This window comes from Ambystoma mexicanum, chromosome 3p, assembly GCF_040938575.1.
Source record: "Ambystoma mexicanum isolate Mex_15411 chromosome 3p, UKY_AmexF1_1, whole genome shotgun sequence".
NCBI classification, from domain to species: domain Eukaryota; kingdom Metazoa; phylum Chordata; class Amphibia; order Caudata; family Ambystomatidae; genus Ambystoma; species Ambystoma mexicanum.
In genome coordinates, this window is record NC_090925.1 from 1,011,927,871 (window position 1) to 1,012,504,586 (window position 576,716).

General features: G+C 46.8%; 1 protein-coding gene across 2 annotated transcripts; it reads left to right on the forward strand.

The window, feature by feature from the left end:
- The first annotated feature begins 86,710 nt into the window (after positions 1-86,710).
- MYBL2 (MYB proto-oncogene like 2) lies at positions 86,711-469,201 on the forward strand. Of its 2 annotated transcripts, XM_069652342.1 has the most exons (14): positions 86,711-86,911; positions 134,572-134,665; positions 153,136-153,207; positions 162,099-162,191; positions 187,243-187,463; positions 223,561-223,717; positions 253,789-254,166; positions 270,560-271,000; positions 272,248-272,387; positions 295,446-295,545; positions 348,368-348,481; positions 420,930-421,046; positions 428,517-428,660; positions 468,191-469,201. In XM_069652342.1, exons 1-14 carry the CDS (start codon positions 86,892-86,894, stop codon positions 468,317-468,319), a joined length of 2,220 nt encoding a protein of 739 aa, XP_069508443.1. In that variant the 5' UTR covers positions 86,711-86,891; the 3' UTR covers positions 468,320-469,201. The 2 variants fall into 2 exon arrangements, with proteins under 2 accessions (XP_069508443.1, XP_069508444.1); XM_069652343.1 differs by lacking the exon at positions 153,136-153,207 and having other exon boundaries at positions 86,741-86,911.
- Positions 469,202-576,716: the final 107,515 nt, after the last annotated feature.

Sequence of the window (576,716 nt, forward strand, 5' to 3'; positions counted from 1 at the left end):
TATTGGATTCAGTTCCTGGTAACGGACTAATGAGAGGATCATCTGGATGGGGGGTCCTCGGGGAGTGGAAGTGGGACACCGACGGGGACACACGGTATCCCCCTTCTTTCAACACCTTTTCCTCATCCTACCACGTCGGACATTCAAAACCATTGCCCCTCACCCCGCCATTTCCGAAACGAACACTTTCGCACAACACACCAGAGAACGGACTAACAACAGAACCGCTTACCTGACATGTCGACATGTCCCAATACAAGGGTCAAGCAAAGTCAAGCAATTGACCAGAATCACACACACCGGACAGCCCTTTCCCTTCCCCACAGGGATAAAAGGTGGAGCAAGATAGCACGGTATGAGCAAGGCAGACCGCACAATGAGACAGCTATCCAGACCCGGCAGTTCAAGAGGAGGAGAAAGGCAGCAAACATTGAGAGGCTGACAAAGAGAGACACAACCATGCCCACTTCGATAAAACCCTGCGAACCCTCTGCTGAAAGAATGGTAAGGCCGAGGACAATAGCACAAGTATGATGCAGCAGATGTCAACGGTACATGGAGTATATCAAAGCTCATAAGCCAGAGCGAGGGAGACTCCTGCTTGCGTGGTAGCGGTGAGTCGAGGGGAGAGCCAATAAGAACCAGGATGTGGTTGTCAGGTTTCGGCCCTGGAAACTATGGCATCACTGGAAGCGCTGAAGCACACTAGAACCAACAGTAGAGGTCTAGCCTTCCACCAATATGGCATACCGCTAGTATATCATTGGGCTACGCCCCCTTGACGGTGCGTTGTATCCGTCTGGAATCCTTCAACGCTGCTCTCTGTATCTTAGTTCCCGCTTAGTGTATTGTTCCTTTCCCTCCTTGGCCAGTTTATTCCCAGCAAGGAGCATTCTCGCAGTCACTGTACTTGGGTGCCCTCGCCTTCTTACTATCACTCGGGTGTCAGGTTGGTGTATTTGCCTATTCTATAGCTCCACGGACTGTTACTGCGGTTTCCACTGTTCTTCGCTCTTTCTGTCTTTCTCTATTGTCTCCTGGTTTTGCATTCACTCTGTTCTATTCCCCATCTTCGCTAACTTGCCGGTGTCTTTCTTCAGCGGGTATTTTACTTCATACACTGTCGGTAATCCTCCATCTTCTTTCTTCCTTATTACGCTGCCACTATCCTACCCTTCTCCTATTGCTCATCCAGGTTAGTTACTCCTTATCTTACCTACAGAGTTGGGGCTGAATTCCGAGCAGAGGTGCAGACTCATCTCAGATCAACAGCTACACTGTTCTCCTTGCCTCGCTGGGCTCATGCAAGATTTCCATGGTCCAGCTATATTCTTTTGAACTCTGTACTACAGGAACATCGTACTTACTTGAAGCAGTCTTTTTCAACTGACTCCCTTACTCCGTTCCGGCTCATATCTTGTACTTTGTTTGGACACTCATCCAGTCAGAGGCATTGTACCAAACATTATTCTGAGAAGATATTTTATCCGGTCATTCTCAGTGGAACTCCCTCAAGGCCTTCCATCAGTAGGCAACACGCCACCATCTCATCTAAAGGATCCTCCCATCCCAGGGTTTTTTGTTGCTAAAAGGGGCTTTTTCCCTGGTTGTGGAGGTTTGGCTCCTCAGAGTCCTCTGATGTCAGGTTCCCATATCCTGCATAGGTGGCCACTGAGGGAGCCAGACCTTATTTACATGAGAAGAAGGACAAGAGGGCGAAGGAAAAGAAAGACCCTGAAGGCAGGAAGCCACGCCAGAGGAGGACCTCCGAATTCCCAAACAGGGCATTTGAAGGTACAGGTGAGGAGCAGGTTTGGGAGGGTAAGCAGCTTTCTGACAGTCATCGTTCTGACTGTATACAATGCCCAACAACTCTGATGGCGTCCTTAGAACAGTACCAAGAGTTGGCAGCTGCAATGCAGAACCTTACCGCCGAAGTGCAGGCCTTACGGTCTGAGAATGTGGCCCTCCGTCAACAGGTGGTAGCATGGGATGAGAACCGAGGAGATCTACCCCCTACGGCCCTGTCATCTGGGAAGTATGATGGCAAACCGGGATCCTTAAAGGACTTTTTGGATGCATGTCAGATACATTTTGTCTTCACACCTCGTACTTATAAGACTGCCAGATCCCAGGTTGGTTTTGTAGTAGCCAATCTGACAAGTAACGCGTTGGCTTGGGCCACACCATTGGTAACAAATAACGATCCAGCCCTCAATGATTATGATCGTTTCCTTGGGTTACTCCGAGAGCGTTTTGATCATCTGAAAGTACTTTACACCTCTTCTGAAGCTATGCTTGATGCACGTCAAGGAACTGCAGATGTTCAAACATATGTGTCACGTTTCCAAGGACTGTCAGCTAGGGCAGCCTGGCTGGATTCCGCTCAACAGACAATATTCAGGCGGGGTTTACATGAGGACATCAAGGACGAGTTAGCTAGAATTGCTCGTCCAGCTACCTTTCAAGATCTGGTAACCCTGGCACTACAGATTGAGTATAGGCTAGGTGAACGACAGGAAAGGAGAAGAACACAGACTTAACCTCAAACAAACCCTTACCTGCCTCCTGCAAAAGAAACACCTACTACAGAAGAGCCGGTGCAGATAGGCACCACACGAGGTCCATTGACTCCGGAGGAACGCAAGAGGCGCAGGGATGCTGGTCTCTGCATGTATTGTGGCCCTTCTACACATTTGTTAAGGAATTGTCCCGAAGTCCCTCCTAGGTGGAAGGGAAACGCCAGCCCCCGGTCTTTTGCAAGGGATATATCGGGGGAGAAGCCAGCAGTCCTTGCAACGAGACCAAACCAATAGAGGAGACCGAGGACAATCATCTGATGGTACTTCAAGTTCGGATATGGAGACCAGGAACCGCTCCTTTGGAGGTGATGGCCATGTTAGACAGTGGAGCAGTGGGTAATTTTGTAGATGTGGATTGGGTACGAGAGAACCAGGTTCCCTTAAGATCCAAGCAGAGACCCATTCCAGTCGAAGGGGTAGGTGGGGCTCCCTTGTCTTCTGGCCCCATAATCAAGGAAACTATACCCATGAGGATGAAGCTAGGTGAACACCAGGAAGAAGTGGTGTTTGACATGATCAGAGCAGCGCATTTCCCAGTAGTCCTGGGAATTCCATGGTTGAGAAAGCATAACCCCTACATTAATTGGACACTGAATCGATTGAGTTTTGATTCACCTTACTGCAGAGAGAACTGCATGACAGTCAGGTGCACTAAAGTGGACATGGAACAGGCTGAAACATCCCAGTCTAGGACTGTTTCTGCCATACCCATAAAATATCAGGAATTTCCTGAAGTGTTTAAGGATACATTACCCAGGCAATTCCCGCCTCATCGAAATGAAGATTGTGCCATCAAATTGATTCCCGATGCTGTAGGGCCATTCAGACGTATGTATCCCTTATCCTTACCAGAGAGAAGAGCCATCAAGGAGTATCTCAAAGCAAACTTACAGAATGGCCTAATTCAGGAGTCTAGATCCTCTTGTGGAGCCTCTCTCTTCTTTATTCCAAAGAAGTATACTTCAGAATTGAGGCCATGTATAGATTACAGAAGCCCAAATCGTGCTACGGTCCGGGATAGATATCCTATGCCATTAATACAAGACATCTTGGAAGCTGTCCAGGGAGCAGTCTATTTCACTAAGCTTGATCTCAGAGGGGCCTACCATTTATTGAGAATAAGAGAGGGTGACGAATGGAAAACCGCGTTCCGCACCCCCCGGACCTATTTGAATACAGATTGATGCCTTCCGGTTTAGTGAATGCTCCAGCTGTTTTCCAGAGGTTCATAGATAAGCTCTTGCAGACTTACTCTTTAGATCAGTGGTGGTATATCTGGACGATATTTTAATATTCTCCCAGACCCTTCAGGATCACCGCAGACAAGTAAGAGAAGTCCTACATCGACTACAGTCTAATCATCTCTTGGTGACGCCCGAAAAGTGTGAATTTAAAGTTACAAGGGTGTCATATTTGGGGTATATTCTTTCTCAGGAGGGAATCTGTATGGACCCCAGAAAGGTCAAGGCTATACTAGAATGGAAAGAACCATCCGGTGTGAAGGAGGTGCAGAGGTTTTTGGGATTGGCGAACTTTTATAGACGCTTTATTCCTCACTTCTCTGAGATTGTCATGCCAATCACAGCCCTACTTAAGAAGGGAGCAAAGTTTATTTTCGATTCTGAACCTAAAAGATCTTTCCATCATTTGAAGGAACTGTTTACGTCTGCAACGGTCCTTGTTCAGCCTGACCAGGACAAACAATTCATAGTAGAGACTGATGCATCTTAAGGTGCTTTAGGAGCAGTGCTGCTCCAAAAGAGGGAAGATGGATTAGAGCATCCGGTAGCTTATTACTCAAAGACCCTCTTATCCAGTGAACGTAATTACTCGGTCCTTGAGAAGGAACTATTAGCCATGAAACAGGCATGCCAGGAGTGGCGTCATATATTGCAAGGAGCCACCCATACATTCCTGATAAGAACCGACCATAGAAATCTTCGAGTACTGCAGCAAATGGAATGCACCAATTCCAGACATGCTCGTTGGGCATATTCTTTTTCTCAGTTTGATGTTTTGATCTCCTATATTCCAGGAACGGAGAATCAGGTAGCTGACGCCTTATCATGCAGCCTGGAGAATGATAAAGAAGTGTATCAGGGGCAGAACCTTATTCTTCCTCAGCTAAAGACTGTCTCCATCATAACCCCTTTTTTGCAAGAACTTCTACAACTATACAATCAACCAACTTGTCAACCAGATGACCGGTTACTATGTAGAGCCAAGCATGGACTTTATTACCATGGAGAAGCCCTGTATCTTCCATCCAAATGGCTTCAAACGCAGGTTATTTCGTGGTGCCATGATCTGCCTCTGGCAGGACACCCAGGAGTCAGGAAGACTCAGGAGTTGGTGGGCCGTCGCTTCTGGTGGCCTTCAGTGCAGAGGGATATTGACAGATACATACACACGTGTCCCACTTGTGCCATCTGTAAGAATGCGACAGGCAGACCTATTGGGTATTTGCAACAACCCCAGCTTCCTACGCGCCCATGGGAACACATCTCAACTGATTTTATAGCGGACCTCCCGAAATCTAAGGATATGACCACAATTATGGTAACCATAGACTCTTTCAGCAAGCTTGTCACAATCACACTTTAAAGGAAAGGAAGAGAGCTCGACACTCTCCCCCGAACCACGGAAGCCGAATGAACTCGACCCTCCCACGGTGGTTGGCACAGACGCCTGATATATAAAACAGGTCGCCACGTGGCAGCAAATGGGGGGAAGAGGGGTTAGGGAGAGGTTGTGGATAGGATGGGGAATTTAGGAACACCGGAAAAAGGGTAAGGAACTCCTACTTTGGATGGGACCGGGGAAGCACCAGGAAAGAACCCTACTCTGTCCAGCATGTAACACTGTCCACGTAAATAACCTGACTTCCTATCTAGTACACCTTAATAGGTGTACTAACCCCTTTTGGTTCACAATAAAACACAAAAGCAAGCAACATGATGAAAACAAACATTAGGAAAACTTCCCATCATGATAAACAAGACACATGGCCCTTCGGGCAGCAAAGCAACATATAACATAAATGATATCCCTCCTACACGAGTTTACTGCACCAGTGAAGATTTGATGAACTTGATAAACGTAATGTCCATGTATCATATTGAGTCTTTTGTCAGTAAAGAGTTTGTTACTCATAGAGACCCATTAAAGATGCAGATTCACTATTGCTTGATACACACTAGGTTTGCCCAGCACAACCGTAAATGAGTGAACACCCTGGATGTTCCTATGCAGCAGTACATGAGCACATACACTGTGTTTTCTCAGCACAACATTCCAAAAAGCATTTGCCGCTACTTATCTTATGTCTGGGAGCCCCTCAGGACTTCCCAGACGAAATGCGACCCGCTGTAAATCACTCCCAACAATGTAAGCAATCACCGTGCATTTCCCCGTACTTATCTTTGGTCTGGGGAGCCCCACGGGACTTCCCAGACAATGACCGTAAAGCCGTGATCCTTATCAGCACTCTCCTGCTCCTTCCGAAATGCGGCCGTCTGTAGTTCATGCAGTCCTGCTCTTCATCGTTCCTCTCCGCACGCGGCCGGTATGCCTCCACGCTGAATCAGAATAAGCCACACCTGCACGCTGCCGTTACCAGTTAATATGCTGCCCTTAATCCCAGACAGCTGGCCAAGCGCGCGCATGTCAAACTACACGCAGACCCAAAGAATGCTGGGAATTGTAGTTTCTAGCCCTTCCCAGCTTAAGAGGCATATCTAAACACTCCTCGTCTTTGCCAGCCCTGAGTCCTGACATTACCTCCCCTTCCAGGGCTCCTCCCAGGACCTGGTTTACCCGGATGTCGTACATGAAATTGTTTAACCAACCTGGGAGCATGGACATCTTGTGCTGGTTCCCAAGAACAATCCTCAGGTCCGTAACCTTCCCATTGCACCAAATACCATAATTGTTGATACCTTCTTTTGGAATCCACAATGCACTTTACTTCATATTCTGTTTGTCCTTCTCTCACTATGGCTGGAGGTTTTTTCGTCGTCGTTCCAGGAGCTGCAGGTTTAAGCAAAGATACATGGAACATCGGGTGTATAGGTAGAGTCTTTGGCAAACACAATTGCATAGCTGTAGATGACACACATGTAACGATTTCATAAGGTCCAATAAATCTAGGCATACATTTATGAGATCCTACTATAGATAGATTCTTGGTTGATAACCAAACTCTGTCTCCTATCTTATAGCGAGGACTCTCCTGTCTGTGTTTGTCAGCGTGTCTTTTATAGGTTTCTTTAGCCTGTTCCAAATGCGTGCGCGCTTTCTGTCTGATCTTAAGAAGCAACTGTTTACGTCCTTGTAAAACTGGTACATTCTCTACTTCAGGTAAATGTTCTGGTATCATGTTCTGCTCATGTCCAAATAAACATTCATTGGGGGACATACCCAAGGAAGAGTGCAGCGTGTTGTTATACGTAAACTCTGCCAACCATAATGCTTGCACCCAAGACTCTCGGCCATCCCCCAAATAGGCCTGCAAGTATTGTTTGAGTGTTTGATTTACTCGTTCTGTCTGCCCATCGGTTTGAGGGTGGCAACTGGTAGATAAGGCACAGTTGATTCCCAACATGTGACAGAAAGCTCGCCAAACCTTTGATGTAAACTGTGGACCTTTGTCCGAGACAATACTCTTGGGCAACCCATGTAATCTAACTACATGTTGAAGGAACAACTCTGCTAACTTGTCTGCTCCAGGTATTCCTTCACAAGGAATGAAATGAGCTTGCTTGGACAGAAAATCCACCACTACCCAAATGGTGTCAAACTGCTTATCAGGTGGAAGGTCTGTAATAAAATCCATAGATATGTGTGTCCATACTTTCTCAGGTGTGGGTAATGGTTGTAAAAACCCTCTCTTTTTTACATGATCTGCTTTATTCCTCATGCAATTCTCACATTGTAATAAATATTTGCCCACATCCTGCCTCAAAGTAGGCCACCAAAAGTATTTTTCCAACATGGTTTGTATTTTCCTTTGCCCAGCGTGTCCCGTTAATGGAGAATTATGACACCAATATAGGGCTTTTCCCTGTATTTCCTTAGTAGGTAAAAACAATCAATCTTGATGGTACGGTAAACCCTGCCTCACCTTCCTTGCCGGATGACTGGCCTGCCACTTATGGATTTGTCAGGGGGGGAACAGCCTTCTTGACTTCATCAATTACATTTTTTGTAATAGCTCCAATGACTTTTTCTGGAGGAATAATTGCTCTTACTTCACTCACCACACTCTCCAAATTTTGCTGCCTAGACAATGCGTCTGCCTTACCATTATTCTTTCCTGGTCTGAATGTCACCACAAAATTAAATTCATTAAAGTATTGAGACCAGCGTAATTGCCTGGGACTAAGTTTATGAGCAGGCTTAAAGTATTGCAAGTTCTTGTGATCCGTTACCACCACCACCTGATGCTTAGCCCCCAATAGGTAATGCCTCCATTCTAAAAAGGCTGATCGAATAGCCAGCAATTCCTTGTCCGTGATAGAATAATTCTGTTCACACCCTGATAGTTTTCTAGAATAGAAGGCCACTGGGTGCGATACCTCCTCCTTATCCTTCTGTGACAAAATCGCCCCTATCGGCAGATTACTAGCATCTGTCTCCACTTGAAAAGCTTCATTGGTGTCTGGGTGTTTCAACACTGGTGCAGTAGTAAAAGCGATCTTTAATTCCTAAAAAGCCTTTTCTGCTTCAGGACCCCAAATGAATGGTGTTGCTTTCTTGAGAAGTCGAGTAATCGGCGTTACTAATGCTGAGAAATGACTAATAAAACGCTGATAGAAATTTGCAAATCCTAAAAATGATTGGATGTCCTTGATGCATTGTGGTGATGGCCAATCTGTCACAGCCTGTACCTTCTTGGTATCCATCACTACACCCTCTGGAGTTAGTATGAACCACAGAAATTCCACTTGCCTAGTGTGAAAAGCACATTTCTCCAGTTTTACACAAAGCTGATACTCCTGCAGCCTCTGAACACTGCCCTCACATGTTGAACATGCTGTTCCTCTGAAACTGAATAAATCAAAATATCATCAATGTACACTATAACAAATACATCAATAAAGTCCCTCAACACTTCTTGCATAAAGAATTGAAATGCCGCAGGAGCATTGCATAATCCAAACGGCATAACCAAGTATTCGAACAATGCAAATTTTGTCCGAAATGCCGTCTTCCGCTCATCCCCCTCTTTTACTCTTATCAAGTGGTATGCTCCTCTTAAATCCAATTTAGTGTAAATTTTTGCCGCCCGCACCTGATCCAATAACACTGAAATTAGAGGCAATGGAAACATATTCTTAATGGTTACCTTGTTCAAGGCGCGATAGTCAATACAAGTGCGTAATGTCCCCTCTTATTTTGGAACAAAAAACAAAGGAGAAGAGACCGGGGACGTGGAATGTCTAATGAACCCCTTCTCTAACATTTCATCCAAATACTCTCTTAAGTGTTTATTTTCTGTCTCTGTAAGGGCATACATTCTACTGCAGGGTAGCTTCGCCCCCTCCTCCAATTCAATGACACAATCATAAGGTTGATGGGGAGGTAATTGTTCTGCCCCTCTTTTGTCAAATACCATGGTGAACTCTCGATATTGCAGGGGAAGTTCTGCTTCCACGGCTCCCACCATTTGCGCTCTGCTATCCTGTTTAACTAACCATGCTGTGAGTCCCACTTCTGGTAACGTGTTCTTTACACCTCTGTTCATCAAACTCTACTGTCTGTTTTTCCCAATCAATCTTTGGATTGTGTTGCACTAACCAAGGTATTCCCAAAATCAAATCAAACTGTGGTGCAGCTATCAAATCAAAGGTAATGTCTTCATTGTGACCTGATGTAAATGTCATCCGCACCTTTTGTGTTTGTTGTCTTATAGGCCCTGACACTAAAGGAGACCCATCCACCGACTGCACTCCTTCCACTCTTTGTTTGTCTTGTAAAGGAAGGCCCAATTGTTTGGCCAATGTAATGTCCACACAATTACCTGTGGCCCCTGAGTCTATCATAGCCAGTAATGTCTGCTTGGATAATGGCCAACATAACGTCACTAATATATACAAATGAGATGTCTTACTTCCAACTGTATTTGCCACCAATTTGGGGAACTTTAATTCCTTCGGGCCTGTCACCTGAGTTCCCCTAAGGTCGGTCCACTTCTTTTCCCGCCTCTTTTTTGCTTCGTTTCCCTCCTATACTCCTCTGGGGAGTATTAGGACAAGTGCGTATAAAATGGCCTGCCTGTCCACAGTACAAACACAATTTGTTAAGCTTCCTCTGTTCTTTTTCTGCCTCTGATAATGGTCCTCTCACACTACCAATCTGCATTGGTTCTACCTCACTACTCCTTCCTCCCTTCATCCTATCTAATCTCACAAATGGGACAGTTTCTGGTTTCTTTTTATCTCCTTTTCTCTCATTCATCCGGTGATCCAGCCTAAGGGCCAGATCTATCATGGCCGTACAAGTGCTTGGTTGCGGTTCTACCTGCGCAATTGCATCTTTTAGTTCTTCCCGTAAACCTAGATAAAACAATACGGTCTGTTTAGCCACTGGCCATTCTGTTTCAATCACTAGTCTATTAAACTGTGTCACATATGTTACCAGATCTCGTGACCCCTGTCTTAAACCTAACAACTCCTTGTCTTGTGCCAGTGAGACTTCCCGTCTATCAAACAGTCTGCCAAACTCTGATAAGAAATTATCCCAATTATATAACAACGGATCATCTTTCTGTACCAGAGGCATAGCCCAAGCTGCAGCATCGCCTGTTAAATATGATATTACAAAGGCAGTTCTGGCTTGGATAGTTTCAAATGCCGCAGGCTTGCACAAAAAATGAAGTCTACATTGGGTAAGAAAGGTCATATATTTTCTAGGATCCCCTGAAAAATGCCCTGGTGCTGCCAGAGGTACGTTACTAGGAGGTTGCACAATGACAGTGGGATTTCTACTGGTGGAAACGCTCCCAGTATTGGCTGTACTAGGCCCCTCTAAAGGGGTGCCTTGGGCCACCAATCCTTGTACTTGTGATTTCAAAGTGGTAGTTTCCTGCCGAGCATGCGCTAATTCCATTTGGATATCTTGTAGTGCTTTTAGCGCGTCGGCTAAAGGTGGAGGTGTCGTGTCCATTTGGCTTGGGTGGTTGTGAGTATCCCAATCTGGGGGTGGCTTATTATGTCACAATCACACTTTAAAGGAAAGGAAGAGAGCTCGACACTCTCCCCCGAACCACGGAAGCCGAATGAACTCGACCCTCCCACCGTGGTTGGCACAGACACCTGATATATAAAACAGGTCGCCACATGGCAGCCAATGGGGGGAAGAGGGGTTAGGGAGAGGTTGTGGATAGGATGGGGAATTTAGGAACACCGGAAAAAGGGTAAGGAACTCCTACTTTGGATGGGACAGGGGAAGCACCAGGAAAGAACCCTACTCTGTCCAGCATGTAACACTGTCCACGTAAATAACCTGACTTCCTATCTAGTACACCTTAATACGTGTACTAACCCCTTTTGGTTCACAATAAAACACATAAGCAAGCAACATGATGAAAACAAACATTAGGAAAACTTCCCATCATGATAAACAAGACACATGGCCCTTCGGGCAGCAAAGCAACATATAACATAAATGATTTCCCTCCTACACTAGTTTACTGCACCAGTGAAGATTTGATGAACTTGGTAAACGTAATGTCCATGTATCATATTGAGCCTTTTGTCAGTAAAGAGTTCGTTACTCATAGAGACCCATTAAAGATGCAGATTCACTATTGCTTGATACACACTAGGTTTGCCCAGCACAACCGTAAATGAGTGAACACCCTGGATGTTCCTATGCAGCAGTACATGAGCGCATACACTGTGTTTTCTCAGCACAACATTCCAAAAAACATTCGCCGCTACTTATCTTATGTCTGGGAGCCCCTCAGGACTTCGCAGACGAAATGCGACCTGCTGTAAATCACTCCCAACAATGTAAGCAATCACCGTGCATTTCCCCGTACTTATGTTTGGTCTGGGGAGCCCCACAGGCTCCTTCCGAAATGCGGCCGTCTGTGGTTCATGCAGTCCTGCTCTTCATCGTTGCTCTCCGCACGCGGCCGGTATGCCTCCACGCTGAATCAGAATAAGCCACACCTGCACGCTGCCGTTACCAGTTAATATGCTGCCCTTAATCCCAGACAGCTGGCCAAGCACGCGCATTTCGAACTACACGCAGACCCAAAGAATCCTGGGAATTGTAGTTTCTAGTCTTTCCCAGCTTAAGAGGCATATCTAAACACTCCTCGTCTTTGGCAGCCCTAAGTCCTGACAAAGCTGGCCCACTTTTCTGCACTCCCCCATCTTCCCTCGGCCCCAGAAGCAGCAGCTGTGTTTCTAAGAGATATAGTACGCCTTCATGGACTACCGAAGACTATTGTGTCAGACCGAGGTTCGCAGTTCACTTCAAAATTCTGGTCTTCCTTATGTCAACAACTTGGTATCCACAGGGCTCTCTCCTCAGGATATCACCCACAGAGCAATGGGCAAGCTGAGAGACTCAATGCTGTGCTAGAGCAGTATCTTAGATGTTTCTGCAGTTCTGAACAAGAAAACGGGGCTACTTTCATTTCGCAAGCAGAATTTGCATATAACAACTCTGTTCACTCATCCATTCGCATGAGCCCTTTTGGGTGTACTTATGGCTATGATCCACAACACCTTCCCTGGGACGGAATTTCCCCCACTAGTTGTCCTACCATTGATCATTTCCTCACAGAGATCCAGAAGGTGCACAAAAATGCCATCCAATCTTTAGAAGCTACTAGGCAAGAACACAAGAAGTGGGCAGATCTAGGCCAAAGACCTAATCCAGACTGGAATCCGGGAAGACTGGTCTGGTTATCGACTAAGAGGCCGATTCATGGAATAATTAGCGCGGCGCAAGTGGGCAAAAACGTGCGATTCGCAGTGAAATAGCGAAAATCGCAGTGAACGTGCGAAAATCGCACGAAAAGCAGCGCACGTCGATTCATGGAAGGCCGTGCGCGAGAAAACCAGCGGATGTGCGAAAAAAAAGTGCGCGGCGCACGTTGGCGCACGTTGGCGCACAGGCCATCTAACAGCGTGCGCCAGGTCACAGCGAAAATCGCACAGGCCACAGCGAAATTCGCACATAGCGCGGCGCACGCAATAAAAGTAGGCGGAACACGGGCGTAACACTCGGAATGGGGAACAACTTGCCAAAACGTGGGCGTCACGGGGGAAGTACAGGGCACAAGTGCGCGGAACGCCCACACGCTCGCCTACAACACGTATTCATGGAATAGAATAGGGGAAAAAAGCGCACGCTCAAACCAGCGCACAGGCACAAACACGACCGCCACAAGAAAGGAGGCGGTAGCGTCTCTGCGGCTGTAAGAAATGTGCGCCAAAAGGTGCGCCAACAAATAGCACCTATATACTGCCATGATGAATGTCCCATACTGTGGCCCTCCAGGAAAAATGACGTGCAAAGGGGTACCCACAAACACGGACACCCGCTGACAAAAAATACGTGTGCATGTATACCGGGATGCGCGGGAAGTGTCACACGCGATTTGCAGGGTACGTGCATCACAGGGGTTCGCGTGAAGTTATTCACACGATCGGGCCTGGGGGAGCGGGCTACGTGTATTACAGGGGTTCGCGTGAAGTTCCTCACGCGATCGGGCCTGGGGGAGCGGGCTACGTGTATTACAGGTGTTCGCGTGAAGTTCCTCACGCGATCGGGCCTGGGGAAGCGGGCTACGTGTATTTCAGGGGTTCGCGTGAAGTTCCACACGCGATCGGGCCTGGGGGAGCGGGCTACGTGTATTACAGGGGTTCGCGTGAAGTTCCACACGCGATCGGGCCTGGGGGAGCGGGCTACGTGTATTTCAGGGGTTCGCGTGAAGTTCCACACGCGAATAGGCTGGGCGCGTGTATTTCAGGGGTGCGCGGGAAGTTCCACACGCGAATAGGCTGGGCGCGTGTATTTCAGGGGTTCGCGGGAAGTTCCACACGCGAATAGCCTGGGCGCGTGAATTTGAGGGGTGCGCGGGAAGTACCACACGCGAATAGCCTGTGCGCGTGAATTTGAGGGGTGCGCGGGGAGTTCCACACGCGAATAGCCTGGGCGCGTGTATTTCAGGGGTGCGCGGGGAGTTCCACACGCGAATAGCCTGGGCCCGTGTATTTCAGGGGTGCGCGGGAAGTCCCACACGCGAATAGCCTGGGCGCGTGTATTTCAGGGGTGCGCGGGAAGTCCCACACGCGAATAGCCTGGGCGCGTGTATTTCAGGGGTGCGCGGGAAGTTTTACACGCGAATAGCCTTGGCGCGTGAATTTGAGGGGTGCGCGGGAATTTCCACACGCGATCGGGCCTGGGGGAGCGGGCTACGTGTATTACAGGGGTTCGCGTGAAGTTCCTCACGCGATCGGGCCTGGGGGAGCGGGCTACGTGTATTACAGGGGTTCGCGTGAAGTTCCTCACGCGATCGGGCCTGGGGGAGCGGGCTACGTGTATTACAGGGGTTCGCGTGAAGTTCCTCACGCGATCGGGCCTGGGGGAGCGGGCTACGTGTATTTCAGGGGTTCGCGTGAAGTTCCACACGCGATCGGGCCTGGGGGAGCGGGCTACGTGTATTACAGGGGTTCGCGTGAAGTTCCACACGCGATCGGGCCTGGGGGAGCGGGCTACGTGTATTTCAGGGGTTCGCGTGAAGTTCCACACGCGAATAGGCTGGGCGCGTGTATTTCAGGGGTGCGCGGGAAGTTCCACACGCGAATAGGCTGGGCGCGTGTATTTCAGGGGTTCGCGGGAAGTTCCACACGCGAATAGCCTGGGCCCGTGTATTTCAGGGGTGCGCGGGAAGTCCCACACGCGAATAGCCTGGGCGCGTGTATTTCAGGGGTGCGCGGGAAGTCCCACACGCGAATAGCCTGGGCGCGTGTATTTCAGGGGTGCGCGGGAAGTTTTACACGCGAATAGCCTGGGCGCGTGTATTTCAGGGGTGCGCGGGAAGTTTCACACGCGAATAGGCTGGGCGCGTGTATTTCAGGGGTGCGCGGGAAGTTTTACACGCGAATAGCCTGGGCGCGTGTATTTCAGGGGTGCGCGGGAAGTTTTACACGCGATTTCTGCACGGTACGTGTATTTCAGGGGTGCCGGGGAGTCCCACATGTGATTTGACAGTGTGGGTCCTCCCAGGTGTACCCTGTACACCCTCCACGGCCCCTGCAGGCAGCCCACACCACAGGGGACTACCCTGCATCCCTGGTCATGTCCCGCAGGCAGCCCACCCAACATGGGCATGCCCCCCAGCAAAGGCACATGTCTCCTTGAACTAATGAACACCAACACATGTCCCCTTGCACCCCCACCCCCCAGCACTGTGGGGCACATGCCAGCAGTCCCCCACCCATGTCCAACTCATGTCTCCCACCACCCCCACCCCCCAGCACTGTGGGGCACCTGCCAGCAGGCCCCCACCCATGTCCAACTCATGTCACCCACCACCCCCAAACCCCAGCCACCAGGGTCACCCTCCACCAGGGCCCCACTCATGTCTCCCACCACCCCCACCCCCCAGCACTGTGGGGCACCTGCCAGCAGGCCCCCACCCATGTCCAACTCATGTCACCCACCACCCCCAAACCCCAGCCACCAGGGTCACCCTACACCAGGGCCCCACTCATGTCTCCCACCACCCCCACCCCCCAGCACTGTGGGGCACCTGCCAGCAGGCCCCCACCCATGTCCAACTCATGTCACCCACCACCCCCAAACCCCAGCCACCAGGGTCACCCTCCACCAGGGCCCCACTCATGTCTCCCACCACCCCCACCCCCCAGCACTGTGGGGCACCTGCCAGCAGGCCCCCACCCATGTCCAACTCATGTCACCCACCACCCCCAAACCCCAGCCACCAGGGTCACCCTACACCAGGGCCCCACTCATGTCTCCCACCACCCCCACCCCCCAGCACTGTGGGGCACCTGCCAGCAGGCCCCCACCCATGTCCAACTCATGTCTCCCACCACCCCCACCCCCCAGCACTGTGGGGCACCTGCCAGCAGGCCCCCACCCATGTCCAACTCATGTCTCCCACCACCCCCACCCCCCAGCACTGTGGGGCACCTGCCAGCAGGCCCCCACCCATGTCCAACTCATGTCTCCCACCACCCCCACCCCCCAGCACTGTGGGGCACCTGCCAGCAGGCCCCCACCCATGTCCAACTCATGTCTCCCACCACCCCCAAACCCCAGCCACCAGGGTCACCCTCCACCAGGGCCCCACTCATGTCTCCCACCACCCCCACCCCCCAGCACTGTGGGGCACCTGCCAGCAGGCCCCCACCCATGTCCAACTCATGTCTCCCACCACCCCCACCCCCCAGCACTGTGGGGCACCTGCCAGCAGGCCCCCACCCATGTCCAACTCATGTCTCCCACCACCCCCACCCCCCAGCACTGTGGGGCACCTGCCAGCAGGCCCCCACCCATGTCCAACTCATGTCTCCCACCACCCCCACCCCCCAGCACTGTGGGGCACCTGCCAGCAGGCCCCCACCCATGTCCAATCCATGCCCCCCTGCACCTGGGTCCCAACATTCCCCAATCATGTCCGTAATGCCCATCCTCCCCTGCCAAAAGGCCCAACCAACTATCACACCCACCCACATATCAAAGGCAATTACATGTTACACCCCCAATGTAAATAATGCAATTTAACACATGTCTGTCACACACAATGGCTGCAAGTGAATGTCAAAACACCCAACATGACATGCCTGAAAGCAATGAGATGATACCACACATTGAAGATTAAAAAAATAATATGTATTGAACAGCAAATAAGAAAAAACACAAAGCAAATCAAACAAAACAAGATGAATGTCCATGAAAAAATTTTAAAAAAATAAAATAAGCCAATCAAGAAGATAATCCTGGGTCCATGAGCCCTACCAAATTAAACCTAACTGACTACTAACTAAAAAGGGAACTATATACAAAAAAGTGGTGCATTGTCCAATCGCAACCCAAAAAAAATTCAAAAAAACAAAGGAAACCTAACCCTAACTATACAACTATATACAAAGGCAGCGGGCTATTCGGACGGCTCACTGGTTGTTGTCATGGGCCAGGGCATCCTCGAACTCCTGCTCAATGGCTTGGAGGCGGGCATGTTCCCTGGCCCCGAGGTCCCGCAGGGATAACGCAGTGTCAAGCTCAAACTCCCTGCGAAGACCCTCGAGGCACTCAGCCCGCCTCAGCGCCCTCCGCATGGAGTCCTCCGCCCTGACCATCGTGAGCCGTTCCTCCTCTGCCCGCTGCCGCTCCGCACCTATCCGCTGGCACAACCTCTCCCACACGGAAGCCACTCCCATTCCAGGGTTCTCCTGCCCTCCGGCCGATGCCTGCACCCCTGATGTTGATGGCCCCGAGCCATGATGCCTCCCACGTTGAGCCTGCTGCTGCCTCCGACGCAACTGCCTGTGCCAGCACGACGGCATCCAGGCTGATGGAAACCACCGACGCCGTCGTGCACGTGCCCTGCCCGATGATGCCGTCACATCCTCCATCTGCTGGGGTCCAGTTGCTCTGGTGTCCACCCCTGCTGGATCTCTGACTCCCGACTGTGGCAGGGATGGGATCCCCACCGAGCTGGCTGCATTGGTCGGGGCAGGTCCACAGGGGGCCCTGGTGGCATCTGGGCTGGAAGACGGCAAGGAGAACGACTGGTGGATAGCCTGCACAGAGGAGGAGAGGGCCGCCACATTGGCCAACACATGCAGGAAACCCCCGAACATGGCCGATCCCAATTGGGCCACGTCGGCACGGTGCACTTCGTGATGACGTGCGTGCTCCTCCCGGGAAGCACGCACGGCATCACGAATCGCAGCCGTGCGCAACGCGACCCCAATCAGGACCTTCTCCGCACGGCCAGGGGTTCCCACGTCCGCAGGTGGAGGGGAGTCAGGTGACATGGACATCCCCTCTACCTGCGGACAGGCCTGGGACGGGGCATCCCTGCTGGTGCATGGTGGTGCACTCACAGGGTCAGGGACAGCGACATGCACAGGCCCCTCCACGGTGACCTGTGCTGCCTCCTGCCCCTGGCCCTGGACTGCACCACTTGCACCAGCAGGGATGCCCCCACCAGGCCCCATGTGTGCCCCAGTGGCGGCCTCCTCCTCCTCTGTGCAAACCACCAACCTGGATGGCTCCTCACCGTCTCCCACCGTAGCAGGCCCCTGTGGGGGCTCACCCACCCCTTCCGCTGCAGCCGTGGGGGCATCCCCGCCGCCTTGCTCCACAGCGCCGTCTCCGCCCTCTTCTTCACTAGCCGCTGCGTAGAGGGAGACAAAGAACACAAGCATCAGGGCACTGTACAATGGTCCCCTAGACAGGAAGTAATAGCAGATGAGCACCACTGTCAAAGTACACGTCCATCATGTCCCTCCACAACACATGGGCCAGTCCAGGCAAAACACACACAGTAACAGGCATGGTGCATGCCATGGACATTTCCATGCATGTCCAATGGACTCTTGAAACATTCAATGATATGTAACTCACATGCATCATGGCTCATGGCCATCACATGCACACACATCACCTCAGTCACATCCATCTGGCCCCAAACACACCAAACACAGCGGATACAAGGGTAATTTTGCTGCTTTACTGAATCTCTGCATTGTCACACACATGTGTCATGCATCCATGGCATGCACAAGTCACAGACACGCAGGTCAGGCACACAGACATGGCTACCATATATGTACCTGGCATCAGCACCCATCCCTCACCCCCACCCATGTTCAGGTACAGAGACTGGCATGCTCTCATGTTCATAATCTGATTAGGGCTCCCCATGCGGCATTTCAACACATGCAACAACCATGTGCATCACACATCACTGGTCGCACATGCATTACCATGATGTCCCTGCACACATACATGCATACATGGGCTATGGCACACATACAGGCAAGTATCATAGAACCAGCACACCGCAACATGCCCTGTCACACACAGTAATGCATGGACACTTACCGCTCAACTCCAGACGGGCCTCCCTCTCAAGGATCTGGGCGTGGAGCGCTGGGCGTACGCGTTCCAGGACCCTCATCTGGATGGTACTCATGCGGCCCCGGCCCCCCTCCACGAGGCGCCGGGCCTTCACAAGGGTCCTGGACCTCAAGTCCTCCCAGCGCTTCTTGATCTTCAGGACGTCGCGGGTTGCCACCCCCTCCGCGTTGATGGCAACCACACAGTCGGCCCAGATCCTCTGCCGTCCTTCCTTGCTGGCGCGGGACGATCCAAAGAGGGCATCATACTGCCCCAGGACATGCTCCACCAGGACACCAACTTCGGTGACAGTGAAGCTGGTGCCCCTCTGCCCCTCTGGCCTGGGGTTGCCACTGGTGCCAGATGTGGAAGTGCCCGACATGGCAACCCCAGAGGCAGGTGTGGGTGGGCAACTGGGTCCTGGGGCTGGGCTGTGGAGCGATGTAATACCAGTCGGGAGTCTTCAGTTCCAGCAGGGGTGGACACAGCAACTGGACCCCTGCAGATGGCTGATGTGCAGGCACCAAATGGCAGGGCACGGTGGCAGCAGGCAGGCAGGCAGCAGCAGATGGCACGTGGGAGGCTGCTCGGGGCACTGGGGGGCAGTAACTCGGCCTTCTGGGCAGGAGCGTGGGCTTCCGTGTGTTTTCGCGTGGCCAGCTTGATACGGAGTGATTTGGCACGTGAAAATCCTGCACGTCAGCGTGAAATCCGAGGAAAGGCCCTTAGCGCGTAAGCGCGTCAGCACGCATACGCGATTCTATTGGACCAGAGTCCCTCAGCGCGTAAGCGCGTCTGTGACGTGACCCGCACGGGTGTTCCCCACTCAGGACGTGATGACGGGGCACACGTGGAGATACTGCACGTCAGAGTGTCATCGCGTGTAATTGGACAAAAGTGCGCGTACACGCGATTGGCCTATGTACGTGTATTTAATGGGTGCGCGGCCACTTACACACGCAAGTACGTCAGCGAACCGGTATCCCGTGGTGCGTGTGAATTTCCACACGCTATTGGACTGGCAACAGGATTCCAGGGCTGCGCGGGTCACACGCTGTATCCCGTGGTGCGTGTGAATTTCCACACGCTATTGGACTGGCAACAGGATTCCAGGGCTGCGCGGGTCACACGCTGTATCCCGTGGTGCGTGTGAATTTCCACACGCTATTGGACTGGCAACAGGATTCCAGGGCTGCGCGGGTCACACGCTCGCCTAGAACACGCGCTAAGCATAAATCGCGGACTTTAACAATAACAAGCTCAGACGCCAGGATGAACATACCGTTCCTAGCAGCAGTGGCAGTGGGCTACCAAAGGAGGAGGAGGATAGTCAGGGCCAGAATATTCACACCCAGAACCAGCCTTTTCGGGATGCCTGATGACCAGGTGTATGGGAGGTACAGGTTTCCACCACACATCATACTGGACCTGGTGACTGAGTGGGAGGATGACCTCACATCACCCACCCTGTGCTCCCAAGCACTCAGCCCCCTGGAGAAGGTCCTCAATGTACTGCACTTCTTAGCCACTGGATCATTTCAGCGGACAAGTGCCATAGTGGGTGGGGTGTCACAGGCCACCCAGTCACGCTGCCTACACCAGGTCTTGAACATCATGACTGCACGCCCATCAGTCCGCAGGCACATATACCTGCCCAGAACACCTGCAGAAAGGCATGCTGCCGCCCTGGATTTTTACGCAGTGGCACGATTCCCCAAAGTGCTAGGTGCCATCGACTGCACCCATGTGGCTCTACGTCCCCCCAGGGCATCTGAGCACATCTATAGGAACCGCAAGCACTGGCATTCCATCAACGTGCAGGTAGCATGTAATGCCAAGGGAATCATCACCTCAGTATATGCCAACTATCCCGGCTCCACCCACGACAGCTTCATTTACCGAATGTCCACCCTAAGCCGGGACCTAGAAGCTGGGCGGCATGGCGATACATGGCTGCTTGGTGAGTATGTATGCCACTGCACATGCATGCATGTTGGATACTGAGCAAGGTCACAACCTCACCAATGATACCAATCCCCACCTCCACAGGGGACAGTGCCTACCCTCTCAGCCCCCACATGATGACGCCAATTCGGAACCCCACCACGCCACCCCAGGTAAGATTTAACACAGCCCACATCACAACCAGGGGCATAGTGGAGCGCACATTCGGAGTGCTGAAGTCACGCTTTCGCTCCCTTGACCGTTCTGGCGGGCAGCTGTTATACGCTCCCCCAGTAGTGTGCAGGATCATAGTGGCAGCATGTGTCCTGCACAACGTTGCAACACGCCGGGGCCTGGCCGTGGACATGGTGGTGGCCCCACATCCCCAACCACATGCACAGCCGCTGCGCATGGGAGGGGAAAGGGCACGGGGGGAGGCAGCCCGTACACAGCTAGTGGCTAATTACTTCACATAGAAATCACACCCCTGTGGAGTGCACACTGCCCTGGCACATTCCATCTGACAATCAATGATGACTCAACCTGACACTGATCCGGAATGTGTGGAGAATGAACCGGGAATTCCATGTCAGCCTGAGATTGTTCACCTGGAAGTGTCACAATGTGTGCATCCCTACCCACACAGACACCACCAATGCAGTTTTGTGAAGTTACACATTGAAGCAGCTAAAATGAATACCCACTTGCAAAATGCAACAAGAGGACAGTGCCATGTCAGACAACCCAACCCCAGCACTGCCACACGACACACCGTGCCATGACATGCTAATTGCAGGTAAACAAAGTAATCCACACAACATGACATCACTCTCACTATGTACAGTGGCACTATTAGAAACCTGCAACACCTGAAATGCTCACAGCAATGCCGGACCAACAACATACTTGAGCACGTAGTACCATTAACATGACATCAAAAATGTAACATATTAGTAGTCTCACCACCTGGAAATGCCTGCACTCCCACCACTACCAACTGTGCAGTGTTGGCGCCATGTAGAGTTGTAGGTGCACTGCTGCCAACATGGTCCCCATCGCCAGACTAGAGGTCCTTGTGTGGACTTGAGGAAGGGACCTGCAAATTGGGAGGTAGACACAGAAGAAGAGTTACACATCAATGCAACATGCAGTGTACAACACAACAGCAATATGCACTAGGAATGTATACACAGTATTGACTACAGACTGGCCACACAGTTAATGGGAGTCCAACGTCACTGTGTAATTCACTGTCACTTGGGCACACCCTTTGCAAGCCCATGGAAACGGGAAGCAGGAGGGGTGTGTGTGACTCAAACCCAAGCATCTGAACCAAATACATTACAAGCCTGCATGTGCCCAGCCACAATGCAGCGTATGCCCACAGGAACCACGGGAGCCAACAGATCGGAGCCAACAGATCGGAGCCAACAGATCGGAGCCAACAGATCGGAGCCAACAGATCGGAGCCAACAGATCGGAGCCAACAGATCGGAGCCAACAGATCGGAGCCAACAGATCGGAGCCAACAGATCGGAGCCAACAGATCGGAGCCAACAGATCCTCCCAAAAAAATTGGGAATAAAAGAAATCAAAATAAAAATGAAAATAAGAAAAAATCAAAAATGGCCATTGATGGGCCCGGGGGGGTTGGGGAGGCCACCCAGGAGGTCCGAGGACAGGATGCACACCAGAACCCACCTGCGTGGATCCTGGGAAAATAAAACACCTCCATGGGCTCATGGCCCACACGGCTACCCTATTGTGGGAGTGTCACTGCTGTCGCTATTATCACCCTGTGCAGCTGCATCCGGAGGTGGTTGCACTATGGGAGGCAGCCCACGCAAGGCCCTAGTCTGCTCCTCCATGGCTGCAAGCATGCGGGTGTGGTAGGTCTGGTTCTGGAGGATGAGTGTGCGGAGGTCCCCATGCAACAACTCACGGGATGCCCGGACCTCCGCCCTCGTTGCCTGCATCTCAGCTGAGAGCGTACGGGTGAGACGCTCCAGCTGCTGTTCTGTCCTTTGGTGTGTGGAAGCCTCAAGCTCAACAAGAGTCGTCCTGAGGTGTAGGAGCTCCTGCCTCAGGGCTTCCCTGTGGCCCTGGGACTCAATGGAGATGGCCTCCTGCAGAGTCGCCAGTGCCGCCCGCCTGTCCCTGTTGGACCCCAACATGTCCTCCCTGTGTGACTGGCAGATGGAGTCAGTTGCCTGCTCTAGTCGCTCCATCAGCCTTTCTGGGGGGACAATGGAAGTGGCCACCCTATCCATGGCCTGAGCCATCATCTCGGATGATGCAGCCTGTTGGGTAGCCATACCGTAAATGGATTGCTCCCATGCGGTATTGCCAGGTGGCGTACGGCCACCACGTCGGCGGGCACCACACCTGTCTGGGGCAAGGCGAACTGCGCCTTGCTGTGCCGGCACTGCCTGAGGCTGCAGGACTGCATTCCCCCTCTGATCTGCTGGCCCAGGAACAGGATCAGATGTCGCGGAGTGTGACCCTGCATCCGTAACCACCAAAGGCGTAGCTGCCAACACTGACATCCCCATGGAGGGTACTGACCCTGGTGCAGGTGGGTGAGACAGAACAGAATCCCTCCCTGGAACACTCACCAGCGACGGCACGTAGGTCTCATCCGAATCAACACCTGAGTACAGCTCGGGGGAGGTGCAGCCAGAGACACCCCTTGAGAGCACGACCTGCAGCACTTGTGGGTTCTCCCCCACCACCACACCACGTCCCTCACTGGTGGTTGGTCGGCCCTGGGACACCTCCTGGGTCTGCACCATCTCCACAACCCCAGCAGTATCAGGTGCGTCTTCCCCTGCAAAGACATGAAAACAAAGTAATGGAAACAGGCATTAGCACCATGGCACACATTGAGGGCTGAGAAGCAAGAGAACCAGTACTTGATTGACATGTCCCACATGACTAAAACCCTCCCATGCATGCACCCTCACTGCGTATGAAGTGCAGGCAAACGGCACACACTGATGACACCAAGATGGAAGATGAACAAATTTTCTGCATGCTGCCTGGCAGTGGCATCACACATTGGCCTGTGATTGGCAGGTGAAACACACATGCCATCACACAGATGGCATGTACCATTGCTATTGAGTGAAGATGGAGAGGAGGGCAGCACCTATTCATTCAGTCCAGTTCCCGCATGTAATAGCTTTTCTGATTCTGACAGGTCAGATTTTTCACCTGGAGCTGCCAGTCTGTAATGGTCAAATTGCACAGGGACATGTGTGTACAAATGATATCCAGGTAACAAAGTCACTCCCCTTTACCATACCCATGTCAGACATGTGACTAGTGGACAGCGACATGCCTAGTGAAAGTGGTGGAATGCAAACAAACTGACTGAATGAACAGTGAAAAATAAGCAAATCTGTTGTGTCAAGGTGACACTTCAAGGGCAACTGGCGTGCAGTTGTGCTAGATGTCTACTGTTGGCAGAAGGGATACTGCTATGGCCAAATGCAGCTGCGCAGGAAGTATTGCATGAAGCACATGGCTGACCCATACGACTGAGGCGCACACACTCTCTCCTGGCACCCAAACAGAAGCCCTCACACACACACCATGCACATGTATGACACACACATGCATGTGCACTCACCGGACAATGCCTCGTAATCAGCCAGATCTCCCACGCCTTGGATCTGTTCCTCCGTGACGTAGGTCCCAGCGACTGACTCATGTGGAGTGAGTTCCATGTCTACTACTGGAGACCCACCTCCAGTCACTAGAGTTGCGGCATGACTTGAGGCCAGCTTACTCTTTGCCCTGCGCTTTAGGTCATTCCAGCGCTTATAGCAATCATTGGCTGTGCGCCTCACGATTCCAAGGGCACTTACGATGTCCGCAACGGTCTGCCAGTGTGCCTGGCGTTGTGCAGGTGTGGTCTTGGATCCTGCAACAATGACCATCTCGTTGTCATGTCCGGACACATACTCGACAAGTGCATTCAGTTCGTCATCCGTGAAGCTGGGCTTCCTGGACGGGCCGGACTGTGTAGCCGTGTCTGGGGCATCAGCCTGTGCCGGACGAGCACTCTTCCTCTTCCGCTTGGAAGGTGGTGGTGATCCTGAGTGTCCTGCGCCGCTCTGGACACTAGGGGCAGGAGCCCTGGTGGACTCTGTATCAGGAGTGTGGGATTGCACACTCAGCATGGGAGTTGGTGCAGGCATTGGCTCGAGTGTGATGGTGTCAGGGGGAATGTCAGCAGCATGGACTAGGACCGACACTGTCCTGGCTGGGTGTGTGAGGGCTGGGGTGGATGGAGCCGCAGCTGCCCCTGCAGCCACTCCGCCCTGCCTCCTTGGTGCAGTAGATGACCTTGCAGCCCCAGATCCACGTGGCATGATGGCATCAACGTGCACCAGCGCACGTGTCGTAGCCCTGCTGACCTGGAAGTCAGCCATGGAGTCAGCCAGGTCTGGTGCCACAATGGGCTGGTCCAACAAGGGCTGAGCATGGATGGTGTCAGCCACTTCAGCCTCAACGGGAGGGGGGGAGGGGGGGGAGGGGGGGGGATGATGGGTGCCCTTGACTGGTCCTCCACACATGGGGGGTCAGGCTCACCCTGCAAGTTACGACCACGTCCCCTACCGGATCCACCACGGCCACCACTTGTGGCTCTTCCACCTTTGCCACCCTTACGGAATCCTCGCCTCCCAGCCATGGCACTGATGTTAATGTGCGTATGGGAGTGGCTGTAGACAATTGTCCTGGGCAATTGGGGGTCAAAGGGGTTGGGTACCAGATGGTAATTGTACCCTAGTGCTCTAGCACGGCTGATTGTAACCCCTGGGGAAAGATGACGGGTCACGCAACGCACAGGAGGCCCAAAAAAGGGAGATGACGTGCACGCAACCCCTCCTAGACCACGTGTGCAGAAAGAAAAACCTGCACTACGCTGTGGCACCCAGTAACACAAGAATGAACGTATGCGTGTCACACGCAGCCTAGAATGACCTCTGAAGGGGTAGGCAACACACGGGGCAAGCACAGAAGTTGGATACGTGCGTGACTCACCGTCTGCCAGGTAAAAGAGCGTGAAGAATGAGCGCGTTTGGCTGGCTAAACCCCCGCCAAATGAAGATGTGTGCGCTGTCTGAGAAGACAGGACAACAGTAGAAGGGGACACTGTTTGAGGGAACAGGCCCAGGTAAACCAGTAAAAGAGAAAAAAGAGAAAAAGCTGTCAGAGGTAACAGGGAATACGAACTGGAAACGCCGTGAAGTAAATCGCGTGTGAAACGACAAGAAGTACAGATTTCACCCACTCGCTCTCCACGAAAAGCACGTACAAGGAAATGGTGTTCTACATGTACCTTATATACAGGCCCACACGTACAGCGTCACTTACGCGGCGTGTACGTTCACCAATCACACGCTTTGTCAGTCCTGCGTGTAGATCCATTTTCACCAATCACACGCTTTGTCACTTCTACGTGTACATCCATTTTCACCAATCACACGCTTTGACACTGGGACGTGTCACGCAACAATTTCCTGCACGTGCAGGTGACTATAGGCGCGCATATGCTGTTGACGGGTTTACGCGCTAAGGCCCTTTGCTGACGTGTGGGATTTCACTACCTATCAGGCTGTCCACGCGTTCACACACGAGAGACTACGCTCCTGGCCAGGAGGCGAAATTACTGCCCCCCAGAGCCCTGAGCACGCTCCCACCTGCCATCTGCTGCTGCCTGACTGCCTGCTGGCCACGTGCCCCACAGTGCTGGTGGGTGGGGGTGTTGGGAGACATGGGTGGGGGCCTGGTGGAGGGTGCCCCTGCACTGGTGGGGGTGGTGGGAGACATGGGTGGGGGCTTGGTGGAGAGTGCCCCTGGTGGCGGGGGGTGGTGGGAGACATGGGTGGGGGCCTGGTGGAGGCTGCCCCTGGTGGCGGGAGGGTGGGGGTGGTGGGAGACATGATTGGGGGCCTGGTGGAGGCTGCCCCTGCACTGCTGGGGGGGTGGGGGTGCAGGGGGACATGAGCAGGTGTGCATGGTAGTCCCCTGTTTTGTAGACTGCCTGCAGGGGCCGTGGAGGGTGTACAGGGAACACCTGTGAGGACCCACCCAGCCTAATCGCGTGTGATGATTCCCACGCACCCCTGTAATACACGTACCCTGGCTAATCGCGTGTATACCTTCCCGCGTACCCCTGTAATACACTTACCCTGGCTAATCGCGTGTTAAACTTCCCGCGTACCCCTGTAATACACTTACCCTGGCTAATCGCGTGTTGAACTTCCCGCGTACCCCTGTAATACACGTACCCTGGCCAATCGCGTGTTGAACTTCCCGCGTACCCCTGTAATACACGTACCCTGGCTAATCGCGTGTTGAACTTCCCGCGTACCCCTGTAATACACTTACCCTGGCCAATCGCGTGTTAAACTTCCCGCGTACCCCTGTAATACACGTACCCTGGCCAATCGCGTGTTGAACTTCCCGCGTACCCCTGTAATACACGTACCCTGGCTAATCGCGTGTTGAACTTCCCGCGTACCCCTGTAATACACTTACCCTGGTCAATCGCGTGTTAAACTTCCAGCGTACCCCTGTAATACACGTACCCTGGCTAATCGCGTGTTGAACTTCCCGCGTACCCCTGTAATACACTTACCCTGGCTAATCGCGTGTTAAACTTCCCGCGTACCCCTGTAATACACGTACCCTGGCTAATCGCGTGTTGAACTTCCCGCGTACCCCTGTAATACACTTACCCTGGCCAATCGCGTGTTAAACTTCCCGCGTACCCCTGTAATACACGTACCCTGGCCAATCGCGTGTTGAACTTCCCGCGTACCCCTGTAATACACGTACCCTGGCTAATCGCGTGTTGAACTTCCCGCGTACCCCTGTAATACACTTACCCTGGTCAATCGCGTGTTAAACTTCCAGCGTACCCCTGTAATACACGTACCCTGGCTAATCGCGTGTTGAACTTCCCGCGTACCCCTGTAATACACTTACCCTGGCTAATCGCGTGTTAAACTTCCCGCGTACCCCTGTAATACACGTACCCTGGCCAATCGCGTGTTGAACTTCCCGCGTACCCCTGTAATACACGTACCCTGGCTAATCGCGTGTTGAACTTCCCGCGTACCCCTGTAATACACGTACCCTGGCCAATCGCGTGTTGAACTTCCCGCGTACCCCTGTAATACACGTACCCTGGCTAATCGCGTGTTGAACTTCCCGCGTACCCCTGTAATACACTTACCCTGGCCAATCGCGTGTTAAACTTCCCGCGTACCCCTGTAATACACGTACCCTGGCCAATCGCGTGTTGAACTTCCCGCGTACCCCTGTAATACACGTACCCTGGCTAATCGCGTGTTGAACTTCCCGCGTACCCCTGTAATACACTTACCCTGGTCAATCGCGTGTTAAACTTCCAGCGTACCCCTGTAATACACGTACCCTGGCTAATCGCGTGTTGAACTTCCCGCGTACCCCTGTGATACACTTACCCTGGATAATCGCGTGTTAAACTTCCCGCGTACCCCTGTAATACACTTACCCTGGCTAATCGCGTGTTAAACTTCCCGCGTACCCCTGTAATACACGTACCCTGGCTAATCGCGTGTATGACTTCACGTGTACCCCTGATATGCACGTTTCCCGCTTTGCGTTCCTTGTTTGGCAGCCCTGTAACTGGTCCAGGGTTAGCGCAGCCCTTTGCGATGATTTAGCGATTTTGATGGCTTTTCCTTGCGCAAGGGCGTTCTTGGGGGCGTTACTGGCGCTGCTGCAGGGTCGCTGCGATACTCTGCGCCACGGCTGGTTTGGGAGCATGAAATCCATGAATACGCTGTGCGCGGAAATCGGTTTTAGCGCACGTGCCTGGCGCAGTCAATCGCACGCGGACACTCTGCGCCAGCCGCTTGCGACACTTTTCAGCGAAATTCTATGAATTACCCTGCATATTCCTTCCCAAGTGGATCCATGCAGGCAAGTTTGACCCCCGTTATATTGGACCTTTTCCGATACAGGCACTGATCTACCCGGTGGCTTTCCGTCTACGACTTCCTAAGAGTCTTCATCGAGTGCACCCAGCTTTTCATACCTCATTATTAAAGGAACATACGGAAGATCCTTACTTAAGAAGAGTAAAAAGAGCGAAGCCGGCGGTACCCATAATCCCAGCGGAGTATGAGGTCTCCCATTTAGTTGACTCTCAATACCGGAGAGGAGGAGTTCAATATCTGGTACAGTGGAAGGGGTATTCTGCAGAGGAGAGGATGTGGGAACCCAGGAGCCATATCCGAGCACCCAGACTCCTCCGCAGCTTTCATCTTCTACACCCGGGCAAGTCTGGGGGCCCCACGATGAGAAGGGGGCATACTGTCAGGTTTCGGCCCTGGAAACTATGGCATTACTGGAAGCACTGAAGCACACTAGAACCAACAGTAGCGGTCTAGCCTTCCACCAATATGGCGTACCGCTAGAATATCATTGGGCCACGCCCCCTTGACGGTGCGTTGTATCCGTCTGGAATCCTTCAACGCTGATGTGCGTACACAGTTGTTTTCTCTCCGTATCTTAGTTCCCGCTTAGTGTATTGTTCCTTTCCCTCCTTGGCCGGTTTATTCCCAGCAAGGAGTGTTCTCGCAGTCACTGTACTTGGGTGCCCTCGTCTTCTTACTATCACTCAGATGTCAGGTTGGTGTATTTGCCTATTCTATAGCTCCACTGACTGTTACTGCGGTTTCCACTGTTCTTCGCTCTTTCTGTCTGTCTCTATTGTCTCTGTGTCTTGCATTCACTCTGTTCTATTCCCCGTCTTTGCTAACTTGCGGGTGTTTTTCTTCCGCTGGTATTTTCCTTCATCCACTGTCAGTAATCCTCCATCTTCTTTCTTCCTTATTACCCTGCCACTATCCTACCCTTCTCCTATTGCTCATCCAAGTTAGTTACTCCTTATCTTACCTACAGAGTTGGGGCTGAATTCCGAGAGCAGAGGTGCTGACTCATCTCAGATCAACAGCTACACTGTTCTCCTTGCCTCGCTGGGCTCATGCAAGATTTCCATGGTCCAGCTATATTCTTTTGAACTCTGTACTACAGGAGCATCGTATTTACTTGAAGCAGCCCTTTTCTCCTGACTCCCTTACTCCGTTCCGGCTCATATCTCGGACTTTGTTTGGACACTCATCTAGTCAGAGGCATTGCGCCAAACATTATTCTGAGAAGATATTTTATCCGGTCATTCTCAGTGGAACTCCCTCAAGGCCTTCCATCAGTAGGCAACACGCCACCATCTCATCTAAAGGATCCTCCCATCCCAGGGTTTTATGTTGCTAAAAGGGGCTTTTTCCCTGGTTGTGGAGGTTTGGCTCCTCTGAGTCCTCTGAGGTCAGGTTCCCATATCCTGCCAAGGTGGCCTCTGAGGGAGCCAGACCTTATTTACACGAGAAGAAGGACAAGAGGGCAAAGGAAAAGAAGGACCCTGAAGGCAGGAAGCCACGCCAGAGGAGGACCTCCGAATTCCCAAACAGAGCATCTGAAGGTACAGGTGAAAAGCAGGTTTGGGAGGGTAAGCAGCTTTCTGACAGTCATCATTCTGACAGTGGTGAATGAAAGTCGTAAAGTGGCAAAGTGAGAAAAGCGTTGTGGGAATCACGACAGGAGCCAGTATTGATGCTAGACTAAACTTTATTCAAGGAACTGCAAATGTTCAAGAATAGAGAAACCACAGACATGTTTGTACAGTTACTTCACTGTGGGGTTTTAAACTCTAAGGTAACTACTCCTTGGGAGGTTTCTCCTACTCACTCGAGCCTGGATAGGCCCACCAGTCGCTTCCACTCTCCCCTCCTTCTCCCTGAAATGAGCAACAAAAATGTCCTCAGTTCAGTCCCTTTTATTCTCTGTAATAGGCTTGTAAGCGGGCCAATCGGGGACCAGTCCTCCCCCCCCTTTGATTGGCTGATACCCTGGGAGTCCTGCCCCTAGAAAAAGAGCTGCCATCCCCCTTCCTGTTCCCCTTGTCCCGTTGCTCGTAATAAGACCTCACACCAAGCCCCCAGTCTCCATGTGGCTACTGCGGTCCACGTGTGCAACATGGCGTTCAAGCCCCATGCTGGCACTGCCCCCTGCTGGCTCCACCCCCTGCATATGGTGAACCGGACCGACCTGAGAGTGGCCGGCGTTGTGACAGTGCAGGCGGCTCAGGTGGCGGCGTCCGGAAAAGTGCCTTTGGCACGCCAACGCTTCGCCCGCAGCACCCCATTCTCCCCCAGCCCCTGCACTAACGGTGTCCCCGGTGCTCCAATCCACACCCCCTTCCCCACAAGCGTAAAGAACTGTAACATTGTAAAAGGGAGACCAGCTGCACAAGGGGGGGGGCGGTACCACGTGGGTGTTGCTCCAAGAAACCCTAGTCAATCCCTGTCTGAATGAAACTACAGATACCAGAAGGTTCTAGGAAAGCCGCCAAGATAGATCAAAGTGGTCATACAGGCGGTCAAGCAAAGTCCCTGTAGAGTCGAAAGCCTTTGACCTAAGAACTGTGAGAAAGCAAGAGAAGTGAATCCTGCAAACGTTTGTGAATGTGAGGTTGGCAAGAGTGAGCCCGGAAGAGGGATGCTCACAAAGACGGCGGAAAGTTTGAAGTCCCAAGAAACAGTGTGTTGACAGAAGTGAACCCGGCCGAGGGATGTCCACTGGAAATGTTTAAAAAGACATTGAGATTTGTGAAGGGCCAGCTCCCGGAAGAGGGGGACAGTTATATATATTACACAATTCACTCTTAGTCTGGAGCTAATTGCAACCAGACTTTCCCCACAAGAGCGCAGTCTGCAGGAATATAGTACACCTGACAGACCAGGGGCTTGAGTGAAAAGGCAGGAGCAGCAGCAACAGAGCTAGAGGAAAGAAGAACAACAACAACAACAGCTCAGTACAGTAGTCAAGGATACCAACCTTGACAACCACCACCCTCTGCTTCCCACTCGTGCATGCTCTGTGAAGGAAAAGACCCGAAACCTACTTGGCACCACAGAATTCAGCAAGGTGAGAAGAAGTAGCAAAATCCACAGAGTAAGTTCAGAGTCCCAATTAGTCAATGTTGAAGCACCTAACCCGGACGGCACGAGGGCGCGAACTACAAAGGTTGCCAAGGCAGTCCTTCAATATTCTGCATAGCGTCCCAGAGGTAAGTGAAGGATGGGTGACCAGAGATGAAATCAGGAGAGCGTCTACAGTGGTCACCAGCATGTCCAGGAAAAAGGTCCTTGAAGTTCAGCAAAGCGTCCCAAAGGTAAAGCAAGAATAAAAATGAGTAAAAAGAAATAAATGGGATTTCACAAGGGATAAAAAGAGAAAGCAAAATTAGGAAGTGAGTGGAAGTGAAAGAACTGAAGAAAGAGGAACAGAGGTAAGTGGAAAGTACAGCTCTTAGCCGAGACGGAAGTGGGGAACTGCTTGACAAGATTTAGCAGTTAAAACAGCAAGGAACTGGAATTCAAGTATCAACATAGCCAAACGCGAAGCAACAGGACAATCCAGGTAAGCAATGCCGCGTCGGGAAACCAGGGAATCAATCCGAAGGAGTCGGGCACCAAAAACCAAAGGGTAATCCAAGAGAATAGTCTGTGATAACAGGCCAGGGAAATCGGAAACAGGAATCCGGACGCAAGTAACAGAATTCAAACACTACGAAACTGGCACCAGTTACACAGTTAAGGAGCACCCGAGCTGCATTTGAGTTAACTATTAATAGTCTACTAGCGTGCGGACGCGGAAACACGTTACATACTCATCACGTGATCATAGTGCCTAAGTCCATTACTGGCACGCAATGCAAACTTGCGGCATTGGCCAAGACGCCAGGGCACTTTCCAGGTTACATAAGGGGTGCCCAAACGCTGTCGCCGATGCATATGGGGTCGGGGCATGACAGTACCCCCCCCCCCCCGCAAAGGGTACCGCCACCCAGGACCTCGTAGGCGCTCACACCAGAAGGTGCGTAAAAGCCGCGAAGCGTGCAGATTGGAGGCCGGCTCCCAGGTTCTGTCCTCAGGGCCGTATCCCTTCCAATCGATCAAATAGGAACGTATCCCATGACGTACTCGGGTGTCCAGGATAGCGTGCACCTCATATTCGTCCTCCCCCTGCACCGTGAGTGGAGCTGGGGTAATTGGGAGCCGGGTACCAGGCACAAAAGGACGGAGCAGTGAAACATGAAAGACCGGGTGAACATGCCAATGAGGAGGGATACACAAGCGAACAGCAGAAGGATTGAGGCATTGCAAGACTTCATAAGGACCCACATAGCAGGGCAAAACCTTCTTTTTACCCCAAATGGCGAGGTGTTTAGTTGACAACCACACTCGATCCCCCTGAGTGTACACAGGGGCCGGCGAGCAATGTTTGTCCGCCTGTTCCTTTGTTCGTCGCTGAGCAGCTTGAAGAAGGCAAATAACAGAGGTACGAATGGCAATTAGAGAATCTCTCACATTCTTAGCAGCAGGAACTTGGTCTAAAGAAGGGAGAACAGATGGAAGGATTCTTGGGTGTAGGCCATAGAGAGCATGAAACGGGGAACAACCCACCGACGAATGTCGAGAATTGTTATCTGCGAACTCAGCAGCCCCCAAAACAGATAACCAATTTGACTGATGTTGTAGGCATAAACAGCGGCGGTACTGTTCCATAGTGGCATTAGTACAATCGTTTGTCCATCAATTTGCGGGTGATAAGCAGAGGAAAGACGAGCATCGATGCCTAGTGCGTTGGTCAGAGCACGCCAAAAGCGTGATGTAAACTGTGACCCCCGATCGGAGATCATCACTGTGGGAAGCCCAAAAAACTGAACTATGTTGTCAAAGAACAGGGGGGCCAACAGGGAAGTGGTCGGAACACCCGGACATGGTATAAATCGGGCCATTTTGGTAAATTTGTCGACTACCACCAGAATGGCCGACATACCCTGGACCACTGGAAGGTCCACTACAAAATCAAGAGTAACCATGTACCACGGGTGCGGAGTTAAGGGCATATTCATCAAGAGTCCTACAGGTTTCCCTGGTTGGCGCTTGTACTGGGTACAGATGGCACACATGTAGACGTACAGATCAGTCTCCTTCATTCCGGGCCACCAACACCACCGGTGTGCCACCAACTCAGCATCAGGCGACCATTCGAGAGCCATCCTTCTGGTTCTATTGTCCAAAGAAACAACAGGCCATGAACATAAGGAAGACCTGAAACAAGTGTAGCACCCAATCCCTCAAGAGAGGAAACATGATCCTTGGCCCACTGTCGCACCAGGCCCAAAAGGGACGAAGATGCTGAACATACACAAACCACCGAACCAGAGGGTAAAATCTGCGTTACTGGTTTCTTAGTATCGCAATCAATACCAATCCGGGACAGGGCATCTGCTTTTCCGTGTAGAGGGCCAGGACGATAGGTTACAGTGAAGTCAAATATTGTGAAGAAGAGGTGCCAACGTATTTGATGGGCATTAGTGCATTTTGCATGGGACAGGGCTTGTAAATTTCTATGATCAGTATAGACTGTTACTGGGTGTCTTGCCCCCAAAAGGTGATGCCTCCATTCTTTAAAAGCAGCCCGTATGGCCAAAAATTCTCTGTCCATTATCGTATAATTGCATTCAGCAGATGACAACTTTTGAGAGTAGAATGAAACGGGATGCATCTGCCGGGTAGAGGGACAATTTGTGAAAGGATAGCCCCTACTGCAATGGCGGAGGCATCGGCCTCCACGATAAAGGGGAGGGACGGGTTGGGGTGCTGCAAAACAGGAGCTGTAGTAAAAGCCTCCTTCAAGGCCTGGAAAGCCAATTGTGCATCAGAATCCCCAAAAAATTGAATATTAGGGCTGGTAAGGCGCGTAAGGGGGGCCACAATCTCGGAAAACGAGACCATAACCCTGCGATAAAAGTTTGCAAAGCCCAGGAAGGATTGCATAGTTTTCACAGAAGTTGGAACTGGCCAATCAAGCACCGCCTGGACTTTGGAAGCACACATATGCACCCCTTTTGCAGATATTTGGAACCCCAAGAATTTGACTGATGATGCATGAAAAACACTTTTCTCCAGCTTTGCATATAAGGAGTGTTCCCGGAGACGTTGCTAGACACAGCAGACATGCTGGATGTGTTGGTGCAAAGTGTTGGAAAAAATTAAAATATCATCAAGATATATCACAACATAACAATCCAACATGTCTCTGAATATGCAATTGACGAAATGTTGGAAAGTGGCTTGGGCGTTACAAAGCACAGTATTCATATAGACCAAACTTGGTCTTAAAGGCGGTCTTCCACTCGTCCCCACTTCTCATCCTCACCAGATTGTACGCCCCTCTTAAATCTAGCTTGGTGAAAATGGTGGATGAGGTCAACTTGTCAAGCAGTTCGGATATCAGAATCAGTGGACACTGGTTTTTAACAGTAATTTTATTTAGGGCCCTGTAGTCCACGCAAGGGGGTAGGTCCCCCTCTTTCTTGGGTACAAAGAAAATTGGGGACGCTGCAGGGGATCGAGTTGGCCGGATATGCCCCAAACGTTGAGCTTTGTCTACATACTCTGTCAGATGGTCCTCTTCTTTTTGTGTTAAGGAGTAAACCCGACCATGTGGAATGACTGCTTCAGGGACCAAATCAATGGGGCTGTTATAACTTCGATGTGGAGGAAGACTTTCAGAACGTTTCTTGTCAAAAACATCAATATACTCCTTGTACACCAAAGGTAATTCTGAGGTGGAGTTTTGAAGTATGGCACTAAAAGAAGAAATGTTAGCAACCATTGCCAAGCAAGGTGACAGCTCTGAGACATCCGGAGAACCAAGACAATGCCGACTGCAAAACACGGATGAGAAGCGCACAGTTTGTTGGATCCAATCAATAACAGGATTAATGGTCTGTAGCCAAGACAGGCCAAAAATAATTCCGAACTAAGGAGCCGAAATGAGATCAAGCGTAATGTACTCGGAATGACCTTCTGGAGTTGACATCCGAAGAGGTCCAGTCTGTTCTGTTACTTGACCTGAAATCAGACGGGAACCATCTACGGCAGATACCTGAGGAAGTATCCTCAGGTATCTCTTTGGTGGAAGTAGGCAACCCATGATGGCTAGCCAATTGTACATCCATATAATTTCCGCTAGCACCAGAATCGATCATGACAGGGCTGGAAAAGGACACAGAACCAGGGGCAGAAAAACACATAGAAAGGAACATATGAGAGGCAAAATAGTTTTCACCTGAGCCCTCTATCAGATGACTCGTCCTGCAGGCTCGGGTCAAGGACAAGTTTTGGCGTTTCCAGCCATCTTAGCCGGTCTTTTGGGGCAGACGCAAATGTAATGACCTGCCTGGCCACAATAGAAACAGAGGTTGTTGATCATGCGTCTTTCCCGTTCTGCCTTGGATAACGGTCCCCTGGTAGCCGCTATTTGCATGGTTCCACTTCCTCTGATGAACTAGAAGTACCTGCGTCTGACTTGGCTGAGATGCAGAGATCCAGAACCCGGGGTTCTCCTCGTCTCTGCCGGTGCCTGGCATCAACCTGTAAGACTAGGTCCACCAATTCCAAAAAGACGGAGGGTACTGTTGGTACCTGTAACGCTCACCTGATTCTCGCAGAGGCGCCGGTCTTGACTGGGCGACTACCGTATCTTCAAAGGTGATGTGTAGCACCCGGTTGGCTCTTTGGGCTGGACCTCTGTGCACTGTATGCCTGACGTGTAGAGTAAGATGTCTGCAGATAGAAAATATGGGGTTAATGAACTGGGGTTATTGGGGTGTCCCTATCTCTTTCCTCTTCTCCTCTCCTGTAGACCCCCAAAGGTTAACGCTCTCACCTTAGGTAAGTGAATGCCGAGCTCTCCATCTGCCTCGGGGCAGGGTGCTGTAGCCAGTTTCTGCACTGGATAGGTAGCGCAGGCCTCTTGACTTCAGAGGACTGCTGTCCGTCGTTTACTGCACGAACGGTAAGTTTCGAGTCATTCAAATGTCTTTTTAAAGTCTTTAGTAATGATGTCTCTTGTTTTGCAGGGTTCCGGCGATGGCGGATGACGGGCTGAAGTGAGTTGAAGATGGAGCCCGTGTGATGAATAGAAGCGCCTGGAAGCACGTGAGTAAGCGCTTGTTGCCTGCTTCATGATGCGCTCTAACTGTCTTTTTATTTTGCAGGTACGAGTCCGGAGCAGCTGCAGGGTGCCGGAATACCCACTGGATTAGATGTGGAAAGGAGTAATGGCACGTGAGTATTAAAGTTCCCCAATGTCTTTAAACGCACCTTGTTTTGTCTTTCAGATGCGGATGCAGCGCCGAAGGCCTCCGGAGCGTGCGAAGAGTTGGTAGGCTTTTGTCTTTCAGATGCCGGAATGCAGTATGAAGACCTCCGGAGCGCACGAAGAGTAGGTAAGCCTTTGCCTTTCAGATGCCGGAATGCAGTGTGAAGACCTCCGGAGCGCACGAAGAGTAGGTAAGCCTTTGCCTTTCAGATGCCGGAATGCTAACCTGTTCTTTCTTGTCTTTATAGGTGTTGCTGAAGACTGGATTCAGGATGGTAAGCCTTTTTCCTTAGGCCCAGGACTGGATGCAGAAGACACGATGAGCGTCCTGCTGCAGAGGGTGCAGAATAACGCAAAGCAAGATTCATCCACCGGGTGTGGTTTAAATAGCCTCCTGTAGTGCTTAGGTGTCTCCTTCCACAGCCACGCCTAAGTAAGAAAAGAGTTCCTGGTAAGAAAAGAGTTCCTGCCTTCCAGAAGAGTTCCAGTGTTCTAATTCTAGGGAGTGGCTCCAGCCCCACCCAACAGGAAAAGTAGTTCCAAACAGAAGAGGATCAGAGGCTCAACTGGCAGGCAAGTAAGCAGCATGGTCTGCTGCAGGTAAGTCCACCCAAGCATTATGAGCCCGGCGCTTCCAGCGCTGGGACTGGGCATATTTATGAGCCTGGTGCCACTGGCGCCAGGACTGGGTCCAAAAGGTCCCAATTGGGACTGGTTGGCACTCGGAACCTGGGTTATGGATCTGCTTCCAAGGGAGTTGGGAAAACCCTGACCTTTTGGAAGCAGAGATCATGACAGTACCCCCCTCAAGGCCCCTCCCAAACCGGGCTTCTCCGGGGGTTTTGGCTTGTCAGGAAATGTTCGGTGAAATCTTTTGATTAGGCGAGGAGCGTGGACATATTCAGCAGGTTCCCAGGATCTCTCTTGGGGGCCGTAGCCTTTCCAGTCAATTAGGTAGAATAGTTTAGATTTGGAGATCTTGGAGTCCAGAATGCTTTTGACTTCAAACTCGAGTTCTCCATCCACTAGGATAGGTTTTGGAGATTTGGTTAGTCGGGTTTGAGGTTGCACGGGTTTTAATAGGGAGACGTGGAAGACCGGATGTATCTTCATGTGCGGGGGCAAGTCCAACTTGACTGCTACTGGGTTTACTATGGTAGTGATGGAATAGGGACCAAGGTATCTTGGGTTGAATGTGCGTGGCCCTTTTAGAGATAGATATTTGGTGGATAACCAGACTTCATCCCCTACTTGATAGTGAGGGGCTTCCTTCCGATGTTGATCTGCTCCTTTCTTGTATTGTTCTTTAGCCCTTTGAAGGTGAGAAACAGCTTCCTTAAAGGCTTGGGTGATTGTAGAATGCAGGTAGTCTACTGCTGGTGTTTCAAGATCTTGGAGGGGATCCAACTCCGAGGTTCGAGGGTGACTGCCGTACAAAAGAAAAAACGGGGTTTTCCCAGTTCCCGAATGGACAGAGTTATTGTAGGCATACTCGGCTATCCAAAGGATATCTTTCCAAGTTTTTTCAGTTTGTTGCAGCATGCAGCGTAAATACTGTTCCAGAGTTTGATTGGTCCTCTCGGTTTGTCCGTCGGTCTGAGGGTGGTGACTGGTCGATAGTCTCACATCAATTTGAGCCGACCGACAGCAACTTCGCCAAAAATGAGAAATAAATTGACTACCTCAATCCGAAATTAGAACCGAAGGAAAACCGTGCAGTCGGACGATGTTTTCGAGAAATTCTCGGGCCAGAGTTGCTGCTGTTGGCAAGCCTTTGAGTGGAATGAAATGCGCCATCTTGGAGAATAAGTCCACGATTACTAGAATCGTATTGTATCCGGAGCATGGAGGTAGATCGGTGATGAAGTCCATAGAAAGCGTATGCCAAGGGCGAGGTGGGATGTCAATAGGGCGTAAGAGGCCTGCTGGTCTTTCCTTTTGACTCTTGTTTTGGGCGCATACTCCACAGGACATTATAAAGTCTCTGATATCTTTTTTCCAAGACGGCCACCAGAAGTAGCGCTTGATCTTTTCTGAGGTCTTGGCTATACCGGGATGACCTTCCATTAAAGAGTCGTGATGACAAGAGATTACTTTTTTCTGTAAATCTGTGCTGGGTAGGTATAATCGTTCTTGGAAATACAATAAGTTGTCCTTTGCTGCAAAGTCCTTTCCCTGCAGATGCCAATTCTGTATATCTGCTGGAGTTACAAGTTGCCTGGCTTTATCCTTAACTTCCTCTATGGATTCTGTGGCGATTACACCCAGAATTCTTTGTTCGGGAATGATTGGTACAGGTTTAGGGTTGATCAAGTGTTCTTCCACTCCCATCCGAGAAAGGGCATCGGCTTTACCGTTCTTTGTACCAGGTCGATAGGTAATTATGAAGTCAAACTCGGCAAAGAATAATGCCCAACGGAGTTGTCTAGAGGATTGGGCTTTTGCGGTTTTCAAATATTGCAGGTTTCGGTGATCCGTAATCACAGTAACGGTGTGTCGGGCCCCCAGCAGATAATGCCGCCAAGCCTTAAAGGCAGACTTGATAGCCAGAAGTTCCTTGTCAGTAATCGTGTAATTGACTTCAGGAGGCGAGAATTTGCGGGACCAAAATGCCACGGGATGCAACTGATTGGTTACCGGGTCCTTTTGTGATAGAACTGCCCCCATGGCAAGGCTTGAAGCATCAGTTTCCACGATGTAGGGGAGTTCGGGGCGAGGGTGTTTTAAGATTGGTGCAGAGATAAATTTAGTCTTCAAATCCTGGAAAGCTTGTTCCGCCTCGGTAGACCATTCAAAACGTTTGTTTTTCTTTAACAAGGCAGTGATGGGCTGGACTATTCGAGAGAACTCGGGGATAAACCTGCGGTAAAAGTTAGCGAAGCCTAACATGCTTTGCACACCTTTTACGGAGGATGGTGATGGCCATTTGAGAACTGCATCGACTTTCTTTGAATCCATACGCACTCCGCCAGGTGATAATATGAATCCCAAGAATTCAACTTCAGTCACGTTGAAAACACATTTTTCCAACTTAGCGAAAAGTTTGTGTTGACGCAATCTTTCGAGGACCATTTTCACGTGTTTCCGATGTTCGGATTCCGATGAAGAATAAACGAGGATGTCGTCAATGTAAACAACAACACTTACATCTATGAGCTCTCTGAGGACATCGATCATAAAATATTGAAAGGCGGCCGGGGCATTGCAAAGTCCGAAGGGCATGACCTGATATTCAAATAGCCCATACTTGGTGCGGAAGGCCGTCTTCCATTCATCGCCCTCTTTTACTCGTACCAAGTGGTAAGCTCCTCTAAGATCCAGCTTTGTATATATGCATGCTTTTCTGACTTGGTCCAGGAGTTCAGGGATCAAAGGTAACGGATATCTATTATTAACGGTGATCTGGTTCAGGGAGCGATAATCGATACAAGTTCTAAGGTCTCCTTCCTTTTTTGGAACGAAGAACAAAGCTGAAGAAGCAGGGGACTTGGAAGGACGAATAAACCCATTTGCCAGGTATTGATCCAGGTATTGTCGAAGGTGAAGGTTCTCAGGCTCGGTGAGGGCATAAATTCTACTACAAGGAGGAGTAGATCCAGGTATCAGGTCTATCTGGCAGTCATAAGACCTATGAGGAGGTAGAGAGTTAGCCTGATCCTTCCGGAAAACATCTTGGTATTCTAGGTATTCGGGAGGTAACTGGGGAGTCTCTGAAGAAATTGCGGCCAGTGCAACACCAGGTGGAGGGTGACAAGTAGAGACACATTCTGGAAACTGGACCGTTCTTGCTCGCCAATCGATCAGAGGATTGTGTTTCTCTAACCAAGGTATTCCTAGAATAAACTGAAACTGAGGGGCCTTGATCACATCGAACACGATCTTCTCATGGTGTCCATCTTGACTTACTAGCGTCACTTCTTGAGTGGTATGCGTTACTGGCCCGGAGGCTATCTCCGTACCATCCACCGTAGTAATGACGTCCTTTACAGCCTTGGGACAAAGAGTTAGATTCATCCTTAAAACCATTTCATGATCCACATAATTGCCGATGGCACCGCTGTCGACGTAAGCTTCAATTGCATGTAATCGATCCGGATTATCAGGGCTAATGAGGACCATAGGTATCACGAAATGCGAGGTCACGGAACTGGTTTTTACGCTCGGCAAGAGGACCTCTATTCTTGTCGGGCGAGGTCGTTTCCCTGCTCAGAGTTTGTAACTTTGGTAACTGCAGCTCCTACTGCCTTCTTGGCAGGTTTCACCGGACAGTCTCGAAGAAAGTGCCGTGAGTTTCCGCAATATAGGCATATTTGCAACTGTTTCCTCCTTTCCCGCTCCCGTTGTGTTAGAGGACCTTTCAGACCCCCTATTTGCATGGGTTCCCCGGAGTCTACTCCTTTGGAAGGAGTTGGCGGTTTGGAAAATACTCGAGCATCAAACTTGGAACGATCGGCCTTCCTGTTCTGCAGCCTGTGATCTATTTGAACGACCAAGTCTATGTAATCCGAACAGTCTTGTGGGGGATTCACTACTTGGGCTAAAACGTCTTTGAGCTCTCCACGTAGACCTCTATAAAACAGCGTAATCCTTTTGTCCTCAGGCCATTGAGTTTCCACTATTAGTCTATTGAAAGATGCAATATAAGCCAAAAGGTCTTGATTACCCTGTCGCAACGAAAGAAGCTCATTGTCCAAGGCCTGCCCCTGTGAATGTCTTGCGAACAGTTTTTCCATACTAAGCTTAAAGGCTTGAAAATCATGGAGAACCGGATCATCTTGATGAACTAGACGGATCGACCAGTCTGCCGCATTGCCACTAAGGTACGAAAGTACAAAAGCTACTTTAGCTTGATCAGTTGGAAAGGCTGCTGGCCGGCATAAGAAGTGCAACCGGCACTGATTGATAAATACTGCAAACCTCTTTGGGTCACCAGAAAATCGCTCGGGCGGAGCCAGAGGTACATTCCCAGGTAGGTTGATCTGCACTGGATTCATAGAGGATGTTGAAGGAAGATTTGCCCCTGATGCGGGTAACGGGGTCTGTCCGGCTTGTGACTGTAGCACTTGTCTAGCAAGATTGTCTGTTCTCTCCTTGGAAATAATTAGTTCCCTTCTTAGAGCATTCGTTTCCTGACGAGTTGCATGCACTTCTGCCCTTAGTTCCCCAAGTAACCGGGCTAGGGGGTCAGTATCCGAGGTTTCCATAGCGCCTGGGCGAGAGTTTTGCGGTAGGCTTTGCGTTCTGTAACGCTCACCTGATTCTCGCAGAGGCGCCGGTCTTGACTGGGCGACTACCGTATCTTCAAAGGTGATGTGTAGCACCCGGTTGGCTCTTTGGGCTGGACCTCTGTGCACTGTATGCCTGACGTGTAGAGTAAGATGTCTGCAGATAGAAAATATGGGGTTAATGAACTGGGGTTATTGGGGTGTCCCTATCTCTTTCCTCTTCTCCTCTCCTGTAGACCCCCAAAGGTTAACGCTCTCACCTTAGGTAAGTGAATGCCGAGCTCTCCATCTGCCTCGGGGCAGGGTGCTGTAGCCAGTTTCTGCACTGGATAGGTAGCGCAGGCCTCTTGACTTCAGAGGACTGCTGTCCGTCGTTTACTGCACGAACGGTAAGTTTCGAGTCATTCAAATGTCTTTTTAAAGTCTTTAGTAATGATGTCTCTTGTTTTGCAGGGTTCCGGCGATGGCGGATGACGGGCTGAAGTGAGTTGAAGATGGAGCCCGTGTGATGAATAGAAGCGCCTGGAAGCACGTGAGTAAGCGCTTGTTGCCTGCTTCACGATGCGCTCTAACTGTCTTTTTATTTTGCAGGTACGAGTCCGGAGCGGCTGCAGGGTGCCGGAATACCCACTGGATTAGATGTGGAAAGGAGTAATGGCACGTGAGTATTAAAGTTCCCCAATGTCTTTAAACGCACCTTGTTTTGTCTTTGAGATGCGGATGCAGCGCCGAAGGCCTCCGGAGCGTGCGAAGAGTTGGTAGGCTTTTGTCTTTCAGATGCCGGAATGCAGTATGAAGACCTCCGGAGCGCACGAAGAGTAGGTAAGCCTTTGCCTTTCAGATGCCGGAATGCAGTGTGAAGACCTCCGGAGCGCACGAAGAGTAGGTAAGCCTTTGCCTTTCAGATGCCGGAATGCTAACCTGTTCTTTCTTGTCTTTATAGGTGTTGCTGAAGACTGGATTCAGGATGGTAAGCCTTTTTCCTTAGGCCCAGGACTGGATGCAGAAGACACGATGAGCGTCCTGCTGCAGAGGGTGCAGAATAACGCAAAGCAAGATTCATCCACCGGGTGTGGTTTAAATAGCCTCCTGTAGTGCTTAGGTGTCTCCTTCCACAGCCACGCCTAAGTAAGAAAAGAGTTCCTGGTAAGAAAAGAGTTCCTGCCTTCCAGAAGAGTTCCAGTGTTCTAATTCTAGGGAGTGGCTCCAGCCCCACCCAACAGGAAAAGTAGTTCCAAACAGAAGAGGATCAGAGGCTCAACTGGCAGGCAAGTAAGCAGCATGGTCTGCTGCAGGTAAGTCCACCCAAGCATTATGTGCCCGGCGCTTCCAGCGCTGGGACTGGGCATATTTATGAGCCTGGTGCCACTGGCGCCAGGACTGGGTCCAAAAGGTCCAAATTGGGACTGGTTGGCACTCGGAACCTGGGTTATGGATCTGCTTCCAAGGGAGTTGGGAAAACCCTGACCTTTTGGAAGCAGAGATCATGACAGTACCACTGACAAAGCATCCTTAAGTTCGTCTGAGAGACCTTTGTAGAAGACGGAAGCCTTCTTCTGTTCTGGCCACGTGGCCTCGACCGCTAACTGGTTAAAGTGGGCGAGATAGGTTAAGAGGTCTGTTCTCCCCTGAGTGATGGCAAGAAACTCAAGATCAGAGGCCTGCGCCTTATGTCTCATGTCAAACTCAGCGTTCATGGCTTGGATCAGGGCCTCAAAATCGTACAAAACCGGGTCATCTGCCTCCAACAGAGGGTTGGCCCAGGCAGCTGCCATCCCGCACAAATAGGACAGAACAAAAGCATCCTTAGTTGTGACATCTGGAAATGCAAATGGTCGACAAAGGAAATGCAGGCGGCATTGGTTCACAAAAGTTCGATAGGCCTTTGGGTCACCCGTAAAGCGTTCTGGCGGAACCAAAGGAAATGGCCCAGGCAACGAACGGGAGTCAGAGCAGGAGGTGGAGCTTGGGGTACTGGAGGGTTTGCAACTGCTGCAGCCTAACCGAACTCCTCATCAGAAGGTAGCGGTTGTATAAAGCTCTGTAACACGTCCATACGCTGATGTAAAGTCGTATGGGCGGAAGCCATATCAGTGTGCAAGGCTGATAAAGCTTGCATGAGTGCCTGCACTAGATCCGGTCCCAGAACCATGTCCCACAGGCGTGTAATAAGGCTCCTTAATCTGTCAAAACCTAGACAGTTATATATGTTACACAATTCACTCTTAGTCTGGAGCTATTGCAACCAGACTTTCCCTACAAGAGCGCAGTCTGCCGGAATATAGTACACCTGACAGACCAGGGGCTTGAGTGAAAAGGCAGGAGCAGCAGCAACAGAGCTAGAGGAAAGAACAACAACAACAGTTCAGTACAGTAGTCAAGGATACCAACCTTGGCAACCACCACCCTCTGCTTCCCACTCTTACCTGCTCCGTGTGTCGAACGGGAAATCATATCGTGCCTCCTATACTCTGTGAATATATGTATATTGACCTACGCCAAGTCGCTTTGCAAAGAAATCCTCGTTACAAGGTCCTGACCTTAGATTTGCGTAAACCGCCATTTTAGGTCCATCCTCTGTGTACAAGCTAATATGTAACTTACCTGCAGGCCACATGTTGGGGTCATGAACTGAGACCTTGTCCTTCATTGACCTGTGTATAGAGGATTACCTATGCCAATGAAGCTAATCCGCGAGCACATGTTAAACATAATGTAGTCAAATACTGAAATGTGAACACTTGTTTAACTGCATTGTATAAAGATGTATGAGAAGGCTCAACGAGAAATCCGAAGACACACTGTTGCCATTGTAACTTGTTGGTGAATGTATTAATGGTAAACCCTAAATGTATAGATGTATGAACTCGGCATGAACCCTAGATGCATGAGGTATTTACTTGTAGGTGGGCTGGACATCATGTTTTGGATTGTATAAAAGGTGCGACTATTCTAATGTACAGCCCCACTCACTGAGCACACCGAACAGGGCTGGAGTTTGCTGTGTTGTACTGTGGGCCGATAGCTATCTGTTGTTTTGTCCTTTGAAACTTTTCAGTATAGAATAAAGATCTTTGTATCGTTCTTTGTAACCCGTGTTTGGTGTATTTACTTTTGGGGTACTCAGCCTCGATATCTTCTTTTTGATTTCACACGTGAAGGAAAAGACAGGAAACCTACTTGGCACCACAGAATTCAGCAAGGTGAGAAGAAGTAGCTAAATCCACAGAGTAATTTCAGAGTCCCAATTAGTCATTGTTGAAGCACCTAACCCGGACGGCACGAGGGCGTGAACTACAAAGGTTTCCAAGGCAGTCCTTCAATATTCTGCATAGCATCCCAGAGGTAAGTGAAGGAAGGGTGACCAGAGATGAAATCAGGAGAGCGTCCAGCGTGGTCACCAGGATGCCCAGGAAAAAGGTCCTTGAATTTCAGCAAAGCGTCCCAAAGGTAAAGCAAGAATAAAAATTAGTAAAAAGAAATAAATGGGATTTCACAAGGGATAAAAAGAGAAAGCAAAATTAGGAAGTGAGTGGAAGTGAAAGAACTGAAGAAAGAGGAACAGAGGTAAGTGGAAAGTACAGCTCTTAGCTGAGACGGAAGTGGGGAACTGCTTGACAAGATTTAGCAGTTTAAACACCAAGGAAATGGAATTCAAGTATCAACATAGCCAAACGCAAAGCAACAGGACAATCCAGGTAAGCAATGCCGTGTTGGGAAACCGGGGAATCAATCCGAAGGAGTTGGGCGCCAAAACCCAAAGGGTAATCCAAGAGAATAGTCCGTGATAACAGGCCAGGGAAATCGGAAACAGGAATCAGGACGTAAGTAACAGAATTCAAACACTACGAAACTGGCACCAGTTGCACAGTTAAGGAGCACCCGAGCCACATTTGAGTTAACTATTAATAGTCTACTAGCATGCGGACGCGGAAACACGTTACATACTCATCACGTGATCATAGTGCCTGAGTCCATTACTGGCACGCAATGCTGGAAGTTGTAGTCCAAACAGAACCACCAAACTTGCGGGAATTGGCCAAGACGCCAGGTGACATAAGGGGTGCCCAAACGCTGTTGCCGCCGCATATGGGGTTGGGGCATGACAGAGGGGAACCCAGGGGTGAAGAATCCTCACCCCAAGTAAAACCAGGAAACAAACTTTCATTTTGTTGAAGGAACTTTTGTTTTGTTATTTCAATATGTCAGGCCCTCGAAGGCAAGAGACTTTCAGGAGAAACAAGACTTGGCCATCGACAGCCCTGATAGCTGCAAGTCGACTTGTGCTGGGAAAGCTTGATTGTGTGCTGTGCACCAAGATCCCACCTTACCCTGTGCTCAAAATATGGGGAAGGAAGACGCAGGCTATCACATCCTAACATATTATTTGTGAACACTTCTTTCTTTTCTTGAAAACTATCCCACACCCATTTTGTGGTAGTTGTAAGGTTTGGCAATAGGTTTCTTAGTATAGGCCTTTTTTATTTGACACAATGCCACTAGGACTGCCTTATTTTCATTTGATGGTCAACGCTTGCTCCCATCTTAGATTTAGGTTTAGGTTAGGCGTTTTTCCAACCTGCACACAGTTTAATAAACACCCTTGAACTGTGATCACTTGTGTCTGTCTTTACTGTTGCCACCATGAGTTCCTTATATGGTCTCAGAAGTGGAATATGATTCAACTGATAAAAATTGAAAACCCATGCTAATAATTGTGGTACCACCTAAAGGGGAACATAGAATAGTTGATCTCCTAGACTCTGACCACGTATCCACGTTGAAAGAGGTATTATCCTGTCAACTACTTATTCCATCCAGTCAACAAGACCTATTCTTCAAGACTAAAAGACTAAAGTCCTACTAGATACCCTTCCCCTATCACATTATAACATACAACCATGGGAGCCAATAATCCTAAAAGTTTGGCCGGTCTTTTCTTTCATTAGACCTAGTGCACTGAATCCTCCTCCCTCTGAGCCCTTTTTTTCAAAGTGTTCAGTCTGTATCGGTGGTGGGACCATCAGGGTTACAAATCAATCTATCCCAATCCACTCCTTTGACAGACTCAGAATCGGAGGACCCGAAGATTTTGAAACCTTATCCGAAGGAGTCGAGAGTTGTTTCTTTTCTGATTCAGACACTACAGAGGGAACCCATACACCCCTGGAAGAAATGGCTGACCTAACCAATCTCATAGCCCAATTAGCACCCCATCAGATACAGGCCGAAAACAGACTTCAAGAGAATTTTACTAAACTCATTGAATTGCAAGCAAGGCCTTCCCTACCCCACGCGTACTTCAACCATATCTAGAAGATGAAGATTTGGGATCTTTTTTTCTAAACTTAGAATGCCTGGCTGAACAACTAGGTGTTACGCTCACCTGGTCTCTGTGGGGACTTTGGGGCACGGTTGCAGCCCTCCCTGGAACTGGCTCCCCTTGGTCAGGCTTCTTCCCCTGCTTGTGTGTTGTGGACTGTGCTGGTTGTTGGCACTGCCCCTGCAAGAATATGAGAGGCTGTGAGAATGCTGAGATATGACTGTGGTTCCCCTTGAACCCTTCTTCCCAGAATGTGGTGAGCCTGCGCTGACCCATATAGTTTCACCTGTTTAATTATAATGGCGAGCTCTCCGTCCTCCTTCTCACTGCAGGGGCGCTTTAGATAGACCGAGTTTCTTCACTGGTCCATGTGCGTGGCAGCCCAGACCGGCTGTGGCTGAACCACTCCAAAGGTAAGTATCCTTTCAATAATGATTATTGTCTGTATCCTTTTGTAATGTCTTTCCTTGATTATTGTCTGTATATTTTTGTAATGTCTTTCCTTTTCCTCAATAGGTGATATGAGGCCCAGCAGTAGTTCCGACGCAAGAAGTGAGCCCCAATGGAAGAAAAGAGAGTTCACGATGTCCCAATAGGTGGTAAGTTTGGTTTAAGGTCAAGCGCGAGGATTGGTCTAAGCGTGACCATAGCGTAATGTCTTTAGCGATTTTCTAACCTTGTTTGTCTTTTTCTCTTGCAGGGATTGTCTGGCGATGTTGGAATGGAATGCTGTTATCTGAAGATCTGCGGGCGGGTGAAGGATGCCTGGATCCGCGATGATGCTGGCCGAAAGTGGACTCCCGAGTAAGCGTTGTGGCTGGGAGCCGAATCAGGTAAGGATATGCCCTGACTGCGGTTGCTGCTGAAATCAAGTAAAGATGCGCTTTGACTGTGGTTGCTGCTGGAATCAGGTAAGGATGCGCTCCGTCTGTGGTTGCTGCTGGAATCAGGTAAGAATACGCTCCGACTGCGGTTGCTGCTGGAATTAGGTATGCGCTTCAGGCGGCGGTGAGCGTTATGCTGCTATAAGAAGATTAACGCAAAGCGTTTGCATGCGGGCTGGCAGGCTTAAATAGCCTGGTCCCGTCCACGCCCATTTGATCTGACTCATGGCCCCACCCTGCCACTCCTAGATGATGCTGCACATGCAGCCCAATTCACTCCTATGGCCACGCCCGACCTGGTGGCACGTGGAGGCCCTGCAGGGGAAAAACAGCATTTGCACCAAAATAAAAGTGTGCACAGCCTGTCGCCAAAGGTGCCAGGACTGGGTCCAACTGGACCTTTTATGTAGTGGAGCTTGTGGTTCTGGCTCAGTGGCCATGACACTAGGATGGGAGGAGAACCATAAAATATGCTATTTGGGACTTTATTAAAAGTGGAACTCCAAACTTCCTATCAGCTACTCAACCATGCACAAGGAGCCTCCTTCCTTTCCATCAAGGAAGGCTTATTGAAAAGGTAGAAATTACAAGCCACTAGGTTGAACCCGGGAGAAACTCCTTTAGAAATGGGGGAACGAGTTAAAAACAAAGTGGTCCTATGGATTAGTAATAAAACGGTATCCGGACATTGCATCGACAACCAAAGCATCTAATGCCATACCATCCCAAAAGAAATCTGTGGAATATGCGAGAGTCCATGAACATCTATCATCCCTGTTCTCTGCCCAGTCTTAACCACGGAAGACCTGGCCAAAGAACAGACATATCCACCTTGCACACGGGAAGGATTTGTGAGAAACCTGAAGGTGTCTCCCTGAATAAACCCCAGGGATCTGTCATCCAGGTGGCCAGGACACGGCCATCGCTATTGGATCCAGTTCGGGTGGTGGACTAGTAAGGGAGGATCCCCTGGATGGGGGGGTCCTCGGGGAGTCGAAGCGGGACACCGTGAGATGCGGTATCCCCCTTCTTTCTACACCTTTTCCCCATCCTACCACGTAGGACATTCAAAACCACTGCCCTCCCCCCATCCCCTTTTCTGACACAAACAATTTCACATGACACACCAGAGAATGGACTAACACCATAACTGTTTACCTGACATGTCCCAATGCAAGGGTCAGGCAAAGTCAGGCAATTGATCAGAATCACACGCACCTGACGGCCCTTTCCCTTCACCGCAGGGATAAAAGGTGAAGCAAGAGAGCACAGTACGAGCAAGGCAGACAACACAACGAGACAGCTATCCAGATCCGGCAGTTCAAGAGGAGGAGAAAGGTGACAAATATTGAGAGGCTGACAAGGAGAGACACAACCTTGCCCTCTTCAACAAAACCCTGCAAACCCTCTGCTGAAAGAATCGTTAGGCTGAGGACAATAGCCCAAGTGTGCTGCAGCAGATGTCAATGATACACAGAGTGTATAGACGCTGATAAGCTGGAGCGAGTGAGACTCCTGCTTCCGTGGTACCGGCCTTGACTCCAGTTAAGAGGAACGCCAAGCGGTTTATCACAGCCATTTGGTCGAGGGGAGAGCTGATAAGAACCGAGCTGTGGTGAATGAAAGTTGCAAAGTGGCAACGTGAGAAAAGTGTAAAGAAATGTAACATTGTAAAAGGGAGACCAGATGCATAAGGGGTCCGGCACCAGGTGGGTGCTGTTTCGAGAAACCCTGGTCAATACCCGGCTGAATGAAACTACAGATACCAGAAGGCTGTAGGAAAGCAACCAAGATAGGTCAAAGTGGTCATACAGGAGGTCAAGCAAAATCCCTGTACAGTTGAAAGCTTTGACCTAAGAACTGTGAGAAAGCAAAGAAAGTGAAGCATGCAAACATTTGTGAATGTGATGTTTGCAAAAGTGAACACGGAACTGGGATGCTGACAAAGAGGGCGCAAAGTCTAAAATCCCAAGAAACAGTGTGTGAAGAAGTGAACTTGGTTAAGGGATGTCCAGTGGAACTGTTTAAAAAGACATTGAGATTCATGAATGGTCAGCGCCCGGAAGTGGGGGACCCAGGGCTGAACTCATCACCTGAGAAAAGCCATAGTGAACCCGGTGGAAGGAGGCTGAAAACAAAGAGGGGTCTGCACCCAGAAGAGCGGGACCCACGGGTGATTCCATCATCCGAGAAATATGTGGAACAGAACATTGTTTTTGTTTGTTATTTTACTTGGTAAACCTATCAGGCCCTCGGGATCAGGAAAATCAACCACTGAAGGCCTTGATATTGATAGGAACTATTTTGGGGTCAGCGCCCGGAAGAGGGGAACCCAGTGGTGAAGAATCCTCACTCTAAGTAAAACCAGGAAACAAACTTTAATTTTGATGAAGGAACTTTCGTTTTGTTATTTCAATACGTCAGGCCCTCGAAGGCAGGAGACTTTCAGGAGAAACGAGACTTGGCCATCGACGGCCCTAACAGCTGCAAGTGGAACTGTCGACTAATGCTGGGAAAGCTCAAATGTGTGCTCTGCTCTCTGCTCTAAGATCCCACCTTACCCCTTGCTCAAAACATGGGGAAGGAATACGCAGGCTACCACAGCCTGACATATTATTTGTGAGCACTTCTTTCTTTTTTTTAAAAACGATCCCACACCCTTTTTGTAGTAGTTTTCATTTGATGGGCAACGCCTACTCCCATCTTAGATTTAGGTTTAAATTAAGCATTTTTCCAAACTGCATACAGTTTAATAAACACCCTTAACTGTGATCACTTGTGTCTGTCTTTACTGTTGCCACCATGAGTTCCTTACAGAACATTATGCTGGATACTGTTGCCGGCAGTAATCACGCAAGGAATCAGAATGCCAAGTTTGACTCACTGGCTTCTTGATCCTCTTTCCATGTGTTGCACAACTTCTACTACAGTTAGCTCACTTGGGACCCACACCCTCCCTCACTGAAGGTGTCTCCAGCCAAGCCACTCTTTTAAGGAGCCCCTCTCGCTCCTGAGACCCACGGTTTGACAACAGCTCCTTGCCTCAAGCCTCTCCACTTCAGAGTTTGGGGGAACAGGACCCTCTCAGAACAAGCAGTTTAAATCTGCTGCATCCACGTTCCGGCATCCCTCTGGTTCTCGCACTTCTGCTTGGTTTGCCAGTACTGTGCCTTCTTTCTGCCTCTGCTGCTACTTCACGCATTGCATTCACAGTTCCAGCTCCTTCCGATTGCCTGCACCTGAGGGGGTCTTTTATGCCTCCCAGGTTCCTTCAGGTGTGGGCTGTTAGGCTTAATTGCCTGACTAATACTACACTATAACTCTTCAGTCCTCTTCCTCATCCCAGTACCTATGAGATTATGGGACTTGTAGTCCTTATGAACACAACACTTTCTTTTAAATACCTTCTGAGTTTTGAGTTTAAGGATAGTTTTATTTCCCTTAAAGTTATTTAAGGATGGATCATTAGAATTTGTTGTTACAGAGCACGTCACTCTATTTAAGACAATATTTCTAGTTTCCATTTTTATTACACCTTTGTAAGTAAGGAGGATTTTTACCCTGAAATACCTTACATGATCTTTCTGATATTAAGGTCTGTTCAGGTTTAAAGGTATTTGCTTTCAGAGCCACAGATCCTCTATGTGGTTCAGGTACATCAAAATGGCAATAGGCCATTAACAGTTCTGGCAACCTTAAAAGCTTTTCCCTTTCAAATGACAAATACTGCGTCTCATCCCGCGCGATCTCCTCATCACCCCGGGCCTGGTCTCCTCCTAGAGGATCCTCCTGCAGTACACCAACCCCAAGGTCAGGATCAGGAAGCATCTGCCTTTCCCTGGCCACATGGGAGGAGACTTTAGGCAGGGGTTCAGTGAGGGATCCGTAGGATTCTTCATAATAGGTACAATCAGACTGTTTGGTTGACAATAACATATTTTAGTTGGTTCTTCATGTTTTCTTTCATTGACTGGTTTTTCAGACCAGTTAGGGTTATGTTGTTTAGGAAGTTCCTCATTAGAACAGGAGTCCTTGTCCCCAGAGGGGGAGTCTCTCCCGGTGAGGTGGATCTTGCCGCTAGCCCTAGGGCAGGTATCGCGTAGTGGGCTCACCTCCATAGCATCACAGGGAAAGGCTCCCCCCCTGTGGAGAAGTGACAGAATCCTGTGATTTCGTCACACACCCCAAAGTCATTCCCCTTAATACTTAGCATCTTACTTACTGTAATGGAAGAGATCTTCCAGTTGTTGATACATATTCTCAATTTAGAATCTGTTCAGAGGAAACAAATATATTAATATGAAGTTTGTAATTTATCATAAAAATGCTTTAAGCAGTTTAATACAATGCATTTAGAAGACTTTTGTGGTTTAAAATATTTGATAAACCAAATCAAAAGGAGGACTATTTTTAGGGTAATGCAACTGTGTGTTGCCCAATTTCGTTTTCACACTAATAATAACAACACAGTCCTATCGATTGTAGAGGGTTTGACAAAGAAAAGCCAATATGCCTAATTGCGCTTTCCGAATAGTCTCTTAATGCACTTGTGTTGTGCTAAAAGACACATGCTCCACCGCTTTGGCTTTGGCATGTGTTGGCTGCCCCCCAGATGAAGATAAACATTAATTTTATTGGATTTTCTCTGGGTAGGCAGGTGCAAATACAAGTTAGTTAAAATTGTGAAGAGTTTTCTTCAACGACAGTCTCTCTTGAGGTAGGTCACCTCGGATTGAGAAGGGGTCCCTGAATGCTTTTAACAGGGTAGCCTCAAATTGAACGAACTAGAACTGTGCGGTACGTGTTATGCACTAGGTTAGAGTCGTTCTCTTAGCCGACCGGTTTCTGTGGTGCAAATAAGTGGGCCACATTCATCAGGGCTTGTGCAGGGCATCTGCATGTGTGCCTGCTGTTAGTCTCATGGGGCAACCCTCTCGCGCACGGCTCGTGAAACGGACTGAACTCTGCTCAGAGGTATCGGGCCGTCTCACCGTTCTTGATTAAGCCACCAGATCACACGGAGCGGGGAGAGGACGTTAAGATACGCAGACAGTGCTGCCCCATGAGACTAACAGCAGGCACACATGCAGGTGCCCTGCACAAGCCCTGATGAATGTGGCCCACTTATTTGCACCACAGAAACCGGTCGGCTAAGAGAACGACTCTAACCTAGTGCATAACACGTACCGCACAGTTCTAGTTCGTTCAATTTGAGGCTACCCTGTTAAAAGCATTCAGGGACCCCTTCTCAATCCGAGGTGACCTACCTCAAGAGAGACTGTCGTTGAAGAAAACTCTTCACAATTTTAACTAACTTGTATTTGCACCTGCCTACCCAGAGAAAATCCAATAAAATTAATGTTTATCTTCATCTGGGGGGCAGCCAACACATGCCAAAGCCAAAGCGGTGGAGCATGTGTCTTTTAGCACAACACAAGTGCATTAAGAGACTATTCGGAAAGCGCAATTAGGCATATTGGCTTTTCTTTGTCAAACCCTCTACAATCGATAGGACTGTGAATTAAAATATTTGATAACATGCAGGTATATTCATGCTCTTCTGTGCCAAACTCAGCAGTGTGCAAAAAAAAGTCTTACCATTACGAATGGGAGGGATGGTTCATGCACAACTCAAACCCGTAGCTTTTTCAGAGGTTCAACCAGGTTGAACATTTGTGTTTAATAGGGGCCAAAGATATGATGTTCTTCTAATGGCTTCAGCTTCATGTCTATAGTAGAACCTCTGGACAGTCAATGGTTGCCATTTGAAGAGGCAGGAACGTTGTTCATTAGGGAAAGGAGATTGTAGCTAGTGTAAGGGATCAAGAGTAAGTCTTGGGCACAGTGGCATGTTTGGTTTCGATTATAGAGTTCTATTAAGCACCAAATAGTAGGAGGGGGAGGGAGAACCCCTATCTTTCCCTAATCCGTAAACGGGTGTCCCCTGCCTCAACAAAACTAAGGAACGTCTGTGTCAGGATGTAAAATCGAAGAGCGCCCTCCGTCCTTTGTCCAAAACCCTAAAGTGTCCCTTAAATGCTAAACTCAAAAAAAATTGAACTGGGGGCCTCTATGAGCTATATAGTTGTAGCTTTACCTCAGAGTTCTCAACAAAAAAAGGTTCTACAGTGCAGAAGCAATAGAGTTTAAGTTCTGCCAGGAAAGGGGTCTTCCCTTCCCCTATATTTCTTCTGGTGGTTTGAAAGTCACTTTTGTCACAGTCCAAGGGGGAGGGAGACTTGTCCTGTCAGTCTTCCTTAAACACACAGTTATTTTGTTTATTTTCACACTCATGTTTCTACCTCTGGTATATTCTCCTGCCAGGGTATTTGTGATTTTCTCTCTGGTACTTAAAAAGGGTATCTATCCTCCCTTTTGAATCCGTACTTTCAAGTGTACTTGTCTTCTCACTCCTGCTTTACTCCCTTGCGAGTTTGTCACTTTACTTCTCACTCCTGGTTTACTTACTTGCCAGGATATCACTTCACATTTCACTCCTGGTTTACTCTCCAGCCAGGATATCACTTCACTTCCCACTCCTGGTTTACTTTCTTGCCAGGATATCACTTCACGTCTCACTTCTGGTTCACTCTCTTGCCACGATATCACTTCACTTTTCACTGGTGGTTTACTCTCCTGCCAGGATACCACTTCACTTCTCACTCCTGGTCTACTCTCCTGCTAGGATATCACTTCACTTCTTACTCCTAGTTTACTCTCCTGCCTCAAAATCACTTTGTTTCAAAGGGTTCACATTTGCTTTTATTCCTATTCATGGTTTATTTTCCTACCAGGATATCACACTGTTGAGTATCTTTAACTTGCTCTCTTGGCTTTGAGTCCTAGGCTCAATGTTTGCTTGGTTCACCAACATAGCAGGGCTTTTCGGTTCTCCAATTACCCCCTTTTTCAGCCACAAAATAATGTCTTTCCAATACTGGGCCAGCAACCTTTTATCAATATTCGTACTTGTATTGCTCTGTTCTCCTTCTTTTTTCATGCACTGGGTTTCTGACTCGTTCTACACACTATGCGTGTTGGTGTCAGGCTTTATTCCCAAGCATTGGGTCACTGACCCTCCGTATACAATGTCTGTATATCACGCTATCAAGCACATGCGGCACCCGCTCTCAAGTGCTCCGGTAACTCACACTTTCTCTCTTGGGACTTAACGGGAAGCTTGGGTGTTTCATTGCGTCCTTCCGTCTGCGCTTACTTCCTCGCACTGACTGGCGGTGTGTCTCGTTAGCCGTTCGACTCCTGCTTTCCTTTCTGTTGCTCTGAACAGCTCTGGCCGCTGGTGGCAACAAAGCGGTATGCCTCTCTTGGCGCCATCTCCCAGCACGCTGCTCGCACCTGTCTCTGCACTTCCTTGAACTGAAGGTTAGCCGTTAGCGGTTCAACCGGTGTCAGCATAAGCTGCGTTCGCTTGCAGCCTCTCTCACTCAGTTCATGTAAGGATCTGAAAAAACCTCCCCCCCTTCCTCCTCACCTGGGTCTTCCACAGAGCTTTCTTCAGGATCCTTCTTCTTCCTTCTAGGGGTCTTTTGCTGGGTGTTCCCCTTCTTGTCTTTCTTTTGGTGTAAATAGGGTCTCTCTTCTCGGGATGCCACACTGTCGGTGGGGAGATCCCCAACAGTGTGGTCTCCCCTGGAGTAAGCCCCAAAAACAGGGAAACGCATCCTGGCTGAAAAACCCTCTAGGTCCTATGGTGTAGAACGGGACTATAGAAAGTCTTAAGGAAGGCAGTAACTGTGCTGTAGCCCTTGGTCTGATAGTACAGAAATGATGGCTCTGGTTGAAAACAGCAAGATGCTGAAAATCCCAGGAAGTCTAGAGAGTGAACGTCGGCGCACGGAAGAATCCAAGGTGCAACACACCGGGGCTCCATTGCTGTGTGAGTATATGCCTGGTGGCGGCCATCTTGGAAATCAACTAAACCTTTACTGACAGAATGGTGAAAACGTGATGGAACAACCTAATGGCACCACCATCGGTCCCAGATCCTGCAAGAAGGCATGACAGTATAACCCCTCGTCCTCGGCAGACCTCCCGGCTTTCCCGGGTTGCATCTGTGGAACTTCTGAATCAGAAGAGGGGCATGTATATTTCTTATTGGTTCGCAGGTACGTGCCGCCTCTGAGTACCCTTTCCAATGCACCAAGTATTGGAGCACTCCTCTCCGGTACCTGGAATCTACGAGATGGGAGACTTTGTATTCTTCCTCTTTTGGTGGAATGGAAAATTCTGGATTTGGAGTCTTGCGCTGGTAAGGATCAGGTTTGTATTCCTTCAATAAGGAAGTGTGGAACACTGGCTGTATCCTCTTCACACTTGCTGGAAGACAGAGACATAATGCCACTGGATTGATTTGGTCTTGAATGTTAAAGGGGCCAATATATATGGGAGAGAACTTCCCTCTTCTAATCCATCTGGGTAGGAATCTGGTGGACAACCACACTCGGGTCTTCGTATCCCAGGATGGGTTTGGCTGTCTATCCACATCAGCCTTCCTCTTGTAACCCCACCTGCTTTCCACCAGTGTCTCAATCGGCTGCTTGTGGGTCTCCTTGATGTCCTCTCCCAATTGCTCAAAAGAAGGTATCTTAGTGGAAGTGGACAGATGCAAAGGAAGGTGCCGTGGATGGTATCCATAAGAACACTTGAACAGGCTCATTCCGATGGCCTTATGAAGCGTGTTGTCGTAAGTGAATTCGGCCATGTGAAGGTAATTGCTCCATTGGTTTTGTTAATGGCAGCAAAACCATTGCAAGTACTGTTCTAAAGTTGAGTTTAACCTTTCGATCTGACAGTTGCTGGGTGATATCCTGAAGAAATAGCCCGCTGGATGCCCATCTGTTGACATATAGATGACAAAATGGATGATGTAAATTGGGATCTGCGGTCTGACACAATGGTGCCTGAGAGTCCATGCAAACGGACAATTAGAAACCGCAGCCGTTTGCGGAGCGGATGGTATCTACAGTCACCATTACAGCTGTGAATCCTTCAGATTTAGGGAGGTCCACAATAAAGTCTGTAGAGATGTGTATCCACGGTTCAGACGGAAGTGCTTCTTGCTGTAACAACCTAACTGGCGTACAGGTCATGTGTTTACCTAATGCACATGTTGGGCAGTTGGAAACATAGGCCAGCACATCATTTTGCATCATTGGCCACCAAAGGTATCGGGATATGAGTTTGGTGGTGGCTTTCTGACCCTTGTGGCCCGCCGAAGGGAGATCGTGACACCAGGCTTGGGCTTGGTCTTGGAGTTTCTTTGTCGGCAGGAACAAGGCTTGTCCTTTTAAGTAGAGTCCATCTTTTCGTAGGAGAGGGGTCTTCAGAACTGGGGTTAGTATTCCTGGAGCAGAGTCGTTCCGCAAGTCTTGAAGAAAGGTATTGGCAACAGCAATAAATTCCTTGCCTGCAAGCAGCATTTCACCTCTGTGTTGAGTGTCATGCTTTTCTCCCATACTGCGTGAGAGTGCATCGGCCAGAGTGTTTTCTTTGCCAGGTATGTAGGTAAGAGTAAAATCAAACTGAGAAAAGTAGTATGCGCAGCGGGCATGTCGAGCATTCCCGAACTCCATTTGTTGTAGGATTCGAAGATTGCGATGATCAGTTCTTACTGAGAAACAATGTAACGCTCCTCATAAAGGGTGTCGCCATTCTCCACAGGCCTGACGTATGGCCAACAGCTCCTTCTCGATCACTGAATAGTTGTGTTCACTCGTAGTCAATGTCCGTGAATGGTAGGCGATAGGGTGTTCTAGCCCATCTTCCCCTTCCTGGAGAAGGACTGCCCCAATGGGTCCATCTGAGGCATCAGTCTCTAACACGAATGGGAGACTTTGATCAGGTTGTCTGAGGATGGGTGCTGTGGTGAAGGCATGCTTAAGACGGATAAAGGCTTCTTCAGTCTCAGGACCCCATAGAAATGGAACCCCCCTTCTTTAACAGAGATGTGATGGCCAAAGCTTTATCCGAAAAGTCGGCTATGAACCGACGATAAAAGTTCACCAGCCCTAAAAAATGATGGATGTCTTTCACCGTTTTAGGGGTAGGCCAACCCACGATCACCTGGATCTTGGCAGGGTTCATCCGTATCCCATCTGCAGAGAGACTGTAGCTCAGGTAGGAAATAGTGGATACTTCAAACATGTATTTCTCTGGTTTAGCATAGAGATGGTTGTGATGGAGACGAGATAGAACCTCACGAACATGCCTGCAATGTTCAGCGGTCGAGGATGAATACACCAGGATATCATCCAGATAGACTACCACGCTTACAAATAACAGATCTGCAAACAGCTTGTCCATGAACCTCTGGAAAACGGCTGGGGCATTAACTAATCCGAAAGGCATAACAGTATACTCAAAGTTGTCTAGGGGAGTTCTGAAAGCCGTCTTACATTCGTCACCAGATCTTATTTGCAACAAATGGTAAGCCCCCCTAACGTCCAACTTTGTGAAGACAGAGGCCCCTGAACTGCTTCCAGGATGTCGTTGATTAAAGGCATAGGGTATCGGTCCTTGAAGGTGTGTTGGTTTAGGCCACGATAGTCTATGCAGGGTCTGAGCTCAGTTGACAACTTCTTAGGTATAAAAGAAAGTGATGCCCCAGCTGGCGATCTGGATTCTCGGATAAGTCCATGTTTCAGATTTGTATCTAGATAATCCTTTAAGGCTTGACGTTCCGGTATGGACAGTGGGTACATCCTACCGAAGATAATGGAGGCAATCCTCAGCTCTGTGAGGAGGAAGGATGTGATGGACTTTATCTTCAAACACTTCCTGGAAATCTTGGTAGTGAATGGGCACAGAACCGACAAGGACGGGAGAACCGTCTTCAAGGATGCCCTTGAGGGGTACAAGCCTTGGACACTTTAAGCAGTGGTCTTGACAACAGGATGAATTAAAGGTTACTGTGTTGTCAGCCCAGTCTATGGAAGGGTTGTGGCGACGCAGCTACGGCATTCCCAGAATGATAGGGACATGGGCTGCCTTAATGAGGTCAAACACGACTTCCTCCTGGTGTTGGAAAATGGTCACCTGGATTGGGTGCATCTTCTTATCAATAGGTCAAGAAGATAAAGGAGACCCATCCATCCCTTCCTCCGGAATCGGTCTAGTCTTTGGGCAAATGGGAAGTTGGTTTTCTTCTGCCCACTCGATGTCTATGAAGTTACCGGCCGCACCACAATCCAGCAAAGCCAGGGCTTCCCATTCTCAGACGGCAGTGGACAGTCTCACCTTCAAGACCATGAGACGACTCTCCTCAGGGTTCCGAGTTGCTTGGGAGAGACTACAGGGACTGTTTAGGTTCGGGGAGCGGCGTTTCCCGGACGCTGTGGCGGGACCTCTGGACAGTTTCTAAGTAGATGTTTCTGGGAGCCACAATACATGCACAAACCAAGCTCCCTCCTTATTTTTCGTTCTTCGGGGGTCAAAGGAATCTGTGCCATTCCGATCTGCTTCGGCTCTTCACCTGAGGTGATTGGAGGCCTTTCACTGGTCTGGGAGGGATTAACGAGTGGTTGCGGGGATACACAGCTTCACCTCCTTTCAAGTCTTCTTTCCCCTAGATGGAATTCCATCTGCAGAGCTAGGGTTACTAAATCCTGGAAGGTCTGAGGTCGGGCTGTTCTAGCCAGCTCGTCCTTGATGTCTTTGTGGAGTCCTCGGCTGAAAAGTGTCTTTTGTGCTGAATCTGGCCACCCTGCGTTGACTGCTAGACGCTGAAAGGCAGAGACGCATGTTTGGACATCCTGTGAGCCCTGTCGAAGGTCTAAGATGGCTTCATGCATCAATAACTGGACTTCGGGTCTCTCGAAACAGGCTTTGAATCGTTGAGTGAACAAGGCATAGTCATTTACGACCGGATCAGACTGGGTTGTCAAGGGGGTCGCCCAGGCAAGGGCATTGCCTACCAAATTTGATACCAAAAACCCTACTTGTGCTCTGATAGACTCATAGGCCTGAGGTCGGAAGGTGTATTACATAAGGCAGGCATCCAGGAACTCCTTAAATGTCTTTGGATTGCCGTCGTACTTCCCAAAAGGTAGCGGTAAAGGAGGCAGGTCACCCCGCATCCCATCATCCCGGACCGCTACTTGCTGTCTTAGTGTTACATTCTCTGAGCAGAGAGTCTGCACCTCTATAGTCAACCTTGAAGGGCAGTGACCAGTTCATGGTATTGTTCCAATGAGGCCATAGTGTTCTTTGGGCGTTTCACGCTGTAAGGATCCGAAAAAACCTCCCTCCCTTCCTCCTCACCTGGGTCTTCCACAGAGCTTTCTTCAGGATCCTTCTTCTTCCTTATAGAGGTCTTTTGCTGGATGTTCCCCATCTTGTCTTTCTTTTGGTGTAAATAGGGTCTCTCTCCTCGGGATGCCACACTGTCGGTAGGGAGATCCCCAACAGTGTGGCCTCCCCTGGAGTAAGCCCCAAAAACAGGGAAAAGCCTCCTTGCTGAAAAACCCTGTAGGTCCTATGGTGTAGAACAGGACTATAGAAAGTCTTAAGGGAAGGCATTAATGGTGCTGTAGTCCTTGGTCTTATAGTACAGAAATGATGGCTTTGGTTGAAAACAGCAAGATGCTGGAAATCCCAGGAAGTCTTCCACAAGGCACTCAGAATATTGAGGGCAGGCAGCTAACCGCAAAGGTGATGTGATCGGCAGTGGAAACGAACTCTTGAAAAAGAAGAGTCCGCCTTGCGCCAAACACAAGCAGCTCCAAAGGAAGAAAGGAAGAAACACAGATAGAGGAGCTCCGAAGCGAGCCAGAAATAAGACAAAGCTGAAGGAAAGTCAGAACGGAATTCCTGAGAGTCGGCAGTCAGATGTGCAGAAGCACAAGCAAAGGAGGAAGGAAAGTGAAGGGAAACTAGACACGAAGAAAGAACGGAAACAGGGATACGAGAGGTCAGAAACGAGCAAGCTAGATAAGCAAAGGTTCGCTAAGTAAGAAGCGAAATAAAGAACTCCACAGAGGAGCTCCCAACAAGGAAGGGCTGAGGAAACGCTATCGCAAGCGCTAGACAGTGAGCGTCGGCGCACGGAAGAATTCAAGGTGAAACACACTGAGGCTCTGTTGCTGTGTGAGTATATGCCTAGTGGCGTCCATCTTGGAAATCAACCAGACCGTTACTGACAGAACAGTGAAAACGTGATGGAACAACCTAATGGCGCCACCATCAGTCCCAGATCCTCCAAGAAGGCATGACAGTTTGTTCCGGTGTGTGCGTTTTAACTTTTCAGCCTTCATTAATGTTCTCCCGAGACTAGAGCGCAGCGTTTGCTTCCCGCTTCTAGTCATCCACATTGCTCCATCCCTCTTCCTCGTCTCAGTATTAAAAAGGGGTGGGATGGAAATAGGGTTGTTGGTCAGGCCCATTTGGGAATTCTTCATCTACGTTACAATAAACAATACAGACATGTTGCAAAGGTACATGAGTGTCATTAAGAATTGCATTTGAAAGGTCATTTTGTTCTAGCCTTTCTCTACCTCTCTGCAGTTTGTCCTATCCTATGTGGTCCTACTATATATAGCCACCCCCGGGGTCAGAGTCAGGTAGCTTCTGCCTTTCCATTGTCACGTAAGAGAAGCTTCCCTCCAGAGAGTCACTGGCGCTATCGCTAGATTTGCCACACTAGGATGATAAAGGTTAGAGTAGAATTACATTGATAATAAGGCAGAGGTAGAGTTAGGGAAATGGGCTGAAGAATTATTTTTTATTGACACGTTTTTATTGTTTCCCATCATGTGCATGATTATCTTCAACATTAACAACAATAACAGAACATCTCTCAGTGCAACAGCCCAAACAACCCCTATTCCTCCTGTGAGGAACTCATGGTGACCAGTAAGACAGACACAAGTGAACACAGTTTAAGGGTGTTTATTGAACAATGAAAATGGTATGCGGGTTGGGAAAACACCTACATCTCAACCTAAATCTATGATGGGGATGGGTGTCGACCATCAAATGAAAAATAAGGCAGTCCTAGTTGTATTGTGTCAAAAAGAACTATACTAATAAAAACTATTGCCAATTCCTTATGCTAAATACAAAAGGGTGTGAGGTCAAGTTTCAAGAAAAAGAAAAGAGTGTTCTGAAATGATAAGTCAGGAGGCGGTAGCCTGGGTCTCCCTTCCCCACATTTTGAGCATGGGGTAGGGTGGAGTTGGTGGAGCACAGTACAGTCTCTGGCTTCTCTAGCACAAGATGATAGTTCAATATAACAGTTCTTAGGATCGCCGATAGCCAAGTCTCATTTCCTTGGAAAGTCTCTTGCCTTCAGGGCTGATGTGTTCAGATAATCAAAAATAAAAGGTTTCTTTAACAAATGACAGTTCCTTATCAAAGTTCCATATGGGTAATGTTTTCACCCCTCGGTCCCCCTCTTCTGGGCTGACCCTTTTCTGTATCGTACTTCACAATTCTGGTAGGGTGACGGCTTCACCCCTGGGTCCCCCTCTTCTGGGTTGACCACTCTTAATTGTAATCCACAGTACAAATAGGGTTTTGGCTTCACCCCTGGATCCCCCTCTTCTGGGCTGACCCTTCTCTGCCTTTTTATCTTCTCTGGTGATGGCTTCACCCCTGGATCTCCCTCGGTCGGACTCGGATCCCTCTTGACTTTAACGGGAGTCAATTCCCTTGTTTTTCTCTATGTTCACTTTCGCCATGGGATTCACTTCCCTTTCTTTCACAATGCTTGTAGATTAAAGTCTTTCGATTGTACAGGGATTTTGCTTGACCCTCTGTATGACCACTTTGACCTATTTCGTGGGCCTTCCTATGGCCTTCTGGTACTTGTAGTTCGTCTCATATGTGCCTCGACCAGAGTCTCCCGAATTGACACCCATGCAGTGCCATTTTTCATTTTGCAGCTGGTCTCCCCTTCACACTATTAACAGTTCATTCAACGTTCAATAGCTTTGGTTCTAAACTTGCCACTTTGCGATTCTCACTCATCACAGCCTGGTTCTTATCATTTCTCCCCTTGACTCACTGTTTGTGATGAACCGCTTGGCTGTTGGTTTCTTTGGAGTCAAGGCTGGTACCATGGGCGTCGGAGTTTCCCTCACTCCTGCCTATCGTCATAGGCCTGCCCCGTGTACCGGTGACATCTGCTGCAGGACACTTGTGCTATTGTTCGCGGTCTTTGATTCCCCTCCACGAAGGTTCCGTGGGTCTGGTACAAAAAGGGCGAGGTCACTTCTCCCCTCGCCACCCTCTCTCTTCGCACCGTCTTTCTCCTTCTCTTGAACTGCTGCATGGTAGCTGTCTCAACGTCCTGTGTGCCGTGTTCGCCTCTCGCGTACTGTGCTCTCTGGCTCCACCTTTTATCCCTGTGGGGAAGGGAAAGGGTCGTAAGGTGTGTGTGATTTTGATCAATTGCCTGACTTTGCCTGACCCTGGTATTGGGACATGTCAGGTAAACGGCTCTAGTGTTAGTTCGTTGTGTTGTGCGAAAGTGTTCGCAGCGGAAAAGGGGGTGGCAGTGGTTTGGAATGTCCTATGTGAGCGGATGGGGGAAAGGTGTCAAAGGAAGGGGAATACTGTGTCTCACCATCTGTGTCCCACTGCCCAAGGACCCCCCATCCAGGAAATCCTCACTCAATGGTCCACCCCCAGGAAATGGATCCAATAGCGATGGCTGTGTCCTGGTCACATGGATGACTGATCCCTGGGGTTTAGCTAGGGAGACAGCTTCAGGTTTCTCCCACTCCTCCCACTGGGCCCCCTTCCCCTGTACCATGCTGTCACACAACCATATACTTCATTGCCTGCCCACCCTTCCACCTCCTCTTTCCCCCAAATAACTCCCCTGGAGTTTCCGCTCAACTCACTTCCATCCACCTGGCCCAAACTTTCCCAAACTTTAGCGGCATCCTCTGTCTCTATACACCCTTTTCTCCAGTTCCGCACAATGATCCATCCCCTCCACCGACTTGTGTATGCTAGGTGGGGTTCAGTTGCCCCAATCTATTGCCAGAGTTTTCTCACCCATCATCACAGCCATCGTAATCAAAAAATGTTCCCCACTGGTGAACCTCGTATTCCCCCAAACGTGCAAGACTCAGAGTGCCACCTTAGGGCATGCCGGTATTGGTTTGCTAACCACCCTGGATAGGTGGTCCCTTATCTGCTCCCAAAATAATTGTACTGTGGGACACTCGCATAACATGTGGAAGAGGAGCCCACCCCACGCCACAATTCAAACATTGGGATTCAGTTGCCCTGCCCATTTGGTGGAGGCGGACCCTACAATAGTACACACTATGCACAAATGTGTACTGTATGCAATGTCATTGCTTGGTTTGCTTGCTTCCTTCTGCAATATCACTGCTTCCGCCCAGTCCTACTCCTCCAGGTTGCCCAGGTCTCCCTCACACCTCCTCCTTAGTATCAGCAGGGGCTTAGGCGTAAAAGTAATCATCATTTGGTATAGTCGCGATATTGCCTTCCCCTTGATATAAGTCATTTATAACACGCCTGTACACAGGTGTTTCTAGGCGTGACAAGGAAGGGGAGACAAAGGGAGGACAAAACAAATGATCTTATTAGGCCTTGTGCCATTCCAATAATGTAAGTGCAAGGGGAAGGGAGAGGAGAAGTGTCAAGGGGAGGGAGGGGGGAGAGTGCAATAGGCAAAGCTCAAGTAAGTGCCGCCGGGGTGGCCGGCTCTAAATAAGTGCAAGGAGGCACAGGGCTGTAGGTTTGCAGATACAGTCCCTAAGTGCGCGGTAGGCCCGGAGGTAGTGCATGGGGTTGCTGGTCATGAAGGAGCCTGGTGCCCATAAGGTTTAGAGGGTGGCCAGGTAACCAGTTAGAGCAGCAGACAAGTACATCAGCAGAGGGGAGAAAGAGAGAGAGAGAGGGGGAGGGAGAGAGAGAGAGAGAGAGAGAGAGAGAGAAAGCAGAAACAAAAACGAAGGTCTTGAGTTGCTTCCAGAACCTTAGGTGGTCCTGCTCAAGTTTGAGAGAGGCAGAGAGGCTGTTCCAGAGGGAGGCACCAGCCAAGGAGAGAGATCTACCCCCACTCTCTGCCTGGAGAAGCGTCTGATCCTCAGAGAGTTGGAGGTGGATGAGTGGAGGGCTCGAGAAGGAAAGTGCTAGGAAGAGAGAGTTGGATGCAATGTGGTCCCTGGCCTCAGAAAGCCTTGTGGACAATGCAGAGGGTCTTGAATTTAATCCGTGCAGCCATCCGGAGCCAGTGGAGAGACTTTAGGGCTGGAGAGATATGATTCCTGGGTTTGAGGCCAAGGACAAGTCTCGCAGCCCTTTTCTGGATTAGTTGCAGAGGGTAAAGCGTAGAGGCAGGTAGATTTAGAAAGATGCTGTTGCAGTAGTCCAGCGTAGAGAGAACCAGGGCCCTGGAGACAGTGAGACAGTGAGCTTCTGGGGGAAAGTGAGAAAGGGAAGAAGAATACCTCTGAGGAGGTGCAGCTGATAGTGGGACTTCTTAGAGAGGTCCGTGATGTGAGGAGTGAAGGAGCGGGTGGAGTCGAAGATGACACCAAGGTTTTTCGCCTCACACGAAGGCGCGGGTAGAGAGCCCAAGGAGGGCGGCCAGAGTGAAAGAGGGAAAGCGGGATTTCAGTCTGACTGGCATTAAGGCAGAGATTGTTGGAGGAACACCTTTCCTGAAACACGGATAGACACTCAGGAATGAGAGGAGAGGAGGCTGAGGGGAGCCTGAAGGAGAGCTGAGTGTGATCCACATAACAATGAAAGTTAGGAGAGAAGGTAGGGAGGAGGTGGGCAAGAGGTGCTGTTAGGCGGAAACCTGTGCAGTTCCCTCTGGGACCACTGCAAAAGATTTAGGACTACAGGTGTTTGGCGGTGAACCCACTTGGTAGCAGTCTGTACCACACAGATTCACTTGGTAGCTGTGGCTGAGCAGTCAGACTTCCCTCAAGAAGAGTTGAGCAGTATGTGGAGTATACAAAATAGGGCAATTCTTCACAGCAAGACAAGCAAACACGCAACGAGACTTAGTGTAAAGATATTAAGGTATTTATTTATAACTAAACATCTATCAAAAACACTATGGCACTTTCACGGCAAACAAATCAAACACAATTACTCTACGAAGAAGAAACGATCAATCCCCCTAGCAATATTTCGACAAGTCTAGGCTCTACCGGCACCACTTATTTACAGACAGAGGTGTATACCTCAACCTAGATGGCACTCTAATATTAGTTAGGACGGGAGAGAAAAAGATAGGCAGGTTACGAAATCAACACAGTTCAATACTTCACGGGTAAAATGCAAGGCAAGAAGGCAGGAATCACAATAGAGCGTAAAGTTCAGAGGCCAGGCCCACTCGGAGAGAGGCAAGGCGATATGTCCCAAAAAGTCTCAAGTGGAGAGGCCTTCAAGTCCTTGTAGCAAATTGTTATCGGCAGATTGAACCAGTTCAGAACAATAAATGAGAAAAGCTTGGAGGCGACCCAACGGAAAGGAGAGGATTAAGGCACCTCACTCGAACCGATCGAAAGGGAAGCCAGGCGGACACGGTACCTTGTTTTGGAGGGCAGCTCCGGCGGGGGCAGTTGTTCCTGGTGGTGGATGCACGTCGGGTCTTTGCCAAGAGTAGAGATGCTCTCGTCGTCGAAGAAAAGTGAAGTCCAGTGCACCACCAGGGAAGAGACCAGCCGCGGAGTGTTCCGTCACAAGGCACCACCTTTTGGTCGCGGTACAGGGGTAGTGGCTATCCGGTTGCCGAGGTGCTCTGCACGGGCAATTCGACCACTGCGTCCTGAGGCGAATAAAAAGCAAAGGGGACTGGTTGTTCCCACCAGTCAGGGGAAGAGACTCTCCGGCAGGGAGATATCCTCTGTCGTCGGGAAGTGGTGAGTCGGTTCCGCAGGGCTCCACCGGAGGTGTCGTCGTGCAGGTCGGCTCAGCGTTACCCTCGTCGGATTCTTAGGTCCTGTGGCGACTTCTGAAGATCCAGTCCCAAAAGCCCTGCTTTTATGCAGAAAACCCCCATTCATTCAGCCTAGCTGTCAATCAACACTCGCTAAGTGGTGAGCGGCTCACCACTTGGGCCAATCACTCCAGAGTGCGACCGGAGTTGGCAAGGCAACTCGGTCCAGGGTGCCTAAACCCCCTCTCACACCCCTGTGGTAACCCAGACAGAATGGCACCACTTCGGAGCGTCTCTGTACAGAGGCCCGCCAAAAGTGGAACAAAGGGCTCAACCTTTGGTTTAGGAGTCACAGAGACGAACACAGACGCCATTTTACAAACCGAGTTCTGGCAGAAAATACCATCCGATAAACTTATTTAAGATAAGTAGACCGGTGGTACGTTAGAGATTAACGAGGAAAAGTATTAATCTCCAACAATGGGACGAATCCCATAGGGTTATGTTCGGGGTTGGACATAACAAGTAGTTTCCACTGCCACCAGCCAAAACTCGACGAGGGGGGACGGGACAGTGCCCCCTCGAGTAACAGATCCAGGAGTAATCGAATTACCCCTACTAGTACGTCCACAATAAGATGGTTTGTACTAGTTCTGTTAGTAAATTTAGGTCTAGTAAAGCCAATGGTGACTTTACATGCCCGGGGAGACAGTAGTCAGTCCCCGGGTATGGAGTCTATGGTGGAGGTCCGCTAGGACACCCCAGTGTTACGGCACGTAGAGTGCGGTGTAACACACATAGAAAAACATATGAGACCCTATGGAGTAAAAGACCCCATAGCCCATAGAACACATTGACATTCAAAGGAATTACACACATACATGTCCAAGAGTGGGAGAAAAAGAGTCTCACTCTTGGCAGGATGGAAAAAACAAACTCCAGAAATCCAGCAAAGCTGCTGGGGGACTCACTAGGTTAGGAAATTCAGCCTAAACAGAGAATTCTCCCTAACAGGTGCCATATAAAGGTTGAAGAGCCACAAGTGGAGAGAGAGGTGGTAGAGAGAAAGGACCCCAGTTGGACCGGGGAGGGCCAATCAGAGAAGAAGGAGGTCAACCAGGCTAGGACCTGATCCGTGATGGCCAGGTTGTCACAGAGAAGATTGATCAGGATGGCATGGTTGACTATGTCGAAAGTTGAGGAAAGATCAAGGAGAATGAGGACAGAAGGAAGGCCAGAGTTGCGATTGGATCCCAGGTCTTCACGGGTGTTCAAGAGAGCAGTTTCCATGCTTCTGGCTGCTCTAAAGCCAGACTGATTGTTATGGAGTCAACCAACAGATTCAGTATGGAGAGTAAGCTGGGAGATGGCCAGCTTTTCCAGGAGTTTGCCCAGGAAAGGAGTGATAGAGATCAGGTAGTAGTTTGCCGGAGAGGAAGGATCAGCAGAAGACTTCTTAAGAAGGGGGTGCACAAGGCTGGAGCGAGGGTGTCGATGTGATCCTTGATGGCTCTGAAGGAGCAGGGGAGCACCTGCTTGGACAACACTTCAATAGGTCGGACTTGTCTAGAAAAATCATCAGGAGTGAACACAGGGAAGGAGAAGAAAGCAGGAGGAGGAGAGGGAGAGGTGGCCGCAGAGGGGCAGAGAGAGCTAAAGGGAGAGGAAGCGGAGAGAGAGGACAGGATGTCCTGAGTTTTAGTGGTGAAGTGAGAAGCCAGTGCCATGCAAAGGGTCTGGGCGGCAACGGGATAGGTGGAGACTGCAGCAGGATTGGCCAACTTCTTGCAGATTTTGAAGGGTTCAGCCATGTTGTTAGAGGCCACAGAGACACAGGTTTGGATGCAAGCTCTCTTGTTGGACAGGACACAGAGTCTGTATTGCCTTTGGAGCAGGCGGCAGACCAGTTTGTCAGAGGATGCACCTGATGCCCTCGACTTTCTCTCAGCCACCCTGCACTTGCGTTTAAGTGCAGTGTATGTTCCCCTTAATCTCCCCTTTTAACAGGTTAGCCTCTATCGGGTCCCTTTCAGTAACATACCAGGTATCCCGCTTCTCCTGAGCCATAGCATTTTGCAGCCTTGCATAGGTGTACCTATCCCGGTTCTGTAGGCAAAACCCCTCCTGCAATCCCTGAAATGATGCAAGCCTATCCTGTTCCAGAATATCTTTCATCTGCTGGATCCTTTGTCCTGCCATCTCCTCCACTTACCCAGTTTTTAACCTCTGGCAATGCTACATTTCCCCAAATGGAAGCCTCCCTTGTCACAACACCACCTCATCCCATGGCTCTGAGAACCGCTGTGTTCGAAGACAATGCACAGACCCTTGGTTGTGTCATCCCACCTGATGGCGCCCCTCGATACAACACCTGCAAGGGTGGCATGGACCCCATACTCTTCATTTCCCATTCGACAATTCACATTCGGGATCCCCAACCTGCCATCGCAGACCGACCAACTTAATGTTTTCAGTGCAATTTGTAGGAATTTGGTTCCCCATATAATCTCCATCTGCAGCTTCTCTATAGTTTGGAACACCCCGGCCGACACCCTCACTGGGGCATTCTGGAGAACATTAAGGAGATGTAGCAACACTAACATTTTAAGTAAGTTCACTGTAGCAACCATTGAGATCGGAAGCATTGCCTAATGTTTTACGACCCCCCCCTAAGCCTATCCAGAACCGGATCTAAGTTGTTACGAAGGAACTCTGAGTTCTGTACCCCTACTCTAATACACAGATATTTAATGGAGTCTCACGCAATCATGTACGGATATCCCTCAGGTATTGCGTCCTTTACCCCCGTACCGGCATGAGTTCTGATTTATCCCAATTGATCCTAAGGCCACTCACCTCTCCAAACTCCCGAAACATGTCAACTACTCTCGGCCCAGTACGTCTCGGTCCCCCCAGGTCCGCGTATGGCGGATATACAGTCTTCCCCGCCCTCTCTCCACACAAATGCTTTCAGCAGGGCGTGCGATTGCACCCTTATCGCAAACGGTTCCATTGCCAGTAGAAACAGAAACGTTGAGAGAGTGCAAACCGGCCAGGTGCCCTCTGTAGAGGAAAGTCACCCGAGGCACATCCATTCACCCTAACCCTGGCTACCGGTTTGGTGTACAATAATTTAACTCAGTTCATAAACCTAGGCCAAGAGCCAAACCCCTCCAGCACCACCCAGAGATAGTCCCACCCCACTGAGTGAAATGCTTTCTCTGAATTTATTGCCATTACTCCATGAGGTCCCTCAAGGGAGGAGGCCGCAGTCAGCGCATTATGTAACTGTCTCATATTCATCCTGGTGGCCCTTCCGGAACAACCCTTCATTTGTCCCGGTGGATTAAGGCTGCGGTAACTAGTAATAGTTTGTTGGCTAGGACCTGAGCAAGTATTTTTTCGCCTCTGCATTAATCAAGGAGATTGGACTGTACGTGCTGCATTGCTCTGGCGGCTTCCCTTTTTTGTGTAGGACTACGATTGTTGCCTGTCCTAAATCCTCTAGCAGAGTACCCCTTCCTGACACTGCATGAACATAGCTCTCAACTCCTCGGCCGGCCCTACCCCACCAGTTTCCAAAATTCTGCAGGGAATTTGTTAGGACCTGACGATTTCCCAGATTGGAGTTGGTTAATTGCTACTTGGATTTCCTCCCCTGTTGGGCCCAGCTCCAGTCTCTCCCTCTGTTACTGACACACCTGTGGTAGGCCTGTCCCGCTTACATATTGCGCGATCGTAGCCGTGTCCCTGATTGCTGGGGCTCAATACAGTTCCTTATAGTATACTGCAAATGCCTCTGCTATGTCCTTACTCTTGGATGAAACTGCCCCATCTAGCCGTCGGATTTCCCTCACCCACCATGTGCCTTTGTTGCTTCTCTCGAGCCACGCAGCAGTCTGCCACTTGGATCCCCTCCTTCGAGGCCCGTCACCTGTTTATCCCAGTGGGCCATCCTAGCCTCATCCTGTGCTACCGTTATATACGGATAATGTGCCCTTTTTAGGGTCCTTCTGGTTGCCTCTGTGTTGTGCCGCACATGCTGTGCCTCCACTGCTACTACTTTCTGCTCCAATTGATCCAACCGCTCCCGCTGAGCCCTGAGGCGACGTATTACCGCCTGCATCGCCCTACCCCGTAACACTGCTTTGTAAGCTTCCCAGAGCGTGGTGCGGATCTCCAGCGTCCACGAGTTATTCTGAAAATAGGCCACAGACTCCTCCATGAGGGCCTCAGCTATTTGCACATCGTTCAGGTAATATGCATTCAGCCTACAACCCCCTCTCTGCTGATTCTCCGCTCCCCGTAGAGCTACAAATAGCAGGGCATGATCGGAGATACCGCTTGGAAGGAATTTGGCCATGGTCACCCTTCCCGCCATAGTACTTGGGAGAAATATATAATCAATCCTTGAGAAGGATGTGTGCGCGTTTGAAAAGAAGGAGAAACCCTTCCCCCCCAGAATGCATGTCTCTCCATACGTCCCTCAGCCCCATAGCCTCTATAAAGGAGTTTAGCCTCGTCACCCAACCCCTGTATGGTGTCTTATCATTGGCTGTGACGTGTCATTGAATTCCCCCCCACCACAGTGATATCCCCATGATCGGCCCCAAGGTTTGTACCCTATTTAGCGTTTCTGCTTGTAACATCGGGGGGCATAACCATTGATAATGCATATTGTTTCTCCCCATAGGATTCCTGTTAAGATAATCGTCCTCCCACCCTGATCTCTCTCCAGATGTTGCAGCTCCAATGGCTGTGATTTCTTTATCAAAATTGCCACACCCCTGGATCTCTTGGTGATCCCAGCATGTTTCACCACCGAATATCTAGCCCTTCCCAGGAAGTTGCACGCCTTTCCCAACGTATGGGTCTCCAATAATAGTACTATGTCCGCCTAGTGGGCCACCAAGAATATCGCCACCAGGCTTCGCTTGATCATGTCCAGGAACCCATTGACATTCCACGACATACAGATGACGGACCTATTCAGTAGATTATCTGCAGCCGCCATCCCGGTCTTGCATACCCCATTCCTGGCCCCCACAAAGCCCCTGCTTCCTTTCCCCCTTGGTTGTGCCCCCCGTCCTCCTTGGTTGCACTGAAACAAATAGAAACCAAACTAACAGCCTCCCCAACATCCCGCTCCCCCTCCTCATTCTTCCCCCAAACCTGAAGCATCTGTCGCCCTTCAACTAACTTCTAAACAATTATCGTCCCCGCCCGCAGACGGGCGATTCGGAGGGGCTGTGCTTGTTTCAACTCTCCGGCCCCGCTCCGACTATGTCACTTATGTCCAAGACCATCCTCAGATGGCAGTTATAGTCTCAATTATGCCAAATTCTCACTGTTCCGCCGTTACCAGTCTTGACTCCCCCCTGTCGCTTTCATAATAAGCCAGGCAGTTTTCCGTCTATTTCTCATAGCTGCTTCCGCCGGCCCAATCCTTCACTATCCGCCCAGTCCCGGGCCTCCTGCGGGATGTGGAAAAACCTTTCCTCTATGGGACCCCCCACCCTTAGGTTTGCCGGAAAGGGCATTTAGTATTTAACTTACGCCTCTCGTAGCTGTTTCTTGACTTCTTCAAACAAGTGGCTAGCCCTCTGCACTGCCCTCATGAAATCTGGATATATTGTTACTCCAGATCCGTTCACCATGGTGGGTCCTTTCTTCCTTGACATCTGTATTATTACGTTGTGATCACAGTAGTTTAATAACTTGGCTATTGCAGGTCTGGGGTGGGCACCAGTGATCCCCCCTCTGCTTGCAATATGGTGGGCTATCTCTACCGAGAAGAATGGCCACATCCCCGTTGGCCCAATCCCTTCTGCCAGCCAACCTTCAAGGTACAGTTCCATGGAGGGGCCTTCTACTTTCTCTTGGAGGTCCAGTATCCTTATGTTGTTGCAACGTGCCCTCCCCTCTGCATCCTGTACCCACTCTTCCAAGTATTTTGTCCTGCTTTTCAATTCTTGGAAGTCCTTCTTCATCAGCTGTATCGTGTCCTACACCCCCATATATACTGTTCTCCGTCCCTCTCACTCTCAGCAATATCTTTAGTAGATCATGTCTAAGGAAGCTCACCTCTGCTCCCACTGCATCCACCTTGCCCTCGAGCGAGGATTTGGATTCCTGGATGGCTAAGAGGAGTTTGTCAAATGTGGGTGACTCCTCTGGCATGCCCAAGCCTATATCCTTCACACCTACTTCACTGCTTGGGGGACCCTTAGGAGGCACCGTGAATGAATCCATCCTCGCTTGGACAGGCATTTTCTTTCCCCTCTCTTTTGCCATCCTCGTTCCTACCTTGTGTACCATTGTGCAACGCCCACTCTGGTGGGTGCTTCCATGTTCCACACCTTTCGTGCAGCTCTATATGTGGGTGAGCACCAGGGACACCTCCTGCTCCTTTCCTTGCCCTCGCTCTATCCTCCCCCCTAGTGGCGGGGCTAGGGCTGTGCAGATGTACAAGGCTTTTTGAGGTCATCTTGTCACCCAGTGGACCCGCCCCAGGTTCTTTGTTTCTGGCCTAAAGTCTGCCCTCCTTACTTTGATTCCTCTGCTCTGGCTGGCTGAGTGGCTTTTCTGCCCCTAGCGGAGCTTGTATCTTCTTTCCTGGTGCCAGCCGTTTTCACATGTCCCTGGTGTTCTGGACAATGCTCTCTGTCCAGCTATTGTGCTCTCCCCTTCCACACGGGTCCCGCCCACGTTGCTGGTGTTATCTGCTGGTAGTACCTGCCGCCGGCCTTGCGCCCCATGCCTTCCTACAGTGGGAGTAAGGATAGCTCAGGGGCAAAGTGTTTGTCTTGGAAGCAAGACAACGCAGTGCAACACGGGTTTGAATCCTGATCCCGCGGTTAGAAACCACTCCTGGTAATAAGCGTGTTATAAATGAACAATAATAAATTAAGAATAAATGGCTCCTGGGCCCCTGAGGGGGTATGGAGGTGGCTTGCCGGGATCCGCTTGGTGGGAGCTGTGTGTTGTCCCCTCCCCTACCGCACACCGGCTTGGTAATAGGGCCACGCGGGGAGCTCTCACCTCATCCCCGCTTTCACATGGGTCCCGAATTGTAGCTGCTGGATTGCTGCTCGCTCCACACTGCCTATCATGTGGGGCAGATGCCTTCCTCAGGTCCTGGGTGCACCGCGCTGCTCAGCCTCTGCAGACCACCTCACAGACGGCTTTCAACACCGCTCTCTGCCATGTTTGTGATGCCAGTGACTTTTCCTTTTTGGAGCAAGTTTCTCCCTGCAGCCGCCTTGCTTCTCTTGTTCGTGCAGCTCAGGTTACTCCCCCAGTGCTCAAACACTGGATCCTGCCTGGATGTTCTCTGATGATGCAGTTTGGAAGCTTCTGCAGCCTCGCTGACATGTTGTTGGCGCGGAGCTAGACAGAAAGAGTGGTCCCCTGGAGGGTTTTATTTGGTTGGGAATTGGGGGCACATGATTTCTGGGTGCGTGGAGTGGTGAATTGTGGGTGGAGGGGTAGTGCAACTGACATGCATTTTGTAGGCTTATGAGAAGGCCAAAGTACTGAGAACACCATGTGGATTTATTAAGCGTAGGAGAAGGCCAGAGCACTGAGAACCTTCCTGGCACTTTGTAGGCAGATGAGAAGCCCAGAGCAGTGACAATTCCATGTGCATTTTGTAGGCGGGCAAGTCCAAAGCACTTGGAACCCCATGTGCACTTACTAAGTGTAGGAGAAGGTCAACGTACTGAGATCCTCAGTTGCATTCTATAGGCCCAGAAGAAGGCCCAATCAGTGAAAACCCTACCTGCATTTTGTAGGTGAGGAGAAGACAAATGCACTGAGAACCGCACATGCATTTTGTAGGTGGAGAAGGCAAAAGCATTTAGAAACGTATGCACACTTTGTAGGCAGAGATGGCTGAACACTGAGAATCCCACATGTATTTATTTAAGGGAAGTCTGAATTTAATTACATGTATGAATCTATTGCAGGACTCAAACACAGTGGGAGATGGGCTATTGTTTGAGTGAAACATATATCTGTTGGGCGTCCTTCACCTGCTACAGAAGCAGTTGTCTGTGTTGAAAATGCCCAGATAGAATGTGGGTCTCAGCGCTGGCCACAAAGGTCAATCAGTAGCCACAGATTTCTTCCACTTCAAAAAACAGGGTTATCGGCCTCAAAGGAATCTGGTACATCTGGAAGAAATGTAATTGTGCATATAGCACCTTTGCATGGTCATCAAGTGCTAGAGGATGGAGTTCGGGAGGTAGACAAAGTTGAGCTGACACTAACTGAGGAGCAAGGGGAGGAAGATATGACATCAGCTCAGCAACAAAGAAAGCAATCCACGGATGAAAAAGAAGAGGGGATTCCTGGAAATTACCCACCTCTGATTTCCTTGGCAACAGAGGACAAAGAAGAACATGACAAAGAGTATGCCCTATTGTGATTCAAGATCAAGACTCGGACACCTCTACTTTTATGATACCACAGATAGCAAGGGAGATTAAAAGGCAGAAGAAGAAGGTGCATACATTGACAACCCCATGCAATTGTCAAGTGCGCACACTATACACAGGAAGCAAGCCTGAGACAGTTTGTGAGCTCCAGCTACAGACTATTTAAAAAAAGGTCTGATAAAGTCACCTGGGAAAAGATTGCCAGGGGATGACATTTCACCAAATTGCTCTCCCAAGAAAACCAAGCACTTTCCACAAATATTCTAGGACTGGAGTTAGAATAGTAAATAATACACATCCTAGAATATGTGGGGGGAGGCTTTTAGGGGATGCAGGGAAAGAAAATCGCCTATATGGTGTCTTTTTCCATGGGGACATTTTCACATAGAACCGCTAACGGTAGTCGTTTTGCAGTCAGCCACAAAAACAGCACCAGCTCCTCAGTCAACAGCCCCCACTGCAAAGTACATCAAGCAGACTCCAAAAAGGATGAGAGGTCAGGGTCTGTCTCAGCCCTCCCATAAACAAGTGTCTTGCGAGGGAATCCGAGTACCAATTCTTTCCTGTGGACCAACATGACATGGCCACATATACATGCCTGGCAAATGAAAGTGGAAAGGGCAGAATCTCGCCCCTCGACTGCAGCTAATACGTTCATTTGCACAACTATCTCACAACACTACACCAGAAAATCTTGCTGATTCACAGATTTTAACAAGCCCTGTAGAAAGAAACAATAGACCCATCTCTTAGAAGATCACACAACTAAGTCCTCTGGTGATGTATATTTGAGTGCAAGCCAGCTACAGTCACGCTGATTGAACCATACAGTGAAAGTTGATGGAGACTTTGAGTCCGGGAGCAGTGTGCATTGTAAAAGTAAATCTTTAGTTTTTACTTTACCCTCAATTTGTTTGGCCATACCAACCAGTGGAGATACTCTGGTCTCTGCCTGTCACGATTTGCTGCCATGGCTCTTATTCCCACTTCTTGGAGGGATGATATGAGCACTGTTTCCTATTGGACTTACCCTCTAAACCCTACAACACAGTACTGTGATGATTTGGGAGCTCCAACCCCCTATTTTCCATTTCACTTCCGTTCTGATCCATTTCATTTTTTGTCAGCCAGTATGCTTTTCTATTCAAAAGCCTATGCCTCACAGTATTCCTTGCCTACTGCTTCATCTCTACCCTAGCAGGACAAGCTTAGTGGAGGATAAGGCATGCTGGTGACCGCAGGTGCTTGCAAGTATTATATGAATAAAATGAGTCGCACCATAGAAAGTGAGACTGAAACTTGCACACACTTTACTGCAAAAAAAGGACAAAGAAATTAAAATAGAAATTACAGTTTTAATGACTGATATAATATAATTCATTTAAAAACATCAAAGGAATATATTTCATGAATAAAGTAACAATTATCCATACAGTTCATTATATACATAAGGATATAACAACAATAGTATCAGTTGACATTCTAAGCAGAATGATGTGTTTTGCAATTTCTCAAACTAATAAAATAAATAGAGACTGATGAATTAATTGCTTATTTCAGAAAGGAAGAAAAACACTTGAGTTGGGTGGTCATTTCTAAGTGTGTCCTTTACTGTCAATACGACAAATTTCGGGCTTTGCTGCCCTTCATCAGGTATATCGATTCAAGAATTCTGTTAAATAAATAAATATGAATAAACTCATCACTACGTGTTTTTTAGGTAGCTATTGCTATGCCACTTCTGACCTTAAAATGATATAGGGTCAGTGACATGAGTGTCCTAGAGATGTCTCTTGTCTCTGAAATAGCTAAAGCGTGAAGATCTGTGTCTTTCAGTCTTCTCTGTAACCAGGTTTGTAAAATCTGGAGGTAATTTAAATGAACTGGATATAAGTGTAAGTGATGGTGGGCCAGATATGGGACCAGTCGCCACAGTGTAGCGCTGGGTCCCACATCATGACCCCTTTTAAATATTGAGTTTAATGCACTGACGTACAAAAGATAAATGAATGCTCACCTTGATGCAACGTGCAACAGAGTCATTGAGATAATGGGCCTCATTACACGGTAGGCGGTAGCCATGGCGCTATTAGCGCCATGGCTACCCCCTACCGCCGTCGGAGTCCGGGTAGGCGGTATGGGGACTTACCAGGTCATTCTGACCCTGGAGGACCCGGGAAATCCCCATGCCAATTACCATTCCCCATTCCCATTTGAGCCCCCATAGGGCTCAATGGGAATGGGGAAGGAGTAAATAAAGGTACCGCTGTTAGCGGTACCGTCGTTTGCACTGAAGTCCCTCAGCGGGTCCTGTCCTTAACGTGTGGTCTGACCACACGTTAAGGACGGGACCCGCTGAGGGACCTCGTAGTAGGGCGGTAGAGGATAACCGGCACCGGTGCCCTTACCGGTGCCAGTAATCCCCTACCGCCTACCGTGTAATGAGGCCCAATGTCAACTTCGTGCATGGCACTGAAACTTCACTGCCGGTCCTGCATGGTAATGAAATTATGTCACGCGGTTACTGAACTGCACGTTTTGACATTTTCTGGACGTTAAATTGCCTTAAACCAGTTGGTGTGCATAGAATTACATTCTTACTGTGTTCGCGGGCTCGCCAGAGCTGTGCGTCTATTAATCCCAGGTGCTTTAGGAACGTTATGTTTCTGTAATAAGCCATTGCTTTACAATCCTAGAAAAGTGGGATCCTAGTTTAGTATATTGATATGCTGTGAATTGATTCCATAATGGAAAAATTACGACGTAGGTAAGTTTACATACCGTATTCTAAATCGTGGCAGGGAAGCCGCGACTCTGTAGTTGCTCGCCTTTCCTGGTCAGAGTGTTGTCACGGGTTTCGTGGTAACCGGCATATATGTGCACAGACTTATTAAGAATCAACTGGTCCTTCGTGCATTCTCACGAAGAGCGCCATGTTTGAGGAGTGTAAGACACTTTGATTGCTTACTTTATGGATGAAATCCATATATGCGCGTTATCAGAAACACTGTTAATAATGCTGGGGGCAGTGGTTTTTTAAATAAAGATTATTTTAGTCAGAGGTTCTTCATAAGCATGTGAAAATTTGATTAACTTTAAAAAAGAATGCACTCCATTCGGTAATATACAGCGTTTTTACAAGTGTATATAAATTATATAATTCACAAACGCATGTGTTGAACTCCAGTTGAAAGTTTACAAGAAGCAACATAAATCCCACTCCATGTTCATTCCATTGGGAGACTTGGAGTTTAAGCGATCAATCCAGTAGCTTTCTCGATGTAGTAAAAGCCTATTCAGGTTACAGCCTCTTCTTGGTATACATACTTGCTCAAGTATGATGAACTTAATTTGGGCTATGGTGTGTCTTTGTTTGATAAAATGTTGTGCTACTGGTGATTTGTCAGATGCCATTCTGATATTCGATTTGTGTTCTGACCACCGGGGTTTGGCCTTCTTGGTGGTCAGACCAACATAGTACAACCGACAGGGACATCTGATGCCATATATTATATTTTTAGAATCACATGTTGAGGTATGATAGAAACTGATTTTGTAGCCTTTGTGAGGGTGAGTAATGGTGTTCCCTTTAATCAAGTTAAGGCAGTTATTACAACTGTGGCAGGGAATAGTGCCTTTGTAGTTTTGAATTGTGTCCCTTTTGTATGCAAAGTCCGCTTTTATAAGATGATCTTACTGTTTTTTTTCGTGAATTTAATCCTGGGAGCCATTGTATTCATGAATTCAAAAGATTATTTCAAGTCTTCGTGGGAACCATCCCATACCCCAAATAGTTAATCAATGAACCTTACCAAAGATGTCAAATGTCTAGTCCATTTCTCATTGGTGAAGATGTTGTTTTCCACTAGATTTGCCATGTAGGTATTAGCGTAACTGGGAGCCATGCCGGCTCCCTTAGAAGTACCTGATATTTGGACAAAATATCTGTCCTCAAACATAAAGAAATTATTATTTTGAGTAATTTCAAAATTAAAAATTCATCTGCCTTACATTTTTCATTTGAGGTTAACAGTAACCATTTGGTGGCTTCCAAATCCCCCTGGTGGGTGATGATGGTCTATAAGCTTGCCACGTCCATGTTAAACAAGATGTTATTTTCTTCATCAAATGATACGTCTTGTAATTTATTGAGAAAATCATTGGTATCTTTTATGTATGTTTTGAAACCATGAGTCAACTGTTGTATTGCTCGGTCTATATATTGGGCCAAAGGTTCTAATAGACTGTTATTAGCAGCTATTATCAGTCTTCCTGGGGGGTTATTTAAATATTTATGGACTTTTGGTAGAGTGTAAATTATCGGTATGGCAGGATGTAAATTGGTTAGAACGTTTTTCATGCGATGATTTATTTCATATGTTTCTGCTTCATCTAGTACTGTTTGAATGATCTTACGTACTCCCTCAGTAGGATCAACACTTCCAAATAGGTGTTCTGGTCTGATAATTGGTTTTCAATCTCCATTTAATAATGGCTGGTGTTCATAAGAACCAGTGCACCCCCTTGTCGGCGGGTTTGATAATAAGATTAAAATTCTTCCAGAGTCTGTCTAGTACCTGTTGTTCTCATAACTAAAGTTTGATTTAGTCCTTTTCTTTTTTTATTATATAATTTTTATTGAAATCTCGATTAGCATGTGTCACATCTTAAATCACACCAATAGGGCAATGAAAAACGTAATGACATCGAAACTTCATTTTTAAGAATTTGTAACTGTATAACTGTTTTGCTTAATATGCTTAGCAACATATGAATACAGGTTATGGGTTAATAAGAGGAAAAGAAAGAAGGGGAAAAAGGAGGGGGACAAGAGTGCACAGTGCCAAACATCATGGTTTCAAAAGGAGTTTCAGAAGCCTCGGCTGAAAAAACATCTGTTCTTTGTCTGCCACATATTCCAATAACGGACCCCATATATGTGAGACCTTAGGCAGTTTCTCCTCTGCTGTGGCTATAAGCTTTTCCATCCCTAGCAATTCCCAAACTTTCACCCACCAATAAGCTATGTGCGGTCCCTCCACGTCTTTCCAAAAGCGCGCCCATGTGATTCAGGCTGCACAAAGCAGTTGGGAGATCAATTCAGCTTTGGGGCCTGTCATCGGGAACATCTCCCAGTAGCAGGATTCGTGGGTCCATGGGTTGTGCGGCGTCAGTGATTTCTTTAATCTTAGATCGTATCTCCAGCCAGAATGATTGTATGACTGGGCATTGCCAGCACAGATGAGCTAGGTTGCCTCGCTCTCCACACCCATGACAACATGTGTCCGGGTTGGCGGGATTTATTGCATGTAGCCGATGGGGGGGTTAGGTACCATAGAAAGCAAAGTTTGAGGGCCCCTTCTTTTACGGTGGTGCAGCGGGAGCTCTTCTGGGCTCTGAACCATATCCTCTGCCAGGATTCCCCAGGAATCTCCATCCTCAACTCCCTCTCCCACGCCACCATGTAGGAGAGTTTGCTTCTAACAAAACATTTTCTAGGAGTCTGTAGCAAGTGGCCATTCTGTGAGTCTGTTGCCCTTCAAGGACTTTAAGTTCTATTGCTATTGGGGTTCTAGAGGCTGCCTGTCGTACGGCTGCATTGGTCAACCAGTGGCACAGCTGTATGTATCTGAATCTTTCGGATTCCGGGAGTTTGAATTTTTTTTTGCATTTTATAAAAGTTAGGGGATCCCGGTCCTCATATAAGTCTTGCAGACATAAGGGTTCGCCCAATGACCAGAGCCGAAACGTCCCGGCCAAGGGTAAAGGCCGGGTTTTGGGTGATAGGCGAAAGTGGGCCCAGGCCTGATATGAATCCCCTCTGCGCGCAGGCTTTGTCCCAGCTTTGCAGCATTGTGAAGGTGGTGGGTAGCATGGTATCTTATGGCCTGCACGATTCCCTTTGGAGGAATGGAAGGTGGCTCAAGGGGAAGGAGGTTACAGCCTGCTCGATATCTCGCCATTTGAGAGGTTCAGTTGTCGCGGCCCAACCCAGCATTACGGGCACTTGGGCCGCTCAGTGGTATCGCGGGATTGAGGGAAGTTCCAGACCAGCCAACATTTTCCCTCTTGTGAGAAGCTTACGAGAGAGTCGGGGTGTTTTACCCTGCCATACAAATTGGCCTATTGCCTTCTGAAGCATGAGGAGATCTCGTTCCGGGATCATTATTGGGAGAGCATGGAAAGTATATAAAAGCTTAGGGAGGAGCATCATTGTGACTGCACTGATGCACCCCAGCCATGAAATCTCTTGTAAGTCCCACTTTTGGAGCTAGCCTTTGGCTTCCTTCAGAAGGTCGGGGGTATTGGCCTTCAGAAGCCCTGTGTATGTCGGTCAGCTGTACTCCCAAACAGGGAATGTCTGTGGTCGACCAGCAAAAGGGGAATATTCTCTGGAGGATTGCCAGAGTAGAGGCCGATTCTGATAAGCCCATACCCACTGATTTTGTGAGATTCATGCGAACACTGAGACTGCTGTGAATTGGGCCAATAAATCTACGAGGATGGGAAGGGAGCTGAGTGTATTGCTTAAAAAACAAAGCAAGTCGTCTGCATATAAAGCAACTTTATGACACTGGCCCCTGTATTCGAATCCTTGAATGTTTGGGTGAAGGCGAATCTGCTGAGCTAGGGGCACCATTGCCAAAGCAAATACCAATGGGGATCAGGGGCAGCCTTGTCTAGTTCCCTTGCCCAGGGTAATAGGGGTGGACCATTGTGAGTTGACCCGAACCTGGGTCGATGGGATTTGGAAATTTGAAAGAATCAGCCTGGAGAATCTCGGGCCAAAGCCGAATTTGCTTAGGACTAGTTTCAGGTATTCCCCAGACATGCTGTCGAAGGCTCTGTTAGCGTCTAGGGATAGGAGCAAAAGCTTGCCGGGGATTCTGGGGGCTACGGCTATTAGGTCGATAGCGTGGCCGATGTTGTCATGTGCTAAGCGGTTTTAGATGAAACCCGTTTGATCCTTGTCTATTAATATTGGGAGAACCTCTCCAAGGCGTTGTGCTATAATTTTAATATAAAGTTTAACATCTGTATTAGGACGTGCATTCTGTAGGGTCTTTCCCCGGTTTCAGTATCAGGGTGGTAGCTGATTCTGCCATAGACCGCGTTACTGAGCCCACTTCCCAAGAGGAATTGAAGAGTTTTGTAAGGTGAGGTATTAGGTCGGCACTGAAGGTTTTATGAAATGTATTCGTAAAGCCGTCTGGGCCTTGGGCTTTCCCAAGAGGAAGGAATTTAATGGCGAATTAGACTTCTTGAGCAGATATGGGGTCTTCCAGGGGATCGCGGACGGTTTGCGCAATCTGTGGTAGGCGTGCGTCGAGTATAAATTCCTGGGTGGCTTGTGGGTCGGCATTATGAGGGGCGGCGTGTTCCCTGAACAAGTTCTCTACTATTCAGAGTTTACCCTCTTCCGAGGATATACACCTGCCATTGGCGTCACACAGGCTTTCTATATGATTTAGTTTAGATTGTGTTTTCAATTTTGCCACTAATAGTTTATTAGCCTTACTCCCTCTTGTGTAGAAGTATTGGTTTGTGAGAATAATAGAGTGTGCTGCTCGCCCCATGTGGTGTACTTCTAAAGCTTTTTGCGCTATACGCAAGTCTCGGAGGGAGCACTGAGATCCTTTTCCCTTCTGTATCGCCTCATGTCTCCTGACTTCTCCCTCCAATTGGGCTTGTAGCTGTTTCCTGAGCCTACCCCTTGTTGCAGCTTGGTCTATGATATGGCCCCGAATGACTGACTTCCCCGCATCCCACACCGTGTCGTACCCCACTTCGCCTGTCATTTTCGCTAAAAATGATGGCGTCAGAGATGTGGGATCGGATTAAGGGATGCTCTAGCAGGAATTAATTCAGCCCCCAGAGTGGCATGAACGGGGGAGTCGCTTGCGGAGGGGATATCGTGAGCATTACTGGGGTGCGGTCTGATATATCTCTATAGCGGTTGTCTGAGGTATGAGCGAGTCTGAGATGAGAAACACATCTAGTCTAGAGAACCCCTTGTGCACGGCTGAGAAGAAGGTGTAGTCCTGTTCATCCTGATGAAAAAACCGCCACGTCTCTCTAAGTGAATGGTCGCGTAATAGCGTAGTGAGCGCTATAAGGTTTTTCTTGTCATTGGCAGTTGGGGGCAAAGATTTATCAATTGGGGGTTAACCACTGTGTTAAAGTCCCCACCCAGAAATCAAATCCCCCTCTGCATGTTCCTCTAATGTCTTAGATAGCGAGGCGGAGAACAGTTCCTGATGGGAATTCGGAGCGTACAGCGAGATCAAGGTCATCTTACGCCCGTAGAGCAATGCTACCAACAAGATGAACCTTGCCTCCCCATCCCGCAATATTTTAAACATTTTTAAGGGGGTACCCCTGCACACTAGAATGGTGACCTTGTGTTTCTTCAGGCCCTTGGAAGCGCAACATTTTGTGGGGTAGAGTTTGTTATTGAGACGGAATTTGTCTGAGGGCAGGAGGTTGGTCTCTTGAAAGTACAAGAGTGAGGAGTCAAGAGTGGCCATTCTGTGGAACAATGCTTTACGTTTCCGGGGGGAGTTTAGGCCTTGGGTATTTAGGGTAAGGCACTTAACGTCCTGGGTCGCCATTCTGAGATCGCTCAGGCATGGAGTTACGCTAGAAATAGTTGTCCCTACAAAAGAAGGGTTGTCACTTGGTTTCTCTGCTCTCATGCTCCCAGGTTCAGGTGCTGTGAAGCTATACCAGTGGGGAGGCTTGTATTGATGTGGTCGGTGAAGTCGTCATAAGGACTTTCTGTATAGTCCAGACGCTGATCAGCAGTAGACGTGTGTCAGGGTAGATATGAGTCAATGGAATAGCCATTGTGCTTTTATACATGTGAAGCTTCCTAAAACCAAAATATGAGAATTATAGGAGAGCTTCCCAGGGCTCTCGCTATCTTAACCAACAGTGACATTACGTCTACAGTAGAACAGTAGTGGGCGTAATCTGTCTAGGGCACCCGATCGTTGTCGTTTCTCATTCCCTCTGCCTCTATAATGAAGCGTTTGCAGTTCAGGTATCTGATACGAGGATATCTTCCGAGCTAGTAGACTGTTCATTGTGGCCTTTCATTCATAGGTCTCTGGATCGTGTTCGTCTCAGAAAGTTAGCATTCTCCTTCGTAATATTTGTATTTTGTTTATAAGTAGTGCGCACCCTGCCCAGGGGCATCTGGGCGCATGTTTAGAAGGGCAGTTACAGGTTACAGTAATAGATACATTTTACATTTTATACATATTTACAGCATGAATAAGAACATTGCAAAGAAGAGCAGGGCGGACCTGCATATACAGTATATACAAAGTGCAGCCAGTTTGCTGGTAACAACTGCATGGATTACAGTGAGGATTTAGTACTAAAGTTTAAGGTAAGCATGATCTCTAGGGCCTTCCAGAGCTTTCAGGGGGGATATGTAATTTCGGATTCTTGACATGGGGTCTGCCACAGGTGGTGCCAACCCTTGGGTTTCCTCCTTTTGTCTTTTGGCGTGGGGTCCAGGTTTGAATTACCCGGGTTTCCCGCCTCTGAAGTGGCATTGTTGCTGGATTCAAGCATTAGGTCCTTTGCTTCTTCCTCTGAATTGATGGTGTAATGTTGGTTATGGAGTTCGAAAATAAGCTTACAAGGGAAACCCCATCGACATTGGATCTTTTTAGCCTATAGCCATGCTATGACCTTCTGCAGGAGCCTGCGGCTTGCGAGGGTGTACGGGGAGAGGTCTTGGAATAGCGTCAGAGTTGCCCCCCTGAAAATGCACTGGTTCTGCTTTCCTGGCCGCTGTCATTATTTCTAACTTTTGGTGGAAAAAGTGCACCCGAGAAAGCACATCCGGAAGAAGGTTATGCCTTTGTTGGGCAAAAAAGTAGACACAATGGGTTCTATCTAGGACCATTTCCTCTGAGTCCGAAAGGCCCATGAGGGACCTAAAAAGTGCACCTAGTCTGGTAGTTCCTGATCCGAGATGTGACGCAGGACTCCCCATAGGCCGATATTATTCCGCCTTGACCTATTTTCAAAATCCCCCATATGTCTTCTAGATGCTCTTCGATAATCCCCACTCTCTTAGTGAGCTCTGCGCACTCATGCATTTGTTCGCATGTCATGTTTTCCAAATCGTTCACTCTGGTTTCTAGGCCCACCAGATGTGTGTTCAAGTCGGCAATCGAGCGTGCCAGGGAGTCCTTGAAGGTTTTGATCTCCAGCTTAATTTCTTGAGTAATGTCCTGCTTAAGGCTCCTCAGCCTGTCTTCGAGATCACTTTTGGAGAGGGCAGGGTTTGGAGCCATTGGCGCCGCTAGGGGGGGGGAAACGTCAAACCTTACTGCCTGCATTCGCAGATTTGTGATTGCTTGGGGTGTTAAAAATGCTGTGGTTTAGTTTGCTTTCCTCTTCCCTGCTGCTTTGTGCATTGCCCGGTGTCTGTGCGTGGGTTTCCCCACGGACTGGTGGCGTTTCGTTGTGGTTGTGCTGTTCGGATTTTAGGGAGTTCTCTGAGTGATGGTCATGGCGGCAGAGGCCCCGCACCGTAAAGAGAGGCGGTGAGGGGGAGTGCTGTGTAATTATGAGGGGGCAAGCTTCCCCTCCAGATGAAATGGCTTCTTTCCGTCACAAGTTGCTGAGGGTGGCAGAGGCCTGCTGGGGTTACATCTTACCAGAGAGGTATTGTGATGAACCAGGCTCTGTAAGTTCCAGACGAGTGGCAAGGCGATGGTGTTGTTCCCCACTACTGAGAACAAACGACTTCCCTCCTTGAATTCGCGCGACATAAAAAAGCCGTGCTCAGTATCACTCTATGTCCGCCTCCAGTTTTTTAATTAGTGGCAAAATCATGCCAGGAAACATAACATTTCTCAAGCTCACAATGAAACATGCCACGCTCAGGCTTCAGATGCTGCCCTAAGATCCCGCTCCCGCGAGGATCACGTGGTGCTGTAGGGAGCGGGCTCAAGAGTTAGAGTGGCGCAGGACGTAAACGTGCAACTCACGTGACGAGGAGAAAGGCGGATTGTTGCTAGGGTCCCTTTCTCAGATGGGAAGGAACTAGACAGTATCATAAAAAAAAGTGCAGAACAGAGCGCGGGAGACTGTACAGTAAATCGGGGGGTGATCCCCCGTTCGCCCCCGGATTCCCATCATCGCAGCTTCTGTGTAGGGGATCTGGAGGATGGCCCGGCGGAGTCGTAGGTGAGCGCTGCAGCTTTGAAGTTTTCTCACATGGCATTTTTTTGTGTAGCAGAGTAATTGGGTTTGTGCTGTCAGTGATGGTCAGGTGCTGATAGTTTACCTAGAATTGACCTTAACCTCTCAGGACTTGAGGTTGGGGATGCTAAATTATGTCTCCGATTGTTTAACGCCGTTATTTGCGTAGGACTCACCGTGTCATTTGTAATACGTTGCCTAACCACAAAGTCCTTTGTTCGCCTTTCCATTTAGGTATGTATATGCCGCCCCCTTTGGCTCCATCTACGAGTAATGTGTGGTCCCCAGAGTTTACTTGTGTCAATGTAAATCCCGCGCAGGCCATGGCGTCCTTTCTTTAGAAACAGCATTAGAGTATCCCGCCTATTCCACCCCACACGTCAATGGCTGCTACCTAGAGATTTCTGAAAGTAGAGCCGCGCATTACATCTCAGTTTTTGCCATTGCTCAACTGAAAACTCTTAACAGCAGTGTCTACAAAGTTCGGCTATATCTGTACGGTATCTTGTACTGACTGATGCTATATACATATTCCCTCGCTTCCCCCTATAATTGCACCCGCTTTTTTGTTTCAAGCCAGTAGGCTGTCATTGATCGATTGTTGCCGATATATTAAAACATGCAATACGTTTTGACGTGTCGCACAATGTCTCTCAATTGTACAGTTTGTAGTTGGTTCGTTGTAGTCCTCATTGGTGTGTTGATAAACAGTTTTACTGTGTATAACAGCACAGTTGTAAACTTATTATTTGTAGTAATGTTCCAGCATTTGGTATTTTAATCTGAAATACGATGCTCTGAAATCTGTGTCTTTCTTTAGTGCACGTCCTCCTTCTGGTATGTTCTCGCATGCCTGCCAAAGCCTTCTTTGCTGTTTATGGTTCTGGTATTTCAGGGAACTTTTGTCTGTGCATGGATGGAATGGTGAGTGGTTGGACACTGGTTTATGTGAGCAGATAGCCTTTTGTCGGGGTTTTTGAGGTGTCTCTGACGAGATTGAAGAGTAAACCTACCTTTCTCATGTGATATTCCATATAGTTATCCCTCTTACAAGCCCTAAATGCTATCTTGGTAGACACCATTTTCTTAGACAAATGCAGTGAACTGATCAGAGTACTTGGAATGGATTTACTAATCTGTGGTTGGAGATTTATTGTAAGGGTGTAATTGCAATCCCCTCTACAAAATGACATTGCTCGGGGTCCAACAAACAAGGTGGTTATGGAACTGAAGAGGCACGTTCTAAATGACGAACATTCACCAAAGTATTTTGAGAATATGGCAATTGGAATTAAAGGAGCCGTCACAGGGTCATCAGAACGATCTGGATACATCTTTAAGGAGGTGATAGTTCAAGTCACTGGTTTGATACTGGGTGTCTGGGGTAAAAAAACAAATAAAAACAATCCCCACACCCAAAACAATCCCCACACCCCCATGCTGTCTTCCACTTTTCTTTGCACTCCTCCTTACAGTTGCATTGACACTTATGCAGGGGGGGGGTGGTGGCGATGGTCCTGCTAGCCATGTCAGGTTTACGTATATTTCCACAGTCCAAATCTAAAAATAAAAAAAAGACCTTTTTAAAATTCGCCGGAGCAGCAGGACAAGTTGGTACACAAAATAACTTGTTAAACGCACCATTGTTTAAATGGGCACACATTTTGATGATTATAATTGCTAGTTTAGGGAGGATATCATCAGCGTAACAGGAGTGCCCTCATAGCAATTTATGACAAGCATTGCCAAAGCAGTGATTTGGATGATTGCACAGTTTTTTTTTACATTTTCTAACAGTGGCTACAGGCATACTCGGTCCTGTGGCTGGTCTGTATGTAAGGAAATTGTTAGGCGATACCTTGGTCTGTGTGAGTTAGTGATGGCTGATGGGTGGTGGGAGAGTGGCATTTGTAGAGGTTGACAGGCAGGCCGTAGATTATTGTGGTTTGTTGAATGGGGTTCAGGTGTATAGGTTAGTAGCAAAAGTGCCGTACTTCGCAAGGGTTCTGTAGACGGACATAACTCATCAATTGTTGACAATCTTGGAGCAGATGTGGAGGGGAGGTGAGAATTGGGATGTTGCAGCATAATGGGACATTCTGTGCGATCGACCCAACTGTTACCTCACCCTGGTGAAGTTCAGTATGTTGCAGTGCAGATATTTCGGAAATGGTGCTGGCTATGGCCTTGAACAATGTTTTTTGAGCCTTCAAGTTTCGTTCCTGGCGTTGAGCCGGTTTAAATGAGCTCTGTCTGGTCCTTCTATGGCTAAAATGATGATTTGCATGTTGCGGTGCAAATATCTCGGAAACGGTGCGTCCTAGGTCCTTGTAATGGGATTTTGAGGTCCCTGAAGTTCTGTTCCTCGTGACAAGAGGCTTGAATCAGCTCTGTCCGATCCTTCTACGACCACCTTGATGTTTAGCCGCTTCCAGGCAACAGTCTCATGTGTGCAGGGGCTGAAATCTGTGCAACAGGGTGGGGTGTCCACATGTAATGCAGCCACTGACCTCCAGAAGGTCCTAACAAGTAACTGTGCAGATTGGTGGAACGGTTAAGGAATTGTATGAGGAACAAAAACGCACCGGTTTTTGGTTTTATATCGATGGTTGGATGGCAGCGTGCTGACTAGGAAAGTCTAAGTGTGTGTTTGGGGTGACTGAACTGTTCTGATGTTAAACAGCCTCTGCCTTGGCCTTACCCGCCTCCAATAGGGTTTGCCAACAAATGGTAGTGTGCATCAAAGTTGTTTAATCATTTAACCTGCGAAGCAGATGGGCAACATCATTTTGTAGAGGATGAGGCTGAGTCGGACGTGCGTTCTGGCCAAGGCACTGGCATTGCCTCACCTAGCAGGAACAAGCATGTTCACATGAACAGGTATTTTTTGAATGAAGAGGGGAGATGTTTCTTAGCACACCAGTGTGGCACCACTGTGGGTACTGACCCGATTGTATGTCACAACTCGCAGTGAAATATACCAATTCTGTTTACAAAATGGATGTACTTGGTGTTGCCCATCATGTGTTCTTGAAGGAGTTTTGCTACTCGTCCCATGCATGAACATACACAAATACATGTATGTGCTTGATGCTGCATCAGTCCTGCTGACACATCTTGTTTGGGCTGGCACGCCTCGGGACTTGGCATTTATCTGTGGCTCTCCACATGGGAGGGAAGGGGCGGCCAAAGCATTTAGGGAGGGAGTGTTGATTGAAGGGTCTGGTTGCTCTGGCCAGAGCATTTTGTGAGAGGTGGGGTGGTCTGAGAGAATGCTGCTGTTTTGTCCTCTTTCATCCATGGGGAGGGCGACAGATGGATTGGGCCTTCATGATCACTTCCCTTGGTCACAGTTGATTGGTGGTGCAGTTGATGATGCCATGATAGGCTATGGAAAATCACTTTCCCTGGACATGAAAGCAATGATTGGAAACGGACTCCTGATTAGCAAAATTGATTGACAAAATGACTGTTTAATGCTTGCTTGTTGCCTGAAATGGCAGAAAGCCAAAAAAAATAACCCTGGTTCATACAGATTGTTGCGAATTGCCATGCCAACCAGATATTTTTTCCCCAAAACTCTTTTCTTACTAGCAATGCTTTTGCTACATATGGCGGTGGGCATCAACAAGAGCATCAGAGAAAACCCTTGTTATAGACAGTCAGTTGTGACGTAACTTGGCAGTTCTGTTGTTGTTTTTGATCAGCTTGGTTTGAAATTGGACAGGGAAACTTCGATTGGAGGAGGCTCGTATCCAGAGTATGTGTAACCTACATAAGAAATCATTGCTTTAAGAATACTTAACTGATATTTCGGTGAATTAGTCCCTCAACCCTATTGGGCTTAATTTACTAGATGAGAAAAACATAAGGATTTTGATTAAACCTCTTTGATTCATGGGAAGCGATGGGTGCCAGACTATCTAAAGTTGGGAACGTTTTCTCATCTTATTCCAGGAGTTGAGACAAATACATCCCTAATGTATGGGCTGATGGTTTGTTGGCTGGTTCTTGTCATTTGAAGACTATCTTGACATGGAATGCACTTTGATTAGCTCCTTTGGGTAGTGGAGCGGTCCTTGATTCTGGCTATTTTTTTTTAATTGATTTATTTTTTTACATCTATATAGTAAGCTTAAAATGAGCATGTCTTTATTCATTTGGATCATCGTTTGACTTTTTTTTTTTTATCACTCTGTGCTTCTTTGACTTTTGAATGTATGTACTTTTTTCATCTTGTGCAGTTTTATCAATGCATAGAATATTTTAGAGCCACTTTTTTTATTAATAAGACATTGTAGCAAATCAAGGTTTGAAATCTGGCAGAAACGTCGGCCCAAATGGGGCCAGGTCTGGCTTTTGTGTCTAGAATCCAATCTGCTGGTGCTACATCCTTACTCCAGTGGCAAAGGTGATTTTTGGGTTTAGGTGATGGCTCCACGTTTAGTCAAGAAGAACAGTGGTCCATATCTTGACTGTCGGTTTACCGGAAGTTATCATTTGATATTTTTGATCAGCGCATTAGCAAATATGTACACTAGGTCAGGTAGCACACTATTTCTTACTCTCCAAGAGTGAATTCTCACTAATGAAGGGCTGTTGGCGAGTGACCATTTTCAAGGTCAGAGTTGGCATTTCTCAAGCCTTCAACACAATATGTACACAGAGCAGGTGTTTGTAACCTTTTGCCTCTCCAGATGTTTTGAACTACAATTTCCGATGGCCCTAGCCAGCATAGTCCACTGTAAAGTATGCTGGGAGTCAAAAAGTCCAAACCATCTGGAATGCCATAGGTTGCTGACTCCTGACAGAGGCTATGGTGAAAGTTGGTAAGATGCTTCATATTATTCTAAGTCATGAGGTGAAATTTCAGTGCAAAAGGCTTTCCACTTGCTCTTATTTGATCCTAGTCTTATGTGACCAAACAGAGCTAGGGCTATGCAGGTGTGGTTGTCCCGTCCCTAAGATTGCAATGTGTAGCATCTCCTTTTTGGGCTAAGAAAACTAGAACGTTATTTGGGAATGATTTAGACCCCTTGGGTGGCCAATAGGCTCTGGTCAAGTAACAAAAAAAAATATTTTGCTACTATCCATCTGTTATCCTATACTGGCCGCTAAGTCTACCTGACATTGATTTGTGTTGGTTCCTTAAAGTAGCAGTGGAATCTATGCCCTTTAACTCGGACGCTCGAACGTGTTGTGCAGAAACGTATTTCACTAATTTTATTGATTTCAACGACTGTGATTACAAGTGTGATGAAAATGATCTTTTATTAGTGGAAGGTTACATTTTCATTGTTTTATTTGTATTTATTGTAATATTTAATTGCATACTCCTAAACTGTGCAAGGTTGAACAGCAACACTAACTGACTTATTTGGGGATCTTTCAGCAGTAATCGTGAGCAAACGAGCTGCAAAAGCTATGCTAAAAAGCAGCATGTGGACAACTATGCAGGTTCTTGGAAACAATAGATGCCAAGATGCATACAAATATTGAAGGCTCCAATTTTGAGACCAATTAGACAGACCTGAAGACATTCAGATGAGTTGCCTTTCTGTATACTATTTGAGTCGGTCCATTTAATTAGTTTGTCCATGACAGCTAACAGTCCAACCTGCTGACAAATCATCTGAACATATTGATTATTGCATAATTTTCCTTAAGAGTGCAAAATTCGTACTGGCCTCTCGCCATTGGCTAGTGGTAATTGACTCTTGCCGAGTAAGACGTTTTCTCCTGGGGAATGTGTAGAATTAAGTTGGCGAGTGACTTTTTATTGCTGGCTAGTAGCTTGCCATTTATCCTTTGTTATCCCTGGCATAAACCTTTTAATTTTCTGCCGATCTACCAAAATTGCAGTCCTGAATAGTGATCAAAAGTTTCAGCTGGACTTCACAAATGAGCAGAGCAGACCAATCAAACAGGAGAAACCCCTTGATTTTTCAATGATCTGAAATAGCATTTCAAACACTTAATTGACCTTTTTAAGAGGATGCAACGCTTTAGTAGTTAATTTTTTGAAAATCCCTCTACATTTTCTGGTTATATTTAGTACGTTTTAGTACAATACTTGTATGAATCTGTATCGTAAGATTTATATTTTGCCATGACCAATATCTGTCAAGTTTGACTTACTAACCAAATCCATAGCAGCATTAACAATTTTAATGTATGTATAAAGTGCCAACTATCTTTGTTTTTGTTTTCCCCATTTAAAGTTTATTCAAACGTATTCCATAGTGCACCAAAAACAATAACTCTGCGCATCCCCATGCAAAAGAAAGATTGCCATGTCCGTACACTTACATTGAGCATGTTAACGGTCTTGAAAAGTTCTATGGACAAGAAACTGGTAAAACATTTTATCGAAATGAAACGTAAATAAGTCGTATCCAAAATCAGCCCTAGTAACAAGAAAAACAGATTTGAAATCCAGTGTGTAGTGCATTTCCCGGTACAGTTCCTGGCACTCGATAATTGACAATTGATAGGCCCCTCTCCCAATATACAGGTCTCTCAAGTCTAGCTGGGGTTCTGTCCCCAATTGCACTGTGTTTTTAGATTGCATTGATAGGCCTCTCTCCCACTATACAGGTCTCTCGAATTTAGCAGGCGTTCTGTCTCCAAATGCACTGTGATTTTTAGACTGCATTGATTGGCCTCCAAACGGCATTGTACGATATTTAGATTGCATTGATAGACCCCTCTCCCACTATATAAGTCTCTCAAATTTAACAGGGGTTCTGTCTCCAAATGCACTGTGATTTTTTTTTTTTCTAGACTGCATTGATAGGCCTCAACTGTATTGTATGATATTTAGATTGCATTGCTAGACCTCTCTCCCACCATACAGGTCTCTCAAATCTAGCTCTGGTTCTGTCTCCAATTTCCCTATGTGAGATTAGACCCCATTGTACGATATTTAGATTGCATTGCTAGGCTTCTATACCCACTAATATAGGCCGCGCAAATTTAAAAGATGTTCTGTGTCCAGACTGCACTGTGTGATATCTAGATTGCATTGAATAAACCTCTCAACCACTATACAGATCTCTCAGATCTAGCACGGGCTCTCTCCATTAGCACTGCCTGAAATTAGATTGTATTGATAAGCGCATCCCCCACTACAAAGATCTCAAATTTTGCTGAACAACTCACCCCAAAGTGAGACAAAACCACTACTGAACTACTGTGAAGTGACACTCCAATTAGGGGCTCACGCCTCATAAGGCGTTAATCCTAGCGGCACCCCCAACCCACTCTTCAATTAGGAGATGCCCTTCTCAAACCCACATACCTAGCTCACCAGTGAACCGCGTCCAGCGAGATGGTCACTAAAGAGAGCCACAGACTAATCCTATATAACCCTTAACCGGTTTATAGTTATATTTTAGAAACCCATTTTTTTATCGTATGGCATTTTCTCGACACCAAATTTGCCGTATTATTATTATTATTTTTCAAATGGTTTTTAAAAATGAAATTTTAAAAATGGGGGGGCCCCCCCCAAAACCCTGTTTTTTTCATTTACACTTTTGTTTTTACTAACGAACCCCCAAAAAAACAATTCAAAATAATTTTTTTGGGCAAAATGTTTTCGACATAATGGTCATTCGAAAATATTATCGGATACCCCCTTAACCACCTCCCCTACACTCTCAAGACAGCAACTGAACGAGTCGGCAACGTCAACCGGTATGCCAACTACAGACCAAGCCCAAACTAGTAGCGGACAGCCCTCCACACCCAATACTACACCACAAGACAACCAGACTAAAATAGAACCAACTGGACATTGCCAAAAAAAGACTAAACCACTCCCAACCTTACAATGCTGCGCAAACGACCCATTCCGAGGGAAAGAACAAGAGAAGAAAGAACACACACTCTGGAGTAGCAACAAAGAAAGAAAATGGCAGAACGCACCCCCACAGACAGGAACACAAATCGAGCTAACACTGAGAGAAGAGACACATCCCTCTACTTAACTCCATACCTCGTTGACAAATGGGCACCACAGCAGACCAACCCGACGCTAGAAGCAGCAACATCAAATTACCTAACACAAGCACGTAGAAGAGGGATGAACAACACAAAATGCAACAAACACACAAACAATGCGATAACACCCTACATCACCAAAACAAGAGGAACTTCCAATCAACAAACACAACCCCGGAAGACGAGCCCGAACAAAAACCCAAGACAGAACCTAGAGGAACTCTTTGAAGACGCAGACACCCCAAAACCTACTGCCCAACAAGAGCTTGAACAGGAAGGAAACCTCAACACCGATCGAAAGACGACCTCTACTAGAAAGTCCAAACCAAACACCTCCAAACTCCACTGCAATTTAATAAATGCAAGATCCATGTCAAAACACTCGCCGTAGATCTTCGACCTACTCGATGACAACGGCATTGACATCCTGTTCATCACAGAAACATGGCTGGACGACAGCTACAAAATCACACCCCAAAGCTGCCTTCCAACCGACTTCAAATAAACAGGAAAAACAAAAAAAGGAGGAGACATCGCAATAGCATTCAAAGAACACCTGAAATTAAAAACAGATGAACCACTCCACTCCGAAACCATGGTAATACACCAACAACGAGCCCAAAAAACCAACATTACATTCATCCTGGTGTACAGACCACCGACATAAGATGCAACCTTCGTCGACAACTTCATAGAAGTAATCAACCACGAAAACCTAATCATTCTAGGGGACTTCAACATCTGGTTTGTAGACCGTCACGCCAACTCCCATAACTCACTGACTGAAAAACTAGCTACCATGAAACTACGACAGTTAGTCAAAGGTGCAACACACTCGGCAGGACACACCCTCGACGCAATTTTTCGCCAATGAAAAACTCATCACCGCGGCATCGCCGATACAAATACTGTGGAGCGACACCTCATCATCCCATTCATGATCACCATGCCTACCCAAGTATGCATCCAACCTCCTAAACTCACAGCCACCACAAAAAGAAACTGGAAGCGCGTCAAAGAAAGTAACCTATTCGAACTGGAATTAACTAAACCGTCAACTAGAGTTAGCTGACCTAGACGGGAAAGCGGAACTACTACACAAATGGATTGCAGACACAATCGATAGAATCACCCCTGAAAAACCATTCACACCATCAAAAAAAGGCAATGGCAAAATGGTTCACCCCACTATTAGACACCATGAAAAAGGAAAACAAAAAGATGGAACTGGAATCGAGGAAAGAATACAACCCAGACAAAAAACACTGTTCCAAAAACAAATCCGCACATACAAGAAGGAAATTCAAAAGGCGAAGAGAAGTCATTATGATGACAATCACCAATGCCACCAACACACAAAAAGAAATGTTTAACATTGTTAAAGAGATGCGAAACCCACCAGGCTGCACACCCCATCCCCCTCAGAGAAACTTTGCAACGACCTGGCAGACAACTTTAAGAAAAAAATCAATGACATCTGACAAACCCTAAGAGCAACCAACCAACCACGACATAGAACCTAACACAGAACCAAAGCACAAACTCAAAAACTTTCTGGAAATTTCAGCAGAGGCATTCGCAATGCTGGTAAAACGCAGCAAGAAAGCTGGATCACCCATGGATCCCTGTCCCCCGGACATCTACAAATCAATCCTCGCACAAGGAACGCCAGCAGAATACTACAGAAACCTTCTAAATTTATCACTAGCAACAGGGACCGTACCAAGGATCTTCAAATCGGCATGTATCAAGCCACTTCTAAAAAACATAAGTGGCGACGTATAAGACCTCCAACAACAGGCCGATCTCAAACATTCCCTACCCAGCAAAACTCCTGGAAACCTACGTATATAAACTTACCCAAGAATACGTAGAAAAACACCACCTGCTAGACCAAGCTCCAGTCGGTTTCAGACCAGCAAGAGGAATGGAAACGGCACTACTGTCCATCTGGGACGACCTAAAAACCAACGCAGACTCAAATGCAACCTCGGCCCTTATTCTGCTCGACCTCTCCGCATCCTTTGACACAGTTAGCCATGACACCCTGACCAAAAATAAGACACAGCACTTCTCTGGGCTAAATCATTCCTAGCAGACAGAACAGAAACCGTTTGGATTAAATCCTTCAAATCCACTGCACGAGTTAACGACTGTGGAGTGCCACAAGGATCTTCACTATTGCCACTACATTTCAACATCTCTCAGACTCCGGCCATCAAAATCTTCAAAAAATACAACATTACTTGCTACAACTACGCAGATGATGCTCAAATCATCTACCAAATCAAAGACTGCGAAGCGGATCGGCTCTAATCGACTGTCTGAAAGAAATCTTCAACTGGATGAATGCCAACAACCTGAAAATCAACCCAGGAAAGACAGACAGACATGATCATATCCAAAGACCAAGAGAACAAAACCGCCATCCCATGGCCAACGGAAATGAGAACCAAACAACACCATCTAAGGTAGTAAAAAATCTGGGAGTCCTGATGGACAATACCCTAACCTTAGAACCACAAATAAATGCAACAGTGAAGAAATGCTTTTCCTCCTCCACACGGAAAGCAGAATCCTACCTTTCCTATCCTTCACGCACAAAACCCTCACTATCGTCGCCCTCATCATGTCAATCGACTATGCAAACAGCCTCTACCTCGGAATACCTCCTGAAGGAACTGCAACAGATCCAAAATGCAGCAGCCCTATTAGTCCTCAAACTATCCAGAAGAGACCACATCACTCCTGCCCTAAAAACACTACACTGGCTCCCAGTAAAACATTGCCCTGTGCGTTATGCACATGGTTTTGAAGGTGATGCAATCAGTGGACAGGGAGCAGAATTCCTACAAAAGAAAATAATCTACAAACTAAAGAGGCCCCTCTGATCCAGCAACGAAATCCGCCTGGAACTAAAACCATACCTTAAGAAAAAACTTGGAGGCACCTCCTTCTACCACTTAGCCGCAAAAACCTGGAACAACATCCCAAAAGAGATTAGAAACACCGAAGATCACCACAAAATCAGGAAATTACTAAAAACCTGGCTCTTCAAACCACAGATTCAAACTGAACACCGAAACGGAGAAAAAGGATGACGGAACTGGAAAGGACACTGACAGCCCAGAACAGACTTGGAAGCACTCGCAATGCCGGACCGGTGACACGGAGTCAACTATCCCAGCCAATCCCATCTCCACCGCACCTTAGTTGCTACCAGGTACCAAGTATCAATTGAATTGCAGAGACACTAGCAATCACCACACTAGCTCATACCTGCCTACATTTGAAAATCAAAATTCCTGAGATGTATGCCCCGCCCACAGCCACACAAGACTCGGCCCATTTGCACACGGCTCCGCCCACACACCTGCCCACCTGTCAAAAAGGTAAACTTGGTTGTTGTAGCCTTCAGTTTGCTTACTATAGCATTGAAATTAATTCATTCAATGCAATAGTAAGGAAAATGAAGAAGGTGCTGCCGCCGAAATAATAGTGCTTTAAATCCATGTCATTGGATTGAAAGAACTATAATGTTAATGGACATTTGTACCGTGCACTATCACCACCGAAGTGGTCCCCTGGCGCTCTGGCGGCTCTGAAAAAAGGGGAGGAAAGGGGGTGGGTTAGTGGGAATAAGCTGGAAAAGTGCAAGAGTGCTGCTGGCAGCCTCAGCCCGGTGGTTCCGTTGGCTGGGCTTGGGGTGTTTTCCGGTCCGTAGTCGTTGTGTGCTGTTGTGCAAGTCTGTGTGGTTTGTTTTGTTGTTGCATTGTTGTGAAGTTTGTGCAGATTGCTGCGTTTAAGGCTTGTGGTTGTGTTTGGTTAGAGTGCAGAGGGATGGAATTGTTGGTTGGTTGGTTAGTTGGCATTGCTGTCCCTGGAATTATGGGATTCCATCTAGGTGCGGTACATGCTGACATTCACATTTCTATCTAGATGTGACGCAAGCTAAAGTTCAGAATTCTATATAAGTGTGGCACATGCTAACAATCATTTCTATCTAGATGCGACGTACGTTAGGTTTCATTTCCCTACATGTGTGGCACTAGTATATCCATCACAAGGCAACATTTACAATCCATTTAGAGTGATCACAAGTCTTCCTAAGTATGTGTCTAGATGCGACGCAAGCTAGGTTAAGAATTCCATCTAAGTGCGGCACATGCTAACATTCACATTTCCGTCCAGATGCAACGCAGGCTAATCTTGACCGTTCTCTATAGGTGTAGCACTAGTTAACATTGGGTAGTATGTTAGTGCGTGATGCAGAGCAATATTTACAGTCCAGCCAAGGATGGATTTGGGCTAGTGGTCACTAACCTCTCTAGGTATGCATGTTGCAAAACTATGGCAGTCTACGTTATGGAGAGGTAGGTAGAGTGGTGAGGGCTTTCTGGTGTGGAGTAATTGCTCTACACCCCACCCATGCCACACTTACGGTTTTGTTGGTGTATGTTAATTGCTGGCTTCCCCTGCGGACACCTGCCGACACATCTTGGAGGAGCCACCCTTTGCCTCAAGGACCTTAGCCGAGAGGGCTGCCGGGCAGTGGGCTGCCCAAGACAGGCTGGGGATGAAAGTGTAGTTAGCCAATAGGGGCCGGTGGGAGGGCACGGGAGGCGGGAATGAGGAGAAGCAGGTAGGAAGCATCGGGCCGTGGGGCCGCCTGGGGTGAATCGTGCACAATGCTATGGAAATCAGGGCTGGGGCATCAGGGCAAAGTGCTTACCTGCAGGCCATGATGGTAAAATCTCTGCATTCTTCGGAATCTGGGCCCTCCTCCCTAGGAGGCTCGAAGTTACATGCTCTCATGTAGGGATGTAACGGTATACCGTTAAAGATACCGTGCTTAATTGCACAATAATAACCGTCACGTTGTTTATACCGGTATACCGTTGATAAAGTTAAGTGTGCTTTTCTGATTGGGAAAGGCTGCAGTAAGCAAGTGCTGCGCAGTCTTGGTCTTGCACTGTTGGATGTGCCGTCTGCCAAGGGGGCCTTGTTTGGCAGACAAGAGCATAGGGAAAGTGAGGCCACATTAGTAAATGCAGCTTTGCTGCTGTGACCGCTCTTTCTCTGTGATCAGTAGAGTCGGGTCAAAGATCAGCTGACTTTGCGCAAATTGTGTTGAAAGCTGCCCAGTGCCTGAACCTTTGTGTTCTCCATGAAAAAGCTGGTAATGATGAGCTGACTGACTGGCTCTACAAGTATACCGGAGACTCCAGTTCATAGACTCCGCCAGACCTGGATTTCATGGGCAAATTAGAACAAAGTTATTTTGTTTCAGGCATTATTTATTTGAAAGGCAGCATACAGATTTTAAACTTTTTCACATGCTGCTCTGCGCTACAGGTCAGATCTTTTATGGTGATTGTCCCGATTTTCAATTTGCAATTAGCAAGACCAAAGGGACATCACGAGGGTGAGCTGAGTGCCTGAACTGAAAGTGAGCATTTTATTTTTCCTTTTGTTCATATGTAAACAAATATAATAAAACGTTCCGTGACTAGCAAAACAATGGAGCACTCAGCCAGGAGGAGCAGAAATGTATCGATTCAGCCTGGCCCGGCATCATGTCCCGTTAGTTCAGTAAGTTAAGGTCCTACTGCACTGAGCAAACGCACACTGGTAAAGCTCTTGCTCTGGCTGTGCAAATTGTAGAAAAAAGGATGGCCAGTGAAGTCATGCATATCGAATTATTCTCCCCAAGGTAAAGATTCAAGGAACTTATTTCACATGGTCATGGATCGTATAGCCATCCAGTTCTGTTTTAGCTTAGAATTCTGGAATTTGTAGTTTTCCCACCAATTTGAAAGATGGGGAACTACACATCCCAGAATTCAAAGGGGGGAATGAACTGGATGCCCTTTTGATGCATGTCCACAAACAACTTTAGCTCTGTAAACCAGGCATGGACTGGCCTCTAGGGCAATAGGCCCATGGCCAAACCAAAAAACGAAATGCTTGTGTGGGACAGTTTTTTTGGGTCAAAGTGGGGCACTTTTTTGGCCAAAGTGGGCCAGTTTGATGAATGACTTCACCATGCGGCTAATAGTTTTGACCACTGTTGCTGAATAAATATTCTTTAAATGTACAATTTGCATCACATTTAATGAAAAAGCTCCTCCTTGGGTACTATTCAAACAGTGTTCCAAAAGGAGTGAATTCCCATTTGTAACTGTGGGCCACTTTTATGTTGGTGCCCGAGACAATTTTATGCCCCAGTCTGACCCTGCTGTAGACTGTGTGAACACTGGGCCTATCAGTGCTTTCTGCTAGTAAATCAGCCCCTTCTGTCCTCTGTGTAGATTTGCACATTGGCACAAGAGTTGTTGCTTCGCTTGATGCGTCACCTGCCTCCTGCATATGGCACTGGATTCAAGCAGGCAGGACAGATTCTACATTTAATTTGAAGTATCCAGAGCAATGGAGGTGAGATATTTCTTAGGTCTATTCTCAATTTGTGACACCAGCCATGAAAGCATTCCTCCCTCTGAACTTGCATCACAAGGGTCCTAATGCACTCAGACCTGGGGAAAACGGTAATGATGGGGCTGTGGTGAGGTGGTGGTCTAGGCCATATTTGTGCCGTTATGTATTTTAACTTTGTCATTTTCAAAGGTTTCTTTTTTTGCCACTATCTTTAAGAATGTAAATGAACATGTATTACAAGAATCAAGAAAGAAATCAACAGCACCCACTGAACGCTGTCCCTTTAGCATTACATGGTCATTGGTGACTCCGACATCAGACCTTCTTAATACACCTAGCAGATGGTAAACAAGCTATAGTGATTAGAACACTATGCAACCTTTTGGTATGTCTGTGTTGGCTATGACATTTTGACAAAAGAAACACAAGGGGCCTCATTACAACCCTGGCGCTGACGGAATGAAGGGGGCCGGTACGGGACAGGCCCCCTTCATTCCGTCAGGGCTGATTACGAGGTTTGCTTTGCGGGACCTGGATCAGACGTCTGGTAAAACCAGATGTCTTTTGCGGGTCCCGCGAGGGGAAGAGGGAGGTAACAACGGGACACTTGTAATGTGCCCGTTGTTACCTCCCTCCCCATTGAGCCCTATGGAGGCTCAAATGGGAATGGTTCCTGCAAGGAGGACTTACCGGGTCCACCATGTCGGAATTACCCGGTAAGTCCCCATTGCAGGAACCCGGTAATGGAGCCCGGTTTGGAGGCAGCCATGGTGCTAATAGCACCATGGGTGCCTCCAAACTCGTAATGAGGCCCAATGACATGGGCTTTCAGACCGCACATGAGTGACTTTTATCCCGTTAATGGGATAAAGTTGTCAAAACAAACATTTTGTAGCAGCGAGGGGTCATGATGCCCATGCCATGCGGTTACAAAAAAATGCAAGTCGAGGCCAATTTTCAAAGCGATGACCTGTGACTGAGCAGCAAGCTCATTGCTCAAAATGTGCATTATAACACTACCACTAGTCACTCTTTCATCCAAGGCGATCAACGAGTGAGCGCCATGAAAGACCAATTCGGCAGCCGCCTTAGATTCCTGGAGGATTTGCTAAATATGTGCAGAGACAAGTTTCAAAATGCTACCTTGCTACAACTGGAAAATCCTGCCTGCGTATTCGTAAGTTAACTAATAAGCATTGATTTAATGGTAAGTTAAAGAACTTTTAATGCAAAAAGGCAATGTATAAAATAAAGTTATTTTTTTTGGTACAAGTAGTTTCAGTTGGAGCAGTTTTGAATGCCATTCTGTAAACCACATGTGCCTGACACAAAATAAATGTTAGCAATAGGAAGAATAAATACAGTGCCAGGAAGGAAAAGGATTAACTTTGAGTTGGCGGCTTTGGGGTTTATATATTTATAATGGGTAATGTTTTCTAAACATATGACAATGGGGGATTTCTCTGGTTCTATCATTGAATTTACATATAAGTCACACCGTGAAATTTACTAATCTCTGCGGGTATTCCCTGCTGCCATACCAAAGGGTAACATGTCTGTGATTACTGAACACCTTTTGGCCCGCAAGTAAACTAAAGGCTGTAATGTGTGAGTGTGTGTGTGTACAAGCGCATACTCCCATCAACCTCCATTGATGTATGGCATGCAGATTATCAAGATGGCAACATGTTCATCTTCACCAGTGGGGGAGCTAAAAGCCTAAATGACCACTTAAGAAAAACTAAGTTTGCTTAGCCAATTGCAGCAGGGCTCCCCCCTCCCACACCCCTCCTCCTCTCCACACGTGTGTTTGTGTTGTTTGGTGGAAGCAAGGGCTGGCATTTCAGTGGAAAGTATGTTGAAAAGGCCAATTCTGGCCCTAGGTGCCTGGTTTTGTTTGTGATGATAAATCTGACAATTGTTGACCTTTTCAAGAAAATATTTAAGATTAGTTAACTCCACCTGCTATACCGCGATAACCATGATATACCGTCATTTGGCAAGAAGGTTATTGTACCACCATAAAACTAATACCGTGACACCCCTACTCTCATGTTGCAGAATTTCATCCAGCATGATTTTGGTGTATTTTATGGGTGATGCACCTAGAGGGAGTTGCCTAGGCTCTGCTGGTTCTTCCGTTGGGGTTCTTAGTGTCCCTTTAGCACAGGATAGTGCACTTTCCTCCTGCAGCTGTAAGATGGATTAAGACTTCTGTGGTTGGGACCGCGGTAGAACTTGTTGGCAGGTTGGTGTGTACTGTTCTAGGGCATTTGCTTGATGTCTTCTCTCTACCTGGCGATTTTTAGCTTTTTTATCAAATGGGTTGACCAGTGGTACCCCGATCTCAAAGGATGTACCGTTGACGAGACTTACTTGGAAGAGGATCTATGCCCCTCTCTGGAAGTACGGGACCCTGACGAGTGGAGTTTCTTTGTGGATGATTAGTCCTTATGTTTGCATTTAGTCTGAGAGGTTGTTCTCGACAACAAATGGGAGGTCCACTTCGTCAACAGGTATGAGCCCTTGCTTGTATGAGACACGATGATCGTCCCGTCTTGGTGGTCGTCGACAGGTTTTTAGACAACTGTTTACTCCGACTGTAAACCTTCGTGGCCTACCGGTTTCTATTGAACAAAGTTGTTTGGCCGCCTTGTCGTGGCTCACTGTTAGGCAAGATTGTAAGCAGTACCTGTAGGTCGTTCTTCCGACCTGGATCTATGGTTTGATGCCGATTGTTTTTCAGACAGAGTGGAAGCTCTCCGACTCCTTCACGAGCCTGCCTCCGATGCCTGGTATGCCCCCTCATTTAGCCAGTAAATGAGTCGATGTTTTCAGTCCTTGAGGGTTTTCTGAGAGAAACAACATATTTTGCATTCTTTTTAGGAATGATTAGGGTATAGGCAGTATGTACAACCTTTTATAAACATTTTTTAGGCTGCACGTACCGCAGGCTCTGAATAAGGATGTTTTGGATCCGGTCTCCATGTTTGTTGCAGACGCCAAAGGGTCGGCAGTTGTGCCCTGTTGAAAAAATATCTTTTCTGAGGATAAAAAAGATTTCTCTGAAGAGAAGAACTCAAGGAATCCAACTCGCTAAGAAGACGGTTGAAATTTGCTGGGGCAGAGCTACACACTAGACGTCCTATTGGTAGAAAGATCCAATGCTGGAGAAATCAACCCATTCTGAGAGGAACAATGTAAGAGCCAGGTGGCCTGTCAATAGTGGCAATGGTGAGGGAGGGAGGGAGGAGGAGGAGGAGCCCATTTAAGGAAGATCAGAACAAACCCACCGCCAACATGTTTAGGGAGAGGATCTTGTAGCCATCAGGGTGCCCTCGGTGTGCTTACTATAGCATTGAATGAATGATTTTCAGTGCTATTGTAATCAAAATGAAGGCGCCGCCGCAGAAATAATAGTGCTTTCAATCTGTTATTGCATTGAAAGCAGCATTATTTCGGCAGCGTCGCCTTCATTTTGCTTAAAATAGCACTGAAAATCATTCATTCAATGCTATAGTAAGCAAAATGAAGGTGGCGCCACAGCAGAAATGAGTGTTTTCAATCCAATTATATGGATTGAAAGCACTATTATTATAGTGGTGCAGGCAGTGGGCATGAACATTTCGTGCTGTTTCCGGGTCCCGTCATATTCTCCACCTGATTGGCTGCCGGCACCCAATCAGGTGAAGAATATGACGGGACCCGGAAAGAATCTCAAAATTCCTGAGATTCAAGGAACTTTTCCAGAGACCCAGAGAAATACTTGAAATTCCGGAGTCTCTGGAAAAATTCCAGAGGTTAGGCAGGTACACTAGTTGAGTGATGGTCATTGGCAGGTGCACTGGCCACAAGAGCAGGAAAGGAGGGCAGGTGGGGTTGTGATGGGGGCTGGTTGAGGTGGGGGCCAGATGTGAAGGGGACCTTAGTGCAAGATGAGCCCAGATCAGGACAGAGGAGCATCGGGCGAGACTTTGCAAGCCCAGCGCCTCAATTCAGGATAGAGATGCCAACTAACCAGTTCTAACAATTTCCACCTCTGCACACACCTCTCAAACTCCAAACGCAACCACAAACCGCACAAACTTCACTACATTGCAACAACAAAACAAAAACACACATAGACTTCCCCAACAGTACACGACAACTACGGGCTGTGGCCGTCAACAGCACATCACTGCTCTCTTGCACTTTTCCTGCTTCCTCCCACTAACTCACCCTCCCTTCCTTCCTCTTTCAGAGTCGCCAATGCGCCAGGGGACCACTCCGGTGGTGATGGTGCGCAGTACAAATGTCCTTTAACATTAGCTCGACTTACATATAATATTAAAGAGAAGGATGACCTCTTGTGCGGCTTATGGTGAATGTTAGGGCTATCGTGATCAGCAGGCCCCAGTCGGCCAAGAATTTCACCCCTCAATGCCCCCATGGCCGCACATACCAAATTTACGCCCACCAAACTCGTGCCCACCACGCCTTCATGTTGGGCACTATCTGGGACTAGACGTGCCGCAACCAGAAAATACATTGCCAGTCTAGAGCTTCTTGCCATCAACTTATAATGGCCCTGCAAATCAAGTCCCCAAGAGCAAGATTAAGGGGTCAATTTCTAGATCAAATCCACATATTTCCCTGATTTGGGCAGTCTCTTCCCGCCAAAATCCCTGTATTTTGAGGCCCACTCCACCCATGTGAAAGGAGCCCGGCGATATCCCACACCTCCAGCACTGGTGGGAGAGCGCAGGGTTCATTCTATGCAATCGTTTTGGGGTGAGGTACCAGCGACACAGCAGCTTAAAGCTGTTTTCGCGAAGCTGCACACCCTGGAATGTCTTGCTTGCCCTGGTCCAGATATTGTACCAAGCCAGGTCTATAGGCCTTCCTAAGTCTTCTTTCCACCTATCCATGTATCGGTGGGGGGTTTAAACCTAGTCTTATTCAATGCCGTATAAAGCGACACAAGCCTGGCTGTCGGGGAGGCGGGGTTCCCTATAGGGTTGTTTCCCATCTCCCCTGCGATGCTACGCTCGTCCGGGCCACCCAGTGTCAAAGCTGCAAATACTCAAATCTATCCCCTTATTCAACCATATAGGCCTGTCTGCACTGTTCAAATGTGAGGGGGTTCGTTATCCCTATATAACTGTCCCAGTCGATATAGTCCTATCTCCTTCCACCGTGTAAATCGCCTCACACCCTTCCCTATAGGGAACTCTGTGGTATTCCAGAGATCCATCATAGGCGAGGGGAAGGTGGTGGTGGCGTATTTGTGTGCTGCTTTATCCCAGTATTCCACTGGCCTTGGTTGCCGGAAGTCCCCACTCACCACCTTTCCGTGTCCCCGGGAAGCTCAGGAACCAACAAAGTAAGGGGGAGCGGGTTCTCAAGGAATCTTGCTCGATGGCTGTCCAATGTTTGGGAGCGTGTGTATTTGCCTGGATGGGTGCGAATTGGGCTGCATAGAGGCAACTTTCAGTGTCGGTGACCGCCAACCCCCCTGCACCCTCGGCTGCCATTAATGTGTGCCTAGCCACCCTCAGTAATTTCTTGGTCCAAATAAATCTAAATATGTGAAACTGCAAGTCTTTCAGCACTGCCCTGGTGATCCAGATCCGGAGAGCCTGGAATACATATAGTAGACGCGGCATATTCTCCCCAGCCAGGAAGTTGAACCCCCCCCTCCTTCCCCCTTAAATGCCTCCCTGCCCTATTTTATGTTTTGTGTAGTTAATCTTAAAGCCCGAGACCATATGAAATATTTCAAGCAACTAAACGATATGGGGCAATGTAGCCCTAGAATCTTTCATATAAAATAGTAGTCTGCGTATAGCGCCAGTTTGTGTTGGCAGCCCGCTATGTCAAGCCCTCGGATATCCCCTGATGATCGCACCAGACAGGCCGGGGGCGACCAGGAGTGGAGACAATGACCACCCTTTACGAGTTCAACCGAGTAGACTCGCTGGGTCTGAAAGGACTCTATACACTTTGATCCTGGTGGACTGGAGTACAAAATAGGTGATCTATTTGGGGAATCTAGGGCCAAATGAAAACGCAGGACAAATCTGTGCAGGTGACGTTTATACTTCAGCACCCAGTTCGAGATGTCTATTGTGCACCGTATATTATTGAACACTTTGCGTCCTGAAACAAACCCTGTCTGATCCGCTGTCACCAGCCCAGGCAATATTGCAGCTAACCGCGTGGCTGGGATCTTGGGAGTACATTCAGGAATCATAATTAGGAACTCTGCCAAAAGGAGGGGAATAAGGTGGGGTCTTTATCAGGCTAAGCAATTGGCGTCTGTGTGGATTCTCCCATTGTTGGCGTGATACACCCAATCTCAACAAAATAAACGGCTCCACCATTCGAGGAGAGAGTTCCCTGGAGAATTATTTTTTTTATAAAAAAAGGGCTGTGAACCTATCTGGCCCTGGAGCCTTGTTGCCTGGAAGAGAGCAAATGACTTGTGTTAACTCTTCTGCTGTTATAGGCGCACCCTGTGATTTTCTGTGGACTGTCGCTATACGGGAAAGGTGGGCTTCCTGGATAAATGCTTCTGGTTGCAGGCCATCAAGAGTCTGCTGCAAATAGTTTTGTATAATACTGCATTAATATGCGTATTTTCTCAGATGAATCTCCGCTTTCAAACCCCCTATTGTGGATCTGTTGCTACGGGCTTGGAGTTTGTAAGCTAAAATATGTGACACCTTATTAGATGTGCTATAATAGAAATGTTTTGTAAAAAGCAGTGTTTGGGAAGTATCAGCCCATAATGCCTTAATTCCACTCTAGCCACCTGGAGTTGCCTAGAAGTCCTTCTGACCCTGTCCCACTTATACTGGGTTTCCCACTCCCGAACCTTCTCTTCAACTCAAACTTGTTGGGCTGTGAGAATCTTTTTCTGTGCCGATCAGCCACCACCCCCGACCCCCTCAACTTAGGCTTAATGGTTTCCCAGACTCCTGATACTTGGACCTCTTCCATGAGTTTCTCTTGAAAATACTGGGTGGTCCTGTCTGAAATGCTATTGCATACAGTCGGACCAGCCAGCAGTGAGTTTTTCAATTTCCATCCTGTGGCCTTACTATCCCCAGACCATACCGATCTAACTGTAGAGTAACGGGAGAGTTATCTCTATGGTGTCCGAGGTGACCTCCAAGAGTAAGTACTGAGAAACCAGAAAACAGTAAATCGCGGAACATGCAAGAAATGTGTAGTATCGGTGGTGTGGGTAGAGGAGTCTCCAAACGTCAACCAAATGCATGTCGGCTATGGCCTGATTAAGGGAAATTGCTTTGGAGGCATCCGACTGGGCCTCTGAACCAGACCGATCGTTCCTCCCATTTAAAACCATGTTAAAATCCCCACTTGCCACCAGTTCCCCTCGTTGGAAGTGTGCTATATGCGGGAATAGTTGGGAATGCTGATTGGAACCATATACAGACACCAGAGTTGGATCCCCGCCGGCTATTCGCAAATTCAGTCCAGCGGATCTGTTTTGACTGTCTTTCACAACTCACTTGTTCAGTGTAGGGACCTAGATATCAGGATTGCGATTCCCCCACCACCACCTTTTTTGACAGAGAAGAGGCAAAGTACTGTTGAGGGAACCAGCGCGACCACAGTCACGGCCAATCCCGCCGTAGGAGGTGGGTCTCTAGGAGCAGGGCGTTATCTGCCTTAAGGTCTACCAATTTGCAAAGTATGCTCTTCTTTTCCTTGGAGAGTCCCTGAACAATCGGAGATACAATATCTGCCATCACAGTACTTTGCCCAGGCTCCAACCACCCCCCCAACCCTCCCGCACAGCTCACCAATGACCCAGCCGCCCCTCAATCAATACAACCCAATCCAGACTCTCGCTTGCGCAAGGCCATCCTCTGGATGGGTAGAGGAGTGCACAAGCAGGATCACTCTGCCAGCTAAAGAGCAGTTATAGACCTACCTCGGTAGCGTAGGGAGGCAAGTATTCTGTTCTGACCGCACTTGTTTCCCAATATTCTGCTCTTTTCTCTGCCCCCACCACCCACTAGGATAGGCTCTGCCGAGATGTGGACTGCACACCCCAGATCAGACTTGCAATGCCACCTGTCCAATCTTGCTAGTAAGGGTATCGGGTGTACCAAAATCGCGTCTTCCTCAAAGCCCCAGGGCAGGTCTATATAGCGGGGGTCACATCACTTGGCTCTCCCTGTGCTCTAATGGGAGGTGCCGGTAGGGCGGTCTTGGGGACACCAGCTCTTAATATAGTAGCGGGAGGCATCTCAATCGATTCATGGCTCCCTATTGTTCAAGGTCCTCAGGAGCTGCCTCCTGGCTAGTGGTTGTAGCGCAGAGTCCACCTTCTGCCAGAGCGGGCCCCAGCCAACACAGGAAACCACTGACTGGCGGTGTCCCGCCCAATCTTGCTCCTGTGCGGCAGCTCTGCCCTGACCATGTGTCCCACTGCCTCCAGGGAACTACCCTCGCCAGCCAAGAGGGATCCTACAGGCAGCAGCTCACTCCACACTGCTGCCGGCTCGTGAAGACGATGGCTCCCCTAGCACTCCTTATCAGTCTGCAGCACATTGGCACTAGTGCCCTAGCAGAAGTCGAGCGGCTCTCCACTCTCTGCCACTGTGTCTCAGGTGACTGCCATGTTTTCTATCTCGGTGGGACATGCCAGGTCAACATGTCCCCCCTGGACTGTGCTGCGCTTCCTGATGGACCGGCCCGGGAGATTTAACGTTCCGGTGGGCCACAAGTTCAGAACACCCACGCCAATGTTTGAGCTTTGGGTAACTGACATAGAAGGCTGCAAATGCTGCTGTTGCTGCACAGGGCTGCATAGCTACTGGAGTTAGACCACCATTAGCTCCCAGCCAGGCCATGCCCTGTGCCAACTGTTTTAGTCTATTAGAAACTAAAAGAAAGTGCTTCACCAGAAAATGGTTTATTGCCACACACCCTCAAGGCCTTTCACTCTACCTTTGTGGAATTGCAAGAGCAACTGACACCATTGAGCCTTGGATTTTGCGTTCTAGAATCCAGGGCATAACCGGAATTGGCGTGGTACATAAATGGCTAGCTAGATAGAGATGGTCACTTGCGACCTCAATTATCCACATATGAGCACACCATTTCTTATTCGCAAGAGTAAATTATCACTAGCTAATGGCTAGTGCCAAGTGCACATTTTGAGGCCTGAATGAGTTGTTTACTAATTGTGATAGTAATGCAAATGCCTTACCAGATATGGTGGTGAGTGTTCTGAATGCAAATTTCACATTTTACCACCGGTTAGTTTGCAAATATGAATTCTGGCACTACTAAGCCTGGTGGCCTAAATGCAATTGTGCAGAAAAGCGAAATGTTGCCCAGGGAGTTTTGACATCTTGGTACCTTGAAAATGAAATGTAATATTTTGATTTTTCTCCTACCTTTTTTGAATCTGGCTTGAATCTATATAATTCCTAAGATTACATGAGAGGCCTGCCTTGATACTCTTATCAATTTTGGATTAGGTTTACTTTGTTAGTGAATCTGACATGCTCCAACAATAGACTGCTATGACTTTCCATTTTTCATAAGCAAACTATTCTCTAGTTTGGTGTGGTTTTTTAAAATTTATTGATTTCTTTGTGAATGGTGGAAGTGTTGTCTATTATTGTTTTTCAAAACATTTTCAATATTGAAATAGTTTTACTTATGATGTTTTTTTTTTTTTTTTTTTTTACAACTCGGTACTGTAACATCTGGGAAGAGTTTCCAAAAGACCCAGAGGGCATACCCGGGGTGAAGGATGAATTACCAAAGAGTGGGCCCATACCCCTCGGAATTCTCTAACCTTTTAGGGCCTCGTCCCAAAATGTCAAGGTCGTCTTCGTTGAGGAGAGAAGCAGCAGCCATTGTTTGCGTAGCATGTGTGGGATGAAAGGTAAAAAGCGAAGGCAGAGAGAGCATTGTGATTGCTCAACCTCCATCCATTTCGGCGATGGAGCTTCAGAAAACCATGTCATTAAATGTGTAAGTTGAGCCGCCTCCGCATATTTCTGTAAATTGGGTACCCCCAGACTCCCCAAGTGGGCCCCTCCCATTATAACTTTCCTAGGGATTCTCGCTTTTTTTACCACGCCAGATGAAGCAAAAGACATTCAGTTGTAGCTGAACTAGTACTGTTTTAGGGATGATCACTGGGAGAGAGGCACAACAGTACAATAAGCGGGGAAGTTCATTTTTCCCGCATAGAGATCCGCTGGCGAAGCCGTAAGTCGGACCCCAAGTAATCAATCGCGTTAGTGTCCCAATGGATTGGGCACTCGGGTTGGAGGGAAGAAATGTTCTGTGGAGCGAAGTCCACCCCCAGGGCCACCGACTTCCCATAGTTTATCTCAAAGACACCTCTCCAAAGGCCTGGAGCTCGTGAAGGCCTGCTTTAGGAGAAGGTTGGACGTCAGAAATGGTGAGAAGCGCATCATCGGCATAGAGAGCCACCTTGTGTGATGCCTCCTGTGTCCCCCTCCCCCTGAATCAAGCCATTACGTCGCATATGTTGGGCCAATGGTTCCATGGTAAGGGCGAATAGGAGGAGTTGGTGGGGGCAGCCATGCCGCGTGCCACATGTTAATGGAATTGGGGGCGTATGCATCTATTTAATTTGTACTAGAGTGCTTGGGGAGGAATAATTAGCCATAATCATGCTTCTAAATCGGGGGCCAAAGTGTGGTTACTCAGCGCAGTGGATTCGATGAGTTTCAATGCCCGTCTAACATTGCCCGAGTCTTTCTGCCCTCAATGAACCCTGTTTGATCGCCATCGATCTGAGTAGGAAGGAGGGGGGCTAAGCGGTTTGCCAGCACCTTTTGAGTTAATGTTTAGGAGCGAGATGGGCCTGTAGGAGGCGCATTCTTTAGGGTTTTTACCTGGTTTTAGGATCCAGATCGTAGCTGACGCTTGCATGGGTGGAGTCACATTACCCACTGCTCCAAACGAGTTAGAGGGCTGTTAAGGGGGAACCAATTGGGGCGTCAAAGATCTTATAGAACTCGGAGAAGAACCCATCTGGGCCAGGGGCTCTGGGTTTGTGTCTTAACTGCCTCCACCTCCTCTTGACGGATGGGTGCCTCCATATCCTTCTTTGTAAGATGCAGTAAATCTGCGGTCGTAATATAGTCCTTCTGTGCTGAGGTTGACCGACCTGGGTTCCCCATAGATTCTGAGAAGTGCTCTTGAGCCAAGCAGAGTTTGTCCTGTTCCCCATATTAAATGACTCCCTGCCGGTTCTTATGGCCTACGATGAAGTTCTGTTTTTTTCACCTTTGCCAGTTTCCTGGCGTGGAGTCGGTTGTCCCCGTTTCACCGCTGTTAGGGAGTGTTCCGTCTTCTCAGCGTAAAGTGCCTCCAATTTGTTCCAGGCAATGCGAAGGAGAGAATGAGCGTTAGGTGACCAGCCCTGTTTTGTGTTTGCTTGCAAGATATTTTCTGTACCAGGCGTTCCCTTGCCTGTTTCTTTCGTCTGTGGTAGGCTGCTGAATGTGTACCCCTAATGACTGCCATCATGGCATCGCAAGTGATCGCTGGGGAAGTGAGTTCTGTGGGATTCTCTTGGAAGTAGTTTGATCGCTGTGGCTACCTCATTCCGTAAGGCCAAGTCATCCAAAAATGGGTCATATAAGCGCCACTGTGGTCCGGGCCTACGGCCGGGGTTCCAGGTCCTGATCTGCAGGCTTACCGGGGCATGGTCCGTGAGGATCTTTTGGGGCGATCACCACCTTATTTCTAAAGGATAGTAGTTGGGGAGAGCCAATATCAATTCAATTCTAGATGAAGAGCGGTGAACCTGAGAAATGTGAAGTCCCTGTTGTCCGGGTGCAGGACACTCCAGGTATCAACCACCCCTAGAGATCTAAAGAGATGCAGGATAAACTCCAACATTCTTATGGGATGGAGTAGCGGGTCTGTCTTTGTCTGGGTCAGGGACCCCATTGAAACCCCCCCACCCCCCAAATACACCCCTCCGGCACTATTAGGCCTTCTAGAAAAGGAAGGAGAGGAGCCATCCTGCCTTCGAAAGGGCTCTTGGCCCTCATTTGGTGCATAGATGGTCACCAGGGAGTACAACTGGCCATAGAGCAGTCCCTTTATTCCAATGAATCGGCTTTCCTGGATCTTTGATCGTGTCCAACTCCCTAAAGAATAGCAGAGCCCCCCCCTTTTTTTAAAACATTTTTTTTAGTGCCTCTTGAGGTTAAATATTGCTGTGGAAAGTCTCTGCGGCGAAGGCGGGAGAAGATGGGTCTCCTGTAGGAATGCTACGGGTCCCTCCAAGTCCTTCAAGCGCTTTAAGATGGATTTCCTTTTCATTGGAGAGTTCAGGCCTCTGACGTTTAGTGAAACAAAGTTTATGAGTTGGTGGGGGCTTTCTGGGTTCTTGTCCCCGGCCCCCTAGCCCCCCTCCTCACCCCAACCCCACTCCTCTCCCTCCCCCCTGTGGCAGGATGGATGCCAGGGATCAGGTTAGCAGCGGCCGCCATCTCAAGACTGCAGAGGGCTGTGGTTGAGCACCAACTGAAGTTTTTTAACTTTATATCTCAAAACCTACAAGTCCTAACCATGGACTCCAGACTGTCCAACTGCCAAGGATTGTCGGTGTCACCCCAAGGGATCCCTAATGTCAACCACCTTGGCGATAGGCTAGGACCGAGTTAAGGCCATCTTGCCATCTAGTGTTCTGTTCCTTTAAAATTATTTTAACTGACATATTTTCTGGCACCTTTGAGCCACGCTCCGGTACCACTCGATGCCTGACCTTCAGGAGTGTGAGGGTAGTTTGTTGGGATTTCAGTCCCCCTGGACCTTAGACCACACCAGTCGCTTTGCCTTCGGCGGTGGATCTTCCAAGTCTGTGCAAGCATTCCACGGTGAACCTGTCATGATGCCTACCTCCAAGGAGCCAGGTCCGACCCAGCAACCCCAGAGGCAGGCATCATTCCCCCCAGGGAAGTGCCATTGGGCCCAAGCTGGGGCCCTTTGGACACAGTCCTGGCGCCTTAGGCGCCAGGCTCATGTTGGACCCCTGTCCTGGCACCTTAGGCGCCAGGCTCATGAAGCTAGACATGTTTTCAAGTGTTTTAATGTGCACTTACCTGATGCAGACCATGCTGCTACATCCAGGCCCTCTTGAGGCCTGAATGGAACTACTTTACCTGTGGAACTACTTTCCACCTGGGTGTGGTTGGGGAAGGATACATACCTGGAACTTCTTCCAAAACTATTTAAACCCCACCCGATCAGCAACTCACGCTTCGCGTTGTTCTGCTCCTCGCAGCTGGACGCTCACCGTGTCAGCTCCTGCATCTGGACTTCAGCCACGCCTGTCAGCATCCTGGGTCGCCTGCAAAGGGAGATGAGAGAGAATTGGAGAGAAAGAAGACCTTACCTGCTAAAGCTGCATCACGGGGACATCACACCGACGATCCTGAAAGGGAAGACCTCATTTTAAAAGCATTTCGCTTCGATCGCTGCAGCGCTGCATTTCACTCACCTTTCCTGGGCGCCTCCATCTTCAGCAGCGATCATCCGGATCCGCACCCACTTCCCAGAGCCTAGAGAGAAAAGACAAGAAAACAAGGTGAGAGAAGGAAGGGAAATAGGAAAAGCTCAGTTTCCTTCTAAGACTTACCTGTTGGGTCATTCCCATTTCATTTCTGGTCCTGCCGCTTTCTGGCATTCCGGACCCCGGCCCCAATGGGGAAAAAAGACAAAGACATTGAATGAGTGAATGCAAAGACATTACCTGAACGCTCATCCAGAACTTACACTTCGGGTCGGCGCCATATCTCCGGCATTCCGAACCCCGGCCCCTAAGGGGAAAAAGACATAAGCATTAGCGCTTGCTGCAATAAGACAATGAACATTATTATTAAGCTTGAACTTTTGAACTTGCAACAGAACTCTTACAGCGCCTCACCTGAATAGTCAAGCTTATTTTGAACTCCCATCAAACCTCAATCCAGTGAAGTAACTGGGTTTCAACGCGCCCATGCATCAGAAGCAGGATGGAGAACTCATCCTTCCAGACCCTAAGGTGAGACTTCACGGGGAATCGTGGAAGGGTATCGAGGAGGGTTGGAAGGGAGTTGCAGCTCGGCAACTGCTCTCCATGTCACCCTCCCAGTGAGCCGAGGGACCCGTAGCGGGACGAAAGCAGGATCAGGGGGCGGGTTGTCAACCCACCACTCCTTACCTGGAGTCCTGCGGATGACTTCCACCGTCATGTGGAGCTGTTAGATGGGCGGCGGAGTGCAGGTCCCTCTTCAAAGATGCCCTCCAGTCTCATGGTGCCCAGTTCCTGCTGCAGGTAGCATTAGTCTCCCCTCCCCACCCTGTTGCACAGCTGGCCACTACCAAGAACGCTGCCCAAGAGGGCAGTGCCTGCCAAAAGAGGGTGGAGGTGGAGGGGGGGGGGGGTCACAATCTTCAGAGTCAAAATGCCAGTATAGGGGCTACACGGAGAGTACAATGTTGAGCTGTGAAGAGGAGCCTGCTGTGTTATAGGCGGGACGCTAGCTCCTGAGATCCTCCACCATGAGGGAGCCGCATGCTGCAATTTGCTCTCCAGAGCGTGGAGCTGTCGGATGGAGGCCGTCGGGCAAAGCTGGATTCACGGGCTGCCGCGGGCCTCTCGAGGCGCAGGGAGGCAGTATGCCTGTTTGCCGCCTTGTTTCCAGTTCGCAGGGACAGTTCCCCAGCCGCACGCTGGTTCACATACCGGAATCACTTCTGAGTGCTTATACAGCGAACTGCTGGTTAGGGCAGGTTGGGGCCCTTCCGCCGACAGATGCGCTCTTTGGTGTCTGGTTCATGTGGACGGGGGGCTGCCCAGATAAAGCGGATTACGGCGGGCCGGCTGCTGTGGACTCTGGCTCTCCGTTCCCACCCTCCGCCATCTTGGAGGGCTGTTGCGTCCCGCTGAAGTCCTTCGCCACTGCTCCCCGGGTGGGTACTGGGCTGCCGATGCTAAAAGTTAGCATATTCTGTTCCCCATGCCTTCTGACATGGGGAAAGGCACTGAGGTGCTGCAGTGCTTTCAGGGATACGCTAAATCCACATTTTTAGATGGGCCATCAGCAGAGCAGCCACATCGGTGCCGGCGCTGGCCATGCTTCGGGTGAGTGCATTTTTACACCTGGCTAGTATCTTGCACCTTGAAATTGTTACTCCTGAAATGTATTCTGAATTAGTTTACTGATTGTAATGGTAAAGCAAATAGCTACCCATATGTGGTGGGCCACGTGTTCAGATGGTGATGAGAAGTTAGGTTCCTGTGTCTCCTCTTTAAGAAACCTGCTTTCATAGAGCAATATATTGCAATGGGCATGCCGATTTGTGAGTTGGACAAAAACTGAGTTGAATACCGATTTGTCAACAATATATTCTTAATCATATCATTATTAATACATTTTATAACCTCCCCATCCATCTTATTGAATTTCATATTGCACATTGCTGCACCTCGCACCCTATATTTCTTTATGGAGTTGTAATCCAGATACACGTTTTCGCCAAGCTTTTTGTGCATCACTTTTCAAATGATCAATAAAGCGATAGTCGTTGAGGTTGTTTAATCATACAGGAGTTTAGCCCATGTAGCTTCATTCTTCAATTCCTATTTCTTTTTATTACAAACTTTCTCAACCACATTTCGGAAGCCCTAATGTATCAACCAATGTTTCTGGTTCACCTGGCATACTGCACAGCCAGCATTTCCTATCCTGACTAGGAATCCCTTTTATTGGGCCTATCTTTGTATGATACCTAATAGATTAAGAATGGAATCTCATATTGATATGGCAGTATTTCGAACCTGGAAATCTTATCCAATAGGCTGTTGCTCCTACTTTTTTAGGTATGTAGTTGCCTCACTTTGCAGTTTATATAGTGACAACTGTTGGATATCCTTTTCACTATTGTACAATTTTCCTTTTTCTTTTTTTAAACATATATTTATTGTTTTACAATGTAACATAGTACGATATAACAAAATAAAATCCCCAAGGATCTCCTCCCTCACCCCCCCCTCCGGAAGACATGTTCCAGCTTTCCTCGGGAGCGTCTATGAGGTAAATATGTACTTGATTCTGATGTTGTGCGGGCACCATTGTACCATATAGTCCGAATATAGGTATTCCAAAACTCTTCCCCCCCCCCCCCATTCCTTCATGAATGACCCGTTCGAGCCCTGAAGGCGGTGTGTGATCTTTTCCATTTCAAATGCGACCAGACCTTTTGCATCATGTGTATATCAGTGGTGGGTCATGCTTTTTCCAGTTTTGGGCGATAGTGGCCCATGCCGCTATGACCAGGCCCATGAAACTTCTCCATTGTGCCTTGCTATATTTTTTGGACTGATACCCTAACATTCCGCATAGCCATACCTCCTCCCCCAGTTGGTCCGCCTCTGGGAACATCTTTTTCATTTCAGTTATCAGTTCTGACCAGAATCCTTTGACCCTAGGACAGTCCCACCAGATATGCCTCCACGTGCCGACTTCTGGGCAGCCTCTCCAGTGGGCAGCCTCTCCAGCAGCGGTCGGACGTTCCCGGGTACATATTGTGAAGCCTCTCCGGTGTATAGTGCCATTGAGTGACTATTTTTGTCCACTTTTCCCTGGTCTGCACCGCTCGTGTTAGTTTGGGAATGCCCGCCCACAGCTTCTGCCACTGCTGAATTGGGATTTCCTCCCCTAGTGTTCTTTCCCATCTTTTCATATAAGTCAATTTTATTTCTTCGTCCTGTATATTGATGAAGCTATAGAGTGTGGAGATCAGTTTCTTGGTTCCCGAGTTGGATAGGATATATTTTTCGAATGGAGTTAACTCCCTTGTGGCCGCTTTAGTAATCTCTGGCGTTGCCAGCCAGTGTCTGAGCTGTTCGTACTTATATCTGTCCGCCTTAGTCAAGTTCCACATGGTTTTACAATCTGCAAAAGGTCTTACTTCCTTGTCTTGGAACATTTCTCCTATTTTCCTACACCCAGCCTCTTCCCATTTCTCAAAGGCCCCGGGCTCTTGTCCTGGCGGGAATTGCAGGTTCCTGCAAATGGGCGTGAATGGTGCCGTCGCCGTGGTCATGGTGCCCTTCCGTGTCTGTTCGTCCCATGCGTTCAATGTAGTTCTCATGATTTCGCTAATGCAGAGATTCGGGTGTCTATGTTTTAGTTTCCAAAGAATATCTTCCAGCGGGGTACTGGCGACCGCCCTGTCCTGAGTTACCCAGATCGTTTGTTGATCATCCCCCAGCCATTCTTTCAGCACCCATAATTGCGCTGATTGATAGTATTTCCAATTTCCTTTTTTTTTTAAAAATAAAACCTCTGTACCAGGTTTTCTATCGGTGCAAGTTTGAGTCCATTTCAGCAAAAATTGGATCACAGCACACTGTCTTCAGTACTTCAGTTTTTGTTTGTTTTTTAAGGCTCCTTTCAGACCATCAAATTGAGAGCACAATGGTGGAACTAGTATTTTTTATCATAGTTGTAGTTTACCTCTCTCTACATAGGTTTTCCAAGCTGTGCGGCCTAGTTAGACTCGTGTTGCTACCATGGAAGTTGCCAAAGGCAAACTGAGTAACTTTTTCCGAAATTTCCCCTCCAACTTTTCCAGCTTGCTTAGTTCATTCCAAATGGCTCTAACCCATATATGGCTTTTGGCAGCACTTTGCTGACATAGAATCTAATAATGAGCAATAACGTGAACGTACAATATTTCAAATAGATCTTTATCACTTGGGCACATAACGGAGAGATAATTGACCCAATTCTTATATGAATTCCCTTTTTTTGTATTTATGATATTGTATACCATTTATAACGTGCCTATACACAAGTGTTTCAAGGAAAATATCTTAAAACCCAGGTAAATTAATCTCAAGCTGTCTTAATTTGTATGCCTCTAGATGGCATCCTCGTGTTGAGGATGCTTGCCTCCTAATCGAATAAGTTGGCATCACTGTTTTATTCGCATATACCTTTTTAAATTATTCTTCCCAACATAGTGATTAGTTGCTGGTATTGCTTTTTGCAGGCCTAGCCTAGTTATATGCAGCAGGATAATATATCTGCATATAAAAATAGTTGTAGACTTGGAGATCCCATTCTCGATGGAAAACCCCAGAAATTGGCAGACCATTCTGTCATATAGAATTGTGTTGGTGCCAAGTCAAAGACGCAACATTGCCGCATCCCAGAGGAAGTATTTATAGCTTTCTCCATATTCCACTTGCTGTCTAATCTTATCTGAATCTATTCATATGAATGTAATTCTATTAGCATTTTTAGCAGACCGATATTTATTCCATATCTTAACCCGTCAACCATGTCAAATGCACTTGCTAGATCAATGCTGGCTACATACAATGGTGGTCTAGAAATAAATTAGTATTTCAGCTTTGCTCCTTGATATTTAAATTAGAAGTACAGTTTTTCTGGTGCATGGGCAATAACCCCTTTCTGTAGCCAGAACAGTATCTGCAAAACAATTTGAGAATCCCAGTGAGAAAGAAAGAGTTCCCAACATTCTAAACGGTCACGTGCAGTGTACACAGGAAACCTCTACATTAATTCCTTGCAGCTATCTCGGCTACTAATGTCCGGCACACATTCACCATGCTATGTTAACACAAAAGAAACACCACTCTGTGTCACCAACACTTAACATGCACACCTTTTTATTTGCGAGATACACCGACACTATTAGGCAAGGGAAGGGGTAGCACAAATGGATACATACACAGGGCAATTTGGCCTTTCTAAAAGTTTGTCGGGTGTATTACATTTACAGAGAACAGTATGCTAAAGGAACGTTCCGGTTACAATGTCCTACTAAAAACCTATGTAACGAAGAAACCAAAAATATTGCGAAAGGGACGTTATGGTGAAGATGGGGTACTACAAACGCATCACTTTTACTGCAACCACTATGCTTAAGCCCAGTTTCCGTTACAGTGCCCTGCTAAAAGCCTATGAAATTCACTAACAAAAAACATTGTTAAAGGGACGTTATGGTTAAGTTCCACTACTAAAAAACCTATTCAATTCATTGGACGTTATGGTTACAGGTCAAACCGAAAACCCCCCAGAAATTCACCAGGTATGGTAAGGTACGCAACCATAACTTGCGCTACAACTGTGCACTGCAAGGACTAACACCATGACCTCAAAGATGACATCAATGTCATTGATGACCTCACATATCTGATCCACTTGTTTTTGTTCACTGACATCTAGGGCAGGTGGTTTTCTTCACTAACAGTTGAGAATATTAAAATTTAAAAAGGTGCTATATATCTAGACGTTAACCTTGTCACATGTTTCTTAAAGTACTTTCCTTAGGGTTTGGTCTTGGCACATGGTTCACATACATGGGGCAATAGGCAGGCCTCAAACACAAAATTCATTTGTATAAATAAAGATAAACTTTCATTGCTATTGACATTTTCTGATGATGCTGTTTCTTTCTTCCTTACTGTACTTTCCCTGTATGTGCCTCTTTGTATGCATTGTGGGTTTTCATATGTAATGTTTGTACTAGCAGTAAGTCTTGTAGTGTTCGCTAGTTGTTACATGTTTTATCTTTTAGGTCATGGGTGTTTGCACTTGTAGTGCACAGTGGTAGCACGAGTTATGGTTGCGTACCTTACCATAACTGGCAAATTTCTGGGGATTTTCAATTTTACCTGTAACCATAACGTCCCTGTAGGAACTTTTTCAATGAATTTCATAGGTTCTTTAGTAGTGCAATTTAACCATAACGTCCCTTTTTAACAATGTCTTTTGTTAGTATATAAAGTGCTTAATGCCTTATGGAAATTTGGAGATCTTAATAATAATAATAAAGTGCATTGTGCCTGGTGTAAAATATCTAGCAGCATTACTTAAGAACATCTGTTATTAGAAACTTAAAACTGGATGTGGATGCAAATATGCTTAACGGCAACTGAGAAATCTCCATAACAAGGTGCTTGATACTCGGTGCAAAACAACTAGCAGCCTTGACCATAAGGTCTGGGGATTACAGATGGTACTCTGCAGCAATTTCAGAATAACAAAGTGCTTGGTGCAAATGTTCTGAGCCTTGGCTCTAACATACTTGTAAGTTAGCCGTTATGATGGTTTCTAAAGTTGGTTAAAAAGCATAATACTTATTGGCTTCAAAACTACCATTTCTGAATCGCCATGGTATTATGTTCACTCTGATTTCGGCAATCGTCCTTGGCAAATAAGCTACTGAAGTTGAACACGGTCCTGAAGCTGTGTCACAATGCATAAATTCAAAATGCCTCACAATAAAGGTGAAGGATGTGGTAGGAATTGCCTGGGGTTCTGATTAATACTTATCAGTTGATTGCAACTGATAAACCGAAACAGCAATGGGTTATGGGTACCACGATATTGATTCTCAGAATGTTCTACTGGGACTGGGTGGAGATTAGTAAAATTCATAGGGAAATACTTTGAATTAAAAACTTGGTTGTTCAATTGAACAAAGGTATGAAGTAAATGGTGCTTGTGACATGTTTTTTTTATACTACTTGCCTACATGACCTCCACATGTGAATTTCCTCTGGTAGGTAGATAACATTAAAATTAGAAATCCATTGAAAGACTGAAAGCATTATTGAAACTTGTGCAAATATGTTCAAATCAGTTAGTTGTTAAACTGGATATTTGTCCCATTAGAATCAATTGCTATCTGAGAGGGTAGAATTAAAACACAAATGATATATGGGCCACGCAAAGCAAAACCTGGAATTGTATCTAAAACATCTATATGAAAAACATATTTTTTTCTGCATTGTGATAAATTGATGTTTTAAAATCAACCTGTTAATCACTATTGGGTCTATTAAATTGCATATATCATACAAAGATTCAAGTAACATAGATGAAACACAAAGGCGGTACAGTTTGAAGTTGGGCCTTACAGTTTAATCACCCACAAAGGTATGTAATTCTTCATCTTTATGTCCTGTGGGCTTTTTGGTGTTCTAATCAATGATGTATCGGCATTCGGCTTGTCTAAGCTTTCTGTTTGCTCCCTTGGTATGGTCGGATATTTTGACAATGGTGAAAGACTTAAAGGATGTTCTGTCGCCTTTCTGTGCCTCTGTGAAATGTTTAAGGGTATGCCATATCCCCATTTTTAATTGCTCTTAAGTGTTGCAATATTCTGGATTTTACCTCAAGCTTTGTGCTGCCAATGAACCATAATTTACACTTGTATGAAATGACATACGGCAAATTTCATGCATGTAATTAATTGCTTGATTTTGACTTCCCTTCCTGTACGTGGATGGACATAATTCTTAACATTGGCCCCAAATTGACAGGCCTTGTAGACGGCAAGCAGTTTGTCTGACAACCATCCTGTGGGTTCAGAGGGGGTGACTGATTGAAATAAGCTTGGTGACTGTTTCGATTGCATCAATGCAGTTTTTCTAAAGGTTGCGCTTTCAGTCGCTTGAATGTGAGGTCTAACATCCATGGTCTCTGGTTAAGAAATGCCAATGTTTTCCCAACATTTCCCTTCTTTGGCTCCATCATTGAAGGTTTTGATAAACCTGATGCCATTGGTTGATGCTCGAGGCTTTGACATTTTCATTTTCCCTGTAAGGAGAACTTAATTTCTGGTCTGTCTGGCACACTTATTTTGTGCTTTTCTTTTGGTTTTAGGGTATCCTCTGGCTTAATCTTGCAGCTGTTTTGGCATTTTATTTCACAAATTGCTAGAAATTCTCCATAGGGTATGCTGTTTTCTCAGGCTGGTTGGATGCACGCTTCTGGCATGCAACACTGAATTGGTGGTTGTTTCTTTACAGTATATTTCAGTGGTAATTATACCACCCACCATCTGATTTTAATATTGAGATACACCACCGCCTCTCGGTATGATATTCTGTGAAACTCTGTTATTGTCATTTATATTGAGGAGTTTGACAAATACCATCCAGTCCGCTTCCGTTGCATCCCATAGGATGCAGAGGACATCTGTGTATCTTCGCCATAGTTTCACCTTATTAGTGTATACAGCCATTTCATCTGAAGCAAATATGTCTTCTTCCCATGCCCCCATAAATAGACTGGCATAGGTGGGGCTACTGAGGTATCCATTGCTGGGCCACATATTTGATTGATCATCAAACATGAAGGCATTATGCGTAGGGCAAAACCATAACAGATCTAGGATCATTTGGGAATGATCTCTATAGCTTAAGGATCTTGTGGACAAATCTAGTTTGACTGCCTGAATGCCACGTTGGTGTGTGATATATGTGTACAGGGAATCTACATCTAAGGTGATAAGTAGATAGCCTTGATTCCAAAGGACCTTGTCAATTTGTTTTATAACCTCTGTGGTGTGTCTTGTGTAGGAGGATAGTTTCTACAAAGGGAAAAAGAAACGTGTCAATACACTTCGAAGTGTTCTCCAATAGGGAATCAATCAAAGCCACTATTGGTCTACCTGGAGGCCTTTTCTTCAATGTATGTATTTTGGGGATAAAGTGGATGATGGGTGTTATTGTTTTCTTGGCCCTGTTCGAACAAACCCTTAATCTTAATATCATACTCCATCTTTTATTTTGGATGTGGGTTAGAGGTTCGTTTTTCATAATTAGTAGCATCTATGAGTCGTTGTGTGGGTTCTGACTTGTAATAGAGTGCTCGATCAAAATTGATTTGTCTGTTTAGATTTTGCATGGATTTCCGTTGTGCATGTGTCAGATTCTGCTGTATCTTGTCTGTAGCCCAGTTTTTTTCAAATCATCTTATCAGGTCTTCATGGAAGTCCATATTTGTGCTGTTCGGGATGATGGGACTGAACTTTATTTCCGTTTTGGTTTGCTGTTCACACTCCTGGCAGGGTCTATGGTGTCGGACAGTCTTACTCCGTTCATCTATGTTTAATTCCATCGGCCCGCTCTGTGTTTCTTCATTGGATAATGAATCGAGGGCACATTATGTCAGTATTTAATCGTCAAGCTAGGTTTGTCTTTGATCTTTTCTTTTTTTATATGGCAGTTCTGAATTTTCGTGAAATAGGTGATTTTCACGGACATCATACGTGCTCCTTGATCAGTTACAAGAGTGAGGTGCATCAACTTTTTAAACTGACGTCATGTTGGGTTCGCGGACTGCACACTGTAGTCTGCAAACATCGCTGTGAAACATATTAAACACAACATTGCACTTGTCAAACTAATAAAAAGAAAATGTCTGGGAAGGTGAGGGATGAGGTTGGGCTATGGCCATAAAGAAAACCAAAATCGTGGGGTCTGTTCGTCTACGAAGTCCGGGAACATCTCAGATGTTCGGGGGCATTCCTGTGATGTTCACGAACATCTCAGATGTTAGGGACATCCATGCATATTTCTGCATTATAGGGTCAGTGAAAAGCAGTTTTTGAATGGCTTACTACTTTGGCGCCACTCCATGAAACTGCTTGAAATTTTGCAATATCGTTTTAAACCTGTCCCTGGATGGTTATGGTTTGGTGCTGTCTCTAAGAGGGGGCAAAATTAGAGTGGGTGGTGTCTCAAAATATTTGAAATTCTTATAAATTTGGTGCCATTTGATGAATAGGCACACAAGTTTGCAGAGATTTTGGACCCAAAATTAAGTTTGTGCGATATTTATTTGGGATTTTGCCAAGAGCGGGCAAAATTAGAGGGGGGGTGGGGTCTCGTCCTTTTTAGATGGCTTATAATTTTGGTGCTGTTTGAATATGCACAGAAGTTTACAGATTATAGACTCAACCTTGAATGTGTGCAAAGTGGATTTGGTCAAATGGGGGCTGACACATTTTTGTACATATATTTGGACACTTTTCAATGGCATGGTATCAAACAGTAAGACAGTCACAAGTTTCCACAGTTCAATGGTGTTTCTTGAACTTCAAATGCGTTTTGAAAAATGCCTTTCTAATCCTAAATCTAAAAATGGGAGCTAGGTGCGACTATCAAATAATAACGCAGTCCTAGTGGTGTATCGTCAAAATAAGAGGGCCTACACTAATAAACCTATTTCCGATCCTTACTTCTAAATACAAATAGTGTGGGAACCAAATGTTATGCAAAAGAAGTGTTCAAGAAATTCTATGTCAGGATATTCAAGCCGTTGGCTTCCCTTCCCCACGTTTTCAGCACGTTACAAGGTGGCACACTCTAGCTTAGCACAATCTCTGGCTTCTCTAGCACGGGGTGCAGTTCAAAACTTTAACATCATGGCCTTCTGTGCCAAAGTCTTTGTCATTCAAGGTTTTTTTCAGAGGGCCTGAAACACTATGACAAAGTTCCCTTTTCCTTGGGGTTTTACACGTACACATTCTCGAGGGATTTTCTTTTCACCCCAGGTCCCCCTCTGCATACCCAGTTTCGGTTTCTTAGGATTTCCCACGTACAAATTCTTGGTGATTTTATTATTATTTTTTTCTGTTCACCCTGGGTCCCCCTAAGTCGGGCTCAAACCCACTTCAACACACCGCTTTCAATTGATCTCCCTCTGCCGGGCTAGGACCAAATTGATCAACTTTGCCACCATTTTCTTTACTGTATTAACATCAAAGACTTTCGATTGTGCTCAGGGTTTTGTTGAACAGTCGCAGGACCACTTTAATTCACACTTCTCCACAACTTTCACTTTTCAACTGGATACCTTACAGAGACCTTCAATTGAGCACCCATGCGGTGCTGTTCCACTCTGTCAAAGGTATTGTAGCTTCGCTTCAGGCAGTTGAACTCTATGTATGTCTTTTATGTCTCGTATTTCAAACAATGTTCGTTCCAGCGCTCTCCATACAATGTTGCTGCTTGCAACCTTGGCTTCAACACAGACCAGTCTTTTGTCTGTCTACCCAACTCACTGGCTGTGTTGATTTCACTGATGCTGCTTTGTCCTTGAAGCCAAGGACAGTACCAAAGTGGCTGGTAGTTCTCCCTGCCTTGATCCTTGACACAGAAGGGCACTGGGTATCTCCGACACACAATGCAGGATTCTTTAGCCTGTTTTCCTTGTCTTACGCTTTCCAATCACCAGGGCTCATGAAAGTTAACGGTTCCTTGTCGAAAAAGTAGAGGGAACTTCCCTCCTTAAAATTCCCTTCGATTTCGCCGTCTTTATACTCTTGTTAAGCTGCCATCTTGGACTTGTGCTGTGTGCTTTGCCTCACGCAGTGTGTTCTCGCCCTCCACCTTTTATCCGTGTGGGGAAGTGTAATGGAAGTCTGGTGTCAGTGATGGTCAGACCGTGCCTAGGCGTCGTATTGGGACACGTCGGGTATACAAGTGTTAGTCTGTTTTCTCATATAGCGGGTTGTCCGTGAGAAAGTGTTTGGGGGGTTGGAAGTCCTGCATATCCTACTTGGTAGGATGGGGGGGTAAAGGTGTTATAAGGAAGGGCATACCGCGTTTCACCATCCGGTGCCCCACTCCCCGAAGACCACTCACCCAGGTGATCCTCCTGCCTGTTTCATCCCCAGGAACTGGCTCCAAAAGCGATGGCTGTGTCCTGGACACCGGGATGACAGATCCCCGGGGACTAGTGGGTGAGACACCTTCTGGTTTCTCAAAATAGACACGACAGTTTTCCATTGAGGATATGGGTCAACTGCCTCCTGTATGTCCTGTAAGGCAGCAGAAGGAATCCTCAGTACCACTTAGGAACGAGTGGCAGAAGATGAAGGCGCCGTAGTTGAGGTACCTCTATGCACTGTGAAAGGAACTGCCTTTGTAAGGGTAGTTGGGTGGAAAACCCTGGTGTGGCGGTCCGTGGTGGTGCCAGGAGCACTGCTCCTTTTATTGCTGCAACTGCGCAGCTCACATGGTTAGCCTGAGCCTTCAGCACTCCACGCAACACCTCCATACTCAAGACTCTCTCCTCTCTCCTGCAGCTCAGCTGCTACAGTGCCTCTGTTCCCTTGTCCAGGTCCTCCAGGTGGTGGTGATGGTGATGGTGGTGGTGGCACCACAGGCGGAGGGATGGCCATGACTGATGCCATTTCGCATATGTAGCTCCAAATTTCAGCTCCCCAGAAATGGCCTTCTCTCTTGGTCTGCCAGATTGTGAATGACTAAAAGAAATGGGTGGGTCACCTTGAAGGACCAAGTGGTGGTCTTTCCTCATGTCCCTGGACTTCGGAGTCCAAAATAGGCCGTTAAAAGTTATAAAAAGTTCAGAGAACAACAAAGAATTCTAGTAGCAGTTTTGTGGAAGAATTTCTTGAGCTGGAAGTGTGGGGGAAATGTTTGTGGAGCACAGACATAGACCACGGATAAGTCATCGTGCTGCACAGGCGCGTGGCCATGTGATGGCGTTTGCAGCTGTCTGCGGCGTTGCGAACGTTGGCCCACCCGGGTTGCATCACGTGGGTGCTCTGCGATGAATGCGGCTGAACAGTGACGTTCGCAATCGGTTGCGGACATGCCCGTTGTGTTTGAGCGACGGCGCATGGGGTGACGACACTTGTGCGCTATCGCAACTGCGCTTTCGCATTCAGAAACAAGTACGTCAATGACCCTGCGGATGTGGTGGTCACTTCGTGAACGTCAGGCACCCATGTGATGCCACCTGTCAAACGTGGTTGCGGACATGAACATACATGTATATAGTTCAAATTGGCATAAACAAAATTTAGACTTGTATATCTTTGATGGGGAGGCAGCATCCGTGTCGGAAACATAAATGGGAGAATTTGGGGGGTTGTATATGTTCACGACTGGGTGAATTAGGGATAGAAGTCTCCTAAAAACGTTGATAACAAATATTTTTTGATTGGGGAAAGGGGTACAGGTAGGGCAATGAAAACCAATATTTTTTTTTTACAGGTTTTATTGGTTTCCATACACATCACAATGGTGCCATGTATAATCATATAAATATTAATGAACATTTTCAATATTGTTTTATATCCCGCAACTAAATGGGAATTCCACAGGAATTCCCTACACAAGGAGTCTAGCTTTGAAGAAGGTTTTAGGTATATTGTATGGGATGCTTACAAAGTAATGTAGGAGTCTCGGAAGGTCAACCATTTTTAACAGTGCAGCTCTAACCATCATTGAAAGGGATAGTTTGGACCAGAACTTGAGTTTCGTATACCGTCTAGGGCTCTTTGTGTGTTACTGTTATGTTCTTGAAACAGGGTCATAACTACTCCTAGGTATCAGAACAAAGGCGTGTTCCATTGTAGAGCAAGTATTGGGAGTTTGTCATGCCTCGTTTTGGCTAGACTGGCTATTGGAAACGGGGATGACTTCTCTACACTAATTGTAATGCCTGAAATTTGGGCGAAATGCGCCATGGCCTCCGTTGTCTTCTGGGTTTTGCACATATACAAGTGTATCGTCGGGATATATATATATATATATATATTTCATTCTGTTCTTAAATATGGGGCCACCGGCTCCATAGATAAAATATACAGTAGTGGAGATAATGTGCTGCCTGGTCTAGTCTTTCTCCAGTACTCGCGGCTTTGAGAAGCGGTTGCCCGTCTTAACTCTTCCACAGGGTTGGTGCATATTAGTCTCATCCACCCTAAATAAGTGTGACCGAAGCCAAACCTGCGTAATGTAGCATATCACCAGTCCCATTTGATGGAATCAAACTCTTTATGGCATGAAATGCGCTATTGCGCAGGTGGTATCCCAGGAAGCGGGGCTGTACATGACATGATGCAAGCACATTAGGTTCCAGGACATAGTCCTACCTGGCACGTATCCTGTTTGGTCGTGATGCACCAGTGTATGAATTGCAATCTATTGGCTAGCGTCGCTGTCTAGGTTTTGCTGCCCTGGTTAAACATGAACCGGGGTCTGTACGAGCTGCATAACTGTGGTGGCTTGTTGGGTTTAAGAAGGGTATATAATTATTGATTCCCTTAGGCTGAGTGGGAGACGGCTGGATTTGTGCGCTTCAGTCAGGGTTCAGGAGTTGTGGTGCTAGTTCTTCAGCAAATTCCTTTATAAATTCACTGGGTAGGCCATCAGAGCCAGAGGCTTTCCCAGCATATAGTGTTCATTCATTCTTCAGCCCTGATGGCAATCAGTGATTCAGATGCCCCTGTTTCATTGAGCCTAGGGAGATTTATTTCGCTTAACACTCCTATATTAACATGTTTGGTCATGGGCTGTTCCTGATATAAAGTATTGTTACATTCTTGAAAAACTGTTACCTTCATGGGTATTGCATGTGGTGTGTGTGTGTGTGTGTGTGTGTGTTGAATAGATGGGTACACGTTGTTCTTCCCTTTTTTATATAGCCAAGCTAGTATTCAGCCTGGTTTGTCCCCTTCCGTGTGTTGCCTCTCTATGTATTGGAGTAACTATGCTTGCCCTGCCTTTCCCAGCAATTTAAGCATTGTTGATGCTGGGCCGTTTCATTAGTTTTTGTAGAGCCTCTTCCACAAAGGTAATTTCTCTACAAATCGTGGCTTGAATGCTTCCTGACTTGGCGATTGCAGTGCCCCTGACTTACTTTTAAGGCTTCTCAAAGTGTACCTGCGCTGGAGACACTGCCAGTGTTTTGTAGAAAATATTCCACAATGCTGTTGTCAATGTGATCTCAGAAAGGGGTGCTTGTAGGGTTTGCTCCTAAGTTTCAATGTTGGGATTGGGGACCTCTGGGTACATATTGCCATTTCAATAACAAAGGGCATTGGTCTGATTTGTTCCCTTGTCCTTCATTCCTGCTCCAGTTCCATGGCCATCTTTCCTCCGTCTATGCCGCAGCGTCTGGGATTTGTGTCCTGTTTATTGTGCAAACGGCGCTACGCGAGGGCGGATCCCCACTCTATTTGCCTGGAGTGTTTAGGTGCGGAACACCGTTGGAACTCGTGCTTCTACTGCGACTCCCTCTCTGACCGGGCACTCGGCGTCGACTTGTCTGGTGGGAGGAGGTGTTTCAACGCGTTCCTCTGCCCCATTTAGAGCAGTTCATTGAAGGAAAAAAGGAAATGGCCGTTAAGTTTGTTCCTTTTTAGGGCACCCTGGCCATGGGACTCCTTCCTGGGGTCTTCTGGGTCTGAGAGGGGCTCAAGTAGCCAGATTACCAGGGATCTACCTAAGGTGACCCGAAAGGGATCTAACCGCTCCAGAGTTTCCTCTGAGGATCCCTGCAAAGGGGCTGCCAAAACCAGATTTTCAGAGGTTCCCATTTTGGGGGCTAAGCTTGGCCCAGTACTTCTGGAGCTGTTTTCACTGGGGTCAGCCCCGAGGTTTCCACATCTGGAACAAAGTGTACTGAGTGTCGGCTCGAGGTCCTTCTCAAGGTGACTAAACGTACCAGGGTTATCCCAGAGGATCCCCTTCTTGGGGGCTATATCGAAGACCTGCAAGATTGAAGGGGGTCCCCCTTTGAGGGTTCTGGCTTTGGGGAGTGACTAAGCCTTCCCACACTCAGACCTGTGGTGGAACCAATCCTGCTGAGGGGGCAAATAAGCTGGTCAAGCACCATAAATCTTCTAGTACTGGCTCCAGCGAGGTTCCCTCACTTGGGGCTAATTCATCAGCAGTCCCTAAGGTTTCTCAAACACTTTAGATCTTCTAGCACCGACATTTTCTCCCCTGTTGCTCCCAGCCACTGAAGGTGCTTGGCCAGTCCAGAGTACTGGCCCACACGCTGCAATGTCCTGTTATGCTATGTTATCGAGGCTTTCATTGCACACCATCTGCCATTTTCACACTTTCTAGGACCTCCAGGTTCTGCAAGAAGTGGGTGTTTCACACTCAAAGGAGAGAGCAGTTAACTGATTGTAACATTGAAGCTGCACTAGAATGGCCTTATTACAAAGAGATGTGCCAGTAGCATGCACAAAGAAGAGATTTTAGGTCACTATGGGTAGAGATATGTCCTGTCAACGTGTGCAAATATCAGGCTTGCTAAACAGAACTTGTTCTATCAATACGTGAAAACAATGTCTGCTATTAGCATATGCATAGAGGTGTGCTGTTAGCATGCACACGGTCTAAAGGTGCAATTTACACATGCAAGTGACACAAATTTGCTCTTCAAATGCTAACCGCACATCTATGAAAATGCTGAAAGGAGATGTGCCTTTATCATGTGCACAGAGTATGTGTCGTACTTGTTAGCATTTGTCAAGAGGAGATGCGTAGCTAGCATGTTCAGGGAGGATATACCATTACCAAGTGGAGTGATGTGCTGTTACTATGCGCTCAGACGAGATGTGCCGTTTGCATGTGGAGTGAAGGGCTCTGCACAAGCCAGACAACTCTACAACACTTTTGGTCTACGGGTCTGATTTTACTTATGCATTGGGTGTATGTGTTGGATAAGTGTCTCTCTCTTGCAGAGGAGAACTCATTTTTACTCTTGAATTTGCATTTACTCTCTAATTTGAAAAATCATGCGTAAAATACTCCCACCTCAATCTTATCTGGAGCACTGCTTGCCCAGTATTGTTACTCATGCTCAGGCGTGTCAATACTCTCATCCGCCTCTGGGGGACTGGTCCGAGGCATGTGCGCAGCGGTTGGACACAGAAACAACCAAAGAAATACTTTTTAGGGCGGGTTGGTAGCAGCTGTGGGATGGGTCTCCTTTGCCGGGGACAATGTGTTCTTAAAGTGGTCCTGCTGCATAATGCAAACTAGATAGTAACTGTGGTTCTGAGAGGCGGCCCGCTCTATCAGTGGCCCACTTGTCCCAGGGTCCTCAGCCTGTGCCTGGTCACTTGTTCAGTACAGCTGAAGCGTAGTGATTGATATCCCAGTCTTTAGTTTGTATCTGTCTTAACTTTTGAGGTGTCCCTTTGTTTGAGCAGAGTGGCATTGCCGTCCGTGAGAGTGCTAATCTTTTCTTATCCATCCACATAGGTGCACATTTCCATTTGGACAGCAGAGGGCAACCTAACACTGATGGATTGCATCTGCTGCGAATGGAAACCTATCTAAGCTGTGTGTGTGTGTGTGTGTGTGTGTGTGTGTGTGTGTGTGTGTGTGTGTGTGTGCGCGCGCGCATCTTTCTATGTCCTCCAAACTAGCTTCAAAATGCGTTTCCTCATGATTTTGATTAGTTCTAGATTGTGAAGTAGATAAGATGTATATTATTACACAAGTAACAGAACTGTATTTTCCATAAAATACAAAATAATTTACCATTTGTAGGTTCTTGTACATTTTATACCTTCTTTGGGGAATTAGAATTCTAACCATTCCAGAGTGCTTGCCATTTATATTGTAATATACGATGTTTACATCTAGTTGTATTTATGTACAATTTGTACTTAATACCATTTACGTACTGCATGTTTATAAATAAAATAAAAACGCTGGTAATCCCTTTGTGCCTTATTCCGAGGTCCCTTTTGCGGGTCCTTCCTTAACGCCTGGTTTTAGCAGGCGTTAAGGACGGGACCCGCAAAGGGACTTCAGAGCTAATATTGGTACCGTCATTTATGGTACTGTTATTAGCACCCTCCCAATTCCCATTGAGCCCTATGGGGGCACAAATAGGAATGGGGAATGGTTTTTTCAATGGGGACTTACCGGTCCCGCAAAGGTCGGAATAGACCGGTAAGTCCCCATTGAATTAGGGTGGACACGGTACCGGTAATGGTGTTAGTCATGACGCTAATTGCGCCATGACTAGCACCAACCTCGGAATGAGGCCCACTGTCTTGCTCCCTGCAACAAATGTTTGGATTCAGTGCATGTCGGGCGTTGAAGTGTTTAGGGTATGCAGTTTTCTTTGGTAGAATCCATAATGTGTAATTTTTGAAAACTGTATTTAATTTTCAAAAGTTATAATGGATGTGAAACAGTGCTTGCATAGTTGTTGTACATATTATTATACTAAAACAAAAAATATTGCGTCCCCTTGTGGTTTTTATGTAATAAAGATGCTACCTGCCTGAGCACTAGGGATACTGTTCACGGACGCAATCTATTATGCCCCGGGGGAGAATGTTGATGATGATAAATGTTTGTGAAGAAAAATTCTGAGGATTTGTGTGGATTATGTTGCACTTAAACGTAGGCAATTCAGTGAAAAACCTTTAAAGGGATGTTATGGTTGCAGGGTAAAATCAAAATGTTCCAGTTATGGTAACTAGCACCACCGCCAGGTTCTCCTAAAACTAACACCCATGACTCCAGGTGGTTGTTTTTGTCAGTAACGGCGAGAATTTTAAGCAAAGGACTTATGACCCAACTGCATTGAAAACCTGATGCACCTACTCTAAAGCTGCTGTATATTGAAGGGGTACAGAAGGAGACTGCCACACAGGTGGCATGTTTGGGATTGTAGACTTTAGCCTAATGAAAAGCAAGAGGCAACTTAACTCTTGAGTTTCCCTGCCTCAACCAAAATACGAATGGGTTTGTCAGAATGTCAGTAACTAGTTCACCCTTGTCACATGCGAGCTCTATCCCTTACACTTCAAACTAAGTCTTAACAACTTAAATTTCATTTTCTAGGAGAATGACTCCCTTCTGTTATTAGATTCCAATAAGTCCCAAATCAACCAAGGATTTTCTTCTTCCTGCCAGAACCCTGGCTTCTTAACCGTTGTACCTGGTTGGTGAGTACAAGGAGAATTGCCCCTGCCCCTGCTCCTGATAGGTTTGTGTTTCAAGAATTATATTTTGTGATACATGGAGTAGTTCATGAATGGTCTGCCGATCATCCTTCATATGTTGCTAGCAACATTTTAGAACCCCCCCCCCCCCCCCCCCGTAGGGACTTTCCATCCGAATTCATGTGTGATGCCCTGGTTGTTACTCTTGGCAGTGCCGCTACGTATGGTTGCAAAATTTACCGCAACAGCGGATCAGGTTTTTAAATTATTTTTTTTTTTTACCTTCCAACCATAATGTCCCTCCCTCAACTAGTGGTATTTGGCTCTATTTGGCGAGTAAGAAATGGTGTGCTGTGTATATGTATAGAATTTGAGGTGGCAAGTGATATTGTATGGCTACGTAGCTTGCAAGTTGTGTTTTTTTTTTTTTTTTTTTTTTTTTTTGCCCCAGAGTATAGTAGGCAGGTCTCGTCTAGCTTGAACTCTACAAGTAAGACCTTAATTGTTTAGGATGTGTGGCATATAGATCTACTCTTACCCCACTTCTATACATGTTGCAGAGCTCTTGCAGCATGCGTTTTTACATTAATGTTCAGGATTATTTTTAAATAGTTTCTTTCTTTTTGTAAATATTTCAGTGATGACCCAGATGATGTCCATTTTCAAGACACAGATTCTGATGTACCAGACCACCGAGAGAACCGTTCAAAGGTGAAGTGGACACCCGAAGAGGTGAGCAGCTTTATTGATGCAATAGGTTTTATTTTTAACAAAAGTGGACTATAATAAAACAAATGCTGACCTTGTAGTGAGCTCTGCTCACTGCCAATTAACAAAGATTCTATTGTGCTTATTAGTATTGTTCATGGCTACCTTGGGTTGTGTTTAAACTATACACAAATGGGACCCCCAATCCATAATGGCTGCCATTTGGCATGCAAATTCGGCAGTCCTTCCTTTCTTTAACTGGGCATGGACGCTTACTGAGACCACAGCAGCCAGGAAGGTTATTTCAACCACTTTGGAGACCCGATTGGGGAAAGAGGTGCTGCGGGAGCTACAAAAGGGGGCGAAAGCAGACCTGGGAATGTTTGGGCCTACTCTTCCTTGTCTCAATTCAAAATTAGGGAGACGTGGGCCTAGAGACTGGATACCCTGGTGCCTTAAATTGTTTAACTTTCCTTTTTTTTGTTTTTTGTTTTTTTTTGTTTTTACACGGGTCTGCTTAACAAGGTATTGCTAACTGGGTGGGTCACAAGTTCCCTTAGCCCTGCTTCCCATGATTAGCCCGAAGCGCAAAGTACATTAGCCCTGTTGATTCCCGGGTGCTGGTTTGCTTCAAACGTTCCCATCTTTTCTTGACTTCACACTTCCTTCGGCCAATGAAGCTCCACTTAGAGCTAGCTTAGCTTGCGCCTTCACCATGCTTCTGTCTGTGCTATGGAGATTAGCCTGATGCTGAAGTAGCATCGGCTGGAGGGAAGAGTGCTACAATTTCTCCCCATACTGTGTCCTTTCAGCCTCTTCCCATTAAGGGGTCAGTGGGAGGGGGGGGGGGGCTTCCTTTTCCTCACTCTGGAGGGCTCCTCTGTCTTGATTCCCACTCTGGGGCTTCTCGGTTCTCTTCCCCAATGCGTGGCTGTTCAGTGCGGGGCTGGTTTATTTCGCTCTCCCTACTTTGAGGTCTTTCTTCCTCTTCTTTGGTTTGCCGGACACGTCTCCTGCCACTGGAGCCACCACATACCTGCTTCTTATGAGCAGTGCTCCTCGGGAGGGGTTTGAAGTCTGCCTGTGTCTTCTCTCACCGCAGATCACACATTGACTGGTCTCTGCATTGCTCTATCCTGCTAGCTCAGTGTGGGGGACACAGCAGCTGCTTCCCCTCAAGTCTTTGTCGCAGTGCTCTGAGGTACTTAATTCTTGTCTGCGCAATCAGTTACGACTCCTCCGGTTTCCGTCCTGCTGCACCTTGTACTGTTGTAGCTCAGACTGCCAGCTCGGACAGTCTGGTATTTTTGCTTCCTTCTTGGCCACACTTATTCCAGGTGCTTTGCTGTCATTGAACTCCCCGGGCTTCGCAGAGCGGCTCTTCTGATTTGGTTTTTTCAAGGACGCTCCTGCAGGGGCCTGGTCGGTACGTCTCTCTTCTGTCTTCCAGGAGAACTGGGGATGGTTTGGGCCAGAAGCTGAGACCCCTATTACAAAAGGGGATGCAGGGTTATCCTACACCTTGGCTCCCACATATCCCATGAAGGTGTTGCTCTGTGGAGGAGCGATTGTGATTTTGTGTCTTGTACCCCTCTGAGGTTTTCCCGTCCCCTAAGAGGCGTCCCCCTCCAGAGAGATCCCGTTTATACACTTGCTAGTGCCACTTGTGTATAGGCGTGTTATAAAAGCCATATATCAAAGGGGTGTCCCCCCCCCCCCCCACACCCTGTGGGGAGGTGACTAACACCTTGGAATCTTCACAGGACATGCTACATGGTTAGACCTGTTGTCCGGATTACTGCAGTGTGAATTCACCATTCTGCTCTCCTCCCAGTAGTTGGTAGTTGATCCTCGTACTCTGTAAGCAAAATTTCTTTTTAAAATATTTTGGAGGAAAGGTATCCATTACACCTTGTTTCACTGTTAAGGAACCAAACCTAGCTAGAATCAACACTGAGTGAAGTTATACCCGTTTTAAAAAAAAAAAAAAAAAATGAAAAAAATACCTGACTACAAGGACCTTATTAAGTAGCATAAAATCCAAGCCATAATAATTCAAGGTGGGTACATTTCAAAGTTGCAAGATGCTAGCTAGGCATGAAAAGTCACTTGTCTCCCTCCCCATTGTTCTCAACATGCACACAGCAAACCATTTCATACTCTAATCGATCACTTGCCAGTGGGGAGTACACACTTTGAGGCCTATAAAATATATATTAGCGTTATGTCGAATCATGTAAACCTGTATGTTGCATGGAACTTAAACAGGGTATTTTGCTCTTTTTCATATAACCGGCCTAAAACATTTTACTCTGCTAGTGAGCATAGTTCTCCTGCCCACAGTACACCATTCGTCAATCTGCAAGAGCGAGCTGCCAGAGCGAGTTCATTTTATCCTGGCTAGTAGCTTGGAAATCTTGCCCTACTTGAGAGCTTGTAGAAGCAACATCCAAGTCTCAAACCAGACCTGCAATAGCCTACTGAACTACCCTAACGTGAGCTAGGCTTCCTGTCATTCACCTCCTCATCCCATCTTTTTGCCCTGTCCAGCACACAGAATTACTCTGCAAGACCCTTTTTGCCATTCTCGCCGTGGTCCACTGTAGAATGACTAACCACTTCTGCTACATGAACTTCTAACTCAAGTCTGGCATAATTAAGTGAATATAATATCAAGCATTTCCCCATATATGCTTTTGTGACGGATGGCCTCAATAACGCACAAGCCTCAGACTGACAGTTCAAGGGTTTTTAATAAACTTTAAGGGGTGGTCTCTCGCTCGCTTCTTAACAAACTCTGCCCTTATTTCTTAACCATTACCTTCACCTCTTTCTACGTCACTCTGTCCACACTTCTACTCCCATTGCTACCTTTCCCTCCACACTTTCTCATTCACCTTTTGGAAATGCTAATCCTCTCCACTTGTACACTCTGGCTACCTATACAACCTCCATCACATATTCTAGTGTCCTAAACAAGTTGCTTTTTCCTTGTGTTTATCACCTGATGGCTGTAAAACGGATTTTTTCTCGTTCTCAAATCTCTTACTGTGTCATGCCTTACACTGTTGAGGCCTCAGACCTTAAGCCCAGCCCTCTTATCTGCCAAATTCTTTGGACCTTCAGGACGTCTACTTGCATGTGCCGATTCATCTCAAGTACAGGAAGTATCCTAGGGTGGTGGTCGGATCATCACACTACCAATTCAGGGTCCTGCTGTTAATCTTTTTTCGGCACTCAGGATCTTCACCAAGCTCAGTAGATGTGGCTCGCCTCTGTTGGATAATCGTACATGCCTTTGTCCTAGATGGATGACTTGCTCATCCGAGCCCACTCTCTAGACCAGGCACCATCACGGCTGTACTATAAGTGCAGTTTGGGTTCCCCCTCAAGAAGTCTCTTGTTTTTCCATCCCTGTCTCAGATTTATCTATGTGGTTCTAGACACTCACTTGGGCAGGGTGTTTCATCCCGAGGATGGAGTGTCAAGCATCTTTCAGATGGTTCATGTCTTCAGATCTCAGAAGCTAGTTCTGGCCCCACATGACGAGATGCATTCTGGTGGTACCAGAGGCCCAACTTCGCATAAGATTGCCTCTCCTTTGTCAGTGGTCCATTGCAGGGCAACATGTGGACCTTTTTGCGAGTTTCGACTGCGTGTTGCAGGAGCTTATTTGGTGGTCTTAGAGACAACCTTCTTACGGGTGCTGCTCTGGAAACCTTGGCCCAGGTGATGGTGATCATGGATGCATCCTTGAAGGGCTGGCACGCTCGCCTGTTGTGCCGAGTGGGAGTTGTGTCAAGAAGTTATGGAGAAGATCTTCTCCTTGTGGGGTATGCCTTGGGTAGACCACAATTGCTTCCAGTGTAAACAGGTGGTGCAATGTGTCCTGCAACATGGAATCTCCTCAAAAAGCAGCTCTGGTGTTCTGTACATGTTTCCCCAATTCCACTCCTGCTACGAGTCAACCCACTCGGACAGTGTCAGTGCAGGATGATGCTCATTGCCCTGATGTAGCCGAGGCAGATTTGGTACCCAGACTTTCTCAACCTGTCCACATTGCCGCCAGTCCAGCTACGAGCGGTCCTGGATCTTCTCACCAGAGAAGGAGGTGCAATCCTGCATCACGACCCAGGATCGCTCAACCTGAGGGCTTGGCTTCTGCAGTCCTAGAGCTTGGAGGATAGGAGTTGCCGGTGGACTGCAGGGAGGTCCTCGCCAGGGCATTGTAAACTCTGAAGTGCTTCAGTCACAAGTGGAAGCGTTTAGCTAGGTGGTGCCGGTCGCCTAAGATTACCCCTCTGACTGTCACAGCTCCACAGATTCTTCCATACTTGCTATCCTTGGCCAAGGCTGGACTGGAGCATGCTTCGATCAAAGTACATCTCGCAGCAATCTCCTGCTACATCAGGTCTCCAGGAATGTCTTCACTTTGGTCTCATCGACTCGCCAAGGAGTTCCTCAAAGGACTTTTTTTTCCGATCCTTTCCTGCAGGTGAAAGCGCCTGCCCCGGCGTCGGATCTCAATGTGGTTCTGGCAAGGCTCATGGGGGGGGGGGGCGGCCTTCAAGCCTATGCATCAGGCACCTCAAGTTCCTCTCATGGAAAAGTGCTTTCCTTGTGGCCATCACTTCCGCCTGGACGGTGGGTGCGATACAGGCCCTGTCCTTTCCTCAAATCTAGTGTGGTGGTGCTGACTCACCCCTCCTTTCATGCCAAAGGTTCAGTTGGAATTCCACCTCATCGAACCTTTGTTACCTGTTTTTTTTCCTGAAAACTTTGTCTCTGGCTGGCCTTATGCTCTCTGGACATTGCTCGTTCCCTGAAGTTCTACGTGGCACGCACAGAGTTGTTGTTCGTGAACCATGGGAAGGCCTTGTCCAAGGCTTCCATCTCAAGCTGGCTCTACGGCTGCATCATGCACTGTTATCGGTTGGCTAACCGACCGCTGCCCGGCCGTCCGAGAGCCCACTCCACCAGAGCGATCGCTGCGACTACAGCGTTTTTGGCTGGTGTGCCCCTGCCGGACATCTGCAGGGCTGCTACGTGAAGGTCCACGCCCACCTTCACAAAGTTCTACTGCGTCAACAGGGATTCCAGGGAGGAGCCCAGAGTCGGCCAAGCAGTGCAATGCAACCTGTTCGCTCGCTTGAGTCTGTTCCAGAAGTAAGAGTGAATTGCTTCTGTTGAGACTTGCCACCTTCCGTGGTTGTGTAATGTTGTACAGCTTTGTGTTCGTTTTTCATGAGCATGTGATTTCATGCTAGACCCCATGCTGGAGAAGGAACAAGTTACTTATCTTTTTCTCCAGCATGGGTCCGCAATTGATTCACAAGCGAACCCTCCCTCCTTCCACTCTGTGGCTCTTCTTGGTCATACTGCCACTTTACATGCTTATCAGATCTGAAGATGGTTGCCAGAGGAGGGGTTTAGGGAGAGGACCGTCATTGGCTGGGGGCTGTATGACCGAGTGGGCGGTGATTGATTTATGGGAGACTTAGTTTTGTAAGTAAGTGTTAATCTTTTACTGAGGATTCCCAGCCTGACTGAATATTCATGGGCATGTGAATCCATGTCGATCCCATGCTGTAGAACAATAGTTACAGGTAAGTACAGCCCTACAGATAAGGTGTGTATCGGCCACTTTTACGCACCAAAAATTGGCAAATACTCCCAAAAAATAGAGAGTAAAAATACTCACAACAAAAAACAGGAAAAAGACCTGTAGAATCTTGAACCCCTGCTTTCACCCACACAGCTTCATGGATATGTTAGAACAGTAATGCACATAGGAAGAAACTACTATTTTAACTGCCTGATTGGAAGAAAGAAACGTGTATCTTTTAATGTGCATGAATAACTAGGTGCAAATAAATAAATATTACAAAAACATTTCAATTTTTCAGTTAACATATTTTACTCACTTATAAAATACTCTCATTGGGAATTGGACTTACATTTTTACTCTCTAAAAAATAATTTTACCCATAACTTAAAAAAATAGGAGTAAAAATACTCTCCCTTCCAAATCTTATCTGGAGCACTGGGTAAGTAACTTGTTCCTTATCGTCATTAAGAAAAGTTCCAGTATCTGGAATTTTTTTGGATACATAAATTTTGGGATGAAACCAGTGGTGAGCCACTACAAATGTGGCTCATGTTCAGTGTGATTTGGGGTTGACGAATACATGCTCTCTGAAGAGTATTTTACAAATTGCAATACCACAAATGTTGTGTATCCTATCGCTGGCCATGTGGTTTTAATGTACATTGGCAAAACCAACTACATGTGAAACATGCATAAGAGAACATTAAAATTGTATTAAGAATGGAATTGAAACAGCACCTTTGGTTGAGCACTTGGTGAGAGCAGGACATAAGTTTACAGATATTAGATGGGTTGCTCTAATGAAGATCATGGGTATCAATCATGTGATCAGTCAAAGCTGACGTAGTAGGAACAAGTTATTATTATTTTTTTTTTTTACAAAAAGCCATCTTGTGGGTCTTAATGTGGAATGGCACAATACCTTTTAATAACCCTATATTGAAGTTTACCATACATAAATGTAAGCCCCTCGGTCGGGTTTGAGCGGTGGATTTTGTGGTGTGGTCCTCTGAAATGTATTGCTCTTTTAAGAAGTGTCATGACACTATGCTAATAAAAGGAGCCCCTGCACGCATGTGCCTGAGAATGGCTGCTGACTCCAACAATGGAACTCCTGTCTCATTTCGGGCCTGCAGGCCCACACTGTGATCACGGTCCTGCTGATCTGGGAACCTCAGATCAGTGCGGTGCCCTGGGTCTGCCCAGGCCACTGTACAAGCAGGATGTACCTGGCACCCCAGGCTTGTGTCTGCATGGCTTAGCAGGGTCATCCCTGCAACACCATTGGCTGATTCCCGCAACCAAGCAAGGTGCTGGTCTCCTAGCACTGATGGGGCCGGCTTGAGTGAGCGTTGCCAGCCCTATGACAGATTTGTCGTCCTGCATGGTGATGACGGTGGGGTTGGAGTCCTGTAAATGTAAAATATGGTTTAGCACTATTCCCGGTTAATCTTGTATGCTTGTTATACACCATACCATCCAGTATGGCTTTGAAAATTCGTATTTTATTTCTTTCTAAATGTTTTTTTTTTTTTATACTATGTCTTTAACCTGTGCCTATGTGGCGCTGGCCTAAACGGGACATGCTGAAAAGTTACAGTTGTTATGCGCTTTATGTATAGTCAGCTCGTCCATTACTTTGGTATTTATATTCATAAGCTACTTGTTGTGTCTTGTGTTCCCTGCTTTGGTCCTGCATGAATGCTTGCCTGATAGAATGCCTAATGGAATATTAAGCCTATGGAATGTTATGGTGCGAGTGCCCCTGTAGGCTCCATGAAGGTCAGTTGGAGTGAAGCAACTTGTGAGAGAGGAGGCCGGTGGATCTCTTGTGTACCTTACTACTTGCCCTTAGACTTACCTAATGTATTTACCTTGTCACTGGAATTTAGTCAAGAGTTTACTTCCCTTACCCGAGTATCGGACCATTAATTTCACCCCACAACACTGGCGACGAGCTGGCTTGAGGGAAGGGCCAGGAATCCACAGCTGTCCAGAGTAAGAAGAGCCTAGAAGAAAGGAAGGGAAGCCCTGAGACCAAGGAGGGGACATCCACTGGCTACTCGCCCCCCTCGCCCGCCAAAGTTGAGCTGACCCCTTTCCCATAGCCCAACAGGAGTAGCAGTGGGCCTCCTTGCAGTTTTTGTCCACTGGAGCAGCACATCCCAGTGGGGCCGCCTTACATTTATTTGGCCACTTCAAGCATCTTGGCCAATTAAATAGTAGTGCGCATCAGTGAGGCCACCTTTTTTATTTTGGCCACTGGAAATGGAGTTATAAAGATTTGTAGAAGGTCCCAGCAGGGCCACCGTGAAGAATTGGTCACTGGTTCACAGCATGCCACATAACTGGTTTTGGCCAATGGAGCAGATTTTCCAGCGGGCCACCTCGCAGTATCTGGCCACTGGAGTTAACATGTGGTAGCAGCATTTCCCAGTGGGGCCACTTTGAAATAATTCTTGGCCACTGAAGCAACACACCTGATCATTGGCAGAGATGCAGCCTGGGAGAGATTAAGTAGAGGATCGGGCATCAGACGGGCCACCTTCCAGCAACATTGCCTCATCAAGTATGCAGTTCAAGAGGTGGGCAGAGTCAATGGTGAGCGATCAATCATCCAATCAAAAGGTACCGTTACAAGCATTTTGTTCTGTGCCCTGTATGCCGTTTGACGTCAGAGGAGTCATCTGCTCATTGGAGGGAGACTTTCAGATGTTGTGGTGAGAGCACATATATCATGGTTTTGGAAGAACCTGATCCTGGTTTATTTATTTAGTTGTCATTTTTTCAAGAGCTTTCAGTATATAACAAAGAATACTGACTTTGGTGTGGGTGTGTGTCTGGTATGTGATGTGAGGCCTGTGATATGACTTGGATGCTGCCTGCTTATGTTTGACTCAGTTTATCTCTGGTTAGGTTGTGGTTAAAGAGTTTCTTGGAGCAGTTGACGTGGTCTCTGTTTAGGACAGTTGAAATGCTTTGTGATCATTGGATGTGACAGCAATGCATTAGTGACGTCACCGTAAGTTACCTGGGGGAACTTCGACGGACGTGGACCCCTTGCTCACTGTGCTCCGAGACCCACAGCTCCACCTCACTGATGCCCAACAAGGCTGAAACACGTGTCTGGCGTTGCTGTTGGTACTCTTGTTCAAAGGTGGTTTGCCTGGCATTTCGTTGCTGGACTTCCTTGGTGCTGGACTGCCCTTGTGGGCGGGACAAAGACTGATCTGCAAATGGATAGTCTTCCTTTGTGAAAAACAGTGAGCAAAAAGCGATGGCTCCGGACTCAAAAGTGGGGAAAAAAAACGCAGAACAGGTTATCATGCCATGTTCTTTCTAGAGCGGGGCGTCTGCTACCTTTTTTGCATCAGTGAAAAGTGATGTCTTGCACAAACAATTTTTCTTCCACAGAACCAAAGAGTACTTTATGGACTTCTTCACAAAAGTTTACAGTTTCAAGATTTGCATTGCAGTTTATCACCTTGTGTGTACTTGAGGGTGATGTGCATTGGGAGAATGGTGGAAGTTTTGCTTGGTAACAATTTTTGGGGTTTGGAACCCGGCACTAGTTTTTATAGGGGTGCTCTGCCACCAGTGCCACAGATTTTGGGGTTTGGAACCCAGAAATAGTTTTATTGGTGTTTTGCCATCCTTGCCACAGTTTGGGTTGGAAAATACTGGGGTGTTGTAGACCACACATGAGGGGTTTTTCTGCCTGTGCCTTGAGGCGTTGGACGCTGGTACCTTAGGGGGTGGTCCTCTCTGCCTGCCATGCACGGAGTGAGTGCCTGTGCTCTGTGCATTTTGAGTTTTTATTTGTTCAGGTGGTATACTAGAAGATGATGTTTCAGTACACCTTAGCTGCTAGCAGGATCAATGAGGGTGTTTTGGGATCGTGTGGCAATGCTGGTGTGTTGAGGGTTAAGGCTGGTTCCTTGGTCTGAGTGTCTGTGGTGGGCCTGCTACAGATTGAGTGCATTGGATAGTGGATTGCCCGCTTTGCAGGTCGTTGAATGGATTATGTTGGTGGAAGTATGAGGCATGTCTCCTTGTTCTTCAGAATGAAGTTAGTGGGATTTGGATTGGAGTTTTGGAGTTTGGAGTGGAGGTGGCCAGAGTGGTGTTGGTTTCATACTTTGGTTGCATTACCCTGTATATTTTCCCTCGCAATGCGTTCCTTACCTTTTTGTGTTGGTTTCTGTTGAGGAGGGGGAGATGTGTTGTGTATTGTGTTTCCTACTTTGGTCCTGCATGAATGCATGCCTGAAAGAATGCCCGATGGAATCTTCTGGTATGAGTACCCCTGTAAGCTCCATGATGGTCAGTTAAAGAAGCCTGTGAGAGAGGAGGCCGGTGGAGGTTTCCTGTGTACCCTTCTACTTACCTGATGTATATACCTTGTCACTGGAACTTAGTAAAGACGTTCACTTCCCTTACCTGAGTATCGAACCATTCATGTCACCTTGCAACACTTTGTGACATTTCTTTTAAAGGTTGCGATTATCCTGTTTTATCATCTAGTGACCTGTTTAAAGCAGTCAGTGTTCTTAGATCATGACCCTAGCAGCTTCCAATATGGCGCTTTGGAGAACGTGTTCGATAGGGTTTAAGTCACGTCAATTGATGCTGTATAAATGAGAACTTGATCATGGCATATTTCTGCATTGAAAGGCCACTACGCTCCGCATGGGTTTCACAGTTGACATTCGTTACTAAACGTGGAGGTGAGCCGGTTTCGTTATTGCTTGTAAGGAGGGCTGACACGATAACCATTCGTGATGTGGCAAATGCTTTTGTATTTTGATTTTCAGGAATTATGTGCTCAGTACCTGGGTTAAACTTTTATTGTTCATCTGTTCCAGTATACGCAAGTGTATATCCACATTTGCTTGAGACTACTTTTTTTTGAACTGGTACGTCTGCATTAACTCATTTGTGCATGCTTCCACTTTGAGTCCGGGCCGCTCTGGTTTCATGAGTGTTTTGGGGCCACCCACCTTCCCAAAAATAGCCAACAGATGTTATCCTTTCTGGGATAAGGGAGGGTGACGAATATCCTGATCTTGGGATTGCCTGTCATTTAAGGGGAGTGAAGGCAACCCCGTGAGATCCTGCATGTCCCGACCGCTAGGATTGCTGAATTTACCGGGCTCATCTCCCTAGTCCCAAAGGGGGTGGCTCAACCTTGGAAAGTGGGGTGGATTTCTTGTATTCATCACAGCTGTCTGTGAACTATAGTTTCTGTAGACAATATTTTGCACCCGTGATTTACCATTCCTTTAAAATGTTTGTACAACGCTTACCATGCTATAAATTGAACCTTACTTCACAGCAATTGGTTTGATTTGATGCTGTTGATACTGGTTGGAAGGCATGTTTTTCAAAGATACTGAAACAAAAATAAAAGGAAACAAAAGCAAACCTTTTATTTCTGTAGCTGATATCCAGTACTTATTTATTGTTTTGTTATGCAAAATACTACTGACTTAGGGTATGTCAGACTAAAATGGAGACCTTGACATTAGCCTACCTGCTTTTAACAGTGTAGCCATCTAGCCGAATAAAAAGAATCTGGTGTTTGCTACCTTTCAGGGATTAACCTAATTATCTGATTGCTCCTTTTTAAAAAAAAATGGTTTAACAAGCCATGTTGGCTTGCTGTAAACGACTTTTATTACAGTCGCTACTTTTCCCATAAAAAGGTAGGCCTTGTCAGACCTTTCTCAGTGTATAGACCTTCTAGGATAAGCATTGTGTTTTTATAGAGTATTCACAAAAAAAAACCTGTCATTTACGATCAGTCACAGGGAATTGAGTGTCTTGCTATTTACTGGTGTTTTCAGTGCAGCTCACTTGCACAATCTTCAAAATAGCATTGGCAAAATTTCCAAACTGGACATAAAACATTATTTTAGAACACACTACATAGCTTGCTGTAAGCCAGTCTTGCTACGTCTTAGTCTCCCCATAAGATGCAGGTCTCGCCAGATTTTTCCCAAGTGTGTAGACCTTTTAGGATAAGAATCAGTTATTATTCCTTCTACACATCATTTGCCTTTTTTAAATAAACCACAACTCTCGTTTAGGCACTTCAGAGTGGAATCCGCACCTTGCTGTTTACCGGGTGCATTGAACAATAAAGCCCACTCGCACCATCTCAAAACAGCATCTACCTGTATGGACCTAAAAATATAGTAACTTTTTTTTTGTTATACATCACCATGGCTTGTTGTAAACCACTTTGTCTTCAGCTAAATCAGCCTTTTTTGGAAAGGCTGATTAAATCTTTCACTAGTTATTTCTCTTTCTAGTATGAGAAAAAACATATACTGTTTTCAAATTCTTTGTCATACAACTGTTACTCATTTAGGGTAATTTAGAATGGAAAAAACAATTGTGCAATTATCATTTTCTTTTTTACAATGATGCTCACTGGCACTAACTTTAAACATAGGACCTAACCCCTTTTTTTTTTCTAAGCTTATTTTTGTTGATTATTTTTTCCAACATTGTTTTAAGAACGGGGCACTTATAAACATTTCCCCTCCCATGCCTGATCCAGGTTTAACGCCCTGAGGAACGTTCAGTCCTCTAAATTATGTCCAGGATTCTCAGATTATGGCGTCACCATTGTTGCATATAGTCACTTCGAGGGTAATCTATGACCATTCCCCAGTCTTGACGGAATTAGTCCCTTATTCCCTGTAACCCGTATGTCACCCATTCCATAGCAATTATCCCCCAAGTTTTAGGCAACCATTCAATATTCGTTGGGGGCGCTTTCTGCTTCAGTTTCATTCTTCATTCAGCCAGGCCGCTATCACCAGGTTCATGAAAGCGCGACTCTGTGCTTTCGTAGGCAATTGGAATTACGAGTCTGACCGGCCACATGTCCATCCTACTCCCTGAGGAATTGGCTGTCTGCAAATCATTTGCTGAATCTGACTGCCCGCTTCCCCCAGAACTGTTTGAGCACGGGGCAGTCCCACCACACGTGTATCCAATCGCCTTTCCCGGATTAGCCCCTCCAGCATTCCTGCGCTATTCTCTGAAACATTGCATACAGTCTTTGGGGAGTAGTGCCATTGCACCATGACCTTGTAACAGGCCTCTTTAAGTTGTATTGATCTAGTGAGCTCGGGTATATTGTCCCAGAGGTTTTCCCATTGAGCACTCTGCACCTCTTGTACCAGAGACTTCTCCCATTGTTGCATGTAAGACCAGGTGCGATCCACCCTCTTCCCCTAGTAGGATACAGTACAATTGAGATACCAATTGCTTCTCGCCTGTGTGTGTTGTGATGAATTTCTCAAATCATGTGAGATCGCAAATCATGTGAGATCGCAATGTGCTTCCTTTTTAACTTTGGTTGTTTCAGCCAGTGCCTCAGCTGGTTGTATTCCATCCTGTTTCATTCCATTATGGTAAGTTGCTTCTTACATTCCTCAAAAGCCATGACATCCCCTTCTAACTTCATATCTCCAACTTTCTTGCATCCCATCGACCGCCATCTCTTGAAGGATCCCAGGGGAAAATTGTAGGTTCCCGAACATTGGGGTGAATGCGGAGGGGTGGGGTGGAGACCCATATGTTGCATGTCACAGCCAAAACTCGACTCCCACATTCCGGGGCCTGTCTGCTTTTCTCACCATAGGAGTCCTTGTGGGGGGTGGGGGAAGGGTAGTGTTGGCGCACACTACCCGGTCCATCCTTATCCATGACTTTGTCACATCGTTCGTGAGCCATTCACGCGTAGCTAGGAGGCTTAATAATATTTTGGGAAATTAAGGAGGCCCAGGCATCCCTTCCGTCTAGCGGGGGTCATCGGAACCGCTATAGCCAGTCTCTGCCGCTTATTCTGCCAGATGTATTGCAATATGACCTTGAGTGCCTTTTAAAAAATGAAAGCGTAACCTCTTATAGGAGGTCTGAAAGTGTTATAGTAGTCATGGGAGCGTGATCATTTTAATTGTGGCCAACCTCCCTAGCCATGATATACACATTGGGAGTCCGCTTTTGGAGATCTAATTTTATTTTAGGGAGTAGTGCTGGATAATTTGCCCTGTCTATAGTGGTTGCTAGGTTTACCCCCAGATAGGTTACTGTATTCTTGGGCGTTCTAGCAGGTGATATCTGTGAGAGATCCTCCATTTGAGAATCTGGGGTCCCCAGTCTAACAGTTCAGATCTGGATTGGTGACTTTCATTCCGGACACCTCCATAGCAGAGAGTTCATGTATCACCGTGGAAGTTGAGGTGCTCAGTTCTGTCAGGGTAGTCAGTATATTGTCATCAAAGGCCGCCAATTTGTGCTCCTCATCACCAAACCTGATGGCTTGTATAACCGGATTGTACCGGCTGCATATTTAAAGTGGTTCTATGTAAATCTCATATAAAAGCGGCGATAATGGGCATCCCTGTCTTGTTCCCAGAGTGATGTGCCCAGTATTTGATAATTGGGAGTTAACAGAGAGGCGCACAGATGGGTCTCTATAATAGGCCCTCACCATGTTCAAGAACCTCTGGCCCATCCCCATGCGTTCCATTGTCTAGTAGAAAAAGCCATTCGACCTGGTCGAAGGCTTTCTTGGCATTGAGAGCTATTGGTACCGCTTGGATCTGGCAGATACCCACCTTCTCTATTAAGTGTGCCACTTTGATGGTATTGTCCCAGGTTTGTCGCCAGTTTATAAAGCTTGACTGGTCAACTCCAAAGTGTGCGCGGTGGGGTTGGGGGGTATCAGTCTGGCAGCCAGGACACCAGTGTAAATCTTAGTGTCCAGGTTTTGGAGCGCAATAGGCTGATTGGATCCGCACATCGTAAACTCCTGGTTGGGTTTGCCAAATAGAACCACCTTCGCCTCCATCATCAATCGGGTCACCACCCCCTTTCACCCAAAGGAATTAAAGAGGCACGCAAGCCTAGTGCTTAATTTACTGCAAAACAATTGATAGAAGCACGCCGGGAACCCATCTGGTCCCGCAGTTTTATTACGTGGCAAGTGTTTTTTTTTATTTATATATATTTTTTTATTACTGCCTCCACCGCCTTGCTGGTGATGTCTTCAAGGTGGTCCCTGTCGGAGGGTGCAATTGTGTTCAGTGTGAGATGGCTAAAGAAGTCTGTCACTGACGAATGATCTGGGTTGTCCGATGCATATGAAGTCGCATAAAATTCCACAAAGGAACTCCTTATCTTGCCAGATTCCGTGGCTAGAGATCATCTGTCTTTTTTTTTTTTTATTCCCGCTATAGTGCATTTAGCTTAAGCCTTTCGTACTTGCCTAGCCAGGAGCCTGCTGGCCTTATTTGCACTAATATAGTAGAGTTGACTAGTGTGTAATAAGGATTTTTCCACTCTGCGCGTACATATCGGCTGTAACTGGCTCCTGGCTTCCTTTACCCTCTTATGTGGCCTTACACTTTTTTCTTGGCCAGTTCTTGCATTGCCTTACTCAGCTGGGCTTCTAGCTCTCTACGGTCAATCTGTTTCCGTTTTTGGGCCTGGAACGTTATGATCTCTCCTCTAATTACCACTTTGAATGCTTCCCATATCCCTTCCTGTGAAGCTTCTTGATTTTCATTATATGCAAAGTATTTCTCTATTTTTGTCCCCCAGTAGATCTGCTATTTCTACGTTTGACGTTCACGCCCCAGGGAACGTCCAGGCCCACAGACTCTTCTGTGGTCCCCATCTCTTGACAGACGGTCATTGGAGCATGATAGGAAATTGCAATCCCTCCCACAGAATGGTTGACGACACCCACATAAAGTCAATTCTGAAAAGGGTTTGTTATACATGGGGAAACTCGTGTAGCCGCTCTACCGCTCTCCCCCCCCCCCCCATAATTCCCTGAGGTCTAGATTCCTGAATGTCTCCTCAAGGAGTTTCGATGGGGGGTCGTCCCCCTTGGCTCTCTCCCCCCATGCCTATCTAAGTCTGGGTCCCATGCCAGGTTGAAATCTCCTGAGAGAATGATCTCCCCAAACGCAAACCCCTCCAGTTTCAGCAGGGTGTCGCACTGTCTTTCCCCCCTTGAACACCAACAACAAAGCCGTAGTTGGATGGGTATTGGGTGGAGAGCTAACACCTCCATTTGACATTGAGAAGGTGGTATGTCAGGGTTGTTTGCTGGCCCCCTTCTGTTCAGCCTGTATATCAATATTAAAGGAGGGCTGTGATCTGCCCAAACTGGGACCTGATCGATCCCTGTGCTATTTTTTGCAGATGACGCAGTTATTTTGGCCACTACACCTATGTGACTTAAACATAACCTAGGCTTTTTCATTGGGAAATGTAAGGAGATGTCCCTTATGCTCAATGTAGGGAAAACTAAATCAATGGTGCTTAGGCATTGGACTGCAAAGCGGGTTAAAATTAAAGTGGAAGTGGCAGGCCATACTCTGAAGCGAGTCCCCTTTTTTACGATTATTTGGGGATAAGATTCTCTGATAATCTTGTGTGCTAGTACTTTTGGCTTTGGAAAAATACTGTGGAGGTATTGAGAGATTTCTTTTGTACACAAGCTAAGTGCTCTATTTTATATAGAGCACGAGCTATTTCTACTGCATTGTATGGAGATGAATTATGGGACCATACAAAAGTCTAATCCCTTAATGTCTCTGAAAATAGCTTTATTAGAGAACTGTTAATGCAACCCCGGGTGGCACCTTTGGCCAGCCTATGATGGGAGTGTGAACTGCATCCAATTGCGTTAATTCTGGGAATTAGACCCTTGTTGTTTTGGGTGCGTTTCTGGGTGAATCCTCATTTGTCCAAGTATTTATCGGCCTTGAAACATTTGAGTGTAAAGGGCTCTGGTTTGCTCCCATGGATTAGGCATGTGTGGTTAGTGTATGAGGTTAAACTTGCCGAACTTGTGGAGCTGTCTGGAAGCTATGGGTCTATGGCACTGGTTAAAACAAAGTTTGGAGTTTGGGCTATGCCACATGCATTTGGATTGTATGAAACTCAGCCCGGGCTGGCCGTATCCGAGTATGAAACTAGAAATGGGCTTTGAGCCATACTTGGATATGATTAAATCGGATATGTGCGCCCTCTTTATATTCAGTTGTGCACCGATACTCTGAAAGTTGGTTTGTATAATGCTAATTGGAAGGCACTTAATGATCCGGCGGGTCCAGGGTGTGGTTCTGTTGAGGAAACTGTAATTCACCTGCTAATTCTTTGTGTTGGCTTCTGTGATTTGAGGAATGGGTATCTCTAGCCATTGTTTAGAGTGAAGGACATAAGGAATGGCCAAACGGTGATACCTCTTTGTAGGGGTACCCGTGACCTAAATGGTGTATGCTTTGTGTCCAAATATCTCCACTTGGCATGGCTCAGAAGATCGAAGTGGTTATGACATAAGTATGTTGGACCAATTGAATGTTTAATGGTGCCGATTATTGTTGTTTGACAATGGTTGTAACTTATACTTGGGTAGGGATGGGGTGCTTTTTACTCGGGGGGACTTTTAAACTAGCATGAAATTATTGAAGGTGCTATGATAATGGTCATTATTTTATAAGTATCCATTGGTGTTTTAACCTGCGTATTTGATGATATGCATTTGATCTCTAGATACAAAGCTGTGATTTTTCTTTTTGGATTTTGTTGTGTTATTGTTAACAAATTATTTTATGAGAAATGTCAAATGGCGAATGCAACTTTGTTGAATTGTATAGGAGGCATTCCAGCTGGTGACAGTTTAAATGGGCTCGTTTTTACTTGAAAGGTTTTTGTTCCATCTAATCTTGAAGTGATCATAAGATCACAAAGCTTGTAAATATGACGTTGGCCTAATTCGGGTATATAATTGTTGTCTAGAATTGTTATCTTGGCTAACCGTACAAGCAAACAACTTAACATTGGCCCCATTCAGTCTCACTTGAAAAACGCACTGCTTTCTGAAGCTTGAATCCTTGTATTGCTCCTAGTTGTTCCTCTCGATCTGCCATGCATTCGGCCGACTTTAGAGTTATGTGCAGGGAACTCAGGCCAGGCACTGCAACACTGTTTGCAGTCCAGCCTGAGTCACGGGCCTCATTTGCTCAGCCCTCTTGCTGCATGAGCCCAGTCATTCCCACTCATTGAGGGAGCTTGCTTTTGCATTTTGCAGTGCCTTTGGCTGCAGGTGTCAGCCCAGGAAAATGAAAACTGACCGGCTCCGTCAGCCTGGTTGGGAGCAGGGGGAGAAGAGTAGAGTCGCCCCTTTGCCCACTGTGACAGCCCTCCCTTGGCTAGCTCTGCCAATCCCAGTTAAGGATTAGATTACCATCCCTATATCCAAGATGTATTTTCTATTGATCACGACGACTGTTTATTCATGGATTTATTGTTTCATATCCATGCCGACCACAAGCTTGGATTACTTTGTTTTTCTTTGGCCAAAGCTTTAACCTAAAACATGCTATTCTATGTATCGGTCATTTAATTATGCTTTCTTTCATGCTAGGATAGTTTTACTTTGCTTTTGGCTTTCTTTGCAGCTCCCGGTTAAAGGAACGATTTCAGCACCACTCTAATAAGCCTGCTTTTGCAAAAAAAAGCGTTTACTTGCTGCAGTTGTTCAGGAACATCTGATTAAGATAATTCACTTTTAATTGCTGAACGAATTAAACCTCTTTCAAAATATTTGCGTTTTATGAAATTTGTTGTATCTAGTTACTGTGCTCACCATAACTTGTTTTGTGGCCTTGCCTCATCCAGGGCCCTAAAATCCACTAAATAGTCAGTGTTGCGTACCTATGAGTTGGCATTGCATTCTCCATGGCTTCACCATACCCTATGGGTTTTCATTCTGAACCTACATACCTCATCCCTCTGCAGAATGTTGTAGATATTGTACTAACATCCTCAACGTGTCTACTATGTTCTGCAGGATGACCGGTTGAAATTATTGGTGAACCAATTTGAGCAAAACGAATGGAAGCTGATTGCCAGCACTTTTCCCGTAAGTATGCAACACCGCATTGCTTGTGGAATTGTATACTTGGTATGTGTAACTTCCCCTGCCCCATTGTGTAACAAACTTTCAAGGCGATTTTTGATCTATGGGAAAATTGATGGTGTGGGTGGTGGTGCCGTTTCATGAAGTAACGGAACACGGCACCACAAAGGACCCTTCAGATGCAATTTATGTTGCTCTCCTTGAAGTGCCCTTTATTTTGAAATCAGATGTGACAACCGTATATTATCTACTTTGGGCCAGTAAAAGATCAAATCATCTTCAGAATCTGTTTATAGTAGAGTATTTGAGCAAATCGGTATCAGCCACAAATTATGCATTTAGGAATTTAATTGACTTCTTAGCCATTGTCAAAATTTGTGTTCCAGTCCGCTTAAGCAAAGTTTAGCTGTACAATAAAGATTTGGCTCATTACTGGGGGAAAATGTAAAAGTAAGCGTCTTAAAAGTTGATGATATCTGCAAACGGGCATACTTTGGTATGACAGTTGTCTGACCAATCCTATTTTTGCCCTCTCTGGTCTAGCTATGGCTGCTAAAAAAAATGCAGTTTGTCACTGCAGGAAACAATTGATCATTTAAAAAATGTGTGGATGCTTGGACAGTGAAGCAGTGTGTTTTTAAAAAAAAATCTGACCATGGCCTTCCAAACAATAAAGTATTGCCAGACTGATACCCCGGGAGGGGGCAGGGTGGGGTAGGGATAACTCTGTATGCAACGCAAACGATTGACCCTTAAACCTAAAGCAACACAGTATGTTAATACTGCTGTCCAGTCCCCCGGTTTACCCTGTGAAGGCCATATGGGCATACCCATTCTACAGAAATCCAAAATTTAAATGGGATCCCAGTGTACATGAGGCAGTAGAACTTCTCCCATCCTGACACCTTCTCGACCCACCTCTCTGCCCAAGTTCTCATAATTTCTGTATCTGTCATGTGGCTTGCTACTTGGAGCAAGGGGGGGGGTCTTGCAATGCATAGTGTTATGGTGGCTTTGGGTATTTTGTTAATCTTTGGTTTCCCCGTTGGACCACTGGCTTACTTGTGCACCTAGTCCCATTTTGATCGATTAGTGATAATCTGTAAGCAATGCTTCACTTGCTAATTATCTTTCCGAAGCTAACCTGTGCTTTTTTTGCTTGCAGTGCCTCAGTGCACCTGGCCTGCTTTTTGTCTCTGACTGGATTTCCGATTGATGAACTGGCCTCTCCAGTGGCTTGGCTTCATAGGTGATCAGAGGAGACATGGTAAACAGGCCCCATAAGTCTCGATGCAGAAGCTCAGCTTCCTGGGTGGTACTTAGTCTGCTTGCACATGCAGTTCTGCCCAGTATGTCTAAGGGCAGGGAGTATCTGTGGTCTAAGAGTTCTACCATAAGTGGCTTATGTCGGAGCCGTAACAGACAATTGATATTAATAGTCCCTTTCCAAAGTGAATGGAGCTTAGGTTTGTCTTTAATCCTGCCTACGTTTCGAACAAGGGTGGTTTCTTTCTTTTGGTGGCTGGCTTGGATATTTTGTCTGTTGGTTCATTATGCTTTGGCACCAAGTACTTAGTTGGCATTGACACTAGCTCCACACCGTTACTTTCCAGCAAGCTCCTTGATGCCCCTGTCGGTTCGGGACTCAATGTAGCTTTCACTACTTGACTGATTTAGCTTTCTCTAAATATTTTTGTTTCCAGGCAATTCAAGACCCATTTTTCCATCTGAACAGTCTACTCCTGGATCTAGCCAGAAAAGAAATCATGCTCTCATATGTGTGGTAGTTTTGGGCTCCATGCCAACCCGAGACAATGGCTTGCCACATATGGTTGCGGGTACAGCCCCAGCATACCATGTCACAGCTTCAGATCCTAGTATCTTTTTCAAATGTATCATAGGAAGGCCTCTGGGAGAATTTTAACTACTTGGTTCAGCATGTACACCTTCAGGCCTCTGTTCTTGTTCAAATTCTAGCTCAGGTTAATAACTGACAAGCCCACAGCAGTGTGCTGTGCTGGCAAGCAAACGGAAATTCAATTCAGTCTGCTGACCATGGAAAATGTTAGTTCAATGGGTTTTGCTGTGAGTAGTAGGCCTTCCTGATCCTCGGCTAATGCGTATGCTGAGCAATTTAGGATTGAGTGGGGCAGAGCATACCCCCCCCCACCCTGACAAGGAAGTAACTAATAACCAGACGAAGTGTATTTATTTAAAAATGTAGTTGGGCAGTTGCCCACAGACTCTTCAGAGAAAGCCTTCCACCTGTATTTTTGAGGATGAGTATGGTGGTGACTCTAGTGTATCTTTCCCTCTTCATATGCAGCATGGATCATGGCACAGCTCTGAAAATTGACAGTGTTGAGCAAGTCCTTTTCTGGCCACGTAGCTTCTTGTTGAATAGCTTGTTGTTAATCTACTAGATCTCGTGATGAAGCCTTTTTCTTGTGTCTCAACAGTTATACAACCTTACCCTGAATCGGTTGGCTAGTGATGTGCTTTGTCATCTTAGTTTGTCTCTTTCAAGTTGGAACATTCTACTCTACAGGCAGCTACTTGGATTCAATAAATTATTTACTTGCGGAGAAACACTTAAAAAAATAAATAAATAAATAAAATCGGCAGTTGTCTTTTGTTGACTTTCAACCCTTCTGTAGTTTCATCATGCAGGCCAAATTTCAACATGGCTAAATCGGAGGTCCGTCATTCAACTGCATCCCACTAACCTGGACCCAAACATTCAGCCCCAAATTCTGTGCACATTCCCTTTTCTAGTACAAAAAGCGTAATCTCTGCATCATTTATTCAGAACTAACATTTGATGCTCAAATCCGTTCTTAGTTGCAAGCGTTTTTTCTTTCTGATAAGACAACATCACATCAGCAACCCCTTCATTGATAACCACAGAATAACAATGACAAATGCATTAGACTCCACCTGTCTCTACTAATGTAACAATCTACCGCTCTGATCAATACACAAATTCATACTCTAGCTAGGTCAAAACATGGAGACCCACCTCAGTTTTGGATTAGCGCATAATGATATTGTGCCATCAATCAAAATTGTCTACTTGCTCCCCATCCTCCAGAGAACCGAATTCCAAAAACATACACCAAGCAGTTCACTGTGATCAGGCCACAAAAAACTGCCAATTCATCCCAGACACACTCTAGTAAAGGCGACTGATCCTTCTTCGTTCAAGCTAGCCATCTAATACGTCCTCGAAGCCCACATCTACGACTAGGTTGTACCTGTACAACTTGTGGACAGGTCCTCGGGTTGTACAGTTTAACTGTGGTCTACCTGCCACCACTTCTAATCTCCCACTATTGGTGAACTCCATCGCGCCGAGATACCCTTGAATTACTATTTCACTGCACAGATAACCGATTAGCAGGATTTTAAAAGAAAGATGCATATCGTGGCACTTAATTGTAGAAGGCTTTATAGAATTTGCTTTTGTCTTGAATGGTATGAAAGTGTATTTTTGACTGCATCCGTTACCACCAGCACGGTTGGTTAATTTGATCTGTTGCAATTTACCATCCAACATTTGGTAAAATGTTAGTTTCTATAGCGTTTTATTACAACATTGTTGTGAGCGATCATCTAAAGATAAGTGATTCTTTCTGGGTCTGGGATATACTACTTTTTACATTTTAACCACTAGCTCTTCATTAAAGAGGAGTTCACTTTTTGATCGACATTACTCTGATCAACTTGCGTCTCATGGATTTCAGCAGCAATGGCTACAGTTGCAAATAAGATCCAGTATTCCTTTTTTGTAATGAGGGTAAAGTATGCTAATTATTCAAGCCTAAGAGGGAAGTCTGCGTCCCACTAGCCTGCCATTTTTCTCCAAGTTTATCACGGCCCATTGACGCAGACTGGTTCATGAAAATTACATGGAGCAATATGGAATCCATGATCTTGCACCCCCTGTAAACAATTGCCTTTGTTCTGTTAGCTATAGGTTGTCCTTATAAAGTTAATTAGGTTTCCTAGATGGGACTCTTTGTGTGTGATTGAGACTTGGCTCACACTCCCTCAGAACCAACTTTAACTAATGTGCTCCATGGTCGTTTTATACTGAACTACGGTTGTGCTCAGACATTGCCACTCCTTTCTACCCAAGTTGGTGAATGTATTCCATTTGACATGGATTCCATATTCCTCCCCCGCCCCACCGCATTTCTAGCACAGGAACATTGCAGAGCAGCTGGAAATCTTCACAGCAATGCATAAACTCTAAAGCATAAAAACAAGTGGACACGAATCATTTTCACCTCCACCCTGAAGGGTAGCTATAACTATTTTCCCAGTATGTGGATGTATTGAAGATTCATGGTGCATCAGAAAATTGGTATTACTTGTAACAATAAATAAGCTGTGAATTCTAAACATCCAATTTGATGATGCCAACACATAATGCATTGTGAGGCTGCATACAGCACTCGCACGGCTTTGAGTAATGACAGGTGTGCTTTTTTTTTTTTTTTTTTAAATGGTTCTAATTTGTATGCATCCATTTGTGTATGGCCGTTTTTTGCAAGCATAGCAAACGAACCTCTAGTTGACAACCGGCTGAAAAACTGTAGCGTTTCCTTCAAGGACTTATTTTCTCTTTATGCAATTTGTTCCTTGGACATGTCCTGTTTGTCTTTTATATGCAGTGGGCGTGATCGCCGTAGTGGTCTTAAAGTGCTGAGACTTGGCCCTGTAGAAGCTAACGGTGACCCTTTTCAAGTTAGCAGCCAGACCATGTTTCATGGGGTGAAAAGGAAATGGGGCCAAGGAGAAAGGGGAGGCGGCAATGTCGAGGAGATAAACAATGCACAGCCTGATCTCCCCTTGTAAGGGAATTGAAAACATGAGTGAGGGATGGTTGGCATGAATGTATAGTTTTTCAATGTTCACCAGAAGATAATGGAATCAAAAGCATGAACGAGGGGTTCCCTTATTGACCAGCAGAGCGTTCGTGGAGGACATTACTATTGTGGTTGTATTGCATTTAAGTTGTGTCATGGATGTGTGATGCATTGCACTGTGATGTAGGGTTCATGGCAGTTGTGTCCGTGGGGGGGTGATGGGGGCTACCAATCAATCCTATTTGATGCCCTCCTGCTTACCAGGAGCTTCTGGTAATGCCTAGCCCATTGACCTGGGTGTCTGAGCCAGGAATTGGCTGTGTGAATAATGGGTGCAAGTATGCTAAACAGGGTGTCCAAAAGGGAAATCCATAATTAATTGTTAGATTTCAGAAGAATTCTCATGAATCTGATTAAGGACAGAGAGCTATTTGATTTCAACCTTGTAAAAAGTACAGGAATCTTTGGCACGGGAAGTTCACGTATGCTTGTGTAGGAAATAAATGGTTTCTCTCCGGCGTAGGCATACAAGGAGTGCTTTGTATAGATCGGTTATAAATTATTTTTTATTAACTACACGGATTGCTCAGACATAAAAGTAACAGCAGGAAACCGGGTGTTGGAGTTACATAATACAGAGTAAGGTGGGATGCTCAATATCACTGTGCGGTCTGAGAATGATTTTAGATAACCTGTGCATAACAAATCTTTGTCTGGTGGCAGTTCATCTGGGAAGCCTTTTTCAACCGTACCTTCACGGAAAAGCATTAATTGAAAACCTAGCAGGGGGGCGCCAGAGTTCATTATCCATTTTAAAGATGGGTTTGCAATACAACATTCCTGAGGGGTGTTTATGTGAATTGGGTGAACACATAACCAGCATTTCATTAGTAGCAATCTGGCTCACTTACCAGTAGTAATCCTAAACTAGAAGAGATTGAGCACCATACATAGCTCACTATAGGTGGTGGGTGAATAATTCGAGGGAATCTAAGGATTACTATCCCTTGTAAGGAGACTCGTGGTTGTGCAGTAAGAGTTTAGCATGGTTTTAGGTCCTTTCAGGAAGTCTTACTCTGGTAGTCCTTATTCCCTACAGTTTTTTTTCTTTTGCCAAAATGTATTCTCAGCGCCAGCAATTTTATTTTTAGTGTTTAATCGCTGGCTGACCTCTTCCTAGCCAGCACTGCAAGGTTTATTTACAAGATATGTGCTCATTTTATTTTCATTCACTTTGCATTATAGGTACAACGATACAGGGCAGGTTAACCTGTCTCCCATCATTCGCAGAGCATTTGAAATTAAGTGATTAGTGGTAGAAAATAGCAGTGAGTGGCTTTTGGGGATTGCTGTAATTAATAGGATGTCCCTTAATTGCAACTGTCGCGTGATTAATATATTGGAAAGGCGCATAACCAGCTCTGATGTGTAAAACAATGACTACACGCAGGTGACCTAATTGTGCATTTTCCTTCCTGGGTATCTTTGAGTCCCCAAAAAACAGCTTTGAAACCCAGAACAGATTGGTTTAAGATCCCATTAATTTTCACACTGCTGATGGTAATGGCCCATATGGGGAAAATAAAGCATCAAGCGTACATTTCTTTTTCTCAATTATAATTTACAACAACGTACATGTTGTAAGGTTAGTTTATCTGATTTGTGTAAGGTTCACGTCCACGACTGCACTACCACTGTTTATCGCCTTTATTTATTTTACTTATTATTTATTCTGTTCTCTCCCCTGTTCTGCACTTTCCAATTTCTCCCCCCCCCCCCTTCCATGCGCTTCCTCCTTCTCTCTTCCACATGCACTTGCGCCTTAATGTCATTGGGCCTAGTAAGATTGTTGTTTTTATTCTCCCCTGTTCCCCTTCCTTTGCCTGGTCGCGCCCCGAAACACGAGTGTACGAGCGCTATATAAATAAAATCTTTTCATTTCACTCTGTAAAAAAGCAACAAAAAAATAGCAGATTATTTTCGCACTGGGAAGCTAAACACTAATCCATCTCTGTACCCAATAGACGTGGAAAGATTGTTGAAAAAGCACCTAAATTGCATGTTGGGGTCAAATCCTGGCTTCATCTCTTGACCAACGTGTGTGACCCTGGGCAAATAATTTGCCTTGGCTACCAAAATTGAGTCCCTAGAAGTGATCAAGTTCAGAGCACACAATCCAAACTACTGACTTGTGATTTACTAGAATTTAGCATAGCATTGACAAACCAACTGTTCTGCCTTGTGGATAGTGAGAATGTTTTCTTTAAATATTCACAATAGAAAGAAATTGGATGTTTCCAAATGTCAGCAACCCTGAGGGTCTTGGTGACAGGTGCTCTTGCTGAATGTTGAGAGGCGTTTAAATTAAAACAGTAAAACATTTAAAGTCTTGAATGCCTGAAGGGAGACTACTCTATGTTCACGCTTAATTGAAAGCAAAAATGCAAAACGCGCTTTTACGACAGCAACCTTAAGGCGAGTGCATTTTGGCAATTGACATGCATTAAAATAATTGGTGATTTCGTATTTGAAATGGCGTTTTCGCTGTGTCCACTTATTATTTTTAGTTTGTGATTTGCAAGTTAATACACTAGCTTGTGTTTATATTGTTGGTGTGGGGTTGAAATATAGGCTTGGCACTATGCCGCTTGCTCTATTCCGAGGTAGAAAGCTGAGCACTTTGAATCTTTAGTTGATCAACAAATGGGATAATCTGACATTTCCCATTATTCTCCCATCCCCCACTTAAACCTCCAGACGCTGCAAAACGTCCGATTTAACACTTTCTGCAGTTTTCTTTTCCAACATTGTAAAGCTTCCAGAATTATTTCGAAACACAGAATAAAATGGAATACCATTGCAAAAACAAAACGGCATTCTTCGTATGACTACACCAACACCTCCCGCCCGACCCCCATTCTTCCCCACCCCTAAATAATTAAATAATCAAACATGCTGGGTTACAACAGACCCACCCCAGGTTTAGTTTGACCTGCCCAGTTTAGCAGCACCAAGTATGAGGCTAGCGCGGTGCAGCTTTTCTCCATCTCACAAGGCTATGGCACAGATGTTTGGGGCGCAGCATTAGCAAGATCCTGCACCATCTCGCCACCGATGGCGACTGGACTAATGGATGTTCTGCTACATTATAGTACAGATACTAGGCATTACTTTACTTAATAGCATCGTTTTGGGAAATGCACTTTATCAAGATTAAACCTGTAAAATGCCTGCACGTAAACCAAGAACAAATACAATTAGTGTTATCTTACACGTTTCAACGTTTATTCTAAACATGCTTTTTGAATTCGAGTTTGCATTTTAGAACTTTCTTACCAGTCGTTGTGAAATAAACTTTGTTCCTCCAAAACGCTGATTATAGCTCGGCATTCAGTGAATGTGTGAATCTACTTCACTCCTTTGTAGACTTGACAGATTTAACGAGCCCTTGGTTACCATTTACTTCAGGTCCTTCCGTTTAGAGACTTTCTCTGTATAGTCATGTTAGGACGACGCCAGTAGGTCCTATATGGTGGGAGTACCTGGGCATTGATATACCAGCCCTGTATATTCGCCAAACTGATCATACTTTGACATTGCTAGTTTTAACTTTGGTGCTTGAAATGCATAAACTTGTCCTGATAATGGCAAAATAACTGTGACTAAATCTAGATCACCTCTGCATCTTTTCCACTTTTACCACTAGGCAAACTGTAAAGGAAAAACTTCTGATACAAATTCAGTAGCGAAAAGTGCTATTCTATTTGAATAAACATTGTTACAACATTAAGTAAGCTATTCAGTACCTTCAATTTTCGATATCTGTATTAAGAAATATTGTGCGACTGCAAATCTACCAATGTTTAACTGGTCACACAATTTAGGGCAAAATACTTTGTTCAACTTTATGCATTGAAGTTAAAATGGCTTTTTTTTTTTTGTATGTTCTATGCACGTTGTGTCCGAGGCAAAATGCTGAATAAAGCGGTTTGTAAAAGTGAAAATGCCCTCCGTCTTTTCTAGAACCGAAGTGATCAACAATGTCAGCATCGTTGGACACGTGTTCTCAATCCAGACCTGGTAAAAGGACCATGGACCAAAGAAGAAGATCAAAAGGTGAAGTTAGTGTTCAGTATTTGATACAATATTTCTAAAGCAGTATCTACCCTATGGTTGAGGCGTTTCTTTTTCAGCAATGTATGAAAGGTGAGAACAGGTTGTTGTGTTGCTGGCATTCTTTCAATGCACCATTGCCAATTGCTTGGTATCCAGGGGCTTGTCTGGTGCAGGAGAGGAAAATCATAAAGACCAGATGTATCCTGATCTGGATCATATGGGAAAATGATATCTTGAGATGGGCATTCACTGGAAAAGTGGTAACCCAGGGATGAGGGGGTTGAGGGGAGGAAGCGAGATATGAGCTTGCAGCAGTTGCACCAGGTAGATGATGCTTGAGATGGATTATTGTGGAGGGTTCTGTAGCAGGTGCATTTTATGTGGGATTCTGGGAGTAATTATGCATGCTTGAGTTCCTGGTTTGTGTAGTAGATGTTCAGGTAGGTAGGTTTACTTTCGGCTTGGGCGGGTTCTCTAGAGCTCAGACTGTCTAGTTGAAGTCAGCAGATTCATTTGGCTGGAAGCTCACTTGGTGGGATTATTAGATGCTCTCTAGTCATCTGTTTTGAGTGACTCAAAGTAGGCTTTTGATGTGTAGCTCAATGGGTGATTGCCAGGATGGTGCCTGATTTAGTTGTTGAAAATGTCTTTAAGGTTTTCCTGAAACTAAAGTGATCTGAATTGTGTAGATATTGTTTGACTGGGACAATTGCCCTAATCTTAGAGCTCAATGTTCTCCTTAGATGGTATTGGTTGATATTTCCTGGGATTAGTTTGGCTCCAATAGCTGAAACTTTATTGGCGATGGGGAGTGCTTCTAATGGATTGTGTCCACCCACAGATTCCTCATCTTTGATATAGATATCCTGCTTGCAGTCTTCAGAAATTCAACAGCAGAGGGCGCTGAGCAGTTTTGATTCAGTGTCCCTTGGCAGCTTCCATTACCATGCTCGGACGTGACCGCAATATACCACGCACTACGCCTGTTGCCTCAGTTCCGTTTTCCACATGCACAACAAGCTTCAGAGTGTTTCGACTCGCATGAGCGATCTTGTTCTTATTTGAATTCTTCCGAGTATGTCTACTCCTATGACAGATTTTAAGGTGTGCGGACTGTGATTCGAAAATGTCGGACACAGATCCGTACAGAATATGCCTCTGGTGTTCTGGTAAGGAGCACACACTTATTGAGTGAAGCTCCTGTCAGCCGATGACTAGCAAGGCCTTGACGGAGAGGAAGACCACTTGCCTTAGGTTGGTCGGTCTCAAAATCTCTGTGCTTTACGCCTTTGAAAAATGAAATCTGCTGAAGCTAGAAGTTCAAGGGAGATCACCTGAAAGGGCTAAAGGCTCTAAACACTCAGTTGAGGTCTAGTAGCAATTTGCGTCCATCGTCTTCACGAAGGAAATCAAAGAAGACGCACCATTGTTATTCGCCTTCTGACTTCTCTCCCAACAGACATGTACATTTTTAAGATCAGTTTGCCGGCAGCTGAATGCTGAACTACTCAAATAGTTGCAACCTTCAGCAGGAACTTTGTTTTTCAGGTTTATTTTGCTGAAATAAGCTATAGAAAGTAAAGGGGACTAAAACGGCAAACGGAGAGTAAAAAAATGACTTTGACCAAACACATTTGTCATAGGAATAAGAGTTTGCGCTTCTCCAAATAATTTTAAATGAAGCATATTTGTGATTGGATCTTGCCTAATCTTTGGGGGAGGGGATGCCAAATTTTTTTCTTTTCCAAGGAAATGGATAGGATATGGATGCAGCCTTAAACGCACTCCAGATCTCACCTTCACCGCATTGGCCTCCGGCTTACGAGGCTCTAGGTAGCCAATGCATCTTATGGGCATCCATTGATTTTCACAAACCAGTTTAGCTGTAGCTCCTTTTACACAAATGCAAGCATGTCGTCTAGATACACTGTGCCAAAGAGCAGTTTGTTCTTCAATAAAAAATGACCAGCTTTGGTCTTCATAGCATGTTTCCTCCCAACCTCTTCTTCCAGGGCATCGCCTGCTAACATTTTTTTGGCTGGTCAAACACTGGCTTTCTTTTGGGTACCCACCCTGAGAAATGTAAGGTCGCGCTCTGTGTATTAGAGCAGGAACCAAAAATGTGAAGGTTTTGAATGAATCCGAACCACTGCCACTGCTCTGGGCAGCCTTCCACACCACCCCTTGTTGGGCTTCATCACTGAGGTGCAGCTTGGTTCTCTGGCGCAGCGAGCATGGGACCAACATCTGGGAATGCCCTCTCACATGGGGAGACAAACAAGTACCAAATAGTACCCTTTTGAACTAAACAAAGGTGCTAATGTATAGTCAAATAAAAATAGTCCTCGTTCCAAACCTATCCATTTAACTGTCTCTACCACTTAACAAAATGTAAGGGAAAATAGATTGAGCGCCCTTTGGTCTTGATTTCTCCGTTTGTCCCAGGAATCCCTTCTGGACTGGATCCAATGATTAAGTAGAACTGCTATTTACTTCTAAAGAAAACAGTTCTAGTCATTCTATAAAGTCTCAAGTTCCTGGGGGAAAAATTAAATGTCAAAATGTATTTAGGTGGAAGGATATTTCCCCAATCCCTTTTCACCAACTTGGTCGATCTCTCCCCATTTTGACCAACTGTTGGGTGCCTCTGCTCCCATGATAGCTGCTTTTCACTCTGCTTATTGTGCTCCTGTGGCTTCTCTGGGCTCCTCTGACAGAATAACTCACTCAGTTCTTCATGTTCCCTGTGACCCCTCTCCTTCTGGCTCTTAGGTTTTCATGGGTCCCTGTGAACCATTGGGAGATTTGTACTGTTCGGGTTATTATGTAACTAAAACAAATTAAAAAAAATAAAAAATAAAAAAAAACTTCGGGTTTCTTGAGCTCCCGTAATCATACTCCTTGTCTCGTGCTCTCTTCTCTCAGGTCTGTGACCCTTAAATGGGGCTAGGGTAGTTTTTAACTCTCCCTAGCTCTCTCTGGTTTTCTCCTACCTTCGACTAGGGCAACCTGTGTACTTGCTGTGTTGCAGTGCTTGCTCTAGTTGGGTTCTTCTCCTATGCAATAGCATCCTGAAAGGCTTGCCACTCGTCTGCGGTGGATGCTAGCTGTCTTCATGTTCCTCAGGTCTTTCTCGGCTCCCGGTCTGAGCTGGTGACCCAGTCCCCCCTGCCTCCCTGGAATCGACTTCTGTTTGCAGGCTCCAGGCCGACGACGTCCTGTATGTGGTCACGCCTCCAGGTCTTGTTTGCTTTGCGTGGCCTCTGCCTCAGATCACGCACGCTTCCTTGTCTGGAAGACTGCGTTTCCCTTGGTTATCTGTGTCATTCCATGCTGCAGTCTGCGCCGCTCCGTGTTGATGTTTTCACGTTTGAATCTCGCTTTGGTGTTGGGTTTCTCCTCCATTAAAGGGTTGTTGGCCCTTTAATCTTTCTCCAGTATTCAATTCAAAAGGGGCACATTGTTCACCACAGGATGCCAAGCATGTGGGAAGTTCAGCATTACCTTGAGTCAAACACAGAGGTATTGTCGTTATTTATTATTCCCATGTAGGCAGATAATACCTTTATGTATAGGGATTTCCCCATGGGAAATGGGAGTCCTTTTCATCTCAAGGGGACATTCCAAGTGAGGTCCCGCTTTCCCAAACCCCTAAGGATTTTGCTAATCGGGCTCACCTCCCTAGCCTCAAAGGAGGCTCTAGCCTCGAGGGAAGAAGGGTGAAGTCCCCAGATTTGTGTCAGTACATTTAGCATGACATTGATTGTGTATTTTATGGCACACTGATACTAACCTCACTTAGGTGTAGGGACCGTGTTAAATAATGGGGTTTTATACAATATTTGTAGGTGTTGGCACAGCTGCTTTCAGTGGTTGCTCATACACATTCAAGTTTGTATTTCTAATGTGATGAATTTTGTATACATGTCTCTGATATGGAAAACCTTTTTTGTAATTATGATTTTTTTTTTCTGACCATGTGTGCTGATAAAAGGACAAATATCAGGTTGTTTTCCCTGTAGCTTGTAATTATCAACTAAGGGTGGGGTTGTCTATCTCCACTGTATAGCATTAGTACAGTTAGCAGCCATCACGGTTACAGAAAGCATTGAGGATTTCGTACAGTGCCTCCATAAAAAATGTACCCTCCGTTTGGAGGTCTTGTCGCATGCAAACTTAATATTCTAAATTGATGCCCATTTAGCCCAATGGATAAATCTGATTTCCATCACCTTTCTGGATGTTTTTCTTTATGCTTGCCTGGCTTTGACCGCAAATCTGTAAAGATGTGACCATGAGACTCTTTGGCCCAAAGAGGGTACACAATGCACCCTGCTATTGTCTGTTGGGACAACCTCACAGTGCTGGGTGTAATGTGGCAGTTTTACCTGATGTGGAGTTTGTGATTAATGCGCACTACAATGGGGGTGGCTCTACTACCCTACCCTACCCACTAAAATCCAGTGCAGCATACCTACACCAGCTTTCGTTTGCCACCTGTGTCTGTGTGCAAAAGGGTAATTGGGTGGTGGTAGTCTCTTTGGTTGTGTTTGTCAGGTAGCAGTAGAGCGCCAGCCCTGCAACGACAAATACTTGCCACAGAGGTGAGCCTAATTTGGTGTCATCCCATTTGAGCCATGTCATGGATAATGCAGGATCTGACTAGATATATTTGTAATGCCTGGCGCTTTGACTAGCATACACATTCCAGCCCAAAGCCCATGAACGGACTGCCAAGTTTGAAAGTCTGCCCCAGATTGATTGATGAAAATTGTTGTACGGATTCCCATCTGTCAATGAGGATATAATTGCCTTTCTCTGTAACTTGTGAGTCTGCGCCATCCAATGGCCATCACCCGGGAACCGTCCCTGAAGATGGGAGGATTTCAGAGCCTGTTGAATGGTGGGGAGGCTCTGCTGATGTCCAAGCCTGTGTTTGGGCCTCTTGGGAGAAGGCTATGCTGGCAAGCTGCGCCTTCCACCTCTTGAAATTGAGACAGACCCTGTAGTGGTGCATTGTGTTGAACTGCTTCCCACCTTCCTTGTTTTACGAATCCACAGTGTTTCCTGGGCAAGAAAAGGACACTTGGAAATACACAGAGAAACTGGAGCAAGGGTAACTAGACAGACTATTGGTTATGCAACTATGGTGACCAAATAAAAGGCTGAAACCAAGAAAGGTATGTTGCCGCTTCACGCATACCTTGCCATCACTGATTAGCACCCTATCTCAAGGTCCCAGCCCTCACAGCACAATTCTCCAAAGATCCTGAGGCACTGGCTCTCACCTCAACACCATTCTATCTGAAGACATTAATGCCATTGCCCCCTAACGGTCTGCAAAGCCAAACGCACTAAACATGCAAACACATGGTTCACTCCTGAACTCTTCTGAACTACGAACCAAAAAGCACCCAGCCTATCAAAATGACAAACCAGCCAAGTTGCCTTGGACAAAATCGAGTTTAACAAACTGTCTAATGAATATAAAAAAAGCTATTGTCCTTGACAAAGCTAACTCATTCATCACCAGAGAAGATAATGCCAAGTCCAACTGTAAAGACATTTCTGATGCTTGTTAATCTGCTTACATTCACATGCTGTGCATATAGTCTGACATCTAGTGGTAACCGCGGAGTATTGCATCTGGCCTTTCGTGGATCGAAAGGGAACGTAGACATGGGCGTGCCTGTAACACTATCCCTAACGTGACATGTAGTGTACCCAAAATCCCTCGCGCGTCGAGGTCCCTCAGATAGATTTTTTTTTCCGGCCAACTAGCTGGTCGCCTTATGCGGAGCTCCTACTTATTGCTAAAGTGTTATTTCCAGACCTGGTCATTTGATTATTCGTCCAAACCCTCCCCCTCCCCCCCCTCTCGACTACTTGCTTTCCGCCGACGAAGACTGTGAAGAATAATCTTCGACGGCTGGTGCTCCGGAGAGTGGGGCCTGGGGGTCTCTATTCTTTTCAAGAATGTCTTTCCTTCTCCCCTCTTTGCCCTTTTGGTCTTGCCTTTGCTTTCACATACTTGAGCTATGGACAGGAGACAGTTTAAATGTTGCCCTCCAGTAAGGGAAAATACCCCTGGAAAGGCTAGCACCGGCAGTGCAACAAGTGTCTTCCCCTCGATCACGACGAGGTGTCCTGTAAATACTGCCAACTCCTGCATCCTAAGATGATCAAGGATTGTAGAGTGAAGCACTGGGTGGCCTACGCCATGTCGCAGGGCGAGGGTAGTTTTGCCGCAGAGAGTGATGAGGAACTAAGACAGCCATGGATCTGATCCTGCTGCTATTGACCTCACATTGGAGCGCTCACGCTCCAACGTCCGTCCCTGGCCCCACCAGGGGACGCACACGATTACCATAAGACTAAACACAACTCTTGGTAAGGCCTCAGCAGATGTGTTGAAGCGGACAAAAGTGCCAGCGGGTGCGTCTAGTTCCTTGACGGTACCTGCCTATTTGCGTGATCGGCAGCCCTTCCCACAACCGCATAAGCAACTTGTGTCCGGGTAGTTTACTAGTACTGGCGACGGCACCAAAACCCACAAGGCCGTCTAGACTCCTCCTAAGAGTGCACCCACGCTTAAAGCTCTGATTGCGTCAATCCTTGGCACAACCGTCCAATCAGCCTAAACCACTCCTGGTAATGCCGAACATCAGCAAGTGTCTCGCTAAAATCGTTTCGGCGGCCAATGAACAGAGACCAGTCTAAAGACATGTCAAAAGATAATGACACGTCTGGATGTCCAGAAGGGTGGGAGGATTACTACGAAAGCCCCCCCCCCCACGACCTTATCCAAGACCCTCCTTGATAAATCTCAGCGTTCTAGGCTAGGGTATCCCCAGGAGGAGTCTTTTCAACCTCTAGACTCATCTGGCTCTTGTCCATGGACCCGAGAAAGATTTGAAGGGTGTATGGACAGGTTGGCTAGATTTGTGGCCTTCTCTAAGAAGTTCACACCTAAGAGACCTAAGGAGGACAACCTTTATCCGGTAGTGGCCAAATTTCAAAGGACATCCTGCCCTTTTCATGAGGTTTTTGACCTTACAGATCAAGAAGAGCCCCTTGGATGATCAATTTATGGATATAACTGATCAGACCCCGGATTAGGGGGATGACCCACCCTGGCTGTCGCCCACCCATACCTTGGACCCTGATACCATATGTATAGCCCCTCCCTCCTCCCCTCCTCTGCGTCAGGCTTCACCTGTCGATGGCGTTTAATGCCATTCTGAAGAAGGCAGCGGAACACTTCAAAATAGCCACACAAGAGGCAGTGCTCGATTTAGACTTCGTGGAAGATCTATTAAAGAAGAAGCCTCCTGCAAGCCAGGCTATCCCTTTGCTAAAGTCCATCAAAAGGCTCCTTCCTTGTTAATGCCCTCTCAGACTAGGGCTGTGAATCCCAACCCCCCTGGCCACCCATCCTCTATATATTAGGGGTCATGCCATCCCAGATTCTCTTGTCGTTAGGACTACAAGTAAAAGGGCAGTCGTCCCCTTGTCCACGGGTGAGGCTCCGCCGGGCAAAGAGTGTAAAAAGCTGAATGCGCTTGGGAAAAGTTACTACTGCAGCAGCTTCTACCTGCATAGCCAACAACACCACGCTGTTAGCCAGCTATTTGGACGTCCAATGGAACTTGCTGCAGGAAGGCCTAGAAGAGGTCCCTGAACCAGTGCGTTCTCGTCTGCTTTCAATTTTTTCCGATGGTAAGCCGGTAAATCACAACATCCTCAAGTACTCCTCTTTGGATGCTGCTGAGATGGCAGGGAGAAACTTGGTACCCTTTTAAAACGCCACGCCTGGTTAAAGAACTCTGGTTTCAAACCAGAAACACAGGCGTCGTTGATCCACAAACCTGTGGAAGACTGCAACTTATTTGGCAAGGCCGTTGATGAGGCACTGGAAACGACGCAAAGAACATAAGACCTTAAAGACGTTGAATCAGATCACTCAAACACCCTTTCAGCAGAGATGGGGGGGGGGGGGGGGTAGGGTAGGGGGGGACGACGACGACGACGACGAGGAGGAGGGGGGGGGGGGGGAGTTCTCGCTGCTCCTTTCTTGGGCAGTCCATCTCCCGTTCCCACAACCAGTATGGCTCGGGCAACAATTGGTCCTCAGGGGTCTGTGGTGTTGAAAGCACTGAAGGCCTTTCAGACACAGTTTCAGGGAAAGACAGTACTGATCTCGGACAACACCACGGCCATGTAAGACCTGAACAAGCGAAGGTGCACTCGCTCTCCAGGGCTGTCCAAACTGTCACAGAACATTTGGAAATGGGCTCTCAAACACAAGGTCTTTCTATTGTCTCAACACGTTCCAGGGGAACCCAATCTTCTGGCAGACGTGCTCAGCAGAGGCTTCCCATTGCCCTTGAGCACAAATGGCAACTAAACAAAGACAGTCTCCAACGTTTTCGCAGAATGGGGCTTCCCAGAGATCGACTTGTTCGCAACTCTGAAGAACTCGCAATGCCCAGATTACGCCTCCAGGTACCCTCAGAACTGGTCCAAGGGGAACGGTCTCTGGATAACATGGTCAGGGAAATTTGTTTACGCTTTTCCTGCCGACTCCCCTACTCAACAAGATGCACCAGCAACCAGTCACCATGATATTGGTTGCCCCTACGTGGGCACACCAACGCTGGTTCTCCCATTTGATGGAGATGTCTCTCCCTCCTCCAATGAAACTGCCTTACCCATGCAACATGTTATCTCAGGACAAGGGGAATCTTCATCCATGCCCGCAGACTATACACTTCGCGGCCTGGCTCCTGAAGTCATAGAGTTTAGACATCTCCAACTTCCTCAGAAATGCATGGATATACTTATGCAAGCAAGAAAGCCTAACACCAGACATTGCTACTCCAATAAGTGGAAACGTTTCGTCATCTGGTGCAGTTCCAAGAGCATCAATCCTATCGAATACTCTCCCTCTCATTGTGTTATACCTGACTCACTTACTAGACTTGGGTCATGTTTTTAATGCCCTGAAGGCTCACTTGGCTGCACTCTCAGCTTAGACCACGTCTCAAAAGAAGGTTTCGTGGTGGAAGATCCCAGTTATCAAAGCATTCATGGAAGGGGCTAAGAGGATGGGGCCTAAAATGTGGTATTAACCAGACTTAAGGAGTCTCCTTTTGAGCCTATGCATAAGGCAAGTCTCCAAGCCCTTACTTACAATACAGCCTTCCTAGTGGCAGTCAATTCAATAAGGAGAGTCAGTGAACTACTGGCCCTTTCAATTTTGGACCCTTTTGTTATGATTCAGAGAGATAAGGTGGTTATGCACACTCGCCCTCAGTTTGCGCCCACGTTTATTTCTAAGTTATATAATAACTTACAGAAACTCAGCCCTGACTACACCAACATCATCATCGATGGGAACACCATCCCTGTCCTTAAAGACCTTTTTAGCCACTAACAGCTGCCTCACACTGGCCAGGGCTCTCATACAATCTAAGCTTGACTATTGCAATAGCCTTTACCTAGGTGCCAATCAAGGTATAATAAATAAACTTCAGGTTCTCCAAGACAATGCGCTGCAAGCAGCACTAAACATTCCTAGGAGAGAGCACATCTTCCCCCATCAGAATTTCTTGCAAATGGCTCTGCATTCAACAAAAAAATGACCTAAAAATTCTTTGCCTTGCCTACAAAGCCTTAAACCACCTAGCCTCCCCATCTCACCAACAAATTCACTTTGAAGCCAAACACTAGAATCACTAGATCCTCCAACACTCTTTGCCTTACTGTGCCCAGATTCCCCTCTAAAAGAGCAGGCGGCTCAAGCGTCACGGTCCTCGCCTCTCAACTTTGGAATACCCTGCCATTGAATATCAAATCGACCGCATCCTTCCAACTGTTCAGGAAACTAGTCATTGGTTGGTTATTGGATAAAACCAATCCCAAGTCGGACTAAGACCATGATTACTGTATATACTGTACATGCCAATCAAATGTTTAATTGTTTAATTGTATGCTCTAACTACCCTTGACTGTATATATTGTATATTAGTCTACAAAATGTATAACTGTAAATTATATATATTGTACTTTTGTAACCTTTCCTTAAGTGCCCTTTTACTCCTGGGTCTGGAGCGCCATATAAATAAATAAAACAAGTTCCAATGGGCTCAGGGCAGTCATGTACTACCTGGAAAGAACTAAACCCCTAAGGAAGACGAACCAGTTTTTCTTTTCAGTGGCAGTTGGTAGAGAAGGAGATCCTGTCTCTAAGTCAGCCTTCTCTAAGTGGATTGTCAATTGCATTACACTCTGCTTCTCTCTTGGCAAGAGAGATCTGCCCTTCAAGCCTAGAGCACACTCTACTTGTGGCACTGGGGCTTCCTTAGTATTCATTGCGAATGTTCCTCTCGAAGTCCATTTGCAAAGCAGCACCCTGGAATTCTGTACACACCGTGACAAAACACTATTGCCTGGATACTCACCCTAGGTCTGATTCTACGGTGGGACAAGCAGTACTAAAACATCTTTTTGAGGGGATTGGCTCCTCCGACGTATTCCATATCTATGAGAGTAATCATCACAGCTGTGCTGCTTTGGAAAATCTTTGGCACCTGCGTCGATGACGTAGATACGCCGCGCTCGAGGACCTCCTCCGACGGCCAACGTCACTGGATGTTAGAAGTAGGACGCACGACGCACGACGCCCGTAGCCTCAGTTCTGTTTTTTTCCCGCGAACGTGTTCGCTTCGGGAATCTCGGCACGCCTCGACTCTTTGGAGTTTGTTTCTCGGTTCTTCGAACCTGTTTGGTATTGTGAAGTCATTCTTCGTGAGGATGTCTACCTCGTCTTTCACACCGCGTCCGGGTTTTAAGAAGTGCAGGGACTGTGGGTCCAAGATGTCGGTTACGGACTCCCACAATGCCTGCCTCTGGTGCCTCGGGGAGGCCCATGACAAGGATGACTGTCGACTGCCAGCCGCTCACGTCGAAAGCCTTTGGGGAGCGCAAGAAGAAGTTATCGGTAGGTAAGGTGTCCAAACCCCAGACGTCGAGGTCTGCAGGGCTTTTGATGGATGACTCGAGGGGTGACTCTCCGTGTCGTCGGAAGTCCAGTGGGTCTGGGTCCCGGAGTCGGTCTCGCAACTCCTGCCTCTTCGAGGCACTCCGGAAGAGCCGTCATTGGTCGCGTTCCTAGTCCTCTTCCGAGGACTCCGCCCGTCGGTGGGTTGCTTACCCCACCAAGCATGCGACGCTAGAGGAGGGGGCTTCCTTTGGGAAGAAAATGTTGGCGTTTCTCGAATCGCAGGGGACTGGTCCGTCCGCGCCTCCGAGTAGGGCCGGTCGTGATCAGTCGAGAGACACCGCTCGCACGCCTTCGGGCTCAGGTGGTCGTCACGATTCGCGGGAGAGGTCCCTCTCGGACAAGGGGAATCGTTCTGGTCATGCCCAGTCCAGGTCCCGGTCCCCGACGCGCTCGAGACCATGTGAACCTGTGGTGTCTTCACGGAAGACGTCGACACCGGTGGCGCTGACGGACTCTTTCGAGGACCCGCCGTCAAAGAAGTCGTCGACGCCATCGGCGTCCCGGCCGTCGAGGGACACGCTCGGGGCCACGGCCTCGAGGACTGTCAGCGCTGTCGACGCCGTGTTAGGCGTCAGCACCGATTCACTCGACGCCTTTCGGAGTACCCCGTGGCTCGGTAGAACCCCCTAGAAAGGCTCTGGCCAAGGTCAAGCATGGCTTTGGTTCACGTTCTGTGCCTTCTTACAGCCATCTTGAGTTTATTTCAGAGGTGGATGAGGGCTCTGATGATGGCATGGTTCCTGATACGGTGCCAGACGAGATTCTCTCGGGCCATAGCCAATTTGAGGACCTGAGGCAGTCCCTGCACGATGCTAGTGGGCTGGACACCTCTCGAGGTGGAGTTTTGCAGGCCTGGCACTCATGCCGACCCTCGTACCGGTGCCTTATGTCAAGGGTCACTGAGTACTTGGGATGGTCTGCTCCCCCAGGGAAGTTTCTTCAGGTGACCTTACGGATATCCTCGACCTTGGTCCACCAACTGACCTGGTACTGCAGTTTAATATGGCTCTACAGAGGAGGGTGGTGGCGGCGGCTTGGACTGCTCCGGAGAGTCTCCCGGCAGTGGGAGAGTCTTTGCCGCAAAAATACCGCCCAGCCAGTAGCGACCCCTGCTACTTGTCCGAGGACCCTACTCTGGAGAGTTTGGTGGTGCAGGCGGCTTCGGCCCCGGCAAAGCAGGCGGCGTATCCTACCATCCCGCCTGATGGGGACGACGAGTGTTTCGACGGCTGGGCGAAGAAAGTGTTTTCTGCAGGGGGTATGGCGCTTCAGGCGGCCAACGCCATATGTGCCTTTCCGAGAAATAAAGTTGGTACCCTTTAGTGCGCTCCTTGGGAAGAATTACTCAATCACTTGGTTATGTTAATTCCAATTTGTTTATTCAGTATAGGTTCTGGATACTCCATACACTTAAAGTTTCAATAAACAAACTTTGTCTCCCAAATTGTCTCCCAACACGTGTTTCCCCATGACTTTAGCCACGGTTCCTCAGGGGAGATTCCTTGTCATGTTTCTCATAATTCTGATTCAGTATTGATTGGTATTCAATTTTCTCTCTCATCGGCTCTCTATTTGTCTTCCTTTTGTTCTTTTTCCCTTTTTTTCAACAAATTGGAATTAACATAACCAAGTGATTGAGTAATTCTTCCCAAGGAGCGCACTAAAGGGTACCAACTTTATTTCTCGGAATTGTACATATATTGCTGCAGCCACAATACAGGCACCCCTGGTGCAGACCCTTGGCCATCTGAGAAAGGAACCAGAGAGGCACAAAGGCTTCGCTCTAGATAGGAACTCAAGCCGACATTGGCTGCAACATCTGTTTTTTTCAAAAGCCATATGTGCCTTGTCATGTTTCACGCACTCTCTGTGGAAGTGTTTCCTTGGAGGCTGAACATATTTCCGAAGGGGACGAACGGGATGGTTTCCTTGCCATGGTTGAGGATGGCAAGGATGCCATGTGTTAGGCCGTTCAGTCGGGTTTGGACATGGCAGATTGTGTCAGCCGGTCCATGGCGGCGAGCACCGTGATACGCAGGTTTGCATGGTTGCGGAAGTCGGGGTTTGCTCCTGATGTGCATGCCCTTTGACGGGAACATCTTTTTGGCAGCAAGGCTGACGAGAGCCTTGAGAGGTTGCAGACCTCAAAAGCTGCAGCAAAGTCGTTGGGTGCTGCAGTTCGACAACCTCCGCCTTTTCGTCCTAGGGGACAGCAATGGAGGGGAGGTTCCTTTCGTTATTACTCATCCTTTGGTAAAGCGAGAGGAGCTGCCAGTCAAAGGGGCCACCGTAGGAGTGCCAGAGGTGGAAAACAAGGTACTTGAGGTGCCAAGGCCGCTTGGTCTGTTGCCTCCTTGCCCTCGGGCAACGCCGCAGCCGCTTCAGTTCAGTCCTGAGGCCAGGTCCCATGGTTCGACGGTTGGGGAAAGGCTGGCGCAGCATCTTGCAGAGTGGCGCACCATTACTTCAGATGTGTGGGTTCTGGAGATCATAACCCACGGCTACTGTCTTCCTTTCCGGCAGAGGCCTCCAAGACAATCCACCGGGGAATCTCTCTTTGAAGAGTCTGGATCCGCTCCTTGCGCAGGAAATTCAATCCCTGCTGGAGAAAGGCGCCATACAACTGGTGCCTGTAGCGGAGAGGAACAAGGGATGGTATTCTCCTTATTTTTTGATTTCCAAGAAAGACTGTGGATTGAGACCCATCATGGACTTGCGCGGTTTGAACAAACTCCTCAGGAAGGACAAGTTCAAGTTAGTTACTCTCTCTCGTCCTCCAGGCACTTAAACTTCAGGACTGGTTGGTGTCTCTCGACCTCAATGACGCCTATTTTCATGTGCTGATACATCCAAAGCACAAGAAGTACCTGAGGTTCGCGGTTGGCGACTCGCACTTTCAGTTTTGGGTCCTGCCGTTCGGATTGACCTCCGCCCTGAGGGTCTTCACCAAGATCATGGTAGTGGTGGCAGCGCACCTCAGGAAAGGGGCGATTCACGTCTACCCCTAGCTGGACGATTGGTTGATAAGGGCGCGCTCTCCCGAGCAAGTCCTGGATCATCTGTCAGTCACCTGCCACTCCCTCCACAAGCTGGGCTTCTCCCTCAACTTAAAGAAGTCCCATTTGATACGAACTCGGAGGCTCCAGTACATCGGAGCAGTACTAGATACGTCCCTGGGGCAGTGTTTTCCTCCCCAGGTGAGGGTTGATCACATTCAGCAGATGGTGCACAAGTTTCAACTTTCCCAGAGTCTCCCAGCGTTCGAGTTCTTGAGATTGCTCGGCCTCATGGCATCCTGCATTCTTCTGGTGCCAGAGGCCAGGTTGCGGATGAGATCTTTGCAATGGGCACTCAAGCTTGAGTGGTCTCAGTCCACCGGCAGGATGTTGGACCCTGTTCAGGTGCCGTCCTCGGTCGTCCAGGACCTTCTGCGGTGGGCCGACGAAGGCAATCTGATGGTTGGGGGCTCCATTTTGGCTGCCCTGGCCAGAGGTGACGATCGTGACGGACGCATCCCTCACGGGATGGGGAGCTCATGCCAACGAGTTGACAGTCAGCGGTCGTTGGTCTCCGTAGTCCAGACTCCATATCAATCTGTTGGAGCTGAGGGCTGTCGGGCTAGCCCTGAAGGCTTTTCTGCCGACTGTGCGAGGAAAGAATGTCCTGATCCTGACGGACAACACGGTGGCCATGCACTACCTCAACAAAAAAGGGGGCGGGGGAACAGGGTCACTTCCTCTGTGCAGGGAGGCGATGCAGCTCTGGTTCTGGGCAGTCCAGCAGGAAGTTTCTATCTCGGCAGTTCATCTGGCCAAAGACGAAAACGAGATGGCGGATGCTCTGAGCAGGCAGAGCGCGATCTCTCATGAGTGGGAGTTGGCTCAGGAGATTCTCCTGCAGATAATCGCCCTTTGGGTGGAGCCCTCAAGTGGATCTCTTCGCCTCCAGTGTCAACCGGAAGTGCGAGAGGTTCTGCTCGCGGGGATTTCCTCCAAACGGAGCCTTAGGAGACGCGTTTGTGGTGGAGTGGTCATTCCCACTGCTGTACGCGTTTCCTCCAGTCCCCGTCATCCCGCAAGTACTGCAGAGATTGCGGAGGTTCATTTCCCGGATGATCCTCATTGCTCTGGTGTGGGCCTGGAGGATGTGGTACCCGGACCTTCTCGACTTGTCCATCTGCCCTCCACATCGTCTTCCCTACCGAGACGATCTGCTCTCACGGGAGGGGGGGATCAGGTTCTCCATCCAGAGGTCAGATCCCTCAACCGTCAAGCTTGGTTTCTGAAAGGTTCAGGTAGAAGGATTGGCACCTCCCTGAAGACGTGATGGAGGTGTTGCTCTCGGCCAGACGGCCCGCAATTAAGTCCCTGTACCGTTGCCTTTGGCGTAAGTTCTGCGACTGGTGCAGGGTTAAGATTGTGGATCCTTTTGCATGTGACATTCCCCTGGTTCTGCCTTTTTTGCTTTCTTTGGCCCACAGGGGCCTTCAAGTGGGTACCATTAAAGGTTACTTGGCGGCGCTGTCCATATTTAAGCGCTCGTCTGAAGAGTGTTCCTATTTTTAAATTCCTTTTAATTTCTCAATTTCTGAAAGGGCTCACTAATGTGTTCCCTCCGTCACCTTTCCAAGTGCCCGGTTGGGATTTGAACCTTGTTCTCAAGTTTCTGATGGGTGCTCCGTTTGAGCCTTTGCATTCCTGCTCTTTGAGACTGTTAACTCTTAAAACTTTATTTTTGGTTGCGGCCACTTCCGCTCGCAGAGTGAGTGAGTTACAGGCACTTTCAGTTAAGCCACCCTTCACTGTGTTTCATAAGAACAGGGTTGTCCTTAGAGTTCGTCCTTCATTTCTTCCGAAGGTGGTGTCGGAATTTCATTTAGGCCAGAAGGTTGTTCTTCCGGCGTTTTATCCTCCTCCGCATCCTTGTAAGGAAGAGGAGAGGCTCCATAGGCTTGATCCTAGGAGAGCGTTAAGCTTTTATATTTCACGCATGTCCCGGGTCAGAGTGGACGATCAACTCTTCATTGGTTATGCTTGAAAGCATTTGCGACAAGCTGTGACGAAACAGACTGTCTCACTGGATTATTTTGGCTATCTGAGTGTTACCGCTTGGCGGGATAAGGACCCACCGGTAGGCTTACGAGCCCATTCTACCAGGGTTATGGCTGCCTCTACTGCCCTGCAGAGGGGTGTTCCTATTCGTAACATCTGTGATGCAGCCACCTGGGCTTCGGTGCATACTTTTGTACGTCACTACTCCCTCAATTCCATCCGGGGGCAGGATCTGGCCTTTGGTAAGTGGGCGGTCCGTTACTCCACAATTTGATTGGGCATGCTAAATTTCTGTTTTCTAAATTCTTTTCCCACCTCCTTGCATTGGTACTGCTTTGGGAGTGTGTCATAGATATGGAATACGTTGGAGGCCCCAATCCCCTCGAAGAACGTTACTCTTACCTGGTAACGTTCTTTTGATGGGATGGTCCGACGACTTATTCTATATCGCTCCTTCCCCGCTACAGAATTTCTTATGCGATTGCAGCTTACGTTTCCGCAAGGCTTTGGGTGTCAGACTGGCAGAAGACTGGTGGCACACGTTCTGGGAATAAAACTACAACTGAGGCTACGGGCGTCGTGCATCCTACTTACAACATCCAGTGACGTCGGCTGTCGGAGGAGGTCCTCGAGGGTGGTGTATCGACGTCATCGATGCAGACGCCGAAGATTTTCCGAAGCAGCACAGCTGTGGTGATTACTGTCATAGATATGGAATACGTTGTCGGACCATCCCATCGAAAGGTAAGAGGAACTTGTTCTTCACTACTGTTCTTTCCCACATCCCACCTCCAACTCTGGGTACTGCTCGCTAGTCTATGCACAGCATGTGATTCTAAGCAGATTAACAAGCGTCCGAAGGCATGCATTACTTGCTTTAATAGCATTTCTGATGGTTCTATCTACTTAGATGGACATGCACCCACCCTTCCTCCCCGCTCGCATGGCAGGAACATGGACATCTTGCTACTTCTCTCTTTTCTGTACTCACTCGCGATTGTATTTTTTCTGCCGACTCTCTCACGGCAGAAAAAATACAATGAAAGGGACCTCGATGGGTACACTACACGTCGCGTTAGGGATAGTGTTACAGGCACGGCCATGTCGACGCCCACTTTCGATCCTCGAGCAACAAGATGCAATACTCTGCGGTTACCACTAGATGTCAGATTATATGCACAGCATGTGAACCTAAGCAGATACAAAAATCAGAAATGCTATTACGGTAAGTAATGCATGTCATTCTCCATCTTCAGAGAGTTAGAAACTCTCCTCCCCCTTCTGCATCACCCCCTAAGCCATCTTATAGCATTTTAAGCATGAGGCATAGTGCGCTGAGATGCAAGCAGCTATGCTCCACAAGCTTGACACTCTGCAGAACAAAATCAGAGCAAATCAGCTTAACCCACTCCCCTTAATACCACCCAATCACCTACCCACAACCAGCAGACTACTGACCCTACTTTTTTTTCGTACAGGGAGGTCAGTGAAACAGAAGTCACTGCTATCATGAAGAATATCAAACGATCCATGTGCAAAGGGGACATTTGCCTACCCTTCCTTATCACTCCATTCATCACAGCGTTCATCAACGCCTCCTTTGCCTCAGGATCTGTTCCCCCTAGTCTAAAAGGCCTGGATCCGTCCCATTCTATAAAAAAAAACTTGCTTGACCCATCCAACCCCAAAAATGACACCCATAACCACTGTACCCTTCCTGCTCAAGATTCTGGACAAAGCAGCTTACCTGCAAGTCCAGGAATTCTTGGAATCCAGGAACATTCTCGGCACCCGGCAATCCGGCTTCCGTCCTAGTCACGGCACCAAAACAGCCCTACTTGACTTTTGAAAAATCAGTTTACTGTGTCAACATCTCTCATCAGCCTTCTTCTCTCAGAAAGCAATCACATGGATTGCCTCATTCCTTGAAAGAAGAGCCATGCGTGTCTTCTCGGACCTAGCAGCTGTAAATCCAGACAACATCCTCTTTGGAGTACCGCAAGAATCCTGCCAATCGCCCAAGTTCTATAACATTTTTACTATCTGCCTGTGCTTGACTCGCTCGGCATCATGTACTCCAATTATGCCGACGATACTCAGGTCCTCATTCCTCTCAGGCAACGACGAGACTGACTCCAACACCCTCAATTCCATCTACGCCACCATCCAGACTTGCATGGCTAAAAACTGGCTATGCCTGAATGGGGACAAGACAGAACTACTACTGCTTGCTAAGATTAGGTGGAATGTGATCTGACTAGGAGCTAGTGCTAGTTTAACTGTGTAGTTCCGCTGAAGTGATTTTATGTGCAGGGGCAATGCAGAGATTGATGGAGCTTTTATCTATAAAGGCAATGCCACCCCCTTTTGGTTTGGCTGGTATTGCGATCACTTCTAATGATGGTGTACCCTGTTGGGATAGCTAGTGAAAGGAGTGGTCCTGAGGCAGCGTGAAGCCAAGTTTCTGTAATGGCTATTAAGTCAAGGTCATGTGTTATGATAAGATCGGACATGTCAAGTGCGTGTGCCGTAAGGGATCTGGCATTAATCAATGCCCCCTTGATAAGCGTTTTAGGAGCGGTAGGTGTGCTTATATCGATATTGGTATTCGTGGTTAGTTGTGTGGTAAGGGGGCGTGGGCTGTTGCAGCTGATGGTGATTGGTTGGTGTGCCAGGTAGTGTTTGTGCGGTTATGAGAGGCATGATGGAGTCTGGAACCAAGTCTGATGTTCCTAAAGGGTACAGAGATGGTTGGTTAGGTGTAGGTTTGGTAGCAAAGTGTTCCAGCCAGAGGGCTGGAGAGTTGAGGTATGGGTTGGTGCAGTGTGTGAGGGTGGCCATGGCTGAGATGGGTTGGGGCTGCAAGTTGTTGAGCAGAGTAGCGCTAAGGCTTTGGACATATAGGGTAGGAGACGTGCTGAGCCTTGGTTGAGGAGCGCAGGGGAGCAGTGGATGTGTGAAGGTCCTAGTATGATAGGTCAGTAGGTAAGGTATTAAGGTAAAATATGAAAGGCCTAGTCAAAGCTCTTAACTTGAGGAAAAGGCACAATGCAAGATGGTTGGCAGCAAAGGGTGTGGGTTGCCAGTGCATAGTGACTGTATCAACAAGTGTGTCTGTAGGCTAAGGTGGGTTGAGGACTAGTGTGCAGAGGTTTAGGATGGGCACTACTGTTGATAGTTAACATAGCACGTTAGGAGCAAGTAATAGGCGATTAGTCTAGGAATTCAACAAAAACAGTGCAGTGTAGGCATGCAGACAATGCATAGTAGAATACAGTTATGGTGACAAGTAATACCAGATGTAGGTGGCACTTGTGATGTTTTGTCAGCACCAAGGGATGAGAGCAGCTAACGTGAGGCTTAGGGGAGCAGAGAGGGCTTGCTTTTATACTGTAGTAGGTTACGCAGTATCGCAAGTTAGGTCACTGCTAATGGGGGGTGGGGGGGTAATTCAAGGCACCAAGGCCGATGTAATGATAATCCCAAGTAGCCTTATGATTAGCAGTGGATATTAATGCGACAATCACGCAATTGTGTGAACAAAGCATATGTGATCACTCATAAATACAATGAGTAAAGTGAACAGTACAAGCAGGTGTCTTCATACCAAAACGAGCACGAATTAAGTTGAGGTAATAAAGATAAATAGATGTGGTATGCATTAACTATCACTGGTAAGGTTGGAGTTAGCGTTAATGTTTAAGCAGCATGAGTCTTGCTTTAGGGAGACAGGCGATTTAGGGGCCAGTCAAGTTTGATACATACGGCCTGCAGCACGGCACACTGAAGGCGGGTTGGTATTAGTCAGTTTGCCGGCTCAGGTGGTACAAATGATCATACGCGCTATGCAGGTTAGGATGGTGCAAATTGGGAGACAGACCAAGCAAGCAGAAAAGGCACATATGAGTGAGAGCTTAGCAGGTAGGATACAGGTTAAGTAACAATGAAGGCAAGACAAGCGGATCAGAGATGCAGCAAGCATGGGTAGTCGGATCATGTACAGTTTAGCAAGCAATACTGGCAGAGCAGTTGGCTCAAGTATTGAGGCATAACGCGGGTACAATGGGTGAACGGGACAGGATGATGGATCCAGGGATCAAACCAGTCTATGTTGGTTAGAAGTCCTGTTGGTGGTTATGCAATGTAGGATCAGGTGAACAGTGTGGTGACGGAGAGGGGCCAATCGTGGGCTAAGCGACGAAGTGATGTCCCGGGGACTGATGGTGGGCACTGGGAACCCGAGGGTCAGACAACCAAAGGAGTGGCCATACGAGACACGAAGGCTAGGCAAATAGTTGGGGGTGAGCAGGTGGTTGAGTGTGGGTAGGGCAGATTGTACGTTTGTACTAACTTTGTAGGATCAAAATTGGCCCCGAATTTCTGGCCGAGGTCCAACTGGCTCTGGACAGGCTTGGACAGGAGATGGTCTTGCAGTTGAGGGCCTTTCATGACGTGGTCCGGCTCTTAACTCCGGACGATGATTGGTGCAGATAACAGCTGCTGCAGCCAATTGGGACGAGGTACAGCAAGAGGCTGCTCTGCCTGGAAGCTAGTAAATGAATGTGGCGGCCATCTTGGAAGGATTCCACCTCGTGGATCTCAATGGTGGCCGTATTCCGCACAGGCGACACAGGTGTAGGGCATCAAGAAAATGGTGAATACATCAATTAGGTGATTAAGGCAATATTGTGGCTAAATATTGCCACGGATTACCGCGGCAGCAGAGAATCTGTTCTGGTTTACCCTTACCTCGATGACTGGCTCATAACAGGGAATTCCTACGGAACATGCCTGTTGAACACTCCAAAGACTATAGACCTCTTATTCAGCCTGGGATTCTCCATCAACAAGAAGAAATCTAGCTTATACCCCAGTCAGGTCAAACGGTTCCTAGGGGCTCTAATTCGAACAGAATACAGCCTGGTCTTCCCCTCCAATCAGAGGGTCTAAAACATGCTGTTTCAGATCCCTCAATATGTAACCGGTCGAGTGGCGAGGTTACACAAAGCCATGCGACTGTTTGCGTCCTATGCAAGAGTGGCTCAACAGCCAGTGCTGTCATGCCAGCGGACAATGGGAAGATCTGGTGGTTGTCTCGCCAGCCCTCATTCTCTCTCTGCACTGGTGGTCGAGGGATAACCTCTGTAAGTGAAAGGCCTTCACCACACCTGCAGTAGAAGCCACTGTCACGACACACATCTCTCACGGGGTGGGGGCGCTCACCTGCTTCAGCAGACGGTGCACGCAGTGTGGGCCCCAGAAGTAGCATCCAACCGTTGTAGCTGTTAGTCATATTCAAAGCACTGAAAACCTCTTAGACAGTTACAGGGGAAGACAGTCCTGGTTCTCACAGACAACACCACAGCCATGTACTACTTGAACAAGCAAGAGGCCACACGCTCTCCAGGGCTAGCCAAGCTGTCCCAGAACATATGGAAATGGGCTCTCAAACACAGGATGTTCCTGTTGTCTCAATGCGTTCCAGGGGAACTCCATCTGCTAGCGGACGTGCTCAGCAGAGACTTCCCACTGCCCGTACAGTATGAATGGCAACTACACAGACAGTCTCCGTCTTCGCAAAATGGGGTTTCCCAGAGATCGACTTGTTTGCAACTATGGAGAACGCTCAGTGCCAGGATTACGCATCCAGGTACCCCCAGAACTGATCCAAGGGGGAACGGTCTCTGGTTAACGTGCTCAGTGAAATTTATTTACGCTTAAGGCAAGTCTCAAAGATCTTAACTACGAGACAGCCTTCCTAGTGGCCATCACTTCTATAAGGAGAGTTAGTGAACTACAGGCCCTTTCAATTCTAGACTCTTTCCTTACAGTTCAGAGATGAGGTGGTTCTGCGCACTCACCCTCGATTTGCGCCTAAATTCATTTCCAAGTTCCATGTGAACCAATCAATAGAACTGCCTACTTTCTTCCAGAATCCCTCCAACGTGGCCGAAAGAAGCCTACACACATTTAGAAGTGCGCAGGGCAGTCATCTTTTACCTGGAAAGAACTAGACCACTGAGAAAACCGAACCAATTTTTCCTTTCAGTGGCAGCTGGTAGAGCAGGGGGATCCTGTCTCTAAATCAGCCATCTCAAGGTGGATTGTCAAATGCATCACACCCTGTCTGTTTCTCTTGCTAAGAGAGAACTGCACTTCAAGCCTAGAGCACATTCTACTTAAGGCACTGGGGCTTCCATAGCTTTCATTGCAAATGTTCCCCTAGAGTCCATTTGCAGTACGGCAATCTGGCGTTCTGTACACACCTTTACAAAATACTAATGCCTAGACACTCTGTCTGATTCTCAGGTGGGACAAGTAATAAGACATCTTTTTACTACTGTTCCTTCACAACCCATCTCCAACTCGGGTACTGCTCGCTAGTCTATGTACAACATGTGATTCTAAGAAGATTAACAAGCATCAGAATACATGCATTACTCACCGTAATAACAATTCTGATGATTGTATCTGCTTAGATTCATATGCGCCCACCCTTCCTCCCTGCTCGGGTGTAAGGAACATATACGTCTTGCTACTTTCTCTATTTTTATGTACTCGCGCCACGATAGTCATTGGGCTCCCTCATGGCAGAAAAAAATCAAATTGGAGGGATCTCGACGCGTGAGTAATTTTGGATACACTAGACGTCACGTTAGTGATAGTGTTACAGGCACGCCCATGTCGACATCCCCTTTCGAATCTCGAAAGACAAGATGCAGTACTCCGCGGTTACCACTGGATGTCAGACTATATGCACAGAATGTAAATCTAAGCAGATACAATCATCAGAAATGTTATTACGGTGAGTAATGCATTCTCTGTCACTTACAAGTTTATTAAATTAAAATTTTGTAATAAAAACACCATTGACAGACAACGGAGGTAGGACACCACGAGATCAGTCCTGCATTGACGTGTTTCGCGCTCTACAAAGCGCTTGTTCACCAATAGGGGAGAAGGGCAAAACGTGGTATAAATAATATTATAAGTCCCATCATCGTGTCTACCACTCGGCAAGTATGTGTATGCATGAGTCAACCCGGTGTCAGACATCTTTTAACGTGGTAACATAGTACTACATACTGAAACAAGGGTTCATGAAAAATGCATTGACCTTGAAACATGACACTCTGATAAAATATATATGAATTTTGAAATGTGCACAGACTATGATACGAATGCAACATAGCAAAAAATGGGTACCAAAGAAAAAGCACACTGAAGAAAACATCTGGAAAAGTCCAGAATGAATTGGTGAAATACCAATAAAGTGCAATGTGCAAATGCTACGCTTCTCAATATCCAACCTGGGTACAGATATATGCATATTCAAAAAAGGCCATACTTAGACAGATTTAAAAGTGTCAAATGCATAGGTCTTTATAATTCATGAACTTCCTTTTGAAATACAATAGTATGGTACACAGCAGTTAGACAAACAATATGTAAAAAGGTTGTGCCCAACCAAGCTACATAACTGCAGAAGCAGGCCAATGAAAAGTAAAGTGCAAATGCAAGAGAGCAGCATAGTTGCACCTTCAGTCGGAACCCCGGATCGAAGTCAATTAAGGTGCAAATGCAAAACAGCAGCTGTTTGCTCGAAATTAATAAACAGCCAAAAAATTGACCCATGAATATATAATATTTTTTTCTTACTGTTTTATTGTGTTTTCTCCTCTTCTCCCTTTTCCCTCTCTTCCCACCCTCCTTTACTTTTTCTATGCACTTACTCTATCAGAATTGTCCCTGGACCTAGTATGATAGCAAATGTGTTTCTCCTTACCCTCCTCCATTTACTTGTCTTCTGAAATGTTGTCGGGCCTAGTACGATAGTCTCTTGTTGTGTTACTCTCCCTTTCTCCTCCCTCTCCGTCACCTCTTGTTAATCTCTGGCTCTACCAGAAATGTTTTCCGGCCTAGTACGGTAGTCGCCTGTCTGTTTCCCATTTCCTTCCTATCTGTGTTTTAGCTCTTGCACTATCTGAAATGTCGTTGTGCCGAATACGATAGTCAATTTCACATTCTTGTTGTTCATGGCCTGTAAGAATGTAATTGTATTTTCCCTTGTTCCCTCCCTTGCTATGAAGCGCTTTGAAACACATTGTTTATAGGTACTATATAAATGATCATATTGTCTGGAGGCTGTCTGCTCACACACGTCTCATGAAAAGTTGCCAGAACTTTTCTACCTTTCTAATCTGTGAAATTGGACATTACCAACCATTGCCAAGCGCTGGAGCTTACCAATGTTTCAATCAAAGCAGTAGAGGACACCTGGGTATGTCGCTCTGGACATTAAAAGAAATTCTCAATACTCCGACCTCACAGATTCCACCCCAGCCAGAAAGGTCAAGCTCTGTACTTACAATGTGCCAGTAAAGTTGGATTTTACCTTCCTGCTTGCTGCATAAGGCATCTGTTATGCTTTTTCCTTTTTATTTTTCTTCCCTTTGCCACTTCTTATTCTTAAACTTGTGTGGACAGCCTTTTATTCAATATAATGCATTGTTACTGTTTTTGTATTGCTGCCATTCTGGAGATGTTTGCCTTGGCTGCTCAATCAATTCTACAATGACTGAACTGCAGGACACCTGGAGAAACCCAAACTGGATCAGTGTGTTGATTTTGGGTCACTAACACCAACTCTTTGAAAATCCATCCTCACCCTAGGAATAGCTATACTGTTAATCCTAATTATAGCTTGAGGCTTTCATTAAAATGTGCATCTCAATCCTAGTTTTACACTGAATTATGTAGAAAAGAAGCATTTAATCACATTGTTATCCTGGGTTGTACATGTTTTTATGCAATGTAGTTGCTGTTTGTAGTCCTGTTATGTTTTGGCTAGGTTTATCGTTACTCCCTTTTATTGGATAAACATTTTATTTTTAAATACAAAACTCTTGCAATAGATTTACTTTTTTTGTTAAAGGTTATAGAGCTGGTCAAGAAATATGGTACCAAGCATTGGACCTTGATTGCGAAACACCTGAAAGGTCGGATGGGCAAGCAGTGTCGAGAGCGCTGGCACAACCATTTGAACCCAGAGGTGAAGAAGTCCTCATGGACTGAGGAAGAGGACCAGATCATTTATGATGCACACAAATGCCTTGGTAATCGTTGGGCTGAGATTGCGAAGTTGCTTCCAGGAAGGTAAGTGTTTGGACTTCAGCTGCCTTGGAAAGGAGGGGCTGTAGATAGAAGGATATGGTGCTTTTTTAGTTCAGGATTGGCTGCTCCAGAAATGTTATGGGTTAATGTTTAACATGTAGGATACTTGTATTACTTGCTCCTATCCCCTTTTTATGTTTATTTGGATATTGGAAAATAAATCTCAGTTTTTTGAGTAACTGATGATAGTGCGGTTGAAAGTTCTAAGGTCTTCTGTCCGTCCGAATGTTCATGTTTGGTTTTGCTTGTTTGCTGCCCTTTAGCATTCTAGAGTCCTTGAATGCCTTGCTGCACATGGAAATCCTGAATGTTCCCCAGGGCATTTGCACCTGCTCCATCCCATCATGCTGTTGGCTGTATGCTCCATTGGTGGCGATGACCTTTGTGCAGTATACAAGAGTACATCCTGCTGTACCCCAGAAGTATCCATTTAGGGAAAGCCCATGTACATTCGGTACAAACCCTTCAGCTATGGCCTCTGAATGGTTCCATATATGCTTGCGGCTACTGCAAACCTTGCATGGCAAAGGCTGCAGTTGCTACATTAGATGTCTCAAAGTGTATAATATATAGAAACCATTACAAATTTTGAAAAATCACATAAAATTCAAAAGATGTACACATTTTCTAGGTGAACATGGAGTACGTTGTTACAAAAACGAGCACTTTCACAGTAGCCCCTTTTCTCATTGGTAAGTGGTTCTGTGCTGTGGACTCTTTTTCCTCATTCCGTAACTCACTGTATTGTCCTGAGGACCGATAACCCCGTGTATTGCTCTAAAATTATGTTGGCTTAAAAAATTAATCAGATTGAACATTCTCTTAAGAACCTTTGCATGCTTTTTATCCAATAGTTTAGGTATGTCTTTGGTATTTTGTCACACATACTTCATAAGTGATATATATATATTTTACTTTAAGGGTATTGAAATGCAGGCTGCCAATGAATAACTTAATCAGAGATTTCCTAACAGTAATGTTTGCAAAACCACTGGGTTACATTGCCTTAGTCCATTACTTTTCCACATTGGGCAGAAAATCTCGAAATGGGCAGAACATTATATGAATGTGTCTCCATTCCGAATAGACATATAATCTTAGAATTTTTAGCTAGTCCATCTTCCCATTTCTTTGTGCTGAAATAATGAGAATAGTGCAATGTAGTGGGCCAAGCTTGTTACTGGTGTGACAGGAAATTATACTTGTAAGTTATAATCAAGAATCTCCATTTGCTTTTCTGAGTTTTCAAAACAATTTTCTTTTTTCACCCTTGACTTTTTTCTGGCATTTCATTTCAGCTTCAAACCCGTTTTTCACAGAAAGCTTTAAGTGTTCTGCCATATTTAAGTCATGGAATTTTGGCAATATAAAGTCTTAAGGCATCTTATTTTTGGCTGCTTTGTTCTTCCTCATGGCACAACAAAGTAAGAGGGGATGAACCTGCAAATAATCAGTGCAGTATTTCATTCCCACTTCACTGTGCAACATATATGTGGAGTAGGATGATGGAACCCGTAGCACTTCGCATATGACGATTTTCTATTAGTTGGGATTTATTTTAATCTCCACATAGCCCCAGATCTCTGACCTTAACATCCAATGAGAATCTGCTTTGCTCTGTAGACCTGGGTGATTTGCTGGGTCTCTATCCCACCCCCCTTGCTCTGCTGCATCTCAACGAGAATCTAATTGCATGGCTCCCTCCCGTTTTTCCTCATCCCAATAACTCGCTTTACACGTAATGTAATGATGTTCAACAACTTGGCATTCAGCCTAAGACCTCATTCTTTCATGTTGTTCATTTACTGATCTAATGAGACCTGTAGAGTGTTTGGTGTCCTAATGAAGATTGCCCATGCGCTTAGCGCAGGAAGGCTTGATGCTATTAAAGACACGGAGGCAAGCATTATGCTTAATCTTCTTTATTCACTGTTCAACAGCATTTTAAAACTTCACTTTTAATCTTTTTTTTTTTAAACAGTTAAAAATGCCCAACTGGCTTGAAAAAATAAAGATAAACAAAAACATGATGAACTCTGAAAAAGTCTCTAAACCAATCTCCCAAGAATCCCTGCAGGCCAGTAGTCCCTAGCCACAGTTCTGTCCTCCAATGAGGGCTCCTTAACAGGCATAAATCCCTGTGTCTGCAGGTTCCGCCTTCTTCTTTTTTCCCTTTTCGCTGCTTTAAAACCTGCAACAGTCTAACTGATCGACCTCTTAACCACCATCTTTGCGATGACTTGCTAGAAATCAATCACAAGTGTTCTTCTGCTCTTCTCCTATGGTTAAAGAGAAATCGAGATTGTTAGGGCTGGGAATTCGTTGCCAAACACATATCATAATAATGCAGTACAACATTATTTAGACAACGGAATTCCATAGGGAGGGATAATGCTCGCATCCGTGTCTTCAATATAATCAAGACTTCCTGCGCTAAGCGCATGGGCAATCTTCATTACATGACAAGACTGGAGGCAAGCATTATACTTGTTTAAAACTTTGCACCACTGCTGACGCAATGTTAGAGAAAACCGAGTCACTGGACCAGTCTGCTGCCTTCATGATCTCCTGCAGCAGAACTCCGGCTGCAAAACCTCCGGAAGCCATAACTCCTGTGGCCGAGTGGGCTCCAAAGACAGAAATGTCTATTTCCGCCAACTCCATAATCTCCTTCACCCATCTTGCTATAGTAGTTGGGGTCACTGCGTTATGTGGCTTCCTGCGCGCAATAAGTAGCTGCGTCACCCCCCCCCCTGTGGCCTTATCGATCGCTGTGGTAACTGCCTCGTATCGCTTTATGCATTGTGCTACGCAGAGGTTGCTGGTATCAGGAAAGTATGGGTACGTAATGACTCTGGAGTTGGTTTTAGTATGCTCTGCTATTGTCATGATTCCTGCCCCTCATGTCCCCAGCCCTCCAAGATGTCAGGCTGGAGCCACGCCACGATCACCTACATGGCCCTCAAGGGCCTCTCCATCCCTCCAAAGACCCACTTGGAGTCAGACTAGGCGCTTATGGCACCAGACTCACTCCCATAGGATAACATTGGGGATTGGACTTGTTGTGCATTGATGGGGACAAGATGGATGCCCCCACATATTTCGGGTTCCCAGAACTGCATGTGCAGTCTAGTCTTTTGGGTGTGGTTCGGCCCAGAGACACCTGGGATACCCAGAGACTATTTTAGCCAAGCCCAGGCTGAGAAACATGCTTTGTGTTTTCTGCACCTGCAGCGTGACACTCACCGTGTTCAGATCGGTCTCCAGTAGGGCTGCATCTTTCTTCTGCGCTCAGCTCCTGCAAGAACACCGTTAGGAACAGCCTTACCTTGCAGCGCTTCTGTCCATCATTCATCGCTTCTTCTGTTCTGCGGCCATCTTCGGCGGTGTCATTCCCATCCCGGCACGCCGCTTCCTAAGGAAAAGGGTAAAGAAAAGAAAAAAGGCATTAGTAAGCATTCAGCAAATCTTCGCTTATTTTTAAAGACTGTACGAGCTTCAAACGCTTACCTGAATCCCAACCGCTCTGTCTCCGGAACTTCTCATCCATCTGCAAGAGGGAAAAGACACTACAGGTTAGCGTGGAAACATCTAGAGGTGCTGCATACCGCGCTTACTCACCGCACTTCTTCATAACCAGCATCCACGCTGAAAATGTCGCAGCACCTAAAAGACACAGAAAAAGAACTCTGTTCAATACAAATACGAAAGGGTAGCATCGCGCATTGCGCTCGCTCATCTTGAGCGCTACTCATCTCAGCAGCACGTCGCCATCCCCAGACGCCGGCCATCATCTAAGGAAGGAAAGGAACGAAGTTAGAGAACTGTTCAAAAGACTCATACTTACCTGTCGGACTCTTGCCAGTGAAGTAACTAGGCAGCAACGAGCCAGCATCAATCAACGTGCCCCTGCGCTGAAAGCGGGACGGAGAGCACACTTTCCAAGAAAACAAGGTGAGCTGTGGATCAAAGGGAAGGGTTGGACACCGGGGAAGAAGGGGTTCAAGCACACAGACAATAGGGAGTTAAACTCTAACAATCCTGTGTTTCAGGCCTAGTCTCCAGTTGAGTAGACTCCAGGGAAGGGTTCGAGGTCGTAAGAGGTCAGAACAGGCTGAGTGACGTTCCCGTGGATACCAGGTGAGCGTTACAGCTATGTTGAACGCCACTCCTTCAGGATAAAAGATCTTTCGGTCTATTTCAAGAGCTTTCACGTCCGAAACTCTTCTACAAGATACTAAACAGAGTAAAGTGATAACTTCACGGACAATTGCTTTCCCGATAAAAGGTTGTTTCCTGGCCACTGTTCAAACAAGTGCAAGACTTTAGTAACGTCCCACAGGACTGAGTATCTAGGTAGCGGAGGCCTGCTCACTTTAATACCCTTCAGATGTCTAACCACTGCTGTGTGCTCTCCCACTGTTACTCCGTCTAATAGATTATGTCCAGCTGAAATGGCTGATCTGTACACCACCACTGTTCTGAATGCTTTCCCTCCTGTGCTAAGGGACGCTAGAAAATGTATGATCTGAGTTAAAGGAGCTGAAATGGGAGAAATACTCCTGCCCCTGCAACAGGCCTGCCAAGCAGAATTATAGCTCCTGACTGTAGGGGGAGCCCATGATACTCTGAGCTCTGTAACGTCCTCTGAAAGTCACCGCAAGCACCACCTTCGCCTGAAATTCTGCAGGCCAGGAGGGTTAGTGTCCGATCGTGAACCAGACGGTGCGGGGCTCCCGCTGGATTTGTGAGGAGATCCTCTCGGTGAGAGATCCTCTGAGGGAAATCCGTGGAAAGTTCCATCAGAATCGGAAACCAGGCTTGCGACCTCCATTCCGGAGTTACCATGAATAGTTCAGCCCTGTCTCTGCATACTTTCTATAGAGCCCTGGCCAGCATCGCAAAGGGGTGGGGGGGAGGTATAGCGGAAGTGATGCGTTCCTACAAGTTTGGAGGCATCTGTCCCTATCGCTCCTGAATCCAGCTTCCAGCTGAAGTAGTTTGGTAGGTGGGTATTTAGCCTGGAGACGAAGAGATCTGTATGTAACAGCCCCCACCTGAGCTGTAATTTGTCGAAGACTGATCTGTGTAGTCTCCAGTCGCTGGAGTCGATCAGATAGCAGGGGTATTCTTCACTCCCGGAAGATATTCCGCTTTGACTGATCTGGCACTTCTGTCTGGACAGGAACATAAGTCCTTGGCAATCTCTACTAGCATCTTGGATTTCGTGCCTCCCAGCTTGTTGATATATCTCACTGCGGATATATTGTCCATGCGTAGGAGGATTGCACCTTGTCCTTGGAAAAGGCTTTGACTGCGAATTACCCCGTGAGAAGCCTGATCTGCTGGCGTCTGATTCTATGAGCTCTGGCAGGTCTCCGAAGATGGCTCTGCCGTTCCATGCTTCCATGTTGTGAAGCCACCAGCGCAGCTCTGTTCTGCTGTCCTCGTCTAGGGGAACCTGGTGATGGTATCGCCATTCCTTTTGCAGGTACCTGATCTTGAGCCTCTGAAGTGCTTGATAGTGTAAAGGCCCGGGAAAAATCGCCTGAATCGAGGCTGCAAGGAAACTCACTATCCTGGCCAGATTCCGAAGCGATATAACCTGTCTCCCCAGGGCTGTCTTCAGATCCTTCTTGATGGATCTTATCTTGGCGGGCGGGAGCGCTAGTGTGGCTTTTCTCGTATCTATGGTGAAACCTAGGAACTCAAGTTTCCTGCATGGGATGAGTGCTGATTTCTCCTTGCTGATCAGAAAGCCTAGGCTCAAGATGAAGGCTGTTGCCCACTGCACTTGCTTCTGCAGTCTCGTTTTTTCTTCTGACATGAGCAGGATGTTGTCTAGATATATGATCATCCTTATTCCTTGCTCTCTCATCGCGGTCGCCAGGGGCCTCATTAGCTTGGTGAAGGCCCAAGGCGCCAAGGCTAGGCTGAAAGTCAGTGTCTTGAACTGCCATATCTCTCCCTTCCATGCAAATCGTAGGAAACATCGGTGAAGTGGAGCCATGGGTACCGTCAGGTACGCATCTTTTAAATCTAATTGCACCAGCCAATCATCCCTTCTGAGAAGATCTGCTGGCAGATGGATTCCCTCCATCTTGAAATGTCTGTAAAGTAACCAGCTGTTCAACCTAAAAGTGCTGATGACAGGTCTGACCGTGACCTTGCGGTGGACTAAAAACATGTTGCTCAAGAATCCCTCTGAGCGAGTTTGCGCTCTCACACGGCCCGTGCAAAAACTTGAGTAGGGAAAACTTTCATAATCGATGCCTGCGCCTTCTCGAGCGCTGTATAAGTTCCTACAAACTTATTCATTTCTTTGACAAATGCGTCACCGAAGAGTAGGCATTGGGCCCCTTCCCCTGCCTCATATGAGGTTAGGTAACCTAGTTTGTTGTCTATCTTCAATAACATATACCTTCTTCTTTCGGTAGAAATGGCTGTTTGCATTACCAAGTAGGCACATGGCTCGCTGGGCCCACCCAGCTAGAATGAAAGGATCCACTGGCTCTCCAGTGTCTTTTGATCTTTCCGCAAGGTCCATAATTTTCGTTATGGGGCCTGTTCGGTCCAGGATCTTGTCCTGACAAGACCACCATGCACGGTCCATCCCCTTCCTGGCATATTTACCGGGCTTAGTGACACATGTTAGCATTTTAGGGTCGAGCTCCGGGGTATCTGCCACCTTTCCCTTAAGCTCTGGTCTGGGGCATTCTGCGCTAAGTCGGAACCTGGTCCCCTTCTCCAAAGGTTTCCTGATCATTTGAGCCATATAGAGCGCTACCCTCGGGGATGGGGTCAACTCCGTGGACCTTGGGTGCCTAATGGCATACGGCTGAAACATGTCAGAAATGTCCTCTTAATCAGGGGTACTCTCCACCAAGCTGGCTTTCTTTTCTGATGGTCTCCTTCTCTTGCGCTCCTGAACTGCCTCTTGACAGACTTATTTCCTCCTCCTCTTGCTCTCCCTGATCGTACTCCTCTGAGGATGAGGGCACGTCCCCTATGTTTTTCGCCCCTGGGGTAGGGGGTACGAGGCAGGGCACTGCTGATTTTGCAAGGAAAGCATCCTTAAGCCTATTAACGGCATCAGCTGTCTCCTGGGGCTTCACTCTCCCTTCCCCATATTTGTGCCCGGGGGGAAGGGAAGGGTAGAAGAGGGTTTTCTCTTCTGGGCGACTTTACGCCCCTATGCAGTTCTTGCAGAGGCTTAGTGGCAGAGGTCCCCTCACCTGGATCATCTTGCCTGCCAGCTGTAGTGCCCAAAATATTCTCCAGGACCTGTAGCCTGTCCTGTATAGGCTGAACTCCCTGTGCCACAGCTCTGACTAGGGAGTCTCCCAAAACTTTTCTAAAGTTTTAGGAGAGGTCTATTTCCTCCTCCTGCAGCTACTGCTCCTGGTCACCATACTCTTCCCAGTATTCCTCCTCTCACAGGTCATATTCTGATACTCTGTGAGAGGCAATGTGACCATACACTATACAGGTCTTGGGTCTTGGATTGACCTATCTGCCTTTAGTAGCACTGGCAGAGCGCTTTAATTGTGGTGTTATACCGAGCTCCCTTGTGTAGCGGTGGCTTGGGAGCTCCGGAGCACTGTTCGGCACCTCTTAGTTCGAGAAAAAAACATTGAAGGAGGAAATTGAAGTTGCGCATGCGCGGTCTCTGTTTCGACTCGTCTCTGCTTCTGTCATGCGTATAGAGCCAGAGCGCTACGGAGCAGAGAAAGCAAGCCCGTTCAAGGAGAATGACTTCCCTGATGCGAGCGAGGTCTCTCGTGGGCCCATCAACTGCTTATGGCATTATTCTGAAAAGGTAAACAATTCCGATGCGCGGATAAAATTAAACGCTTTGCACATTAATGATACGCGCACTATAATACCATGCTGCGCGTATACCTCATACGCTGTACACAAAGAGAATTTCCAAACATTTTAATGCAAATCGAATACATAGCCTATTAAGTATACTAATGGGGCTATAAAAGGCAAATGGGTACTTAGCTGTCGAGAGCAGCAAAAAAAGAAGAGGAAGGTCCCTACAGACACAGGGACTTACACCTGCTAAGGAGCCCTCATTGGAGGACAGAACTGAGGCTAGGGACTACTGGCCTGCAGGGATTCTTGGGAGATGTGGTTTAGAGACGTTTTTCAAAGTTCATCATGTTTCTGTTTATCTTTATTTTTTCAAGCCAGTTGGGCATGTTTAACTGTTTAAAAAAGAAAAAAAAAAGAAAAACCGGATTAAAAGTGACGTTTTAAAATACTGTTGAGCAGTGAATAAAGAAGATAAAGCATAATGCTCGCCTCCGGTCTTGTCATAGAATTGATAATACAGCATCACAATAATTGCACCTAGCTGAGAATAGGGGCTCCCCTATTTCTGAGTCTCAGGACGTCCAGTAACTTTTTCTGAGGAGCTCAATGGGACTGATGAGGGCAGAGGCCTGAACACTCCCTTTGCACCCCCTCCACCTTGGGAATCCTTTCTGAGCTCTCCCTTGAACTCTTGACAGTTTTGATGGAGTTCTAGAAGCATGGCCAATAGGTTCATGATTGATTGTAGGCTTAACTTGTCCCTGTGGTCAAATGAGTATGTCGAATCCCTAAAGGCCTTAAAGACAACAGTTCTCTTATTATGTATGTAATTTAAGATTCTTTGATTTACTGTGCCTGTACCTTCCCAGTGACCTGGTTTGGGTGACGGAGGGCATTATTTTTTTTTGTGATCCATTCTGTATGCCTGTTCTGACCAAGACAAATGGGGCGATATGAAATTCCAAAGGCTTGTTCCATTTTTAGAAGTTTGGACGATTACCCCTGTCCACAGTTCCCTTGGAATGGCACTGTCTTACCATGGCATTAAAAATAACCATTAGTAACTGTAAACCATTCATACTCCATTTAAAAAAAAAAAGAAATCACATTTTAGACGGTGATTTAAAAGCCCAGATTTCAACTATCAAGTGCCCTCTTCACTTCTCGACAGCATCAGGCTATTTCCTCTGTTAAATTAAACTCCATCTCCCATAGCTGGGCTATCATTTTTATCCTTCTGCATGTACAGGGAATAAAATGAATTGCACCCACGTAATTGACCCTTGTTTTTAAATCGCAATTTCTTTGTTTTTTTAGCAGAGCATGTGAGGACAACCTAAGTGATTAAGGAGACTCAAAAAACATAATTCAGGTCATACTGGCAATGTTCTTGCCAATGGGTCTTGGACGAGAACTCGATTCCTCCGTCCACCATATTGGACTTTGCCTTTCTCTTGTTAGCTGGTTTCTGTCTTCTAGTTGTATTTTGTATGACATAGCTGTCAAGGCTTTTGACCCAAGCTTCTGCAGTAGCTGCCCCGCTCCACAAATCCCTCCCAGTTGTGAACTCGCATGCATCATAAACACTTCACTGAACCTGCATCTTTGGGGTGGGGAGGGAACAGGGCATAGGGATAATGGGATAATAAACTGAAGTGTCAAGCCATTTGGTCTTCTGGTGCTCTAAAAGAAACGCAACAGGAATCCAGTTAGATCCCTGTGCTTCCAGATTACCTAATGAATTGTACTTAAGTCCTACCCCAAAGTGGTTGAACTACAGTAGCTGGTTATATCTGTGTAAGGCTTAGCAGTTCTGATGCTGTTAATTTAGGTATCCAGTGTTTTTGAAGAAGGAAGTTCGAACTAGTCATGTTGCCTTATTTTATTTATAAGGCGCCAAAACCCGAAGGTGTCCAGGCGCCATAGAAGAAAAGGGGAAAACACTATCTAAGCCAGGTGGCAGGTCAGAATCTAAAACAAATGTCTTGAACTGTTTCCGAAAGGCCAGGAGGTTGACTGTGTTACGTAGAGGAGCCGGCAGTGCATTCCAAGCCTGTGCTGCCCGCACATGAAAAGCGCGACCATTCCCGCAAACTATCTACTTGCAGGAGGCAGTCTTTGGCTGATCGAAGTGGTCTTCTAGGAATATATAATCTGTTTGTTCTTGAGATATATGGGTGCGTCACCGTAGACACATTTGTGACAAATAGTCAGAAGTTTGAATTGAATTCTGGCCGAGACTGGCAATCAGTGGAGAGTCCTCCTGGCTGATGTGGGCTCAAGGTGCTTAATCTGGAAAACCACACGTTCTACAGAGTTTTGACTCTTCTGAAGTCTCTGAAGATCTGCCTTCTTGGCTCCTCCCAAGAGGGCATTGCAATAGTCCACTATTTGTAATATTACAGCCCGGACCAATTTTGTATGGTTTTCCTCTGAGACTAGAGGGGCCACTTGGCGGAGTACTTTCAGGTGATAATTAGTACTTTTTATGATTGCATCTACGTGGGCATTATTCTCTACATTGGCCTCCAAATAATTGCCCAAAGTTTTGATCTTATGTACCACTGGTATCTGATTTCCATCAACTAGGAAGCTGCTGTGCAGGGGGTCCAGTTTCTCTCTAACCTGTTAAGGACCATACAGCATTAGTTCTGTCTTTGTGGCATTAAGGCAGAGCCAGTTAGTTGTCAGCCAGCTTTTCACCATTTGGTAGGCCTGATCCAGTGTTTTAGTCTTTATTATGGTCTCCACTAACCTCCAATGCCAGCTGAAAGTCATCTACATAATTGCAGAAAAAGATCTGAGTTGTCAGATCCCTACATAATGGGATAATATAAATGTTAAAAAGCCCAAATGAAAATGGTGAAGTGTATTCATAAAGATGTTATGGCCCGAGTGTTAGTGACTGGGATAATTCCAGACTAATTTCAGTTGTTGAGGGGCACGAGACAAGGCTGTCCGTTGTCACCTTTTTTGTTCAATTTGGCGTTAGAACCACTTGCTACTTATATTAGGCAATGTGAGACTATTGCAGGAATTATGGTTGGGAAAGTTGAAGTTAAAGTTTTATCGTATGCTGATGATATGCTTCTTATGTTGTCGAATCCTGAAGTGTGTGGGGATGTGATAAAGGCGATGTTTCAAGAAGTGGGTGAATTATCAGGGCATAAGGTGAATTGGGATAAAACTGAGGTGTTTCCCTTGTCTAGCCAGTGTGAGTGTAATGTTTTGCGTTCATGGAACTTTAAGTGGTCACCAGGGGGTGTTAAGTATTTAGGGATTCATATTAATGGGGACTTAAACAAATTGCTACAATTTAATTTGGGTTTGGTGACTGCAAATTTGTCACTATTGATTAAGAGATGGGAAAGATTGACATTGAATCTGTGGGCAAAGATCAATGCGATTAAAATGGTTCTTTTACCAAAGATCTTAAGTGTTCTGCAGTCCATCCCGTTGTTATTTAAAAAACAGCTATTAAAAGTTGGCCAACTTTTTTCTTCCTTCTTGTGGGGTCCTGGGAAACGACCACGGGTTCCGAAATATATGCTAGTGCAAAAGGTTGAGGATGGGGGATTTGGTTTCTCGGATTGAATAAAATATTATAAGGCCTTTTTACTCAAAAAAAAAGTTCATATTACTTTAGAGACTATGATGTAAAGGAGCCTATTTGGTTGCGCATGGAAAGGGAAACTTGTGCTCCATTTGACCTGGAAACCATATATAGTATGGCTACATTACCGAAAAAGAAATTGAAGTTGCTCCCAATTGTGGCAACTAGGCAGGCGATGGAGGTGTGGTTTAGAGACAACGGAATGAGTTATGGTTTCAGTCCTGATGCTTCAATATGGCATCATACGGCATTGCTTATTGACAATAAATGTTTGAATTGGATTAGTTGGATAAACAAGGAATTCTGAGGCTGGTAGATGTGATGGAAGGAGACCGGTTGTTGAGTTTTGTGGAATTAAAGGATAGGTTTGGTTTGAGACAGTGTGAATTGAATAGGTACTTGTCTTTAGTGACTATGATAAATAGTAGGTTAGAAATGGCTGATGGTTCTATTGGGAAAAAAACTGAGATTTGTAAGTTATTAGAGGGTCAGGAATATAGTGTACGTACCAATATGCAATTTATGCCTGTTGATGAGAAACTCCAAGGTGCATGGTCTAGATTGAGGGATGTTTGGTCTGATGATGTTCAGGATGATATTTCTGAGGGGGATTGGAAGTATGTTCTGAAGGTTGGTTTAAATTTAGGACCTAATATGGGTTTACGTTTAAGTCGACAAAGTTATTGGGAAGTTATATTGGACGCCGGTTAAGATGTTTAAATTGGGGCTAAGGCCTGACGATTTGTGTTGGTGTTGTAATGTTGATAGAGGCACATTATTGCATTTACTATGGGATTGCCCGAGAGTTTTGGACGGCAGTAATTGATAGGATTGATTTGATCTTTGGTGTGGTTTTGCGGAGGTCGGCGGTAAATATTATTTTACTTTCCCGTAGAGACGGAGGTGGTGGAGCTCGGAGGCATTCTTGCTGGATTGACAGGGCCATAATGGTGGAGATTAAGCTAATACTCAGGGTTTGGAAAACTAGGAAGAAACCTAATGTTGATGATTGGCTGACGGAATTGCATATTTTGGCACAATATGATAAGGTTTAATTTTGTAATAAGGATAGAGATGAGGATTATATGAAGTTATGGGGTCCGTTTATGGCTCTTTATGATTGACGTGCTGATTGGGTTGGTACAGTTGGTGGGGCTCCTTTCCCCCCCTTTTTTTTTTCTCTTTTCATCCCATTTGTGGTGTCCTTCGTGTTGTTTTTGTGTTGTCTTTTCTGAATTACTGTTATTTGTTGATTGTGTTTCGCTAGGATTGATCTTTTATGGTGTGAACTGTTTATGATGCTTTTATTTTACTCTCTGCTGAATGTGGAACACTGTTGCTTTTACTAATGTTATTTGTTTTGTGAAAATGAAGTGTTTTTGGAAAAAAATTTAAAAAAGCAGAGGGGAAAGACAAGCCCCCTGAGGAACTCCACAAATGGTAATCTCGGCATCGGAGGCACTGTCGCCCCAATGCACTCGGGAACTACGTCCCTCAAACAACTTAAGCCAGGTTGTTCCCTCTTCTGAGAGACCTCCCACAGTAGACATCGATGCAATAGGATCCCGTGATCCAGCAAGTCGAAAGCTGCTGATAGGTCTAGTACATCAGCAGCCCCGACTTGCTAGATTCCAAACCTGATAGCATATATGTCTGCAAATCCAAGAAGGCGCACTCTGTGCCATGGAAACTACGAAACCCTGACTGTTTTTCATGAAAAATACCATTTTCTAACACGTGTCTGTAACTGTAGCGTTGCTAGTTTATCCACAAGTTTTAGGAAAGAAAGCGTACGGCCCAAGGTTAGCGGCATCATTGGGATCCAAGCTGACTTTTTTTTTTTTTAACAGTGGAGTGACAGCTACATGTTTTATAGAAGGGGGGACATGACTTGGACTGAAAGGAGTTTACAAACTGACAGAGAAAGGTGGAGAAAGTGTCCTTAGGTTCAAGTATGATTTTCGACGGTAAGATTTCGCACGGGCAACTTGTGGGGTGCATGGCCTGCATGAGGTTACACATTTTTGTCGTAGTGTGTTCTTTAAAGCTAAATTCAGCCTGAGGTAATTGAGAAGGATGCTCCATCGACTGGAGGTTTAGAGGCAGTCTTAAGTTTAGACTGTCTTCTTGGTATTCTTATGACTGAAATCTTTATGAATAACAGTAGGGGTTATTTTAACTAGTTCCTCTTGAATTTTCATTTGAGCCTTTTTTAATTTATCGGCAAATGCTTTTTGCACTTTTTTACAATCTTCATTAGTAGGTTTAATGAACAAACTTATGCTAACAGGCTTTTCCCCAAGACCTGAAGAGTCCAAAGAGTTCTTTGGTTTGGTTTCCAGCTTGGTCGGTTTGATTATTGTGAAAGTTGTGTTTTGCTTTTATTTTCATCTTGTAATCTTTGGCCTTGGTTTTCCAAATTTCTAGATTTTCCGGGGTGTTCTCTTTTTGCCAAGTATGTTCAGCTATTTTCAATTCTGTCAACGCGGGAGTAAACCATCTATGATGGTTTGAGTGTCTCTGACCATTCTAATTTTCACATTTTCTTTTTCTCCACCTGTGGTGTCCCCCAGGGTTCCAACCTCTCTCCCTGGCTTTTCAACCAGTATCTGGCACTCCTTGCCCACCGCATCGCCGCTCTCTGCCCCTACTTCCAGTGCTATGCAGACGATACCCAGCTCATTTTCAGGCTACCCTCGGCCTCCTCCTCTCCTTCCCTCATCTCCGACTGCCATCCAGGAATGGTGTGCCGCCAATGACCTCTGTCTCAACGCCAGTAAGACTGAGATTCTACTCATCGGCACACCCACTCCCTCCTTCCCTGCAGCTCTCTGGCCGGCCTCCCTTGGCCCCCTTCCTGCCCCTACCTGTAAGGCTAAAAACCTCGGGGTCATCTTCGACTCCACACTCTCCTTCTCTCCTCATATATCTGACGTCTCTAAGAAGTCACACTACCAGCTGCACCTCCTCAGAGGTATTCTTCCCTTCCTCTCCTTCCCCCAGAAGCTCACTGTCTCCCGAGCCCTGGTTCTCTCAAGGCTGGACTACTGTAACAGCCTCTATCTTAATCTGCCTGCCTCCACTCTCCGCCCTCTGCAACTTATCCAGAACAGAACTGCGAGACTTGTCCTTGGCCTCAAGCCCAGGGACCGTATCTCTCCAGGACTGAAATCTCTTCACTGGCTCCCAGTGGCTGCGAGGATTAAGTTCAAAACCCTCTGCATTGTCCACAAGGCCTTCTGGGGCCTGGGACCTAAATACCTTCAACTCTCTCTTCCTAAATATCTTCCTTCACGAGCCCTTCGCTCATCCGTCTCCAACTCCCTCATGGTCAGCCGCTTCTCGAAGCAACGAGCTGGGGGTAGATCTCTCTCCGCAGCAGGGGCCTCCCTCTGGAACAGCCTTCCTGCCTCCCTGAAACTTGAGGAGAACCATCTCCGGTTCCGGAAGCACCTCAAAACCTTCCTCTTCGCTTCTGCCTTCTCTCTCCCTCTCCCCTGCTAAACCTGCTTAACTCCCCACTGAATTCAGCACTAAACCTGCATCTGGGCCACTCTCAGCAACCTCGGTCCAGGGCCCAGCCACTCTCCACTTGCACTGCCTCCCTGGCTCCCCCTGCACTGTGGGACTGTCACTGTATCCCTACAGCCCCCTTCCCAGCACTTGCTCTGCACTTACCTCGCACTTGCCACCAGCTGGCCCTTTTTATTTATTATTTATTATTTTTTACGCTACTTACCTTGTACTGCACTTTCCCCCCCACCTCCTCCCCCTGCACTTCCTCCTTTTCCCCTTACCTCCGCACTTGCGCGATCTGAATGACACCTGGCCTAGTAGGATCGTTTGTCTGTCTTCCCCTTGTTTCCCTCCCTCCCTGCCTCGTCGCGCCTTGAAACACTTGTGTATAGGCGCGTTACAAATACCATATCATATCATATCATATCAGGGGCAACCTGATCAAACATTTTCAAGATTTCATCGTTGTAAATGTTAATAAGCGTATCTGGGCTATCTGAGTTCTTAGTTTTGTTCATTATGGCCTCCAAGCATGTTGAGAGGATAGGCAAGGTAACAGCCTTCATATTCCTACTATGCACTTTGCATCGGTTCGTGCTTCCTGGGGTTGGGGGAGACGGGGGCTGTAATGGGAAGTGTCAACTGGAAACAGATGGAAGAATGATCTGACCAAACACATGGCATAGTTGTCCTGTTGTCAATGAACATGTTTCCACTTCCCACCCAGACCAAAATGTGCCCTTTTTTATATGTGTAGGTTCATTGTTGTGGATAGTTATATGAAGGTTGTTAAAGGATTTTTCAAGATCAATATCCTTATTATCCTTAACATGTCCCTTCCACAAATTAAAATCTCCCAAAATCACCACAGCAGAATTAGTGGTCAACAGCGGTGTAATGGTATCTACAATGTCATCATCAAAATTAGAGTACTCACCTGGGGGGGGGGCGATAGATTGGAACAAGATTAATACTATGGTTTGGACCGACCAGCAATTTAGCGTGTAGGAGACCAAAGCCTACACAATCCATTTTGCATTGGTAGATGCCTAGTTCCTGCTTGCATATAATTGCCACACCATCTCCAGTGCTCACCTCTGTGTTTACCAAAAAAGCATAACCGGGCAGGTGTCTCCTGCTCTATAGTGGGACTGTTTGCGTCGGTAAGCCAAGTCTCTGTAACACACATATTGTCCACATCATTATCTAGAATGAAATCATGAATGTTAACCATGTGTTTTACCAGAGATCTTGTATTTAATAAGGCTACCTTCAGTTTCTTAGGAGCCGGAATCTCCTTGGTAGATGCAACTGTTTTAAAGACTTTAGTTAATATGTTCAGGGGATTCCTGTTTAGTATGATACATAGTGGATACCTAAAATTTTGTTAACACCAGTGTGAACACAGAAGTTCTTTCAGTTTATAGCACAACAGTAAGGAATGTATCACTCGTCTTTATTCTAAGCGGGAACCTTAATGGCACCTAAGTGGATAGTGAAAGAGAGGCCAAGTTACAGCCAATATATGTGGAAAGAATGTACTCGCAGCACGCATATTTGCTCTGTCTGCCCACGGACTGCCACAGATTGCCCGTCTGCGCATTCGCGCAGGGTTTGAAGGGTTAATGGGCTCCAAGACTAAAGCGTTACCCTGAAACAAAGTTTTACTATGAACCCTGATGCACACAGCACGCAATTTTCAAATGTTTAAAAAGTCACGACTGAAAAAGGCTAAAAAAGAATTCAAAGCACAAAAATAATAAAAGAAAAGCGAATACACTAACAGGCGTCTAACCAGATTATGTGCTACCTGCTTAAGTACTGCCACAAACTGCCCGTACGTGCCTGAGCGTTCGCGCAGGGTTTGAAGGGATAATGGGCTCCGGGACTACAATCCTGCTGGGATTCGTAGTCTATCTTTATGTACTCTGAATTGGTCGTAGGTGAGTTTTTAGATACATGTACTGCTTTTGCATCCTATACAGTCGCAAAACTATGAAAAAACGTAGCCTTTCCTACCAAATCAATGCTAAATATTCTTTAACCATTATACAGGAAGCCACTTCCTCCCAGTTTGTACATTAAATTCCAAGATGAGTTTTTCTCCTGGATTATGTCCCATGTGCTGTTAAATATTAGTCCAATACAGTGCAACTAGTTTGTCAGATGTGCTCCCAGCAATAGATTCTGCAGTGGGCCAAAAATTATTTATGCGCAGACACCTTTTTATTATTTTGTTTTTAAATTGTTCGATTTTCACACATGCTGATAGAATAAGCCTGTACATAACCGTGGATGGTTAAATTTTTTTTTCCTTATATACATCAGGATTTACACAAAGCAATCCTCATCAAATGAGAGTAATTATCTTTAAACACCTTTTTTTCTCTTCAAACAGAAACAGAAAAACTAAAACGAATGGTTCGAGTCCATGCTAATCTTACGCTACATAAATTGCCTAGGAATGATTTTCTGTGGATGCACATGGTTATTTTCTATGGTATGGTCAAATATCCTTGGGCTTAGCAAATTCGTTCAAAAGCTCTTGGTTGGTATCTTCTGTTCCACATACTTACACCAGTTCAACCAGACATTTCTCTTTAGTCTGACCTTTAGAGTTCATCTAGTTATAAGCGATGGTCTTCCGCACCAGTAAGTATGCCATGTTTATTAATCTGCTAATGCATTGATGTTCCCAACAAGCACTGCAAAGGGTCGGGTTGTAGTGGACAGGTTGCAATATCGGATACCCGACTCCTTTTATTACCATATACGTACATTTGTTAGAGCAATCTCTTGACTAACTGAATTTAGCTTCAAGATTAGCACCCTACTGTCATGAAGGGCCACTGGAGGTATTGACACTAGGCTTCAAAACGGCTTGCTTTCAAAGTAGTGGTGCATGTACTGTGACCTCTGTTTCAGAGTCTGAGCAGCATGTAGCTCAAAAGACCTTCTGACAGTGGGACAGGTGCGGATGAGAAATCCTCATTTCAGTATCCACTCCTTTTCACTGATGGAGCGGCTACAAAAAGGAATCTTAAAAATAAAAAAAAATAAAAAAGATGCTATTTATTGTTGCAACATTTTCTTAATTCTTAATTGCCCACTCTAAATCTTTCAACCATACCCCACCGTGGCAGTTTTCATTCTAACTAAGAAACCCGTGCATATCTCTCGGTGGCATTCAGATCTGCACAGGGTTTCATAGAAAACTCCCAAATTATATAGCGATTTCCCTCTTGGCATGTATCCTTCAACTTTTCCCCAACCTCTACTTCCCACCATGTGCATACTCTGCTGATTTCTCAGCCTGGTTGCTAGGGTCCTAACTGTGGTCCTGCCCTTTTTGCAGTATTTGTTTTTTAAAAATCTTATCTTACATTTGTTATTGTTGGCTAAGAACACCTGTATTTTACGTCTTTAGTATACATTGTCCTGCTGTGTTCCAGTATTTATCCAATATCTTCCATAAGGATGTTTCTTTTTCATTTGTAGTCCCCAGATTAATTAGTACTTCTCTAAAGGTCGCCTTGAATCCTTCCCAAAGTTTAGATGGTAAAGTCCTCCCGGTATCATTTAATTTGAAATATTCCTGCATCGAATCCCAACACATAATCTAGAGTCATTGCATATCCATCTCTCCTTCCTTTCAGTGCCTCTCCAATCCCATATGGTGGAGTGCATCTTGTTGTGGTCGGACTAGAGCATTAAGTGGGTAATTGCATCTATTCAATAGGGTGCAATTATCCACCCGGACCAGGTCAATACTTGCAAATTGTGCGAATGGAAGTGCAATGGATATGCTTTTTCATCACGCCTGGTCTCCCTGCAGGAAACCTTTCAAATGTATGAATTCCCCGAACTCCTGTGCAACTTTCCTTTGAGCTTCACTGCATTCCTGTCTTTCCCAAACTACTTCTGTGTTTAGGACCATATTGAAATCCCACAACCAAAAATAGCCAGACCTCTGCTGATCTGCTCAAAATCTGTCGGCTCCTTCCAAAAAGAAATGTGGCCTACTTTTGGGCAATATAATCAATTGCTAATCCGTGTCCATGTTGTGTCCCTTTCATAAGGAACAATTCTCTCTTCCGCTATTCCTTCTAATTGTGCTCCGCTCAAGGGGGTATCGTGCATCTACTGAAATCGCAACTCCTCCTTTTTTAGCCACACCTAATGCATTCTGTATCTTGCAGATTGCTGTACACTTAATGGACACTCTTACGAAATGGCTCTTCTAAGCGGAGGTCGCTTTGTCAGTGTGATAAGTCCCTTCACATTCAAGGTTCCCAGCCGGAGGTCTAGCCACGCCTCTTCTCCCCCTCACCCCATTTTGTGACATCAGCCTACCCGCTAAAGTCCCATCACGAGAGGAAATGGGACTGCTTTTGCGACGTGAAACAAGATACCTAAAACAAATGAGGCTAACAAAATCCTCCTCTCCAATACTTAACTTTGAGTTTGTTGTATCTAGTCCCATACTCCCTTTCAAAAATATCGGCCCACTATTGGGCGGTATAGCCTAGGGAGCTGCCACTGGCTCTAGGCAGATTCATTGTTGGAAACTAAAGTTCCCAATAGCTCCTAATTTCTTTTCTTTTTGTTCTGCACTCCTTTTTTCCCCTTAATTTTTTCTTTTCTCAAATCCCCCCCTCTGTTCCATCTCTTCTTTCTCTTGTCTTCTCCTCATCTTATCCCTTTTCCCTCTCGCCACTCCTTTCCCTTCTTCCCCAGCTTATTCTTCCAGCTGGTGAAGCCCTACCGCCCTTCTATTTTCTTTTCATTTTTCCATTGTCACCTTTTCCCCTTTCCTACTTCCTTCCACTTTCCCCCTTTCCTTTCTCTTGTTTTTCGTTTCCTTTTGTTTTCCTCTATCCCTTCCTTTTATTTCCTTTTTCCTTCTGTTTCTCTTCCGTCTTTTATTCTCATCTTTTTTCCCATCTTTTCTTCCCCTTAACTTTTTTCTGTTCTTTCTACTCTTCCCCTTGTTCTTTCCCTTTCCTTAACCCTTTATTCCTTTTCTTTTCCCCACACTGCTTGCCATACATATCTGTACACAACCTCACACTCCCACCCCCTCACACTTGGGGTCCCTGCTGACCAACTAAGTGCTCAGTTTCTTGAAAGTTATACCATTTAAAATCCCTGAACCCTACCTACTCTTTATTTTCTTTTACCCTCCTTAAATTTTGTTCCCTGGATATTCAAGTTCTCACTTCACAGGTGTGTGTGTGTATGTGTTCAGTCTTTCCTGCTCCCAAACATCTCTCCTCTCCATAAGGGTCCATAGTTCTCCAAACCCACGACCCCCCTCAACTCCTCTATCACTGTTGCTTCTTTATTGGTGACCAGCTTGCACGTCAATTTAAGAATGCTGTTGCCAGGTTGTACTCAAAATCCTCCAATTTGAACGATGAGAAGGGGTATCCCCGCATCTGTATTGGATACCCTTTTCCCTGAGCCATAGTCTGCTCGCAGCATTGCTTGTGCTTCATCAAAGTGAAGTTCCAGAAATCGTGGTAGCTGCCCATTTTGGAGTTCATATGTTCCAGTCTTTCTTCTGGGCACAGTCTCATTACTTTTTACTATTTTCTGTACATTAATGAAATTGTACTATGATTTGGTGGGGTGCTGTTCTTTTTCTGCCTCTTGTCCTACTGTTCTTTTTAAGATGTGCCTTGGTATTCTATTATTTTGTTTTTGCCCTGCATTCATATCGGAGTAGAAATTGAACCAAAGTAATATTGGTTTTACCATAAAGTGAGTGAAGAAGCATTGCAACATTTTTGGTTCGTCCTCTTTGAGCATATAAAATGCTCTAACATTTGTAGTTGTATGAGCAACTGTAACATCAGGCACCTAGCCCAAGCGGGCAACCTCAGTCAGTGAGTCAGACAGATGTGTTATTGCTTCTAACGGAAAAAAAAAGAAATGATATAAACCCTGTATCTGATGAAATAGGTTTTGTTTTGTAGTGTACTTATTAACATTTAATGAATTAATTGTTAGATGGGGTTTCTTTTCTTGGCTACCTACATTCGATTGTCCATAAAATAGCCCATTTAGATGGGGTTACCTGAATTCAGAGATGACTTTTACTTCTTGGGAAGGGGCTTCCGGTAATATTTGTAATACTATTCGTTTACATGGTGGGAACTTTTTAGCCAACTTTTAAAGTAGTATTTGGGAATTTTGTATTTTTTAAAAGTAGTGCCTCATTTGAGTTTTTTTTTATATTTTAGTCTTTTTTTTTCTTTCTCTTTGTTTTCTATTACGTTTGCCATATCTGTAGTCATCAAACATTTAATTGTATGCCAACACCCTCCTTGAGAGGTTTTGAAGTCATTGGATGAGAGGCACAGCTTTCAAGAGATCAACTACCCCTGTTAACAAGAGTTCGCTGGTATCGCACCAGAGCAGCCAGTGCTCCCACCCTCTTACATAAACCTTAAATAAACACCCAACCTCTCCAGTCTTAAAGGAGAATGAAATAGGGGTGGACTCTTCAATTTCATAGCTGGTATTTGTTTGGTTAGTGCAATTGGGCCAATAATAGTGGACCTATCCAAATATAGGAGAGTTGCAATGTTTGCCTTTGTGGCGGGGGTTTGAGGGAGGGGTTGGGGCAGAAGCCTGCTCCAGTAAACTTCGTTAAGATTGATTTACAAAATCGGCCCTGGTGGCAGGGTTTTAGGAGGCCACCCTATTTATGGTAAACTTGGAAGACACAGAGATTAGCCAAAACACAATTGAGAGGTAAGGTAGCTGAGTAGTCAAGGCTTAGTCCCAGAAACAGTGTGAGAGTGGTCTATGGATACAATGAGTCCACACAGTAACAGCAATACTTCAAATTAGACCATAAGTATATCAAAGTTATTTTAGGCCTTTGGTTACACAATAAGCATAAATAACATATACACAGTAGCCGTTAGGAGAATAGAATTGCATAGGAGTCGGTTACCGGTGCAAAACAGGCAAGTAGTCGAATGCAAGGAAAAATGGGTATAACCGCACACATTGTCCTCAATCTTAAGTCAAACCCTGAGTTGTTAGGGATATTTGTGCCCAAAAGTTGCACGTTCCAAAGTATATCTTCGGGTAAATTATTCAGGAATGATGGTGGTCTGCGGTGGTACGTTTAGAAAGTTTTCAAAGTTCGATAGGTATTTAGCAACGTTCACACAAGTACTCAACTCAATCCTATTCGCTAGGGTATGCCTGGGAAAGGATCCTTAACCCAGGTTCCACCACCAGAGTTCAGGTCAGAATGAGTTCGGGGGCAGGACTTTACGCCCAATGTTACCCTATGGAGGATTGGGAATTGGGCTGAAACGGGAATGTGAACTTACTTCCCTGGCTCAGATTCTTCCACATACCACTGATGGTCTTCTGGAATCTGCTGGGCACACAATTGTTTGCACTTGATTCAGGTGAGCAATGCACAGGGGTTGTAGGTGCTGAGGTCACTTTCCAGGTTGGGAGTCTGTAGCCTTGCACGGCTAACTTCCATTCAGCTTCCAGAAGACCCAAAACTGAGAAGAGGACTTCTGTGGTGCACACCCCCGCGGGCATCTGTGGTGCAGACCCCCCACTCCCCTCGGGATGCCTGACTGGATTGTAGTAGTGTTCCAACAAAGGTCACTATGGACTGACAGCGACAGGCAAAAGTACAGCGGCGAACATAGAAGAAGCGCCAGCATAGCTTCCCTTCAAGTGAAAGGCTGTAAATGTAGGAGCAGGCAACTTGTAGCATAAGCTGACGATCTGCAAAGTTCCAGTGCTCTACGCTGAATGATGACTGCTGCTGCAAGGTAGCCTAGGAGAGAGCTGGTTAGTTAACCAGTTGGTCGAGGGACACTTCTGAAGACATGGCTCCTTGAGCAGGGGTCGAGACTGACTGTTCCCACCGGTCCAAGGGGCGAAGCACCAACAAGGGGCTTCTTGATCAGGCAGAGGAGCAGGGTTTCACCAGGCCAATTACTGGAGTAGGAGCTGGTCAGCTGCAGGGGTAGTTCTCCGTTTGCCAGCAGGCTGTTTGTCTTCATAGAAGTATTGGCTCCAACAGTGATTTGATTAACATGTGCCAGAGTCCTCCTTTTATCTAAGATTTATGCCAGGGCAAAGCCCAGCAATCGTAACGATCTGCACCATTTAAGCAGCCAATGGTTTTCTACTCATGGATAACCAATGGTCACCACATCTGCCCAGGTAACAGATATTCAGGAGCCAGAGTCTTTGGATTGGGACTAGACGACCCATCCCCCTCTTCTGGCTCACACATCGAGCCCCTTGGCCCACAGAAGCAGCAGATTTCTCTGGGAAAGATTTCCAAATAAGGCATTTCTTAACCAGAAAAGGCTGGATGAAGGCCTGCTCAGGTCAGAGAACAATATGGGCAAAGACCAAGTGGCACAGCCATCATTGGGTGCTACCCTCCTTTGTAGCCATTCAGTGTGATGAATTCTGAGATGTTGTCACTTCTCATTGAGGGGGAGCCCCTTCCAATGAGGCCAGAGTGGTGAGGCTGCTACCCAATAGTCCCCGTGGGGGTGGGACTCAGTGGCAGAATCTCATGGAGGAGAGACCTCCCCTCTGGGGACAAGGGAGAACATCTCTGGAGAAAGCGGTTTCGGATGCTTATGAATCTGCTTAGAATCACATGCTTTGCATATAGTCTGACATCTAGTTGTAATCGCAGAGTATTGCATCTTGTCTTTTGACGATCGAAAGGGGACATCGACATGGGCTTGCCTGTAATACTATCCCTAATGTGACGTGTAGTGTACCCAAAATCCCTCGCGCGTCGTGGTCCCTCAGATTGTTTTTTTCCACCCTGCTAGCTGGTCGCCTTATGTGGAGCTCGTAAATTTGCGAATTAATATTTTTGTCTGCGATCTGCAGTCGTTTTATATATTCGTTCCCATCGACGACTACTAAATATCCACCACGGAAGACAACTCCAGACTTTGACGGTTGGTGCTCCGGTTGACGCTGTCGACCGTGTGGTCTTGGCCCTCCGGCCAGGCCTACACAGTAAGGAGAGTGGGGTCTTTTCAAGAATGTATTTACTTCTCCCCTCTTTTCCCTTCTGGTTTTGCTGTTGCCATAAACCTGAGCTATGGACAGGACACTGTTTAAATTTTGCCCTTCTTGTAAAGGCAAGTATCCTTGGAAGGACATGCACCACAGGTGCAATAAGTGTCTCCCTTGAGATCACCACGAGGAGTCACGTCTGTCTTGCCAGCTTCTACATCCTAAGACGATAAAGGAACAGCAAGTTAAATGGTGGGCGGCCTACGCCATGATGCAGGCCGAGGGTAGCTCCCCCCCCCCCCCCCCCCCCCGCCAAAGGCGCCGAGTGACGAGGAATTGAGTGACAGCCGTGGCTGTGCTACGGAGGCCATTGACCTATCTTAGGAGCAGCCAAACTCCGAATCGTCTGACCCCGGCAGGCAGTGCCACCGGTTCTGCTATGGGGAGTGTACACCCCGGTCCCGGTGACGGGGACGCGCACGATACTCATAAAGGTAAACCCACAACCCCCCAACCGCCTCGATGGACTCGTCGGGATGGTCAAAGACGTCAACGGGTACGCAGATTTCTTAGACGGAACCCACCGATCCACAGGGTTGGCAGCCCTCCCCACAAACTCCTAGGCAGCATGTGTCCGGGCATTCCAGTGACAAGGGCATCGGCACAAAAACTCAGAGCGCGGAGACGCCTCCTTAAGAGCGCGCTGACTCAAAGTTCTGACTACGTCAACCTATGGCAAAGCCGCTGGAACAGTCAAAATTCCTAACAAATACGGCAGCCATCTGCGAGAGTCTCATGAACATGGTTTCAGCGGCTGATAAGCCTAAAGACAGGTCGCGGGACACGTCCACACGCCAAGAAACGTGGGATGAGTATTCTGAAGGTTCCCAGCCCGTGGCTAAGACTTTCAGATACATCTCGACTGCCAAAGAACATAGATTCCCCCAGAAGAGCCTTTTCCCCCCTCCAGACCCATCTGGGTCATCTTTATGGACCAGAGATAGGTTTGAGGGGTGTATGAATAAACTCTCAAAATGTGTAGACTTTTCTGAAAGGTTTATCACGCCTAAAAGGCCTAGTGAAGAGGACTTGTACCCCACTGTCTAAATTTCAGAGGACCTCCTACCCTCTTCATGAGGAGGTGTTTGACATGACGGAACCAGGGGAAGTTCCTCAGGACCCTTTTGTGCAGGACGATGATTCCTTTGAAGATCCTACTGACCAGGCCCCTGATTGGGGGGGAAAGGTGGGGGTGAACAGCTAGCGGAGAATGCACCATGGCTAGCACCGACAAATACCCCAGATCCCAATACATTGTGCATGGATCCTCCTGCTTCTCCCATTAGACGGGCATATCCCATAGATAACCAGATGGCATTCAATGCTATTTTGAAGAAAGCTGCAGAGCGTTTTCAAATTGCTGCGCAAGAAGCAGTGCTAGACATAGACTTCGTGTAAGATGTTTTGAAGGAGAAACCGCCTGCAAGCCAGTCAGTACCTCCTATTGAACTCCATTAAACGGCGTGTCTCCCCTTCTTTGCTGACACCGTCGCAAACGAGCTGTGAATCCACGGGTCGAAGGTTTTTCACCCATCACCTTCGGACCCTCTCTACATTCGGGGACATGCCACTCCAGATTCCCTAATGGTGACTACAACTAGGAAGAAAGCAGGAGTACCCTTGTCCACGGGTGAAGCACCACCAGACAGACTGCTAAAAGTTGTATGCTCTGGGGAAGTGCGTCATAACTGCTGCAGCCTATTCCACCAGAATAGCTAACAATACTACGTTGTTGGCCAGATTTTGCGACGTTCAGTGAGAGCTGCTCCAGGAAGGGCCTGCAAGAGGTCCCTGAACCAACACGGTCACGCCTGCTGGCCATTGTGTTGCAAGGGAGGCATTTGAACCATAATATTCTTAAAAACCCACTATATGCTGCAGAGACGGCAGGGAGAGCACTGGCCCAAGGTACCCTATTGAAGAGGCACACATGGTTAAAATATTTGGGGTTCAAACCAGAAGCACAGGCGTCCATCAACAAACCGGTAGAAGAGTCTAACCTGTTGATAAAAGCGGTAGATAAGGCACCAGAAACTGTGAAGAAGGAACATGACTTTGAAGTCATTAAACCAAATAACTCAAAGACCCTTTCAGCAGCAAGGTGGAAGCTCTCGCCTCTCCTTTCGCGAACAATCCATCCCACGTTCCCCATATCAATCCGGAACTGGAAACACATGGTCCTCAGGACAAGGGTCTGCTGCCTAAAACCAATACCAGTCGAGAGGACAGCGCTGTGGCAAAGGAAGGGCTAGAAGCACCACCCCTAGAGGCTATCCAGCCTCCAATCAAAAATGACTCGCAGATCTGAGTCCCCTCCCATGCTGCCCTGGTCAGGGGAATGAATAACGTCATTCTTCCACGCAGGGGAGGGAATTGCCACAAACCAGTGGGTGCTCAAGACCATCACCCACGGTTACTGTATGGAGTTCAGCCGACCACCAAAGTCCAGGTGTCCATCACCGGAACATCTCAAGATCTACTGCAAGAGGTCGAGATCCTGCAGGAAAAGGACACAATCGAAGTCATGCCCCATCTACAGGTAAACAAGGGTATTTATCAGTGCACTTCATTGTACCCAAAAAGGATCTCACCATGCGCCTTGTGCTAGACTTGCGCCCAGCGAACAAATTTGTCAAACCACAAACGTTTTGTATGATAACATAGCAAGAGGTAATCACTCCGCTGACAAGGGAATAACATGGCAACATTGGACATGAAAGATGCATATTTTCATATTTCGATGTTGCCAGCGCACAGAAAATACCTAAGATTCATGATAGGAGACCAACACTATCAATTCAAGGTCCTTCCCTTCGGCATTGCCTCAGCCCCAAGAGTATTTACAAAGGTTCTAGCAGTAGTGGCGTCTCACCTGCGCAGGCAATCCATCCCAGTGTATCCTTACCTCGACAACTGGCTCATAACAGGGGATTCGTACTGAACATGTCTCTCAAACAGCCAGAAGACGGTAGATCTACTCTTCATTCTGGGCTTCTCAGTAAACGAGAAAAGGTCCAGCCTAGACCCCAGTCAAGATTTGGACAGAAGACGGCCTCTTCTTTAGCTCCAACGAAGGGGTCCAAAACATGCTGTTTCAGGTCCCTCGATATGTAGCCAGTTGAGGGGTGACTGTACGCAAGGCCATGCGTCTGTTGGGAATGATGGCCTAATGCATCGAGTGTGCCTGGTCGCGTACACATTACTGATTATCACGATATCACACTACTACGCTTACTCTCTCCTATACACCACCATTCAACTAGAACACAGCAGTACTATGAGGCATTTGGTAAAGCTGTTCTCATACTAACACGACTCGTCAAACTACCCACCATCCTAATAAAACACAGCTAGCAAGCACATACCGGCTAACTTAGGCGTCTCTTCAGGCCTAACGCAACCAGAACTCAGTCTGTATGTCCACCCTCCAGACTGAACATTCAACTGATCTCCTCAGCACCACACCTACCGCAAGAAGCAATTATCGTGCAACAACCACACAAGCTGCACAAATACCTGGTTGTCTCTCTGTCTCTCTGTCTCTCTGTCTCTCTGTCTCTCTGTCTCTCTGTCTAGTTCCCAAGTGCGCTCAACCTACCACGCCTTATCATACCAGTGATGCATAAGGCGCTATACAAATGCAAAATAACATTTAGTCCCACATGTGTGTTTGTGCATGCCCTCATGTAAGAGTGGCTCAACAGCCAGTGATGTCAGGCCAGTGGACAATGGGGCGATCTAGTGGTTGTCTAAGCAGCCATCGTTCTCTCTCTGCAGTGGTGGTCGAGGGAAAACCTCTTGAAAGGGAAAACTTCACCACCACCGCAGTAGAAACCACTCACAACGGTCTCATTTCTCACGGGGTGTGGCCGGGGGGGGGAGGGTATGGGGGGAGGTTTGGTGAGGGCGGGTTCACCACCTTCAGCAGACGGTGCACGGTCCCCATCAGTAGCCTTTCAGATACTGTTACAGGGGAAACAGTACTGGTCCTCACGGACAGTACCACAGCCATGTATTACCTGACCAAACTGGGCCACACACTCGCCAGGGTTATCCAAACTGTCCCAGATCATATGAAAGTGGACTCTCAGACACAAGAAGTTCCTCCTGTCTGAGTTTCCCTGGAACATGTTGAATCTTCTGGCGGACGTACTCAGCAGAGACTTCCTGCTACCCACAGAGTACGAATGGCGATTACACCAAGACATGGTCTATGTTTTTGCAGAATGGGGCTTCACAGAGATCAACTTGTTTGCAACTCTGGAGAACTCACAATACTCAGATTGCGCCTCCAGGTACTCTCCGAACCGCTCCAAGGGGAACGCTCTCTGGATAACATGGTCTGGGAAATTGGTTTATGCACCCCTCCTCCCCCCTGGCCTGATTCCCCTACGCAACAAGATTGTGCACAAGTTGCACCAGGAACCAATCAAGATGATATTGGTGGCGATGTCGATCTCCCCTCTGATGAGACTACCTTGCCCATACAACATGCTATCACAGGACAAAGGGGGGGGGGGAGGGAAGCACGCCATCTATGGCCGCAAACTCTCAATTTAGCACCCTTGCTCCTGAAGTCAGAGTTCGGGCACCTCCAACTTCCTCAGAGATGCATGGACATACTTAAAGAAGAAAGCCTAACACCAGACCTTGCTACTCCAATAAATAGAAACGCTTTGCCATCTGGTGCAATTCCAAGAGCATCGATCCCATAGACTGTTCGCCTACACGTATTGTATTGTACCTGACTCATCTACTGATCTCATGGCTGGTTTTTAATTCCCTGAAGGTCTGTACTTTCAGCATACACCACGTCCCAGAGAAAGGTCTTGTGGTGTAAAATACCAGTAATCAAGGCCTTCATGGAAGGGGTTAAAAGACCAAAAACACACGTTCTAGACTAATAGGGGAGATCACCTGTAGATTCCTCCAGTTTTCATATCACACAACAATTGCCGGGTCACAATTTTGTAGTCATTCAAAACATTCCTACCATATGTGTAGCCTAAGTCTAACTTGCCCTCCAACACTTCTATCTAAACCCTCACGAATTTCTACCCCTAGCTAGCAGTAATGGGCTGCTTATCTAGGGTGAGGAGATAGGAGTAAAAAAAACTTTCCCTATCCTAGATCTAGTCACCATCAATTTTTCAAAGGCACTTTAAATAGGTGTGTGTAATTTGCTTTGCAAGTGAAATTCCCCATTTTTATTTGCTTTCTTTGCTCCGCATATTCACACTTTAAAAATAATTACAGAACCACAGAAGATCCTGTTTTAATACATTAAAAAGATTTCCGTTCTTCGGTATCTCGGACTCCGCCTTGCACCCTGGGTTTGGGCTGGTGCAGAGTTTCTCTCAAAAGCTTTCTACCCACAAGGGTGGAAAGTCACAATGTTAAAACGTAAATTCTTTCTTATCTTGACCCTTGTACCATACTAATGGTCTGTTCCTTTTTCTCATACAAAGGGTCACTTTTGGCTACGAATTTACGTTTTACCACTAGATCGTCCTATTGTCCACTGGCCTGACATCATTGGCTGGTGACTATTTACTCCTATCCCCTCACCCTAGATAAGCGGCCCATCAGCGCTAGCTAGGGGTAGGAATTCATGAGGGTTTAGATAGAAGTGTTGGAGGGCAAGTTAGGGGTTAAAAGACTTCATCCCCCTATTTCAAAACCAGCTCCCGGATGGGACCTAAATGTGGTACTAACTAGATTTATGGGATCTGCCTTCGAACCAATGCATAAAGCACTCCTTCCTGGTGCCATTAACTTCAATAAGAATAGTTGGTGAACTACAGGCCCTTTCAGTTCTAGACCCATTTGTAACTATCCACCAAGACAAGGTGGTTCTGCGCACTCACCCGCGGTTTGCACCCAAGTTCATTTCAAAGTTCCAGGTGAACCAATCAATAGAACTACCCACTTTTTTACCAGCATCCCACTAACGTGGCAGAAAGAAGCCTGCACACACTGGATGTGTGAAGGTCAGTCATATATTGGCTGGAAAAGACTAGACCACTTCAAAAAACCAATGGAGGGTGTGGTGGGGAGGTGCATTCACATATAGATAATTACTTAAAGCATTCAAGAATTTGTTTAATCATCAATTTAGATAAAGCTTCTGGTGCCCTTTGCCAAGTCTGTGCTACCAGACTGTGAATATAGACAAAAGGGACATGGTCTTCGTCTCAAACGGAGGACATGGCAAAGGCACACTTATATACTGATATAACCTCAGTCAGAAAACATAAATGAATCGCCAATTTCTTTACATTCGAATAGTGTATTAGTAAGTACAAATAATATTCTTTTCTCTGATTATTTTTCACATCACAAAACATGTGTCTGACAATATTCACATTGATCATCTGTTATTGGATGTTCTCACAAGTCAATTAACATTCACAATAGTAGTCTCAAATCATATACAAAACAACTGATTTACATGTTCATATGTTTCAAAAGTTCATGTAAAGTGGTAGTTTGTGAACGACTATATTGGTTGTTCATCCATCTCAATGAATGCTGTTAACTTGATGCTCAAAGTGAGCCTCAAGGGTTTTCCACTACGCGTTTCAGGCCAATGCCAGCCCTTCTTCAGGTGGGGGTATGAGTACCTTCCTTAATCTGTCTACAAAAGAAAATTTTAAACTACTATTAGACTCATTATTTCATAGCACTTAATTTATATTTATTTAGAGCACTATCACTGTACTAACCTTTACAGAATGAGTATTGGGCGTAAGACGCTCACTCACATGTAGATTAAATCCTAAAATTTGCCCCTTAACTGGGTGTTGCTGTATCTTTTCTCTCCTTTCCTGTGGAGATGAGACTTTTTTCAGACGTCTATCCTAAAATCAAAAGATTTACAGATTTACAGTAAGATTATGCTTACTACAACCAAGCCTTATTGAACATGGTGATCGCAGAGTGGGACCCAGCGCTTTTTTTAGCGACGGTACCTGCTCGTGATCACTAAACCCTGTGAATATTCTGTAAATCTTTTGCTCTTAGGAAAGATGCCTCTGAAAAAAAGTGTCTATCGCCACAGGAAATGAGACGAGATACAGCAACACCCAGTTAAGGGGCACATTTTAGGATTCAATCTACACGCGAGTGAGCGTCTTGTTACGCCCAATACTCATTCTGTAAAGGTTAGTACAGCAATAGTGCTCTAAATAAATATAAATTACGTACTATGAAATAATGAGTCTAATAGTAGTTTAAATGTTCTTTGGTAGACCGATTAAGGAAGGTACTGATAACTCCACTTGAGGAAGGGCTGGGATTGGCCAGAAACGCGCAGTGGAAAACCCTTGAGGCTCACTTTCTGAGCATCAAGTTAACAAGATATCAGCATTCACTGAGATTGATGAACAACCAATATAGTGGTTCACAAACAGGACCACTTTACATTAACTTTTGAAACATATGAACATGTAAATCAGTTGTTTTGTATATGAGACTAATATTGTGAATGTTTACTTATTGACTTGTGAGACCATCCAATAACGGATAATCTATGAATATTGTCACACGTTTTGTGATGTGAAAAATAATCGAATATTATTTGTACTTACAAATACACTATTCGAATTCAAAGAAATGCGTGATTCATTTACGTTTTTTGACTGAGGTTATATCGGTATATAAGTGTGCTTTGCCATGTCCTCCATTTGAGACGGAAGACCATTTCCCTTTTGTCCATTTAGAAAAACAAACTAGTTTTTTGTCTCCGTGGCGGCTGGTAGAGAAGGGGACCCCGTCTCTAAATCGGCCGTCTCGAAGTGGATTGTTGATTGCATCACACTCTTATACTCTTGCCAAGAGAGATCTGCCCTTCGAGCCCAGAGCGCACTACTCTGGGCACTGGAGCTTCCATAGCATTCATTGCAAATGTCCCTCTCGTCCACTTGCAAAGCGGCAACCTGGAGTTCTGTACACAACTTTACAAAACACTACTGCCTGGATACTCACTCTAGGTCTGATTCTCAGGTGGGACAAGCGGTAGTAAGACATCTCTTCACTACTGTTCCTTCTCACCTCCCTCCACCAACTCCGGGTACTGCTCGCTACTCTATACACAGCATGTGATTCAAAGCAGATTCACAAGCATCGGAAGACATGCATTACTTAGCGTAATAGCATTTCTGATTGGATCTGCTTGGATTCACATGCGCCCCTCCTCCCGGCTTGGATGGAAGGTACATAGACATCTTACTACTAATTCTCTCGCTCTGTACTCACTCACGATTGTCATAAGGCTCCCTCAAGGCAGAAACAATACAATCCGATGGACATCAACACGTGCAGGATTTTGGGTACACTACACGTCCCATTAGGGATGGTGTTAAAGACACGCCCATGTCGACGTCCCCTTTCTATCCTCGAAAGACAAGATGCAATACTCTGTGATCATGTAAATCTAAGCAGATACAATCATCAGAATTGCTATTACGGTAAGTAATGCATGTCATAACCGTTCTCCACCCATGCTCTATACACCCGTGCAGTCCTTAGGCCCCTCTTCCAATACACTCCCATAGAAAGAATAGACCCATGTGACATTTGTGAGGTTAACCTACCCAAAAGTACTGGGACGAAGAGAATCATTGAGAGCCCTGAAGGTTTGCCTGGCCACAGTACAGGAACGAGGTGGCCTACAGGAGAAATAAGAACAGACATGACGGCCACTACTGCAGGTGTGCACGTTGCGCCAGGGTGGAGCCTGCATAACAAAAGGGAACCGAAGGACGTAGTGACTTCAGCTTGCGACGAGCCAAGAGTTTCGAATCCCATCCAGAGAAGTACCAGGCATAGTGGCAGATGCAGGCGAGCGGCCATGAAAGTCCTGCATAGGAGGAAACATCCTCCCTGTCAGTCTTGATGAACCGTGTGGTGGTGAAGCTGTGACAAGCAGACCATAGAGCCAACGAGCCAAGGGAGCTGGAACGCTGGTGCCGCTGAAAGGTTGCCAGATTCCAGGAAGAACCAGAGAACTACCCAGTCCCAACGGCGGGTACATGGAGGTTTGGGTGGTCCGGTATGGATGCGGGGCAGGCAGCAAAGTGGTTCTGCATTAGAGGAACACTTCCTCGGCCTAGTGAAAAGCTTTGACAAGCAGAGAGTAGGAGACGCGGGGATCCCCCATCAAGGAATGAGGCGTCTGCCTCATACCATTACTTGCCGAGGAGAGTAAGCCAAGTGAAGAGCAAGGTATCTTCCTTGTATCAGTACTTTGTGGAAGTATGGAAGTATGAGCCAAGAGAGCTGGGGCCAAGAGCAAGAGAAACCAGGGTCTGGACCCAAGCAGGTAGGAAGGCATCTTCTTTGGGTGTCATTTTTGGCTGAAGAGTGAACCAAGTGGACCCAACTGAATGAATGGAGAAGCGGGGTCAGTGTACCCTTCTAGCATTTGAGAACTGTGTATTTTGAAGCACGTGGGAGGTGATTAGCCGGACACCAGTAGTTGGCTTAAAGATCGCAGATATTTATTTTAAGAAAAGGAAAACAAAAGTTGAATCCAGCAACTCAAATTGGAATAACTTCTAAAGTCTTCTCTCTTCTCTCTCTTCTCTCTCTTCTCTCTCTTCTCTCTCTTCTCTCTCTTCTCTCTCTTCTCTCTTCTCTCTTCTCTCTCTTCTCTCTTCTCTCTCTTCTCTCTCTTCTCTCTCTTCTCTCTCTTCTCTCTCTTCTCTCTCTTCTCTCTCTTCTCTCTCTTCTCTCTCTTCTCTCTTCTCTCTTCTCTCTTCTCTCTTCTCTCTTCTCTCTTCTCTCTTCTCTCTTCTCTCTTCTCTCTTCTCTCTTCTCTCTTCTCTCTTCTCTCTTCTCTCTTCTCTCTTCTCTCTTCTCTCTTCAATAGGCCCAGCAGTAGTCCTAGCATTCTGACTGAGGATCGTCCTCCTGCAACATAAGGAATCCAAAAGACAACATGTAACCATTTTGTTTGCTTTTATACGTTCCTCCCTGTCCATCCACCACTCATCACCTTCCTTCTGGCCAGGACCCCAGCCCTATCCGCTGCTTTTGTGTACTGTCCGGTCCAGAACTGTCATCTGTCCATGTTCTGTTGCATTCTGTTTGACCCGGCCTCCCTGCTAGGGTTTCTTCTGAAGTAGTCTGGACCACAAGTGTTTCCTTATCGGCTCTGTTCCTGGTGCGCCAGCCCGCATTCCCTTCTTCTATGCGGGGTCCATCACTGGCACTGCTGCCGGCTCCGTTTCTGGTGAAGCCCCAGCCTGCATGCCCTTCTCATCTGCATGGTCCTTCAGTGGCACCGCTGTCGGCTTGGTCTAACAAAGCTACATAAGACATGGACCTGGGAAATAGTTATTCCCACTGGTGGTGTGAACTGTGAAATAAGCCTGAGGGAATGCATGGGGAAGGGAGTCCTTCTCCCTGGTGTGGTTGAAAAGTACCAGGGGAAGGCAGTCATTCCCACTGGTTGTGTGGGGAACCATCAAGATACTAGGGGAAGAGTCATTCTCCTAGTAACCAAAGTTGTAAGAACTCTAAAGCCATGATACCAGGATAAGGGAATCCTTCTCCTGGTAACCAAGACCAGGGGAAGGGAGTTATTCCCTCTGGTTGTGTTCAACTGTTAGAAAAGGCAGGGTGTCAGCCAAGCAGAACTGTGAACTTTTGTGTTGACCCGAGGAAGGGAGCCATTCCCCCAGGAAGGAGTCACTACTTGGTAACAAACTTCTACTCAGTGCAGAAGGGAGTAATTCTTGTGGACCAAGAAGACCTACTTAGTATTAAGTGTAAGAGACAGAGGACGGTGGACTATTGATTTACATGGATATTCTGACAGAGCCATTGTCTTTTAGTTGAGGTAGGGAAACACCTCTTACAGTCAGGGAAAGCTAGGTTTTCTCTTTATTTTCTTAAATAAACATTTATAATGACCACTATGTCACCAGTGTGTCAGTCACAAATAAAATCACATAATAGTAAGTCTCACAAGCCACCAGCTTGTTTTAGGCACATTGTCAAAGTAGCCAAAATGCCATGATATAACTTTACTTCACTTGTAAGGTGATGCGTGCAATTGTAAAAATGCAAGCATTCATAAAGAGCGACAGTCTCTTAGTGCCAACAGCCTTTGGGACTAGTTTCAGAAAAAGAATAAGCAAATCCGCCACATGTGTTTTTATTATTTTTTTTTTTTTCTCTGCATATGCTCATTATTCTTTTTTTCTTGCTGGTCCCAGCTGAATCCTTCACCCATTCTCCTGTCCCCTAACCTTCCCACTTGCTGTCTCTCTTCCATTGCATGCCCTCAAATGCTTTGATCTCTCCTAGTTGGAAACTTGACTTCATTCTTTCTAAACTATCTCCTCCCAATCAGTTTTATTTCCCTTGCGCCCCTCTCGCCACAGTCTCAAAGCCAAAAGAACATATTGGGTGTGCAGATGGCGATCTCACTCTTGATCGGTTTCTTCCATCTTTCCCTCCCGTTGTCTGTGCGCTCTGTCTCCTCCCCACAAATTATTTCTCATGTCTGCCTTCCATTTTGTCTTTCTTTTGTGTTCTACCACTCTTTTCCTGTACTTTCTTTTTTCCTACTGTTCTCCCACCATTTCTGGCTCATCTTTCTCATTCCTATTCTTTCTCTTAATCCGAAAAGCTGTGTTACCTGCACCACAGCCTATAAAGACGGAGCACCTGTTTTCAAGCTGAGACTTGTGTCCCCCCCTCCTTCATCCCCTGGAATGGTGTTGATGCCCAGTTTGTAGAGCAGTGCCGTACGTGGATTAATTTCAGCGCAAGATCTGTGGCTCTTCCTTTTAGTGTAATCATTTTTATAGATGTATTGAAACCATATATACACTAGTATTTGGGCTTTTATGGAAATAAGATCCTGAAATAAAGCTTAAAGAAAGAAATTGTGCTTCCTGAAGAACCTTGCTTACAGTTGAGTTTTTTTTTTTAAACCTGTCAACTTGTCTTTATTATTTGAAGTGTGTGAGAACCACCTTAAGGTTATTACATAGTCTTTTTTTATTGATAATTTTCTTTAAGGACTGACAATGCTGTAAAGAATCACTGGAACTCTACCATTAAACGGAAAGTGGACCTTGGATTTTACTGTAACAAAACCACCATTGAAAGCAAGCCAACGGGTGCGGTTGTGAAGACAAAAACTGAGGATACCATTGCACTGCTCCCTGATAAAGAGGTAGGCTTGTCATGTTACCCAATTGAGAAAATGGCTAGAGGATGATTGAAACTGCTCTTAAAAAAAACTGCTTTTCACATCAGTTTGTGGTGAGGGGCTGCTCTCTGTTATTTTATTTTTCTTCTCTTCTCCAGTTCCCTTTCTTTCCATTTTGTAAGTAACCTTTTCATGGATCAGTGTGGGTTGGTTAGGTTTGCAGTGTGGATTTGGGGCAATTTGAAAGGGGCAAGGTGTTCATACCTCTTCACCTCACCTTTTGAATTGGCAGAGGTAAAAAGGGATAAGCTGGGGTGGGATGATGTGAATGGGTTCCCTTTTAAATATTAGATTAATTTAGAAAAATGGGGTAGGTTGAGTTTCTGAAGAAAACACATCCATCTTGGGTGGATACAGTGATGTGAACCTCAAACAAGATGAAAACAAATAATATACAGTATTGCAACCCTGAACTTGTGGAACGACTTAAACAAGAGAAAAACTTGGAAATAAGATTTGTGTTCAGTGAGTAGGGTGGAGACAAAATATTGTGGGGTCTCCAATTAAGAGTGTGTACTGAAGAACGAAATGTTAAACTCCTTTGTGCATGTACTCCAATGAACATGTAAAGTGTTCTCTGGCATCAACTGGATAATTCGAAGCTCCTGCACAAAATATATAGCCTGATCAGTGCTATTTAGTGATATCTGTGCCCAAGGCTTTTGGTTAAACCATTCACTGTAGAATTGCCTGAAATGCACTGATTCAGTTGGAGTATTAATTGCAAATGTTTCCACTGGCAAATAGTTTTGCAATGGAACTCCACATATCTGTTGCAAAGTGCTGTATTATTCTAGTCCTGATTAGCTGCTCCCTTTAACATAGTAAAAGGTAGTGAACCATTCTGTTCCTGATACCTTAATTGGGCTTATAGTAATATATTTCCAATCGTTCTTGATCTTACTTGCGATCACTTCAGGTATAGATGAAATTAAGCTTTCGGGAAATTGGTCAGATCCAATCTAAATCATCAAAAATGGTCTAATGTAGAAACCAACGATCTAAAAAGGTGAAGTTGGCTAAAAGATCCTTCAGAAATTAATAAGGGAAAGTGGAAGGAATTGGAAAAACAATACTCGGTTGAGGCAGATATATTTTTTTTTTCGATGAACACATTTCTGCAACCACCAACTCCATGGGCAAGCTTGTTCAGATTTTGAAATGAGTTGAAAAACCTTCCTCGATCACCCCCATTCCAACCCTCACAGGAAGACGGAGCAGGTTCAAATCTCATTTCACAACAAAATCCAAAAGGCGCGTGAGACAATAAGATCCTACAAACAGGAATACATTGAAGTTCAACCCTCTCTCTAGAGGATATGAAGATGCTTCTCTCCACCACTAGACAAACCTCTTGTTCAGAGAACGTTTTGCCCCCTAAACTTATCCTGGAAAACATTGATCTATGTATATATGCTCTTTTTTTTTTCCTTTTTTTTTCTTAGAATGATCAATGCTTCTTTCAGAGATAATAATGTCCCTGCAGTTATTAAAAAGGTCACGTTCACTCCGTTGGTAAAAAAAAAAACTGGGACTTGACCAGCATGAAGCATCCAATCTTCGCCTGATAACTAAATGCAATTTTCTATTGAAGATCTTCTTTTATAAGGCAGCAACTAAACAGCTTCAATCTTTTATGGATTAAAACCATCTTCTCCACAAAGAACAATCAGGCTTCTGAGGATCGCACATCACTGAAACCGCCCTACTCGATCTTCAAACCAGAATGCTTAATTTCGAGGGGATTGGTTCCTCCGACGTATTCCATACCTATGACAGGTAATCACCACAGCTGTGCTGCTTGGGAACATTTTTGGCGTCCTTCGTCAATGACGTCAATACGCTGTTCCCGAGGGCCTCCGTCGAGCCGACGTCACCGGATGTTATAAGTAGGATGCGCATAGCCTCAGTTCTGTTTTTTCTGCGAACGTTTTCGCTTCAGAGATCTCGGCGTGCCTCGGTTCTTCGGAGTTACGGTTCTTTCGTTTCTTCGAACCTGTTAGTTTGTGAAGATTTCATGATGTCTTCGTCTTCTTCCACCCCGCGGCCGGGTTTTAAGTGTCGGGTCTGCGGGTCCAAGATGTCGTTGACGGACTCGCACATCACCTGCCTCTGGTGCCTCGGTGAGGACCACGACACGGATGATTGTGTAGACTGCCAGTCACTTACGTTGAAGGCCTTGCGGGAGCGTAAGAAGAAGCTTTCTGTTGGTAAGGTGGCCGAGCCTCGTAAGCCGAGGTCCTCTGGGTTTTCGATTGATGATTCGAGGGGCGACTCTACGCATCGTCGTCGGTCTGGGAGGTCTTGGTCCTGGAGTAGGTCCCGCCATTCCTCTGCCTCTTCGAGGCACTCACGGAAGCACTGTCATCGGTCGCCTTCCCGGTCCTAGTCTGAGGACGCCGCCCGTCGGCGGGGTTGCTTGTCCCACCAAGCATTCGACTCCTGAGGAATGGGCTTCGTTCCGTAAGGAGATGTTGGCGATTTTTGAATCGCAGGGCTCCGGTCCGTCCATGCCTCCACTCGAACGCCTTCCCGCTCGGACAAGGGGAATCGTTCTAGTCATGCCCGTTCCAGGTCCCGGTCCTCGACGCGCTAGAGACCGTCGGAGCTTGTGAAGTCTTCGAAGAAGACATCGACGCCTTTGGTGCCGAGGTCGTCAAGGGACTCTCCTGAGGCTCCAACTCCGAGGAAGTTGTTGACGCCTTTGGCACCCAGGCTGTCGAAGGACATGCTGGGGGCTCCGCCCTCGAGGACTGTCGAAGCTGTCGGCACCACGCTCGACGTCGATGCTGATTCCATCGACGCCTTTTGAGGCTGTTTTGTGGGAGGTACCCCGTGGCACGGTGGAACCCCCTAGAAAGGCTCTGGCTAAGAATGTCTGTATCCCTTATTGTGTGCCCACATTCCAGCCTCTGAATTATATTTCTGAGGTGGATGAGGGATTTGAGGAAGGGTTGGTTCCTGATACGGTACCAGACGAGATTTTCTCTGGTCATAGCCAGATGGAAGACCTGCGTCAGTTGTTGCACGACGCCAGTGGTCTGGACACCTCTTCGGAGGTGGAGTTCTGTAGGCCTGAGTCTGGCACCCATGCCGAATCCTCGTACCAGCGCCTTATGTCGAGGGTAACGGAATACTTGGGGTGGTCTGCACCACCAGTGGATATTCTGCAGGATGACCTGACGGATATCCTTGACAAAGGTCCACCAACTGACCCGGTACTGCAATTCCATATGGCCTTGCACAGAAGGGTGGCAGCGGCTTGGACTGCCCCGGAGAGTCTCCCGGCAGTGAGCAAGTCTTTGCCGCGAAAATACCGTCCAGCCAGTAGCGACCCCTGCTACTTGACCATGCACCTCTCCGGAGAGTTTGGTCGTGCAGGCGGCTATGGCCCCAGCGAAGCAGCCGTCGTATCCTACCATCCCTCCTGATGGGGACGACAAGCGTTTTGATGGCTGGGCGAAGAAAGTGTTTTCTTCAGGGGGTATGGCTTTACAGGCAGCCAACTCTGTGTGCCTTGTCACGTTTCACGCACACTCTGTGGAACTGTATTTCGTTGGCGGCTGATCATATTCCCGAAGGGGAGGAACGGGATGGTTTCCTTGCTATGGTGCAGGATGGCAAGGATGCCATGTGGGAGTCTGTTCAGTCAGGTTTGGACATGGCGGATTGTGTCAGCCAGTCCATGGCGGCGAGCACCGTAATACGCAGGTTTGCGTGGTTGCGGAAGTCTGGGTTTGTTCCTGATCGTGCAAGCCCGGCTCCTCAACATGCCCTTTGATGGTGAACATCTTTTTGGCAGCAAGGCTGACAAGAGCCTTCAAAGGTTGCAGACCTCAAAAGTTGCAGCAAAGTCGTTGAGCGCTGCAGTTCGCCAACCTCTGCCTTTTCGTCCTAGGGGATGGCAATGGAGGGGAGGTTCCTTTTGATATTACTCATCCTTTAGTAGATCGAGAGGAGCTGCAAGTCAAAGGGGCCACCGTAGGAGGGCCAGAGGTGGAAAACAAGGTACTCGAGGTGCCAAGGCCGCTCGGGCAGTTGCCTCTTTACCCTCAGGCAATGCTGCAGCTGCTTCAGCTCAGTCATGAAGCGATGTCCCATGGTTCGCCGGTTGGGGGGGAAGGCTGGCGCAGCATCTTGTAGAATGGCGTGCCATTACTTCAGATGTGTGGCTTCTGGAGATCATAGCCCACGGCTACTGTCTTCCTATCCGGCAGAGGCCGCACGTCAATCCACCAGGGAATCTCTTTAGAGTCCGGATCCGCTCCTTGTGCAGGGAATACAAGCCCTGCTGGAGAAAGGCGCCATAGAACTGGTACAAGGGATGATATTCCCCTTATTTTTTTATTTCAAAGAAAGACGGAGGATTGAGACCCATCGTGGACTTGAGCGGTTTGAACAAGCTCCTCTGGAAGGACAAGTTCAAGATGGTTACTCTTTCTCAAGTCCTCCAGGCCCTTCAACTTCACGACTGGTTGGTGTCTCTCTACCTCAAGGATACAACACAGCGGTCATGCACTACCTCAGTTCCAGTTCTAGTTATTGCTTCTAAAAAGCTGGTCCGGTTGAGATGGAGCAAGTCGTACATCACACTGATCCCATAGTGAGATAAATAAAGGCAGTCCTCCACGTGTCGGGCTTATGCTTCTGAAAGGCCACTAGGAAGGTGGTCCAGTCAATAATGTCGTAGACCTTTGAATTCTGATGGCTGGTGTGTTGAGGCTGGGGTTAAATAACCTATCAAGATTGTTTCCCTACTCCAATTGGGAAAAGGGCAGTGTCGGACATTGGACTTAGGCACGCACAGGCCTCTGGGAAGCTTTTGGAGCTGGGGCTTTTGAATGTTTGATGGAGCAGGTTCGAGTTTGTAAGGCAATAAAACAATTGCCTCAGAGGCTTGGTGGGCTGGTGCTGTCAGTCAGCTGGTGGTGGAGAGTCTTGGAGATATTGATGAGATGTCTTGCCCGGATGTTCTGATCCCCGAATCTTTAGGTGGCAATAGTGAGTTTTTACTTGGGACTGCGCATGAAACTCTGTTCAAACTGTCAGTATTGGATATGTTCATTCAAAGGACGCCACATGCAAGGCACCACCAAGTAATAAACAACTATTAATTTCCAGAGATAAACGCAACAATCCTGTTGTGCTTTGAAAGCACACAACCCCCTGGCTGTCTGCTTCAAGAACCCATGGGTTCATATTTACAATTCCAATGATATGGAAAAAATCCAGGGACTAGATCAGAGTAGGGCGCGCAATGGAATATTTGGAATGGAAAGAGCAACAGGGACAGTTAATGGTTGGCAGGATTATACATTAAATATTAAACCATCTTTCTTGATATTTGCTGTTAATCTCACATTTTTTCTACAGCCAAGATGCCGTCTTACTTCCCTCCCGCGTGGCCATTTTTCCACAAGCTGTTTTTAGGTATGCTTGAACTTGGTTCAGGATTATGTCTGTTCATCCAGCTCTGAAATCCCTTCATTGGCTCCCAGTGGATGCAAGGATTACGATTACCTCAGTGTTGCCAAGGACGAGATAGCTAGTCCTTGGCACTTATGTGGTTAATGAAGGAGAACATGTTGGAAGGCATTGAAAGGTGAAATACCGAAATCGCCAAAAAAGGCCTTGGCACTGGGGGATGGGGTGGAACCATGGCAGTTAAAAGGTTGAAACCCTTTGCATTGTCCACAAGCTTTCTGGGGCCTGGGTCCAAAATACCTTCAACTATCCCGCCATAAATACCTCCCCTCTCGAGTCCGTCGCTCCTCTACCTCTAACTCCCTCAGGGGCAGTCGTTTTTCAAACAAATTAGCTGGGGGCAGATCTGTCTTCGGCGGGGGGTCTCCCTTTGGAACTGCCTCCCTGCCACCTTGAAACTTGAGAACCATCTACAGTTCCGGAAGCTCCTCAAGACCTTCCGCTTCGCCTCTGCCCCTCTTCTCCCCTGTTCTGCTTTCTCTCTCGGCACGGTCGCACCTGGCCACCCCCTGTCCTTCAGGCCCAGGTACCTGCTCACCCTGCCACCTTCTTGCGCTGCCCCCTTGCCACTCCTTGCACTGGGGCCTGTATCTGTACCCATACAGTTCCCACCACCCCCATTCTTCTGTACTTATCAGATACACCCTATCTGATTGACCTTGCACTTTGCCACTCACAGACTGCACTTACACTATTCTTGATCACCTTATTTACTTATTATTTATCTTGTTCTCTCCTATGCTCTGCACTTTAGAATTTCTCCCCCTCCCACCCCTTTTCCCCTTCCCCATGCACTTGCACGTTCTCAGTCACTGGGCCTAGTACGATCGTTTTTTTGTTTTCTTTCCCTGTTCTCCTTCCCTTTGCCTGGTCACACTCTGAAATACCTGTGTACGAGCGCAATATAAATAAAATATCATATATCAGAATTGGGCTTTGATTTTCCCTCCTTCTTACTGTATCCTTTTACCAGGTCTTGTGACTCATTGAGGTGATATAAACATAGACATTCCTCTTGGCATTCCTTGGGGCTCCTAAACTCTGACCCACTCTCCCGCTCTAATTCTAGCTGGTGTAACAGCATTTCTGTGGGTCTAATATTCTTTGTAAATCATGTACTCCAATGTCCCATCCCATTTTCTCCATACTATTGGGACAATCCGTCCTTTTGTTAAAAAGCATCCAAAATTTAATTTTTATCCTTTTATTTTTTATGTGGTGGGCCACTGCAGATGACTGTAAATGGTATCTTCCTGAGCTCTGCATTGCCCTTCAGTTCTTTTCTCTGCGCGGTCTCTGTGGGACGCACTAGCATCACAGGCAATAATTATTTATTTTTTGTTCCCTTGTCCTTCAATCCTGCTTCGGTTCTGCGGTCATCTCTTCTGTCTATGCCACAGCGTCTCAGATTTGCGTCCTGTTCATCCTGCGAAAAGTTGCTTTGAGGGCGGATGCCCACTCACTTTGCCTGGAGTACCTAGGTCCAGAACACCGTTTGGATGTGTGCTTCTACTGCAACTCCCTCTCCATCTGGAGTCTTGGCTCCAAGTCCCTTTCAAGGCGACTAAAAGTACCAGGGTTACTCCAGTGGTTCCCCTTTTTGGGGCCATTTCTAAAACCGGCAAGATTGAGGGTGCTGGCTTCGGGGGGTGACTCCAAGCCTTCCTGCACTCAGAACTGTGGTGGAACCAATCCTGCTGAGGGGACACAGAAGCCGGTCATGCACCATAAGTCTTCTAGAACCATCTCTGCTGAGGCTCCCCTACTCGAGGCTAACTTATCAGCAGTCCCTAGGGTGTCCCAGAAACTCTCAGACTTGACCGTAGTTAAAGCGTCACCCTCAAGTCTCCCACCTCCTCAGCCTCCTCACCTGATTCTTCGTCGGATGAGCTTTCTGAAGGTATATGTCTTCGTTCTAGCCAGGAGTGGTTAGGCTTTTCTTTGCAGGTTTTAGGATAGGCTCCTCTGGAAGCCACACTGCCGATTGGCAATGTGCTGGCAGTAGGGGCCCCCAGTGAGTCCACCCCACTTCAGGGAAAAGCTTTGCCGAAAAACCCTGATGTAGACCTTCAGATGGTTGTATTCAGAACGCCCAGGTAATAGTGTCCTTTTATTCCGTAGGATTCCTTGGAGAACGTAAAAACTACAACACCCAGAATGCACTGGGACCGGTGATTGTGAGTAAACGGACCAGAGACAGATGATCAAACAAACTGGCACAGGAATCGCCGTGATCTCAGGTAGGTAAACTAAAGGTAAGTAGTGCGGCAGAGGAAAGGAACAAACGAAGGAGGGCAGGAACAAGCAGCCGAAAGCAAAAGCCACCGGACCGGGAGGAGCGATATGTGGAACGTGGGAGGAGAGGCTCGAAAGCAGACGAGCCCAAGAGAGAGACGGGTACGGGAGTTAGGGAAGGACGAGAGGAAAGAGAGAAGCAAGCTGAAAGCGGAACACTCGAGCAGCGTGTAAACCCGTAGGAAAGAGCAGGGTTGCAACGCGCCGAGTGCATGTTCCGACGCACATTTAAACACGTCATTGTGAAGTCAGCACAGAGCACTAGTGCGCTGCACAGACTTCAGCTGAAACGAGGTTGGCTCATTTCATCCTCCATTGATCCCACAGTTTCCACGGAGGTCGAGTCGGATCTGCTAGCACCGGTTCTGCCGAGGTTCCTTGTAACAAGGCTAAGATGGCACGTATGACCCCCAGGCTCCCTGTGGTGACTATGGCCTCACTTACACCTGTGAGAAAGTTCGCCTCAGGCGTTGACAAAATGGCGGTCGATCCCCCGTGGTCCGCGCCAGCCATTTTGACTACCTGTCTTAAACCAACGTTCACCAAGGCTGGTGCAGAGGGGCCTGGTTTTGAGGCAGAGCAGCCTTTTCCACTTTTTGTGGACAATGAGAACCCGTTCTGCCCGGATTGGCATGCTCGGACTACTGCTGCCGCATAGTCTCGCTCCCTCCTACGTCTGCACCTTTGATCTATGTGGATCCAGCTGGTGGGAGACCATCCTGGCAACCATCCTCTTTGCATTCATGAGGGTATGTCCCTGCCAAGCGGCCTCTACCCATTCCAGCACCTGAACCCTAATCCGAAGATGCATTTTTGGGAAGTTTCAGACGCTTATGAATTCTGATCCCATGAAGGCGTACTTTAAGGATTTGTTGAAGGAAACGTATCCTAAGCCGCCTGAACCGGTCCCTGGTCTGGCAATCCCCATGCTAGTTCCTGTAACGCCACCTCCTGCTTTCCTCCTTCCTTACAGTGGGGCCTCCTCCCCCACTACCTCCTCTTTCCCACGTGGAAAAGACGGTTTGCCTTGCCAAACAACCCTTCTGGACCTTAGGAGCCACGTGCGGTGGACCACTCATCTGCTCCCACCTCCCTGGATGTGGACTAGGCGGACCGGGAAGGCGACGCCCTGCTCTTAGAGCCTTTCACTACCCAGTGCTGGATAGTATGGCCCTGCTAGACATTCCAGTACCTGAGCCCCCAACTCCACAGGAGGGGTACTTTCTGGAGCCTTCACCTTGTCTGCACAGAATGTTCTGGTGGAGGCCTGTAAGGTATGGGTAAAAACCTCATACCAGGCAGCACCGAAACAGAAAAATTGACGCTTGCTACAAGCTTCACACATCGGAGGACATAACTTTTTTTTCATGCCCACTCCCCTCGTCGACTGGTGACAGCAGCTACGCTCCAGTCCAAGCAGGCCTCTACATCCTCCACTGCAGCGTCCCAGATCCTTTCCAGGGAGGACAAGCTTGATGCCATTGGGGGGAAAAGGTATTTTCCAATTCTGCTCTTCAGCTTGGTCAGGCTAATACAGAGCTTACCCTGGCGGCTGCCAATGTCAAACTGTGGCATAGACACTTCTGCTTGAGGCCTTATGCTTGGGTTAAACCTCTCCCGCCAACGTGGCTGCATGATATAAAGTTCTCGAAGGAAGTTCAGGACAAGGTGCTTGATCTCCCCTTCGAGAGTAAGGCACTGTTCCACTCCTCTGCGGGTGAGGAACTAACAAAGACCAAGGCAAGCACTCCAACTGCCAAGTCCTCGTCAGTCCTTGCGAAAACTACAGCAAAGGCACCTTGCACTGAGGTCCGGGTCCCAAACGAGGTCCTTCTTTGGGTTCGGAGGCTTTCAGGACCACTGCGTGTGCCGAACAGATGGTGGGCCCCGCCGTAAATAGCAACAGCAATGCTCTCAGCCAACAGCCTTCTCGGCTAGAACGAGTGGTCTTCCCGCCGATGAAAGATGTAAATTATATTTTCCATCTGTCGCACGAGACTCCAGTGGGAGGACAAACTTTGCAGCTGGAGCTGTGACAGACCATCTCTCTTCACTGGTGGGTTTTGTCAATCGATCGGGTGGGCTTTTGGGACATTCCATCAAGCTTGCCCCTCCCCATACCCTGCCCTTCAATCCTCCCTTCCAGCAGACTGAGTTGCCCTCCCTCAGGCTGGCCTGTGCACTATCTACCTTTCCAAGTTCAATCTTTCTTCCCCCCCCCCAAGAGCAATTCAAGATGATTACACACTGCCAGATAAAGTCCTCTCTCCGGAAGGGCGATTGGCTCAGTGTGGAAGACCTTCAGGACCCATACATGCACATTCTGATTTGGAGCGCGCATCGAAAATATCTGCAATTCTCTGTGGGAACGGAACACTATTGTGTGCTCCTGTTTGGTCTCAGCTTGGCACTGCGTGTCTTTACGAAGATGTCGGTCATTGCAGCATTCCTCAGACTGCAGGGGGTCCATGTATATCCATACTTGGACGATTGGCTCCTGTGCATTCCTTGCCCACAGACGGCTATGACCAATCTTCAGTCACTCCTTCAGCTCCTGTTCCATCTTCGGCTGTCGAACTGGCGGAAGTCGTCAATGACTGTCTCAAAACCTGATCTTTCTTGGTTTCTGTTGGGATACAGTCAGTACCAAGTGTTTCTAATGGAGGACAGGATTGCAGACCTGTCGACCATGTGCCAACTCTTCCTTCTCACATGACGACTTGGTGGTTCCAAAGACTCCTTGGCCTTATGGCTTCTTGCGTGTTAGCACTACTTAATGTGCGCCTGAAGATGACCCGCTCAGCTTGCCCTTTGGGGCAGCTGGTCCCAGGCTACAGAACCGGATTCCAAGATAATTCCAGTCCCATCCTGATTGACGGCAGATCTTCAATGTTGGCCGTCCACCAGCCACCTTTCAGTGGGGACCTCCTTGTAGGAGCCCTGCACAAGTACGTTACCATAGACTCCTCCCTACTGGGGTGGGGAGCGACACTTCGAGGTGTACGATTTGTGGATGCCTCAAGACAGGCAGTTACATATCAATTACCTGGAGCTCTTGGCAGTTTTTCTGGCGCTCAAGGCTTTTCATGAAAAAACAAGGAGGGGTTCTGGGAGTTTCTATACTACCGGCCTATATCCCGGGTTAGTCTCAACCAGAGTCTTTAGCTCACCATCCTTTCACAGAAGAGAAATTTCCACTACATATCAGTCTGTGTCCTACCCAAGGGCAGTCCAGCACCGAAATGCCTGGCAATTCTCTTCTGAACAAGAGTTCCAACAGCATCCCCAGACACGTGTTTCGGCCTGGTTGGGCCTTGTCAGTGAGGTGGAGCTGTGCCTCTCTAAGAACAGCGAGCAAGTCTTTTCAACCAACTATCACCAACAGTGTGGTCCGTATTCGCATGGACAATTCCGTAGTGATGTTTTACATCAACAAACAGGGGGGCACCAAGTCTCCTCTCCTGGTAGACCTTGCTATACAAATTTGGAATTGGGCCATCCAGCACAATGTCTGGCTCCAAGCTGTACACATCCTGGGCCACATCAATGTGGCTGCAGACTCCCTCAGCCCACAATCGCTAACGCGTTCGGAGTGGGAGATGAACAACGATGTCCTCACCTCACCAACATGTTTCAGCAATGGGGACCTCCAGAGGTGGACCTCTTTGCAACATCATCAAACAGGAAACTTCCTCTTTATGCGTCTAGGGACGGGCTCGGAGTGTCTTCCTTGGGGGATCCCTGGAGATCCTGTGGGACAACTTGCTTACTGCTTCCCTCAATACCACTGATTCATCGGTCACTCTGCAAACTCAGGAGCGCATCGAACTGCACTCCTTTTCATGGCTCCTTGGTGGGCAGCCAGGCTCTGGTTTTCGTAACTGCAGCACCTGTCGGCGCTTTCCCCGATCAGGTTGCTGCAGATTCCTGGCCTCCTTCCTTCCTTGTACCCGAGTTCCGATCTTTAGTGCAGTTCAATCTGTCTGAGGACAAAATGCGCATAATACAAGCGGCCTGGAAGCCTGCCACAAGGGCTCAGTGCAGGAGGAAATGGCTCTGTTTTTGCCATTGGTGTTTAGCCAAAGAGCCCGATCCCAGGCATGCTTCTATCAACACTGTTCTGTCCTTTGTATCTGACATGGCAGCCTCGTGCATACATGTTCTGTCTTATTTGTCTGCTATTGCGGCCTATCTGTCTACAGACAGCTGTTACTTTTCATTGGCTAATCCAGTCATCAAGAGACTCTGCTGGTCTCTATCTCTTTCCACCGGTTCGGGCCCCTCCTCCTAAATGGGATCTGAATGTGGTCCTCACCGCGTTATGTCGTAAGCCCTTCAAACCCGTGGCTACTACTGAACTTAAGTACCTATCCTGGAAGGTGGCTTCTTTGATTGCTGTAACATCTGCAAGGTGGACAAGTGAGTTTCATGCTCTTTCTTTGGAACATCTGTTCCTAACTTTCCATAAAGATAAGGTCGTCCTTCACACCCGCCGTCTTTCCTTCCCAAAGGGGTTTTCGGAATTCCATTCAAACCATTCTATATCTCTACCTGTCTTCTTCCCAAACCTGGTCTTTGATGCTGAAAGTGTTTTGCACAACCTAGACGTCAGACGGGCTCTGAAGTTCTACCTCGACAGCTCTAGCGAACTCAGAAGCTCTTCCTGTTCATTACATTTGGTGATCCAAAGGGGAAACCTGCCTCAAAAGCATCCATCTCCCACTGGGTTGCTTCATGTGTTTCTGAGGCCTACAGGGTCCAAGGCCTTTAACCACTTAAAGGCTTTCATGCACATCTGGTCAGGGGCAAAGCGGCTGCTATTGCCTCCCAAAAGTATGTGCTTTGGCAGTCCATCACTTTTTGCAAGCATTACTGTCTAGACCTGAGCTCCAGGGCTGATGCCCAATTGGGCCAGGTAGTTCACAAGAAATTCCAATAAGGGAAATTTCCATCCACCCGTAATACCTATGGTCAGTGCTTGGGAATCTCCCACAACTATGGAGGAAAGGGGACGGGATGTAGGAGTATGATCAAGTTACTCACCGCAGTGACTACCTTACTCCTCGTCTATAGTCCCCTTTCCTCCATACTCCCACCATCCCCTCTAATAAGCATCCTCTATTGTTGCAGATCGTGCAGATCCAAAGCCTTGCCCGCATCCGCAGCAGCGTCTTGCGACTGGGCAATCAAAAACAAGTATGGGCGCTACTCCAAACACTTCACGCGTAGAAGCGCGGAAATCCATCGCTCCAATGGCCCCGAAGGCCGCGGTAGGCCCGAAAGCTACGACTAGGCCTCTAGTCGAAAAACCGACCGCTAGGCCCTCTAACGCCACGGAAGGTAATACACCTACCGATAGACCATCGGAGCAATTATCTCACGCCGATTCAGCAATTATCGAAGACCGCATGGAGGATTACGCGGTGGTGGGACTTATCCCGGTTCTGCTTAAAATTATGGGGCAAGCTGCGGAAAAATCTTCAGATGCGGTTTGGGGCCCCAATTCTCACAATACTTATGAAGATAGCCAAGGGCCTCTTTCCAACACCCTAAGAGACGCTCTTCGGTGCCATAGGGCGGAAGACAACGTTTTTCCACCGGTAGGCCCGCCTGGGTCCTCCAAATGGACTAGAGAGAAATTCGAAGGGTATATGAATCGGCTCGAGAGAATTAGCAGTTTTTCTGATCATCCCCGAAAAGGTCTCGTCGAGAGCCTAACCCTCAATTTTCTTCTTCTTTTCAAGATCAGCCTTCTGTCCCCGTCCAGCATGAAGACATAGCCCATATGAACACCTATAGGGACATTTACAATGAAGAGGAAGAAGCTTTATTTGGAACGGATTGTCCTCCCACGCCTGCCTCATCTTAGATAATTATCCTTACCTTCAGTTCTCAGTTCCGCTTCGGAAAATGTTTCCTCTCCAGCAGAGGGCGCTCCACTCTAGGCGAGGGCGTTGATGTCAGTCAGCAGCATCCGTCGAGCACCAATGTCATCTGTTGTATAAAAGCCTCTAGCGTGCCTGTTGGCCTCAGTTCCGTTTTTCCATTAGCTTCGCTTCGGATCGAGATAAACAGCGCTTCAGTTATAACTAATTCTGTCATCTTCTTCGAACCCGTCCACACTGAAAACGGTTTTTAAGAAATGCCAAAGGTGTTGGAGAAAGATTTTGCTGACCGACCCTCATCGTAATTGGCTCTGGTGCCTTGGTTCAGACTATCGAAATCGACGACTGCGGTTCTTGTCAGTCAATGACCCATAAGGCCTTGAAAGAAAGAAGAGGTAAACTGGCGGTGGGGGAGGAATCCTGAGTTTTCTTCGAGAGGGAAGAAAGACTTGGCTGAGTCTTCGGCGAAACGCCATAAAAAATCCAGATCGAGGAGTAGATCGACAAAGTCCTCTTCTTTGTCCAAAAAAGAAGACATCGGTCTCCCTCTTCCTCGACTACATCGGAGGAAGTTATTACGTGTCCAGCAAAGCATGACTCCCCTAAAAAGTGGAAAGCGTTTAGAGCATCGATGATGAAAATTTTGAAATGAAAGTTACGTCGAGTACACGATCGACGACCTCGAAGACTCCTTCGATGGCGTTGATTGTCTCGAAGACTCCTTCGACAATCATAGCGCCTTCGAAATCATCGAATACCTCGACAACATCGAAGGTAATAGCCACAACATCACCGCCATCGACGCTTCTTTCGACACGAATTACAGGGGTGAAATCAACACCAATATTAAAACCTATACCTGAGAATGTATTTCACCCAGAAAGCAGGCATGATTTTTTCCAAACAATGTCATCCATATATGGAGAAATGTCTTCAGGAAATGAGGAGGATGAAGAAGAAGAACCTGTAGTTTCATCGGCAGGGGTAAAATATGGTACAAGAGAAGTCCCTGAGGAATTCATTAATCCTCAATCAAAAATGCAAGACCTTTATGAATGTTTACAATCTGCAAGTGGAGTAGATACGTCCCCTGAATACGAGTTTGAAAAACCTGATACAGCAGAGCATGCTGATTTGGGTTATAGAAAACTTAAGAATAAAGTTACAGAATTTAGGGGATGGGGTAGAAACTCACCTGTATACCAGGATGATGACATGACGGATATCCTATCGGGAGGACCTCGACCAGCCCCATACTTCCCTTTTCATATTGCCCTGCACGGAGAGTAAATGCTGCTTGGGAAAAACCTGAATCCATTCCAGCAGTAAATAAAAAAAATATGTGGCAAAATATAGACCCTGTAATTCGGATCCAGAGTACTTGAGTAAGCATCCATCTCCTGAAATCCTGGTAGTTCAAGCAGCCACATCAACAGAAAATGCTGCATACCCTACAATTCCCCCTGATAGGGATGACAAAAAGATTGATGCATGGTCTAAAAAGGTTTTTTACAACAGGGCGCATGGCTCTAAAATCCACAAATGTATCTTGCACTCTGGCGAGATTAACGTATACTCTGTGGGACTGCATGTCAGCGGCAGCTCAACACATCCCGGAAGGAGAGGAACATGATTGTTTCCTATCCATAATAAAGGATGGCAAGGAGGCTTCGGGGGAATGCCTTCAAGCAGGTTTGGACACAGCTGACAGTATCAGTAGGTCCATGGCATCTAGCGCAGTGATACGCAGATTTGCGTGGCTAAGGAAGTCAGGTTTCACACCAGATGTTCAATCTAGACTTCTTAATATGCCATTTGACGGCTCAAGGTTGTTTGGCAGCAAAGCAGATGAAAGTTTAGAAAAGCTGCAGACCTCCAAGGCAGTGGCAAAATCACAGTGCCACTATAAAACAGCCTCAACGCCCCTACACAGGCTCATCTTCCTGGAGGGGTTGTCCCTTTCGTTTTTACTCCTCATTTGGGAGAGGAAGGGGACAGGCCAGTCAAAGAAGACAAAGGAAATTTCCTCGGGGCGAGGAAAAGGTGCTAGATCTGCCCCAGCAACGGCATCTGTCCCTTCAGCCACTGCTGGAGCTGCCGGAAAAAACCACCGAGGTTTTGAACCACAAGACCCCAGTGGGAGGCAGGATCTCACAGCATCTGAAAGAATGGCAGGGCATTCATTCAGATGCTTGGGCACTGGAAACAGTATCCCAAGATTACTGCCTTCCCTTTCAAAAGAAACCTCAATCACCCACCGGAAAACAACTCTACCAAAGATCCAGACCCGCTCCTGTTGCAGGAAGTTTTAACCCTGCTATAGAAAGGTGCAATAGAACATGTACCTGTAGCGGAGAGGAACAAGGGTTGGTATTCACCATATTTCCTCATTCCAAAGAAGGACGGAAGACCGAGACCCATCTTGGACTTGAGAAACTTGAGCAAGTTCCTCAGGAAGGACAAGTTCAAGATGGTCGCTCTTTCTCAGATCCTTCAGGCTCTCCAAATTCAAGACTGGTTAGTATCATTGGACCTTCAGGATGCTTACTTACATGTGCCAATCTATCTCAAGCACGGAAAGTACCGGAGGTTCGCGATTGGCAATTCTCACTATCAGTTTCGAGTTCTGCCATTCGGGTTGACCTCCGCCCCAAGAGTTTTCACCAAGTTGATGGCGGTAGTGGCAGCGAGTCTCAGAAGAGAGGGGATTCATGTGTACCCCTATTTGGACGATTGGATGATCAGGGCACGTTCCCCAGAACAAGCCCAGGATCATCTATCCAAGACTTGCCACTTCCTTCACAAACTAGGGTTTCTCTGAATTTAAAAATGTCAAACATGATACCATCACAGAAGCTCCAGTTTATAGGAGCAGTCTTGGATACTTGTTTGGGCAAAGCCTCGCGCCTCGAAGAGAGAGAGAGCCACATTCTGCAGATGGTAACAAAATTCCATGATGCCCGGTATCTACCGGCCTTCGATTTTCTCCGGTTGCTCCGTCTCATGGCATCCTGCATTTTTCTGGTGCCAGAAGCCAGATTGAGAATGAGATCCCTTCAATGGGCTCTCAGGACTCAATGGTCCCAATTCTCAGGGGAAATGTCAGATCTTTTACAAGTTCCAACCAGGGTGGCACAGGATCTACAATGGTGGGCTTGCAGACAGCACATCCTTAGAGGGGAATCTTTTTGGCAACCATGGCCGGCGATAACAGTAGTGACGGATGCCTCCCTTACGGGATGGGGAGCTCACACCGAGTTAACGATCAGCGGTCGTTGGTCTCCAACGGAGTCCAAACTACATATCAACCTATAGAGCTGAGGGCAATCAGACTAGCACTGAAAGCCTTCCTGCCAGCTGTACGGGTAAAGAATGTCCTGATAATGACAGACAACACAGTTGCCATGTACTACCTCAACAAGAGAGGAGTAGGGTCACTACCACTGTGCAGAGGCAATGCAGCTCTGGTTCTGGGCAATACAAGAAGGGATCTCTGTCTTCCATTCACCTAGCGGGAGAGCAAAACATTGCGGTGGACGCTCTGAGAAGGCAGAGCACAGACCACCCCGAGTGGGAACTAGCTCAGGAAGTCCTTCAAGAGATCTTCCCCCTTTGGGGAACCCCGCAAGTGGTTCTGTTTGTGACCGTTACCGGAAGTGCGAACTGTACTGTTCAAGGGAATTTCCCCCAAGAGGAGCTCTAGGAGACACATTCGTAGTGGACTGGGAGTTTCCGCTGCTATATGCGTTTCCTCTGGTCCCTGTGATCCCTCAAGTAATCAGGAGGTTGAGGAAGTTCGGGAAAACCATGATCCTAATTGCCCCGGATTGGCCAGGAGAACGTGGTACCCGGAGCTTCTCGACATGTCCATCTGCCCTCCAATACGTCTTCCAAAAAGAGAGGATCTTCTCTTGCAAGAGGGAGGTCACATTCTCCATCCAGAGGGCATCATACTCGACCTTCACGCATTGGCTTCTGAGAGGTTGCGATACAAGGATTGGGACCTTCTGGATGATGTTATGGAGATTTTGCTTTCGGCCAGAAGGCCAGCAACGAAATCTCTGTACCGGTGTCGTTGGAACAAGTTCAGTAACTGGTGCAGGGATAAGAATGTGGACCTTTTTCAATGTGATATTCCAATAGTATTATCTTTTCTATTACATTTGGCGAATCTGGGGCTCCAGGTTAGTACGATAAAAGGATACGTAGCAGCGCTATCTATCTTCAAGCGCTCGTCAGAAGAAAAATCTTACTTTAAGGTAACTTTAATACAACTTTTAAAAGGTTTAAACAATGTATTTCCACCAATACCTTTTCAAGTTCCTGTGTGGGATTTAAATTTGGTACTGACATTTCTGACATGTGCACCAATTGAGCCTTTACATTCCTGCCCATTAAGGCTTCTTACTCTGAAAACAATACTTCTAATTGCATTGACATCAGCCCGCAGGGTAAGTGAGTTGCAGGCACTTTCTAGTGGTGGTCCTCACACCATCTTTTATAAAAAAAAAGTTGTCCTTCGAGTCAAACCTTCTTTTTTTTTTTTTTTTTTTTTTTGCCAAAAATCGTTTCAGACATTCACCTGTCACAGAAAATACTACCACCTACTTTCTACCCTCCTCCTCACACAAGTAAGCAAGAGGAAAGACTACATAGGTTAGATCCTAGTAGGGCTCTTAGCTTTTGCATTTCAAGATTGTCAAAAATACGTCAGTGTGACCAACTGTTTGTGGGATACACTGGCTGTAAATTAGGACTAGCTGTAACTAAGCAAACATTATCAAGATGGATAATCTTAGCCATAACTGAGTGTTCTAGGCTAGCTGGAAAAGCTCCTCCTGAGAGATTAAGAGCTCATTCAACTAGGGGCATGGCAACTTCAACAGCACTTAAAAGGGGTGTTCCTGTACAAGATATTTGTGCAGCAGCCACACGGTCAGCCATGCATACTTTCATAAAACATTATGCTTTGGACTCCACTACCTCTCAAGGAGGTCTATTTGCCAAATCTGTGCTACATTCGGTACATGACTAAAAAATATCTGTACTCCCACCTCCAATAGTAAACTGCTTTGGGAGTCTATCTAAGATGAGGAATACGTGGGAGGGCACAATCCATTTGAAGAACAAGTTAGTTACCAACTGTAACGTTCTTTCGATTGGATGTTCCTCCCACGTATTCCTCATCGACCCTCCCATCCTACCCCACAGTACAGTTTGTGTGCTTTACACTTCTTTTAAGGCTGGGGTCAAAAGAGGCACGCCTTTAACCATAGTCATGGGCTCTGATACACAAAAAAACAGAACTGAGGCCAACTGGCGCGCTTGACGCTTTTATACAACAGGTCGGTGCTCGACGGATGCCGCCGAGGGACATCGTCGCCTCGAGTGGAGCGCCCTCTGCTGGAGAGAGGAAAACATTTCCGAAGCGGAACTGAAGGTAAGGATATATATCTAAGATGAGGAATACGTGGGAGGAGCATCCAATCAAAAGAACGTTAGTTAGTAAGTAACTTGTTCTTCTAAAGAAATATGAAGAGGAACAGCAGGGTGCCACAGACAATTGGGAAGAAACCCAGCAGGAGGGAACGGACCTATGGACATTGCCACATCAAGATCAGGACACATGTTTTGTGTCTGGATTCCCCTCCGTCCACCCCGGCTCGCCAGGCCTCACCTGTAGATGACCAGATGGCCTTCAACACTATGTTGAAAAAGGCAGCTGAACACTTTAAGATCTCTACTCAAGAGGCTGCCTGAATAGGATTTTGTAGAAGATATCCTTAAGGAGAAGCCTCCATCTAGCCAAGCCATTCCCCTCCTTAATTCCATCAAGAGAAGGCTGGCTCCCTCCTTGGTATCACCAGCTCAAACCCATGAGTGGAAAAATTGTTTCAGCCGTCTCCTTCTGACCCTCTATATATTAGAGGGCACTCCATCCCCAACTATCTGGTAGTGACGACCATCTGAAAAAGGGCACGGGTACCCCTTGCCACTGGGGAGGCACCTCTGGACAAGGAATCCAAGAGGCTGTATGCTCTAGACAAACGAGTCACCTCGGCTGCCGCATAAACTACGCGGATAGCAAATAATACCACGCTATTGGCAAGTTATGCTGACGCTCAGTGGAACCTGCTCCAGGAAGGTCTCCAAGAGGTTCCAGATCCGTCAAATCCAAGCTTCTCTCCATTCTAGTCGAGGGAAGACCAGTGAACCAGAATGTGATTAAAAACACCCTGGACACGGCTGAAACAGCAGGCAGGTCTCTGGCCTAAGGGACCCTACTCGAGACCTGCTTGGCTGCATACATCAGGGTTTAAACCCTAAACGCAGGCCTCTCTCATCAATAAGCCTATTGAGGAAGCTAACCTCTTCGCGAAAGCGGTTGATGAGGCCTTGGAAACAGCCAAGAAAGAGCATGAGACTCTTAAATCCCTGCAACAGATCACACAAACACCTTCCCCCAGAGAGGTACTGACTCTCGACAGTCCTTTCGAGGGCAAACCCGTGCAGCTCAAAACTATGGCGCGGGGAATTTCAACACGGGACAATCGTCAGGAAGCCCTGCATACTACCCTTCAAGGGGGTCAGGGACGCGGCAAAGGCAGAGGCCCCAATCCTAGAGGAGCTGCAGCCTCTGGGCAGAAATGACCACCAGATCCAGGTCCCCTCCCATGTCACCCCGGTCGGGGTGGGGGGGCGATTAACATCTTTCCTAACGGCATGGGAGGGGATAAGTTCAGACCAGTGGGTCATAAAGACGGTCGCCCACGGGTACTGCGTGGAATTTGCCCGACCTCCGCAAGTCAGACTGCCGCGCTCACTGCGCCTTTCACCGGACCATCTAGAGATCCTGAATTGAGAGGTGGAAGCGCTGCTGGGAAAGGACGCCATAGAAGCGTCCCTATTCTTCAGGTAAACAAGGGTATTTATTCAGTGCACTTCCTTGTACCCAAAAAGCACCTCACCATGCTCCCTGTTCTAGACCTGCGCCTAGCGAATAAGTTAATAAATCCCCAGAAGTTTTGCATGGTAACGCTACAGGAGGTGATCCCACTGCTGAAACAGGGGGACTACATGGCAACATTGGACATGAAGGATGCATACTTTCATATTTCAATGTTGCCAGCACACAGGAAATATCTAAGGCTCATGATAGAGGACAGGCATTACCAGTTCAAGGTACTCCCCTTCAGCATCGCCTCGGCACCAAGGGTGTTTACCAAGGTCCTGGCAGTGGCTACAGCACACCTGCACAGACTATCCGTCCCAGTTTACCCTTACCTCGATGACTGGCTCATCACAGGGGACTCGTACAACACATGTTTTTCGAACACCCAAAAAACAGTAGATCTTCTGTTCAGTCTGGGTTTCTCAATCAACTAGAGGAAATCCAGTCTAGTCCCCAGTCAAACAAAACACTTTCTGGGAGTTCTAATTCGGGCGAAAGACGGTCGGTCTTTCCCTCCAACGAGAGGGTTCAGAACATGCCTTTTCAGATTCCTCAATATGTAGCCAGTCGGGAGGAGACATTGCGCAAGGCCATGTGCTTGCTAGGAATGATGGCGTTGTGCATATACTTGGTTACCCATGTGCGGCCGCGCATGCGTCCCATGCAAGAGTGGCTCAACAGCCAGTGGTGTCAGGCCAGCGGACAATGGGAAGATCTGATAGTTGTCTCGCCAGCCCTCGTTCTCTCTCAGCGGTGGTGGTCAAGAGAAAACCTCTTCAAAGGGAAAACCTTCGCCATCCCTGCAGTGGAAGCCACTCTAACGACAGACACATCTCTCACGGGGTCAGGGGCTCACTTGCTTCAGCAGACAGCACATGGAGTGTGTGTCAGGCTTTTGCTCCAATCAGGATGTTGTCCGCGGAAGCTGCTGAACCCCCGCAGTGCCCTTTGGATGCTAACCTCTTAACTGGTAACAAACAGTTCAGCTGAGAGCATCCCCAAGGGAAGGGGGGGGGGAAATGGGACAAAATAATAAACTTCAGGTTTGGCTCGGCTTCTTAATATCGCTTAACCTGTTGATAAAATAACAACAAATAAACTTTAGTCACTAACCTCTCTTTTTCTAGGCTCTGACTTCTCTATCGAATTGAATAAATAAACGCGCCACCATACCTGAATATTCTCTATTGATAACTTAGAGGAAGTGTTTGTTTTCTTACTGAAGAAATAGTAAGTGTCTCTGGTGCTATTACTATCTCCTTCAATTCAGAATTGGAAAGCAGCTGCCTTTAACTCACTCTCAAAGTTCCATGAATTAGTTTTCTAGCAGTTCAAATTCCAAACACACACGCCCATCTGAAAATGCTAGGTCAGTTTCTGTGTGAATCTCTAGCTTTAACACAAATTCCAAATATGACACTCTTGCTTCTTCCTTTTAGAATTGTTTGCGCATGTGGAAAGAAAGCGGTGTTCACTAATTGGATCTATTTGCTTGCGTATAAATATCGCTCTTCAAGGAAGCGTTCACTTGACTGGATTAATGCGCATGCGTGAAGATATTCCTATTCCTTCTGAAATGGTGCGTGCATGGGAACAGAAAAAAATGGCATATGCGCATGCGTAGTAGTTCCGTATTTCTCCCTCCTTAATTTAATTTGTTCACGTAGGAAAGAGGAAATTACTGAGCTCTGGACACAGATCCTTGAAGAGGCAGCTTAATGAGGAACGCGCGCCAGGTTAGAATTTTAGTAAATAAAACATAACGTTTCAGGTTTGCGTATCTATAACACTGTCACTTGCGCAGACAGTGTAAGATTTCTAGCGCTAACCCGACGTTTAAAGGAAGCACAGTTACCGTAAGAAGGAACGGTGCTCAATACTTTTTATACGTCTGGAAAAAAAAAACACACGCTGAATCAATTAACAGGCTTCCCCACACCGACTTGCCACGTCCTAAATATGTTGCGCAGTTCATTAATAAAGAGTACTGTTCAAGAAATACAAAAATAATGTCTTTAAAGAACAAAACTAACTCTTTAAAAACAAAAAAAATAAGAAAACAGGAACTGGTAAATAAATTATATAGAAATATAACTCCTTCCTGAATTAAACAAAGTTTAGTTAAAATTATAAAGTCACTTAACTTGCTTCTTTCTTTTACCAGAACGTTTCTGACTCTTCTTGAATTCTCCAACAGTTTCCTGATCCAAATAACTAAATCCTAGGCACAAGGGCCCAGCTAAAGTTTCTAAATCTTCAGAGCTTCAAACATAAGACCTTCCTGCTGGGCTGCTGACAATGAAAGGCAGTTTAGAATGTTCTAACAATGCCTTTCTTTTACTTCTGACCAATCACCGATCCTTTTTGAAGTCTCCATTTTGGCCTCGGAAGCTCTCCACACTCTGCACTTAAAGTTAATGCCCAAACCATAATTTGTGTTAATCATACACTCATTCCACCCCATTCAACCAAACGCCATGAAACCTGACAATGTGGTCCCCTCAAGTAGCATCCAACCATATAAATTTACTGGAGCTATTAGCGGTTTTCAAAGCACTAAAGGCCTTCCAGATGCAGCTGCAAGGGAAGACAGTACTGAATCTAACAGACAGCACTACAGCCATATATTACCTGAACAAACAGGGGGGCACTCGCTCTCCAGGGCTATCCAAGCTGTCACAAAACATTTGGATATAGCCTCTCAAACGCAAGATGTTTTTGATGTTCCAGGGGAACTCCATCTTCTGGCAGACGTACTCGGCAGAGATGTTCCTCTTCCTGAAGAATACGAATGGAGTCTGCACAAAGACATTGTGTCCAACGTCTTCGCAGAATGGGGCTTCCCAGAGATCGACATGTTTGCAACTCCGAACGCCGAATGCCAAGACTACGCCTCCAGGTACCCCCAGAATCGCTCCAAGGGGAACGGTCTCTGGATAACCTGATCAGGGAAATTTGTCTACGCTCCCCTCCCCCGACTCCCCTTTTCAACAAGATAGTGCACCAGATGCACCAGGAACCAGTTACTATGATACTGGTGGCCCCCGTGTGGGCCCGCTAACCCTGGTTCGCTCACCTGATGGAAATATCCCTCTTCCCCACCAGTGAAACTACCCTGCCCGTACAACATGTTGTCTCAGGACAGGGGGGAGACCCTACACCCATGCCCACAAACTCTGAACTTAGCAGCTTGACTCCTGAGGTAATAGTTTGGACACCTACAGCTCCTTCAGAGGTGCATGGACATACTCGGGTAAGCTAGGAAACCGAACACATGTTATTGCTATGCCAGCAAATGGAAACGTTTTGTCATTTGGTGTAATTCCAAGGGTGTCAATCCCATCGATTGCTCACACACATTGTGCTGTACCTAACCCATCTGTTGGACACTGGGTTAGTCTTCAATTCCCTAAAGGTTCATCTGGCCGAACTGTCAGCCTACACCACATCACAACAAATAGTGTTGTGGTGGAAGATACCAGTGATTAAGGCCTTTAAGGAAGGGGTTAAGAGGATGTATCCTCCCATTTCTCATCCAGCTCCTGGGTGGGACCTAAATGTGGTTTTGACCAGGCTCATGGGAGCTCCCTTTGAGCCTATGCATAAAGCAAGTCTAAAAGACCTGATTTATGAAACGGCCTTCCTAGTGGCTATCACTTCTATCAGAAGGGTTAGCGAACTACAGGCACTTTCTGTTCTAGTCCCCTTTGTTACAGTCCACAGGGATAAGGTAGTTCTGCGCACGCACCCCAGATTTGCGCCTAAATTCATATTGAAGTTCCATGTGAACCAGTCGATTAAACTACCTACCTTTTTCCAGAATCCCACTAGAATGGCCGAAAGAATCCTACACACACTAAATGTGCGCAGGGCAGTCATGTTCTACCTGGAAAGAACTAGACCACTGAGGAAAACGACCAATTTTTCGTTTCACTGGCAGCTGGTAGAGAAGGGGATCCTCTCTAAATCAGCTATCTCAAGGTAGATGGTCAAATGCATCAAACTATGTTACGCTCTTGCTAATAGAGAACTGCCCTTCAAGCCTAGAGCACACTCTACTCTGGGCACTGGGGCTTCCATAGCATTCATTGCAAATGTTCCACTAGAGTCAATTTGGAAAGCGGCAACCTGGAGTTCTGTACACACCTTTAAAAAACACTATTGCCCAGACACTCATTCTAGGTCTGATTCACAGGTGGGACAAGCAGTACTAAGACATCTTTTCTCTACTGTTCCTTCTCACAACCCATCTCCAACTCCGGGTACTGCTCGCTAGTCTTTGCACAGTATGTGATTCTAAGCAGATTAACAATCAGAAATGCTAATACGGTAAGTAATGTCTTATTTGGATACAATCTGTATTCCATTGTCCGTGACACTTTTCAGGGATGTATTCTATCTCGAATATAGTAGTGAGAAACTGGATTACCTTCCTTGTGCTGACACTTTCTGGTACCACAACCCATTCCACCCATTTGGACCAAAATGTAGACCCTATGTAATTCCAGTGTTTCAAATGGACCTACTATGCCCATTGCAGTTTCTTCCAACTAACTTCGGTATTTCAATTAGATGACGAGGGATTTAGCATGTTTTTTAATGTCTTATCGCTCAACTTGAACGGTTGGTATTTCTTCACTACCCCGTCAGCCCTCCCTGGTCACTAGAACCTCTCTAATGTTGCTTTTTGGTCATACTGCTAAATGCCCTTTGTGAGCTAGATGTAGACCTTCTGTCTTAAGAAATGTGGTGAAATTAGGTGATCGCCTCTTGGTATACATTCAGAATCTTCTGTTTTCCTGGAAGACCTGTGTGTACTCTGGTATACAGTCTTCTTCCTTGTCCGTTTCTTTTGCTTTTTGACATTCTTATTTGGAAATACTTGGCAGGATCTCATCAATAATAGACTCCTGCACCTTAGGTGACTAGGTCTAATGAGTCCTGCTATTTTGTTCCATTAACAGTCGGGCAATCTGTTAGTGTTTCTTTTCCCTGATGTTTGTATTATATTGCAATTAACTCCACCATCCATCTACCAATTCTCGGGGAGGCAGACTGTAGAACTTTTGTACTGAAGATAAGATTTAAGGTTTTGTTATCTATTCTGATGATTGGTAGATTCCAAACTAATTACTTGAAATACTCCTAAGGCCTCTTTCTCGATCTTGGAGTAACTCTATTCTGATCCACAAAGAGCACTACACGCGAAGGCTAGTTATTTCTCCATTTCTTGAATTTGACCTGGTACTCCACTAGTTTCTAGCATCTACAGTAATTCTGGGGAATGTCGTAGGCTAGGATAGTTTAAGGATTGGAGCTCGGTTTATATCCGATTTGTATTTTTTCAAAGTGCTATTGGCTTTCTTTGGACCAATCAAAATTGGCTTTCCTTTTCTTCAAATCTTATTGTTTTGCTTTTATCTGGGAAATCCCAAACAAACGTATTATATCATACCTAGGAACAACCTTAATGACCTTTTATTGTTTTCTGGTATGTTTATTATGGTATTGATTAGACCTTTATTTGGTTGGTTGCCATTCCCATTAATGGTGTGGCCTCTGAATTCTACTTCAGCTACTCTTAGCCAAAATGTTTCTAGTTTAGAGTTCTTCTTTTTTCCTGATCAAGTTTAGACCCTAATGTAACCAAGCGTTGTTCTACATCCTTTCCTGTGTTGAAAATGATGTGCTGGAATAAAAGTACTTCAATCTAGTCCTCCAAAGTGCTATATTAACTTAAGCTCATGCCGGACCAAGGCTATACATGGCATGCGTTTAAATCTCTATGCTGCTATTGGCGTTAAGAATGACGTGACCTCCTTAATTCCTCATATGATTCAATCTGGTGATATGTCGAAGAGTTCTAGAATCCTGAAGTACCTTGCTAGTTTCATGGTGGTCCACATCTGATTTATATTTGGTAGTTTGTGTAGGTCTACCCATATATTAACATTGAAGTCCCTCATATCTACGCACACATGTGGAAAGTGTTTAGTTTATGCACAATCGCTATAGGAGCCTGTCATTCAGATGATTGAATTCACTCCATTATTTGGTCTTTGCATAGTTTCTCCAGGATGTAGTTGGATATTTAGAGCGGCTTGTTCGTTCCAGCCCATCACTGATGAAGCCCCTCTCGCTACATACATTTTGCAATCTGTGGTTCGTTCATGGAACTTGAGCTATGCACTTTCAGACCTCTTATTCTTACAAGGCTCTTAAAATAACCTGTGGGCCTGATGTTTGTGGGAAGGTGCCAGTCTTCCTTAAGTAAATTTTAAACGGTGTGTATGTCTACCATGGTGTATGGTGAACCTGGATCGATAGTCATTTTGATTTGTGTTTATTCGTAAATGTTCACAGGGTCCTTTTTTTGTTTTAGGAGAAATTAGTAGGAAATCTGGTTCATTTTAAATTGTGAACCCTTGTTGCATTATTTGGTTTGTTCCTATAATTTCTGGAGACACGCCCATAGTGCCCTAATATTCAACACTTGATGCATTCTACACCGATGTCTGGACATTCTAGATCTCCATTGGGGTGTTTGAACCTTCTGCACCAGTGGCACTTCGGGGTAAAACAAAGGCTTTGTCATTCGGTTCTCAGCCCTGCCCATGTTGGGTTTCTCATTCTGGAATATAGCCCTTGGTTTGTACTTTGCCTGATCTCTGCTACCTTGGTAGTTCATGTATTGTACATCTCTATTTGTATCATTTTAACTTTTGTTTTGTTCATGTCATGGCTTTGGACAACTTTCACACACCTGGCTCCTGGTTTTATGCACTATAACCCAAAAAAGTGATGGGTTGAAGGTTTTCAATAAATCTGGACCACTGGCACTGCTCTGGGCAACCTTCCACACCACTATTTTTTTAGCCAGTCTGCACCATGGCTAAAGTCGGATACTGCCACCAATGGGAGCAGCCCAGCCCGAACTGCTAGGCCAGGTCCCCCTGTGCACGGAAAGACAAGCAACCCCAGACGTGTTTCAGCCTTGTTGGGCCTTCTCAATGAGGTGCAGCTTGGTTCCCTATGGTGCAGCGAGCAAGGGACCCATGTCTGGTCATACGCTCTCTGGCTTGGCAAGCGAGGAATGATGGTCTGCAGGGTTGCCCAGAGCAATGCCAGAGGTTAAGATGCATTCTAAACCTTCCAGCTATCACCTTGTTTTTGCTAGTTTTATGGTGCATTCAATATCCATGTCCTGTTCCAGTGTAGGATCATTAGCCTGCCAAAAGTCTTAGATAAATGTTGACATATGCTCCACACAGCATTAACTTGTCACTTAAGTGGCTGTCTAGGTTGCCTTTAAATTTGCAGAAGGCAATTAAGCCTCTAAATGCTGCGATGTATCTGCCGACTGTTTTCTGTTTCCTGGTGAAAAGGTGATCTTCCTAGGGCGACGTTCGTTTTGTTTCGAAAATATCTCAAATTTGGCAATTGCACCTTCCCCAACCATGCACTACAAATTAGCATCGCCCTCACCCTATGAAGGATGTATATCTGGGGGAGTGTCAAATATTCATCATTCTGCGCCAAGGCTTTTAAGTTATGATGCTTAGTAAATGTTGAATTGCATACCTCCTTTTTGCCCTTAAGTTAACTTAAAATGTATCCACCCATTGTTCACGTGATTGATGGTTCTCCTGGTATGGGGAGAAACTGGCATGGCACTGGTATCTTACATAGTATCAGCGCTGTGCCATCAGACTGGTGGAGGTACTATTTTTGTTTTTATTTTTTTTAGGTTTCCCCTTATGTAATTTCCTTGGCTAAATCATTCCCCTTGGTTAATACAGTTCTGGCTTCTGATGAGTGTGCTGTGTCGGACAAATTCTTGTGAACGCACAATCCTTGGGGTGTCGAGGTTCCTGCCAGCCTTGCTTGGGGTATTGAGTTCACAATGTTTACTTGTGGGCTGTGGCGTAAAAGTTAAATTTGCAGGTCTAAGCAGATAGAAGCCAAGCTGGTGAGTTTGGCCTGGAAAAGGGTACCCTGGCATAGTACTGTCTGACGCCCAGAGCTTCCAAAGTTCCAAATAACTGAAGAATCCTTCATGGGGCAGTGCTGTCACAACACCGATCCACATTTCCAGGCCAGAGAAGGTCCAGGGTCTCTGCGTTGAGGGATGTATGCCAGTGGGTTTCTCACCACCAATCCATGAAAGCGTCCTGAGGGTCCAGATTTGGTGAGGGTCCGCAGTCTAGTCCAGTGCTTGAGTCCAAGTCGCCAGAAGCCACCCTGTCCGTGCTGCAGCACCGAAGAACCGAAAGGCGGCCAACCGCAAAATGGCAAAACCCGACGCCTACTGCCATTGCCACTGAGTCACCAAAGAACTTGTCTTCATTTTATCCTTGTCGAGGTCCACAGAAAGTATTGCCATCGTGGGTCATCCATAGCCGGCGTAGCAACCCGACAACGGAGACCATGGCGATAGACCTGCATTGCTGCCTTTCTGCTCTACACCAACATCCCAATGATAACTCCTTCCAAATGGGGGGGGGTCCATCTTCGCGGGGTCTTGTCGAGCAAAGCCAAGAAACTCCACCACTTCGGCTGCCAAGGCACTAAAGGTACTGTGACGAGGATGAGCATCTCCTATCCTCAGGATGCTTTTCACCTGAAGCTTCCCAGGTACTTTGGGGTAGTGGATCTGTAGAAGGAGAAGCAGACTATTGGCAAACATATATTTGAACTGGGATGTAATTATCCTTGCACAGTAAAGCCCTTTTGGTCCTAAAGATAGCATTCTACTAATGTTCTTAATACTGCCTGACTTTCTACGTTAAAAACTATAAAGTTACACAATGCTTAGTAATTCTTATGCTTTTTAATAACTGTCAGAGGTTGGTGCATTTTCACTGAATCTGTATATTGTGGTACCACATAGAGTTGAATATATTATTGCCAGATTTAGAATAGGGTTGCTAGAGTACAAAGTCTTATTTATTGGTATAAGATTACCTGAACTTTATTTTACTTGATAAAAGAATTGTTGGCACATAGCCGTGTGTCGACATTCCTTTGTGGGGAGCTTGCGGACTCTTTTTAGAGCCATTCTGCATCACCTCCCTTGAGTTTCAACCTTGGTTGCTAGTCCATAGCTACCATTGGCTGGGGTGTTCTGTGCCTCTACCCCAACTATATAGTGGGTAGAAGTACATACCCCCCTCTTTACACTGCCTCCGTTTTATTTGCATTGGGTAAGTTAGATTGATGCAGTCCTAATGTTTCACTGCAGGGTGGCTGATAGTCACAAGACAGCCTGTGTGTTTTTAATGGAGACCTAAAACAAACTATTGTGCAAATGTAATTTTCTTTAATAATCAAATCGTCTATTAGGTAGTTTGTGCTAATTTCATAAATGTGCTTCTGTTCTATGCATTGACCCCTCGACTAAAGATTGTGTTCTCCCACAGGAAACTGCATATACCTGTTGGCCCAGCAATGTACTAGAACTGAATCATACTGCCCTAGAACCCAATGTTGCTTCCTCTTCTGTGGAAGAACCGTCAGATCTCGCAGCTTTGCAACCGACTCTAAAACTAGAGCCAGATGTAAAGGAGGAGGCAGAAGAGGATAAATATGTAAATAACTGTCCTGATGGTGATGAAAAGGATCAAAGCAGAGGAGAGGTGGAGGTCAAAACGGAGTGTCTTGATGAACTACCTGTGTCTACAGAATCAGTGGTGTTAATGGAAGAACCTGCACCAGAACAGTGGATAGTGGAATATGTGAACTTTTTGGAAACTCCCACAGCTCCTGCGTTTACAGAAGTTTTGGACATGATGGAGTCTGTAAGTAATATTAATAAACTTCTCAGGACTCTTCCTTCATGCAGTATTCAGTGCTTAGTTTGTGGAATAATATGTAGATAAGTCTTTTCTGCACCCAATTGTTGCTGGTTAAAGAGCAACTCTTGTATTGCAAAGTTTGCAATGTAACTACTTTTACTAATACAATGGGGAAGAATGTCTTGTGTGGTAAGATTTTTCCTTTTTTGAAGGTACATGGAGTGACTACTCTTACAAGATAGTTTGTGATATCTGTATAGCTTAATTGCCTTTTCTATGTCCTAGCAGCACTATTTGTTGTCTGGGAAATCTGTACACTATAATCTGAGCATTACGTCAGAATGCACATTTAATTGCAGCATTGACCATTGGAAGAGGTGACTAGTACGGTCACATTGTTAAAAGTTGTGGGCTCTACATAGTACACTGAATATTACATTACATTCAAATAAACCTGATGAACTGCAGGAAAATTATTACCTTGCAAGAGAGGGTAAATATTGTGGCATTATCTTTAATAGGTGCTGTGTTGAGAGTGGTGTTTGATTGGATGTAGACAATGCCCTAATCCGCTCTTTTGCAGTATAACATACAATGGTAATCGGAACCTGCGCAGTGCTCTACCCTTGCATGACAGCATTCTCTAGATCGCTTGGAGCTCCCCCTGCACATCAGACGCCTGTCGCACATTTTTGTCGGTTTGAGGTATAAATGCCCTCCTTTATGGAATATGTTTAAGGCCGTGCTTTATCCATGCCTGTTTTGGTAAGTATAAAGGTGTGTCTTCTACATATTGATGTTGGGAGAGCTCCTAGCGGGTCCATTGAGTATGATTGGTGATTAAGTTGAGCCTTAGGGGCACCCCACAGCCGACTAAACAGCGTTGTGATCTGTACTCCATCTGCACTTGCCGGTACCTGTTAGATAGGTAGGAGGTGAACCATTCTAGGAGTGGTAAAATGATTCAAGTTGCAAGCTACTAGCCAGCCATAAAGTCACTCTTAATCTAAATTCTGCACATACACAAAGCACCATGTTATTTACTTGCCAAGAATCCATTACTACTAGCCAATGGTGAGTGCAAATTCTGAGCCCTGATGCTAGTACAGAGTCCAAGAATTCCATTTGAGTGGCGTATATTATGAGTGTATGGTCGAATGTGTCAAATACTGCGAAGAGTGAGCAGAACTAGGAGTCGGGGTTCCCATTTTTCATGATGTGCAAGGCGCAGTCTATCTGTATGGTTGCTGGCTCAGTGCTACACCTAGGCCTGAATGCCGACTGGTATTCTTGTGGGAGACACGTTGGTCTTTTTTCTCATTCAGCTGGTGGGAAACAGTCTTTACAATCGCGAGTAGGGAGGATTTTCCACAGCCCATTAATGTGTACATAAAGGTAGACCAACAGACGCTCCTTGGTTATTGTGGCAGAGCAGCCCGGCATCACTCAGTGGAGGGAAGATTAAAGTATAATTAGTCCCGTACACCACCACTAAACCACAGAATATATGGTAAAATATATACACATGTATTAGTATTGAATGAAGAATAAACCCGTGAACAGGAGGGAAGAAGGGGATTAAGCAATATATAAAACATTGCGAACAGACCGTAGGTGAAATTTTAGAATTGCAGTACTAGTACTGAAAGTCTGTTTGCCTTTATCAAATTTTTAGAAACAATATAACCGCAAGTGGTCACTTAAGACCAGGATTTCATATTGAGTAAACTGCAGTGATTTACTTTGTTTTAAATTTAAAATAAACACTGGTACTTTCTAAAATTACTCTTTGCTACAAAAACTCTAGGGCCCTCTTTTGCCAGTCAGTGGGACATATATTGGAGTTGGTGTGCTTGAACCAAAGAGGGATCGGCTCTGTTTGGGCCAAGGGCCACTGGCGCCAGAGCTAGAGTAAAGAGACTCATTCAGAAAAAGAAATGTAGTCCTAATGAAGGGGTCATCTTCGACTCCACTCTCTCCTTCTCTTCTCACATCCGACATCTCCAAAAAGTCCCACTACCCAACTGCAACTCGTCAGGGGTATTCTACTTTTTCTTGCTTTCCCCCAGAGGCTCCACCACCTCGCGGGCCCTGGTTCTCTCTAGGCTGGACTATTGCAACAGCCTTTCTCAATCTTCCTACCTCTACAGCTCATCCAGAACAGAACTGCACGACTTATCCTTGGCCTCAAGCCCAGGGACTGCATCTCCCCGGCACTGAAATCCCTCCACTGGCTCCCGTGGCTGCAAGTTCAAGACCCTCTGCATAATCCACAAGGCTTTCTGGGGCCAGGGCCCGCACTATCTACAACACCCTCTTCCTAAATACTCTCCTTCTAGAGTCCTCCCCTCGTCCTCCAACTCTCTGCATGTGAACCGCTTTCATAAACAGAGATTTTGGGTAGATCTCTATCCTCTGCCTGTACCTCCCTCTGGAACAGCCTCCCTGCCTCTCTCCGTCTAGAGCTGGAGCACCTTAAGTTCAGGAATCGCCTCAAGACCCTCCTCTCTCTCCCCCGCTAACCTCAGTTCTTTTTCTCTCCACCCTCCTTCTCCTCCCTAACACTGTTCAGTTTTGCTGACTGGTTGCCTGGTTCACCTCCAGAGCCTTACAGGTCCCCGGCTCCCCCACCAGTCTTTTGCACTTGCCTCCGGGCCACTGCACTATGTTCTGCATTACTGCAGTTTCAGCTTGCGCTCCATGAGCGGGGCAACCTCTCTGCACTTAATCCAGTGCCATGCTGGACTAGGCTCGTTTGTTCCCGTCCACCCCGCCTTCCTCGCACCTTAGTCTGTCCTGTCCTCCCCACCCCTTCCCCCTTTTGTCCCCCTTCCCTAGCTTGGTCGCTACTGCACTTGCACTAGGAGAAATGCCGTAAGGCCTAGTATGCTACTTTTCTGTCGATCATTCGGAAACTTCAAGGCCTAACAATGATTACTGTATTCCCATGTTCCCTTTCCACCTTGAAGCGCTTTGACGCTCTCCACCTGTGTATAAGCGCTGTATTTATATAGCGCTCTTTCCCCATTTGTATGGCCTCAATGCCCTTTGTGGCTGTAACGCACTCGATGACTGCAGTCAATGTGGTTGAGGTTCTAAGAGTTTAGATTAAGAGATGCTTGTGTGCATTTTTGCCAGCTTAGGACTTGCGTGGCTGGCTAGGCTTCTTTAAGCAGCCCAAAGGTCATTCACATGATTGGGCACTGTTGGTGCTTTAGGATAGAGTGCTATTTATTGAAGATTTATGTGTGCCCAACTATACCAAATTTTCTTTCGTTGGTAGTCTCTGTATGCTAGTGGCAGAGGTGTTGAGGTACGTCTGGGGTTTCAGTGTGGACGGCAGTGTGCTGCTAGACTGGAATGACACAGCCATAGCTGCATCCTACGGTGCATGGATGTTTGGCCGTGCCTTTGGCCTGTGTCCACAGAGCTGGTGTAAGGTATACGTACCGTAGGTTTTAATATAGTTCGGCTGCAGCATTCTTTTTTCTTTGTCCACTGTGGACGGCATGGTCTCAATGTGGTCTCTCTGGTGCGAAAGTCTGAGAAGCGATGGCGAGTGAGGTTTATTGCTGTGTGCCTCAGCAAATGCTGCCGGCTCCTCTGGTGTATTTAGCGGGTAGGAGTGTTGTGGATGGGGCTATAGTTTGTCAAGGTCAGCTGACGCGAACATTGCAGTTAACCGTGCTTAAATGGGATGAGTAAGGTTTATTGCGGTGTGCCTCAGCGAATGCTGCTGACTTCCGTGGAGTATTTATTGGGTCGGAGTGCTGTTGTGCATGGGGGCGATAGTCTTTTAAGGTGAGCTGCTGCTGATACTGCCGGCATCTGTGGTGTAATTGGTGTTTAGGAATGTTGGGTTCAGCAATGTAGTTTAGAGAGGGGGAGGGGTTCAAGAGGATGTTGGGGGGGGGGGGTGGTGGTGAAGCCAGATTTTTAGGGCCTTTCTGAATTTCAGTTGACTTTCAATATTGCGGCTGTTTAGGGAGTTACAGATGATGATTGCCCATTTGTATAGCGCAGGGTTGTCTTGATTCTATTTAGACACTCAGGCGAGCATTATGCTTTGCTTTCTTTATTACTGCAACTCACAGCCCTTCAAATTTGTAACTTTTTAAACTTGACACATTTTGTTTTTTTTACTCGGGTAAGCACGAAAAATCAAAGTCCAAGGTTTTAAAACCAAACTGCAAATCCCCACAAGCCTCTTTAATGTGGTAATCCTGAGGCTACATCAACGCTCCCATCATTGCTCGATCCTCTGTGTAAATAGCCTCCCACCCGGGTCCTTTCTTTTGAAAGCGAAACTGATGATTTCTGAACGTTGACTTCCAAACTCTGAACTCTCCTACAACTCAACGACTCAGACTTCTCTCCACAGCTAGGGCTGCGACTTTGCTGACGATTCTAGTGTAGAAGGCTGGTGCAGAATTTTAAACTGATCGACCACCCTTCCATTCTGTCTCAAGTTGTCTTCGGTTCTTCTTCTAGGGACAGATGAAAATACAATTGTGAGGGTGGGAATACGCTAGAGTGTCTACATTCTCTAAATACACTTTCAATTACTGCCTTCTGGTTGGGATATAATGCTCGCCTCAGTGTCTTTAACAGAATCAAGACTACCCTGCGCTATAAGCATGGGCAGTCTTAATTCTATATCAGGACAGGAGGCGAGCATTATGCTTGTTCAAAACTGTCTACCACTCCAATCACTATCAGAGAGGCTTAAAATAAAAGGTCTTAAAGGTTGACTCGGTAGACCAATCTACTGATTTCATATCTTGAAAGGGTACTTCTGCTGAAAAAGCCCTGGAAGCCGTTGCGCCCCTCACAGAATGCGTGCCAAACCTGGATAAGTATGCCTGCCCAATGCATAACATCTCTACCCCATCTAGCTATCCGGGCTGTAGCTACAGCGTGGTATGTTTTCCTATGCGCTATGAGAATCTGAGTCACCCCTACTGGTCTCACGCTGGATGTGGCTAGCTCGTAATCTTTTTTTCTGATGCTTGTTAATCTGCTTAGAATCACATGCTGTGCATATGGTCCGACATCCAGTGGTAACCGCAGGGTATTGCATCTTGTCTTTCGGGGACCGAAAGGGGACGTTGGCATAGGCGTGTCTGTAACACTATCCCTGTCGTGACGTGTATAGTACCCAAAATCCCTCACGCGCCGAGGTCCCTCAGATGTTTTTTCTGCCCAGATAACTGGTCGCCCTATAGCGGAGCTCTTAGTAGAGACATTGTTTCTTACCGAATTGTCGGTTTGTTCCCTGTTAAGTCACTTCGCCCAACAAGAACATCTTCGAAGACTATGGGGGATTCGTCTACGGCTGTGGATTTCGGCGACTAAGATCCAGCAGCCGGATTTTCCACGTGGTTGGGCCTTCTGGCCGACCTATACAGTAGGGAGAGTGGGGTCGGGCTGGCCATATTGTTTAGTATGTCTTTCCTCCTTTCCCCTCTTTTCCCTGTCGGTCTGGTCATCCTTCCCTTTTGCCGCCCTAAGTGTAGGGTCAGATATCCTTGGAAGGACGAACACAGGACGTGTAACACCTGTCTCCACCTAGAGCACGGCGAGAAGTGGTGTGCGGTGTGCATACTCCTTCGGCCCTAGACCCTTAAGGAGCGCTGTGTAAAGCGGTGGGGCGCGTACGGTATGTCACGCGTGGAGTCCCCCCAACCCCCCCACCCCCACCGCTACGCCAGCTGAAAGTGACGGGGTACTTCGGATGACCAAATGTCCAATGCGGATGTTCTAGACCTTGAGGCGGACACTTCTAGGTCCGCCACGCCCGTCCCCGACCCTTCCAGGCTCGACTCTTGTCTTGTTCCAGGGACTACACCCGGCAACGGGGGCGTACAAGCACATCTCACTAAGCACAAAACCACTATGCCAATTTCGATGCCTTCTTTGAAAAAGGCGAAAGCGCCAACAGGGCCGCCGAAAACTTTGTTGGTTCCCTCGGATCGTTTGGATCTAAATCCTTCCCTTCATCCGCAGCAGCGTCTTGCGACTGGGCAATCGAAACAAACTAAGGGCGCTACTCCAAAACCTACACGCGTCGAAGTTCGGGAGCCCGACGCTTCGATTTCCAGGGCCTCAGTAGGCCCGAAAACTACGGCTAGGCCTCTAACCGGAAAACCGACCGCTAGGCCCTCTTAGTGCCGTGGACGGTATTATAACCGCTGACAAATCAGAGCCTTTGTCTCACGACGATTCGGCGACTATCGAAAGTAGCATCGGAAGAATCGCAGCGACGGTGGGCCTTACTCCAGTTCCGCCTAAGGTTATGGGCCAAACCGCGGAAAAGATTTCGGTGGATTGGGTTCCTGATTCCGATGAGGCTTACGTAGATAGTCTGGAGCCTCTTTCCGACACCCTGAGAGGTTCCTTTCGATGCCGCAGTGCAGAAAACGTCATTTCTCCTCGCGTAGGCCCGTTTGGGTCCTCTAAATGGACTACATAAACATTAGAGGGTTGTATGGATCGGCTGGAGCAGATTATCAGTTCTTCTGATCATCCTCCCCCGAAAAGGGCTCGGGTAGACCCTAACCTCCAAATTCAGTAAGATCAGTCTCATGTTTTCCAACAGGAAGACGTGTCCATATGGACACATAGAGACATCTATAATGAGGAAGAAGAAGCTTCTTTTCTCAAACTATGAGGAAGATTAACGGGATACTACGGACAACTGGGAGGAAACCCAGCAGGAAGGTCAAGACCCTTGGACACAGCAAGATCAGGACTCTGATGTTTTGTGATAGACTCCTCCGTCCACCCCGGCTCGCCAGGCCTCCCCTGTGGATGACCAAATGGCTTTCAACTGCATGTTGAAGAAAGCAGCTGAATACTTCAAAATTGCCACTCAAGAGGCGGTACCTGAGCAGGATTTCATGGAGGAGATTATTAAGGAAAAACCTCTGGCAAGTCAATCCATCCCACTCCTTAACTCTGTTAAGAGACGGGTAGCTCCCTCATTGGTCTCACCTGCTCAGACATGGGCAGTGCACCTGAGAGTCGAAAAATGATTTCAACCTTCTCCTTCCTACCCTCTATATATCAAAGGGCACGCCATCCCAGACTTACTGGTAGTGACTACCACTCGAAAGAGGGCAGGGCTACCCCTTGCCACGGGAGAATCACCAACAGACAAGGAGTCTAAGAGGCTGTATGCCCAGGGCAAACGTGTCACGTCAGCAGCTGCATACACCATTCGGGTTGCTAATAATACTACTCTATTAGCAAGCTATGCTGATGCCCAATGGAATTTGCTTCAGGAAGGCCTCCGGAAGGTTCCTGAACCCGCCAGGACAAAGCTTCTCGCCATTGTTTCAGAGGGCAGACTGGTTAACCAGAATGTGGTGAACACCCTGGACACTGCGGAAACTGCAGGCAGGTCTCTTGCACAAGGGACTCTACTGAAAAGACACACGTGGCTGCGTACATCAGGATTTAGACCTGAGACTCAGGCCTCCCTCATTAATAAACCCATTGAGGAGACTAACCTCTTCGGGAAAGCAGTGGATGAAGCGTTGGAGACGGCCAAGAAGGAGCATGAGACTATAAGGTCTTTGCTCCAGATTACACAGAAACTCTCCTCCCAGAGGGCTAATAACTCTCGGCGGTCCTTTCGAGGGCACGCCCGTGCTGGTCAAAACTACGGCACGGCTAACTTCAACAAAAATCAAACATCTGGAAGCCCCACTTACTACCCCTCAAGGGGTCAGAAACGCGGCAAAGGTAGAGGCAGAGGCCCCAATCCCAGAGGAGCCACAGCCTCTGGTCAGAAATGACCACCAAGTCCAGGTCCCCTCCCATGTCACCCCGGTCGGGGGCAATTAACATCTTTCCCCAAGGCATGGGAGGGATAACTTCCAATCAGTGGGTCTTAAAGACGGTCGCCCACGGTTATTGAGTGGAGTTCAGACCGCCGTGCTCACGGCACCTTTCACCAGACCATCTGGAGATCCTGATCCAAGAGGTGGAAGCTCTGCTGGGAAAGGACACCATAGAAGCCGTCTCTTTTCTTCAGGTAAACTAGGGTATTTATTCAGTGTACTTCCTTGTACTCAAAAAGGATCTCCCCATGCGTCCTTTTCTAGATCTGCGCCCAGCGAACAAGTTTAAAAAAAAAAACAGAAGTTTCACATGGTAACACTGCAGGAGGTGATCCCATTGCAGAAAGGGGACTTCATGGCAACATTGGGCATGAAAGATGCATACTTTCATATTTTAATGTTGCCAGCGCACCGGAAATACCTAAGGTTCATGATCCAGGACAGACACTACCAATTCAAGGTACTCCCCTTCGGCATCGGCTCAGCACCAAGGGTGTTTACCAAAGTCTTGGCAGTGGCAGCAGCACACCTGCGCAGACTATCAGTCCCAGTTTACCTTTACCTCGACGACTGGCACATTACGGGGGACTCGTTCGACGCTTGTTTTTCGAACACCCAAAAAACAGTAGAACTCCTCTTCAGCCTAGGTTTTTCAATCAACGAAAAGAAATCCAGCTTAGTCCCCAGCCAAGTAAAACCATTTCTGGGAGCGCTAATTCGGGCGGAAGACAGTCTTGTCTTCCCCTCCAGAGAGAGGGTTCAGAACATACTCTCTCAGATTCCTTATTATGTAGCCATTCGGGAGGTGACGGTACGCAAGGCAATGCGTTTGCTAGGGATGACGGCGTCGGGTATATACTTGGTTCGCCACGTGCGGCTGCGCATGCGTCTCATGCAAGAGTGGCTCAACAGCCAGTGGTGTCAGGCCAGCGGACAATGGGAAGATCTGGCAGTTGTCTCGCCAGCCCTCGTTCTCTCTGTAGTGTGGTGGTCAAGAGAAAACCTCTTGAAGGGGAAGACCTTCACCACCCCCGCAGTGGAAGCCACTCTCACGACAGACGCATCTCTCACGGGGTGGGGGGCTCAACTGCTTCAGCAGACAGCGCAGAGAGTGTGGGCCCCTCAAGTAGCGTCCAATCATATAAACTTACTGGAGCTATTAGTGGTGTTCAAAGCATTGAAAGCCTTTCAGGTGCAACTGCAAGGGAAGACCGTGCTGGTCCTAACCGACAGCACTACAGCAATGTATTACCTGAACAAACAGGGGGGCACTCACTCTCCAGGGCTATCCAAGCTGTCCCAAAACATTTGGATATGGGCTCTCAAACACAAGATGTTTTTGTTGTCCCAACATGTTCCAGGGGAACTCGATCTTCTGTCAGATGTACTCAGCAGAGATTTTCCTCTGCCAGAAGAATACCAATGGCGACTGCACGAAGACATTGTGTCCAACGTCAGATCGACCTGTTCGCTACTCAGAACGCCCAAGGCCAAGACTACGCCTCCAGGTACCCCCAGAACTGGTCCCTGGATAACTTGGTCGGGGAAATGTCTACGCTCCACCCCCCCTCTCCCACCCCCTGGACTCCACTTTTCCACAAGATGGTGCACAAGATGCACCAGGAACCAGTTACCATGATACTGGTGGCCCCCATGTGGGCCCGCCAACCCTGGTTCGCTCACCTGATGGAAATATCCCTCTCCCCACCAGTCAAGCTTCCCTGCCTGTACAACATGTCTCAGGACAGGGGGGGAGACCCTACACACATGCCCACAAACTCTGAACTTAGCAGCCTGGCTCCTGAGGTCATAGTTTTGACACCTGCAACTCCCTCAGAGGTGCATGGACATATTCAGGGAAGCGAGAAAACCTAATACACGTTATTGCTATGTGAGCAAGTGGAAACGGTTTGTCATCTGGTGCAATTCCAAGGGCGTCAATCCCATTGATTGCTCACCCTCGCATATTGTGCTGTACCTGACTCACCTGTTGGACACTGAGTTAGTCTTCAATTCCCAAAAGGTTCATCTGGCTGCTCTGTCAGCCTACACCACATCACAACAAAAGGTATTGTGGTGGAAAATACCGGTGATTAAAGCCTTTATGGAAGGGGTTAAGAGGATTTATCCTCCCATCTCTCACCCATCCCCTGGATGGGATCTGAATGTGGTTTTGACCAGGCTCATGGGAGGCTCCTTTGAGCCTATGCATAAAGCAAGTCTGAAAGACCCGACTTATAAACAGCCTTCCTAGTGGCTATCACTTCTATCCGAAGGGTTAGCGAACTACAGGCTCTTTCTGTTTTAGACCCCTTTGTTACAGTCCACAAAGATAAGGTAGTTCTGCGCGCACATCCCAGGTTTGGGCCTAAATTCATCTCGAAGTTCCATGTGAACCAGTCAATCGAACTACCCACTTTCTTCCAGAACCCTACTAACATGGCCGAAAGAAGCCTTCACACACTAGACGTGCGCAGGGCAGTCATGTTTTACCTGGAAAGAACTAAACCACTAAGGAAGACTAAACAATTCTTCATTTCAGTGGCAGCTGGTAGAGAAGGGGATCCTGTCTCCAAATCAGCTATCTCAAGTTGGATTGTCAAATGCATCACACTATGTTACACTCTCACGAAGAGACAACTGCCCTTCAAGCCTAGAGCACACTCTACTCGAGGCACTGAGGCATCCATAGCATTAATTGCAAATGTTCCTCTTGAATCCATTTGCAAAGCGGCAACCTGGAGTTCTGTACACACCTTTACAAAACACTATTGCCTAAATACTCTTTCTAGGTCTTATTCTCAGGTGGGACAAGTAGTACTAAGACATATTTTCTCTACTGTTCCTTCTCACAACCCACCTCCAACTCCGGGTACTGCTCGCTAGTCTATGCACAGCATGTGATTCTAAGCAGATTAACAAGGATCAGAAGACTGGCATTACTTACCGTAATAGCTTTTCTGATGATTGTATCTGCTTAGATTCACATGCGCCCTGCCCTCCCTACCTCCCCGCTCGGGGTGGAAGGAACATAGACATCTTACTACTTGCTCCCTTTATGTACTCACTCACTATAGCCTTGGGCTCCCTCATGGCAGAAAAAATACAATCGGAGGGACATCGGCGCGTGAGGGATTTTGGGTACTACACACGTCACGATAGGGATAGTGTTACAGACACGCCTATGCCGACGTCCCCTTTCGGTCCCTGAAAGACGAGATGCAGTACTCTGCGGTTAACACTGGATGTCGGACCATATGCACAGCATGTGAATCTAAGCAGATACAATCATCAGAAATGCTATTACGGTAAGTAATGCCTGTCATACAATGAGCTACGCGTAACTGCTTATTATCTATCTGCGAAATAAGGATAAGAAATGATTCTGGAATCGCATTTCGTTCGCTTCATTACACTGACGGCTTCACCCTCCGGGTAGACTATTTTCCAGGAATTTCTAATGAAGTTGGTAGCGAGCTGCAAAATGTCTGGCAGTTCCCATCTCTTCCAGAAACAATGCATGCAATCAGGCGAAGACTGCCCTCTTCCGCCAGTGGGCGGACGTTCGCTAGAACTCATCGGCATGACGAACGGCAGGAACGTATAATGGACTGCTCCTGTCCACTGATGCAAGAATGCGTCTGTTCCCACTGCACCCGGGTCTATCCTCCAGCTGAAGTACTTGGAGTCTGAGCGTTCAACCTGGATGCAAAGAGATAGATGTCTAGGGGACCCAAAATCTTCTGGAATTGCGCAAATATCTCTAGTTGAAGCTTCCAGTCGCTGGAATCCTCAAGATCTTGGGAGTTCAGTCTGCTACGACATGCTAGTCCCCCGGTAAGTATTCTGCTATTGTTGCTATGTGATGTTGTAGGCAGTGGTGCTAGAAGTCCTTCTGCAATTCCGCTAGCATCCTGGAAGTGGTTCCTCCTAACTTGTTTATGTACTGCAGAGCTGATATAATGTCCATCTTGAGCAAGAGCCAACAATTGGTGCTGTCTTTGGTGAAGGCTCGTACAGGGGAAGGACCCTGCCAGGAGCTCTAGGCAGTTTATGTGTAAGAGAAGTTCTTTGGTGGACCATTTCCCTCCCGTTTCTAATTTCCCTCATCTTGCGCCCCATCCGGCTCTACTCGCATCTGACTCTCTGATCCGGTCTGGAGTATTGACGAAAATCGCTTGGCCATTCTGAGCTTCCATGTTTTGCTGCCACCAATGAAGCCTTGTTAGAGCTACTTGGTCTAGGGTACTGAATTGATGGTAGCTCAAACCCCCTCAAAGGTGTCTGATTTTGAATCTCTGGAGGGCTCTGTAATGAAGAGGTCTGTGAAAGATTGCCTGAATCGAGGCTGCTAACGGGCCCACTAACCTGGCTAGATTGCAAAGCGAAATAATCTTCACAATGACTGACCCAAGCTCCTTTTTTCATTTTTTTTTTTTGTCTGAGTCAGTAGCTTGAGAGACGCTTTTCTGGTGTCTATAAAAATATAACAAACTCTATTCTGAGTCGGAGGTAGGTCTAATTTGTCTGTTTTATAACGAAACCGATGGAGGACACTAGGTTGCATACCCCTGATACTTTGCTCTGCAGAACGGCTGCACCCCTGTCTCGTATGGCTGCTGCTACTGGCATCATTATCTTAGTAAAGGCCCAGGTGGGCTATGCTAGCCCAAAGGGCAGTGGAGATGAAATGCCAGACCTCCCCAATCCATAGAAAACAAAGGAATCTCTGATCTACTGCTATCGGTATGGTAAGCGTGTCTTTGAGATCCAGACGAGCCAGCCAATCGCCTGTTCGCAGAACGTCTTGAGGGAGATGTATCCCTTCCATCTTTGTGTCTTTGCGTAAGCCATTGGTTTAGACTCTTTGGATTTATCACTGGCCTGAACTTATCCCCTCGGCACACCAAGAACATATTGCTGAGCAACCCCGGGCCTCCCTATGCCTGGTGCTCTATGGCGACTTTGCTCGCTAAGCTGCAGAACTCGCTGTGAAGTAGCTCTTGTTCTTCTAAGGGCATATGCATGAATTGGGGTTCGTTCTGCTCTCTGTAGGAACACCTGTAAATTCTAGGTACATGCCTGCTACTGCCTGAAGCACCTATGCATCGCTGGACAGCGTTTGCCATTCTCACAAGAATAAGAGCATTCTCCCTACCACTTTCAGGTTACTTGCGCTCTGGGTACTCGCCACCTGCTGCGCTTTGTTGTCCGTAAGGTCCCCATCTTCTGCGGCCTCTGGGAAAACGCGATCTGGCTGGGAAGAGTGTCCTTTTGCCTATTCTCCCAGTATTGAGCACGAGGCCCTTTGGGGTCTGCGCTTCATGCTAAGGCAACTGGACGATCGACCCAGATGTAGTCCGGTCCCTGCCGAAAAAAGCCCTGGAAAGCTCTTCCGTATTGAGCTTTGAGCGTTTTTTCTAAGGCCGAGTATGTACCCACAAATTGAGCCATCTCTTTGGCGAAGGCTTCTCCAAAGAGAAACCTCTTTGCTCCTTCTCCTGCTTCGTATGAAGCGAAGTCACTGAGCTTGCTGTCTATTTTAAGAAGCACTCCTCTACTCTGACGAGAGAGCGCAGTTGGCATTGCCTAAAAGACCTACTGCTCATTGCGCCCAACTTCCTAGGGCTTGTACGTCCTCTGGCGTTCCGGTGTCTTTGGCCCTTTCAGCTAGGTCCATAATCTTTGCTAGAGAACCCGCTAGATCTAGCAATTTGTCTTGACAACCTCTCCAAGCACGGTATATGCCTTTTCGAATGTCCTTGGCTGGCTTGATGACAAAGTCACCGTTTTAGGGTTGAGATCTGGAGTGTCTGTTACTTTGCCTGGAAGATCGGGTCTAGGGAATTATGCTCTCCTCTTGGAGAGGACCTCCCTGTTGAATGGCTTTCTTATATGCTGAGACATATACATGACCACTATAGGTGACTGCACCAATTCAGTGGATTTCAGGTGCCGGATAGCTTCTGGGTCGAACATGTCTCCCATGCGCTCCTTCTGGAAGAGGTTCATTGCTTTTAGTTTCTATGAGGTTCTCCTCTTCCTCCTCTCCTCCTTCGTCTGGCGAATAGCTGCCATCTTCTTCCCCTTCATTGTTCACCCCTGGGGGTAGGTGGTCGTTGGTGTGGAACTGTCGCCTTCAGAAAAAAGGCTTTCTTTAGCCTGCTGACCTGATCAACCACCTCTTGGGGTCTTGTGTCTACCCCTTTATGATGCAGGGAGTACGGGGGTAGTCAAAGACGGCATCCTCTTACAAGCTTTTTTTTAAAAATAAAAAAGTATTTTTTTAAAAAAAAATTTTTACACACACCCCTCATGGTCCACCCCTGTTGGGGGCTGTCTGGCTGAAGTTCCCTCGCCTGGCTTATCTGCCCTGGAGACTTTGTGGTTTGCTTTCTGCTTGCCCAGCAAAGCCTCGAACATGTCCAGCCTTTGTGTGAGGGACTGCACTACCTGTGACAATGCCTGGCATAGGGAGTCTCCAAGGACTCTTTGAAAATGAAGGGATAAATCGGGGTCCCTTTATGTAATTACTTCTGCCCATTCTTCAGAGCTCCACTCTGGAGAGGTACTCTGTGATATTTTGGGACCTTCATAGTGTGCCATGCCTTGGTGTCCTTACTGCTTGAACTTGCAAGCTGCTGGGGAACTCAGCCTCTGCAGTGGCCTCAATGGAAGTATCTTTTTTTTTTTAAATGTTATGAAGGGGTTCGTATTTCGAGCTTGCCATTGTGTTGCGTGTAAAATGGAGCTCTAAGAGGCAAGTAATGCGGGCTCGAGGATGCTGGGTGTGACTGCGCATCGGGCTGTCTTCAGGGTCTTGGTGCCCTGTTATGTCGGCTGTGACACAGCCGAAGAAAACTGTGAAACTAAGAAGAGAGGGTGGGACCGGCTGCCTAATGCGAGTGCGTTCACTCGCAGCTCTGGTCCCGGCCTCTCACTAAATTGGTAAAGTAAAAATGTGCTCGCTGCGTGCGTGCGTGCTATTTGTTACCACTGACTGGAACAAGAGACAGAATATACACTTGTTCAACATTGACAAGAACACGAGATAAATATGCACATTGTGCGACCCCGCTCAGGGAGTGCTCCACATAAGTACCCCTTTTAAGGGATATTAATTACATGGGAAATGTCGTACTGTAAAATCAACTTATCTGAGCTGCAGCAAAAAGAAAAAAGGAAAGGACTCGGGAGGAAGGCTATTTATACAGAGGATCGCGCACTGATGGCAGCGTTGATGTAGCCTCCGGACTACCAGATTCAAGAGGCTTATGGGGATTTGTAGCTTGGTTTGAACTCTTGGACCGTTTGATTTTTCTAAGTTATTACCGGAGTAAAAAACAAAATGTGAGTTTTGAACTTTACAAATTTGAAGGGCTGTGAGTTGCAGTCATAAAGAAAGCAAAGCATCATGCTCGCCTCCTGTCTTGATATAGAATTGGCGCTTGGAAGGAGAATGAGGATCCGCCCAGCCTGGAGGACTTGTGAAGTGGGGCTGTGCGAGATCTGACGTAGCGCTGGATATTGTCCTGAAGGGACAACACCGGGCTGGTGTTGTGGATGGCGCGGTGGGTGATGCACATGGCTTTAAAGGTAGTGCGTCGACCAATCTGGAGCCAATGGAGGACTTTTAGTGTGGGGCTGATGTGTTCTCTGGGAGGTAGGTTAATGAGTACGCATGAGGCCAAGTTTTGGATTCTTTGGAGTTTCCTTAGTTGAAACGCTGGGGCACCTTGGTAGAGGCAGTTTGCATGGTCTAGGCAGGACAGGATGATTGGAGTTGATGGCCGAGAAGTGGTGTGGATAGGTGAGGTAAGGGAAAATATGCCTGAGAATCCATACGGTTACCAGTCAAATGGTCGAAAACATTTGGTCGACAGACAATTTGGTCGACACCATTTGGTCGAATGCCAAATGGTCGAATTTTTTTTTTTTTTTTACCCATTTTTTTTTTTTGGGGGGGTCCCCCAACCCCCTTTTTTCTTTTTTATTTTTTTTCCCCACACGAAAACCCACAAAACACATATATATAAAAAAAATAAAAAAAAATTCGACCATTTGGCATTCGACCAAATTCAGTCGACCAAATCACTGTCGACCATTTGACTGGACACCAATCCATACATTAACGGGTGGAGGTGCATGATTTGTGAGCAATTTGAGACGAAAGAGGAGATCCATGAGAAGGCTGTGTTTCTGATTCCTAGTGTTTGCACCCTGTCTAGTAGGATAGTGTGATCAATGTTATCGGAAGCTGCAGAGAAGTCCAGGAGTACAGCGCAGCCTTCTGCTGTAGGTATTCGCAGATGGAGACTAGGGAGGATTCTGTCCTCTGAGCGGCCTGAAGCCCGATTGCGCAGTGTGGGTAAGCGCCTCCCAAGAAGTTTACTTGTGCAATCCCAAGCTTTTATTTTGTTCTATCCTATAATGATGCTTCGCCATGGAGGATATGTTTTCTTCCTAATAGAATTGTTTGAAAAAATGTCAGCCATAACATGTATCCTTGCTTTGTTCTTTCTTAACTGAAATTGTCCCCATGTCTTTGCAAGGATCCTGATGGATGGTGTGATCTTAGTAACTTCGACCTGCCAGAGGACTCTGTGGCTGGTAATAGCAGCAGAAGTCGGAGCAGCAGAAGCCGCAGCAGCAGTAGCAGTAGCAACAGCAGCAGCAGCAGCAGCGATGGCGATAGCCCCCTCAGGCGGACTCCTTCATGTAGGGCGACCTCCTCTCTTTCCAATATGACGGAGTATCGCTTGGATGGCCACACCATTTCGGACCTAAGCAAAGGGAGCAAAGGCGAGCTGATTCCAATTTCCCCATGCCCGGACCTTAGCTTTGGCACCCCACCCTCCCTCCTGAAGCGGCAGAGAAGGAAAGTGACACTTTCACCAGTCACAGAGAACAGCATCTTGTCCCCCATGGAGGCCAGCAACAGCATGACCCCCAAGAGCACCCCAGTGAAGGTGCTGCCATTCTCACCCTCCCAGGTACAAAATCAGTCTTTCTTTGTTTTGTGCAGAAAACAAACTTTAAATAAAAACCAAGATGTACAGGTTGTCAGGGTGGAATACAAGTGTAATTTTATGGCTATCGCAAATGCATTCAGAACTAGTTTCAAGGACGGCCTTTCTGTCCTTAGCAATAGTACAGTATCATGTAAATAAACGTAGTTGCAGGTGCGGTGTCGTAAATTAAAGGTTTTTTGTGACCATTCAGTCAGATGATTCATTGAGAGTTTAGAAAAGACATGCTTTCTTTTATCCATGTCCTCAGTCTCGCCTTGTTGGGCCACTTCCAAAATGCTAAGTATTTTGATAGGATTACGGGGTGGCTTGTGTGTCTGGGACGCCATTTATCTAGACCTGGGCTTTTTTTTGTTGCATCATGCATTCTGGGATGTGCCCTTGTTGCTTATTCAATTAGACACACTATAATATAACTGGTTTTGAAAGAGATGAAGAAGAGGTCCCCTGTATTTGGGGTAAAGATGCATTCATTTGTATTTGCTGTGAAGTACATTCCTTAATTCATTTTAAATCATTTATCCTCTTAGCTAGTCTCACCCAACTTTTACAGCATTTCTTTTGAAACAGCAAAAGCAACTTCTTAATACTAAAATAGTGATAATGTTAGCTGTGGCCTCTCCCCACGATCATCCTCTTAGCCATCACTCGTACTAGTGGTTAAGCAAATGTTCACTGCAACAGTGATAATTTCCAATGTTTGCATAGTTTCGCCAGCTCCCAACTTGGTTAAAAGCCGTTTGTTTCTGCCTTTTTCCATTAGTTTAGCCCCTGAATCTTTTAAAGTCTCGCTATATTAATTTAAAATGACTCCTGGGTGGAATACTGCACTTTAATCTTGACCTAGAGACCTCCCTTGTAAAATGACCTCCTTTCCCAGTGAACCTTGTATGCTACTGACACCCCTCCTGCCATGAAATCCCTTCGATTTTGTGATTCTAGAAATGTACCCCATTTCATGACTAAGAGCACTTTTGGTTTAGATTTCTGGTACTGCCACAGTGCCTTGTTGTTTCTCACCTGCTGCTGACATTCTGTAACATTGCCCCTATAGTTTAATGGCACTTTTTCAATGCTTGGCTTCAACTCTGCTTTCTGTGTTGTGTAGCTCACATCTACAGCCCTCTGCTTTGCATTTGCTAATGCCAATCTTTTGGAATTGCATGAGCGTTCAAGACTGACCAATTTATGTAATTTTGTTTTGGTTACAGTTTCTAAATTTGTGGACCAAACAAGATGCACTAGAGCTGGAGAACCCGTCTCTGACATCCACGCCGGTGTGCAGTCAGAAGGTGATTGTCACCACCCCACTGCACAGGGACAAGACACCCCTGTTGCAGAAAAACTCAGTGTAAGTCCTCCTGATAAGTCACACTGCAGCCTGGTTTTGAGAGAATTCAACAAAGACAAGTCATTGCGCGTCAGACCTATTGCTAACTCTTTTCTGGTTAATCTACTTGCACAATGTTACTGGTAATTGTAGCCTTTAACTCATGTTATGACCAATGGCAATTTCCTTGCTTTATATTTGGGAAAGCATCTTTAAGATTACTTGTCAGTGTGTGGTAATTTAGAAAAATGGAAACAGTGATACGAAATCTTTAAAAATAGTTTATTTTTGGAATAAGGGAGGGTTTTGGCATGCCACTATATTGTCATATTTTTCCTTAGTATTTTATTGATTTTCCAAAGAATCAGTAGTAGGTCTTGGTTGGAATGAAAAAGTGAAATGTGGCAATTCGCCCTCCTCGAGGGAAACTGAAAATAATTAACCCATAATTAGTCAGGGTTGGACTGGGACAAATAATAAGCCGGTGTACACAAAACAAGTTGGCCCACAATAAAAAAAAACGGACCCACATCCATATATTCTAGCCATTCTCGCAGCACACTTTTTGGGAAGATGGTGGAGTGTGCGCTGCCCTGCCTGAATGCTTATGTACAATTATCCAATCAAAATTGGCAATTACGTTATCAACCTTGGAAGGATGAATCGCAGAGCTATCCCTGTCAGGATGCAAACCTGCAAATCACACACACATCTCGAAAGCAAGTGCTTAGCCTGCTGAGCTTTCTTATCAGCATTACAATGAATTGTCAAGAAATCCCAAACATCAAATCTCAGCAGCTATCTACAATAAGGGCAGTTTAGGGTTGTTCCGATTGTTTTCTGTCATCTTTGTGACCAAATCATTCTTTGTATGCTGTTAGGCAGGATTTGTATGTAGTACCCTTGGGGAGACTACACCAACCTTGTCCCCCTGGCAATAGGTAACCCAACCTTTGGTATAAGTCTGTACTACATAGGCTGGTAGTGTGGCTGAGCAGCCAGGCTTATTCCAAGAGGGGTCAATGTGAGCAGTAGGGTTTTAAACCGAGATTCAGTACCAAGTAATCAAACTCTTCAACCCAAGGTTTCTTGATACAACAATTATTAATTTATTTCAGTCAGTTGAATAAGCCTTCATCAGAAGGGAGCAATTTAGAAGTAACACAAAAATACACTTCAAAATACACACGGTTAGTTTCTCTAAATCAGCGAGTACCCATTGGGGATGACGCATAAAGTTCCTACACCCTGAGGTGACTTAAATAACTAGGCCCCTGTGGACATTAATATATCGCTGGTACATGTAGAGCAATACTGAGTTTGGTGTAAAAGGAAAGGGTTTGGGAGTAAAACAAAAGGTTAACAAATATTCTGAAGCAGGTAAGTACTCTTGAACACCCGCCCGCCAATGCAAATTAATTTAACCCTTTATTGCAGGAAAGGTAAAGCACAGAATCGGAGGTAGAAGACTCTTTCAGGGAGCCAGGCCAGCCATTGTTAATTGAGCAAGGTCTAGGAGGACTGAATCACTTCTTGCAGTTAAGTAAAAGTCTTGCACAATGTTTTAGAACTCTTCCTACAAAAAGATAGACTAACTCTAGGGTCACAAGCTGGGAGGCTTGTGAGGCCAAAGCTGCAGGCAACTCTGCAAAGGCAACCACGTCAAGTCTCAACTGAGAACAAGCATGGCTACACGACAAGAGGTAAGTCCTCTTAAGTTTACAGTACCTTTGGTTAGAGAAAAACTGCTTCTAGCTGGCTTCTGTTCCTGTGTAAGTCTGCAGATTCTGTTGCTCCTGGGCATCAGTCGTGGGGACAAGAGGGAGGATGTCTGGGCGCTCCTGCACTACTAATGGACGGTCGGCAGCAGCAAGGGGCAAACTTCAAATCAGCGGCACTTCGCGACTCTTGCAAACAGTACCACTGTCGTCTCTCAGATACCACTCTGGACTTTCTCCTTGCATCTAGGGTCCTGCACTCTGAGGTGTCTCAGGCTTGGTCAGTCCTGCTTCCTGGGAGTCCGGAGGATCTTCCAGGAGCTCTGGTCCGACTTAGCCTCTCACTCGATTCTGGTGTTCCTCTGCCTTACACTTCAGTTCCTGCAGCAGCAATGGAAGTACAGCCAGCTCTGAGAGGATTTCCAGATGAGCTCGTCTTGGCGTCGATTGGTCCCACCAACCCAAGGGGAGAAGTCGTCCTTTGCAGGTTTTCTCTAGTCGAGGCAAGTTCGGAGCTTCAGCACTGCAGCAGGGCTTCACCAGGCAAACCAACGGTCCAGGAATTACAGCTGGCGTCTTTTCCAAGTTCTTATTCAGATTCCTTTGTCCATTGGTCGACTGTCTTCTAAGCAAAAAGCCTTGCCTTTTATGCAGGTGTCTCCCATTCATTCCAAGCCTAGTTGTCACTCACACAGCAGGATTGCTGTCCTTCGAGGACAGCCCTCCAGCCAGTCACCTTTGGGTGCATTCCTGTAACCAAGGAGACTAAGCAGAGTGTTTTGGGTGCCTCCCTTGCTTCCTGCCATGCCAGACACACTGGAGCCAGAGGCAGGCTTCACTCGTGAATCCGGCCAAAGACAAAACGAACAAAGGGACCAAACCTGGTTTGGCATGCAGAGAATCTCAAGAAGGACCTTTCCAACAAGAAAAGGCGAAAAAAGACCAGGGCCATTTTGACGAAAAGGGCACCCATGGGTGCTTTACTACAGCTGCAATTGCAGCCCGCAGTAAAAACACACAATGGTAGAGGAAAGTAAACCACTGCCACCAGCTATTAACCGTAGAAAGGGTAACATTAAAATGTTCCATGAGAAACTAGACCAAGGGGATATTAAGTAACCCCTCCAACACCCTATTGTAAGCTAGTGTGTGCTGGGTCTAGAAAGTTATAAAATGTAGTAAAGCCAATTTCACTTGACTGCTCTTAGAAATATTTTCACCAAGAGAAGGTATTTAAACCTTTGGGAAATCTAAGATACTTCCCTATGTCACTGCACTGAAGGTGCTGGGTGTCACAATGTAAATATGATGCCTATGGAGTTTGTCAGACTCCAAAGTCAAAATAAACAGAGTCCAAATCGGAGAAAAATACCAGAGTGGGAAAAGGGTCTCCCTCTCTCCAGGTTAGAAATTTAAAAAGTCCTAAAGTCCAGCAAAAGTGCTGGGAGTCTCTAATTGGCACATTTCTGAGAATTCTCCCCAACATATGCCTTTTTACCTTCTTTTGCAAATGGTAAGACTGGGAACCTCAAATACACAAGACATGTTTGTGAATCCATGGTGTGGTTGAAGTAGACGAATAGTTAGTAGACACCTTGTTGGGGAGCATTCTCAAAATGTGCCAATTCCTCCCACCTTTGAGCCCTCCAGCTCTTTTGCTAAACTTTGGGACTTTGAACTTTTTAAATCAATGTGTTTTACTCTTGTGTCACACAGCACCCTCAGTGCAGTGGCACAGGAAAACCTTTTCAGGCGTTCCCAAGGTTTAAATACCGTCCCTGGTATAAACTACTGTTTCCCAGAGAAAGTAAAGTGAAATTGACTAGTAAAGTCTTTTAAATTCCTAGACCCAGCACACCCTATCTTACTATAGAGTACTGTAGGGGGATACTTACTATCCCCTATGTCTAGATACTCATGTAGCAGTCAAATGCTACCCTTTCCTCTCAAAATGGCTGGTGGCAGTGGTTTTACAATGCACTACCATGATTTTCCCCGACTGCAAACACTGATAGCGTTAAATCGTGGGAACCATGTTTTTCAAGATGGCGTCTGAGCCCCCTTTTGTTTAAACAGGTCCTGGTCTTCTTTTTTTGCCATTTCTTTATAGAAAGTTCCTGCTCCTTCTAGAGTTTTGCTCTGCACGCCAAACCTAGTTTGGTTCCTTTGTTCATTTGCCTTTGGCGGGCTTCAGGACTGAAGACTGCCTCTGGCGCCCGAGTGTCTGACGTAGGCAGGAAGTGAGGGTGGTGCCCGAAACTCCCTGTGCTTGGTCTCCTAGGAGATCCAAATGCACTCTGGTATGATTGGCTGGCTGACTGTCTGGCAAGGACAGCCACCCTGCTGGGTAAGTGACCGCTAGGCTGGAATGAATGGGAGAGAACTGAATAAAAGGCGAGTCTTTTGGCTTGGAAGGCAGAGTTGACCACTGGAACGAAAGAACCGAAGACCATCTTGAAGAAGACGGCTGCTGCAACTCCTGGACCGTTGGTTTGACCGGTGAAGCCCTGCAAGGACGTCTTCTCCCGAGTTGGTGGGACCAATTAACTCGACACTAAGCCACCTGGATACCAATCTTGGAGCTGGTTGTATTTTCCTTGGAGTGCTGCAGGAAACAGAACAATCAGGGAGAGGGACACCAGTTTGTGTGCTTTACTACAGCTACCGGAATCAAAGAATTGACATTTGCCAGCTTTTTGACCAATCCTAGTGCAGTAGTCCCCCCGACATCCTCCCTCATGTCCCCACGACTGAGGCTCGGGAACAGCGAGATCTGCAGGAACAGAAGTCTTCAGCTGCCTCTTTTTCTTCGTTTGTAAGGTACTGTGAAACGAGACTGAGCACTTGCCTCTTGCCTGGTGAAAGTGCTTGAAACTTTCGCAACTAGCAGGACTAATCGGCTTGTGACCCAACATATAATTCTTCTCGTTACAAACTACTTCTGAGAATTTCACCGTTTACTTACCAGAACCGTTTTATCCTATCGAAGACTTTAAGCCTATTGACTTTGGCCTAGCCTATTGAATGGAATTGACTCTTCTGGTGAACTCAAAGTATCTGCACAGAAACTTGTAATTCTTTTATGTTCTGAGCCTATACCTTTTTGCTCCTCCTTCAAAGTAGTCTGAATGCCTCAAACTTCACGAGTATAGTACTGTGTATATTTAACTGCCTCCTTCTAGTGAATGTTTTATAACTGACTGTTGAATAAATTAATAAGTGTTTAACCAAGAAACCTTGAGTGTAAGAGTTTATTTGAACACTTGTGATTGTAGACCTCTCTGTAACCTCTCTGTAACATCATTACAGTTCACATTCCCTCTTAAGATAAGCCTGGCTGCTCAGCTCCATTACCAAAAACTGTAGTACAGACTTAACCAAAGTTTGGATTTGCTTACACCTGTAGTCATAGTTGTGTGTAGTGGTCTCAAAGGGTGATGCATACAGGCTCTGCTTAACACACCTCCAAGACGAAGACGCAGCACAAGTTAAAGCAATACCAATGAATTCATGGCATTATAGATGGTTGTATATACTGCAGACAAGACCCGGACAGTCATAGCGGCATGAAATGACTTTGGTTCATAATGAAACCTTTTATGGCAGGGATTAAGAACAAAAGGATTCTTGCATGAAGGACTATTTAAAAAGTGAAATTATTGCTATTCAGGCCCAAAAAAAATCAGGAACACAGATATGAAAATATGCAATGTGGATCTTTTTTTTAAATGAAATTACATCAATAAGAGATGCTTGAGAAAAGTACCTGGAATGGAGAGCAAATTGAAAAATATCAAGAAGCTCAGTATCTGCATTTGCATGATCGGGTGAACTGTAGAGTATCCCCTCTCCACATCAACCAAGAGCTATGTGCTAATCTGGAATGATAGTGCGATGTCAAGCGACTCGCTTCGCCAGATAAACGCCCATAATCTGGTTCAGATTAGTTTTGCATAGCCAGGGCAAAGATCTTGAAGTCATGGTGCTGCTGTTTGTGGTAGCTAAACTGCACCTCAGAAATGTCTGTATAAGACCACAGAGCCCATTGATCAATGGAATACACTTCAGTGCAGGGCATGCTATATAAAGAGTCTTCCACGCATACCGAGAATGTCACTCCATCTCATTTCACAACCGCATATATACAGCATACAGAGATGCACGAACTAACACACACCCGCCTCCCATTTCACAGGACAGTATGAATATGAGCATGTTAAAAACACCTTTAGGTTGCACGCTTTTCTCGCAGCAAACCCCTACCACCTCTTTAACCGTATAAACATGGGCCCAATAATGCGATACAATTGGCATGTATTTAGACTAACAAAGTGGGTGTGTCTTTCTGTAACGGGGAGAACGAGTGGTGAACTTTGTCTTTTATTTTTGGATTGAGGTGCGTCCCCATTCTATTGAAGTGAGCTGGAAGTGGTGCAGGGGGAAAAGGGGCAAAGGTGTCACCCTGTTTCGACTGGCAGAGTGGTGCCCGACATTGAGAAATAACCTAGCGCCTGTTTCAAGAAAAGTGCTTTTTATTTGGTGTTTGTATCTACAGATAATATCCAGAATGCACTACGAATCAAATCTTACATGCTTATTAGATTCTGAGAAGAGATCCCATTTTGTGGAGGCAGTGTAACAGCTGGGGAGATGGATTTAGGAGTGCCTGTGTAACCTGAGCGTGCATGTAAAGTTGAGGAGGGCACAACTACGTTAAGCAGGCATAGTAGAACATTCTGTTCAACTTGTTGTATAGGACTCTTTCTGCTATGCTGCTTAGTAAAAAGAATCCTAGGTGAACACAGAAACAAGGTGATCAGTATGCCTATTCCTAATGTTATAGGTTGAAATCCCTGACTTGCATATGATTTTCAGAGATAAATACTATTTATGATGTAAGTGCTTTGTAAAATGAAAGCGCATTTTTGACGTCACCTTCTCGGAATGCACTGTAATTTGAAAAAGGACTTAAGGCCATATAGCCAGTAAACCCCTTTTGAACTCTAAAAAACGTGTCCAAGTTAAGGTTTGCACACTATTACGTTGAGCATAGATCGTAGAAAGATTTGGGTTCACTGCGTGAAGGAAATATTTCTATTGTCTGTGCATAATGTAAGACATTGTACCATACATGTATACATTTTCCTCGCCACTAGGTCATTTTCATGAAGTTAAATATCGCAAGGTAGTTTACTTGTATAAAACAGTACACGGTCTGTATAAGTGATAATGCTGGCAACATTTGGGCAATATCTTCATGAGGGTTGTGATAGTGACATTTCTGGAATTTTTTTGTCTATACTGTAGATCTACAAAATGCTCCCAACTAAAAGCTGTGTATCGATTTGGTTTTCTGCATGCACTCCTTAATTTCTGTGCGGAATGACCAATATCTATCGGTCTTTTTTTTTCACGCTGACATACTCCCATGGAAGACATTGTGCGTTATGAGGACCAATAGTAAAAAAAAGAAAACTAATTATGAGCGAAATTATTTGGTGCCTATTGTCATGCCAGCTTTGATATTTCTTCTTTTACAACAGTGCAAGCGACGTGTTTTACTCAGTTGTTTAAACAGATTATTTTTCCTCCATACCTCATGTAACTTGAGTAGTATTTGTAAAGCACTCAGTGTCTTGGACACTAAACCACATTGTCTGCAAAGAGTAATACAATCTGCTCACAATTAAGATTAGGAGCCTGCATGCTGTTTATACAAAGGCAGAACAAAGTTGGGACCATCGCACAGCCTTGATGCACCCCCAGCACCCATCTATTTTCCTTTTTTTTATTTTTTTTTAATAACAATTTTTTTTAATTGGAAGATGCGGACAGGAAAGCAATACAACGTAGTTAATGACGTTGCATTGGTATTTCGGCCCAAAGAATATACCCATGATCCGTCTACAATGCCACATCATTTCGTGAGGGATGGCCACGATTCCATCGGCTTAATCTCGAGCAAGTGCACCGAAGGTGAATGCAGTTATGCCCGTGTGGCGCACTTCTTGTCGAGTACTTATTTACCAAAAGTGAATGTATTCATGCCCCGTGTGACACACTTGATGCCAATTCAGTATTTTTTAGTCAATGTAAATACCATTACGCCCATGTGAGGCAATTGAAGGCCTTCACTATTTTATCCATAAAGGTGTAATCAGTTCATGGTCAATGTAATGGAAGGATGACCTTTAAGTATTTATGCCCGTTGTCCCAGTTTATCAAAAGAAGCAAGGCTGTGTCTGTTCATTTAACCAAGTGCACAAATATCCGGTCAGTTTTCATGGCTGTCCTGCCACTAGGCCATTGCTTGAGGGGCACTAAACCCACCCCATGGGGTTCTCAGATGCACATATGTGCAGTAAGGTGGTAGTATCTCATACTCGGGTCTCCTACAGGTTGCTGCCCTTTTCTTTCAGAAAACGCAGGGAGAATCACCTTGCAGACAGATTCTGAGAGGCTGCCTTATTTTGATGAACTGGGACAAACACCAGTGTCTATCCAAACTCCTATTTGGGCTGTTTGACTGAACAGCAAGGCTTTGACTTAGGACGGTGTGAGTAGTGAAGGGTTCAGTTAAGAACACTCGGTACACTCTCTTAATTCAAGTTAAGCAGAATGTATAAAAATAAAGATATTTATTTGGGTTCTAGACCAACTCTTATCAATGTAAAACCACAGGTAAGTAATACTGTAAGCATTTACTACTAATCTATACACATTCACCCTATGTGCTCTGCTAATGGCACTCACACTTAAAGAAAATGGTGGAAGTTAACCCTCATGGAGTGCTGCAACTTCAGGGAAATGCTTCTTGTTGAGGATCTGCAGACTCCCAAGCCTCAACTCTGAACTATGTCTGTTGCGGTGGCGTAGCCCTGGACGATGTCCGTCTAGACCACAGGAAAACTCTTGGACTCTTCTAAGCGCTTCGAGCAGCTGGATCTTGGAGCAGTGGTTGGTACTGGTTGTTCCCGCTGGTCCAGGGGTCGAAGCACAGAATAGGGTCAGCTGAGAGAAGGGGCCTTTCTGGGCAAGTGAAAGAGCTGCTGTGATCTTCCAGCAACGAGTTCTAGGTTCTTCAGCAGGTTGTTCTCTTTTGGTAGGGGTCTTGGCTCCAACGATGACCTAAAGAATTGCTGCAGGAATCCCCCTTTTATCCAGAATTTGGGCTGGAGTTGCACCATTCAAGCTAGCGGAGGCAGTCCAATTCTGGACAGTCTGGTCACTGCATCTGCCCTGCAACAGATGCACCCTGGCATGGATACGAACTGGGTCTAAACAACCCTGGCCCCACATCCACCCACACACAGACCACCACTTTGCCTGTTAAAGCTCGATCTTTCCCAAGAAAGGGCTTGCTTACCATATGTTCAAAATCAAGCCACTCCAGGCCAGAAAGAACGTGAAACAGCTAGATGGCCAAATTACCACTGCAAATCTTGTGGCACAGCCATTTTGGAGTATATGGTACTCTAAATGGCATTAAGCAGTAAAATGCAAATGTGCACAATGCTATAAAAAAAGAACATGATAGAAAAGTGTACGCTGTCACCAGCCCATCTTTGAATCCTCATGCAAGTAACTACAAAGTGTTAAATGTCTCTGCAACACTTCACAGGTAATGTGTGCAGGGAAAAACCAAATTGTACTATGGAGAACCGTTCTCCAGAACTGATGGCTGTCAGGACTGATCAGTGCCCCCGAAACATGAGCATAGCAAGGTAAGTGAAGCAGAAAGGCTACACTTGCCTCCGAATATCTGAAAAGAGTCAACACAATAGCACAAATTAGGGTGTCCCATTGTTGAGGTCTATAGGGGTGGGGTGGGGTTTGCAGCAAAAAGAAAAATCGTTCCTACCACCCCTCTGTCTGGTATTACTGAAGATTACTTTGAATGACTGATTACTTCTTGTTGTCTTGTCTTGTTTCTACTACTGTCGAACTTACTAAAGATCCGCCATCCCTGGTGCTCCAGTATTAGCTGGCAGTCCTCAATACCAGGCTTCCTGTCCCATGACTCACAGATCATGAATTGGGCAATTTGTTCTGATCATCCACGTCGTCCACAGGTTCAACAATCGGCCTCCTAAATTCCTAGCTTAAGCGAACAAGAGCGAGGAACTCCGCTGCAAATCCAACACAAATCAGCCATCCCCTAAAAAGACTAGTTCATCCTAGGGGCTTCATGAGGCTACGAGAGCTGTGGGGGACAACCTGCTCCACTGACCACTCTGCTCCAACCCGCTGTTTGGAAGTGCTGCTCCACCACCTCTTTTCCCACCACATGTGTTTCAGGAACACTAGAGCAGCCCACCCCACTGACCACTCTAGCCATTCTTGTGTCTATTTAGAAGTATGTTATCACCCAACGTCCCTAATGTTCAATACACTGAAAATCATAGATTTGACTTCACAGCCTAGCAAAAGGGACATTGTTGGGAAAGATTTTTGCTATGAAGTGAACCCTGTCCTGGCTTTTGGAGGTAGGTAGTCTTTTTTGCTTAATCTTTGCTCAGCACATCGTTATTGAGGACACTTGTTGGGTCAAATGGCTGCCAGTGCAACTAGGTCCCTTTGTTTTATATGTAGCACACACCACTAAAGTTTATGTAGGGGCTCTTTCTATCCCGTTTTTCTTTAAGAACACTGTTGGCAGCTGATAGTTTTATACTGTTTCATTTTTACTATGTACACGTTTGCTTTACCACATAAAGCCACTTGAGTACCATATACTGGAAATGGCTGAGACACATATTTTTCCCCTGTTCTTTGGTCCTATTGTCCTTCTTTCTGCCTTCCAATATCATGCATTTTGTCATTTGCCAAATGACGAGTACTAAAACAGCGAAACCATCTTTTGTTGTTACTTGTTTCTTCTCGTCATCGGCGTAAAATGTCTTCCCTAATTGGTTGGGTACGGCCATGATCCCGTTTTGTTTCTCCATGGTACTTCTCTGCACCTTTCACCTGGCTCTCGGGCTTGGTAAACACATTAATTTCACAATCCCTTTAGTCACCTCACTATGTAGTTCCTTGATGCAAATCTCAGTATTTTCAACTGTTTTGGCTATTTCCACAGCTCTACCCAAAGAAAATCCATCTCCCACCCCTCCTTTTATTGTTGATGCATTTGAGCATCAATCGGTCACATGTGCTCCTAGGCAGTGGTCAAAATCACACTATGGCCAGACTGTTGTGCTGTGATATCTTCCTCAGTGGCTGGCTTCTGCTCTCGCAAGACAAAATGGCCCTGTGCTTAATGTGCTGCCATACATTTTCCCAATCCATGCAGTCCAGGCCCTTTTCAGCATCCACACTGACGACACCACAACTTGAGTGCAGTCTTGGCGAGATCAATATTAAAAAATATCTATGCAAATTTAATGCCGTCTTGCACCCAGATATAAAGCCATTCTGGCTGTCCTTAATCAGGACAAAGATCAACCTTGACAGCCTCTACCCTATTTCGATTTAGATTGTAACATTCACATTTGTGTGAGTTGTTGTTATGGCCCACATACAGTACCCATTTCCAGTAGCAAAACAATCAAAGCCTTCCTCAGTGATTGCTTCAAAGATCCAACATCTAATGCCTCAGAATACACCTAAAGGAAACTACGAGTGAAAATGTCATCAAACTCATTCAATGGGCAATCCATTGCCATTTGGAGTTTTACCTTTGGCTAAGTGAGCAGCAGTCCCATTCACCTCCTGCAGCCCTACTGGGGCATCAAGTGCTGGGTGTTGGAAATCTGAAAGTGTTGTATTTGTGCTCCCTGCATGCAATCTATTGTTTGCTCTGTGCTCCCACATTACATTAATCCTCTTCTGGCCTTATGTTCAGGCCCCATCTGCTGTTTCGACTGACCTAGTCCTCCTATTTTGCTCCCTGTTGATCAGCCAAGCCAACAACCTAGCTGCTTTAGCCCCTCCCTTGCTGCCCAGCAGTGTATTCTCTATAATAAAATGTATCCAACCTGCCTAATACATCTGCTAACCCATTGTTTCCAACAATGCACCAGCACTCATTCCCAAAAGTAGGTGCATCAAGTAGTTTATTCTTCAGCAATGTAACCTCAGAATGAGCATTCCTTACTCCCTATGCAGTAGAGCTCCAAAACCCTTTTTCGATATTTTAAAGGAACTACACAAGTTGGTAGTGTGACTGAGCAGCCAGGCCAGGCTTAACTCAAGAGGGGTAAATGTGATCTCTAGGGCTGTACAAATGTAATCTGTAAATACAAGTAGCCAAGTAACACTTACACTCAAGGTTTCAGTTATAAATAGTTTAAATGTACTTTAAAGTTAGTTTTTAAGATTTGGAACAAGTTGGTGGATAATCTTTGGGTATGCTTCTTAGACAATTCCTACACCTTCAGGTGACTTCAATCACAAGGACAGTAATGGCATTTATATCACTTTGCAGATTCTGAGGTTGCAGAAAGGAAAGGGTTAAACGGGTTCTCATTAAATGTGAAGACAACTAAATCTTCCAATGAAATCTAGACAAGCCTTTTCACATCAGTAACCGTTCACAACAAGCTACCACTAGTGAGGGACACAATATCAAAGTCAATGGACTAGAGTCTTCAGGGAGCCAGGACAGCCAAAGTCAATTGGCACAGGCTATAGAGCTGAGGAACTTTTTAGATCAGAAAAAGTCTTGCACAAAGTAAATCACTTGTAGGGTCACAGGCTGTTAAGCCTGTGAAAAGAGAAGAGTTTGAATCCACTCTAAAAGGGAAGCAACTGCAATTCCCAACTGAGAAAAGCACATCTAAAAGGCAATAAGGTAAGTACCCTAAGCCTAAACAGTACCTCTGGTTGGAAGAAAAGTGGTCCAGCTGATTCTGTCTTGCTACAGCGGTGCAGACCGTGTTCCTGAGATTCAGTTGTTGGGACAAGAGGGAGGATGCCTGGAGGGGTCCTGCAGTGGTACTTGGGAGGCCATTGGCAGCTAGGGGCTCTTTTCGGTTCAGCGACACTTCACGGTTTCAGCACTTAGCAAGCAGCTCCGGCGTGGATCTCTGATACTGGTTGGGCTTCCTTCACTCCTTGGGTCCTGCACTCTGGTGAGGGGACTCGGCATCTGGTTGTCCTGCTTCTGGACGGTCTTTAGAAGACTCCTCGACCACCTAGCCAGATTTGTTACTGCTTCAGACGTTTCACTTGACAACAGATTACTCGAACCCTGGCATTCAGTTCTTACATCAACAAAGAAGTGCAGGCAGTTGGGGAAGATGGTCCTGTGAAGTTCATCTCGCGGTTAGTTGGTCCCACTAACCCAAGGGGAGAAGTCTTCCCTTCCGGAGCTTCTATGTCAAAATGAATAGGAGTTTCAGCACAGCAGCAGGGCTTCACCGGGCAATTCAAAGGTCCAGGAGGATGCAGCAAGCTTCGTTCGCGGTTTCTTCGTTAGGTGTTTCTCCCAGTGGTCGACTCGGCCTCTAGTCTCAAAATTCTTGCCTTTTTTAAGCAGGTTTCGACCATTCGTGCACACCCTAGGCTGTCAATCACATAGCAGGGTGGCTGTCTCGAAAAGGCCAGCCAGCGAATCAGGACTGGTTGCATTCAGGCATTCCTAGAGACAAAGGACAGGAGTTTCGGGAACAGGGCTCAAATCTGTCAACCCAAGAAATATCTCACAAACCGAAAATGGCCAAAAAAGAAGACTGGGGCTGTTTTGACAAAATGGTCACCCATGGGTGCTGTACTGCAGCTGAGGGTTCAGCCTGAGGTAGAAAACACACAATTGTAGGAACAATTTAACCACTGCCACCAGCCATTTAAAGTAGTGAGGGTAACCTAGACATGTTACATGAGAAAGTAGGATGGTAACCCCCCCCTTCACTCCACATAAGATGGTGTGTGCTGGATATTCAAAGAGAAAAGGTAAGTAAAGTTAATTTCACTTTACTATCTTGGGAACTGTAGTTCACACAAGAAAAGGTATTTAAACCTTATGCAAAATCTAAAGGATTTCTCTGGGACAATGCACTGAAGGTGCTATGTCAACATACACAAAGTAGATACCTTTTTGGAGTTTGCCAGACTCCAAAAACAGTGAAAACACATAATCCAAATCAGGTCAAAACACATGAGAGAGTGAGAAAAAAGGTCTTGCTCACTCCAGGGTTAAAATCCAGCAAAAGAGCTGGGGAAATCGAAGGTTGAAGGTAATTAGCACAGAAATGAGAATGCTCCCTAACAGAGAGCAGCCAGAGACCTATCCAAATACTCATTCCAGAACCGGAAGTACATCTGTCTTTTATGGATATATCAATTCTGAAATGGGTACCATACACAGATGAGTATTCCTTGTCACCCAAATGTTATTCAGCCCCACGTCATTCATAGGAGCCAACAGGGCCTGTGTAGAAGCTCCCTTGGGTCTGGTTGTAACGACTGATCCATCCAATGGAAGTCTCCACTATTTATTTATTTATTTACTTGTGCATAATCAAAATGCATGATTTTTACAAGGCTAGCTTCTTCCTAAGACATCTGACCGGCCGATCTTATTCATGAAAGTCTCCACTATAGATAACCTATTTATTGGTGTGATCTCTGACCAATTTAGCCATTCTGTGAAAAAATAAATGCTCTTCCGTATTAAGGACCTGCATGTTAAGTATCGAGACTAGCTTATTGCACAGCCTACTAACTAGGCTGATCAACTAATGTTCTACAAAAGTACAGGTTCTATAGTGATCCTTGTTGTGCGAATGTATGTGAAATATATTAATCTATTGGAACGTTATTAATTATCAGCTGCATGGGGCACATAGTGATACAAAACCTGTATGTTTTTCAATACTACCTTATGTACTAGATCTTATAGGCTGGTAAACTAACCTGTAATCCTAAAAGTTGTGTTACAGCTGATTTGGGACAGATTTCTCCAGCCATATTGTAACTCTCCTCCTGGCCCTGCCCCCAGAGTTGGTGACGTTCAGAACTTACCTTTCCACTTTTGAGAACTTGAAATGTTCATCTGCTGTCCTATGCATCTACTACAGAAGAGCAATCTTAATTATGCATGAGCTATTTGCCTCTTGACCACCTTTTATCCCTTTACCATACTATGTGATGCACAACACAATCCCATCCATTTAACAAATTGACCTATATACTTAAGAATATAGTTTGGAATGGATTGTGTCCTCCAACATATTCTGCTGCTTCGGAAATTTTTCAGCAGATGGTGTCGGGTCGATGTCCCTCATAGGCCTCCGTCGACGGTGACCTCATCGGATGTTATAAGTAGGATGCCCGTAGCCTCAGTTCCGTTTTTCCGCAAATGTGTTTGCTTTGCGAACTCGGCGTGCCTCTTGTTTATAGACTTCGATAATGTCTTCTTCAACCCCTCCGACCCCACGGTTGGGCTTTAAAAAGTGTAGGGACTGTAAGTCCAAGATGTCCATCACAGACCTGCACCATATCTGCTTGTGGTGTCTGGGTGAGAGCCACGACACTGACGACTGCTCGAAGTGCCAGTTGTTGACTGCCAAGGCCTTGCAGGAGCATAAGGGAAGTTGCAGGTAGGTCCGGTATCCGAACCCCATGAATCCAAGAAGTCTACTGGTCTTTCCACCGACAACTCGAGGGGTGACTCTCCCGGTCGCAAGAAGTCCAGGGGATCTCGGTCCCGGAGTGGTTCTTGCCACTCCTCCTCGTCGAGGCACTCCCAGAAGCAGCGTCACCGGTCACCTTCCCCGTCCTCGTCAGATGACCCCGCGAGGAAAGCAGCTTTGCCCACTAACTCATCTACTTCGTAGGAGTGGGAGGCATTCAGGGAGAAAATGTTGTAGATTTTTCAATCTCGGAGCACTGCCTCGTCCGCGCCCTCGTTTGAACCTGCCGGGGAACGGTCTTGGTCCGACGTTTGCGCGCCTTCGGACCTGGGCGGTCGGCATGATGAGCATCGGGAGCCATCGAGGTCATGTTCAAACAAGGCTTTGGTAGATCGCCAGAGACGTTCCAGATCCAGGTCGAGGTGCTCGTCCCAGGCGAGACCGTTCAAGCCTGTGAAGGTGTTGACACGTTGGCGCCGTGCCCATAGAGTGCGGCTGTCGGGGGGCCTTGCCCTCGACCAGGCCCTCGGAGCCATTGTCGACACCGAAGCCCTCAACGCCATCGGGGCCTACAGGTCTGAATTTCCCGGTGGAGGCCCCTAGAGCTGTGGATCCTCTGAGAAAGCCTCTGGCTAAGACTGTGAGGCTCCCTGTCGACTCCAGGTCTACTCCTGTACCTAGGAGGGAGTTCTTTCACTCTCCAAGATATTTGAGGATGATTCTGGGTCTGATGTGGTGTTGGAGCCTTTTGATGCTCCTGGCACTCCTGGAGCTCCTGACATGGTTTTCTCTGAGCACAGTTAATTGGAGGATCTGTGTCAGTCTTTACATGACACCAGTGGCCTGGACACCTCTCCTGAGATGGATTTTGGCAGGCTAGAGCCTGGGGCTCATGCTGAGTCCTCATATAGAAGGTTTATGTTGAGGAGGGTTACGCAGTACCTAGGGTGGTCCGGCCCTCCTGTAGAATTCGATGAGGATTACCTGACTGACATTTTAGATCAATGTCCGTCCACTGACCCAGTGTTGCCTTTTCGCGTGGTATTACAGAAAAGGGTGGCTGCTGCTTGGAACATCCCGGAGTCTCTTCCAGCAGTCAACAAGTCATTGACTAAGAAATGCTGCCCATCCTGTAGCGACCCCAGCTACCTATCCACTCGCCCCACTCCTGAGAGTTTGGTGGTTCAGACGGCCACCTTGAGGCAGGCAGTGTACCCTACCATCCCTCAAGATGGGGACGACAAGTGCTTCGATGGATGGGCATGCAATGCATTTTCGGCTGGGAGTATGGACCTTAAATCGGCCAACTCCACCTGTGCCTTGGCCAACTTTTCACACGCTCTGTGGAATTCTCTCTGGCGGCTGAGCATATTCCTCAAGGGGAAGAAAGGGATGGGTTCCTTCCTATTGTGCAGGATGGCAAGGATGCCATGTGTGAATCCCTTCAGTCTGGGTTGGACACAGCAGACCGTGTCAGCTGATCCATGGCTGCAAGCACCGTGATAAGCATGTTTGCGTGGTTGCGGAAGTCAGGATTTGCATCAGACGTGTAGGCCTGTCTTCTCAACATGCCCTTAGATGGCTCTAATTTGTTTGGCAGCATGGCCGACGATAGCTGAGAGGTTGCAGACCTCCAAAGCAGCTGCTAAATCTTTGGGCGCAGCTGTGCGTCAACCTCCGCCTTTTCGTCCTAGAGGACAGCAGTGAAGGGGTTCCTTTCGTTACTACTCTTTTGGTAGAGCAAGAGGAGCAGCCAGTCAAAGGGGCCACTGTAAGGGTCTTCGCGGTGGATGGGGACGAGGTGCCAAAGCCGCTCAAGCAGTTGCCTCTTTGCCTTCTGGCGCTGCCACAGCCGCTCCGAAACATCTATGATGCCAGGTCTCATTGTTCGCCGGTTGTGGGCAGACTGTCTCAGCATCTCATAGTGGTGAGCCATTACTTCAGATGTGTGGAGTATGGAAACAATAGCCCACAGCTACTGCCTACCCTTCCTAAAACGGCCTCACGACAATCCACCAGGGAACCTCTTTGAAGATTCCGGATCCGCTCCTTGTGCAGGAAATCTGGACCCTGCTGGAGAAAGTTGCTATAGAACTAGCGTCTGTGGCAAAGAGGAACAAGGGCTGTTATTCCCCATATTTTTTGATTCCCAAGAAAGACGTCGCTTGAACAAGTTCCCCAGGAAGGTCAAGCTCAAGATGGGCACTCTTTCTCCGGTCCTTCAGGCCCTTCGACTTCAGGATTGGTTGGTGTCATTGGACCTACAGTATGCTTATTTTTATGTGCAGATTCATCCGAAGCACAGAAAATAACTGAGGTTCGCCGTTGGCAGCTCGCACTTTGTTTTGGGTCCTGCCATTCGGGTTGACCTCCGCCCAAGGGTCTTCACCAAGCTCATGGTGGTAGTGGCAGCGTATCTCGAGAGGGGGGGGGGAGATTAAGGTCTACCCCTACTTGGACGACTGGCTGATCCAAGCGCGTTCTCTCGAACAGGTTCTCTCGAACAGGCCTTGGAGCATTTCAGCCTCACCTGCCACTCCCTTCACAAGCTGGGCTTCTCCCTCAATTTCAAGAAGTCTCATGACACCTTCCCAATAGCTCCAGTACATCAGGGCTTTGTTGGACTCGCCTCCCAAGTTGAGGGCTCATCACATTGTCCAGATTGTCGACAAATCAACATGCCCAGAGTCTCCCGGCTTTCGAATTCTTAAGGTTGCTCGGCCTCATGGCATACTGCATTTTTCTGGTGCCGGAGGCCAGATTGCGGATGAGATCCCTGCAATGGGCCCCCAGGACGCAATGGTCCCAGTTCTCAGGCAAGATGTCAGATCTCCTTCAGATTCTGCTCACGGTCCCACAGGATCTTAGGTGGTGGGCCAGCGAAGGGAATCTGATTAAGGGAGAGCCGTTTTGGCAACTGTGGCCCGAGGTGACGGTAGTGACGGATGCTTCCCTCACAGGATGGGGGGGGGGGGCTCACGCCAACGAGCTGACCGCCAGCGGTCGTTGGTCTCCGTTGGAGTCCAGACTTTGCATACTCTTTTGGAGCTGAGAGCCATCAGGCTAGCCCTAAAGGCTTTCCTGCCGTTTTTGCGCGGGAAGAGTGTCCTGATCATGACGTGAGCACAGTGGCCATCCATTACCTCAACAAAAAGCGATGTGTAGGGTCGCTCCCGCTGTGCAGGGAGGCGAAGCAACTCTGGTTCTGGGCAATACAGCAGGGAATCTCACTCTCGCCAGTTCATCTGGCCGGAGAGGAGAATGCAGCGGCAGACTCTCTGAGAAGGCAGAGCGCGGTCTTCCACGAGTGGGCGTTGGCTCAGCAAGTCCTTCAGGAGACCTTTGCCCTTTGGGGAACCCTTCAAGTGGATCTGTTCAAGGCCGCTGCCAACCGGAAGTGCGAGACATATTTCTCAAGGGAATTTCCTCCGAGAGGAGCTTTAGGGGACGCGTTTGTCGTGGATTGGTCATTCCCACTTCTGTACACGTTTCCTACGGGTACCACCATTCCTGAAGTTCTAAGGAGGTTGCAGAGGTTCGGGTCCCACATGATCCTAATAGTTCCGGATTGGGCCAGGAGAGCGTGGAACCTGGACCTTCGAGAAATGTCCATCTGTCCTCTAGGCTGTCTTCCCCACAGAGAGGATCGTCTCTCACGTGCGTGCGAAAGGGGGGCGGGGCGCGGTGGTTCTCCATCCAGAGGTCAAAACTTAACCTTCACGCTTGGTTTCTGAAAGGTTGAGATATAAGGATTGAGACCTCCCGGATGATGTGATGGAGGTGTTGCTTTCGGCAAGGGGTCCGGCAACCAAATCTCTGTACCGTTGGTGAGGTTTTGCGACTGGTGCAGAGGACTCAGTCGATCCTTTTCAGTGTTCCATTCCAAAGGTTCGATCTTGCTTGCTTTCTTTGGCCCACAAGGGTCTTCAAGTGGGTACCATTAAAGGTTACCTGTCTATTTTCAAGCGCTCATCTGAAGAATGTTCTTATTTTAAGATTCCTTTGATTACCCAAATGTTTTCCTGCCGCCCTCTTTTCAGGCGCCGGTTTGGGTTCTGAAGCTAGTCTTGAAATTCTTGATGGGTGCTCCATTTGAACCTTTGCACTCTTGTCCTTTGAGACTGTTGACCTTCAAGACAGTTTTCTTGATTGCAGTTCACTCTGCTCAGAGTGAGCGCTCTGCAGGCACTTTCAGCTAAGCCACCCTTTACTGTGTTCCACAGATATAGGGTTGTACTGAGGGTACGTCCTTCCTTTCTACCTAAGGTAGTGTCTGAGTTTCATTTGAGCCAGAAGATGGTACTGCCTTCTTTCTATCCTCCTCATCTCGGTAAGGAAGAGGAGAGACTCAATAGGTTGGACCCTAGGAGAGTTTTGAGCTTTTATATTTCTAGGATGTCCAGGGTCAGAGTGGGCAATCAACTTTTTGTGGGATACTCTGGACACTGATTGGGCCAGTGTTACCAAACAGACCTTGTCCAGGTGGATTATTCTCACCATTGCTGAATGTTAGATTGGCTGGCAAGGACCCTCCTGAGGGTTTGCGAGCTCACTCCATCAGGAGCGTGGCTACATCCACAGCCCTCCAATGGGGAGTTCCTGTTAAAAATGTGTGATGCTGCAACATGGTCGGCCATCCACACCTTTTGTCAAGCATTACTCCCTAGATGCTTTCCATGGTCAAGATATGGCCTTGGGTAAAGCAGTACTCTTTTCTGGGTATATCCAAATTCTTCTCCCTCCTCCGTTCACGGATACTGCTTTGGGAGTCTGTCAAAGATGTGGAATACGTTGGAGGACACAATCCATTCGAAAGAACTTTACCAGTTGGTAAGTAACTTGTTCATCCATTCTCTGGACTATAGCCCAAGCAATGTGAAACTGCACCTGTAGAAACAATAACCAACATACACCCCCCCACCCCCTCCTGACATTTTCACCCCATCCCCTCGCAACAGACCTATAACCCCGCAAACTGCATGATGGCCTCAGGATCCATTAAAACAATCTTTTTGTTAATCAGTGCAGATTAAAGCCTGTAGTAGGAGAGTATATTTAATGTTCTCATCTCAAAGCTTGTTTTTCAATCCATCAAATGATTCTGATCTTTTGCATGCCAGTGCTGTTTTCTGGCTAAAATGCCAACCGGATCTTGTGCTATATCAGTGCTTGTCAGCTTGCTGCAAATGGCATTTTTGATTGTCTGAATGCAGAAGAATCCAAATCAACATTCTGGGATTGGCTCCCAGAATAGGTAGGTCTGTGTGTGATGCTGCCTATCGACCATTAGATCTGCCAATTGTCGGTTCTTCAATCAGACTTGATATGAATTGTATTGTCTGTCTCTTTACCTCCTCTGTTCCCTCCCCTCCCCCCCAACCCTGCAGGACCAAATTCGAATGAATTGCGATACTGTTTGATAAACATTTGGCTTCTGTAAGATATATTCTGAGTCTTGTTTGCAGGTTCAAACATCTCTAACTTGCCTACAAAGCGGATCAACCTTCTCAGATTCTGTGCTCCAGTGCTTCCATACAGCCACTAAGCTTATTCATGGACCACTGCATCTCTGAAAGACTGCCATAGTATCTAGATTTTCACCCAGTAATTTATACTCAATACATACACCTTGATTTAAGCAGTCGTGGGAGCCAACATAGCCTTGCTGGGGTGTGAGCCTCCTGCAACACTTTTAGCCATACTGTTCTCAATGGTGTTTCGTTGCCTACCCAGTCCCTTCTTCTGGCTCCTGGTCTTCTGCTTCCTTATTGTAAGTAGTAATCTAGCAACTGCAGTCCAGATGTTGTACAATCAGTACCATTGCTCCTATTAAGCGCCAACACATGCCCATTCTCTCAATGCCTGCACTGTCTGATTAGTTATGTGAGATATCTGTGAAAATATGTGCACAGGGGTGGTTGTGAACTGATTACCAATTACCACATGGTTCAGCCCACTCTCTTTTAACATGCTTTGCTGGCAGCTGAATATGCTGATGTTTTAGCAAGCTCTCAGTGGCCTACTTACTTCCAGCATGGTTACCACTGTTGCAGAAGTCTTAGTCCATATTCAGTGTTTCTTCATCAAAGCATGTGCAAAGGATAGCACCTCCCCTCAGGCAGCAGACTTCACAGCAGGCAGCGCCTGCCCTGCTCTAGTCAGCAGTTGCATCCAAATAGGCACCACTCACACTCCACTAATTTAGATCTGTATGATACAGACTACTGGTAAGGTTGTGGGGACAGTGGGGTGTGAGTGCACTCAGCACAATTTCCACCCCCCCCACCCCCAATTTTCTTAGTCTCCACATGCATTCCGGGGACACAGGGATCAGGAAACATATAAATGTAGCATGCAATTCAATCAAGTCTCCTTTGATGCACATTTTCCCATCCAATGTTGCAGTGTGCCTCATAGGCCAAAGGCTGCCCCAGTCTGGCGCCACAAACGCTGGAACCCCCGCACAAACCTAGCCCCCCCCCCCCCAGCGCTCCCCAAGATGCCAGCAAAAATTATCTTGAGTTTTCTGGGGGCAGCAAAACTGGATAATGCAGGATATGACGGAGCTTCACCAAGCTACTGCTGCACTGTCCATCTTGGCCACACACCTAAACAATCTTAGTGTGATGTGTTCAAATTAACAGTTTTGCATGTGTGTAAATACTGCCTTTACCTATTGGTGTATTTTATGTAGTGCAAGTCTTGCTAAATACATATGTTTGGACTTGCCTGTGGACTTTCTTGTTTGTCAGACACCTGTGTTTTATTGTACAGTTTATTTTTGTACAAAATGTAATCTTCTTGTCACTGAGAATGTGGCTACGTATCTGCATAGGGCCGCCCTGGCGTAGGAGACGCGAGTTCTTATTGAAGGTCCTTTTTAACGTTAAAATAATTGTTATGGATTATGTTTAATGTAGTTTGAAATACATTTTGTAAAGTTTATTTTTAATTTATTTTTTGCTTTACACCAAATCAGTGATCTTGGTCTTATCCTAATTGTTTGTCCTTGTTACCTAGAAAGGATTATGTTCAGGATTTTGTGTGAAAGGGTGGCTACCCAGAACTCTACACCATTTACTGGTTCTGAAAAAAAATACACTGAATAAACTACACTAGTTTGGTGCAACCATTCACTTTTTAGGGATGGAGGTGCAACCCCTCCAAATCATCGCTCGCTAAAGTAGTTTTCTCCATGTACATGCTGAGAGAATTTGGGACATTCCTTATTCTCTGCTGTTGGGGCAGTGGTGTATCTGAACTAAGAATTTAGATCTGGAGCGGTTAGCCATAAATGAGGATTTGTTCAGAACAAACCTAACATTCCTCTTGTGCTGTAAATACAGTATACTGCTATGATCGCATAGGCTTAAAAAGGAATTCTGCATTTAAAGTTGCAGCTTTTATTTCAAGGTATCCAAGTGCTATTGATCAAATAAGCTGTACATCGCTGTTACTTTTGCATTTGTCAGCATGATTAGAAAGCTTTGGATCACTGTCTAAGGAGCCATTACCAGATTACATCCCAGTCCATCATCAAAGAAAACTAAGAATAGATGACGATATTCATCAAGTCTCGTACGAACTGTATCCACTGTGTCCTAGTAACATTCCTTTGTTTTTTATTTTTCCCCCCTTCCTAAGATGTACCAGCGCTGTGATACTTCGGGTTCTGGGCGCTGGCAACAAAGGAAATATGTTCTTTCTGGTATTAATTGAAGACTGGATTTTGTCATTCTTCTTGAACTGCGTGACTCTTTACAATATCCTGTGTCTCCCCCTAGGTTTATTACACCAAACCATAGGTACGTGGTGGAGAACCATCCTCATACACCTACGCCATTTAAGAATGCCATGGAAAAGTTGGGCACGCTGAAGCCGCTGGTATGTTCATAGTCTGGGTCTGGGACTGGCTGCTTATCGTTTTGATGGAAGAGATTTTTCTTCAGGGGTGCGGGGTGGGAAGGTAAGTGAGTTGGGAATGAAGGGTTGTTGTGGTGTTACTGGAGTGCTGGAAGGGTCGGTTATTCTGGCAAGCTTGGAATGAGTTGGAAATGTTGCCACAGGTGTAGTGTGCTCTCACTGTTTGCATCACCATCATATGAAGGGTGTCTTCCCAGAAAGCTGTGAATATCTTGTGTTCAGTCTTCTCTCTTATATCAAACTCTGACAGTTTATCAGAGGGGGTGGATGGAAATGTGTGAATTTGGAGTAGCAATGAACTCTAGTGTCCCTCCGCTTATCAGTTGGTAGTGTGTTAATGAATCCAGAAATTCATCAGTTTTCCCTAAGTGGGAGCCACTCCCTCTGACTGATGAAGTGAGCCTGATGCTCAAAACCCTGCCTAGTGGTTTAGGCGAGCAGAATCTCACTCAGGTGCACCCCTCTGCCCCCACATCCCCTTGGGGAACAAGCACCCCCAGGTAAAGCAAACTATTGTCTCATGACCAATGGGGTTGTTGAATATATGCACATTTATCTTGCTGCAGTGTGCCCTTTTTAAAAATGGTCCATCTGGTTTATGGAACCAAAATCCCATGACCAATTGAATTTCTGTTTCACGTTGTCAAGCGGAGCATTTAAGGATCAATCCGGTTACCTGGATGAGAAGAGAACGACTGCCGGAAGGAGGCCAGCAAGAGACTGCACATAGTAGTAGAAGCCACTGCTGCCGCGCAGAGCCAAGCTCTGCCTGGAGGCAGAAACACAATGTGCATGTGGTGGGTCGGAGAACCAGCACAACTCTGCCAATTTCAGGAACAATGGGGGATTCTGATCCCTGAGCTCTCAGACCACACCGCGACCAAAGCGGCAGACCCACGGGGCCAAAACAGGATGCATGATCAAATACTGGGAAAACTGGCAAACGGCGCCGAGCTGGAAGGAGCGACCCCTTATCGCCAAGACGGATGCTGCAAGAGCACAGGTAAGGTCGTTAAGGTTGCAGCATGCTGACTGGAGAAACTGTTTTTCACAGTAACAAGACACGTCTGAAGCAGCTGCAAACAAATTCCTCTGGTGCAGTGTGGCTTGACATTGCTGCTTGCAGTTGTGCTAGGTCTGTTCTTCTAGCAAAGGAGGATTGAGGACTGTGGAACCGCAGAGTCCCTGAGGACCTGAGTTTGTTGCTGGGGGCAGCAACTCTCCTTCCCTAGGGTTGGAGTACTGCCAAGACCTGCAGTTGGGGCTCCCTTCCTACATCAAGCTCTACGAGTGGCGAGCTGCGTGAGATCTACCTGGATGCAGGCCTTCGACTGAGTGTTATTCGCTCCTGCACTGCAATGGCGTGGCCTGTGAAGTCTCCCCCTTTCCATGTGGGAATTTAGGATGAGTTTCCTGAGTGGCCTATGGCACCATCGTTTTTTGTCCAATAAGCATATCTTTAATTGCGTCTCTGAGAAGTCTTGGTGTGAGTTTGAACTTACTTAGCCTCCCCATCTTGGAAAAGATCACTGTCTTTGTATTAGTTAACTAGCGAGGAGTCAGACTTTACTTCCATTGACATTGCCTCTCCCTGTTGATTGACATCTTATGGGGGAAAGGTGTTCTCCTTCCTTGCACGTCCTCTGTGCCCCCCCCCCCTCTTATTCCTCATTGGGAGTAAGTCATTGCAGGGGATCAGACTGAAGATTACCCCAAACCCGCCCAGGGTAACCTCTAGCTTGGGGACAAGACTAGGTGCATGATTATTACATCCAAAGCACAGGCCCGGCGAAGTTAAAATGTCTTCTTCCTTTGCTGTGTTCCATGGTGACTATGAAGCCCAGGGTAAACTATCACATATTGTTGGCGTGGTGGCTGGAAAAAGGGCGTGCAGCCCGGCAGGGAGGAAGGGCACAACTAAGGGGGGGGTCCCTAGGGCGAAAAAGGGCATAAGAGAGAATTGTGTTCTTGTGAACGGCGCAACTCAACCTAAAATGTTGGACTACTTCAACGCCCCTTCTGCACTCTGCAGTCTTCCGGGAGAAATCGCTACGGCATCAAAGGTTTTACATTTACCACTGACATTTATCACTGACTGCAGGTGCAGAGTTCGAACAGGTGTCTAACTTCGACCTTTCTAACTTTACAACTTTGGAGCATTGGATAATAATGGATCACTGCTGAAACTTTGCCATCTGCTAAAAAGGAACTAGATTGGCCCCCCATTTACCTTGGCCGACACAGTAATGGGTCAAAATCTTTCGGCTGCGCCCAACTTTGAAGGCATTGGTATCCTGCTCTCAGAACACAACTGTGTCGGAGAAGGTGGTGGCAGAGGATCAAACTATGCATTGCAGGTTTTGTTGACGAGTATGAGTGGATGGTCTTACGGTGTTCTGCTCCAACATGTCACGTGACCAGTCGACAACTAAGGATTTTGTTTCCAAAGTGGCAGATGTCATCACTGAAAATAACTCCCATGTTAAAAGCCTCAAGCGGAGCTACTCAGATTAGTGATCTGCCAGTGAAGTCGGATGTTCAAGGTGGGAAAAGTTGTCTCCCACCATGAACGCTACACACAAAGGCTTGGGCATGGGGGACACTGAATATACTCATTCTCTGGTGTATGAAGCAGTATCAATTGACTCTGCAAATAATGTTTCATGTCTGATTACGGCATAAAATGAGGAAGATGCACTGGAGGCCCTCTGCAATGAAATTCCCTTGCTGAACAGCGCTCAGAAGAACTTTGTTGATGGTAGAAAGCTTTCTCCGGCAAAACTCAACTCTTATGCACTGGGAGGAAAACAATAAGATTCTGGTGGTAAAAACCTGGCCCGACAAATATAAGAAGATTCGAGGGGCAGCACAGTGTCACCTTTTCAAATACACTGGGTGATCGCACACATAAAAAGGTGGATCTAAGGGGCCCTCTAGATAAATGGCCCTTATGCCGTTCAATCAGAGAATCATTGAATGCAACCCGGTAACGATGACCAAAGCACAAAATAGGCCCCGGAGGGAACGTCCCAGGGTGGCTGTTGGAGTGAAATCAAAGTGCGGTGACCTCGGAGGGAATTCCTCTTGGAGGGCAACAGTAAGCAAGTAACGTTGGATCAAGCAAATGCAGTTGCCGGGGAGAAATCTTGGTGCCCAGCATACGCAGCGAGTTCTACTAAGAGGGTTTACTTAAGTAAGGCGACAAGGTGTCCTTTGCTGGTCTGGGTCCTATGGTTAAGATTGAAGAACTCCATCCTAGGCCGACCAGCCCTTTTCTGAATAGGTCATGACTAATGGACATATGGAGAAAAATTCCTGGTCTTGCATCCATCACATTGAATGAACTCTGTGGCATTGAACTTCCAAGGTGGGACAGCCTGGCCAATTGGGTTATTATAAAATGTATTTCTCCCAGCTATCGCATCATCATTGTATGTGTTTTAATGCCTTGGCTGAAATACTGTTGCATGAGCCCTGGAACGATTTGTCTGGGTGAGATCAGGCTTGCCCCGACAAAATGCACACCTGTACACAGACAACAAGCCACATTGGCATCAGTGGTGACCATGAGGTCTCCATGGGAAATGACTGATACATGTGCACAATTGAGGGGATTGTAATGTCACATTGGAATACCAGAGGGCACACCGGTCCTTCCTCGCCCAACCTCTGGGTTTTGAGATTATTTGCAGAAGTGATGTATTCCTCTTACAATAGACCTGGCTGCTTGAGGACCTCTTAATTGATGGATATTCAATTATATCGACACATGCAGTGGGAGGGATACAAGGGCGTCCATCTGGTGGGATGTGCATTGGCCCACAGACCTATATGAACTTGGTACCTTTCATGCCTGAGATGACCTTGCACTAAGTGGCTGCCGCAACGGTTGGTCTGAGGTCATCTAATTTCTTGATATTGATTAACATTTATTCAGCTTTGGGCACAGAGGGATACAAAGAGGATATTATTGTATTGCAATGCTTACTAAACACTTGGTATGAGAAGTACCTGTTATCTGTCTGGCGGTGTAATGGTTGCAGGTGATCTAAATACCCCACGCTTAATTGATTAATTGGATTTTATTAATGAGGAAGCAGCGAGCACTCCCCCGCCAACTGGTTTGGTAGGGAGGGCTTGTGGGCTAGGATGTTTTATGGTAATGACCTGTGTTGCCTTAACAGGATAATGCAGTGAGAGGGCACCGTCGTGCAAACATGGAGTAATGGCATCAGTAGGCAATGTCCTGATTACGGCTTCGCCGATAGGAAAACCAAAGGGGAATGCACAGAGTTTAGGATCTGTCCTACCACCTTGGCGATCACAGTCCTGATATGGACTTGTATGCCTTTGGCAAGGTATAAGTATAAAAAAAAAACTCAACTGTCGGGTACAAGTAAATCCCAAGGGGATCCGTATCACATGGAATAATGAGTATTGAGAACATTAGCATGTATACAAATAACACTGCATCTGTGGTACATTGGCTTGGGAAGAATAAGTGGGATTTGTCGCTATTTATGCGCTGGCAGAATGCAGATATTTCCCAATTCCTGTAAACTCTTACAGCATCATGAATGTTTTCGAACCAGAGATAAAATTAGCAAAACACTTTACTGGTGCTCATTTGAGCTACTGATAACGCATACTATTCTGAACTTGGAAAAAAGTAGCTAAAGAGCTCCGATTTGACCAGGCATAAAAACTTGGTAAGGCATCACTCAAATCAGCAAACTGGCTGGCTTTTTATGCGTGTATTAGAAATGGGAAAGATGAAACATTTTGAGGTATAATCCATAGATTCCTTGACCAGTCTTCATTGGTTGAAATGTGTCCGAATAACGAGTCCACGTGGCACTAAGCAATCGGGAAAGTGTTTTGACAGATATGTTAAGTTTGAGACAAATAATAAATATGTACTCTGTTTTGAGTTCAGTGAGGCCTCTGGGTGGGAGAATATTCTTATGATTATAAAATCCATTAAAAATTCTCGTGCCCCTGGACGCAATACCCTTACTAACGTGATATTTAAATCCAACGTTTCTTTTTGAGCACATTTTTGGGAACAGTTTTTGAAAATCTTGCATGAAGGCTATATTTCATGTTCGTGGAGGAGGGCGATTTGTATCCCAACATTTAAAAAAGGTGATAGAACAGACCCGGACAATTACCATCTTCTGGCTATGCTGGATGCAAGTCAGGTTTTTGAAAATATTTTATTGAAGTCGATTGAAGCAGGTCGTCGATCTCCCTGGAGTACCATTAGTAGCGCAGAATCGGTGGTAATCATGGCTGTGGTGTATAATGTATGGAAAATTGTCAATGCATGTATAAAAGTCCAAGAAGAAGCATTCATTATTACACACTGCAATTAAATGATTGTAAGATGACAAGGAGCCTTCAGTGCCTACGTCTTAATATGATTCTGTCTTATGATGTGGCATTTATGTGCATAGCTGCACTGATAGTGATTTTAAACCATGTTTATGGTTTATTTTAATCAAACTTGCCCAATAACATAAAAAGCCACAGCAAGGAGAGTGGGAGGGTGGCAAAGTTCCACGGAGCACCACCGGAGAAGCTAGAGGCTATGAAAGTGAACCTCATGAAAAGAGGGCCCATAGCTAAAAACAAACTGGTGCCAAAATAACCGAAAGGGAGAAGGACCATCGGAGTAGTGGTAGTGGGCCTACTGGAAACTGAGCAAACCACCCCGAAGGGCTGATGAATACCTTTGAGGGGCTGAACGAAAGCTTAAAAAAAATGGGAACAACTTCAAGGGTTGCGGCTGACCCATATATTCTTTCGAAGGGAACTGTAACCCAAGACACTTCAGCTCTGTCCAGCTATAACCCACCACTATACATTGTGGATGGGAAACTGTAAACTGGCAGTCACAATCAGACCGCTAACCTATATAGCTTACATCATATTGAACCACCCTGGTGGGTGGACCATGAAAAAGGGAAGAAACTTGTAAAAAATTTCAAAAGCAAGTGTATCAAGTAACTGTCAGATTTAAACCAGGCTTTGAGGAGGAAACCATAAATTCATTCTTTGTGCCCTTGCCATAATATGGAGTTGTTTCAACTGTGCAAGAAAGCTAAAGCCTAGTGGGCTAGAAAATAATTTTGTTTTCCTTTTGGATTTGTGCTGAACTTCAAGGACACAGTTTTTGTTTTGAACTGTAATTCAAGCTAGGAACCTTAGTGACACTTTCTGAAAAGATTTGTGGCGGGCAGAGGTCACGCACCAATTAGTAGAAGCCACTTTTTTTCCATATAAATATGGTCGGTTAAGGGTTTTCATGAAGTTGAATGAAGACCAACTATTAAACCAACAATGTCCAGTTGCCCGCCTCCTGTCTCTGACTTACCACATATGCTTCAACTTAATTTATCTTCACCTGGTTGGATTGATTTTCGTTTTTTAGTCGCCTTGCTTACTTGAAGTCAGGTTATTATGCATGGAATCGAATCTTCAAGGCAACTCCAATGAAAGATGCAAACTTGTAATTCAGATTCTCCAATCTCAGTTGTGGGGCTTGTTTTAATAAGGCTTGGCTTTGTCTTATGCAGGTTCTCTTTTGAGACCTTGTAAACCTTTAAATCATGGTTCACCAGTGCTCAGACAGTATTCACATCCACTGTGCCCATGATGTAAATGGCACTGCCTGCAAAAGTCCTATTTTTCTTACCCTAACACTGCAGGTTGTGGGACTATTGAACACACTTGGAGCCTTTGGCTCCATTGGTCGTGCATATTTAAAATTTTTGTCTTCAAATTTTCCCTCTAATTGAATGTTGTTGGCTATGGCAAAATTACTTGAAGCAGACTTCTCGTTTTAATACTAGTGTGACGTGCTCCAGAATGATGTTGAAGACTGGAAGCCACCAGTGACTATTGTGTGTTGTCTGGCACTAACTTATTAAAGAAATGAGTTGGTGGCTTGTCAGACTGACCTCGAAGGCCAGGTGCTTTAAAGTACACAATGTAAATGTCCTGTCCCAAGTAATCCGGTCTGTTTGCAGAGGGACTGTGAAACCTGAGCAGGCTTGTTTTGGAGCACTCTTGAGTGGTAATGTTAGAAAAGACTTCCGTTTTGCTGATTTCCTCTCACAGACTTATATGCAACCAACAATGGGAAGGATCTGCATCATCCTTTTGCTTTTGGACTGGCAAGCAAAGCCTTGTGCTTTACTTTCCCTGCCCTTTTGCTGATACATACGGGGAAACTGACGGTCCATTGCACTATCGGTTCTGAGTGACTGTCTTTGTGAATTTCTTGTATTATTAAAATTGCCTTCTCAGGTCAGGAAATGCTGTATATAGAATGCCCTGTCCCGGGGAAAGCTCCTGCTTTCGAGGGCAAAGGGGCGGTTTGTGTGTGAGCCCAGATGTGGGGGCTGGACTGTCTGGTCCCAGCACACATCCAGGAGCCTGCATTTCTGTTGCTGGGCAGATGTGACCAATGGCGGTCCATGTTTGGATAGCCACTACTAGTTTTAAAGACGCAGATCCTTCCCATTGTTGGTCTTGGGCAAGCCCCCATCTTGGATAAAAGGAGGGCTCCTGCAGCCATTATACAGAACCTCGTTGGAGATGCGTCTACTACAAAGAAGAGCAGACCACTGATTTCCAAATTACTACTCATGCAGCTGACCAGTATCCTCTCCAGTGCTGTCCTGGTGAAGCCCTGATCTCAAGAAGACTCTAGTTGGTGCTTCTGCCCCTGGACCGGTGGAAACAACCAGTCTCTACCCCTGCTAGAGTATCGTGACCTCTGAGCCTCGGAATTGTCCCTTGACCAACTCGTGGATTTGACAAGCTGTCTACTTGGCTACCTCGCTGCAGACGTCACTGTTTAGAGTGCGTCCTTGGAACTTAGGGGGGTGGGGGCAGGGCAGAAGGGGGGAAATCTTCAACTTCAACAACAAAGTGCCTGCACATGCATTGTCACCCTTCTTGCATCAATAGTAGCTGTGCTAGGCCTGCCATTTTGTTCATCCATTGAAGATTGCCTGTAGCTGTCTGACCATGTTGACTCGCACACAATCTTCTTTGCATCCTATAGGTGTCCTGTGGCCGTCTGCACCACAGAAGTCTTCATCTGTTCTTCATCTGGGTGTTCTGCTTGGAACTAATCCCAAAGTACTGTGACCAACCAAACGGAATCTTGTACCGAAAAGTGACTTTTGCATCTGTGACACTTGAGTCTTCCTTGACCGGACCAAGTGCAGACTATTGTGTCCCCAACGGATTCTGGATCCTCAGCAGTAGTCCTCGAGAAATCTGAGTCAGCAGGGTACGCCAACATATGTTTCAGGCACACCCCCTCCCCCCTACCACCCTGTCCTCTATAGGGTTACATTGGCATAAAGTCCTGTTACTAAATCACTCTTTCTTGACTTTGGTTACTGGAGGCCAGGTCATGGATCCTTTACTAGGTCTGTGATTGACTCAGTTTACTTATCTGAACTTTACCTAGCTTTTGACTCTTCATCATGACCACCTGCATTGTCAATCTCTTAATAAAACTACCTGTGAAGTATATCTTTCGAACTGGTTACTTTTGGGCATAACGCACCGAACAATCTTGGTGTTGGACTTTATAAGATCTAGGGAAGCTATGTATTTTCTATTTGTAATGCATCACATTATGCACCTGTGTACACTGGTTATTGAATCAAATGCTTGCTTTTATGGCCTAAATGTTAATGTATACATCTGTTTTATAGTGTTGGTATGACAATATTTGAATAGAAGTATTTACTTGCTCGTTTATTTTAAAGTCCTAATAAATGAATCGTCTTGTACTTAACTGTCCAACTGGAATTATTGTTCTCTTTAGACTCATTGTAGCTTTAGGATACACTCACCTCTCCTTATACTGACTTGCTGCTCTGCTACCTTACCTTGATTGAGTTTGGCTAAAATCAGTGTCTGTTCTCCTCAATAGGGTGGCCTCTCAAAATCCACCCCCTCCCTTCACCACTATTCCCCCTGACAATGCCCCCCTCAGTCTCCCCCGAGAGTTAATTTTGGAAATCCATCGCCATGTAAAACAGCTGGAAACATTCAGCTGCTTCCCGCATGAGCAGCAGTGGAAGAGATTGCAGTCTAGTAGTGTTGCCAAATCTTCAAAACAGACAACTTGCAAGAAGAGGCCAGGGTCACCTTCTTGAGCAGGTTCCACAGAATTGGTGTTGGAGAGACAGCTGTCGGTGCCATAGCTGGTCTGGCAATCCAATACACTCTGACACCAGTGGTAAAGCTGGGCAAGGAGTACCATCACTGAGTGATGCTGGTTATGTTCGCTGAGTTGAAGCACCAGCTCATGTGTTCGCCTACCATTCTTGTTCTGCCTCACAGCTCTGTTGTGCTGGTGGCACAGTTTCAACAGTGTTCAGTGGGGAGGTTACTGTTAGGTAAGAATTGGTGTAGTCACACTGTAATACTACAAAACATGTATCTGCTTGTTATTAGGTAACCCTTTTGGTATAGGTCTGTACTACACAGGTTGGTAGTGTGACTGAGCAGCCAGGCTTATCTTAAGAGGGGTAAATGTGAGCTGTACAATTGAAATCCGTAAATATAATAGCCAAGTTACACTTACACTCAAGGTGTCAGTCATAAATATTTATTTAATGTCAGTTTTAAATAAGCATGCTTTAAAAAGGCAGTTTGTTGTAACAATTCAAATACACTGTAAAATTACTTTTCAAATAAAGCCACATCTTTGGATATGCTACATGCACCACTCCGACACCCTGAGGTGACTTCAATCATAAGGATAGTCTTTGCATTTATATATGACACCAATACTTTTGTAGACTGAGTTGCAGAAAGGAAAGGGTTAGGGAAGTAAAAAGGTTGGAACAATTTCTCAGCAATTTTGAGGAGAACTTAATCCTCCAATGAAGTCTAGATACGTCTTTACGAGCAGTACCAGTATACAACAAGCTACCACCTATGAGGTACAAACAGTATCAAAGTCATTGGATTTAGAAGAGTGCTTTTTATGGAGCCAGGACTGCCCAAAGTCATTTGAACACAGTCTACGGATCTGATGCACATCTTGGACAGAAGTCTTGTGCAAAGTTAGAGGGTTCAGAAAAATTACTTGTTGTGTCACAAGCTGTTAAACCTGTGAGAAGGGAGTTAAAATCAACTCAAAAAAAAAAGGTAAAGCAAGGTAATTCCCACTTGGGGGAAAAGCGTGGCTAAAGGCAATAAGATGAGCACCCCAATCCTAAACGGTACCTCCCGTTAGACGAAGAGTGGTCCTGCTGGATTCAGTCTTGCTACAGTGATGCAGACCATGGTTCCTGAGCTTCAGTTGTTGGGACAAGAGGGCAGACGTCTGGAGGGCTTCTGCAGCAGTACTCTGGAAGTTCTTTGGCAGCTACTGGCTCTTTTCGGTTCAGCAGCACTTTGTGGTTTCAACGCTTAGCGACCAGCACTGATGTGGATCACGGAAGCCGGTTGGACTTCCTTCACTCCCTTGGTCCTGCACTCTGGTGAGGGGACTCAGTACCTGGAGGTCCTGCTTCTGGAAGGTCTTTGGGAGGCTCCTGGAGCGTCTAGCCGGATTTGTTCCGCGGCAGACTTTGCACTCTACTATGGACACTCGACCCTGGCCATTGGGCTCTAGCAGCTACGTGGGGATGGCGGTCCATTGGAGTTAGTCTTGGAGTTAGATGGTCCCACTAACCCAAGGGGACAAGTCGTTCCGACCGGAGCTTCTCTGTTGAGGTTAAAAAGGTCAGCACAGCAGCAGGATTTCATAGGGCAATTAAAAGGTCCATGTGGTTGCAGCAAGCTTCGTTCACGGTTTCTACGGGTGTTTCTCCTAGTTGTGAAATCTGCCTGTAGCCCCCAAAACCTGCGCCTTTTTAAGCAGGTTTCTCCCATTCAAGCACAGCCTAGGCTGTCAATCACTCAGGGTGACTGTCGTGGGAGGCCAGCCAGCCAATCGGGACTAGTTTCTTTCAGGCATTCCTAGAGACAAGGACAGGAGAGTTTCAGGACCCTCCCTCACATCCTGTCCTTCCAGAGACACTGGAGCCAGGGGCGGGCCTAAGGGCTGAAGCCTGCCAAAGGCAAGACAAACAAAGGGCTCAAACCTGTCTCGATCACATAGTAAAACCCAAGATGGCCTCAAAAGGAAAATGGCGAAAAAAGAAGACTGAGGCCATTTTGACAAAATGGTCACCCATGGGTGCTGTACTGCAGCTGACGCTTCAGCCTGCGGTAGAAAAACACAATGGTAGGAAAAAGTAAACCACTGCCACCAGCCATTTAAAGTTGTGAGGGTAACAAAAAATTGTTACATGTGAAAGTAGAATAAGGGGCTACTAAGTAACCCCCCAGCACTCCACATAAGATGGTGTGCGCTGGACCTACAAAGATAAACGGTAAGTAAAGTCAATTTTGCTTTACTCTTCTTGGGAACTGTAGTTCAGACAAGAAAAGGTATTTAAACCTTAAGAGAAATCTAAAGGATTTCTCAGTGGCACTGCACTGAATGTGCTGTCACCATACAAAAAGCAGATGCCTATGGAGTTTGTCAGATTCCAAAAACGGTGAAAACACAAACTCCAAATCAGGTCAAAACACATGAGGGAGTGTGAAAAAGGTCCCACTCGCTCGAATTAAAGTCATGGGTCCAGCAAAAGAGCTGGTGGTCTCTTAGGTTGAAGGGAATTAGCAGAGAAATGAAAATGCTCCCCAACAGTTACAACACAAAAGGTGTTCTGATGCACCGTGGAGGTGTTGGAAACCATGACAACAGCCAGGTGTCACCTTTTGAGATTCCTCAAGCTTCATGTGGTTGTCTGACATTACACCACAGGATGTTGGATTGGTTCCGCGTAGGTGTCAGACAAAATACTAGTGGTATCCTGGAGGTGAAAGAGTTTCTGAAATGGGGAATCGTAGTATGGCTGCATGTACCATTAGTGGGTGATTTGTTGCCCCCTATCACTGATAATAATAATAAGGCATTTATATAGCGCTACAAACCCTCAGGTATCTGAGCGCTGCTTATTACCTACGGTGTGTGGTGCTCATTTATCGACCTCGGAAGGATGAAAGGCTGAGTTTGGCCCCGCCGGGATTCGAACCTGCGTCAGCAGGCTCTGCACGGATGTCCAAGCGAGCGCTCTACTCGCTGTGCCACTTGACCAGTTACGTCACCGTGATGAGGACATAAGCGACTGGCCTGTTTTTTTTTTTTTTTTAAAGAGCTAGGCCATTTTGGTGATGACATCCCACCGAAGAATGTGGAGTCTGAGGTGCTGCAAGACTGGCATGTCACAAGTGGGTTGGATGATTTCTCAGAAAGTATGCTTAATGAACCAATATAGTTGTACCCTAATACAAACTTTTTATTATACAGGTCTCTAATTAAATGGTTTGTGAACTATCAGGTTTAGTGGATACAACAAAAAGAGTGCCTATTTTGGAGATTTTTGGGCCAATTTTACTTTTAATGGCCCCTCAGCTCTTTGCACCTACCCCTCCCATTTTTTTATTTTGGATGTCAGACCTACTTCCGGTGGCCAGAGGGACCTCTACTGACATCTGCATGACAACGCAACCTTTTTTAAATGTATTTTCAGTTTATGGTCTTTGGTCAGCAATAAGGCTCAGTCCAAGGAGTCCTACCTAAGCACTCCATTTATGACCTAGATTGACTTATCACCCATCTTATGTTTAGGTAGTCGACTGGTGGCAACTGTACTTGGGTTTAAAAAAAAAAAAAGTTTTCTTTTCGTCAGCCAACCAAATTTGCATTCTGTATGATCATTCAACAAATAACAATCAAACTTGTTTGGCCCAGCTTAATCTCCCTTCACCTCCCCCTCCCTCTCACAGGATCAGTAAGTTTACAATTGTCAAGTATACAGCACACGTTTGGAATTGGACAACTATTAGAAGGCCAGGTATACATTTCAGGACCTATCTGTAAGGTTCAGTGAGTCTGACTGGGCATGTCAGAGTGTTAGTCTTTTGTCATATTCCAGAAAATGGGACCAGATTGCTAGACAAGTGTGGTATTTCTTTTCTCAACCGTTAATTTCTCCAATGCCAAAATTGGTCAAGCTTTGTCCAGCCATTGCTCCATTATTGGGGAGTCCGGCTGTTTCCACATCCTCAATATACATAGTTTGGCTGCGATCAGCAATAGTGACCAGTTTGTAATCCCTGCTAGTAGCTAGTACAAACCCCTTTAAATTGCTTTTGCAATCCATTATACACACTTTAGGATCGTTCTGCACATCAACCCCCAGCATTGCCTTTAGCCTGTATCGAGTTTCCTGCCAGAACCCTTGTATTTTGGGGCATCCCCATAAACTGTGTAGTAAAGTGCCTACTTCCTTGCACCCTCTAAAACAAGCGTTTGATGCCCTGGGATTCCAAGAATGTAATCTGGCTGGTGTTTTATACTATCAGAATCCTAGCCTGGGTTTCTGCTACTTGTGCACTCAGAGGCCGTATTTGTATTTATTTGTTTATATAGCGCTTTACTCCAAAGGGCTGCACAATTGAACAACTTGGTACATAAAACATAAACAATATAATGGTAGAAGCAAATTACAGTATGAATCAATCAACAAACCAGAAAGAAGAGCAATTAAACTGAAGAGAATAGGGAGAGAAGAGCAGTCGGAATGGGAGGAGGAGGAGGAGGAGGAGGAGGAGGAATTTAAGGGAGGTACGAAATGAGGAGAAAGTAAGAATAGAACAAATTGAGAGAGGTAGGGAGTTCCAGTGCAGGGGAGCTAGGAGCTGGAAGGAGCGGAAACGGGAGGGGGCACAAGGGGATGGAGGTACAGTGAGAAGGAATGATGAGATGAGCAAAGGGAGCGGGAGGGAGTGTAGAAAGAGAGGAGGGAGGAGAGGTGGTGGGGGGAGCAAGTCCATGGAGAGATTTGAAGACAAGGCAGAGAAAGTTAAATTTAAGTTGAGATTGAAATGGAAGCCATCCAAGGGAGTAGAGGGAAGCCGAGATAGTCGTGGGAGGTAAGGAGACCGAGGGTACGGATAGCAGAGTTTTTGCTGTGTACATCTCCGCCCACGTTTCTAGTGACAGAGGTTTATCCAGCTCCCTGTTTCAGCCATTGCATTAGGATCTGCGTGGGGTGTGGTGAGATCGGGAATTGCCTTCTGCAGCCTGGAGGTCGGTCCCCTAGAGTCTGCCACAAAGTAGAAAAATTCCAGAGCCATTAGTTGCCTGGTTGTTGCAGCTGCATTCTGTGGGTGAAGGACCCAATGTCTAGCCTATAAGAAGCGAAACCGATCACCTTCCTCAGGACCTGTTTACTCTCTTCAAATGTGCGCATCTTGCTGCTGGAGAACATGTCTCCCATCCATTTTTTTATTTTTTATTATTGGCATTTGAAATTTACGGAACCCATTTTCCCCACCCTCACACTGAAGTCCCTCTCCTTAACCTTGCCAGATGTCCACCGCCCCCCACCCCCCCGTCCGCAATTGAGGAATATCTAAAGAGAAAGAAGTCGGTCTATGCAATGCCTAGAATCTGTAGTTTGTGTGGACAAAGTTTCCTGTAGAAACTGCAGTACCAATTACCATTCTTTCGAGAAAGCAGCTTGCACCGCCTCAATGGTATAGGTCAGTTATTCCAAAGGCAACAAAATTCCATAGCTTCACAAACCAGTCATGAACGGGGTGGAGGATCTTTATCTTTCCGGTGTTGGGCGATTACCACTAAGGCCGGTTGACCTGTTGGATAGTCTGCTCTTTTAGTTTGTTTAGGCCATTTTCTTTCCTCAGAGGTTGCAATTCCCAACAGTATATCCTTTGTGAGCCTCCGTCTGCCCTCCACACATTTGCTGAATATATTTATTTTTCACCAGTAATTGGCCAATTTGGGACAGTCCGCTCGGGACCGAAACCGCTCTTTAAGCTTAAATCCAATATTGCTAAAATGATTGAGCACAAACACGCTGCACTGCTACTATTATTAGTAGTCCTACCAAAGAATATACGCCATGTCTACTTTCTGCAATTAAAGTTTTAACGCTATGCGACAGCTCATCTTCTCCAGACAGTGGCCACATTTGGTCGGTAGAATGTGTTTAAACGCACAACCTCACACATCTTTCCACAAGTAATTGTTCCAGCCAAAAAGCATGTGGTGTATTATGATGGAGAACGTGGGGAGTGCTTAGCCACGGCCTCTGACATTACATGTATGTTAAGAGGGGATTTCAAAATCCACAGTGGGCATGGACCATGGGAGGCCAACCTATTATGGTGACGAGGAAAGAGACTGATGCCAAATCAAGGTAGGTAGAGCGTCAAGGCTTGAACTGCAGTGTAAGCGGTAGGGCTATAATGAAACGCACACAGAGCACTTCAATAATTCCAGAGAAGTACAAAAATATACAATGATTTATTAGGCCTTAAATACACACTAAGCAATTAAACATTTAGGCATTACCACACAACTAGTATCAAATGCATACATAAATCCATAATTGAGGGTTCTAAATGGAGACTGTTGGGGGCGGACCCTGTCCGGCTCAGCCGCTCTCGGAGCCCTCGGGTGCAAACTTGTGGAATGCTTAACTCCTTCCCTTGCCCGATCAAGAATGCCAGGTCCACACGAGAGGCAAAGAATTACCGCAGTTTATTACAACCAAAGCATCACAGGGATCACATACATTGAACCTCCACGCATTTCTCAATGGACCCTGGCTCGCAGGCCAGTTTTGATGGTATGTGTCGTCACGATTGGTGTCATTCTCGGGAACCGTCTCTAACCTATCTTCACTCTGGATAGGCTGTTGAGTGGTAGGTCCCATATAGGAGCCTATGGAGGTGCTGTTATTGGATACTGTAGTTTCAGGTGGTATGCTTGGCCATTCCCAAAAAGTTGTTGCACTAAATTTGTTAGTGAGTAAGCCTCATGATTGGTCGGTGACCCCCCCCAACCCCCACCCCACTGTCCACCCCTAGGATCCTTGTTTGTGATTGGGTGAGCCGCGAGCCCCCAAGCCTGGGACGAACTCTGTTCCCAGCTCGCGGATCACCTGTGAATGGTGCCTTGTGCAATTATGTATCTGCAAGGTGCAACTATGTATCAGCGTCATAACCATGTCTAGCCCATAGCTGCAATGATTGCACTCCGGTTCCCAATGCAGAACTGTAGCGTGGATGTAACAACTTTGTTGCAGCTATTGTCTGGACGGCGGAACAGGCTGCTCTTCGCAGACAATCTTGGCAGCTCCTCAGCTCAGCCAGATCGCATGTTTGGAGACCACATTTGTGAGCCCTGGATCTTAGAATTATTCTTTATTTTGTCAAAGCGTGCACCTCTCCTGCGTCCGGTGTTACTTTGGTTCAGAGTGAGGAATGTCATTTGCAACATTGCGACCTTCGAGCTGGCTTCGTTCCTACCATAGTAATTCTGCTTGCACAGCACTCTGAGAGGCTTGCGGGTCCCTTTTCTAAGCCGATTGCGGCCTACTAGATTTCCTAAGCCATGGCCTGGTTACTACTGTATACATTTTATAGTCTGTGGGATAGTACGATATGGCTGTCGGGTCTCTTGAGTGCTGCTTCCACACCATGGGGTTATTTGCATATGAGCATCTGCAAACATTTACACAAGCTCTTGTTTTACCGCGGTGCTGTAGCAGGCCTATTGGAAAAATAAACGTGCGGACAGTATGTATATGTCACTGTCCTCTAACTCGTAGAGCTGTATACCTGTGTTCGTGTAGTGTTGGGGGGGGGGGTGGGGGGGGTGTGTGTCCACATTTCGCAGATAGCACATGTGCTTCATGTCTGACGCCGCAAAGTCGTGGTGGTGTCTCTAACGACAAGTGGCTTGGTTTCTTAGCGCTTAGTCGATTCTGTCCATGTAACTGTCTCCAGCTCCGTCTTGGGTCTCTTTGTTCGTTCTGGGTAAAATCTGCACTACTGCAGGATTGTAGGGTTTGCTGGAAGGGTATTTCTCGCGATAATTATCCATCGTGGGAGCAGTGGGAATGGATGCAAGTTCATATGAACAACGGCCATATTGTCGCAGATGCTTCTTTCTGTTGGAGGGTATTTTCTTGATCCTCCCTCATCAGTCCCCCCTGCCCCTCTCCACCCCCCCGCCCGTCGACCACACCGCCATTTTCATTGCCATCGTCTATCAAATGCCACGCTTTCGTTCGTTATCCCGGCCAAGTGTCCATAGTAATTAACATGATCCTCAAATGACCAGTACATGTAGACACAACCTCCTTCAGGCTTACAGTATACCCACTTCCTGCATACATTTGCGGGTTGTGCAGGTTTTCTACCTTCATTCCAGGTGGGAATATGTTGGATGCTGCGATCTGCTGTCTCAGCCTTTCTCTTTCCTCGATAATCTAATGTAGTTGTATCCCTACTACTTATTCTGCTGTTTTCTGCCATCGTGAAATGCACATCTTTATTATTTTTTTTTTTTTTTTTTTTTATTTGGTTGGCTGATAAAATCAACCTTTCAAATGCATAAAAAACAAATTACAAAGTTTCATAGCAACAATACATTAAAACAGTTCATAAGGAGTACATTCATCATTAACATATTATTTTACCAAACTGTTAAATTTTTAAATATTAAATTTTAACAAATCCAATAAAAGGAACAAAATATTTGTACTTTGACTTTTTCTGTGGGGTTCAAGTATTCCAAATGTTATCCATCAATTATAAACAAAAACATATTCCTAGGTCCACTTTATCATTTATACATCCATATTTCTCATTTTATCCATTATTGCACCTTGGCATTCACAAACGGAAAAAGCGATTCAAGATAATGTACCACTGCTATTCTAACAGCAAGTCTTGTACTGGAGAAAATGTTTTGCTTTCTTTAATCAGAATCTACAGGTCTATATCGACGAAATAGTTTGAAGTACAGTTGTCGTTTCAACACTAATGCTGGACAGTCCACAACTATATGCGGTAGAGTTTCTATCTGTGAGTTGTTGGTACACTACTGAAAAAAGTTTGGCTCTTTGGTAACATGTCTTCTAACTAGTACATCCTTTGTGTGCCACAAATTCAGTCTAAAACGTAGATATTGATGTCTAATGTGTGGTGAAGGGCATTTTACCAAATAATCGGTCGTGACTCGCTATTCTTTAACGACATAAAAGTGTGTGCAAGTCTTTAGAAGTATTGCATTTTACCTGATTACATATCCAATCATATTAGTACAATTTTCATTTTGCTCGACTAGGATTCCAACAGAAGTTCAAAGGAGATATTTGCATCTGATAAAGCATTTAAGACACTATCTCGCCATTTCCGAGGAAATAGTTGTCCAGATGTTATACGATGATGGGCTACCACACTTAAAATATTGTTGACTTCAAGTCCCAATAGACTTTCTGAATAGGCTACACATTTTCCACAAAACACGCACAGATAAAGACAACAGACCTAGTTCGTAGCGTATCATAGGTCGTGGGGTACTGTTTGGTAATTTCAGCACATGCTTCCAGAAGCGAGCTTCAAGCACATCCCAGTTTTGCTGTGCACTATTAAAGCTTTGTCTCTACACCATGAAGCAAGATTGGTACAACTTTTTGCTGGTAAAACATGTGACTGTAGGAAAATGTACAATACTTGTATACAAGGAATTTGGCTTGTGAGATCAAGGTTGCTAACTTACCCAGGTTGTGTATATAAATGCGCAAAACAAAAGGGGAGGGGGGTGGTTTAGGAGTCTCTCTACCAGCACGAACACAGCCCATTGAGCTGTTCTTGGGTGGATGGCCCTTGGAGAGTCTCAACCAAGTTTTTCGCTCACTGTCCCTGGCACACACTGTTTGAGCTAAAGACTTGGTTGAGACTCTCCTAGTAGCTGTCGATCAATGGAGTCAAAGGCCATCCGGAAATAGATTTGTAATTTTAACATGTTCAGTGTGATATTTGGCATGGTGCCTAGACCAGTTACAAATCCAGATGGAAATGGATCTCTCCTGTTGGCTCTTAGTGACCAGTTTAAATCTCTCAGGATAATACCACTAAACACTTTCCCAGGAGCATCCAGGAGAGCATTGGGTCTGTATCTTGATGGTTTACATCGATCACACTTTTTGTATACTGGCAGGATGATTTAGTGTTTCCATGATTGGGAAAGAGTTTGAGTATAATTTTTATTGTTAAACATATTACGTAGAATGTCAGCCCAGATCTCGGGATGTTTAAATACAAATTTAGACAGCCTGTCGGGACCAGGGACTCTGGAGTAATAGTGTATCATTTTTTTATCAAAGTTTAAATGAAATTTGTTTATGGCATTGGAACTAATGAGAAGCTCGGAGCTTCCTGCAGAAGAGTATAACTTGGCGTAGTATTCGATCCATTCCTGTTCTTTAACAACATTAGATTGTATTGCTACTTGGTGACCAGCTATAGATTGATTTATCACTTACCAGATTTGTGCTGTATTTTTGTTATGTAATATACTCAGCATTTTGGCCCCATCATTTTGATAGATGGTTGATTTACGGCTTCTTAACCAGTTTTTAGATTTGGTTTTAATATGCGTCAAGATAGGGACCCTTTGTTCAATTGGAAGTTTTGAAGCCACGCGCTTATCCAAACGAAACTGAGCTTTTCTTTAATTTCGTTACTAAAGACATGTAGCTTTGGTGTTTGTTTCCCCAATTGTTGAATAGTATGTTTGAAAAAGCTGCATTAGACCATGATATACAATTTCCTTTTTTCCAAGCCCCCTGTAAATTTTATGTAATTCTGATGCATAATGTTCATTAAACTTCCTCAAAGAAGTTTCTGACCAACGTAATGTTACGTCTGGTGTTTGTCATGTGACCTTGTACATGCTCATCAATGGAGGCCAAATAAGTTCTCAATTGGCCACTGCATTGTGAGCATGTTATGGTCACTCATGTTTGTGAATAAAATTGGAAATTGGGTGGCTTGAGACATGAGTGTATGATCTACATAAATATAAAGAATGGCTGTGCTGTTCCCTCTGTGCCATGTTGGTTTAGGTGGAACATCTGTAAACAAGCCATTCAGTATTTGTAAATTCCTAGATTTAACAAAGTGAAGCAACTGTGCTAAAGAACCTTTATAATGAGAGATTATTTTCCAGACAATGGAGGTTTAAATTGGGAGAGATCCAATTTTTTTTCCGATCTAAGAGTTGTACTCAAACCGCTATTAATAGACCGGACACTGGTCTACCGCGTGCAGCCTTGTTTGCTGGAACTAAGTAAATATCATGGTTATCCCAAGTAGGAATAGCAGTAAGCCATGTTTCCTGCAGCATGACTATGTCAAAGTTCTCCTAATTAGATATCTTATTATTCAAGAGTTGGTTAAACCCTCTTCAGTTTCAGCTAACAAGAGAAAGTGTTTGTTTGGCTGTTCGTTGACCTAGTTACTGCTGACTATAATTGCAAGCACACTGTGAATCAGCTGATTCTTGTTTGTCAGTCGGTATGATAAAGGGTTTGGTCATGGTGCTTGATGACTACTCAGATATGTTAGATGTTTGAATTGGGTCTACTGATATAATCAAGTGTAATGCATATAATTCTGGTTTTGGCCAACCAGATGGTATTCAAGACCACATGCTAGTTGATCCAAAGCTTCAGAGGTCCTCTTTTGTTCATGAACAAATTCGACCTGTTCAATGTCTTAAGAACGAATGTCGTTCAACGCATGGATCTCAGAGAATATAGTCATAACTGACTTTCGATTCAGATCAAGTTGGATGGCTGGTGGAGGCCGACAAGATATGGTTATAGAATGAAGTGCCAGACGTTTGGCAGTAGGATTGTGTTGTAATTTTGCTTTAGGAACAACAGATGGTGGCTTGTTAGACTTTCCAGATGGTAAAGATCTTAAATCCACTGCGTTTATAATGGCTGTTTCAATTAGCTACAGTATCTCGGGCGGGGCCGAGTAATGTATAGGGATTGGTACCAACTGTATTATGCTGATTTACAAGCCCAGATCTTAAACAGTCCGGTTGAGTTGGGCTGTCTTTCATTTTTTGAGTTGTATTATGTGGTCTATTAATGTCTAATCTGGGCATAGATGGAATTATTGGACCTGTAAGGCAGATGGAGGGATACTTCTGTACTGGTTGACCAGCCATATAATCATCCATGGCTCGTGTGATGTCTTTACGATAGTCATCAGTCGTTTGTAGAGAAGTACTTGCTACTGTAACATGAGATCAAGTGGGCTCACCTGCTGTCCGAATAATTGGTTGTAAACCTCCACCATCTGCAGTGGTTAGAGCAGTAGCTGCTTCCACCAGGTCATCCAGCGGACTGTAGGCTGGGGTGATCAATTTGTCGTGGGTTACAGAGCTGTTTTTCCTGCTTTGGGCTTGATGTAAATATTTTTTAACTATGGCTTTCCAGGCCAAAGTACCTCCTCTTTGTGGTTGATTCAATACTCTAATAAATTGCTAGGTTTGCGAGGAAGAAATGGGTTTTGTTTTTTTTTTTTTCTTTCCACATCGTAATCTTTTCAGATTTAGCTATGTTTTTTTGTAATTCAGAATTTGGAGTTAACTGCAGAGAAAATGGTATAAGCAGGTTTCACTGCGAGAGCATTTGGTGATACCTCACTATTAATTGATTCAAGCAGATTGAGTCATAAGTCTCAGAATTCTGATAAAGAATGTCAGGAATATATGGTACTGAGGTAGTCATTTTATCTATTGTATGAGGTTCAGCGTTCAATGGTAGTCATTAGATCTTTATAAGGTGTTTGAGTAGCTAATGAAACCACAATTTTATTGAGCTGAATGGAGTCAAGAGGCGCCTGCTTTTTGACTCGGAGATTCAGATATGGAATTTTGCCAGCTCAGAACCTTTATCAATTTGCTCAACTTGGAATGACAACTTATTAAGTGTTTCATAAATTCCGATTCATTGAATTGAGAGCGATTTCCAATAATTTGATGGTGGGGTTCCATAACAGGAGGTTAAAAACCTGTTGTCGTGGATTACGCGGTGTAAGGGCGACAAATGAAACTGCTAAAGCTGAATTAGGGTGACTAATGCCTGGAAAAAGATTGGACGAATCCGATAAATTGTCTGACAAATCATGAGAGGAAAAGCAGGAGCCATTTGAGTCTAGGTCTATTACTGTTGGATCTGGCATTTCTTTTTGATTGTTCCTTTCCAGTAAGTATTGGTGGCATACTATCTGACAATGAAACATTACTCACATTTACAGTAGGATTGCAAAGAGTGAGAGCCTCTTTTCTTAATGTCATAGTCTGTGATGAGGCACCATTAGATTTTTGCAGCATTTTCATGGTGTCAATAGGTTCCACAGAGAATGAGGTTGCAGAGGCATTCGTCATAATGGATGTCGACGTATGCATTGGCAAAGGTACAGATTGAGCCACTGGAGGGCCTGTATCATCCAGGTCTTGGTAAAAATGAAAGTATGTCCGTATTTTTTGCAGATTTTGTAGACGAGCTAGACAAAGTCCTGTTCTTCCGAGTGAGAGGGGTTGAGCAGCCTTGATTACCTTCTCGTGTACTGGTGAGAGGAACATGTGACTTTGGCTTGCTAAGAATCGCATGTGAAAGAGGCATGCCGGTCCTCAAAGTGAGTATGCCACGTTGCATTACAACGCCAGGGAACTGCAGCAATTATTAGTCGGGAGAAGCCAAGGCCCAGAGAAGAAAACCGTACAGCCGCGACTCTGAGGCCAAGCAGTACTTCTCTGGTACTAAGCTTCGGTGCACGTAAGAGCTGGTTTAAGTAATTTCACGCTCAAAAGGGGCAGGGCTTAGTAGTTTAGACGCTATTGAGCGAGAATATAAGCCCAGAAATGACCGTAAGGTAGTGAAAAGAAGTCTAGATTTACGTGGAGGGAGGCAGAGTGCAGCCAAAGCAGTGATGCTGTTCCCAGTATCAGTCCTTCAACCAGTACCTTTAGGCTATCTGCCAGCCTGGAGGGCATCCATGACCAGAGATAGACAAACAAGCTCTTGTCTTGTCCCGTCCCCCTTGCTTCTGCTTCCATCTCTACCCCCGCCCCCCAATTCGGAGGTAGCTTGTCGTATGCATTCACTCCACAAGCCCAATAGTAGTTCATTAAGACAATTGTCCTTACTCCCATTTCTGGTATTTCTATTTTGCATCCTACGTTTTCAGAGAGCCGGCGTAGTTGGTGGGATTATTGGTATGGGTCTGGCTTCGTTATCTACCCATGCCACTAATCTTGCGCTTTTGTCCCACTCCTTGAGGCAGTTGTCATTTTCTGCTTGTACTTTATTCACTGCTGCCTTTGCCAATGTTACTGCTTTGCTCGCCACTACTACGTCCGCCCCACCATCATTTGTGTATACTTGTCCATGGATCAATATTTGCGGTCTTTCCCAGCAGCTCGGTTCTCCTATCTCGCTTGCTCTCCACTTGCATGGCAGGTAGTTCAAGGTTATAGTTTTTGTTTCTCCCTTCTCGGGTCCCTCTGTAGTGTACTGTAGGCTCTCAGCGAGTTGCCAGTAATAGTTGATCATAGGTAATGTTTTAATATAAGTCTTCGTATGGAAAGGTCGCCTTGGGCATGCATCTGAGGGTGGCTGTTTTTCCTTGGAATCTTCCCCGTGTTTGGAACATAGCAAGATACATGAGGCATTGTGCTGATGCTGCAGGTATTTTTGTTTCTACAAAGGTTCTGGAGGCGCTCATGGCATAGGGAATTAATGAACAGATGTAACGGCTCTCCCCAGTTGTGTCCCTCCCAATTTTGGACATGTTTGTACCAAATGTTGTTGATTATGTGTGCGGTATCCGTAAGGTATGTTCTACCCCCTTCATGTCTGTGACAACAGCGCTTACATCTCCTTACCCTTTCAGCAGTATTGCCATTACCACCTGACACAGTAGTCTGTGTAGGTTCGGTCGGGGAAATATTAATATGGGATGCAGCGGGGGCATGCAAAGCAAGGAAGAGCTGCCTGAATGCAGTTGCTAAAAGTCCAGTAGAGAGCAGTACCACATAATAAACATTACTTTTTTAAATGATTTTCATCATTGTCATTGCCGATGTGCAGTTGATGAGATGATAAAGTTGCCTAACTGAAAATCGCGATAAAGCAGCGTTATTATGTTAGTACTTGTAAGTATTATCAAGCTCTGCGTACTAAATCAGTAAGTGCCCATGCAAACACCTGCTCCCCTCCCAAATCTTCCATATGGAGGGATGTCGGAGTGTGGGTAGGACAGGATATGCACTCTGCTCAAGTTGTGGGTATGTTTGTATGAAGTATTGTGAAAATGCCTAGTAGTAAATTTGTGGTGATCGGTCCATAAAATGCCTCGGTCTTATAACATGGACACATTGGTCAGAGTGCTTCAGGGTGATTAATAGGAGGCAATATCAGGGAATTCTCTTAACACCTTCACTTTACAGCAACAGTCGCAGAACCGCACCATGTGCAAAGAAAAGAGATGTTAAAGTGTTGCTTGTAGTCGGTAGTACAGACTGTGTCTGCGGAATAACAAGTTAAAACCTATTGCTATCCTGTACATCTTTGAATTCCATGTTATGGATGGGATGGGGGGGTACGGGTGAGGGATATTTTTACTTCAATTATTGGTTGTCCTGGGGATGGGGCAGTGTTAGTCACTGGTCAATCTGCACCAGTGTTGCAGTGGGAGGCTCAGTTACTTGAGAACGCCTGAGCATAGGATGCCCAGTGGCCTTTGGGTAATCGGGGGTTTGGGAGATTTGTGATGTCTTGTTGGTTAATGTAACAGTGGTCCTGTCGACTTCCGCATCCACGCATTGGGGTGAGGCCAATGGTTTATAGATTTTTACATCGTGCAGATGATTCCAAACCATCTTGCCCTGTAGCTTTACTGTCCTGTCGGTCATCGCCTCCACAAGGTGGGGGCAGGTGAAACGAGGTGCGTTCCAGCACCTGATAAAGTTTCGTAGCAGCACCGTATCGCCTACTTGAATAGGTGCGTCTTTCTGTGTCAGTGTTGCTGGTGTCCGCTTGCGCACAGTCTTCTGGCCTCACCTTTGTCTGTTGTATCTGGTGAGAGATGAAAGAAATGCTAGAAACAAGTGAAGTTACGTAATCCTATAGTTCTTGTCCCAACACTTCTGCTGTATTTTTAACAATCCCTTGGAGCCCTTGTGGGTGGAGCTAATGGTAAGTGCATTCTACGTCCTGTGACCACCTCGTGGGGTGTTAAATGGTGGTTGTACCCTGGCTTATTCTGTGGTTCTAACAAGGCAAGGGGGTAAGCAGTACAGGCAGTTCTTTGTGCTTAGAGTTTTTGCAAGACACTCCTTCAAGAGACCATTGAGGCGTTCACACATTCCATTTGCTTGCGGATAGTATGCACAGGTGAATTTGTTTTATTCCTAGCAGGACGGTGATGTGTTGGAACAGCTAATTGGAGAAGTGAGGTCAGTTGTCAGATCGCAGGACCTCACATACTCCCCATCTTGGGAATACTTCTCTCACTATGAATTTTGCTGCTCTGAGGGCGTCGGTATGGGTACATGGTCCAGCCTCTATCCACCTCGAGGGGACAGACCACAATCAAGTAGCGGTATCCTTGACATACCTGGATCATGTCCACGTAGTCAACATGGAGATGCAGGAACGGGTCCAGGGGTCTGTGTATGGTTCTTGCTATTACTGTGTGCCCATCAGTAAACAGCTGGGGTGTGCAGTCAAAATATCAAATTTTTTATTTATATTTATTTTTTGGCGCTCGTGTGAAAAAACAAAAAAAGTTGATTGGGGAACCCCCCCATTTCGAATAAAAAACGTAATAAAGAAATTCAGTAGGGGACATTGAACATCCTCTATTTACCCAGAGTTCCTTCTTATCTCTTGGTGCAGCTTCCCGCAGCTCCATAATCTGTGTTTCTGGTAGGTGAGTGTATCCATTCTTCAATAACCTCTGTCTCACCCCTCCCCTTTGCCCCTCCTTCAAGTCCCACAATTCGACGAAATACGAAGCATGTTTTGCATGATAGTCTGCTGCTTCATTTCCCCTTGATATTGGGTTTTCTCCTTTTTGTGTGTGCTTGGCAGTTCACTTATGCTATTTCCTCCAGGTATGTTATGAAGTTTATTAATTCTCCTACCAGCAGGACATGCTGCACTGGGGTCCCATCTGCCCTCCTGAATCCCCTTCTAAGCCATGTTGCCAACCCCGAATGCACTGTCGAGGTCACATGAGCACTGTCTGAATAAATTGTCACTTGTTTCCCTACATTATTTTGTAGTGCTAATATTAATGCCACTAGTTCTGCAGCTTGTGCTGAGTAATGAGGGGGTAAACGAATACTATATAGTACTTCACTTGTCCAATCTTCCTTCAGCCTCGGCTGTTCCTGTTCTCCTAATCACATTGGTTTGATAAGTGGTTCAGGACCTGTCAATATACACTATCCCCCCCGACCCCCTCAAGTGCATCTTCCTCTACCTTACGTGTTTCAGTGAACTCCATGTTTTTTGTACAATCGGGCGCTCATGTTCCTGGTTGCTGAATATCTGCTATGAACTGTGCTGGATTAACATTTTTATACCTCCACATCTTCAGTTCCGGTCTGGATAAGAGTATGTCCTACCCTGATGCGCTTTGTGGTGTTAGTATACTCTTTGGCTTATGCAGTATCGCAAAGAGGGCATGTTCCACGTGAAGTGGTGTTGTGCACCCCCATAGTTATTGATGATGCCTTTTCTACTGCGAATGCTGCAGCAGCCAAATGTTGTGTCCTTTCATTACTGGGTCCAACTGTGCAGTGTAATATGCTATCGGCTTATGGCCCATACTTGTCTTCTGGGTCATTACTGCTTTCATAACCACGCCATCGGCATGCGAAACAGGAAAAATTCCTTTTTGTAGTCTGGGGTTGCTAACAATGATGCTGTGCTAGTGGCTTCTTTCAATTCATTGAATTCATCAGTCATTTCTCTTGTCCAACCCAGGGGCTTTGCTTCTCTCTGTGCTTCCTTGAGTGCTGTTAAAAGTGGACATGTATAAGAGCTGTAGTCAAACTCTACAGTAATTACATAATCCGAGGAACTGTTGCAGCTCTTACTGTTGTAGGTTGGGGGAGTGTTTTGTATTGTCTGTACTCTTTCAGGGGCTATGTCTCTCCCACCTTTGGATATTATCTGTCCAATGTATAATGCCTCCTTTTGGCAGTACTGAAGCTTAGCTGTGTCTACTTTGTACCCTTTGTCTGCCAGCATCATGAGCATGTGTACTGAGTCGTTCCTGCATTCTCTTTCACTACAAATGAGTATGTCATCTACATGCTGCAATATTGTGCTGTCTGGATATTTGCTAGGTCCATCTCTAACATTCTGTTGAAGATGGATGGTGACTCACAGTACCCTTGCGGCAACCTAGTGTGTTTCCACTTCCGGTTGCGGTACATAAAGCTTGTCAAATCCTTTGGGTATAATGGTATTAAGAAAAATGTGTTTTTGAGATCTATTACAGTGAAGTATGTTGCTTCTGCTGGTATTCCACAGAAGATTGTTGCAGGGTTTGCTGCTACAGGATATTCTGCCTCTACAGTGTGGTTAAGAGGGCGCAAATCCTGGATAAAATGCCATGACCCCCCCGACCGCCTTGCGCACAGGGTACTCTGCTGTGTTGCATGGGGACTCTGATGGTACTAAATTGCCTCTGGATGAGGGCGTTGTCTCATAAATGCCCTCATCTGCCTCTTTCATTAGGTCCCTCTCTTGAAATGGGGGCGGTGCTTCAAATGCAATTTTCTGTGCAACTTCCCTGTATGTGATATGTCGCCAGAAGCGCACACTCGTCTCCAGCATAATTTGTCTCCCCTCTGTCTTCTGAAAACAGCTTTTCATCTGTGACCTGAGTTAGCCTACACACTTCTGCTGCTGCAATTATTGCTCTCCACGCTCTCCCTTGGTCATCTATTGCATGTACTGCAATCAATCCTTTCTTGCCACAACCCCTTCAACGTTTTAGCTACAACTGTCCCTTCTTCCTCATCTGATGGTGTCTCTGGTCTAATAGGTACTCACCGGGTCTCCTCCATATCTGCCCTGCAATCCCTGGCAACCATGCAAGGGCCAGATCTGTCCCGTACTGGAACAATTAGGGGTCTGTTGGCTCCCTCCTCTGTGCTATTTTCCTGCAATATGCCTGAATAAGTTGTCTTACCATGAGCATGTGTATTCCTGGTGTGGAGCATATTATGCCCTTGTCTGTGAATGAGATGGTCATGTTGAGCCTGCTCATTATGTTGCGGCCCAGTATATTTACGGGTGCATGTTTAGAGTAAAGTAAGGGTAGAGATAAGTCGTGCTCCCTTATAGATAAGGAGATCAGTAAATGGAACCACCTCTCGAGCCCCAAAGAATCTTTGTGTATTCATTGCATTGCCCGACAATGCAAAAGTCCCTTACCGGATACATGACCTAGTCACCCCTGTCAACAAAGGAAAACATTTTGTCACCTATCGTCACCCTTATGCAAGGTTCCTCCGCAGGATTAGGTATGACCGACAGGATGGGACACAGCAAGTTCGTCTGTGGGCTGTCCTATTGGGGAAATGGGGATAATCCATTCCTTGTGTAAGGTTGTTTCCCACTATGGTCACTCCTCACATTTTCTGTATTGGTACAGTTGCTGTCATGTCCATTGGCTCTGGGCAGTGGGCGTGTGCTTGTGTGCTGCTGGTAGTTATTGGGGCTGTGGTACTGCTGCCTGGGGCACCGTTGTCTGGGGTGGCACTGTAGTTGGGGGTGCTTGTTGGGGTTGTGCCTGTGGGGGCAGCTGTATGTGCTGCTGCATGGTCTGCATCTGTCCATGTTGTATATCTGGGATGTAGTAGTTATTTTGCCCTCCCTGGTACCCCTGCTCTTCCCACCCTGGTTGCGCTCCCCTGTTCCTGCAAGCTCTGCAAATGTGCCCTAGCTGTCCACAAGTCTAGCACTGTGGTGGCGCCCTTGCTTGCCATGGGAATCCTCCCTCACCCCACCTGATCCCTGTAACCATTGCTGTGTATCCCTGAAATTCCCCTGCATGTTGGTATGATAGTGGCCCAAACCCCTGTCCTCGCTGGAAGCCTTCCCTCCCTATGAAACTCTGTGGGTAGCCACCTCTCCCTGCGCACCCTCCTCCTATGGGCGGTGCGTATGTTGGTAGGGTGTTGTATGGCTATTGTCGCTGTAGCTGAGGCTGTGGTTTAGAGGTTGCTGTCTGTGCCTGTGGGCCGGGACTCGTTATTAGCGCCCCTTCTAGCGCGTACTTGGATAGTTTTTTCTGGACTAGCTTCGCTTCATCTGCCTTTCTCACTTCTGCCTTTTTGTTTTATCTTTTGCTGCCATAATCTACAATGTACTATGGCGAGTTGTATTTCTGGCCAGGCCTTTGCTTCCATCCCTACCAATTTTTTCAAGTCTTTCTGTACTGGCTCTGGTAACCCTTGTACCAGAATGTGATAAAATATTGCTATTGTTTTGTCCCACAGCTCTCTAGTTTCAAGGCTCCAAAGCTGTTGAATCTCCTGAATGTAATTTTTTTAAATAACATTTTATTTATTTCCAGCTCATGGCGATTATCCTCTTGCCCAGAATGTATGTTAAGTCTTTGAGTTTGCATACATGTTTCAGTTTACATGGCCTGCTAAATCCCCCTAGCATGCATGCCCAAATGGATTCTACGTCTAACTTAATCCCCTTCTCAGATAGCTTGAGTTTTATCTCCCCCCAGAATTTCCCAACCTCAGGGCATGCCCAAAACATGTGGATCATCCCGGCTTTCTCTTCGCCACACTTGGGGCATCTTTGTGCCTCTGTGTTTCCAAATTACGCTATCATACGGGGGGTCAATTATGCTTTGAGTGATTTAGATTCGGATTTGTTGTAACCTGGCATTTCTGGACACCTTCTTGTGATATTTTTGGGCCCTCTCCCATTGTCCATCTTGCAATCTTGCATGGCCTCTCCTGCCGCCTCCTCCCACTCCCTCCTTAGATCAGTGAGCTCTTTCCCCACTCTCAGCATATCTAATTCATAAATCCTGGATATTTCGTGACCCCCCCCCCCCGAGATGTCATACATTGTTTCAATGACCGTAACCGGGAGCTCCGCCAGCTCAGACCATGTTTCTTTCACTTTTTTGACAATTCTGCTATATGTGATATACTGTCCTGGCTGTACCCCAGTCTCATCTACTATTGTTTGGAACTCCATGACCCCACCCTCCTGCCAGATATCCCCCAGGGTGGCTAGGCCCACAGGCTCCCATTATCTTCGGATCATTCTTCTGAGTTGGACATCTGCTCCGCACAGCGCCACCAGTGGCGCCTGCGGGGAGCATGGGTCCACGACCCCCATGGACAGGCACACTTTGTGCCAGACCTCCCAGCCCAATCTGAGTAATCTTGGTCTCCCTCGCATTTCTGGTTTGGGAAGCCATATTGGTTCTCGTAAAAAATAAGGGGCACTTTCCTCCTTCAATAGCCTGGATTCTGCCATCTTGTTTTCCGCTAGCCACCTGGCTACATATTGTAGGTACGCCGCTAAGTAGTATATCTCAAAGTTTGGTAACTTGATTCCCCCCTTTATCATAAGCGTTCTGGAGCTTCCATAGGGCCACTCTGTTTCTAGTGTTATGTCACAGGAAGCCCCTGCACAAGCTGTGTAGTTTGGTGGAAAAGCGCTTGGTCATCATGTATGGGATATTTGTAAAGTAGTGCAGTAGCCTGGGCACAACCACCATCTTCAGCATGGCCGCCCGACCTACAATAGCCAGGGGAAGCTTGGCCCAAAATATCATGCTGTTTTTAACGCCTTCCATCGCTTTCTCTGTATTGTTTGTGCTCAGCCGCTGCGTATGGTAGATGTTAATCCTCAGGTATCTAAACGTTTCGATCTGCCATGCTACTTGCAGGGTGGGCAGGTTTGTATGTGGGGTGTCTCTGTATCTGCCTAGGGGAAACATGATTGATTTATCGGCGTTGACCTTGATCCCGGAGAAGGCCGCATATCGTTCCATCACTTCTAAGATATATTGCAGGTTCTCCTCCGGGTAGCGGAGGTATATAAGCATGTCATCTGCATAAAGCGATATTAGGTGCGGTCCCGCTTTGGTGCGCACCCCTATCTCACTGTATTGTTGTCTAATACAACATAGGTGACCATGGACAGTCCTGCCTCGTGCCTCTGCCCAACTGGCAGCTCTCTGATATGATCTTCCCCGTCTTTACTCTGGCTGTGGGGGAGCTATAAAGCATTTTCACCCACCGCAGGTACTCGGGTCCCATCCCAAATCCTGCCCGGGACATAACCTGTTTGGTCAGGGTGTATTAGTTTATTTATCATTGGCTTAAGTCTATTAGTACTGTAGTATGGATCTTACTATCTTGGTTCAGCATGGACAGTGGTCTGTATGACCCGCAGTCCACACTGGGCTTGTCTGGCTTGAGAAGAGGGATGATAATCGCCTCCCTCAGGGACGCCGGCAGTTTTCCAGTCTCGTATGCCTCATTTAACATGGCCAGCGGAGGGGGTAGGATAGCTTGTCAATATGTTTTATAAAACTCGCTGGGGAGCCGGTCCATGCCAGGGGCCTTGCACGTGGGTAGGTGCGTCACCACAGCCTCTAGTAACTCCAGCATGATCGGGGCTTCTAAGTTCTCTCTTCTGTGCTTAGTTGGGGCAATCCTATGTCCTCTAGGACCTCGCGAGTTTCGCTTTCCATGTCTTCCCCCACTTCTGCGTAGAGGTGTTTGTAAAATTCGAGAAATCTCTCGTTCAGCGTTTCCTGGGTATTGCAGATCTGTCCCGCCACCCCCATTATCTCCCTAATCACAGGCCTTTGTTCCTCGTTTTTATATAGCCACGCTAGCAGACGCCCTGGTTTGTCCCCTCTCGCATGTTGCCGTTCATTGTATTTCTTATCATTTAGGTTGCTGAGCCTGTCCCATAGCTCTCCTCCCGCCAATTTTAGCTTGCTCGCCCTCTCGCAGTGTTCTTGCGAGGACCCCTCCTTCTCCATTATTGTTTCCAATCTCTTTTCGACATCCTGCAACTCCCGCTCTGTCTCTTTGGAGCCCTTTAGATTTGGCAATGGCTGTCCCTCTGATTACCACCTTGAAGGCCTCCCACAGCCCCCCCCCCTGATTGCACACTTCCCGTGTTGAGTTCAAAATAGTTAATTATCTCCTCCCGAAGGTCCTCCCGGAATGTAGCATCTTTCAGGGCCTCTGCTATGAGTCTCCAAGTGGGGACACTGGCTCTTGGGGGGCTGATGTCTCCACTCCAGGACCATAGGGGAGTGGTCCGACAGAATCCTGGCTTTGTATTCTGAGCCCACCACCTCCCCAGATACTCTGGGGGTGGCGAACATGTAATCCAACCTTGTCTATAGATTATCTGGGGCAGCGTAGTGGGAATAGTGTCTCGCAGTCTGGTGCTGCTGCCTCCATATGTCTTCGAGCCCAAAATCCCCCAGGAGGGCTCGTAGTGCTCTCGCTGCCGGTGTGGGTCTATCGTATTTTATCTCTGATCTGCCTAGTATAGGGTCTAATGTACAGTTAAAGTCCCCACCCCAAATGACCAACGCGCCTACGAGGGGGCTAATCTTCCTATATAGCGATTTATAGTAGGACGCAGTATCCTGATTGGGAGCGTATGTATTTATGTTGATTATTTCCCTGTTCTCCAGGAGTGCCCGAATTGCCATCAGGCTCCACCACAGTCTGTAATATCTGGAGAGGCACCTGAGGTGCTACTCATATAATCACCCCCCTGGCATATGCTGAGTAAGTGGCACCCACAGTGGTGCCCGTCCATTTTTTTTTAAAATTTCCTCCTGTTTCTCCTTTGTAAGGTGGGTCTCTTGCAACAGGGCTACATCTATTTTTTGCCTCCTCGTACATCATCGCTTTATTCCTCTTCAGATAAGTTTTGAGCCCCCTGACATTCCAGGTTATCATTCTGATGTCACCCATCCCCATTTCGGTCTCTCCTCTTTTCCCTTGCTCCGGGGTTCTGTAACGCTCACCTGATTCCCACAGAGGCGCTGACCCGTTCTGGACTGCTACCAATTCTTCTACAGTAAAGCGCAGGGCCCGGAAGATGGACTGGACTGGCCCTCCCCCGAATCTCGTCTGTCTGGCTCATAGGATAATTTTTATGTAGGTGGGAAAGAGGGAGTTAATATCTGCTGGAAAGAGTATCTGCTCACCCCTTTCTCCCCCTTCTAAATCCCCTTGTCGTTAGCTCGGTTTTTGTGGGCTCTCACCTTATTTTCTGTAAGGATGAGCCCTCCATCCTGCTTCTGGTGCAGCGGCGCGTTGATTCCAATTACTTCACTGGGGTATTTAGTGGGCGCGATTCCTCTGGCTGTTTGATCCCACTTCGGGATTGCCGTAAGTATGTAGTCTTTAGATCATATTAAATGTCTTTTCCCCTTCGGGACCGGGGTCTAGAAAAGGCAGAAAGGCCCTTCTGACCCGAATGGAGGATTGAGTTCAACCAAAATCTGGTAAGTCCTTAGGTGAGTATTCCCTCCTGTATCAAGTCCGATGCTCACCTTCTCCCCTTTTGCAGAAGCCGATTAGCTGCCGGCGTCGAAACCGCTGTTGTTCGTGGTAAGGCCTCGTAAAGGTAAGTGGAATAGGTGTGGCACCGGGTGAAGCGGATCGCTTCTAATCGTGTCTTTCCCCTTTTTGCAGGTGCCGAGGTGCTGCAAGCTTTGTAGCCGTTTCTGCACGTGGCGCGGCCACAATAAGGTAAGAGAAAGCGGCACTGCGGCGAGCGTTGTGGTGCGCTGCTAACCTTGTGCTTTTCTTTTGCAGGATTGTCGGAAGAAGGTTTCCCGAGTGCAGGATTCCGGTGAGTAAAGCTTTGGATGCTTGTCTTTTCTCTCCTTTTGTCTTTCAGGTGTTCCAGGAGCTGCGAGCGTGTCAGGAGCCAGGATGCAGGAGCCGACTCGGTGAGCGTCCTGCTGCTGATGCAGAATAACGCGAAGCACGTGAATTCCTTCGGGCGTGGTTTTAATAGCAGAGGAGTGCTTCAGGTGAGTATCCTTCCTCCGGCCCCACCCAGGTAAGAAAGAGTTCCTGAAGAGGAAAAATAGTTCCTCCCAGCCTAAATGGCTGGAGACCTTAGCCAGACTGGATTGCTCTGGGTGAGTAAGCAGCATGGTCTGCCTCAGGTAAGTCCACCCAAGCATTATGACATGTTTTGACCAAATGAGCCTGGCGCCTATGGCGCCAGGACGTGGTCCAAAGGGCCCCAGTAGCGGTCTGCTGGATCCGGTGATGTGGGTGATAGGTCTGCTTCTGGGGACGCTGGGCCTGGCCTGGCTCCCCGGGAGCAGCCATCATGACAGGTTCCCAACCCGGGGATGCTCGTCTTGGATTACGCACAGAGGCGCGTGGGTACATGCTAGTTCGCTAACCACTACTACAACACTCCCCCCCCCTCCCCCCCACACACCAATTGCCCAGCTCCATCCCTGGATCTCAGGCGATCCCGCATTTGGTTCCATCCAGCTACTCCGGTACCGGACACCCAGCAGGAGGTTACCATACTACTGGTAACCGAACTAACCTATCTAAGGGGGTTGAGGTCGGGTGCTCTTCTGCTCTCGGTCATGCGTCATCATATTCTGCCATCCCATTATTTAATGCAACTATAATCCAGTCCCATTGGCGCATCTTTATACAGCACCTCGCTCGTTGAATCGCTGCATCATTTCTCCGTGCTGCTTCCCTTCTGGTCTTCCCTTCCTTCTGGGCAATTTTGTACATCCAGCCAGTCAGACGCCTCCTCTAGGGTGTTGAAAAACAGTGTTCTGTTCTTGTAAAATATCTTCATTCTTGCTGGGTACATCAGCATGTACTTGTGTCACGAGTCCCGTAGCCTCCTCTTGACTGCACCAAAATATAATCTCTTGTGTTGCACCTGAAGAGTGTAGTCAGGGTATTCTGTTATTGAGGCGTATGCCCTCTGGTTGTGCCTCCCTTGCGGAAGTATTCCAGTATGCGTTCCCTGTCGCGGTAGTTCATTATTTTAATGATGATGGGTCTCGGGGAGGGGGGGGGGGTTCTTCTTGCCAGGGCTCTGTGTGCCCTCTCCACCGCAAATCCCTGAGAAAGAGTGCCCCCTTTGATCTCTTGAAGGAGGAAGGATTCCACGTACTCTGTGGGGTTCGCTCCCTCCTCTCCTTCGGGAAGCCCCACGATATGTATGTAAGTTCCTTCGCGCTCTTCCCTCCGCTTCCTCGGCTCTGCCCTCCATGTTGCCCACCTGCTGCCGCAACGTGTGGATCTCCTGGGCGTGCGAAGCACAAGCCGCTGTGTTGGCCTCCACTCCCTTTTCCAGCTCTCCTGTGCGATCAGCTATCAACCTCACATCTTGCCGAAGGAGGTTCAGGTCTATTTGCACTGCGTCTATTTTGATTCCAGCTCCACCTTCAGTGTAGTCATGGCAGCCTCCAATTTTGTCTCCCACAAGGCTTTCAGGTCTGCAATAGCCTCCAGGATATGCCGGTCTTCCCTTACTGGGGAGACTGCTTGCTGGGCGCTGCTGTCCTTGCTTCTAGCGCCCTCCGTAGGTTGCAGGGTCTTGGTGTAATCTTCCATTGTGGGCTGTTTCTCTTTGGTTTTGTTGAGCTTGGTCGCCATACCTATCGCTCCGCTAGGCAAGCCGGCTGCCTGCCTCAGGTGTTGCGGTGCAGTGCCACCGTCGGGGGCTAAGCTTGGTGAGCATGGGTGGCCAAGTAACCGGCCCCCAGGGCAGAGATCTTCTCCACTTGCTATTCTCTCCAGCAGGGTTACTTTGTGTGGCAATCCCGTGCAAATCTCATGTGATCTGCTAATATTTAGGCCTTGCCTTTTGTGTTAGGGCTCAGGATCTATCCGCTGGTGCCAGCTCAGCTGGCCCGGATTGTGCCCATTGGGCGTGCTTCAGGGCCCCAGTTCCAACCACCTCATGGCTTCTCAGGCTACTGTAGCATCACAGTTCACATATCCTAATGGGCCTCACAGTTCTAGCTCATGCGCGCTCGTGGCCAGTGCCTTAGCTCGCAATACTTTGGGCAGATATGGCACTCCGGCCCCGAACTCCAGCAGGGTCTCTGTATGTCATCTCCTGTGTGCAGGTAGCCAGATATTATTATTACATTCCTTGTGTTTTATGCCCTGCAGCAGGCCACCATGGGATGGCCTGATCCTCTGTAGAGGGATGTTTCTTCCAACACGTGTTGCCTATTGCTTGCCCCAGCTAACGGAGTAGTGGGGGTGACCCCTCTGTGGTGCTCGGGCCGTACCGGAGGCCAGGCGATGCATGCCTCGCCTCCCACAGGGCTCCCAGGTCACACACCCCCGGCGAGCAACAGCTGCCCCTGCGGGGGGGTGGTTGCTCTCGGGCCCGCGTGACGCAGCCAGCCAGAGTCCAGAGTCTCGTGCTGCGCCGGCGGTCTTCAGCCCTCCTTCAGCAGCGCGGGGGTGCCAGCGCTGCCCTGCGCCCTTCCTCATCTTTACGGTCTTCTGCGGCCGCTCTCCGTACCTGGCAGGCGGGGTCCCGAAGTGCTCGGCTCGCTGGTGCCGGGGCCAGCGCAATGAAGCAACAGCTTCCAACAATGTCCCAGGCTGCACGTCCCCCGTCGGATCACTGGGGGACAAACCGCCTATGCCGCTGCAGACAGCGGCTCTGCCCGACAGTCACCCCAATCAACTCAACGTCCTTCTGGGCTCGGGAGTGTCCAGGCACTGGGTCTGTGGCAACCATGCGCAATCCTGCTATAGCGCTGTGTGGTCCCCGTGCTGGGTCCCTCTCCTTTGGGTCCAAGGTGTACTGCCACAGGGCGCCTCCGCGCTTCACCGCCAGTCTCCACTGCCGGATCCTTTGTTCTGGGGCACCACAGCCATTTTGGGCAGCGCTCCACGGGTCAGTGGCAAAAGTTCCGACCTCGATTTAATTATTATGCAGGAAGTGGATTCCGATGCGCACAATGCGCTCCTCTCGCCTGCCTCTGCGCAATCCTATTTTCTGGCCAAGGATTTTGCGGCAGGGAAGGCAGGTATCTGCCGGATGTAAGACGGATCATCAGGAGCTCCGGAGTCCTCCAGCCTCCTACATGGCCAGCTAGCCACGCCCTGAATGTAATTAACAGGATCCGTATCGTCACGCATCTTGCGTGACATGATGGCCCCTATCTCTGACGTGTCCGGGAATTGCGTTTGCAGTGCCTGCCATACTGTGGCTCTACAATTTGCAAATGGTGCTCCGTGGGTCGTGTGCTGTGTACTGAATGGTCACCCCTGGGAACCCTGCCCTCTTCCAGATATCAGCCGCATCACCCAGTTTGGAAACCAGTAAACCCTTAACATCACCCACTGCTAGCCTGTGTCCTGCCGTTAATTGCTCCATTTCATAAATCCATTTCCCGGTTCCCCCACTTAGTAAGGGTAATCTGCACTTGACGTTTTCCTCATCGGTGTGCTTTCAGGGCACGTAAAGAGCCTTGCCCCTCGCCTTTCTATTGGCATCTGGGACTATGCGGCCCTCTCCTACGGTGTTAGTCTATACTGCCTTATCTGAATGGGTCTCCTCTCATCTTCCATTTTTGCACCTATGTCGATGGGTTCTATTGTGTCTGTTGTTGAATATCATGTACCCTTGACAGCCGTCCTCTGTAACAGGGATGTCCCCTTGATTGTGTGATTGTTGCTGCTTCCCTTCTGCGTCCTGGGAGGTCCCGGAGTCTGCTGTTGGACGGTGCCTGGAAGGCTCCATCCTTTGCTGTGTCTTGTGCTAGTCTGCTGTGATGTCTACCCCTCTGTTCGTGTGTCCTACACTTCCAAGAGGTCCCCCATTAGTCCTTGTGAGATAGATCTGGTTAGGCCCTTCCTTCCCCTCGTCACTATGGTCTTCGTCATTGTCAGATTAGCCATGTGACTACAGAAACTAGTTTTCGCGTTACTAGGCTATGGTTGTGCGGTACATTGAGATCGGTGTCTGTTAGTTTACATATGTCGTCCTCCTGCACTCCCAAGCGTGCCGCACCGTGTCACTTGGCCCTCCTTTGTCCTCACCTGTGTTTAATTTGGTCACTTAACTTTTCTAACACCTCTACAATTTTCCCTTGCCCACCTTTCCATCCTTAACTGCTTCAGTTGCTTCTCGTACTTGCATGATTCTAATATTTTCTTCCTCCACAGCGCCATCTCCTTTTCCTCCTCCGTCTTCTCTATTTCTTCCCTCTTCCTTTCCATCTCCTCCTGTGTCTTTCTTCCTTCACCTCTGTGTCCTTTTGTTCCTTGTCTAATAGTGCCAAATGCTCTCTCCCGCTTTGCTCCCGCAGCTCATTTGCCAATTCTCGCTTCCGCACTTTATATTCCCTTTCTAATTTTACTACTTAATCCTCCTGAAGTTGTTCTTTGCCCTCCTCCTCTGGCTGCTCTGTCCTTCCACGACACCCATGCGCAAGCTCCAAACCTTCTATTGCCTTCAATGCATCATCAGCCTTCCCCGTTGTTGCCCCTTTTAATGTCAATGGTATCTGTGCAGCGATCTTCTCTTCTGGTCCTATACTTGCAAACTTGTTTTTTTGCACGCTGCAGCCCCTCTTCGGGGCCGTTGGCCACCTGTTCTATCCACTGCAAATGTTCAGTTTGGGCATATGGTGGTCCTTTTATATGTCGGGTTTGAGTATCCCTCTGCTGCTTTTAATTCTCTAAATGGATATAAGCCCTGCTCTTACTCCACGTCATCGGATATTACACTCAGCGGTGCAGGAGGCGGAGCGGAGGGATCCGATCCCTCCTCCTTCACCTCCCGCAGGCTCATTATCCATGGCATGTCCTCCTGCAACATGTGCCACAGTTGAAATATGTCCATGCGTTTGGCTAATGTCTTCCCTTTGTATGTGCTCTGTAAGTGGGTCAAGAGTGATTGCAGCACGTCTTTGGAGAAACTGCTGTTAGGCGGCCATGGCCTCGCTGATTTCCCTTCTGTACTCTTAGACCATTGTATGCTATACTTAACTATCTTGTCCTTATATGGGGGCAGGGTTTTGCAGAGATGCTGTATGGGTGTTACCGCTCTGCTATACATGGTCCCCGTCCCACCATATGAATACATAGCAAACTTTTTACCTGACCTCTAATCGAGGCTTTCGATGTCTGCTCTCTAGGGATGGAAAAGGTTATAGTACACCGTTTATCAATATTTTTTCACTACAATCCTCAGCGGCTCTGCACCATACATGGCGTGCTCCATTTAGCCCCGCCTTCACCAGCGCTGCCGTTCAGCACACCACCTCAACCATGCGCATGCGCCTTCCATGCACTGCTGTTAACATCTCGTCTCGCCCCTCTGAACTGCGTGGACACCTTGCCAACTGCGGGCGGGATAGATTTCTCAAGGCGGCTCCCGACGGCCTATCTCCGGTTACGCAGTCTGGTTATCTTGCAATTCCCGCAATGGTCCTGCATCTTTCGGAGTCCGACGGCTAAGGAGGCAGCTTCTGGTCAGGCTGATGAGACAAACTATCTCGGTGGGGCCTCCACTTGTTAGGGGCGGATGCCAGTCCGGCCAAGCCGCTTTGGGAGCCCGCAGGTGCAAACTTGTAGAATGCCTAACTCCTTCCCTTGCCCAATCAAGAATGCCAGGTCCACGGAGGCAAACAATGACTTTGGTTTATTAAAACCAAAACACCACAGGGATCACATACATGGAAGAACGTCCACGCATCTCAACGGACCTTGGCTCGCAGGCCAGTTTTGATGGTATCTGTCATCACGATAGGTTTTTTTAGTTGGTTCCCGAGAATGACACCAATCTTCACTCAGGATAGGCTGTTGAGTGGTAGATCTCATATAGGAGCCTATGGAGTTGCTGTGTTATTGGATACTGTAGTGTTGGGTGGTATGCTTGGCCATGTTAGTGAGGAAGCCTCATGATTGGTCGGTGACCCCTTACTGTCCACCTCCTCAGCTCGTGAGCCCATGGTCTTAGAGTTATTCTGTATTTTGTCAAAGCGCGCACCTCTCCTGCGGCCTGTGTAACTTTGGTTCAGAGTGAGTAATGTCATTTGCAACTTTGCGACCTTGGTGGTGGCTTCGTTCCTACCACATTAGTTCTGCTTGCACAGCCTTCTGTGAGGCTTGGGGTCCTTTTCTAAGCCAATCGCTGCCTACTAGATTTCCTAAGCAATGTCCTGGCTTCTACTGTATACATCTTCTTATACTCTGTGGGATAGTACGATATGGCTGTCGGGCCTCTTGAGTGCTCCTGCCACTCCATGGGGTTATTTGCATATAAGCGTCAGCGGGCATTTACATGAACTCTTACTGCTTCTTGCTTTACTGCGGTGCTGTAGCAGGCCTAATGGCAAAATAATAAAGTGCAGACAGTATGTATATTTTGAGGGGATTGGGTCCTCCGACGTATTCCATATCTATGACCGGTAATGTCCACAGCTGTGCTGCTTCGGAAAATCTTTGGTGTCTGCGTCCTGCGTCGATGCGCCGTCCCCGAGGACGACCTCCTCCGACGGCCGACGTCACCCGATGTGATAAGTAGGACGCACGACACCCATAGCCTCAGTTCCGTTTTTTCCACGAACGTCGAGGTCTGCGGGGCTTTCGACGGATGACTCGAGGGGCGACTCTCCGCGTCATCGTCGGAAGTCCAGTGGGTCTCCTTCCAGGAGTCGTCTCGCCACTCCTCCGCCTCTTCGAGGCATTCCCGGAAGCGCCGGCATAGGTCGCCTTCCCCGTCCTCCGAGGACTCCGCCCGTTGGCGGGTCGCTTATCCTTCCATGCAAGTGACACTGGAGGAATGGGCTTCCTTCGGGAAGCAGATGCTAGCGATTCTTGAATCGCAGGGCACCGGTCCGTCCGCGCCTCCGAGTGGGGTCGGTCGGCACCGGTCGAGAGGCACCGCTCGTACGCCTTCGGGCTTGGGTGGTCGGCACGGCTCTCGGGAGAGGTCCTGCTCGGACAAGGGTAGCCGTTGTTGCCATCCCCGTTCCAGGTCCCGGTCCTCGACGCGCTCGAGACCGCGTGATCCTGTGCCGTCTTCGAAGAAGACGTCGACGCCTGTGGCGCCAAGGTCGTCGACTATTTCTCTTGAGGCTCCGCCTCCGAGGGGGTCGTCAGCGCCTAGGTCGTCGAGAGACACGCTCAGAGCTCCGGCTTCGAGGCCTGTGTCGACGCTGCCGATGCTGGCGGCGCTGCAGCTGATGTCGACGCCGATTCGCTCAACGACGACGCCTTTTCTGTCGGCGCCGACTCGTTCGCCGCCCTCGACGCCTTTCGAGGCGGTGGTGTCGGAGGGGCCCCGTGGCACGGGGTCTGCCCCTAGAAAGGCTATGGCTAAGGTCAGGTACTGCTTTGGTCCCCAGAGGTCTTCCTCTCCCCGCCTGGAGTACATTTCAGAGGGTGATGAAGGCTCTGATGGTGGCTTGGTTCCGGTTCCCGATGAACTTATCTCGGGCCATAGCCAGTTTGATGACCTGCGGCAGTCGCTGCATGATGCCAGTGGACTGGACACCTCTCCGGAGGTGGAGTTTTGTAGGCCGGAGCCTGGCACTCATGCCGATTCTTCATATCGGCGCCTTATGTCTCGGGTCACCGAGTACTTGGGTTGGTCAGCTTCCCCAGGGGAGTTCGTTCAGGATGATCTCACGGACATCCTTGATCTCGGTCCCCCCACTGACCCAGTTTTGCCTTTTCATATGGCTCTGCAGAGAAGGGTGGCGGCGGCTTGGACTGCTCAGGAGAGTCTCCCGGCAGTGGGCAAGTCTTTGTCGCGAAAATACCGTCCAGCCAATAGCGACCCCTGCTGCTTGTCTAGGCACTACACTCCGGAGAGTTTGGTGGTGCAGGCGGCTACGGCCCCGGCAAAGCAGGCGTCGTATCCTACCATCCGTCCGGATAGGGACGACAAACGTTTTGACGGCTGGGCGAAGAAAGTGTTTTCTTCGGGGGCATGGCGCTTCAGGCGGCCAACTCCATATGGGCCTTGTCTCGTTTCACACACACTATGTGGAACTGTGTTGCATTAGCGGCTGAACATATTCCCGAAGGGGACAAACGGTTCAGGATGGCAAGAATGCCATGTGTGAGGCCGTTCAGTCGGGTTTGGATTTGGCGGATTGTGTCAGCCGGTCCATGGCAGCGAGCATCGTAATGCGCAGGTTTGCATGGTTGCGGAAGTCTGGGTTCGCTCCTGATGTGCAGTCCCGGCTCCTCAACATGCCCTTTGACGGTGAACACCTTTTTGGCAGCAAGGCTGACGAGAGCCTTGAGAGGTTGCAGACCTCCAAAGCTGCAGCTAAGTCGTTGGGCGCTGCAGTTCGCCAACCTCCGCCTTTTCGTCCTAGGGGACAGCAATGGAGGGGAGGTTACTTTCGCTATTACTCGTCCTTCAGTAAAGCGAGGGGAGCTAGCAGTCAGAGGCCATTGTAAGAGTCCCAGAGGTGGAAATAAAGGTACTCGAGGTGCCAAGGCCGCTCGGGCAGTTGCCTCTTTACCCTCGGGCAACGCCGCAGCCGCTACCACTCAGTCATGAGGCCAGGTCCCATGGTTCGCCGGTTGGGGGAAGGCTGGCGCAGCATCTTGTAGGGTGGCAAGCCATTACATCGGATGTGTGGGTTCTGGAGATCATAACCCACGGCTCCTGTCTTCCTTTTCGGCAGAGGCCTCACGACAATCCACCTGGGAGCTTCTCTTTGAAGGGTCCGGATCTGCTCCTTGCGCAGGAAATTCAAGCCCTGCTGGAGAAAGGCGCCATAGAACTGGTGCCTGTAGCGGAGAGGAACAAGGGATGGTATTCCCCTTATTTTTTTGATATCGAAGAAAGACGGGGGATTGAGACCCATCATGGACTTGCGCGGTTTGAACAAACTCCTCAGGAAGGACAAGTTCAAGATGGTGACTTTCTCAAGTCCTCCAGGCCCTTCAACTTCAGGACTGGTTGGTGTCTCTCGACCTCAAGGATGCTTACTTCCATGTGCCGATCCATCCCAAGCACAAGAAGTACCTGAGGTTCGCGGTTGGCGATTTGCACTTTCAGTTTCGGGTCCTGCCGTTCGGATTGACCTCCGCCCCGAGGGTTTTCACCAAGCTCATGGTGGTGGTGGCAGCGCATCTCAGGAAAGGGGATTCACGTCTACCCCTACCCGGACGATTGGTTGATCAGGGGGAGCTCTCCCGAGCAAGTCCTGGATCATCTGTCCGTCACCTGCCACTCCCTTCACAGGCTGGGCTTCTCCCTCAATTTAATGAAGTCCCATTTGACACCAACGCAGCCGCTCCAGTACATCGGAGCAGTGCTCGACACGTCCCTGGGGCAGTGTTTTCCTCCTCAGGTGAGGGCTCTTCACATTCAGCAGATGGTGCACAAGTTTCATTTTGCCCAGGATCTCCCAGCGTCCCGAGTTCTTGAGACTGCTCGGCCTCATGGCATCCTACATTCTTCTGGTGCCAGAGGCTTGTCTGTGGATGAGATCTTTGCAGTGGGCACTCAAGCTCCAGTGGTCTCAGTCCTCCGACAGGCTGTCGGGCCCTGTTCAGGTGCCGCCCTCGGTGGCCCGGGACCTTCTGTGGTGGGCCGTCGAGGGCAATCTGATGAAGGGGCCCCATCATGGGAGGGGGGGGGGGGGGAAATCAGGTTCTCCATCCAGAGGTCAGATCCCTCAATCTTCATGCTTGGCTTCTGAAAGGTTGAGGTATAAGGGTTGGGACCTCCCTGAAGACGTGATGGAGGTGTTGCTCTCGGCCAGGCGGCCGGCAACTAAATCTCTGTACCGTTGCCGTTGGAGAAAGTTCTGCGACTGGTGCAGAGTTCAGAATGTGGATCCTTTTGAATGTGACATTCCCATGGTTCTGTCTTTTTTGCTTTCTTTGGCCCACAGGGGCTTGCAAGTGGGGACCATTAAAGGTTACCTGGCGGCGCTGTGCATATTTAAGCGCTCGTCTGAAGAGTGTTCCTATTTTAAGATTCCTTTAATTTCGCAGTTTTTGTAAGGGCTCACTAATGTGTTCCCTCCGTCACCTTTTCTGGTGCCAGGTTGGGATTTGAACCTTGTTCTTAAGTTTCTTATGGGTGCTCCGTTTGAGCCTTTACATTCTTGCCCTTTGAGGCTGTTAACTCTGAAAACTGTGTTTTTGGTTGCGGTTACTTCCGCTCGCAGAGTGAGTGAGTTACAGGCACTTTCAGTTAAGCCACCCTTCACTGTGTTTCATAAGGACAGGATTGTCCTTAGAGTTCGTCCTTTTCTTCCGAAGGTGGTTTCGGACTTTCATTTGAGCCAGAAGGTTGTTCTTCCGGCGTTCTATCCTCCTCCACATCCTGGTAAGGAAGAGGAGAGGCTCTATAGGCTTGATCCTAGGAGAGCGTTGAGCTTTTATATTTCGCACATGTCCCGGGTCAGAGTGGACGATCAACTTTTCATTGGTTACGCTGGAAAGCGTTTGGGACAAGCTGTGACGAACCAGACTTTGTCTCGTTGGATTATTTTAGCTATCTCCGAGTGTTACCGCTTGGCGGGTAAGTATCCTCCGGCTGGCTTGCGGGCCCATTCTACCAGGGGCGTGGCTGCGTCTACTGCTCTGCAGAGGGGAGTTGCTATTCGTCACATCTGTGATGCAGCCATCTGGGCTTCAGTACATAAGTTGTACGTCACTACTCCCTCGATTCCATCAGAGGGCAAGATCTGGCCTTTGGCAAGGCAGTTCTCTATTCCGCAATTTGATTGGGCATGCTAAATTTGTATTCTAAATTCTTTCCCACCTCCTTGCTTGGTACTGCTTTGGGAGTCTGTCATAGATATGGAATACGTCGTCGGACCATCCCATCGAAAGAACGTTACCAGGTAAGAAAGTAACTTGTTCTTCTCTGTCCTCTAACTCAGAGCTGTATATCGGTGTTCTTCGTGTAGTTTGGTGTGTGTTCAAATTGTGCAGATAGTACGTGTGCTTCATGTCTGACATAGCTGAGTCGTCATGGTGTCTCGACCGACAAGTGGCTTGGTTTTTTCTTAGCGCTTAGTCGAGTCTGTCCATGTAACTGTCTCCAGCTCTGTCTTGGGTCTCTTCGTTCACTCTGGGTAAAATCTGCACTATTGTAAGGTTTGCTGGGAGGGTATCTCTCGTGATAATTATCCATCGTGGGAGCAGTGGCAATGGATGAAGTTCATCTGAACGACAGCCATATTGTCTCTGTGACAACTGTGTGGTAAAGTAGTGAAGAGGTAGAAAGACAGTTGATTCAAAACCAGTAAACGCAGGTAAAAAAAGTAGGAAAATAAAGTTAAAACACTTATCAGCAATCCCAGACTTGGATCCCTAATTATAGTAAGTCCAACCATGGGATGGGATGGAACGGGGCCTGGTGCCCTAGAGTCACCAGTTCCACAAAATGCTTGTTCGGGCAAGTTTCCCATTGGATCGAACAATGCAAGTGGTTGCGATTAAGTGTTCCAAAAGTTCTGCTAAGTGTTTCCCACAGTAACACAACACCAGAGTCCTGAGGGCTGGGAGGGTGTGAAGGTCGGGGCGGGGGTAGTGCCTTAACTAGCCAATCGCCAATCTTAATCTGGCAAGGGAGAGATGGGGCCAGATGTTATACCCATGTTACCTTATGGAAGGGGGTTGAGGTGGGGGAGGTGCGTAACATGCATGTTAGCTTACCTCCTTTCTCTGATTTTTCTCAGAGATAACATCAAGTTCTGGAATCCGCTGGGCCTGTTTTCTGTGCTGGGCCCGGTCTGAGGAGGTCCAGGTGTTGTGGGTGCAGAGGTCACTTTGCCGTCTGATTTATTTTTGTTCGTTCAGTTGCGGTACCTGCATTGCTGTTCCAGAGAATGACCAGCTGGTCACCATTGACATGACAGGATGAAGACTTCATTGGAGAAGGTGACCTACAGGCAGCGAAGACTGGATGCAACGAGAGTCGCCATGATCTGGTGGCATCAAGCGGTCTTCAGTTTGTGAACAAAAGAGCAAGCCCTGCACAGCTGCTAGCGGGACTGGAAGGCTGAAGCTGCAGGGGCAGGCTTTGCTTGCATAAATTTGAAGATCCAAGTTCCAAGGTTGCAGTTGGACCGGTGACTGCTGCAGCAAGATATCCCAGGAGTGAGCTGGTCAGTCCATAGGGCGCCCCATTGACACTTCTCAAGGCTCAGCAGACACGGATCTTCGAGCAGAGGTTTGGACTGGTTGTTCCTACCGGTCCAGCGGTCGAAGCAATGAGTGCCGTCTTGAGATCATGACTGTTAGGCAAAGTTTGTATGCAGTACCCTCTGGGAACACTACAAACAACTATGACTACAGGTATAGGCAACCCTACCTTTGGTATAAGCTTGTACTACACCGTTTTGGTAGCGTGTTGAGCAGCCAGGCTTATCACAAGAGGGGAAATGTGAGCTGTAGTGGAGTTACACAAAGATTCAGTTACAGGTATTCAAGTAAACTTACACTCAAGGTTTCTTGCATAAACGATTAATAATTTATCAGTCAGTTATCAAGCCTTCTTCAGAAGGGAGCAATAGAACATTAACACACAAATATACTTCAATACTGTACACTCTGAGTTTCTGAATCAGACAAGGCCCTTTTGAGATCGCCCAGACACAACCTACACCCGCAGGTGACTTCAGTAACAAGGGTGCTGGGGACATTAATACCTTCTGTTGGTATTCAGAATATGCTTTAAAAAGTAAGTAAAAGGCAAAGGTTATTAAAACATAAGAATTTACAAATATTCATAAGCTTGGCAAATACTTTCAGATAGCACTTAGTCATTCAATTCAATGGGCTAAGCTAAAGTCAATAGGTCAAAGTCTTTGTATACGATGCAGCACTTCAGGTAAGTAAATGGAAAAGTCTTTGCACAAGTTCTTAGGAGTATTTGGTAAAAAGAAGAATCAAATGACTTGTGAGCTGCAGAAGTTACAAACACTTCCACAGTAAGAGGCAAGTTCTCTTAGGCTAGTTTTACAGTACCTTAGTAAAGAAGAAAAAGATGCAGCTGAAGACTTCAGTTCATGTACAGCTCTACAGATCTGTGTTCCTGGGCCTCAGTCGTTGGGACAAGAGGGAGGACGTCGGGACTCCTGCACTGTATTGGCACCGTCAAAGCTGGCAAACGTCAAATCTTTACTGTCAGTGGCTGTTTCAAGTTTCAGCTCCTTACGGTACAGCAAATGGCAACCAGTGCGGTTCCTGGCTGTCAAGGTGGACTTTCCTCACATCTGAGGTCCCGCACTCAACTGAGGGGGGGCGGGAGGGGGGGGGGCGGTTGGGCTTGGTCAGTCCTGCATCGTGGGAGTCCGGAGGATCTTCCAAAAGCTCTAGGCCAGCTTACAAGCAACGCACACAATCTGATGTCCCTCTCCCTGGCCCTACGGTTTCTTGCGGCAACTTGGAGGAAATGCAACCAGCTCTGAGATGGGTATCCAGGTGGCTTACTTGGGAGTTGATTGGTCCACCAACTCAAAGGGAGAAGTCATCCTTGCAGGGCTTCTGTCGATGCGAACTTGGCGATTCGGACCTGCAGCCAGGGCTTCACTGGACAAACCAACGGTCCAGGAGTTGCAGCAGCCGTCCTCTTCAAGCTCTGATAGTTTGTGCTGGGTATAGCAAGTACAATGCTAAGTGGAGTCAATTTCACCCCACTGCTCTTGGAAACAGTAGTATATCCTGAGAAGGTATTTAAACCTTGGTAAACATGAAAGATTCCCTGTGTCACTGCACTAAAGGTGCTTTGACACACATAGACCCCGCCTCCCCCCGCCCCCCTGAGGCTTTGCCCGTGGAAGTGCATTCTGTATATGGCAGTTCCAGAACCAGAAGGGCAAAGTACAATTGTTGCACTGCCATTTTAGAGAATATGGTACTCTTCATGGCATTGTACGGTGAAATGCACAAGACAAGTAAATAATACGTTTGTGATTGGATGAGGCTGTTGGTTGTGATTCAGTATTACAAAAATTAGGAAAGTAAAGGTAAGTAGTTCTCTATCCTACAACACTAAGGAAGGCTTAGGAGGGGATCCTAGGCTAGCCTATCACCGACCTGAGCCAGGCAAAAGAGATGGGACCAGAACTTTATGCCCATGTAACCTTATTGGAGGGGGAGTTGGGGGGGGATGTAGCTATGAGTAACTTGCCCCTGCTTACCCTGATTTCTGCAGAGACAACTGCAGAGGTTCCGGATTCTGTCTGGTACATGTGCATCTGTGTTTGGCTCGGTAGAGCGAGGCACAAGAGTTGTGGGTGCAGAGGGCAATTTTGGGCACAGTATTTAGTTTTGTTCGGTCATATCCGTTTCAGGCGCGATCCAGCTGAACACCCATTTGACGAAACAAAGACTTCTGTGGAGCAGGAGACCTCCAGGGAGTGAAAACTGGTGGCAATGGGAGCCACATTATCCGGAGGTGACAGGTGATCTTTGGATAACTAAAAAAGGAGCAGGAGCAGGACCCCTGGAAGATGGCCACTGGCCACACATTCTGCCCAACATACCGTGACCTGGATGTGGAGTGGGAGCAGACAGTCCTCCATATCCTGCCACCCACAAACCACCCTTTTGTCCTGGAAAGCGGAAGATTTCCCTGTGAAAGGGCACTCCATATATGGCAATTCTGCAATCGAGGGGACATGAAGGCCAAAAGACAACATGGTCAAAGCACAGGTGCAAATCTCATGAGTCATTTTAGAGTATGTGATACTATTGCATTTTGCTGCATTATGACATAAGGTGCATGAGTCAAAAGTAAAAAAACACGGTAGATAAATATCTACTGACCCCAGCCTGGACACATTGCGGTTGTAACCACAAACGTACAAAAGAAACTTTTAAGGAAACACAATATCCTAACCACACTTCACTGTAAGGTGATGTGTGTGGCTTTAAAAAGTCAAGAAATCACTAGGGGGGGGGACATAGTCTCTCAGTACTGATATTCTTAGCCACTGATCATTCTTCCCATAAGAATGAGCAAAAGGCAAGGGAGTAAAGCAGAAGAGTTTACTTAACTCCAAAATGACAGGCCAACAGTCAAAATTATGCAAAAAGAGTGTCCCATAGTCAATCGGAGTAAAGCAGCAAAATGAAAATCTTTCCTAAAACCAAACAGTCCTTTCCTTGTTCACATTCGTCAGCTGTCCAATTCCCTTAATTATACTTGATGTATTTAACTACCATCACACTTACTCCTAATTACATTCTGAGCCACCTGCCCTACACTACAGATGCTCACTCATGTGGCTCACCAGTGAGTTTTGTGAGGCTCTTTAATTACCAATTGTACCCCTCTACTAGCTTTGTGCCACACTTGGAACCACTACTTGCTTCTAATAATAGTCTGACCCACATGCTCCCCACTAACCCGGCTCACTCAAGCAACCCACCGGGATCCTGTAACATACATGCCAACATTTTTCAGCAGCTGGGAGGGATATTCTCTCCGGTCAATCGGGAGAGCTGAAGTTCCTCATTAGAATCCATTGGGGTTAGAATTATTTTAGGAGGGGAGGCAGTTGAAAACAGCAAAGTTTTTGCTAATAAAATCGGGAGTCTTCCGCCTAAATCGGTGGGGGTTGACATGTATGCTTTCGGAATCCTTTTTTTAGGATCTCCAATTACAATTTTCCCCAATTGCACAGTTTGATGCTGGCTCCTTTATCTGCAGCACACTCCTAATTAGTGGGTTGCATAGAGTTAATTATCCAGACCTTCGTGGGCGTGTAAACAGTACTCTGCGCACATTGATTTTTCCAAATACATTGGTGCCAGTGTTCAAAACGAAACTCCTGCCGCTATACAATCAAACCTTCACATTTAGATCTCACTGAAGTGTCCTTAATGACATGAAACCCGGTAACAAGTCTACGATGGATGCATCCACATGAGTGGCTCAGCCAATCCTCTTTCTTGGCACAACGGGCCAATGGGCAACCCTCCCGGTGGAGCCAATGAGCTCCACCTTTCCATATCAGTAACAGACCTTCACTGGCGGCATCAGACTGATCACCGACTGGGGGAGATGCGTACACCTTTTTGATACGTATTCATCACTGTGAATTCATTATCGGGACGGAATTGACTAACTATGGGGGTTCTTTTCTACTCCCCGAACTTTCATATCGTTGCACTCACGCCTCACCCCCCAATCACTATATTGAGGGACACACACTTCCAAGAGGGACACCGTCCACCATCCACGCCACTCACATTTTTCTTAAACACACCGAACATGCCTTGCGGTGGAGTAGTGAGACATTCTTGATTACTCCCTAATAACTAATATGTGCTTTGCAATATCTCAATTTAAACAATAAAAATGTACTCAACCAGCCAGTCTGAGGACAATCAATGAGCCTGATAATGCATTGCATTAATAGGGTCTCGATGACCCAACGCGTCTGCGCCACTTTCTCTCAACCCGCTGAAATTGCCATGCTGGTGGGAAAGCGGGCACGCATGACTACTCCTCAATTAATACAAAAATGTCATTTTTATGATTTCTGCAATATATCAAATGAACCTAATCAATCCTAATTTTGGATATGCTAGCAGCCCGTTTATGCACTGCACCGTCTTTACGCTCACCTCTGCCACCTTACTTCACCTTTGATGAGCACTCTAGGACTGTTGGCCGGGACCTGCTCTCAGTGGCATAACAAACCTCCTGCCCCCACGTTCCCAACTCCATGTGATGCCCTAACTATGTTTCTCAACGACTTTTGACTTAGACACTGCAGGGATCGAGGAATCTGATGTGCCTCATCGCACACCGGTTTCCTTCGAGGATTTAAGATTTTATTCTCTGACTCTTGGGTTTGGAAACCACTTCCGTGTGGGCTTCTTGCTCAGGCAGTCACACTCTCCACATGCACCACAACCACCCTCACGATCACCACCTCTAAACCCTATGGTACAAGCACCACATCACCACTGGCACTTTCCAACAGATCTAATATTAAACTATATTATGAATATATTCCCTTCGTTTCACAGAATATTTTAGGTTCCAGCCCTGATCACGAACCAGCCGACATTAACGCAACGTTGGCATTATAAACCCCATCCTCCCCTTCTTTCCACAGAAGCACTATCCAGTGCACCATACCAAGAAAATCTCTAGGCATCATGCCGCCCCATACAAACTACGCAGAAAAACCTAACTTGTTAAGCATTGTTCCTTAGCATTCATATGACGGGAGTCAAACGGTGATGCTAATCGCAACGTATCTCTTTTCTTTTCCTCTTCTCCTTGGTGTAACATGATTTCGTGCAATGAATTACAATATTAACAAACTAAATTTTATGTATATTTGTGTATAAATGCTTAAATTAATACAATACCACTATATCGAACTAAATCATGTATCCACAACAATGTTGATCTACTCACCTAAATTAAAACTTGTGTGTCATCTTATTCACATGTCACAAAAACCCACCCGTATGCACAGGTCGTTATGTTACCATGTTTAACCTGACACCATTATCAATGTTTAACAACTGAAGTATGACCTATGAACATCACCGCCTTGATAAAGACCCTTGTGTGGTTGAAAAATGCTTCTCTACCCATAGTAACAATCAAGACTTTTTAGCATAACACGAACAAGAGTGCTCCTATTCACCACTGGTGACCACGCAATACTAATTAACTGTAATTCTGACAAACTGTATCCGCATCGCCAATATCCCGGGTTTTCAACAAAAACTCTATGTATTTAACAGACCCTCACTGTTAGTCTTTTTTGAAAGTCTTAATTTATTGGTTCATGACTACTGGAATGCCAATATCATGCTAACCTTGATACATGGGTTGCATGAAAATTCCCTGCAGGCTACTTTTGCCCAAACTAATTTTCCTGGATCCGGTTTTAATGCTGCAGTGAATTTAAGTTCTGTTCGTCCCCCCCCCCCCGACCTAATCTTGTGCAGCGGACACCCCTGCAGCACCCGATTTCCAGCTGGGGCCGGCTAATTCCCTCCCGAGAGCCTATGTTCCCTGTACCTGTGCATGTGCACCCCACACACAGGAAATCCCACTTCCCCCACTTACTTTCTTTCTGCTTTGGCAGGTCCTCCAACCTCGTCATGCCTCTCCCCTTCAATGTGGGAATAGCGCATACGGCCCGCCGTGCACATTAGGTACATTGAGAAACTGCCACATAGAACCTTGTGCCCCTGTTTTTACCCAAGCAGCTCCACGCATGTGTTTGCACCAGTAGTACACCTAGTGCCACAAGAAGACACTATTACTGCCTGCTGCGGAAGAAGTAGACCTGTGTTTTTTCTTTATGTGCATGAATAACTATGTGCAAACACATTTCCGCATGGCAGTGAAAACATATTTGGACTTGCTTATAAAATACTCCCATTGCAACTTGCACCTCCCCAAAACAATCATTTTATTCCCAACTTTACAAAGTAGTGGGTAAAATACTGCCACTGCCAATTCTTATCTTGAGCATGGCATGTGGCAATCCCGACAGACTGCTGTTTGAACAAAGCCGTCCTGAATTAGCCCTAGAGTAAAAGGGTTCTTTGTATACATCGCTTACCCTTGAAGGATCTAGTGTACATCTAAAGTACTTGCACTGAATTGTGGCTCGCACTACTTCCACTACACCCATTTGTGATGGCTGGGTAAGAACAGATTGGTTAAAGAAGCGAAGTTGTAATTTTGTTCTGGCTTTAATTGGAAACCCAACTGGCAATACTGAACTTGACGCGTTCTTGTTCCCTTCTCAGCCTCCCACGCCTCACTTGGAGGAGGACCTGAAGGAGGTGCTACGTACTGAGGCTGGCATCGAGCTGATTGTTGTGGACGAAGCAAAGATGGGCACACATAAGCGGAAACAAGCAGTGAGTGTTTCGTCAACTCATTAAGATAATATGCACTTGTTCACTTGCAACGTTTTGGTGGATTTGATTTCATAATCACCTAGTCTTTACGGTTTCAAACTACTTGGATGTTCTTGCAGTCTTGAAAATTTTTTTTTTTTGATTTATTTAGCTCCATATACAAAAAATCTCAAGACCTGGTTCTCATAGCTTTAAAAATAAAATCCTGCATTTACATGCTTCACCTGTCCACTGCTATCCCTACACGAAATTGTAACGTTGGTATAACTCTCCACGCTGGTCTTCGGTTTGTGGAACCTCACCACTAACTTTACTTCTAACTTCTATAGCACAGCTGCTGACCCGAAGGCTTAAGGGCGCTCAACAGACAAGACCTAACAGAAACAGGTGAAAAAGACAGCAGTGTCGGTGGTGAGAACACAAATGGAGATCTCGTTAGTTAAAACAAAGTCTTCAGTCCCTTTTTGAAGACCGTAATGGAGGTCCCTTCTCTCGGGCCAGGAGATAATCCATTCCATAATGCTGTTGCATCAGAGTAGAGCGCTTTTTTTTTTTTAACCTGAGTCAATTTACATGCCGGATTTTTGAGTTGGGAACAGTTACCTTGAGATAAGTTGATGCCGTATTTTTCAGGCATTTGTGTGTGATTACCATCAGCCGAAAGCAGATTTTTGTTGATAGGTAGCCGATGTAGAGCCTCTTTTGCATCCGATAATGTGGTCCCTTTTCCTACGGTCTACAATAACTCGAACTGCATTATTTTGCATCACCTGGAGCCTATTAACCTCACACTTGGGTAGGCCGATCAATAGGCTACTGCAATAAGCGATTATTGATCCTATTGGAGCATATGCCAAAGTTGCCCGGCTTGCTTTGGATAGAAAAGGCCCCGCGTGAGATGTAAGTTGGCCGTACGTTTTTTCCAACCGCTTATCTTTATTTCCGTTCCCACTAGCATCAGTTCAGTCTTGCTAGGGTTGAGCCTTTGGCCATTAGTGCACATCCAATTTTGAATTAAACTATATATCCTGTTAATATTGACTTCGTCATCTACAAAGAAGCCTGTGAGAGGCATAACACATTGTGTCATCAGCGTAATTGGTGCACTCAATGCCATTCTTATCTAGGAAATCCAAAAAAGGCACTGTCAAAATATTGTAAAACATGGGTGAAAGACAGGCCCCTTGCGTAACTCTTTGGGCCAGCTCTTCATGATTGGTGTCTGCCAGAATACTGCTCACCCTCCATTGACGTTTGCAGAGAAAGGATTTAACCCATTGTGCCACCGAGGGAGCAAGACCCGCTACCTCCTCAAACCTGGTGACCAAGATTGTATGGTCTACCAGGTCAAAGGCGGCAGACTGGTCCAGAAGCATCAGCATGCTGGTATCCCCCTGATCCAAATGCCAGAGAAGTGTGGACTTTTAAGTCCAGCAAAGCTCTCTGTGCTGCGATTTTCTCTGAATCCGGATTGCCGCTGATTCATAATGTTGAAGGAGCTCAAATGAGTGAGCATTTGCAAATACACGACCCAGTCTGTAATCGTCGGGAGAAAAGGAGAGATGGGGCGATAGTTCAAGTGGTCACTAAGTGGTAAACCTGTTTTTTTCATTAAGTGTTTTTGATACGTGAGGGCACGCAGCAATCCCTGAATTAGGCGCTCACAAACCTACAGAGTGGTCATCAGAGTGGAAGAACAAGCTTTAATATGTAGTGCAGGACATATGTCCCCTTTACAACTAGAGGGCTTGAGTTTCTCAATAAGAGCCACTTTGACTTCACATATGGGTTTGAAGGTAAATCGCTCTTCAGCTTTCCATTCCTTGCGAGTCGTATTTGTGACATTAAGATCTTTATGGGAAATGATTTTATTCGATAGAGCAATCCCATCTTGAATTTTCTTCAGTTTGGAGTCCATGGCCTCTTCTACTGAGTTGCACCAATTGCCATCACCAATGATCATATCAGCATTATTAAGTTTAGTTAGTTTCCAGTTAAAACTTTAAAATGTTCCCTAGGTTGAGACTGTGCCTTGGCTATTCGGTCATCTAAATAGGATTTCTTAGCTAGAATAACTTCCTTTTAAAAACCTTTTACACATGCTTTGTACACTTCTTTGTCGGAGTCTGTCAGAGCTTTTTCATTTGTATAAAGCTTTAATTTTTTGACTTTTCGGTTTCTGACAGTCTGGGGAGACCCAAGAGTTAGTTTCTCTTTTCAGAACCTTCTTATTTTGCCATGGCGCTAAGGTATTAACTGCTGTCTGAAGAGTCTCTTGATATACCTTAGTAATTTCGTTTACTGAACACTCATTCAGATTTTGCTGCATTAAGCTAAGCAATGGGTCCAATGATTCAGGTGTCGGCTTTTTAAGATTTCGGCAACACATTTTAACACACGTTTGCCATATTTCTGTAATGTACATTTTTAGATGAACTTTGACCTTTGAGTGACCACCATGGCAATGTTTATAGTCCCTAATGCAGACAACATTGTTGTAAAAAATAGTTTGCAAAAATAATTAAATGCAAGAGAAACTGCTTTCAGAATTTAGGTTTATGCTCTGAACTGAAACTGTTCCGTTTAACCTTTTGTAGTCATCCAAAAACTTCAATTATATTCCACATTTGAACCTCTTCTTTTAACTTTGCTTAACTGGACCAATGCACACCTACCTCTGTATCCAATCTTTGCTGCCTTTTTGGTAGTAGCAGCAAGAGGCAGGCAGTAGAAGTTTCAACGTGCAGACATCCCAAATCCTAGCCCTTGCTACACTAGTAGAACTGCATTTTCTCATCTGTGCAATACAGCAGTAGTTTCCACTTTGTGAGATCAGTGTTTGCCTGTTCTTGTAGCTAAGTGTTGCTCTTCATGCCACCTGACCAAGTTTTCTAGGTTTTGGTACAGTTGCTTATGTTCGTTTTTTAAATTTAATTTTTTTACCCATTCTGTTTTAAATACATTTTTGTAGATTCTTAATCACAGTTAGTGACATTGTGCATATGGCCACTGTTAAGTAAATAAGTTTGTCTAATTCTCCTTGTTAAGTGTTTAAGGAAAAGCTCTACTTGTAGTCTGAATACAAGAGAACATTGTGCAAATCCCTATTCTTCTGTCTTTCATTCGGGGAAATGGTTGAAGGAAGTTCACTTGTGTAAGTGAGGCCAGTGGTTGTGCATTGATTTTACCTTGACTCTTTTATGCACTTTGCATCTTTGTGCAGGACCCTAGGAGATTGAAATAGCTTCTGTTGGTATAGTTGACAGCTACAACAGTAGCAGAATCTGATCTTTGGGAAGCAGGGTTGCAACGTTGTAGATTTCTAATTGCTGGCGAGGAACATGCAAACTTTCAGGAGTCGGGCCAGGAGAGAACAGCTCAAGAGTTATACCTAGAGTATGCACTATAGATTAGGGGAGATTCCAGAGACCATACTAGCATATAACGGAAACCGGGTACATACCAAGCTGATCTGAGTTGAAACGGGTCACCACAAGAACTGTAGGGGCAGAATGTGGCTGTAAGCAAAGACGCGGAGAAAGGAAAGGCAAGCAAATATACTAGGCAGCATGGATTGATCAGAATAAAGCATGTACTGCAATATGAGGGATCTTCAGGGATTAGGGAAAGCCCTGGGGAATGGGTACCGGCAGATTACTCTTAACTCTCAAACAGCAGCACCAGGAGTTGGGCATCCCGAAGAGACTGTTGTACTCATTGCAAGGGTAAAGCTATAGACCTATACTGAGGCAGGTAAGACTCCACGTACTGGACTAACGCAACAGAAGTATTTCCCTTATCTGATCTTATACGGTCATCAACCCACTATATCGATAAAGAGCGGCGCCACAAGAGTGGACCAAGATGTAATGCAGGTAGAACACCGCATTGAAGGAAATGACCAGTTACAGGACGAAAAAAGGTGGTGACTGGAATATCGGGAACACAAAGCAATGGTCTTAAGTGGAAAAAAAAACGTTAGAAAGACCGCTCTGTGCGGTCACAGAGCGGTCTTTCTAAATCGAACTGTCATGCCCCTGCTGCACACAAGTGCACGCAGGGGCTGACTGGCACATTGGGATGAGGAAGAGAACAGGTATGCATTTGAATGTATGTGTGTTGCATGTTTGTGTGTTTAGGGGATGGGCGTATGCTTAGGTGGAGAGGGAAGCGTAGGCAGCTGGGTGGGGGGGTGAAACCCCAGATTATACAGACATCCCGCAAGCGAGGCTGTGGGTCAGGGGGCAAAGTGTTCTGATTTTCACTTTTTGTGGGCTGCCTAAAAACAGCTGGAATAAAGACCTACAAAAAGCGAAAATGACATGGAACCAAAGCAATAGGCTCAGACATCACAGGTCGCTGGCAACTCTGCGAATACAAGGGCTGCAGGAAACTCTGTGCATTTAAGAGCTTGCACTTGGACCATAGACTGAAGTCTAGTAATTTTGCATGCAAGAAACAAACAGGAAAGCTTAATATTGAGGAATTGAATAACAGGAGCAAATGACACTAAAGAGACTGGGATTGCAGAGGGAAAACAGCATAGGCAGAAACAGGACAAGTCTGTGAAGCAGAAATGCTCACAGAAAAGTGTTTGCAGAAAGTGAGAAAAGATATCGAACTGTATGTCCTTAACAGCAAAACAGGACAGTAGTTTTAACAGAGCAGCTGCGGCAGAAAGGGTTCAGAAGTCAAAAGCAGGATTTAAAGCAAACGTTAAACAGGTAGGCTGTAAAAGCCCACTGGAAAAGGTGCTGCAAAGCAGCTACAACAATTAGGATTCAGAAACCAAAGCAAAATATTGATGACAGGTTACAAAAAAACTGCCCACAGAAGCACAAACTCCTAGTGGAAGTGGTCTAAGATTTTCATAAATGTGAATCTTCCGGACTAGTCAACCCCAGAACATTTTGCTTGGATTTAGTAATTATTTGACCTTGTCCCTAATTGAGTGAGGATCTTTTTACCCTCTCACCTAGTCTTTTGCTCTTTTTGTGGGTGACCTTTTGTATGTCTCTCGATAGTGTGTGCTTGGATTTATAGTTCACTATAACTTTTGGCTTAGGCTGGGTTGTCACTTTGGGCTTCCCTTAAGTTCTCTTATTACCTCTTGGATGAACTACTGTTTCTAAGAAGTAAAGTGGGATTCACATCCATATTAATTTAATTTGAGCCAGCACATGTGGACTGCTGGGGAGATGCAATTGTACCCCCTTGCTTAGTTACCTGGTAACATTTATGTTACAGGTAGAAGTTAACTTGAAAGACTGGTGGCAGTGAAACTACCTTTATGACTTTGTCATTATTACTCGCAGGCTGTCAAATAAACCATGCTAATGCACAGGAGGGTCACCATTCTGCTAGAATGGGGGCTTCTTTTTTCACCATTTCTTGTTTGCTTGGTACTTGGGTCTTCTGCCGTCCTACGCGAGAGACACTGGTTGAAGTTTTGTCTTCGGCAGGAATCCTTTGTTTTCCCCAGCAAGGCTCCTTTGTATTCCCCAGCATGACTCGAGAGATTCTGAGAAGACGGGAAGCTAGGGAAGACTCCACGAGACTGCAGCCCTTTGCCTTTCACCTCTGAAAGGAACCAGTTCCCCTGGGAACTGGCTGCCCTGATTGGACAGCCAGGCCGCCCCTTTTTATAAACTGCAGGGAGAGTTTGCAGAAGTTGTGCTCTAGTTCCTGATGCATACTCCGACCCTATTGCTAACAAGTCCACCACTGTAACCAAATACGAAGAGGAAGATGTAGAAACGACAGTTGAATTCTTTTCCAGCAACTCGGAGAGCCTACTGTGTAACGAGCCTAATGTAACCCTTCCTTCCAAGCGACTTGGGGGTCCTGAATCTGACTCCTACCTAGAGTCTGGTGAGAGCAACTAGTCTTAAATCAGCCATCCCTCAACGTGCTGTGACCTTGCTGGGCTGCGGAATGCCAATACCAGGGGACATTGAGCCAGAGTGAAGTGCATGGTCTTTGAAGTCTAATTTCATCTGAAACCTGCTGGACCTCCCTGAAGTCCCCTGACCAGAGTGCAGGACTGAGAGTGTGAAGAGAATCCGACCAGAGATATTAGTTCTTCATCTGGCTCCTGTAAAAAGGTGCCAAATACACAGAGCTGCGAAAAGGCGATAATCCTTTGTTGGAAGCCTCCCCCGTCAATGCTGTAGTTTTCCTTTAGTGTCCATTCCTTCAGTCTCCAGACCAAGAACGGCATCCTGTCATGCTTCATCCTGAAGGCATCCAACCAGAAGCTCTTTTCTGCTGAGGCACTGTGTTGGCTTGGGTAATACTCGCCGTAAGTCGTGTGTGAATCCTGTGAGGCGGAGTGGGTGATTCAAATGTTTGGGAGTATGCCCATACCTTCACCGATGCCCAATACTGGAACGCATATACACATAGCCTTCTGTGCAGTTCCTGAACACGTTTAACTAACTCCTAAAGTTAATACTTGTTGAAGATATCCTTTGGAACTCTTGACTTTCCTGCAACTGAAACCTATCCTGGCCTGCCTACAGCTGGCTCCTAGACCAATAGGGTCCCTTTTCTGTCTGTCAGAAAACTTATGCTATAGATTAGGGAAGGACATTGATAAAGCTTTGGTCTTGAAAATATAACAAGTGTTGATTGTACTTGCTTGTAAATTAGTGTTGTATCTCTGACATAGGGTAAGTTACAAAGTGTTTAAAAAAGCCATTACTTTTAGCTTGTTGCTCCTTTTAAAAAGTATAGAAGTTATTTTACTAGCTCTGAATTGTTTCACTCTTCTAAAAAGTAATAGTTGGCAGAGTTTTATCATTTCTAAAGTGAATGAGTCTCGCCTTGATTAGGTGCGTGCTCTTCTAAATGAGTTATTTGGTTTTGCTTTCCCTGATCTGTTGCTGGTAGCCCCTCAAAGTCCAACTATGGGTTATTGGGACTAATTGAGTCCCTATGTATTTCCTCAAATAAGTGCAGTGATCACTCCACCCTGACTTCGACAATCATAGCAAAGTCGACCATTTGCCAAATTGGGAAAACTGGAACAGTGACTATTAATGCAGCAGGAAACAGATTAAATTGGTTGATCCCAATATGGAGCATGGAAGTACGCTTCTAATTCAGCTGAATCAGAAGCCATTAAAACAGTTTGAGATGCATAATAACAAAATCAAAGATTGGATGTAATTGATGACGACTAGTGTGGCTTTATGTAGAGTTAGTGATGTAGACTGTGATAACATCTGAAACCTTATGATAGACTAGTTGGAGACCAAATAAGGCTTATGCACAGAGCCATTCGTAAAATAACATTTACCATGTCTGATACTTTCAGTGCAATTAGGCTGATCAGGGCGATTAAGAATAACGGTTATTATTGTGTTTTTCGATTAAAAATGCTGCCTGGCAAAAGATGATGTATACTATGAAATCGTAAAATACAAAAAACATATGGGCAATACGGAAAAAAAGCTATTGAATCCTATAGATGAGATGACATGGCTCCATTATATACAATCACTACACCAGCGGGATGAGGCAGTAGAGGTAAAGTCAGTGCTTTCTTGAGTGCCAAAATTCTATACAAATAGAGGAGGATGAAATGTATATTAAAGATCAGTAAATGCACCCGGTCCTAAAGGTTTGGCCAATATTGTCCTGCAGAAAAATCCTGACACATGGGCACGGATCTTGATGATTCTTTTTTTTTTTTTAAAGTACTTCTCAAAGGCACGGTCCCATTATCCTGGAAAACTGACATATTAATACCTGTTCATAAGAAGGGCAGTTGCAGTGAGCTTGGTAATTATAGCTGGCTATGCGAGATGTGACCGGGAAACCTTTTGCATCCCTCCTGTTGGATAGGCTTCAGAAATATGGCTCATTTGCTGGACTATTTTCCAACAGGTTTTAGAGATGAATCAGTCAGAACCCACAATATAAGGCTCTTGGATTTAGCACCATGGCTAGGAGGAAACATTCCCAGAGTGTTTATGCTTTGTAGATTTTAGAGCCGCTTTTGACTCCATCAGACAGAAGTTAAGGCAAAAAAGTTGAGGTACGGTTGCCCTAGTGACCTGCTGTATTTTATAAAATAGTACAGTAATACTACAGTAAAATTAGAGTTGAAGGTGGTGATAGCCTGACGTCCCCTGTTGGTACCACCTCAGGCATTAGGCAGGGGTGCGTCTTGGTGCCCCTCCTTTTCAATCTCTATTTGGACAGTGTCTGATATCTGTATCAAACCATCCACCCAGGGTATGAAAGCAGCCCGTTATTTGTCTATCAGATGCAAATAATTTAGTAATCCTTGACCACACGTTCTCTGGGCTCTCGTTCTATGGGGGATATTTGGAGCTGTGCAGCTGAGAATCATCTCAACATCAACTGAAGAAACTCTGACCATGCTGTTTACTAGTGGGAAAGTTATGGGGCCTAGGTTGTGGGTAGATGGCATAAATATTGACTACCGTCTTGTTATAGGTATTTGGGAGTTGAAATCAGTGGAAAAGCTAATTAATTCGATTGCATAGTGGCTAGACCCTGAAAAGCATTGTTGTTGACTGCGTTAATGGTTAATTTCTCAAAACAAGCAAGTGGCTATAACAATGGAAGGCACTCTTCAACTTCTAAGCAGTGCTTCTTACCTGCCATTCTTTATGGGCTTGAAAGAATTTCTGAGTGATGATTCTTGGCTTACTATCACCAAGGTTATGTTTTGGAAGCCAGTGATGTCTCCCACAGTGTACTCCCATGGAAACTTTAAGACTGGGATTTGGTCTAATTTCCATGGAGTCTATGGCACTATGAAGAACATTATACTTTAATGCTATGTGTAATCCCAAGTGTCCTACTTTGTCAGTTATAGGTATGGACATCTACTTGAATGTATATAAGCTGGGTGTTATATTTGATAAGAAAATATGATGTATTTGCTCTTATTGGGTGGAGGCATGAGCCTGGAGGCATCTGAGTGTTTAAGAATTTAAGAATAAATTCGAGAAGAAACTAATGAACTGGGATTGTATTTGAAATTTTTATCATTTGCCAACACTGAAATAATATACTCTGGCCTCAAATATGCTGTACCTGTTCCGTAAGCCACAGCCATACTTCACTGTCCATCACCAGCTTTGCGCCGTTATTGATTTAAGAATGAATCATCTTCCTCTTATCTGTAATGGGTCCTATGCTGAATTTACTTTTTGGAAAGCCATTCATATTTTTGCAAAACCTCGCATTTTGGAGAATGCAAGACATGAGTGTTGTTAACTTGGACCTAATTATATGCAGTATTTAGGACCTTTTGTTCATGATTTGGATTCAATCAAGGATCTATAGTTTTGGATTTAATGCCTCAACTCCATGAATGTGGATTTGCATATAGCACTTTATCAAGTTTGGAATACTGTTCTTAAAAATGTTGTTTAACTGTTCTTATATAATGTGTTTTTATTATGTAAAGTATTGTTATTTAAGGGAAATCTAATGTGTTTAAATGGAAATGTACTGAATGTTAATGTATTTGTGACAAGTTTGTTTAGAGCTATATCACATTACAAATTACATTAAAAGTATATAAACTTTTGCTTATCTGTGAATTGCTGAATGATGGGTTCCTTGTCTTTCTAAAAGTGTATAACAAGGTTATGCTTTCCTCGAACTGCTTCAGAACCCTGCTAAAATGGTCTAACGACTTCTTGCCTTAGAATTGTATTCTACAGTATGGAAAAGTGTCCTTGGTTAAACAGTCTATTCCTAGAAAGAAAGTGTAATAGTTTAAATACCAATAGGTTATACTGACCTTGAATAGCTGCTGCTCTTTTTAAAAGTTTATATTGCAGAGTTAATTCAATAAGTACTTTTACTTGCCTAACTGAAGTCGCTGCGTGTGTGGTTAGAAGAGTACATGGTAAATTACTCACCTGTTGGGTTGTGGTTTCCATGAATTGCTTTAGTGCAATTATAAAATAGTTTTCTGTGTCCATACTTATCTTAGGTAGTTTTAGGCCCCTCTAGGTAGCATGCAAGTTAAGTTACTCCCTCTGAACGGTGTTCTTAAAAGTAAACTTGACGTGGTAACTGTAGCCATTCTTGATCGAAGAAAGTTACCCATGTTTCAAGATATCCTTGTAACGGTCTCGGGCTAATCAAGTGTTTCTATAATTGAATAACACGGTTATGACCAATAGGGTCTACTACTCAAATTAATTGTATTCTGAAAGTTTATCTAACCTGGTTTTACTCCCTAGAATAGCTTAATGCCATTCTGAATTTTATAGGTTTGACCCACCTTGACGGCTTATTGTTAACTAAATACGGTTATACTTATGGTTTACCAACCAAAGTATTGAGTTTTTTATAATTGTGTTTTTGATATGTGAATAGTACTTGCTACCCCAAGATTTATTTTGGCCTACTGTAATGAAAATAAACCATTTTGCAATAGTTAAAGTATGTGTTTCTTTGAACCATATGTATCCTACAAATTCTTTGTACCGAGCTACAGCCCTCTCTCCTAAGATAAGCCTGGTGTTACGCTCACCTGGCTCCCACAGATGCGTCGATCGGAACTGGACAGCTGCGGTCTCCATCAATGTGACGCGTAGGGCCGAGATGACGGACTGGACTGGCCCACCTAGTTTCGTTTGCTTGGCCCGTAGGAATATTCTTCTGCAAATGGAGAAAGGGAATTAACCACCCGTGGAGTTGAGCGTAAATCCCCCCACCCACGCTGTTCTCCCCACAGATCGCCTTTGATGTCCCCTCTTATAGTCTCACCTGATGGTTTGAAAAGATGAGCTCTCCATCCTGCATTGAGCGCAGGGGCGCGTTGATAACCAGTTGCTTCACTGGCTCGAAGGAATTGGTGAGTTCCAGAACAATATTGACTCCGAGATTCCCAGCAAGACGCCGTAAGTATAAAGTTCGTAAGAGTTCAAATGCCTGACTTTCACTCTTGTCCGATTCCTTGCAGGTTGCAGCTTGACCCTAATGAAGAGTTCCTCGTGGCAACCGGAAGTATTCTGGTAAGGATTTGTATTTTCTAACACAGTTCGATAAAATAATGTCAATATGTAACCTGTTGCAGCTCTGCTCAAAATGGTGGTTTTGCCCAGACTCTTGCACTTTTTTGTGAAACTTCATGGCATGTGCAGGGGCTTCATATGGGGCAACTCCAGGAATAGGGTGGCCCTGTGGAAACTACAGAACACATGTGATAAGGGGGGGGCATAAACCTACCGAATTTCGAGCTGTATTACCTGGCGGGGCAGTTGTTGCATGTGGCTAGGGGGTTGTCTGCGGAAGACTCGGCAGAAGCTAGGCTTTTCCAGGGTGAATCAGCTCCATACTTTTTGAGGGAGACAATATGGCTGCATAAAACTAAAATAGTGAGGAGGGGGAGACTATTGAAGCTGGGCTGGGAAATCTGGCGCAGGACATGGAGAACGGTGGGTGACCCAGATCCGTTTTCTCAGCAGGGCCCGCTGGCTGTGCTATGCGGGGATGACTCCCAATTGTTTGAAGTGGTGCGCAGATAGTGGGAACCAGTGGGCTTGGCCACCCTCGGAGACATATGGCAGGAAGGAGGGGCATTGAGATTCCAGAGGCTGCAGGAGGAGACAGGGGTGCATAGAGGCCAATTCATTACTTGTACCAGGCTCATGAAACGGGTGAGTGAGAGGTGGCCTGAGACAGTATTAGTGGAAGAACCTGATGCTGCCCTAGAAATTAAATATGTCTCGGAGGGTGGGCATGAAATATCTAGGATATATGAGCTCCTGGGGGCGAAGGCGGGGAAGGAACTGCTTCATCTGAGGCACGACTGGGAGGAGGAGGTGGGAGAACCCATGACAGAGGGACAGTGGGATAGAGCCCAAAGGTACCATAAAAAGGTGTCCCGGAACTCGAGACTCCAGCAGATCCAGTTATGTCACCCATAACGCTTATCTGACCCCCAGTAGAATAGCTAGATTTGGAGGCTTGGTTATACAAAAATGCCCCAGGTGTGGGGAGGAGGAAGCACGGCTACTGCACATGTTCTGGGCTTGCCCTGAGGTGCACAGATTCTGGGAAGAAATAAAGACGAAAATGGCTGGTGGGGGCGGGGGGTGGTGCTGGAAGTAGGGTCTGCTTGGGCCTGCATGATTGGGAATTTCCCCAGGCCACGTCATTCAAAGCATATAAGTAAGATGAAGGACCTGGCCTACATTTTGGCTAAGCGCAGAATCGCAATGTGTTGGAAAGCGGCCCATAGGCCCAGAGTGGAGATATGGTGGGCCGACCTTTTGAGATGGGCGGAAGCAGAAATGGCGGTATGGTTTGAAGCAGCCACCAGGGGGGGAGAGGAGGAGGTGGGCCCCCTGATAGCCTGGAGGCAGCTAGTGACCTCAATGGCAAACCCCCACCAGGTCAATCGTGAAACGGAAGACTCAGATGAGTCAACAAACACAAAGACTCCTGAAAACGCGCATATAGGTGATGCGGATGAGACGGCTCGAGTTTGTGGGGGGAGGATGGAAAATGACACTGTATAATGTGATGTTTTGATATTGATTATGCAAGTCCAAAAAGTTGTAATGTTTGGTGCGTTTGTTTAAAATAATAAAAACTGTTTTAAAAAAAAAAAAATTGTAACCTGTTGCTTTCTCCCTTATTCAGGCGCTGAGAGAAAGTATGAAGTCTTGGGGAATAATACCTCTGGCGGTAAAATCAGATAAGTCTATTGTGGTGAGGAGGATTCCCCTTGTTAGTCCCTTTGTTTCACCTTGCTGTCCTTTTGTTTCCCCTTAGGGGCCGGGGTTCGGCGAAGATGCAGTGGAAGCTGCGCCGACCCGTGAAGAGGAATAGTACCCTCGGTGGTAAAATCAGGTAAGTCTATGGGGGGGTGTGACTAATATTCCTCTGTGTATTCCCTTGGCTCACCTTGCTGTTCTTGTCTTCTCCTTAGGTGCCGGAGTGCGGCAGGACCATGCAGGAGGATGCGGTGAAATGTGAAGATGCTGCGAAGGCCAGTGAGTTCAGCGCGGCGCTGCAGCAGGCGAGGCGACGCGCATAAAATAACTTCTTTCTTCCAGCTCGAAGGCGTAATGGATCGGGAATTCAGGTAAGGATTAAAGGTGTTGCTCTTGTTCTAACCTTTTCTCCTTCTTTATCCCTTTTTCTAGGAGCTCCAAACTTGAGGCGGGTGTGGCAGAAGGCTGGATGCAGACTTGCAGGCACGGTGAGCGTTACGCTGCTGGATGCAGAATAACGCGAAGCGTGTGCTGCTCTTCGGGCGTGGTTTAAATAGCCCCCAAAGTAGTCCCAGGTAAGTATTCCTCCCCAGCCCCGCCTGAGTAAAAAATAGTCCCGAAGTAAAGTAGTCTCTTCCAAGCCTTATCTGGCTTGGAGCTCTTGCAGCATGGTCTGCATCGGGTCAGTTTTAATCTATGAGCCTGGCGCCTATGGCGCCAGGACTGACTCTCCATATGAGCCTGGCGCCATAGGCGCCAGGACTGGACCCAAATAGCCCCTAGCAGGGGTTGTTGGGCTTGCTTAGGATAACTTGATGCCTGCTTCCGGGGTTGCTGGACGTGGTCTGGGTCCCCAGGGGTAGGCATCATGACACCTGGCTGCTCTGTCTATGCTACCAAATGATCTCAGATGGTACAGCTTTATACTAAGAGCGGAGTGTTTTACTGCCTCTCTGTTGGGTACATTTTTCCAAAGTCCAACTGGGGTTAGACTTCATGAGACTTATCTCTTGGTTTTAGGGCCCCAACTTCTAATATAGGCCTGTACTACACAAGTCAGTAGTGGCTGAGCAGCCAGGCTTATTTTAGAAGGGAGAAATGTGAGCTGTAGAGCATTACAATGAAATCAACACATACACTCACTCAACACAACACTTACTCAGTTTCATCAACATATTTATTTATATATAAACACAAGGCACACAAGCAATTCTAAAATCTGCACCTACTAATACCATTCAATTTAAATAGAATGAAATTGGGAAAGGGGCAATAATCCAGGTAAATAACTTCTCGTATACCTTTCATATCCAGTACACAGAATGACTTCAGTTAAGGTCAGTGAAAACTTATATGCATCACCTTTGCAAAATTCAGTTTAAGGGGAAGTATATATTAGACAGAACACAGCTAGAAACTGTTAAGTAACAATGTACTACCATCCAAGAGTGATTTAGGCAGTTTGTTTCCTAGCTAGAAAAGTGTTCACAGTTCAAGTTGTGGAGGAACAAGCATTGCCCAACGCAGAAGATGAAAAAGATGGACCTTTGGGAAACCAGCAAAGACGCAGTCAAATGGATCGCACCAGTTCTGATGACAATCTTCAGAGGAGTGTTGTAACCAGTCAGTTCATATAGAAAGCACAGGAGCTCAAGAGGTACCCTCCTGTAGTTGTAGAAAGAAGCACACCAAATCTGAGCACAATCCGAGATATATATTTGTATACCTCCTGATGAGCCACTGCATTCAAAAGTGGTGAAACACGTGTAGAGGATAATTGTCTATTGTTACAACCAATAAAACCACATTGGAACGCATGCCAAAAAGTGTTTTGGAGTCTTCTTTTGCCTTCCTGTAGTTGTACAGGTTGCAAGACCTGCACAGTGGAATTGAGGTCCGCTCCCAAATAAGGAAAATGGCACTCCCAAAGCAAAGGAGCACCGAAAATGGACTAAGGTAAGTGCAACCCAAGCCAGCAGTACTTGTAAAGTGAAGATGAAAATGTAGCTGGTCGCCTTCCTGATGCAGCATTGAAGACCTGTTTTCCTTCTCCATGGTGGTGGCAACAAAAGGGGGGGTCCATCAGTGGACCTCTGCTGTGGCACTCGAGAAGCAAAGGAGTCAGTTCATTCCAGCAGTGGTTTGTCGTTTTTGTGCCTTTTTCTTAGCGCCAAGAGGCAATGAACATCGCCGGTTGTATTCTCCTCGGTTTCTTCATCCTGAACTCGGGCGAGGGAACATTTGGAGAAGAATTGCAACTTCTGGAGGTTCACAAGGGTGCCTACGAAGTTTCAGCGAGATTCATTGATTGTAATAAGATTCACTCGAAGGATCCAGGTACCCCGGGTACTGGTGTTCTGCAGCCCGGGAAAGTCGCAGGATGTTGGGGGATGGCCCAAAATGAAGGTCTTGAGGCTGACTTTTGGCAGCAGCCCAAATGAGTCGATCTTGGCGGAGCTTCCCTGTCGAGTTGAAAACAGGGTCAGGACATCAGCCGGTCTTCACCCTTGGTTCTTGAAGGTGCTGCAGGTGTCCCTGCTCACCACCTTCTTTGGATTTCCAATTCCAGTGGTCTACACTCTGCCTGTGGTCCAAAAATCCTCACCTTATATGCTGGAATCCATTCATTCAATCCTGTGGAGCTGTCAATCACTTGGTGTTTGGTGTTCGGGAGTTGTATCATTTGTATGCCTCATCCCTCTCCTAGTGAGACCCCCAGCACTTTCTGCTGGACTTCTGGACCTTTTTCTTTGAACTCTGAATGAGTGGAGCCTTTTTCCGCTAATTCATTTTTGTGGGGCTGTCTTTAGGCACTCTATTCTTTGTATTCTACCTATACTATGGAGTCTGTCTACTCTCTAGCTCTTCAAGGCATCTGTTTTTTTCTGTTGCATCACACTGCTTCTTATGGGCAGTGCTGCTGGGGACCGATAGCGTCCTCCTTAAAGATATTTTTTCTATATCCTCCAGTAACTACAGCTCTTAAGGATAGAGAGATATTTAGTCCTGCAAACTCTTTTGTCCTAAGACGTTAAGATAGGTGGACAAAGCGGTGGGCGGCCTATGCGATGCAGGTTGAAAGTGGTTCCCCCGTTGGCACAGTCGCCTCGGATGACAAGGTTTCTAGTCGCAGCCATGGCTCCGATGTGGAGGCTATAGAACTTTCCGCGCAACCCTGTGGTTCCCAGGTGCCCGTCACCAGACAGGTAGACCGTCGATACTGCTATGGGGAGTTCACACCCCGTTGACAGGAGCACACATGCACCACCAAAGGAAAAGCACATGACCCCCATAGCCTCCTTGACGAATATGTTGCAGAAGCACCAAACGTCTACAGGACCGTCAAAAAAATTGGGTGCCTGCTGCACCTCGCGGTCTGGCACCCTTCTCGACAGTCTTCTCAGCATGCGACTGGGCACTCCACTCATAAGGGCGTTCACACCAAAAAACACGAGTACTGACACGCTGAGTGTGTCGACACCTAAGGTTTCGACAGTTGAAATCCGTGGTGGCGCCTACAGACACGTTGAAATCCATTATACAGCCGCCGAAATTACGCAAGAGTCTTGCAGCTATTGTTTCGACAACAAAACTGCCTAGAAGCACCCCCTCTCGTCAAGAGTACCCGAGTCCGCAGCACCTATCTAGGACTTTAACTGGCAACCCCCCTTTGAAGAGCCCTTCCCTCCTCCAGATCCCTCTACTTCATCCCCGTGGACTAGACAGAGGTTTGAAAATTACATGGATAAAATGTATAGATTTTTGTGAAAGATTTATTACTCCCAAGAAACCTAGGAAGGCCTCCTGTCCCATTTTAGAAAAGCTGCAGAAGCTCCCAAGTCGGGCACAGACTCCTCAGGAGGAGGTATTCGAATTCTCTGAGCCAGAAGAAACTTATGAAGATCCCTGTATTCATGTGGACAATCCTTTGGTCCGGACTGGGGAAAAGATCAACCAGTTGATGGAAGTGCTTTGGCTCGTACCCACTTCTACCCCAGACCAAGACATTATTTGCCTGGACACGCCTGCCTCACCTCAGCAAAGGACGCCATTGCCAATAGATGACCAGATTTTGTTTAATGCCATCCGGAAGAGGGCAGCAGACCACTTTCAGATTGGCGCACAGGAGGCGGTTCAGGACTGTTTGTGTATTTTATTTTCTTTGCTTTTTTAGGAAATACTTAAGGAAAAACCTCCTAAATGTCAAACTATTCCTCTGCTGAACTCTATTAAGAAACACCTTGCTCCTTCCTTATTGTTTCCTTCCCTTACAAGGGCTGTCAACCCTTGAGTTCAGAAACTTTCGTCCCTCTCCGTCTGACCTTAAGTACATTCGAGGCCATGCCACATCAGACTTTCTGGTTGTTACAACCACCAGAAAAAGAGCTGGGGCACCACTGTCTACTGCAGAGGACCCTTCCCCGACAAGGACTGCAATTAACTCTATGCCATTGGCAAACTCATTACCACGTCTGCAGCCTATTCTAAAAGAATTGCGAACAGTAGCACCCTTCTCAATAGTTACAGCGACGGCCGATGGGGGCCTGCTCAAAAAAGGCCTCCAAGAGGTCCCTGTACCCACACGATCATGCCTGTTGGCGGTCGTGACTTAGGGTAGACAGGTGACACTCAACATCTTCAAATACTCTAGACGCGGCTGAAATGGCAGGATGCACTCTGGCACAGGGAAACTCTCCTCAAGAGACACGCCTGGCAAAAGAATTCAGGTGTCAAAACGGTGACTCAGGCCTCCTTGATAAATTGGCCAGTAGAGGAGTTTAACTTGTTTGGTAAATCTTTTGACGACACCTTGGAGGCGGCTAAGAAAGATCATGAGACATTAAAATTCCTCAATCATATCAGAGGCAAACCTTTTCAACAGCGGGGAGGTTCAAACTCTCGCCGTTCCTTTCATGGTCAGTCCTTCTCCCGATCTCTACATGGACAATATGGCACGGGGGTACCCCATGGACCTCCGGACAAGATTCAACTGGCAACAGCCAATATCAACAAAGCGGATAGCGCAGAGGCAAGGGTAGAGGCAGAAACCCCACCCAAAGAGGCTCCCCAGCCTCTGCATCAAAATGACCCATCAGTCCGGGTCCCCTCCCCTCCCATGCCTCCCTGATCGGTGGACGGCTGTCATTCATTCACACATGGGAGGAGCTCACATCAGACCAGTAGGTGCTCAGTCACCCACGGTTATTGTATCGAGTTCCACTGGCCACCTCAATACCATCCACCAAAGAGCAGATGCCGATCACCAGCACACCTGCAAATCCTGCTGGAAGAGGTGCAGATCCTTCAGGAAAAGGGCGCCATAGGAGTCGTCCCCGTTCATCAGGTAAACAAGGGTATTGGTGTACTTCCTTGTACACAAGGCTCTCACCATGCGCCCTGTGTTAGACTTGCGCCCAGCGAACAAATATGTCAAGCCGCAAAAGTTCAGAATGACAACCATGCAGGCAGTAATCCTGCTGCTGGTGCAGGGGATTACATGGCAACATTGGATATGGAACATCCATATTTTCCTATTTGAATGTTGCCAGCACACAGAGTACCCGCGGTTCATGATGGAGGGTGTGCGCTATCAGTTCAAGGTTCTTCCTTTTGGCATGGCCTTGTTTCCCTGGTTATTAACAAAGGTACTGGCGGTTGTAGCTACTCGCCTATCCAGGCAATCCATCCCAGTCTACCCTTACCTCGAAGACTGTCGAACGGGGAATTGTACAGAACATTCCTATTAAATACCCAGAAGACGATCAATCTTCTCGTCAGTCTAGGGTTCTCGATCAACGAGAAAGTCAAGCCTAGACCCCAGCCATGTCAAACAGTTACTGAGGGCTCTAATTCGGACCAAAGATGGCCTTGTCTGTCCCTCCAAGAGGGTTCAATTCATGCTGTTCCAGATCCCTCACTGTGGCCAGTCGCGAGGTGACCGTACACAAGGCCATGCGACTGTTGGGGATGATTGCCTCCTGCATTTATCTAGTCCCACATGCGTGTCTGCGCATGCGCCCCATGCAAGAGTGGCCCTCGAGCCAATGGTGTCAGGCCAGTGGACAGTGGGGCGATCTGGTGGTTGTATCAGCAGCCCTCATTCAGTCTCTGCAGTGGTGGTCAAGAGAAAACCTCTTGCAAGAGAAGACTTTCACCACCCCGGCAGCAGAAGCCACTCTCACCACGGATGCATCCGACGCAGTTGGGGGGGCTTTCACCTCATCAGAGGGCGCACCGCGTGTGGTCCCCAGCGGTAGCAACCAACCTGTTGCTAGCAGTGTTCAAGGCTCTGAAGGCATTCCAAACACACCTCCAGGGGAGGACAGTCCTAGTCCTCAGACAGCTTTACTGCCATGTATTACCTAAACAAACAAGGGGACACTCACTCTCCAGGGCTATCCAAACTAACAGAACATATGGGATTGGGCTCTCAAACACAAGATGTTCCTCCTGTAAAAACACGTTTCAGGGGAACTCAATCTTCTCGCGGACGTACTCGGAGACTTCCCACTACCCATACTACATTCATTCCTTTACCTTCTCGCAGCATCCCCCCCGACTCTGGGCATCTCCCTAAAACCCAATGCCAGACCCTCTTGTGTATTTGGGCTGCATTTTCTTTGCTGTTTCGGTGAATATAGGATTTCCACTTATTTCACTGCACATGATAATATGGTGCAGAGGATTCAGTGGACTGGGTGAGAGGCATACCTCTAAATGGTGCTGCAGAAAAGATGTATGTATGTATGTATGTATCGGCTTAGATAACATGCAATGGATAGGCCGACATCTAGTGATAGCTGCAGAGTAACAGTTTTTGTTTTTGAAACTAAAAGGGACGTCGACACGGTGTGCCAGGAATACTATCCCTAGTGTGATGTCTACTGTACCCCTGGTCCTTCTCGTGTCGAGGTCCCTCAAATTCTTTTTTTTTTTTTTTCTGCCATTGTAGTCGGGCACATATCAGAGATCCTTCTTGGCTGACGCCATTCTTTCTGTCCTTTCAATATCCGTTTACCGCAAGATCTTCGGCGATGGATTCAATGACAAGTTTGTCGTCGACAACAGCAACACCAGTCTCGACGATCCTTTGCCTATGGCCTCTGAAGGCCCCCCGGTCCTCGTCCCTGAACAGTAGGGAGAGCAGGGGGAGGTTCATATTCTAGACTCGTTAAAATAATGTATATTCCCCTTACTTCCATCTATTCCGCCAGTCTGCCACCCCCATACATCATGGAAAACGCACATTTTAAATGTTGCCCTTCCTGTGATGGGAAGTTCCACTGGAAAGACTTGCACTGTGTGTGTAATCTTTGTCTCCCCAGGGATCACACCGAGTGACAGGACAGTGCAAGTCTTGCAAACTGTTGGGCCTAAAATCCTAAAGGACCGCAAGACCATGTAACTATTTATTTATTTTTTTAAAGCCCTAGCTCAGATACATCATGCCTCTTGGATACCTCTCCCCTGAGCTAACAATGAGGCAAGAACCAGACCAGGCTGGTGTACAGGAGATATATTGGTATCTAGTTAAATTAACAGTAATAGAAATTAGCACGAAATAATTACACTGATCAATAACAAAGGCACTTATGTAATGTTGTGTAATTTTGATTTTCCTGCAGGCTTAAAAGGGTAGCGGTAGGATTTCAAGATTGGCTACAATTATAATCTTGCCCACACTTTAGGTTTAAAATAAACACAGGGTGATTTACCGCTTTGTTTTTCCACACGACAGGCTCCTGAAACAGATGGTAAAGTCTGTTTCTGACCGCGTGTAAACCTACAAACTCCTCCGGTGCCGACGACCGGGCATTGAGACGTGTCGACAGCCTTCAAGAAAAACAGAGATCAAAGATGAGCGAGTTAATCAAAAAGCATGCTCCCGACACCGTATTAAAGGCCTGAATGTCGAAAAACAATAAGTCTTCGAAGCCCCAAGTGGGAAAAGTCCAAGCTACTATGAGCAGGGATTTCACTACCCCACAGGGCACTCTGTCAGGGTCTATGCACCATAAAAAGACCCCTGCTACTCCCATATCTTCAGGGAACCCCACAGAGCAGGGCAGCAGCCACTTAGCCAGCTGCCAAAAAAGCCCACCTAGACTCCACGCATGCTTCTACCTCGCATCAGGACCTAGGGCAAGACACTTATTACCATACCATGCAAGGCTTCCAAGACCCTGGCGCGCACACAGACCCAGAGGACGAAGGGCACACGGTGGACCTGGACTGATATTATGATGACGATAAAGTATAAGACATCCATTCCCCAGATCACACCGACCTACTGGTGGCTGACACCCTGGTAGACAACCAGTTACAATATGACCTGCTCTAAAGGCTGCAAAGCACTTCAATATATACACACACAAGAAGCTCAAGTCAACAAGAACTTTGTGGAGGACATCCTTTGGGATAGAAGATCAGCATCCCAATTTATCCCACTATTACAATCTGTACAGAGACTCATTCAACCCTCTACGCTTACACCCAACTTAACACGGGCAGTCAACCCACGCATCGAAGATGTTTCGGCCAGTCCCCTTATACGTCAGGGGGCAGGGAAACCCTGACTCTTTGGTAGTTGCTACTGAAAGAAAAGGGGTGGGAACCCCTGTGTCGTCTGCTGAAGCCCCCCCTGACAACGAGAGTAGAGAAATTTACACCCTGGGCAGGAAGGTAGATTCCTCGGTAGCCTACCAAACAAGGATTGCTAATAAAACAGCGCTATTAGCCATTTATAATTGTCACAAGTGGGATGAAATTGCTCAACAGATACGCTACCCCAGAACACAGCCATCACAGAGGGGAAACAAGTAGCCAACTGCATCCTCAAACAACTTTGATGCAGCGGACAATGCCGGGAGCATCGTGGCAGAAGGCACACTGCCGTAGCGATCAATCGGACTCCAAACTAACAACCCAGGCATCCCTCCTAAACATGCCCATTGAACCCAATGCTTTATTTGACAAAGCAGTGGAGGATGCTCTCAAGAGCGCAAAAGAGGAATGACGCCCTCAAATGCCTTGGGCAGCTCGCCAACACACCCTTTGGGCAAAGAGGAGGCTCTCACTCAGCGTTTCAATCAAGGTGGCCAAGGTTCGTCCTGAGGTTTGTCACAAGGGCGTTTCCCACAGTAAGGTTTTCAAAGAGGCCAAAGAAGGTCTAGAAGTAGGGGCAGATCCTCTTCCTCCTCAAGGTGGGGCTCAACCCCCCCACCCCTAAGCAATGACCACCTGCTCAATGTTCTCTCCCATGCCACTCCAGTAGGAGTTAGTATTTCACACTTTACCCACGCATGGGAGGGATCACTTCAGACAAGTGGGTACGTTCCACCGTGGCGGCGGGGAGGGGGAGGGGAGAGATATTGCATAGTTTATCCAAGGCCAGCCAGCCAACCACCCGCCAAGACAAAGGCCCACCTCCCAGGAAGAACGTATCCTGTTGGAAGAGGTGAAGGCACTGCTTCTGGAGGACGCCATAGAAATCGTAAATAAGTGTATTTATTCATTGTACTACCTTGTGCCGAAAAAAGACTTAATGTCACCTGTCTTAGACCTGTGACCTGCAAACACCCATGTCAAGCCACACAAATTCTGCATGACAACGCTACAGGAGATGATCACACTGCTAAAGCAGGGGGGGGGGGGGAGTACATGGCAACCTTGTATATGAAAGATGAATACTTATTTCAATGTTCCCAGCACCCAAAAGCCTCAGCTCCAAGGGTATTTAGCAAGGTACTAGGGGTAGTGGCACCACATCTATGCAGCATATCAATCCCAATGTACCCTTATCTGGATGACTGGATAACTGGCGAATCCCCCCAAATTTGCAAGCAAAATACCCAGAGAGCAATCTATCTCCTGTTCCAATTGGGATTCTCAATCAATGAGGAAAAAAGTGTTGTTCAAAGCAAGATCCAAAAGTTCTTAGGAGCTGTCCTAAAGACAGAGGGTCTAGTCTTTCTGTCATATGAAAGAGTGCAAAACATACTGCTGCAAATACCTCGGTATCTAGCCGGTCGCCAAATAACAGTACACAAAGCAATGGCGCTTGCTCGGGATGGTGGTATCATGCATATGCCTGTTCACGCACGTCTATGCACGTGTCCAATGCAAGAGTGGTTAGCGAAACCGTGGTCTCAGGCAAGTGGTCAATGGACTGATCTAGTGGTTGTTTCGCTAACCTTATTTCAAGCACTATGCTGGTGGACAAAGGAAAATATGTTAAAGGGAAAACCTTTTTACAACCCTACAGTGCAAGCAGTTCTCACTACAGACTCATCACTCAGCAGGTGGGGAGCCCATTACCTTCACCACACAGCGCGTGGCCTGTGGACACAGATCACAGCCTAAAATCACATAAACCTTCTGGAAGTGCTAGTGGTGCTCAAAGCACAGCAAGCTTTAGTAGTGGGTATACACGCATTTCACCGCGGTATTTTTCATCGCATGTTTTTTCATTGCCGTTTTTATTTCGAAAAAAACACTTTTTGGGGGGGGGGGTTAAAAAATTAAATATATGGTTGTGGGTGTAAGGAAATAAAAAAAAAAAAGTGGGGGTTTGGGGGGGTAACCCCCCCAAAAAATGAGTTTTTTGAGAAAAAAAACAGCGATGAAAAAACCTGCGATGAGAAATACTGCGGTGAAATAATGTATAACCTACTAATGCACCTTGTCAGATCAGACTGTACAAATGCTCACAGACAGCACAACTGCCATGTTTTTCATAAACAAGCGGTGTCGGGGGGTGGATGGAGGGCGTACTCTCCAAATCTGTCCAGACTAGCACAAAAAATTTGGAAGTGGGCACTCAAGCGGAGCATGTTCCTAACATTGCAACATGTTCCAGGGGAACTCAATTCTCTAGCAGACTCATAAAGCAGAGATGCTCTAACCGAAGAGTACGAGTGACAGCTTGAAAAAATATCCTAAACTATATCTTCTCCCTATGGGGTTAACTTCCTTTAGACTTGTTCGCCACAAGTCGGAACACGCAATGCCCAAGCTCGCATCCAGGTTTCTCAAACACGTTTTGAATGACCTGGTCAGGGAAACTTTCCTATAAATCCCGCAAACCCCCCCCCCCCCCCCTCCCCCTCCCATCGCCGCTAATGAGCAAGGTAGTGAACAAAATGCACCAGCAACAAGTGACTCTAATCCTAGTTGCTACAATGTGGGGGAGACCTCCTGGGTTTTCACATCTGTGCAAACTGGCAAAGTGCGATCCACTCAAACTCCTGTGCCCCTTGAACATGCTTTCACAGTGCGGGGGGCTGGGGGGGAATCAACGTTCCACCCACAACCTCAATCTATGAACTTGGCAGCTTGGCTCCTGAAGTCAATGAATTTGGCCATTTGAACCTACCTCAAAGGTGTATGGCCATCCTCAAGGAGGGCCCGCAAACCAAACACCAGACACTGTTATTTTAACAAAGGGAAAAGATTTGTACTATGGTGTCATCCAAAAGAAATGAACCAGATAGAATGTACTCAATCACACATTCTCCATTACATGCTCCATTTACTAGACTCGGGACTAGTATTTAACTCCAGCAAGGTTCGCCTAGCGGCTGTATCTGCGTACACCACTTCTCAAAGCAAGGTTTTCCTGGTGGAAAGTCCATGTCCTTAAGGCATTCAAAAAAGACTATACCCTCCCATTCAAACCAGTCTCCGGGGTGGGAACTAAATGTGGTACTTGCAAAGCTCATGGGACCACCCTTAGAGCCCATGCATAAGTCCAGCCTTAAACACCCAACATATAAAACCGCTTTTCTGGTGGTGATCACCTCCATAAGAAGAGTCGGTGAACTACAAGCTTTGTTAGCGCAAGACCCTTTCTTTGCAATCCACAAAGACAAGTTGGTCCTAAGAACATACCGTGGGTGTTCACCTAAGTTAATATCTAAGTTCCATATCAACCAGTCCATTGAACTTCCAGCTTTCCTTCAAAGCCCTTCAGGCTCAGCTGAGAAAAAAATTCTTACACTAGATGTAAGGAGGGCGGTCCTTTACTATGTAGACAAGACCGCTACAAAAAACACACCAACTGTTTGTCTCCATGGCTTCTGGCAGGGAAGGTGATCACTTTTCAAAATATCTCCAGATGGAGTGCATGCTACTTTGTCAAACAAAACTCTGCCTTTCACACCAAGAGCTCACTCTACCAGGGGTACACAAGCTAACTTGGCCTTTATCGCAAACGTCCCGCTGGACGCCATTTGCAAAGCAGCTACGTGGAGCTCTATCCATAATTTTACTCGGCACTATTGCATTGACGCACATTATAAAGCAGATTCACAGGTGTGACAAGTGGTGCTAAACATGTATTTGCCACTACCTTCTCACAACCCACCACCGTCTCCAGACACTGCTCGCTTACATATACAGAAGTGATACATTACTCACCGTTAAGATATTTCTGATGGTTGTGTCTGCTTAGATTCAAATACGCCCACCCTTCTTCCCCTGTGGAGTAGAAGGTGTATAGGTGTTTTTCTGGCTTCATCTGCTATAATCTGCTTTATTACACCTGTACTCACGCTACACTTCATGCTACCTCATGTCAGAAACAAAACAATCTGAGGGACCTTGACGCGTGAAGGTCTATGGGTACTGTAGACCTCACACTAGGGGAAGTATTACTGGCACGCCCTGTCGACATCCCTTTTCGAGTTTTGAAGACAAACTGTAATACTCTGCCGCTACCACTAGATGTCGGCCTATGCGTAGCATGTGAATCTAAGCAGATACATGCATCAGAAATATGATTATGGTGAGTAATGTGTGTGTGTATGTATATATATTTCTGAGGCTTGTGGAATCTGCTTAGATCACATGCTGTGCATAGGCCGACATCTAGTGGAAGCTGCGGAGTATTAGTTTGTTTTTCGAAACTTGAAAATGGGCGTCGACACAGGGCGTGCCAGTAATACTATCCCTAGTGTGACGTCCACTGTACCCAAGATCCCTCACGCGTCTAGGATCCTCAGATTGTTTTCTTCCGCCATACTGGTCGGAAGCATTTTGTGGAGTCCCCTGGCCTTAGCCATACTTTTGATAGAATTTAAAATAATAATCTATTGACATCCTTTCCCACCCCAACGTCGAACTTCGACACTCGACGCCGGCTGGAGAAGAAATCGACCGTCGGCTGTTGCACGACAGATTTGGGCCTCGTAAGGCTGCTGGCCTCGGCCCGGGCCTGGTAGGCCGCTGGCCTCGGCCCTGCAAGTAGGGAGAGTGGGGGGGGTGGTACATACTCTACACTCTTGGTATATAGGTACACCTTATACATTTCCTACACTTAACAGCCCGCTGCCTCAAGGTGCGTATGGAGGGTACCCCTTTTCAATTCTGCCCCAAGTGCAATCGCAAATACCCTTGGGTCGACAGGCACTCCACGTGCAATCTCTGCTTGCCGAGGGACCACCCCGAAGCGAACTGCAGAGCGTGTAGTAGGTTTAAACCTAAGACACTTAAGGACCGTTCGACGAAGCGTTGGGCCCACCACGCCAGGCAGGCGGCCATGGCAGCGGAGGGAGCCTTCAGCAATGGCAGCGACGCCGTACTTTCGGACGGCGAGGGCATTACGGCGTCGAAAGACAGCCGAGCGCAGGTCCCTGACCTCGGAAGGTCGTCCGGCAGGGCGGCTATGGGGAAGACCCCCGGCGACGCAAGCGCTTCACATACTACACACACTAAACACACTAAGTCCAACCGAGACTCGATGACGTCGAGTTCTCGGAAAGAGGCACAGATAGAACGGTCCGATTCGGTGTCCTCTGGGCGCTCTCGATCAAGATCGCCGCATGACTCCAGGCAATCATCCACTCTTGCCAAGAGTGCCTCGCTCCCTAGGCTAACAGAAGTTCGATCGTCGGAAGACGAAGACGACTTCCACCCCCAGGCCGCGCTCCAGGAGTCGGAGCCCGCAATTAAAGCCAGCGAGGCCCCACGCTCGAAGGACGGGGACACCTCTCCCGATCCTCGACGCCAGGCGTCGAAAAACTCCGGAGCCACTAAGGGACAGGGAAAACATTTTTCTACGCACGGGGAGGGGGGAAAACAGCAGAAGAAACTACCTGTACATTCTTCCACACCTGTGAAACACTCCACCCCCCCCCCCTAAACAGACAGACAAGCCCAGGTCTGCTGATAGGTCCACAACCAACAAAGCTACTCAAGATAAATCCCATAGACTTGCTGAGAGAGTCATTCCCAGTTCCAAAAAATGGTCCAGTGAAGACATAGATAGGGTCATGTCATGAATGTCTTCTTTAGCTGATTTTTATGATAAAAATCCAGAACATTTCCTCTCGTATGATCCACAAGGGGCCACACCCTCAGGCTCTACTGATCCTATCCCCCCCGAGTAAGAAGGCCCGGTTTGAAACTCCAATGAGGTCCGAACCTTTCGAGGTACAACCTTACGCAAGACCATACTCCCGGTATCAAGGAGAGGCTTCCTTTTGTGAAGACCAAGATTTTGGGTTGATAGAAGAGCAAACCGGGACGGCCTACTATGGGGATGATGAGGACCAGGAGGAAGAAGAGGATGACCCGGAAACATACAGAGTAGATTCTCCGGTAGAGAACTAAGCCCCGGTTACTGACTCCCCGGTCGATAACCAACCCCTCCTAAATGAGGATCTCGCTCGCGCAGCAGAACATTTCCACATTGACACCCACGGTGTACAGGAGGAAAGGGACTTCGCAGAAGAGTTAGTGGGAGAAACGAGGCCTGTTGCCCAGACCATCCCTATCCTTAAATCCATTCAGCGGAGAATAGATCCGTCCCTGGTGTGGTGAACCCAAACCTCACCAGAGCAGTCAATCCCAGGGTTGAAAAACTTTTCAGGGCAGCTCAGTCTGACCCTCTCTATATAAGAGGACAGCTGAAGCCAGACTCCCTAGTTGTCACCAACACTCGTAAGAGGGCTGGGACACCCTTGTCTACGTCAGAAGCTCCTCCCGACAAGGAGAGCAAAAAACTGTACGGTTTCGGCAGGAAGGTAGCCTCAACGTCCGCCTATCAAGCAAGGATTGCTAACTCCACCACCCTGTTGGCCAGCTACAACTGCCATCAGTGGGAAGAAGTCGCGGCTCTCATAGCCTCTGCTCCTGAACCGTTAAAGGGCCAATTAGCTCGGATTTCCGCAGAGGGTAGAGCCGTGTCTGGTTGCATTTTGAAAGCAACCTTCGACGCCGCAGACAACGCAGGCAGATTGATAGCAGAAGGTACTGTTATCAAGAGACATGCGTGGTTACGGCAGTCTGGTTTTAAGGCAGAAACACAGGCATCATTGTTAGACAAACCGGTGGAAGCCGATCTGTTGTTTGGTAAGGCGGTCGAAGACACACTGAAAAATGCCAAGGACGAATACGAGACACTCAAATCCCTTGGTCAGTTAACCAATAAACCCCCTAACCAGAGAGGGAATTGTAATTTTCGTCGCCCACGCGGCCAAAATTCCCAGAGAGGATCTAACTATTCCCAGGGGCAGGGTACACAGTGGAACAACAACCAACAGTCTACCCAGGGTTACGGCAGAGGTAATAGGAGAGGTCGTGGTAAAGGCAGAGGCAGCCCCAGCAAGGGAGGCGGCACGCCTCCACCAAAGCAGTGACGCTCAGTTCAGGGTCCCTTCTCACGCAACCCCAGTAGGAGGACGCATTTCAAACTTCACCCAGGCTTGGGAAGGGATCACATCAGACAGATGGGTGCTGTCAACAGTATCCACGGGATATTGTATAGAGCTACTGCAGCGTCCCCGGAACCATCCTCCACGACAAAGAGTACACTCCTTAGAACATCAGAAGATTCTCCTCGAGGAGATCGCCATTCTTCTACAAAAGGACGCGATGGAACTCGTCCCGGGACACCAGGTATTCAATTTACTTCCTTGTGCCAAAGAAAGACTTGACAATACGCCCAGTATTGGACTTACGGCCTGCCAACAAGTATGTCAAGCCCCAAAAATTTCGTATGACCATGCTACAAGAGGTAATCCCCCTCCTAAAAAAGGGGGATTACATGGCAACCTTGGATATGAAAGATGCTTATTTTCATATTTCCATGTTCCCAGCGCACAGAAAGTACTTGCGCTTCAAGGTGGACAGTCGGCACTTCCAATTCAAGGTACTGCCCTTCGGGGCAGCTTCAGCACCAAGGGTATTCACCAAGGTACTGGCGGTGGCGGCTGCACACCTACGCAGGGAGGCAATCCCAGTGTACCCTTATCTGGACGACTGGCTCATAACGGGGGAAACCCTCAGGAATTTGCAGGACAAACATTCAAAGGACGATCGACCTCCTCCACGAGTTAGGCTTCTCAATCAACGAAAAGAAGTCAAGCCTGGTGCCAAGCACCTCAAAACAATTCCTAGGAGCAATCCTGGATACCCAGGAGGGGTTGACCTTTCCTTCAGAAGAAAGAATTCGGAATATACTACTGCAAATTCCGCATTATCAGTCCGGTCAACAAATAACAGTACGCAAAGCAATGCGTTTACTGGGCATGATAGCGTCATGTATTTACCTGGTCCCCCACGCGCGCCTGCGCATGCGTCCCATGCAGGAATGGTTGGCGAAACAGTGGTCTCAGGCAAGTGGTCAGTGTGACGATCTAGTGGTCATTTCGCCAACACTGGTACAAAGCCTTCACTGGTGGACAAGAGAAAATCTCGCACAGGGGAAACCCTTTTACGATCCCGAAGTACAGGCAGTAGTCACTACAGATGCATGTCTGACGGGGTGGGGAGCTCCCCATCTCCACCACACAGCTCAGGCTCTCTGGTCTCACTCAGTGGCCAAGAACCACATCAACCTGCTAGAGCTTCTGGCAGTATTCAGAGCGCTTCAGGCGTTCGAGCCCCACCTACTAAACCTGTCAGTGCAAATCCGGATGGACAGCACTACAACCATGTTCTACCTGAACAAGCAAGGAGGGACTCGCTCGCCAAATCTGTCCAAGCTTGCCCAGAAAATCTGGATATGGGCACTCAGACGGAACATCTTCCTGTCATCACAACATGTTCCAGGGGAGCTCGATTCCCTAGCGGATGCTCTGAGCAGAGACTCCCTCCCAGAGGAACACAAATGGGTTCTTCACAGAGAGGTCGTAGAAGATCTCTTCTCTCAGTGGGGTTTCCCCACTATAGACTTATTCGCCACAAGCGAAAACAGACAATGCCCAGGATTTGCATCCAGGTTCCCCCAATCAGACTCCCAGGGGAACGCCCTGTGGATGAACTGGTCAGGGATGTTTGCGTACGCTTTTCCACCAACTCCTCATCAGGAAAGTGGTGAACAAGATGAACAGGGAGTCGATGACGCTCGTCCTAGTTGCTCCCATGTGGGCAAGACAACCGTGGTTCCCACACCTACGCAGGATGGCGGTGTGCGAGCACATCAAACTTCCAGCCTGGTACAACCTACTGTCCCAGCACCAAGGTCAAACAGTGCACCAGCAACCCAACTCAATGAACCTAGCAGCATGGCTCCTGAGGTCATAGTTTGGACACCTCAATTTACCACAGAGGTGTATGGACATCCTAAAGGAATCTAGGAAACCAAACATAAGGCACTGTTACTTTGACAAGTGGAAGAGGTTTGTTATCTGGTGCCAGAGTAGACAAATCAACCCAGTTGATTGCACTCCTTCCACTATTGTTACATACATGCTCCACCTGCTAGATGCAGGATTGGTTTTTAACTCACTGAAAGTACACCTGGCAGCCCTCTCGGCTTACACCACTTCCCATAGCAAGGTTTCGTGGTGGAAAGTACCAGTAGTTAAAGCCTTCATGGAAGGAGTAAAGAGACTTCACCCTCCTATTTCAAACCCACCACCAGGGTGGGACCTTAATGTGGTGCTAGCCAAGCTCATGGGCCCCCCTTTCGAACCCATGCATAAAAGCAGTCTCAAACACCTGACTTATAAAACGGCCTTCTTAGTAGCTATTACTTCTATAAGAAGGGTCAGTGAAATTCAGGCTCTGTCAGTGCAGGATCCCTTCTTTACTATCCATAAAGACAAACTGGTTTTACGCACACACCCTAGGTTCTTGCCTAAATTTATATCAAAATTCCATATAAACCAGTCCATCGAGCTTCCGGCTTTCTTCCAGAACCCGCAAAGCTGGCTGAGGTGAAACTACACACCATAGATGTGCGTAGGGCGGTCCTCTACTATGTAAATAAAACCAGACCGCTAAGGAAAACAGATCAACTGTTTGTCTCCGTAGCTACAGGCAGAAAGGGGGATCGCGTCTCTAAAGGTGCCATCTCGAAGTGGATTATTAACTGTATCCAGCTGTGTTACTCACTCTCTGAAAAGACTGCCTTTTACGCCAAGGGCCCACTCTACTAGAGGCATTGGGGCCACTCTGGCTTTCATTGCAAATGTACCCCTTGACACCATTTGCAAAGCAGCTACCTGGAGCTCTATTCACACTTTTACTCCGCATTACTGCATTGACACCCATTCCAAGGCAGATACACAAGTGGGACAAGCGGTTCTAAGACACTTATTTGCTCATGACACTTCTCACATCCCACCTCCTTCTTCTAGTACTGCTCGCTAATCTATGCACAGCATGTGATCTAAGCAGATTCCACAAGCCTCAGAAGGGATACATTACTCACCGTAATCGTATTTCTGATGCTTGTATCTGCTTAGATTCACATGCGACCCACCCTTCCTCCCCTCCGAGAGAAGGCGCATGATTGCTTGTAGTCCTACCTTCTGTCTATCTGCTTGGATTATCTGTACTCGCGCTACTCCTCATGCTACCTCATGTCAGAAAAAATACAATCTGAGGATCCTAGACGCGTGAGGGATCTTGGGTACAGTGGACGTCACACTAGGGATAGTATTACTGGCACGCCCTGTGTCGACGCCCATTTTCGAGTTTCGAAAAACAAACTAATACTCTGCAGCTTCCACTAGATGTCGGCCTATGCACAGCATGTGAATCTAAGCAGATACAAGCATCAGAAATACGATTACGGTGAGTAATGTATATATATATATATATATATATATCTATATATATATAATTAGCTTGTGAATCTGCTGAGTCACATGTTGTGCAACATCTAGTGGAAATCGGGGAGTAGTGCAGCTTGTCTTTCAAGGATCGAAAGGGGACGTCGACATGAGTGTGTTAGTAACACTATTACTAATGTGACGTGTAGTGTACCAAAAATCCCTCACGCGTCGAGGTCCCTCACATTGTTTTTTTCCACCCAGCTAGCTGGTCGCCTTATGCTGGGCTCGAAAATTTGCTAGTAGATATTTTGTCCATGACCTCCGGTTTTAATATTCGTCAACCTTCACCGACGACTAAACGACCACTGCTGAAGACCGCAGAAGCCAACTCAAGACGTCGGTGGCTGGTGCTACTGTAGACTGTGTGGCCTCGGCCCTTCGGCCAGTCCTACACAGTAGGGAGAGTCTCCCCTCTTTTCCCTTCTGGTGTAGTGGAGGTGTAATAAGTGTCTACCTCGAGATTATAACAAGCAGTCCTGTCGGTCTTGCAAGCTTTTACGTCCTAAGATGATAAAAGAACTCAGAGTAAAATGGTGGGCGGCCTACGCCATGCAGCAGGCTGAGAGTAGCTGCCCCGCAGATGCCTCGAGTGACGGGGAAGTAAGTGACAGCCATGGCTCCGACACGGGGGCCATTGATCTATCTTGAGCAGCCACGCTCCGAGGTGTCTATGTCCAGCCTTGGCAGGCAGACCACCGGTTCTGCTATGGGGAGTGTACACTCCGGCAACAAGGACAAACACACCACATAAATTAAAGCACACAACCTCACTGAGCCTCCTCGACGGACAAAGACTCCAACAGGTACACTGATCCTTTCGATGGAACTCTGCCTCCCTCCCTGCAACCGTCTTGGAGGCATGCGTCCGGGCCTCAAGTGAGGAGGGCGTCGGCACTAAACTTCATATGAGCGCCGAGATGCCTCATAAGAGCGCGTTGCCACCTAAGGTTTCAGCAGTGCCGACAACCGTGACGTAGCCACTAGGCCCATCAATCCCTCCCAGATACGCCAAAGATCCGCAAGAGTGTCTCGAACATAATCTCTGCGCCAAATAGGCCTAAAGACACGTCAAAAGACACGTCCTGACGTCAAGGTCGGGAAGAATAATCTGACGGTTCCCAGCCCCTGTCTAAGACTGTCGGACAAGGCTCAACGGCCTAAGGACCCAAGTCCTCAAGAGTCCTCCAACCCCCCCCCCCCTTTCAGACCCCTCTGGGTCCTCTTTATGGACCAGGGACAGGTTTGAGGGGTACATAAATACACTTTCCAAATTTGTGGACTTTTCAGAAACATTTATCACCCCTAAATGGCCAAGAGGAAGACTACTAACCTACTATGGCTAAACTTCAGAGGACCTCCATCCACGCTCCTTGTGAGGAGGTGTTTGATGTAACAACCAGAGGTGACCCCACAGGACCCTTATGATCAGGGTGAGGATCCTTTTGATGAACCTATAGACCAGTCCCCAGATTGGGGTGAAGAACAACCTGTGGGTGAGGCACCATTGCTGTCACCATCCACTACCCCGGATCCAGACACAATGTGCATAGATCCAAAGTAAGACAATACCTCTGTTAAACGCCATCAAACGGCGCATCGCCCCCTCTTTGTTGACCCCATCGCAAACAAGAGCAGTAAACCCACGGGTCGAGAAACTCTTTCGCCCCTCACCAACAGACCCACTTTACATCCGGGGACATGCCACTCCCGGTTCCCTAGTGGTGGCAACAGCTAGGAAGAAAGCAGGAGTACCCTTGTCTACGTCTGAGGCACCGCCGGACAAGGATTGCAAGAAGTTGTATGCCCTGGGGAAGCGCATTACTGCGGCAGCCTACTCCACTAGGATAGCTAACACCACCGCATTGTTGGCTAGTTACAGCGACGTCCAGTGGAATTTGCTCCAAGAGGGCCTGCAGGAAGTCCCAGAGCAAACACGATCACGCCTGCTGGTGGTTGTGTCAGAGGGGGAGGCAGGTTAATCAAAAAATTCCTAAAAACACCCTGGATGCTGCTGATACAGCGGGTCGAACACTGGCCCAAGGTCCCTTGTTAAAAAGACACTCATGGTTAACAAAATGTGGGATTTAAACCGGAAATACAGGCATCCCTCATTAACAGGCCGGTAGAAGAAGCTATCCTATTTGGAAAGGCGGTGGATGAGGCTTCAGAGACTGCAAAAAAGGAACATGAAACCGTAAAGTCACTAAGCCAGATAACAGAGGACTTATCAGCTGCAAGGGGGTAGCTCTTGCCGCTCCTTTCGGGGACAGTTTTCCCACGGTCCCCCCACAATCAGTACGGAACGGGAAATGCATCATGATCATCAGGACAAAGGGCAGCTGCCAATATCAGCCAAGAGGACAGCACCGTGGCAAAGGAAGAGGTAGAAGCACCACCCCAAGGGGCTCCCCAGCCTCAAATCAAAAATGGCTTACCGATCCGGGTCCTCTCCCATGCCTCCCTGGTTGGGGTCCCGCTAACATTCTTCCATGCATGGCAGGGAATTACAGAGTTGGGTGCCTAAAACCGTCACCCACGGTTACTGTATCGAGTTCCTCTGACTACCTCGATATCGACCACCAGCAGCCAGACGCTTATCGCCAGAATATCTGAAAATCCTACTCCAAGAGGTGGAGATCCTGCAAGAAAAGGGCACGATTGAAGTCATACCCGTTCTACAGGTAAACAAGGGTATTTATTCATTGTACTTCCTTGTACCCAAAAAGGATCTCACCTTGCGCCCTGTGCTAGACTTAGGCCTAGCGAACAAATTTGTAAAACGACAAACGTTTCATATGACTAGACTGCAAGAGGTAATCCCTCTACTAACACAAAGGGATTACATGGCAACATTAGACATGAAAGATGCATACTTTGATATTTCAGTGCGGCCAGCGCACAGAAAATACCTAAGGCTCATGATAGAGGACAAATACTATCGGTGTTGCCTCAGCCCCAAGGGTATTTACAAAGGTACTGGCAGTAGTAGCGGCTCACCTGCGCAGGCAGTCCATTCATTCCAGTCTATCCTTACCTCAACAACTGGCTAATAACTGGGGATTCGTACGGAACATGCCTATCAAACACCCAGAAGACATTAAATCTACTCTTCAGTCTGGAATTGTCAATGTAAAAAAGTTCAACCTAGACCACAGTCAAGTCAAACAATTTCTTGGGGCTCTAATTCGGACAGAAGACTGCCCTCTCTTCCCCTTCAACTAGAGGGTTCAAAACATGCTGTCCCTCACTATGTAGCCAGCCATGAGGTGACTGTATGCAAAGACATGCGACTGTTAGGAATGATGGCCTCCTGCATTTACTTAGTCCCACGTGCACGTTTGCACATGCGCCCCATGCAAGAGTGACTCAACAGCCAATGGTGTCAGGCCAGCGGACAATGGAACGATCTAGTGGTTGTCTTGGCAGCCCTCGTTCTCTCTCTGCAGTGGTGGTCGAGGGAAAACCTCTTGAAGGGGAAATCCTTCACCACCCCAAGTAGAAGCCACTCTCACCACAGACGCATCTCTGACAGGGTAGGGGGGGGGGGCTCACCTCCTTCATCACATAGCACACAGCGTTTGGTCCCCAGCAGTAGCATCCAACCACAATAACCTGCTGGATTTGTTATCAGTGTTCAAAGCCCTAAAAGCTTTCCAAACACAACTACAGGGGAAGACAGTACTCGTCCTCACGGACAGCACCACAACCATGTATTACCTGAACCAACTGGGGGGAGGGGCACACAATCGCCAGGGCTATCCAAACTGTCTCAGAACATTTGGCAGTGGGCTCTCAAACCCAAAATGTTCCCGTTTCAAAACGTTCCAGGGGAACTCAAACTACTGGATGACGTGCTCAGCAAAGACTTCCCTCTACCCTTAGAGTACGAATGGCAGTTACACTAAGGCATCGTCTCCAATGTCTTCGCAGAATGGGGCTTCCCACAGATTGACCTGTTTGCAACTCTGTAGAACGCTCAATGTCCAGATTACGCACCCAGGTACCCCAAAGAACCGATCCAAGGGGAACGGTCTCTGGATAACATGGTCAGGGAAAATTGTCTACGCTTCCATTCTCCCCACCCCCCCCGTCTCCCCTCCTCAGCAAGATAATGCACAGGATGCACCAGGAGCCAGTCACAATGATTCTGGTGGCCACTGTGGGCCCGCCAACCCTGGTTCTCCCATCTGATGGCAATGTCAGTCTCTCCTCCGATGAAACTGCCTTGCCCATACAACAGGCTCTCAATGGGAAACGCTCCATCCATGCCCGCAAACTCTCTAGCGGCCTGGCTCCTGAAGGCACCTCCAACTCCCTCAGATGCGTGGACATTCTTTTTTTCTTTTATTTTTTTAAATGGTTATTTTTAAACAAGGCAGGGCGACCGCAATAGAGGTTTAGATTGAAGCAAGTTGTACATCAAATTAAGGTCATGTCTCATTCCCCTCTCTCCCCTTCCCCCACAGTTATTGGACCCGCCCGGGTGTTTGATGCCCAAGTTCATTGTCTCTGTTCCTGGGGAGTGCCTCCGTCATCCAGGACCGTCGGGTCAAGAATTGGGCCCCAAATGTTTCGGAAGCAGTGGAGATGGCCCGCCCTGGCTACAGTAACTTTTTCTGCGACCGATATATCCATATTTTCACCCACCACAGGGGCAGAAGGGGGCCCTCCACTGATTTCCATGAGGGGGCAACCACTATCCTTCCCACCAGCAAACATTGAGACAGTAACTTAGCTTTGGGACCGGACGTTGAGTAGATCCCTGGGACAGGGGAGCCCAAGAGAATGGGTTCGGGTTCTAGAGGAAGCGTTGTCTGGGTGATCTCTGTTAATGTTAAAGGACATTTGTACCGCACACTTTCACCACCGGAGTGGTCCCTTGGTGGCTCTGAAAGAGGGAGGGAGATTGAGTTAGTGGTTGGAAGCAGGGAAAGTGCAAGAGAGCAGTGATGTGCTGTTGGTGGCCTCAGCCCGGTGGGTCCGTTGGCTGGGCCTGGGGTGTTTGCGGCCGGTAGTCGCTGTGTACTGTTGTGCAAGTCTGTGTTTTTGTTTTGTTGTTGCAATGTAGTGAAGTTTGTGCAGTTTGTTGTGCTGTAGGTTTGTGGTTGCGTTTGGAGTTTGAGAGGTGTGTGCAGAGGGGGAAATCGATAGAATTGATAAGTTGTCATCTCTATCTCGGATTGAGGTGCTGTGCTTGCATAGTCTCCCCTAATGCACCTCTGTCCTGATCTGGGCCCATCTAGCATTCAAGGTCCTTTTCACATCCCCCCCCATCTCCAACTACCTCCCTCTCAACCCCACTTGTCCTCCCTTCCTACTCCTGTGGTCCGTGTACCTGCCAATGTCCACCATTCAGCTAGTGCAGTGAATGCCAGTATCTCCACAATTAAACATAACACTTTGGTACCTGGTAGCTACTATCGGGAGGGTGGGGGGGGGGTGACGATGTTGGGTGAAATTGGCTGGGGTAGTTGACTCAGTTTCCTGGGTGTCACCTTTTTCAGTCTATCTGGTGTCACCAGTCACTTTGCTGCGGGAGCTTCCCTGTCAGTTCTGGGGGTGCCAGTGTCCTTTTCAGTTTAGTCATCTTTTTTCTCTGTTTTCGGTTTTCAGTTTGTGTCTATGGTGTTGAAGAGACACGTTTTTAGTAATTTCCTGAATTTGTGGTGATCTTCGGTGTTTATTTCTTTTGGGATGATGTTCCAGTTTTTTGCGGCTAAGTGGTAGGAGGTGCCTCCAAGTTTTTTCTTAAGGTAAGGTTTTAGTTCCATGCAGATTTTGTTGCTGGATCGGAGGGGCCTCGTTGGTTTGTAGATTATTTTCTTTTGTAGGAATTCTGCTCCTTGTCCATTGATCGCCCTGTGCTGTATGCACATGGTTTTGAAGGTGATGCAATGTTTTACTGGGAGCCAGTGTAGTGTTTTTAGGGCAGGAGTGATGTGGTCTCTTCTGGATAGTTTGAAGAGTATTCTGGCTGCTGCATTTTGGATCTGTTGAAGTTTCTTCAGGAGGTATTCTGGTATTCTGAGGTAGAGGCTGTTTGCATAGTCGATTCTTGACATGATTAGGGTGACGATAGGTAGTGTTTTGTGTGTACAGGAGAGGAAAGGTAGGATTATTCTTGCCGCGCGGAGGAAAAAAACATTTCTTCACTGTTGCATTTATTTGTGGTTCTAAGGTTAGGGTGTTGTCCATCAGGACTCCCAGATTTTTTACTACCTTAGATGGTGTTGGTGTGGTTCCCATTTCCGTTGGCAACGGGATGGCTGTTTGTTCTCTTGGTCTTTGGATATGATCATGATTTCTGTCTTTCCTGGGTTGATTTTCAGGTTGTTGGCAAGTTGAGGACTTCTTTCAGACAGTCAATTAGAGCTGAATGATCTGCTTCGGTGTCTTTGATTTTGTAGATGATTTGAGTGTCATCAGCATAGTTGTAGCAAGTAATGTTGTATTTTTTTAAGATTCTGATGACCGGGGGTCTGGTAGATGTTGAAGTATAGTGGTGATAGTGAAGATCCTTGTGGCACTCCACAGTTGTTAACTCTTGGAGTGGATTTGAAGGGTTTAATCCATACGGTTTCTGTTCGGAATGATTTAGTCCAGAGTAGTGCTGTGTCTGTTATGCCTATGTCTTCTAGTCACGGTGTCAGCTTAGGAGGTTGGATGCACACTTGGGTAGGCATAGTGATCACGAATGGGATGATGAGGTGGTCACTCCATAGTATTTGTATTGGTGGTGCCGTGGTGATGAGTTTTTCATTGGCAAAAATTGTGTCATGGGTGTGTCCTGCCGAGTGTGTTGCTCCTTTGACTAGTTGATGTAGTTTCATGGTAGCGAGCTGTTCAGTCAGTGAGTTATGGGTGTTGGCGTGATTGTCTTCAAACCAGATGTTGAAGTCCCCCAGGATGATTAGGTGTTCGTGGTTGATGGCTAAGTTGGTGATGGCTTCTATGAATTTGTCGACGAAGGTTGCATCATATGTCGGTGGTCTGTACAGCAGGATGAATGTTATGTTGGTTTTTGGGCTTGTTGTTAGGTGTACTACCATGGTTTTGCATTTGAGGATGTTGAGTGGTTCATCCGTTTTTATTTCCAGGTGTTCTTTGAATGCTATTGCGATGCCTCCTCCTTTTTTGTTTTTTCTGTTTATTTGAAGTCAGTTAGAAGGCAGCCTTGGAGTGTGACTTTGTAGTTGTCGTCCAGCTATGTTTCTGTGACAAACAGGATGTCAATGCCGTTGTCATTGAGTAGATCGAAGATCTGAGTGTTTTGACATGGATCTTGCGTTTATTAGATTGCAGTGGAGTTTGGGGGCGTTGTTTGGTTTGGACTTTCTTGTTGAGGTCGTCTTCTGATCAGTGTTGAGGTTTCCTTCCTGGTCGATCTCTTGTTGTGCTATGGGTTTCGGGTGTCAGCGTTTTCGAAGAGTTCCTCTAGGTTCTGTCTTGTTTTTTTTTTTCCTAATCGGGTTCTTCTTCCTGGAGTTGTGGTTGTCGATTGGAAGTTCCTCTGGCTTTGGTGATGTAGGGTGTTATCGCATCGGTTGTGTTTGTTGCTTTTTGTGTTGTTCATCCTTCTTCTACATGCTTGTGTTAGGTTGGTTGATGTTGCTGTTTCTAGCGTTGGGTTAATTTGCTGTAGTGACCAGTTGTCAGCGAGGTATGGTGTTAAGTAGAGGGATTTTTCTCTTCTCTCAGTGTTGGTTCAATTTTTGTTCTTGTCTGTGGGGGTGCATTCTGTAGTTGTCTCTTTGTTGCTGTTCCGGAGTGTGTGTTCTTTTTTCTTCTCTTGTTCTTACCCTTGGAATGCATCATTTGCGCGGCATTATAAGATTGAGAGTTCTTTAGTCTGTTTGGTGATGTCCAGCTGGAATCTGCTTTGGTCAGGTTTTGTTGTCTGTGTGGTGGTATCCCGGCTGATGTTGCCGACTCGATTTGTTTGTTGTCTTGAGATGGGAAGGGGAGGGTAGTTGTATAATTGGTGTTATGAGTGTCTCACTTTAGTGTCCATCTTCTTGGACGTGGTTCAATGCGGTGAGCTAGCTATGCGGGTTTGAGAAGGATATCTCCTAGTTGGATAGTGGCTTGTAGGGTGCAGCTAGGATATACGCCTTATGAGGCGTGAGCCCCTAATCGGAGTGTCACTCCAGTAGTTTACTAGTGGGTTATCTCACTTTGGGGTGAGTTGGTCAGTGAAATTTGAGAGACCTGTTTAGTGGGGGAGGCGCCTATCAATGCAATCCAATTTCAAGCAGTGCAATAGGAGATAGAACCCCAGCTAGACTTGAGACCTGTACAGTAGGAGCAAGGCTAATCAATGCAAGCTAAATATCCTACAATGCAGTTTGGAGGCCCATTAATGGAATCTACATATCACACAGTGCAATAGGAGACAGAACCCCAGCTAGATTTGAGACCTGTATAGTGAGAGAGAGGCCTATCAATGCAATCTATATATCACACAGTGCAATAGGAGACAGAACCCCTGCTAAACAAAAGGGCTATTTTTTTTCTGAAATGTAGTGCGTGTATTGCGGAGCAATCACCGTAATATGGGTTTCCTAAGTGGCTTGGAGTCTATTGTGGAGTGGTTGCTCTACTCCTAGCCCAGGGCCACTCCTACCTTACAGGTCCTTGTAGTTGATGGTCGACGGCTGGCCACTGGCTTCCCCTGTGGACACCTGCTGACACTTCTTGGAGCCGCCTCAGTTGGAGCCGCCTCAGTTGGAGCCGCCTCAGTTGGAGCCGCCTCAGTTGGAGCCGCCTCAGTTGGAGCCGCCTCAGTTGGAGCCGCCTCAGTTGGAGCCGCCTCAGTTGGAGCCGCCTCAGTTGGAGCCGCCTCAGTTGGAGCCGCCTCAGTTGGAGCCGCCTCAGTTGGAGCCGCCTCAGTTGGAGCCGCCCTTGTCCTTGGGGCCCTTAGCCGATGGGGCTGCCGGGCAGAGGGCTGCCCTGGGAAGACCAGTGATGAAGGTCTAGAGGACTTATCGGAGCGGGGGTAGGCGGGTCGGGAGGCGACCAGGGAGAGGATGTAGGGGTGGGAGAAGGACGGCAGCAGGGGAAGCGGAGGGCCTGGGGGCGAGGGTCTGAAACCAAATTTAGCAGCCGGATGGAGGCCTGATTGGGCTCTTGAAAGGGTGCACTCACTGCGCTTCCACTGGATTGTGGAGCCGGTGCACGCTAGCGGGTAGCTAGGCCCTGGTCACTAGGATGGAAGGACCCATCACAGCGGGGGTAGGCGGGTCGGAAGGCGAGAATGCTAGCTAGACATTGCCTCCAAAAGCTTTGGACCTTAGGGCAGGTCCACCACATGTGAAAGAAAGATCCTACCTGACCACATTGTCTCCAGCAGGTCGTGTCGAGAGTGTGGTTCATGTGGTGGAGCCTCAGAGGAGAGTAGTGCCAGTGTAGCAGGATTTTGTAGGCGCATTCTCTGTTAGTGATGCAGGTGGATGAGTGAGCGCGGGTCCAAATGTCTACCCAAGATTGGTTCTCTATTGGCTCACCCAGGTCTGCCTCCCATTGTGCCATGGATTGAGTTTTTTGCGGTAAAGTCCTTCTGGAGACGCTTATACAGGGTGGAGATCTTGACTCGGGTTGGGAGGTCTTTTAGGATCAGTTCTAGGGGCGTAGGGGGGCGAGTAACTGCTTGGCGAGTTTGGGGGTGGGAGCACCAGTGGCGTAGCTAGATATAGGTGAATCTGTCCTCCTGGAGCCGGAAAGTTTCCTTGCATTGTTCGAAGGTACAGGGGGGAGTCCTTCAAAAAGCTGTCCCAAAGTCTCCAGACACCCTGCAATCCAGGTTTTGAAGTTTTGGGAGTTTGCCTCAGGTGAAAAAGCTGGGTTCAAGAACACCGGAGATGAGTGGCCAAGTCCTTTTGGTACCCCCTTCTGCTTCAGGGCTCTGTCCAAAGTATTTGTAGTATGTTTGGTGGATAGCAATAATCCCTGCCATTGCCTCTGCATCAGGGGTGAAATGTTTGGGAGAAAGCGTAGGGGAAGGGGAAGGCGCTCCTGTTCCAGCTCCACCCATCTGGGTTGATCGGATAGTATCTGCCATGCCTGGACGCAAGCCATTTGTGCCGCCATTTGATATCCCTGTAGGTCCGGGACCCCTAGGTCACCAAGTCTTGAGTTACCCATCATTGTTCCTTTGGGGATCCTAGCTTTTTTCCCCCCCTCCAGATAAATTGTAGCATTTTCCTCTGCATGTTTCAGAGAGCCGGTGTCGGGATCATGACCGGGAGGGCTGAGCATGCATACATGAATCTGGGGAGCAGGTTCATCTTGCAGGCAGTGATCCGGCCCATCGGTGATATCTTTTGGGATGCCCAGTGCTTCAGGTCGATTTCTAGCTCTTTAAAGAGTGGGGGGAAATTCATGTGGTACGTCTGGAACCCAGATAGCGGATGGCTCTTGCTTTCCATTGAATAGGGCACAATGGGATCAGGCTTCTCGTTCCCCTGGGGTGATCCCTATCCCTAGGGCCGCTGACTTGTCGAAATTGATGGAGAATCCGTAAACTTTCCATAACTGTATTTCGGCTAGGGCATGTGTCAGTGAGGAACGGGTTTCTGAAATGGTGAGTAGGACGTTGTCTGCGTATAGCGCAAATTTGTGCTGTGATGAGCCAACCCGGGGGCCCTTGATGTTATTCAGCCTAATTCTTTGGGCAAAGGGTTCCATAATTATTGCAAATAGCAATGGAGATAGCGGACAACCTTGTCTGGTTTCACAAGCGGTATTGGAGTAGAAAGAGTGCAGTTGATCCTGAGGAGGGTTTTTGGTGACTTGTAATTAGCCAGGACCATGGTTCGAAATTCTGGGCCAAACCCAAAGGCCTCTAGTGAGCCTCATAAAGGTCCAATCCACCTTGTTGAAGGCTTTGGTTGCGTCGAGGGCCATAAGCACTAGTCCCTCGCCATCTTGGGAGGCCCTGTCTACCAGGTTCAAGGATCTACGAATATTGTTACCTGTGGATCTATTCTTGATGAACCCAGTTTGATCAGGATGGATTATATCGGGTAGTATATGGGATAGGCATGTTGCCAGGATCTTAGAATAAATGTTGGCATCAATGTTAAGCCGGGCGATTAGTCTATAGGAAGCAGGGTTCCTTGGGTCCCCCCCAGGTTTGGGTATGAGAACTGTAATTGATTCTTGCATGGAGGGGGTTATTGTCCCTGTGTCTCTGAAGGAGTTAAACGGCTGTAATAGTGGAGTGAGTAGCTGGGGCTTGAAGACCTTGTAGAATCTGGTGGTGTACCCATCGGGGCTCGAGGTTTGAGGGATTTTATGGCTGCTTCTACTTCCTCGCCTGAGATCGGGGCATCCAGGGTATCCCGGGCTGAATCTCGGAGTCGTGGAAGAGCTGCCGTCTGTAAATATTCTGTTTGCTCCTGCAGATTTCGTGCTGGTGAGCTCATCACCTATACCAGATGGTCTGCTGCCAGGCGTTGTTTTTTCCCTTTGGCGTATTGTATTCTGCCCTACGGGTCTCATAGTCCAATAATAGTGTTGCCTCGTTTCACTGTGGCAAGTTAACCACCAGTACTTTGCCGTGTTGCTTTTTGCATAATAGAACTGCTTGGCTTTCGTTAGTAGGTGCACCGTATGTTCGGCGTAGTGGGCCTCAATCTTTTTCTGCAAAGTACGAATAACCCGTTGCGTCTTTGGGGATCACCCTTTCTCTTTATGAATCTTCTCTGCCTTCTGGAGTTCATCCTCGAGGGTCAGACGAGTTTGTCTGTTCCTGTGGAAGGCTACTCCCTAGGCTATCAGCTCCCCACGTATCACCGCTTTCATAGCGTCCCAAGTGTTTGCCGGGGAAGTATCTCTGCTAGGGTTTTCTTCAAAGAAATTCTTGATGGACTTTGCTATTGAGACTTAACGGCATCTCGTTGAGTATTGGGTTGTACAGCGTCCATCTGCGTGGGGCGGCAGGTGAAGGTTTGTGCACTCGAATCTCCAAGGTCACCGGGGCATGGTCAGATAGAATCCTTGCGCCTATGGTTACATCATTAGCATAAGCAAGCATTTGCGGGGATGTCAGGAGAAGGTCTATTCTTGAGAAAGTCCTATGAACCTAGGAATAAAAGGAGAAGTGTCTTTGAGAGTGGAGAACCCGCCATGTGTCCACCACCTCCAGGGAGCTAAAGAGTCTTAGGAGTGTCAGGGCAAAGTCGCCAGAGGAAGGCGGCTGTAATTTGTCCTTTACGAGGTCCGGGACTCAATTGAAGTCGCCTCCAATTACTATCTGGCCCTCAAGAAAAGGGCAAAGAATGGAGCTCAACCCCTCATAGAAGGTAGCTTGACCCATATTTGGGGCGTATACCACGACAAAGGAATATAGCTGTCCCCACAGCAGGCATTTCACTGCCGTGAATCATTTGTCCGCGCAAAGTTTTGTGTCCAGAATCTGGGGATTTAGTCCTTTCCTGAAGAGAAACGCAGTGCCCCCTTTTTTTAGTGCCTCCAGAGGCGAGAAATTGTTTCGGAAAATGCTGCGAGCGTAGATGTCCAAAGTCTGCCGATAGAAGGTGTTTCCTGAAGCATGGCAACTGCTGCATTTTCATGCTGAAGTTTTTGCAGGATTGATTTACGTTTGGCAGGAGAGTTTAATCCTTGGACATTCAGGGAGACAAATTTAAGAGTGTGATGTTCCTGGATGGAAGGTGAGGCCTCTGCTGGCTGTGGGTGTAAGGGGCGTAACAGGCCTTTGTATGCATTTAATTCTTGCCAATACGGCACATTTCACTTTTAAATGCGTACGGTTTACGCTGGAGTTTCACTGTAATTATTTAAAAAAAAATCCTCTTTCTGCCAGTAGATGGCACTGTAATCCGTTCTGCACACAGGAGCTTCGTGAGCAGACTGCAGTGCCACTGGATTTCTGCATATCAAGCTCTTCAAGACACCGCTCAGCCTGCAAAAATATGCACAGCCAAGGTGGTCTGCTTGATTGGCAAAGGCGAGTGTTTTTATTTATTTTTTCGAGGCAATGGCTGCAGAGCAGCCGATCTTTCCAGCCGTCGCGTGGTGTAGGGTGACTTGGCTTATGTCTAGTGAGTGCCAGGGTCTGCTTGCTTGTATGGGCGTTTAGGGGTGAAGGTGTATGGCTTTGACCATACGAAAAAGTCTGTAGAATTACAAATCGCAGTGCAGTAACAGGGCACAGACTTGCCCAATAACGAGTTCATGGGTTTTGCATGAATGATTTCTTCGCTTAGCTACTGTAATTACATCCTCTATAACGATTGTTACCACTGGCAGTGTATTGTCTTCAAGTGTAATGCTTTCTGTAAATGCGATTCATTTGTGATGAAAAGTGAAGACCACTTTTGCAAGGTCCTTCAAAGAATCCGGTATACTTTGATGACACCTCTGTCTGTGTCTGGTCTAAAAGTGTAAATCGGTGGTACTGTGTTTCATTTGTTAGTCATAGCCCTTCAAAGCCATCCTTCCCATAATAAGGATTCATTTGTGTCCCATTATGGGCAAAACCCATGGTCTGAGCGATTGCAGTGCATAGCAATGCTCGTTGCAGTATATTTGCTTTCATGGACTGGGCTTCCTTCATGGGCGCACAGCGGTAGTGAGGGGCACAATGGTTTCTGTGATGATTTAGTGTCAGCAGATTTAGTGCACGGTTTTCTAGGATATTTTCATGAATCATTTACATCTTCACCTGTGCTTTTGCTGTGGAGGGCCTAGTAGCTCCGAGGTTAGGGCATGTTGTTTCTCCAGCATTGGATCTTTCATGGATTCACATGCTTAGAATATTCCCCGTCGACAGACTGGGAACCCTCGGTACACTTACAAAGCCGTTTCCTGAGGAAAAACTTCCGACACTTTTGTGTCCTATCTACGTCGTTTTTGGGGCCGCCCACGCACGCCCCTCTAGGACGTAGCGGTATAAATGCCCCGCCCCCGCGGCTCCCTTCAGATTTCAACCGTCTCCAAAGTAGTGGGAGCACCTCGTGTAGTCTATTTTGTCTAGGTTGTGCTGTTGGAGTTTTGTCCTGATGTCAGGAAAAGCGCTGTTCCGCCCGTGCGCTACGTGCGGGTTGAAGGTGTACGAGGCGGACGGACATATGGATTGCATATATTGTCTACACCCTCATCATTCGGCAGACAAGTGCGACATATGTAAGGGCTTCTCCCATAAGACTCTTAAAGATCGAAGTCGACGACTAGTGGCATGGTTAAACGATGGAGCAGGGGCATACCTGCCTTCGGAGGTAGGCTCCACGCACAGCGTGGCCTCGGGGTCAAAATCTTCAGGGGCCCCGCGCCGCTCGACATCGTCGGAACCCCCAGTGAAGAAATCGCGACCGGCGGAGAAGGAATCATCGAGAAGCCATTCTAAGATGTCTTCGTCGAAGAAAACCTCGTCATCCTCATCTTCGACGAAGAAAGACCGAAAAGTCGAAATCCTCCTCGGGCGATCTTCATAGATTGACCTCGAGTCGAGAAGCGTAGGTCAAGTTCAGAAAAGGTGGTAACGCCTCAGGGACCTACACAACCAGCACTGTCGTCGACAGGGCAGTCGTAGACCACTTCTCTGCCACTGACACAATTGGTCTCAACTGTTCTTGGCCGCAGACGGTGACAGCGACGACGACGGGGCCAGCTTTAGCCTCGTTGACGGAGATCCCGCAAGAGGCCTGGCGTCCAGAAGTATTCGACCCGGTTTTGCCAGAGACCCTACTGCAGCAAGAGGCCTTGTCGGCGTCCTCGGGAGATGAGGATGCAAGAGTAGCTGGCCCTGCAGACCTCGGGTTACGAGGGATTACCAGGCTTCTCTCCAGGAGCATTCCGGGGTCTACCCCTCTTCTCAATCCACAGTCACTCTTGTCGCTGGAGGTTTTATCCACGTTACAAACGTTGCTGAAGACACTGGACGAGGGGCTTCCTCAAGCAACTCCGGCCAGGTCGCCCATCGGCGAACCGGGCCCGTCTCATCGGCCACCTCCGTCGACCCCACAGCAGTGCCAGCGGGTGGAGACCTCTCGGCTCCACGCCACGAGGAACGAGAACTGATAGATTCGGACTCGGACAGGAGAACCTTATCGGATGTCTCACTTTCCCCCTCCAGGGATCCAACCTGGGAGTCTGAGGTGGAATTAGAAACCCCCGAGAAGCCCGGCTCAGCCGTCTCCCCCGGACGACATTGGGTCATTTCATGCCATGATGGCCAAAGCGTGTGCAGAATTCGGGTTGGCCCAGGAAGAGGAGAAAAAGGACTGCTTTCTTTTCGACCACATGGGAAAGAGAAGGTTGGTGTTTTCGGTACCCATCCTGGATCATGTGTGGCAGGAGGGGTTAGGGGTTACAGACCATGCGTCACCCTTTCTCGGAACCGGCAATAAAAGGTTGTCTGGAGAAAAAATGTAAGACCCCAGAAGCTACCCCCAAGTGTCTGTCCTCCCAACCAACCCCTGACTCGGTGGTGTCGGTGGCGAGAAAGGCAAGGGCCCAGCACCAAGTGCACGAACCCCCCCAACCCCCCCCCCACCCCTTGGAAAATGAGGCCAGAAGAAAGGATGCCTTTGGCAAAAAAGTGCTGTCGGTAGGAGCAACCACAGTGAAAGCGGCCAACTCTCTGGCTATAGTAGCCAGATATGACAGATGTGGCACCGACTGGCACCTATGCTGGAGCATCTTCCAGAAGAACATCGGAGGGCGGCGATGTTACTCATCCGGGAAGGTGAAGAGGCTTGCAATCATGCTATTAACATCGCTGTGGACCTTGCAGAATCGGGGTTTAAACAAGTTTACGGGGTGGTTCTACGGAGGCAAGCATGGCTTAAATGCACCAACTTTAGACCAGAGGTGCAATACAAGGTGCTGGATATGCCCTTTGAGGGAGACCTTCTGTTAGGCGAGATGGTGGACGAGGCCCTGAAGGGTATGAAGGAGCACTGACACGGCGCGTTCCTTGGGTGCCCTCCAGAGTGGTTGGAGTTTCAGGTCTTTTCGTCCCTTTAGGGGAGCATCGGGAAACTCCAGATTCTCGGCATCAAGAGACAGATCCTTCAGTAGGCTGGCGTACCCTTCCCAGGGATACAGACGGGCTTCTCAAGCTGCAAAACGATGCCGGGACTACCAGACCTCCAGGGAGAGAACAGGTTACTCGTCTACGAGGGATAAGCAGACCAAGGACCAGCAATGACGGGCATCGGAACGTTCTGGGAGGCAGAGTAGCGTGCTACATCGACGAATGGGAGCAAATAACGGATCAGTGGGTGTTGGACACAGTAAGATATGGACATTCCCTGCAATTCAAAAGTAACCCTCCGCACATTCTACCGGCGTTTGTAGCTCAACCCCATCTGAGCGTGTTGCAGTAGGAAGTAGCACTTATGCTACAAAAAGGTGCTATAGAATTGGTTCCGTCGTCAGAGGGGTCAAGGGGTTTATTCCCGATACTTTGTGGTGAAAAAACCAAACGGAAAGTGGTGTCCCATTCTAGACCTGCGCAATCTCAACAAGACGTTGAAAAGGCTAAAATTCAAGATGCTCACGATCCAAGAAGTGATCCGGTCAGTTAGGTAAGGGGACTTTCTGGCGTCTCTGGACCTGCAGGACACGTACTTCCACATTCCAATGTGTCGGCGACACAAAGTTCTTAAGGTTTGTGGTAGGACGGACTCACTACCAGTTCACAGTACTTCCTTTTGGGCTAAAATCCTCTCCCAGAACCTTCACGAAATGTTTGTCCCAGGTGGCGGCCTGGCTGAGAAGGCAAGGCCATCATGTGTACCCGTATCTCGACGACTGGTTGGTGAGGGGGTCATCCCCGATGTCGACTCACACAAGTTTGCAGGCCACCATGCAATTCTTAGAACGGCTGGGGTTTGCGGTAAACTTCGAGAAATCTTCATTGACTCCGTCGAGAAGCTTGGTATTCCTGGGTGCGCAATTCGAGACTCAGTCAGGGTTATTGAAGCCATCCCTCGACAGAATCCCCAAACTCAATCGATTGGCAGGTCGGCTGAGAATCAATACCAGACTATCAGTGAGAAAATGTGTCGATTCTGGGCGCTATGGCGTCCTGCATTCCTCTGGTGGGCAACTGCCGCATGTTCATGAGGCCGGTTCAAGAGTTTCTGGCGGACCGGTGGACGCATGCCCAAGGACTCTGGTCGGACAAACTGACCGTCGATGACGGAGCTCCTAATAGCTCTTCAGTGGTGGCAGAGGTTTCAGAATCTATCCAGAAGGGTACCCCTACAGGAGCCGGAGTTTCGGCTAACCATAGTGACGGACGCATCCCTGACAGGCTGGGGTGCACACATGGGCACCCTACAAATGCAAGGTCGTTGGTCTCGAAGGGAGTCACTCCTGCACATCAACGTTCTGGAACTGAGAGCAGTGCGCTGGGCCTTGAAGTCTTTCCTGCCGCACCTCAGAGGATCCATAGTGAGAATATTGACAGACAACACGATGGCAATGTTTTACTTAAGGAAGCAAGGAGGCATGCGGTCCAGAACCCTTTCCACCGAGGCTCAGAAGGTGTGGCATTGGGCTCTGAAACACGATCTATCCATCGTAGCTCATCATCTCCCGGGAGTAAGGAACAAGCAAGCGGACTCGCTCAGCAGAAAAATGGACCAAATACACGAATGGGAGATAACAGCGTTCAGTTGTCGAAGGTCTTCGAGAAATGGGGACGGCCTCCGCTGGATCTCTTCGCAACGAAGAGGAACAAGAATTGCGAGATGTATGCCAGCAGATGGCCACAGGAAGGTTCTCTGGGGGAAGCGGTCTCCTTCCCGTGGACGGACAAGTTCCTCTACGCCTTCCCTCTGTTCCCTCTTATAAGGAGAACTCTGCAGTGGATATGCAGGTACAGGTGCTGGGTCATCCTAGTGGCACCGTGTTGGCCGAGGCAGCCGTGGTTTTCCGACCTGCTTCACCTGTCAATAGATCAACCGATATCGTTCCCGAAGGTTCCCAATCTTCTGTCCCGGGACGAAGGAACAGTGTGGCATCACAATCCAGACAGTCTCAACCTCACAGCTTGGCTCCTGACTTTTCGGAATTTGGTGCCTTGAGCATTTCGTCGGATTGTCGGAGAATCCTGCAAGCAGCACGGGCCCCTTCGACCAACAAGTCGTACGCGTGTAAGTGGAGAAGATTCTGTACGTGGTGTCAAGGACAGCCGGGAGTGTAACCTCTAAGGGTAACTCCGGAGCACCTTCTACCGTATCTGCTACACCTGGCGAAGAGCGGATTATCCTTTTCATCAATAAAGGTACACCTGGCGGCCATCTCTAGGTTCACGAGGAGGAGGCAGTCGTCTCCCTTGTTTAGTGACAGGCTGGTGAAACACTTCATGAGGGGTCTGTTCCGAACATTCCCGCCGGTTAAACGGTTTCCACCAACGTGGAGTCTGAATGTGGTGCTAGCAGAGTTAATGAAAGCACCCTTTGAACCAATGGCCACATCGTCGATGAAGTTCTTGTCATGGAAATTGGCCTTTCTAATAGCTATAACATCAGCTTGGCGGCTATCAGAATTGCAAGCGTTGGTCGTGGACCCGCCGTACCTAAGGTTCTTTAAGGACAAAGTTGTTCTGTAAACTAATCCTCGTTTCATTCCAAAAGTTCCTACGGCTTATCATAAACACTCATCCATTGTCCTGCCTACCTTTTTCGCGACCCCCTCATCGGCTGCAGAAGAAGTCCTCCATAACTTGGAAGTGAAGAGAGCTCTAAAACGTTACCTTCATCGGACTCAGCAACTTAGATCTACGCAGCAACTCTTCATTGCATATGGTCCGTCGACGAGAGGAAAAGCAATTTCAAAGCAGGGACTGGCCCGATGAGTCTCGTCGACGATTGCCTTCTGTCATTCCAAAGCGGGAAAACCGCTACAAGGGCGTCCGAGAGCTCATTCCACGAGGGCAACTTCGTCTTCGGCGTTGTGGGCTGGAATCCTGGTGCAAGACATTTGCCAGGCGGCGGCATGGTCAGTGCCTCACACGTTTACCCGACATTACTGCCTCGAACGGCAGCATGCGGACGAGATACAAATGGGAAGAGCAGTTTTACGCCATCTGTTTCAATAAGGTAAGCCCTTTTCATGAAGGGTCTGTACTTATTTTAACATATGTATATATGGACGTGTGTATATATATATGTGTGTGTGTGTGTGTGTGTGTAGATATATAGATATAGATAGATATATATATATAGATATATAGATATATATGTATATGTATGTGCATGTACTTTTGCGTATTTATGAATTGGCAGTTTACGTATGCATAGGGGGGTGCCGGACTGCATTCACACCTCCCCTTTTCAGGATCACTGCTGTGTATTCTAAGCATGTGAATCCTTGAAAGATCCAATGCTGGAGAAGGGAATAGTTTCTTACCTGTAACTCCATTTCTCCAGCATTGGTATCTTTCATGGATTCACATGCGCCCGCCGGCCTCACCGAATGCAATCTACTTGTATAACTAGGTTTCACCCCATTCTGCTTTGGAGGGGTCGAAATCTGAAGTGAGCCGCGGGTGCAGGGCTTTTATACCGCTACGTCCTAGTGAGGCGTGCGTGGGCGGCCCCAAAAACGACGTAGATAGGACACAAAAGTGTCGGAAGTTTTTCTATGGGAAACGGCTTTATAAGTGTACCGAGGGTTCCCAGTCTGTCGACGGGGAATTTTCTAAGCATGTGAATCCATGAAAGATACCAATGCTGGAGAAATGGAGTTACAGGTAAGAAACTATTCCCTTCCCGTGGCATGGTTGCAGGTTCAAGTCTTCTCATTGGTAAGGTAAATACATACAGCCAGATTGGTTTGGCTGTGCATGGAGAGAGAAAGGGCACAAGTTTTATGACTCCATGCACCCCTGGATGTGCGCACTTGCCTTTTGTTAGGCAGAGAGGCGAGGGAAGCCTTTCGCCGAAACTGGCAGTGTTAAAGTTTTACTGGGTTTGTTCAGAAAAATTTACTTGGATCAAACGCAGTAAAACTTTAAAGCTGTTACTTTCAAGAAAGACTTTCATCACATCTCTGCATATTGCGCTTTAAAATATACAATTCGATAATATGTGTTGGATACGTTTTACTCTCTTGCAGAGGAGAAAACTCATTTTTACTCTCTTGATATTGCATTTACTCTCATTTGAAAAAGCATGCGTAAAATACTCCCACCTCAAAATCCTATCTGGAGCACTGGGTGGGGGGAGTGGGGTGGAAGCGGGTCAGTCAACATTTTGGAGAGTTTGTAACTGCTTAACGCCCTGCACCTGAGGTTTCCGTTTGGACCTCCAACGGGAGGCCCAACCGGTAACTAAGGGGAAAGGGACAATATTGTAGATCTGGCACCACCCCTGACCAACAAGGCCAAATAATTTTTTCCAGCGCCAACGTGGCTGAGACTAAAGGCGAACTTGGTGGTGTATTACAAAGACTCATAGGTGGATTGTGCCTTGGAAATGGGCATAGGTCGTGGGGGAGCCCGCCGTGGAGGCTCCATGGTTCATCTGGATTTTCGTATGTGGTGGAGCTCCATTGGGCGAAAGATATTCTGGGCCCAAGGGAAGAGCGAGTCATGCTGAAGAGGGCCACTGGCGGAGGAGTCGCCGCAGGAGACATGTCTCTGGATTCCGAAAATGTGGGTTTGTTGACGTTTTCAGCCTATGTGTTCCATGTTTGTGCTTTGGTCATTTTTTTTTCCTGAATCTCGGACCCTCGACCAGGAGTTCTGTTTCATTGTTGGCAGAGATGTAGGGTCTTTATCAGTAGCCTTTTCTGCGGGTGAGGAATTCAGGCAATGTCAAATGCATGATTTTCTCTGCATCATCAAGGTGGCTGATTTTCCTTAGGGTGCCCTTGTAGGTGAATTGTAAAGCCGTCGGGAGGAGCCATCTATATCAAATCTGTTGGCCCTGGAGGAAGAGAGTCAGGGGATGAAGAGATCGCTTTTTTTGGAGGGTGAGAAGAGAGAAATCTTGGTATATTTGAAGGGGAGCGCCTTGGAAAGTTGATTCATCCCTAGTGCGGGTGATCGATGAAATACCCTCTTTTGTGGTGAAGAAGTGCACCCTGGTTATGATGTCCAGGGGGGGTGGGAGGGTGTCTGTTTCCACCCCACGGCGTGGGCGCAACCTGTGGGTGTGATCTAGGAGGAGTTGAGATTTGCCTAATTGTGGAAGCAATGATTGAAAGAGGTCACCCACGTATTCTGCCAGATTTTTGTCTGGAACGGAGGTGGGGATTCCTCGAATTCGGAGGTTATTGCGACAAGCTGCATTTTAAAGGTCCTCCTGCTTGAATTCCAAAATTTTGCATTTGTCTTGTCGGGTTTTAATTGAGCATTGAATTTTGTCCAAGGCAACTGAGTGGTCCTGAGCACGATCTTGTACCTCCCCCCAATCTCTGTTCAGTCTCCGTCACCCTTTGATCGATTCGTTCTAGCTTTGTGTTAAGTCCGGTCAGGTTTGATGTCAGCCATGAATGCTAGGTATCACTTTTGGTTGCAAGGGTCTTTGTCCTCCAGGGCTTTCTGCGGCGTAGAGACGGAGGGTCCAGTTTCTTATTTTTGTCAGCCAATAATAACATTGTGGCAATGTCTGGGTTCTTACTGGATTTTGCTTGTTTAGCCATAATATGTAAGGCGGTCAGGCTGTCGTTCCAGTAGTGATTAAGGGTGACTGGATGAGACAGGGGGTAAGGGGGGGGGGTGAGAGGTTGATGTGTGGGCCAGGGCGCCCCAGGAGATGATTTAGGAGGGAGTTGTGTAGGTGAAGCGGAAGGAGTCGATATTGAACGGTTCATCCGTCTGCGTTGATCTTGCTTGCTTTTTGATGATTTTAAGGAAGGGGCAACACGTTGTGTTGGGTTATTCTAAATTTCAAAGCAGGGCTTGAGCAGGTTCAATTCGCATCACTTTTGCCTTGTAATATGCGAGAATGAGGACAGATGTGGGGAGATTCCTCTGTCTCTCTTAGAGGGATGGTAGGTGGGCCGGGACGCCCCAGCAGGTGATCGGGTCGGGCGGCGGTGAGGGCCTCTCTGTCGTTTCCACAGCATGCTGTCGGGTCCCAGGGATTTCTTGGGTGGGCTTGGGCAGACTCCACCGCCAGCAGCTAATCGGGCCGTCCGCCGTGTGTAAATGAGGGCGGGCGTAGGAGGCTCTCCCGCCCCCCACACCCAAATCCAGAGCCTCGGCGCCCCCTCTATAGAGCCCCTCCTCCCTTCCGGCGTTGAGGAGGCCCCAGGGGGAGCTCTTTAGTGGGGCCAGGTTCCGCGGCTGTGTCCCGGACCGGGAATGCGAGTGGAGTCGGGGAGGTTACCTGGACTGCAGCGCCCTGGGCAGGAAACAAGAGGCGGAGAGAGGACAAACAGTGCGGCTCCAGGGGTGAGCCGGACCCTCCTGGTGTGGCGCCGGTAGTCTGGATGTAGTTTGAGGGGTCCACTAGGGCTGCCGGAGAGGGCCATCCGCTGGTGTTGGAGCCGGGGGTCCTCTGGGTCCAGAGCAGCCTTCCGGACTCCCGCTGTGTGAATCCTTTTGTCTCCTCCCGCCGCTGGGGTTGTGTGTCTGTGACTCGGAGCGCAAGTGAAGGCAGGGCCGGGAGGACGCCGCAGGGAGGCTTCGTGTCCCGCTTCATCAGGTGTTCGATGGAGCGGGTCAACTGGAGCGCCAACCTTGTTAGTGGTGCTAGGGGGCACGCTGAGAGTAGGGCGGACCAGAGAGGCTCACCAGGGCTGGAGCTTCATTCTCCCCCCCCCCCCTCACCTTCTTGGAGGATTCCTCGGGCTTTGCGGTCCCGCCTGCCATCTTGGATTACGCAGCGGAGGGGCCGTGGAGTAGCTCGGTTCAAATTCTGTCTTCCTCGGGTCTCAGGCGTCTAGGAAAATGCAGGCAGGAGCCTCATGACTTGCCACGCCCTTAGCAGCGGTCCGATTCCAGGATCAGTCGCCAAAATCACCTTAAAGAGTGAACCACAGCAGGCATCCCACAGAGGCCATCAGGAGAGCGACCGAATCATCGGCGCTACAGGCCACGCCCCCATGCGTGGACATTCTTGGAGTCTAGAAAGGCAAACACCAGACATTGATATTCCAATAAATGGAAACACTTCGATACATGAGGGATTTTGGGTACACTACATGTCACGGATAGTGTTACAAGCACGCCCATGTCGACTTCACCTTTCGATCCTTGAAAGACATGATGCAATACTCTACAATTACCACTAGATGTTGGACTATTTGCACAACATGTGAACATAAGCAGATACAATTATTGCATGTCATATTTTTATTTCTGGAGCATGTGGATTTGCTTAGATCACATGCTCTGCATAGTCCGACATCTAGTGCAAAGTATTACAATATTTATTTTCGAAACTCAAACGGACGTCGACCGGGCGTGTTGGTAATACTATCCCTAGTGTGACGTTTACTGTACCCATGGTCCTTCACGTGTCAAGGTCCCTCAGATTATTTTTTCTGCCATCGAAGTCGGTCGCAAATGCTCTTCTAGGCTGATGCCTTTGATTAACTAAAGTACTAGTAGACTTTTTTCCTTTCTGTTAATGTTCGCCTTGCCGCACAAATGCTACAACCACTCGACGACTGTTTGATCGACCAGATGCAGCCTTTACGGGGCTCTTTGGGCTTCGGCCCATCAATGTAAGGAGAGGGGGTTCTTTATACTGACCTCTTTTAGGCAATGTCTATTCCATAATCCCCTTTCTTTTTTCACCCATTAAAATAAAATGGACAAAATCCCATTTATATGTTGCCCCTTCTGCCACCATAAATTCCTGTGGAAGGACAGGCACCGAGTGTGCAATCACTGTCTCCTGAGGGATCACGCCGAAAAGCATTGTAAATCCTGTCTGCTTTTCTGGCCATAAACCCTAAAGGATCGGCAGACGAAACGCTGGGCCGCTCGCATCACGCAGGTCGAGCTCTCCATAGACGTGACAGAAGACTCCAGCAAGGGCAGTATCTGGGGCATGAGTGACGCAGAGGGCGTACAGGGTCTGTCGGCCCCAATTCTGAGAAGCAGGCCGGCGGTCCTGTGATGAAGACCCCCGGCGGTCAGGGCACACACAAACGCAAAGACACTAAGGAACTACCCCAAGGCCGGCTCTTGGTGCCACCGTCGAGGTCCATGCAGTGACGGGGGAGAGAGCCTCAGGTTCCTCACTGTCCTCTGGGCTGTCGCACATGCTTTCGCCTCATGGCAGTTCCCTAAAACCGACAGCGAAGGTCAGTTCGAACACAGCATATAAAAAGGCCCTCCTTTCGCACGCCGAAGAACAGGCGGCGAAAGGAAGTTTGGCACCCCAAAGAAAACGCTGAAAATACAAGCAATAATTAAGAAACTAGTCAGTGCTTCACTACTAAAGGTGAGGTCACCGAAAAACTGTTTAGACGCCCTTAACCCCAAAGGACACCCAGACAGTTTTCTACCCCCATAAACTCCCTTTCTGGGGCTATGCGCCATAAAGATACCACTCCCTCCCAGCCCACGCCCGTTAAGGATGTCACTCCCTCCAGGCTGATGTCATTTCGGGCTTCCCACCCTTATGTCCTTTTACTCCAGAACAATTTAATAAAAATCTTAGACGGAATGTCCTGTTTTGTGGACTTTATGGCTAGACAACCCGACCAACTGACAGCTCTAAGACGCCTCACCACCAGGGGCAACTGTAGAGCCACCCCCTGCCAAAACGTGTCGCCTTGAGCCACAGCCGAGCACCTCTTCTCTAGGTACTCTGGCCTTGGCATCCCGACCTTGGTATCCCAAGGCACCTATAAATACCAAGACCCCTCTCGGGGACTCATATTATGACAGCCAAGCAGACCTAGCATCTCAGGGGGACCTCTATGGCCAATACCAGGTTTACGACGATCACAACATTTACATAGTCCGGTTGCCAGACCATCAGGACCAGCCGGTAGCGGATTCGCCAGTTGACGACCATGTCCAGTACAACAAACTGCTACTGAAGGCGACTCACCATTCACTATAGACACTTGGGAGATACAGCGAATAACACAGGACTCCTAATAGCAGAGGGAATGCTCATTAAGCGGCATTCCTGGCTTAGGCAGTCAGGGTTTAAGCTAGAGACTCAAGCAACCCTCTTAAACATGCCAATAGAGCCAAATGTATTTTTGGGAAGACTGTAGAGGACACCTTCGAGTGCCAAGGACGAGTGCGATACTCTTAAATCTCTTGGGCAGTTAACTAAGAGACCTTATTCCCAACTGGGCTCCTCAAGAGATTTCGGGGATAAGGTGCGCAACACTCCTCAAGCTACTCTCAGGGAGGACAGTCCTCCTGGGGCCAGTCACAAGACCAAGGTTCCTTGTCCAACTTTCAAAGAGGGGATAAAAGAGGTAGATGCAGAACCTCATCGGGGAGAGGCTTAGCCCCTCCCAAACAATGACAAACCGTTTCAGGTCCTCTCCCATCCCACTCCATTAGGAGGAAGAATCACACAATGCACCCATGCACGGGAGTGGGTATCTTCAGACAAGTGGGTGCTGTCCACCGTGGCAGGCGGCTACTGTATCGAGCTTGTACCAAGACCACCCTACCACCCGCCGAGATTGTAGACAGCAGAACAAACAATACTGCTGGAGGAAATAAAGGCGCTAGACAAGGATGCCATAGAGATAGTCCCGGCAAACAAGGGTATTTATTCAACATGCTTTCTTGTGCCAAAGAAAGACCTTACCATGCGTCCAGTACTAGACCTGCACCCTGCGAACAAATGTCAAACCACAAGAGTTTTTCATGAGCACGCTCCATGAGGTGATTCCGCTCCTGAAACAGTGAGACTACATGGCGACATTGGACATGAAAGATGCATACTTTCATATTTCAATGCACCCTGCGCAGAGAAAATACCTGCGTTTCATGATGGCGGGAGTACACTACCAGTTCAAAGTGCTCCCATTCGACATTGCCTCAGCAACAAGAGTATTAACAAGGTGATGGCAGTAGTAGCGGCACACCTGCGCAGAAAGTCCATCCCAGTATACCCTTATCTGGGCGACTAGCTAATCACAAGGAATCTCCTCAAATTTGCGAGTTAAGTATGCAAAAGACAAACCTTCTCTTCAATCGAAGTTTCTCCATCAACGAGAAAAAATAGTCTAGTCCCCAGCCAAATAAAACAATTTCTAGGGGCTATTCTAAACACAAAGGAGGAGCTAGCATTGCCTTCAAACGAGAGTACAAAATATGCTGTTGCAGGTAACTCCATACAAGTTCTGTCGCCATATAGCTGTACGCAAAGCAATGGGTTTGCTTGAGATGATTGCCTCTTCCATTAAGTTAATTTCTCACGCGCGCCTGGGCATGCATCCAATGCAGGAATGGTTAGCAAAACCCTGGTCTCAAGTGGACAGTGGGACGATCTAGTAGTTTCGCTAATCCTGTTTCAGGCTCTTCGCTGGTGGTCCAAGGAAAACCTTTTTGTACTCCACCAGCACAAGCGATCCCAACTACAGGCGCCTCACTCGCCGGATGGGGCGGGGCTGGGTGGGGGGGGGGACACACTTCCACCACCACAAAGCCCAGAGAGGGGACACGCGCTACTGCCCAAAGACATATCAAATTCCTGGAACTCTTGGCAGTCCTCAAGGCTCTTGAAGCCTTTCAACAACATCTCAAGGGTCAGACTGTGCAGGTCCTCACAGACAGTAGCACAGCCATGTTCTATATGAACAAGCAGGGAGGCACACTCCAAGTCTGCCCTAGCTATCTCCAAAAATATGGTCGTGGGCACTCAAGCGGAACATGTTCCTAACATCTCAACATGTTTCAGGGGAACTCAATTCTCTGGTAGACTCTAAGCAGACGCCCACTACCAGAAGAACACAAGTGGAAACTCGACATACATCCTAGACAAAATATTCTCACTATGGGGTCACCCCCCACTAGACTTGTTAGCCACAAATCTAAACGCAAAATGCCCAGACTTTGCGTCCAGGTTTCCCCAGCCAGGGTCCAAGGGAAATGCCCTGTGGATGAACTGGTCAGGGAAATTTGCTTAGGCTTCCACCTGAACCGCCGCCACCCGCCCCCAACTCCGCTCCTGATCAGGATAATGCACAAGATGCACCAGGAACCAGTAACCCTGATCCCGTTTGCTCCTATGTGGGCGAGACAGCCTTGGTTTCCACATTTCTCAAGCTGGCGATGTGCAACCCAATCAAAGCTCCCATGCCCATACAACATGTTGACACAACACAATGGGGCATCCCTCCACCCACAGTCGATAAACTTGCCAGCTTCACACCGGACGTCATGTTTTGCCCACTCGAACCTTCCGCAAAGGAGTATGGATATCCTCAAGGAGGCACGAAAACACAACACCAGACACTGCTACTTTAGAGAACACATGCAAGTGTTTTAAAAACTCTGCAGTAAAGTGAGTGAAGAGGGAGAAGAAAGTTGTTCCAAAACTCTCGGGTAAGATTTTCATAATTATAACTCTTCTTGACCGGTCAACCCCAGAACTTTTTGCTTGGACTTGGTTACTAATTTTTACATTATCCCTAGGGGAAGGGTGATCCTTTTTCCCCTCACCTAGTCTTTTTTTTACTTTTTATTTTATTTATTAATATCATTAATGTGAACTTTGTGTCTCCATAGTGTACGGTTGAAGTATTAGTTTCCTATAACTTTAGGGCTTACGCTGGGTTTCCCCTTTGGGCCCCCTGTTAGTTTCTCTTTCATATACTTGTGTGAACTACTGTTCCCAAGTAGTAAAGTGGGGATTTTCCTCCCCTTTACATTTTGTATAAGTGAGCCAGCAGATGTCACCTTATGTGGAGTGCTGGCGGATAAAATGTTCCCCTTTCTTACTTAACTGGTAACATTTTGTTACAATTGCTTGTATTACATGAATGGCTGGTGGCAGTGGTTTTACCTTTGACTTTTGTCTTTATTACCCGGCGGCTGTTAGACTTCAATAATGCACAGGAGGGCCGGCATTTTTCTAAAATGGTGGTCTTCTTTTTCCGCCATTTCTTGTGTGCTTGTAGTTTCTGAGGCCTTAGGATTCCCAGCCCAGGCTCCAGGGTGTTTTAGAAGGCAGGAAGCGAGGGAGGAGTCAAACTCTGCAGCCCTTTGTCTTTCACCTTGCCTAAAAGGAACAAACTCCCAGTGGGGGGTGTAGAGGCTGGCTGTCCTGATTGCACAACCAGAGTGCCCCTTGCTCTAAAATGCAGCGAGAGATTGCAGAAGTTGTGCTATAGTTCCTGTTAAATACTCGGAAACCGGAAACTGCTGACAAGTTGACCACCGGAGCTGAAACCGAATAGGAAGAAACAACGGCCGTAGCTATTTCCAACAACTGGAGAGCCTTCTGTTTTAACCAGAGCCTGCTGTTACCCTTCCTTCCAAGCGACCTGGGGATCCCGAAAAGGACCCTGACCCAGAGCCAGGTGAGATCCACTCGACTCAAGAAGACCTGCATTTTGAGCCATCCCACGGCGTGCTGCGACCTTGCTGGGCTGTAATACCCCAATACCATGGGACCTCGATCCATTGTGCGGTGCATGGTCTTCCAAAAACCTTGGCCTCCTCCTGGCTGTCCAGAGTCCTGGCTCACCAGAGTGCAGGACCGAGATAGTGACAAGAATCCGAGCAGCAAAATTCGTACTTCATCTGGCTGCTGAAAAAGGCACCAAAACCACAGAGCTGCATCCAGCCACGAAGAAACTCTTGCCTGGAGTCTTCCCTGTTGATCCCTGCTGCAAATTCCCTTCCTGTATCCTGTCTTCACGACACAGAATTAATTGACTGGGCTATTGGCTGGAGATTCTGAAGATGTGCTTCTGCAAACTCCTCTTCTATGCTGAGGTACTGTTGGCTGGGGTATTATTCAACCTAAGGCTTCTGTGATCCCTTTGTAGCTTTGGGGTGTTTCATCTGATTGGGATTCCTCTCATCCAGTTCACCCAGACCCACTGCTGGACTCCTCATAGGATGTCGTTGAAGAGCATGGACCCTAACTAACTCTAGTGAACTAATTTGTTGTTTTGAAGAGACTTCCTCAGGAACTCTGACGTTTCCTGCAAACTGAACCCTATCTCACCCTGCCTACAGCTGGCACCTAGACCACTAGGGTCCCTCTTCTGCCTCTGAGAGAACTCATGCAATAGACTAGGGAAGGACTGGATAAGAAAAGGATTCTGCCTTGCAAAATAAAACCCGTGTTTAAAAGTTACTTCTAACAGAGTTGGTGTGGTAACTGCCCCTCTGAAATGAGCAGTTACAAAAGTTCTTATTTTGAATGTTTTGCCCTTAAAAGTATACATAACCTTATTGTACACAGCTGTGGATTGGTTCCTCCACTTCCCGTAAAGCGGTTGGCTTCCCATAAATATTTCTTTCAGAATAATAGTCTATATGTTTACCAACTGGGTCTTGCTTCCCCTGACCTGCAGTATAGCCTATCTGGAAAGTCTACATTGGGTTTTACCTACCTTGAATAACATTGTGTCATTCTCAAAGTGTAACATTGGGCTTTGTCTGCTTGTTGGGTGCGGGCAAAAGTAAATCTTGCACTAAGAATGGAAAAATATGGTTAAATTTCATGAGGGAATGGGATCTCTGGTTGCTTAATGGTAATGTGACGGGGGACCTTTCGAGTGAACGCACTTGGCATAGGGGAGGCTCTTAACATTAGATTACATTTTTGTCACCAGAAGTATCTTTGATGGTTGTTTGAAATTTGTAGTCACCGAAGGTAATAGAGATGATCATGATATGCTGATTGCCCCATTGTCCCGAGAGGGGGTGTATGTTCCATCTGTTTATCATCATGAGGTATTAGCAAATTATGCAGGTAATCGCCTAGGAACATTTGACAGAGGGGGCTTGACTCTAATGGGTAATCTGAACGAGTCAAGCAGCTGTCGGATTTTCAACTTTCCCTCTGGTGTAAAGCAGTTAGGTTCCAGGTGTTCCTGTTGGAGCGAAGTCCCCAAGCGTCTTCCAATAAAAAAAAAAAACGGGTGTTTCATAAGTACTCATATGACACCAGATACAAGAACAAAAAAAGATGAAGTGTCACCATCGGGCAAGCTTAAAAAAGAGGGGCTATGATAAAGAGCTACATGAAGTCTATCATAGGGCTCTTAACGCATATAGGAACTGGCTCAGTTCCCATATGCACTTAATATATTAGCAAGATGGCGAAAATATGTGGAGTGTTCTCTTGGATACTTTTGGGTTTTAGCAGGCTCTCAACAATCATGCTGTTGACGGTCAGGAAACGATACTACAGGAACAGGTCTGGGTCAGGCATTTCTGAGGTTTATTGCTGCTCGGAAATCTTGGTTCCCAGGATGGAGAAGAAAGGTGCCTGGTCTCTGTCCTTTTCCTGTGAGACCATTGAAGAACTGATTAAGAAGTCATCCACTTCCCTAGCGGCCGGCCCAAATGGGCTGAACAATTCAATTCTAAGAAGGAACCCTGCCCTGTGGACGCGGTCCATATGTCTGTTTGATATCCTGTTATGCAAGGTATTCCCAGATTCTTCGAGATCATCCGTGGTAATTTCGATATATAAAAGGAGGGACCGCTTGGCAGCCTCGAACTATCGTCCCATATCTCTTCTGGATGCGGACAGCAAAATCTTTGTGGGTTTGATTTTGGCAGAGAGGGAGAGTTGGGCCAATCTGAAGGGTATCATTCCCAAACGACAAACTGGAGGGGTTTGTCAATTTCCCTTAATGGTTTAGTTCTGAGTTGCTTAAGTGTGTAGTCCCTGGGGAAGGGCGGCAAACCCCCTTTTTGGAGCATGGATCGATCTCTCCAAGGCGTTTGACACCATTACTAGAAATCTTCCTTGGAAAAAGTTGGACTGGGGGGTAGGAGGGGCTCCTAATTGAACTTCACCAAAACACATCAATGCGAGTAAGGGGTGTTTAATTGCCCCCTTTCTCTTTATTCTTTTTGTCTGACCTGAGGGTATGGCTGCAAGACAAAGTCTTAATCATTCCGAAAATAGGAGACATTAAAACAAACTGGTTGGCATATGCCGAGGATGTGGTTATGTTGGATCATTCGCAAGTTGGCTTGCAACGATTACTTTCGGCATTAGCAGATTATGCTAAATGTAATGACTTAACAATCAATCCAAATAAGTCCAAGATCCTGGTCTTCAGACATCCAAAAAAGGTTCTTAAGCCATACATCTGGGACCTTGAGAAGTGACCCATAGAGGTAGTTTCTGAGATCGTCTACCTGGTGGCTAGTATTGAAGCCTTCCCGAATATGGGCCATGTTCTTACAGTGATTAATCTCAAGGTATTCAATTTGGGGGCGCAAATGAAAAGAATCCATCATAAATTCTGTAAGTTTTCCATCCAACCGCTGGTGAGGTTTTACATAGGCAAAGTAGTTCTGCTTATTTTGTTTGGCCTAGACTCTAACCCACTATTCATGAATATAGAGTGGGATAGAATCGAGGCCAAACTGTGGAAAAGGTGTCTAAATCTGCCTACCTGTGTACCTATTGGGTGTTTAAGATATGAATTGTGCTTGACTTCGCTTAGGGAGATTGTGGAGTGGAAATGAGTTTCCATGCTGAGACAATTTTAGACCCGCCTAAAGGCTCATTATATGAAGAGGTGGGATTACTGAGACAGAGGAGTGAACATCTTTCTTAACCTCAACTCGAGTTGCCAAGGCATATTGCTAAGCTGAGACTGTTCAATGAAACTGCTTATTCATAATCCGGTGAAAGTTAAAATCTTTATCCAACGTGCAGATTGGATTAGAACCATTGACAAAATGAGGCAGGCAAAGTTACCAGCTTTGCATACTAAAATTGACAAACCAAGATCATTCCTGCCTCAATATTTAAACAGATAATCTGACTTTGGTTCCAGATCAGTCTTTTTGAGATTTAGATTGAATTTACTTCCTACGTGGGAAATCCTCTCAAGAAGACCGAGAGGCGTATCCTATTGCTATTTGTAATAAATGTGATGATGGGGGTAAATCAGTCACTCTATCACTTACTTTCCAAATGTCCAGGTACCTGGGATTTAAGAGTGGCAAGGTTTAGAAAATGTGTCCATGATGTGAGATGGTTGAACTCGGATATTATTTGAGAAATATTGTCATCAGGCAATGAAGCCTTTTTAACTTTTGAAGTAGTTGTTTTAAAAGAGTTGGACTTAGGGGGAAGAGACCTAAAACCAGAAAACAAAGCGGTGCATCTAACTGGATGAATTATGGATGTCCCCTTGTGAGTTTTATCTATTTTATCCTATCGTTTCCATTTTTCAAATTGGTGCATTTATTGTTGCCCCTTGAATGTCTTTATGTTGCTCTTACCTGTTTTCCTTTTATTTTTTTTGGGTCAATGTATCGACGTCTGTTTTTTTTTTTTTGTTTTTAATTAAAACATTTTGTTTATTTTAATATGGATTTTATCATATTATGAATGGTGTAGGTGTTAAGTCATTAATGTCTTTTTTCTCTCTATATATATATATATATATATTTCTGATGTTTGTTAATCTGCTTAGAATCACATGCTGTGCATAGGTCCGACATCCAGTGGTCACTGCGGAGTATTGCATTTTGTTTTTCGTAGTCGAAAAGGGGACGTCGACAAGGCGTGTCTGTAACACTATCCCTATAGTGACGTGCGTTGTACCCACAATCCCTCACGCGTCGAGGTCCCTCAGATTGTTTTTTTCCGCCTAGCTTATGGTCGCCTTACGTGGAGCTCCTAGAGAGACATTGCTAAAACACTTGCTACGGACCTCGGTCCTTTATATATACTTATTGTTAGAGATCCCTCCCCTCGACGTTAGCTGTGAAGCTGTTTCTCCGCCGAGCAAGTTTTCGACGGAGCGGAAGAGACGGAGGAGATCCTTCGGCGCTGCCGAACACGTGGCCAGGCCTCGCCGGCCAACATACAGTAGGGAGAGTGGGGGTTCGAACTTTTATCTTCTCGTCGAGAATGTCTTTCTTTCTCCCCTATCTTTCCCTTGGGGTTGTTATCACCAGTTTTTATTGCCTCAGCTATGGAGAGGACACCTTTTAAGTTTTGCCCACGCTGTAGGGGCAAATACACTTGGAAGGACAAACACAAGCTCTGTAATCGTTGCTTGCCCCTCGATCATAAAGAGGACAGCTGCGCGCCCTGTAAGCTCTTGAAACCAAGAACTCTTAAAGAACGGAAAGTTAAGAGGTGGGCGAACTACGCTATGTCGAAGTCAGTTTCCTCACCCGCCGCCGCTGTTACAGAAAGTGACGAGGAGGGTGATAACTCGATGTCAGTTACGGAAGTCATTACCCCCCAGAAGGAGCGCTCGCGCTCCTCGACGTCCGTCCTCGGCCCCGACGGGCTCGGCTCACGCCCTGCTTATGGGGATGAACACCCCGGCGACAAGGACGCACACAGACCTCATAGGCCTAAGCACACAACCCACGGCTCTTCTTCGTCGAGGACGAAGGACCCATCAGCGCCGAAGGGGACGCAGGGCACTCCGGCGTCTACCTCAGACCGTAAGGGTCTCAAGCACCACCCGCAAACGCAGCCGCGACCAGCGATTGGGCTTTCATCTAACACGGGCGCTACCTCAAAAACATCCGACGTAACGCTCCATAGAGCGGCCGTCGAGAAACAACGCATAACGCAGGCAACGTCGACTCCAGAACCCTCTACAGACGAACTCGTTGTCGAGAGCCTGGCGAGAATTGTTTCCGAGGACAAACGTAAGTGGACGACGAAACAGACGTCAAATACTGCACCAAAAGATATAGAAACGCCGAAAAAGCACAAAAGTAGCCAGGAACTGCCCCCTTCATCTAAGGGCACTTCTGAACTACCGGAGGGCTTTTCTGAGGGCGACGGAAACCTTTCGTCGACGTTGTGGGAGCGTTCTAAGTGTTTTGAAGGTGAAAACACTGATTTCCCCCCTCTAGACTATTCAGGGGTTCCCCTTGAGACCCTTGAAAGACTCCATTCTTGTATGGAAAAAATGGAAAGGTTTTTGGGTAGCCAAAACCCACCCACACCCAAAAGACCAAGAGAATGGACCCAGGATGACCCTAGGGTCAAGATTCCTAGGCTGTTTCCTCCTTCTACAGACGCATATGACCTCACTGAAGAGGAGCAATACCTCCAGGAAGATGAGTGTTTGGGTGGAGAGGAAGAACATGAGGAAGAGAGGTTTGAAGAAGACCCTTACACTAGTGCAGGAGCTTTTGAAGAGGATACAGCTACTTCACAGCCCTGGCACTCCCCATCAGTGCAGCCTTGGCAATCCCCATCAGTGCACTCAGACCCTGATGTCTTTCAGCCTTCTCCTCCCAAGGACTCACCTATTGGAAACACCTCCCCCATAGATGACCAACCTTCACTTAATGCACTGTTGCGCAAGGCAGCAGCGCATTTTGAAATCGACACAGGGGAGACTCTTCCGGACATAGACTTTGTAGAAAGAGTTATTAAAGAAAAAGCCCCGGTCAGTCAGTCTATTCCGCTCCTGGCTTCTATAAGGAGAAGAATAACTCCTTCCCTTTCCAATCCGGCCTTAGTCAGAGGGGTCAACCCTCGGATAGAAAAGCTCTTCAGCCCTTCGTCCTCTGACCCTTTGTACATCAGGGGACATTCTATTCCGGACTCCCTTGTAGTGACTAATACAAGAAAAAGAGCGGGGGTACCACTATCTACTAGTGAGGCACCACCCGACAAAGAGGGCAAGAAGCTCTATGCACTTGGGAAGAGAATCACGACCTCCGCCGCCTTCTCAACCAGGATTGCAAATAACAATTCCCTACTAGCTAGCTACGCAGATGCACAGTGGAGCAAGCTGCGCAGCGAAGCAGAGGACGCACCAGAACCCCTGCGTTCACGGCTGCTAGCTATAATATCAGAGGGAACTCTTGTAAACCAGGGCATCGTAAAGAACTCCTTAGATGCCGCAGAGACAGCTGGCCGTTCCCTGGTTCAGGGAATACTTCTCAAACGCATGTCTGGTTGCGCAATTCGGGTTTTAAGCCGGAAACACAGGCTTCCCTGATAAATAAACCCATAGAACAAACACATCTGTTTGGAAAAGCAGTTGATGAGGCCCTAGAACATGCGAAGAAGGAGTTTGATACCATCAAGACTCTTGACCAAATTTCTAGGCCACCTAACAGACGCAGCTATGGCAATAGACGCTCCTTTCGTGGCCAACGCCAGCAACAAAGCCAACAGCAATTTTACTCTGCTACCAACTGGCCCTCTAACCAAAGCACCCAGTTCAGTCAAAGAGGCCAACGTCGTGGCAAAGGAAGAGGGCGCGGCTCCAGTCCCAAAGGCCCCACGCCCAATACCAACAAATGACCCGAAGATTCGGGTCCCCTCCCATGCATCACCGGTCCGGGGCCGGCTAACATCGTTCCTTTCAGCATGGGAGGGTATAACGTCAGACCGCTGGGTATTATCCACCATAGCCCACGGATACTGCATCGAATTCAACGGTTCCCCGAAATACAGACCCCCACGGAACCGACGCATGACACCGGAACACCTCACTATTCTTCTTCAAGAAGTAGAAGAGCTACTGAAAAAAGAAGCTATAGAGGCTGTCCCCCTATCTCAGGTAACAGAAGGTATTTATTCAGTGTACTTCCTTGTACCCAAAAAGGATTTAACCATGCGCCCTGTATTAGATCTGCGTCCAGCGAACAAGTTTGTCAAACCCCAAAGGTTTCGTATGGTGACCTTGCAGGAAGTAATCCCACTGTTATCACAGGGGGATTACATGACAACACTAGACATGAAAGATGCATACTTTCATATTTTAATGTTGCCAGCGCACAGAAAATACCTCAGGTTCAAGATAGAGAACAAACACTACCAGTTCAGAGTACTACCCTTCGGGATAGCATCTGCACCAAGGGTATTTACGAAAGTACTGGCAGTGGCAGCGGCCCACCTGCGCAGGTTGTCCATCCCGGTATACCCTTACCTCGACGACTGGCTAATAACAGGGGATTCTTACGAAACATGCTTCTCCAATACCCAAAAGACCGTAGACCTTTTGTCCCAACTGGGCTTCTCCATCAACGAAAAGAAGTCCAGCTTACACCCCAGCCAAATCAAACAATTCCTAGGGGCTCTAATTCGAACAAGGGACGGCCTCGTCTTCCCCTCCAACGAGAGGGTCCAAAACATGCTGTTTCAGATCTGCTGTTATGTGGCAGGTCGAGAGGTGAAGGTACGCAAAGCAATGCGCTTGCTAGGGATGATGGCGTCATGTATTTATTTGGTACCTCACGCGCGCTTGCGCATGCGCCCAATGCAAGAGTGGCTTTACAGCCAGTGGTGTCAGGCCAGCGGACAATGGGACGATCTAGTGGTGGTCTCGCAGGCCTTGGTTCTCTCGCTACGGTGGTGGACAAAGGAAAACCTGTTATTAGGGAAAACTTTCGCCACACCCGCAGTGGAAGCCACTCTAACCACAGACGCATCCCTTACAGGATGGGGGGCTCACCTATCCCATCAGACTGCTCACGGAGTGTGGACTCCGAGGTTAGCATCCAAGCATATAAACCTGCTGGAACTACTAGCGGTGTTGAAAGCACTAAAAGCCTTTCAGGAACACTTACAAGGAAAGACAGTGATGGTCCTCAGACAGCACCACAGCCATGTACTACCTCAACAAGCAAGGGGGCACTCACTCTCCAGGACTGTCCAAGCTGTCCCAGAATATATGGAAGTGGGCTCTCAAACACAACATGTTCCTACTATCACAACATGTACCAGGGGAACTCAATCTGCTAGCAGACAAACTCAGCAGAGACTTCCCCCTGCCCAAAGAGTACGAATGGCAATTGCACGAAGACATCGTCTTAGACGTCTTCACGCAATGGGGTTTCCCGGAAATAGACCTGTTCGCAACCCTGGAGAACTCACAATGCCAAAGCTACGCCTCCAGGTACCCCCAAAACCAGTCCAAGGGGAACGGTCTGTCGATGCAATGGTCAGGGAAATTTGTTTACGCCTTTCCCCCGACTCCCCTCCTCAACAAAGTGGTGCACAAGATGCACCAGGAGCAGGTTACCATGATACTAGTGGCCCCAATGTGGGCCCGGCAGCCATGGTTCGCTCACTTGATGGAGATGTCTCTATCTCCCCCAATGAAACTTCCCTGCCCGTACAACATGCTGTCACAAGACAAGGGCAGGACACTGCATCCATGCCCTCAGACCATGAACTTAGCAGCCTGGCTCCTGAGATCATAGAATTTGGACATTTACATCTCCCTCAAAGATGTATGGACATCCTCAGGGAAGCCAGAAAACCTAATACTCGCCACTGATATTCTAGCAAGTGGAAAAGATTTGTCATCTGGTGTAGAAGTAAGAACATCAACCCGGATGACTGCTCTGCCACTAACATTATTCTGTACTTGACCCATTTACTGGATTCAGGTCTAGTGTTTAATTCTATTAAAGTCCACCTAGCGGCACTTTCTGCATACACCACTTCCCAACTTAGTGTCGTGGTGGAAGATACCAGTTATCAAGGCCTTCATGGAAGGGGTAAAGAGAATACACCCCCCGATAGCTAACCCAGCTCCCGGATGGGACTTAAACGTGGTACTTTCCAGACTCATGGGCACTCCTTTCGAACCCATGCACAAGGCAACTCTTAAAAACCTCACTCTTAAGACTACTTTCCTAATAGCTATCACCTCCATTAGGAGAGTAAGTGAACTACAGGCTCTTTCTGTACTAGACCCCTTTGTAACAGTTCACAAGGATAAGGTGGTTCTTCGCACACACCCAAGGTTTGCACCAAAATTCATCTCGAAATTTCATGTAAACCAATCTATAGAACTACCAACATTCTTTCAAAACCCTTCCAGCTTGGGAGAAAAAAGTCTGCATACACTAGATGTACGCAGAGCTGTCATGTTCTACATGGAAAGAACCAGAACACTGAGAAAGACTAATCAGTTCTTTGTCTCGGTGGCAGCAGGAAGAGAAGGAGATGCAGTCTCTAAGTCCACTATATCTAGATGGATTGTACAATGCATCACTCTGTTACACTCTTGCTAAGAGAGAACTACCCTTCAAGCCAAGAGCACATTCCACTCGAGGCACTGGGGCTTCCATAGCATTCATTGCAAATGTTCCCCTTGAGTCCATCTGCAAAGCGGCTACCTGGAGTTCTGTGCACACCTTTACAAAACACTACTGTCTAGATGTACACTCTAGATCTGACTCCCAGGTGGGACAGGCAGTATTAAGACATCTTTTCTCTACTGTTCCTTCTCATAACCCACCGCCAACTCCGGGTACTGCTCGCTAGTCTATGCACAGCATGTGATTCTAAGCAGATTAACAAACATCAGAAGACAATGCATTACTTACCGTAAAAGCATTTCTGATGGTTGTATCTGCTTAGATTCACATGCGCCCACCCTTCCTCCCCGCTCGGATGGAAGGAACATAGACATCCTTTCCTATATTTCTCTCTTTTCTGTACTCACTCACGTATAGAAGGCTCCCTCAGGGCAGAAAAATACAAACAGAGGGACCTCGACGCGTGAGGGATTGTGGGTACAACGCACGTCACTATAGGGATAGTGTTACAGACACGCCTTGTCGACGTCCCCTTTTCGACTACGAAAAACAAAATGCAATACTCCGCAGTGACCACTGGATGTCGGAGCTATGCACAGCATGTGAATCTAAGCAGATACAACCATCAGAAATGCTTTTACGGTAAGTAATGCATTGTCATATGGCTATAACACTATAATTAAAAAGTTAGGTGCTTATACAGCAAGTAAATTACCGTTTCAAAGCGCCCACAGGGCAAGGGGAGGGAGCAAGGGAGTGAAATACATTACAAAACACAACTAATAAGAGCAGTGAAGGGGGACAAAGGAGGAAGGAATTAACCTACTATGCCTTGTGAGTATTCTGAACGTGGAAGTGCAGTAAGGAATAGGACAGAGGGCATAAGTACTGTGGAGTCCGGGCTCATGGGTGTGCACCGATAGTGATTGGGCTGTTTAGTGCTACATGGCCAGGGGCCACGTTAGGAATAAGTGCAAACCTCCAGCTTTCCCTAGTCTGCTTTGTACAGAGTTTAAGACGGTCTTAGGTTTATACATACCTTGAAGTTGCTGATATATATATAGATTATAGGTCTTACTCCCCTTGAATAGCTGTTCCATTCTGATTAAGTTTACCTTTTAAGCTGACCTTGGTCTATCTGTCTGCAATCGTAAAATAATGTGAATCTAGCTTGCATTATTCTGTGTTCGAATGATCTGAAAAGCTCACCTAGTATAACTAAATGTTGTCCTGAATATAGTTGGTGTTTTACTAACCTTGGTCTGCTTTGTGCCATCCTAAAATAAGTTGGTTATTGCTTGCCTCAATCTGTGTCCCACTGATCTAAAAAGCAACTGTAATAGTGTATTACAACATTAGGTCTTATTCACCTAGAATAACTGTGCTTTATCAATGTGGTTATACGTTTCTCTTGGTCATTGAATGAGTACACTAGTCAGAAAAGTATACTTGCAGGTTGGTTTACTAAGTGATTTCTAAACTGAGTCACTGCACTACTGCTAGGGTCTACTACCCTTGTTTTACTGAAAGTAATCAGAGTAACTTATGGTTTTACTCCTCATGAATTGGTGTGTCCTATACTAAATGTGTTCTGATAAAGTGTACCTTGCCTAGAAATACTGTTTTCTAAACAAGGTTTATGCTTTGGTCTGTACTTTAAAGCATTGTGTTGGTATAATGGGTTTATGATTCTATGACCAAGTACTTACCCCCAAGATTTGTCTTGGCCTAACGTGTATTTATAATCCTTTATTTTATTTTGTTTAATAATACATCTGGTTATCAGTGTTTCTGTTGAACCCTTGGTATACTACGAGTTCTTTGTACCTTCCTACAGCCTTCTCTCCCCCCCTAAAATAAGCCTGTCTACTCGGTCTATGCCACCATATACTCTGGTGGTACAGCCTTCTACTAAGAGTGGAGTCTTGTACCGTCTCAGTTGAATGGTTTTACTAAGCCCTTAGTTGGACTTCAGAAAAACTGTCCTAACAAACGGTTTTAAAAGTAAAGTTTTGGTGACCTCTAGGGTACTCCCTTGGTGAATGTAAATAGATTTGAATGAATAGTACTACTTTACCTGCTACTTTTCTTGTAGAGTGTTTAGACCTATAGAGTATCTTTAAAAACCTGGTCTAATTTGAACCCTACCTTGATTGAGTTTGGCTAGAGTTCTCTCTTCCTGGTTCACTATAAAATGGCCTGTCGGAGCCGCCTTCAGGGCTGGTCCTGAAAATCCATTTTAACAGTTGATTCAAGAGAGCACTAATCTACTCGCTGCAGGTGAGCTAGCACACCACTTACACTGCATATGTGCTTTCTTGCTCCTCAATTTGTGGCACATCACCCTTTAGCCCATTCTGTACCAGCAGCCACTAATTGCAATCTTAATAGGCGGTGTTAAGAACCTTCTATGTCTGCCTAGATTTACTAATTCTTTCAAGCAACATTTTGTGGGCTAACGCACTGACATGGACTTACTTGCTCAGAAATGTGGTGATTTCCCAATAGAAGAATTTTTTTTCCTCAACTTCTCTTTTTCTGTTTTTTGCCTGCTTGCTTGACAGCTTCATCGAAGCCCCATCAAGAAGGTAAGGAAGTCTTTGGCTCTTGATGTCGCAGATAAAGAACTCAAACCAATGGCCATGACCATCCAGATGCCAACCTACCTCCAGAATGCACAGGTGAGGTGAAAGGAAGACATAAGTGCCACATCTGATAAATCAGTTGGCAATATGTGAAGTTAGTCACACAGATAACCTGAGCCTTTGTTTTCTAGTTTGCTAAATTGCTAAAGTCTGCTGGTCCTGCATCCCTTCTGCAATGTACACTTTTCTGATTAATAAAATGAATTCCTTTGTGGCTGTATTTTTTCAAAATTCAAAGTGTAATTCTTGACACCCAACTCTTGACCCAAACCCGCCTGCCTATTGCTACAGATACAGGAAGAAATGGTTTGTTGGATGACTTCTCTTGTCTGATTTCACTTCTTCTGTGTGTAGTTGGCTAGAATAGAACAAAATAGACTTTCTTGTGTGCTCACACAATATAGTTGTGAAATGAAACCCTGCCATTTTTGTTCGGATTATTCTGGTTTTTCTAGCTACTGTTATCCTTTGATTCTATATTCTGTGTACTGGAAGTGCAAGTCAAAATAATGGGATAAAGTACAAAGTGTGAAACTACTAGTTCTGCAATTACCACAGTATGCAGTCATCCCACCTTCCATTCTCTGTTTGGTTACAATATTTTAAATGCAAATGTAACAAACCACATGAACAACGGTTGGAAAAAAAGAAATGTCATACCAACCTAACCAGTGTGTTTAAATTCCTAGGGCTGATGCCTGACACCTGGCCACTATTTGTGAACATTTGTCACTAGTCACTCCTGTATATCCACAATTCAGACATTCCACGAGTAGCTGAAATACATTTATGGGATACGCTCATTGTGAAATACAAAACAAATATTTGTGATTCACCAAAAGCCCAACGTTCTCCAGTTTGGCTAGCAAGAAGCTTTAAAACAAATTTGGGGAGCACTGTTCAGAATAAACCAAATTATGAATTTACTTTGCTAAGCTTGGTCACTTTGGGAGGGGTGCGGGGGTGGGGAAGAGGTTCCTGGGCCTAAGGTAAAATTTATAAACATGAAATATTTCTGCAGGATTTTGGAACACTTCAAGAGAAAATTAAGACTAATTCTGGACCGCAAAAGAATAGATTCAAAAGTTTCTCAGAATGTTGTACTTCATTAAATCCCTCCACCGTTTATAAAGCAAATACATTTGCTCCATGGGTGTTAAGGCAGTACTCCTACGTCCCTTAACCCTTTCTCCATTCCAGCCTTTGGGATGGGACCGGAGCACTTCAAAGAATAAAAAAATGTTCTTCTTTGTCCTTTTATTTCTACGCAGGGACACTGCACAAGACCGTAGCCCCGCCTTCCTGAGATCCATCCTGCGCATAGCCCTTCAGTCATTTTTTCTGTACGGTTGGGCCTGGATGCACTTGCATGACAGGGAATATTTTTCTTTTTGTTCCCTTGTCCTTCATTTCTTCTCCGGTTCCACTGTCATCTTTCTTCCGTCTATGCCGGAGTGTCTGGGATTCATATCCTGTTCATTGTGCGAACGTTGTTCCACCAGGGTGGACCCCCATTCTTTTTGCCTGGAGTGCTTGGGCCTGGAACACCATTGGGACTTGTGCATCTAATGCGACTCCCTCTCCGTCCGGGTACTACAGTGTCGGCTGGGAGGTATTTCAACGCGTTCCTCCACCACATTTACAGCAGTTCATTGAAGAAAAAAAGAAACGACCGGTAAGTTTGTTCCTTTTTAGGGCACCTCAGCCAGCGGACTCCTTCCTGTGGTCTTTTGGGTCCGGGAGGGGCTCAAGCGGCTCTATTACCAAGGATCTCCGTGAGGTGTCCTGAAAGGGATTTAACTGGCGCCCCTGCAAAGGGGCTGCCAACACCAGATCTTAATCAGAGGTTCCCCTTTTGGGGGCTAAAGTTAGCCCCAGTACTGGGGCTTTTGTTACCGGGGTCACCCCCGAGGTTTCCACATCTGGAACTAAGTGTACAGAGTCTCGGCTCGAGGTCCCTCTCAAGGTGACTAAACGTATCAGGGTTATCCCTGTGGTTCCCCTTCTTGGGGCTATATCTAAGACCAGCAATATTGGGGGGCCCCCTTTGAGGGTTCTGGCTTCAAGGGCTGACTCTAAGCCTTCCCACACTCAGACCTGTGGTGGAACTGATCCTGCTGAGGGGGCAAAGATTCCGGTTAAGCACCTCAAGTCTTCGATTACTCGCTCCGCCGAGGTTCCCTCACTTGGGGCTAATCATCAGCAGTCTTCAAGGTGTCTTAGAAACACTCTAAATCTGCTAGCACATGCTCTGCTGAGGTTCCTTGACACAAGGCTAAAATGGAACAGAAGACCCCTGGCTCCCCTGTGGTGACCACAGCCTCACTTACACCTGTGACACAGTTCACCTCAGGCATTAACAAAATGGCAGGCCAACCCCTTTGGTCCACGACGCCCATTTTGACTACCTCTTACACCACCTTTCACCACAGCTGGTACCAGTGGATTGGCGTGCTGACTACGCTGCCGCATACAGTCTCACTCCCTCCTACGTCCGTGCCTTTGATTTACGTGGATCCAGTTGGTGGAGAACCATCCTGGCAACCATTGGCTTGGCGATCCTGGGGTTATGTCCCTTCCGAGCGGCCTCTACCCACTCCAGCGTCTAGACCTTCGTCTGAGGATGCGTTTTTTGACCACTTTCAGACTCTTATGCATTCTGATCCCATAAAGGCGTACTTCAAGGATTTATTTAAGGAAATTTATCCTAAGCTGCCTGAACCTGCTCCGGCAATCCCTATGCAAGTCCTGGTAGTGCCACCTCCTCCACCACTTCCTGTGTGCCCCCCTTCTCCTCTGCCTCCACATTCCCCTGTGGAAAAGACTCCTATTGCGCAGTCAACTGTGCCTTTCCGGGCCTGAGCTGCCACGTGCTGTGGATTAGACTACTGCTTCTGCCTCATTGGATGAGGACCAGGCGGACCAGAACAGCGATGACCCACTCTGCTCCATTACAGCGTTTCACGACCGGGTTGTGAATATGATGGCATTGCTAGACATCCCAATACCCATATATTGGCTCCACAAGAAGGGGTACTTTACAGAGTCTTTACTCTGTAGACACATGAGCGCACCGGCCTGTTCCTTCACAGGGACGTCCTGGCCCGTAAGGTCTTGGAAAAACCTCATTCCTGGCAACACCTAAACAAGAAAATTGATGCTTGCTACAAGCTACACACGTCTGAGGACATATCCTTGTCCGCATGTCCAATCCCCTTATTGACAGTCAGGGCAGCAGCAACACTAGAGTCTAAGCTGGTCTCCACTGCAGCATCTCAGATCCTTTGCAAAGAGGACAAGCTTCAGCTTCTCAGATCCTTTGCAAAGAGGACAAGCTTCAGCTTCTCAGATCCTTTCCAAAGAGGACAAGCTTCTTGATGCCATTGGGGAAAAAGGTTTTTTCCAATTCTGCTCTTCAGCTGCGTCAGGCTAATACCAAGCTTATCCTTTCGGCTGCTAATGCAAACTGCGGAAGGAGATTGCTGAGTTTCAGGAATGCATTCCTCCTGATATGCGCTTATCCCATGCCAGGGTTCTGGCGCTTGATCTAGTTGACGCTGCGGCCCATCATGTAGATGAGGCCTTATGGTCGGAGTAGGCATCTCCCGCCAAGCGTGGCTGCATGCTACGAAGTTTTCAAAGGAAGTTCAGGAGAAGGTGATCTCCCCTTTGAGGGTAAAGAACTGTTCCACTCCAATGGATGAGGAACTCACGAAGACCAAGGCAAGCACTCAAACTGCCAAGTCATTGTCAGTTCTTGCGAAAACCCCAGCAAAGGCACCTTAAACTCGGAGGTCAGGGTCTCATACGACGGGCTTCTCTGATTTCAGAGGCTCTCAGCAGTTGGCACCCGCCGTAAACAGCAAAGGCAAGGTGGCCGGATTTTCTTTCAGTCAACAGCCACCTCTTCAGCAGCGGGTGTTCTTTCTGCCGATAAAACATCTAAATTATCTTTTATATTGGTCAAACGAGACTCCGGTGGGAGGACAAATTTGGTCTCATCTGGTGGCATGGCAGACCATCACAGAAGACAGATGGGTTTCGTCCAATGCCCGGGTGGGCTTCTGCTTGCCCCTCCCCCCCACCCTCCTCTCCAGCAGACAGGATCGCCCTCCCTCAGAGCCGAGGTACAGAAATTTCTATGATATATTTTATTTGTATCGTGCTTGTACACAAGTGTTTTCAGAGCGTGACTAGCCAAGGGAGGGGAACAGGGGAGAACACAACACAACAACTATTTTCTAGGCCCAGTGACATTGAGAACGTGCAAGTGCATGGGAATAGGAAAAGGGAAAGTGCATGGGAGGGGGAGAGTGAAAATTGCGGTGCAGAGGAGAGCGGATAAATAGTAATAAATAGATAATGGATGCAATGAACAGCAGTAGTGCAGCCAGTAAGTGGCAAGTGCTGTGTTTAAGGCAGCAGACTGGGTAAGTCTGATAAGTGCAGAAAAAAAAGAAAAAGGGGGTGGGGGGGGCTGTAAGGGTACAGATACAGTCCCCAGTGCAAGGAGTGGCCAGGAGGGTGGCAGGGTGAGCAGGTACCTGGGACCAGGGGACAGAGGGTTGCCGGGTGCACAGTGCCAAGTGGAACCTGCTCCCTTGCGGCAGCAATGGGAGGGCTATTATTCACGTCAGTTTACAGTGCCCAAACCCAACCAGGCTGGCCTGCGCACTGTCCTCAACCTCTCCAAACTCAATCTCTTTCTGCCCCAAGAGAAATTTGAGATGATTACGCCCTGCCAGATAAAGTCCTCCCTCCGGAAGGGCGATTGGCTCAGCTTGGTAGACCTTCAGCATGCATATTCTGATGTGGAGCCTGCATCGAAAATATTGAAAGTTCTCTGTGGGAACGGAACACTTCCCTTATCGTGTGCTTCTATTTGGTCTCGGCTTTGTACCGCTTGTCTTTACAAAGATGTCGGTCATTGCAGGATTCCTCAGACTGCAGGGGGTTCATGTATATCCATACTTGGACGATTGGCTCCTGCGCAGTCCTTGCCCACAGGCCGCTACGGCCAATCCTCAGTCACTCCTTCAGCTCCTGTTCCATCTTGGGATGTCAGTGAACTGGCGGAAATAGTCTGATAGTTGCTCAAGAGTGTGTTCTGACAGGACAGGATTTGGGACCTATTGACCACATGTCGGCCTGGTGGTTCCAGAGACTCCTGGGCCTCATGGCCTCTTGCGTATTAGCTCTACCTCTTGCACGCTTCGAAAATGAGGTGCACTCGGCTTGCTCTTCGGAGCTGCTGTTCCCAGGATAAGGATCAGGATTCTGGTCCCATCCTGCACAACGGTTTATCTTCAATGGTGGTCGTCCGCCAGCAACCTTTCAGTCGGGACCTCCTTACAGGAATGCTGTCCACAAGCAACGGTTACTCAAACTCCTCCCTTCTGGGGTGGGGAGCGACACTGCATCACTTTGAGGTGTACGATTTGTAGACTCTTTGGGACAGGCTGTTCCATATCAATTACCTGGATCTCCTGGCAGTTCTGGTGCTTATGGCTTTTCAACAGTCTGTGGTTCGAATTTGCACAGACAATACCGCAGCGATGTTCTAAATTAATAAAGGGGGGGCACCAAGTCTTCCCCCGCCTCCACTCACTCACCCACCCTCCTGGTGGACCTTGCTATCCAAATTTGGAATTGGACTATCCAACACAATGTCTGGCTCAAAGCTGTGCACATTTTGGGTCACATCAATGTGGATGCAGGCTCCCTCAGCCGCCAATCTGCGGCGAGTTAGGAGTGGGAGATGAACACTGACGTTCTCACCAAGATCATCTTCCAGCAATGGGATTTTTCAGCGGTGGACCTCTTTGCGACATCATTGAACTTTAATACTGATTCATCGGTCACTCTGGAAACTCAGGAGTGCATCGAACTGCACTCTCCTCTTCATAACTCCTTGCTGGCCAGTCAGGTTCTGGTTTTCGGAACTGCAGCACCTGCCTGTGTCCTCTCTGATCAGGTTGCCGCAGATTCCCAACCTGCTTCACCAGAGCAATCGCCATTTGTGGCACTCCTCCCCACAAACGTTTAGCTCTGCGGACTGGTTCTGATTTTTAGCGCAGTTCAACCTCTCTGAGGACAACGACATGCGTATAAATCAAGCAGCACGAAAGCCATCTACGAGAGCTCAATACAGGAGCAGGTGGCTCCGTTTTTGATAGTTTTGTCTAGCCAAAGGGCTTGATCCCAGGCATGCTTCTATTGACAGTGTCTTGTCTTTTGTATCTCACCTTGCAGCCTCTGGTATCCATGTCTTATAATGCAGCCCATATTTGTCTGCCATTGCTGCTTACCTGTCTACAGACAGTTGCTCTTTTTCACTGGCTAATCCAGTCATCAAGACACTTTGCAGGTCTTCCATCTTTTTCCACTGGTTCAGGTCCCTCATCCCAAATGGGATCTGAATGTGGTCCTCACCACCTTGTCATAAGCCTTTTAACCCTATGGCCACTATCAAAATTAAGTACCTTTCTTAGAAGGTGGTCTTTTTGATTGCAGTTACATCTTTCCACAAGGATAAGATTGTGCTTCGCCCTCACCCTTCCTTCCTTAAGTGATTTCTGAATTCCATTTAAACCAGTCAATATCTTTACCGGTCTTCTTCCCAAACCTGGTCTCCGATGCTGAGAGGGTTCTACACAACCTAGACGTCAGACAAGCTGACGTTTTACCTCGACAGAATATGCAAACTCAGAAGCTCTTCACAACTTTGTTTGGTGACCCAAAAGGGAAACCAGCCTCGAAAGCATCCATCTCCCATTGGATAGATTCATGTATTTACGAGGCCTGCAAGCTTCAAGGCTTTCAACCAGCAAAGGGCATTCATGCACATCTGTTCTGTGGCAAAGAGTCTGCTGTCGCCTTCCAAATATACGTCCCTTGGGATTCCATTGCCATGGCGGCTATGTGGGCCTCTCATCAGCTTTTTTGCAGACATTAGTCTTCACCTGAGCTCCCAGGCTGATGCCCAATTTGGTCAGGCAGTTTTTAAGAATTTGTTCCAATAAGGCACATTTCCATCCACCCGTAAGACCTATGGTCTGTGCTTGGGAATCTCCCACAAGTATGGAGGAAATGGGACAGAGTGTAAGAGTATGACAGTTACTCACCGTAGTGACTACCTTACTTTCAAAAAGTGTTTTCAACTTCTCAGGAGTATTATCCATATGGGTCATGAATATTCTGATACTGAAAGATTATTTTAACAGCTAAACTGGTGTTCACAAGTTGGGACTCTGTCCTCCAGTAAATGGACAAGTGAGTGAGTGTGTGTGTTTGATGGCAGACTGATCGTGGGTAATCTCCAACAGAGAAATAAAATTGCAGTGTAAGATCTTTGAACTATATGCTTCAGGAATTCAATTGGCCTTTCTTCCAGAGTCTCTTGCAGCAGTTGATGTTGAACTTTGAACTACATGGGCTTTGTGATGTTTGAAATAAAGCTGCTAGTTTATCGTAAATAAATGTTGGTGCTTTCTTTTCACTTTCCAGTCTGAAACTCTAATCAACAATTCAATGAATGAATCCTCATCAAGTATAAAAGAAGAGAACAGTTTGCTCAACAGAGGGTTCCTACAGGTGAAGAGTGAGCCCATCTCGACATATAGTTCTCACAAGTATTTCGAGCCTACACCAGTAAGTGAAATTAGGTTTGCATTTAAGATGGCTGCTTTTTGTGTTGTGTACTGCGTTGGACCAAGGAACAATCTTTTTCCTGTCTGTTTATTGCAATCGCCTTCCTGCAGTGTCTTTTTGATCCTTATTTGAGAGCATTTGTTTTTGGTGGTTTTTCAGAACCATTACTTATGAATCCTGCTGGGAAGCCAACCTTGGTGGACATGCAAAGGGTTTGCACAAGTCTGAACCTAACTCACTTGGTAACGAGGATGAGCAGCGTTCGAGTAGATTTCCCTTTTTGTGTGAAATTCCCTCCACCTGTGAGTCCCCAGCACTTTTTACTGCACTCCTGGATTTTTGACTCCTTTTACTCTGATCATGGGAACCCTTTTAAATATTGGAGGCTTCTAAAGCTTCCCCTTCATTGTTTCTGTATTTTCCCTTGGTTAACTGTTACCAAGGCAGAAAAATGCTTTTTACCCTACCTATTTACTTTTCTTGTGAGATCAGCACACCCCCCCTTATGCGGAGTGCTGAAGGGGTCCAATGTACCCCTTTTCTCGACTATCCATTAACATTTTGGTTACTGGGACAATTCGATCTGCTCAGGCTGTTGACGTGGACCTACACACAATTTTGATGGACTTGTGTTGCAGGGTGCCTTTGCAGCTGCGGTAAAAGTCCCAAGGCACACAATTTAGCCAAAATGGCGGTCTTGCTTCTAAGCTCTGAACTTGATGACTTGTCTTTTCTGTTGCCTTCTACCATGCTACGTGGGGGAGGGTCCTCGTGTCCCTTTTTGTCTTATGCGGGTTGGCCTTGGAAAGCCTTCAAAGCTTCTTTGAGTGACTAGAAGTGGGGGAAGTCAACCGAAACTCTGCTGCCTTTTTGTCCTGCAGTGTGCCTCAGAGAAACATTTGAGACAGGGAGGCTGGCTGTCCCCATTGGATAGCCATCTCCATGTTTGAATGATGCGTGGGACATGATTGGTGGATTTAGCGGGTGTTCATGAATGAATTTTGAGGTCCTGGAGCTTGAACCCAGAGTCTACCACTGGAAGAGAAGATCCGGAGAGGAAGGAGGACACTGCCAGAAACTTCCAATGAACGCCAGAGCCTGTTTAGTCACCGCTGCGGTCCCGAACTCAACATCCAAACAGGGAAGATCGGAGGATGACTTCTCTCCTTTGGCTGGTGGGTCTAACAGTCCCAAGACGAACTGCATTTTGCGCCATCCCTGTAAGAGCTGCAGTCTCCATGGCCTGCAATTCTCCAATACCCTGGGACCTGCGGTGCATCGCTGTAATTTTCTGAAGCACAGTTTCACCTGAAACTGTGGGCATTCTTCTAAGCATGCAGAGACCCTATCCAGCTCCCAAAAGTCGCCTCAACAGAGACTAGGACCGAGAAACTGAAGTCTACCACCGTGGCAACCGTCCTTCAACCAAGCCTGAAAAAGGCGCCAGCAAGTCATAACCGCAAAGATCCTTTGCTAGGCGTCTGTCTGCACAAGAACTGGTGCCAGATCAACCAAAGTCTGTTTCTTCTGTCGCCAAGACGGAGAAACCTGTGACTGGGTGTGCTGTTGCCTCACCACTGGAACCCTCCTGCAGCAACTGCGTCACTTGAAGGTACAGTCCTACTAATGTTACAAAGTACTTGGGGTCTGCTTGCTTGGTTCTGTGATCCTGGGGGACTGCGCATTACTTTTATTTCACACCCATCCATGTCCCCATACAGTTACGTTGGGTCGGACAACCTATTGCACTCCTCCCTGCATTAGGACCTTGGTCCTTGGGCCAGCCCTTCAAGGAAATAGCCTGATTTCTTTGCCTTGTGAAACCTATCTTCTTGCTTCACTGCAATCCAAGAGGAGAACCTGCTGGACTGTGCTACTCTGAACCTTGTATTCTGCTTTCCTGACTTTTCTGCTCAAACCCTGGTCACTGGTGGCTCAGTGTCCCCTCTGAACTTTGAGGGAGTCATAAGATAGGGTTGGAATCTTTAAGACGGGCTGGAACAATGTTACTAAAAGTTAAACGAGTTTGGGGAAGCTTGCATATGTTTCAGATGGTTTTACTATGTGATTTGTTACTGAAACTGCTATTCTAAAGTTGGACACTGTCCTAAGAATATTGCAAGAGTGCTTCTATTGTTTACCCGTGTTAAAATACTTACCTGACTTGTGAAAGTTACAAGATGTGCCATAGGAGCAACAAAGGTTTGATCTCTGGATCCGTGCTTAGAAACCTCTTGGTATTAAGCGCATTATAAATAACCAATTATAATAATACTCCCGTCCCCTTTCCTCCATACTGCATGGGCGTCCTTTCCAAGGGACGAGAGACGGAACATTTTTCACCAGAAAAAACCTTCCCCTTTAAATTTAGAGGCACGTGGGGGTGCAGCCCTGGGAGCATGCGCGGCCCTGACTCTGCCGCCACACCAGTCCCCTTTTCTGCGTCGACGGGAACGGGTTGAATTCACCAGTGCTCCTGAGTTTGGCTTCGGCCATGTAATTCCACGTGCAGATACTTCTCTTCTGTCTTTTTGTCTTTTTATCATTCAGGTACTCGGTCCGCAGGCATCACGCTCCTCCCCGGCACATGTTGACTTCTACAGGTGTCCATCCTGCAACAGGCTCTTTTCAATGAAAGACCCCACCGCCCTCTGCCTACGTTGCCTTGGCCTAGACCACGGCTGGCAAGCTTGTACCGTATGCAACACGCTCTCCTCGGGGTCTTTGAAGACCAGACTTGCCAGGTGGAGGGAACTCTTCCAGAAATCGCCTCTAGAGGAACTAAAGTAGTTCATCAATCCAAGCGCAAGGTAGGGCCGCTCTTTTCCAGCGCACCCCGCAAGGGAGACACCGCTCAAGTCCTCATACCAGCACGAGTACTGAGGCTATATCTGCTGCAGGCAGGCTGTGGTGCCAGTTGATCGTGCCCGTAACGGTGCTGAGGGGCCAGAAGCTTTTTACTGGGTCGTTACCAGAGGGGCCACACCCTAGTACAGGCAACATTTTAGAGGGGGTCCTTTACGCAGTTCTATCGACAGATCCGCCGAGGGTGAAACTCCTACCAGGCCTCTGCCTGAGGAACAGTGTAGGCCTCATGATCCACACAAGAGTCTTGGACGGGGCTGGGCCCAGTGAGCCAAGCAACCTGATGCAGGCACGTGGAAGGCAGCTCGACAAAATGGCCACCGTGCCAGACATTTCTGACAACCGCCCGATACCACACCAAGACAAGGGAGCAGGTGGAAGAACGGGTGTCAAGGTGGGACTTGTGTCAACCAGGTACGTGGTCTACAGCCTACCATTCCTTTGCTCAGGGCAGGTTTCCGCTGCATCCGTATTGGCAGGGTACGCAACGGCTCCAGCAGCCGCCTGCTGCCCCGTCGGTATCGCCTACCACCCCTCCGGCCTCTGAGTACAGATTTTTTTAAGGATTCCTCGGCATCATGAAATCTCCTCGAATGGGGGTCATCCTCAGGGACGCCATGAGGGACGTGCACCCGCCAGTGGCTCCAGCGCCGCAGGCCCCAGTACAGACGCCCCTGGCCCCTGTTCAACCCCCGTAGCCCGATCTGGCCCTCCAACTGATAGTGCAGGCGGTTCCATACCAGCCTCCGCTGCCGCCTCCTGTCTCCACTCCCCAGCCTTTGGCTCCCAGCACCCCTCCACCAGTACCGGACCTTCCGGTGGACACAGATGAGGAGAATCACCCCGACACGCCATTTTCGGCCAAGGCCTTCAATGAACGTCTTGTGGGGCTGGCAGAGTACTTGGGCCTTCCTCAACCCAAGGTCGAGCAACCAGCCGAGGGGGTCCTCGCTGAAGTCCTTGCGCTATGTCCTGCAATAAGAACAGGGATCCCTATGCAGAAGGACGTAGTCGCCTTAGCCAAAAAGGGCTGGCTCAAGCCCCACTCGGTCCAGCCGGTCAATCGACGCCTGGATGCCAAGTACAGGCAGATGGAGGGGATACTGTCATGCTATCGGCCCACCTTCAGCCACACATCGGTGATCGCTGCGGCATCACTATACTCCAAGCCTCAGTCGTGCTTGGCCTCTTCCTCCATGGTGCTGCGAAGGCAAGAAGATCTTGGAGGCGTACAGGAAGAAGCTGTATTCCAATGTGCCCCTGCTTCTTCGTCAAGCCAACGAGGCTTTGGCAGGAAATTGCCAATTTCCTCCCAGAGCAGAGCCAATCGCAATTCAAGGCCGGGATTGGCAGAGGCTAAGATGGTGCCACAATCATGGAGTCCACCGTGGCACACATTGACACCTCTGGCCGGGCCATCTGCATTGCCACGGACATGAGAAGAACAGCCTGGCTCTGTGCTACAAAATTCAACCCAGATTTCCAGGAACACATATTAGACTGTCCGTGTGAAGGGGGTGACCTCTTCTACTCCACCACAGACGAGGAGCTGGACGAAAAGAAAAACGGCTCACAAACGGCCAAGTCTTTATCCATCCTTACAAAGACCACACCAAAACATACACCCAGTCACAGCAGCGCTCGGACAAGGGGCGTACATACGGAGGGTTCCGCGGCTTCCAAGAGCGGAGGTCCAGGCAGCCTAACCGTTCGCTGACCCAACAGCGGTGCAAACAAAAAAGGGGGCTTGGGGGCGGGAGTAAGAGCTTTTTCCAGTCCCCCTCCGGGTTCACGTGTCTCCAGTGGTGGGCAGGATTGCTCTCCATGCACAGGTCTCTCACCAGAATTTTGCAGACCCCTGGATCCTTTTGGTAGTATCCACGGGGTACTGCCTACCCATCCCAGCCTCTCCTCCCTCTTTGCCTCCACTCCCACAGGTTTGGACAGCAACTCTTTTAGCAGAGATCCAGTCGCTCGTCGAGAGCCAGGCAGTGGAGGAAGTCCCGGCCTCCCAGAGAAGCTGGCACTTCTACTCCAGGATTTTCGTCATTCAATAAATGAACCAGGTGTGCCTGAGATTTGTGCTGGACTTTTCCATCCTCAACCTCTCCCTACCTCTACAAAAATTCAAGATGTTACACCAGCATTAATAGCAGAGACATTGTGCACGAGACTGGATGTACTCCCTGGATATGAAGGACGCGTACTTGCACGCCCCGATCTGGCAGCCTCATCGTTCTTTTGTACGATTCAGGATCATGGGCTTCCATTTCCAATACAAGGGGCTTCTCTTTGGCCTCAACTTGGCCCCCATGGTCTTTACCAGGCTGATGAATACTGTGGTGGCCCTACTCAGGGCCACCACATCTATCGTACCTCGATGACTGACCCGTTGGGGCTTCAAATCCGGAAGCGGTGCACAGCACCTCACACCCTCATGAGCACACTTCACGATCTGGGCTTTTCGCTCAATCTCAAGAAGTCGCAACTGCAGCCTACGCAGACTCTGACCTTCTTTGGGCTCATCTGGGACACAGGCTCTGCGATTTCCTTCGGAGGACAAGGTCACGGCCATCAAGAGGGCCACTGTGCACTTCCTCAGCAGAGAAGTGACTTCGGCTTTGTGTTACCAACACCTGCTGGGTCTCATGGCAGTGGTCCTATTGGCCGTCCCCCATACAAGACTCAGGATAAGGAGAATACAGCTGCACTTTGCGGGATCGTGGAACCACGAACGGGGCTCTCAAGCGGGGATGATCATCGTTGCTCCTCCTCTTAACCCGGACCTCACTTGGTGGTCCAGGGACTGCAACCTGCGGACGGGCAAGCCCTTCTGGCAACCTACCCCACAGGTCCCCAGCACTACGGACTCCTCTCGAGGGATGGTGGGACCACCCTGCACAACCACTGCGGGCATGGCCCCTGGCCCAGCAGGAGTACCACATCAGTTGGCTGGAACTGAAGGCAATCTGGCTAGCGCTCAGAGCCTTCCTTCCGCTTATCGAGGGCAAGGTTGTTCCCATTCAGATGACTCGAACAGCATGTTTTATGTCAATAAGCAGGGGGGTTCCAGGTGTCCTCCACTGTGCAGACTAGCTGTCGGCGTGTGGGAATGGGAAAACACAAGGGGGGTGGTCCTGGCTGATGTAGTCAAAGCTAATTGCAGATGATTGGACTGCAAATAAAATTTGCTATATCTACTCCTTTGTTAAAATACTCATTGATATGAATACAAAGGAACAGTGGGAAAGTACCAAGGAGTAAGGATATATACCACAAACACTTAGTTAGTATAAGACTGGGAGTGTTTTTTATTTACTCTCCTCCGTCAAGGGTTCATTTATAAACCAAACATAGGATGCAGTACAATTTTAAAGCAAACAAAAGTTACCTGGACCTATGAATGGTACAAGCATTGCATTGTATAATGTTTTCATAACATATTGTTTCTTCACATATTTAGACATGTACAAAGCAAAAACATATTGATACCAAGCTCAACAAAACATTTTTGTTGCTCTAACACAGAACCTTGGATGGGTCTGACAAAAGCCAGGCTAGAGGGTGACCAAAATAGATCGACGTCACTGACATAAATCAAAACAAATTGGAAAACAGGGACCTGATACCCCCCGAGGGGGAATGGTCCCAGGACGTTTCGGCTAGACAGTGGATCACAGCCTTCTTCATGGAACCAAGGTAATGGAAACCCCTGTGGAAAAGGAAGGGGTGCCATGGTTAACACACCTAATGTAATGGCAGGACATGGTATACAAGAACACTCCACATATAGAGTTTAATAAAATCCATACAAAAAGGACACGCTGATTAAAACAGGAAGACTCTGGTAGCCTCAAATTGTTGGTCAAGTACTGACCTTAACCAGGACGAATTCCTGGGTGGTGGCCAGATGGCTAAAATTGCTATATGCAGTGGGTAACTCAGGTGGACAGAGTAGTAGCTGTTTCTATCCCGGAAGAGCTGGAAAACAAATATGCGAGAATTTTGGGTTCTAGCATCAATGGGCCCCCTGTGGTATAGCATGGGGCCAAATAGTTGGAAAATAGGGGTATAATCATGGAAATTACCTGGAGTAACAAAGAGGTGGCCTCGATGCTCAAGCAGTGCAACTGGGAAAAGGTCCAAATTGCCGGCTTGGGAAACTTGTGGCAAGCGGTGAGCAGGGACGGCTAAGATCTGCAAGGAAGAGAGTGCCGGGATAAGCTTTGGTCTGACACATAGGTTGCGAAAGCAAAACACAGGCGCCAGAGCTCCCGGGTGTAGAGGGGAGAGCACTAGTCACCTGGAAAGATACAGTGGCAAAGGGGAGGTAAAAATACCTGGACCGTGTGAGCTGCGGCGTTCGCGTGTGAACCACGAACGGGGCTCTCAAGCGGGGATGATCATCGTTGCTCCTCCTCTTAACCCGGACCTCACTTGGTGGTCCAGGGACTGCAACCTGCGGACGGGCAAGCCCTTCTGGCAACCTACCCCACAGGTCCCCAGCACTACGGACTCCTCTCGAGGGATGGTGGGACCACCCTGCACAACCACTGCGGGCATGGCCCCTGGCCCAGCAGGAGTACCACATCAGTTGGCTGGAACTGAAGGCAATCTGGCTAGCGCTCAGAGCCTTCCTTCCGCTTATCGAGGGCAAGGTTGTTCCCATTCAGATGACTCGAACAGCATGTTTTATGTCAATAAGCAGGGGGGTTCCAGGTGTCCTCCACTGTGCAGACTAGCTGTCGGCGTGTGGGAATGGGCCTTGAAAAACATCTACCTCACTGCCTTCCACCTTCCGGGGGAAATCCAACCCGGAGGCGGACAGGCTAAGCAGGCTGGGAGCGGACAAGTGGCAGCTAAACGACCCCGTACTGCAGGAGATCTTCAGCAGATGGGGACACCTCCAGGTGGACCTCTTTGCCTCCTGGGACTACAGGAAGTGCCAGCAGTTCGCCTCCTGGCAGGGGCAGGGCCCCGGCTCCGGCTCCCTGGGCAATGCATTTTAGATTCAGTGGAATGGCATGACTGCATACGCCTTCACGCCCATGCCGCTGATGCACAGGATGATATGCAAGATCAAGGAGTCTCGCCAACTCGGCATAATTATGGTGGCCAGCCAGGCCATGGATCTCTGAGTTGCACAGCCTCTTGGAGAGACCTCCCATTCGCTTTCTGACTGGCCCAGCACATCTTCTGGCGCAGCAAGGGGGCAGGGCCATTTACTCGGCGCCACAGAAACTAGCCCTCACAGCATGGGTACTGAGCAGGTCACGCTAGGACACCTCAGCCTGTCTCAGGCTAATCTAGAGATCATACAGGGCGATAGGAACAAAGCTACCAGGGCTCAGTATAAGAGCAAGTGGACCAGGTTCTGCCACTGGACAGACTCCAAGGATATCAACCCCCTTGCATGTACATTGGATGACATGCTCTCCTCGATGCACCTCGCCCACTCGGGCGTGCAGGTAGACACTTGAGGCACTTACTTGGCAGCCAATGGCATCTGCGGATATCGGGCTGGTCACCATTTCTTACTAGTCTGCCTCACCTCGCAGGATAAGTAAAATCCAGGCGCTGGTTGCTTCGAAGCCCTTTACTACGTTTCACAGGGATAAAGTTGTCCTGCGGACACACCCAGCATTCCTACCTAAGGTGCCTTCCAAATTCCATCTGAACTAAAATAGTGCTGCCTATGTTTTTTTCCGAACCCAAGGACGAGGCACAGAATTCTGCACTGCCTGGATGTCAGACGTGCCCTGAAATTCTTCTACACGGGACCAACGGCTTCCGCAAGTTGGATGCACTTTTTGTCACCTTCGGCGGAGCAAGACCGGGATATCGGGTCTCAAAGGTCTCCATAGCCCGTTTGATGGTCTCGGCCATCAAAGAAGCGTACAAGGGACGGCATAAGCCACTGCCAGCCAATATGCATGCCCAGGCGGTCAGAGCCAAGGCAACAGCCATCGCATTCCAGCGGCATGTCCCCAGGCAGGTCATAAGCAGGGCGGCCACATGGGCCACCCCTTCGGCTTTCTGCAAGCACTGCTGCTTCGATGTCGGCTCTAGATCAGACTCGGCTTTCGGACAGGCGGTTCTTAGAAACCTTTTTTCTTAAGGAGGGTTTCCTCTCCACCCTGGGGCTACACTCAGTTATAATCGCCCATGTAGTATGGAGGAAATGGGACGTAAGAGTAATTATAAGTTACTCACCGTAGTGACTAATGTACTCTTAGTCCTTAGTCTCCTTTCCTCCATACGCCCCACCATCTCCCCCTAATAAAACTGGTGTCATTAGGCAATGTTAATCTATTGTTGACGCGTCTATGTGGACTGAGGTGTGGCGCTGGAGGGCGGAGTCAGGGCAGCGCATGCTCCCACGGCTGCACCCCTGCGCGCCTCTACATCTAAAGGGAAGACGTTTTTTTCTGGTGAAAAAGGTGCCCCATGCAGTATGGAGGAAAGGGGACTTCATACTGCAATGTTACCGCAATTGCGAAATGCCAGAGGTATGCCAAAGACGACATTATATATATTTATACATTATATATATATTTTTTGTTCTTCAACTTCACTCGCAGCCTTCTGTTTTTGCTTAATACTAATTTCCTTACATATGATTTTAGCTGAACTGCCAATTGGCAATTGTTCTCATTTCCTAATTTGGATCCTTTTGAATTCTCAAATCAAGGTAATATTTTTACCTCATTGTTTCACCTTCACAATTTTTTGGACAAGGTTGTTCATGTTTGCGCTGGTCCAGCCACACTAACACTGTTTCGTTTCTTTTTCTCTTTTTTGTTTAACCTTCCACTTTTTATCTTTGGACTCCAATTATATGCGGTGTATATACATTTATTTCTATGAATGTGGTTGTTAAAACGTACTTGATTATTAACACATACAATATTGTTTTTTGTCTAATTGGCTTTGTATCATGTTTCACAATCCCTTGGTATTCTGTCCCCTGTTACCCTACCATGTTATTTGAATTTCATTTGTTATTCAACTTCACTCAAATGTGTAAAATTGGTTTAATAATTGTTTGTGACAATACAGCCTCAGATGAAGAGCTACTCAAACTCGAAACGCGTGTCAGGTTGTTATTTTTCAAAATAAAACTTCAAATTTGAATCTCTACTCAGCAATCTCCTTGGTGCGATGTGACTGGGACACCCTCTTGGCTTTACTGTTTAATGGAGTCTAGTAAACTCTGTAGGCGTCTGCTTTTTGCATTGACACACAGCACCTTTTGTGCAGTGCCACTATTAAACTACATTTTCTTGGGTGAACTACTGTTCCCAAGAATAGTAAAAGCACCTCTGTCTTAACCGTTTCCTTTGTGGGTCCAGCACACACCACCCTATGGGGAGTGTTGCGGAGGTGAGAGAGGGAGGGAGTGGGGGGTTACATAGTAACTCCTTTAACCCACACCTCATGTAACATTCTGTTACATTAACTCGCTTGAATGGCTGGTGGCAGTGGTTTCTTTTTTACTACCTTGTGCCATGTATCTGCAGGCTGATAACTCAGCTGCATTACAGCACCCAAGGGTGACCATTTTCCCAAAATGACAATGGTAATTTTTTATGCCATTTCATGTCTGTTTTTTCTGGGCTATTTCTCCAGCATGGGTCTGGCATGGATTCACATGCTCATGAATATTCCCCGTCAGGCCGGGAATCCTCGGTATAGAAATAATCAGTATCAGTTTCGTTTCTGATCTGTCTTTCTCAGTAGTAACCAATCACTGGTCTCTGGGTCATACTGCTCCCAGCCAATGACTGCCCTCTCCCTAAACCCCACCCTTGGCAGCCATCCTCAGATTTTTACCGCACGTTCAAGTGTTGGGAGTCCTCGTGCTTAGCTTTCGAGCTTTTGCTGCGTTTTCGCTGCTTTTTTCAGGAGATTTTCTCATTTCTTCGGTTAAAAGAGCCTCAAGCTCCACCGTTTCTACTTCCGATCAATGGGGATCCGTTTCGGAGTTTTCTACGCCCCTCAAGTGTGAAGATTTCATCGAGTTACACTTTTGGAGGATTCCAGAAGTTCCGAGGCCTTCCCCGGACATGGCCCAGGAGAAAGGGAACTCGACGCCCAGGAAGCTATTCGGGACCTGCCCTGGATGCCAGCTTCAGAACGTTTTCAAGGAGGACGAGCATTCGTTATGCCTCTGTCTCCATGAGGACAAGATGCACAGGGAGAAGGACTGCGCCTTTTGTGGGAACATGTCGGAGCGGACCATGAAGGATCGCCACCTCCGTCTCGCCAACTGGCTGGAAGGTAAGAGCCCGCCAGGCAAGAAGAAGTCCGAGCGGTCTTCTAAGTCCTGTGAGGGTGCTCCGGCGACGGGGGCCCAACAAAAGGCTAAGCACCGCGAGTCCGCGGGCACCGGGAGCGCCGAACGGTCGGGCTCCTTGGCTGCCAGGCAGGGCGCACACTCCCCGGCGCCATCGACCACGAGCCAACACTCTGGCTCGGGTAAGAGGAAGTCCGAGAACCTGGCGAAGCTTCTGGAGAGGCCCCGGTCGATCTCGAAGACTCCGGCAGAGGGGGAGCGAGGCTCGGACCCTCCCCCGAAGGTGAAGGCCCCAGGCGCACAGGCGACGTTGGCCGTGATTCGCCCTGCTAGGACCTAGATTGAGGATGTCGCAGCGGCCCTGGCTCAGCCTGTGGAGGCTGCACCAGTGGAGGCGCCCTCAGGTACCAGAGTCTCCCTGCCACCGCGGAGGGAGTAGTCTTTCAGGCCCATCGAGAAGACCCCCATGAAGTCCTCGGAGGAGGGGGTGGTGGCCGTCGTGGAAACGGACACGACCTCTGAAGAGGAGCTCATCCAAGTCGTGGAGGAGACCCAGCCCATCGGGAGGGTTCCCGACGAGGGCGACGGTGACGCAGACGAGGCTCCTCAAGAGCCCTCGCTCCTGTCGTTTCCGGCGCCGCAGGACACCTCTCGCGGCCATTTTGTCAGCCATCCAGTCCTTATGCTTGGAGATGAGGACTAGGTTGCCCCTTCCCCCGACGGAGGAGCCTGAGCCAGACCCGACAGAGGATCCGGAGCCAGGACCTTCGGGGAGCCCACCGCCTAAGAGGAGGAGGACGCATCCTAGGCCTCCTCTCCCGCCTCTGCGGCCTTCTCTGCCTGCCCCCCGGTCCACATCCCACGGGGATGATACAGGTATGGACACGACTATGATGGGTACGGATGACGACAGAGGCGACGACGGGACGTGTCCCCCGTCGCCCCCTGCCCGGGCGTCCCCGCCCGACGAGATTGGATCCTTCCATGCAATGATCTCCAGGGCATCCGAGCTCTTCCAGCTCTGCCCCGAGGAAAAGGAAGGGTTCCTCTACCAGCGGTGCGAGGCTAAAAGGAAGACGGTCTTCGCCGTACCGCTTATTGATGACATCTGGGATGAGGGGCTTGCCCTCATCAAGAACCCTGCCACGGCTCCTGCGAAGAGGGACCGGTACGAGAAGAAGTACCGGGTCCCCGACACTGCCCCTTGTGCCTTAGGGTGCAACCTACCCCGGACTTGGTCGTTTCAGTGGCGGCCAAGAAGAAAGCAGGGGTGGGGGGGGGGGGGCATCGGCCTCAACCTCCCCTCCGAACGGCGAGGGTAGGAAACTGGATGCGATGGGACGACGGGTCAACTCATCTGCAGCGACGAACATCAAGGCGGCCAACGCACTGGCCATCGTAGCCCGCTACGACAGGGAGTTGTGGTTCAAGATCGCTCCTCTGTTGGACTTCCTTCCGGATGCCAAGAGGGCTGAGGCCCTGGAAATCTTACAGGAAGGTGAGATTGTCTCGGACCACGCCATTACGGTGGCTACGGATATCGCCGACACCGGTTTCCGTCAGTTGGGCAACAGCGTTTGCCTTAGACGACGAGGATGGCTCAGGGTGGCGGATTTCCGCCAGGACGTTCAGACCAAGGTTTTGGACATGCCCTTCGATGGGAACAACCTCTTTGGCAAGGCGGTTGATGAATCCCTTCAGGCGATCAAGACGGACACAGAGACGGCCCGTGCACTGGGTGTGCTCCAACAGCGACGGCCGTCCTTTCGGAGCTCCGGAGGCAGACAGGGTGCCTCCAAGGGAGCCGGGAGCAGCTCCTCTACTTACCGTCAATCGGCAAGGTCTTCGTCGCAGGAGGCCTACAGGGCACGCGGCAAGTCAGGTGGATCCCGCCGTCGTCGCCAAGGTGGTCAAGGAGGCAAAGCGGCCTCCAAGCAAGATTGAACCGCCCGTCGGGTCGGGCCCCCGCCAAAGCACCCCGGTGGGAGGCCGGCTGACGAAGTTGGTCGGCGTGTGGGAGTCCATCTCCACCGACCGTTGTGTGCTGGATGCCCTGGACCTGGGGCACGCCATCGAGTTCGAGAAGAAGTGCCCCCACATTCCTCCCATGGCCAGGAAGGAAAATCCCATCCCTCAACTGCTGTTGGAAGTAAGGGCGATGCTCAGAAAAGGTGCCATCAAGCTCGTCCCGAAGAGGCTTTGGCGCTCCAGAGTTTACTCAAGATACTTCTTCGTGAGGAAGAAGACCGGAGTATGGCGTCCCATCCTGGACCTGCGACGACTAAACAAATACATCAAGGCACACAAGTTCCGGATGGTCACCCTCCAGCACGTGCTGGGACAGCTGCAGGAGGGCGATTTCCTGTTGTCGTTGGACTTGGAGGATGCTTACTTCCACATCCCTATTCTGAAGAGGCACCGAAAGTTCCTCAGGTTCGTGGTCAAAGGGCGGCACTACCAGTTCAAGGCCCTCCCGTTCGGATTAAAATCGGCGCCCAGGGTGTTCACCAAGTGCCTAGCACCGGTGGCTGCGCCTGCAGGGGATCCACGTCTACCCCTTCCTGGACGACTGGCTCATATAGGCAAGGACAAGGGAGCTCGCCGTGGAACACACTGCAAAGTCCGTCCAGCTGCTCACGGACCTGGGGTTCTCCATCAACTTTCCAAAATCCCACCTGGTCCCGTCGCAAGTCGCCCTGTTTCTGGGAGCACAGCTCGACACAGTGGCGCGGCGGGCCTCTCCGTCGGAGGAAAGGATAAGGACCATCCTAGGAAAGGTGCAACGTCTACTGGCCACGGACGTGGCCAGAGTGAGGTCTATCAAGTCCCTCCTCGGAATGATGTCCTCTTGCATTTATCTGGTGCCCCATTGCAGACTTCGGATGCGGCTCTTGCAAGAATTCCTCGACGCCCACTGGATCCAGACGACGGGCAGCTTCGAGGACAGGATCTCGCTCGACGAAACGTTCCGTCAGGCAATACAATGGTGGGGTGTCCGCGCTCATCTGACAGCGGGAACAGGCTTCCTAGCCCCGGCCCACCAGGTGAAGGTGACGACGGATGCCTCCCTGGAAGGTTGGGGAGCGCACACTGGGGGCCTCCACGCGAGAGGCCTTTGGTGCTCGGAGAAGACTCTCCACATCAACATCTGAGAGCTGCGCGCAGTGTTCTGGGCCCTCAGGTCCTTTCTTCCGTCCCTCAAGGGCAAGGTGGTGAGGATCTTCACTGACAACACCACCACGATGTTTTACATTTGGAAGCAGGGCGGAACCAGATCCCCTGCCCTGTCCAAGGAAGCCCAGGATCTGTGGCATTGGGCAATCGCACAAGGGATGTTTCTGGTACCCTTTCATCTGGCAGGGATAAAAAACACCATCGCCGACTCTCAGCAGGGAGCTGCGCTCGTGCCACGAGTGGGAACTGCAGCAGGATCAAGTGGACTGACTCTTACGACGATGGGGCGAACCCCAGATCGATCTCTTCGTGACGGCGGCGAACTCAAAGTGCCGGGGGTTCGCCAGCAGGTTTCCCCAACCGAGGAGCATGGGCAATGCTTTCTCGTTCCCCTGGGACGGCCTGTTCCTTTATGCATTCCCACTGTTGCTACTCCGGCTCGTCAACCAGCTCAAGAGCTCCTGGTGCAGGATGATCCTCGTCGCACCAGCGTGGCCGAGGCAGATCTGGTTCCCGGACCTTCTGGACTTGTCAGCGTCCACACCAGTCAGGCTACCGACGGACGCGGGTCTTCTCTCCAGAGAAGGAGGCGCCATTCTTAATCACGAACCGGAGTCGCTGAACTTGCAGGCCTGGCTCCTGCAGCACTAGAGTTTAGAGGATACGACATCCTGGCCGAGTGCAGAGAGGTTTTTGCAAAGGCAAGGGCATCCTCCACTCTCAAGTGCTACGGATACAAATGGAAGAGGTTCTCTGTCTGGTGCCGGGCACAGATTAACCCTCTGCAGATTACAGCCCCTCAAGTATTGCCGTACCTACTGTCTTTGGCCAAGGCTGGCCTATCTCACGCTTCCATCAAGGTACATCTGGCTGCCGTCTCACGTTACACCAGAACTACAGGACGGGCTTCCTTGTGGTCTCATCGTCTGGTGAATGAATTTATGCAAGGACTGTTCCGATCATTCCCACCGGTGAGGGCCCCTGCCCCGGCGTGGGAGCTCAAAGTGGTACTAACTAGGCTCATGGGGGGGCCCCCATTCGAGCCTATGCATTCAGTGCCTTTGAAGTTTCTGTCATGGAAGACAGCATTCCTCGTGGCCATCACCTCTGCACGACGAGTGGGAGAGATCCAGGCCCTGTCTTGCAAGCCTCCATACTTGACTTTTCACGACACGAGGGTGGTGCAGAGGACGCACCCCTCCTTCATGCCCAAGGTGCCGTCGGACTTCCACCTCAACGAGCCCTTGGTGTTGTCAGTTTTCTTCCCGTCGCCTTCGTCGCCGGCTGAGAGGACTCTGCACTCGCTAGATGCAGCTAGAGCGCTGAAGTTCTACGTGGACCGCACAAAGAGTTTCCGGAAGACATCACAGCTGTTTGAACTTTGGACCTGTGAATCAAGGGAAGGCTCTCTCGAAGACTACCATTTCCAGATGGCTCTCCGGCTGCATCATGCACTGTCACCGGTTGGCAAACCGACTGCTGCCCGGCTTTCCGAGAGCCCTTTCGACCAGAGCGATCGCTGCTACTACGGCGTTCCTGTCTGGTGTGCCCCTGCTCGACATCTGCAGGGCTGCTACATGGAGTTCGAAGCAGACCTTCACGAGATTCTACTGCGTCGACCGGGATTCCAGGGAGGAGTCCAGAGTCGGCCAGGTAGTGCTGCGCAACATGTTCGCCTAAGGTGAGCCTGGTGAGGAGGTAGAGTTGCTTAATGTTGAGTTGTTGTATTGGTTGATATTGAGCCTTGTGCCACCTCCCGTGGTTGTGCATGTGTATACTGCTATGTATTCTTATATTCATGAGCATGTGAATCCATGCCAGACCCCATGCTGGAGAAGGAACAAGTTACTTACCTGGAACTGTTGTTCTCCATCATGGGTCTGGCATGGATTCATATGAGAACCCTCCCGCCTACCCCTCTGCGGCTCTTCACTTGGTCATACTGCCACTTCACGTGCTACCAAATCTGAGTATGGCTGCCAGGGGTGGGGCTTAGGGAGAGGGCAGTCATTGGCTGGGGGCAGTATGACCCAGAGACCAGTGATTGGTTACTACTGAGAAAGACAGATCAGAAACGAAACTGATACTGATTTTTTTTATACCGAGGATTCCCGGCCTGACGATGGGGAATATTCATGAGCATGTGAATCCATGCCAGACCCATGCTGGAGAACAACAGTTACAGGTAAGTAACTTGGTCCTTACTCTGTTTTGAATCTGGTTTGGGTCCTTTGTGTGTTTTTGCCTTTTGGCGTGCTTCAGCCCTGAAGCCCGCCCAGGCGCCAGTGTGTCTGGGAAGGAAGTGAGGGAGGGTCCCGAAACGTACCTGTCCTTTATCTTTAGGTGTGCCTGAGTGAAACCATTTCTGATTGGCCAGCCGGTTGTCCTGGGGACAGCCACCCTGCTGGGTGATTGACAACCTAGTGCTGTGAATGAATGAGAACTTGCTTAAAAGGTGAGGCTTTTCGGACTAGAGTGTGTCGACCACTAGAGGACATCCAATGAAGATGCAAAGAGACTTCAGCAACACCCTCTTGGACTGTGAAGTCCCCATGAAGCCCTGCAGCTTTGCTGACTCTGTTTTCTTTTCACCTGGAAGACCTGTACAGGACACCTTCCTCCCTTAGGATGGTGGGACCAACTAGCATCCAGAAGTCCTCCATTTTGGCGCAACCCCCGACTTGATGTGACTTTTCAAGGTTGCTGAATCCCAATACCCGGGGACCCCTGACCATCATTGAGTGCATGGTCTTCTGAAGTGCAAATCCGGCCAAAACGTCGTGGGCTTCCAGAGGACACTACACAAGCAGGAAACCTTCATCCAGATTCCCCTCACCAGAGAGATCAAGTAACTTCTAACAGAAGCTGTTTGTTCTTCTTTGGTGCTGAGAAAAAGGTGCCAAAACCACAAAGCCGCTGAATCAAGGGGAGTCCATTGCTGCTGAGTCCCACTCTCGAGTGCTGCGGCAGGAGCCTGCCAGACATCCTTCCTTTTGTCACCAAGACCAAGGACCAGGAACAAGGGTCTGCTGCACTGCATCCAGAAGGCCTCCAGCTGGAACAAATTCTTCAGTTCACAGGTACTGTGGGGCTTGGGGTAGATCAACCATTTGCCATTTGTCATGCTTCCTACCTTGGGGTGTGCTATTTTACCATATTTTGAGTTGATCTCACCTCACTTGCACTGGCCTTTCAGCTTGTGCTTTTTCAAGGTGACTCCTCTTGAGTTACTGTGATTTTCTATTTGAACTACTGACTATTTAAGAACATTTTCTGAGAAGAGAGTATCATCATAACTTTTAACTGGCGCATTGAATTTTGCTCTCCTGGCTCCCTAAAGGCCCTCTTCTGAACTTATTTGCTTTGGCAGTGCGTGTTCCCTTACAGGTTTTAATTGTTGAAAACTATTATTGCTGGGATTAAAGACTGCCTGCATCCCTTCGGGAGAATATGTTTTTGTAGAATACCAGTATGTTCTGATCCAACCATAATATCCCCCCCCCCTTATAACTCAATACTGCCAATGTGATACAAAATGAATGTTATTACTGACATCAAATGACGTCACCCATGGTGCTAGAAAATGTATGAAATAATCACTCCCCTGCTTTGTTCTTTTTTAATTGAATCGCAACTTGGGATTAATGTTACTATTAGTTGCTGCTTTATAAAGAACGCTTTCAATATCTTTGTGTGTATACATAAATATTGCATAACTTTGTGTGTAAGCTTTTATTGGATACCTGTATTTACTGATTTAATTGTACAGCTCTACAGCTCATATTACCCTCTTAAGATCAGCCTGGCTGCTCAGTCCCACTACCAACGTGTGTAGTACAGGCCTATATTAAAAAGTGGGTTACCTAATACCAAGAGATGTCTTGTGTAGTCCCACACCAGTTGGACGGCACAAATTCTTACCCAACAGTAATCAAGGGAACACTGTCTGGGGTGCTCCGCTAATGCTGTGTGTTTGGAGAGAGCTGTACGAACTGAAATTAAATAACTATGGAGTTGTGTTGAAACTTGGCAGTTTGGAACCAAACATAAGTTGATAGGTTGTGGTCTTGGGGAAGGGAACCCTGAGGCTTAATGGACTATGTTGTCTTAAGGACAGAACCTCAAGACCCCTTTTCATTGGAACTGTGTTGGCTTGAACTTAAGAGAAGGTAACTCCAAGGAGCTGTGGAACAGTGTGAACTTGGGGAAGGTAATCTCAAGATTTGTGTGGAACTTTCTTGAACTTTGGGAAGGGGAGCTGAGAAGGAAGCTATGAGCTGGAAGAAGCTCTGATGTTTGAACACTGTTTCTTTTATTATTGACATTCCTACACATTGTTTAGCTTTAGTTGTGAGGGCAAGGATAGGTGTTGGACACAGACTTTTAGTTGAACTTTCTGATTTTTCTTCAGGTAGTGAAATCCCAAATTGGCATAGGGCATGTTAGGCCTTCAACCATCCTTATATTTAATAAACCATTTTGTTTTGAACATTTAATCTGTTGTCGGTCTTAATTTATGATGCCTTCACACTCAAAACAGCCCTCCTTTGACTAAGCCTGACTGCTCACCATTCTACCAAACCCTTCAGTGTTTCAGACCAAACCTAAGAGTTGGAACCCTGTTTACCCAAGGTGGGCTTTCCTAAGTTCTGTCACAGACAGTAACTTTTGCAAAAACCCCTAACCAGCAGGAAGGCAAGTATTTGGTCTAAAGTATAATGAACATATACTTGATCATCCAAACAGTAAGTATAAATATACATCTTAACAACCTAGTAGTGTTATTTTAAAATACTGAAATGTAAGAAACAATATATGCACATGTTCGGGAGATTTTTCTAGGGTGAGGGCTAGGCGACCATCTAACCTAATGACTTAGCATGGAATAGCAATACAGCTTCACTTCCGTTCTAGTTATCTCCTGAAGATTTGTTGGTCCACACAGTTAAACAAAGAATGCACCCATCACTTACAGAAATATACGCTTTATTAAAGTAACACATCTTTTGGATTAAAATAAGTTCTTTAGGCACACAACACAAGATGGAACCAGTTTATGTATAAACAGTAACTGTCAATTAACACTACTCATCTCACAATCTAGTGGTAGGCCACCTTATACATAGTCTAGAGAGCGGTTTGGAGAGACCAGGGAACCTAAATCAAGGAGAATCAATAAATTTGCAATCGTGACCAGTACCCAAGTTGCAGCACAATCACTGTATTCTGCCGCACATAGTATCTTGGATGATACACACTACACAGTAAGTATTTGGAGGTGAAAGATGGAGGAAAAGAGGTTAAAGTAAAACGCAACCTAAAAGAAAATATTAGCTCAGACTCGGAGCACTAGCCAGAAGGAAGCCTTGGACAGACAGCTAAAATTGGCACACAGGAACAAGGCATTTCAATGGCAGTAGTGTAAGGCAGGACAAGACCAATTCAGAGAAAATCAATCGCACAAGCTAAAATTGTTGGAACCCAGGCGGAACCTAGGAAATTGTCTAATGTCCAGGTAACTAATTCTTAAAGTCCCTTTGAGGAGAGTCAATGGGGTAGCTTTTAAAATTCCCCAAACAATAGACAAAGCAAATGGGCAGTTCTGTGGTTGTGCCGAAAAGCAAGGTAAGTGTCAGCTTCTCTGCTTGGAACAGGATGCAGGCCATTTAGATCCTTGAAGACAACCTCCCAAACCTCAAAGGAAACATTGCACTGGTTGAATTGGAACAACCCCTGGAACCAATTCCCAAAAGCCAGGAGTACTAAGCAACGCAACCTTTGACACTGGTTGAATGGATTTCAGAAGATGCAGAAGGGACAAGAAACAGTATGGCTGAGGACTGAAATTAAACAAGACTGTAAAGGCTGGGGGAAGACAGAAGGATCTTGTCGCTAAATGTAGATCCCTCAACTTTTTAAGCAACTCCAGGAAAGACTCGGATAGTGTACATTTTACAGGAATCCAGCTACTAAATACCTAATAGGTCTGTATAGCTGAGAAATAGCATGAAGCTCTCTGGGCAAAAAAGGCAACATAGACCGTTGCACCAACATTAATGTGCTTTATTCAGTACCTTTTATAAGGACTGCTGTAGAAGTATGTGGCAGCGACGCGATCCACATTGGTGGCAAGGACCATGCAGCGTGATCACGTTCCAGGTGCTGCCCCAGAGGAAGGAACTAGTCCATCTTCAGGCGTGCTAGGCAGACTGCTTTCTTAGCTGGCACTGCAGGAAGCGCTCACTGGCCCGGAACACACCAGCTCCCTTGGGAGCGTCCGACCTCTGCCAGGGTTACCCCTTCCACCATCTACATAGACTGTAAGCCCTGAAGAATGGTACCCTGTATGGGGAGGTTCTACTTGGTCTGTTCAGTCCTGGGGGATGTCTTGGTGGGAGTACTCCCAGGTGTGTTGGAAGAGGCTTGGTTGCGGGTTGGAGAGAGGGGCAAAACCCTATCAGTAAGTTCCTGTTCGAGCCAAAGGGTGCACAGATGGTGACAACCCACCCCAGGGGACACAGAAAAAAAAATCCTTGAGGTGGTCCAGGGCCACGTTGGAGACACAGCAGCCACAGGAGATGTTCCAGACCAGCAGGACTCGGACCACAATGTAAGTCGATGGGGGAAGCGCAGTTGAAACACATCCACAGAAATCTATTACCACCAACCATAGGGACCCCCTAGGGTAAGTATCAGGAATAGCCCACCAGGCCAGGACCAAGAGATACTCCTGGCCGTTCATGAAAATGCAGTTCCAGGAAGGTGAACAACCCAGGAAGTTCAGAACTTTTGATGAAGGTTTTGAACTTCATGGAGACTGAGGCGACCCGGACAGCCCAGGGAGCAGATGAGGTGGGGTGTTGGGATTGGCTGCTTTCAGTTGCAAATTGTGAGGCCCTTCCGGGGAGAGGAAGTAAAATCGCCCAGAAAAGGCTCACGGCTTGGACACGGGGCCCAAACCAACAAACACCAATGGGAGGACAAGGAACGTCCAGAAAGTACATCCGGCAACCTAACAATCCAGACTGGAGCGAAGCCCAGAACCCAGCCAATATGGCCAGATCTGGTCCTAGAAATGCCCACAAAATTGGAACATGTAAAACTGCTTATCCTTGGAAAATCTGACAATTGAGATCAGGGTCTACCCTAGATATACCCACCCTCAGAGGTGCTGACCTAAGTGAGCCCCCAATCGCACAGAGATCTCCAACAAAGGTTTTGACATTCAGCAAATCCATGTCTAGACCAGTTCAAACCATTTTAGAGAGTACATGGGTAGGCTGAAAGTAACCATAAGTGTGCACAATGGGCATTTTAGGTCTGCCATTTGGTAAACAATGGAGTGGGTTCCTAATTCAATCTAGGCCTACTGTTCCAACCTTCTATATACTACCTAAAATTCAGACGTCCATTACTAACCCTCCAGTCCGCCATTTTGTTAGTGGCACCTCATCTGTTGTAGAACCATTGTCTAAGTATGCTTTTTTTTTCTTAAATCCTCTCGTTCAGAGAATGGATTCTTTTGTCAAGGATTCCAGAGAGGTTATCAATTAAAATAGCAAAGATGTATATTTTTTTTTTTTTTGGCATGTTACAGCAAAGCTTTTCTGTTACGCTCACCTGGTATCCACAGGGACGCCACCCAGCCGGGTTACTCGCTGGTATGCTTCTCAGCTTTGCCCTGATGTGGTCTGCGGGGAAGGTTCTGCCTGAAAATACAGGAGGACTGTGTTCAAGACTGACCGACTGGGGGGAAGTATCCTCCCTCCGCCTCCGTATGATTTCAGTCCCTCTGGCGCCTCTCCTCACCTTGTGGTAGAATTAGGCGTGCTCTCCGTCCTGCCTTCTTTGCAGGGGCGCGTTGTCTTTCATGGGCGAGTGTGGTCCAGTTACTTCACTGACGCCGGCCCGTTTGATATTGTTCAGGTAGGTCTTATTGCTGTTCTTTAGTTATGTTGCTATCCTGCAAGCCTTTCTTTGTTTAAAATGTCACTTTTTTTCTCCCTTAGGTATGCGCAGCTTCAGCGCGGCGAACTGGCTTGGTTGAGCCCCGCTGGTAAATGATGGCGCATTAAGAGTGCTATGATGCGGTAAGTAAGCGCTATGCGCAGCGCTGCGAAGTCTTGCCTTTGCTAACATGTGTTTTCCTTCCTTGTAGGTCGCAGTGTTCTTCAGCGCGAGTGGAATGTCCGGAGTGGTGCCAGCCGAGAGGTTACCAGCCAGGTAAGCCTTTTGAGCAATTGGTAATTTGTAAATGTCTCCACTGCTTTCTTTAATGTTGCCTCTATCTTCCTCTTTCAGGTCGTTCTGTCCTGGAGGCGTGCAGATTCAAGGAAGCTGTTCTCAGTAGCTGCGAGTGTTTAAAGATGAAGACTGCAGGTAAGATGCTGCTGCTGCTAATGATGTTCCTTTTGTCTCCTTGCAGGTTCTGCTTCTCCGAGGTTCGAGGGAATAGCTTGACACGGTGAGCGTCACGTTGCAAGCTGCAAAGTAATGCTAAGCGTGTTGTCTTTCTCGGGTGTGGTTTAAATAGCCCCAAAAAAATAGTCCAGGTAAAGTAGTCCCTAGGCTACCACACCCAAAACACTAGACTGCATAACTTGGTTCTTAGGAACCAAGCTATGTGGATCCCTCCATTTCGGCTGCAATACAATAAAGTAGGTCCCAAGCACATTGTTTTTCATGGTGTATGAGCCTGGCGCCATAGGTGCCAGGACTGTCCCAGGCTCTAGAGGCCCAGGTCCTGACTCCACCTGGCCAATTGGTTTGCCAGAGGGGGTTTTGGGCGAGGGTCGTGACAGCTTTTGACACCAGTTACAAAACGCCATTTGAAAAATATATAGAATCCTACAATAAATAGCTAGTATGATATAACGCGCCTGTACACAAGTGTTTCTAGGTAAAACAAGGTGGGGAAACGAAGGGAGGACAAAAACAACAATCTTACTAGGGCGTGTCATTCAGATGCGCAAGTGCAGGGACGAGGGAGGGGAGAAGTGCAGCTAGCGGGTGGCTCATGAGTGCAGTGAGAAGGGACTGTAGGGTTGCAGATACAGACCCTTAAGGCCAGGGGAGCCCAGAGCAAGTGCGAGAGCAACTGGACAAGCAAGGAACCTGGGCCCAAGTTAAGAGGGTAGCCAGCTGACCAGCATGCATTGCAATCGGGGACATCAGCAGGGGGAGAGGAAGAGAGAAAGCAGAACGAAGAGGACGGTCTTGAGTTGCTTCCAGAACTGGAGGTGGTTCTGCTCAAGTTTGAGAGGGGCAGGGAGGCTGTTTCACAGGGAGGCCCCAGCTGAGAAGGATCTGTCCCCACTCTCTTCTTGGTGAAGCGTCTGGCCCTCCGAGTTGGAGATGGATGAGCAGAGAGCTTAAGAAGGAAGATGTTTAGGAAGAGAATGTTGGAGGTAGTGCGGTCCTAGGCCCCAGAAAGCATTGTGGAGGATGCAAAGGGTCTTGAACGTGATCCTTGCAGCCACAGGGAGCCAGTGGGGAGATTTCAGAGCTGGAGAGATACAATCCCTGGGCTTGAGGCTAAGGACAAGTCTCGCAGTCCTGTTCTGGATAAGTTGTAAAGGTCGAAGAGTAGAGGCAGGCAGATTTAGAAAGAGGCTGTTGCAATAGTCCAGCAAAGAGATGACCAGAGCTCTGGTGACAGTGAGCTTCTGGGGGAAAGTGAGAAAAGAAAGAATACCTCTGAGGAAGTGCAGCTGGTAGATTAACTTCTTGGAGACATCAGAAATGTGAGGAAAGGAGAGGGTGGAGTTGAAGATGACACCAAAATTCGTAGCCTCACAGGAGGGAGCAGGAAGAGGGCTCAGAGTGGGGGCTGAGGGGAGAGGGAGCAAAGCAGGTGTGCTGATGAGGAGGATCTCGGTCTTACTGGCATTAAAGCAGAGATCATTGGCGGCACACCATTCCTGAATTGCGGCTAGACGGTCTGGTATGAGAGGAGCAGAGGTGGCTGAGGGGAGCCTGAAAGAGAGCTGGGTGTCATCTGCTTAACACTGAAAATTGGAGCAGAAAGTAGCGATGCGGTGGGCAAGAGGTGCCAAGTAGTGGTTGAAAAGCCAGGGAGAAAGGTGAGACCCTTGGGGATCATCACAAGTAGAGAGATAGAAGAGAGGAAAGACCCCAGTTGGACCTGAGATGATCTGTGAGAAAGGTCAACCAAGCCAGAGCATGATCAGTGATAACCAGATTATCACAGAGGCGATTGAGCAGGATGGCATGATTAACCGTATCAAAAGCAGAGAATAGATCAAGGAGAATGAGAACAGAAGGAAGATTATAGTCTAGATTAGAGAGTAGGTCTTCAGGTGTGTTCAGGAGAGCAGTTTCCATGCTTCTGGCAGCTTTGAAGCCAAATTGGTGGTGGTGTAGACAACCAACAGATTCTGTATGCAGATTAAGCTGGGAGATGGCCAGCTTTTCCAGGAGTTTTCCCAGGAAACGAGTGATGGAGATTGGGTGATAGTTGGCCGGATAGGAAGGATTGCCAGAGGGCTTCTGATGAAGGGGGGTGCACAAGGGAGCGTTTGAGGTGGGGGATGTTCCAGTGGCAAAGGAGTGATTGCAGAAATCGGCCAAGGCTGGAGCAAGGGTGTCAATGTGGTCCTTGATGGTTCTGGATGAGCAGGGGAGAACCTGTTTTGACAAGACGTTCATAGACCGGACTTGTCTAGAAACCTAGACAGGGGAAAGGAGGAGGAGAGATGGCCTCAGGCGGGCCAGGAGTGGTAGAGGGTGGACAGGATGTCCCGAGTTTTAGTAGTGAAATACAGAGGGCCTCAGAGGGAACAGGAGAGGTAGAGACTTCAACAGGATTGGCCAACCCCTTGCAGATTTTGGAAAGTTTGGCTGAGTTGTTAGACGCTTCACAGAGGCAGGCTTGGATGGGGGCTCTCTTTTTAGGACCGAGTCCGTATTGCCTTTGGAGCAGGCGGCAGGCCAGTTTGTCAGGGGGGTCTGGAGGCTGATGCCCTCCACTTCCTCTCAGCTGCATTAAACTGGCGTTTAAGGATGGCAAGGTCTGTGTCCTTCCAAGAGTTGCTCTTGGATTTGGACGTCAAGTGGATCATCATGGCGGGGCAAGGACATAAGAGTGTTAGAGATAGAAAGGTGAAGGTTCGCAAGGGCTGTGTCGGGGTGTGAGTCTGCCATAGGTGCAGCAGGAGTGGTGGCGGAAGCTTCAACTGATAGACGCTTCCTTGCATGTCCCCCTTGCCTCGCCCCTGCACGTCCCCCTTGCCTCGCCCCTGCATGTCACCACCTTGCCTCGCCCCCCCCGCGCCACTTGTGTACAGGTGAAATATAAATGCTATATTAAATAATAGTAACACCTTCCACAAATTCATGAGTGCGATAGTCCAAGTGTTTCCTAGCATGCATCTACCCCAGAAAGGAGGATCTTGTATAGTACCACGCTCCTAAACCAAATTCAAATGGATTGTGTCCTCCAACATATACATCATCTTTGATATCTCATCCAGCTTGGGCTGCTTTCGGAGAATAAATTCTCAGCAGAGGGCGCCGTGCGTCGGAATGGATGTCCCTCGAAGGCCTCCGTCGAGGGTGATGTCATCGGGTGTATAAGTAGCACGCGCGGCGCCCTTTTGACTCTGTTCAGTTTTTCCACAAACGTGTTTGCCTCGGAGACTCGGCGCGTCTTGTTAGTATTTACTTACTACGCAGTTCTTCAAAAATCAAAATAAAATTATTGATAATGTCTTCGTCATCGACCCAACAACTTCTTGTTCGGGTTTTAAAAAAGTGCAGAGAATGAGATTCAAAAAAGTCCATCGTGGATCTGCATCGCTCGTGCCTATGGTGTTTGGGGAAGGCCCACGACACCGATTCCTGCTTGAAATGTCAGGCAATGACGAGTAAATCCCTGTGAGAAAGGAAGGGAAAATTTCAGGTAGGCCGTAAAACTAAAACTGATTGTTCCTCGACCATCGAGTCTGGAGATCTTTTTTCACGCCGAGGAAAACGATCAAGCTCCCGCCACTCGTCCTGCTCGATGAAACGATCAAAGAGATGGCACCATCGGTCGCCATCTTCTTAATCATCGTCGGACGTATCCCCCAGAAAATGTAAGTGCCCCACAAAACATTCTTCATCGGTAGAGTGGGAGGCATTTCGTATGAAAATGCTAGAAATTTCAAAGAAGGGCAAGCCTCCATCTGCGCCTTCTTCGGAAGCCCAGGTGATCGAAGAAAGACCATTGAGAACCTTCAAGGTCTCTGATGAAAAAGTCGCAGGAGTCGTGACGGGCACTCGAGGTCATAGCCATCGAAGACTCCATATACCTCGAAGAAGAAATCTTCGAAGATGACTGTCGAATCCTCGACGACGTCGGTGCCATTTCTTTCGATGCCTTTGTCAACGACACCAAAATCATCGGCGCCAAAAATTTTACTGTGGCTTCAACTTGGCCCTCTGAGCATGTTAAAACTGTCGAAGAGGCCAACACAAAGAGTCCCCAAAAGCCTACACCTTTGGTGTTTCCTGACAAAGTTTATACTCCTTTGCCTAGAAAGGAGTACTTTAAATCCTTCTCTTCGATTTTTGAGGAAGAAGAGCGGTCTGAGGAAGAGGAGGTTCCCTTTGGTCTTGAGTATGGAACCCCTAATGTGCTGTAATGTTTAATCTCAGAGGAGAGTAAGATGAGAAATATGGTTGACGATGCTAGTGGTGTTGACAAATCTCCTGAAACTTAGTTCGGTAGACTGGAGCCAGGGGAACACGCGGATTCCTCGTATCGGCACCTGATGTCAAAGATAGTTGAATACCTAGGTTGGGCTAAACCACCAGCTCAATACATCCAGGATGAACTTACTGCCTTACTCATATGCTGGACCAAAGTCTACCTACAGACCCAGTTTTACCCTTTCATATGGCCTTACAAAATAGGGTGGCCAGAAATTGTGAATCCCTGGATTCTATCCCTGCGGTGGATAAATCCCATACAAGAAAATACTGCCCTTCCGTTAACCCCGGCTATCTGTCCAAACACCCCACTCCCGAGAGTCTGGTGGTCCAGGCAGCCACAGCTACATCTAATAAAACGGCATACACTACCATCCCTCTTGATAGGGACGACATGCATGTGGATGGATGAGCGCGCAAGGTATTTTCAGCTTGGAGTATGGCCCTTAAGTCGGGCAACTCCACATGTGCCTTAGCCAAATTTTTGTACACTCTGTGGGAGTGCATATCAATGGCGGCAGAGCACATTCTAGAGGGGAGGAAAGCAAGGGTTTCCTAGCTATCATTAGGGATGGGAAAGAAGCCATACGTGAATCCCTTCAATCTGGACTAGACACTGCAGACAGCAGGTCTATGGCTAGAAGCACAGTTATGCGCAGATTTGCGTGGTTGCGGAAGTCTGGTTTCGCACAAGATGTACCTGCCTGTCTTCTAAACATGCCTTTTGATGGGTCTCACCTTTTTGGTAAACAGGCTGACGAGAGCCTTGAGAGGTTGCAGACCTCAAAGGCGGCTGCCAAATCTTTAGGGACTGCTGCTAGGCAACCTCCGCCTTTTCGTTCTTCACGACAACCATGGAGGGGGCGATTGTTACTACTCCTCAATTGGAAAGGTGAGAGGAATGGCCAGTCAGAGGCCAAAGAAGGAACCCTCGTGGTGGACGAGGAAAAAGTGCATCAAGAAGTCCCATATGACACCTGCCCAACAGTTCCAGTGCATTGAGCTGTATTAGACACATCCTTGAGAAAGAGCTTGCCCCCCCCCCCCCCAAGGTGAGGGCTCGCGGCATTCTCCAGATGGTAACACAATTCCAGAGTGCCCAGTCTTCCGGCCTTCGAATTCTTGAGGTTGCTCGGCCTTAAATTTTTCTGGTGCCAGAGGCCCCCCTGAGAATGATGTCCCTTCAGTGGGCTCTCGGAACCCAATGGTCCCAGTTATCAGGAAAGATGTCGGACCCACTTCAGATTCTGACCAGTCTCACACAGGATCTTCTGTGGTGGGTCAGCGAGGAAAATATTCTGAAGGGAGAACCCTTTTGGCAACCATGGCTGGAGAGAACTGTGACGGATGCCTCACTCACTGGGTGGGGAGCTCACGCCAACAATCTGACAATCGGCGGTCATTGGTCTCCATCGTTGTCCAAACTACACATCAATCTTTTGGAGCTGAGAACAATCAGACTAGCGCTGGAGGCTTTTCTGCCATTTTTACGGGGAAAGAATGTCCTGATAATGACAGACAACAGAGGAGGCGTACGGTCACTACCACTGTGCTGAGAGGCAATGCAGCTCTGGTATTGGGCTATTAAAGAAGGAATCTCCCTATCAGCAGTTCAACTATCCGGGAAGGAGAACACAGTGGTAGACGCTCTGAGCAGGCAGAGCAAAATCCCCCATGAGTGGGAATTAGCTCATGAAGTCCTTCAAGAGATCTTCACCCTTTGGGGAACCCTTCAAGTGGATCTGTTCGTAACCTGGGTCAACCTAAAGTGCGAGCAGTACTGCTAAAGGGAATTTCCTCCAAGAGGAACTCTAGGAGACGCCTGTGTGGTGGATTGGGAATTCCCACTACTGTGCGAATTTCCTCCAGTACCCGTCATTCCTCTGATTATCGGGAGGTTGAGAAGGTTTGGGAGATGTATGATCCTCATCGCCCCGGATTGGGCCAGCAGAACGTGGTTCCCGGACCTTCTGGACATGTCCATCTGTCCCCCGGTGCGTCTTCCAAAAAGGGAAGATCTTTTCTCGCGAGAGAAGGGTCGGGAGTCATGATGCCTACCCCCGGGGCACCTGACCAGGTCCAGCAACATGTAGGCATCAAGTTATTTTGAGCAAGCCCAAAAACCCCTGCTAGGGGCCGTTTGGGTGCGGTCCTGGCGCCTATGGCACCAGGCGCATAGAGTAGAACTTACCTGATGCAGACCATGCTGCAGAGCTCCAAGCCAGATGAGGCTTGGAAGGGACTATTTTACCTTGGGACAATTTTTTTACTCGGGTGGAGCTGGGGAGGAATACTTACCTGGGACTACTTTGGAGGCTATTAAAAACACGCCCGAAGAGCAGCACACGCTTCGCGTTATTCTGCATCCAGCAGCGTAACGCTCACCGTGTCTGCAAGCCTGCATCCAGTCTTCTGCCACGCCAGCCTCGAGTCTGCAGCACCTAGAAAAAAGGAGGAACAGAAGGAGAAGAGGTTAGAATAACAGCAAAACCTTCGATCCTTACCTGAATTCCGGATCCATCGCGCCTTCGAGCTTGAAGAAGCATTTTACGCGCGCCGCCTCGCCTGCTGCAGCGCCGCGCTGAACTCACGGCCTTCGCAGCATCCTCACGATCCGCCGCATCCTTCTGTGTGTTCCCGCTGCACTCTGGCACCTAAGGGGAACACAAGAACAGCACAGGTGAGTCAAGGGAATAAACTGAGGCAATAGTAACTACCCCCATAGACTTACCTGATTACCGCCGGGGGTACTATTCCTATTCACGGGTCGGCGCAGTCTCCATTGCATCCTCGCCGTACCTCGGCCCCTAAGGGGAACAAAAGGACAACAAGGTGAGACAAAGGGGAACTCTTCTCACCACAATAGACTTACCTAATTTTACCGCCGGAGGCATTATTCCCCGAACTTCATAGTTTCTCTCTACACCTGAATAAGGGAGCAAGCAACAGGTTACATTCTGGCCTTATTTTATTGAACTGTGTAGGATAAGCCAAATCCTTACCTGAACTACGTCTGCTACCACGAGGAACTCTTCGCTGGGGTCAAGCTGCAAACTGCAAGGAATCGGACAAGAGTGAAAGTCAGACATGTGAACTCTTACGAACTACATACTTTTCGGAGTCCATATTGTTCTGGAACTCACCAATTCCTTCGAGCCAGTGAACAACTGGTTATCAACGCGCCCCTGCGCTCAATGCAGGATGGAGAGCTCATCTTTTCAAACCATCAGGTGAGACTATATGAGGGGACATCAAAGGTGATCTGTGGGGAGAACAGCGGGGTGGGGGGGATTTACGCTCAACTCCACGGGTGGCTAATCCCCTTTCTCCATTTGCAGAAGAATATTCCTACGGGCCAAGCAAACGAAGCTAGGTAGGCCAGTCCAGTCCATCTCGGCCCTACGCGTCACATTGGTGGAGACCGCAGCTGTCCAGTTCAGATCGACGCCTCTGTGGGAGCCAGGTGAGCAGGTTCTCCATCCAGAGGTCAAGACTCTCAACCTTCACGCTTGGTTTCTGAAAGGTTGAGATACAAGGTATGGGATCATCAGGATGACGTGATGGAGGTGTTGCTTTCGGCCAGAAGGCCAGCAACAAAATCTGTCCGTTGCAGTTGGAATATGTTTTGCGACTGGTGCATGGAAAAGAATGTTGATCCTTTTCAATGTAAAATTCCAGATGTTTTATCCTTTTTGTCCGCATTAGCACATATAGGTATTCAGGTTGGCACCATTAAGGGCTACTTGGCAAGGATCTCAATCTTTTAAGTGCTCATCAGAGGAATGCTCCTATCCTATTTCAATACCCCACTAGTGACTTAGTTTCTAAAAGGGCGCACAAATGTGTTCCCTCATCTACTTTTCAGGTTCCGGTTTGGGACCTCAACCTGGTTTTGAAATTTCGGATGTGTACACCATTTGAACCTTTGCACACATGTCCGTTGAGGTTGTTAACCTTTAAGACAATACTGTTGGTTGCTATAACATCTGCCCGTAGAGTGAGCAAATTGCAGGCACTTTCTTCCAAGCCACCCTTTGCTATATTCCACAAGGACAGGGTTGTGTTAAGGGTAAAACCCTCCTCCTTGCCGAAGGTTGTTTTGGACTTTCATCTAAGTGAGGAAATTGTGGTACCGGCCTATCCTCCTCATCCTAGTAAGGAAGAGGAAAGGCTCGATAGGTTGGACCCTAGGAGAGTGAGCTTTTACATTTCCAGAAAGTCAAAATTGAGAGTGGACGACCAGCTCTTTGTAGGGTATACATGGCACAAACTAGCCCAAGGTGGTCATCAATACACACGTTTACTAAGCATTATTCTCTGGATACTTCCCAGGCTCAAGATGTTGCTTTTGATAGGGCAGTACTTTACTATGCATATCTAAATTCTACACCCTCCTCCAATCATGGATACTGCTTTGGGAGTTCGTCAAAGATGAGGAATACGTTGGAAGACACAATATATTCGAAGAACAAGTTACTTACCCCTGGTAACGTTCTTTCGAATGGATGTTCCTCAAACGTATTCCTAATCGCCCTCCCAACCTACCCCTCTGTAGAATTTCCCATGCTATTACAGCTTTCATTCCTCCAAGGCGTAGTATTGTCATGCCCGTAGGTAGTTATGGGAATTTTTGCTGCACGAGGAGGGGAAAAACAACTGAGGTCAACTGGCGCTGTGTGCTACTTTTAACATCCAATGACGTTGCCCTCGACGGACGCCTTCGAGGGACATCAACTCGAGGTTGGGCGCCCTCTGCCGAATATTGTGTTTTTTTTTTTAGAAGCAGCCGTAGCTTGACATCACATGTCAAAGATGAGGAATACGTTGAAGGAACCTTACCAGGTTCCTCCACTCGAAAGAACGTTACCAGGGGGTAAGTAACTTGTTCGACTGACAAACATTGCCTTTCCACCCTCAGTTTGGGACATAGGGTAAGAACATGCCTAATGGTTTCAACTTCAGTATGATCTAAATAAAGGATACCGGTTTCTTTTTATCTTCTGGTGGCCACCTACTATTGCATAGCATGGGAGTTGATTGTCTAACCGCCAAAAAGAATCTTCTTAGATAAGGGCTGGGTCATTTCACCAGATAGGGTTGGGGTTTGCCCATAATATGTTTGCTTTAGCTATTCCTGGATCGACAAGTGCTTAACTAGCTGTTCCAAATTGGTGCAGAAGACCCAGAGTAGGGACTTTTCACGCATTTGAGTGATTTGCTTTTGCGTGTCAAGAGTTGTATCCACTTCCCACTCTGTTCTCTCCAAAACTGGTACATGCAATATTAAGCCAATCCAGTTTTTAGGCTTTTCAGCAAAGCTACTACAGTTTTTGGAAACGTACTGTTTCGATTTAAGTCAATGTGACTGTTTATATTACTCGTAGAGTAAAAGTGGGTGTGGCGCAAGTGTTCCATTTTCATCCGTGTTTTTACTACCTCTCCTGCTTACTTCCTCTCCCAGAAGGTGGAGGATAGGTTTATTATGTTGCTTAAGAATTGTGAGCCATATAATCCTTTGCTTGATTTCTAGCATCGTTTTCAAGGGGTAAGGCACAGCTCGAGCCTGATTACACTTACTGGGACACCATTAGACACTGTCAAAATGTGTTGCAAGATTGAGCCTTCGTGGCGGTCCAACCAGCTCTTGTCTAGGTTCCCCCAAGCCTCCAATCCATCGAGGATCATGGGAACTATGTTTTGCCTATTAATAGCAGGCCTCTAATTCTAAAAGCACTTATGGATTGTGCAATATCGCCCCAAGTTTCCTAAATGCCTTCAGTTTTATGGCCGACATCGAATCCCGTTCAGTATGCTTATAGGAGATTAAACTATCCAAATAAATATATTTCTGAGGCTTGTGCAATCTTAGAACACATGCTATGCATAGGCCGACATATAGTGGAAGCTGTGGAGTATTACAGTTGTTGTTTTCGAAACTCGAAAAAGGGACATCGACAGGGTGTGCCAGTAATACTATCCGTAGTGTGATGTCCACTGTACCCATGGTCCTTCACGCGTCGAGGTCCCTCAGATTTTTTTTATTTTTTCCGCCATCGTGGCAGGCGCTTTTCGGCTAACCCCATTTGTTTGTTAAAAAATAAGAATAGTTACTCTTTCTGTCCTTTTCCAAACCAGCTTCGTCTATGTTGGGGAGAATTCTCAAAAATGTGCAAATTACCTTCTACCTTACAGACCCCCAGCTCTTTTGCTGGACTTCAGGACTTTACTTTCTAACCTGGAGAGAGTGAGCCCTTTTTCTCACTCTCGTGTATTTTAATAGTGATTTTGACCCTGTTTTTTTTTTTTTTTTTAACTTTGGAGTCAGACAACCTCCATATGCATCATCTTTTACATTGTGACACACAGCACCTTCAGTGCAGTGGCACAGGGCAGTCTTAGATTTCCCAACGGTTTAAATAACTTCTCTTGCTACATTTTGTAACTTTCTAGACCCAGCACACACTACCTTTACAATAGGGTGCCTGAGGGGTTACTTAGTATCCCCTTTGTCTAGTTACATGAGAAACATTTTTGTTACCCTTTCTACAATAAATGGCTGTTGGCAGTGGTTTACTTTTAACTACCATTGTGTGTTTTTACCACAGGCTGTGTTCGCAGCCACAGTAAGGCATGGGTGCCCATTTCGTCAAAATGGCCCGGTCTTCTTTGTTTGCCATTTCTTGTTGGAAAGTTCCTTCTTGAGATTTACTCTGCGTGCCCAACCAGGTTTGGTCCCTTTGTTCATTTTGTCTTTGGTGGGATTCACAAGTGAAGCCGGCCTCTGGTTCCAGTATGTCTGGCAGGGGCAGGAAGTAAGGGACATGCCCGAAACTCCCTGTGCTTAATCCCCTTGGTTACAAGAATGCACCCAAAGGTGATTGGCCAGCTGGCTGTCCGCCAAGGACAGCCACCCTGCTGTGTGATTGACAGCTAGGCTGCGTATGAATGGGGGAAACCTGCATAAAAGGCAAAGCTTTTTGGCTTGGAAGGTAGTCGACCACTGGACGAAGGAATCCAAAGAAGAACCTGGAAGAGAAGCCTGCTGCAACTCCTGGAACATTGGTTTTCCCAGTGAAGCTCTGCTGCTGTGCTCAAGCTCCGAATTCACCTCGACTAGAGAAGCCCTGCAAGGACGACTTCGTCCTTTGAGTTGGTGGGACCAACCAACTCCAAAGTAAGCCTGTCTGGACATCCTCTCGAAGCTGGCTGTACTTCCGCTGCTGCTGGAACCGAAGTGCCAGCGAGAGGAACACCAAATTGTGTGTGCTGCTTTTAAGTCTGACCTGAGCGCCAGGAAGATCCTCCGGACTTCCCTGATGCAGGACTGACAAAGTTTGAGCCACCTCAACAGAGTGCTTGACTCCAGAAGCAAGGAAAGTCCGAAGTGGTATCAGGGGACTGTGGTGTTTCTATTTGCTGTCAAACTAAGTTTTCCCCCTTGCTGCTGCTGACATTCCCATTGCAGGAACAGGATCTGCAGAGCTTTACAGGAACGGAAGCCAGCCGGGACCATTTCTTCTAACCAGAGGTACTGTAAAGTCTAAGAACTTGCCTCTTGTTGTGTAGCCTTGCTTGCTCTCAGTTGAGGCCTGTCTTGGGTACCTTGCAGAGTTGCTAAAGCTTTGCCCCTCACAAGCCTCCCAGCTTGTGGCCCTTCAAGTGTTCTATTTTTCTACAAACATTTCTACAAACATTGTGCAAGATGTTTTACCTACCTGCAAAGAAGATCTTCATCTCCCCTAGACATTGTGCAATTAACATTGGCTGTCCTGGCTCCCTGAGCGATTCCTCTTTACCTCTGACTTTGTGCTTTGACCTTTCCCCCAGGGAAGGGTTAATTTTACTCTGCATTGGAAGGTTTTTAAAAGTAGTTACCCGTTTGTGCATTATTTGTTAACCTTTATTTTATTCCTCTGTTCTATCTTTTACCACAAACTCATTATTGCTCTAAATGTACAATTGATAAATCCATGTCCACAGTGTCCTACCTATTTAAGTCAACTGAGGGTGTTGGAACTGTGTGTGCCACCCCCAATGGGTACCATCTGATTTAGAGAAACTAAGAGTGTGTTTTGAAGTGTATTGTAATTGTTACATATATTGCTCCCTTCTGAAGAAGGCTTATACAACTGACTGTGAAATAAATTAATAATTGTTGTATCAAGAAACCTTGAGTCTAAGTGTTTATCTGAAGAACTGCTACTGTGAAACTGTCACATTACTGCTCACATTGACCCCTCTTGATTAGCCTGGCTGCTCAGCCACAGTACCAATATGCATAGTTCAGATTTATCCCAAAAGTTGGGGTCCCTATTGCCAGGAAGTCAAGGTTATTATAGTGCACCCAAAGGGTACTGCATAAAATCTTGCCTAACAGATTACTTCATCGGCGCGATGGAAAAGATGGCCGTCTGATGAAGTCCCAGACTCGACGGACCCTTTCGGCATTGGAAGGCTGCACCTGGCCTAGGCCCTAGCAGTAGGGAGAGTGGGGGCTGGTCATTGTAGAATGCATCCCCCCTCCCCCCGGCTGCCATTACCCATTGACGAGGAGAACACTCCATTTAAGTTTTGCCCCATATGCAATAAATAATTCCTGTGGATAGACGAGCATCGGGTGTGCAATTTGTGTCTAGCGCGCAATCACGGCAAGGAGCGTTGTCGAGCTTGCAAGCTCTTCAAACCAAAAACTCCTCGAGACCGAAGAACTAAACGCTGGCCCCATCACGCCATGCAGGCCGAGTCCGCCATGAACGCGGAGGGAGCCTTCAGTGATGGCACCGTCCCAGTCTTTACAGACAGCAAAGGCGACAGAGACCCGGTGGGCTCCCAAGTGCAGGCCCCTTACCCCAAAAGACAGGACAGCAGTTCTGTTACAGGGATGACACCAGGTAGCGAAAGCACTACCACGACCCCAGGCACTAAGCACGTAGCCCGTGGCAAGGAGTCAATGTCGTCGACCAAACACCCTCACAGCGTCAAGGGGGAGGTCTACAGAATCCCTGTCCTCTGAGCACTCGAGGTCCTGATCGCCTCATGATGGGCCCCGTAAGTCTAAAGACAAACAAGACGCCGTCGTCAAAACATCGACCGAATGTCTGGAGATGAGGCTGCTTTCCGCCCGACGGCTGAAAGTCGACATCACACGTCGAAAAAAGGCTGTAAGCTCTAAAAACACTAGTTTATCCCCCCCCTAGTGAAAACATTTCCCAGAGGAGCCTGCTGAAGTTCAACGACTCCAAGAAACACTCCTCCAGGAGCCCCAATCATAAAGATAAGCCTAATAAGGACAAGCCTACCTGTACTCATAGGGAGAAACACTCTGTCCTCCAGGAGGAAGGTTCCTTGGCAGAAGCCTTGAAGACCAAAGGCCAGCCTCAAACTCCAGCCCAGTTTACACTCGGACAGAAATCTACCCCTCAACTCCCTTGTGTCATTCCTAGTGCAGCCACATGGACTGCTGAAGACATAGACAGGGTCATGACTAGGATGACCTTTATGGCCAATTTCTTTGGGAAAAAACACAAGCTTACCAGAACTTTCAAAGCACACCTCCTACAGCTGAGGCTTCCACCTCCCAGTCCCCAGTTAAGAAAGCTTGCCCTGATACTCTCCCTATTGTGTCCAGTCCAACCAATCCAAGGTGATCTGTATGATGATCACAAGGATGACAATAAAACCTATCAAGATACTGTACATGGAAGTTTGGCTGTTTTCGTACAGCTGGTCCTGTGGGCGACTCCTTTTTACTTCCTATTAATTTAAGTAACTGCAAAATCCAGTATTCATTAGTGTGGTTATCAATTGTCACAATTACTCTGAGTCAACGGTATAAAGCCTAAGCCACTGAAAGTTAAATTAAAAATAGAAGAGACTCCCTGAGAATGCGCCTGTTTTTCAAACTTGATTAGATTTTATTGTGTTAGAAGCCCTTGATGACACGTGTTTCAGCACAGCAGAGCCTTTTTCAAATCTGGGCTAAAGAAACAAACTGTCTTTGACAATTAGAACTGTATTTCAACAGATCTGCAATTTACCAGAAATAACCAGATCAAGCATCATAAATACGATTACGTTGAGTAATGTATCCCATATATGCTGCTGTCCACTCCACTATCTTATTGCCAACTCTGATATCTAATTGAGGTATGTACCTAGCTGTACCAAATGTCATCACATGCGTTTGTTTTCTTTGTATTTATAACCAATTCAGTCTCCAGAGCATATTACACTAACTTGCTCATTGATCTTTTTAGACCTATTTTAGTATGGTCCATCAATATTCTATCGTCTGTTCATGACAGTAAGGGGACATGCCTGGAGACTCATTTTGGGGCACTTATTCCAACATTTGCAAGTCTCTCCGGGAGATCTGCCAAATAGAGGTTAAACTGCAGGGGTGCCTAAACACACACTTGCTTTAGAAATCTACTTGTGCGTATGGAATTAGTGAAATGGCCCATCCCCTCTACACAAGCAGTCCTGTCAGTGTAACTGACACATATTAAGGAGATAATTGTCAATTCCCTATTTCTAAAGGTTAGCCCGTAATTTAGTTCTATTTACACTGTCAAATGCTGTACTTAAATCAGTATAGATGACGTAAAGCGGGCGCCCGCTCCCCAACTTACCTCTAGTGAGTTTGGAGTAATAAAAGGCTGTGTTGTAGAACAATTACTCCAAAACCCAATTTAGGTGACATGTAAAAAAGCATGACATTTGGCCCAAAAGTCTAGGGCACGCTGGAGACATTTAGCAGGGCTAATAGATGAGAATTAACTGCCTTATTTCTTGGACCATTTTTAAAAACTGGGATCATTAGTGATTGCTTATGAGATTGGGGTATTTTATTAGTGTCCACTATATCTAAAATAGTTTTTTTTAAAAAGACAGTTGCCCAGGCATTTGGATCATCCTTTACAACCAAATTAGATTGGCCAGGGGCTCTGGACCTTTTGAGGCCCAGTATTAATACTTCAGTGTCAGATACATCGTAGTCACTAAGGTCAAATGTGTCCGTAGGACTCTTCCAGCCATACTCTTGAACAGTGAAATGGATGGCCTTGACATACTCTTACTATTTGGAAGCTTTGAAATAATTTATTTGGGCCATATTGGCCCTGCTCGTGTGGTTATTCACTAGAGCCCAGAATGTATTTTCTGCCAAGATTTTTAACACTAGTTACCAATTTGTAATTCTGTCAGAAAATGTATGCTCCTTATCCAATTTCCATAGAGGTGTTTTTGGGCCCCATTTCCGATACCTTTTGGTTCCACAGTTAGCAAACTTCTTTTTTGGTGTGTATGTATAGAACTCCTAAGAAGTTGTCTCCGTTCAGCTATTAAGCTGTCTTAGGCATCCAGTCTAGCTTTTAACAAATTACTATTGGTGGGCTTCCCCAGTTCAGTATGATTGCAATCCAGCTATGGGAGTCCATTGTAGAGCTGGGTACAATAGGTTGGTCAACTTCCCGAGCCTCCTTAAGCCCGTAGTTTGAGTCCGATATACCTTTTAAGTCCAATATATGCGACCACCCTGATTACTGGCAGTGATCCTTCTATACATAGTTCTAAGGGCCCTACAGAAAATCATTTGAAACTTTTACGATAGTATGGTCACAGTTTGTGGGATTAAGTCATTTCAATAATGTTCTCCCAATTGCAGATGTCTACGCAAAATCAATTGATAGTTTATTGCCCATGTGCGACGTAGGATGGTAGGCAGTAGCGACCTTACCACGCTCATTTACCATCAACAGCCCGTTACTGGCCATAAAAGTAATTCATTCTGCTCCCAAAGCATCCCCCTTCTGGGTAGCCAGTGCACCTTTTGGAATTTCTTGTGCATCATTCTCAAAATGCGCATCATCATATGGGGGCCGCATTGGGCATTCAAATCCCCACCAATCATTTTATGGTTGCCATGTATGTATGGCTTATCAGTATATCGGCTAGTTCATTCAGAATGTTTCCTTGATGCCCAAACTGCAGATGACGATCATGCAAATTGTAATTGGTTATTTATAACGCACTTAATACCCAGAGGTTTCTAAGCGCGGACCCGGGGATCGAACCTGTGTTGCACTGTGTCGTCTTGTTTCCAAGGCGAGCGCACTGCCCTCTTCCCCTAACACACCATGAGTCCGGAAACTCATTAAATTGCAAAGATACTGTTAAAGGTAATGCCTCCTAACTTGAAGGTCAGCTGACTGTGACACCCCCGACCCTCTCGACTCTATATTTGTACCATCTCCAATGTATGTTGCTATCTACAGATTACTCGCGCTTGCCAGCCTTTATTACAAGCATGTATGCTTTACCCTTACAGTTCCTGAGAATTTAGACCGCTAGAGGCATTCATGCTTGCAAGGGTTTTGGAAATGTCAAATTGATGCTTTTTAAAAAAAAATTAAGTATATTTACTTGAGAACATTTCCTGTATGTTGCTTGTTTGTTTGCTAACAATGTTTACTTTCCTTTGAAGATGTCTAAAGAATGGAAAGCTGTAGCTTGCGGTGGGACAAAGGACCAGCTAATCATGCAAAAGAAAGCAAGACTCATCTTCAAGACATTTAAGCACAGTCACACATCTCGGACATTGATCCTATCCTGAGTGTGTATGTGGTTCTGAAGGAAGAAATACTTCAAGAATGTATTTGGGAGCAAATCAGCCCCCCTACATTAAGCCAAACCATGCACCATAGGAAACATTGAACTTGGATTACATTCTAAAGATGCTACTGTAGACTGACTGATCATTCCTTCTGATTATCTGAGAATGTTTTGAGAATTTTATATTTTTTTTTATGATGTTGTACACCTCCTCTGGATTGTTAATGTTCTAATTATCAATTGAAGCTGCTACAGGGAGTTTCCGACTCTGGATTCACTGGCGCATATTCAAGACAACGTTCTGCACTGTTTTTTTTTTTTTTTTACATTTTTTAAGACCTCTATTTTTCAAAGGGTAATGCAGAAAGACGGTTTGGAATGCAATGAAGCAGAAAGAGAGGTGGGCTGCGATCGTCGGTGCTCAGAAAATCATTGCAGTTAGTGTCTTAAAATGGCCATCAAATCAAAGGGCGTGGGACAAAGTTAAAGCATTTTTAACAAGCTTTAGAATTCATCTGGTCATGTGATGTCCTTGAAATGTCGGAAACGTATTTCCTCTACAGACTCTAGCCTCCCTCGCAGCAAGTGAGACATGGGTTGCTGCCACCACAAATGGACCAGTTCACCTACATTACAAATGGGAAAAATAAAGATGTCTTAACACTTTTTTACTTTTGGCCCAAATTCGTTGGAAACTTTAAATCTTTGTGCAAATCTTGGTTATAACAATTCTCTCCCTCCCTCACCCCCCCTTTGTACATTTTACCTGAAAAACAGTATTTGTGTTGAAGACCGGAAATGCTCATATTTTGCATTTTTCTATAAATGCCAGTTTCAAAAACATAACTTATGTTGCCTAATAAATGTGACAAGCTGACCTACACATCTTGGAGACTATGAATGCATTTCAGTCCATGTTGGGGAAGAATTAGTGCAATCCAACTGGTGTGGGACGACACAAGACTTCTCTGGGTATTAGGTAACCCACCTTTTAATATAGGCCTGTACTACACAAGTTGCTAGTGTGACTGAGCAGCCAGGCTCATCTTAAGAGGGGTAATGTGAGCTGTACAATGAAATCTGTAAATAAAAGTATCCAAGTAAACACTTACACACTTAGTTATAGTTTATTTATACACGACGATAGTCAAACCATTATTTAAAAAGCAGTAATTGACTAACATTAATCCCAAAGTAGGATTCAATTGAAAGTGAACAATAAAGCAGGTGAGTAGTTCATATTACACCTGTTCCAGCACCCGTAGTTGACCTCATTTGAGGTCAGCATAGCATTTATATTGTATCACCTTTGCAATATTGAGTTTTTCAAAGAAGGAAAGGTTGGGCTTCGAGCAGAACAGACTGATGGGTTATAAGAACAGGTATATTCTCCCAAAGGGATGCAGACGGTCAATTATCCCAGCATTAAAATGTTCAACGTTTAAAACCTGTAAGGGAACAAGCACTGCCAAAGTCAATAGGTTTGAAGGAGGCCTTTATGGAGCCAGGGCAGCCAAAGTCAAATGACAAAGTCAAAGTTCGGATGCTCTCCTTAGAAAATTGTTCTTAAATAGTCAGTGTTCAAAATAGAAATCACAGCAACTCAAGGAGTCACTTTTGCAAAGCACAGGCTGTAATGCCAATAAAGGTAAGTTGAGGTCAACTTAGTGTAGGGTTAAATCCCACTCCCAAAGATAGGAAGCATGGCAAATGGCAAAAGGATAAAGCACACCAAACCCCACAGTACCTTTTGAAATGAAGTTGTTCCAGCTGGTTGCCTTTACGATGCAATGCAATAGACCCTTATTCCTGGTCCTTGGTCGTGGTGACGAAAGGGAGGACGTCTGGTGGGCTCCTGCAGCAGCACTCGAGAGAGGGTCTCGGCCCCAATGGATTTGTTGATTCAGCAGCCATTTGTGATTTTGGTGCCTTTTTCTCAGTGCCAACGAAAAGCTGTGGTCAGGATTTCATTGATACCTCTTTCCAGGACTCGGTGAGGGGACTCTAGACGTGGATTTCTTGCTACGATAGGGTCCTCAAGATGCCCTTGAAGATCTGGCTAGACTCGGACTTTGGAAGGCAATGCACTCAAAAGTGGTCGAGGTACCCCGGGTATTGGGCTTCTGCAGCCTGGGAAAGTCGCAGCAAGTAGGGGTTGCGCCAAAATAGTTTGTCTCGAGGCTAGTTGGTCCCACCAGCCTAAGGGAGGAAGTAGTCCTTTACGGGTCTTCCCTGTTGATTCAAAAATGGGGTCAGCACAGTTGCAGGGCTTCACCGGACACTTGGTGGTCCAGGAGGGTGCTGCTAGTGTTTTCTCCTGTCTTCTGCTTCGGATGTTGTTCTCCAGTGGTCGACTCTACTTAGTTCCAAAAACTAAAATTTTTATGCAAGTTCCCATTCGTTCACAGCCCTAGGCTGTCAATCACAGAGCAGGGTAGCTGTCCTGCAGGACAGCCAGCTGGCCAATTGGAACTGGTTTCACTCATGCACACCTAGAAATGCAGGACAGGGAAACTTCGGGACCCTCCCTCACTATCTGCCTTTCCAGGCACACTGGAGCCTGGATGGGCTTCAGGGCTCAAGCCTGCCAAAGGCAAGACACACAAAGGACTCAAAGCTGATGCAAACAGAGTAAAAGCCCAGAAGAAACTAACAAGAAATGGCAAAAAAGACTGGGGCCATTTTGAGGAAATCGTCACCCTTGGGTGCAGCACTGCAGCTTTGGTATTAGCCTTGAGATACATGTCTTTGGGAAGTAAAAAAGGAAACTGCTGCCATTCAAGTGAGAAAGTGTAACAAAATGTTACATAATGAATGGGTTACAAGAATTACTAGGAACCCACCTAAAAGCCCCCCACCCAGCACTCCACATAGGGTGGTGTGTTCTGGACCCATAAATTAAAGGTAAGTAAGACAGGCTCATCTTAACTATTCTTGGGAACAGTAGTTCACCCAAGAAAATGTAGTTAAACATTAAGAGGCGTCCAAGGGACTTCTCAGTGGCACTTTACAAAAGCTGCTGTGCGTCACAATGCAAAAGCAGGTGCCTATGGACTTTACCAGACTCCATAAAACAGTAAGGAACATCGCAAATCCTAGTCAGGAAAACGTGTGAGGAAAAAGGTCCCACTCCCTCAGGAGTAAAAATTAAAAAGCCCAGAGTCTAGCAAAAGGATATGTGATTCTGTAAGGTTAAAGGGAATTGACACAAATGAACATTCTCCCTTAAGGTCCCACACAGTCTTTGTTTTTATGTCCCTGGAGTAGAATCTTTACTGGTACACCAAAAAGAAAGATAAAAGGGAAATATGTTGGACTACGAACCAAGAAATGAGAAGCCCATCACGACCAGACCTAACTGTGTCTGTGTTGCAAACAGTTGAGGCTAATCCCAGTAGAAATTTCATCAAAAGTGCAAAGTGAACAAGCATACTCCCTAACTGTGATCCTGCGGATGAGTGTTCAGCCCCTGTACATGTATTTAGATGTTCCCTTTTAAGTTTAGTGTGTGGGGTAGACTAGTTGCCATCTAATCAACTCAATGAACTGCTATAAAGTATGCCTTGGAGTCTACTGCCTAAACAGGCCATTTCATAGGAAATGGCTCCCCCAGCAGGGTTGGCATCTAAAAGGCCAGGGCCTATATCGGTCTTGTACAAATCTCTTCAAAAAAGGTCTTGAGAGTTTGGTGTAAACAGTCCCGAATGGCTTGCTGAAGTTTACTAAGCAACTAACTGGCTCTGACTGGTCTGACCACTTCAGACATATCTTACACACAGATCTTGTTATCTGGAAAATCATGCTAATACAATGAGGCTTGCATTTAGTGTGCCGTCTAATGTGAAAGCGCACACACGGAAAAGGCCCTGCTACAAAATCCAGAGCCCCCACCCACAATTGTCAGAGAATGCCCAAAATAAAAGGCCAAAAGCTAATTTTAAACCGCTTTCAGTGACTTGAATCCATTGTTGAGTCAGACTTTTTTCAGACCACACAAATTAGAATATTTTGGACGTGTTTATTTTAATCCAAACACTTTTCTGGTATGTTTCACATTGGATGCACAATCCACTTGGAAAGTAGCAACTACCATATTAAACTCATTGGTTTTATTTGTATAGCGCAACAATCCCAAGGGCATCTGGGCACATCCTTAAATGTTACAAAGTGCATTACACAGTACAGCTGCACATTAAGATGTACAGTAAAGGGGGTACATTAAGGAACACATTACATATAGTGTAATATAGCGAATCGGGTGATACATTGATTCGTACATTAAGATTTGCAGTAAAGGGGTGTACTCAGACATATTACATATATTCTAAAATTTCAAATAAGGTGATGCACTGATTTGTACAGTAGATGGGAGAGTTAGTATATGTAAGGTAGAGGAAGAATACTGGTGACCAAGTCTAGGAATATGCATAGTGACGTTGAAGTGCTAGGTTAGTAAGACTACAAATGTACAGGTCGCAGTCAATAGGGTTTATCCTTATGGTGTCTCCTGAGTGAGGAGCCAGGATTTTACTTTATTCCTAAAGCAGGAGTAAGACGGGCTTGATCTTGGGTCTATTGGCATGGCGTTGCAAGATTTTGCGCTAGACCAGGGAAGCTGCTGCCCCCTGCTCTCAGTAACGTAAGCCTAGGGACCTTGAGGCGGTGTGAATGTATAGATCTTGTCGGTTGTTCTGAGATGTTTCTGGAGAATTTAGTGGCCAGGTATTTGAGTGCTGAGCCGTAGAGCCATTTGTGTGCAAGGGTTTTGTAGGGGATTCTGTTATTGACTGATAGCCAGTGTGCATTACTTCTTGCTGCTGATGTTTTGTGTTATGTTTGTATGCCTCTCACTGCCACTATGGTCTCGAAGTGCTTCTAGTAAGGCATGCCCTAATGAAAAGTACTTCCTCTGTGTGTCCACACTATCAAACTTTGCTCGTTCAGACATGGTTTGCTGCTTTCCCAACTTTGAAAAAACAATGGGCCTTGGGGATAATCACTTCATGGTAGAACGCATACATGTATATGAAAACCAGGAACTATTTAAAGAACATAGACATTTATGCAAATATGCCTTATTCAGCATGCAAGCTTTACTAAAGGCAGAATAAATTAATGAGGGCTTTTTTGGGATCTTAAGCTTGCACTTTGATCTGCCCTTTTCCTTGATGATTTGCACCGATGCCATGACGATCGTCAGCAGTGCTGATAGAAGCCTATTGCTGCCTGCTAGCATTTGAGTGTCAGTTTAAGATGGACTTTCAGAATCCAGCCTGTGGGCAAATTCTGAGGGGCTACCTTATTTTGATGAACAGGGACAAAACACTTCTCTCTGGCCAAACTATCTGGCTATGGTGACTGAACAGCGCAACTTCGACTTAGGAGTGAATGAGAGTGGGGAAGGGTTGAGTTAAGCACACAAAGGGCACTCTTAATACAAGTTTGGCTGAATGGCTAAACGATTATTTGTTTAGGCCTTAGAAAAATTCTTAGCAAAGAAAAACCACAGGTAAGTAACACACTAAACCATTCACGGCTATTTACGCATTCACTGTGGTGCGCTGTGCTAAGAGTGCAAAAACTTCACTTTTAAAATACAGTTCAAATCTGTTTTTAGAATACTCTAAGTGTAGTAAAGAAAGTGAATGAAGAAATGGAACCAAGTAAATAAACAACATTGAGTACTAGTAGGCTGAAACTAAAGGAGCTAGTAAACTCCATAGAACACCTTAGAATTAAGGTACTATCCTTGGAGTCCTTCTCTAGCCAAAAAAGGGGCCCAGTGGCGGCACGTGTCCCAATAAACACCTCTTAGGAGGGTACATTTCTGTATGTTTGAGCAAATGTTGGCTTGTGTTAGGTCACATTAAATGTTAAATGACAGGATTAAAGTTTTCTTTTTTATAAGCTGTGGGATTTAAAGTGGTTTCATGTTGAGGGTTCCTTAACTATTTACCGTCAGGAATGTGAATCCTTCCTAACTGCCTTTCATACATCTCATGCAGGAAAGCCCTGTTTTTTTTTTAAGCTCTCCAGTTGTTGAGCCCAAATAAGTGAACATTACAGGAAACTTGGCATAAAAGTGAAAGGAAAAGTTAAAGGAATTTCGTGGGACATTTGAGAAAGCACAATGGGGTGCAGTGTTAATTTTGAACAAAGTTTCTACTTTAGCAATTGGAAAAGTATTAATTGAAAGTATACCTCGGGTAAAGCAGTGCATTCTTTTTCTGAATATTGAGGTGCTGGTTTCTTTAAGGTGGCAATTGTAATGGCAGGCATTCCCTTAGCGAGAAATCCTGCCTTACGCAGTGAAGATGCACTCATTTCTGAAGACTAGCATCTCTAGACAAGTACAAAAGAGTGTTATTTTAGAGACACTAGTCCGGCACAGTGTGTTCAGCTCAGATGCACATACAACTAATTTGTTGTGAACTATTTAATTTAGAGGGAGTCACATCTCTGAGTAGCGCAGCAGTAAAGGTTTAAAACTCCTTAAGGAGCAATTGAAAGGAGGCGTCGATTTTTTAAATCATATTTAGTCTCCCCAATGATGCAGTGCGTTCAGTCAGAATTGTAAAAAGAAACCAAGTGTTATGTTATTAGAACAGAACATTTGAAATAAAACCACACTGTTAACACTACAACGGCAACTAGGAAAATATAGAGCATCTTCAGTTCAGTTGTTTAAAAGAACCTTGCAACAACCATTCGAGGGATTGCATGTTAAGTGTTCTGTTATAAAAGAAAATAGATTTGTTAGTAAGATATTTATACTCGTAAGTGACAATAGGTAAGGACTTCGTTCTTTGGGCAAATTCAATCTTAATTTAATCAAAGTTATATGGTTGCGGTTTGGTTGTCAGCTGTTGGGTATGTACTGTTATCTTGATTACCAGAGATAAGTAATTAAAAGTTCAATGCGATGTACATTCCCAATTGCGCCAATCCAATGAATTGGTATTCAACTTTAGTTGGTGAGGGCCACAATAATATATTCCACACTGTTAATGAAATTGAACGTGTTTTTATTTTGCAAAAAGATTTTTGTACTCTACATGTGTTTCACCCTTTTTAAAGATCAAAAGGGATCCTCAGGCGAGTTTCTGTTGAGAAGGCAAATAAACAAAACTTCACTAAAAATGAAAATAAGTAGTCAGTTTACATGCAATTCAAGAAGTGAATATAAATCAATCAGTGCAAATCAAGACCAAACAAAAAACAAATAGAAATATATTGATTCTGTTCGAGATGCATTGCAGTTGTTTAACTTGTATTTTAAACATTACTTCATGGGAAAACTTAGTTGTGGATTTTCCGTAATGCAATGCATTGCCAATGGATATTTAAGGTCTTTATTTTTAATCGCCCATAAATGTTCAAAGATTCTGGTTTTCAGGCATTTGATGGTGCTCCCTATATATGTTTTAATGCAAATACATAAGATTGTGTAGACAACAAATTTGCTGTTGCAGTAAATTAGTTTGCATGGAAGCACACGGCCTTCAACGACTCCAGAAATATTGTTTTCTGGGGTCAGTACATCGACATTATGATGATTTGGGAAGATGAAATATAGAGACCTTAAATATCAATTGGCAATGCGTTGCATTACAGAACACCCACAACTAAAGTTCTATAGTCTCGAGCAAATAAATGATCCACCCATAAGTGGAAATAAGAAACTCATACTGCGACAGAGAATCAAAATGGATCTGTTTAATGGACACATGCGACACAGGCCTTAATTTTGATAATGTATTGTTTAACTGGTTATAAGACAAATTACACACATTGGATAATTGCCTATACAGTGTGGGTCCTTCATTATAACCCATACCTGTTAAATTGTTTGCTCAATAATGAAGTTTTTTCTTGCCTTTTTCTTGTTTTTTGCCTAACAATTGTTTTTTCAAATTATGAATGTTAGCATGCCCACTCCTGGACTGGTCTCTAGACACTAGCCTGCGCCGCATCTGGATGGGGCGTGAGGGTTGGCATGACAACACCTGGATGGAGTCCTAATCATTGTCCGGTGCCGCGTCTAGATGGGAATATGAAGGGCCAACAGGTGTCACACTCGGACAGAACTACGAATGTTGGCATGGTAAAGGTCAGGTAACCCACTAACCAATATAAGCTCAAACTCTGCATACTTATCTAACTCAAACTCACACAACCATCTTTCGGACAACAAGCCACACGCACTTCACAACACTGCAACAACACATAAGATGGAACAACAGCACACGCAGACTGACTCCGATCCGATACCCGCACCAAAGCTCAGCACCCGGTGTATACTGAGTTGAAGCTGCCAACAGAACCCCACTCCTCTCACTATCCTACTCCCTTCTTCACCTTACTAACCCATCCCACCTTTATCGTTTACAGATCCGCCTGAGCGCCTGGGGACCAATTCCGTTGGTGACGGTGCGCGGTACAAATACCTTTAACATTTAACATAACATTTAACCTTAATTGACTCAATTTGGTACAATCATCATGACTCAAATCCAACAATAATATATGTATTCATAAACATAAAAGAATTGAATATCTTTAATTCACTTACAAAACCATGTTCCTTTTTGGCCAAGGTATGTATAATATATCTCTTTGGCTTTTTCTCAAAATTAATTCTATAAAAAAATATCACTTGGATCTTCTTGAAAACTGATTTTCCAATTGCCTGCCTAAAATCCCACATTGATCGTCAAAACGGCACCTAAAATGGCCGAAATGACGCAAAATGTGATGACGTCATAGCGTGAGCGTGAGGTCATTCACGTTGGCCGGAAACCTCATTTAAGTCCACGGTAATTGTTGCAGCATTGTGAAGCAACCCGGATGCTCCAAGATAGGGACAATCTAATCCCTCTCCTGCTTATGGACACCTTTTTCATTTTTCTCACTGAATTCAAGATAAGTGTCCCTCTTAACTTATGTGTGGGTACATTTTTACCTGATAAAAGCTATTCTTTCTAAATATTTAAGAATGCCACTTTCAAATGGATTGTGTCCTGCCACGTATTCCTCATCTTATGATATTCGTATTTCGCCAGCTTCGCTGCTCCGGGAAAAAAATATCTCAGCAGAGGGCGCTGTGCATGAGGTTGTTGCGTCAATGTCCCTCGACGGGCTCTGTAATGTGTCGATGTCACCATCAGTATAAGTAGCTCGTACCGCGCCTGTTGGCTTTAGTTCCGTTTTTCTGGTTGCTTCGCTCTCGAGTCAACGGCACGCTTCGAAATTTTCTTTGAGAAAATGTCATCTTCTTCTACCCCTTCTACTCCCAAGACGGGGTTCAAAAAAATGTATCGACTTTGGATCGAAAATATTGATTACAGACCCTCACTGCGTTTCTTTGGTGCTTGGGTTTGAACCATCGAACCGGTGACTGGCTCCTGTCAGTCGATGACGGAGAAGGGTATTCGTGAGAGAAAAGGTAAACTGGCGATGGGGCGGGAAGCTTCCAAGGCCTCTTCGAAGGCCTCGATAAAAAAACATAGAAAGTCGGGCGAATTGAAGGATTTGGATTGACGTAAATGTTCCGAAAGATCTGAATCACGTAGTAGATTGAGACGTTCTTCATCCTCTTCTTCTAAGAAGATGAAGAGGAGACAGATCTCCCTCCTGCCTCTGAAACGTCTACCGAATTGGTAAAAAGTCAGACTAAGTCGGATTCCCCAAGGAAATGGGATGAATTTAGAAGGAAGAGAATGAAGGTCTTTGAGAATACGGCCTCGATCCCCTCAAACCTCAAAAGAGCCAGACCCCGGTCGCACCGTTGGACGACGCTGGAGAGTCAAACTCCTGTGGAAAGATCCAGTAGTAAGGGTGAACCTCGCAAATCTCAACCCAACGTCAAATCGTCAAAGGTTCTTTGAGAATCGGGTGATTCCCCCACACCGACGAAGAAACATAGCCGTCGAGGCCCTCGAGGACATCATCGGTGACACCTTATTCGAAGACTTTATCGACTCTTCGAATACTCCTTCAATTCCTTCGAGGCAAATTCAGTCACAGGAAAGGAAATGTACTCCTTTACCTAAATCAGACTTTTTTAAGTCTGTGTCTTCTATCTTTGAAGAGGAAAGTGCCTCAGAAGAAGTTGTTTCTCCTTTTGGAGAACAGTTTGGTACCAGAGAGGTGCCAGAGGAATTTATCGATCCAGAAACTAAAATGAGACCTTTGTGACACCCTTCACTCTGCTAGTGGCATTGATGCGTCACCAGAGCTGGAATTTACAAAACCTGACCCTGCAGAACATGCAGATTCGGGGGAACGGCGTTTGATAAATAGGGTTGTTTGACTACATGGGCTGGGGTAGATCCTCACCCACATTTGATCAGGATGATATGACTGATATCCTGGAGCAGGGCCCCCAGAAGGACCCAGTTCTCCCTTTCCATAGGGCACTTCAGAGGACAGGTGAAATAAACTGGGAGGCTCCTGAGACTGCTTCTGTTGTTTAATAGTAGTTTTCCTAAAAAATAGTTTCTAGTAGTGACCCCGATTATTTAAAGAGGCCTCCCACGCCTGAAAGTCTGGTTATTCAGGCAGCAACTTCGTCAAGACAAACAGCCTATCCATCTATCCCCCCGGATAGAGAGGATAAGAAGGTGGATGCTTGGGCCTGTAAGGTCTTTACCTCGGGTAGCATGGCTCTCAAGTCAGCAAATGTCACCTGTACCCTGGCCAGGTTTAACTATACCCTGTGGGACTGCATTACAGGGGCGGCTGATCATATTCCGGAAGGCGAGGAAAGGGAAGGCTTCCTCAATATTATAAAAGATGGCAAGGAGGCAATGGGGAGAATGTCTCCAATCTGGACTGAATACTGTCGATAGCATCAGCAGATCCATGGCTGCAAGCACAGTGCTATATGCAGATTTGCATGGTTGAGGAAATCTGGGTTTGCACCTGATGTGCGGGCCAGGCTACTCAGCATGCCTTTTGATGGCTTGAGGCTGTTTGGCAGTAAAGCTGATGAAAGCTTAGAAAAATTGCAGACTTTAAACGGTGGCTAAATCTCTTAGCACCTCTATGCAACAGCCTGAGAAACCTTATTCGGGCTCATCTTCCTGGAGAGGTCGTTCTTTTCGATACTACTCCACATTTAGTATAGGAAGAGGACAGTCCATTCAAAGAGGTAAAAGAAATGTCCCTCGTGGTGGACGAGGAAGAGGTCCGAAACCAGCATCAGGAACAGCATCTTTGCCTGGAGCCGCTCCTGCAGCCGCCTCCAAGTCACTCTGAGGCTTTCACACAAGACCCCGGTGGGAGGCAGAATCTCACAGCATCTGAAAGAATGGCGGGGCATTACTTCAGATGCTTGGGCACTGGAAACAGTAGCTCAGGGTTACTGCCTTCCCTTCCTAAAAAGGCCTCGGGACCATCCACCAGGAATCAACTCTCAAAATTCCAGATCTGCTCCTTGTGCAGGAAATTTGAACCCTGCTAGAGAATGGTACACTAGAACATGTACCTGTAGCAGAGAGGAACAAGGGTTGGTACTCACCTTATTTTCTCGTCCCAAAGGAGGACAGAGGATTTAGGCCCATCTTGGACTTCAGAAACTTGAACAATTTCCTCAGGAAGGACAAGTTCAAGATGGTAACCCTTTCTCAGATCCTCCAACTCCAAGACTGGTATCATTGGACCTTCAGGATGCTTGCTTTCATGTGCCAATCCATCTCAAGCACAGAGTACCAGAGGTTTGCGGTTCTCGCTATCGGTTTCGAGTTCTGCCATTCGGGCTTTTCACCAAACTGATGGCGGTTGTGGCAGCGAGTCTCAGGGGGGCGGGGATTCATGTCTACCCCTACCTGGACGATTGGTTAATTAGAGCGTGTTCTCCAGAACAAGCTCAGCAACATCTGTCAATCACCTGCCACTGGGCTCCTCCCTCAATTTCAAGAAGTCCCACATGATACCATCCCAACAGCTCCAGTTTATCGGAGCAGTCCTGGATACTTCCTCGGGCAGAGCCTCGCCACCCGAGATGAGAGCTCTCAACATTCTGCAGATGGTAACCAAGTTCCAAAATGCCCAACATCTTCCAGCCTTCGATTGTTCTGAGGTTGCTCGGTCTCATGGCATCCTGCATCTTTCTAGTGCCAGAAGCCCGATTGAGGATGAGATCCCGTCAATGGGCTCTCAGGACTCGGTGGTCCCAATTCTTGGGGAATATATTAGATCTTCTGCAAGTTCCAAGCACAGTTGCTCAAGACCTTCTTTGGTGGGTTTACAACGACAACATTCGCAAGGGAGAATCTTTTTGGCAACTATGGCCAGAGATGACTGTAGTGACTGACGCCTCACTCACGGGGTGGGGAGCCCACACCAACAATCTGACTATAAGCGGTTGTTGGTCTCCATCGGAGTCCAAACTACACATCAACCTGTTAGAGCCGAGGGCAATCAGACTAGCGCTGAAGGCCTTCCTGCCCTCTGTAAAGGGAAATAATGTCTGGATAATGACGGAAAAAACGGTGGCCATGTACTCTCAACAAGAGATGAGGAGTAGGGTCACTACCACTGTGCAGACAGGCAATGCAGCTCTGGTTCTGGGCAATATGAGAAGCAATCTCTCTATAGGCAGTTCACCTAGCCAGAGAGCAGAACATGGCGGCAGACACTCTGAGCAGGCAGAACAGTGTCCTACGAGTGTGAACTAGCTCAGGAAGTCCTTCGAGAGATCTTCACCCTTTGGGGAACCCCTCAAGTGGATCTGTTCGCAACCAGGGTCAATCGGAAGTGTGAACAGCACTGCCCAAGGGAATTTCCTCCGAGAGGAGCTCTAGGAGACGTGTTTGTGGTGGGCTGGGAGTTTCCACTTCTGTACATGTTTCTGCCAGTCCCTGTGATTCCTCACGTAATCAGGAGGTTGAGAAAGTTCAGGAGAACCATGATCCTAATTGCCCCAGATTGGGCCAGGAGGATGTGGTACCCGGACCTTCTGGACATGTCCATCTGCCCTCCAATACGTCTTCTGCAAAGAGAGGATCTTCTCTCGCAAGAGAAAGGTCGGGTTCTCCATCCAGAGGTCAAGACACTCAACCTTCACCCATGGTTTCTGAGAGGTTGAGATACAAGGATTGGGATCTTCCGGATGACATAATGGAAATTGTGCTTTCGGCCAGAAGGCCAGCAACTAAATCCCTGTACCAGTGTCGTTGGAATAAATTCAGTGTTTGATGCAGGGACAAGGGATACATTCAGTGTTTGATGCAGGGACAAGGATGTAGATGCTTTTCAATGTGGCACCCCAATGGTGCTTTCTTTCCTATTACATCCAGCCAATCTGGGCCTTCAGATCGGAACAATTAAAGGATATCTGGCTGCGCTCTCCATTTTCAAGTGCTCCTGAGAAGGTTTCCTACTTAAAAATTCCATTACTCATTCAATTCCTGAAAGGGCTCACTAATGTGTACCCTGCAGTCCCTTTTCAAGTCCCGACTTGGGATTTAAATCTTGTACTTAAGTTCCTAACTTGTGTAACTTTTCAGCATCTGCATTCCTGTCCCTTGAGGCTTCTAACATTAAAAACTGTCCTCCTTGTGGCATTAACATCAGTCCGCAGGGTTAGTGAGTTGCAGGCTCTCTCATGCAAACCTCTGTACACTACTTTTCACAAGGGTACTTGAAGTTAAACCTTCTTTCTTATCGGAAGTAGTTTGACTTTCACTTGTCACAAAAAAATCATACTACCAATGTTCTACCCTCCTCCTCATTTGGGCAAAGAGGAGATGTTTCATAGACTGGACCCAAAAAGAGCTCTGTTTTCCTATTTCAATAATGTCAAACTTTTTGTATGTTATACTGGCCATAAAATGGGATTAGCAGTGACAAAACAGACCATATCCTGCTGGATCATTTTGGGCATAGTTGAGTGTTACAGATTGCCTGGAAAGGACCCGCCGGATGGGCTTTGAGCCCATTACACTAGGGGTATGGCTACTTCTGCGGCTCTGAAGAGGGGTCCCTGCAGCAGATATTTGTTCAGCTGCAACATGGGCATCGATGCATACCTTCATCAACCATTACTGCTTAGATACTTCTTCCAATGAAGGATTATTTGCTTAGACGGTACTCCATTCCGACCATGAGAAAAATAATTAGTACTCCCACCTCCAAAATGACCACTGCTATGGGAGTCTATCATAAAATGAGGAATACGTGGGAGGACACAATCCATTCGAAGAACAATTTACTTACCAACTGTAAAGTTCTTTCGACTGGATGTTCCCCCCCATGTATTCCTCATCGCCCCTCCCATCCTACCCCGCATTACAGTTTGCGTTAATTACACTTCTCACCAAGGGTTTTTCAGTCATGAGGCACGCCTGGGTGTTCCTCGAATATTTGCTCGAAAAAACAGAACTGAAGCCAACGGGCACGGCACGAGCTACTTAAATTGATGGTGACATCGACACAGTACCGAGCCCGTAGAGGGACATCGACGCCACAACCTTGTGCACAGCGCCCTCTGCCAAGAGAATTGTTTTCAGAAGCAGCTGAGATATGAATATCATAAGATGAGGAATATGTGGGAGGAACATCCAGTCAAACGTTACAGTTGGTAAGTAACTTGTTCTTCTGAACTAGATAAAACTATTTAAGAATAGTGCTTCTCCAACCACATAACATTTTAAGTGGTTGATACCTTCCATGCTCTCCATTTCAAGCCAGTGAATATTTAAAACTGGACCCTCCAGTGAAATACTTATCTCTATCAAGAAAAGGATAAGCACTCCACTAATTAAAGTACGTAGCTTGACTGACATCATAAGGAAAAGGTGATTGGCCAAAAAGGCACACATTTAAAATGTTCCCAGTAGTAATGTTTAAAATACAAGCTAAACAACTGCAATGTATTTCGAAAAGAATTAATTTCCTTCTTTGTTTTTTCTTTAGTCTTGATTTGCACTGATTGATTTATATTCACTTCTTGAATTGCATGTAAAATGACGTAGTTATTTTCATTTTTAGTGAAGTTTTTGTTTATTTGCCTTCTCCACAGAAACTCTCCTGAAGATCCCTTTTGATCTTTAAAAAGGGTGAAACATGTGTAGAGGGAACAAATCTTTTTGCAAAATAAAAACACGTTCAATTATCAACAGTGTGGAATATATTATTGTGGCTCTCGCCAACTAAAGTTGAATACCAGTTTATTGGATTGGCGCAATTGGGACTGTACATCTCATTGAACTTGGTAGTAAGATAGGTTAGGGAAAGTTAGCTAGGCTATTAGAAGTTCTTCACTCTTCTATTCAGTATCCTGCAATTGTTCAAACTCAGTTCTTGAAGAGCTCAATATTTTTTTTTTTAAAGAATTTTATTGAGTTTTCAATACAACCAACAATACAAACCAAACACGCAGTGCAATCCACAATTATCACATTAACATCCATTAGTCTTTATTCACTGCCCCCGTTCCCACCCTCCTTCACAAGCCTGTTTATCCTTCACATTCAGTATCTGCTACACACGGCAGGGCGACATTTTCATCAGATTCCTCTGGATCTAACCTTGTTCCAAATAGACCAGATATCAGTGCTTTCCATGCCATCAGGGTACCCACTTCTTCCTCCCAAGACATGCTACTTGCCTCCTGCCACACCACCGTTTCAGCCTCTGCCCATTTCTGTAATTCTTTCCACCACACCACCCGTGGCTTATGACACTTTTTCCATCCCATAGCTATCCTTCGCTTTGCAAGCACGTACGCCAAGTCTTTTAGTTTCTCCATATGCTTCAGTTTTCGTGGCCTAGGAAACCCTCCCAACAGGCAGGCCCAGGCCGTGTCTACGGCGAGCGTGACCCCTTTCCCTGCTAACTTTTGTGCAACTTCTCTCCAGAAACCCTCGATCACTGGGCACGCCCAAAACATGTGTCATATCAGCATTTTCCTCATCGCACATAGGGCACGCCTGTCTCCCAGCATTCCTGAATTTAGATATTCTCAGCGGGGTCATATACGCTCTATGCGTTACGTACAACTGTATTTGCTGCAATCTGGCATTGCTGGATACTTTCTTATGGTATCCCAGGGCCCGCTCCCACATCCCATCCTCCATTTGGCCTCCCACCTCTGCTTCCCAATCCAATCTCAAATGTGTCAATTCCTTTCCAACCTTAGTCATTACCATCTCATATAATCTAGAGATCTCATGCCCCCCTTCAGTTGTGTCATATATCATCCCCATAATGGCGTCCGGTTCCTCCGCCAACACTGTCTCAGGCCACGTTACCCGAATCCTCCGCACCAACCTGTGGGACGTAACATACTGGCCCCCATGTAGTCCCACCTCCTCTCCAAGTCCTGCAAACTCCTTAATGGTCCCCTCCTGCCATATATCTCCCAGCGTCACCAGCCCCACTGACTCCCAGTAGGTTCTGATGATCACCCTCAGTTGCTCGTCTCCTCCCGCCAAAGCAACCAGAGGTACCTCCGGGGAACACGGGAGCGGGTCTCCCATCATTATGCATGCTCGTCGCCACAGTTTCCACCCAAGCCTCATCATCCGCGGGCACTTCTTTATTTCTGACTCAGGCAACCAGATGATTTCTTTCAGATAAAACGGGGCACATTCCTGTCCAAACAATCTAAGTTCAGGAGTCACTTTATCGGAGAGCCATTTGGCCACAAACTGTAATTGACTCGCTATATAGTAGGCCTCAAAATTAGGTAGCCTGACGCCCCCTTTTTCATGAAAGTTCTGCAACTTCCAGAGTGCCACTCTATTCCGAGTACCATGCCACAGGAAGTCTCTACACATGCCATTTAGTTGAACAAAAAACCTCTTGGGGAATCATATGTGGGATATTGCTAAAGTAATGTAGTAGCCTAGGCAGAACCACCATCTTGAGCATCGCTCCCCGCCCCATCATAGCTAGGGGCAATTTCTCCCAAAACCTCATACATTTGCGGATTTTCTCAACGGCCATCTCGGTGTTACACCTGTGTTCCTCCTCCGCCGTGTGACGCACATCTATCCCAAGGTAACGGAAAGAGCCCACAGACCACGGCACCTGCAACACCGGCAACCCTTCCGCTGGAAGTCCCTTGTAACTGCCCAGCGGGAAAATGCTCGATTTTTGGGGGTTTACCGCTATACCGGACAACCTCGCATACCTATCCATCACCTCCAGAATATACTGAAGATTTTCTTCCGGGTATCTCGTATAATAAGTCATCCGCATACAGGGATATCAGGTGCCGTTCCCCCCCCCCCCCCCGACCTCAATGCCTATCGTGTCATATTGCTGCCTCAGGTATAGTGCCAGGGGCTCCAGGGCCAGAATGTACAACATCGGGGACCAGGGGCATCCCTGTCTAGTGCCTCTGCTAAGTTGCCATCTCTCAGATACCACAGTTCCTGTTCGCACCCTGGCTAGTGGCGCACTATACAGCATCTCCACCCATCTAATGTACGCCGGTCCCATTCCATACTCTCCCAAAGCCGCCAACAGCCACGCCCATCTAACCGAGTCGAACGCTTTTACTGCGTCCAAAGACACAATTGCCATCTCCCCTTCATTGTCACAGCCCCATTCGATCACCCGATGGAGTCGCCTGTGGTTATGAATAATATTCCTATCCGGGACATAGCCTGTTTGGTCCGGGTGTATTAATTTGCTAATTACTTTCCGCATTCTGTTCGCCAGAACCGCCGTCAATATCTTGCTGTCCTGGTTCAGCATCGACAACGGTCTGTACGATCCGCAGCTATGCCCAGGTTTATTAGGTTTAGGGAGCGGTATTATGACCGCAACCAACCCACTTCAAACGCCTCATTGAGCATTTCCAACATCAGGGGGAGCACCTCCGCCCCGTATGCTATATAGAATTCACTAGGCAATCCATCTGCTCCCGGGGTCTTACTAGTGGGTAGCTGCCTAACAACCTCCAAAGTAATCGGTGCATCTAGTTCTTCTCTTTCTTCTGCGCTTATCTTGGCCAATTCTATGTCCTGCAGCGCTTCCAGCATCTTGTCCCTGCTGCCTCCCCCTCTATCCTCATATAGTTCTCTATAATAATCCGCAAATTGCCCGTTGATTCCCTCTTGGGTGTCTACCACCTCCCCATCTTCTCTGGTTATCGTCCTAATCGGGGGCCTAGGGGTGTCACTCTTATATAGCCACGCCAATAGACGACCCGTTTTATCTCCACCCGCATGTTGTCTCTCAATGTACTTTTTGTAATTAAGATTGCAGAGCCTTTCCCAGTATTCCGTGCACTGTTGCTGTAGCTTAAGCACCAGCTCAGCGTCTAGGCTTTCACTCTTTAGTTCTCTTTCCAAGTCCCCTTCCACCCTCTGTAAAGCAGCCAGGACCCCATCCTGCAGGCCTTTCGATTTAGCGATGGCCACACCCCGCATCACCACCTTGAAGGCCTCCCACAGTGTCCCCGCAGAGTTAACGCTGCCTGTGTTCACCTCAAAGTAGCTAATGATCTCGTCTCTTATATCCTCCCGAAAGACCGGATCTTTGAGCGCCTCCGCACGGAGGCGCCACGTCGGAATCCGCGCCCTAGGGCGGCTGTACTGCCACCCCAGAACCAGGGGCGAGTGATCCGACAGGACCCTCGCTTTATATTCTATGTGAACAATCGCTATCATTACATCTGATGTGGCAAAGGCGTAATCAAGTCTAGTGTGCAATTGTTGTGGGGCCGAGTAGTGCGAATATTGCCTCTCATTAGGATGCATTGTTCTCCACACGTCTACCAATCCAAGGTCGTCTAACAACGACTGCAATGCCCTAGCTGCTGGGGCAGGTTTGACCATCTTGTCGTCCGACCTGTCTAATTCGGGGTTTAGCACACAATTGAAATCTCCTCCCCAGTTCACTGCACCCCCCACGCACCAGCTCAGGTTGGAGCACATAGTCCGGAAGTACTCCGCCGTATTTTGATTAGGGGCGTATGTGTTTACAATGCACACCTCTTTGTTCTCTACCACCCCTTTCACCATGACCAAGCGCCCCTCAGTGTCCACCATTTCCTGTATCAGTTGGAACGGGACGTGCGGCGCCACCCAGACCAGCACACCCCTAGCATAGGCCGAGTACGAAGACCCCACTACAGTACCTTTCCATTTTCTCCCCACCAGCTCCAATTTTTCCCGTGTCAAATGCGTCTCTTGTAACAATGCAATAATCTATCTTTTGTCTTTTTAAATATAGCATGACCTTGTTCCTTTTTAGGTAGCTATTAAGCCCCCTGACATTCCACGTCACTATTCTAAGATCCCCCATGGCTCTTCAGTGCTCATCTCCCTCCCTCTTAGCCAACCCCATCCGCCTGCGCAGTACAGATACAATTCTAGGGCTATCCCCAGTAGGCTCGTGTTTAAACTCAAACACCCCAAAACTACATACACACAACTCCACCCCCTTCCCTCCCCCCGCCCATCCCTTCCCCAAGAACTACCCCCCCCCCCCCCAACTGCTGCCCAACTCCATCCCTGGATCTCAGGCACCCCCACATCTAGCCCTGTCTGGTACACCCAGAGCTCAGTAGGGTAAAGTCGCCCTAGTGGCCACTTAACTATTAATACTAAATGGGGGTGTGAGGACTAGCCCTGAAAGGCTCCTAAAATAAAGCAACAGGCACCGTGCACATAATGTATTATCTAACCTACTCCGGGCCCGTCTACGAACAGGCCGCATCAGTGACTATAATCAAGTCCCATTGTCTTAAGCCGCACCATCTCCCAATACTCCCGTTACTCTTTACTTCTCTCTTCCGCCTCCTTCTTCCGCCTGGATGTCAGGCTCCTGTGGGCAGCCCTTCGTGTCAAGCCATCCCATGGCATCCTCGAGTGTCGAAAAATAAGGTCCTATTTTTGTAAAAGACCTTCAATTTCGCCAGGTAAAGTAGCATGTATTTCTGACCCGCCTCCCTCAGTCTCCTCTTGACAGCCCCGAAGTTCATTCGGCTCCGCTGCATCATCAGGGTGTAGTCCGGGTAGGCTGTTATGTTTGCTTCTCCTCGCTTGATCGTTCCACCTTTACGAAAGTGTTCCAGAATCCTTTCCCGGTCCCGATAGTTAAGGATCTTGGCAATGACTGGCCTAGGTGGATTGCCTGGCGGCGGCCTCCTTGTCAGAGCCCTATGCACTCGTTCCACAGCAAATCCTTGAGACAGAACTCCTCCGGTTATCTCCTGTAACAACATGGTTTCGACAAACTCCGTGGGGTTGTGGCCCTCTGTTCCCTCCGGTATGCCCACAATGCGGATGTTGTTCCTACGGGCACGTCCCTCCGCTTCCTCCGCTCTGTTCTCCAAGTTGCCCACCCTTTGCACCAGGGCATGCAGTTCCGACTTGTGTGAGGCACAGTCTGCTGTGTTCGAACTCCCTTCTTTCTCCAGGCTCTCCGTGCGCTCCGACAGGGACCTCACATCCTGTCTGAGTAGATTCACCTCCTCTCGCACTTCACCGACCTTAAGGTCCAACACTGTTTTCAATTCGGCCACCACTGTTTCGAGCTTGGCCTCCCAGGCCGCTTTCAAGTCTGCTTTCAGTTCCGCAATTGCAACCAGGACCTCTTGATTTGGACCCGCAGTGGCCATGACACCTGCGGGAGGCTAAGAGCTCAATATTAAAGGTTTAAGAACCAATGATGTCATGAATCAAGATTGCATGTTTGGAAATAAAAGACTAGGATAATAAGGAAATTCCTTTCCAACCAAGCTATTTTAATTTCCTCTCGGCATTAAACAGAAGACCAAAGGTGGTAAGGTGAACTTCGGTGGGTGGTGGGGTGCTAGGGCTAGGGCTAAGGCTAGGGCTAGGGAAATTAGTGGTCATCTTACCCATGTTCTTTTTCTCATCCCCTGCTGATCTTCTAACCCTTTTGAAGACAGGAAGGCTATATTTGTTATGTTATCCACTCCCCCTTCTCCCCGGGGTGTGTCTGGTTCAGCTGTTCGGTCAGTCAGCCGCAGATGAGACCTCTTGGTGGGTCTGTTGGGTTCAGCAGCTCCTGCGGATCAAGCAAGTCTGGATCAGACCGCTACGGCCCACTAGCTGGTTTTAAGTGTTCCAAAGTTTAGTAAAAAAACAAAAGGAAAGTCTTTAACATGCGCTCACAATCCAAAATCTTTGTGGGGGGACCCAGGGCAGGAAGGGGTGGGAGCATAACCAGTATTTTTACTTACCCCTTGTACTCCAATGCACTAGTACTCCAATCTAGGAGTTCCTGAAATCGCTGGACCTTCTTGATTCGCAATAGGATTCTGTTGGAGGGAGCGCAGTGGCCATCGGTGCAGAAGTCCCTTCAGGTACCAGGTTGTTTTTTTTTGGTGTGGATCTGGCTAGTTCGCGGTTCCAGGCTGAGGGATTGGCCCTGGAATCTGGACACCAGGACACGCCGACTACTGGACCACCACTTTGGCTACTACCTCCAAGGACTCCCAGGAAGTGATTAAGTTGGCGAGCAGTGATGGCCACTTTAAGACCCTCTCATTCTTATTTTCAGTGATGGTGAAACAAAAGGGGATTTTAGTTTGCCTGCAAGGCAAACCATACCCATCCATTAACCCGTTCCCTCCTAATTGACGCAACCTGCTATCCAGACCTATCCATTAATCACATGGCCATCGCAACATTAAGTACATCAAAGCTAGGCCTACCGGCTTGATACTCCTGCCACCTCCTAAAACAAAGAGCTTATAAATGCAGGCATCTCTGTTTATCTCTAGCTGGCAGTGTAATTTTCATTGTAACTTAGTAGATGCACTTCTGGCCTTGCTCCATAGGATGAGGGGTTAAGGTTCTCCACCACATAATATTTGGCATCTGTGGAAGTGTCATTGTCTGAGCTGGCATGATGCACTGGCTCTATTCCAACAACCTTGTCCCAGTTTGGTCAGATGGTAAAAGTGCTCCTAATTGGCAGTTTTTGGCTCAGTTGCACAGTCCATTTCATAACTAACAGTTGTCCACAGCAAACCGGGGAAAGTGATGTCCTAGGAAAGTCTGCTAAAAGAAAGGGAAAACCTGGTAAAACACTAAGGCCATAGTCGGATATTATAAGTGGTGTGGAACACTAATTTCAAAAGACAATCCTGGGAATCCTCAGTAAAAGAAAAAACAGTTTCACTAACAAACTGTATTTCTCTAAACCAATCGCTGTCCTCCAGGTCCTACTGCCCCCATCCAATGACAGTCCTCTCCCTAAGGCCCTCCTCTGGCAGCCATCTTCAGATTTTTACCGCACGCTTCAGTGTTGGGAGTCCTTGAGTTTGCTCTCTGAGCTATTTGTATCATTTCTTTTTGACAGAAAAGGTTCTATTTTTTACCTGCTTTCCACAAATCGAGGGTGGTGCTACATATGCACCCCACCTTCATACCAAAGGTTCAGTTGGAATTCCACCTCAACAAGCCTTTGGTGTTACCTGTGTTTTTTTTTCCCACAAAATCTATGTCGCTGGCGGAAAGGCCCTCACGCTCAACATTCAGCAAATTCTACGTGACACGCACAAGTTTTCTGAAGACTTCACAGCTCTTTGTGAACTTTGGTCCTGTGAACCATGGGAAGGCACTGTCCAAGGCTTCCATTTCAGAGATGGCTCTCTGGCTGAATCACGCACTGCCATCGGTTGGCTAACTGACCACTGCCCGGCCATCCAAGAACCCACTCAAGAACGATTGTTGCGATGACCGCGTTCCTGTCTGGTATGCCCCTGCTCGACATGTGCAGGGCTGCTACGTGGAGGTCCATGCACACCTTTATGAAATTCTACTACGTTGACAGGGATTCAATGGAGGAGTCCAGAGTCGGCCAAGCAGTGCTACACAACCCATTTGAGGTCTGTTCCAGGGCCAAGTGTAATTGCTTCTGTTGAGCCTTGCCACCTCCTGTGGTTACGTAATGTTGTACTAAGTATTAGTTATTCATGAGCATGTGAATCCATGCCAGACCACATGCTGGAGAAAGTTTAAGTTACTTACCTGCAACTATTTTTCTCCAGCATGGGTCTGGCATGGATTCACATGTGAGCCCTCCCTCTGACCCCTCTATGGCTCTTCTTGGTCATACTGCCACTTTAAGTGCTTACCAAATCTGAAGATGGCTGCCAGAGGAGGTGCTTAGGGAGAGGAGAAATACAGTTTGTAATTCAAAGTCTTTTACCGAGGATTCCCAGCCTGACAGGTATTTTCATGTGAATCAATGCCAGACCCCATGCTGGAGAACAATAGTTACAGGTAGGAAACTCACCTTTCACTCCATTTGATTATTCATTAAATGGCATAGCTCTTGTTGTAGTTTGCAGGATTCTGCATAGACCTCTCAGAGCACAAGGGATTGAGATGCAAGTTATCCCGCAGGTCATATCTGACTGGTCTTGAGGGTACAGTATTAACGATTTCCCATCTCTATTCAAACATTAACCACAGAATCAAATGGCACTTACCAGGAAAACAAAGAATAGTGTTACACATACAGTTGTGGTGAAAAGGTTGGTCGGAGATATCAGTAGAACATATCGGTTCTACATTGTTTCCTTGCATTCTGAAATCCATTGAAGCCTGGTTGACTCGGCCGGATTTCAACGCTGCAAGGGAAAATCTTTCCCTATATTGCACCCCCTTACCTATTGTCCCCTAATGCTGGAGGCACCCCGGTTCCCCTGCCCCTCTTCCTTCAGCCTTCCTCCCACTCCTCCTTCAGCCCTCTTCCATCCCCCCCATGCCCAGACATTTATCAGCTGCAGGACCACCCTGCCACCCCCCAATATTACTAACCTGTGTGCATACACAGGCAGCCGCGCACACATACACCTGCCCCTCCCTAAACCCCCTACTTGCCTCTGAGTCCACTACCTCCTTGTGCAATAAATGCATGTGCAGTTCCCCAACTGGCTACCATTCGATGAAACCGGATCGTTGGGGGAATTTATTTCGAACAACTTTGCCAGTTTGGAGCAGATCTCATCTTGGGGAGTGCATACAGTGGCTGTACTGTGGGCAACTTCAAAAGCCTTTTTCTGTTCATGGAAGACTAGCTTTCACACTTGAACATGTTTCGTAATATCTGTTCGCTTCTTTACCTCTGGGATTAACCTCTCTAAATGCTCAAACCTTCTAGGCACTACTTTGGGCCACTCCTGCAAGAACTCTATATTCAAATGTATTGTTTTTTTTCTATACTGTTGGTCAGAACACATCAAACTGTCAATTTCTGGTCTATAATATGAAATGGATGTTAACATTGGTGTAGACACTAATTCAACACGCATCTTCATTTTGAAATAGCAACCTACAATTTAATGCAATTCCGGATGCTCTTCCATCCCAACAAATTATATTTCCCCACAAGTAACACCTGCCCTCTGTCTTACTTGCTATGATATTGCAGTTAGGTGGATGGAGGGCCTGGGGCAAGGGGAGTTCTGAGGCCATAAATTCCAAGTGGAACCAATTCCTAGCCATAAGTCAAAGGTTACCTCTGGGCCAGTGGTTCAGTAACGAGCTGGGCTCTTGGAAGTTTGCACTTCCCGCACATTTTGATGTGTCACAGTTACTTCCTGCCCGTGAACGATATTGCAGATAGGAGACCATATTTGTTGCACGTATACTTGGCTTGTACAGGTCTTCCTGCTGGACTGCCAGGTGTCTCTGGCCACAGTGTATTACTGAATCGTTTCACATGAGCCCTGGACCACCTGCTGTGCAGCAGGTCTTCACGGAAGCTGACAAGTTCAAATAATATTGCACTGCTTCAAAGGGTTGACATCCCATTGAAGCTTTCATCCAGGAACTCCTTCTGTTCACTGTCTAAGCGTCTCTCGGTAAGTGTACTGAGAGTTTCTGTTGATTTGCAGCTCAACATTATTGGAATCTGTGTTGGTGAGTTGTGCCACAGAGATAAACCATGTCGCTTATTTTAACTAGCCCAAGCGGCCATCTGATTCTTGGTCCTAGTATATATACACCTAAAGCTGCAAGGCCAGTATTGGCACCATCCCAAACTTGATCTGCTGCTTCCTCTGTTTACCTCATCAGACTGTTGCTGTAACCATATGGCTGTGTCCTTGTGCAATTAGGAAACTGTTGTGACCTCAAATTCAGACAAAGGAATTGTAATTATCTAGCATTGCATCTTTCATGGATTCACATACTGTGAATCTTTCCTGTCGCCAGGCTGGGAAACCTTGGTACTTTAATATAGCAGTTTTCCTATGGAAAACTTCGACACTGAGTGTCCTATCAACGTCTTCATGGGTGCTTTAGGCTGCACCAGTAGGACGTCTAGTATAAAAAGCCCCGCCTCTGCGGCTTCCCTTCAGATTTCATCTGTCTCCAAAATTTTGGGATTGCCTCGTGTTCTCTCGAATAGTTTTTGCTCTTCGATTTTCTACGACCTAATTGCTACGGTGTGCTCCAGGCCCATAATGTCATCTGTGGGCCCGAAGAGATTGTTGCTCCGGCCGTGCGAGACCTGCAGCCTCAAGAACGTGTATGAAGGGGATGGTCATGTGGACTGTCTGTATTGCCTGTACCCCAATCACTCCGTGGAGAACTGTGAGATTTGCCAGGGGTTCTCCCAGAAGACGCTCAAAGACTGTAACCGGCTGCTCATTTGCTGGTTGAACGAAGGGGCATATCCGGGATCGGAGGCTTGCCGGAGAAGCCTGGGGATCCATTGCGCAGGCCCCGTCTTCATCATACAAGGAGAAGTCGCTGTCACATTCCTTGTTGAAGTTGTTGTCGAAGGACCGGTGTCATTCGCCGTCTAGTAAAGTCTTCCAGACGCCTTTGCAGCTCTGCATCCAAGCGGTCATCTTTGCTGGCGAACAGGTCGATCTGGGGTTTGCCCCATTTTTGGAAAAGCCGATCCACTTGGTCCTGATGCAGTTCCTACTCATGGCATGAGCGCAGCTCCCTGCTCAGCGAGTCGGCGATGGTGTTCTTTATCCCTGCTAGCTGGAAGGGCACCAGAAAAATCCCCTGGGCAACAGCCCAATGCCACAGATCCTGGGCCTCCTTGGATAGGGCCGGGGACCTGGTTCCTCCCTGATTCTGGATGTAGAACATCGTGGTGGTGCTGTCGGTGAAGATCCTTACCACCTTGCCCTTGAGGGTTGGAGAAATGACCTGAGAGCCCAGAACACTGCTCGGAGCTCCAGGATGTTGATGTGGAGTGGCCTCTCCTCCGGGAGCCAAAGACCTCTTGCGTGAACATCTCCGGTGTGCGCTCCCCAACCTTCCAGGGAGGCATCCGTCGTCACCGTCTCCTGGGGTGCTGGGGTCTGAAAGTCCTCCTTGAACACATTCAGCAATCCACATCCAGGGCAGTTCCTGAACAGCTTGGATCTGGACGTCGAGCTTCCCTTGTCCTAAGCCATGTCCACGGGGTAGGCCTCAAGGTCTTCTGGAATCCTCCAAGAAGCGTACTCGACGAAAACTTCGCCCTTGAGGGGCGTAGAAAATTCCAAAACGGGTCCCCGTTGATCGGATGTAGAAACGGTGGAGCTTGAGGCTCGATTGACTGAAAAAATGTGATTAAACTCTTAGAAAAATCGCAAAACGCAGTAAAAGCTCGAGAGCTATAGCATGAGGACTCCCAACACTTAAACGTGCGGTAAAAATCTGAGGATGGCTGCCAGGGGAGGGGCTTAGGGAGAGGGGAGTCATTCGCTGGGGGCAGTACTACTAAGAAAGACAGATCAGAAACTAAACTGATACTGATTTATTTCTTTACCGAGGATGCCCAGCCTGACGACGGGGAATATTCATGAGCATGTGAATCCATGCCAGACCCATGCTGGAGAACAACAGTTACAGGTAAGTAACTTGTTCCATCCCTTCGTCCACCTTGCTGACTACTGCCTTGACGGTGGCTCTTCCGGCGGGTGTGGGACTTTGAGTTCTGCGGGTCCGCTGGAGATCCATGGCCTTCCGGGGAGGTGCTGTGACAGTCTGGGACCGGATTTGCGTCGTTGCTCACAATGGAGATACTACAGCAAGATGCCTCCACCTACGATTTGGCCCGAGTCCGAAGGAGGAGTCTCATCTGTTCCTGGACCCTTTTGAGTTGAGCCTACGACCATTGGTTCCATCCACGTCAGCCAGCCTGGGGGCTGTTCCGCCTCAGCATCCGTTGTTAAACCTGCACTCCCTGCTCTCCATGCAGGTGCTGACTACGCTGCAGTTGCTCCTTGGACATTTGGATGCCCTGCTCCCAGTGGCTCAAACCTTGGTGCAGCCCTTGGGGGTGGGAGGTTCCAGCCATTCCCTGACCGAAGGATGTGGTGGGTACCCCCCACCAGGGTCCGCCAAGGAAGTCTCCCCAGGTTCGGCCTCCAGTTCAATCTCCTAGGGGATGCACCATTCCTTGTAGTGCTCAGGAAGAAGGGGAGCTGGAGGAGTCTGAACGTGATAGCGTCCTGCCAGACGTGCTTTCGACAGTGTTGTCCTCGCCCAGGCAGACGGATACCTGGGATACGGACCCAGAGGTGGATCCCCTGAGCAATCCAGTGCATCCCTCTTCCCCCTTTGACCCTCCCCCCCGAAGAAGTCGGTGCTATTCATGCCATGATGGCCAAGGCTTGCCACCAGCTTGGCCTTACTCCGGAGGAGGAGACAAAAGACTGCTTTTTATCTGATCATATGGGGAGAGGTGGTCTTCTCTATTCCCATCCTGGACCACATGTGGCAGGAAGGGCTTTGCATGATGTGCCATCCTTTCACAGTCTGTGGTCAAAGGCCGCCAGTAGAAAAAGTTTAAGGTGCCTGAGTCCATGCCGAAGTGCCTCACGTCACAGCCCATGCCGGAGTCTGCAGCTGCCAGTTGGAAGACTCGTAGCCAGAATAAGTGTGTGACTCCCCCGGACAATGAGGGCTGGATGCTTTTGGCAAGAAGGTGCTGAAGGTGGGGGAGACGACGGCAAAGGCGGTCAACTCGCTGGCCATTATGGTGCACTACGACAGGAAAATATATGGCACATGTTAGCGCCACTGTTGGACCATCTGGCTGAGCAGCAGTGTAAGGAGGCGATGCTCCTGGTTTGTAAGGGGAAGAAAGCCTCCAATCATAGCATTAACATTGCAGTGGACTTTGCGGAGTCCGGGTTTAAACAGATAAATAATGGGGTCGTCCTCCGGTAACAAACATGGTTGCGCTGTACCAATTTCCGACCTGAAGTGCAGCATAAAGTGGTGGACATGCCCTGTGAGAGGGAGCAGCTGTTTGGGGAGAAAATTGACAAGGCTCTAAATAATATGAAGGTGGATTCGGATATGGTGAGGTCTCTGGCAATGCTGTGCAGGGTAGGCATTTGTTTCGTCCCTTTCGCTCATTCGGAGTGCCTCGGGGAATGCCAGATTTGTGGGATCACGAACAAAGGCTACAGTCGCTCCAGTTATTCATCTCGGGGGTTTTGTTGATCTTACCAGTCAGCTCAGCGAGCCAAGGACTATCAAAGTCAGCGGAAGAGAGGTTCCGCCCCCTCCTCCACTAGAGGCCACCAGTCCAAGCCTCAACAATGACTGACAGTCGACTTGGAGAGAGAGTGGTGCAACATGTCGACGAGTGCCGTTTGATTACGACAGACCAATGGGTGCTGGATGCAGTGCAGTATGGCCACTCTTTAGAGTTCAGTCATCCACCACTCCGTATTCCACCGGTGAAGGTCTGGCAATCGCATCTGCAGGTTTGCGGCAGGAGGTGCGCCTGATGCTGGAGAAAGGGGCTATAGAAAAGGTCCCAAATTTGGAAAGGGGACAAGGAACCTACTCCCGGTTTTTCATCCTAAAAAAACTGAACGGAAAGTGGTGCCCCATTCTGGATCTGAGGCCGCTAAACAAAAATGTGAAACCCCAAAAGTTCAGGATGCTAACGTTGCAGGACGCTATTCAGGCAGTGCAGCCTTGGGAGTTCCTGGCATCCTTGGATCTAGAAGATGCTTATTTCCACAATGCAGTGCTCCCCAAACATCACAGATTTCTACGGTTTGTGGTCGGCGACGAGCATTACCAGTTTTGGATTCTCCCCTTTTGGCCTCAGATTGGCTCCCAGGACGTTCACCAAGTGCCTGGCTCCGGTGGTGGCTTACCTCTGCAGGGAAGGTCACCATGTGTATCTGTACATGGATGACTGGTTGGTGGCGGGGGGGGGGGGTGCCTCGTCAGCGGGCGTCTGAGTCTCTCTGAGCAGATATGATCCTGTTACAGCATCTGTGCTTTGCGGTCAACTTCGCCAAATCTTGTCTGACGCCCTCCAGGGACTTGGTTTTTCGGGGGGGGCTCGTGCCGGGGATGTCTATCATGGTCCGGGTGTACATGTCTTTTCTAGGCTCCACGGCATCCTGCATCCCACTCATTCCAAATTGTCGGCTTTTCATTCGGCCAGTACAGCCGGTTATCGCTTCAAGATGGTCACAGGTTCTAGATTCCTGGTCTGACAAGATTCTCATCTCCTGGGCGCGACAGCCGGTTATCGCTTCAGGATGGTCACAGGTTCTAGATTCCTGGTCTGACAAGATTCTCATCTCCTGGCGCAGGCCAATGCCATGCAATGGTGGACATCAACATAGTGCGGGGTATGCCCCTGGTGGAGCCTGACTTTCAGTATATGATCGTAACAGACACTTCCAAGGTGGGGTGGGGAGCTCACCCCGACAAGTTTCAGGTCCAAGGCCTATGGTGCCTGAAGGAGGCTTTGTTGCACATCGTCTGGCGTGGAGGTCAGTACACTGGGCACTGAAGTCTATTTTGCCCCTCTTTCAGGGCTCTGTGGTCCGGGTTCTGACAGACAACACCACAACTATGTGTTATCTCCGCAAACCGGGGGGCATGCATTCACAGCCACTATCCAATGAGGCTCAAGTGGTCTGGCACTGGGCCATAGCACACAAGATGCAACTGGTGGCTTATTATTTGCCGAGGGTTAAGAACAAGCAGGTAGATACTCTCAGCAGAGACTCAGTTCAGATGTACAAATGGCGACTGGAGGACAGCGAGGTGGCGAGGACAGAATGGGGGACTTATTCGCCAGCCCAGAAAATGGGCAGTGCCGTCTCTTCGCCAGCAGGGTGGCTCATACGGACTCAAGGGGGGGGGGGCGGGCGGTGGTGGGTGGGGTGAGGTGCATTCTCATTCCCGTGGACCGGCCAGTTTGCATATGCGTTTCCTCTGATCTGGAAAAAGATCCAGATGGTGCGCACGGTGATCCTGGTAGCCCCATTCTGGCATTGACAGACCTGGTTCCCTGACCACCTTCACCTAGCAGTGGACGACCCTCTTAATCTGGGGTCAGAGCTGGATCGTCTGTCGCAGAACGAAGGAAAGGTGTGTCATCACGACCCCGGCTCCCTCAGCCTTGCAGCGTGGCTCCTGACCACACCGAAGCATTCCATGGGACTGTCGCCGCATCTTGGCGGCTGCAAGGGCGCCATCTACCAATGTGTCTTACAGCTGAAAGTGGAAAAGGTTCTGTGCCTGGTGTGTGCAGCAGCCGAACATGCAGCCATTGCAGGTTTTGCCTCCACAACTCCTGCCTTATCTTCTGCTGTTGGCGAAGGGGAGTTGTCCTCAATCAAGGCCCATTTGGCTGCCATCTCCAGGTTCACAAGGCAGCGCAACGCTACACTGATGTTCAGTGACCGGCTGATTAAACATTTCCTCAAAGGCCTTTTGAGAACTAGACCCCTCACCCTCTGTGCCCCCTGCCCCCCCCCCCCCCCCCCCCAAACATGTTCTCTCCGGTCTGGAGTCTCAACTTGGTACTCTCAGCCTTCATGAAACCGCTGTATGAACCTATGTCCACGACGGCAGTGAAGTTTCTCACGTGGAAGGTGGCTTATCTGTTGGCCATCCTGTCTGACAGGAGGGTTTACGAACTTCAGGCTCTGGTTATCAACCTGCCGTATCTGCGTTTCATGAGGGACAAGGTTCTCCTAATTACAAATCCTCACTTTATTCCGAAGATTCCCTCAGAGTATCATAAGAACGCTACATTGGCCTTGTCCACTCTTTTTCCAGAGGCGTCCACTCTGGCAGAGAAAGCACTACATTTCTTGGATGTCAAGAGGTCATTGAAGTTTTACCTGGACAGGACTCAGTCCTACAGAACGTTGAGACGGCCATTTGTGGCTTTCGGCCCCTCCAACAAGGGGCCTATTTCGAAGCAGGGCCTTTCCCGTTTGGTGTCTACGATTTCCTTTTGCCATGACAAGGCCGTCAAGCCATTGCTGTTGACATTTGCCAAGCAGCAACATGGGCGGTGCCACACACCTTCACCAGACTACTGTCTAGGTCGCCAACATGTGGAGGATGTGCAGGTGGAGCGTGCAGCCCTCCAACACCTGTTCTGATAAAGTAAGCCCTGCAGCTTCTGGGGTATGGTTTTTGTTGATGTTTTTAGTCTTTATAACTGAAAATGTATGCTTGCCTATTGTTCATTCATGATTGCCTGGGGCACGGGTCTTGCCTGTTATGCACCTCCAGGTTATCTTACTGCTGTGTAGTCTATTCACAGCATGTGAATCCATGAAAGAGCCAATGCTGGCGAAAGGAGTAGTTTCTTACCTGTAACTCCATTTCTCCATTGTTGGTATCTTTCATGGATTCACATGCGCCCTCTGCCCCCCCAGACCCCTTTTCAGGCAAACATAAGTTTTGAGTTCAGCCATTTTGGTGAGGTTAAAATCTGAAGGGAAGCTGCAGGGCGGGGCTTTTTATACTGAACGGCCTATTGGTGCAACCTAAAGCACCCATAAAGACAATGATGGGACACTCAAGTGTCGAAGTTTTCCATAGGAAAACAGCTATATTAAAGTACTGAGGTTTCCCAGCCTGGCGACGGGAAATATTCACAGCATGTGAATCCATGAAAGATACCAACACTGGAGGAATGGAGTTACAGGTAAGAAACTACTCCCATATTGTGGCCAGAGAAGCATTAAGGATAACCTACTGAAATCCTGATCTATCATCTTACTGACAGTATCATAACCGCAGTATTGTACACATATGTAATTATTGTTGAGGAGGCAAAACGAGGTCCTATTTCAAAGTACAGGTTCCATTTTGTTTTTTGCCTGTGCATTATGTTGACACAATACATGTGTCGCATTGGAACTGACTCTTTTCACCTCAGTGTCGTTCCTGGAAGTCAGTTGTATTCAACCAGGCACCATTGAGGTAATAAAATATTTCTCTTAAGCAACGCTCTGCTCCATTTGCCTAGTGCAGCCACTCTATAAAATCCTAATTGTAGGTTTACAACAGTGAAACATTTGCTCTCATTAGAGTTCTAAAGTTTAACTCACTTGAGCTATTGTATTTGGTATGTGCCAAAACCAGAGACTAGTATTCAATATCTTTCTCCCTTGGTGTAGAATTTCAGACAGAATAACAATAATGCATTCGATCTGAAACACAATAGGGTTCTGGCTAGTTTTCAGCAAGGGTCTCAACATTAGTATGAACAATTGTCATATTTTATTTGAACCCCTCTGGTCCAGGGCTAGTGTCCCACACTTGTTCTGCTGTTGGGCATCATTTTCATCAGAAATCCAATTCTCGTGTGCTTTGCATGGGTAGGAATTGTACATGGGGGCATGTAGCTGGTTTCGGGGAAAAATTCCAAGAAACGTTCAACGCCACATTCCCAACTTACCATAAACCCATGGGTTCTTCCTTGCCAATGTACATGTACTGCCTTCTGTACCACGGCCAGTACTCAATTTCTAAAGTAGTTATATATGAAAGATAACCTGCCCTCCCTTGCCCAAGGTGAGTATGAGAAAAGGTTGGAATTCATTGGATGAAGAGGAATATGGTAAATTGCGCAACATGCAAAGGAGCAACATAGCCTTTTGGCGCAGAATAGACATGCCTTTTTAGTGGATAGGAACCATAGCTCTTTTACAGTGGGCTCAATTGGGGTACCTCTGTACCTTGACGACCAAATTTGTTACCAGCAGCGCTGGGTATGGTCTCCCTTCGGGTGCCAAGGCAACCTTTTCATGGTGAACCTTTATCATCAGATGAGGATCTGGCTGTAGGGGGTGGCAGAGCCCTGTTGGTTCCTTGGGTAGATCGGCTTTCACCTGGTTGTTAATCATTTCAGTTTTCTATCTATAATTTCACATATTCAAGTAGATTTTCATCAGTCAAACGCAGATTAGTAGCCACAAACTTTACAGGGGAGAATGAAAGGAGCTTCCACGGGCACCCATACAGAACCTCATTTGTGCGAAACCAGTTTTTTTTTCTTTTCTTCTGTTTGGAGTGTTTCAATTATTGAGCACTCTAGGGCTTATGGCCACTTCAACCCAGTCTCCTGACATATTTTTAGCAAACTTGTTTTTTATTACCCCATTTTTTCTTTCCACCACCCCTGCTTACTGTGCTAATTTAGGACAGTGAAGATTGTACTGTATATTGAGGGCTGTTGGAACCTCATCACATTTACAAAATGTGTGACCCTATCACTATTGATGCTAATGGGTACCCTGAATTCTTGTACACAATCTCTGGCCAAAAGTCTTGACTGTGAAGGCGCTTTTCTTTCCTACAGGGCTAAGCCTCTATGCATCCAGTGAACACACACAGCTCCATAAGAAGATTTTGTTAATAATTGCAGTGAGGAAGCTGAAGGAAATCAATTTTAGAGGTTCAAGAACCGACCATAAGGAGGCCGCTACCTGGGTAGCCAGGGCAATCGTTCCAATGTTATTCTGAAAACCTATAATGCATCTTTTGCAATCCTGTCTAGGAACCCCCGGGGTGTACCAATATTTATTGTCATTACTGTTCCCCCATTCCCACAGGAGCGTGTCCATCATCGTCTAACAAGATGTGAGAGTAATTTCTTTGGAGCAACCAACCGACCCTGGTCATTTTTCCCCAGGGAATCTTCATGCAGTCAGCACCCTTTGTGTAGTTAATTATCCTTTTAACTTGAGGGGACATTTTCCTGTATGTGGACCAGTTCCTCAAGACTTCTTTGGAGTCAGGACTGACCTTTATTGCGAGAATGTATTCGACTCATTCAGTAACAGCAGCCAGCTTTGCTGTGAAGTCTGCAGAATCATTTCCACAGCTATTTCATTATCCAGAGGATGAGCCACACACCTGATCATGGCTATTTTGTAAGGGAGCATAATAGTGCTAGGAGCTTTGGTGAACCAAACTAAGGACTTTGACAAATGACTGACATTTCTTCAAGGGCGTTTATTGAGAATAAATAAACCTCCTAACTTGCCCTACTCTGAGGGAAGTTCCCTACCTAAAAACTAAAAGTAATGGTGCTCCTCAAAAGAAACAGTCATTAGTCCAAATCCTGTCCAACCAATCTGGCCTTTCCACTTTGGCAAAAAGTTAACTAAAAGAGAGGCTGGGGCCATAGCATCTATCTTGGGCTTCTGCCTGACCCAATCACTGGGGTAGCTTGCAGTTTGACTCACGTTTGTCAAAAGATAAAATAGTTCACAGCTTTCCTGACTGGTTCAAAAGAAAGTATCGTCTGTATGGTTCCCCCTTGTACAGGCAACCAGGGATTTTTCTTCAAAACCTCTTCAGGTTCCCTTTAAAACCGTTCTCTTAACAACAATGTTGAGGCTCTTTTGGACTTCCTGAAATTCTATGGCCACTAGCAAAGTTGTTTCTTCACAATCAATGTAATTCAAGTACTCGTGCCATTCTTGTTCTAATTCACAGATTCCTGTAACCTTGTTGGCTCTCCCAGCCAAATGTCTGTATCGCTTAGGGCTAGGTTCTCTGTGGGAACATTTGCATCCCTGTTGCTTTTTCTCTCCACAGCAAATATCCTTTGGGCATAGATTGCAGAGATCCTTGCTCTCCTCAGCAATATGGTTTTGGCAGCGGTTGCCAGGCCACCAAAGCTTCCTTGGGGGTCCTTCCCCCTCCTCCCCTCCGTCACTGCCTCTTCCCCTGACCTTTGCATCTCGATCGAACAGGCTACCAGCCTTCCGGTGTCCGCCTAGCGCTGTGCTCGTTCTCTGCGCTACCGTAGGGTCTATGGCCAAGTGTGACTCTGCTCCTTCAGGATGCCTCCTCTCCAGAGGATCACCTCTGCTAAAGAATCTCCCTCCTTAAGAGTTGCCTCCCCATTGACTGTTTCTCTGAGGTTTGTATGTCATCACGGTGAAAAAGGGTGTGCCTTTTTCTTTAATTGTGGTGCTCTGAGAAAACCCAGCATTGCCTGCAGCCAAATAAAAGGAGGCAATGTCATTAGTTGGTGAGGCCATAATAGGAGTAACAGCTTTCCCAAGTATGCAGATCATGTAGTCTGGATTGGGAGGCCCTAATTGAACTGGGAGTCCTTGTCCCTGAGCGGTGAGTCCCCTCCCCCAGTGAGGACCCACTTGCCCAGACCATTAGGGAGGGCCTTGCAAAGTGGGCTCACCTCCCTAGCCCCACACAGGGTGACTCCCCTCTAGGGAGAAGGGACAAATTGACCAGATTCATCAGAGTGCTCAATTTTTTAACGGGAACTGGTTGATGTTAAAAATCACCTTGGTTGCCAAAGTTGTGGGTTAGCCAAGAGGCATCCCCGCAGTAGGTATAAATATGAAGACTGTTGATCTGCTAGCTGACATGCCCAAGTGTGTGCAGAGGTAGCCTGTGGTAGTCTTGCACTCTCAACCACCTTCCCAGACACACATACCCCATACCATCACGCCGTTTCCCATTTTGATTCTGGTAACCTGACCCATTCACGAAATAAGTTCGATCAACCTTGGATAAAGGAGTATCTGTTATATATTTATGACAGGATAACAAGAAATCAGTGATTGCAACACATTCGTGAGATTCTGTTCCATGTGGTTTGCCATCCTGGGGAATGGGAAGCAGAGATGCTGGGGAATGGGAAGCAGAGATGCTGGGTTCAACACTGTGCATCTAGTTAAGGTAATGTTGGAGGAATTCAAAAGCAGTAGCTGTATTTGCTAGCTTGGGATACACGCATGTTGGATCTTAGTTTTCAACAATGAGACCACTGAATGTGGGATAACACCCTCTAGGGGCAACCCAGAACAATATTATCAAATTCCTGTGCTACTAATGCGGCAGCAGCGACTGGCCACAAGCAAGGCGGCATTCCCGTAGCAACCTGATCTAGCTCCATACTGAAATAAGTGATTGGTTTATGATGCAATTCATGCTTTTGAGTCAAAACTGCTATGGCAAACCCCTTTCTTTCATGGCAGTATAAGGTGAACAATTTCTCATGGACGGGCAGACGGAGGGCTGGATTCTCATTTGGGCTTTGCTCCATTGTAAATGCTGCCTTAGCTTCCGATGCCCATTGTAGTGATTCTACATGGTTTGCTTTGGTGTCGTGTTGTAAAGATTTTACAATCTATGCATAGCATAAGAACCTCTGTCGGCAGCGCCCCACCATGCCTGAAAACTCATCTACGTCCAGTAGCAGTTTGGGATTTTACACACTGCATCTTTTTGTGAAGATGCTATGACCTTGTGTCCCATTGTGATGTCCTGTCCTAAATGATGTGCCCTCTCTCTATGTAATTATAGCTTCTCTATGGGTGTCTTAGTGACCCTCCTCGACTATTGCTGTTAATACTACGGTGGTATCCTGTTTACACGATTCATAGGAAGGTGAGGCTATCAGTAAATCACCCACATACTGAATTAGCACAGATTGTCTGGGGAATTTAATGTCATCCAAGTTCTTCAGCTGTTGAAGGAATAGTGTAGTGTATTTGGTGTATCCCTGGGGCAGCCTAGTCCAGGTGTACTATAATAGCCTATGTGAAAATGCAAACAGATACTGGCTGTCTATATGTATAAGGAGTAAGAGAAAGGCAGAGTATAGCTCCACTATGGCAATGTTTGGCACTTGTGGGAAGCAGGGTTTGGCATGACTGGAAATGAAGGCTGCATTAACTGCCTTCAGTTCTTGAATGTCACATTACATAATGTGACAAATCCAGGGAATTTGTCCATTCTCCCCAAGTCAAGTGGGAGCCACCCTCTTTGGGACTAGGGTGGTGAACACGCTATGTGATTCCCTCCATAGGGGTCAGGGCCAGTGGGATCCCACTGGGGGTGACCTGCGTTCCCTTGGGAACAGGAAATGGCCAAGTCAGGGTTCCATCTTACTTCCCTCCTCCAAGAGCCCAATATTTGTTAGTGACCCTAATAGCAATATGCAGGGTGATGGCTTGCCCGCTCCCACATCCTGAAAAGGATGATGACCCCTGGACTTTCTTTGCCTTCACCCCCTCCCCCCTCTTTTTTCCAGTTCCAGGGACAAACTTAAGCTGGCAGGATTGATACACTGAGGAAAGAGCATCTGGCAGAAGCATGGAGCAGCAACCCTGGCTGAGATGCGGAAGCCTGAGGTGGTCCCACTGGCAGATGGAGAACCACGCAGAGGATATGGTTGGTGGAAAGCAAGGACTCAACGAGTCCAACAAAGGTGGGGAATCGGTCAGACCACTGAAGCAGGAAGCATGCCTCAGCGCAACCTGAGGTACAGACGGTAAAAGCCTGAAAACTGAAGCACTGAATGGCAAGAAGAGGAACCGGAGAGCAACACATGCAGACTGATGCGAAGCTGCCAGGGCTTGAGATCCCGATGCTGACTGTGGGCATCGCTGCAAGAGAAAATGTACACGGCTGAGCAGGGGGAATGGTTGGAGGGTAGTGCAACCATCAACTGATGGGGCTGAGTGAGCCCAGAGCCTACTGGGGGCTGAGAAAGCAAGACCCCTTGAGGGGGTAGTAGAAAACCACTAACCGGGGCTGAGCCAGTCCAGAGCCTTCTGGGAACTGAAGAAGTAAAGACCCTGCAAGTGGGTAGAAGAAGCAAACTAGTCTGCTTTAATAGAGCCCATAGCCCATCTGGGGCGGAGATCGGGCATGTTTAGCAAGGTGGTAATTGAATGCCACAGATTGGGACTAACCAAGTCCATAGTCCCACGAGCGCTGTGAAAATGTACCACCCCAAAGGGGATAGCAAGATATTGCAGGGCTGAGAAGGCCCAGAGCCTGAGGCTTCAGATTGAGCCAGTATCGGAAATATATAATGAGGAACATTGTCACTGTTCTTGGACAGTCTGACCTACCCATGTCACAAATATACATCCCAAGAGAAGGGATACATTAACCCCCGGATTCTGTTATAAGAACATTGGGTCGTCCAAAATACGAAGACTTTTCTTTGTTGTTCTGAATTTTCATTTTGGGCAGGTACGTCCAGGCAGGAGCTGGGAGACACACTACTCTAGGAACATTGTCTGGGTCAGAAAACCAGCCACTGCCAAATTACCAAAGTGGAAGAAAACTCTTAGGCTAAGTCTAGGTTGGTCTTTCTTTAGTGCTAGGATGCAAATGGGTTAGAATAGGGTTTGACAGGAGGACAGAGTTTATTTTTAAGACCTGGCGAGCACTGTTTTTGTCTTTTCGATTAGGGAACTCTTCTTGGACAATAGTGAATATAGTAGGTTTCTTTGTTAAATTTTACCAATAAAATATTGTGTACAACCATGTCCTCTTGTCAGTCTCCTATGCATGAGCTACCACAACACCCTTCCCTGGCTTCCTAACAGGGAATATTACAGAGGCTAATGATTGGGACAATCTGCCTTGTTTCAAGAGTGATTCAATTAAGTAATTCCTTGTTTGACTGTTACTTTAGCATTGAGCCCATGCGCCCACGTTTTTCTGAGAAAGAAAAAGACCCATAATTCCTTTCTCAGTTTTCCAATGAAATTTTGGGAGTTTTAATGTTACTGTTTTTTTTCTTTTGCAAATAACAGTGCCCTCTGTGATAACACATGTTTCGACGGTTTCTCCGTCTTTCTCAAATCAGGGCTTATTATTTTTACAAATTCACAAAATCATAAAGAAAACGCATTCATATTTTTGTAATTTCAACAGTCATTACAAAAAATCAATTCAATAGATTGGCCGTTGAGGGAGGGGTAAAGGGTAGGAGTTTTTAGGAATGATAGAAGAAACATCAACAAATAATAAAAAATAAACAAAAGAATACATTAGTTTCTTAAGATATGTGCTTAAACATTGTAAACATTCATCACAGTAACTCATTTCTTATTTCTTTGCGTTTACTGGATCATCTTTTAGAATAAATGGTATTGAGGTTGTGGAGCTTACCCATTAATACTGTATCTACCTCTGTCTTTTGTTGCAAGTCACGGGTTAAATCCCAAGATGGTTGAAAATATATATAATGAATACAAACATGTCTTGTTTATGAACAAGTCCCATTCTAACTTGAAGAAAACCCTAAGGTTTTAAATAATGTGCGCCACATGATCTGCATATTGTATTGAAGTATTCCTAAATCCTATATGGGGGATATATATTCCATAAAGCCTCCATTGCGGTGTTTGCTATATGTTACAAAATCATCTGCTTTGTCCTTAAGCGTTTCCCCATCTTTTTAACCTCTTAATTACAAAAGTCGCTGAGCTTTTTGCAAAGCTTACCACATATTTTTGGAAAATTCCTATTGCGGTCTCATTTTGTGTTCACAGTCCCTTAAATAACATGGCGCCATTGTGAGAACGCTGAATTGGTTAAAAAATGCTTTTTCTATATTAGTATTGACATCGCTTTAAAAGCATGAGCAGATTCACGTGTTCGCTCGTGTGTCTATGAAAAAGGTTTTGCCTGGGGAGCCCCTCATGCATGCTTACCTTCTGTTCTTGTTCGCGTACGAATATGTCCTCGTTAGCCCCGCGTCTCTGAGGTTCTATTATGTAAATACAAACGTTGCTTAGCAACATAGTCCTATTTCCTGTTTCATTACCGGCGGCCCTACTTTGGGCTCAGTTTCTGGTTAAGTATGTGAAAATGTGTAAAGTTATTTTAACGTGTTTCTGTGTTTGCCTCACAATAATATATTCACTATCCAAAATGACATGTTGAGACCTGGTGGGTCTTGTGGAATCGACTGATAAAAAATATAATAATAAGTCGTGCTGCCTCGCATTGTCGATTTTTCTTTGATTAATCTTGTGGCGGCCATGTTGTGTGCAACACAATCTTTACTGTTAAATGATTTGTACTGTTGCAGTCACGCTAGTCTTGTATTGCTTTATTTGTCATTACTCAATTTGTGCTATATTTTACTTTGGGAAAAAGTGTTAAATTTACATATTGTTTTTGGTTGGGTAAACTGAGCAATTGGGGTACCAATTTACACTTTATCGAGACAGTCTTTTAGAGAATAACGTCATTGGTTCTACACAGTCATGTTGGGTATAGATCCCTTGTCACCTCATTGTGTTAAACTGTGCAAAGTGTTTCAAATACATGCTTCAAACTATTGTCCCATGGAGGCTCTCCTATCATCCCATACCATACATTGCAATTTTTTCATATTTATATCAGCCTGTTACAAAAAAGAAGCCATTTCGTTGTCGGAGTTTAGGCCCCTTTCTACCGAACGAAATTTGCCTATTAGTTTTGCTTCTTCTTGTCTGAGCTTCATTTCCTGGTCTCCGCCTCTTGGGCCTAGTAACACTTTCTTCAGACCAACAAACCTCAGCAATCCTTTATCATTTAACTGGTGATTCCTTTGCCAGTGTTGGGCCAGTGGAAAGTTTATGTTTTGACTTCCAATATTCGATAAAAACATCAATACCATACAAACCATTTATTCTAAAAGATGGTCCAGTAAAAGCAAATAAATAAGAAATTAGTTACTGTGATGAATGTTTCCAATGTTTAAGCACATATCTTAAACTAATCTATTCTTTTGTTTATTTTTTATTATTTTTTGATGTTTCTTCTATCATTCCTAAAAACTCCTACCCTTTACCCCTCCCTTAACGGCCAATCTATTGAATTGATTTTTTGTAATGACTGTTGAAATTACAAAAATATGAATGCGTTTTCTTTATGATTTTGTGAATTTGTAAAAATAATAAGCCCTGATTTGAGAAAGACGGAGAAACCGTCGAAACACGTGTTATCACAGAGGGCACTGTTATTTGCAAAAGAAAAAAACAAGTAACATTAAAACTCCCAAAATTTCATTGGAAAACTGAGAAAGGAATTATGGGTCTTTTTCTTTCTCCGAAAAACGTGGGCGCATGGGCTCAATGTTAAAGTAACAGTTTATTATTTGTTTTTCAATTGAACGGAGTAGAGGAACCGAGTACTCCGTTGTTACTATTCCATGCGACCAGACATAAGGTAACTTGCACAAAAACATACCCAAGGGCGCTGAGGTCCAATCAAAGGAATATCCACTCCAAAGGTTCCTCATTTTTTTGTCTAATTCCTTGTTTGGCTTCTGGTTTGAGTGGGTATTGAGGAATACTGGTCTGTTTCTTAAAAGGGTCAACTGTAATCTTTACAGGTTCAGCATTTTGATGGTACCCCGCCTCATCCTAGTGCTCTCACCCGAAGGACGCTGGGATAGAATTGATCAACTCCTTCAGATCCTCTGCCCACTTTATCTCTCGCTCCTGACAATTCTTCATTTGGGATGACTAGAATGGTGACTAGAACTGCCTCCGCATTGTTGTGGCGGCAACCCTCAAGGTGTGCCGGAAGTTCCTATCCAAAAGAATTTACCAGAGTTGAAGAACTGAGTAGCAAGGCATGTGTATCAGGTATTGAACCTGGAATTCTGTAACGGATGCAGTACTGGAATGTAAGATATTCTTACTGCTCTCACTGCATCTGTAGATCAGTACATGCCAGGGAAATGATCTACCTGTAGAGCCAACTTACTGGCAGAAGCGTCCAGTAAGCAAGGTATGTACTTCAAATGGAATATACAGGCCCTCCTGGTCTCGAGGTACCAGATCCTTCATGGGAACGACTTCTAAATTAAGTCCATGGGTCTGCAACTTATTTTTTACTACAACTCACATGATCTTCACCATTAACTGTTCTGGCTAGGACTGATGGGAATGGTAGTCCAAACCACATGGAGAGCCAAAGTTTGCAGACCCTGAATTTAGTCAGATCTAGTTTTGAGCAATCTGGGGAGGACCAAGAACATTGGCAGGTGCACTAGGTTTTGGGAAGGTGGGAGATAGCTTTGTGTTGGGAATGGTGGCCATCCCCGTACAGGACCGAATTCTGTCCTTGGCCATTCTAGAAAGGTTTGCAGAGGTCTGTGTTTCCATTGACAAACTTGTTTACAGTAGTTACACACCAGCAGATCTATCTGGTTTCTTGTTGGACTCTGAGAATCCTTACTGCCCTTATGGAGCAGCTTGTCCTGGGTGTGGAGGCCACCCTTTCCCATGCCCTGAGTTCTCTTCCTCCAAAGCTTCCCCTGAATGCCCCCTTTGAGTAGTGTGAAAGACCTGTTTCTGTAATTGTAAAGCCGGATCTGTGTGATTTGGCCGTGGCATAGTTGTTTGCGGTGGAATTGACCATAGTCTATTTCACCACGAAACCAATTTTGCTGCGGCCACAAATCCATTCCCCCTCTACCCCCAATACATCCCACCCTCCCCCCACCTACCTTTTGCATGTCCGCTTTCATTCTGACCCTGCAGCATCAGTTCTGTCCCTCTTACGTGGGTCGGATCCGATGCCGCAGGGTCTGCTCTTCTTTCTTAGTTTTTTTGTTTTACCTGTCCCCTGTCTCCAATCCTCTGGAAGGGGCGGGACACCCCCACTACCCCAAAAGGTCATCAATACCGATCATGGGGAGCGGGAGATACACCTGCAAACCCCAGCTTCCCATCTTCGGTAGTGATTACCCAATGTGATCGATTTTAATCGATTGAATGGTAATAGCTGAATTCAGCCAGATGTACCATTCGATCAATTAAAATAGATCAAATTGGGTAATACTGTAAAGCCATTTGTTTTCTCTCAATGCTCTTCTGTTTTTCCTGAAATGCCACTCAATGATTCACAACCACTACTGGCTCCGATAAGGGGCTATTCTGCCACCTTGCGCACACTGTTCTCAACCGTTCCTGAGTCATGGGCAGCTGACCAGATACACAGAAATGTGCTATTGCTTCCTGTGCAGTCTTGTCCGGTTTAGTGATGAGTGCTGTGTGATCACTATCGTCAGTTGGTTTTAAGTAGTTTGCGGGTTGTTCCTCTTTGCTCTGTTTGCAGTTTCCTATCTTTGCCCGGTTTGTTTTCCTAAGGCAGATTTCAGGAATCTGCAGATCCTCAAATAGCTACGGATGTCTACTGTAACTGAATCTGCCTCCGGCCAATTAACCTGAGTGAGTCTAACATAAGCAGCATTACCACTCTCGTGCTTGTTTATGTCAGTCCAAGCAAAGTTATCACTGTGAACACTTGTGTATAGGAGCGTTACAAATGCCATATCATATCAAAACAGTGAGCATCTCTTTGATGAACCATAGCGGTTCATCTCTAATACTGTGGAACTTTTAAGCCAAGTTCTGTAAAGTGCCAGGTGCAGAAGGAACATGGACAGTAAGCAGGCCAGCTGTTCCCCTTTCTTCTGATGGCCCTCCTGGCATCTGAGTGCTGCCTGAAGGATGGTGGCATCACTCCTGACTGGACTTCTACGCCCCCGTCACTGATGGAGTGTAACAGGGGGCATAATGGGCATATGCGGGATCCCAGAAATACCTGGAGTGCTAGGTCCATACTCCACTGGTGCAGTTGTCTGGCTAGTCACTGGCGCCTGTTCACCCTGTCCATCTGGCACTAATGTCCAATGCTGGTTAAGAAATCTATGATTTCTTTTGCAGTTTTGTCTCGTATGTCCTGTCCATGTTTTGTCTTTGTCATCTGGGTGCATACCACAGTTGATGCTGCAGCTGCCTTGCGATGAAGAAACTTAATCTGTCCTTTGTATCCTTCAGTCCCCTTATCTTGGAATCATTCTGTCTAGTTGTCCCCTCGTTCAGCCTTGTGACATATGCAGCCCACTGCCTAGACCTTACCTTCCCCCTCTGCTTCTCCAGAGCTTGTCTTTATGCCCCTAATTTTTCTAGATTTAAAGTACTTTCTACTCAAAACTGAGTGTCTATTATCTTGTGTCGGCAAGAGCCAGGGTTCTAGAAACCTGTTAGTAAGGTTGGGAAGGAGCTAGTGTCTTGCTGCACCCCCAAGTGCTTTAGAATTAGGCAAGACTTCTTTTGATGACTTCTAGGCACTACAAGGGACAAAGTGTAAGGGGCACTGTGAAAGCTCTCTCTTGCAAATATAATCATATACACAGACAAGGGCAGGCACTAAAAGAAGTCAGTTATTTAAATATAAGGTGCAAATAACTATAAACTGAATACATTTGTAAATGTTAAATCCTATGCAGTTCTAAAATCGCAAAGCATTGAAGAGGCAAGCTCTCAGCCGGAAAGAATGCAGCCCGTGCTAAAAATATACTACAGGCTTCCACACTGTTAATTTTATTTGCATTTTTAAAGTGCTCACACAGCCTGGTGGCATCGAGGCGCTGTTGCAGTATTTTATGTTTTGATGTCTTAGTTGCATATTTATAAAGCGCTTAATACCCAGAGGTTTCTAGCACGGACCTGGGTATCGAACCTGTGTTGCTTTGTGTCGGCTTGCTTCCAAGGCGAGCCCGTTGACACTGAGCTATCCTCCCGGGACGATGCTAGCACTACCAGCACAAAAGGACCCACCAGCTGTTTGCTGTCTGTCAAAAGCTCATGCAAGCTAAAGCTCGATGCACAACATGTGTGACATTACAGGACCAGATAAAAACAAGAGTAGAATGAATCAAATGTGGAGAGAATGACTGGAAGATGTTTTTATATATAAATGTTCATGGGTAGCAAAATGAAGACCAGTATGAGCTACAGTGTATTTTTGAATAGGCTAGAAAATGTAAAGTAGCATGTCCTGACAGAAATCGCTGACACTGAAGAAAGGTTTGCAGCACAGTTTGGGATGAAGACATGCCCGTATCCAGAGATGCTACTACAGCAAGACTGGACTATAAAAGCTCCTGCCTGGCACCAGTTTGGAAGGCGAAAGGAAAGGATGAGGGACAGAAGAGTCCGTTCAGGGAGCAGAGTTCTTTGCTACCACCCTCCTGTTCTGTAAGATTACATTTTTTATCCTTACAAGATCGACTCTTGGCCTTACTTCCCTAGAGGGGTGTATTTGCTCTGTTAGCGTAATTAAGGGACACCCTTATAAATGGGGATACCGTTATATTTAGGTCCACCCTTACAGTGGTAACCATGATGTAATCTCAGTTTTGCCCCCTTACTTGGCAAAGCCCAGGCCTAGTCGCCAGGAAGGACTAGGTCTAGTCACCAGGAAGGAGTCACACCCATTTATAGCGACTGGTCACTTAAATCAAAAGACACATGTATCCTGAGTGGTTTTAGTAGGAGCCATTTTAATAGAAATCCTCTGCTCACTAAAGTGTGGTGTGGCTCCAGAAAGAAAGGCAGGCGTGCATTGGGACCTCGTAAAAAGGAAAAACTAGTGAAAATGCACATGCGACTATACCCTTGTAAGTGATAACAACAAGGGGACATGTATGCATGATAGTATGGTCATGTGGATGAAGTAAGAGGTCCATGCAATAGATTGAATGGGACTGTTGGTGATGTGTTATTGTATAGATTGGATAGGATTTCAGGTGATGTTAGGGAGTAGATTGGATAGGAGGTGGGTTATGTAATGAAATTGTCGAGTATTTTTGTTTTTCTACTTTTTATAATGGCAAAAGGGAGCCTCGGCGTACAAAGACTGGGAAGTAAGGTATCCTCAGCCATAATAGGTTGAGACGGTAGTACCAGGCACTATTCTTTTATGATGATAAAAGCAATGGGATCCTCAGAATATTAAAAAAAAAGCTGGGAAGGTGGTATTACAAGGATAAAGGGAAAAAAAGTAGTGGTTCGGTATAAGGAATGGACCTGGATTTTAGTAAATTATTCTTGTATATTTTCTCTTTTTGTCTTTTTTTGTGGTAAAGGACGGAAGGTAAATGGGTAGCTGTGTGTGTGAGGAAAAGTGGAAAAAATAAAAGGGGTGGGGGAAAAAGTGGGTTGATCTGTATTTTTGTGCATAGCAGTAAAGTCTAAAGTGAAGCATTAGGGACGCGGGCAACATTATAGGGGAGAAACTCCAATAAAACGCATGCAGAGGTTCCTGCCACTGTATTGTGACAGGATAGATAAATATTACAAAGGGCGGGGGTGGGGGGGTGTCCTGCTCCTGTCCAGAGCAGGGCTCCCATAATGGAATTCCCAAAAAAGAGATTCTAGATCTCTGGCGATTATTTGAGGATATGGAAGATCAGGAAGATGAAAAAGAGATCCAATGTAAGGGAATATACCCTGTAATACCTAAACCTGCAATAGGGAATACAAATCCAGTCTATAAGCCTCCAGTGGTGGTGTAAACAGGATTATCAGGATTAGCAACTAGGGGCGAGAGGGGGAGATTCAAGAGCTTTTGCACCTCCACCTCCACCTCCATTTAACCCATCCACAAAAGATTAGTCAGGTTACAAGAACCTGAAGAAGGATCACCAGAAATAAGGGTACCAGTGCAGAAAATGGACGATTGGAAGTCAGTAGATTTTTGGGTTAGATTCAACCATGGGGCAATAAGAAATGTTTGTTGAAAAAGATGATGGGGAGAAGGTATGGATGGTCCTGCGACAAGAAGTCGAACCAGCAAGGGAAAATGAATGGGGAGATCAAGGTGGCAAAAATAATTAAGAGGCAGGGCAAGAAAAAGATCCGAGGAGGGGAGGCGGCGGGAAACCCGTCCCCACCACAAGAGGCAGTGAGGAGGGATAGACTAGATTTAATAGTGGTAGTACACGATCAGAAGAATACAAAAAAGGGGTAGAAAACAAAATAGACATGCAGATGCCTCTTATACACAAAGGAGTAGGGATAAAGCAGTATGTGTCATGCCCTCAAATGGACTAAAATAATTTGATTAAACCTCTCCCCCAGTTTACAGCCGGAGCCAGTAAATGGATCTATGAATATGAAAAACTAACAGCAGGGGTAGCTTTAGCAGTAGGAGACCTTAAGAGTTTATTGGTCGCCATAGTTGGGGACCCTGGAATAATTCTTGCAGATAATGAATAGGATAGAGCAGCCTTTTAATGAGGTAAGGGCGAGGGTATGGGATGCCCTACGAAGGATGCACCCAGATACCCCTGACTTACCTTCTCTAATGCAGTGCACAATGGGTGGTGATGAGGACCCAGTTAGGTTTATTCTTCCGTTAAGGAAATGTGGAGAGTTGAGATAGGCGGGCAATGGGACCATTCAGTACCATTTTTCTATTATATCGTAAAGAGGGGATTACCAAAAGAGGTCCAGAATGTACTAGATAAAATTATGGGAATTGAAGCCAAACGGTAAGCGGAGATGCAAAGTATAATAGTCCACCAGTGCAGGAGAATCAAGGAGTGGGACAGTGAGACCGCCCAGAAGCAGCAAATGGACCAGGCAAAACGAGTGGAAAAGAAACTAAATAAGGTTGTCATCCAAACACTGGTGACAACACTGGCTCAGGGGGAAAGGACAGAAGACACTCAACAAATTGTGAATGCCACAAGTGTGGCACTATGCGGCGAAGGAGGACAAGGACAATGGGGTGGGGGGGACCTTACCTCGACACACAGTGATAGTATGAAGGAGCACCAAGTGGAAGAGGAGGATTTTGAGGAGCAGGAGGCTGTGGGGGGGGATACGGCCCCGGGGAGGAGGATTGGGAACATCACAGTGCTGGTACTGTGGAAGATGGGGGCATTTCACAAGAGAATGCAGCAACAGGCCTGAGATTCAATTATGGGCCATCACCTCCAGGGCAGGGATTCCAAGCGCATAATTAATGGGACAACAGCAATTTGGGCACGGGGGTCAAAATCAGTTCCCTTATGGGGCTGACCAACGTAGGCAACCACTGCAGCAGGGTGAGGGAACCCAGTTCAAGAGGATACCAGGGGGAACAGGCTCCCCGTTCCAAGGAGTTGCAATGGCCGGCAGCATCCCTTTTTCATTCCCCAGGACAAATACATATTCTGATTAGGATAGCCCACAGAGAGCACTTGTGTGTCCAATCCCATTGTCAACCGCACACTGTGAAGAGGAGCCCTGGGTGGAGATGGAAATAAGCAATTTATATTTATGATAGATTCAGGTGCAACTAAATCATGCATTATGGAGGGGAACGTTCCATTTTCAGGTAAAACTCTTGACATGCAGGAATTCTCTGGGGCTTTTTATTCGGTTCCATACACTGAGGAGCTGGATATAAAAGTGGGAGGGAAGGCAGTACTCACCCGTTGGTTATATTCAGATAGTTTCCCTGTTAACTTGCTGGGTAGGGATCTGCTCAGTAAATTAAATGCAACTATATCCATCGCAGATCAAGGGGTATTGTGTTCCATTCCAGGGGTGGATGTAGCTCGAGCAATGGTAATAATCAATGCAATGGCATTGGAGTCAGTAGTCTGTGGGGTTCCTGTGGTCCCGGACATATTTGTCTATGGTATCAAGGTACTAGCAAAAGCATTGCCTCAAATTGTGACAAAATGTTGGCGAGTGCCCACAGATTTTATTTTTCGACCAATGGTGCCACCTGAGATGCTGACAGGGACAATATTGTCATTAGATTTGCAAGGACTAGTAGCGTCAGACAAAAGAGTAGTCCTGATTGGCAAAGACCAGGACGGATGCGAGTGGCCCACAGTACTATGTGTAGACCCGACAGTATTATTTGAAGGAAATGACGGGTGAGGAGTTATTTGAGTACAGTGGGCAAAATGGGGAGATTATTTGGGAAATCTGCTTCGCCTGCAATATCATGGTGCAGTATAGGAAACTACAGTGCCCCCTCAATGTGTTCTTCTCAATCTCACTTCATCCTGATTCATGGCATCTCACTGCGTTTACATGGTCAACAGTGCTTCGAGCACACAAGGTTGCCTCAAGGGTACTGAGAAAGTCCAAGTGTGTTCAAAATGAGTACTGCATGCTGACTTGGGAAATATTCAGGTGCCTAGCACAATCATCCAATATGTGGTTGAACTGGTGGTATGTAGTGAAAATGAACAACCATGCAGGAGGGATTCTGTTGCATTATTGCAATTGCTGGCTCACAAAGGGTACAAGGCAGATAGCTACAATACTGCCAACAGGAGGTACTATGTTTGGGTCAAAATTATAAGAGGAAAACTGATTACCCCTCTCTTTGTTCAGTTATCGTTTAGATTGGTGAGAAATTGATTAACCTTTTATCAATACTGGTTAATATATTTTCTCCACCACAAAAATAATTTTCTAATGAGAATTTATTTTGTACTTTCAAACATAAAATCAATATCAATAATAATTCATAAAATGCATAAGAGTCAATCACAAATTGAAACAATGTGGGGTTAGTGACTATATGCCTTAATTCTGCAATTTTGGTAATTATTCAAAGAATATGATTGGAGAGAGACTAATACATGAAAACTGCCATATTTTTAACATATTTCACTTGATATGAATTGATCGAGCTGTGAATATTGTCTATAAGTCATAGATATAAGTTGTCATTGGTTGACCAGATCTGGCCTCCACAATGGTGAGACTAACTAGTTTTTGTCTCATTGATACTCGACATATGTTTCGGCCATGTTGTAAATGAAGTGCCATCCCGAGCACTCCTTTTCAGGAATGTTTTAAGACCTTCTTCAGGACAGCAAGATTTCTTTTTTGGAGAGTCATTTGCATAGACCCCTTGGTTGTCAATCTGATGGTTACACTACAAATGAACACAAAACAATTGATTAAAAACCTGTGGTGGAGAGAATATTTGGTCACTCCTATGTTGACCCTTGTTGAAAAAATGGAGCAAAATATGTCACCAACCTTATTCATAAGCAGGATTCAGACAAGAGAAAGGTGGGTCAAGTGATGTTTTTGAGGACTTGACACAAGGCAAAATTACTATTCCTTCATGTCTAGGCTATATTATTTACTTCAATGTATCTTTACTTTTCTTTTAGAGTATTGTAAGTTTGTTTTTTGGAGACCAGATCAGGTCAACCAATGACAACTTAGATCTATGTGACTTTTAGACGATGTTCACAGCTCCATCAATTCATATTAAGTAAAACATGTTAAACATATGGCAGTTTTCATGTATTAGTCTCTGTCCAATCGCATTCTTTGAATAATGACGAACATTGCAGAATGAAGGCTTATAGTAACTTACTAACCCCACATTGTTTCAATTTGTGATTGATTCTTACGTCTTTTATGAATTATTATTGATATTGATTTTATGTTTGAAAGTATAAAATAAATTCTTATGACAAAATGATTTTTGTGGTGTAGAAAATATAACCAGTATTGAAAAAAGGTTAATCAATTTGTCACCCATTTAAAAGATAACTGGAGAAAGAGAGGGGTAATCAGTTTTCCTCTTATAATTTTGGATTTGATACTCTTCTCACTTGAAAGCTGATCCCTAATTTTTTTCTAACGGGGGAAGTACCCAATTTTATAGTATCATAGGTACTATACTTGGGAGAACTTATTTCTGCAAACGGGAAAATAATACCCCTTGGTCCAATAATGTCAAGTAAATGCAGCAATTTTTGGGCTTATGTAATTATTGTAGGGCATGGATCCTACACAAGGTCGCTGTTACAAAGTTTCAGGGAAGGACAGAAGAGAAAAAATTGTAAATTGGAATGGACTGAAGAAATGACTTGACAATTTGAGGACTTGAAAGAAGCCATTTGCACGTCCCCTCTTTTAGCAACTCTGGATTATACACAGGAGTTTTATTTATTTTCCTACTCTGATGGACGACTCATGACAGCAGTATTGATCCAAATGAGCACAATGGGCCACAAGCCATTGGCTTATTATAGTGGGACGCTCGACTCATTCATGCAGGGACAGTTCACATGCGAACAAGCACTCGCAGCGGCTGCAATTGCGATACAGAAAAGTTCCACAATTATCATGGGGTGCTCTGTTATCTTGTTTGTGGAACATTCACTATTTGCCATTTTGGAAAGATCTAAATCGACCTTGACAACTCAGAGATCCTCTGCATATGAGATTATAATATTCATACCTCATATTTATATAGTAAGGTGTAGGACGGTGAATCCCACCACATTTTTGACAGACCGATGAACTGAAAATGCATGACTGTGCTACATACAAGGGTGAAGAGGAGTGCAAATCTAAAGCGAGAGACAGTGCATTGACAGAAGGAGAGACACTATATGTTGATGGGTCATCAACAATCAACCAGCATATGGGACGGAGGCGGAGATGGGACGGAGGCATACAGGGCAGGCAGTGGTACGCTGTAAAGGGGGGGGAGCATGAAGTTCTGATCATGAAAAGATTACCTATGAATTATTCAGCTTGGGCAGCGAAACGTGCTGCTCTCATTGAGAGCCTCTCAAGGGCAGTGTGTCATGGTAAACTCGAATATGTCATGACAACAGTGCATCCTGATCTGTCTCGGTGGAAGAGGAGAGGGTTTCGGAGGGCAGATCTGCAGTGAAGCATGCAGGGCTGTTGGAAGAACTGTTTGAAGCCTCATCATGGCCCTCCACTGTGGTAGAAGTCAAATGTGCTGCTGATACCAGTGCCACAGATGGAATCTCTAAGGACAACGCAGCTGCAGACCAGGCAGCCAAGTTGGCAGCCTACCTCCCAGATACAATGTTAACAGTGTGTACAGTGGCCATCCATACACAGCATTGCCCATGTCAGAGATTATAGAGTTGCAAGGGAAAGTGGCTGAGGAGGAAAGGGAGCTGTGGTTATGGAGGGGATGCAAACAGTCTCCCACTGATCTATTGTGGAGGTAGAGGAGTTCTGGGAAGTTGGTGATGACCCAATAATTACTCTGGCATTTGAGCAACTCCATTTCCCCTCCCACAGCTCCAAACAACATATTGTGGCAGATAGTCTGGAGGACTGGTTTGTGCCATACCTCTAGAAGAGCATCTAAAAAAAAAAGCAATACATTGTCTGACAATCCAAAGTTTCAGCACATGGATGACATTATGGACATTAAGAGGTACATTGCTTCGCCCTATGGGGCAGTTCTGTGAACTGCATATCGATTATGCAGATGTGGGGTAAGGGTGCAATGGATATAGGTACCTGACTGTGGTGGTTTGTCCCTTTCCAAGGTAGGTGGAGGCAGGACCATGTGCACACCCAGATGCAAAGTGTGTAGCAAGGTTCCTGGTCAGAGAGGTGTTTCCACGATGGGGAGTGTGCAAAGTTTTGAGATCAGATAATGGCACACATTTATTTAATGCACCATTTTTGCATGTTGCAGCACAATTGGGCTCAATATACCACCCTCAGGCTAATGGCATCGTGGAGAGGATCAATGGGTTTTTGAAGAGTAAACTGTCAAAATTGTGTTCAATGTGGAAGAAAAACTCAGTGCATTGTTTTCCCTTGGCTCTCTTCAGTTTACACACACATCCTAGTAAGGATGTGTATTGGTTGGACCAACTTGTTGTATGGGGACGCAGCAAGTTTATTGCGGACACTGGCTAAGAAGTCCGCACTATGTGATTGGATTGATAATTTTGCTCATCTGGAAGATCTGAAACGTTATAAATTTGTTCCATACATGCGGTATACCTTCAAGCAATCACTGCCATACTTGTCTCTCTGCCCTTCACCTCGTCTGCGATGATTCATCCTATTAATGAGGATTGACCAGCTGCTGGTAATGGCTACCAATGGGATTTTGAAGAATATTCCTATATCAGAACGCTTCTGAAAGTTCTGTATGAACAAATCTGAGTCTGAATCTGGAAAACATGTCCTAACCAGTTGTCCTGCCATGTTAAAAACCTATTCAACATACTATGGTGGTTTTGTCCATAGTGCGGATCATATAAGCAGTAATTACTTCTGGCTCAGCGCGGCTAACGCAATTGGCATGAAACTTCATATTGCAATGTATGACTTATAGTTGTTTGTAGAGAGCCTGCTAGGTATAACTATATAGGTGCTGTAGTGCTCTGGTGGAAAAAAAATCATGTGTGAGAAGGAGTGTCAGAGCGATAAAGTATTATCCATGAATTGACAAGTGTCTACACTAGCAATCCTTCCTTTTAGAACTTTTAGAATGCGAAATTATGATAGAAATTGAAAAGGTGTGTATAAAGTTTAATGCCTGTGTATTGTTTATTGTTTATATATTATTCCGATCTGTATTCTTTTTTTTTATTACTAGTACATCCTACATATTTATTTTTTTCTGCTCTGTTCTCTTCCAATTTTCATTTTTAATGTTTTTATACTATTGATCAAGTTGTAATAGTACTTATTTTTTGTAATTTGTATTGATTTATGAAATGTGAAAAGCTTATACTAAGCTCTAACACATTAATAAATACATTAAATTATGCAGGTGTTCAGTGGCCACCTTGCACTCTGTGCTACCAGTAATCCTAGAAGAACACCTGAAGGGAGAAGAAATGCCTGCTAAGGTGCCAACAGCCACTCCAGCACCTAAAGAAGCAGAAAGAAACTTGCAGATCACACAAGAATTTGGTATGCTGCCAGAAAAAGGACTATTTCAACAGCGGGGAAGAAAGAAGAAATCAAACTATGTCTCAAAGGACTCTCCCGCACTGCTTGGAGGAATACCTGAGGAGTATCGACTTTTTAGCTCATTGGAGAATTTCTTTTCATCTCTTTTGGCTCCTGGGGTACAAGCAGCTGCTAACGCCAAGTGGGTGCAGATAGTGCGATGGGAGCTGGTTCAGCTGGCCAATGAAACAGAGAATGGGTTCAACACCATCAAAGTAGAGCTCCTTGCATTGAGACTCATGAGAATGCAGAACCGCTACATGCTGGATTTGCTAACAGCTATAGAAGGAGGAGTGTGAGAATGGGTCACTATCCCACGTCAAGGCAGTGAACAATCTAGGTGTTCAAATGAAGAAATAAAGTGGAGTTCTGAACACAGATTGGCTATTGCTTGCCTTTGATTGGGTCCCATCATAGCTGGGGGCAGCAGTAAAAATACTTGTGCCTTTTATTGCATTCTTCTTGGTCCTCTTATGCATGTGCCAATTGGGTCCCTGATGTTGTGTCAATATAGCTCCTAATAGTTCAAAGATGATGGTATCAATTGGGGGATCTAAAACACTTCGCCATACAATAAACAGCGAAACTTAAACAAATATTTCTGAGGTTGTAGATATGTCGGGTGGGGATGAGTTAATTACTGTCAAAGTAACGAAAGGGGTGAATGTTGGGAAGGAACTAGTGTCTTCCCGCACCCCCAAGCGTTTTAGAATTAGGCAAGACTTCTTTTGACTTCTTCTAGGCCCTACAAGGAACGAGGGGAAAGTGTGCTCTCTCATGCAAATATAAAGGAATACACACACATGGGCAGGCACTAAAAGAAGGCAGTTATTATTTAAATATAAGGTGCAAATAACTATTAGCTGCATACATTTGAAAATGTTAAATCATGTGCAGTTCTAAAATCTCAAAGCACGGTTTAAGCAAGCCCTCTTCCAGAAAGAATGCAGTCTGTGCTAAAAATAGAGTACAGGCTTCCACACGGTGTTCTTGCCAGCACGAAGGGACCCACCAGTTTGCTGTCTGTAAAAGCCCATGCAGGCTAAGGCTTGATTGCACAACATGCAGAATTATGAAAACAAGGTATAAAGGAAATTACAGGACCAGATAAAAACATAAGTACAATGAATGAAATATGGCGAGAATGACAGGAATACATTTTTATATATAAATGTTCATATGTAGCAAAATCAAGGCAAGCATGAGCTTCAGTGTATTTTTGCATAGTCTAGCAAATGTAAAGTAGTGTGTCCTGACAGAAATCGCTGACGATGAAGAAAGGAAGACTTTGCAGTAGCCCTTGTATGGAAGCGGGACGGTTTGGGATGAAGCCATGCCCATATTCAGTGATGCAACTACAGCAAGACTGGACCGTAAAAATTCTTGCCTGGCACCAGTTTGATAGGAGAAAGGAACGGATGAGGGACAAAAGAGACAGTTCAGGGAACCGAGTTCTTTGCTATCATCCTCATGTTCTGTAAGATTACATTTGTTATCCTTACAAGATAGAATCTTGGCCTTATTTCCCTAGAGGGGTGTATTTACTCTGGTGTGACCGTAATTAAGTGACACCCTTATCATTTGGGATACCCTTATATTTAGGGCCACCTTTACAGTACACATAAAGTGGGAAGTGGTGCCCTTTGGAGGAGAATCCACCTGCTTTGACTGTTCTTGGCCTGTTTCTGTCCCTCGTTTTATTTCCAGCTGCTCAATAGACAATCGCCAATGTATCACTCACTCTTTAACACCACTCCTTTGCGGTCCTGAGATGGGAGGGGACTTTACTGAAACTTCAGAGTGGTTCTGAAAGGGGCTAAAATAGTTTACATACCCCTTTTATACACAACTACAACAGAATGGCCCCTTTTAAAGAGCCATTAACCAGACCAGGAAATGGCAAGCACTGGAGACCCCCAGCAACTCTCACCAGACCAGCCTTTTAATATGTTACATTTGCTGGTATGTTGCAAGGTCCCTGCGTACAATAATACATATGGTAGTCAACAGCACAGCAGTGGGGATGGGCGAAAGTGTTACATTGAAATACCAAACCTAGAAATGCCACCCGATGTTCACATAACCCCGAAAACAATCATGTTTTACCATCATGATAAAATCCCTCGGCTCCCAAGAGCAGCTCACGCGAATGCACCACTTATGGACTTCCTCCTCCTGAATACCCTTTGGAGTTTTTAACCATGACTCCTTATCTCTTTCGCTTGTGCATGTAGGGTGTTCAAGAGGTCATCCATACATATGGTGATGCACCTGTGTTGCGCGACAGGTCAGAGTCGCAATGCCGACTGTTGGAATAATCAAACTAACTTTCTTATTTTTGGTGATGGTAGAAACAAAAGGCACACAGCACCCTGCCCATTAACCCATTCACTCCTAACTGACCTGAGCGGACCGCCAAACCCTTCAGGGCATAGGGCATCAATCTCATGATCATCGAAACATCATGACTAGGCCTTCCAGCATGCTTTTCCTGCCTAAAACAAAGAACCTATTCATGCAGACACCTCAGTCTGTATTCTCTGGCTATGTTAGAAATAACTCTTGACAGTGTACGGCCTGTTCACTGTAACCTTGTAAAATGTGCTTCCAGTCTCAATCCCTCAGGCGGGGGTGGTGGCAATGGGGGCCTCAACCCCCATGACGGCATCCAGCTTCTGTGATCGGCCTATTGTCCAATCCAGAAAGATCCAGCGGCTTTAGCTAAATGGGCTTGTTCCATTTAGCTTAGACCGTTAAAGAGCTCAGTCAGTAGTTTCTCGCACACATACATAGAACATTTCATAACAAACTAACATTGTCTGCAGCAAAAGTCTATGAGAGTTTGCTAAAAGAAAGGCAAAAATAATAAAACACTAAGGACAAGGACATGGTCAGATCATGAGGTGTTAAGTACTCCTTCCAAAGAACAATTCTGGAAAGAAAATGTCACTTCCCTCCAGAACTCCCGGTCCTGTGTGTATTGTAGGGGTGTCACGGTATTAGTTTATGACGGTACAATAACCTTCTTGCCAAATGACGGTATATCATGGTTATCGCGGTATAGCAGGTGGAGCTAACTAATCTTAACAAATATTTTCTAAAAGGTCATAAATTGTCAGATTTATCATCACAAACAAAACCAGGCAACCAGACCCAGAATTGGGCTTTTCAACATACTTTCCACTGAAATGCCACCCCTTGCTTCCACCAAACACAAACACACGTGTGGAGAGGAGAGGAGGGGAGCAGGGGGGAGCACTGCTGCGACTGGCAAAGCAAACTGAATAGCTTTTCTTAAGTGGTCATTTAGGCTTTTAGCTCCCCCACTGGCTACTGGTGAAGATGAACATGTTGCCATCTTGATAACCTGCATGCCACAGATCAATGAAGGCTGATGGTAGTATACGCTTGTGCGCATACACACACGCACGCTCTTTATGTTACAGCCTTTAGTTTACTTGTGGGCGAAAAGGTGTTCAGTAATCACGGACATGTTACCCTTTGGTATGGCAGCAGGGAATACCCACAGAGACTACAGAGACTAATTATAAGTAAATTCAATGATAGAACCAGGGAAATCCCCCATTGTCATATGTTTAGAAAACATTATCCATTATAAATATGTAAACCCCAAAGCCGCCAACCCAAAGTAAACCCTCTTCCTTCTTGGCACTGTATTTATCCTTCCTATTGCTAACATATTGATTTTGTGTCGGGCACGTGTGGTTTATGGAATGGCATTAAAAACTGCTCCAACTGAAACTACTTGGCAGGCGGCACATCCAACAGTGCAAGACCAAGACTGTGCAGCACTTGCTTACTGCAGCCTTTCCAAATTAGATTGAAAAGCACACTTAACGGTATGAACGGTATACCGGTATAAACAATGTGACGGTAATTATTGTTCGATTAAGTGGTTCACGGTATCTTTAACCGTATACCGTAATACCGTTACATCCCTAGTGTATTGTAGATCATTTTTTTTCTTCCTTCTGTTTGTATAGTCTGTCAGCGCTCTGGGGGCGAGTTGGCGCTTTATAAAAATTCTCAAAAAAAAAAAAATATATATATATTCTCTCTCTCTCTCTCTCTCTCTCTCTCTCTCTCTCTCTCTCTCCACACACTGGGGGTACCACATCAATGAGATACATGACTTGCAGGGCCAAGTGGAGGAAAGGGTCATATGTAGAGACACAGTCCCCATCTTGGCCCAAGGTTCTCGATGTACTCTTCTTGACCAGTGCCTGCCTTCTCTCCTAAATGCTCTCCCTTCTCCTGCCACCCCTGCTTCCTCTCTCCTCACTTCTCCACCACCACCAATGGGAGTACCATGCCCCTGTGTATCCCCTCGATAAACCTTCAAAGGTGGTAACAAACTTCACTTAGCTACTCTGAATTCTCGCTCTGCTGTCAAACACTCTTCTGACATCTGTCTCCTTCTCAAAGACCCTGACCTGGACGACCTGGCTCTTACTGAGACATGGTTCAATGCCAGCTCTGACATTGCTCTTAACACTCTCCTTCCTGATGGCAACACAATCCTCTCCAAACCCAGACCAAACAGGCCTGGAGGTGGAGTGGCCCTGATCTTCTCTGAGTGGGTCCCTGCTTCCATCATTCCTACTCAATCCTACTTCACTTTTGAATGCCTAGTATGTAGGATTGGGGTCTTGCCTACTCTCACCCCTATCTACAGACTACACTGGCCCCATCTCCCTCTTCATCTCTGAATGGGCTGACCTTGCCTCATCCCTTTCAACCTCTTCTTCCAAACTCCTCCTCCTTGGTGACTGCAACATCCACCTCGACTCTCTTGAATCATCCACCTCTCAGTTCTGGGTCCTCTGTGACTCCCTCTCTCTCACTATTCTTCTTTCCGTCCTTACTCACTCTGCCGGCCACACTCTTGATGCCCCCATCTCTGGTGACATCCCTTTCTCTAACCTGGTTACCACTGAACTCTCCTGGTCTGACCACTCTCTTCTTTTCTCCCACCTGGAACACATTGGCCCTCTATCTGAGCCACCCTCCTTCACCATCATTCGACCGATGAAGGGAGTCAGCTGCTGATTTTTGCTCTACTTTCATCCCTCCTCCCCTCCTGACTCTCCCTCTGACTCAGTCCTTGTTAACCAGCACCTTGCCATCTAACACATTTGACATCATTGTCCCTGCCATGAGGATCTGCCTAAAACCTGACAACAAAAACAGCTGGTATGACTCTAATCTAGTATCTCTGAAATGCAAGTGCAGAGTTGCTGAATGGAAGTGGTAGACCTTGGGCTTATCTTTTGACAAATTGGCCTATGGCCTGTTCCAAAGGCAATATCACTACTCTATCTACCCCAAGAAGCCGGCCCACTTCCAAGCCCCCCATCTCTGGAGCCACTAACAACACAGCAAAACTTTTCAAAATCGGCAAGGAACGCTAATCTACTAGCAGTCTCCATCTCTCTCCTTCCATCCCAGGCTCTCTGCACTGCCTTGGCCTCTCACTTCACATCCAAAACTCAGGACATCCTGTCCTCCCTTTCCTCCACCCCATCTCTTATACCTTGTCTGCTCCTCTGCCTCCTTTGGCCCCCCTCCTGCCACCACTCACTGTCTTCCCTTCTTCCCATAACACCGGATTGTGTCTCTAAAGTGGTCTGCTCTAAGAAGGCCTCCTCCAAACAGGTGCTCCCCTGCTCCTCCAGAACAATTAAGGACAACCTCTCCTCTCTCTCTCATCCTGGCTCTTGCTGACTTCTGTAACCCTCTTTTGTCACTGGCCCTTTCGCTCTATTAAAAAAGACATCTACGGACCCCTCCTGCAAGGGTAACTATTGCCCTATCCCTACTACCCCATTCCTGAGGAACTCCTGGAAAAGTTGGTCCTCCCCAAACTGACCCTCCAAACTGATCTTGTTGGTTGCCTTCATGACCATCAATCTGGATTCCGGCATCTAGATTCCTCCCCCAACTGCACTGCCCTTCTGGCCCCTGCCTGATGACTCCACATACCACTCTTGAGAGCCGCCTGTACTAGCACTTAGCCTGAGGTCCTCCTCCTTGCCCCCCTAGCACTTCTCTCCCGGGCCACCCTCCAGCACTTGCCCACCCCTCTGCTCTTCCTTCCATCCCGTTCCCTGCACTTCTCCGCAATGCACTTGCATGGCTGAATGCCACAAGGCCTAGTAGTATCACAACTATATATGAACCAAATATGTGAAACCGCATTTCAAAGACTTTAGGATATTAACTCCAAGAATGTTATGGCAAAAGATGTTTCACGCTAATTTGCATATGACTCAGATTGCCATTGTAAAATTGATTTAATCACTGAAACTTGGGCAAGTAGAATTAATGAAAGATGATGAGAAGGTACATGTATGTGATTTGAATCAAGCTGTATCATCATCTGACTGTGACAAGTTGAACTCATGCAATTACTATTCTGAACTTTCTCTTAATATGTACGTTTATATTCACTTGTCAAGAAAATGGTAGCTTAAGAAATGTAATTATTTTCTTATCAGTTGTAACTTGGAAATAGCGTATCCATTTTATTTCTGTTTTCTAAGTCTTAGATTTTCTTATTGTGTGATATGAAGTATTGTAAATTAATAATTATTGGAAGGTTGATTTATTCAACTATAACAATAAAAAAAGGAGGGTACTACCCGTATATTACTGTTTTTGCCATTGTTTTTATTTACCATTTTAGCCTTGTGGCGCTCAAACTCAATTCTGTTGTATAAAGCGCCTTACAAATATTCAATAAATAAAATTAAAATGAAAGTAACCTCCTCTTCTGCCAAGTGAGCTATTTGCATCTGCAAGTTTGTCCTGGCGAGCATGCCAACATCTGTGCATGTACTTTAAAGGATCCAAGTGTAATCTGGTTGTTAGGTGGGACTTTCCAGATCAACTTTGTGTGAGGGCTTCTGATGGGTGAGCCTAGGTGATGAGCAAACGTTTTTCACACATGGTCCTGTCAGACTCTCTGAAGGTAGCGTAGGTTGAGCAGTAAGGCGGACCTACAAAATTAGGTGTTTGGTGTGAAAGTACACTTTACACTTCAAGGCAGTCAATGAATAGAATGCCACACAGAAGTATAAAATAATATATTATTAGGCCCAACCACAAAGGCAGGTGATACCTAATGAGAGCATATACTACAGCATGCATATATATATATATATATATATATATATATATATATATATATATATATATATAGCTACTCAGTAAGTCGGCCTAAAGGGGGAAATACACAACGGTTTACACTGAATGCAGTAATATACAATTTACATTAGCAGAAGCAATAGTGGGGCAAGTAAAGTGGGAGATAGCAATTGGCAAAATAGACATAATACTCCCTTACATATAGTTCTGAGACATACCTTAGCTTTTGCAGCCCGTCCTTGACCAGGTATGTAAATCCATGTCCCAAAGAGTTCAAGTCACACGTAAGCCTCGAGGGAATTCTTAAGGTTCCCCTACAAAAGTTTTGGACCCAATCAACAGATGAGTACAAATGTAAAATGCACACTTTTAGGGAAAAGGGTAAAGAGTCAAAGTAGATGGTACACTCCCAAAGCCACAACTTCCAGGAGTTTTCCAGGGGGAATCCTAAGCCAGAACTCTATTGCCATGGAAGGGAAAGCAGTTTTAGGGAATGACTTTGACCCTGTAAAGCAAGGAGGGCACAAAGAGTGGTTTATACACTCCCACCCTGAACTCAGATTTCCCAAAAAGCCCCTCCTAGGGTATTAAGAACTGCATTGCTGGGGCCACTTGCTCCTGATGTTGGACCCATTGCATAAGGATCAGGGGTTACAGGTGCAGTGGCAGAAGTAAGTAGGTGTTCCTTTTAGGTCTTGCTAAGCAGTGGTTCCGATCTCCTGTGCCGATCTCATTCCAACAGACTTGCAGCAGGATAGTGAAATAGAGGTACAGAAGAGGGTTTACATCCAAGGAGGCTGCATTTCTTACTTGCATTCGGTTTCCAATGATCTATGCCCTGCTGAAAATACATTAAAATGTTATAGATCCCCCCAGGCAGGCCCATTGTCTGCCTTTGTGGCTCTATTTTGGAACCGGCGGGACAATATATCAATATATTTTGCAGCCCCTAGTGATGCAATGTAGATCGTATATTAAAGATACCAACTCCATTAATATCCTTGAGGGCACGCCATTTGAATCTAACAAACCGCTTGAAATCACGTCCCTCTACACCAACAAACCCCAAGAAAAGCTGTTGGTGATTGTGGAAGAAAGACTTAATGCTAGACCGGGCCTGCATCCAGTTCCTACTTCCGTGATCATGGAACCTTTGAAAATGGCTTTGTGTAAAAATGTTTTCTCCTTTGAGTCACAATACTATCTACAGAAAAAGGGCACGGCCATGGGGGCATCTTTTGCTTCCAGTTTGGCTAATATTATATGGACCACTTTGAGGAAAATCATGTATACTCTAACAATTCATATGTCGCCCATATAACAGTGGCAACAATTCATTGATGTCTTTTTTAAAATCTGGTCTGGTCCTACAAATCTATTGAATGATTTTGTCATGTGACAATGTAATCCTAACCTAGTGTTCACATGTACTTAAACCAAAAATGAGCTTCCGTTTTTTGGATTTGTTTATAAACCACAGGGCATGCAGGCCATCTATTCCCAAAACTTTACAGAAAGTCAACTGATTGCAACACATTGTTGTGTTGCAGTAAGGGGCGTGGCCTGAGCACATACAGTGAGGACGCGAATTGTCTGAGCTAACCCTTTGATCCTGCTAGGTGATCCTGTAATGGGCGTTAAATGAGGGTTTGGTGGAATTTATTTAAACACCTGGAGTGTTATCAGTGAAGAAAGGTGCCTGGGCACTTCTCTCAAAGAATTTGAAGCCTGAGAAGCTGAGAGCGAAAGTGACGAGGCATACACCCAGAGCGGCATCCCAAGATGGTGGCTGCAGTGCTACGGAGCGATTTACTTGTGGCCCGACAGCGGGGGCAACACTTGCCCCAGCCTCCCAGACTTGGTTGAGGCTGTTGGGCCCCAGCGGTCAGCTGTGGGCTGGATCTGGCGCTCTGGATTGTGGTGCCGTCTCCATCCAGGTGGAGCCGTGAAGAGACAGGCTAGAGTGAGTTCCGGGGCAGGGGAGTGAAGGGCTTGCGAGATGCTGACTGTGCGGTGTGTCCACCCTCCACTGAGCAACATCAGGCTATGAAGGGCCTGTGAGAGCGAGAACACTGAGCGCGAGGGGAGCCAGCAGCGCAGTGCCGGCGTGAGAAGTGAGGAACCCCTGTGCAGCGTTGAGCTCTGAAACACTGGAGGAGCCAGGACATAGGCCTGAGGAGTATTGCCTGCTGCCCCGCCGTGGAGTGTGGCCCACATCATGTGTACCTGGAGCTGCGCCCACCCTCAGAAACACTGGGTGGGGAAATAGGCGCAATCCCCCTTCCTTGTTTGGCCAGGGACCCAAGGAGGACACTGTGAGGCAAGACGCTCAGACGGTGAGGCCCTCTGCACACTGAAGGCTCCCACCGCTGGATGTGAGAGGCAGCCGGTTCCACCGGGGTGTGCTTGCAGGGCAGTTCGAAGAGGGGTGCATGACGTGAGCCCTGGGTGGCAAATCATGGCGTTGTCCACCCACCATACTGCGGCCCATGTGATGAGTGCAGCGGACATAATGCGCCAATAGCACAACATACTAGGAAATTTGGAGAAGTGGAGGCACCTGGCACTTCTCCTCAGAAGTTGAGGGAGGAGAACTAAGTGCAAAGGCACCAACATTTCATGGACAGTAGTTGAAGAAAGATTCATAGCTAAGGCCTGCAATACTGAGAAGGGGTGTGTGGCCTGAGAATTCTGCTGGATTTGTGAGGGGGGAACTGCAGTGAGGCCCACGTGATCCCAGGGCTGATTTTAGGGGCCATTGGGCAGCGACACAGAGACCACTAGGCTGCCAAACACTGGACAGACTGGTTTAGATATTGCTCTCAGATGCCAGAGAGGAGCAAGAAGGGGAAAGCCAGGCAAACTGTCATGCAGGCCTACACTCAGAAGAACAGGAACAGCTCGCCACAGTAGGGGGGATAGAGCTATGGCAGCTACAACGTCACAAACGGCTGGGCAGGACAATGGCCCGATATGGCTATAGCTGAAATGAAAACGGTGCTAGAATACAAGATTGTCTCTGTAATCGTGGATGTAGGGTTGCTCTGCCAAGACGCTCTTGCAATGCCTGACCGCCTGAGCACGGCGGAACGACAAGTGCAAGACTATACTGGAAACATCATCAGTGCTCAGGCCCAGATGGCAGAATTGTTGGACAGAGTGAAGACCCTAGAACACTGTGTGGAAGCTACGGAAGGAAGAGCCCAAAGAATTCATATTAGAATACCAGGTCTTCCTGAGGAGATGGAAGGCAGCGACCCCACAGCATACGCGGAGATCCTGCTGCTGCAGAAGGTGGGTCTGGGCACATTGAGCCAGTGATTCATGGTCACGGGCGTACTCAGATCCCTGATGAATAAACCCTCAAAACTGGCCATCTACCCAGATTACACTGCACTGGTATATGCTGATTTACTCTGCCAAATTGAAACTTCTACATAATGGGATATCTCACTTCTTTGAAAACCCAGTGGCAGCACAATCCTAGATGGACTCTGAGCGGTTGCCGCGACTCTTGAGCAGGAACAATAACGATCTATAATAGGAGGGCTCCTATGAGAGGTTTTTCTTCGTGAATGCTAGAGACATTTAGCAAATACATGCAGTAGTGCACAAGAGCAAGACATCAGTCTGAGGGTGAAACCTTTGGCGGCTGCTGCATAGAATGGGGAACCACAAACTCTGGTTGAAGTTTCAGATGCCAGTGTTAAGGTATCAAGCTGCTGTATGTGACCTGGGAGAGGGGTGGCGGGTGCGAAAGAAGCGGCTGGGGCTTAGCAGAAAACTTAATGCTGGGCCATTGTTTTGTTGGTTATCTAGCTGTTTCGATGAGTGTTAAAGGAGGGGATGGGGGTAGGAGACAAGAGGCGAATGTTGTGTTGTTTGGCAGGTTAGACCATGGCAAGTGTGACAGTTGCAGGCATTGTGCACATGAGGCTGCGGGGCACTCCCTGGGGGCGAGAGGGCGGTGGAAAGGCACGGAAATGATGGTTGATGGAAATAGAGGGCAGATAGTGAGGCTGGGCTTGGTGAGTGAAACCTTACAAAGGATAGCAGCGCAGTAGGGCTGGACGAAGCAGTGGGGGGGGGCCTGACTCTGCACACCCATGGCTAGTGACGAGGAGTGAATATAATAACTTGGAATGTGAGGGGCCTCAATTACGTGAAAAGACTATGCTTACATACCTGTCGAGAAGGGGCGATGTTGCAAGAAAAGCATTTAACGGCTGGCAAACTGCTGTAGCCAGAAAGTGGGGAGGCAGGTCATATGGGTCACCTTTCTCTGTGTACGCTAGGGAAGTGCTTACCTGGATTGGTCCGGCTGCCCCCTTCCAACTACTCTCAGTTCATCACAATGATGAGGGCAGAATGGTGGTGGTACACAGATTGTGGGACAGCAGGGAGATCAGTTTTGTGAATACGTATCGCCCAAAACAAGACGCAACAGGGTTCTTCAAGTCATTGTACCCAAGATTGTCTTCATAGAGAGAGGCTACATGGGTTTGGGGCGGAGACTTCAATTGTACCCTGAATCCCATGTTGGACAGGTCTGACACAATATTCGTAAGCCCACACCACCGGCTTGGGCTCTGGGCTTCCTTTTGCAGGACTTGTGACTAGTAGACATGTGGAGCGAAACAAATGGGGAAACGCAAAGCTACTTATTCTTCTCAGCCTCGCACACCATACACACAAAGATTGACTACCTCTTCACCAGGATGGAAACACTGGGAAAATTGTGACACATAGAATTTAGGGACAAGGTTCTTTCTGATCATGGGCCACTTAAGGCGCTTTTGCTTTGGGTCCGTAGGCCCAAGATACCCACATGGTGGCTTAGGTCGGAGGCCCTACAAGACTAGGCATTTCAAGAACACCTGTGGGAGAAGATAGGGGAGTACTTTGACACCAATACAGGGAGTGTAGGATAGACGACCACAAAATGGGATGCATTTAAGGTTGTCATAAGGGGGGCGATGATGGAGAAAAACGGGGGGAGGCTTTAAAAAATAAGAGATACTGAGGGCCCTCAAGGACATACAAAATAAAATAGAATCTGCAGAAAGGGAGGCGACCGAAACAGCTGGGGAAACAAGGGAACTTCTGGGGTGGAGGTTGGAATATATGAAATAATGGGATCAGCTGGGAAGGCTGGATTATGCAACATACACCAAGAGGGTTGTACGAGGAGGGCGACAAGCTGGAGAGACTGCTAACATGGTTGTGCGGGGGGGGGGATCCTAGGGACATAATCGGCACTATAACCAATTCAAATGGAGAGATATTTAGGACCAGACACGTGATAAATGCAGTGTTCTCGAGGTTTTACGAATCCCTATATTCTGTGGACATCGTCCAGTGCGACGATAGTGTGGCAGATGTCATTTCCCAAATCGACTTACCCAAACAGCTGACATTGGAGGACATAGGTGTGATAAGGGAACTCCCGACTGCCAAGGTGCCGGGACCATTCTACAAAGCCTATGCTGACCTACTGTCGGTCTGCGAAGAAGCATACAAACTTGACACTGCCAGATAGCCTGTGGGAGGCGTTCATAGTACCCATCCTTAAAACAGGTAAACCCCCACAGAACTGTGGGTCATATAGACCCTTTCAATAGTAAACCAAAACTGCAAAATACTGATAGCAGTGTTGGTGGGTAGGCTCAAAGGGTAATTGTGGGGACCGGTCCATAAGGATCAGACTGGGTATGTCCCCGAGTGTAACACCGCCTGGAACCTTAGGAGATTACATCATATAATCGACAGCACAGACTCGCTAGATGTAGAATGCGGGGTAGCATCAGTGGATGCAGTGAAGGACTTTGACTCAGTGAGGTGGGACTGGCTGCTAGCGACCTTGGCGCGCTTTGCGATTGGTGCAGACTTCTTGATGTGGGTGAAGTTAATTTACATGGCCCCCATGGCACGGGTCAAGATGGGAAGACAAATCTCTGAGGCTTGGAGGGTGGGCGGGGGTACCAATCAGGGCTGCCTTCTGTCACTGATGCTAAATATACTTACGCTAGAACCGCTGGCAGTGTTCCTGAGAAAAGAATATGCGGAAGCCAGGATCCAGATAGATGGGGTAGCACATCTGGTCTCTCTGTACGCAGATGACATGTTGCTGTACGTGAACCAACCCGAAGATAACCTGCCTCACCTGTTAGATGTTATCGACCGCTTTGGCACTTTATTCAGGCACAAAGCTGAACTAGCAACGATAGCAGATCTGCTATGGGAGGGTAAGGTACTGAGTTTCTAGACCCTTGTAGGCTAGTACGACATACACGAAGGCCAATTTTTATTATATTTAGGTATGGTCAGGAGGATTCGGGAGCGGTGGGTGAGCCCGGGAGAGGTTCTGGAGACAAAGGTGACACTAGACACCATATACGATGTGACGCAAGGGGGACATAAGATTTCTAGACTATACGATTTGCTCCTGAGTAACTACGCCAAGCCGCAACTAAAGGCGCAGGAGCAATAGGAGATGGACGTGAGAATGGAAGAGAGCATTAACATACACTAAGGGAGTGTCCAGAAATGCCATGTTTAGGCTAACCCAATTTTATGTTACAAATAGGGCGTATGTGACCCCAGACTATCCAGTTTAACTGGGGGACAGAACCACACTGTCCCAAGATGTGCACTGGAGAGGGCGGATATGTTACATATGTTTTGGACATGCCCAATAATTGGGAGGTTCTGGGGAAGAGTTATGCATAGAGGGGAGAGAGGGGTTATTCAAATGCAAGCTTGACCCCCAGAGTTTTGCCTGCAGGGGCTGCACCCGAGGAGATAGAGGGGAGAGGCACACCTCACTAAAATGAAAATTTGATTTGCATACTGGCAAAATGCAGGATAGCAATGTCATGTATTAAGGCAGAGGGCCCCGACTTGGAGGCCTAGTGGAGAGACCTGAAGAGATGGTCTCTAGCAGAGACAGTGGCGTGGATGGGGGTGCTGCGTAGAGGGATGCCAGAAGCTGGTGCAGGGGTGACAGCCTGGAACATACAGATTCTGACCATGTTTACTTAGGAAAGCAAAATGTTGAGTCTACATAATAATATGGAAGAGGGGGTTGCGAGGGAGGGGAAAGGGAAAAGAGCACTAGATTATGAACTCAATGAGCATCCAGTGGCAGGAAACCTATGCCATAAGGAGGCCCGTAGGGGGCGCTAAAACAAATAGAAAGTATTATGGACTACCGTGAAGCCCACAAGGAACGTGACTGTGTATCGGAAATGTAATGGTAAAATCTGTCGTTTTTGTTTGGTTGGTTGTTTGGAACAAAATGAAAAAAAAAGGTTGTGTTAAGTAGTCAACATCCAATAGCACTCCAGGACAACTTGCCGGTGGGACAATTTCTGTGCCTAAGCCGTAATTGTACACTGGTGGAGGACTACACAGAACAAGTCCAAATATTAACTTTGCTCACTGAGAGGGGATACCCATGGAAGGTAATGAAGCCTTCCAGTGGCGTAGGAGAGGGGTCGGACAGGGGGCACCTTGGGGACTTTGCTTTTGTTTACGAGGGTAGTCCCCAAGGATGGGCTTGAGGGAAGTGACGTCTGGAAGTTCTCCAGCAAAGCGCACATTGTAAGCCCCAGAACTAATGTAATATATAAAGGAATATATTGCCATGTTGTAGGTGCTGACTGGCAAATTGGGGGGTCAATGTCATCTGGAAGTTTGAGGCCCCTTTTAAATGAAATGGTTGAAAGACCCTCATGCTGCCCCTGGGGGACCACCTTGTTTTTCCCGTTTTACCCACTTGGCCCTTAACTTGTACCAGACTCAAGCCCTTGACCTAAGTTGCACCATGTTCCCACTTACCCTGTGCCCTTCTTCCTCCAACCGCTCAAGCCGAACCCCTGGGCCCTTTCTATGAGTTTTGTCAATCATGAGGGGGAGAGGCTCCCTGCTGTTTTGTTTCATTACGTTGCCATGTATGTTTTGCTGCCTCAACTCCCACTAAGGGGGTGTTACAGGTCCAATGCTTTATTTCTAATGTTCAAGTACAAGGGGGTCAGAGGAATGTATGTTTGTAGTGATTTAGGAAGACAGTAGGCAATATTTTCAGGCAGGTTTGGCTACTTTTAGGTGAGGCCAGGTTGCTAGGTGGGTATGCAGAGTACCAAGGTGTGTTTTTTCCCCTAACATCCCTCTACCTATCCAATGTTGTTGCCCTAACCCTCTTCCCGGTTTCCCTACTTCCCCCTAACCATCCACAACCTCTCCCTAATCCCTCCTTCCCCCACTGGCTGCCACGTGGTCACCTGTAATTTCTATTATCAGGAACCTGTGCCAACCACAGTGGAAGGGGCAAACATTCAGCCCCTGAGCTAAACGGTTGTGCACCCCTGCATTAAAGGTTGGGGCCACTAACATGGAACTCCTTTTGGGGGATGCCTGGGATGTTGGCCATATGGTTTCCTCTTTACTCGTCAGAAGATGCTTCAGTATTACATTCATAACACAGCTTCCAAAATGTGTATAGTTAATTTAAATTAGTGCTTAAAAATGCACAGTGCAGCCACTAATTATGTAGACATCTGGCCATTGCCATATCTGAGACACATCTGCCACTTTGCGCTTTGATCATTTGCTGGCACTGTTCGCCAACCACAGGGTACATTTGCTCTGCTTCCCTGACTCTGCTTCCATTCATTTAGGAAAAGTGGCTTTCTTCCAACTAAGCTGGAGCTGTGCATTTATAATGGAATGGTAGGACAATCAATGAAATTGCCCACCAACAAAACGTAGTTCTGCGTTATGATATAACATGTCATTTACAGCAGGTCAGTCGACCAGGCCCTAACATGGAAGCTTGAGCCCACCACATGCACCCCCGCCAACCAGGCCCTAAGATGGAGGCTTGAACTCACCACATGCACCCCCGCTGACCATGCCCTAACATGGAAGCTTCAGCCCCCCACATGCACCCCCTGCCTACCAGTCCCTAACATGGAAGCTTCAGCCCCCCACATGCACTCCCCGCTGACCAGGCCCTAACATGGAAGCTTCAGCCACCCACATGCACTCCCGCTGACCATACCCTAACATGGAAGCTTCAGCCCCCCACATGCACCCCCTGCCTACCAGTCCCTAACATGGAAGCTTCAGCCCCCACACATGCACCCCCTGCTGACCAGGCCCTAACATGGAAGCTTGAGCCCACCACATGCACCCCCAGCCAACCAGGCCCCTTACATGGAAGCTTGAGCCCCCCCACATGCACCCCCCGCTGACCAGACCCTTACATGGAAACTTGCTCCCCCCTACCCCCACACGCACCCCCGCTGACCAGGCCCTAACATGGAAGCTTCAGCCCCCCACATGCAACCCCCGCCAAACAGACCCTAACATGGAAGCTTGAGCCCCCCCCCCACATGCACCCCCTGCCGACCAGGCCCTAAAATGTGAGCTTCAGCCCCCCACATGCACCCCCCACCGACCAGGCCCTAACATGGAAGCTTTAGCACCCCACATTGCCTGCCCGCCGACCAGGCCATAACATGGAAGCTTGAGCCTGCCACATGCACCCCCTGCCGAACAGGATCTAACATGGAAGCTTGAGCACCCCCACATGCACCCCCGCCGACCAGGACCTAAAATGGAAGTTTGAGACCCTACACATGCACCGCCTGCCGGCCAGGCCCTAACATGGAAGCTTGAGCTCCCCCACATGCACCCCCCACCGACCAGGCCCTAACATGGGAGCTTCAGCCCTCCACATGCACCCCCTGCCAACCAGGCCCTAACATGGAAGCTTAAGCCCCCTACATGCACCCCCGCTGACCAGGTCCTAACATGGAAGCTTGAGCCCCCCACATGCACCCCCCGCCAACCAGCCCGGAATATGGGAGCTTCAGCCCCCCCACATGCACCCCCTGCCAACCAGGCCCTAAAAAAGAAAAGCTTGAGCCCCACATGTGCACCCCCCCCGACGACCAGGCCCTACAAAGCTTGAGCCCCCCCGCCAACCAGGCCGTAACATGGGAGCTTGAGCCCCCTAAATGCACCCCCTGCTGACCATGCCCTAACGTGGAAGCTTGAGCCCCACCAAATGCACCCTCGTTGACAAGACTCTAATGAAGTTTGAGCCCCCCACATGCACCCCCTGCCGACCAGGCCCTAACATGGAAGCTTGAGCCCCCCAGAGGCACCCCCTGCCGACCAGACCCTAACATGGAAGCTTCAGCCACCCACATGCACCCCCTGCCGACCAGGCCCTAACATGGAAGCTTCAGCCCCCCACATGCACCCTCCGCCAACCAGGCCCTAACATGGAAAATTCAGCCACCCACATGCAACCCCTACCGACCAGGCCCTAACATGGGAGCTTGAGCCCCCCCCCCAAATGCACCCCCCGCTGACCAGGCCCTAACATGGAAGCTTGAGCCACCCAAATGCACCCCCCGTTGCCAAGACCCTAAAGAAGCTTGAGCCCCCCACATGCACCCCCTGCCGACCAGGCCCTAACATGGAAGCTTGAGCTCCCCACAGTCACCCCCTGCCTACCAGGCACTCACATGGAAGCTTGAGCCCCCCACATGCACCCTCCGCCGACCAGGCCCTAACATGGAAGCTTGAGCCCCCCACATGCACCCTCCGCCGACCAGGCCCTAACATGGAAGCTTGAGCCCCCCACATGCACCCCCCACCAACCAGGCCCTTACATGGAAGCTTGAGCCCCCCACATGACCCCCCGCCGACCAGGCACTAACATGGCAGCTTCAGCCCCCCACATTCACCCCCCGCCGACCAGGCCCTAACATGATAGCTTCAGCCTCCTACATGCACCCTCCGCTGACCAGGACCTAACATGGAAGCTTCAGCCCTTGACATGCACCCTCATCATTGTCTCCCTTATGTGACTCTAGAATGTACATGTCAGGTTGTTGGGTGCAGGTGTTAAAGTGGGCTGGGGGCCATAGACGTGTATACTTAGATCTGGGTGGGCAATACACCTAGAGTTGTAGTGAATAATCATTCCTCCTACACTAGGCCACATTTAAAGTATCAGCCTGCAAATATGTTTCAGGTTACTTTTGACACACATGCAGGCATTTGCATTTTATTAACTTCTGCGGCCTCCAAAAGCATTTTAAATCAGGAAACAGAAGTGCTGGGTGTCCTTTCACTAGGATACATCCCGTTGGTTTGCATTGCTTTTCTGGGCAGAGTGCTGAGGTCAGTGATGGGGTAACACTTTTAGGGAAGGAGGAAAATCATGGGGGTCAAGCTGCTACACACTCCAGAACATTCTGGAGATGTTCATTGTATTCTGAGGGCATAGCTCTTTGCAATATGGGGATTGTAGTCTCTTATTCAAAATGGGAAAAGCAAAACCACAAGTCCAGAATGCAGATGAAAACCGGGACTGGATGGGCAACTCCGAGGATATGGTGGCTTCTGACATGTGATGCAGACGCATCGAGTCGCCTTCTATGACAGTAGGTGGAAGGGCCCATCATTTGATGGGGACAGGGTATGCAATGGACCAGAGTAAGGCAGAACTGGACTAAGGCAAAGTGTGCCATGCAGTAGCGCCCTGAGATCCAAAAGCTGGCGCTAGTTGTACCAGGCAATGCTCACTTTTTCCATTTTCAGCACCTTACATGGGTCGTGTATGAAGACCCCAGTAATGATATTAAAGGCTGCAACGGCCCCTTTGCGTGGCTTTCACGTGGCCTGGTAATCTTCAGGGATGTATCTTTAAGCCTGCAGTCTGCAGAACTTGTACCTCTGCACGCTGATGGCTGCAGCCTGCAGAAGTATAATTACACGTTGCAAATTTGTACACTCTGCATGCACAACACTTACATATTCTGGGGGGGATAAATGCCATTATATCCCCCCACTTGAAATTGTGGGGGGGGGTGATTTGTCGCACATGTCCCTCCCATGTCGACCCCCCATTTTGCCAGTCAGCACCTACAACATGGCACCATATTCCTTTCTATATTACATTTGTTCCGGGGCTTACATTGTGCGCTTTGCTGGAGACCTTTTGGCCGTCACTTCCCTCAAGCCCACCTTGGGGACTTCCCTCATACACAAAAGCAATGTCCCCAGGGTGTTCCCTGCCCCCCACCCCCGATTTTATGTGTCTCCTACGCCCCTGGGTCCACAATCTATCACCGTACCACCTAATCTGACTTGCCTCCTCGTTTATATGAGAGTCACTGGAGCCTAAGGGGTGTGTCACGAAGCTTGACATTTGGCCCTCAAAATATATAAAGGTGGGCCTCCTCGACGCTGTATCATTTACTCATTCCTTCTCTCGCTATTCCCAGACGGTATCCGGTCATTCCAACGAATGTAAAAGTTTCGAATGGCAAATCTTCACATTTTTTTTGTCGAAATACCATACCATTGAATTACCATTTTGTTGAAGAAAATGTGATGGTGCCATCGACATGTAATGGTAAGTATTAGTGCAGGGCTGGTGCCAGGGCTTGATTTGGGCTTGGGTTAGTTTAGGGGTCAAATTATGGTTAGGGTTGGGGCTAGGGTTAGTTTAAGTGTTAGAATAGGGTTAGGGTTGGCGCTTGGGTTAGTTTAGTGGTTAAATTAGGGGTTAGGATTTAGGGTTAGGGTTGGGGTTGGGGTAGGGTTGGGGCTAGGGTTAGTTTAAGTGTTAAAATAGGGTTAGTGTTTGGGTTAGTTTAAGGGTTACATTAGGGTTAGTGTTGGGGCCAGGACTAGGGTTAGGGGGCTGGGGGGGAACTGCCCCAATATACACAACAACTTTAAAACGTTACAAGGGGCTGGCCAGTGCTGAAATTGTAGCACTGGACAGCTCCATGTAACGTTTTAAAATTACAAAAAAAGCATTGAAATGCTAGTTTTAACATGTGAAAGTGCATTTCAATTGAAACCAGTCCATGTCTATTGTTGATGGATTGGTTTCGTAAGAAATGCATTTTGCATGTTAAGTATAGCTTGTCAAAGCTTTTTTTTTTCCGAGACTTTGTTTTCGAGGTTTTGAAGGAATCACTATAAACCTTCCCAGACATGTATACTTACGTCGCCTTGCAACATTTCTAGTGCTTTCTATAAACCTGCAACTCTAAGTGTTCTCTTCTGCTGCTCCTTCCTCGCCCTCCCTGCTCTCAACATCTCCTACCTTCTTCAATCTTCAACACTCCCAGTACCTCCATTCTTAGTTTTACCAATTGCTCCCACTTTTGTTCCTCCTTCTGCACCTTGATCTTGCCGTCCCTCCTTGGCCTCACTTCGTCTTCCTATACTTACCCCTTCCAACCAGTCCTGCTTCTTCGCCTCTTCCTCCTGCACCTTCACCTATTCCAGCCCTGCTCAGTGGGTCTTCCACCCTCTCAACTGACGCCCAAACCTTTGCCACTGCAAGATGGTCTGGGGCACTCTTTGGCAACCTCCTCTGTCCACCTTTCTGCTTTCCTTTTTTCTACTCCTGCTTATTTCATATTCTTTCTTATCGCTTCTCTCTGATCTTCTTCCTCCCTCCGCACAGCTCATTCCATCATCTCAACTCTCCATTGTCTTACTAGGTTCTCCCCCTCTTTCACCTATGTTCGTCTTCTTCCTCTCTCTCTCGCATACCCTCCTCTGTTCTTTTCTGCACCACTCTGCATGTCTCTTTTCCCCCTTTCACCTGTCTCCACACTCCGTTCCTCCTCTTTTGTCTTTCTTGCATCGATTCACCCTACACCCTCTTATACTCCTCCTATTTCCTCCAAGCTTATTTCACTTTCCACCCTCCACCTCTGTTCTTCTCGCTTGCATTCTGAAACCCCTTTGTCTCTCTTGCTCCTGCTCTTTCCTTCTTACCGTAGCACCAGGCTTTTGCTACCTTCTCTACAAATGTCCACACCAGCCTCGAAAATCAAGTTGTCTTTACCCCTGCAGAGTGTGGACATTTGTCCAAACCGCACACGTTGTTTTAGTACAGAAGCGCACGTTTTTGTGGAGTGGGACTAAGCTCACTGTCAGGACGCCTTCAATTTATCCATAATCGAGTTCCTGCTTAGAACATGTAAAAGGTGCAGCCTGTCATTTTAAGAGAACTTGTCCATAATAACTGAACACTGTCACTAAGAAAGTGGATACTGGTTATTCCTAGGTGAGGATGTATGGAGCTTTTTGCATAATTAATGTATCACATGCCCTGAGGAAGACAAGGCTGTGCGCTCTTCGTCGAAACTAGTACACTTTCAAGTTTGAGAATGTTCAGCTGCACTAGTAATCAATATTAGCAGCCCATGGGTGTTTTACATTAAGACTCTACATTATTTTCCACCAGTTGGCAGATGTCAGATAGTAGGCATTTGGTAGGAATAAGAGCCTTTCAGGGAATAGTGAGTTATATTTTTCCTGAGTAGATACAGGCTCATATAAGGCAGTCACATGTGAGCCAGTAGTTGACAACTGGAATGGTCTGTCTACAGGTGTTAAGCACTTTTCTACTTTAATTGGTCATTTACATACTAATTGTCTTGTTACGTGTACTGTCTAATTGTTTGCTTAATGCTTACGCTGTATGCGTTGTCATTTGTTTTTGTGAATTGTTTCAAAACGACATGTTGGTTTCTAAGGAACCTAACTTTGTCTATGAGAAGAGTTCTATCGCTTGCTCTAAAAGCAGGGTGTTGGAAAGTCAAAAGAGGGTGAGATGTCCGCCACGTCCATCAAAGCAGATGCGGGCAAAGCGTGCCACTCTAATAGTATCACCAATGTTGTCCTTATTTATAATGAAAAGAAGGAACAACATCCAAGAACATGGCACTGATACTCTGACTGGAAACATTGGATCATGCAGGATCTGTTCCCAAAGGGGTGAATCCCCACTACAGACAAGCTGGCATTGAATTCCGCATTACTAGGGTTTCCACCAATGTTCCGTAGGCATGTGGTGAGACCCGCGTTGTGTTTAATGATTGGCTGAACCCATGGTAGTTTTGATTAGTTATGAAAGCCTCTGCAGTTGTAATTTTAAAGTTTTATTTAACACTTGTCACTAAAATGCTTTCCGGCACTCCGCTCTATCACACTTTATTGAGCAAAGGAGGACTTTTCCTGAGCTTTTCAAACGGACAGTAGGTCAGGCGCGCACCCTAGTTCCCCGTCAAAAATTCTTAATGCAAATAGTAACTGGGTTAAATCCCAACAACGTGCAATAGTAACAGGGTTGAATCCAATGTGTTGCAGTTCCAATTCTTCTGTTGATTTTCTCCTCCTAGTGCTTTCCTGTCTCAAACATTCTTCAGCACATTCTGGCAATAACACATGTCCCTTGATTCTGGCTGGTGGGGTGGACGACTTAAATGGAACTCAGCATCCTGACTATACGGAAGAAAATGGGAAGAACCAACTAAGCCAAGAAAGAGGGCAGGCGGCACTTGAAACTCTAATGACTGGGAGTGACCTTTGTTTGAATGTCAGGAGGCAGAGCCCCAAACAAATGAGGGACAAATCCATTGACTATAGACCTCAAGGAAGTTTGGAATAGCAAATGTTTCGTTTCTTATAGATCCCTTCTCATTTATCCCATTGCCCACAAGCCTTGGGACTATTGTTCTGTGAAATAAACCTATTTGACCCTTATTTCTTGAATCCTGCTTTGTATGTTAATCTCTTGGTAATGACACTCTCAATAATGTATACAATAATCCATCGCTGATTCAGTTTGCTAGCACCATCCTATTGAATATGGACTGACAAAGAGCGATTTATACTCTTGGGTGAATATATGCTTCGTATTGTATGTAGGAAAGCCCCCAGAGGCTCACACTAGAAAAATACAACCCATTAGGGAAAAAGGCACAATACACCTCTTGCAAGGATAACAAGTTTTATTTCCATACAAAAGGAAAAAGTACCAACAAAGAACTCTTCTGCCACGGAAACTTCTGGCAGAATCTGCATGAGCAGTACATTATAAAGATACATAGCGTCATCAATGATATCATTACATACAGTAGAAACCTGGACAGCTGGTTGGTGAGACCCTATACATGCCTGCTCCATATGGGATGCCAGGCCTTTGGTCCCAGCCCCGTCTGTCCATCTTCTTCCACGTGGGTTTTGCTGCACTCATCGGTCACAAGCTGTGCAATTAGCAATTTATTCACAAACTGAACACAATGGGCCTCATTACGAATGTGGCGATAAGGCAACAACAGCGCCGGTAGTGCTACCGGCGGCGTTGTTGCCATACCGCCACATTACGAGTTCTGCTTGCGGGTGCCGCTCTGCACGCCTGGTCTGACCCGCAAGCAGAACTCATGATTGCACCGGCACCGTTATGAACGGTGCCGGTGCAACCATGCTCCCCACCCCCATTCTGCCCTATCGGACAGAATGGGGATCGGGAGCCTGGCCATACGGGCACCCGCGAATGGGCAATTACTAGCCCATTCAACTCATAATGGGCTGGTAATGGGCCATTCGCAGGTGCCGGTAGCGAGTTTGGCGGTAGCCGTGCCCTTATTAAGGTCACGGCAACTGCCAAACTCGTTATGAGGCCGAATATCTCTATGTATGTAGCAGTGCACCTGGTACGAGCAGACAGGGTACCAGGGGGAAAGTTGAGTTCATACTCAATCATTTAGGATTGGGTCTGGTGGAGGATTGGAGGCCCGGATCCTCCTTCTCATGGGATTGCACTGTTCACAGGTACTCAGCCCTCCTCCTGTGGCCTTGCAGGGCACATTCTTCCCACAGCGCAAAGGTTGGCAACATTTCAAGACAATGAAGGGTTTTATGGATCTGTGTAGCTCAGCTCTGGGCTTTCTCATCAGTGCCTGGTATGCAACCTATTCCTTTGCTCAAGGTCATGGCCTAGGCCGAGACGTGCTGACTGCCGTGCCACGTTTAAGCTTCATGCCACAATATGCCTGCTATTCCCACATGTACACTACACCTACAAAATGTACAATTATATGATGGTGCAGATGCCTTTGAGGGCACTCCCCCCCCCCTGCTTTCTTACATTACCTATGACATCCTTTGCCTTATTCTAAAGCACTTGGGGGTGCAGGAAGTGTGTGTCCACTTCCCAACATTCCCCCCTTTCATTAATTCTACATTAACAAACTCCCTCACAAGCCCACCCTTATTCGTCGCCCGGTAGTATTCCAACCTTTCAGCCTCCAAATGAGGTGATGACCCCCTCCTTTGGAACCCATGCTCTGCATACATGAAGCAAGCTCTGGCCAGATTGGGCACACTCCTCTGGGGTGCTAGTCATGTATATATAACCCCCATCCCCTGCCAAATCAACCCAATGCGCTGTATAATGCTCGGAGCCAGGTGTGGGTGTAGTAATGGTACCGGGAGGGTGCAAACTCTGCTCTATCACCACCATGCGTGGTTTGTATTGGTCATCTGTTTGGGCAGCACTGTCTTTTGTACCATGAGGTGCATTTAATACTCCAATTGAAACCATCATCATGGCACTGCTAGGTTCTGCTTTGGCACAAAATCGAAGTCCCAATTGGCAAGTGCAAAAAAGGACCAATATGCACATGATAACAGGCACCAGCATCTTCACTATCAACTCCATCCAGGATGGTGCCCAAGCGAACAAGTTAATCAAACCGATCCTCTTCTTGTATGTCAGCTTCAGTTTGCATGTGCGATCCGAGGTGTGTAGTGCTCCTATTACCAGTGTCAGGGAGTCATTCTCTGTGTCATTTGGAGGCATGAATGTGCAGCAAGAATTGGCAATTTTTCAGCAAACCCCTCCTTCGATTGCAGTCAGCAGATAAAGCACATATCAGTTCTGTAGGGTCATCAATCTTAGGTCATGCATCTTGACCATGATTGCATTGAGGCCTTGTTCTGTGTCGTTCACCAGCTGTACGACCTCCCATCTAACGATTTGGAGCCACTTGGCATTGGTGACTGTTTGGACCCCAGGTAGTAGTAAAGATGTGAAAACATTTTCTTCTTTGCTAAACAGTCTACATTCATGCAGTATTTCTTTCAATAATGGAGGAGTCTTCGGACAGGTAATTAGATCTTCTTCTTCTGTGTAACTTGCTGTTATTTTCTTTGTCAGGCAAGACACAGAAGATGGGGCATGGTAATGGGTTGCTAGTCGGCCCCATTGTGGCTGGAGCCGGGATTGGGGCAGGCAAAGTCTTCAATCTCATTGAAAGGTGTTCTTCAGGGATCACAAGGATTGATGAGCACAGCGTGGCCAGTGAGCAATAGCTCCACCATGATGGTGGGAGGTGCAAGAATGCCTGTTGTTCACACACCCAGTAGTAGTCCATTACTGCAGCAGTACCTTTTTTGAGGTCTGGGATAAACAGTGTCCCATTGCATTTGAGATTGGCCCCCATGAAAACAGTTCCTTCGTTATAAAAGCATAGTTAATGAGTTTCTTGCTGCTTCACTGTTACCGGCGTTTCCATTGCTTACAACCACATTCATTGTGTGGCATGTTTATTCCAGAATTGTGCACATACTGTATCCACTTGAGCCAATACTTCATCTCCGAATCCCAGTAACCCTCCTGCTGCACAACTCATTGATGCTTCTTTCCACCTGCTGTCTCTGTATTTCACTCCTCATAAGTTCAGGTATGGCCTTCACAGACGCTGGGTGCTTTGGGGATTTTGTTTGCATTGAACCTGGTCAGAATGCATAATTTCTAATGGCAGACTTTGTGCCTGGAATGTGCCTCACAGCCTACACAGTGCCAGATGAACCAGGCATTGAGCCTGTAAAATTGGTAGTTCTTGTGATATTAATACCTTGGGTGTCCCTGACACATGTGGATAATAACTTCCATTTACCCTTCTTTTTCCCACCAAACTCTTGTCTTTTACCTGTAGATGAAACTCTGTGACGGGGGAATGACCCCCAGACCTCCTGTGTCATGGTGATTGGCCACAGTACATGCGAGGGTACTATGTGTAAGGGCCTGAGGGGCAGCAGAGTGAGGTAATATCTGCAGGCCACGTAAAGAAAAGAAGAAGAATTAGGTTGGCCGTCCCAATCGGATAGGAGCATATAAGCAAATCCCTATTGGCTTCTGCCTCAAGCACGTGTTGGAATTCTTTGGGAGCGATATAGATGTTTGGCTGATCAACAGGCCACCCAACAATGAGGTACACTGCAGGGGCATCCGAGTGCTGTAGAGCAGATTTGCGAGTTCCTGCCAGCTGCTGCCACAGGCTTAATGTTGGGGCATGAGTAAGGAGCCTTTTGGGTGCGGATGTCAAACAAGTATGCAATGTGATGCCGACAGGCTATAGACGATCTCAAGGGATGAGCACTGTTCTGGAGAGGGAGTGCCCCCGACCCGTAGGACAGTGGCCCTCTGGGTGTATGTTGGGGCATATTGCACTGAGTTGAGTTATGGGCTCAACAATTGGTGTCACTGGACGGGCGATTTCTTGCTAATTTATGTTATGGTACAAGGTTCGAAGTGGAACGAAGAGGTGTCATGTCAGGTGCTCATTGATCGGTCCTCACCGGTGAATGCAAGGAGCAACAGGACTGGGTCTGATTGGTTTACGGGTCACCTATTTCCCATGGGTCTGTTCCCGGGGAGTGGGGAGTGATGGCCACCACCACTCCCCTATGCTCAGGTGTGTAATTAATGACATACCAAACTCTATGATGTCATTCATGTTCTGCTTCTTGTCACATTTGGTGATTTAATAAATGTGGTCAAATGCCTTCCAAGAATATATGTGCCTGGTTTCACTGATTGGCCCTGTCACCTGCGTCGCTCACAATAGCTGCCCTGGCACCTTGCCGGGGTTGTAGCTTGGGAGGCGTTGTGGCGGGCTGTGGAGTTGAGTGGCTTAGGTACAGGGGTGTTCATTTATTTTTATTTTTTAATTTATTTAGGCATTGAGCAGCATGATGACGTCATTCTCATGCACCGCCGCTCTGCGCCAGAAGCATGGAACGAGGGGGCCTTGTGCGGTGTATAAAGAGAGAGAGCAAGAGGTGCTCTCCCTCTCTTTTGCCCCATCCCGAGACTTGCCTACTTGCAGAGGCAGCACTGTTTACTGATTTCCCCGCCCACCCATCCGGTCCATTGGTGGCGGAGAGGGCGTTTTATTCTCAGGAGGGAGCGGGTGGCATGTTGGGGAACAATGCATTGTATTGAGTTATGGGCTCAACAACTGAGGTCACTGTAAGGGAGATTACTTGCTGATGTATGTTAGTGTTGAAGGTTCAGCACGGAACAGAGAAGTGTCATGCCAGGCCCTCGCTGAGCAGTCATCACGGATATATGCAAAGGGGAATGGGACTAGGGGTCTTGTCGGTTGAAAAATAACTAGAGGAAATTGAGAAAATCAAGAGAATATGTAATGAAGTAAGAAAAAAATAAAGAGTAAGAGGGAAAAATTGAAAGGAACAAGAGAGAAAATGGATAAGAAGGAAGAAAGAAAAAAGAAAGAAAGAAAGAAGGAAAGAAAGTCTGCCTGCCTACCGAGATCTGAGACTCACACCCAATGGGTTTGATGTGCTGAGTGTTGTCAGCTTCATCTTGCATGCATGTTGCCATCGCATCTGCACAGTGATGCAATCATGAAATCACGAACTAAGGCAACCGAATAGATAACACCTTTGTTAACTACGGAATATAAAGTCACCCTAGGGTTTGTAACCTAACCCTAATATTCATTACTTTGCACTATGACCCAAGGGACTGCCCTTTTTACTTGACCTCTGTATTTCTTCTACTTGCCGTATTAATGCGTTGGGCCTTTCAACTTCCCACGACCGTTGTCACTGATGCTTGTACTCGTTCATTTGTAAATGTGCTTTGTGATCACTCTATAAAGCAGCACTTCCACGAGTAGGGCTGCTACACAAATAATGGATACATTAAAAATGGCAAAAATAATGATTTGGGTTATTGTGATGGGATTTATACTGTCCAACTCTGCCATGTGCTTTGGCGCAAGGTGCCCAGGTAGATCAGAAAGAAAAAGTGGAATGTGTGGGTCAGTGAGGTGAAAAGTAGAGCATGAGAGCTTTTGCTGTTGTGTTGTTAGGTTTAGTTCGGTATAAACTAAACAGTCACTGTGGGTTTGCTTCTTGGTGGTGGGAGTCAGTTGAACTCATAGAGTTTCAGAAAGCACCCCTCTGCTATGTGCCTAAAATACAAATATCTCTAGTCAAAATGCTTGATGCTAAGCAGAACAAGGTTTATGCTTCAGGCGAAACCGTGACCGTCTGAAACACTGCACCATAGCAAAAATAATGGGCGCCATAAATACTACGGAATGCGTTACATGTAATGGAAATTCTTACACACATATTTCTTTGCTTATGGGACTAATGTGGGCATACATTTATACTAGCTACATTCCATCATTGTTTAACTCGCATGAGAGAGACTGTTTGCGAGTGCCTTTATTAAATAAAATCCCACAAAATTATATATTCACTTGTGAGAGTTGAAAGGTGCATACACTTAAGGTAGAGTGAGGGAGATGTAGGCTAGGGAATGTGAGGATAGGGGGATCCCTAGATTGCCCTATGCATGATGTGCCAAATCCTCTCGTGCCGGCCTGGCCCACCTACAGTGTTTAGAATTTGCAGCACAAGTTTCTGACTTCACTGCACAGGGCCATACTCCGAGCAAAGTGTGTATCGAATAGTGGCAGACCCATACTCGGAATCATGAGAGTGCCTCAAATCAAGTCCAGCTCCATCTAAGAATCCATCCAACATGACCGTGGGGTAAAGTTCCATTGTCCACGTTGGCTGGGCTCCACATTAATGCTGGCAACATCCAGGTCACTTAAACCCACAGGATAAAACCTCCCATCATTCGGACCCAATTTCAACCCACACTCAGACTTGTTTGGAACAAGGAAGACAAGGGGAAACTCAAAATGGAAAACAATAACATGGCCCCAAATACCCAGAGAGCACCCAAAATCCACTAACACATTTGTCTCTTCCACACAAGCCATGCTTCTCCCCTACAACACACGCCCAGAGTGCTAGTGAATCAAGCCACCAAAACACGCAAACTATACACCACACTTTAACCAAGTTACAAATGCAATCACCTCAGGCACCAAACAACAGATACACTGGACACCATGCATACGGATACAAGAAGCCCCAGTGCACACAACATTACACATCCAAAAAGCTAACGCGCATAGCCGCCAGTTCCTCCTGGTTCTGCACACACCAACAGATGAGCACAACATCTATCCTATCCCTCTTACCCTCACAAACTAACCCTATCCACTTTTTCCTTACAGTGCCAGGTGAGCACCTGGAGACCATGAAAATGTCTGCAATATGCGGTTTAAATCAACATAACATAACATATTCATGGATGAAGAAAAATATGACCTGTCTGAATGATGCCAAGACAGAATATCCATCCATGAACACTCAACATTCTGCTCACTCTTCCCCAGATCCTCTTCTCAACCACATTTTCTCAGTGCTAAAAGTGAAAGGTTCATCTTAACCAGTCTATCTAGTCAGCATCCCTAAATGCTTAAAAATCCTGGAACCCACCTGGAGTCTCTGATCTTAGATCTGTCACATAAACTTTGGTCAGGCTCACCCAAGTTGGACTATTACAGTTATCTCCTTGAAAGAACCAACTCTTCCCTTGTAATACTATACATATTACACAATCTTACAGTGAGACTCATAGACAATGTTGGACCCTCTATCTCACAACACTGTCTACCAGCAAAGGACTGATGCCCTTTAATGACCATAAAATGCTGCTAGGGAAAGCCTGTGACTATATTTCCAACAGCCAGTCAAGTGGCACAGCGAGTAGAGTGCTCGCTTTGACATCTGTGCAGAGTTTGCTAACGCAGGTTTGAATCCCGGCGGGGCCAAACTCAGCCTTTCATCCTTCCGAGGTCGATAAATGAGCACCACACACCGTGGGTAATAATAAGCAGCGCTCAGATACCTGAAGGTTCGTAGCGCTATATAAGTGCCAAATTATTATTATTATTATTATAATAAGATCAAGAAAATATCGAGGCTTGGTACCACCAAAAATTAGATCCGCCAGTCACAAAGTCAAAGATTTATTCTGTACAGATTCAAATATCAAAGCAGATAGCTATCTGGTTCACAGCACCTCGTAGTGCGTACCAGAAACACTGTGAGGGGAGTGAGTCCTGGTCATCACAAAACATGCAGTTTTTATACACAGTCCTGGTCATAGCTCAGCCCATCTCCAAACTAATAGGTTACAAATTTGGGTTTGTGCCCAGTTCACATGGCAAATACTACAATATTGTCTTTACATACTTCAAGTGTTTTCCAGTCTTCAAAATACAATGGTTACAACTTTGTTCTGTCTAGTCATGTTGGTTATCCAGATTAGGCTGATCCTAGTTTCAAGAAACAAATTCAATAGCTTATTGTTAAGGTACACAGTTCTAGTTTGTCCAACATTCAGTTCTTATGTTTGAATATGGCTAAGGCTATTGATACAGAAAACACTTTAAATTGGAGTTCACTTTAGCTCCAAGGTTCCTTAACATACTTACAAACTTTGTTGTCGTCTGCTGTGTGGATCTTTAGCTTTCTAAAGTAATTCTATTTCCATAAATGTACACAGGATTCTTTCAAAAACACGCAGCATTAGTTTACATTCATTGTATAACACTGTTTGTGGGAGGATGAGTTTTGTAGACATATATAACACTTTGAATGAGAGTTCGTTCTGACTACAAGTTCTTGTTTGCACAGGAAAAATAGTTTGCTCTTCCAGCCCTAGTGTTGACATAGGCTCAAAGGTCGATTCTGCTCTAGCAGCTGAAAACATAGCTAATCATTACTGAAGTTAGAACCAAGATGGAGGACTTTTTCCAAGATGGCGCTTGAAGTCAATTCTAATTCAGAACTTTGCAATGCGGTTTTCCCCATGGAGCAACTAGGCTTAGGCCAATATAAATCAAAAGGAGGCATAATATGATTTCCATTTAACAAACCCTCCTTTTGGCCTTAGCCAAGTGCTAAACTAAAAACTAGTCGCTTTACGAGTAACTCTGCGTCTCAATGTCCATACATCCTGAATCACATTCATCAGATTTATGAATTGCCATAAGATCCGTGGCGGAAATTTCCTTCATCACAAATTCGTTGGTCATTCTTTCTGGTGCGTGTACCTTTGGCCCTAACGTTCCCATAGTCTGTGCACAACATCCCCCTAACATTGAACATATGGCAGGAAGGCATTGTATACAGCAACAGCAAAACAACAGAATACCTAGAATTATCAATAAGACTGAGAGAAGCTTCCATCCCCAAGATCGTAAGAAGTCCCAGAACCAAGCACTAAGATCCCAATTTCCATGCACTTCTGAAGTTAGGACATGCAGATTTTGTATTGCCTTAAAGATGGTTGGGGAGGAATCTGGTATGAAAACGCAGCAAGCGGACCCCACTAATTTGCATACTCCACCACGCTCAGCCAAGATGACGTCTAATATCATCCGGTTTTGTAGCACCACTAATCTAATCGCCTTTTGCTCTAGAGTCATGTTATAGAGTATGTCAGTGGTCTGGTTGTTGGTTTTCTCCAGTACTCTTGTTAGTCTCCTGATATCCTCAGAATTCATAATATGCCCCCAAAAAGGTACAAAGGATTTCGCTACATCGCCCAGAACTTGTGACGAAGTGTCGCCATTCTCGTCCCGCCTAAAATGAGCCCTAGAGATTTCAGTGGTACTGGCTACCTATACCCCAGGTAGCAGAATTCCCAAATAACAAGTTCCCTGCCAAACCCTAGGTAGCCAGAGATAAGCTTCATTACCCCAAACGAAGTAGACAGGTTCACCTACATACAAAGGTCTGTCCTTACTGGTCAAGTTTGCAACACTAGTGCAACCCTCGAAATCACCCATTGACTGAGCACCATTCCTCTCTATGCAGAAAGAAACTGAGTTGGGGCTATGGTTAACAGTGTAAGAAGGTGGCGTGGCATCCCTATTGCCTATAGGAGCCATCTTAAAAGAAATCAAAGATTGAAAAGGTCGGGACAATCTATCAGAAGGCCTAATAGAAGCAACTTCAAGCTTGCTCCTATTTGCGAAGAGTGAGCATCCCAGAGGCGTTAAAACTCGCCTTTCAAACTCGTTCAAATTCGTTCCATCAAAGTTCGCCGAGATGCTATCATTCCATCGGCCAAAGAATAGCGCCTTTAGAGAAGCATCAAATGCAGTAGTTAAAGGCAAAGGGTGAATATACCAGCCCAACCCTTTTTCCCCATGTTGCGGTAAATGGGAGCAGATCCAACAATTTGTCCTATTCAAAATGGCATGAGTTGCTTTCATTATAAGCAGAAATGTATTGTTATGATAGCTCTGTCCATGTTGAGAGTCTCTAGGAGATAGAGTGTGCAGGTGCACGAAAGGTGTAGATACAGTAGGAACATTCTCAGTAGGCAAGAATGTTTCAAGCGGATGTACTTCTTCCATATACCAAAATCCTAAGGCAACTACTATTGTGAAACCGGTTAACATGATTAAAAGAAAACAATACATTTTAAAAGACCATGTATTTGATCATCCATTGTCATTGTTGGCCACAGAGTCAATTGTTTGTTCCGTACGAGAAGGGACGATAACAGGCATTGTTCCTTTGAAATGAAAACGCTGTAGTCCCTTTGCTGGTGATCTCCTGATCACGCGTTTTCTTAGTCTTTCCCTTACCCCCAGCCACCTATTTTCCTTCAGATGCAAAATATTGGGCGAAGGATAAGCCCGATATTTATTTTCCTGCGGGCACAGCCGAACCATGCAGTAAGTCTAGCTCCATGGACACAGATTGTACCTTGTGACTACTGGTACAGTGTGATCTGCGAACAGCGCGTCATTGCTTCCTGATGGAAGTGATGAATTTGCAGAAGAACCTAACAAGGATGCAAAAGGATATGCAGGAGAGTGTGGAGATGCCCTCAATGCCCCTGGGCTGCTTGCGCGCTATATAAATTTAAATAAATAAATAAAGCAGCTGTTTCCCCAGGCCCACAGGCTCAGGGAGTGTCTCTGGAGCACTCTCGGTACTGCTGCTCAGTGCTGAATGATCATTGGGAGAAGAGCAAGTAAGTTCCTACTTATCTTCTTCGTCGTGTGGCAAAGGGAAAGGTATCTTCTTGCCATGTGACGCATGTATCCAGTGTTTTCTCCCGGTTACTTGTACCGCCATCTGTGTGCCAGGAGGACCTGGTGGGGCCCTCTCCACCTTGGTGTGAGACAGGATGCTCTCTCAAACGATTTAGTAATCACCCAGTCGCCAGGTCGGATGCTGTGACCTGGCCCCTCGTATTTAGCTGGGAGGGCTTCTTGCACCTGTTGATGAATCAAATACAGATTTTGAGTTAACCGTTCACAATATTCAGAAAGAAGTACATGCTCAATATCCCTCAGTGCCCTAGGTTTCGAAAGATTCCAAATGTTAGCTGGCCTACCCATTACCACCTCATATGGGGAGAGCCCAGTCCTAGTCTGTGGGGTGGTGCGCATCGAGAGTAACACTATCGGTAAGGCGTCCAGCCATTTCAAATTGGTGCTGGCACACGTTTTAGCGAGCTTGTTCTTCAAGATTCCATTGTGTCTCTCTACCAATCCAGCACTCTGAGCATGTCTGCCCAAATGGAACCGTTTATCGATCTGTAATCCCGTGCATATCTGTAGAATTACAGCAGCGATAAAATGTGGACCATTGTCCGACCAGATGACCCTTGGCAAACCAAACCTAGGAAAATATTCCTTAGCATGGTTTTCGCCGTTGTCATTGCTGTGGCATCTTTTACAGGAAAGGCTCCAACCCATTTACTAAAAGCACAAATGACAACCAAAACGTATTTCAGATTATTCCAATGCTCCATTTCAATAAAGTCAAAATTAATCACTTCAAAGGGGACAGAAGGTGGACCAAAACTACCCCTTGGTGTTGATGTACCCTTCCCTATATTGTGCTGTAGACATTCCATGCAACTCTGGACAAAACCCTCAGCAGTTTTCGGGATGTTAACATTTACCCAGACAGTTTCTAACATTTTGCTCATTTTCCTAGCGCAGATGTGAGTGGGACCATGAGCCATTGAAACATCATAGTAATGTACACATCTGGCAGTATTCATTTTCCCTCTAGGTTATCCACCCAACACCCATCATCATCCAACCTCGCCAAGCCCTCAGCCCATTGCTTAGTTTCTTCTAGCGTGGCATCGGCTTGGATATTCTTTATAGACTCAATTGCGGCTTCCCTTGTAGTGTACATATCTGAATAAAGATCAGTAGCAGTCTGTTTGGCTTTCTGGTCAGCGAAAGCGTTCCCTTTTCCTACATCATTTATGATTTTCTGATGTGCCGCGCACTTCATAATTGCTAACTGAGTGGGAAGTGCAAGCGCTGAGAGTAGCTGAACTATCAAGGTACCATATTGGATCTTTGTTCCATGTGAGGTCAAGAAACCTTGTTCTGCCCAAAGTCTACCGAAGTTGTGAACTATCCCAAAAGCATACTGACTATCAGTATATATGTTTACTCTAAGCCCTTCGGAAAGTTCACAAGCTCGAGTCAATGCAATAATCTCTGCGGCCTGCGCAGAGTTATCCAAAATTCTTTTGGTCTCCACAATCATGCTTAGTGTAGTGATGGCATAAGCAGCAGTGGATGTACCATCCGGAAGTTTGAAAGAGGAGCCATCGCAAAACAGCTCCCCTTGTGGATCGTTCAAAGGAGTATCTTTCAAATCAATCCTGCCTTTAGTTTCTTGTTCTGTGGTATAAAGGCAGTCATGTGACATTTCGTCACTGCAAGCAATATCTTGCGGGAGAGGTAATAATTCAGCCAGATTCAATACACAACACCTCTGCTGAATTTTTATATGCAGTGCAAACAAGATCAATTTGTATCTCGTTAATCGTGCGGAGATGAGATGTTGTGTCTGCGTTCTATTTAATAGAACATCTACAGAGTGAGGTACCAACAAGGTTAAAGCATGGCCTAGGACCATACCCTCGCTCCGTTTTACAGACGCAGCAGCGACAGCTCTCAGACATCTCGGCAAAGCGCATGCTACAGGATCAAGGGTGGAGGAAAAGTAAACGCACGGCTTATTCTCCCCCCATGTTCCTGCGTTAATACAGCCAAAGCACATCCATCACGTTCATGCACATACAACTCGAAGGCCTTTTCATAATTTGGTGTGCCCAAAACTGGTGCTGAACACAGTGCAGTCTTGAGCACATCAAAAGCTTTCTGGTGTTGCAAGTTCCATGGTAATGGCAAAGAAATGCCCTTCTTTGTCAAAGCCAACATTGGTTTTTATCACTACTGAGAAGTTCGGGATCCACTGCCTACAGTAAGAAGCCATTCCTATCAAGTCTCTGACTTCCTTCTGTGTATTTGGGACAGACATGCTAGAAATGATTTTAATCCGTTCAGGTGTCAATCTTCTTCCCTCCTTTGACAGGAGATAGCCTAAATAGGTGACCTCCTGTCGACAATTGACATTTTTTCAGTGAAGCTTTATGTCCATGCTTTGCTAGGTGAATAAGCAACAACACAGCGCTCTCCTTACAGGCACTTTCTGAATCTGCAGCTAAAAGAAGGTCGTCGACATACTGAAGCAATGTACAAGTAGCAGGCAACTCAAGTATATGACGCTGCTATTTCAAGGCCCTACTGTAAATGCTCAGACTTTCTGTGTACCCTTGTGGCGCACGGGTGAATGTAAACGAGCGTCCCCCTAGAGTGAACGCGAACAGGTATCTGCTATCCTTGTGTATAGGAATGCTAAAAAAGGCATTCTTAAGATCTACAACACTAAACTGAGTGGCAGAAGCTGGAATCATTGTTAAAATCGTTGTCACATCAGGCACACTAGGAAATTGTGGAGCAACAATCTTGTTGATAGCGCGTAAATCAATAATACCTATCTAATACACCGATAAAATCGGACTATTGCACAAACTACCTGCAATTTCTTCAATTACCCCACGGTGCACAAAATCAGAAACTATATACTTCAAAGCTTGGTCACCATCAACCGAAATATTATACTGTGGAATACGTGGCAACTTTACTCCTGGTTTCAAAATGATTTTAACAGGCTCAATCTGTAAAACAACGACATCATTATCATCAATCGCCCATAAACACTCCGGAACGTCGCTAAATTCCGGTGGCAAGGGTCTAGTCAGAAACTGTGAGACAGAAAATTGCTGTGTTGAAATCGTCAAACGCACTCCATCCGAAGAACAATGAATTACCGCATTTAATTCCTTCAACAGATTCAACCCCAACAAATTCTCACCACAGTTTGACGTCAAAAGAAACAGACAGTGATCCGTGAATGGACCCAGTAAAATCGGTACCGGCAGAGAAACCGGACTAACCACTGGCGCACCAGAAAACCCTACAGAACCATTAGTTTGTCCTGACATTGGAATGTCTGGAACCTGTGAATGGTCAATGGAACACTTCTGTGCACCTGTATCTATCAAAAATAGATGTTTCCAATTTCCCACTATCATTTCAACATAGGGACCTTTCTGATTAACAGGAATAGGTGTTGGTTCCACACCCTGCTTCGGGCAATCCCAGCGGAACAATATATCATCAAAGGGAAGGTCTTCAGAGAAATAAGCAGTGGGAGGATGATCAAAAATATTTCTATTATCCATACTCGGTGGCTGATTGTCTTGAGAAAAGGACTGAGGATTCTGAGAAAACTGGCTTCTACCAGGACCCCCTGGCCCAGGGCGGCCTCTAGATCGTCTACCCATGATACCACATGTGTTATTCGACCTCTGCTGGAGGATCGGGCATTGTGCTCGCTAATGACCCTCTTGTCTGTAATAAGCACATTGATTTGCGTGTACAGGACCCAACGGCACATTACCTTGTGGAACATACCGTCCCCTAAACTGTGTACTACCCCGTCTAGGATCTCTAACAATCTGTTGCAACAACACCTTAATTTTCAAGTCTCCCTTTTTCTTTTCAATCCTTTCCTTCTCATTATTGACTCGGTTTTCATAATACTGAGCCATATGCAATACTTCAGACTGAGACTTAGCTTGCCAAGCGCTCTCAGAAGTCATAATTTGTGACTGGATGTCAGGTAACAATCCACGCACAAATTTGTCCACAAATATTCATTTTCCAGACTCTGTGCTTAAATCTTGTCCACTAAAATCTGAAAATACTTGTTCAAACCGATTAAAGAATTCGGTAGCACCCTCAGACTTTCCTTGGACACAAGCAGTAAGTTTGTCCCAAACAATCCTTCTCTCAGGAATTAAGGCTTTCAGTTTTGTCACTATTCTATCAGGCAAAGTTAGTATTACCTGCAGTGGTCTCTCACCAGCTTTCCTTTCTCTATCTTGCCTCGCCAAATTATCCCATGTGTCCCCTAACCCTGCTACATCATCTACTGTCCTAATCTGTTTCCACAAATCGGCAGGTAGGAGCACAGGAAATAACAAATCTATGTCACCCAGAGTAAATACTGATGACTGCAAAACAGACAGATTCCATTTCTTTATAGAACCCTGTCGGATTCTTTCTAATATCTGGGATACATTGTCTAATAGTATTCACCTCCTGTCTTGAGAACGGGACGTGAACAAACTGTGATACATAATGTGCATCAATGTCATAGGCGGCTACACCCGTTGCAGCGTTCGCCGTGACCTTAACTTTAGGGACAAATGTCAGAGGAACCTCTCTCATAGGCAACTGAGAAGTAGGCAACTCCGAACGCTTACTGAGCAACAAAGCTAAATGGAGCGCTAAAGCACCTATAGGGGTGTCAGATGAAAAAGCTCTCTTATAGATATTCAATAATTCTGCGGGACAACAAATCTTTCTTTTTATACATTCATCCTGTAGGTATTCTACCATTACCTGTATCACTTTCCTCTGCATTTCTGGCTATACTGACTATACGTGTCATATACTTCTACGGGAGATTGTCATGATGCCTACCCCCGGGCATCTGGACCAAGCTCATCAGCCCCGGAAGCAGGCATCCAGACATTTATTAAAACCTCAGCAGCCCGGCTAGGGGCTATCTGGGTTCAGTCCTGGCACCTTAGGCGCCAGGCTCATAATAGAAATCAGTCCTGGCGCCTAAGGCGCCAGGCTCAAAGTCATTACTAACCTCGGGCAGACCATGCTGCAAATGAACCCAGGCCAACGTGAAGCCTGGAGGGAACTATTTTGCTACAGGGACTATTTTTTACTCAGGTGTGGTTCTAGGGACTTCTTACCTGGGACTACTTTTGAGGCTATTTAAACCACGCCCGACCAACAACACACGCTTCGCGTTATTCTGCATTCTGCAGCGTAACGCTCACCGTGCCTGCAAGCCAGCATCCAGTCTTCTGCCATGCCCGCCTCGAATCCGGAGCTCCTAGAAAAAGGGCAAAGAAGGAGAAAAAGGTTAGATCACTGACATTATTTTAATTCCTTACCTGATTCTGGATCTTGCACGACTTCGAGCCTGAAAGGACATTACTTGAGCACGCGTTGCATCGCCAGCTGCAGCGCCGCGCCATACTCACCAGTCCACAGCATCTTTCGACTCGGCGCTGCCTCCATCATTTTCTTCGGCGAACTCCAATACCTGGGGGGAAACAAAGGAATAACAAGGTGAGCCTAGAGAGCCGACAAAAACAATCACTTTTACCACCAGGCTTACCTGATTTACCACCGGAGGCATTACCCTTCAATTCGCCACATCTTCTTATGCCGCATCTATAAAGGGAGAGAAAACAACAAGTTAAACTCACACAACTTTTACCGGACAGTGTTGGGGAATACAGACTCCTACCTGAACACCATCAGCGGCCTCCAGACAATATTTTTTAGCTGCAATTCAACAAGGGGATGCAAGAGTGAACATCAGACATATTGAACTCTTTGAACTTTAAACCCCGGAGTCAATATTCCTCCGGAACTCTTCCAGTACCCCAAACGAGTGAAGTAACTGGTATCTACGCGCCCCTGCATGCCACGTAGGATGGAGAGCTCATCATTTAAAAACATAAGGTGAGGATACTAATTGGGAATATCAGAAGTGACTAGTGGGGAGAACGAGAACAGTGGGGAGGGACCATCACTAAAATCCACAGGGCTAAATCCCTTTCTCCACTTGCAGGAGAATACTTCTATGGGTCAAGCAGACGAGATTAGGCGGGCCAGTCCAGACTGTCATCTCTGCACTACGCTTCCCGTTGGTGGAGACCGCAGCTGTCCGGGTCCGATCAACGCCCCTGTGGGAACCAGGTGAGCGTAACAGAGATATCAACATGTCTGAAATCCATCTAAGTGCATCTCTAGTGGAAATTCGGGTTTCTTCACTCATTGATTTACAAAGAGGAAGGAACCGTTTCTGCACAAACATAGCGCCCAAACTATCACCATCTATTTCATCATTCTGTAACCTTTCTAACTCCCTTCAATACTCAAAAACCCTCTTGATGTGCTCATATACTTTCTCTGCAGTATCTCTTGAATATGCTAAAACATCCAGATCCCTCAACCCTTGTGGGAGATCTACATCATTCTGTCTGTTCCACATTACAGATAAATGAATTCCCAACCCTTCAATAAAGACATTTTTCTCAGGAAAAACTTCTAGATTAGCGAGTGTAGCAAAAACATCAGATTGTTGACCCTTCTCCATGCACTGTCTAGCCCATGCATTCAGATCTCGCTTTCTTCCTTTAGACACTGTATTACGAGTTACAATTTTCGAATCCGCTCCCTTATCAACTACAAGTGGAACAGAACCACTTGGAAGAGAAAGATTAGACAAATCTTGTACACTAGGTAACAAAGGTAACAAAGGTGCTATCACTGGTGGAAAAGATGAATCTACCAAACCCATAGCAGCAGGCAAAGGTGTAGGTACAGGTGGAGGAGCAACAATAAGAGGAGGAGCAATAACTGGAGGAAGAGGAGCAATAGGAGGAACGATAGGAGGAGCAGGAATTGCTACGGGAGGAGGAACAACAGCAGGAAGAGGTCAAACAACAGGAATAGGTACATAAGGAGGTGGTGCAGTGGCACCAGGCCTCTGTTTATTTTAAAAGCTTGTCAATTAATTCATCTGACGCATGGAAATCTTTAGATGGGTATATTTTCTGAATGCCAAGTTGGAAAGCCCTATCCATATTTCTAACTGACTCTGACTGTTTTTGTTGACCATACAATAACGCTTTCTCTGCATTCGACATATGTCGGCGTGCATGTTTCTCTCTACTTTTAAGCTGCTGCATAGCTTCTTTTTTCCAGTTTTGTAATACATCAAACGCTGCAGGTCTAACTTTTTTCTTTAACAATATAGATTCTAAATATTCTATGCGAGAAATCTCAAAGCTACCATTGATTGGCCACTGAAGTTCGGAAGCATGTCTAGTTTGTCTGTGCCAAATGTCATTAAACACCATACTACCAATGCCATGCTTACAGTACATAGTACATGCCGGCGACCCCTCCTGTGGTGCCGGGCGGCCAAATTCCAAAGATTGTCTGTCTCTGTGGAGTAATGCCCTGAAACAGGCAGACGATTTCTCAGGCATATCAGATTACTGGTGTTACCTGGTTAATAATTGTACCCGCAAGGACAATGCGCCAAATCAAATATCAGGATACTTAGGAATCGGGGCATGACTGACCTGATTCAAAGGACAAAGGGAGGTCCGATCGGATTACAAAGGATCGACGTGGCTGGCGATTCCTGCAAAAATACCCGCCTCGATATGGGGACCCTCGTCAAGATGTCATGTTGGGCTGCAAGTTCACCGTCCAGGGATCAGGCCGTGCAGTACTGTTGAGGTGTCTCATCCAAGAAGGGGCCCCCTTTCTCACTGTCTGATCCTGGTCTGATAGCCGTGTCAAATCTTCAACGAGATGGCATCAATCTTGAGGGTGCCTATTCGGGCGCCACCTCGAAAGATCAAGCAAATATCGAGGCTTGGTACTACCAAAAAAAGTCAAAGATTTATTCTGTACAGATTCAAATATCAAAGCAGATAGCTATCTGGTTCACAGCACCTCGCAGTGCCTTCCAGAAACACAGTGAGTCTTGGTCATCACAAAACATGCAGTATTTATACACAGTCCTGGTCATAGCTCAGCCCATCTCCAAACTAATAGGTGTCATGTCCCTCATGTCCCCAGCCCTCCAAGATGTCAGGCTGGAGCCAGGCCACGATCATCTGCATTGCCCTCAAGGGCCTCTCCATCCCTCCAAAGACCCACTTGGAGTCAGACTTGGCGCTTTTGGCACCTGACTCACTCACTCCCATAGGATAACATTTGGGATTGGACTTGTAGTGCATTGATGGGGACAAGATGGATGCCCCCACATATTTTGGTTCCCAGAACTGCATGTGCGGTCTAGTCTTTTGGGTGTGGTTCAGCCCAGAGACACCTGGGATACCCAGAGACTATTTAAGCCACACCCAGGCTGAGAAACATGCTTTGTGTTTTCTGCACCTGCAGCGTGACACTCACCGTGTTCGGATCGGTCTCCAGTAGGCCTGCATCTTTCTTCTGCGCTCAGCTCCTGCAAGAACAAGAACACTGTTAGGAACAGCCTTACCTTGCGGCGCTTCTGCCCATCATTCATCGCTCCTTCTGTTCTGCGGGCATCTTCGGCGGTGTCATTCCCATCCCGGCACGCCGCTTCCTAAGGAAAAGGGAAACGAACAGAAAAAAGGCATTAGTAAGCATTCTGCAAATCTTCGCTTATTTTTAAATACTGTACGAGCTTCAAATGCTTACCTGAATCCCAGCCGCTCTGGGGGAACTCTGTCTCCGGAACTTCTCATCCATCTGCAAGAGGGAAAAGACACTCCAGGTTAGTGTGGAAACATCTAGAGGCGCCGCATACCGCGCTTACCCACCGCATTTGTTCTTCATAACCGGCATCCACGCTGAAAAACGTCGCAGCACCTAAAAGACACAGAAAAGGAACTCAGTTCAATGCAAATACGAAAGGGGTGCATTGCGCATCACGCTCTCACTCACCTTCAGTGCTACTCATCTCAGCAGCACGCCGCCATCCCCGGATGCCGGCCATCATCTAAGGAAGGAAAGGAACGAAGTTATAAAACTGTTCAAAAGACTAATTATATTTACCTGTTGGACTCTTGCCAGTGAAGTAATTAGGCAGCAATGAGCCTGCATCAATCAACACGCCCCTGCGCTGAAAGCAGGACAGAGAGCACACTATCCAAAAAAAAAGGTGAGCTGTGGATCAAAGGGAAGGGTTGGACCCTGGGGAAGAAGGGGTTCAAGCACACAGAGCCAATAGGGAGTTAAACTCTACCAATCCTGTGTTTCAGGCCCAGTCTCCAGTCGAATAGCCTCCAGGGAAGGGTTCAAGGTCGTAAGAGGTCAGAACAGGCTGAGTGACGTCTCCGTGGATACCAGGTGGGCGTTACAATAGGTTACAAATTTGGGTTCGTGCCCAGTTCACATGGCAAATACAACAATATTGTCTTTACATACTTCAAGTGTTTTCCAGTCTTCAAAATACAATGGTTACAACTTTGTACTGTCTGATCATGTTGGTTATCCAGTTTAGGGTGATCCTAGTTTCAAGAAACAAATTCAATAGCTTATTGTTAAGTTACACAGTTCTAGTTTGTCGAACATTCCGTTCTTATGTTTGAATATGGCTAAGGCTTTTGATACAGAAAACACTTTAAATTGGAGTTCACTTTAGCTCCAAGGTTCCTTAAACATACTGACACACTTTGTTGTCATCTGCTGTGTGGTTCTTTAGCTTTCTAAAGTAATTCTTTTTCCAGAAATGTACACAGGATTCCTTCAAAAACACGCAACATTAGTTTACATTCTATGTATAACACTGTTGTGAGAGGATGAGTTTTGTAGACATAGATAACACTTTTAATGAGAGTTCGTTCTGACTACAAGGTCTTGTTTGCACAGGACAAATAGTCTGCTCTGCCAGCCCTGGTGTTGACATAGGCTCAAAGGTCGATTCTGCTCTAGCAGCTGAAAACATAGCTAATCATTACTGAAGAGTGAGCAGAAGTTAGAACCAAGATGGAGGACTTTTTCCAAGATGGCGCTTGAAGTAAATTCTAATTCAGAAGTTTGCAACACGGTTTTCCCCATGGAGCAACTAGGCTTAGGCCAATATAAATCAATAGGAGGCATAATATGATTTCCGTTTAACAAGATCACTACCCCATCAAATCCTTTAAGGGTTCTCCATTCTTGAAACATGAACCACATTGGCCATCAGTCCGTTAGACATTTCTCAAAATGTACATAAGACTTTTTAGGTCTCATTTGCTTCCCTTTCGAATGCTAATCCATACATTCTTATAGGAACACCTGCCAAAATGTGACAATCAATCCAAAATCTTTTGGTTGTAACCCTCCTGGACCCTTAAAATGCAACTAAGGGCAATTAAGAATTCACAACTGGACTTTCCCACTGCATTGACTTGGATGGTGTAGGAAATCCCCCTAGACAATCGAACCAGAAACATTACAACCCACTAGGGAAAAAGGCCCAATACACCTCTTGCAAGGATAACAAGTTTTATTTCCATACAAAAGAAAAAAGTGCCACCAAAGAACTCTGCTGCCATGGAACGGTCTGCCAAAATCTGCACGAGCAGCACAATAAGAAGGGACATAGCACCATCAGTGACATCGTAAAATACAGTAGAAATCTGTGCTGCTGGTTGGTCAGACCCTACACATTGGTCATCTGCTCCATATGGGATGCCATGCCATTGGTCCAAGCCCGTCTGTTCATCTTCTTGCACGTGTGCGATGTTGCAGTCGTCATTGATCAGCAGGCAGCCAAGTAACAATTATATTACTAACTACAAAAAACACATCTAGCTCTTTGTAAAAGTACATCTGGTATGAACAGTCAGGGGGAAAGCCAAGGTCAAACTAACTCACACACACTTCACTCGCTCCCAGACAGGCCGGCATTTCTCCAAGGTCTCCCACACTCATTGTGGGCTATAATTTCATCCCTCCCTGCACCTCACACCACAAATCACATGACCTAGGAATTACAGCAGGAAGGCCCTGCCTTCTGATCTTTTGATCACGCGAGGGTCCAGCATGTTTATGGTGAGTGGTCAGTGGTCGGGGGTCATCTAATACATTGGAATTCAGGGGTCATAAAGCCAAGGCATTTGGGTACTATAACTTAGGATTGGGACTGGTGGGCGATGGAGGCCCGTGCCCTCCTTCTTATGGGATCGGACTGTTCACAGACACTTAGCCCTCCTCCCACGGCCTTGCAGGGCACATTCTTCGCGGGGGGAAAAGGTTGGCAACATTTTAGGACAATGAAGGGTTTATGGATCGGTGTAGCTCTGTCCTTTCTTATCAGTGTCTGGGATACAACTTATTCCTTTGCTCGTGTTTGCAGCCTAGGCCTTGGGTGCTGACTGCCGCACCATGTTTAAGCTCTGTGCCATAATATGGCTGCTAGTATCTAAGATGGCTGCTATTTCTGCATGTATACTACACCTAGAAAATGTACAATTACATGACCATGTAGATGCCTGTAAGGACACCCACCTCCCCCGGTCTCTTACATTGCAAATGATGGCCTTTGCCTTATTCTGAAGTGCTTGGGGTGTGGGAAGATCATACCCCCTTCCTAAGATTCCCCCCTTTGTTAATTTTACATTAACTAACTCCCCTATGAGCCAACCTTTGTTTGGTCCTCACTGATGTTCCTTCTCTAATGATTCAGCCTCTAAATAAGGTAGTGACCCCTCCTTTGGAACCCATGCTCTGCATACATGATGTAAACTCTGGCCATACTAGGCATACTCGTCAGGGGTACAAGTCATGTATACACAACCCCCATTCCTTGCTAGATCGACCCAATGCTCTGTATAATCCTCGGGATCAGTTGGTGGTGTAGTGCTAGTACCTGGAGGGTGCAAACGCTGCTCCACCACCACCATGCGTGGTTTGTTTGGGCCATCTGTTTGGACAGCACTGTCTTTTGTACCACAAGATGCATTAGATATCCCAATCAAAACCATCATCATGGCACTGCTAGGTACAGGTTTGGCACAGCATCATAGCCCCAATTGGAAGCTGCAAAAAAGAATCAATAAGAACACAATGACGGGCATCAGCATCTTTACAATCACCCCCATCCAGGATGACACCCAAGCAAAAAGTCCATTAAACTAATCAGTGTTTTGTTTGCCAGCATCAGTTTGCATGTGTGATCAGAGGGAGTGCAATGCTACTAATATTTGTGTCAGGGTGCCGTTCTCTGCTTCATTTGGAGGCACGGACGTGCAGCAAGAATCACCAATTTTCCAGCAAACCCCTCCTTCCATCGCTGTAAGCAGGTCAAGCACATATCAGTTTTGAAGGTTCATCAACCTTATGATGTGCATCTCAACCTTTATAGCATTGATTCCTTGTTCCATGTCATTTGCCAACTGTACGACCTCCCACCTCATGATTTGAAGCACTTGGCATTATTGGCTGTCTGGACCGGAGGTAGAAGTAGAGATGCAAAGAACGTTTCTTCTTTACTGAACAGTCTATATTTATTTGGTATTTCTTTGAGCAATTCATAGGAGATTTGAGACAGATAGTTCGATCTTCTTTTTATGCGCAACTTGCTGTTCTTTTCTTTCTCAAATGATGGGTTTGATAACAGGTTTCTGGTGGGCCCCATTGTGGCTGGAGCTGGGATTGGGACAAAGGGCCTCATTACGAGGTGGTCGCCAAGGGATACCGGGCACCGTTAAGGACTTCGGTGTCGGTAATCCCTTTGCGCCCTATTCCGAGGTCTCTTAGCAGGTGCCTTCCTTAACGCCTGGTTTTACCAGGCGTTATGGACGGGGCCCATTAAGGGTCTTCAGAGCTAATAACGGTACCGCAATTTGCGGTACCATTCTTAGCGCCTTCCACCTTCCCATTGAGCTCTAAGGGGGCTGAAATGGGAATGGGGAATGGCTTTTTCAATGGGGACTTACCGGTCCTGCAAAGGTCGGAATAGACCGGTAAGTCCCCATTGAATGAGGGCGGACTCGGTACCTCCAACCTCGGAATGAGGCCAAAAGTCTTTACGCCCCTGCAAGGTGTTCTCCATGGATCACAAGGATTGCTGAGTGCAGTGTGGCCAGCAAGCAATAGCCCCTCCATGATGGTGGGAGGTCCAAGAATGCCGGCTGTCCACACACCCAGTAGTAGTCCATTGCTGCTGTGGTGCTTTTTTTAAGGTCTGGTATAAACAGTGTCTTATTGCATTTGAGATTAGCTCCCAAAAATACAGTTCCTTTGTTATAAAAAACATAGTTAATGTGTTTCTTGCTGATGCACTGTTACTGGCTTTTCGATTGCTTTGACCCACATTAGTTTTGTGACATGTTAATTACAGAATTGTGCACATACTTTATTCACTTGAGCCAATACTTCCACGACGAAGCCCAGTAACCCTCCTGCTGTGCAACTCAATGATTTTTCTTGCCACCTGCTGTCTACATACTTCACTCCTCGTACGTTCAAGTATGGCATCCGCAGACACTGTGTGCTTTTGGGTTTTTGATTACATTTCAGCTGATAAGGATCCATAGTTTCTAATTGCATAGTTTGCGCCTGAAATGTGCCTTGCAGCCTACACAGTGTCAGATGAACCAGGCATTGATCTTCTAAAATTGGTAAATCTTGTGACATTAATACCTTGGGTGCCCCTGACGCATGTGGTATCAACAAACAAACATAACAACTTCTATTCACTTGTCTCTTTCCCACCAAACCCATGTCTGTGTACCAACTGTTTGAGAATTCTGGATGATGTACATCTTCTATTGTATCTGGGCCTAGCCCATTATCTTTATCATGTCTATATTTTCTAAGTTGCCTTTTCTCATGTGTTAAGCTTAAGTTATATACACTTTCAAGAGACCTGGTGAGAACATAAGATATTGTGGAAGAGGTACTAAAATCAATAGTATCACAAGTGGGACTGTCACTTCTCATTTGATTATAAACATGGGTGCCTGTGGCCACAGTGTCGTGTGTGTAAAGTTTTTTTGGTCATATTCACATCCTGAATTCCCCTTTTGGTCACATTAGAATCCTGAATAGACACATTAATGGTGGAATTTGTTTGTAAATACACCCCCTCTTTTATATGCCCTCCCCATATAAAAGTACACACCAAATATATACCTAAACCACACATAAATATTGCAAATAGTTCAGCAATGTAATGCATTTCACTTAAATATGAATAGGAAAACCTCTACATAGTACTATACACATTACTTTTCCTAACATAAATGGAACTGTTGGAGCTCGCTGGATCCAATGTGATGACCACCTAAAAACAAATCTTTAATTGTAAGAGGCAGATGAGAGGAGAAGGCATATTGAGCCATTCAGAGAGATAGATATAGCAATAGAGAGAGTTAGAGAGGGAATGTTAAAGTTAAAGGATATTTGTACCGCACACTATCACCACCAGAGTGGTCCCATACCGCTCTGGCAGATCTGAAACAAAAAGAGGGGTAGGTTAGACATGTTAGTAGGACACAATTTGTAGAAGAGCAAGGGAGTTGTGAAGTACTGTTGGCAGCTTCAGTTCGGTTAACACTGTTCGGCGAGCATATTGGTGTGGTGTTCGGTGCTGAGTCCGCCGTGTGCTGTTGTGTGTGGGTCTTTGTGGTGTATTTGTTGTTGTGGTGAAGTGTGTGCGGGTTGCTGCCATTTTAAGAGGTGTGGTTGTGTTTTGTTAGAGTGTGAGAGGTGTGTGAGGAGTGGTGAGGTTTTTTTGTATTTTTTTGGGGTTAGTTAGTAGCCTTGTTGTTAGGAGAAATGCACACTCCTAATGTGTCTCCTTCATGATTTAGAGAAGGTTGTTTCCTTTTAGTGATTAAGTTTCAGCATGATAAGGCTGTCTCATCTCTCTGTCATTATGCTAAGTCAGCTATTCTTTGTGTTTCCATCCTTGTATTTGGCCAGTCCTTTTATCCCAGTTTGTCTTTTCTGCAACCTAGTCCTTTCTGATTGATTTACTTGCGAACGTCTGATTTGATGAAGCGGAGAGCTCCATGCAGAGGGCACTGAGGCGGGCCGAGTGCCTCGAGGCTATTCGCTGGGAGTTGGAGTCCAACAGTAAATCCTGATTGATTTACTTGCGAACGTCCGATTTGATGAAGCATTGCAAAAGCTCTGGTTGTATGCTGACGACATGCTGTTAGTGACGCAAGATGTAGATACATTGGTTCCTGCGGCAATGAGACAAATCACACATTCAACGACGTCTCAGGATACAAGATAAACTGGTCCAAATCAGAAGCCATGGCGGCATCACCGGGATGTACAAGGGAGTGACTAAATAGTTACGGCTTTAATTGGTGTCCTGAAAGAATGAAATACCTGGGCATCTGGTTAACTAGAGATGTGGATCAAATGATGGAAGTGAATCTGAGAAGTTTGATGGAGAACTTCAAGAAAGACATAGACAGATGGTCTGATTTGAATCAAAGCCTATGGGGAAGAGTTAGCGCAATCAAGATGACTACAGCCCCATGCATAAAATACATCCTGGGCATGATCCAGTTATCCACAAAGAAAAAAGAAATGAAAAAATCTGAGAGTATGATACAATCTTTCTTATGGGAAGGAAAACAACCACGCCTGACGTTATGTAAGCTACAGTTACCACCAGAAAGAGGTGGTTTGGGAGTTACAGACTTTAAAAACTCTCACCTGGCTTTCGCAGCAAGGCACTTACATCCGTTCATTGAGGACTCCATGGATGTCTGGACACAAATGGCCACAAGCAGATGTACGCCACTATCACCAAGGGCACTTCTGAGATCAGTGGATGGTACTGGATGTAAATCGTACCCACCAACCAAGTTCTTGAAGGAATTATGGCAAGGTCGGGTGAGGCTGACCAAAGGGAATGTGTTCTGCTCTAAATATTTGTCGTTATGGCTTAACCCAGAGATTAAGATGGATGGGAAACTGATGTTGTGGGTAAATTGGTTCCTGAGTAATATCCGATTGCTTTGCAACCTATTTAAAGATCAAAAGTAGGTCACTTTTAATACTCTTATTGCTGAAAAAGGAATGGAAAGCTGTTCATATGTAGAATATCGGAGCCTTAAGGAAGGGAATTGGTGGGAGAATCCCAGAGGAAAGAAAAGTCTGTGCAGAATGGCTGGAAGAATTACAATTTTCTGGTCATATTGCCTCAAGGCTCTACAAATTCCTGGCTAAATTCAAGGAGGTCAATGAGAATATACTCAGAAAATGGTCAGGAGAAATTGGTTCAGAAATGAGTGAGGACAGATGGGAGAATATATGCAGGTCTGTAAGTATGACATCGTTAAACATTGGGGAAAGAGCAAGGCAGATCAAAAATTGTACTGGACTTCACTAAAACTCCATAAAAGGGGTTTATTAGTTTTGAAGCATGTTGGAGGTGCAAACACATGACGGGAACATTTGAACATATGATATGGCTATGCAGCGTTTTGGGGGCATTTTGGAGAAAAACAATTGCAATAAACATGAAAAAGGTTTTGATGTTGGGTATTGGTTACGATTATACAACCATTGTAATGGGGGAAGAGGATTTAATAACTGACTTCTCATACCCACAAAAGTGCTGGTTCTTGGGAATCTCTAATGGCGAAAAAAATTATATTGCGAGAATGGAAAAATGGTCTGTGATTTTTGCGTATAATAGCTTGACTGTGCAATCTACCTGTGGGGGGGAGAGGGTTGGGTTCTTTTGTATTCTTGTGAAATGTGTATGAATGTAATGTAATTAATGCTTATTTGTCAATAAATATGTAAATACAAAAAAAAGTGTCTGCTGTGGCACAGTTGCTTCGTCTGTCTGGAGAGGTTCAATATGTTAGGAGACAAATAGCATTGCCTTTGTTAGGGTTGACAAGTAGCTAGATTTCTCCCCCAAAATTGATGCTGCTCTATGAGCATCTGATGCTCGCCTGACAAGAGAGAGTGGCGTTTGCAGGTGGCACCCTGTGATCACTTCATGGCCCGATAAATGTTGATATTTACAGGGCTGTGTGCGCAAACTGAATAATGCGAGTGGTAAATAGTGTACCCAGTTCTTTTCTAATGTGGTGCACAGCTTTGACAGCTTGCCTTTTATAAGGCTGATGATCCTCTCCACAATCCTGTTGGCCTGGGGGTGGTAAATGGCGCACATCCAATGCCTGATGCCTTTAATGTTGAAAAGGCCATTAAAGAAATATGTGCCATTATCTGACCTTAATACATCGCACACAACCCATTGAGGGAAAACCTTGCATACTAAAGACTTGGCAGGGTATTTATCATCTGAATGTGCATAAGGTCCCACCTCCACCAATTTGCGAGAAAGGACAAATGACCGCAATGAGATAACGAGATTCATTACACCTTTCTCCCATGTCCGCATAAGCAATGTGGAGTTTGCAGAATGGCTCAGTAGGGTGGGGCAGGGTTCCACTGATAGTCCTTATTGTGAGGCCTGTGTTGTAACTTTGGCATGTGGTGCAATGTATGACCATGTTAGTCCATTTTTCTTGGAGGTTGGGGACGAAGCAGTCTTCCCGGATGTCTGCTGCAATGTGTAGTTTGGAAATGTATGGTGGATGACGTAACTGGTCGAATGCTACTGGTAATAACTCATGGGGCATTACTGCTTTCCCTGATATCTCCTGTCTCCACATTAGATCTGTTGGAGACTGTTTACGTCCCCTTTTCAACCAAAGCTCATTTTCCTCTTGTGGTGCTCGTCCCTGTAATTCCATCAACTGTGAAATTGGTAAGGCATTGTATGGATTAGGCAACTGTCCTGTGTTGCATGTCAATATGGGATATTCAGCCACCTCTGGCATCAGGAGGTATGCTGATGATTTCACCGCTGCATCCTTGGTGGTGTTAGTGAGTAAGACCTCGCCTGTGCTATTAGTGTATGTGGTGCATTTTATGACCGCCGCTACAGACGGCTGGGTGAGTGCATGGATTAGTTTGTCTAATATTGCAGCATGTTGCATGGGAGATCCATCCACTTTCCTGAATCCCCTTCTCTTCCGCCGTGCAAGACCTGCATGTACTGTGGTGGTGACGTATACTGAGTCGGAGTAGATCCTCACGTGACACCCTTGGGCCACTTGTAGCACTTCAATAAGTGCTATGAGCTTGGCCACTTGAGCTGAGAAGTGCATTGGTAAACCACTCCTACACTAGGGTTTCATATTCCACTGCCCCTCCAGTGTGTCGCAAGCCTATGTTTTAGTTAATTGTCGCTGACCCATCAACGAAGAGGCCACCCCTCAAGTGGTTTGTCATGTGCTTTAGGGATATCATCTTCCTCACCTTCAAAAGTTACACAGTCATGGTTGGCCAAGTCTTTGTCAGAACACATTTCAGTTAGGAATGTGGCAAGGTTAACAGTTTTGCATTGTATAATGTGAATGTTTGAACTGGACCAAATTATCTCATATGCAGATGCTCGCTGTGTGGTCAGTGTGGATTTAGAGTGCTCTAAGATGGCAAACACTGTGTGTTCAACGTACATTGTCATGGAACACCACATAACGATAGTTGAGCTTTTGTCAATGGCAAACACTGCTGCAGCAAGTGCTTTCTCACAGGTGAGTTGCCCCTTCATCATTGCTAGGCACATGAATATTGCCTAAATCATCATGTGGTATTTTGTTGAAAATGCTGTGCCCTTGAGGCAATCGTGTGTGTTCAAAGGGCATCCCCCCATGTGTAAACACGGTGAGGTACTGGGAACAGAGAAGAAGGCGTTTTTGAGCTCTACCACAGTAAATTGGGTCGCCTCTTAGGGGATGTTGCAAAGTATTGTCACAGGGTTTGCGACCACTGAAAATTCTGCAATTCAAGGGTGTTTATTAAACTGGGAATGCAGGGTGGAAAAACGCCTAATCCAAACCTAAATCTAAGATGGGAGCAAGCTTTGACCATTAAATGATAATAAGGCAGCCCTAGTGGTGTTGTGTCAAATAAAAAGGGCCCATACTAAAAAAAAACTATTGCCAATGCTTACGCTATACAGAAAAGGAAGTGTGGGATAAATCAGGATGCGATATTTGAGTTCTCCCTCCCCCACATTTTCAGCACAGGACAACGTAGGACTTTGGAGCACAGCAGACACTCGAGCCTTCCCAGCACAAGCCAACAGTTCTGCCCTCAGCAATCAGGGTATCACTGGTTAAGTCTCTTGCCGCAAGGGCCTGATGGGTTCAAACAAGCAAACAAACAAAAAAGTTCCTTTCCAAGGTGAGCTTTGTCTTTTGTAAACAGTTCCTCTAGGTTCACCCCTGTTTGTCGGCCTCCCTCTGCTGGGTTCACTCTGGCCACCTTTTGCAAAAGAGTTCACTGTGGACATTCCTCTGTTGGGTTCACTTATGTGAGCACACTGTTCATAGGAACTACAGGCCTCGCCCCTTTCCGTTAGCATCCCTCTGCCGGGTTCACTCTTGCCAACTTTTATGACACACAGTTCATGTGCCAGTTTTACCATGCAGGATTCTTTTCACTTTCCTTCACAATCATCTGCAGGTCAACGACTTTCAACGGTACAGAGGATTTTACAAGACCCTTGTATGACCACTTTGACATTTTTTCGCCTCTTCCCAAGGCCTTCTGGTTACGGTAGTTTCTACCATTGTTCTTCAAGATTCCATTGTGTCTCTCTACCAATCCAGCACTCTGAGCATGTCTGCCCAAATGGAACCGTTTATCGATCTGTAATCCCGTGCATATCTGTAGAATTACAGCAGCGATAAAATGTGGACCATTGTCCGACCAGATGACCCTTGGCAAACCAAACCTAGGAAAATATTCCTTAGCATGGTTTTCGCCGTTGTCATTGCTGTGGCATCTTTTACAGGAAAGGCTCCAACCCATTTACTAAAAGCACAAATGACAACCAAAACGTATTTCAGATTATTCCAATGCTCCATTTCAATAAAGTCAAAATTAATCACTTCAAAGGGGACAGAAGGTGGACCAAAACTACCCCTTGGTGTTGATGTACCCTTCCCTATATTGTGCTGTAGACATTCCATGCAACTCTGGACAAAACCCTCAGCAGTTTTCGGGATGTTAACATTTACCCAGACAGTTTCTAACATTTTGCTCATTTTCCTAGCGCAGATGTGAGTGGGACCATGAGCCATTGAAACATCATAGTAATGTACACATCTGGCAGTATTCATTTTCCCTCTAGGTTATCCACCCAACACCCATCATCATCCAACCTCGCCAAGCCCTCAGCCCATTGCTTAGTTTCTTCTAGCGTGGCATCGGCTTGGATATTCTTTATAGACTCAATTGCGGCTTCCCTTGTAGTGTACATATCTGAATAAAGATCAGTAGCAGTCTGTTTGGCTTTCTGGTCAGCGAAAGCGTTCCCTTTTCCTACATCATTTATGATTTTCTGATGTGCCGCGCACTTCATAATTGCTAACTGAGTGGGAAGTGCAAGCGCTGAGAGTAGCTGAACTATCAAGGTACCATATTGGATCTTTGTTCCATGTGAGGTCAAGAAACCTTGTTCTGCCCAAAGTCTACCGAAGTTGTGAACTATCCCAAAAGCATACTGACTATCAGTATATATGTTTACTCTAAGCCCTTCGGAAAGTTCACAAGCTCGAGTCAATGCAATAATCTCTGCGGCCTGCGCAGAGTTATCCAAAATTCTTTTGGTCTCCAAAATCATGCTTAGTGTAGTGATGGCATAAGCAGCAGTGGATGTACCATCCGGAAGTTTGAAAGAGGAGCCATCGCAAAACAGCTCCCCTTGTGGATCGTTCAAAGGAGTATCTTTCAAATCAATCCTGCCTTTAGTTTCTTGTTCTGTGGTATAAAGGCAGTCATGTGACATTTCGTCACTGCAAGCAATATCTTGCGGGAGAGGTAATAATTCAGCCAGATTCAATACACAACACCTCTGCTGAATTTTTATATGCAGTGCAAACAAGATCAATTTGTATCTCGTTAATCGTGCGGAGATGAGATGTTGTGTCTGCGTTCTATTTAATAGAACATCTACAGAGTGAGGTACCAACAAGGTTAAAGCATGGCCTAGGACCATACCCTCGCTCCGTTTTACAGACGCAGCAGCGACAGCTCTCAGACATCTCGGCAAAGCGCATGCTACAGGATCAAGGGTGGAGGAAAAGTAAACGCACGGCTTATTCTCCCCCCATGTTCCTGCGTTAATACAGCCAAAGCACATCCATCACGTTCATGCACATACAACTCGAAGGCCTTTTCATAAATTGGTGTGCCCAAAACTGGTGCTGAACACAGTGCAGTCTTGAGCACATCAAAAGCTTTCTGGTGTTGCAAGTTCCATGGTAATGGCAAAGAAATGCCCTTCTTTGTCAAAGCCAACATTGGTTTTTATCACTACTGAGAAGTTCGGGATCCACTGCCTACAGTAAGAAGCCATTCCTATCAAGTCTCTGACTTCCTTCTGTGTATTTGGGACAGACATGCTAGAAATGATTTTAATCCGTTCAGGTGTCAATCTTCTTCCCTCCTTTGACAGGAGATAGCCTAAATAGGTGACCTCCTGTCGACAATTGACATTTTTTCAGTGAAGCTTTATGTCCATGCTTTGCTAGGTGAATAAGCAACAACACAGCGCTCTCCTTACAGGCACTTTCTGA

Coding starts and splice junctions, on each gene's coding strand:
- MYBL2 (XM_069652342.1), top strand. CDS start 86,892: ATGGCCCGGCGGAGTCGTAG. Junction 153,208..162,098: donor TGATTGCCAGCACTTTTCCC/GTAAGTATGCAA, acceptor CGTCTTTTCTAG/AACCGAAGTGATCAACAATG. Junction 223,718..253,788: donor CACTGCTCCCTGATAAAGAG/GTAGGCTTGTCA, acceptor GTTCTCCCACAG/GAAACTGCATATACCTGTTG.